Source organism: Onychostoma macrolepis, chromosome 12, assembly GCF_012432095.1.
Source record: "Onychostoma macrolepis isolate SWU-2019 chromosome 12, ASM1243209v1, whole genome shotgun sequence".
Taxonomy (NCBI): domain Eukaryota; kingdom Metazoa; phylum Chordata; class Actinopteri; order Cypriniformes; family Cyprinidae; genus Onychostoma; species Onychostoma macrolepis.
The window spans coordinates 24,506,898-24,996,081 of NC_081166.1; the positions used below are offsets into that span (position 1 = coordinate 24,506,898).

Below are 489,184 nucleotides of genomic sequence, written 5' to 3' on the forward strand. Positions count from 1 at the left end.
TCTGTTCTGTTTGACAGTACAGCACTGTTTAAAAATCAATGGTAGAGTCAGGAAAGGAAGTCAGACAATATTCAATGGTCTTTTGATCTGTGCATTGCACTGAGCCTTCTCAAATAAAGAATAACACTTATAGTTAGGGCCCTATGAAATCTGCTTTATTCTTTCCCCCAAATTCTGTATATTTCATTTCCATTTTTTTTTTTCTGGATTCAGTTTTAATTTAAAAAAAAAATTAAATCAAGAGTATAACTGATCAATTGAATTCATATAATTTTAACAATTTATTGATTTATAAAATGTTAACAATAATATGTCCCTATGAAATAAGTTTTCTTTTTTTCTGAAATTCTGTGTTGTCTGTTATTATATTGTTACTATATTTAATATATGTTTGTGCATCCTTATGTAAAAATGTTTTTTTTTTGTGGATAATTTTGCCTGTGTTAATGCCCACAGCATAGATTTTTTTTTTTTTGCATACGTGTATTTTTATTAGAATTTTAATATTTCACCTTCATTTCCTTTAATAGATCTATTTTACACTACACAAAATAGTTACATTCAGGACCTTAAGGAAAAAAATGTCCCAACCGAATCCATTAAAATTGCTATTTTTAATCCCAAGGCCAATCATCTATAAAACAGACTGTCAATCTGTTGGCAAAGCTTCAAAATTTATTTATTTATTTATTTATTTTTTACCAAATGCTGCTATTTTCTCAGGTTTGGCATATAAAGCAATGACTTTTTCTCCCCTTCCCCTTTTCTGCTTTTGCTGTGTTTTAGAGCCAGTTGGATAAATTATACAATTAGAATTGTGTGGGTGTGTAGTAATAGATGTATGAGTGAACTAAAAAAATGAACATGTGTCTGTGCGCCTGTAATCCCACTGCTGTGTATACACTCTTAAAAATAAAGGTGCTTCACGATGCCATAGAAGAACCTTTTTGTCTAAATGGTTCCATAAAGAACCTTTAACATCTGAAGAACCTTTCTGTTTCACAAAAGGTTCTTTGTGGCGAAAGAAGGTTCTTCAGATTATAAAAAGGTAAGAAAGAGATGATCATTTAAAGAACCTTTGACTGAATGGGTCTTTGTGGAACCAAAAATGGTTCTCCTATGGCATCGCTGTGAAGAACCTTTTGAAGCACCTTTAAGTACTGCTGGCATGTTTGGTACTGTGCCTGTAAGATTTTACTAAAAGCTCATTTTTTGAGATCTAAACCTCAAATTTGGAACACAACTTGTTTAGATTTATGGCTTTTATTTTCTAGCAATTTTGGTGTTTTATAAGATATATAATTTAGATAAAAATATGCTAATAAATCCTTTTCATGAACTAAAACCTCTGTAACGTTTTTGTTTGAATGGAGAGCCACTGTCCTACAGAGTTTAGCTTCAGCTTTCCGCAACACAATTTCTACTATGTGTAGTAAGGTCAGGTGTTTAATTGGGGTTGGAGCTAAACTCTGCAGGACAGTGAAGTTCAGGAACAAGATTGGACACTGCTGGTTTAAACTATTGACTATTGCTACAGTTTCAAAATAGCATCCCCAGCACTAGTTTAAATGTGTTTAAATCATTTCAAGTTGTATTTTGTTATTATTATATATTAGAAAGAATGTAACTATGCCTCTATTACCATTTTTTTAAGATGAGAGGGTGAGGAGGCTGAGGGTTGTACCGTTTCATTTGGCAAGTCTCACTTAATCTTCTGAATACATACATCAATATTCTTTCCACTCAGGCAGGCAGGTTTTCAGGAAGTCATGGTTCCTTCCTGGTGTCATTTCTCTTATCAGGTAGACTAGCGACAGATCCTGAATCAGCAGGTAAGATGCACACTGATGTATGCCTCTCCTAAAGCTTGTTTAATTACTCCTCACTGTACCCGAGCCTCCTCCGAGGCAACACCATTAATGCAGCTCTGCCTCTGAGCGTCTCCCTCTGGCCTCTTCACTCTGTCTTCCTCTGGGCTTTTCCTAATGTTTCAAAACAGCTCTGTAGTCAGGCTGCTTCCATGTCCACGTCCAATTCTTGACTCCCACGTAGTCAGAGCCTGCATGAAGCAACTAATCTCTTTACATTTTGCATACTGTAGTTATACTGGAAGTCATTTTCAGCATAACATGAATTACAATTCAAATTTTTGGAAAGAAGTACATATCTCATGCTCACTGAGGCTGCATTTATTTTATCAAAAATACAGCAAAACTGTGAAATATCATTTTAAATAACTATTCAGAAATCATTTTAACATGCTGGAGCAAATTTGGTGTAGAAACAATTAAACTCAGAAATTGCTAGTAAATTTCACAGATAATGTCAAAGAAACAGCAAGTTATACACAGAATTAAATGTGAAAGTCTGAAGCAGAAAGACTGAAACCTGTTTCCCAAAACCATTGTTCAAATGAACATTCACTAAAAGCATTGCATCCTTACATGGTTGGAACTATAGTTCTCAATTTGTGGTTAGAAGCATAATGTTCTGTTAGTATGACGTGGATTTAATCTGTAATTAAGCAAGCTAACATGCAGTACATCGTATATCATTCATTCCATTTGAACGAGTATCCGTTTCAATCTACATTTTTAGCAACATTTTTGAAGAGTGTGCATGTGCATAAATGCGTAATGGAACCCTGGAGTATGGCATACGAGGGAACCTAAACCCTATGAGCAAAATAACATGTAACAAAAAACAGTGTAGTAGTCATGTTCTTTACAGCAGCATCTTGAATCAATTATGAAGTTATTACTCCACCACCTGCATGTGACATCATTAACGACAGTCCTATATTGTTAGAACCAACGTCGTTCAAACCGACAGAGGCGCGACCATGTTGCTAAGGTTTTGGGAAACAGTTGTGACTAATTGGTTAGTTTCTCCAACTATGCATCGTACTGTGGTAGTAATCAGCGAGTTAAGTTGTGTGAGAAACACACCCCTGAATATTGGCTCGGCTTAGATGTTTATAGCACTCAGTGTGGATTCATGTTGTGTCTTCTGTCAAAGAAAGAAGTGCATTGGTAGATCTGGCATGGTCAGTGGCTTATAAAGATTCTGCTTTTTAGAAATTAGCAGTATAAAGTCAGACTTTCTACACACATATCCTCCAACAGAGCCACATTTCAGCAGCTGGGCAAAGCAGTTAAAGTTTTGACTTTGACCCAAGGTTGAAACCACTGGCTCACAGGAGTACATAACCAACTGTGTAGAATTGTTTCTTTTATGTGTCGCGTCCTTACCAGTCTAGGGTTGGCCAGGCCGATGACAAGAATAAAATAGAATTAGAGAACAACTACGCTCCTCTCCTGTCCCAGCTCACAATGACCACAACAGAGATTATTACAAGTTGACAAGTTTATTATTTCATAAATCAAGCAGCACATCTCTTCAGAAGGGGATCCAGGCCAAAATAACAAACCAAAGTTACTAACTAGGGGTTTAGGAAGACAAATTACCTCACAAAGAAAATCCTGAAAAGAAATACAAGAATCTTCCCTCGCTGGTCAAAAACCAGGAGAAAGCGGGGTTCGGAGAAATAAAAGGCAATCCCCCACCTACTGCTTCTGAACTAACGAATAATTTGAACAAATAACGAATAACTGTTTACTGCAGAAACTCTTGAGTGTTGGTTACAGAGAACTAAAGTGGAGTTTATACTTTGATGCTAAAGCCCAGTTCACACTACAAGCGACACGCAGCGACAAAGCGACACGATCCCATACATTTCAATGAAGAGCTGGCGATTTCCGGCGACACGAGCGATAGCGACCGGGTGGGGCGTCTCCAGCGACGCGACAAAGTTCACAGTCCTTCAACTTTATGCAAATGAAGAGCGAAAGACGACGGTAGAGCTCATGTGATTGTTCTCCTCTCAGCTGTAGACAAACTTACGCAATGGAAGAAAGTAGGTTCTGTTTCTCATTCATTTTTGTTTGTATGTACGGATTTAATTTAGATTATATTTAGTCTTTTGCCTCCAAAATGTTTGTATGTAGCGGCAAGAAACCGGATTCGCTGTCAAGGCAACCAGTAGTGGGAACGCCTCATCGCTAGCCCCTGGCGACATGCTGCTAGTGTGAACGGGGTTTACGAAACGCGGCGCGACTGAAAGGAAGTAACTCACACAGAGAATATTTCAACCGTAAGTCAACAACGTCGTCACTCATCAACACTACACAATCAAAAGTAGTCTGGGGCAGGAGACAGAGGACAGACCGGCTTCACGACGCGCACACTCCAGAAGCTCCCCAACAGTGCTCCGCTTCCCAGCATTTAAACGCTCCCGCTCACAACGTAATCTCTTGCAGCTGGTCCCAATCAAGCGCTGCCAGAAGGAGAAAGGGAGAGAGAGAGAAAACACAAACAAACAAAAAAAACACTGCGCACAATATAGCATGCAATACAACATACATCACACAGAATGAATGCAAAAATGAATACAAATAATAACTTTACGCCCAGGAACGTAACATATGGGATAAATATTTTACCAGCATCAATCATGCAGCATCGGTTCGATTCCAGACCGTGTTAGAATTAAACGCACTGTTTCATTTTGCCTTCCTTGATAGGCCTAGGCTAATTTTATTTCATTTTTTTTTCTTGAAAGATGTTTTAAAATATGAATTTAGTGATTTTGCCAGAGGGCTAATCCATTTTCACTGCTGAGACTGACTCTCGGCTGAATATCATCAATAATGTCGATGATTAACTACTGTTGCATTAACATTACACGTCCTTAAGAAATAAGGGAAATTGAGAGCAATCATGCATCTAATCTAATCTGTTAATCTAATCAGATTATCATCAAAATATGTAAAAACAATCCCTTAAAGAACAAAAGAGTAAGGGTGGTGGCCGGGGAACGGGGTTTTATTAGTTGGTATAAAAATAGATATCAAAGGGCTGGATTATTCTGATGAACACATCATTATGATTCATATTTCAAAAGAAATCACAAAGGGAGTATGTATATGCAAATAAAAAGATTAAGAAAAGTAATACTCAAAATCAGTTTTCTGCGAATCTTCCATTATAGAATTAATCTTCTTTTCAGCATTTTGTGCGAAATACATGAGCATTTACAAAGAGGTTATTTTTTCCTTGGTGACTTTTTGACTGGTGGTTTTCCTGTGGTTGATCTGAGTCAATATTTGGAGAACTCAGACAGATTCATAAGTAGTTTCTTTTATAAGCCAAACCAATGGAGTGAGAATGGAGTATTTCAAAAGCAGCTCCAACATTGGCTGGTAATATGATTTGAAAATGTTTGGAGAGTGTAGACCATGATCATAAAATGATCGTAAAAAGATTGTAATAATATGCGGCCCATAGAGAAAGATGTTTTTTTTTTTTTTTTAATTAACTGATTACATTTTGCTAGCACTCCATAAAAAGTGTCCATGGATATATTATTATTATTATAATTTTATATAGAATTTACTGTAATTTGGCTAACACTAACATTTACAATGAGCAATGCATGTGTTACAGCATTTATTAATCTTTGCTAACGTTAGTTGATAAAAATACAACTATTCATTGTTCATGTTCATGTCAGCCCATGTTAACAAATAAGACCTTATAGTAAAGTGTTATTAATTCAATTAGTAGTTCTACCTTTGTAGTTTTGCTAAGTTGCAGTGCTGCTTTTTATAACCTTACTCATGTCATTTTTATGGACTTTATAAAGAAATGAGTTGATATTGTTTATATCCAGTCTTAAAACTAGAATATTACCCGTTAACACTGGAAACTTCTAGGCCCCAATCATTTATATGAGGTTACCCAAGGTTCTGTTTTTGGCCCTTTTTAAATTTTCTATTTCCTTCGTATTTCCCATAAACACAATATTTCAGTATGTGACTACAACACTTACAACACACTGTATCTTGCGATGGTAATTACCCTTAGAAGTCTATTTTGGGTTGCTTTGAGAAAGTTAGATATTGGGTAGCCAATAATACTCTATAGTTAATTGACATAATCTGTCAATGGTATAGCTAACTGTCTTTATATCCAAAAATATATAAGATACACTCATCCTTATGTGCAACTAAACAAAGCTTAACAAAAATATACATTATGAATATATGATTTACAAGGTTAAAAAAACTGCAAAGACAACTGCAAAATGAAGCAGTGTATTGTAGTGGGCAGAACAGATGAATAGTTGGCTGTATAGTGCACTGGCCAGCAGATTACCAGAGCACAGCTGCTGAGGGTAGAAGCTCACACAAACAGCTGTGCCATCAGGACAGGCAAACAATGAACTGCCTCCACTCTTCACAGCACTGTAGTTATTGTCTATTGGTCTGGTTAAATACTGCTATGGCACAAATTTTAGTCTTGTGTCACTGCAATCATAGTTAATTATGACAAATTAACTCATACCCTCAATTGCAGAGGTACAACAGAGCCTGTGATTGGATCAGGTTTTGTACAACAGGTTTTGTCAAGGTGCTGGTTACTGAAGCTAAATCAGTTGATAACCACTGATCTATAATTTGTTTTTCAATTAAAATTTTCACATTTAATTTAAGGAATGTAAAACAAACCCCTGCAAAAAATCAATTTTCTTTGATGCATTGGTCTCAAACTCAATTCCTGGAGGGCCACAGCTCAGCACATTTTAGCTCCGACCCTAATCAAACGCACCTGATCCAGCTAATCAAGGTCTTCAGGATTACTAGAAATTTGCAAGCAGGTGTGAATTGGAGCTGGTTGGATCAAAACTGTGCAGAGCTGTGGCCCTCCAGGAATTGAGCTTGAGACCACTGCGTTGATGAATAGCAGTTGTAGCTTTAGGTTTATGCCTTAAATGTGTTCTCATTTGGTAGGCAGGGGGCGCTCTGCTCAAGCTGCAGCGGTGCTGCAGACGATATGCAGCAAACTGATGATTCTCTGTTTATTGAATTCTTATTTGATATTCTACTGTACACATTCTCTCCCTCTATGCACTTGCCTTTCGTTTTTTACTGGTGAGTCTGACCACACTGTGAAAAATCCAATTAACAAAATGTTGGAAGGGCAAAAATATTAAAGTTGAACTAATTTTATTGCTTGGGCTTAGTTGAGAAGACTTATTATATTAAGTCTGCACAAATATATTTTAAAAACATTAAATGAATGGTTATTTTCAAATACAGGTAACATTCAGAATGCTAAATGCTGACTAAACTTATAAAAACAAATCCAGCCAACACTGAGATCATTCTGCACGCGCACGAACCTTGCACTGACTTCGCGGGAGAAACAGCACCGCCATCTTGGCAAGTTCACGCGTCATTTATAAGTCCCACTAAATAAATGTTATTTAGAAAGTGTTTTAGGAGTTGTATATCCGAAGAAAAGTGGATATAAGACCGTGTATGTCAAGTTCAGACGTCAAGTGAAACTGAATAAATGTTTGTACGTTACTTTACATTAAACTGAATCAAAACGTACATTTAAAAGGTATAAATGTTTTATTTAAAACGTATATATTTATACACAAGCGTACAACATATATAAAAACAATGAAAATAAGCGTTGTATATGTCTGAGGGAAATGTAAGTGAAGAGAATGTAGTCTTTAACCTTGTTTAATCTATAAAACACTTAATATCAAAAGCTGTGTTACTGTAATGAATTGTAGCTAATTTTGTCGCGTTGTATAATATTTTTGTGTTTCTGTGCCCGTGAAAAGATAATGAAGAGATTGCCTTTCTCTCTTTTATAAGCCATTATGCTTATAGTTTTTCTCAGTCGCTTTGGTGCATTTCTTAGATCAGAAATGAAATTCTCAAAACTACTTCAACCTCCACATCATCTAGTCACTTGTGCACATCATAAAACCAGTTTCTCATTCTTTTGAACAAATTGTGGTTGGTACATTCATGCAACTGATTATGTCCATTTGTCAGCGGTTTCCTACATTTTCAGTTGCTAATATCATGTTGCTCAAAATGTATTATACAGTTCTCTAGTCCTACCCCTCAAAACATCTAGCTATTAGTTCATCCTATAAGTCATTAAATGCAAAATGGTTGATCTAGTTGTCATAAACTGTCAAGCATATTTTCTATACATTTCTATTAGGCTTTTTGTAAATTTGCCATGAATTGTGCAAGTGAATCTTGACTTTCACTAATGAGGAGAATGTAGATCAACCAATTATAAACCAGTTCTCTGAAATAGCTCAAAGGTTCATCTCATGAATCTTCAATTGGAAAGCATATCTAGACGGAGGACAACACAAGAGTTACAAATTCTGACGATGGATGAACATCCAGAAAACGATCAGGGTCAACAGCCGAGAGGACGAAGAGGAGTAAAGATACTTGGTGGAAGGATACAGAGGCAAAACAGAGGAAGAAGCAGAAAAGGCCAAGAACAGAGGTGCATATCAGATGAAATAAGGGCCACTGTTGTGGTAGTCCAAATTATTGTCAAGTTGTCAATCATGGCCTTACAATGGCTGAAGGGTGCAGCTAAATATTGGGAGATATCCTCAATTATTCAAACATTTTGAAACAGTCTCTTTCAATCAATATCCCACATACAGTAATGTGTAAATTTGTACATTTGAAAGGATATATGGAATAAGAAGCATTTCAATACAGAAACTGTCATCTAAACTGTTTCCATAGTTTATATCAGGTAATACTAACAGAGTGCACTGTTATATTGACAACATGACTAAGCATTTTGACTGTCTTGTCTATGAACAATGACACAAGGACTTTTCATTCTGTTTGCAATATGTTCATTGACATAAATACTTAATTTTGAGAGATGAACTAAAGATGTTGAGTAAGTTACAGGCTTTTGCAGGGAATCCATTGTGGGGTGCTGTTTGAATGAATTGTTTTGAGAAAATTAAAAAACTGTAATACGACCAACGTTAACCCGAAATATATGAAATGTGTAACTTAATGTAAACCACAGTAATGCACTTATTTTAAGTTAACATGAGTGTGTTGAATAGGTTTTTGCGCGTATAAACTTTTGCAATTGTCCCGTGAAGTAAAAAGACGACATTAAACGAGACTAACAACAAGCCACAGTGAAATGTCGCTCTTATCAAACGGGGCGGATTAACGTTAATTTACATGGTGTTTCCGCCTGGTCTCATGAAGACCCTTCGGAAGAGAAGTTCGTCGTTCCGAACGAAAACAAACAACTGAATTGTTTCTCAAGGCCGTTCAAAGCTTTTAAATTATTTAAAAGGCATAATTTGTTTTTTTTTTAACTTAAAATGTACTTTTCTTTCTCCATCAGGGTGTGGCCAAAGGTTTCAGTGGTGCTTTGTCGTCATTGCAAGATTTCAGATGCAACCCAGTCAGTTCTTCGAAGGCACCAAACACTGGCTCGTGACCAGACCGCTCCCCTGCAACTACATACTGTGTGTACTTTGAAGACTAGAAGTTTATTGTTTTCATTCCAGGTAATATGTGTAAATGCTACAATTATAATGTGCTTTACTGTTCTAAGTGGCATCTACGCTAATATTAGTCTGTTTCTTTCTTATTCTGAGGTCACCGTAGCCATCAGATCCAGTCTGAATTCAGATCAGATGGTGGATCAGAACCTAGAAATGACCTCGGCAGCCCTGAATGTCAGCGGAGACCATGGCCGTTTCTCAATATGCGTTCTTGTCTGTACTTGTGTTCTTGTGGACCAGTCGTCACCAGTCGTTGCCCAAGTACTGTTCCAATTCAAAGTTCACATCGAGCCAAGTACAGTTCAAATCCCCGGATGTGTTCTTGCTCCGCCCCCTTTATCAAGGAACTTGAGGCAGCCAGGTATCCCAGAATGCATTTCGCACCAATCAGCGAGCGTAGAATGTAGTTGTTTAAAACTCAAATCTGCGGTTTATTTGTAAAGTTAGCGCCTATTTGAAAATTAGTTTCGCCGATTTCGGAGACGTGAGCTCCACGCGATCACCAGGCGCTCAGTGCTCATGTATCCGCCGAGAGCAGGCTCACCGCGGCTAGTGCTTCTGACATTTGCCGCTGGCTCTGGTGTCTCTGTAGTGGTTAAACATGAGGTAAAATTTGTTTTGGGTAAATCTAACAGACAATCTTTAGTGTCACAAATCTGTTATTTCTTCCAGGTCATATCGTTTTGGCTGAGCACAAAGTTATGTTTCATAAATTATTTATTTATTAATCGTAATACAGCGCTTACTTTAAGGTGACTGAATTGTTTGCTTTTGTCTTTATTTCCTATTACACAAGTCTCTTATACTTTATACTTTTATGATGGCTATATTGTTCATTAAAACTGACATTTAACAAAAAAGGCAGAGTTGTGCTTGTCGTATTTCATTTTATTATACCTAGTGAGAGTTTATGTGCACATATTACCTAAACCACATATTAATGTTTTATATTTTGAAGAAAACGAAAAGGCAGTGGTGTTTAATATCGTATTTCGTCGTATTGTAATACAGTGTAGATAACTTAGGCAAGCTGACTGACGTTATCAAGTACGCTGCTGTTGTGTCCTTGTGTCCTCCCGTCCTCGTGAGTCCGCACTCCCGAGTCGAACTTGCGAAGTCCGAACTACCGAGGACACAAGTCTGAACTTTGCGTACTTGGTATTGAGAAACGGCCCATGTCAGCTAGATGAACCCCAGAGACAGATCCTCTGCGAAGACCCCTTCAGCCATCGGGAAGAACCAGACAAGTCCTCTGCTCAATCTGACCTGTGTTGCAGCCTAGAATTAAACCACGCCATGCTGGTTTCGTCTGGCCAGAGGAGAACTGCCCCCCCGACTTCCTGGTTTCTCCCAAGGTTTTCTTCTCAATCTATGTCACCGATGGAATTTTGGGTCCTTTCTGCTGTTGCCTTTGGTTTGCTTATTTGGGGACGATTGGCTGATTGCACAGACATTATTGGAAGAGATCTGAACTGGATGATGTCAACACTGAAACACCAATGAAATGAGTTTAACTGGAAAAATGCCTTATTAATGTCCTCTTGCATTACTGACAAACTATTTTCCTGTTTGACTCTGTAAAGCTGCTTCGACACAATCAGTATTGTATAAAGTGCTATATAAAAAAGGTGACTTGATTTGTTTTTATATACTGTAACACCTGGTTCATTTTTTTTTTTGACTTCTGCCTCATATTAAAGATGTAATTGTGAACAGTAATAATATTTTTAAATGTTTGTTTGCTAACATTTTGTTTAGCTTGTTTAGTTTTTTGTTAGTTCTTTAAACAAAGTTTAAACTGAATTTTGCAGTTGTATTACAGATGTAATGTTTGTCAACTGGAGATTTAAGGGATAGTTCACCCACAAATGAAAATTTGCTGTTAATTTACCATGGCTTGGGCCATGACTATTTTTTTTTTTTTTTTCATTCCTGTATATTTAGTTTGTATGAAAAATGTTATAGAGATTGTTATTAAATAAAGGTTATTATGTGTTGTAAATTGTGTTTTTAGTGATTGATAAACACCAGTTAATAATTTTTAATAATTTTGTTAAACTATAAAAATATATGTTTATGTAGTTCGCCAGCAATTTCTTACGATGCCCAAATAATAAATCTTAGTTGAGGTAACATAAAAAACATAAGAGTAAATGGTTAAATTTTAATTGACATAACTTGCTGTAGTCTTCTAAATGTTTGACCAATTAAAACATTTTAGTTGAATGGACTATAAAACTAGTTCACTAAAGGTTGAGCCAACTAAAAAATAACAATTCAGATAACACTTTGAGGTCAGAAATTGACTGAACGTAAAATTTCTGTGGAACTAGTTACTAAATAATTAGTTGAAACCGCTTGAATTTTTTTACAGTGTGCATGCACACGTACATAGGTTTATTTTAAAGGATTTATTTCTATTTTAATAGTTTGAAGGAGTGTAATGGTTCAGTTGCACCAACTGAAACCTCTTGGGTTAGCACTTGTGGAGGATGGGAAACCAGCATATTTAAGATTGTGAACTCGCTCTCTGATTAGATTAAATGAAACATTTCAAAATTATTTTCAATTTTATAAAGCCTCTGGAGTAAAAAGTAAGAACAATTATTTGTTGTTTAGCTTGGGTACAAACAGACAAATCAAAAATAAATGCATCGAGCTATTTTCAGTTCAATAGGATGTGTATATAAATGTAAATGTTCCAGTGTGGAAACAATTTGTGGTACAGCCAAGGCTTTCCACATTTTGCACCAAATGTGTATTTTAATCACAGAAACATTCAAAGGCAGGAAACAGAGATGGCGTCAGATGCCCTTTTCTTCTGAGTCAACAGGCAACCGTGTCTGAGTGAGTTTGAGAAACACTTAATGGCACTTTGCCTCACGTGGTGGTTTGGGGCTGTGGGGACCAGCGCTGTTCTTTCAATCATACTCCACCCCCCAAGACTGAATTCTAAACTACATTTCCAAACGGAAGTTGGTCACAGCGTCAAACCAATGACTTTACATGTCACCAGCACAATGTACTCACGAGTAATATAATTTAGATTTAAAATGGTGTTGAGAAGTTTTTTCTGGGTTCCACAAAACCAAATTTCCAGATAGAGGTCTGTAATTATGTCTGCCTTTTTCACCATATATTTAATTCAACCACTAGAGGGAGTATTAAAAGCTCGGAAAACATTTGGAGTGTATTTTATACCTTAATGAAGTGCAGTTGTTTCATGGTGAGCTTGTTCTCCTAAAAATATTTATTAGTAAGTGTTTTAAGTGGTACAAAAAGTTTTGCTGTGCAACTTGATGGTATTTAATCTCATAAGCAAAGCCCAGCTGTGGGACAAGCAAACTATTATAATGCCATCTATAAAAATGCTTCATGAAATATAAAGTTGTTGACTATACAGTGGGTAATTTGGTCCACTGCTGCTATTTTAACCATAGCATGCTATATATACCTATCATGTGGTAAAACACAGTGGCAGAGGCTTAAAATGGAACAGTGTTTAACCTTACAGCAGGTCGGCAAAACTGCATTCCTGTAGCAGCTAAAAGATTTAGGCCAGATTTTTGAAGTCTGAACAGTCAAGTTTGAACTCTAACCTCCAACGTGCAGCTGGCTGTGACAATCTTACACTGAAAGAGACACTTTAAGTGCTCTTGACAAACAGTCTAATTATGGGGCCAGAAAATTCCCAGTGCTCATTACAATTATAATGAACAGGGTAAACTAGAGCAGATGTGTCCTAGTACAGTGCTTTTTCAATGTGTGCTGTAGGGCAGTGTGAAATTCTCTACATGGCTGCGCTATGTAGACAAACATTTGTAAAAAAATTTTGTCAATACATATATAACAAATGATGTTTCGTAGTTTAATCCATAGTAATATCCAGTACTTTACACTCTTTTCGTGTAGCCGAAGGTTATGGCATAAAGTATGCAAAGTAGGGCAGAGAAATAGGCCTAGTGATTGCATTCCATAAAATGTAATTTTTAACCACAATTTAAGGCGCAAGGTGAATGTGTAAAGCTTTTTCTGTGAAACACAAAATTAGATATTTTGAAGAATGTCCACACTTCTTTTTCCCATACAGTGGAAGTTTAAAGGGACCGTTCACCCCAAAATTTAAATTCTATCATCATTTACTCAACCTTACATTATACCAAACTGTATGAAATCCTTTATTCTGTGAAACACTACTTATGAAATACAGCTGCTTTTGTCAATACAATGAAACATTGGAACCTACTGACTTTCACTATATGGCCTAAAAATTTAGAACAACATGAGGGTAAGTGAATGATGACAGAATTTCCATTTCTGGGTGAACAATCCTTTTAAGGTAGCTATTATTATTCATTTAAAAAAATACAATATCTTGGCAAATATTATGAAAACATGCATAGATGAATTGTTGTATTAAGTTATAAAACTGTTTATTACTCATTACAAAATGTTACATAGCAACCTTGAGTGTTACTCCAAACATTGTTGGAGTAAATACATTTCTTGAAGTTTAGTTTCTACTACTAATACATCAAAAAAGAAAAAAAATATATAATTGATTACCCCTAGGAGTACTGTGTGTTGCTTTTCAAATTTTCTTGGTACTTTCCCAAAATCTTTTGTGCAAAGAAATCATGCTTTTTTAATTAAAAACTCTTTTCTGGCAAGTGTTACACTTCATTTAATACAGACGCAAATTTGACTGCTGCCAGCACTTACAGACCTAAAGTTCAAACAATATCTAAAAGTTTAACGGTTAGCTATCCTTAAACAGAAATGGTTGGAAAAGCCTGTGTGGGCTTATCTAAGTGCTCCTAAAATGTGTTTTACCCAAATGTAGTTTTAAATTTCAGTTATATTTCCTGATAAAAAAGTCCTCTGAGTAAGCAAGCACAAGTGTACACCAGCAAATACAAAACTCACTTTCTGACACTTAAGTAGTCCTGCATTTGATCCTCTCACCATCCAAAATCGCTCTTTAGCCCCGCAGTTCAGAGCAATTAGAAATTACAGTAGCGAGTGAACATGATACAAAATGCGTTCAGTTTGTGAAGGTTATGTACAAGCACCTCAGTCCTACATTTGACAAACACATTCCACATTGCTCTGGTGATCAGGAGCGAGTTTGGCTGGGCATGAGAGGAGCTGAAAGGGAGCCAGCAGACAGTGGTCAAAGAAGCTTGTGAAGCCTACCTCACATTGTATCACTGACATTTAAGATTCCTTCAAGGAAAGCTTAGTTTGTTTTATTTACATGTAACTGTGTAACACACCAAACTGCAATACTTGGGTCTGTTTTTTGCGTCTTTATCAAATGTGATATCTCATTGCTTAACCCTTGTAGGATTGAAAAATAAACATATAAAACTACCACACTGTTACATTTAATGAATTTAAAAAAATAACAACAACAGCAACAAAAACATACAGTCAAGAGTAATGTGAAAAGGTCCAACATTTACCCAGGCAGCTCTTGCATTATCGTATCATAGTGTTTCAGACAAAAGAGCTCTCAGAATGGACTGAAATAGCACTGTCGCATTGCACTGATTTGTCACTCGACTTTCCTTTGGGTGCCTCCGTGGACATCATGTTCATCTCCACTTGGGCACCTGTGCCAAGGCAACATGTTTTCAAACAAGCCAACTGACACTTTCAAACAGTGCGGAGAGAACAAGCCACGATCAGCCCAGTTGGCCCCTGTTCAAAGAAATGTGCAAATCATAAACTTGAGTGGCAAGAAGGTAAATAACAGAAATAACTGCTCCCGTGTTAAAGCGTTTATAAAACACTGCTATTCGCTGGATACATAGTGTGACCATGCTTGATGGGATTTTCTGGGGAGCATCAAGTCTGAGTTAAGCATGGGCTGGGCGCGTTCAGCCAGGAAATATCAGACTGCGTCACCTAGGAAAGTTTAGTGCTGGGGTGCACTGAAGAGAGTTGAGGGGGACTGAAAGCTGGCTGGGGGTGAAGGGCCGACATGGGGTAGAGGCCCGGGTGCAGAATGTCCCCGTATGAGGTGCCCACTTGGTGCCTGTAAATGTGGGCGGGATTGGCGGCCAGGAACTGTCTTTGCATCATTAAGGAATGAATAGCGAAGGGGGGCATGAGTGGTGACAGAACAGCCTGGTTCTTCAAGTACTGCAGTGGATGGGAGTAACTTGGGGTAACGTGGGAGCCCAAGCTATCACACATGTCCTGGACCTGAGATACAAATGTCCCTGGATACAGCCCTTGGAACAGGTGGGAGTGCAAGGGGATCTTGTGGCCCTCCGATGAGTAACTGATGTGAGCCGTGTGAGTAGGTTCTGCCGGCTTCATGGACTCACTGTCAGCTTCTGGTGTCCTAGGTTTCCCTGGACCATCTCTTTGTGTCGAGCAGTGCAAGGGTGTCACAGCCCGGATCTTCTTCTCCGATGGTGCGTTTTCCAAATCCTCAAGGGTCCTTTTTAGTGGCCGTGCAGTGCAGATGTTCTGCGGGCTGCTTTTGGAGCTCAGAATGGGCCGAGCCATCTCATCGATCTTGTAACTCAAGGTCTCTTCTCCCCTGCCGTTGTGTGCTTTCTCTAGAACCTTTGAGTGAGATTCGGTTACCTTTTTAGACGTGGACACGGTCATGGGAGGAACACGACAGGCCCTGGGATGGTAGTCTATGCTTGAGCTCTGACTGTTGCCTGCTTGAAAGAGAGAGGAGTTTTTAATGTCCTGTTGTATTGTGGGATGTGGGATGCCACAGAGAGAGGATGTGGAAAGAGGCAGTTTGTGCGGAGAGGATTTTGGGAGACTCAAATCAGTTGGTTGCTCCTCTGTTACCCTTTCTGCAGGAGGTCCCTTTTCTTTCTGACTAAGCCGAGCACTGTAATTCAAACCCACATTGTCAGGATGCTGGCTTGGGGGAAAGCCCGGGGCGGTCTCACAGTCCCGAGGGTAAATGTCTCTGCTAAGGTACTTGCTTATCTGCTCCTTGCTCAGGTGGTGCTCGGTTTGTCGGCTGAGATTGTGAAGGTGAGGTGAGGAATAAAAGTCACTCAGGAAGCTGGGAGCTTGGCCAGGACGAGGCATCTCAGCAGATTTCTCCATGCTGGAATGGGGATCAGCCCTTATAAGGTATGGCTCTCTTATCGGGGTAGGCTGTGGCTGGGGTATTGGTTCTCCCTCATTACACCCCTCTTTCTGAGAGCCCTCTGTTGAGGACCTCCTGTCCTCACTACCTCTGGACTTGAAACTTTGAGCATGCTGGATAACTGATGGGCGTTTGATCACCATGTTGGTCTCTGCAGCAGAAGGAGCCTGAGAGCTCTGCTGTCCAGAAGATGACCCTTCTGTACCACTGCCGGACAAGCTTCTACTGACTAATGGAGGTGGCGGTCCGTATGGGTAATTATTACGCAGTCCTGTTCCACTGACCTGGGACAGCATCTTCTTCTTAGCTAACGGGGACATGATGCCAGGATTACCCCTAGGGTAGAGGAGGGGATTAAAACTGAAGCATGCTTCTTCTTTTTTAGGGGGCTCAGCCCTTTCGGGTGGGATTTCTGGAGATGTGAGGGGTTTCTGCTTTAGAGTGGGCAGCACCATTCCCACCTGGTTTTGGCCATCTTTTGGCCTAGACTGTTCAACATTTGCAAGGGTACCCGGAGGCACCTTGTATTCCAGCATCCCATGCTGCCATTGCTCCGGTGTGTGAGAGTTGGGGAGAGGATGACCTTGGTGTGGCGGCATGGTAGCAACAGGAAACACGTCACAATCCTCTGATTTGAGTGGTGCACAGTCTTGTTGAAGTGAGGGTAGCACATTCCCATTTGCATGCTCATATGTGTTATGGAGCACAGGTTGATCTTCATCCTTGATGACTAGTTGTACACCTTCATCTTCAGAAAGAGGACTCGTTGCTTCTCTGTCCATCTGGGTTAGAGCCTGCTGGCTATCCTGCTTCTCCAACAGCTTCTCCTGGAGCTGTTCTGTGTCCTCCATCCCCTATAGACACACAGAAACATACTTAATGGCAGAATTACACAAAGAAACTGGACAAGCATACATTGCTTCTCATGCTAATACAATCACACCCATACATTAGTTAAATGGATAGTTCACCCAAAAATGAAAATTCTTTCATTAATCACTCACCCTTCGTGTCATGCCAAACCCGAAAAACCTTCTTCATTCATCTTTGGAACACAAATTAAGATATTTTGGATGAAATATGAGAGCTTTCTGACACTGCATAGACAGCATCGCAACTGAAACGTTCAAGGCCCCGAAAGGTAGTAAGATCGTTGTTAAAATAGTCCATGTGACATCAGTGGATTAACCATAATTTTATGAAGCTATGAGAATACTTTTTGTCCAAAAAGAAAAAAAAAATTAAACAATTTAATCTCTTCTGTGTCAGTCTTTGACGTGCGTTCACAAGAGCACCACGGCGCATACGTGTGCATTCCTCACACGCATTCAGGTTTTACATCAGAACGCCGGCTCATGCATCAGTGGTACTCTTGTGAACGTGCGTTGACATCGGGCACAAAACATATTCTTGTAGCTTCATAACAAAACGGCTGAACCACTGATGTCACATGGATTATTTTATGTCCGTAGTACGTTTCTAGGACTAGGACGTTTCAGTTGCATTGCTGTTTACGCATGGTCAGAAAGCTCTCGGATTTCATCAAAAATATCTAAATTTGTGTTCTGATGATGAATGAAGGTCTTACAGGTTTGGAACAACACGAGGGTGAATAATTAATTAATAATTAGACAGAATTTTCATTTTTGGGTGAACTATCCAATGACATCTCTGAATTCAATAATGAAATGCCTTTAACTGAAAATTGAGAAAATTGAGTGTTTAATCTTATCATTATACATTACTGACACTCTATCTTCCAATTTGATACTGTTAAGTGCTTTGACACAATCTGTATTGTTACAAGCACTATATAAATAAAGATGACTTGACTTGACTTGACTATCCCTTTAAGTCACATGAAGTGCCCCCAGGTAGGTAATACAATATTAAAAGATGTGGAATTCAATGTTTTGAATTGGTATTTTATTTTTTAATTACTGAAACTGACAAAAATGAAACTTCACTTTTTAAGGTTACTGTATTTTCAAGATACATTTGTATCCAAATAAGCTTTACAGATCTTTATTGCAAAGGGCTTGAACTGTTTTTATGCTTATTCGATGAACCACGAACAATTATTGCACATGCACCTGTGGAATAGTCTTTAAGTTCACAGGCAATTAACAGGAGTCACAGGAGAGCAAATTTCTCCTCCAGATCCCTAGAACCTGCTTCAAGACCAGGGGATGTAAAGCTTTTGAAGTGGCTGGTCCCACCCTCTGGAATGACTTACCAGTTTACATTAGAATGGCTTCCACTTTATGTGAGTTCAAGTCATATCTTAAAACCCATCTCTTCTCTTTGGCTTTTAATATGTAGCAACATGTGGTTCTTGTATGGTTTTAATTTGTGTACTGATTTTTCTCTCTTTATTGTATTTTACGGTTTGTTGTGCAGCACTTTGGTCGGCCTTGTTCCGTGCTTAAACGTGCTCTAGAAATGAAACTGAACTTGAAAAAACTGAACTTGAACAGTTACAATAACTTAGGACATTAAAGAGACCTTTCTAGTGATTCTGAAAAACACCAGAAGAAAGATACCCCGGGTTCTTAATCACCTGCATGAACATGCCATAATCCTGCTGCAGGGAGGCATGAGGACTGCAAACGTTGCCAGGGCAATGTAAAATGCCTAAGACAGTGCTACAGGGAGACAGGAAGGACAACTGATTGTCCTTGCAGTGGCAAATCACGAGTAACCATATGTCCCATATGTGTGTTTGAGAACTTGCAAATGCTTTGGTGGAAGAGCAGGGAAACATCTCACAGCAAGACATGGCAAATCTGGTGCAGTCCATGAGGATGAGATGCACTATAGTACTTAAAGCAGCTTGTGGCCACACAAGATGCTCACTGCAACTTTTGATAGTGATGTTTCTTTTTTCTTTCTTTTTTTTAATCTAGCTTAATGTCAATATAGCTCTAATGCGCAGTCTACACTTTTGCAGTCCAGAATGTGAATAGGTAAAAAGAGAAGGGTGAAAACTGAGATGACTGACAAAAAGGCATGATATTATTCTGTTTTTACCTCAAAGTAAGTTTCAAGGTTCTTGATTTCATGAATACTTTAAGTGTAGTCTGCTTTTGGATTCAGTATTCACTTTCGAGCATGATATTGATATTATAACCAGTCAGACAGTATAAATCTAATTGCTTTTAGACGGATGGGAGAGATTTTGAGATCAAATTTCTAAATGTATTTATCATCCATGTGTTTGAATTGGACTTTAAGATTTGTATCTTGGACTTTAAAATTTCAGTATGCCATTCTTGGGTTTATCTTCCCCAAAAGTGTAAACACTGAGCGTCCCAGGCACCATCCAAACAGTTTGAGTGGTCCACTCAAATCCATCAGTCTCTTTCCAGCTCAACCTAGTGAAAGTTTGGGCCATGGCTACTGTAGCAGGCTGTGCCAGAGGGTGTTTAGCCATTGTGGGACAATGGCTGATATGTTACATCAGAAAATAAATTCAGATTCTGTTACAGAAATTGGCGGTGCTTTTACAAGGTGGAGGAATTTAATGGAATGTTTGGGTTTCAATTGAGACACTGAAATTGAGGAATTTTGTCTCAACAGGTAAGCTAAACTCAATAAAGCCACAGATAATTGCATACAAAGAAATGTCAGTCTGCTTAAAGCTGGGAACATTGCGACTAGGTGGTACTTAAGTTGGTTCTAGATGTTCTGATTTGATTTTAAGAGTTTGAGAAAGCTTTATAAGTGCGGCAGAAACCCTACACACAAACTTGCTGAAGAATGCTGTGAGAACAGCATCTACATGCTAATGACAACATCAAAGTCTTTTTCAAGACGCGCATAAGTTGTGTGCATCGACAGATGACCTTGCGCTTACGCACACCAGGAGCTGAGCTGCAGGCTTAAAGCTGATACCTCAGTGCTTTCCCAATGCAAATATCTCTTCTCTTTAACACAAATGAGATAAAAGATGAGGTTGTGTAAGCTTTGCATCATTTCAGAGCTGAACAAATCAATGCCAAAATCCTCTAAATGCAGTCTGCTTAAATGAGAGTAGAAAACAGAGTCAGCATGATTGCATAAAAGAGACAGCCGACACCTGCTGCCATCCTCGTGATCCAGAGCATGATGCAAGTTTTGCACTTTGGACAAACTTCACATGCCTCTAATGAGCAGATGCTTTCCGGAACTTCAGAGTGGTGACAGCGGTGTAGAGGAGAGGCATGCACCGCCCATCCATTCATTATCAGTGTTGGAGGAAGAGATGCACAGATGTTTGACATCAGCTGGTGTCAAATAAAAGGCTGGCTCATCTCTTTCACTCCATTTCCTCACTCAACCCAAATGAATGTGCAACTACACGTGAATAATCGCATGTTCATACATCACATTACGCAGCGTGGAGACAAATAGCTTGTCCCAGCTTGTTTTTGTAGGCTTGAGAGTAGCATGATTGCCTTCATCTACTATCTGACAACTTTTGAGCACTATTTTATGGTAATATATACTGTGGGCCCTAAATGTGTATGCTAATGGTACTTTTGTACCAAGCTGATAGTAAAACATTCTATGAAGAGCAGCTGCACACATGAATAGTCAAATGCTCTTCTTGTCCTTAATGCTTGGCGAGGTATTAATGTAAACACAGTTGGCTGTTTCAAGTGAATGCAAACAGACAGGACAAAAAAAAAAATCTGATGTGTGTCCAATACAGGATCTATGACTTAGGTCTTGCAGTGTAAGTGAAGCCTAATAGACCTGTCGCTGTGTATTATGTCAAACTCTGACAGTGTAATGACGGCATTCATTTCTTATAATACTGTGTAATCATTGAAGACATTGCCCATAATACCATTACCATTATTATCTCATCTTGAGCAGTTACTTGAATAAGCTAAAGCAATGCTTATTATTAAATATTATTGTCATCGTGATCATTTTTCAACAGAATGTAATTGAAGGCTATACAGGTGCATCTCAATAAATTAGAATGTCGTGAAAAAGTTCATTTTTTCTTGTAAGTTATTTCAAAAAGTGAAACTTTCATATATTTTAGATTCATTGTATGTAAAGTAAAACATTTCAAATGTTTTTTTTTTTGTTTTAATTTTGATGATTAGAGCTTACAGCTCATGAAAGTCAAAAATCAGTCTCTCAAAATATTAGAATATTTACATTTGAGTTTCAATAAATGACCATCCCTACAGTATAAATTCCGGGTATCTCTTGTTCTTTGAAACCACAATGATGGAGAAGACTGCTGACTTGGCAATGATCCAGAAGACGAACATTGACACCCTCCACAAAGAGGGTAAGTCACAAAGGTGTGGCTGTTTACAGAGTGCTGTATCAAATCATATTAAATGCAAAGTTGACTGGAAGGAATAATTTGGGTAGGAAAAGGTGCACAAGCAACAGGGATGACTGCAAGCTTGAGAATACTGTCAAGCAAAGCTGATTCAAACACTTGTGAGAGCTTCACAAGGAGTGAACTGAAGCTGGAGTCAGTGCATCAAGAGTCACCACACTCAGACGTCTTCAGGAAAAGGGCTACCAAGCCACTTCTGAAGCAGAGACAACGTCAGAAGCGTCTTACCTGGGCTGTGGAGAAAAAGAACTGGACTGTTGCTCAGTGGTCCAAAGTCCTCTTTTCAGATGAAAGTAAATTTTGCATTTCATTTGGAAATCAAGGTCCCAGAGTCTGGAGGAAGAGTGGAGAGGCACAGAATCCATGTTGCTTCCAATGTGAAGTTTCCACAGTCTGTGATAATTTGGGCTGCCATGTCATCTGCTGGTGTTGGTCCACTGTGTTTTCTGAAGTCCACAGTCAAAGCAGCCATCTACCAGGAAATTTTAGAGCACTTCATGCTTCCTTCTGCTGACAAACTTTATGGAGATGCTGATTTCATTTTCCAGCAGGACTTGGCACCTGCCCACACTGCCAAAGGTACCAAAAGCTGATTCAATGACCATGGTGTTGATGTGCTTGACTGGCCAGCAAACTCGCCTGACCTGAACCCCATAGAGAATCTATGGGTTATTGTCAAGAGGAAGATGAGAGACAACAGACACAACAATGCAGATGCTGAAGGCCATTGTCAAAGAAACCTGGGCTTCCATTCCACCTCAGCAGTGCCACAAACTGATCACCTTCATGCCACGCCGAATTGAGGCAGTAATTAAAGCAAAAGGAACCCCTACCAAGTATTGAGTACATATACAGTAAATGAACATACTTTCTGGAAGGCCAACAATTCACTATTTTTTAAAAATTTTTATTGGCCTTACGAAGTATTCTAATTTGTTGAGATAGTGAATTGGTGGGTTTTTGTTAATTGTGAGCCTAAATCATCACAATTAAAAGAACCAAAGACTTAAACTACTTCAGTCTGTGTGCATTGAATTTATTTAATACACGAGTTTCACAATTTGAGTTAAATTACTGAAATAAATTAACTTTCCACGACATTCTAATTTATTGAGATGCACCTGTACATCGTCAGCGTTCTATTATTGATTTACTACTATTTATTTTTTAAATATTTTAAATGAGTTTTTATTTTTCTATGTTCCATTTAAATTTTTTTTTTAAAGATGTATTTTTTGCCTTTATTGTGACAGGACAGATCAGAATTGACAGAAAGCGAAGAGGGAGAGAGAGGAGGTGCGGGATCGGGAAAGGTCCTCAAATCAGGATTCGAACATGGGATGCCCATAACGCAACGGCGCTTTATATCGGTGCACTGCCCACAAGGCTTCATTTTAATTTTAGCTAAAGTTTAGTGATGTTTTTCATTTTTATTCATTGCTTTTTATTTTTAAATCTCTATACACTTTTTACAAAATTTTATTTCAGTTTTAGTTTTAGTACATCAGTGTAAACTAAACGAAATGTTGCTTTGGCAACTAGTTAAAATAAAATAAGTTGACGTTTTTTAATGTTCAATTTTATTTGTTAAGTAAAAACTTGTTTTACTAAAATAACTATAATAAGCCTGTATCTGTTTTGTTTAATTTATGAATAATTATATTATTATATAATTTCATATAAATAAATTTGAATGCTGCTCTAAAATTGAACATGTTCTACAGCATAAATTTTAGCTGGGGTAACGAAAATGGTGCCAAGTTGTGAGGTTTTTGGTAAGCTCAAATGAGAACGAGCCTCTTTCCAAGCTGCCATTTGAGAAGACACCTCTGAAAGCATGGAGACCTTTGACCTGTGGGGTCGCTCTCTTTGTCGTCCTTTGGACACTTGAACAAGTTAACAGGAATGTCTTGGGGCCTCAAGCAGCCAGTGACTAGCAGGCAAAATTAGCCAGCTGTAACGCGGCATGACCGCCTGTTGGCTCAGCGCACGTCATTCAATAGCGTTGATTGTATTTGGTGCCTGAGGAAGGGCTGATTTAACAGCGCTTACAATGCTCTGATTCTTAGCAGAGCAGCGCGCCTATATTTGTACATGCCCTGATTATACTCCACTGACATGCCGGCCCCCAAGACAACTCCCAGCATCTCTCTCTCCAAATTTCCTCTCAGTGATCTATAACTCTACTTTAAGTGTTTTTTCCTCTTTTCGGCACTCCAGTCTTGTCATATCGGCTCTGCTTCAAATAGAGAATTCCATTTTCATTTTCTGCCTTGTACAATGTACAATCAATTATCTGGAGAGGCCTTTTAAATTACACAACATACCAGACAGATGAGCTAGGCATGCAGCTGGAAAAGAACCTACAACAGGCCTTTTTGTTTCCACACCATAACCTATTACTCATTTCATGTGCGGTGGAAATGAATACGGACCGCGTAACGGCTTTGAAATGTGTCTAAATTTGACAATTCAAGAGAAATTTTCAAACAGCCCTTTCATCTTCTCTGTAATCATTTGCTTATTCATGTGAAAATAATAACTCAATTTTCATTCCCTTCCACGGCCGTGCGCTCCTTTTTTCATATTTACGCTTAACTGAAGAGACATTTGCAAATCACCATGGATTTATTGGCTTTTAGGGATAAAAATAAGCACACGGTTTCTATAAGAACAAAACTGCGGCATGCACTGGCCCATTGCATATTGGTTTCTAAGACGTGATAGGAAAACATTTCCACTGCAGCTGCTCTGTGCACAAAATGTCTTGTCGATTAACAAAAAAAAGAGAGAGAGAGCACTGTCATGATTTCCCCCACAATTCATCTCTTTCAAATTGATTTGTGAACAAAACTCAGAGGGAGCTTATGGAAAATGGAACTGGGGGAAACCTTGTGTTCTGCTGTCCAGAGATCCTCAGAAAATAACAGAATCGGGCACAGCTTATAAATCGTCTGCAGTCAGTCAGGCAGACAAATAGCATTTGATTTCCATGCTGTACTGCAACGGTCAGAGCTTCCAAATCAGCCCAAATAATTATGATAAAACCAGCTGCTCCTGACAGCGATATTCTCACACGTCTGTGACAGCTTATTTGTTGAGAAGAGGAAAGGCACCCTGCCTGAAGTGGTCTGTCATGGTTGTTCTTCCAGCCAACTTTTTAGGGACCAGGCATGTATTGTATCTGTATTATTATTCTGCATTTTCTGCACTCAACTCTAGCCCTAAGAAACCAAGCACACTGGACAGGAATATACACTACTTGTGATGTTTTTGAAAGAAGTTCTTCTGCTCCCCAAGTCTGCATTTATTTGATCAAAAAATACACTAGTAATATTGTGAAATATTATAACAATTTAAGAGAACGGTTGTCTATTTTAATATATATTTAAATATTTTTTTTCACATTCACAAAGCTGAATTTTCAGCATCATTACTGCAATCTTCAGTGTCACACGATACTTCAGAAATCATGCTTCTTATTATCAATGTTGAAAACAGGTTTTGCTGCTTTATATTTTATGGAAACTGTTACACACTACCATTCAAAAGTTTGGAGTAAGAAAAAGATAATTTTCAGCAAGGACGTGCTTGTTTTTTACAAAATATTAAGCAAAAATGTTAAGCCAACATTAATATTCCAACATTGATAATAATAATAATAACCATTATAAATAATTGAGTGCCAATAACATTTGATAATAGAGCAGCAAATCAGCCTATTAGAATGATTTCTAAAGGATCATGTGACACTGAAAACTGGAGAATTGATGCTGAAAATTCAGCTTTGCCATCACAGGAATATATTACATTTTTTTTATATTGTATTTGTTGTATTGTAATATTGTATTGTTATTTTTTTTATTTGTAATAATATTTCACAGTATTACTGTTTTTGTTGAGCCTTCATGAGCATAAGAGACTTCTTTCCCAAAAAAAAAAAAAAAAATCTAAGTTCAAAAATCATTCCAAATGGGTAATGTACCTAAGGCCAATTTTGGTACTACTAGTCACTCTATGTCACCAAAATGTTTTAGCCCCACTGGAGGTTTTAACGACAGACAATTCTGCTATAGATGTGCTTGGCACTGTAAATTTGTGTGTTGCTTCTAAACAGGCTACAAGGACAATGACAGACTGACCGGCTCTGAGGTTTTAGCTGAGGCGTCCTTTTCGCTCCGAGGTTTTTGTTCGTCCTTTGGCCGCTTCATGGCCGTCATCTTTGTTTTTACAATGCCCTCCTGAGCACTTCCCTCTTGTTTGCGGGGTTTGACGGGTGGAAGGGGTTTGTCTTCCTCTCCTTTAGTAAATCTCTCATAGGGTAGGATGAGCCTGAGGAAAAGGAGGAAGTGATACAGGTTAGCAGAATCAGACTGATTCATCATCTGTTTGCACTTCTATTACTTTAAACATTCCTGTCTTCTTCCTCAGCTGTTAATAATAATAACTGATAACATTGTTTCCTGAAGGCTTTATCTGTTATCCCAGACAAACTGAAATTGACTCGTGAAACAAAAAACAAAAAAACACCTCCTTCCGGTGAACCGATGTTACAGTAAATGTAGTTTTGTTCACAATAGATGTCTGTTTTTTCATATAGACACTTTTAACCCTATGGGCTTGTAGGAAATATACTCTCTTAAAATACACTTTTAAGAAAAACTCACTAGTTTATTTTTAACTTAATTTAGCTTTTAAATCACAACTCACCATTCATCATGTGATAGAAATTACTGTACATTCTTACATACATTAATACATCACTCAGGCTTATATTTAATTGCTGGAATTCAAATATAAATATTCATATTGCTAATTCTGCACAATATTTACTTGTGTCAAGAACGCTTTTCACTGACACTGTTGCTAACTTAAATGATCAAACAGACAAAAATTGGGGTTAGGGTGGACATGGCATAAAAAAAATGGCATTAAAAAAATTCACACAATAATTAATTGTTTGTTTACATCACTCTTTGTTTTGATTGTCATGGTAAATAAAAATAAAATAATCATTTTAGAGTGTAATGTCATATTTTAAAATAACATTTTCGAAATGTGTTATTGATCTGTAACCAATTCTTTCATGCATATGTTTAATTTTTTTTCTCTCGTAAATGTTTCTTTTTCTGTTACACTTGAATATACGTCACAATATGGAATAAAAGATCTGTCACTACTTCCGTTTCATTGCGACTTTACGTCAAAGGTAAAAACAATAAAATTTATATAAAAAAGGCAAAAATAAATAATAGTCATGTTAATAGTTTCCAAGAAAGTTTGTATGTTAGTACACAATCAGCAACTGGGGCATAAACGTGTGTTAACAGAATCAAAGCCAAGATGAGAGTAGATATGAAATTATGATTTACTTGACAATGTTATTGGGGATGGAGGATCGGCCTTTCCACTCTTGCAGTTTGAAGTTTTTATAATGTGTCTGATGTGATTAATGAGTCTGGCTGGGAACTTTTGGAGGCATGCGGAATTATAAATATATCCTCTCTAGTACACCATTCCTAATTCAAATACATTTCACATCTTGTGCATCACGAAACACGAATGCAAAAAAGGAGCAGCGGACAAAGCCAAACATAAATATGATGGAGACGGCTTAATGCGACAGACAGCTCTATTACAATTATTTGTGATTTTTTTTCTTTTCATTCCCTTCATTCTTGTTTAGTAAGATCTGTTGGTATCTCAAGAGGGATTCATCTGCTTTAGTTTGTAGCCGTGTGTTTACTCAACGCCGGGATGTTCGGGGCTCTCAGAGGCGGGACGCACTGAGCACGCTCAGACAGGGGTTGTGCGGGAAAACTATGCCGGCTGAGGTTTGGCGGCTGGCCAGTGGCAAAGCTAAGCAGGAGCCCAGAGGGAACATTCATCTTCAGATCCCATTACCAAAAGAGTTTAAACATGTTACAGCTGCTAAAAGTGGAAAACGGCTCGGTCCGTGCAGTCAAATCAAAATAGCAGGCAGCTGCCAAATACCTGATTCCCACTGTAATGTTTCACTTCATGTTTACATAATGGAGGTATAATAATGCACACAATGACTTATCTTGTTCACAGCTAATCCTCAGAAATCTCCCTCGTCTGGAACTAAAGGAGTTTTTTTCAAACCCCCGTAGAGTCCTTAGTGAGATTTAAGTGGGTCTTGTGATGGCCCAGTTTTAAACCGTGTGCAAAAGGTGACGTTGAATTTACCTAATATTCTCTTTTGAATAGCTGGAGGGAAAATTGCTATCAGATGTTACTGTTTTAATTTGCCTGAGTATGTCTGAGTACTTTTTTATGCGAGTGAGAGTTGAGATAAGAATGGAAATAGCCCCCCCCCCCCATCACAAGGTGAGAAGTCAGGGAATAAATCATGACGAATATCCCCACTCATTCTTGCCACATGACCATTTATGGGAATAACAAGTCACCGTTCCCTTCCCATTTCAGTTCACAGAGGGAAAAAAAAAACTGTAGAAACTCTTTCCTTGCAAGTTAGACTGTGGAGTGTTTCCTCAGAGGGAAAATGTTTTTAAGAGGTTGAGGGCGTCTGTGAGATTTAAATTTTTGTTATTTTCATTGAGCTCAGCAGCTGGCAGATAGACAGAGTTATAACTCCATTTCATACAGACGGTAAAGGGCACGATGCCAAGAACAGGAAATATGCAATTAAATGTCCCTTTATGAGAGAGAGATAGAGCTAAGCAAACACAGAGATTCAGTTTCAACACTGGTAGGGATATAGATGTACATGTACACACACATTGCTAATTTTGCAATCTTTATGCATTCAAGGTTTTTCTTGCAAATCTTCAGGGCATTATGGTTGGATCGATACCAAAATGTTGGCTTTGATACTAAAATGATACTTCAGACAACCAAATAAACAGCCTAAGGTCACTGATGAAATAAAACAAGGATTGGTAAATGTCAACAATATGTGACCCTGGACCACAAAAACAGTCTTAAGTGTCAATTTTTCAAAATTGTTTACTCAGTTGCTGAATAAATAAGTTTTTCCATTGATGTATGGTTTGTTAGGATCTGACAAAATTTGGCCGAGATACAACTATTTGAAAATCTGGAATCAGAGGGTGCATAAAATCAAAATATTGAGGAAATCGCCTTTAAAGTTGTCCAAATGAAGTTCTTAGCAACACATATTACAAATCATCAATTAAGTTTTTATATATTTACGGTAGGAAATTTACAAAATATCTTCATGGAACATGATCTTTACTTAATATCCTAATGATTTTTGGCATAAAAGAAAAATCGATAATTTTGACCCATACAATGTATTTTTGGCTATTGCTACAAATATACCCCAGCAACTTAAGACTGGTTTTGTGGTCCAGGGTCACATATGTGATCAGTCTTTTTTTGTTGTTAATGCACAATCATTTTTTTAAAGCAAAGAAAAATCAGTATGTAAGTGTTCTGCAATTCATATTTTTTTTTTTATTATTATTTTGTTTCCACTACACCACCTAACTCTGCTGTATACAAGTGATATGCAATTATATCTACCACCTGAAAGAAACCTGGTCTCATAAAAATACGTACCTTGCTGCACGTTTCACCGCAGTTTCAAAGAGAAATGTCCACTGAGTGGCGCTAAAACATGGGTTCAATACGTAAACCCTGGCACGTTTTTATTACGTTGATATAGGTACGTATTACTGTGTTTTTATTGCATTGCTTGCAGCGGTTCAGAATTCAAATATCGGGACTGTCGCTAAAAGTTAATGCTGTATCGTGTTGGAAATATGCCCTACACCAATTCCAACCCTAAGTCTACCCGTTAGTGTTAACAAATGCAAAACTGATATAAAAACGTATTTGTAGACGCAAACGGGCCATTTCAACTTCCTTTTACGCAGATTTGAACTGCTTTGTCGAACCATGGGATTCAAACCGGAGCTCCTCACCTCTCATGTACGTCTCCGTACTCCGTGAGCTACCGAACAAACCTACCGTCTATGAAAACCCATTGATATGAAGCTGGATATGTGTGATGCTAACATTCAAAAGCAGCAGTTTTCAAATCTCCCAGCATATTAATATTGTTTTGAAGTCATAACATGATATTCTTCAAGTAATTGTGCGAAAATTATGCTTTATTAATCGAAACTCTGTAAATTTGTGTGAAAAGGAATAAAAGGCGTCGGAGTTTTACTGCCTCTAGTGTTCATTTCTTTTGGAAACTGCAGTGATATGTACTTATAGGTACGTATTTCGCATCTCGCTAAAAAGTGTCCCCAGGTACGTTTATGCCATGAGACCAGGTAAAAATTCCCATATTTTTATTAGAAAAATCCAAATTCAGGCCATTTTTTTAATTATACTATATAAAAGGATAACATATATAACATGGGTATACCTGAAATTTGATTTCAGAAAATATTAAAAATATTTTTTCTTTTTTTTTTTTAACTGATTCTCACTGCTGGTTTTTGCTGAGTAAAATTATCTAAAATTTGCTGGAATTCACGTTTTGATTATAAAAATCCAAATTCAGTACAGTGTTTTAAATTAATACAATATAAAAGGACAACATATTTAACATGGGTCTACCTGCAATTTGATTTCATAAAATAATTTAAAAAGTATTAAAAAACTTTTTTTTTTTCTTAAATATTGATTCTCGTTACTGCTTTTGTAGATGTTTTCTTGCACTGTCGCCTATAACTTTGGGTGCAACAAAGTATAAAATAATGTCATTTGACATCAAATGAAAACATGATAAGCAATACTTATATTACATTCAGTAGTAATATTACATGCAATCCCAAAAAGCTGCAAGACAGAAAGCACATCAAGGACAGGAAGTAGGTTTTCCAAGAAAAGAGCAGGACCACTGACAGGGCCGGCCTTCAAAATAAAAATAAACAAATGGAAAAAGGTGAATGCATCATTTTGTCACAAATGGTGTGGTGGGATACATTTTGCTGGGTAATGAACCAAAAACCTCTTTGATGGTCTGAGCGTGTACTCACTGTGAGAGTACAAAGAAGTGCCACAAGAGCGATCCATTTACAGGACTATTTCCCCTCATGTGGCTGGAAACGAGGCTCATCCCCCTTCCTGTCCCCATTCCAAACATCTCGACAAAGACTGAATACATCCGTGAACCCGAGTTTAACCGAACAGAACCGCTGCCAGTAATGTACAAGTGTCATGCTGAGTTTTTCTCCCCATCAGACTTCACTTGTCAGTCCATTACAACTGTCCAAAGCTTCACTGAAGACAGACCACTTCTGAAGCCATGGGACTCCTCTTTGAACCTCTCGCTTATAAAACTGACTATGCAATTACATTTTAACTCATATCAGGCTCTACGAGACATTTGAAGCATTTTTTTTTTTTAAATCAGCAAACAGATAGATCGTTTTTAACCTTCACAAAAACATTTGCATCCCCTTTTAGAGCAACTTTTCAAGTCATGAAAACGAATCAGGCCACAGTTTCGAGAGCTGTCTGTAATCATAAGCTCTGCTGAAGTTATTTTAGTTCCTCTATCCAGCGCACTGACTGCAACAGTTCATTTTTAGGCCAGATCAACATGTTTTGCAGACTCTGGCTGGGCTCAGGTGTTCTCAAAGCCTCCGTCTCAGCCGCCGCTTCTGTGATGGAGCAGGAAGCGGCTGCTTATTTATATGAAGACTGGGCATTTACTCATCACCACCTGCAGATTAAGTTGTGCATATACTCACATTCATATGCCATTTAAAACCTAGCACTCTTAACTGAGGCCCACTTTTCTGGCTTCCTTTTATGGCCCCGTCAAAGAAAGCAGATGAGGGCTGGAATATTAATATACAGTTCATATCATCTGCACGTATTTGAAAATTATATTTAATGTGCTGCAGCCACATATTTTCTCCATCTGGCTAAAATAAAATGATGTTATTCATGAATAGGTTGCGTGTGAAGTTCCATGTGAATTTTATCTGTAACATAAGCATGAAGATATTGAATAAAATGAGTTTGGATAAAATGTTCTCAAATTAAGAAGAGGAATCATAAAGAAAGACCACAAGTACACTTAGAAATTGCTAGTAAATTTCACAAGTTAATAATATATTTACAACTTCTATTTACAACTATGATATGCTGTTTGTTGGTTGCAGATCCTTCTCCATTTTTGCGTGAACATTTGTCCTTGAGTACAAGTACTTACCCCAGATAACACTATAAAGTTCAACTTAAAAACTGCCTGAACAAATGAATAATTTATTTTAGAAATCCAGACTTGGGTTATGTGTCACCTTGAGCCTGTTCAAAAGAATCTTATAGACCGCCAAGCCATCGAAAACATCATTTTTACAGACAAGTGCTTTTTTTATAGCCGTTTAAAGTAGTGCATTTAATATGAACACCTTAATTTGTCCAAAAAAATTCAGTCACAAAGTGACTTTGCTGTGCAAACGGCCTCCTTGTCATTAATTCAGATGCATAATTGCTTTACGAATTGTGAGGAGAATATAGCCTCCTGTATAATGTGGGCAGATAAGGGCATCATCACAGAGATAGCAGGCTGCTGAAAACCACGACGGTGCACCCGTACACTTTTGTCTGTGCACACTCCTCTCCGTTGGGAAGACTGCTGAGTGGGTAATAAGATTGTGTTGCAGCATCACCCCCCCCCCCCCCCCATCCTTATATAACACTAATTTCCATAATAAGCAACTCAGAGAACACCGGACTGTTAAAATTAATCATACTTAAAGAACGCAACAATTATACAAAGACCAGTATTTATGCTCCGCTGAGGTACTGTTTTTCCTGCCACCCTTGCCCGGGGATGTGTTCCACATAAGAGACGTGGGCCATTGGAAAGCTGTGCTTATAAAAATCAAGTGGGGCAAAGAGTAAATGCAGATGTGACCATGGTTATGTAACTCTTACTGGAAGTTGATGTAAACGATGAACGGTGTATTATTTCCTAGCAGGGTGCTGTAGGAGAAGGTAATCTACAGTTTGTGTTTTGCAATTTCCTGTGCAGCGGTGGCTGGTGGGATTATGCAGGAAGAAGCTGTGCTGAGGTCAGTGGGGCTTTCCTGTATAGAGAACTGGCATTTCTGCATGTAATAGGGGAACCGTGAGGGCCTTGCTCTTGCCAGCCTTACAACTTCATTTGCTGCAGCTCTTAACCGCAACCACATGACCAGGGAGCGGAACTGAAAACCCTGCCGGCTTGCGCCTGATCACAGTAAACTTGAGGTCAATATTAGACACCGACTGGTATCGAGGTTGTACGCAGCTGTATGCAATCGCACAGATGGATGGTATTAAAAAGACACCTATCTAAATTTGTACGACAGACCTCATTACAACTACCAGCTGAATTACTCTAAATATAATGGCGGTAGCTGCGGTGTGAATTGAAACTGCCTAGAGTGGAAATTGCTCTTGAGACTTAATGTAGTTCTCAGTTGTGTTTCACTTAAGTATCTAGGAGAAATAAAAATAGACAAAATGAGTCAATTGTCGACATAAAGTAAGAGTATAGATCTGTACAATAAACAAGAATACAATAGCTCAAATTCCTTAATGTTTTATGTCAATTTCAAATGAATCAAGAAAAAAAATGTGTCTTTCCTTACATTGTTACAAAACTCTAAAAACATACCTATACATACAATTGAACACGAGTGGTAGTAAAACACCAACAACTTTTACTCCTTTTGACACAAATTACTATCACAGGGCAGATTATCAATTAATAACTACTTATTTTTGCATGGATCCTTACACAGTACTATGTTATGACCTCAAAACACTTTATAATGTATCACGTAACCAGCTCCATATGTATGGTTCTTCTAATGTAGTAAACTTGCTCCGTAGCTCACCTGGTATAGCACTGTATTTGTGAGGTCACGATAAAAGAGCACAAAGATTGTACAATTAAGTTAAAATGACATGGATGTTTCAGGGGAAGTGCTTTATCTTGCATTTGCTATAGCTAACGCTGTTGGATGGGGGTTTTGTGGTGATACATTATTTTCAAATTTGATCGAGCAGTAACAATAATAACAACAACCAATAAAATAAAACGTTGCCAGATTCATGTTCATCTGTCTTGGATAAAACTGAACACCATTTTAGTGTCACTCACTGGACATTTCACTGTGTTGCGAAACATGCAAGAAACAACATAATTTCATTTTGCAGAAATGTTGCCACAGACATATTTTACCAAAGAGCCTGGGTTGAAATTATTTCATTTTTCAAATTGCGAGAGTTCATATGAAATTTTCTGATTTTTGCTTGCAGTTCTTGGTGTATGGCCAATCAGAAAACAATTTGAGACTCAAATTGCAGTCTAAAAGAAACAAGTGAGATATTAAAGAGATCTTACTGAGCTGAGGGAACTAAAAGTCTAATTGAATTTCTTCCACATTTATCACCGGTATATATAAAGATGTTCTCTGAAGAGTGAGTCATTCGGGTTGGGAGATATTTTCCCCTTTTCTTTCTAACTCGTAGAGCAAATGACTAATATTTAACACGACACTCCTGTGAGCGCGGGTGCCGCTATTAGAACAACATCCTGCAATCAATACTCAGGTTTCCTCTGCCAACTGAAATAGCTCATGCACAAATAGCTCTGTTGATTTACATAAGCATTACATAATGCAATAGACATGCATTTGAAGAAACACATTTGGACATCCAGTGTTGCCACAGCAACGGAAAAATATACAAGTATGAATGTATCAGAAATAAAGTGCGAGTTCAAATATACCAATGTATCATCATGTAAACTGACACTTGATAGACGTGGGTGGCTTCAGGTTTTAAACAAGTATTAAATCATTATTAATGTGATTTGATTCCAGGAAATTCCAGTGCATAAATTCTCACAGCATAATAAAAATAAATATGACACAGGCAGCAGTCGGGTGAATTGCATGAAAATGTCTAGAATGTCTGGGTCATATTTTTATTGTGCTTTGTACAAAAAAATTAATTAATTAATTTATTTATACATTGTGGCATTTTCATGACAACTGAACAAATTTTCAAAACTTTACTGTAATGGGTAAAGATATTTTTAATTGTTTTATTTATTGTTTTTATATTTTTATATTAAATATTTCATATGTTTTTAAATACATTATACACATTTTTAAAGAATTAAAAATGTAAATAAATGTATTAAATTTAAATAAAAACATTACTTATTTACATTACTTGCTAATTATTATGAGAATAACCATTTAGAATAATGAAGTAAAACAAAAGAAAAAATGACAAGTAAAAATGTCAAAAAGGAATTTTGTGCAAACTTGATCTTTTAAAGATTTAAAAGATTTACAGTTTTTCTACAAGCTCGGCACTGTTCAAGCTGCACTTCCGCTTCTTGGTCACAAGATGGCGTAATACCCAGCTGTGAGAGGCCCACAAAACAGGAAGTAAAACATTACACTAAGAATCACAACCTCAACTGTTTCAAGTCTATTTTTAGCATGTTTGTGTTTGAGTGCTCTCGCTCACAGAGAGCTGCTCTCATCTCGCCCAGCACCCCTCAGGCCACATACCGAAATAACTAAGACAAATGGTTGTTGACATCAACAATTTCATTTTCTCATTCATCTCATTCCACCGCTTTGGTGTTGGGGAGACGTGCCCGGGATCTGACATTACAGCTTATTAAACAAGCCGTCTGATGGAGCCTTGAGTTTACTTCCATAGAAGTGGCCCTAATGAGTGCTTGCCGAAATGCCACGTACCGTAAATTCTGACCACAGCCGCAGTAAACGACACACACGGCTAGATGGCAGATCAGCAGGTTTCAATGCCAAATGAACGTTAAACAAACAACCAGAGGCCTGTTATTGGACATAATAGAGGTTAAGGCCGAGAAAACTGACCTCAAAACAGCACGTCCGTAATCACATCTGTACAAGCCGGGATCAAACCTACCTCTTTAAAAAGGGGAAATAATTTCAAGTACTTTTTCTGCTTTTCTCCGCAGGGGCAAACAGCAAATTAATCATAGAGACGGACCAGGAGAGAGAATGTGAGGCCGCGTGCGCGCGTGTGTGTGTGGGAGAGAAAAAAAACGGACATTGTTCCCTTAGCTTCGCAGGACGTCTGAAAGGTTTTGTGGAGAAGTCGACCCTTGAACTAATCCAGATTCACACAGTTAAACAGAGAAGGGAAGGAAGGCAAAAACAGACCTTTTGTCATTCCTGGCCTTTAGACCTGAAATTACCTCACTAACTCCCTTCAGGCTAAAACCCATTAACGTTCAAAAGCCAGCTTTAATTATTAAATGCTCTAAATAATGCGCCATGAGAGCCGTGTTTTTGTAGTGTACGTCGTTTGTACAGACACATCCTCCCTGCGAAATATTTTATTGTTGGGATTCGCTCTGTGATGCGGCTGAAATGAAAGCCACATTCCTGGGTAGTGATTTACAGACTTTAAATTAGAGGCCTGAGCTTGAACGCTGCTCAATCTTTAACCCAACATAAACACAGCACTTATTCTCTCAGCACAATATCAAGTGATAAAGCATAAATAAGCTGTACGTGGAGAAAGAAACTACATCAACAAGGTGCTTGTTCCAAAACAAAGCCTTAAAAAAAGCTTCTAAACTCCACACTATAAATACTCAGGGAAACTGGAAGTACTGGACGAGCAGAGACTAACCTTCAGAAATGTCTAACATAAGTCAGCGACGTATTTTAGGGCCTTCTAAATGAGGAACTTACAAACATTTTTATCTTTGTTGTCAATGTCTGTCACTTGGTTTATATATTTCTACTGGGAAGCTCCACAGTCCTGCTCCTCATAACTAAACATTAAATTATTTTTTTGTTCATTTTACAACTGTTAATAACAATTCTGATATTACAGCAAGACTAATATGCCACTGAAATGTTAAATAAAAAATATTAATATTAATAACTGAAGATAATAACTTAAAGGGTTAGTTCACCCAAAAATGAAAATTAGCCCGTGATTGATATCCTAGTTATATTAAAAATGATCCTTGCTCTTCCAAGCTTTATAATGGCAGTAAGCAGGTGTTTTTTTTCCAACAGTCCAAAAGACGTCAAATAAAGCACATCCATCCATAATAAAACATGCCTCACATTGCTCCGGGGGGGTGAATAAGGGCCTCCTGTAGCGAATCGATGCATTTTCGTAAGAAAATGATCAATATTTAAAACGTTATAAATACTTTTCTCTCTCTTCCGCTGACTGTCATACATGCAAACCGTTCCGGGCGGATGAGGTAGGACGTATGCAAGCAAAGTTTCCTTACTTTAGCAAAGGAAAACCAGTCTCCACTAATCACCGGCGCGTGCGCTGCGCATACGTCCTACGTCATCCGCCCGGAACGGCTTCCGCCGACAACAGTTAGCGGAAGTGAGAGAAAACGCATCGATTCGCTACAGGAGGCCTTTATTCACCCCCTGGAGCTGTGTGAGGCACATTTTATTATAGATGGATTCACTTTATTTAACGTCTTTCGGAATGTTGAACAGAAACACCCACCCACTGCCATTATAAAACTTGGAAGAGCCAGGACAATTTTTAATATAACTCTGATTGGACTCGTCTGAAAGAAGAAAGTCACCTAGGATGCCTTGAGGGTGAGTCAATCACGGGCTAATTTTCATTTTTGGGTGAACTATCCCTTTAAGATAAATAGCATATGTGTACATTAATACCTTGCCAAGACAGCCATTTTGATTCATATACTGTGTACACATGAGAGTACAAAAGCAGCCGTCAGCTAGTCAGACAGCCCTCTTGTATCAAATCAATAGAAAGAGTGATACTGTTTGATTTCTTAATATCCATTTTTGTAAGTACCTCAGAGCATTATCTTCATTGAGAAATATTATGCTGACAATGTGCTGGTTGAAAATGCAGCGTTTGTCTCGTTAAAGCAAGAACACGATGGAATCTTAGTAGGGCAAATGAGCCTGTAAATCGACATGCAAATTGCGATGATAAACTAATTAGATCAATCAGGGATTTAATTAGGTTTTGTCAGCTTTCACAACCACAATGTCACACCACAGCTCCCTTCCACTAGGTAAATACAGCCAAATGGTGTAAATACAGATAAACGACTAATCATAAATAGATGTGGATCAATGATTGGCATTTCTAAGAACCCAAATCTTTATAGTCTGACATTCAAGAGAACGCGCAGCAGTGATATCGCTGGATTATGCGGTGCTCTTGCTAATGATTCGAGGGATAATAAATGCATATTGCTATTGTTTACTACAGCTGCAGTCTCAAATGAAGCTCCGATCTCTCGGGGGACAAAAACAGCTGATGCAATGCTCTCTGGGAAAAAAACCTTCCTTCAAAGCCAGATCATTAAACTCCACTTAAAGGGCTTGCATTAAAATCTGTCATACTGGCTAGAGGTTCAAGGATGAGTTCTGTGAAGCGTGACTTGTTTGAATTTAGAGCAAACATTAATTCTAGTGGGGGATACGAAAATCAATAATCAAGCACTGCGAGGTTCTCGCATTGTGCTAGAAATCCCACAATGCAACGGCTATGTTTGGAATAGCATACTAACATGCTATTTTCACTATTGCAAAATATGCACATTTTCTGTTTGCATGAAATTAAGAAGTATGCAAAAATTGTATTTTCAATCAATTTTACTATGAAAAATGCATACTAATAATAATTCAAATAATAACATTATAATTGGTTGACTTTTGCTATATTAAATATGCAACTTAATACTGCTTTTCATTTGTCATTACATAATGCATACACACAATAGGCAGTATGCTGTATTTATTGCATGGCATTCAGTAACTAGTAAGTTGGCATTCCATTCCAAGCCAATGAATGCACCTATCAGTAGTTTTTTATATTGCAAGATAATATTTGTACATGCACTGCAAATATTATTCAAACATTATGCAAATCCGCATGCATCCTGAATTGGTTAGTTCTGCAGGCGGCGAGTGCAGTGAGAAACAGTCTGTAGAGTTTTTTTTTTGTTTTTTTTTAAATGGAAAGTAGAAATTCACACAGCAACAAAATGGACCTGCAGCAAGAGGACTAAAGTTGCTCAACAAGGTTTCGGAATGCTGTTCTTGCAGAAGTATTCACGAGCAGAACGTTTTTGGAACAAAGATCTCTCTCTGGGAAGAGGAGGATTAAATAAATAACCAGGGCCAGATTGATCAGTGCCACTGACCTATATAATTAAAAAGCAGAGAGGTGGGGGGGAAAGCGGAGGATGGGCTGGAATGCCGCAGTCTCTCTCAAGGTTATTGATGTCATATTTTCTGACCTAATTTGTAATCTACATTTGTTTCTCTCCCCCCACAACATACATAGTAGCCAAAAGCTAATCAGATAATACAGCAAGTATAATTAGCAGCAGTTGGAGAACACACAGAAATGAAAATTCTGTCGATTTACGCATCCTCATGTGGTTACAAACTTGTATGAATTAATTTATTCTGTGGAACAAAAAAGGTGAATTTTTGAAAAATATCTTGGCTGCTCTTTTCCATATAATGAAAGTTAAAATAAATAAATAAATAAATAGATATAATAAAATAAATATATGAACTGACAATGATCACGTCAAAAAAGTAGTCCATATCAGGGTTATTATTATCATTAACTAAAAATATATTACATAAAATATTAGGTTTTGTTGATTGAAATAAAGCTGAAATAAAATATAATAAATATAACATGAAAAACTTTCAACAAAAATGGCAACTAACTAAAATAAGTTTAAGATGAAACACTAAAATTATTAACTTTAAATAAATCAAAATTAAAACTGAAATAATTAATATTTTTAAAAACTAATAAAAATGACAAATGCACATACAATTACAAAGAATTTAACTAAAAATTTAAAACTGAAAATATAAAAATAAAATCTAATTCAAAATATTAATAAAATCTATAATAGGCATAGGCAGAAATTATGTTGCAATTTTAATTTTCATTAACATCAACGGCAATTTTTCATCAATTTCAATTGTTTTGTAGTCATCATTCAAGCTATCACATGATTTTATAACACTTCTATTGCGATTTTCTAGAGTATGGAACCTTTAAACTCTATTCACTTTCACTATATGGAAAAGAGCAGCCAGTACATTCTTACAAAATTCTCCTGTTGTGTACAACAGAAGGAATAAAGTCATACAAGTTACAAGTAAATGATGACTATTTTTGGGTTAAGTATTCCTTTTAATAATTATTGTAAACTGTAGTTTTTCTAAAAAGAACATGGCTGCACTTAAAGCAACGCACCACGTGATCAGAATGTACTTTTGTTCATCAGCTTCATGCCTCATTCATGACTTTGCAAGCTTTCTTCAACCGATAGAGTGCCTGCAGACTGCTTTCTAAGATGAGTAATTCCACACAAAGTCAGTTTAGTCGGCTGCCCTTCAAAGGGTGGGGAAGTACTTAACAGAAATCTTTTAAGAACTTGGTTTTACCCCGAGTAGGGAGGGAGAAAAAAAGAAACACACACACACACGCACACGAGATCAAGGCATATTCAGCTTGTTTTGCAGAAGTGAGGTCACTCATAAAAAAACTCAGACATCTTCATTCCCATCTGTGACTGGGGCTGCACTTGGCAGTGGCCCTGCAAAAGAGCTCCCATGAAAAGCCACTTGAGTTGGGCTCCAAAGAGCAGAGCTTGTAGCTGAACAAAAGGTAGCTCGTCCCGAGGCATGAAACCGTAGACGAGCCGGGACATAATGCCATGCGTCATTGCGGCTGAAACGGCCTTTCACTCGCAAACGACGTACAGAATGGCTTCATTTGCTGGGCAAATTAATTCAATTAATTACTCTTGGTAGCAGCTGCACAAGTGGACACATCAGCACATCCCTGTCTGTTTGATCAAGGTTATAACATCAGATTTTGGCAGCCTATTATTCATTGAACAGATACATTATTGGTGGCTATTGACTCAGCACTAAGTCTGACGGTGGAGCGCTGCCAGGAACACAATCCCTGCCAACTCCACCTGCCGGGGCCTCACTAAACCCCTCGATGAGCCAGCCGGAAGAAAGAGACATGTCACACAAACCTTAAAGGTCAAACTGAATAGCTTTAAGAGCAAATACAATAACACTGTCTCCCCCTGCCTCCAAACCATTAAGAATAAGCACAAACCCATGCCAAAACCTGCCCTACTTGCAGCATTTCAAACAGTTCTTCGCAAAGTTTCATATAACACTTCGCAGACATAGTCATTTAATCCATTTAATTTATTACAGTAATAAAAGTAATTTCATTTTAATTTGATTTAAATAATAATAATCCCAGTAAAGATATGTAACATTACTTAAAATATCAATTGTTTATATATATATATATATATATATATATATATATTTTTTTTTTAAATAACCATCTGACATTTATTTTGTGGTATCAGTATTTTCAATATTGTTTTATTATTTTAATTTTATTTTCTTTACTTGCTTGGGACATGTCCTGTTGACAATATCAATTTCTAATTTTTAATTTATCTTAATTTTGATGAACCAAGACCTTTTAGTCTGTGTGAACAAAACATTACTTGTAGCATGACTGACTTCCAATAATCACCATAAGCTTTTTGCTTTGTTCTTTTTGATTTGAAACAACGTCTTAGATTTCAAATTTTAATGATGAAATTCAAACAAATACGGAGCTAACTAGAACAGATGATCTCTTCCTCTTTATTACTAGTTACAGCACAAAATAACTAAACATCTGAAGGTTTGTTGAAAGAAAAAGTACAACTTAGTGAAATCGTGTCTTGTGTAATCCATTAATCAATATTTTAACGTCAAAAAGAATAAATAGCTAGTAAACAATGGAATGTAATGTTGCAGTTACCACAGGAAAGCCATTCAGTTTCCATAGTGTGCAGAAAGGATAAATGTATGCACTGTATTACTTCATTATATTTTTATTTAACCCAGTTAGTTATGTCTTATTTAATGTGTGTTTGCATAAATCCACCATGAAAGCATGTTATAATAGCCATTGTTTAAATGTTTAAATTTCAACAACAAATTGAAGTAGACATGTGATTAAAAAGTTGATAAAAACTGCCTTGTATGCAGTTTAAATGTTTCTATACTACTCAGGTTTTATTTGATCGTTGACTATTAAATACATTTAAAAAAAATTTATTAAAAAATAAACTTTATTTTTAGATTTCAGTTTTTAGTTAATGAAAACTTTAATTCCGTTTTTCACACTTTGTTCTGGATCCTTAGTCAAGGGAACCAGAGAAAATAAAAACAGTTAAGTAGGACAACGTGAAACTTTGAATATTATAAAAACATCATTTGTTTTGAATCTGCAGAAATCCGCTGAGCTTTCTTTGAGTTGTGCAGACACAGCTTTCATGTGGGGCTGCTAATAATATGGGGTGTAAATAATGAAATCAACAGCAGGGTCAGTGCATGTATTTTAATGGGCACATCCTATCATGCATAAGCATACTAAAGAGCAGAATTTCACAGAAAGATTTCTGCAGAATGGCCTGTTTTTTTTTTTTTTTTTTTTTAATGAAATGTTTTGTCTAAATATTTATTCAGCCACCAACAGAAGTTTAATACTCTGCATCGTTTAACATCAGTTCGACAGAAATCTGCAGATTCTTCCCAAAATCATCACTGGCTAATGAGGAAACAAAAAGACCAACCTCTCATAGTGTCTTCGTGTGCATGTGGCGGCGCTGGTGCTTCCCGGGTTGCCGCCCAGTTCATCATATACATTTTTCCACTGTCGGCGCGCTGTGATCTGAAACGAGAAGTGGAAGTTTATTATGAGTGACAAGGACGTTCATGTAATGGATGTGTGCATGAAGCAGAAATGAAATGAACACTGATATTAGCATTCCACTATTCGTGCATTCAACATTTATGTTGGCCTTTCTTTATTGTGGAATGATGAAAATAAGAGAGTCACTTGATGCATATTAAACAGATCCCGTAAGCTTTATACTTATTAAACGACACCGAGCGCATGATGTCCCACGCAAGGTCATAAGATTGAGCATTGATGTATGCAGACTCTTAACCGAAAAGAAAAAACGAAAACACATACTCGATTAACATAATTCACATACACAGCGATTAATATTCATGAGAGACCTTTAGTGCATTCACCGTACGAGGGTTAAAAGATTTTTAATGGCCGTTTCCTGCAGCTAATGGCTGCCTCTCTCAATAAAATGCATTCTGTGGAAAACCACATGCATCAAGTGCTGGGAAATTAATGCATGTGCGATTTAGTCACAAATAAGTACAATATTCTCACAGTGTTGCGGACTACAGTATGACCCGATGTCCACGGAGACCTAATCACGCTTCGATTGTAGAAACACTTCAATTAAAATACCGCCGACCATGTGCTCTACTTTCCTTCAGTAACTTGACTCATTGAGTAGGGCATCTGCCGTCTCCTCTGGCGTTTAATGAAGCGTTTGCAGTTTTGACAGCATGAGAACAGAATCGCCCCTGTGGCCTCCACTGCCTTCTCTAAACTCCCTCAGTCATAATAGCCCTTGACTGCTGTTAGTTTTAGCATGGCCTTTGTGTACGAGGCTGGTTTTTGGGTCCGGAGTACAGTTGCGGTTTCAAAACACAGTTGAGTACAGTTCAACCTCAAGAGAGGAGTTTAATCTGATCTTTTTGAGCAATGTGAATGTTTCCAATGACATCATGGCTCCTCTTGCACAATGATTTTCATTACAGATGTCATCTGCATTTAAAGCCAAGCTTTCTGTGGCAAAGACAATGTGAGGAGCCAGGGGACATGAAAATGACTGAGAAAGGCAGGCAGCGGTATCAATACGCCAGATGAAAAGCGCAAAGAAGTGGCTTCCTGTTTGCTCTTAATCTAAACAGCTTCAGCACTGATGAATGAACGCCGAAAATATCGAATGGCTGGTCGCGCAGAAGGGACTTTAATGTTTTCACCATACTTTCGCAGAGCAGATGTCAGATAAGCTGCCAAGTGAATTCCCTTTATTGCGCACTTCGCTTGTTGCACAATAATGGTCCCTTAAGAGCCTAAACATGGGAAGTGAACAGGCCCCAACCAATTTCCTCAACCGCAAAAGGGTTACACGTGTTTTCCACTTGTAGATTTTATAACAACTGCGAGCGATCTGGCCAAATTTGGATCTGAGAGAGTTCCGCATCCAGGCCAGAGTCTAGTAAACACATATTACACGGCAGGCCGGAAAAAAACCAAACTCTTGTTTTTCAGGAATCTTTCAGAGCCAAAGGAAAAAGCGTGCTGCCAACGGCACTGGATTTCAAACAAATCGTGTAAACACTCACCACCTCGTATCCTCCCAGTTTCTGAGCCGCTTGAAACATAGTCCAAAGGTTTACTGTAAGAAGGATAACAAGGATGACGATTAGTTCCACAGGAGAGCGGAGGGAAGCGTTCACATCGGCCATATTCGGAATAGCATACTACTGTAGTGTACACTGCACATGTTATGAGAATTTTCCCGGCACGGAACAGCCGGATGACCTGCTGTATGCAAAAATGTGCAGTATGACTTACTGTATCCCACAATGCAATGTACTCAACTTTCAACTTTAAGTGTGGTCATGTAATTACAGCCATGTTTTTTAACATCCCATTTAACTCATTATTTGAACCGACTGCTAGAAGGTAAAACAGTTTTACACTAAATTAAATTAAAAAGGGCAAAATCGTTTCATTTTGGAAATGATAATTGGACGCCACTTGCATGCAAAAATAATGAGGTCATGTGGCATCAATGTAACATATTACTGTTTAAAATTGTCAGTTGAAGTCAGTCCTATTTGTATAGTGCTTTTCACAATACACATAATCCCAAAGCAGCTTTACAGAAAATTATGATGCTAATCTTTATAATATCTTAATATCTTCAGGCCTTAAAACTGCATTTAGCAGATTACAGCTGGGCAATTATACATTACATCTCGAGATGATATAAACAATCAAGCAGTTGAGATTTGCTACAGTATATATATATATATATATATATATATATATATAGTAATGCCTAGTTTTTACTAACTACTTTTAAAAAAATAGTAGGCAGTACTGTACGCTCTTACAGAAAAAGGTTCTTTGTTTCAATCTTTGGTTCCATGAAGAACCTTTAACATCCATGGAAACTTTCCATTGCAGAAAAGGTTAGATTAGTAAAATGTTCTTCACACAAGAAATGGTTAATAAAGGTTTATACAGTGATGCCATAGATGAATCATTTTGTGTTCCCTGAAGAAACGTTCTGAAAAGAACCCTTATTTTCTTAAGTTCTTCAAAGTTCCAGAGTGTTCTTTTAAGAACTATTTACTGAAAGGTTCTTTGGGGAACCCAAAATGATTCTTCCATGACATCCTTTATTTTTAAGTGTGTAGTAGTGTATACTGTGTAGCATATAGTACGCTAGTATTCCATTCCGAACACAGTCATACTAACACATTCTTCCATTCAACTGAACATCAAATTAAAACTGAAACATGACTTGAAACGCTTGTCAACAATCCATTCCCCACCATTTAATTTTCGCCATATGAATACTAATGCTAAGCAGGGGCCTCTTAGCGAGTGAGTGAGAAGGAAAAAAAAAAGATGAAACTAAATAAATTTGTGTCAGTTTAATGAAGCAGAGCTGTGCCACATTTATGAATAAGGCACAGCAGAAATTAATGAGGGACTTTGCTGCTGGGTGACTAATCAATCAAGATTCAATCGCCACACACACAAAGCCACTGCATTTGTCAGAGCGGTGTTTGTCTGTCCGTATATCTTGCCGTATTGATTTTTGCCTCCTCCCAATAGCTACTTCTGATGGACTGTCGGGTTACAGGGCGAGTTGTTTTTAAGTCGGCTGAATGACATTAAACTTACAGCCGAGAGCTGCTTTCTCTCTGACACTTTGATACATCAGTAATGGTACAAATACTACTGAACAAATGTGCAAAAATTTAACCTTTAGGGGTACAACAGCCTGTCACTGGGGCAGTACCCTCAAAGGGACAACTTTCTAACTTATCTACCACGAAAAGGCACCTATAAGTACTGTGGAGTTTTTTTATTTTACATTCTTAGACATTTCTTTTTTTTTTTTTTTTTTTGGTCTGTTCCCACTGGAATTTCCTTTCTTCATGCATTTTGTCTTTAATATGTCTCTCTATATATTTTCAGATTTTAGTTGGCATAATATTAAAACACTGGTCCCCATGTTCAAACTTGAACCAACCCTGTTACCATTTTTTTTCCTTTTTAAAAAAATTATTTTACATAAATGTAAGATGATATATATTTTAAATAATTATTCAAGAAAATTTCTCATGTTTTTTATTTTATCTTATATCTTGTTTTGTTTGTCTGTAGGGGACAATGTTAAAATATCAACCCTGTTTCTGTGTTTTGTTTTTATTGTAAACAATTAAACATTTAAAAGTTAATATTTGTAGAAATATCAGCTTTTGATTTTCTAAGCAGCACTTTGTAATTATTCTGTGAAACTGTCAACCCTGTTACAATTCTGAAGGCATAATTATCTATTAAACATCTATTAACTGTCACCCCCCACCACCTTGAAAATAGACTTGATTTAAAGTTAAATTGTTATAATTCATGAATGCTTTTGAATACAGACCTAAGGTTGGTCTCTTTTTAAAGAAGACAATCAGCAGATTATTGCAAAATGAAAGTAAAAAAAAGTTATAAAAGTTTAAATTTACTGTAAAGAAAATATACTGTACTATTTTTTATTTTACTTTATATAAAATAAGTATTTTACATAATAGGTTTTAATCCAAATTAGGCATAAAATTAAAGCCATATGTCTAAATAAGTTGTGTTCCAAATCTGAAGTTGATATAAAAAAAATGAAGTTACTATGCAATTTTGTTTAGGCGTTATACCACAAGCAGCCACCAGGTACCATTTTAATGCATTTTTTCTGTCACAAATGTATAGATTTCTCTCACAGTATTACTCCTATTTAAAATTACCACCAAATATGAAATTTTGAGACTCAGACCTTTCCGATGATATGTATTTTGTCAAGATTATAAAAAGTTTTGATTCTATAGGACCGTAATACATTTGGAATATGACACCTCCCACTAAGGGGGAGGAGCCCGCTAAAAGATATTAAAGTACCATTTCTATGGAAAAGCAATGTTCGATTTCAAAACGGTTTACACAGGATGAATTTTGAGGTTTTAGGCTTTCAAATGATATATAATATGTGATGATTACTAAAACATGTGATAACTAATAGAATTTTTGTGTCAAAGGTCAGAGCTCCTGTTATGGTGAATATGTTTTGAGGTGCACTCTATTAATCTATCTACTAAATTAATCTATTACTGCTCCTACATAATTTTTAACAACAAACAGTGGTAAAATATCTATTTAGGAGTCTTGGACCTTTCCAACGATATATAGTTTGTCATGATTAGATTAGGATTTAATTGTAATATACTGAAGTAAAGTTAGGCGTCCCGTATATGGATAAGGATTAGTTGACCCAAAAAAGAAAATTCTGTCACTGTGCAATTTCAAACCCATAGGATTTTTATTCATCTTTGAAACACAAATCAAGATATTTTTGAAATGAAATCTGAGAGATTTCAGCCGCTAATTTAAAAGTCTACTCTCTTAAAATTCGCAAGCTTTAAAAAGTTAATAAAGAGATCATAAAATAAACGCAATGAATCGAGTGGTTTAATCAAGTCTTATTACATGATTGTGTCTCTTCAAATGATGAACAGATTTAATTTAGCCTTTTATTCGCATAAAAACACTGATCAATGCACACACATAGAGCACATCAAACATACTAGCTTTATGCATGAGAACCAATGAGGTTTGTTCAGTTGAGCTTCTGTTTGCCATATTTAATATACACTGATCAATGTTTTTATATGAATAAACTAACAAAATGTTCATTTTTGAGTAAACTGTCCCTTTAATTTAGCTTGGGATGGCACAGTGCAATTTATAAACACGTTATTAAACATCACTTGTTGGATAGAGAAGTTGAAAACATAATTTTGTCGCATAACAATCTTAAGCCAGAAGATCGATGCCTGATTCACTTTCTAACTGCTTTCATAGAAGAATGAATCATCTTCTACAAGAAGTGTGTGTCATACCATACAAGGTTAAAAAAAGGTTTATAGTGACGAGCGTCTAGTATGAATAAGAACATGGCAAAGTACATCGCATCTGCTCTCTGGGCTCACGCAGAGACTCCTACACTCATGTGTGCATCTTGACGTAGGTCAAATATGTTCCTATTTGATCATAATAACCGTAAATGATCCTTCTATACAAAATGCAAATAATAGACTTCACAGTCAGTAAACAAATCTATTCCTTAACTTAATGAGGCGCCTTCCTGGCTACATAGACAGCTACTTTATACGGCAGCATGCACTGTAAAAAAAAAAGTTTATCCAACTTAAAATTTTAAGGCAACCAGCTTCAGCAGATTTTTGAGTTTTCTTAATACAACAAAAGTGTGAGAATCTCCCACAAAAATAAGTTGAGCAAACTCAAAAATATGCTGAAGCTGGTTGGTTTTACAGTGTGCCAACTCAAACAAAACCAATGGTGCTTATACTTATACTAATGGTGCTTAAAGTTAATTCCAATAAAGTTTGGTGTTATTATGTTGCTAAGCTAACGACGTAATACTCTAATTAGCAGAGATAATATATATAATACAAAAAGATAATTGTATTTGCAGTATACATTGATGCTAAATTATATTTCTTGAGTCATTTTTGTTTACCACACATTTTTGTGTGAAAACTCGCATTGCATGCAATCTGGATTAGATAAATATAGTACATGTGGCAAAAAGAGGTATTTTAGAAATCCGCATAACTTTGCAGCCTAGTTTGACATGATACAAACTATTTTTTATAAAGCAATATGCAAAATCATGAATATATAGACATATGAGACGTGGCTTGTACATGTTTTTGAAAGTCAAGGGGAAAGATTATGAATAATAAAATCTATGCTTTATGCATTTAGACAGTAATAGATTGCTTGCATACTTTGTTTATGAATCGAGCATTGGTCTACTTGTTTATTCACACTGTGTACTGTGGGTCAGAGCTGGATATGTTTCATTAAAGGAACCTGGAGAGCTGCCTGGAAATAATTGTATTTGTACTCTCTTTAAATTATGTTGACCTACTTTGCAACTTTAAATTATAAATTACACATTTTTTCTGTTTTGGGTCACTGTGAACACTGCAGGTTGTTTAGTTTGAACTAAATGGGCACAATGTCAAAAATGAAAAATCTCTTGTGTCTTTTCAAACCCATATTGTTTTTTTTTCTTCTGTGGCACATTATGGGACAAATTTGATGTTAGTACCATTAATGGCAAAGGTCATTGGTTCTTGCAATGCTACATGACTGCAAATGCGATCAGAGAGCTTCGATATACAGCTTGACTGAATAAATCACCATGTATCTCGTATGATTTATTTATTTATTTTCCGGACATTCTGCCTAAGATATACTTTTATGTTTCACAGAAGAAAGAAGATCATGTTTAATTGATAACAGAATTGGCATTTTTTTTGAAACAGATACTTCAGAAACATGCTTGACTTTTTCAAATGGCATTCATTTTGTGGAAGTGACACAGGTTGTTGACTTAAGTAGTGCTTGAGATTTCCAGAACTCTGTTATAGAGGAGGAAGTGAAGAAGCTGCACTTACTCTGTTTGAAGCCCAGGTACGGTATCCTCTCAATGGGAGTTTTCCTCTCTTTCATGTACTTATACAGTGCCACCAGGAAGGCCTGCTCATCTGTGCGGCACTCCTCACCCGTCTCCCCCTTCGGGTTATCCTCGGGCGACACTTTTTTACAACTGCTTCCGCTACTGGTGTTCCTGGGCTTGGACACTCCTGATTTTGAATCCCCCTTCATCTAAACACCAAACAGCAAAGAAACATTTAATAATACTGAAAAGCACGCTTGGTCTGTCATAGCAAAGGTGAATAACATCAGAATTACTTCAGAACTGCATCAGAAAAATATCAAAAGATTGCTTTTTTTTTTTACATCAGTGGTCCTCAACAAGTGGTGTTTCATTTGTGATTGAATCAGTGGTTTTGAATACATATTTTTTTCCTTTACCAAAATAATTTTCTTAATAAGTATTATTGTCGTAACATTGTCAAAACATCCTAGAAGCAGGATAATCACCACTGTATTGTTTTTGCACTAACACAACTCATTTTCGCTAGATTCATGCTAACATATTTGCCACTGGGGTCAAAAAAATAATGAACACTAAATTCAAGATTTCAAGGTTATTCAATTTGAATTTGTCTTATTTTAAAGAAGCTATTTGGAAGTATGCAACCTTTTTGTGTCAGTAAGATGTTTTTAATATTTTAAAAGTCTCTTATTCTCACCAAAACCGCATTTATTTGATCAAAAATACAGTAAAATTATGAAATATTATTACAATTTCAAAATACTGTTTTCTATATGAATATATTTGAAAATGTAATTTATTCCTGAAATGGCAAACTTTAATTTTCAGCTGTCTGCTTATGAAGTAATTTCTTATGATATCTTATCTTTTATCTTCTTATGAAATATTTCTTATGATAATCAATGTTGAAAACAGTTGGGCTGCTTAATGTTTTTGTGGAAATCTGAAAAAATAAATCTTTTTGATGAATAAAAATTCATGTTTGCTCAATTTAATACACCCTTGCGCTCAAAAGAAGTACCAGTTTCCTTTACATTTTATATATATATATATATATATATATATATATATATATATATATATTGTCAAAAAAAAAAAAATCAAAACCTGCAAATCACCAGCTAAGAACCGCTGGCTTACATACTGATTGTTTTCAGTTCCTGAAAAAAAATAAAAAAGTTGCGTAAAAATAGATGCTGTGCACTTCCTCAATACCACTGCAAGCTCTCAAACACTTAAAATAGCTTGTTCTGACCCAGGAGTGAGTGTCTGAGAACTGTTCTGGAGTCAGTTTTACAGTTTCAGGCCCCACCATGCTGTCACATGCTGCAGTCATCGCTGGCCCACACACGTCTGTTTAGCCATCTGTTCCCGATAATCAAGAGCATTTATTTTCCAAAAGGAGTTATCAAGGCCAGTGGAATATGTGAACAAATACAAAAAAAAGTCAAAGAAAGAAATGCTGAAGCATTAGGTTACACTGACATGAACTAAACAATCCCTGGAAACAGTATAACATGCTTTTTGAAGTATATGTGTGCGTGTTCTCTATCATACGCTTTGTTTTTAATTAGATTTTTATTATTGAGGCCAAATGATTCTGCTTCAATACAGTTCTTTTTGTTGCGCACCAAAGATTTACACCCCAGTGGTGTTCCATAGAGGATCATGACTCTGTAAATTACAATCGAATTGTGAGGTAAAGATTCCCATCCAAAGTGAAGCAGCTGATGGGGTCCCGAAAGACCTTGAACCACATTAGATCACATCACAGTCAGGGCCGGTTTAGATCACAGCATGTTTTCAAGGTTCTCAACAAAGCTGGAGTGAATTAGCTGCTGTTTTGCCGAACAAATATTCATCCAGACGAGGAAGATCATAAAACACTGCCCTCATGCTGGCAGGAGAATGGACAGGAAATGACATGCAAGGGCAAAGGTTAATAAAATAACAAGAAGAAAAACAATTGAAGCCCATTAGTCAAACATGGGAAACTGAAGAAACAGTAACACTAAATGCCAAACAACAGGAGGAGGGGGAAAGTGCTTCAGATTGATGGACTGGAACTGAGGCTAAGCTGCTCATAACTAACAGCTAATAAAATAATTATGCACTGAAAAACATGCAGAAAATGAAGGATGACCTGTATATCTGTGACCATGTCAGTACTGGACAATAATAACGTTTTGAAATTGTCCGCATTGAATGATATCGGAAGCTGATAATATGGACAAAATAAACTATTCTTTTTACCTTAATTATTTTATTTCATTTTTGTTCTAAATTATCCAGCTTCTATAGCAGTGTATTAGTTTATTGTATTAATTGATTTTACTTTATAAATTTATTATAAATTCAAATATTTTATTGATTCATGAAAAGTCTTTCATAGCAGTTTCCAAAAGGCTATAGAACTAGAAGATAAACTATTATTTTTTTTTAGCTTTATTATTATTTTATTACATAATTTTTGTCCTAAATGATCCAGTTTCTATAGCAGTATATTAGTTTATTTTATACATCAATTTTACTTTTTTATTTAATATTATATATATCAAATTATTATGAATTAAAATATTTAAGTACTGCATAATACATGAAAACTCATGTAAAATTAGTGTTTTCAAGCAGTATATTTTTGTTTTAGCAGTTTTGAAAAGAAATTTGAACCTGTACTATTATATTATTTCATTTTTGTTTTAAATTATACACAAACATTCCTGGAAACTGCAGTGAAAGTGAACCAGACCTTACGCTGATAGTCAAAAGCCTGGCTCTGGGAGACTAAATTTCATTTATAATATGAAAATAATTATCTTGTCATTTGTATCAACCAGAATTTCAACATCTGGGTATTTCTACAGCCCTACCTTGACTAGAGACTTGCCCTCCAGGCCGTTGGTCTCTTTGGCATTACCCTGCCCCTGCGAGTCTCGCCGCTGGGAGATGGAGAGCTTCTTCTTCCGGGGCCGGCCCTTCAGGTTGGGTGCTGTGGATGGCAGAAGAATAGTTAGAGCAGTTACTGACAGCCATAAGAACCCACAGCCCATGAAGACCACTGACGTCTGCTCGGTGCCCTATAGCACAAATAGGGAAACATGACAACAGATAAGCCATGTCTGCGGCCGACACACATAGACTACAGCCAGCATTGTTCCACCAATTGGCAGCTTGACAAGTGATCCCTGGAGCCATTCCAGTGACTTACATTGCTTTAAATTATATATCATCCTCCTTCATTCTGGATATTTTTACATTGAATGGCACTCAGAACTTAATTATCCTGAGACAAGGTCAAAACGCTGTCTGCCACTGTTATAGGCATTCTTGATATGTTCAGTTCCACATCATTTTCTTCATTATATTGGCCTCTAAGCAAGAATGTTATAGATAATACACATTGTAATGGTAAAACAATTCGCAAAATGACAGGATGTGTCAACAACGGAAAACTCAAACAGAACCTGAAGGGCAAATGAATAAAATCACTAACACGTCGTCATCACGGCTCAAAATAACAGCGCAACTGGAGGTGCAACTGGGTCAGCCTTAAAAAGTCGTTCATCCAAAAATAAAAATGTTGTTAGTATTTATTCCCTAATAGTCCAACTTTCTACTTGACATGGCACAGCCTACGCCTATGAGGCATGTGCCACTTCACCGCTTCTTTTTAAAAGCCATATTTCTATGGTTGTAAATTCTACGCTCTTAAAAATAAAGGTTCTTGATTGGCATCTATGGTTCTTTGAAGAAACCCTTATCATTGCACAAAAGGTTCTTTATAGCGCAAAAAGATCTTTCGGATTATCTTAATTTTCTTCACACACACACACACACACACACACACAAATTCACTGATAGGTTCTTTGGGGAACCAAAAATAGTTACATTTACATTTACATTTAGTCATTTAGCAGACGCTTTTATCCAAAGCGACTTACAATTGGGGAATACATCGAGCGATTAATCTTGAAGAGGCAATCAGACATACGAAGTGCTTGCAACACCAAGTCTCAGACATTGTTCAAATAAATACAAACTACCAAAGGAAGGAATAAGTAAAGATAATTTTTTTTTTTTTTTTTTTTTTTTTTTTTAAGTAGTTGCAATAGCAGTACTACTATGTTATTGCTAGGTCTGGGTGATTTTTCTGATTTTATTGATTATCGAATATATTGCCTTGATGTTTTGAGTTCAACTCTAAAATTGAATGTCAGTATTTGTCTTCATATTTCATACATCTTGTTTGCAAAGATATTTAACAAGTGAATATGCTTTACATTTACACCATGTTGACCAAAATCTTTAACCAGATTTATGCCATGGTCTGTCTGAATACTGGATTCTGATTGGCTGGCAGGTGTTGATTAGATTCGTTGAACCGCACAGGTAGTTCCAGGTCAGTTTAATCACGTTCTATATTAATGCGCTTCCTATAAACATTGGTAACCATAGTAACATACGGTTACAGTTGAATAGTAATACAGACGAAAATAACCGTCATTTTTATCGTTCCGGTCAAATATTGCAGCGCAAATATTATTAACATCTTTAATATGTGAATGCTGGCAAATGACCATGGCATAAACGGGATAATCAACAGCTAGCTGTGCATTAAACGATTTGAATGCACTTTGCGTCGGGTGGTTCTTCACCTCCACGTCATGCATTCAAATCGTTTAATGCACAGCTAGCCGTTGATTATCCCTTACTTAATAGAGAATCTGGGAACAGAGAATAGTTTTTAATAGAGAATGTTACTTTTTGTAATCATTTTGTAGTTATGTTTTGAAGTCGACAAGTTATACGTTAAAAATGGTCAAAATCAAAATTGTTATCAAACATTCTGAATATTTTTTGCCATATTGCTCAGCCATAGGTATTGCTGTGAAATACTGGATATTTACAATATAGTTATTTTTCCTTACGTTTGTTAAAATACCAAATTTTCATATACCTTTACTCTTTTATAATTATTGACACAAATTTTGATATCATAGCAAAAAATATTAGCCTAACTAATATAATAAATTCTCAAGCTTACTGAAGACAGTCGGTAATGAAATAAGATTTTAAAAGCAATAGGACAATTAAATATAATAGAACAAAGACACAATGAAATAGTGCTGTAGGTTTTTGAATTAGGTCTACCTAACTAACATATGTAGGAAATACTATAGAAATTGAATAAGGTAATCAAATGTAAAAATAAAACACTGCATAGTCGTCACTGTATTAATTAAAAATAGCATAATTCCTATAAAAGCTACAAAAGTGATATAGTCAAGAGCAGATTGATTTTCACTTTTACTTTTGTGGTTAATATTAAAGACACTTTAAGACCTAATGCACAATATACTGTATGGATGCAAATCAAACATAACTGTGAATATGTGAACACTTGCAATAAGATTTCTATGTGTTTGTCCGTTTACATGCATTTATTTAAGGGTGTGCACACAGAAAACCAACTGGAAGACAGCATGCAATAACCATATTAAGTTTCTTCTGTGACTTTTACTAAACTACCTGTTTATCACGTCTACTGATAAACTACTCTCTGATGCCCACACTGCCGACTGAACAGTCTTTAGGGGTCAGAGGAAAATCAAATGTTTCACATTTCTAGTTTCTAAAAGCCCATTGTGCACCTGATGAATGCCATTAAAGCATCACCAGCATCAAGCTGGAAAACGACAAGCTCAAGCGAGAGTTCAAACTCGGAGCAGCGAGAGGCAGGCGGAGCTTTTGACACCAGGACAGGTGCTCGAGCACAGGTTCAGTCAGGTCAGCCACCACTGCATTCCTTGTGTGTTGATGATTAAATCATCGTCAAGGTTACGACGGGCCCAAGGCTGCGGCCACAACGCTACACTTGATCTTCCAACAGACTGGCAACCTGATCTGCTGTGGGAAAAGAAAAGAAAACATTAACTAATCAGCTAGAGAAGAGCTTCTTTTCCTTTCTTTTAGGTTCTTTTCTCAAGGCGCCGCCTTTTTTCATCAAATTTGGCGCATGCGGCAACGGGGTCAGAGAAACGGCGCATCAAATGAGTCCATTTGTTCATAAATAAACATTTATGTAAGAAGCCTTTTTGTCACCTTGGCAACAGGCAGGTTGTTTACTTGGCTGCTGTGGCCATGACAAACACATTTGTGCAGGCATCCGTGGGCTCGGCAGAGGAAAGGCTTACGTTTATTGAGGAAATGAGGCTGCTTCTCTCTTAAATGTCACTTTTCCTTTGTTCCTTAGACTAATTCACTCAAATGGGATTCGCATTCGCTGATTCTTCCTCTTTTAGCTTCCACCCCACATCGCAATCATTTGAATTTGTGAGTACATTTGCCGGAGTACATTAGCTCCTTACTTCACGCTTGTTATAATGCATTGAGCTCTCCAATTTGAGCACCCCATTCCCATTTTTAAGACTATTATAAATAACAAATAATATGTTATTATTTATTTGATGTACACATTAATATACAAAGGTTTGGGGTCAGTGAGATTTTTTTTTTTACATTTTTGAAAGAAGTCTCTTATGCACACTGAGGCTGCATTTTTTTTTTTTACTGGAAATATTATTTCACATTTTAAAAACTTTTCTATTTTAATTTTAAAATGTTGTTTATTCCTGATGACAAAGTTGAATTTTTCATTGTCACATGATCACATGTCACATGATCCTTTAGAGTGATGAACCCAGCGATTGGGTTGTTTAGACCCAGCGGTTGGGTTAAAGATTTAACCCAAACAACCAAGCATGTGTTCTGTCCAATATTTACCCAGCACTGGGTTGTATTTAACCAGCATTTTTTAGAGTGTGTGTATATATATATATATATATATATATATATATATATATATATATACTTATACATATATACACACACATACACAAAAACATTTATATCAAATATTTAATATAAAGTTATAAAGATTAATATCAAGATATCATAAAATTTTAAAGATAATAATTTAGTTACTCTATCAAAATCAAACCAAACCAAATTAACATTTAACAATTGTTTTTAATGTTTTTGCCAAGATTACTGTTTAAATTTAAACATGGATGAAACTTTTGATTAAATATAATCTTTAATATAATGTTTTAATAATTTTATGATTATTATTATTATTTATACTTCAAAAAGTACATTCTGCTGTGCAATAATAATATTTTTCTGTTTTTTTAAAAACATTTTTATGTGGTTTTTTTTTTTTTTTTTAAATCCATTGCACAGAATTGCATGGACTTTCCCCCCAAATCCAGATTCCATTTAAGCCTGCTGATGAGACATAACAACTGTGATCTGTCTCTCTCTCTCTCTCCCTTATTCTTGCACACAATATGGGGACTAGATTGGCCGATATATCAGCCAGGCTAAAGAATCTGCCAATATTTGGGAGATTGGGAGATAATCAGCTATTGTGAGATAAGTGGTTCAGTGTTCCTACTTAGCCAGAAGAAGAATGTTAGAACTTATAATCAGAATTGATATACTGTATATACATACATACATATATATACACACCCTTATCAATGAGTAATATACACCGTGTTTACATGTGTGCGATTATTTAAATACAGCCATTATACTTAATCACAAATGGTGATCATACTGTTGTCACCGCAAAGCTCTAATTATCCGAATAGCTGACCCCTTCTTTATAAGTCTTCTTTTCTTGTTTCCCCCTAAACTGACGGCTCCCATTGTCACAAATATCAAAAGCTCATTACAGCAACTCAGTTGCTTTTGTTTCCAGTAATCTCTGCGCTTTCCCTCTGTGGATTTTAACAGGTCATTTACCATGGGTGCTGGGGGCTGAAGGGTGGCCAGAGCTTTGAAGCCGAGCAGGGCTTCTCTACCTTCTTCCAAAGTCATTACAGAGCACTATGGGGTCTCTCGCAGATCAAATATCTGCTTGTGCATTCCTGTGGTCGTGCTTTTTCCTTTGAGCAAATACGTTTGAAGCATATCTGTGGATTCTCCAGAGTTTTGGCCTGAAACATTTGCGGTGGATGGAAGTTTCAGAGGAAGCCAAATTAAATGAACTGTATCTGAGAGTCTCATTCAAAGTCAGACCCACACCCGTCCACCCAAAACACACACACACACACACACACACACACACACACACAGTACAGTATGGGAAAAATATTTGCCCTCACATTCCATGGCTGAAATCACTGTACAGTATGTTTACAACTTCTATGAACGAATAAATTCAACTTAATATAATAGTAAATAAATCTTTACAGTTTACGATAACTTTTTAATGACATGATTTGACTTGATATTTTTAAGCATTTTTTGCTTGATATTTAGAAGCCTCTGATTGAATGGGAAAATGCTTGACTCTGATATTGGTTATTATTATATTTTCCTAAATAGGTCTAGGTCTAAAAAGGAAAGCATTGTTTTCTTTGGTATAATGTGCACTTATGAATCATATAAAATAAAACTTTTTTATAAAAATTTGTTAAGAAAGCAAATAGGGTCAGTTTTGATTTCATATAACCCTTTACAAAAGAAAATTATTATTTTACAGGTTTGAAGTGGCTTGTACTCATCAGGGTTATTATTGTCAACTATAAGCATAAAAACATTATTTGAAATAAAATAAACATTAACTGAAATAAAATATTTAAAAAATAAATAAATAGCAATAGTCCTCATTTTCATTTACTGTAACTTGTAGTACAAAAATAACTAAAAACATAATTAATAGACACACACACACCCACAACCACACCCACCCACAATATCTAATAACATGACAAAACCACACAACAAATTTACTAAAGCCGTCTAAAAAAAAAAATAACAAAAAAAAAAAAAAAAATAACAAAAACATCTACAGTAAATATTAATAATAACTACAATAGTCTGCAAATGCAGAAATTCATAGGAATGATTAAAATGACAGTCGTGCTCATTGAGTTTGACATGTCTGACTGCTGTGGAAGAGCTAGACTGTGAAAGGTCGTGCTCATCACATGACCTGTGTGTTCTGGCACACGTCCACACGATAAACTCTGCTGCTAGGAAACCCGCTGCTTTCATTCTGCAGGAAGACAGAAGGGCTGTATGCCAAATTCTGCCAGGCTAGTCCCGCCCATGTTTTCATCATCATCCAGCTGCACTTCCATTCATAACATCCCGGCACACGTCAGCGAGGTAAGTGGATTATATGAGCACATATATGACAGACGCATTCATATCAATAATCCACAGACCAGAGCAACAAATCTATTAGACAGAAACTTTCTCCTTGGCTCTCTCTTATGGCCTGTTAACACATACATGGGTTTTACAGCTTTACTGTCACTTTTCTGTTGGTCATGTTATGGCTAATAACAGATAAATAACCAAAAATTTAAATTCTGTACTGGTAATTTGTGTAATTCCTGTAATTCGTGGTGAATTATTTCGGCCGATATATATACAGTATAAATTATATATAAAATAATATATATTAAATAACATGCATAGCAATTGCTGCAATGAAATTTGGACTTTACATATTTTCAAAACCAAGAATAATAATTTATAAAATAAATCAATATAAAAAAATTATTTACTTGATTTAATAAAAAAACTTTATCAAATTGTTGATTCTGTAATCCTACTATAGTATTTTTCAAAATGAATAAATAATGTTCATGAATCTTCATAGAAGATAAAACATAGCATTTAATAGTTAAAAACATGGTATTCTTAGCACTGTCAAAATAATACAATATAAAAGCTTCCAACACTTATCGACCGATGCAGATAATTTAAAAATGCCAAATAGCAGCCGATATATCGGTCTTCTTGGCAATACATTGGTCAACCACTAGTAAAATTTTGTCTAAATAAATTAAAATGAAAACACTAAAAACAAAAATGTACTCATTAAATGCTATAAAAAAGCAAAGGTAACCTAAATGTAAGAATGGACAATTAAATATACTGATATATATTTAGTATATAGACCAATAACAAGGCTGTTAAAAAAACCCTCTTGGCCTATACTGACCAATAAGGGATATGGTTCCGATATACTACCAGTCAAAGGTTTGGAATAATTAAGAATAAACAAATAAATAAAAATGTTATGTATATCAGCATATTAGAAGATTTCTGAAGGATCAAGTGACACTGAAGACTGAAAAAATCCATGCATCACAGGAATAAATTACATTTTAAAATATATAATAACAATTAAATATATGTAATAGAAAACAGTTGTTTTAAACTTTAATAATATTTCACAATATTGCTGTTTCTTTGGTGAGCATAAGAGACTGCTTTCAGATACATGAAAAAATATTGTAATTATTCCCTAATCTCAATAGCAGATAGGTTGCGTTTTTTGGAAACTTGTTTGACAATCATCATTTTTGTGATTTCCTTATAGTGGAACTAAGAAATTAGACACTTTGGCTTTAAACTTTTCTCAACTTCATTGAAAACAAATGTCTTGTTAAACACCCTTTATTCTTCCTCTCTCGTGGCCTGATTTAATTCCTCGCTGTGTGTGATTTAATACAGCTCTATACAGCAGATGGCACTGTGAGGTGCAGAAGGAGCAAAACATACACGATGAATAAATGATATCGCCCTCGTTAAATAGTGCTGCGCTCCCAAATCCCGCACCAAAACGGCAACACTTCTATCTTTTAATCGCTGAGAGTGTTGAGCAGAAGTCTCTGAATCAGCAGCAGCAGCGCGACTTCTGTGAGGATTTTTTTTATAGTGCAAACAGATTGGACCAAACAATGAGTCAATGTCACTGCACGTCCCCTCGCGGGGGGAACTGCGGTGTGAGCGCACAGATGACACACACACCAAGGTCAGATGCTAATTCAAGAGGGAGCAAGTGGTAAAGTCACAGCATATCGCTAAAAGCTGTGGTACACACACACACACACACATGCTCGCATATGCCGGAGGACGCATTGGCGCTACATACGGCGCATTTGTTATTTATTTATCTATCCGGCCGTTGTGCTGAAATGTGTGGTGTTATGTCATGTGTGGTTGTGGGAGAATGCTGCATCAGCTTGATCCCCCTTCACACGCTCCAGCTGGCCTTATACATCTCACAGACCTGAGAACTTCTGAGAACAGTGCCAAAGTCACTGTTACTTTGATAGGCTGTTGTTAGGTGGTTGCTAAAGGGTTCTGGGTAGTTGCTTATTGGTCAAAGTAAAAAAACAAGCGTTAACACTCCCTTTATATATGCCTTGGGTCCTTCTGTTAATGATTAAGAAAGATTTTCCGTGCATTTTATTGTTCCGCAGGTGAGAATAGACTTTGATTAGTAAGAAAAGCAAAAAAGCAGAAAGTCACATGATTTGAGGTAATATACATGTTCATACAACAAATGGTTACAAATCAAAGTTGTTATTTTCGTGTTATGGCCAATAACTAATATATCTATATTTTGCCTGAAAAATAAATAAATAGATAGAAAGATAGACAGATAGATATGGATATTCATTTTGAGATTTGTTAAAGATTACATTTAACAATACTACATTAAATGTAAAGTTATATTTAAAGTTATTAAATTATTAGGCGTTTGATGATAGTTTGTTAGGTGAAGTGTGTGTGTGTGTGTGTGTGTGTTTGTACTACAACTAAATGAAAACGAGAAATGATGCCTTGGCGAAGGTAAACTAAATGGAAAAAAAAAAAAAGATGATAATAATAATAAAATAATGAAAGTAATTAAATATCTAATATTGCCTGTTACCAATAAAACTAATCTTTAATATTACCCAATACTGAAAAACGTATTGACATATAGTGCAATGCCTTTTAATAAAGTGTGTTCGTAATAGTGACATTTGTGATAAAAACACAAGCTTTTAGTCAAGATACAAAAGGCTGTATTGTTTTTGTACATCAGTTTTGAAACCATTAATAAATAAAAATAAAACCAGTCTGATTTACTCAAAACCATTTAGTGCCACAAGATATTCTAGTCACAAAACAATATAACCACAATGATAAAATACAACAAGACTAATCAAACTTGATCCAGTTCTTAGCAGAAGCAGCAATCTGCTCCTCTACTCTTATTCTGCTCTCAATATGCTAATATGCTGCCTCAGGTTCTGTTATGAACTTCTGACTAGCTGCCATTTGATCTCTGTCTAAAAATAATCCAACATCATTTTGTTTCTCTCTCTCACACACATTTTCTATACACATTCCTGTCAATCCATTCTGTCTGTTTAAAAAAAAAAAAAAAAAAAGTAGGTTAAATCCACCTGAGGTGGCTTAATTAAACAATAAAAACTCTTGTGAGCGCAGACTGTGTTATTAAAAAAGATCAGATGTAAGAGTAATCGGCAACACTGGAGATTTGCACTGAATTATTTATATACATCATGTTAGAGGAGTCATCTCACTGACAGCCAGTTGCCCTCTAGTGTTACTAAGAGGTATTACTCACACCAGGGCACACACACACACACACACACACACACACAGCAAAATACAAACAATCAATACAGCCAATCCAGCTTTAGAATCACTTTAACCCCTTCCTGCCATATCATATTAGCTAATGTAATAACTTAATGTATACACCCCCAGTATCTTTCCTTAAAGGATAAGAGGATGCACAGTATTATTACAGATATTATTAATCAAATATGAAACTACAGGATGTACATAGGATGTAGGTGGTGTGTGATCTAGCCACTGAATACCTAGGTCACACAGTAACGCAATGAAATACATTGAATAAAATCATCCTGTCTGGACACACCACTGATCTATAATAGAGAATATATATATATATATATATATGAAGGAAGTGTGTGTGTGTCTATTTAGGGGCAAGCGGGGGTGGGGGGCTGTTAATAAAATTAGTACCCCCTGGCACTTACTAAGATGAGCACCCTGGGTCACTGTCACCCCAACCTGCTCACATCTGACTGCCCTGTGTACAAAAATATAAAAAGCTGAGACTACAGCCTATTCAAGTATCCATTAATCTAGCCAGTGTCCGTCAGCAGGACAGCACTCCTCCAGAGCTGCTGGCACGGCTGCTCACGTGGGCAGGGGGGTGGGGGGGGTAGTAGTCTTGGCTCAAGCCGCTGGGCCAGCAAGTGTGGAATGGGACACTATGAGAGGGATTTATAGACATCCAAATTAACCGTCACTGCTGAACAACAGATGCATCGTCACCTGATCCGGCCCTTCAGCGTTTACTTAGTGTGTCTTCCCTGTGCTGGATTTCATCCTCATTTAGACATGCCACGGTCCGGGCCGAGTATGACGGGAGGAGGTTATGACTGAGACTGGATCCACTCACACTGGCGCAGGAATGTGTAATAACCATCATGCCAATTTCTCATAAATCTCATTTATTTTCCTAACTCTCTCACTCTGTGCTGCTCCCCCCCATTGAAGACGCTAATATGCCCTGTGGTTTGACCGAGAACTGGCCATCTGTGTTGACGTTTAATGTATTGGATAGTTAGCACTTTACGTTGCAGTGGATTTTAATGCGGTCTGGGAATAAATTCAAGCGGGGTGAGCGATGGAGCTCAAGAATAGATCCTTGCGGTCTAGAAATTGCTATTAAATAAATTACTGCTCATCTGCATATAACTGTATATAGTATGTATAAATATTATGGAAATATTACTTCTAATAACTTCTACATTTTAAAATACAAATAAAATACATAATTTAACACACACATATATATCTATATCTATATATATAATAAAAATATAAAAATATGTTTCTTTCAGAAAAATAAAAATGTGATATATATTACACACACACACACACACACTACACAATATATATTATTTATCATTTATAAATAATATACGCAAACACATTATTACATGTATATATTGTAAGTGGTTTGAATAAAAAGCATAAATAAAAATGCATATACACACATACACACACATATGCGTGTGTGTGTGTTTATATGCATTTTTATTTATGCTTTTTATTCAAACCGCTTACAATATATACATGTACATAATAATATGTGTTTGCGTACATTATTTACACAATGTAAACACACATACATACACAAACACAATAAAACAACTAAATCATAATACCAAATTACATATTCAAATACTATATTTTCACTATAACTTTTCCTATTATTTTTTTGGTTAATCAGAATATATATCAAAAATACATATGTAATGCGCAGTAATGTTTGGCATAAACCTGAAAGAAGGTAAACATATTATTTTTCACATTTAGATTTTGAGCTACAACAATGCAGTAATCTATGTGAGAGAAGATGACAAAAAGCACACCATCCTGTGTTCAAACTAAATTGTCACCATCCATTCATCAAACTAAATTGCATGATATCCATGGGGAGGGCAGAGCACACAGTGCAAATTTGCATCAGAATTGCTGATGCAACCGCATTACCGCCAGCACAGCGCAAGTGCGGCCCGACTGACAGATGCATCCTGGAGGAGAAAATAAAAGGCCAGCATGTGCCGCAGACAGTTCTCTTAAGCTGGAATCTTGTGTGTTTCACCTAGTGTTTGTGTGTGTGTGTCTGAGAGAGAGACAAAGAGACGGACAGATCTGTCCACTTATGTAAGCATGAAGGACCTGGGCATCCCTGCTAGCTCTCCATCTTGTGTGTGTGTTGACTGTGGGTTAGTTGAGGTGGTCCTGAGGCGGGGGTGCAGCAGGTTACAGATGGCACTTCATATGTTGTGGTATCAGTTCTTCTGCACTGCAGTCCAGACGCATGAGCGCTATGATACATCGTCTGCCAGATGCTAATTCCCTGCTCCATATAAGATCAGCAGTATCTTGGCATGGATGGATTCATTTGTTAGCAGTGAGAGATGAAATATATTAATCTAATTAATAATTATTTTAATCTGGTCAATGTGCCATTTACGTTTTGCCTGCATATTTGATTTGATAATAAAGTGTGTTTTTCCTTCTGGTGTTACTAATTACTAGTAGGACCAACTTAAAATGTAGGAAAAAATTCCCAAAAACTCTATACAATTGATATAGTGACACAGACATTATAATAATGAGCAATTAAAATTATATATATATATTAAAAAAAGAAACAGACAGACAGACGTCAATAAACTAACAATAATAATGCGGTAGTCACAAACATTTATTACATTAATCTAAATATTATAAATAATTATAATTATATAAATAACTAAGAATAATAATAATGACAAAAGTAGCATAGTATAGCACAGTGTAAAGACAGATAACATTTTTACATAAATTCACTAATCACTAATAATAACAACAATGATAATAATACAGTAGTGACAAACATATTTTAATATTTAATTTAAAATTAAAATAATTAAAATATAAAATGTAATATAAGTATAAAATGTCCCAATGCAAATATAATAACAATAATATCAATCTACTACTACTACTACTATTACTACCAATAATAATAACAGCAGTGAGAATTTTACATTAATCAAAATTTAATAAATAATTACAATTATATTATAAATAACTAATAATAATAAGAATACAGTAGTGACTTTTTTTACAATAATCTAAATATTATAAAATGTCACAAAGTAAATATAATAATATTCAATATAATAAACTATTACTACTACTAATAACAATATCATATATAATATAATAATATAGTAGTGAATATTTAACATTAATCTAATTATTACTAAATATCAAATAATAATAATAATAATAAAATAGTGAGATTATCTTTTACATTAATCTAAATATAAAATCACAACGTAAAAAATACTACTACTACTACTACTACTACTACTACTAAAAGGTAGTGTAGTATAGTACAGAGTAAAGACAGACAGAGAGATTAACAGATAGACAGACAGACACAGAGATATATAGATAGCTGGTGTAACTGTAGGCGTTTGTTCATTTCTGCTGATATAATGTGAATTCCACGGTGGCTGTTATTTCCAGGGAGACAGACAGCATATAAAGGATCTTCTGCCCGCCTCAGAAACTTTGATTTCCTCTGAATATAATTACACAGCACAGCGTGTGCTTTCTGTCACAGTCAACACAAAAGGAGGTTATTTCATAAGCTCTCATTGTGTTTCCAGCACTAATGATTTTCATTAGCGCATAAGTATGGGTAAATGTCTATGAAATGCGCACATGACATTCAGCTCTGACCTTTATTTTAAAATAAACAGCCCTGTTTGCATAAAACGCACGGATTAATCCTTAACTCTAAACCTATTAAGAACTTCAAAGGCTGAGGATGGAGGGAGACCTTTAATGGGAAGAAGAAGTTGTTATCTGCGTGTATGATTGAAGAACTCTGGCCCAAAGCCAAGCGCTAATCATCATTATACATCCGACCACAACCTCACCATGACAACCGCGATACCGACAGAGCATGTATATTTGCCAGAAACTTAAGGTAACTTTGAAGTCGGCGCCCCCTGCAATAAATAATAATGAATTGGCTCGATGGAATCGATTCAGTTCTGACACGTGAAATATTACAGCCTCGTTTTCATCAGCTGCTTTCAGATGATCATTATTGAAATCAAGAGATAACGTATGGACATCTGTTCTCATTTAAGGTTCACCTTGTACTCAAAGAAATCCATTTCAATCCATTTCTCTTTTAAGTGTTTCTTTTTTATCCTAACTGATATGCTTTTAAAAGACAAAAGCAGGTGCATCTTTTCAGGTTTCTAACACCTGTATCATTTTTTTTACAATGTATTCTATTTGCCCTGAAACACTGCAGCTTATTTAAAAAGAGATGTTTATTTTGATTGCTTGATAAACCAGTTGAATATTTGGTTTTCTAGCAGCAAGCTGTACTATATGAGCTGCAGGAACAGTATTTGAACACAAGAACACATCCTGTGTGACCCCAATCCTTTCCATACTGAATGCTGAGCGCAGTTGCTGCTCGGGACTGAAAGTCCACGAATTGTGTTGAAAATAGGGCCTGAAACTCTTTAAAAATACAGGTAACTATCAATAAAAAGTGGAACAATCTTTATAAAATTATTCACCAACCTATCATATGAATATTGCATGAGCATTCTAATTTTCAAGCATTAAACATTAAATAAAAAGTATCATCAACACAGAATAGGTATTGAGCCAAAATTAAACTTGTCATTCAGTAGAGGCTGGTTTGGAATCAAATTTGTAGTAATCAAGGTTATTACAGTTAACTATAAACCTAAAAATAAAAATAAAACCATTAAAAACATTTTTGAGATTGAATATAAAAAGGTATAACATTTATCAATTTTATTAATATTTCATTTCAATTACTTGGCAAAGCAACACTTCTCATTTTCACTTGATATACTAAAATAACTAGAACTAAAACTGAAATAAAAATTAATAAATAGTATATAGACTTGGTAAAAAAAAAAAAAAAAACACAAAATGAATGAAATTGAAAACTTTAAATGGAAAATTAAAATGGAAAAAATAAAAATCGATCCAAATTATTAATAAAAAATGTATTATTATCTTAATGATGCTAAAATATAAATATAATGATAGAAACTGATAGTAATTGACAAATTTCCCCAAAATTTAAAATGCAATCAACGTAACAATTTGGGTAAAAAATAAAATAAAAATTAATACAATTATTTACACTATGCTGTAGAAAAGTCCAAATTATGTCACCTCCTACATTTCACTATGTTACAATTAAGCAATATTACAGTTTTTTTCAGCGTGATAAGGTGTGTGATAAAGATTAAAAATAAACCTAAAAATAAAAAAAAAGTTGTTTTTAGAATTAACTGAATATCATTTCAATTTATGTTCAATTTTATGTTTGATTATTTTATTGTATGACAAACTGCATCAAGGTACATCCTATTCATGGAAAATGCCATGCACAGTTGCTGTTCCCACCAAAACAGCAAAGTATCACTCAATACGCCATCAAAACAAACATAATATAACAAACTAAGTGAATTATCAATGAACGGCTTTTGATTAAGGGTTGCCATTAAAGCGGAGCACTGTGGTAGGCAAATTCAAGGCTCCGTGGCATCCAGGCTGTCCCACTGCCTCCACTAGGGGATCCAGTCCGGCTCGCCAACGGCACAGATGGACGCATGCCCGCACATGACATGCCAGATCTGCTCTGCAGGGAATCTTGATAACGAGAGAGCAGCTCCAAGCTCCTCATCTGCTGAACAATGCTCAGGTCCTTAGCCCCTCCCTCTCTCTGCCAGCGTTCACAATGAGCTAATTTGCATATCACTGTCAAAATCTGAATCAGCAAGTTCCTCGCTCTTGGCAGGACGGGTCTACCGAGTTAACCTGCTGAGGCCCTGTAGGCTGGGCGGGCCCTGTGGGACCGGAGCCCGAAGCCGCTCAGCCTGACAACCGCCGTTTGTCTTTTAGGCAAACCTTTGCCCAGGAATGGATCTGCTCCATTGACCAATGCTGATATTTGCATAATTTTGTATTCATTTCCATATTTATATAAATAATACATTTCTAATGTCAGTCAGAGAATAATAAACAGGACATCGGGTCAATGCTTGACTTCCTCTTTACGATATTACTTTGTTTAAAGGGAAATTAATTATGATCAGTGAAGAGGAATTAGCACTTAAAGAAACAGTTCACCCAAAAATAAAATCTCCATCCAGTGCTGCTATATGGGTCAATGACAAATAAGAGTGCCTACTATAAAGGGAGGGTGGGGCTGGACTTATGTATCAAATTTTTAAAAATGTAATTGTAGCATTTATGTTATTTTTATACCATTTTGATGAAAAAAATTCTAATTAATGACAAAATCATTTGGGGTAAACATCAAGTAGAAGTATTACATTTTCTTTACACCTTAAATGCATGACGATACAATTTTTTTTACATTTTTAAATACATTTTAAATATATTTTTAAAAGGTAAAATGTTTCTATTTTTCAGAATGTAATTTTACAAAAAAAAAAAAAAAAAATCATGAATTATTCATTCATAAATATTTCCTGTTATTTTTTCTCTTTACCAAAATACATAACTGTATACATTTTAAAAAAAATTCAAAATATGTTTTGAAATATTTTCAAGGTAAAATATATAATTATATATATATATATATTTTTTTTTTCAAGATGTTATTGTTTTTTTTTTACAAATATCACAATTTTTTTTTATTTATAAATATTTACTGTTGAAAAAAATATTTCAGCATGATTCTGCATGTTGGTTATTTTAATTTTCTATATATAAGATAAGAACGCATTTTGGTTTTAGGACATTTTTAGGACATTTTTGATTTTTGATGAAAGGTTTTGATCTACTTCAAATGTTGACTAGTGTGTGTGTGTGTATATATATACACACATACCATTTTGTCTACACTTTCTTCATTTTACTTTTATTTACTGTATATTTACTTATATACAGAAATTAAAACAAGCTCATTATAGAAGGACACACTATATGTACGTATTGCATTTAATGTATTTTTGAATAAATTAACAAAGCAAGACAAGGAAATGAGTCCAAAATGTCCATAATGAGCATAAGAAAGAAAATAATAAACACCCAAAACAGAGAACAGGAAGGTAAGTAAATTATGCTAATCTCTGGGTGAACTACAGCTTTAAGAAGAGAACTAAAACAAGTGATTATGCAGAAACGGTAAGACTATATCTTTCATTAATCTTAACAATGAGGGGAAAAGTTCCAGGAAGTAGTAATTAAACAACTCAAAGAACTATTGTTTGCTGTCCACTCAATGACTCCAGAGAAGAAAATGTTCTCACAACAAAACAAGCTGCACAGAGGGTAGTAACCTTTACGATATTAAAACAGTTCATCAGAATGCACATTTTCTAATCTACACTTAAACTTACATAGCAGCCATCAAAGAGTACGCATCATTAATATAATAGCATCAATAGACCTTTAGCAACCTGCAGTATGGTTCATGCAGTCTTCTTATACGCTCTGAGGGTCACAAACTCATGGCAAAACAATCTATAACAATACCGCATTGTAAACTAGCAGTACGTTTAACTCTGGTCTGCAGTGCTCACAATACACAAACTGTCTTCTGGAAATCAGCAGAAATTGAGAGGAAATTTTAAACGGCTCAAGCATTTAATGACAGTATGATGAGTGAGAGAGACCATTGGCATTCAGAACATGCCTATAATGTAGTTATAATATACTTCCATACCATTAAAGCTCTGTAAAATGTGCTCTAGCAGAACCTTCATAATCTGATTGAATAAGAATATGTTACAAGTCTTGACACTGACCTTAAAAAAAATATTGGTGAGGTCGTTGCAAAGCAGCAAGTGCAACTGTTAGAGGAATAAAAATCTCGTTCATATTTTCAATAGACAAACTGATTTTAAGACAGATCTACCATGAGCTCTGAGATTAATAGCAATACGTTGAAATTTGATTTCTGTTTCTTTTTTTTAAATTAAAGATTTATAGATATGCATTAGTGCTGCCCACTTTTCAGCTCTGGATGTATTTATTTCCATAGGGATTTTCATTGAAGCGTTATAAGCCATGAACCCAACCAACCAGCTACAGGGTGAATCAGAACATTACAAATTTTGAAGCAAAGAAGTACAAGACTAGGTACAAGACTGCGTACTTAACAGCTTTAATGAGGGAAAGAACTACAATCCCTTGAAGCATTGTAAATTAAATCACTTTATAAACGATGGGGAAATATAAAACCATTGATTTCAATGGTATATCCATTTTTTTCACTTAAGAACCACACTACCCATAATCCTGCAGAGATATCCACCAATCAGAGAAGTCGCTCATGTCACATCCAGTGGCAACACCTGTGAAGCAGTGCAAATTAATGCTAATATATTGTACCATCATTTAGATTTTTCATGGCTTGCAATGATTCATAGGATATGCAGTACCTTTATATTTTTCTGACATTACATTTTCTGCCTAAAATTAAAGCTGGCAATGTTTCATATTGAAGCTGGTTGGTATGATTCCTGAACCAAGACTGCTGAAGAAGCGTGGACACTGTTGCGCTGTATTGCTACCCAGCTGAATAATGAAGCACTACAAGCCAGTGCTGCTAAATGAAATTATCCTTAGGGGAAAAATGGAAGGAGCATATGGACTTTCCCACTGTTACAGCGAATAAAAACAGGCAGCCACTTGTAAACACATTCATTTTTACACTCATCTTCATCTTCTTGTTAGCGGTTGAGTTCTCAGTGCCATCATGAACAGCTAAGTGTTTTAACAATAGCCCTCTGTGTTTTGTCCAATAATTTCACTATAATACTGAACAGCTTGAACCAAAACTCAGTTAGCAGTCTACAAAGGCAGCTGCCTTCTAAGGCAACATCCTAAATTAAACTGAATCTTATAAGTGACTGATTTGGAACACTTTACACAGGCAGAAGTACATAAATAGCATGTCTCACAAAGTAGCTGGTGAGCTAACACTGTGATATTCTAATATAGCGCTGCAGGGATGATGCATTTTTAAAGGCCAAATTCCAGAAACAAGATAGCATTTTAGCACTTACGTTTCCATCGTACTGAGGTTGATGGGTTTTTTGAAGGGATTTTTGGTTAAATGCCTGAAATAAGGTCTGTAATTAACACAAACTTAAGATATTTCATGTTTTATCCTACGACGAAAATATATAAGTAATACCCCCTTGTGATTTTTAAAGCTTTTACTTGTCTTGAAAAAGGCGGTTGCTAACAAGTGGCTAAATGTGACTACAGAGGTTGTTGGGGACATTAAACGTCACCACATCAAACAGGTAAAATCATCTACTCACAAGTCCGCTTTCACATCCTCACTATGTTTCCATCACCTCGTTTTTATGCACATTTTGAAGTATTGCATGAGAAACGAGTGATGGAAATGCCAAATTTCAAATAAAAATCCCTTAATTTGCAAAAAACGTTTTTACGCTCACTTGAGGTGGTTTTTGACTTGTGCGAAAAAGGGTTCATGCAAATAATGGGAGATTTTTGCTGAATAAATTCCTCCATGCGCATCAAAAAAGTCTGACCTGACTATCCAGCGGACAAATCTCCTTTCACCATCTGAAATGCTATGGTCATTCTAAAATGCCAGAGCAAAGTCTATCATCAAAGTATTTCTGTATAATTGCCTCGCTGTCTCACATGGCTGCAGTCCCTAACAGCAGGCATCCACCTCTGAAAGCAATGACTGCATTTATTTTGTTTTGTCTACTCGCTCTGAGGCGCAAGCAATTTATTATATATTAAAATTATTATATTCAGTGGCTTCTCCTACTTTTCTTAGTGATGAATAGTGCCAGTTTATCAGGAAGTGATAATTTTATTCTCTTTGACTCGTTGGTGCTTATTCGCACACACTATGTTTTATGCGATATCCCAATTTTTCGCATAAGTTAAATTTGCAACTTTGGATGGAAACCCGGCTACTGTTTTTAAAATCTGGTTCAACGTATTCTAATTCAAATGTTTTTTAGATCAAGACCTAAAGAAGCTTAATGGTGGTGACGTTTAAGTCATGTGACCGTGGTGTAGTTCGTTTATAGCCTACATTTCGCTTTTTACTTTTGGTGATTGTATTCAGGCTTTAAAATCATAAACATTGTGATCATTTATGAAGATCGTCATGATCAAAAATGTGTAAGAATCAAAACTTTTGTTAGCAATAATTCATTTTTTCTGCAATAATTCAAAAGCCAATGGGAAAATTGAATTGAAGGTAACCAGGATAAAGCTAACTTCCGGGCTGGCCTACAAAAATATGCCAAACAAACACATTAATTTATGATATTATTATTCTAATAAGCATTAATATGCACCCACATTTAGAAGAAAAGAAAATGTTATCAGATTTAGAATATGCAAGTCGGCCAGAGAAATATGAGGAAAGGATGCAGATCAAACACAAACCGGCCCCTCATATCAACACCATCCAATTTAGGCCACTGGCTGTTTTTTTTTTTTTTTTTCTTCCACAAGAGCTTTTTGTGTTGTAATTATTCCTCACATGCTTCCCAATGACCTTGTTGAAACAGCATGTTCACCCCTCACGTTTACATCCTTGGAATGATGTATGATTTGCCTAGCGATTCTGCGCTCCAAATGGCAGGGGAGGCGCAATGCGCTAACTAATTGTTTAAGCATAACGGAGGGCTATTAAAGAAGCTCTTCACAATGCTACTCCATTATTTCTGCATGAATGCTACTGTGCTATGCAAACCCAACCGGGGCCCAAGCCTTTTGCTCTGACAATATTAACACTCCTCTCTGTATCTAATACTCACCGTATATGATCAAATAAACAGAAACCGCTTTGAGAACAAACACAGCGGTTATTATCTTGTTTATTCGTAACAAAACCCCCTTTTTTTAATTTCCCAAGTAGCCAGAACCACTCAGCGTAATGACAGTTAATTACAGTGAAATACAATGCGGGGCAAATTTGTCCCCTGGGTCATTGATATGTCAGCGTGGTATGCAAAGCAAAGCGCGTTTGTGCCCTAAAACCCTGGGGGGGGCAGAGACGAAGAGCTCTGACAAGCATATCTTTGCTTCAAAGTTTAAAAGCAGCTGAGACACCTCATGGCTAGGTTATTGTTTCCTCACATAACACAAGAGCCGTAGCTGAGGTGCATACAGCTGTGACAAAGGTAGCTTTGCTTATGCTTAACATTGTTTATTTGCTTCCGTTGCTGCCGCATGGAATTCAAACCAAATCACCTCAGGGAGACTCAAAGATTTGTTGCACTGGAAAGAATTTCAGGTTGAATTTCCGGTGCATTTGTGCCTACTAGCTCTCAAATTATCACAGTCATTTTTACAGAAGTAGTTCTATCATTTACTTAAAATTCGAATTAAGATTACTGTGACTTCCTTTTGCTATTTGATCTCCACGGAGCGGAAAACTCAGGTAGAATCCAGTCATAAAATGGAATTTACAGTATAATGCGTAATTTGGATTAATAAATCAAAGTAAAGCTTCACACTTAATTTGCAATATGAACTTATGTCTGTGAATATTAAACTGTAAAAAGACTAAATAGATAAATTTGAAGTTTGCATGTCTCTGTGTGAATGAGTGGTTTTCATGTACTTGAGCATTTAACTTTCTTTCTTGATTTCACAAGCATTTGACTTCATTTCATAAAATTATCATCAGAAACACACAGAAACTTGAAAATATGAGAGAAAAATATTACTGTTGTACACTAGAATGTACTTCTCAAAGTAATAAAAATTACAATTTAGGGACAATTTTTGACAAAACTTTTATCAAAATATTATTTAAGGAATATCTCATAATATAACACAATTTTTGCTCCATGTTTTAATACAGAAAACTGTAATATTTTCAAATTTAATTTGATTACATTTTAATATAAAATATTAAAATATTTTATATTAAAACAGGGGGGGATAAAACAGAATTTAGGAGCATAATAAAACAGATTTCATAAAGTCTGTATTTTCAAGTTTATTTTCCTGTTATTTTTTAGTTAGTTATTTTGCAATAAAGCCGAGTGTTGATCTGTGTGCATGACTGGCTGACCAGTTATTATTCAGCGAGCTCAAAACAATATAATTGTAACCCACTTAATTGCTTATAAAATATTATTATTACTACAATATCTAAAGCCTAGCTTATTATTGTCCATGAAACACAGTACAAACCATTATGGCTGTTAGAAAATTAATTAAAAGAAAATAAGATCCAAGTTCCCATGCAGCCAAAGTGAACAATAATCACAGTAATGGTGACTGCAAATAAAACCAACTATTTACTCTATTATCCCAATAGCACAAGTAGCACAATATGTTTTACAGTAACTTGTTATGATAGTAAATGACGGCATTAAATTAAAATCTTAAATTAAAATCAAATTACTGTTAAAGCTACCCAAATTTGACAGTTTATTAATAGCTAAGTAGGAAAAAAGATCATGCATTGCTCAAAATAGTTATGATGCGGCCAAATGTGCCCCTCACAGAGATATGAATTGATGAGTAGCCTCTCATCTGAGATCTCACTGATGTTTGGAGCTCTTACATCTAATGAATTGAAAAAGTCAAATGAAAGAGAAAAAGTGTGGAAACAGAGACGTCCTCTGCATGTAGCAGAAATGAATATGGATGGATCCATGCTCAGAGAACACCTGCAGGGAATCTGGCTCTTTACCTGGAACTGCTCACAGCGGGGGATTCACTTTCAGCACGGCCGGGGCCATGCAGGACACGCAATTGCAAAACGTAATGCAATTAAATATGTATTTGTCTACGCATAAGCAAGCAGGGCATTATTCATGCACGACTATTGAGCAGCAGTCAGTAGATTAAAAACTAATGGTTTTATTCTTTTCAGAATGCATCTGCAGAGCACCCGAATGCCACGTCAGTCAAATATACTGTATCTGACGCAAATCAGCTCAGGTCAGCTAAACAAGGAACAGACGGGTGACATGTGATCCTCCTCAGCCAGTCAGATCGTGCTCTGAGTGCTCGTGCATCATCAATCACTCAGCGATATCAATCCACTCCATTTGTCCACACGAGGTCATAAAGGAAAACCCAGAGTCCTCCAAAACTTCATGTCAGCTTCTCAGAGACATAATCAATCACATGCTGTATGTTTGCAGGAGTTGGTTATAAGTCACTGTAATGCAGTACAATAGTCCTGACCCACAATGTAAGCAATAAATGTAATATACAGTACAAGATAACTTTATTGCATATACTACTGGATAGATTTTACAATAATATATTTACTTATATATATTACACATATACTGTGAATACAAAGCCTATAAATAAAAAATGAATAATAATATTGTAAATATTGTAAAATAATATTGTAATATATAATATATATATAAGGGCTAGAGATTTAACGCGTTAATTAAATTAATTAATTACGGTGAAAAATAATGCTTTAAAATTATTAGCGCATTTAACGCACTTCCCCGCCCCAGACCTGATTGATGATATGATGCAGGGCAACAACTCACTGCGTGATGGAGCCTAGAGAATGTAGTTAGAATGTCCCTAAAATTCAAGATATGGGGCAAAAAATGTCCCTGTTTGAGTTTTTGTCTCATATTTACATCATATGTTATATTTAAGCAATAACACAATCAATAAGTGCAATATCAGACGAGTGCTGCACGAGTGCAAATGTGATATCTTATATAACAGTTCAATAAATAAGAAGTTAATATTGTGTTATTTTAGACACAATGTTTTGCTCAATTTAATTTGCGAAAATATAAAGACAAAGCACAACTCTTTGTCTCTGAGCAACACAGTGGCATTTCATTTCTTAATCCACATTTTTTTAATGAATTGGGTGAACCATTAGGCTTGTTGGGTTTGAAGCAGCTCGTTGGATTTTAATATTTTAATTTGCGATTTTGCGATTAATTATATTATTATTTGATAAAAATTTTAATTGATTTACAGCCCTAATATATATGGTGTCAAACGATTAATCGCAATTAATCGCATCCAAAATAAAAGTTTTTGTTTACATAATATATGTGTGTACAGTGTATATTTATTATGTATATATAAATACACACACATACAATATATATTTTGAAAATATTTACACGTATATATTTATATTCATATAATTTATATTATATATAAATATATTTAATATACAAACATAACACATTTTTCTGAAATATATACATGCACGTGTGTGTATTTATATATAAATAATACATATACACAGTACACACACATATATATTACGCAAACAAAAATGTTCATTTTGGATGCGATTTATCGTGATTAATCATTTGACAGCACTAATATATATAACACAATCTGCAGATACAACTCTGTGTTAGTGTGTGAGAGCTGTTCACTACAGCACATTACAGACAGAGGGGCCATTCCCAGAGCTTTAATTTGAACCCACACCTCTAATGCCACCTCACAGTCCCATCATTCCCTAAACCAGTCACCCTGTGTGCCTTACAGTATCCGTTCATCCCATTCACACTTAAAACTTATGCTGCTTATTAAGCCTGGTGTGTGAATGGATCAGTTCTGTTGCTCGTCCCAGTGTCTGATTAATGACAAAAAAAGCACAGATGGCAAAAGACAAGTCTGAATCTATAATATGTCAATTGCTAACGGCTACGCTAAAAACTAGGATCTGATTAAAGTTTAATATGTGAAGAACAGTTAGCGCCCTACTTCCTGTGATAATAACATTCAGGCAAGAAATCGAGACCACTGGCTGAAAGAGAACAGAGATTAAGCAGTATGTGACTATAAATACCCATCTGAGTAATGAGCATGTTATTGAAGTTCCTCTCTGAGCTGCTTAGCCGTGGTTGCCGTGTTTATTGGTCATTGTTTAGACAGGAGGAAAAGCCTTTTATGGATTAATTTGATGTAAAAAGCTCAAGCGCTCCAAATAGAAAGCTCTGTGTGGCATTTAGGAACATTACATAACCCGCAATAAAAACAAGATCCAAACATTCGAGCGTTCATAATGTATTTTACAGAAAATGAAAGTGGACAAACAAAGAGCTTTCACTGTAATTTACCGTTAAAGTGTGCAGCTGAAATCTATTTGACAATCTCCAATTGTTCACATGGAATTGCTGTGGGAAAACAGAGCGTGCCTTCCATTTTGCAATTCCATAAAAAGGCTATAAACAGAAAAAACCCTCTTTAAAAATGTCTTAACATTCGCAAATGCCCATATCAGAGAAACAGCATTTGCTGTTGCTTTCATCCGCATCCACAGCGGGCTCGATTTAACAGCGGTGCCCTTTAATTGCCAAGCTAAAAATTATAAGGACAGACATTACTCACTGCAAAAATGCAACAAGGAGGGAAAAAAACGTGCAAGCTCATTCAACGGAAAACTATTTATTCGAGATAGATGAGATAAAGCGTAGTCAAGGGGCCTCGAAAAGTCTCATGTTATTGAATTACAAATTACATCCACTATATGCCTCTCAAATAATAACTAGAAACTTTTCTGACTGGCAAGAGACACAAACAAGGAAGTAATCTTTTCCTGATGCTCTTGCTACATAGTTTACTTTAAAGCTATTATCAGACAGATTTCATGCGCATTTCTTTCACGTCCACATATTTGGTCTCATTAAATGTTTATAGGGGAAATGCAGCGAGGATGTCAGCACGGCAATAAATCATAGGATGCGCAAAGAGCTGCATCTAAACGTTGCTGCGAAAACCAGGCCACATTGTGAAAAATGTGAATTAAACCCCAATCTGGCTTCGAGTGACATTTCACCTGTGTCAAAAGCAGATTTCTTGCCAGCATGAAAGTAAAAATCATTCTTGGCCCCAAAAGGGTGAGCTCCATTTTTTTGTCATGAATTATTAAACTTGCCTGTAAGTAGTCTAGCGGGGATACATGCAACTAAAATCAAGCTCAATATTTACTTTCTCTGCACAGCATTCCGAATCGATGCACGTCATGGCTGTGTTTCTCCAGTTACTTTACAACACTCCACAAGCTATTCAAGTGTTGACACGCAGACTTCTTTTCCAGAACGCAGAAAGAGAGAAAAAAAAAGAGTTGATTCATTTGAGCGAGAAACGTCAACGCTTCTCCTGAGGATTTATTGCAGAGAATGAGCTTTTAAAACTAAAGGGAGTCAGCGGAGCAATTAGTCTAAATCACAGCGGAGGACGCTAAAAATATCAGTGCAACCTCAAATGTCAATCGTGACAATCCTACGACCAAAACCTGGATTGTCTTCTAGGATTTATTGGAAAAAATACTATGTGACACTATGTTCAAAGCGTCCATAAAAAATAGGGGTGGGGAAAACTAGTCCACAGGAGTGATTTGTCCATTTACGTCTGAATTAATTAATCCTGCTGGCCTTTAGGGGACTATGTGATGTTCTGATGGGTCTATGACAGATTATTGTTGGGTTACGCTGATGACATCATTTTAACTGTGGGTTTAATGTCACGAGGGAAGGATTGTGGGATGGGTGGGACTGCACAATGCTGGGGAAAAAATGACATTGGGATATTTTGTTTTTACAGGAATCTTCACCAATATGACTTGAACTGTCATATTTAGAAAGAATGAATCATTGTAGAGTGAGTGGGTGTGAGGTGATTTTGTTGAGGAGTGCATATCTATAAAAAATAAAATAAATAAATAAATAATAATAATAATAAAAAATAAAAAATAAAAAACTTTGAAAAATGACTTATTTTTTGAGGGTAAAATCCTTTTTGGGCTGCAAGATTTGGGAAAATATTGAGAAAACATTTGGTTGTTCAAACTTGGTGTTTTAACCTCTTTCAGTCACCACTAAAAAAAAACAACAACAAAAAACAACTGTTCAAACAGTTGAGTTTTCATAGGCCACATTCCCAAAAATTAAACAAATATATGATAATATCACTGCCAATTCAATATGACAATAAAACAATAACTGCCATGACTTTATTGTGATTATTGATCATGACATTGAGATTACTGTAATATTATGGGAAAAAATATTAAACAACATAAGAAATAAATTGTAATAAAACTGCACATTCAATGACTATAAAATAAGAACGATTTTATCATGGTTACTGATTATAATATTGTGACATTTCGAAATAAAAATATTAAACAAAATAAAAAATAAATTCAAGATGACAATAAAATAATAATTGTCATGATTTTATTGTGATTATTGTTTATAATATTGAGATTATTGTGATATTATGAATACATATTAAACAAAATAAGGAATATGTTGTAATAATATTACCAGTCCAATATGATCATAAAACAATATTAATTTTCATGATTTTATTGTGATTACTGATTATAATATTGGGATTGTTGTGATATTATGAAAAAATAGTAAACAAAATAATAATAATACTCCCAATTCAAAATGACAATAAAATAACAAATGTCATGATATTATTGTGATATGTGATATGTGATGATTACAAAAACAATATATTTTAATAATACTGCCAATTCAGTAAAACCATAAAATAATAATAATTGTTTGAACTGATTTTATTGTGATTATTGATTAAAATATTAAAATTGTGAAATGCTAAAAAATGAAATAAAATGAGAAATATATTGTAATAAAACTGTAAAATACGATACTAATATTCTTGTCGACATTTCTTTCTCGTGAATCTCGGCTCTGCGTTTTCAGTGTCTCCAAGCGGCTCAATTCACAACAAATGAACCAAGCTGCTTTCAGATGCTGAACACTGTGTCGTGAACACACACGTGTAAATGCCACGCTTGAAACTGCTAAAGCATATATGTTTTTAATTCAATTGTGCCAAGCCATATTGCGATATTGATTTTATTTCGATATATTGTGCAGCCCTAGTGGCCTATGTGAATATGGTGGCAAGGTGTAGGCGCTCAGCACTTAAATAAAGTAGTCTGTTGTGCTCTCGGCTGTCAGAACGAAAAACCTTCAACGCCCCGTGGGAACATTAGGTGGAAATAATGGCAATTTGGTTTTAATTTGATGTGATGCGTTACAAAACACTTTCTGGAAAATGATGTGGAAGACTATGCACCTCTCTCTCTCTCTTTTCCTCTTTGAGAAGTTCTCATTTCTCAGGGATGCTGTCCAGACACATTTTATGATTCATAAAAGAATACAGAGCAGCTGCTGAGCTCAAACCCAGGGCAATGCAGGAACTAAGGTTCTCATTTCAAAAGCCTTTCATAAAAAAGCCAAAGTGGACTGGCACGGTGGCCCAAGCATGACGTAGACACCTGAGAGACTTGAGCCAACTCTGATCCCTGTTAAAACCTTTTTTTCTTGCTTTAATTTCTGCGATTAGTGTGGGCTGCTTAACACGCTAAAAAATGTACGCAATTAATGCAGCACTCATCTTTTTTTACCCATTTTCTTTGAATAGCATTACCCTAATTCTAATCATTCACCCTTCATTTTGCTCTCTCCTGTACTCTGATAATAGAGCCAATTCAAGAGCTAATGCATACAAATGAGCGAATGCATCAGAAAAATATGTATGTCTCAAGTTAAAAATAATATACTATATATTTTTTATTGCTTTTATTTATTAAATGATTATATAGCACTTCCTATATGTTGACACTACATTAATTTCAGCATATAATGTGTAAACAATATCGTTCAAATATTTGGGGTCGGTAGAAAAAAAGTTGACCTTTTTTTGGAAGAAATCTTTCATTCTATCCAGGGCTGCGTTTATTTAAGTTATACATATATATTTATATAACTATATAAATTGTTAATAATATTCTTATTCTTAATATTATCAATGTTGAAAATTTAATACTGATAATGATCATTTAATATTTCTGTGAACACTCTGATCATTTTTTTCAGGATTCTTTGATGAATAAAAAATGGAAAAGAACAGTATTTATTTAAAATATCAATCTTTTGTAGCATAAATTTATTTACTGTTTTTTTTTATGCATGCTGGCTGAATAAAATAAAGTATATCATAGCATATATCTGTGATTACAAGTTTTAAATGTTTGGTGGAATAAATGTATGTACAACAGCCCTTTGTGTCGCACTGGTCATGCATTTGCAAATGCATCAGTGTAGTAGTGTAGAGTATGTTTCTGGTCTAATGCTCATTGCAGCAGTGGGTGGAATGTCACAAAAAACGTCCAACGTGAAGCTGTTAACTTCATAAAACATCTCCACTGGCAACTGTGGCTTCCTGGAGGTACAACCGAATATCCTTCACCGATCTGGCATGTGGGAAATCTAAGCACGCCATGTAGAATTAATTTGAACTGATAAATAGTGACCCTGCAGTCACAGCAGCGTAAACCGCAAATTACATGTGCCCCCTCCCACAGCCAGCACTTATCCAATGAATGATACAGTATTTCTCAAGGCTGTGCGCTGGCAAGACTCGTAAAAATCTGCATCTGGACAGCGTGTATGTTATTAATTATGAAATGGGAGGAATATCATACCTCACCAGACAATTATGTAAATTCCACTCAAAGGTAAAACATTTTGTGATTTTAAGAGGTCGTTTGTTGCCAGTGGAGTAAGAATTAGAATGGTATATGAAAAAAGTATGTGCAAAGTATGACTCTGAATTGAATAAGCAGGGGGAAAAAAAAGGAATCAGCCCTTCGGTTTCTCCTTGAATTCTTAATCAGACACATGGATGAGGCATATGGGCTTTTAAAAATGCATGACCTTTAGTAATCCAACCCAGATTGTGAAACAAGTGGAAAAAAAATGGAATCAAATGGAACAGAAGAAAAGGAACATTTCAGAATTTACAGTATGATCTCATACATATCAAACATAACATAACCCCTCCCCCCCGAGGAATAGCTAACAAGTACACAGCCCTTGTTTAATGCAAGTAACCAATAAAATAATAATTTTCAATCTTGTACAATTCATTATATTTTAATTGCACATAGAAATGTGTGAGTAACAATGAAACATTTTAGCTTAATATTTACATTTTTACCTTGCTGAAGGTAGCAATATAACAAAATATGGTAAGGTAACCTAATATTATATTTTGTGTAACACATACATTGAATTGTTTGAGATTGCACAAAGAATGATTGGCAGTTGAACACTACTTTAGATGCTTTGCGTTATGTCATTATATGAAAAAGAGCTCCAGAAATTTTTTATTATTATTTTAATTTTTTTTGTAAACTCTTATGTTAAGTGTGTAAATCAGTCATCATAAACATCTTTTACTCCATGAACTGATCGCAGCATAAAATTCTTTGCCTGGCCAGTCCTTCCTCACACTACATCTGGACAGTATTAATAACTAGCATTAAATCTAGTGCAGGGAAATATGAGAAAATGAGTGTCTTCAAAAGAATGTGGGATATGTTCTCATCTTAGTGAAGGTTTATGTTTTCGTGAACACAAAATGCGTGCTGTCAAGTAAACAAACCCCCAAACATTCAGTTGTAAAGTTCAGAGCAGCTTATATCCTATCTTGTTAAACAAGAAACGGCAGTCATATATAGAAAAGAGAAGTGCAGTGAATTCGCTGGAAAGTCTTTAAATGCTGAATCAATTTGGAGGCAGCTTTGTTTACTTAAGTAGTAAGCCTGAGGACAAGCTCTGATTGCAACATGAACTGGGTAATAGGTAATTCTGCCTGCAGTTCCATGTTTTTTCTTCCTTATGGGTGAGAAAAAGGGAGTGCCTGATGTTTCTCAATATACAAAAAAGTCACTTCCGTGCTCACACAATGATGAATCCTTTCCCAGCATCCAATTATTCAAAACTTCCAAAAGCCACAAGTACTAACCAAAAGCCATCACCCATTCCCTCCCAGAACTACTCCCAGAGCGCATCTGCTTGAGGATCCAGATTAAAAATTGGACGGCAAGCATTTAAATGTATTAATATCGCCTTGAACTGCATAGGTCCAACAATATGCTAAATAGCCAATGACACATAAGATTGTCAATGAAAAAGACAAGAGCATTTGTATTTGTGCTTTCATGTGATTTTGCAAAAATGTTAAACGTTAAATTTAATGATTGTAAAAATGTCAAGTGGTTTAAGCAAAAAGTAGCCTAGACTTACACTTTGTGAATGTTATTTTCTAAAGCGTTAAAATAAAGACTACCCCCCACCCCAAATATCAAGAATTATTCATTCATAAATATTATTACGGTTTTGCGGCACCGTATGACATTTTACCACCTGAGCTAATCTTTCCTTATCGTAAAAAGGTCAAATTATCTGATATTTTAAGAAATTTATGGACCTCAACACACAGTCATGAGTGTCTGCTGGGATGTTTTTATGATATAATTTCCATTTTGTTTTTGTTTCTGTTTTTCCTGCATGTTGGTTGTGCTACATGAATTTCAGTTGGTGGGCAAAGGTTTTTCAAATATTAATAAGGTTTTAAAGTTTACAGTTTGTTTGTTTATTTATTTAATAATTATTATTATTATAAAATATTATGCCAAACTACTTGCCCCCCCCCCACAAGTATTTTTAATGAGGCCTTTTATTCATTATAATATCATGACAGTTGTAGCACATAAAATGTAAAATAATACAATATTATAACAATATAAATAATATAATAGAACAAAAATAACAAATAATAATTAAAATGAAATAAAAAAATAAAAAATACAAAAAATAAAATAGAAATAAAAAAAAAAAAAATATAAAAAATAAAATATAAAAAATAAAATAAATAAATAAAAATAAAAGATAAATAAAATAAAAAATAAAATAAAATAAAATAAAATAAAATAAAATAAAATAAAATAAAATAAAAAAAAAAAAAAAAAAAAAAAAAAAAAAATAAAATAAAATAAAATAAAATAAAAAAAATTAAAAATTAAAAAAAATTAAAAAAAATACCACTGACCCAAATATATAAATAACTAAAAGTCAACCGCATTTTGATGGTTTCATATTTTTGGCAAAGCTGTTTCCATTTGGAATTGTTTTCCCTGCTGTCTGGGTCCCTTTCAGAACAAACCTGCGTTAAAATACTCCTGTTCAGAAATACACTCTTACCATTGACTGCAAAATACTATACTCAACCCTCCATAAATCCCCCAACACTACTCCACAATCCTTCTAAAATACTTCAAATGTTTTATTAAGAGCTCTTGCATTTCTGTCGGCCTGTTTAAGATTTCTCCTAGTGCCGTGGCGGGCCGCATCGATAGCACTGCTGAGATCTGCAGGGAAGGAAAATAAATGACCCATTTTTATTGCAGTGTATGTGGTAAACATACCATCTAAATGAAGGAGCAGAAGAAACAGGAACACACTTTACCCGAATGCCCTCTGCAATTCAAAACCGCCATAAAGGAGGAAAACGCGTCATCGCATGTAATCCGTTTTATTTAAGAGCAAATTATTACCATTGAATAGTTGAAACTGAGTGGCGTCTTGATGAGAAATATAAATGGGTCTATCTTCTCGCTGAACAACATGCTATCATTAATAATCCCCCCAGCAGTGGGCATCAATCACGCTGTAATCATACACACAGCATTCCCGTCACAGCTCAGCCCCTGCTGGATTACCCAGCATCCACTCTGTCTGCCCATCAAATCCATTCAGGCTAATACAGAAGTGGGTTGTTCTTAATCATTCTTTTTGCATATCCTTAAACAGATGAGGGATTCTGTCTCAAGTGGGAACTGAGAACTGCTTCTTATTCTTATGTTCTTATTAACTTGTTGCCGCAAAACAATACAATAAGACAAAACAAAAATTTCAAATATATTAATTATTCATTCAATCCTGAGCCTTTTTGCAAAGCTGTCAAATTATCTATTTTTTTGTTATTTTATTTTACACATACATATATATATATATATATTGTTACATGTGCATGTATTTTTGTTGTGTTGAGGGACAACACAACAAGGCTCGATTCATAGGGAGATTTATTGTCCCGTTCTTAAGAAGAAGTCTAGCCAAAAGTTTGTGGGACTGATTTCGGGAAATTTTCAGTCTGATTTTGCCGATAATGCTTGTGACACTGTAGTTCATTCTTCTAAGTCCAGTTATGGACCTTTCCTGCAAAATGGAACTGTGTCTGTTCCTGGCCTGAAGGAACCTGTACCTGTTCGCATGCTTCGGGACACTGGTGCTGCTTTATCGTTCCTTTTGGATGGGATACTGCCATTTTCTGATGAGACCGCTACTGGCAGTGTTGCTTTGGTTCGAGGTTTTGAGATGGGAGTTATGGAGGTTCCGTTACACAGAATTCATTTGAAGTCTGAGTTGGTTACGGGGGATGAAGGTTATAGTGGTCCTTATGTGGTTGAAAAGAAACTGTCAGATCGTGATTATGTGATTCACACTCCAGATCGGCGTCAAAGTTCCCGAGTTTGTCATGTTAACATGATAAAGGCTTATCATGACCGGAAAATGGGCGTTCAAAATTTATCAAACTGTGTTCCTTTTGTGATCGATCCAGGTGAGGTGTCTGCGGTTGGGATGACTGTTCAAGAACAGCTGGATGAAGAAGTGAGTCTTTCAAGGTGTGCGGTTGAAGGCAGATTAAAAAATTCTGAGATGCTTTTAACTTTGTCCAGTCAGTTGCCACATTTGTCTCCAGTGGAGAAAGATGATATTTTGGAATTAGTAAGTCACTTTTCGACTTTGTTCAGTGACACTCCTGGCCAAACATCAGTTATCGTGCACGATATTGATGTGGGGTCCTTTCAACCTATTAAGCAACACCCATATCGTGTTAATCCGTTGAAGAGAGCTCTTTTGCAGAATGAGGTGCAGTACATGTTAGAAAATCACATTGCTGAATCTAGCTCCAGCTCTTGTCAGCAAATCCGATGGTACTTATCGGTTTTGTACTGATTATCGGCGAGTAAATGCTATTACGAAAACTGATTGTTTTCCGTTGCCGAGAGTGGATGACTGTGTGGATCGTGTGGGATCTGCGGTATACGTTTCGAAACTTGACTTATTGAAAGGGTACTGGCAGGTTCCTTTGTCAGAACGTGCTAAGGAAATTTCAGCTTTTGTGACTCCGGATGCTTTCCTTAATTATAAGGTAATGGCTTTTGGCATGAAAACGCTCAAGTACTTTTCAAAGGCTTGTTAATACTGTGCTGGCGGGGTGCCTGGCTGCGAAGCCTATTTAGACGATTTGGTACTATACAGTTCCTCTTGGGGGGAGCACTTGAGTTTACTCCAGCAAGTTTTTCACCGACTGGCAGAAGCAAATCTAACAGTTAATTTAGCCAAATGTGAATTTGGTAAAGCCACCTTAGTTTACCTGGGGAAGGTTATAGGAAAGGGACAAGTACGGCCCATTGCTGCAAAGGTTATGGCTATTTGTGATTTTCCACCGCCAGCTGACCGAAGGCAACTACGGCGTTTTTTTGGGAATGGTGGGGTACTACCGTACGTTTTGCAAAAATTTTGCAACGGTAGTGTCTCCCCTTACAAATCTGTTGAGTCCCAAAACATCATTTCAGTGGTCTGATGTTTGTCAGCGTGCATTTGAGAATGTGAAGTCTTTGTTGATTGCGGCACCAGTTTTGGCCGCACCAGATCATTCAAGAACATTTAGCCTCGCAGTAGATGCTAGTGATGTGGGGGTGAGAGCTGTTCTTCAGCAGGTGGGGGCTGATGATGTAGAACATCCTGTATGTTATTTTTCGAAGAAGTTTTCCTCTGCACAGCGGAATTACTCTACTATTGAAAAGGAGGCTCTGGCTTTAGTCTCCGCAATTCAACATTTTGAGGTATATGTAGCTTGCTCGCATCCCCTTATCGTATATTGCGATCATAATCCTCTGATTTTCTTGAATTTGATGCGCAATTGTAATCAGCGTCTTATGCGCTGGAGCTTGTATTTGCAGCCATACAACCTCGAGATCAGGCATATTCAAGGTAAAGACAATGTGGTGGCTGATGCCCTATCCCGGATTGGGTAGGGGCATAGGAGTGTGTTTAAAAAAAAAAAAAAAAAAAAAAAAATATATATATATATCTTTGCATGTTTTTGGGAAAGGTGTCTTTTAATAGATGCTTGTTCCTTTTATGGTGATAGTTCACTTTTGGGGGGATGAAGGTGTTACATGTACATGTATTTTTGTTATTGTTTGTCTGCCCGCTAGGGGGCTGGCAATTTGTTACCCATGTTTGTGATTGAGCAGATTACCTACAGCGGTGGACCATCAGCGCGTGTTGAAAAGAAGCCACACAGATGCATTTGAGGGGGCGGAATTTGAGGGGCTGTCCAGACGTGGAGATGTGTTCTCCGGTGGACTTTTGCTCGCCTGATTAGTTCCTCCCATTCGTGGTTCCTATTTTTGTGTTACTTTAAATAAATCTCCCTATGAATCGAGCCTTGTTGTGTTGTCCCTCATTATGTTATAGCGTTGGCCGTAACATATATATATATATATATATATATATATATATACACACACACACACAAAAGCCACAGAAAAAAATTAAATTTTATGTTTCCACCATGTAATAAACAATACAAAATGGTAATTGAACAGAAGTAAGAGGAAAAAAGTCTGAATTGTAAAATAAAATGTTTCAATTAGTTTAATTTTTCTTACTTTCTTAGCTAAAACAAACAACAACAAAAAAAAGTAAAAAAATAAAATAAATATATTTATTATAAATTTATAATAAAAATATATCATATTTAAATAATAAAGGCTTAAATACAAAATGCACTTCATTGTATAATACAGTTAAGATCAATTATTTGGCGCTTCCTTAAAAGTACTAAAGACAGTTAATGAAATCATTATGAAAGCAGAATCATTAAGTGGAATCAGAACCAAATAATTCAATTCCTGCCGATTCCCATCACTAATCCCAATGCTGTGCGGAGGAGCAATAAACCCCTGCGAGGAACAAAGAGATGAGATCACTTGCCACACAGCACATGTCACAGTGATGAGAACAACTTGAGAACATTAGCTGCTTCTCTGATGCGCCGGAGGAAATGTGTGTAACTCCTTCCATAATGCAGCTATTATGCAGTAAAATCATAAGTATACGCTCGCATAATAACACTGACCTCCTAAAAATAACCTCATGAGAGGCAGGAAATGAATCAAGAGAGAGGAATAATAGTGTGGCCATTACACGGCATCAAGCTACAAACTCTCTTCAATAATTCACCAGTGCCCCATGTCCCCCCACTGTCACATTAACTACGTCCATCTAAACACTCCCTGCATCCTCCAGTCTCTCACCCTCACCCAAACCCCGTACATCCAGATAAAAGTATTTCCCTCTTTCTTTCTCTCTGGCTTTTCTTCTCCCTTGTTTTGTAGGGAAGGACTTGGCAGTGTCTTTCTAATAAAAGGGTCATATCACGAGGAATTGAGTTTTGCTTGATCTGTTGAGATAAAAAAGTTCATTAGACTACGAAAACATACAGTGACTTTCAGAACTCAAAACATGTCCACCCTAGTCCAAAAAGAGCATCTATTGAAACTGAGCTACACAAATGACTTGCTCTGAAACTCTGAACTTCCTGCTGTCAACTGGATACATAAATATGACCTCCCACACTTACAAACCAACAACACTTATTTGGTGTTAAGGTAATAAGGAGGAAGTAGGATAGATACTTTTGTTCCTAAACAGTAGAAAAACCAGCGAGTACAATGTGGTAAAGTCGGTCAAACCTTGTGCTGTTTCTGGCTGTGTAGCACCTACAGCTCTGCAGATCCCGCTAAAAAATCCCAGCAATACAAACATGCTGAAGTTATATTTTGGTCTAATATCAGCGGTTTGAGCAACACATTTCAACACATATTGTTTTGTGCCGCTTTAGTGGTGGATGGTGCAGATAAAAGTCGCTAATTTAAATTTGAAAAGACACAGTAGCAAAAAATGTCAATTTTTATTGTTAGGGTCAGAGAGAGGTTGAACAAATTTTTCACAAAAAACAAGATGACTAATATTATTTTAATTACTTGTAAAATAAATATCAATTAAAACTAAAACCATAAAAAGCATTTATATTACTTGAAATAAACATTAATAGAAATAAAATAAAATATATATGAAAAAAACCCAAAATTTTCTTCAGCTAGATGATGAGCCAACATTTCTCATTTTATATCTACTTTAATTTAAAGTACTTAATCTAAAACTAAAATTAAAAACTAAAACTTATTACAAACTATATATGTATGTATCTATATAACAAAAGAACTTAACAAATAACAAAAACATCAAATTACTAAAACATCAAATAAAAACAGAAAACGTAAAAATAAGATCTAATTCAAACTATTAGGGGAAAAAACTATATAGCACTATATCAATGAACTACTTAACTTTTCTGTAAAAATCTCCACCATCCTATGTATAATAATAGAGGTGATATAATATACAATACAAGCAAAAAGCCAATAAAATAAAATAAAATGATTGTCCAATCATTGAGAATGCCTCACCGTCTAATAACATCTATTAACAAACATGTCCTGTTTTAATAGGACAGGAAAGAAAACAGAAATGTTAACGGCATTGTTCTGAAATGGTGTGGTGGAGTGGATGTTATCATAACCATGTGACAAGCAGGGGTCCAAGTCAGCTGATGCCTGAACAAAAATACCCAGTATCACTTATTGAATTCCATATTCTCAATCCCCAACCACCCTCTTAAAGTCCATTCAAGCGAGGATAAGACTTGAGTCAATTTAACATCCTGTTGTCTCGTAACATGTGACCAAAGAGGCATGCGAGCGAGCCAAACCCTGCAGTTATTTCCATTAACAGAGGAACAAATGACTAAAAATATTCAATATCACATCTGCACCATTTCAGCTGTATTTTTCCTTAAATAGCGCTGCTTTCCATTTTCATCTTTCTTCTATAACGCACTGGACCTCTCTCAGATCTGTAGAACTCCCCTCTTCATCGCCAAGCCCTTGGAAGCACTGTTATTCGCTTCAAAAACTTAATGACAAGGCTAAACGCAGAAGATTTTCCGCAAAGTAGCCGTCACTTCGAGCATAAAAAGCACTAGAATACCCCCTCACTCGCTTTAGAAATGGCCAACATCAGATCTACCCCTCTGTAACAAATCTAGTGTATGGGAGCCTTTACATGAACAATGACTTCATATGTTGAACTAAAGCCTTAATAAATAACACACCCTACAAAGTTTAACAGAACGTCTTCTTTGGGTTTCAATACAGCGTGCCATGGTTATGTTTAAAGCCCTGGCGAGAACAAAGACATTTTAATCTGGGTATTCAAATCCCTGCAGGCTGTCCGATTCGAGCAGAAACCCTCATGTTAAACTTTCAGAGACAAGAGCATGGTTTTTGAGCAGAAAACTGTGTTTTTGAGCAATCAGAGAAACCTAAGAGCATCCATTAAAGTCATTGGGAGCCATTTACTCAATTGTATTACTCACTGTCAGTTTGTTCACCCATCTTGTCAACTGCTATTATGTAAACAGCTCTATCGTTTTTTACAAAACAGCATTCAGTAACCCAGAATTTTTCCAACAGGAAGTCATGCACGTAAACTGAAGCCTCTCTTTTTCAACTGGCAGCATGCATGGAAAGCGAACTGCACGCAAACCCACTGTTGTTTGAATATGCCATTCAAACACAAACTCTGAAGTATTTAAAGACTATTTCAAGATTGAACGCATCACTTATAGAATGTCTTGTTTTGTTAAGTATGTAAATAAAAAAATGATGTCAGTGAAGGATTTATGTGAAGGCCTTGATACGCTAGTGAATAGAATACTATTGAGTTTCATTTCACATACAGGAAACTTTATTTAAGAGAGTAATGGCATTGACGTTATAGTGCCATAGAAACAAGAGCCTGAAGGCTTCCAAACGGTGTGCCTGTGTGTTTGTTTACTATATACTATGGATAATTTGATTAAGGTTTCGGTTACCACAACAAATACAGTACTCTCGGTACAGCTCCATTTAACATATTTTAATACATTTAAAGTGCCCCTATTATGGGTTATGAAAGGATCTTTTTTTGGTTTTGAATATTTCATTTTGACGTCAACATGAAACGGCTTAAGATTCAATGATTCATAGTCGAGTCTTTCTTTTGAGAGACAATAACTTTATACACGGTGCACTTTCAGATTGAAAACTTTGCAGGATGTTTTCATTCACTTAGAGCTGTGTTACACACCGCATGAAAAGTCATTTTCAAAACTTTAAATCCAATCTCACAGATTTATCCAAAAAATCAGTGCAGAAAATAGAAAATAGCGTTTTTTATTCAGAAAATGCACACTGCTTTCAAGGGATTGTTCACCTAGAAATGAAAATTCTGTCATCATTTACTCACCCTCAAGTTGCTCCAAACAGTTGACGGTAGCCATTGACTTCCATAGTATGGAAAAAAAACTACTTCACAAATCAATGGCTACCAGCAACTGTTTGGTTACCAACATTCTTCAAAATAACTTCTTTTGTTCTCTACAGAACAAAAAAACTCATATACGTTTAAAATGGCATGAGGGTGAGTAAATGATGACAGAATTTTCATTTTTGAATGAACTATCTCTTTAAGATGAATCGGGATGGTTTACTAGTCATTCAGCGACCATAAACAAATAGCCAATTAATGAGGTCAACTACGATCGGTCGATTTTAACCTTAATATTTTTTTAAATATTTATTATATTAGCCTACATACGCACACAACTGCATCCATGTGCATCATATTTTTAGAACAGATAGAATCAGCTGTTTTTGCCGAAATGAGTTTTGTGTAAACGGCCCCTTAACAAACACATCTGATTGTGATCTGATGAACATGACCCAAAATCAGCATATTTATACAGTGCTTCCTTAAAACCTAGTCAGTTTTGAAAATGTGTAGTTTTGCGCATCTCTATTTTAAGACAGTGTAAACACAAAACAACACAACAGAGAATATAAAAACAAACACTGTTAGTTACATAGTAATGCCATCACTGCACACTGCAAACACAATCCGTGATCATGCACAGATCGGAGAAAGACCGCCATTTACAGCCAGTAATTACATGCACAGTTGAGGTTTTCTAACCGTCAGCCAAAAGTGGGACGAATCGCTGTTTTTGATATCAAAGCAGCCCTTTTGAAAAAATAAGTTACTGACACAAGCAGACGGACTGTGACGGACTCAGACCTCAGTGTAAAAACAGGCTTTCAGTTCATCTGAGAGTTCTACTCTATCATACAACAAGCTCTCGACTCTCAACTCGACAGGCTAAAAGCCACGAGTGTCTGTTTCAATCACCAGCTCAAAGTCACTCATTCCTGTTTGTACACCAACAGAGAAAGCTGCCTGTGCTCATACAGCAGCCCATCGTCAGTCGGGTAATGAAGACGAGGGTCTTGTTTTGGACCACAGACTCAATTACTGAATCATTAGCCATCAATCCTCCATTCATTCATTCTTTCTTCACTCAATTATGCCAATGCAACGAATCTTCATGTGAATTAATAAGCAGTAATCAGCCTCTAAACGGTAAGGTCAGAAACATACTTTACACAAGTATGCAAATGTTTGGTCAATGCATTGCAAAATGTAGTTAGGGTTGGGAATCGGATACTTGTTGTAAAATTAAAATTTGAATTCCACCTATCAGTTCCTGTGTGCGGATCTTTTGTTTTTAGCTGGCGAAAAGTGGCTGTTAAAAATGTATTTGTCTTTGACTCATTCATTCATGAAATTCATTCAAAAACGCTGATTAATCCACTAATGAAACAAGTAAATCTTGAGTGAGTCAATGAATCATTCCATTCATAAATTTCATGAGATTTTGCTTAGTTGTCTAATATTTTTTCTTCAGAATTGTGAGAGAACTACAAAAAAAAAAAAAAGTCTAAATTTATCCAGAATCATGCAGCTCTATTCTGCACACAAACAACTCTTATGTAGCTGGTTGATTTTTATTCATGGTATTCAGCAGCAATTAAATGTTTTGTGAAAAGAGAAACAAAACAAATATGTTTGATATCTAAATGTTTGACTTGACCACATTAGAATCGAAAAGGGGAATCGATAAGAATCGGAATTGGAATTGATCAAATTCAAACGATACCCATCCCTAGTGGTAGTGTTGAAATGCTAAACATTAATTTTTGCATTATTGTGGTAATAGCAAACCTCAAATTACTTTTAAACTGATCAGTTTGACCAATATTTTTACAGATTTCCACACTTTTCAACTTAGGCTATTGGTTATTTATTATCAGGTCTATTGTATTGTATCTATTATATTAAACTTTTTAAATAACAATAAGTTTGAAATGTGGAGCATAATATTTGACAAAAAATCTATATTGCTATCAGTCATAAAAATGAAATATCAGTCAATTTCTACACGAAAGAACAAAATGATGCACAAAACATGAAGTGATTGCATTGACATACTTGCGTAGAGTTTGTTTCAGACCCAAGATCATGCAGTTCCAATAAAATTTACTTACCAAATTCATCACACACGCTCTCATTCTCCACCAGCGTGGGGTGCTCAAACGTGTCCCTGCAGTACAGGATCTGGGTGTTGTTGGTGAGGGAAGCGATTCCCCCCAGGGCCAGCACCACATGGTCCGTCAAGAGAGAGGTGGGCCGCTCACGAAGCCGCGCGATGATGGAACGGTACCGACAGTATTGAGGGTAACTCAGTACCAGAACTTTCTTCTCCTCCACATCTTCACCTAAACACAAGAAAGTATAATAAAAGAGAACACTGTTATTTCTGGCACACAAAAAGCAACTCAAAATAATATTTTTTTAGCTTTTGCCTGTATTATACTGAAAAAAAAAAATGGTGTAGGATTTACTTAATTAATTGCTAGCAAATTTCACAAATAACTAAGGCCGTAACCACAAAGCATAAAGAAATAGAACAGTGAAGGGAATTCTATGTCTAATTCTAGTTGGAAAGTAACCATTTTCAACCATTTGCTAATAATATTTGAAATAATATTTTACACATGCACTTTTATTTGTATGCCTAATATGTCGAAAATGCTAAACGTTTCTTGCCTCATCACATTCAGTAAGGAATTATATGAATCACATAAATAATATTACATTTTAAATCCAAAACAGCCATATTTGCGTTTGCATATTACTAGACGTTTAACATTTATATCATAAAGCAGTTGTCAAATATTAAATGTTTCACTACTTCCATCTTACCTCGCGCTTTTTTAATGTTAAAACTGATACTTTTCACTAAAATTTACGCACAACGTTGTGAAATTATTGAAATATATATTTGTAAAAAAAGAAGATGTTATTACTTTAACATTTCAATGCTAATTTAAAGTGCTACTTATGGAAGCCTGTTTCCGCCACTGAATAAAAAATAAAAAAGGTCATTTAAAAGGCGACATTTTATCTCACAATTCAGACTTTTTTTCTCATAATTGCGTGATATAAACTCGCAATTGCGAGACATAAAGTCGCAATTCTGAGAAATAAAGTCAGAACTACGAGATACAAACTTTTTTTCTCAGAATTACAAGTTTATATCTCGCAATTCTGACTTTTTTTTCTCGCAATTCTGACTTTTTTTCTCAGAAGTGTGAGATATAAACTCGCAATTGCGAGTTATAAAGTCAGAATTACGAGTTTATATCTCGCAATTCTGACTTTATATCCTGCAATTCTGACTTTATAACTCGCAATTGCGAGTTTATATCTCACAATTCTGACTTTTTTTCACATGTGAGATATAAACTCGCAATAAACTCGCAAAAGTCGCAATAACCTTTTTCTATTTTTCATTCAGTGGCGGAAATGGGCTTCCATAGCTACTTGCCATTTCTTTGTAATTAATTGCGAAATTTAGCAATTTCTGAGTGACAATATTTCCAGTGCACTTAGAACAAATTCAAGCAGAACAGTAAATGTCAAGACGGTGAGCCTGTGCTTACATTTTACTGTAGGCTACACAGTACTACTTTATATTTCATAGTTTTACAGGTGTAAAGTATTATTTACACCATTGATTCCTATATTATTCTTTCCATGAAATAAGAACGGTGGTTACTGTACTCTCATACCATCATTTTACGACATCAGCTCAATCCAGCTTGTTTATTTCAAAGACAATGTTTGACATCATTCAATGAGTCAGAATTCTACACAATGGCATACAGCACAAAGACCATTGATGAATCCTACGCTCTCTAATATTAGCTTCACAGTAATGACAATTCAATCCAAATCGAAGTGCTGTGACTTCATATAGCTATTCTTATTCTATAATGGCGGAGAGCTGCTCCCAGGGGTTCAGATATAGATTTGTGGGCTATTATGTTTTACTACAGCCTGAGTTGCTGGTTTAACATGACAGCTCTCTGTTAGGATTGGCAATATAAAAGATTCTGGGCAGGAAGCCACGTCACTCAGTTCTTGGAGATCAGAGATCTGAGCAATAGCATTCGCCTGTTAGTCTTCCCATCAGAACTCGAAAAAACTCTCGGCTGAATCAAAGTATCATCGCATCACTCGACCTCAAAAACCTGACATCTCGGAACACAAGCTCTCGTAATATGACATGCGAGTCGCAAACCTCAAACGATGGTGTCCTTGGAGAGAACTAGCTTTATTCACACACAACGACCGCAAACATTCTGCTGCTGAGAGCCATAAACCCAGTTTTTACATGTCGTTTCAGCATCACTAGCATCGTCAAATGGAACTGCAAAAATAATGATTGTTTTCAAACGGGTTTCTTGCCCCAACTGCCACTGGTCACACGCTCTGATTCCACCACAAAACAAACTCATCCACTTATAACAGGAACCTCACAGAACCGATGATATGGCAGAGGACAGATGTGGAGAAAGGACAGAGTAAAAATAATACAGTTGACCTCGAACAACATATTTGAGTGATAACAATATGAGGAGGGCCATTACATTTTTTGGTGGATGACTACAGCAGCCTGTTTCAAATGAAATGGAGTGACTGCAGTTTCAATTTGATGGCTGTAGAGAAGAGAACATGAAATATTTTGATTTATACTGCTTATCCTTTTATTGGACTTTCACTGCACGTATTACGTTTCCTTCTTAGTGGAGCACATTTCCTCTCATTCTTTGTATTCTTTCTCATCCATTTTAAAAAGCATGGACCCGGAAACAAGTAAAAAAAATATATATTTTAGTAAAGACACAATGTAAAGCGTTTTGAGTGCCTGGAAAAGTGCTATATAAATGTAATGAATTATTATTATTCAATTCAGTTTTCTCACTTTTAACATAAATGTTAGTGCTAACCGTATTTGAATGAATACGCACACATACATAATATAAACACTGCCGTTTAAAAGTTCGGGGTTGGTATTTTTTATGTTTTTGGAATACGACTCCATTTATTTGATCACAAATACAGTAGTATTGTGAAATATTATTATGATATCACATGATCCTGCAAAAATCATTCTAATACGCTGATTTGGTGCTCAAGAAATATTTCTTATTACTATCAATGTTGAAAACTGTTGAGCTGCTTAATATTTTTGAGGTTATTAATTCTTTGATGAATAGAAAGTTAGCAATCATAGCAATCATTTGTAACATTATAAATATTTATACTGTCACTTTTAATCAATTTAATGTGTCTTTTTTAAATAAAAGTATTGATTTATTTAAAAAAAATACCCGACCAGATTTGTTTTTATATATGAAGAGTTCATTTGCAAAAACAAATAACTCCGATTAATTAAAAATAACAAAAAAAAAATACAGCTAACACAATAAAAACATGATAACATAATAATTTTTATATAAATAACTGTATATAAATAAATATAAATTTATTTATATACATAATAAGTTTAAAAAACAGTTATCTGTTTTTGCAAATAAACTCTTCATATAGGCCTAATGTTTGTCATCTTATAAATAGCATTTATTTTTAAAGTACTGATTTTTACATTTAAAACAACAAACCTGCACAAATCAAGAGTTTTTAACTGTATTTAGACATTCCCGATTTTCATAACAGCCTTTTATTTTATTTTATTTTTTAAAAACATTATTTAGCTTGACCTTCTGAGCTGCATGAATAACATTTCCCGAAGGTTAAGCGCCTCTTTTGTTGAAAAGAAAAACAATTGGACTTAATTTGTCAACAGTTTCAAGACCCATTTAAGACCCACAGTATTCCCCTCTTTTACTTGCAATTAGCACTACCGAGGTTGGTCTCAAAATATCCGTCTTTTAAGGGCCGCACTGCGCCATGCTAATCACACAGGGATCCAATGTACATTTTCTTGATTAGATTTGGCTTTGGGCTGCAGAAGAGGTCAAAAAATCAGCTCTACAGCCACCCTGTTAATAACATTTAACCTTTTCTAAAGAAAGGATTTCTTATGTTTAGCAATTTAATTGGCTAGGACGACACTATGATTAGAGAGCACTGAAAATCGCATTATGCAATTTTCCAGTAACACAATTTAACAAGAAGTCTTTGTCATGAGGAAGAGGGAAAACGCACACAGGTAGGGCACAGATTGGTCAAAATCAACAGACTGAAATCTGCATGAGTAATCGTAGCATGTCTCATCAGATCAGAAGGAATAGACGTTTTCCCTAAGTCAGTTTGCTCCCCGTATACTGCTCAAGTGCTCCACAAATGTCAAATGGGCCTCTGTGGGAATATATTTACATAACACCTCTCCACCGCTCGCCGCTGCCAAAGAGGACCAATTAAACATAAAACATGGGCGTATGTGGTAAAACGCCACTGAGTTTTAATAATTCATGATATTTTTGTTCTATAAAACTTGGTTTGAGGATCTGTGACATCAATCAAAACGAATGAAGCCATTTTTTCAACAGAACCTTTGTTTTGATGAGATGGAATGAAATTCAGGCTCTTGGCTTTTTCATTATTTCAAAAAAGGACAGAATGTCAAGATACAAGACAGAACAAAAAGCTCAAGTAGACAGATTGAGAGAGAACCGTATAAAAACACTAATTACAGCCCAAGGTACATACTTTCAATAACCAAAAAAAATGCCAGTTTGCTTTACATTGCAATTATGACATGTAACGTGACAAAAAATACTGATAAACATCTCATAATGTTTGTTTAAAGTTCACTCTTGAACGTGTCTGAGCTTGTGACGGGAGTTTACAGGGCCATTTATCCAAATTACTTGTCAGCAGGTCTTCCGTCAGCTTATTTGCCAATCAACAATTACAAATAATGCCATAACCCAAGATTACGACATAAAAAAGCCCCTTTGATTATAATACAAAGAAACCTGAGCTCTCAGTATAACATTGTTTGTCATCGGCTAAGCATCTCCTGCAGACTGGGCTTATTATTGTCAACTAAATTAAACCATGAAAACATGTTTAATTACTTTAAATAAAAAATAAAAAACATGAAATAAAATATATATTTAAAACAAATTCAGCTATAGCTGACAAGTAAACATTTCTATTTTTTTTTAAGTACTAAAATAACTAAAACAATAAACATAAAAAACTAATACAATTTACAAACAAACCAACAACAAAATTACTACATTCTTAAAATTAAAATAAACACAAAATACAAAAGTAAAATCTAATTCAAAGCATTTACAAAAACTATAATATTATATTAATAATACTAAAATAATACTGCTGTAGACCAACAAACAAACAAAAAAAATAGGGCACAATGTACTATAATATAATTTTTTTTACAGGTGTTTTATTTATTTATTATTTTTTACAGGTGTTTTATTTATTTATTTATTTTTACAGGTGTTTTTTTCCTGTATTTTGACTGCATTGTATTGAGTTTTAAGGTTAACAGCAATGTCCATAAAATTAATGGATAATGTCCTGGCACAATTTTTTATGATTTTTTTTATTTATTTTACTTTACTTTACTTTATTTTTTTATTATTTAAATTTTTATTTTAGTTAAATAGTTAACTAAAAGTAAAACTGAAATTAAAACATTAAAATAAAAGGCTATGCAGACTACTCACTGAAATAAAAATAAATTACAAAATATTTCAGCTACATTCCTCATTTTAATTTAGTTCAACATGTACTAAAATAACTAAACCTGAAATAAAAATTAATAAACTACATAGACATATAAAACAAAAAGTAATCATACTAAAAAAAGTTTAAAAAAACACAATCTTTTAACTAAAATGAAAACGGAAAAAAGCTAATAAAAACTGATGCAAAATATTAATCTTGTATTATAGAACCTCAACAATACTAAAACACTGACTAAGCCTCAATAAAAACAACCGTTGTTAATATGCATTACAAATAAGCTTCAAAAGTTTCGCCAAATGGGCCGGTGAATTCCCAGAAAGTCAAACACAGGCCTAGAGATACATTCCTGTACATCTCCACCCTCCAAAACAACTATTACCCAACATATTCTCCCTGTAAATGAGTCAGCTTCAACAAACACGCTGTAATAGCTACCTGTCTCTATCAAATATGCAGGTTAAAATATAAATTCAAGCATGAGGACAGACACAGAAGGTGAAAAAAAGAACAATTCCTGGAATCCTGACAGCAGCTGCTTGTTAGTTGTCTTGGTTACTGTATTAAAATAAGCGTGCGTTGATGCTAAAGTTATTGGCGTGTGTTATTATTAGTGCTCTCTGCACCACAGAACACAATAATGAAAGGAAAATGTGTGTCATCGCCACGGCAACTGTTTTAATGCAAGACTCCCCGTCAATAATAGTTAACAAAATTGCACTTCAGTCATAAACCCACAAATCAATTTCCTGTGTGTGTGCTTCACGTTGAAGTGATGAGCGTGTGTGTGTGTGTGTGTGTGTGCAGAGAAATTTTAAATGCATGTCTTATTAGAGCTGGGTTCAGCATAATCAGTCTTTCCCTAATTATTATTCACAGCCGCGACCTCTAATGAGTCAAATAACATCCATCTATTAATGTTGCGGGCTGCTGAGATTCTGCGCCCCTGTTGGGTCATTAAATTGGTTCTGATACTTCAATATGCCTGATGTGAGAGCCTGAACAGATTACAACATACACTACCCGAGCAATATCGATCGCCGTGTTGTAAATACAGAATAACAATGTACAGAAATATCTGGAGGTGGAAAGGACAAAAGAAGGGCTGCAGAAAAATCGTATTGTAATTATTTTGATTTGAAAAGCAATCTGTTAGTATTTAACATCTCATATTGCTGCTGTTTAGATACAGACAAGAATAAAAAGTCATTGAAACCAAGGCTCGTTTATTAAGGTCTTTGTGCCAATAGAAAGACTTTCTGTAATAGCATCAACAAATGGAACTGCAAAAATTATTTTTAAATTAATTCCCCCCACCCGACACTTTACTCATCTGCCATTGGTCAACAAAACAAATAGCCCCACTTCAAACTCATTCTATTGGCTGAAGCAATGTTGCTGTGTTGCTATGATGCTCATACAAACAGATGAGCAATGTTTTTGATAGTGTTTACAATTTTCTGGAAAATCAGCATATGAACACTTTAACACCAAAAATTGCATGCATAACATTTACAGTCAATTTTGAAGGAATCAAACTCAGACCTCTTTCAAATTAGTTAACTGAAGTGGGAAAAGAAGCCAGCTCTTACTGCATTTACATTTCAGTGTTATTTTTAGTATTATTTATATGTTATCATAGTAATTATTAATATTTTGTATTGAATACAAAAGTATTTTTAATATTTGTAGTTTTCATTTTAATGTGAAGTTTTATTAATTGTGTTATGAGCATTTGCCTTTTTATCAGTTTCTTTAATATACATTTGATTTCAGTTTTAGCTTTAGTGATTTTAATACTTCAACTGACTGTCACTTAATAGCATTTTCATAAAAATAAGCCATTAAGATTTTTTATTTATTTATTTTTTTTAAATCAGACTACATGTACAATAAGCACAAGTGCGTATTAAAGAAATAATAAACAATGTGTGAAAGTTGTATTACAGACTTTTATTTACGGGTGTTTATTTGCCTATTTATTATGAATGCTTCTTGTATTTCTCATTTGTAAGTCGCTTGGGATAAAAGTGTTTGTTAAATGATTAAATGCAAATGTAATTAAACATTAGAAGCAAATTCAGATCTGTTTTCGGTCCACTTAAACTCAATCCACTTTTCATTCAGTTTTTTGGAATGTCTTTTTATTGCAATATTATAGACCGTGGAATGTCACAGAATTTGTCACATTTTAGATGGATACCTCAATGGTAGGTAAGTACACTTAAATCAAAATGCAATATAGACTAGTGTCTGTGAACATTAAGCCACAAAGACACCATTTAAATTTGAATCCTGCATGTTCTGTGCGTCAAAATAAAAGTATGGTTTAACTTGAAGAAACTGTGACAGAAATATTACTTAATGTAATGATAGTACTACTACTACTAATAAAATTGTATTAAAACATTATTTTTTAAAAGAATATTTACCAGAAAAATGAAAATACACAACACAGTATTTCTGGGGGCAAAAAAATCAATCAATCAATAAATAAAATATAATAATAATACATCATTTTTTAAATAAAATCAATTGATTAGAGATGCTTCTGATTATTAATATTTAATGAAAACATTCAAATGGAATCCAGAAAATTAATGGAAAACAGAATCTGGTAAAAATAAAAAGGAGAAAAGTTTTTGTTAAACTTTTAATAAACTTCTATTTAATATTGTAGAGTGTAGAAGAATTAAAACAGAAAAAAATGGAATCCAGAAATATTAAAATGGAATTTGGAAAAAATAAATAAAATGGAATTTGGGAAAAAATAAAAAAGATTAAATAGGGCCCTATTCTAGGCTGCTATTCACAATGACAGTGGGACACCGTAAACAGCAAACCTTTAGTCTTTCAAGCTATTTGTCTTTCTCCTCATGGTACAGGGTCGTCAACGAGATAATATAAACAGATTCCCCATATAACCAATCACCTGTCACAATTTCACATAAATATATCAAGCTTTTTATATTCAAATGTCCCTAACACACCCTCCACCAGTTCTTGTTCTTCTTCTCCAAGGACCTAGCTGTCCAAAAAGCCCGAGTAACATTCAAGATTCAGCTATTACCCTTCAAACAAGCCTTTCATTGACTCCATGATGGACACAGTATGATATTTTCACCAAACTGAGAGGAAACATTGAATTGAGAGAGTAGGCGCTTGGAAAAACACACTGTTCCTGCACTCAGTTACTGAAACCGTTTCTTTGGCGAGTTTGTATGATTGCTGTTTGCGTGCCATAGGAATCACTCGATAATTAAACCTAATATATTGCGATTCACTTGTGATACAGATGTGGGCGGCACGACGTGGCACAACTCTACCTGTAATTCTATGATATTACTCTTTATTTGATTCCAGCTTGTCTGAGCTGAAATTACCCTGAGCTCATTTTTCCAGGATATCCCCTGATGTCGAAACCGTTTGTTGATGATTTATGGCACCTGCCGATATTTTACAGCAGTGGGCATTTGTCCGCTATACTTCCAGCATAATTCGTGTTGCTCCCTAGCAACAAGCCAAAGCACTAATATTCCTACAGAGGGACCGGCTCCAAATATAACTGTCTGTATTATTGATTACCACACAGAAAACTTTGCATTTAATGGCTCTTGTAAAACATGACAGGCTAGAACAAATTTGGTTATGTCAAAATGTTCCACTTTCTGAGGAGACAAGAAGAGAGACACGTTGAGCCTATTATTCTAATGATGCCTCTATATAGAAAACTGAATAACAAGGTGCAACCACATACAGAAGACACAGGTATTGTTTCAGGGAAAGAAAGATCACTTGCGGTTATGTGCTCAAGAGAAAGGAAATATAGATATCTAGCAACATAAAAGAATATTCCCCCTATATTTGTCATTATTTTGCAAGCGTTATAACTAAGCAACACTGTCGATGTTGCAATGATTTAAATAGTTTCCTAAACTGTGCAATTAGACTTGTTTTGCAATACCTCCTAAAATATTTTAATAGAGTTTCTGACTTTAAGTGTTCAGTTATGATTAGTTTGATTAACTGAATCAGTTCAAAGTTTTGATTTGTTTGCATCAAATAAATCATGCTGCATATTTAATACATTAAACATTTTAGTAACATTTAATTTTATTTATTTATTTTTTGAAAACAAATATACTTTTATTAGGACACATAAACTGATCAAAAGTAACAGTAAAGATATTTAGAATGTTAAAGAAAAGATTTGATTTCTATTTATCAAAGATTGGCATATTAATAATTAATAATATAACACAATAATTAAATGAAATGAAATGAAATGAAATGAAATGAAATGAAATGAAATGAAATTAAATTAAATTAAATTAAATTAAATCTGAAGAATCGCGTGACAATGAAGATTGGAGTAATGGCTGCTGATTTTTTAATTAATTTAAAATAGAAAACAGTTTATTTCACAATATTACTTTTATAATTTGCAAAAAAATAAAACAAACAAAAAAACAAGCATATTTGTGAGCAACAAAGCAGAACAATAAAGTGTTGATTTGTTTGCATCAAATAAATTATATTGCATATTTAATACATTAAAACATTTTAGAAACAATAACACTAACATTATTTATTTATTTATTTTTGAAAAATTAATACTTTTATTAGGACACATATATTGATTGATCAGAAGTGACAGTGAAGATATTTATAATGTTAAGGAAAGATTTGTTTATATATATATATATATATATATATATATATATATATAATATAATATAATATAATATAATATAATATAATATAATATAATATAATATAATATAATATAATATAATATAATAATTAATGATTTCTGAATAATCGTGACACTGAACACTGGAGTAATGGCTACTGATTTTTAAATCAATTTAAAATAGAAAATAGTTATTTTAAAAAGTAATATTTCACAATATTACTTTTTCCAATTAGTTTTAGTTTAATATTTTTCAAATATAAAACATTATATAAATATACAAACAATACTAAGTATATGTTTAATAAATGTATACAAAAAAATGTTCCTTGTCATTGCAGCATTAGCATACAGCTAAAAATAAATGACTTCCTTTATAAGAGCAAATACACTGGCTGAAACGCTTTGTTTCTACAGCTGTTCAGTTGCTAAGATTACACAAAAAACCCCCAAAAAAACACAGCTAAACCTTTCTAGAGCGCACTGAACGTATTTGTGTTCAGTATCTGAAACAGATGCCTTCTTTTTCTAGAGATGTATCTTTCAAGCAACATAACAAGCATATTTGTGTGCAACATACAGCAGAATGACAGAGCGAGCGGTTCACAGAGTTGTGAACGTGAGTCATGGGAATTGTACGTGTACTGCAAAATTCTCATGAATTGTTCAAGACTTGATATCATGGAACATCTCTCATACGGACTACAAAAGATCCGATCTGGCCCTTTGAGCGGCACCCCAGAATTTATCACCAGTCGAGTCCAAAACAATGGAAATAAAGGAGCTTTCATCTCTGAAATTCATAAGCACGACAGGGACGGATTAACACATTGCCAGTCTTTGATGCAACCAGGAAAAACAGCCGAGCATAGCTCATTTTTATGAAACAGTAAATGCCAAACAGTATTTAATTCTGTCTGTTGTTTTCTTACGTAAACCTTAAGTCATTAAATCATTTATATACTACTCTTTCTGATTAATCCACAAATGTTTTTAATCAATGAAGGCATGCAAGAAACGTAACATCCTCGATACGTCTTTGCCTGTATTTATTTATTTTAATAACAAATTTCAATATGCAGCAGTCAAACACTGGCGACGAGAGACATGTATGTCAAAGCGATTAACTTGCGTTTGTTCGCGGGAAATGGCAAGTGTATTCTGGGGAGCCCCGCTGGAGACAATGGCGGCACTCATGTGACTCAACATGATGACAATAGCCACAGACAGAGGGAAAGAAGCGCATTACCCAATGAAACTAATTAAAAAGCATTTTGAGTGTGACACAAAGGAGGGATTAGATGACAGAGGATAAGAAGATAGTGTGCACTATTGTGCTGATTTCTTCATCGGCAGTCAGCGGTAGACAAGGCCTTTGCAATTACTGTCCAAAGAATTAATCATTCATAATTCTCGGAGCTGTCACAAAGAGCGTGCTTATTATAGGATCACCGTCCGTCTTGAACCACGGGGTTCTGCGCTATGGAAGAAAAAACACAACTGTAAAAAAGCACACTGCACTGATATAGGCAGTAGCATTTATTGAATTTTTTTTTTTTTTTTTTCCAAGAGATATCTAAAATGATAAAATTATGATATATATGATATGACCAAAATATTAATCTTATTTTAATATCATGGTAACAATATTTCACAATATAGTTATTTTTTCTTGGAAAAAAAAAAAAGTGGCACAATCAAAATATTGCTCAAAGAAATAGTTATTTGAGCATCGTGAGTAATATAACATAAAAGCAATTGCTCAACCAATAAAATAAGTTTGGGGTGGGGCTATCCTTTCATCTGACCAGTGACAGATTGAGGGAGGGTTCGGGGCAAATAATTTAAAAAAAAATTACCTTTGCAATTCTCTTTGGTGATGCTAGTGGCTCACATTTATTATAATTTTCTTTCTCTCTTTTTATTTGGACCTTCATTTGGAAAAATATGTTTTACTCACTAGGAAACTGTATATAATTTATTTAATCAAAAACAGGCAGAAATAATTGGGGAAATGCATCTAACAGCCATTTTTATCTATCTATCTAAAATTATAAAAATTAAACAAATCAATAAAGCAACATCACTATAGTAATAAACAGTAAAGTATTTAATAAATTTTTTTTATGTAATTATAAAAAATATTATTATTATTATTACAAGTTTAACTATAATTGTTGTTGTTGTTGTTGTTGTTATTAAATAATATTATATAATATATATACTGTATAGTTATTATATTAAATATTATTTTGAAATATAAAACAACAACAAAAGTGCAATTACAATCCTAATATTGTTACTTTGAAACAGCACATCAGATTGCGTATTTCTATAATTACAAAATTGGATAATTGCACTAAACCATGTTGCATTCTCAGGCATTGTTAGAATTATTTTTTTTAATTAATTAATTAATTAATTGTTTTAGAAATATAAAAAAAAAAAAAAAAAAAAAAAAAAGTTTATAAGCCAGCTGGTGAGTAACAATGCTTCATATACTTGCCAACACTTTTTTACGCATTGTATTAATACATCATATCGTTATTCACTTCATCCATAAAAATGTATCATTATACCCCTGTTAAACAGTGTTATTATTCAGGTAGCTAGTTTTAAACATGTCAACAATTTTACGCTAATGCTACAGCGCCCCTTGTGGCAATGCTGAGAATGCAGCATGTTCTACACCATACCAAACCTCTAGTGGTTTACATATTTCTACCACATTACCTAGCTCTATTCTAGAGGAAGCAGATTCTTTGACTCTGAAGAGTCAAAAGGGCTTAGCAAACTTGATATTAGACACCGCATGTCTGAGAGGTGCCATGTCATTATGCTTAAACTCAAAGATGAGATGACAAGAAAGGAAACACTAGTGTTCACTAATGGCTGTTATTAAGCAGCACCGACACTCACTGGAGGTTAAAGGTCAAACTGACAACTGCCCCGGGGCACAGGGGGTAAGAGGTGGCTGCTGATTGGCCACTGAGGCTGTATTAGAAATGTTTCCATGGGCAACTGTTCTCAGATCAGCAGTAAAGGGCATCTTTGTTCTACTGTCTCAAAGGGCTAAAAGCGAACTTGATAAATCAGTCCAAGAGAGTTTTCCAGCCACTGAAATATCAGCTCTGCTTTAAACGCATGCTGCTGTCTTCCTTTTCTGCAAGCAAATTTAACAATGCAAAGAAAGAAAGCAACTTACAGGCATAGGTCACCCAAAATTCTGTCATTATACACTCAGCAGTTTGTCAGACGCGTACAATTTATTACTTCTTTCCATGGAACACAAAAGTATATATAGTAACCGTATCTGTCAAAAAATGACAAAAGCGCAATGAAAGATGCCTATATGATTTGTACATTATATTTCAAGTGTTCTGAAGTCATATGACAGCTTTGTGTGAGGAACAGAGACATATTTAAGTTCTCCTTTTGTGTTCCACAGAAGAAAAACAAGAACATGAAGGGGATATAATTATTAACATAATTTATTTATTTTTTTGTAAAACTAGTATTTTTAATATAGTCGGGTATATAATGCAACCTGGATCATTTTCTGGATAGTAACACTGTAAAGGCTGTATAAAATAATAGTCAGAAATTTTTAATTGTGACTTTAGACTAAATATTTCTTTAAAAAAAAAAGGCTAATAAAATTTTGCATATGCTTTTTGTTGTGCATTATACTTGAAACATTAGGCTCATATAGTATAATATAGGAGAATATGGAGCTCAAAAATAAATAAATGAATAAATAAATAAAAACACCTACATTTTATTCCGAAAAATGTTCAATTTGGTGCAGATGTTGCTATTTATATGACAAAAAATACAATTCTGACAGATTGTAAGTGAGATCTTTATAAGAGTATAACAGACTACTTACATAAAATGCATATAAATATTAGTTGTCACTCTATATCGCCCAATAATATGTCTTGAACCACAATTTTTTGAATTAGACTAAAAGGCCTTTTACTAATTAAAAAAACATTATAGTTTACTAAAACTATAAAGCTAAAAATGTATAATCGTATAAGATTATATATATTAAATTTGATTAGAAAAGAATTAAACCCCTCATGCACACAATATTCAGAGCCATATGACTAAGCCAAATAAATGAATGCTCTTAAAGGCAAGCAGACACTCCAGGAAAAACAGGGCATTAATTAGCCTAAGAGATGTAAACCGCACAAAGTCCGAGACGTTTAATATTTAAGGAAGGCCTTCTTGAATTTCGCAACTCCCCCCAAGCTTACTAGACATGAAATGATTGGCTGACGATAATAACAGATTAGTCATCGTGAGTGACTGGGGCTTGGCACCAGACACCACAATAAGCCACATTGTGTTTCCTGACAAACGCAGCCGGCCCCCTCGCTTTAAAATATAAGATTCCACAATAGCTGCCCGGAGGGGGTGACGAACTTCAGAAAAGATCACCACACTGCATTAACATTTATTTGAATTTCCTTCGCAGGAACAAATGCAGCTGTTTGAGAACATATAATGCAACGCTCCTAAAAGACAAATGAAGGCTTATTTTCCATCTGTTGTTGGCAACTCTTGCTATGTTTTTCCTCTTTCCGTTCAGCTTCAGGTTGTTGGGTTGGGGGGGATTTGCCGTTATAGGAGAAGTAACGTTAATAACTCGACTGTTGTTTCAGGCTCTGTAATGGACAGACAATAAAACTATTCATTTCCTCAAAGGTCAGGCCTGGGAGACGTACACATTGTCGGACTGTCTGCTGGCACAGACGCTATCTCACCTCACATACTTCAGCTCAGGGAGTCTTGCCTTGTGGAAATGACGAAAACAGGGCAAAGTAACAAAAACAAATATGTTTGGGCGATGATTACGGCTCCTTGCTCTGTTTTGTGTATAAAAACGACTCTGTCATTATTAGGGAACCAACAGGCTTTTTCCATTTCAATTCCCACTCCACAGTTTTGGAAATGCTGGCTCCGGTGCCTGGATTCAGTCAGAGAACAGCGATATAAGAAGATCAGAGAGCTCTAATGGACAATAAACCCTGTAAACTTCCAGCAGGCTTGCCAATAAGAAAAACATAACGGTTAGAAAAAAAACGAAGAATGAAATAATCGCCTGGATTGAGAGCAGAACAAACAGAGCAATCCAAATCAGTATAAAGAGAGTGAAGCACAGACGTTCATTTCTGTAATAAGGATTATTCAAAAATCAAAGCGCCTTTTCATTTGCTTTGGCAGGATGGTGATGTCTTTTTATAAATAGCATCTAAATTCTGAAAATGTAAAGCAAATGCTAAAACAAACCTGCTTTCTTGGCGCTCCGTCTACGATAATGTACACAGGAATATGCTCTAAATACATAATAAAGCATTTTGTTATTTGCACCTCAAATATACGACACAATTTCCTGCCCAGAAACTCCATGTTTGCAACATCATTTGTATTTAGCCCGGAATATATTACCCTGGCTGTGAAAGCTAACGTGTCATCTGTTTTACTCTCCTTTGCATTAGCCTCGCTCTCCCTGCCAGTGTCAGCATAATGTGGATTGCCTTTTTCAGTACATGAAAATGAAAGTCACATAGATTCTTGTCACAAATCAACTGCAGCATTAATGTTTTTGACATGAATGTCATTTAGCAGACAGATTCTTGCCAATATCCCCAGCATGCAACGAGCCAAAAGCTGTCTCTAACAGAGATCCCAGAAAGAGGCTCCACATACAAATACAGTCTGAACAGATAATAAAAATGCCACTTTTACTACTCCATGATAGTAGGAAGGAATCAAATGGAGAGATATAGGAATAGCTGGATAGTCAGAAAGATATATAACAGTTATTTATAGTCAAATAAATATAGTCAAATATACAGACAGAATCATACAAGAGAAGAGATAGAGAACAAGAGAACAATAGATAGATAGATAGATAGATAGATAGATAGATAGATAGATAGATAGATAGATAGATAGATAGATAGATAGATAGATAGATAGATAGATAGATAGATAGATAGATAGATAGATAGATAACCAAACGAAATGACAGACATACAGATAGACAATAGATAATCAAACTAAATGACAGACAGACAGACAGACAGATAGATAGACAGACAGACAGACAGACAGACAGACAGACAGACAGACAGACAGACAGATAGATAGATAGATAGATAGATAGATAGACACACAGACAATAGATAACCAAACGACACGACAGACATACAGATAGACAATAGATAATCAAACTAAATGACAGACAGATGACAGACAGACAGACAGACAGACAGAGAGACAGAGAGCCAGAGAGCCAGAGAGACAGACAGACAGACAGACAGACAGACAGACAGACAGACAGACAGACAGATAGATAGATAGATAGATAGATAGATAGATAGATAGATAGATAGATAGATAGATAGATAGATAGATAGATAGATAGATAGACAGATAGATAGATAGACAGACAATAGATAACCAAATGAAACGACAGACATACAAATATAATGAATAATCAAACTAAATGAGACAGACAGACAGACAGATAGATAGATAGATAGATAGATAGACAGACAGACAGACAGACAGACAGACAGACAGACAGACAGACAGACAGATAGATAGATAGATAGATAGATAGATAGATAGATAGATAGATAGATAGATAGATAGATAGATAGATAGATAGATAGATAGATAGATAGATAGATAGATAACCAAACGAAATGACAGACATACAGATAGACAATAGATAATCAAACTAAATGACAGACAGACAGACAGACAGATAGATAGACAGACAGACAGACAGACAGACAGACAGACAGACAGACAGACAGACAGACAGACAGATAGATAGATAGATAGATAGATAGATAGATAGATAGATAGATAGATAGATAGATAGATAGATAGATAGATAGATAGACACACAGACAATAGATAACCAAACGACACGACAGACATACAGATAGACAATAGATAATCAAACTAAATGACAGACAGATGACAGACAGACAGACAGACAGACAGACAGACAGACAGACAGACAGACAGACAGACAGACAGACAGACAGACAGACAGATAGATAGATAGATAGATAGATAGATAGATAGATAGATAGATAGATAGATAGATAGATAGATAGATAGATAGAATAGATAGATAGATAGATAGACAATAGATAATCAAACTAAATGACAGACAGATGACAGACAGACAGACAGACAGAGAGACAGACAGACAGACAGACAGACAGACAGACAGACAGACAGACAGACAGACAGACAGACAGACAGACAGATAGATAGATAGATAGATAGATAGATAGATAGATAGATAGATAGATAGATAGATAGATAGATAGATAGATAGATAGATGCCAATAAAATAATACGACAAACAGATAGACAGACAAAGATAGATAAACAGACAGAGAGATAAACAAATCTGTTTTATATTGGATACATTCTGTCAGGTGTGTTGTTAGGCTTCATTATTCATTTTACGGCCGCTATAATTGTGCAGGTACATCACATCCACCATGAAAGAGAAGCCATTTGTGATTATATCACCACCCTCCAGGTGCTGTGCAAATGATCTCTCAAACGCCACTGAAATTACGAGACATTTCCACTTCTCACGCTCCCTGCAAATCAACACCCGATCATCTTAAAGATTCCCCATCCGGCGTCGAGTTACCGTATGCTCATTATGTCCCATATCATACACAGATAGCACAGCAGGGTGGGGTTCTGATCACACGGTGCATCTGATAACACCCAGCCATTGTTCAAAGACAACCACTCTTCAGCGCGCTTCTTATATATCATATATATCATATTAGTCGGAGAACCTAAACTGAACCCAGTAACACAAGCGCAGGCTTTCAGACAAGTAAACAGACAAATAGCCAGCACCATCCTTCCTGTGACCTGAATGGGTTTGATGTCGGCAGCCAAAGCAGAAATTAGATGAGGTATCGCTACCATCATGAGAATTAATTTGAGCAATATATCCCAAAGTCAAACTTCATCACACTGCGTAACAAGACCAGAGGGGAGATATGTTAATTACGAGATTAAGAATGCATCAAGTCAATTTCAAGTTGTTTTTCTTTTCCTTTTTTTTTCTCGGTTCAGCTTCAGAGAGATCCATTAAACCTTTTTTCCTCCATCTAAGACACTAACTTGGCAGCTGAATATGAGCAAGCATAAGCAAATCTGCTTGAGTTTGTTACTGGTGAAATGGAATGTGACTTCAAAACTAATTGCTGTCACTCGACACTTGTTTAGCAACCTAAATGTGCTCTTGCTACAAGACTGATATATTACAAGATATTAGACACTTATTGGGTGTTTCTGCAAACTTATTCCAAAATTCTTCCCCATTAAAATGGAGTCCTTGCGTACTCTGCAGCGAAAGTGATATTTTTGAAAGCCACAAAAAGCATTTCGCTGGAGAGGGTGGAACCAAAACGGAACATCATTAAATCTACAGCACTTTCAAGGGCAGTCCAAAGATCTGCATTATTATTATGCAGCGTCCCAGAGCGCTCTGACAGGAGCCTAATATGGCAGAATCCTTATAGCTATCTTCTCGTTTCCCTCGAGACGTGGCTAAAATTATTGCAGTCCCGCTATCGAAAGCAGGACCTTTTAAAATCTAATTATTGCAGACTTCACAAATCAGAGCGTAAAGTTTATGTCAGCTTTCTAGACACTAAGCTCTTCCCTGTTGGCAAAATATATTGCAATAGAGGCGATAAACAATGTTTCAATTGATTACAAACTGTATTTTTTTATATCTCCTCACAATTTTCTTGGCAGTCTTTCGCTGGCTGTCATCCACATACCAGACGGTGAAAAAAAAACTGTTTTAATTATTAATACACTCCCTATTTGTGCAGGTGAACGATCAGCTTTTTATTCAGCAGCAATTATAGCCAAATTCCTTTTTATTTTACAGTGCTGTTTCAAAAGTGACTCACACAATTTTAATATCACCTGCAGACAGTATTCCTTCTTAACCTGAGAAAGGGTGCGTTAAAATGCTCCAGGTCAAAAATTAGAAAGCAAAACATGTTGGTGAAACATTCTCCTTGGCCCAAATTCATTTCATAACCACCTCTGATCTCATATTAAAAAGCAAACGAGTTTACTCTGTGACCCCGTAATTTATGATAATGAATTACACTTTTCAATAATAAACTGATGTACAAAGGTCAGATGTGGACACTAAGTTGATGTGGTCAAAGTTTCAGTTACAGGTACAGTTCACTCAAAAATGGTATTCTGTGATTTTTTGCTCACCTTCAGGTCATTCCGAACCTTTTTGATGATCTCTGTTCTTCTGTGGAACACAAAAGGAGAAATTTCGAAGAATGCACTATTTGCTCTTTTCCACTGAATTGCAGCTTTGAAAGATTGGACTGATTCGATTATGGGGTTTAACTCAATAATTCAGTCACAGCCATAAGCAAAACATTGGTGGATATTATCAGTGAATAATAATAAAAATTTTTGGCCTGTTCGTCAAACAAATCTATTTCATAATTTAAAGCGATAGTTTACCTAAAATTTTTAATTCTGTCATTATTTACTCATCCTAACGTTGTTCAAAACCTGTATGATTTTCTTTCTTCTGCTGAACACAAAACATGACATTTTGAACAATGTCGGTATCCAAACAGTCGATGGTAGCAATTGACTTCCATAGCATGGAAAAAAAGTACTATGAAAGTTAATATCTTCAGTCAACTGTTTGGTTACCAGCATTCTTCAAAACAAGAAGCTCATACAGGTTTGGAACAGCATGAGGGTCAAATACAGTGCACAAGTTGTACGGACTAGTTTTATGATGCTTTTGTGTTCTTTTTAAAGCTTAAGAGCTAATGATCCTACTCATAGTGATTTCATGGAAAAGAGCAGCTGGTACAGTCTTCAAAATATCTCTTTTTGTATTTAATGGAGGAAAGCAAGTCACATGGCATTGGAACAATATGAGAGTGAGTAAATAATGAAAATGCTTTATTTGTAATAACCCGACTAAGTCTGATATTGAAAGAACTGCCCTTCGGAATAATCCAAACAGCCAGTGTGGTTCTGTGCCAGAATATTTTGCTTACCAAGTGGATCTCGAGGTACTCTGAGTAAATCCATTTAGCATCCTGACGACACAAACACGCTCATATAGAGTCATTAAAAGGCGACTTATTAACATTACAAAAATGTGCACGCTCACAATACACAAAGAAATAATAAGGTTGCAGGACTGACAGCGAATAAATCACAGATCTTTTTGTGCAGCTATTGATTGTCATTCGCAGCTGTAGCCTGCACATAAGCTACAGTGACAAAGCATCCATTATTGATTCTTCTATCTCATAGGAACCTCATACATCAGGCCACTTGAGAGCACATTCGCCTCCACGCTTCGAGACAAAGCCGCATGCAAATTCCAGTAACTGGCAAAGCAAAAAGATCCATCCACTAGTGCTGCATAATTATTATATCCACCACATTGAAGGGGGTGATATGTATATTTAGCCCTTCAATGGCTTTTAACCTGTGTGAGAACTGATTCAAATGCTATGCACTGAAAATGGATTTTGGGGATTCTGGAATCGGATTCTGCCTGAGTCTGCAGAATCGTGGAAATCCCCCGATGGCCTTTATATAGCTAAAACAATTATCTTTATATTTTCCTGCCTTTACATGATAATCCATATATCTATGACTACATTTTTTATGTATTTTCTAGAAATCATTTCAACCAAACAACCATTGTAACCAAGCATATTCAAAATAGAAGATTTAATTTGAAATAAGGCATGCTATGCAAAAGAATAATATATATATATATATATATTATTCTTTTGCCTAACAAGCATTATTTCATATATATATATATATATATATATATATATATATTAACAAAAACTTTTATAGATTTAACATAATTTATTTATTGACTTATTGGGAATATTAATGATTCATCCTGCTTTTGACTAGCGTTACCAAGTAACATCATGTTTACAACTTTGATTTGATAAACTAAAGACTATTGGCTATTTAAAAAATGACCAAGTCCTTAAACATGTCCTGCCAGAATTTCCTGCTTCACCATGAAAAGAAAACAGAGAACAAAACTAAACTAAACTAAACTAAACTAAACACCTCTAGCCATTTCTTAACACTCTCATTCTAACAAGGCAATTAAGAATTCCAAAAAACACTTAATAAAAAGCACATTAACGTTTGTAACATTCACAGTTGTGCCTAATCTTAAATCGCCAGCAAATTGATCGTGAGTATTCGTTATCACCCAGTCCGAGCCAGCAGATATTTGCAAAACAGGAACGCAGCCAAAATGACACATTTATAAGGTTGTAAATGCACACAGTGCACTATATACACACACCGGTAAATAACTCTTGCATTACAAAGGTTGCAAATATAACAACTCATGTGATATCACTCCTCAACTGTGTCAACGGCTAATAAAAGAAACATATGCTATTTATTGTATCGCCTTCATAACACAAAATGGAGTTTGACCCCGTTTCGTTTAGTTATCAAGCACACAGTTATTTCTATTTAAAATACCCAAAAGATACAAAGTATGAGCAAATGTTTTGTTTTTGCCGAAGCTAAAAAACTAAACATACAATGCTTTGATAAATTCAGATCCTTACTGAGCAATCACACAGGAAGTGTAATCACACTGGGTGTGATCCGTCTGCACATTAATGAGCATTTACACACCATATTGTTCCCAGTTAATGAGAGACACAAACAACCGAAGAAGGGAAAAGCGCAGAGGGAGACGAATGCAGGGGCGACACCCTGCCTGTTTAAACAAGTGTCATACTCAAACACTTTCTTGTTGTGTCTTGTACAATCACTTAAGTTTCTACTCAGCATAAAAAATAGGTTTGATACTCATAAAGAGAAACATTCAAGCCATGTTATTATCTAGGGCTGCAGGCGGTTAGTCGTGACAAACACCACGTTATTTTCTCGAACGTTACTTTAATGCATACATGAAGTGGCTTACTGAGATCTATGCAATTAAGCGCTTTCGAGTGTCTTTCCTCGTGTTCTTTACAAAGGAAATGATTGTCATAAAGAATACCGCCGCAATCAAATCATTATTCATAATCCAGTCTTACTGTACAGCTTGTGTAAATGAGAAATCGTGCTGTATACCGAGCTCAGCCTTCTCTTTGAGGACGTCCTTGAAGTTGAGGCCGCTGTTGAGTGTGGACTCTCTGTATTTGTGGAGCGCTTCTCTCTGGCCGTTCTTGCCGAGCTCCTTCAGCACAGTGGATTTCAGGGGTACGGCCCGCAGACCCTTGTTCCAACTCGAAACGTCCGCCACCATCCATTTCACCAGATCCTCCAACTTCACTATGACTTTCTCAGAGACGGCGATCACTTCATCCTGTCGAGAGAAATACGCAAAGTGAGGAAGGGCACAGGTGTAGTGGCAAAACCATGCAAAACTTTCTTAAATTCCTAATTTTATAAAAATATTCACCATTTTCTAAATTGTCCCTTACTCTGTGTGCGGCAAACAAATGTTAATAAGGTTAGTAAGTCTCTTAAAATATCAGATAATTTGACAATGCGGTATCCCAAAATTAGTAATGATATTTATTTAAAAATAAATGAATAAATAAAATAATTAAATTAAATTAAAAAATATAAGGAAAAATATAATAAAATAATAAATAAAATGAAAATTTTCAAAAATTAAAATTATAAATAAGTAACAAAAAATCAATTAAATTAAATAATATAAAATAATTAATAAAATAAAAATATTTTTAATTAAAAATAAATAATATAATAAAATAAATTTAAATACAATTTAAAAATACTTTTATTCAAGGATGTATTAAAATGATCAATGACAGTAAAGACATTTACAATGTTACAATGTTTCTACTTTGAAAATTCTAAAATAAATGCTGTTCTTTTCTTTTTTGCAAAAATATTAAGCTATTAAACGGCTATTAAATATTAAATATTATTAGTAGTATTTTATTTATTAATATTTATTAATATTTTTTTATTTAATATTTGTAATATTAAACGGCTTTCATTTAAAACAAAAAAACATCAAGTTGAGCCCAACGTAATGACCCCATTACCAAATATTTGACTCCACACAAACAAACTAATCTGATTACATTATTTGCAAAATAAGAGTGTGAACAGTCCTAAAGATCGGATTTGAAAAATAAATGAGAATTGGGTTCAATGTACACAGCCTAAGGCACGAGACAAAAAGCACAGTCATTTCTTTCTTTTAATATATACTTGCTCAGGTTGTAATTCATAATGTTGTAATTTCGAGTGCAATTCAATTTTAATGCATCACTAAGGCATTACAATGACTTTGCCAAGCAGTCTTGCTTGCTTTATACGTTTATAAAAGTTAAGCAAGAGCTTTGCTTGTGACCTGGCACGGGATAACAGAACAGTCCCAGTTATAAAGGGAATCTGGGGAACAGATGCGTTCGGCTTTGGCAGAGCACTGGATCATGCACTTTTGACTGACTCCGCTGCACCGTTCAGCACGCTGAGAAAATTCACTGAATGCTTCCTCCGCATTGTTTGGCTACGCTTCCCAAGTGTGACCCAATAACGGCGAGCATAGATCAGAGGGAATACCTGCTCTGCGACACTACAATATAGTTCATTTCTTTGTTTCTTCTCCGTTCGGTGCTTCATTCTGCCGGATCTGCAGGCAGCACTAACTTTCTGCTGAACAGGCCATGTCTAATTACGTCCTCTTTAAGAAGGGCTGTTTCTTTTTAGGTTTCAGATTTTTTTCTTGATTCCATAGAATAGGTCCCATTGTCATGCTGTCAAGCAAACAATTTATCTCTCGCACATGCTGAAAATGGAACTTTACTTCAGTGTACTTAACCGCACCATATGAAAAGGTTTATAAAGTTACCAAGAGGTACAAAGTCAAGGGGGTTTGGCCTTAATAAAAGCCGCAAATGAAAGGATATGAATGCGTTATCTATGATTTCCTTGCACCGGGGCATGTATGCATTCCTCTAGGTTCACATAGCATTCCTCTGCAATGTAGAATACTGCAGTTAAAACCAGTGGAAACTCAACTGGTGGGTAACGACACAGAAATGGAAGATCAAGAAGCATAATCAATCAGAAAAAAAGTAAAAAAAAAAAAATGCAAACAATAACATTTTATTTTTTATTTTAGCTTATTTTGCTATCCTAACTATGTACCATTAATTAGTTGCATTAACTATACAACGGTGCATAGTTAGGATAGCTAAATAAATAAATAAAAAATAATAAAATCATTTAAAATGATTATATGAATATAAATAAGTAAAAACACAATAAAAAAATGAAATAAAAAAAAAAAAATAAATAATTAAATACTGGTAGTAAAAAATAACTGAAAATACATTAATAAAAAAATAGAAATAGAAAAAATGAAATTAATGAAAATAAAATAAAATAAAATAATGTAAGCCAATTAAACACTCCAAATATCTTTTACTTTTCATTTTGGTACTATGTTAGATGTCAACTCGCATTTAAAGAAAAAGCAAAACTATTTGAGAACCACTAATTTAAATGACCTTTTTTCATCCACTGTGGATATAAATGGAAAACGGCTGCACACCTCCAAATGTTTGCAGCAGAAAAATTAATCTAGCCTCTCCATAATGACCATTTGAGCACAAAGGCATCTGTTTTCATGCGTATATAAAGCTAAGTGGGTCAAACACTGTTAATCCTGACGGCGACACAGCAAACTTTACTATGAGATCATGTGCCCCGCTCCTCCGCTTTGAAGCTCTGACTGCGCCTCACTGCTTTAACTGAAATATCGCTTCATGGTGTAAATTCATTTAGGAGGAAACAAATTTAAAAAAACTATAAAAAAAAAAACCTGAGCAGATTGCATTTCCCTTCTATTATTAAGTGATGTTATGAAAAAGATCAATCAAAGGCTTTTACAGATTTCCTTGCTTTACTTTTGGATTTACACTCGCTTCCTTTTTATTACCCTTTAAGGGTCTTTCAGAAGTAGAGTGAAGAGTTGTAGACGCCGAAGCCCCTGAACCAGAGTCATGCTGAGCCCGTCTCACTCCGCTGATTCAGGGTCAGCTCAAGAATTCCCCAGGTCACCGCAGATTTGTACACCTGCTTGCATGCCGATTTAATTATTGACCTGCTAACGTGAAAAATAGGGCCTTGCAGATCATTAGGAAGTCTTTTAAAGTCTAGTTAAAAGTTAAATCAAGTATTAAGCTTGAATAATTGATCTCACTCTGAGCTCAAACTAGAATCTAGGACTGGGCAATACAACATATAAAAAAATATACATGGGTACTTTTTAAGGCACATTATTTTAACCAAATAGCCATAATTTTCCAATAAATTTAGAATATTAATTTAAGGCAAAAAAATCTAACTGAACACAAGAATGAATATTTGATTATTTCTATTTATATGCATATTAACAATGCACGGTATAAACATGGAAATTTACCCACACACACACATATATATATATATATATTACCAAATGGCATGATGCAAATCATCATTATTTTAACCGAACAGCCATTACTTTCCAATAAATTTAAATTATTTCCATTTATATGCATATTAACATCAACCATCACCATCAATATTTACCTACATGTTTTCACCACAACATTTCAATACATGAAAAATGGCATAATGCAAATCAGTCAATAAATAAGTGTTTTAACATCATTGAAAAGTTTGAAACAAATCCAACTTTAAAAGTCTAAAACTCTAAAATTTGAAATTCTATTAAGCCATGCCTGTCTAAATTGTTTCATACTCGCATACAAATTACAGACACACTCTTTAGGAAACATAATAACCAAATAAATTATCAACATCAGAATCATTATGAATGATATACTGCAAATATTAAAAATATCTGTAAGAAAGCAGCACTCGGCTGCAGATTAATACGAGAGTATTAAAATATAAATCAAAGAATACAATTCAATCTTGTGTTAATCCATTCCTCCATTATGAAAACACCCTGAGATTCAACACAGTATTAGATGTCCCTAATTACTATGCATGTAAACTACAGCTAATGCTTAATTGTACATAGCTAACGCTGTTGTACAAACTTGTTTAGATTTACAAATATTCCTATCGCAATCGAAGCACACTTAAACCTAGGAGTTAATGGTATGAACAATCTTATAGCCTTTATAAATTATTAATTAATTTTATACCATGCTAAGAGAATACAATCATAATAAAGCGATTTTCAATTCAACACAAATTATTTATATGCTAAAACCTATTTTTGGATAATCTAGTGAAATAAATATTTTACAAATGAACACTATGTTATCCAATTTGATTATTTTCTTCATTTGTAGAGTGAATAATCCAGACTACTAGTAGCATTATCAGCCGGCTAGTATGAACAATGAATAAATTTAGATAAACTTAACTTAACGACGTCACTGACGTCATACGTTCTCAAGTTTAGACCCAAATTGTCACAGTTTATTTTCTCATCTCATAACTCCAGTGTTGCATTAAACGTCTGTTTTGCACATTCACACTGAAGACGAGACCCACGGCTCCATCCTGCTGCAATTAGCACAGTCGCTGTCAAAGAGGCATGAACTGATTCAGAAATAACTTACAGATGTGCAACTGAAATCTCTCCTGAATCTAATTCAGTTCCTTTTACAGCACGCCAACAACAGCCGTTTGTTTGAGCGCGTCGAGCTGCGCTCTGATTGGACCTGGAAGCGCAGCGCTTCTTCAGAATGGGCCACTCTGAAATATGATGACACTGCTTTACAAAATTAAACCCATTTGTCATGAAACATGAGAGCTTTGAGAGACAATGCAAATGTTTGCTCGAAACGCTCAGATGAAGGTTAAAGAAAAACAAGAAATATCTATGTCAACCACACACTGGGGGTTAAAAAGTTCAACTAATCAGGATTTAACAAACAAGTGCCTTGATTGTGCCCATCAACCAAGGTGGACTGTTTTAGCTTGAATTTTTCAAATTAATATTTTTGGCAGCAGTTCTTTGAAGAGGATAAATTTAGAGACGGAAAAGAGGCTTTGTGAAGTATGTCAGCACGGTAAAGTCTCCAAGAAGTTGTGTCTATAAATTCACACCATTTACAGCACCGTCTCCATAGCTGACAAAAATCTTCTTGTAAACAAATCCACCGTATTCTACAAAATACTGTATTTCAAGCAATATATGAGCAATAAATGTTGCTTATTGTGCATAATCCAAAGTTTTTATGTGATTGGTTAGAGCAATAAAAGGATGAAGAGGGGAAGTAAATGTTGGCAAAGATGGTCCCTGTTCACCGTCCACTTTCACTGTAAGGTGCAGCCAGTGAAATTTCTGCAAAAATTTGCAAGTAAAAAAACAGTTTATTGTCAATAGTGCATATACGAAGCACAGCGCACACAACTCACTTTTAAACTAAGCAGCTTTCTATTGGCCAACACAGCAAATCACCGTGTCCAACTTGAAATCTGTGTGGGGAAATCTTTCGTTCTCTCGCGCAAATTCCAGACTGCGTGGATTACCGTTGAAATTTGCAGAACAACGGAAAATGTGAGACTTAAAAAAAAGCAGCTTGAACATTCTGCTAAATATCTCCTTTTACATTACTGGTCAAAAGTAAGTCATTTTTAAGATGGTTTTAAATGATTTTGAAACAATTATGCTAATCAAGGCTGCATGTATTTGATCATAAATACAATAAAAACTATAATATTGTGACATATTTAGTGCTGTCAAACAATTAATCGTGATTAATCGCATCCAAAATAAATGTTTTTTGTTTACATAATATATGTATGTACTGTGCATGTTTATTATTTATATATAAATACACACACATGCACGCATATATTTAAGTAAAATATGTTTTATATATATATATATATATATATATATATATATATATAAGTTATATGAATATAAATATATGCACATGTAAATATTTTCAAAATATATACTGTATATGTGTGTATTTATGTATACATAATAAATATACAAAGCACACACACATATATTATGTAAACAAAAACCTTTATTTTGGATGCGATTAATCGTGATTAATCGTTTGACAGCACAAGAAATATTATTACAATTTTTTACAATTATTACAGTTTTTACAACTTTTACTCCAGTCTTTGGTGTCACATGATCCTTCAGAAATTATTCTAATGTGCTTACTAAAACATCAGTAAGATTTAAAAAAATAAATAAATAAATAAAAAAGGGGAACTAATACCTATTCAGCAAGGATGCATTCAACTGATCAAAAGTGTGGTAAAGACATTTATAATGTTCTATTTTAAATAAATGCTTTTCTTTGGAACTTCCCATAAAAATAAGCAGCATGACTAATTAAGAACAATTATTAATAGATGAGTACCAATAATAATTGCTTATTATTGAACAACAAATCAGCACATTAGAAAGATTTCTGATGAATCATGTGGCATACATATTTAAACAGAAAACACTTTAATTTGTAATAATATTTCACAATATTACTGTTTTTACTGTATTTTTGATCAAATAAACGCAGCCTTGGTGAGCATAAGAAACTTCTATTAAAAACAAGAAACTTTTGAATGCTAGTATATGAAAAGAAAAGCCATACAAATGAGTACATAATAACAGAAGTTATATACATAGGTGAAGTATCTCTTTAAGACATACTAGTCACTGCCTAGTCAATTACGAAAATATGTAGCTTTGCACATCCCCAACGTGAACCGCCACGGGAAAGTAAATAACACGTTACGAAATGTTACCTACAAGAGGAGTGCTGATTTCATTTGAACTCTAAATATGTCTTAGGGATTCAAACACAAACAAGGACTGATGCCAGGCAGCAGAGATGTGTCTGGATTGCTGCCACACGCTTCCTGCGCAACTCTGAATCTCCAGGTTTGGAATTCAAATAACAGCTGAAAGAAGCAACTAATAAGACATTAGCACCCTTCCCTGGATCCTTTGAAGTTCCTGGCACTCACAAAGAGGACATTTGCAAGCACATTTGCACACGCAGCCATTATCTTTTCTTAAACACGGTTTATAAACGCACAGTACTGGAGGTTTCGTATGGATATGCAAACTATGCCTGTTAGACAAAGTGCACAGTGCTTGCTGGAATCTGATATGCAATCTATTTATAAAGCACCAACCCCATTTAGTTCTGCTCTTATGTCACATAAATGCTATTCAAGAGTATTGCCAGTGCCGAGTCTGTCGACACAGCGTTAAAACCTTCTGTCTCTCTCTCTCTCTCTCACACACACACACACACACACACACACACACTAAAACAATGATATTATGAGCTAAGGGACTCTAGAACAACTGGGTCCAATTAAAGACTGAAAAACTGTGAGAGCAGCGCTGAGCTCTTGCCAAAACAATTCCTCCCTTAAAAATGACACATATTTTCTGTGAAATACAATCACAGATGAAATATTGGCTGTGCTAGGGAGTATTCTGTATCTTTATTTCAGGAAAAAAAAGTTTTTCTGCTTTAGGACAGATTAAACGGGATGAAAGACAAGAGGAAATATAATTAGAAACAAACAGATCCGCGTGAAGCCGAGCCGAACGCCAGTGTAGTGGAGTACAGTAAGACTGTACGCCCAAGAATTTGTTGGCCCAGGAGGGCAAAAAAAGTCGATTCAAAAAAAGCAAAAACTGCACGTCTTCACAGGAGTGTTATGTTGCCCTCTCTAGGCACAAACTCTAAGTGTTAAATTTTATCGGCTTGCTGCCAGAAAGAGATCACTGCAGGCCTGTTGCTGTTTCAGCCACTGCTATCCTTCTAATGAATGACTAACCCCAGCCAGAGGGGAAATTACATCACCTGGGTGTAGAAACAAAAAGACAACTGCAGATTGGCCCTGTTTTATCACACAAGCGTACTCGCATACCTTCCTGTTTGCATACACGTGCTCGCTAAACATTAGCACACTGCCAGTCGTGTTATGTAAAAGTCTTCGCTGGTGAGCCTTCAAATAAGACTGAATGTTCATCAAAAGTTCAAACGGTTTAGATTCAGAGGAATTTGTCAGATCAGTGGCACTCCAATGTTTTTGCTTCGAGCTTTTAAAATAAACATCAAGCGGTGGCCCAACAGTACCAAAGCCGTTTAGCGTAAACAATGATGTCAGACTGCAATTTTTATTTATGTATGTATGTATGTATGTATGAATATAATATTAGATTATTTAATAATAAAATAATAATAAATATGACTAAAAATCAATTATTTTATTATAATATTTCATTGTAATATTATTTCAATATATAATATTACAAATGTAATATATTAATAAATGAAAATTATATAAATATAACTAATCAAATTTTTTATTAGAATTAAGCAATTTAAATTAATAACATACAATTCAGTAAAAACTAACCAATAATAACTGCACACCAATGTAGTCTGTGTCTTATTTTTATATTATTTATAAACAATATAAAAATAATTAATTACATAAAAATGTTATTTTTAAAACTTTTTCAAAAGTTTTAAAACTATATATATTAAACAATGGAAATATTTAATAATGTAAATAAACAAATAAAATAATAAAAATAAACAATATAAAAATAATATAATATCAATATTTATATAAATATTTTAGATTGTTTAATTTTGAATAAAACAATTTCATTTTCTACACTAATTACACATAATGAAATGCTAAGTTGTGTTTTATTATTTGCATTTATAAAGTTTTTGCACACTCTCTGCGACCCTATAAGAAAAGAACTGTCATGACCCATCAATTGAGAACCACTGACATCGACTCTCTTCTCGTAAACAGAAAACATGTCTATTAACATAGCATAGTGCAACCTCTGCAAATGCATGGCAGTTTCTTTGATAGCTGATTAACTTTATCAGCGGTCGCTCGGGTTATTCGCTGCAAATGCAAATGTAATTTAATTGGACAATCTGCTGAGTGCATCTGAGGCTGCGGAGTTGTGAAGCTCACATTACTGCAGGTGCTTTGGCTGATACTTAATCACATTGTTATTTAAATTCACCATGTCTCATTTAGCAACAACACTGGGAATGCACAAAAGAGTGACGGACATTCTTCACAGTCTTTTTGCACAATACTTGTTAGGACATGTGTAAAACAAGTACACTCCATATTACAGCAAATAAGATGCACACAACATTGCAGAATTTATATGAACACTTTTAAACAACATTAACTCGAAATATTTTGCAACCGAATATAGAAAATGAAAACTATTCTCTGACAAAGCTGGCTATATTTTGGAACTGACATACTTCTGTTAATCAGCCAATCAGACAGTTGTTATTTATTATTATAATTATTTTCGTCACTTGTTCACATAAAAAAGATATTCTGAAGAATGTTGGTAACCAAAAAGGTGACAGTAGCCATTGACTTCCATAGTATTTTTTTCCCCATACTATAGAAGTCAATGGCTACCAGAAATGTTGGTTACCAATATTTTATTTTGCTATCTTTTGCAAACCTGCATGAGTTTCTTTCTTCTGTTGAACACACACACACACACAAAAGATACTTTAAAGAATGTTTGTAACCAAACAGTTGACGGCAGCCATTGACTTCCATTATATTCCATAGAATTTTTGGATAAACTATACTTAGAAATATGTACTAATAATAATGTTAATGTTATTACTCCTAAAAATAGTTCCCAAAAATGACTAACAGCTAAGAAAATGGCCCATATTCTCAAAACTGGAAAGTATACCTAAGAGCGGTGCATTGTCCTTGGCTAGTAATCCTATCTCCCAGGCTGTTTCAAGATCAGCAGTCATGAATGCGTAATAAATTTGAAAAGCAAATAATTGGCATTGCTGCTGAGTGGGGGAAGGGAGGGAGGCCGGTGGCAAGTTGGAAAGAGAACAGGGCTCTGATCAACTGAACAAACAGTGTATTAAGACTAATGCTTTTCCTCAATAACACCTCGTTACACTGTGTAAACAGTATGTTTTCAAGGTCGATGCTGGCAACGGTTTATGTTTCCACCTAATATTGATAATAATTCAGCAAAGTAACCTTGACATTTCGACAGGGCTTCACACAGAACCTGTTGATTATTTTGAAAAGGCTATTTGATCCTCCACTCCATGGGGGGAGGACAGTAGAACAGTAGAGGTTCACACACAGCAGATTGTCTTTTTGTATTTGGGATCGGTGATTACATGAGCAGTGCAAGATAAAACAGGTACAGACCTTGTTACATTACCAATGTAAGACCGCAGCTGTGCTGCTTTGTTAAAATAGCAATTGCAACACAACTGCTAGAGCACAATGGATGGGAAAGCTTTCCATGACATTCTCTACACTGTCTTGTAGACACTGTTTTATCAAAATATGCTTCATGTGTTGTCAAAAATAATATTAGCTCTGTAATAACAGTAAGAAATTATATATGAGATAAAATGATCATTTATATGACCAATATTTTTCACCAGTATTCACAATGTTCTATCAGTTATCTTATTTTAAATAGTTCATATATAAACTATATTATAGTTAATATCAGAAACACATAAACTACGACATCAGCACCACTGTGTGTTTAACAGAAAATTACTATGTTCATACGTAAAATATATTTTAATTATTCTATTGTGTTATTTGCACAGATTATTTGCATGGCATTTGCAATGCATGACATTTAAAGTTTGCTTGAGATATTATAAATTAATTAATTAATTAATAAAAATAAATAAATAAATAAATAAATAAATAAATATATATATATATATATATATATACATACATACATATATCAGTCGTTTAATGTTTGAATCATAAGATGAATTATTGATAGTTATAGTAATAAATAATGAACAAATAATTATGTAAAAATGAAAGTCAATAAAACAATTAAAACTGGTTCTGAATATTAGCCGCTGAACACATAAAAACATTAAAATAATCATTAACATTCAAAAACAATCTGTAATATTTATGACTGACTCAACCTGACTACATTAGTTTCCACAAACAAAACAATTTTTAATGGTCAGATGAGGTAAAAAAAATAATTTAAAAAAAACTATAAAAATCCAGTTACACTTTTGACAGAGTACCCCATTGTATTATTATTATTGTTATTATTATTATTGTTGTTGTTGTTGTTGTTGTTTATCATTGTGTTGAAAATGAAAGTCAATAAAAATGTAAATTGGTTTTGAATATTAGCCACTGGCTACATCAAAAAACATAAAACAAAAATAACCATCATCAGTAAAAAAAAAAAAAAAAAAAAAAAAAATTGATGACTTTATTTATTACTTACTCAACCTTACTACATTAGCTTCCACAAACAAAATCATTTTAATGCTTTTTACACTTTTTACAGAGCATCCTACAGATATCACGTTATTGTTATTATTTGAATAATCATATAGTATTATCAGACATAATTATATATTACTTTGATATAACAATGTATTACAAAGTAATTACAATCAGCTCTACAACATAACACGATGTTATTAAAAATCATTTAAACCTTACTTATATAAATGCACAGCAGCATAAACAAACACAGCATTGTAGAGGAACAATGTTTCAGTACATCAAAGGGTTAAATCCCCAGAAAGAAGCTTTTTCTGTCGGGCAAACACATCTCAGCTTGTGTGTAATAACGTGGAATGAGGCTGCAGCACTTTGACATAATAACCTTCATAAATGCCACTCGCTCCCTTTAAGGCATCGCAGCTGCTTGATCAGCGCGCCGTTATTAATCAATTCCTATTGATATTAGTTCGCATCGCACACTTCAAACGTCTGGCTTCCATATTCTCCAGCATAAGCCGTATATCATTAGCGGCGATCAGCAACAGTACACTTCACATCGATCGTTCGCGCGCGTCCCGCGTATTTATTTGCCTTGATCTACGCGTCTCATCAGAAGCAACACTATTTTATCAACAATCAGCAGATCGCAACGCCACAACGAGGCGCTTCAGTCGTCTCGATCAGTTTCCGCACTATTGTATTTATCAGATGAAACAAGCAAAACACTGATGTGACAACTTCACACAATAGCATCATTCTCATCATCGCTCGCTGTTTGAAATGCAAGCGCTAAACGCTCGTATGCAAATGAGCCGAGGCGAAATTAACACAAGGGTCCACTATGACTGCACGTCTATTATTAAACGCGATGCATTAGATGTCTTGTGATCAGACAGCGGAATAGATGCGATGCAAAGCCGCACGCAGCTCATATTTCATCCATACCACAATAAACACATCGCGGAGGGACGGAGCCCTTCGTGGAAAGCAGGAAAACGAGAAATTACCTCTCCGTGAGTGACATTTCTGCCCTGGGGGGTATCTTCTGGGAGAAAATAAAGTTTGGAGCTGGATAGAAGTTGCTTGGTTGTCCTTTCCTCCCATAAGAGCTGTAGTTCTGCTATGCAGATGGGGTCCCCTGCTTTACATCTGACCAAGAAAAAATCACCCAGGGACAAAATTCTCGCTTTGCCTTCAAGGTGAAATCTAAACGCCTTGTAGAAAATGTAAGGTCCGTGCAAACCACAAGGTGAGCCTACCCACTGCGGAAACACAAATAGACATGCCATATTTACATTCAGCAACACAGGCACATTTTATATAACGCAGGATCAGACGCGACCAGCGCATTCCAGCTGATCACATGATAAATCACATTATATGGAAATATGAATAATAAAATATTAACTTTTCTCCTAAAGTTTCTTCCATTGATTCCTTATCGTAACGTATGCCTAGATGCGCGCGCGCAATAAATTCATTAGAGGCAGAAATGAAAGCGGAGTGGATGATATTACCAGGAGTGAGTTGGGCTCCATCTCGTCGCTCTGAATTGATTAAACTCAAACATTCTCTCCAAACTTGTTGGCTTGAATGGATCACCACAGGTCCTGGAAGAGCAAAATATCAACGCGAGCATCAGCGCGACGACCTTCAATATGAAACCGACGCGGTGCGAAATCAACTCACTTAAAATGTCCGCAATTGATGCCTAATATTTTTTCGACCTCTATAGTTTCGCTTACGGTCATTTTGCTACATTTTTGGTCACCGCGTATTCATATTAAATTCGTGAATGCGAATCGAGCCTCGTGCATGTGCAGTAAGTCAGCCGCTCGAAGTCGTTTTATAAAATCCCACCCCCTCTTTCGACAAAACCTGGCGCTGATTATGAAAATTCCCCAAATGCAAGCACGGGTTATAGATCAACCGATTTTTTAAGACGCTAAACAAACGGCGGTATTTGCTCATATGCGCGATTACGCTGGTACGCCTCTGTCAGGACCTGTGTAAAGGAGGTTTGTATGAGTGTACCGAAACATTTCCTGCAGAGATTCTTCCTTTTATTTCTCGAATGCGTTTACTGTATAATCATTTAATATAATCATTATACTAATGCAGCAACATTAACGCGCGTTAAGGAGTCTGGGTATGGCGGGATGTGATCGGGATTGTTATGATCCAGAAGCGCTTTTCATGATCGCAAACGCTGTTGAAATGTATCAAGCGCGTGTAAACGCTTCTAATGGAAACATCCTAATATCGTCCTTTGAATTGTTGCCATTATGGCGGCTGTGATTTGAGCACGGTCCTTGGCAGTGCGAGAAAAAAAAAAACTATATTACGCCCCTGTCGTGTGCTTTAGGCGAATAAATGCCATAGTAAGAAACACGTTTGTTTGCTAAGAGAAATCAAACGTCTTACAAAGCGATCAGACTCTTAATGGAGCACTTAGTCACGCTTTTTATCGAGAATTAAAGTCGCGGGGCTAATTTGAAGGAACGATTTGATATTGCTATCGAGCTTTCACACATTGGAGACGAATATAAACTAGATCTGTCATACAAATAGCAACCCGATTAATATTTATGAACATTAATATGCGTGCTGCATACATCGATGCCGGTGAGGTTTTGCTCATGTGGTTATTTGCCTTACTTCGTAATGTATGGCTGTGCCCTTAAAAGTTGTAGCATATGGCCTAAATTACAGGATGTAACATTTACGTCAGCTATTTTTATGTCTTATGCAATGTTTTATCTCTAGTCACGAGGGGCAGCTGGTGATTATGGATGTGATCACATTCATGCTTCATATAACAGCCTAACCCAAATGAACTGAGCAGACTTGAATGTGATTTGGTAAATTTGAATCATAAGACATTATTTTGCTTTGGGGGCGGGGTTATTATTCTGAAGAGCTGGATGAAACTATGAATAGAATACATCTAGGTGACCAGGATTTAGATGAAATAATGTATGGCCACGCAAATAGCTGATAATTTTGAAAAATAATTAAATAATGATAATATAAATACATTAATAATAAATAATTAATTGTAAATAATTAAGGCATAATTAGATACACATTAATAATTAATTAACACGCACACACATAGTTGGTCATATATATTTAATTATTTCTTATTTTCTTGCACATTATATAGGCTTTCTAATAATCTTCATTAATAATTTTATATATGTATGGATAGATATCGTATATTAATGATAGGTATTGTGTAATGCAGTAATGCAATAATATATCATATTTGGTCATTTTATTAACGAACGTTATTATATAATAAGAGGATAAGGAAAAAAGTATATATTATTGCAATCTTAAGCATGAGTCAAAGTTTCATGACATTATTCAGTGATCTGTTAATCATTATATAATATATTTGCACATCTTGGTAATTAAGGTTATTTTAAATGTTGTCAACGACTTAAATCTCGCAGATTAGAATGAGTAAGATATTGGTCGTCAGCCAGCATTTAAGTCATTCTACTCTGCAGATTTTATTGCAGCAGTGTGATAGTATGTGACCGTCCTTGTGATTGGAGGAGGGCGGCGCTGTAAACGTCATGTCAGCCTATGATTAAACTCCTTTATTTGAGACAGTGAGCGGTAATAGCAAGTGCATTCAAGCACACCATCAATCATCCCACTGCACTGTGACACGCATTGACATGAGAGGTGAAGACAGCCTCTGTACAAACACAGATCCCAATCAGATAAATGAACATGGATAAGAGCCACAACAGACAACATGCCTAATACAATGTTTTTTTTTTTTTTTTGTTAGATGGATTAAATACTGAATGATTCACGCCTTTGATTCCTGTCAAGCCCAAACATATATGTTTTTATACTGCCTGTATGTGTCCTATTTGTTATTTTAGACCAGTCTCATGCTTTTCTTGGCTGTTTACCATCTCGGATAGTCATTCCCTATCTTTATAAGCTATTTTAAAATACTGCTCTCCTTCCCGATTTCTCCAGCAGTAATAAATGATGATGACGATGTTAAGAATAATTTGCCTCACAGATTGTGTGTTTCAGTATCTGCTTTGCAGCATAGATTTCTCGTGCTTGCTGACAGTATGAGTAGAGCAGATTGATAGCCTAATCTTTCTCTCAGAGCTGCAAGGAACATTTGCAGTTTGAAAGCTTGTGGAAAAATTGAATTCTCTCTCTCTCGCACCGTGAGACTCAATGTGCTGCTTTGCCTGTCAATGGATTTTTGCATGACTATGCGCTCTTCAGCACTCCATTAATCCCCATATTTGTTTTCAGAACAATGCGACACAAAATGTACTTCATTTTCAGTTCTTCCAAGCTACATTTGAATACAACTGACAAGTTAGACGCCTTGCCATTCACTCACTCCTAAATGCACTAGTGTTCTTCTTAGTAAATTGCCTGTAATTATATATTATCCTCTTTGGTTTCAGAACCTGTTTTGAATTAGAAGCGGAGTAATTTCCGAGGATCGCTCCGAGGCATTGAAATGCTGTTCACCTTACCGTCAGTAATTTGCAGGGGTGGGCAGCAAAAACAGCATCAGCACTTTTTTTTTCTCTCGCTTTAGAGATAACATATAAATTAATGACAAATTGCTACAAACTCAAGACCACTGTCAGTGGCAGAAATCACACACTGCACCCCATTCAAGAAGAGCAGAGCAGACCTCACGCATAAATAGAGATCATGTGCATTCGCTGAAAAATATAACTTGTTTAGAATGTACAGAATTATGATGCATTGTTCAACATATTTTCAGATGAAATATATTTAGTAATTTATAATACACATTTATTATCATGTGCTATCATCATGCTTCACTATAAGGGCAAGAAGAAGACCCCAGGGACATCTTGTGATGTCATCTGATTTTCACAGAATCTTTAATGTACATCTAAAATAAGTTTGAACGACAAAAGTAATAAAAATATATAATATTAATATATATTCTAATAATATATTCTATATGATAAAATATACTCTCTATCTATATATATAGATAGTATTTGAAATAAAATGTAAATACAAAATAATACACATTATTATTATTACTATATATAATATAGTCTTTTTAAATTGAAACAAAGTAATATATATATAATTATAATATATGGCATACTATATGATATAGAAACTGTATAATGTACAAATAATATAAACAATAAATAATTATAATAACATTTAAATTAATTATATATATATATATATTGAAAAATACTATGTACATGTTCCATGATATAATATAAATGATATAAAAACTATAGATTATTGTATTCATGTAAATAAAATGTTTAATTTGCAGTTTAATTTTAATGTGTATATATTTACATGTTTATGTGTAAACATTTTCCATATAAAAGTCTCTCTCACACACACACACACACACACACACACACATATATATATATATATATATATATATATATATTTTTTTTTTTTTTTTTTTTAAATAATCAAATGTTAATGTTCAGATGAAATCTCAAAATTAAGATGAGCAAAACAGGTAAGATGTAGTGCCATAGTGCCATCTAGGTTAATAAAGGTGACATTTAAAAGTGCTGAAGTTTTTCTGTATTGCCTGCTTTTTATGTTTGTTGCAACGCAACTTTTTATTTTATTTATTTTTTTGTTAAAATGCAATTAAAGGGTTAGTTCACCCAAATATTTAAATTCTGTCATTAATTAGTCACCCTCATGTCGTTCCAAACCCGTAAGACCTTCGTTCATATTCAGAACACAAATTAAGATATGGAGGCTCTTGGATTTTATCAAAAATATCTTCATTTCCGAACGGTATGACATAAGGGCAAGTAAGTAATGACAGAATTTACATTTTAGGCTGAACTATTTCTTTAAATTAAATGAAAGAAACACATTCACATTCACACCTTTATTCATCATAGATTATCCAAATAGAGCTGGGCTGGCACAGGATTTTTACATTATCCCAACCATATTTTGTCCTCGACAACAGCATACTGTTATAGAAAGACAGCCATCAGGTGTGCTGCAACATGCTGGCTTGAAAAACAGATGAGCATATGTTTAAAGCACATGTTCTGAATGACGTGCAGGAATATCAAAGACTAAAATAATCACCAAATGAACTGCTTGGATTTGTCATGCTGTTTATTTATTCAGAATATCTCTAATATCTCATTGCGCCAATTTTCAGTTAAAGGGAATGTTTATCAATCATCTTTACAGTTCCATCTGCTCTCTCTTGTTCGGATGCATAGACACAGAGCAGTAAATAGGATGATATATGAAACTGGCAGAGATGATGACACCAGCCAGACAAAACAACATATGAGTTTCCACCTAAAAATAGCAAATATTGCTGCGTTCTTCCAACACCTCTCGCTCATGTTTAAACAGATCAAAAAAAGCATTCAAAATAATATTCCAAAACTCTACAAATGCTCCTTTTTACCTACCAACATTTTTAATATTTAACTCACACTGAAGTCTACTTTTGGTTATGCTTTGGTTTAAAGGAAAAGAACTCACTCTCAGGCCATCCAAGATGAGTAAATGTAGTAGATGAGTTTGTTTGTACTTTAAAGAAATTTAGCTTTACATCACTTGCTCACCATGGATCCTCTGCAGTGAATGGGTGCCGTCAGAATGAAAGTCCAAAAAACTGATAAAAACATCACAATACAAGTAATCCACACCACTCCAATCCATCAATTAACATGTTGTGAAGCGAAAAGCTGCATGTTTGTAAGAAACAAACAAATCATTAAGGCATTTTAACTTCAAATTGTAGCTTTTGGCCATAATCCATAATATAGATTTTTCCAGTGAAAAAGTCGTCGCACCTTCACTATTCAGGATCCATTGATGAGCATGTGATGTAATGCTAAATTTCTCCAATTCTGTTCCGATGAAGAAACAATCTCATGTCATTACATGGACCGAGGGTAAATATTCATTAAATCTTCATTTTGGGTTGAACTATTTCTTCAATTATAGTTTTTAAACCCATGTCTCGTTTGTTAAAAGTAAAGTGTGTCATTCAGTGCCACTAAAGTCACCAAACGCAAATGCAAAAATGAGTGTTTTCAAACAGGTTTCCCAACACTCCGCCAATGGACGAATAAACGGATAGCCCCGCCCCCAAGTTATGCTATTGGTTGAGCCAATCTGATGTGTTGCTATGGAGCTCAAACAAAGCGATATGTTAATTGCATCACAGTGTTTACACTTTTCAGGGGAATCAACCTATTAATGGCTTACTTATACAGTATCTGTCTCTACAGAAGGTATTTTACAACAACAACAACAACAACAAAAAACATTACATTTCACCTTTACGTAAAACTGCATTGTTTCAGCACATGAAACCCTTGCCTAATTTCACATGATAGACCACAACATGACTTTTTGATGGATTGTGTATTGTGCTTCGCTAGATGAAAGCACACTATAGCTTTATACAGTAAAAATGGAAAACACATGCTCCCTTTACACTGTGTCTTTTGTCAGGAAAACAAAGCAATATCTCCCATAGGATGTCACAAACACTGACTGCTGCGTCTGTGCTCGAGAATAATTTGATTTGCATGCTTCTCAGAAATCATCGCTGGTTACTCGTGCTTGAGAAGAGCACCTTTGTTGGCAAACATATGTGTGAACCTGACTGGCAAATCCAAACATACATAAGTGCAGCATAAATATCTTCTTGTTAATGGTGCAAGGCTGTGGAAACTAATAGTCGTCAGCTCAGCTTGACAGAGGGCTATCATTAACATGAGAATGAATGGCTTTAATTTGCAGAACAACAAGGGGGATTCTCAGAAAAGCTCTGTGGCCTTTTCATTTCTTAGATGTTTATGTCCATTATTTGAATTGTGTCATTGCCAAATCCTTTTCCACTTTCGTATGATGCCTTTGGTATTGTATGTAGTGGCCTAGAGAGGATTTCACCATGACGACAAATTAAAACAGTGACTATATGAGTCATTTAATCATTGAAGTGGGTAAGTGGGAATTGTGCAAGAGCAGCGTAGAGCCACACGGTAACCGAACTGAACTGAAAACACATAGATATGCTCTTGAGGATTCACCTTTCAGGTCTTGCTTTGTAATATGCACCAATATTAGCAAGCTGTAATTATTTGGAAAAAATGAGGGGTAATTATTTGAAAAGAGATTATTTGGAACATATATATCAAAAATATATATATCATTTAGTCACCCCCATGATATTACAAACCTGTTTATTTTTTCACCATGTAATTTTGCATTGAGCACAAAAGGAGAGATTTAGAAGAATGTTAATGCTGCTCTTTTCCACACAATTAAAGTGAATTACCCTTGTTGAATTTTTCATGGGCAAAATCCAGTCGTTTTAATAAGAATTTACACGATCTTGAATTTTGTGAGAGGGTAAAAGATTTTGCCACACAGAATCATATCTTCAACATTGGGTTCGGTGATGTAAAATAATATTTTTGAATTGAATAAAACTAGTTCATTTAAGTGTTACTATTTCAGTGTAATCAATTTGACCTATTTGCAAATATTTTTATTTTAAAATATAGACATAATATTAACTTTTAACTGTATAATATGCTGAAAATGTGTTAATGTTTCTTATGCACTGTAAAAAAAAAAATAAAATAAAAAGTTGAAATTTTAAGGCAACCAGCTTCAGCAGATTTTTGAGTTTTCTCAACTTGTTGTTTTAAGTCTATACAACAAAAATTTGAGCAAGTTGAGCAAACTCAAAAATCTGCTGAAGCTGGTAAAAAAACATTTTTTAAGTTCGCTCAACTTTTTTTTTTTTTTTACAGTGTGGTGTCAAAATCATCATCCTTACACTGTAAATTCAAAACCATGAAAAAGTTGAGTAGTTTGCATCACTAGACATTATTGTCTGTCGCTTAACATTTGTATCGTAAAACAGTCATCGAAAATTTAATGTTTTGCTACTTACATCTTACCTCGCATTTTCACAGTTAGAATGGTGAAACCAGTGAAGCGCCCCTTCTTTGATTTGATTGGCCATTAACTTTTCATCATCCTAATAACGGTACATTCACATGACATCATCGTCGACACCTCTCATTTACTTTAAATGGAGTGACGTCAAGTGTTGCCAAACTGAATTTTGGGTCCGTTGCGTCACGTCACTGGCGTTGCTTTTCAATTTTTCAAGCACCAACGCAGGCGTTAGCCAATCAGTGTGAATGGGGCATAACAAACAGAGCAGCATCAGGAATATCAATGGAGCTATATGACAACAGGAAAGCTTTCAGAAAAATACGTCTCAGCAACAACAAAACCATTATATGATTTTAAAAGTCCTAAAATATAGTCATATAACCATTTTAAATGGTGATTTTATGGTATTTGTAGCCATTTTTAGCGACTGATGGTCCCCCAAAAATGATTCCTTTTGTGTTCCGCTGAATTAATTGGTCATGCGGGTTTGGATTGACATGAGAGCATGACCTTTATTTTTGGTGAATTGTTTCTTTAAGAGCAATCCATCAAAAAACAAACAGTTCCAAAATACTAGTCCCCTTCATTCAACACAGAGTTCACTGTGTGAGTCTGAAAAAAAAATCTGTTTGCTGGCAAGCATCAATTTGTGCCTTGGGGAATATGACACTGGGCTGATAATATTAGATCAATATCCATGTCTGTTCCTCCAGCAGCACTTGCTTTCTATCATTCAGGCACATAATGGCTTTTACTGCATTACTGCATAAAGGCCCAGGCTTTGAAAGGCAACTAATTGGAGACGTTGTTTTATTTTTTAAGATACGGCTGCAAATGATCGAGTGCTATCATGTTCTGAGCGCGAGGTGAATGCACTAATGTCGAGGCCACTGGATACAGCCATTACCATACAGTTCAAATAATACCGAAGGTTCTGCATAATTCACACTCCTGCATATAATAATGCAACTCATTACAATGGAGCTCCTATGCTTTAAGGAGTGATATTAAAAATGCATTATTCAGCCTGTTATACAACACGTTTCATCTGTCACTGAGGCAAAACGCTGCTTTGCATTATACGAACCTTAACATTATCACACCCAGAATGGATTAAACAAAATGTGGGAGCCTTGAAACGGCAGAGGAACCAGCAGAGCTGGGACTTGTTATAGAAGGTGGTGTAAAATTTCACATTCAATTATATTGCACATACTTATCGTGTTTCATGTCAGTCTATCCTAGTCCGTTTGAGGTGCTGCTAATACCAGTTTGGATAAAGGCAAATATTTCTCATTATCGTCGCTGGTTGTGACATGAACAAACTCCCACTCACATACATAGTCAATGGTTGCAACACGCATGAAAAGGCTTCAAACCGCTCTCCTGAGTCTCTGCTGACAGCCGACGGTGTCATTCTGGGACTGATCGTAATGCTGATTAGAACATGAGCAGTACATTTGCAATACATGAATACAGGCCGGGGCTAGTTGGCTTATGGCCTGTATCTCAACAGCTATTATATAGGTTTTGAATCCAATTTCACGAACGTGTGTTTATCTGTAGCTGTGATTTTGTATTAGATTATTTTTGTGAATTCTGTTGTTCAAAGTAAAATTACAGTTTATGTGTGTGTGTGTGTGTGTGCGCATGTTTGTGACAAATGAGGACATAAATTTGTATAATGACAAGGGTATGACAGGTATTACAAGGAGAAGGTGACTTTTCAGGACATTACCTCATGTCCCCACTTTTCAAAACGCTTATAAATCACACAGAATTGAGTGTATTGAAAATCTGAAATAGCACAGAGTTTCCTGTAAGGGGTAGGGTTAGGTGTAGGGTTGGTGTAGGGCAATAGCACATACAGTTTGTACAGTATAAAAACCATTACGCCTATGGGATGTCCCCACTTCACAAAAACAAATGTGTGTGTGTGTGTGTGCGTTTATTTTATTGATTATTATTTTTTAATTTATTGTTATTTTATTTTAAACACTTATTTTATACTTAAATACTTATTTTATTTTAAATTGTATACAATTTATCTTCATAGTTAGCAATATTTTTATTTGTTTGTTTTGTTCTTTATTACTATTAATATTTTAAAATAAAATATTATTTTTTAAAAATGTTTCTATATTTAAAAAAAAAATGAAAATGAGAAATGTTGAAAACTAACAAAAATAAAATTATTATTTTTAAGATTTTAGCTTTTATAATAACCCTGTCACACTAATATTTTATTATATAATTGATATAAAAGTATTGATTTATAATAGTAATTATAATATAACAGTAATTAATAATTCAATCATAATAATTTATTGGGATTTTATTATTATTATTATTAATGTTGTTGTCGTCATTGCAATAATTTTATTATGTTAATGATTGCTCTCTTATTAATATAATAATAACAATAAATTATTATTTATATATGGATTATTTTTAATGATCCTTGTTATTATTATTATTGTAATTGTTGTTGTTGTTGTAGTAATATTTTATTATATCATTTATTGTATTATTATTCATATAATAATAATACATTATTAATATTTAAATATGGACTATTTTTATTAGTCATTGTTATTATTTTAAATCTTAATTATTATTATTTTAATAATAAAACAATTACATATTGCAATAATAATGATTAATCAAAACAATCCATATATAAATAATAATTTATTGCTATTATTATTATTATTATTATATTAATAAGATAACAATCAATTACATAATAAAATTATTATGTGTGGGTGTACTTAAATTTCTATTTCATATTTTTATTGTTTACATTTTGACAACAAGGTTTTTTTACTGACAGCTTACCTCATCATTTATTTTGTTTGCTTTGCTTGTACAAACTGTCTGTCTGACATTACAATGTCACAACAGCTTTGCAGTCATAGTGTGAATGATGTGTTGCACAGCAGTGCGGCCGTGACACAACTCTCGTGAAGCACCAGAATCGTGCTACAGTGACCTTTTTTTTTATAGGTCTCGGCTTTATTGACAGGAAACATAAAGTGTTAAGTGTACAAGCTAGTCTTAGATAAAGACAGCACATCAAACACAATGGGTTTTGTTTATCTTATCTGTGAGACTAAGTGCCGCTCGCAAGATCCCGACCTTCCATTTGATACGCACAGAATAAGTTGAATCAAATCAAACAATTCACGCAGCAGAAATTTCAGAACAACAGCCAGGAACTATGGGATATGACATTTTATATGTGTGCCGCCGGTGCATTTCCCATCGTGTGTGACACAGTACATTCCTGTGATAGCGACTGAAAGCGTTCTGTCAATAAAACCTGACCTTTGCAACTATTCTCTTTCTTTTTCTTATTTCACTTGAAACCAGCGCAGGCAAACGCACAGTATCTCTCCAGATAAGACGACTCTAAAGCAACAAAATGATTCTTTTCAAATGAAACAACAGGGTGGGGTTGATTTACTTTTACTTGCGCTGCAGTGGGAAATTAATGATTTATACAACGAGCCCAAAAGACTGGATGAATTTCATTATGTAAGCAACATTAATGGTGCCCACCAGGACTCCAAATGAATATAAACTACACTTGAAGATAATGGGCTGTTATTATTGAGTTCTGTTGAAACAAAGAGGAACCATATTGTTCATGTTTAAGTCTCAGGTTTCTAAAGAGGAACGATTCTTATGGAAATGATACGGGGGAAAGCGGTTGAAATGTCATGAGCTTAATGCAAACAAGGCTGAGCGCTCTTAAACATTTGCATTGGTAAAGAGCTGACAAAACAATCTAGGCAAAGCACTAAACCTGTTAGCTTTAAAAGATTTTTACTGCACAACAGAGCTATCCGCCACATTTATTACCAGTGCAGAACAGCAATTGCGCCTGGTTTCCTTGAACAATGCAAACATTATTTTTGTGTTCTGTAACACGACTGTAACCACACCGAGTTGAACGCGCCGCGCTATTTTGCAATGAAAACAAGGTCTTAAATTACATGGCAATTTAGGAATGTGCGGAAAGCCAAGAGGCTACCAGTCAAGCATTCTGGATAACCTCCATAGCTTTCTTCCACTGGAGGAAAATCTAACATCTGGTCCCAGGACTAAGACCAAATGTTGGCTCTTAAATCATTTCCATTCTAATTTATCCTTTTAACTTGTAAAAATGTTTTACTTTGTCTCCTTTCTCCGTAATGCAGCAAAATTGCTACGTATATTACATCGCCTGAAGAGTTTTATGCCAAAACTAGCCGGCTCTGACAGCAGAGCAAAAAAGGATAATGACAGCTGCCTTCAACACACTGCTTGGCTTTTTTCACATCTCATAGAATTTCTGTGGCAAAGGAAAGGGAAAAATTTCAATTTAGTTCTCAGGGCTGTATTATATTGAGATTGACAGATAATTGAAATCGTCTAACAGAAAAAAGAGAAAAGCCTCAAGATGGGAATTACAGTATTTCCACCTCTTTTAAGATACTTCCTTTCTGAGAAAGGGATTGTTTACCCAAACATGTCCCTATTTACTCACTATCACGTCACACCTGTAATCTAATTTTTCCCATCACTTCCAGTTTCACAACAACGATTTCATGGCGCCGATGTGACGTGACCAAACCTGACTGAATAGATGGAAGAAAAGCAACTTTCTGTCTGCTTGTCAGTTAAAGCTGTCGTATTACTTTTGAACATAGTGCTCAAGTCATATAAGCTACTTAAATGATGCTTTGATGAATTGTAAACTGCTATATGGAAAAGTGCTGCATGAAGATTCTTCAAAATTTCTGCTTGAAACATGACAACATTTTCATCACTTTAAAAGAATTGTTCACCCAAAAGCGAAAATTTAGTCACCCTCAGGCCATCCAAGATCACTTGCTCACCAATGGATCCTCTGCAGTGAATGGGTGCCGTCACAAGGAGAATCCAAACAGCTGATAAAAACAAAACAATAATCTACAAGTAATCTACAACACTCCAGTCTATCAACTAATGTCTTGTAAAATAAAAAAAGTTGCATATTTGTAAAAAAAAAAAATCAATCTTGAAAGAGTTCCAACTGTCGCATCTGGCCGAAACATGAGTGCATAATCCATAATAATGCTTTCTACAGTGAAAAAGCTTATTGTCGACTCCATTATCAAAATCCAGTCATATTTGACTTTTTAACTGGAGAAAGCAACATTATGGATAGAGGACTCGTATTTTAGCCGTTAGCAAGTTAAAAAACATCTTGATGGATTTTTTTCTTTTTTATTACAAACATGCAGCTTTTCACTTCACAAAACATTAATTGATGAACTGGAGTGGTGTCGATTACTTGTGATGTTTTCATCAGCTGTTTAGATACTCTCAATCTGACGGCACCCATTCACAGCCATCAGCGAGCAATTGATGTCATGCTAAATTTCTCCAAATCTGTTCTGATTCATTTGGATGGCCTGAGGGTGAGAAAAGTTTCTGCAAATTTTGATTTTATGCATGAATATTTCAGGTTCGATACAAATTAAGCACTTGTGGCATAATTACCAAGTAATTAATTTTGGAAAAAAACTCTGGGTTACAGTGAGGCACTTAGAATGGAAGTTAATTCTGAAATATTGTTGCCATGACAACATAATGCTTAAAACCTTAATATGACTCAATTAATACAGACGAATGAATGTTAATGCTTTTATAAAATTATAAGCTTAACAAAAACTGGCCCCATTCACTTCCATTCTAAGTGCCTCATATCATCAATATATTTTTTTCTTCATGGCATTTTATTACATTCTTTTTCTCAGAATGATACAGAAGATAGTATAGATGCGGTACAAGATACAGACTTTATTTCTTTTCTTTTTTTTTACAACGCCTCATTCTGTAGGCAAACCTGAGCCTGTCATTCTGACCGTGTCTCGTCTGAGCACTTGAGAAACAGGCTGATTAGGTTTCACGGGGCACCACAGTTATGCAGCCATGTGCAAAGAGAGTGTTCGGAAAAGCATTTGATCTCAATTAATAGCACTCCCAATGAGATCAGCCTGGAAAAGCGAAGGAGGGAAATCTGGATATCGGCAGATGTAGGAAAAATGTTTTGGTTCTGCCACGGCACGACAAATTCAATAGTGAGCAAAACAAGATGAACAACTAGAAGCCCAGAGCCCATCTGCCCTTGTTATTGTCCTCCATTTATGTACTGCTTAACTTAATAAAAAGCAAAGCATCATGAGCTGCGTTGCGATGCGTCAACAGGAAAGCTTTCTTATTCTCCAAGTGGGGTTGTTGTGAAATAAGTACCATGGAAAAAAATCTGCTGCCAGTACATCAGACTCCTTCCAGCTATTTTGGGGATGATTAAAGCTATAAATCATCACGTCATCAGATGTTCATGAATGTTTTTAATCACTCAGCAAAGATACACAATCGTTTGGCAGCAACTGTATCCTCATTTCTAATTAGCTTGATTTTGGACAACGAAAGGTTTTAATGTATTTAGATCTCGCGCAGATTGCAAATGAAAACATGATTGTTGCCAGCATCTGCTGAAGAAATTAAAGAAAAACAAAAAACTGCATTTGAAAGAGTAACACATCTTGTAACACAGACATATGCATTATTTCTTTTTATTTAAAGTGACATCACACCCAAGATTAAGTGGACCAAAAAATGCAGCCATGCATGTCTCATTAGGAAAGTTCATTAATGACTGTAAAAGTGTTACACTCCCAAAAATATCCAATAATTAACTTTGTTTTTAGTCATCAGTAAATAATATATAAGTATTCATATTTTTATTATATTAGTGTTTATTACTAATGAAATAATAAATTACTTCTAAAATGTAAAAAATAAATAAATATAGTAAATCAGTAAATAATGACAAATAAAGTTTCTTAAGCTAATTATTAGTGAAAGACCTGATATGAAAGGGTGTTTCAGGAACAAGGATTAAAAAGAAAATAAATAAAATAAAAAGTATTTGCAACTTTTATCTCACAATTCTGACTTTTTATTCTTGCAATTTTCAGTTTATATCTCATAATATAACATCTCACAAGTTTTTATCTCGCAATTCTGTTTTTTGTTTGTTTGTTTGTTTACACCACAGAATAAAACATAAAAAAGTTAACTCACAATTCCAACTTATTAAATAAAATAAATACAGTAAATCAGTAAATAGTCACAGTAAATAAAGTTTCTAAAGCAATTTATTAGTTAAAGACCTCATAAAACTACAGAAGCAAGTTCCTGGCACCTGCAGGATGAAAAAATAAAATAAAATCTCACAATTCTTTTTTCTCAGAATTCTGAGTTTATTTCTCACCAATCTGACCTCTCACTGTAAAAAGTGATAAGTTAAAGGGATAGTTCACCCAAAAATGAAAATTCTGTCATCATTTACTCACCCTCAAGTATTTCCAAACCTGTATGAATGTCTTTGTTCTGCTGAACACAAAGGAAGATATTTTGTAGAAAGTTTGTAACCAGGCTGTTTTGGGGCACCATTGACTTCCATAGTAGGAAAACAAATACTGTGGAAGTCAATGGTGCCCCAAAACTGCTCTGTTTCCACATTCTTCAGAATATCTTCCTTGTGTTCGCAGAACAAAGACATTCATACAGGTTTGGAACTACTTGAGGTGAGTAAATGATGACAGAATTTTAAACCTGTTGCCTTAAAATTTTTAAGTAAATGGTAATTTAAAAAATAAGTTAACTTTTTTTTTTTTACTTATTATTTACTTAATAGTTTTAAGGCAACGGGTTTCCTCAATTTTTTTAAGTTAAGCCAACTTATCACTTTTTACAGTGTAGTAACTGTGAGAAAAAAGTCAGAAATCTAAGATAAAATGTCAAAATTACCATTTTTACAAATACGTTTTTTTAAGTTTGCATGATAGCTTTGATCTGCTACTTGCAGTTTCTAGTCATCTCAGGTGCTATCAGGTGGAGGGACAATCAAAAGGATGGGAAAAAAATTAATATATGCCTTTTAATGGTGAATTTTCTCCAGGAAATGAACATTTGTACAATTTAAATATATATTTTAAATATATCTGCAAAAGGTTTGGAACATTTGTTAATCTTTAGGTGTACACTAGCATCCAGATGACCCCATAAACCTGAACTAAAAGCCACGATGGGCTCTTTAAAACCTATCCACAGCCCTCCCATAAGCAGGAAGTCATTCTTTAATGTACTCCATTGGCCAGCAGAGGGACTGTTGTTGTGAATGAGCCGAAAGGTCATCCAGCTCTTGGCTCAGGAATGACTCTATCAATTAGTTTGGAAACAAAAAGAACAGCTCCAAAACAACCCTCAAACTGTTTGAACATGTTCCCGGGTAAGCAGCTAACTTCAACGTCACATGTCAACACAGGGGCGGAAAGGCTAATGAAGAACTAAATCAACAGGCCGTAAAACAACACAGAGGCATGGAGGAATATTGCTGTAATTTGATATTGCGCTGATTAAATGGACCTGTTTTACCCATCAATCATAATCTGGTTAAGTATTAAATGTGCAGTTAAGAGTTGAATGACATAAGCTAAATTAATAATTCATCTTTATAATAACAATAATAATCTTTGATGGTATTCCGTTTGCAGAATGTGCCTTGTGATGTAAAATAATGTGCTCTGTAAATGGAAAATAAGAGCTTAGAGTTAAAAAAAAAGATCAGCATTCTTTCATATGTACTGCGGGGGATATTTATAGTTGTATGTGGGCTTTCTCAAATGCAGTGGAAAAGTCACTATTCAGCTTTAATAATACATCACTTTATATGGCAACTCAGCTATTTAGGCTGAGTTACACAGCGTTGCCATAGCGCTGGGCTACTTTCAGACAGCTAATGACTTGTGGGAACAGTGCCACAAAAACCTTATACAAACAACTTAATTAGATATTCTGTTCCCTCCTTGACGTCCACGAATATGATCCTGAATTTCATCTGCATCATTTTATCATGCTGAATAAATCAAGAATGTCACCAGAAAGTCATTTATTTCTTTTATCAACACCGTACTAACTGATGAAGTAGTTTTGCTTGACATAAGTGCAACCGAAGTGAATAAAATGTTTGGTAATTTAGAAGTATTTGGGTGTATACACCACCAGTGCCATATTCCATGTTATTTTCGGACTTGGTTCTGATTGAATTAGTAAATACTGGTGGGAAATCCTCTTGGCATCTCATCAGTGCTATTTGGAAGAGGCTTTTTGAAGTCGTTCTAACCTCGAGATGTAGGTCTCCTCATGAACTCGCAGCTTCTCTGTGAAGTCGGCCTGTTGAACACACAAGAATTTGTACATCCATAAAAATGCCAAACTGATCCAGGGTGGAAATTGCAGTTGGATGAGTGAATCTCATATTTCAGTCCAAAAGCAAAAGAAAAACATGTATTTTACATCGATTTTCTTTTTTTTTTTTTTACATTGTGACATTATTTCTGTGACATTTCTGTACATCTGCCCCCTCGAGTCTCATTAGAGTAATGTAAAACATCTCATTACTAATGCAATAAATATGTTTTATTATTTAAAATATAAATGACTACACACAATGTTAGTATTTTATTTCACAGCCTTTAACTGATACTGGTTTCACAAAGAACTCTTATATAGATTATTACTGTTGTTATAGTATTGTATTATAGATTTACCTTTGAGAATAATGGGAATTACAAAACCAAAAAATAACCCCCATGAATACAACGCCCAGAAAATGTTACAGAATACATAATGTCACAATACCCCCCCATCCCCACAAAAAAAACATATTTGTCCTTGATTGTTTTTACGCTAAATTCCACTTATTTTTCCTTGTTGACTTTGTCTTCGATCATTGACTCACTGTAAAACAATGTATTGTTTTTGTGCATATTCGCACACAATGTTCCAGCTTTAAATGTGTGCAGGGAAGTTCCCCGTACAACACAAAAGCATACTGAATGCCTCTGGTCCACATCTGGAATGGTAATGTTATTGGTAAGGAAGTCATTCTCAGTAATTCCAGCATTTGTAATTTTCAGTGTTTCTACCATATTAGGTATGATGAGATCCACAGAGTTATGGCATTCCTGGGAACTTCTGAAACTAGCATAATATTCAAGGAAAAAAGGAAACAGAGAAGAATAAATATGGATGTAGCAAACACTTCAAACTGAACGTGGATGACTGTGATATTAAACACGCTTCACAGTGACTTCACACGCTCCCCTGAGCCACACGGGTTACAATTAGCATACACATTTTTTTTTTTTTAAACTCGATAGAATCTATTGAGGCGGCAAGATTTTTACCAAACATTTTGCATGAGGTTATATTTAGTAAAGCGATATATGTAATTGACCTTCCTCTGACATTAAAAGAGAGGAAAAGCTCAGGAGAATTGATGGAAATAGCGGTGTATCACTCACATATAAGATGCACACACAAGCCACTACAAATGGGCTCTCAAATTACAGAGCGTCTGCCATTTGAAATAAAGGCTTGTCACACAGACGACAAAGGTCTTCATGGAACATGGCAGGAGAATTGAATGACCCCATAATCATTAATCCCATCAAAGTGAAAAACGACTCATGTCTTTCTAGCCGCTTCCATTCAGGTCTTGTCGGCACGGCCTGCGGCAACCTCTGCCGTCTGAAACCTCCCAAACATTCGGCGTGTAAAAACTTGTGATAGAGATGACAAAATTTAGCAATCCGCCTGGTTGTTTTGTGTAACCGCGGCAGTCACGGTAATTCAATTCCACCTTAAGTCTAGCGTAAAATTAATCAGAATATCTGCCAGCAGCTGTCTAATGTACTTTACGTTATGCAGAGAATACCAACGATATTAAGCAGGAGAGCGTTATTCAAGTTTTAATATTGGATTCTTTTTTTCTTGGCGTAATCACGCCGTGGGTGGAGGTTTGTGGGAGAATATGAGCGGAACGGTGATATTTTCAGAAATGCGGTTCTGATACATAGTCTGTTATTCATTTTTTGCCTTTTAAGATGTTTTATTAATGCTATCTGCGATATTCCTGCCCTCAAGCCTTCAATGTTATTCTTGTGGAAACTGGCTCAAGCTAATAAAAAAAAAAAAAACTTTTTTTTTTCTCTCTGTTGGTAGTAATCAGCATGTTGTTTCTTATAAACAGGCCGCCGTTATATAAGGCAACTGGGAAGGCTTGTTATTTGCTCAAGGGTGTATACCTGCAGTTTTGCTAACATCTCCTGGGTCATTTCCCCCAGCGCCTCTCGAACATCTTCCACACTGAAGCCCACGTGATTCCCGGGACTTTCTTCCAGTTCAGCTTTTCCAGGCTCTTCCACATTCTCCTCAAGAGATTCCTGCACGGTCTAGGGCCATTTAAAGGAGAAGTTCAGACAAAGATAAAAATTCTGTCATTATTTATTCACCTTCATATCATTTCAAACGTTATTTCATTCACAGAATACATGATGCTCACACACAATTTTTTTTTTTCATAATTGTACGGAAAAGAGCCACATACAGATTCTTAATATTTTCCTTTTAAGGGTGAATAAAAATGTATTCAATTATTTAATTAATTTAATTATGAATCATGAGTGTGGAATCAAAGTGGAAAGACTGAATATATATATATATATATATATATATATACAGTATATATTGGAGCTGTCAAACAATTAATCGCGATCAATCATATCCAAAAAGTTTTATTTACATAATATATGTATGTCCACTGTGTATATTTATTATGTATATATAAATACACACACACACACACACTATACAGTATATCATGTATAAATTTATATTATATATAAATATATTTAATATATAAACAACTTATTTTTCTTAAGTATATACATGCATGTGTGTGTATTTATATATACATATATTATGTAAACAAAAACCTTTATTTTGGATGTGATTAATCATGATTAAGTGTTTGGCAATTATATATATATATATATATATATATATATATATATATACATACATATATACTTCTTTTCGGAGTCTAGGTTTTGGCCTTATTTTAAAATATATGTCATAGCATGATTCATTAAATACAAGCCTATTAGCAAATCTGCTAAATCTGCTCTGACATGATTTCTTTTTCTTAGCTTTTAATGTAACATTGCATCAAAGAACTAATGGGGAAATTTACTGAGCATTCATGTGGGAAGGCAGAACAGAGTATCTTGTGTGAGAAAACTCATTCATAAAAACATAAATTGTGGCACAGCGCCTACATGTGGCCTTTTTCTGAACAGCACACACTTCCTGGATATGGTACACTGTGCATTCTAATGAGATTCTGCAGAAGAGAGGGTTCCCACGCCTTTTGACCAATGCATCTTGATGTATTTGCCGAGGTTATGGATTAAAAAAAGTATTTCATATAGAATGCAAAATGCAACTTTTAGCTTTAGATATTCTAAAATACGCAATACAGAGTTTGAGACCAATTTACTTCAGCAATCTGACATATGTCCAGTTAAAACAGGATATTTAACAAAATAAGATGCTGGATGGAACTTGATTTTAATACCAGGAATTGAATGAATCATGAAAATTGGGCATTACATATTGCTTTACAGATTGGATTACAGATGGGAGAGGGATTTGTGATGTTTTAGGAATAAGTCTTTTTTTAGAGCTGGACGTTATTACATTTTGATGATTTTTTTCTTTGCAATAATATGCACTGATGAACTGTGCAAAACAGGGTCAGTTTTGATGATCTGTTGACTTTAATGCTGGGAACTAGAGAAATGTATATTGACAAAGGAACTCTTAAGGATCTTATTCTCTTCTTAATGAGTTTTTTCCAGTCCTGAAAATCCAATATTTCAAGATTTTTCCACTGGAAAATGTGTGGGAAAGTTGAACAGATACATCCCTTTAAATGTGAAATGTGTAGACATTTTTATATACAGTATTTATACTACATTCATTGTTTTCTGTACTCAACAAATAAATCATTAAAAATACACGAATGCAGAAATAGTTGCAAAAGAAAATTCTCTGAGGGACTGAAAAAAAAAAAAGGTAAAGATAGAAAGTGTGCTGTGATGTAATCCTTCTGCTATAATATACAATTCCCTCTGCTCAGTACAGTCTATGTTCTCCAGCTGTACAGCGCAGTGTCTGTTAAGGAAAAGTGTTAGTCATAACTTGGAAGCAGATTTGTGTTTCCTCTGAAAATGAGAAACATGTGAAATGCATCTTCTCTGAAAGGGTAATTCCAAGCAAATTATGAAAGAATATAACAGTTTACTGCGAGCCAAACACGTTAGAATGGTTTTGGACAGATCAGCCATTATTACAGCAAGGACTGGGCTGGAAGGGAAAGGAAAGATTTTACCTGCTCAGGCGTTTGGACACATGGGGGAGCCATGTAATGGAAGTACAGATCCACAGGCATGCCTTCTTCCAGCGGGGCGGCAAACTCAGCGGGGTCGATCACCTCAATGCATTTCTGAAACAAAAGACCCATCTCATTGAGGATAATTTCCACATTAAGTAAGATGTCGACGGCTCATTATTTCAAAATCAAACCAACAAGGTCCTGGCAGGAAGCGGAATAGATCTGCAACAGCTAATCAATAAAATCTATAATAAAAATAATCAACAAATTTGATTATCAATTAATCACTTAAGTCATGTTTTCTCTATAATAGTGAGTGGTTATAGTGAACCCGATCTCATGAAAGTGCGTGTGAATAGTACGCTAAATAAAAATGAAAACTCATGGTATTGATACGCAAAAATGGACTTTGGCGTGTATATGCTACGCGGTGGGTAGGATTAGGGGTTGTGGGGTAGATGCGTAATGTGGGGTTTCGCGAAAACTGCATATCATATGCACGCCAAACAAGTTCGTATCATATATATGCCAAAGTCCATTTTTGCGTATCGATAGCACGAGTTTTTATTTGGCGTACTATTTATACGCATTTTCATTCGTCACCAAAGCTGTCCTAAGCAAGATTTTTTTTTTTTTTTTAACAATTGATTCAAATAAATATCTTATTTTATTAAAAAAAACAATTCTCATTTTTCTTTAAATTACTTGAATCGTCAGATTAATCGATAATCAAAATAATTGTTAGTTTCAGCTAGTGTTGGGTAAGTTACTCTAAACAAATAATGAATTACTACCCACTAATTACATCTTCAACAGTGTAATTAGATTACTGTACTAATTACTCTCATTAAAAAGTATTGCATTACTTTTCACTAATTACCTTCTAAATCCCTTATCAACCTTGACCAGTTGCTAAAAATAAAACTTTTGGGTTTTTAGTTACACAAAAATAAGCAAGCCCAGCCCAGGTGACAAAAGTAATGCAAAAGTAATGTAATGCATTACGTTACATAAAAAGTAGCTACGTAACACAATTTGTTACTTTTTATGGAGTAACACAATATTATAATGCATTATTTTTAAAAATAACTTTCCCCAACACTCATCTTGACCGGTTAAACATACAAGGATAGACATGAAACTGCTCTTTTAATATTTTTAAATAAATAATATAAAAATGCATAAAATATTCTTGACCAAAGTATTTAAAGGGAGAAGATTCCTTTAAAAACATCCATTTTTACATTGGATGTTAAGCTATGATATTAAATCCCCTATTGTTTTATAAAGAATAGTTTATTTTGAATATATCTTCTAAAGTCTATACAGTATTTAATGCAATTAAATCAGAAGTAACTGTAATTAAATTCAAAATGATCCCTTACTTCAAAGGAAAATATTTAAAGCACAGTAATTAATTACTCATTAATGCATCACACCCACCACTGGTCGTAGCCCTAAGCAGGGTGTTTTGAGATGAGTGCTCGACTATACCAAATAAATATTAAAACAATTTTAGGGCCTATGACATATACAGATATCAATGCCATCAATATTTTACTTAGTTATTTATTTGGTAAGTAGTCTTACAATTGTGGTATAATGTACAGTCGGGTAGTCATTATGTAAAAATAACACAAGTATTTCAGAAAGTGTCTTAATTTTGTGTGGTGTATCTGAAAAGGCCCACATTAACAGCTGAGTTGAATTTTCTCTTTATTTGGCTGGAACATTTTACTGTTCATTTGGCAGGAGGCCCTTCACCCAGAATCCAAAACTAGTACACTAACAAAAACAAAGAGTCTTGCGGTTTGTATACCGAACATAATTACAATGCCAAATTGAAGCAGGAAAGTAGAACAATAGTCTTTCATTACTGCATTGCATTCCCATTATTCCCAATGACATGATTCATGCGTGTTCCATCTCAAGCAATAAACAAATTAACGTCAACAGTATCATTTTAATAGGAGTAAAATTAGAACGACTGCTGCAATTCATTGTCCTGTTTTGCTTTTGTAAAACATCTTGATTCAATAAACTGGCTCCAATTCGAGGGGGAAAAAAACAAGTACATTAATATTCAAAATGCGCTTTGAAGTCTCTTTCAAAACAAATAAAATATTGTTCTGTTACATGGTGTTCGGTGCCATTGTATCAGTGACCTAGATTTTGTTTTTGATCCCTGTTCACTGTAAGATGCTCAACTGCAGCTCTCATTATTTGTATGCTATAACATAAAGCACCATTCAGACGTTAAACAAATCTGTGCCTTGATGTTTGATGTAATCAGGATTTCTAATTTTACAGATATACACACGTACCCTGCATGGAGAAATATGGAATCAAATGATTAGTTATATTTCTCTGCCTTGACATTTTGAAAGTATACTCATGAGCATGATCATTACATGTTAATTATGGATGAGCAAATCAGATGGGAGGCAGATTTGCCGCTCAAGCTGAAATTCTGAGAGAAAAACGACAACCCGCATAAGTGTTTCCTTCAATGAAGGATAACAGAAGAGACATGAATGGACATGAACGGTGCTGTGAGGAAATCATAAAGAAATGTATGTGAAGTTTCGTAGAATTGGTAAAAAAGCACAAGAAGAAAAAAAAAAAACAAAGCTTTCACATCACTTCATAAAATTGGAATTAAACCATTGGAGTCACATGAATTACTTTTACAATGCCTTCACGACCCTATTGGCTGAATAGACTTTCAGTCAAAGAACAGAAATCAGAGTATCACTTTTCTGTATTTTCTATATACACTCTTAAAAATAAAGGTGCTTAAAAGGTTCCTCGCAGCGATGCCACAGAAGAACCATTCAGTCAAAGGTTCTTTAAAGGTGCTGTATGTAGGATTTTGACTCTACTAAAGCATAAAAATACCATAATATGTTTCCAGATATTTAAGAAACATGCTAAGTTAACATACTTGTTTATCTGAAAAACAATGCTACAGTCAGTTATTCTCCTTTGAAAATGTGCATTCCGGCCCAGAATGTCTGTGTTTGTTATGGTTTGTGAAAACCGCCCACTGCCAGTTTACCCAATTGTATTTCTGCACCCCGGGTTGCCAGTTGGCGGAAAACACAACGTATTTAATTTCATTCATCGGCATGTGCTCTCATTTCTGTTGGTGTCATTAATCTGGCAACCTGCGTGTGCGTCAAGTCTGAGGAGGGGCCAGGTGAAAAAAACCGTCTCCAATATTTTGAATTTGGACTGCAATCAGGGCTGAACTGGGACAAAAATCGGCCCTGGCATTTTTTGGTCCTGGTGGCCCACCACTATATATATATATATATATATATATATATATATATATATATATACTGTATATATATAATATGATATACACTACCATTCAAACGTTTTTGAACAGTAAGATTTTTCTTTTTTTTTTTTAAAGAAGTCTCTTCTGCTAACCAAGTCTGAATACAGCAAAAACAGTAATATTGTGAAATATTTTTACTATTTAAAATAATTTTTAAAATAAGTTTTCTATTTGAATATATTTTAAAATGTAATTTATTCCTGTGATCAAAGCTGAATTTTCAGCATCATTACTCCAGTCTTCAGTGTCACATGATTCTTCAGAAACCATTCTAATATTCTGATTTGCTGCTCAAAATACATTTATTATTATGTTGAAAACAGCTGAGTATAATGTTTTTTCAGGTTTCTTTGATGAATAGAAAGTTCAGAAGAACAGAATTTATCTGAAATAGAAATCTTTTGTCTTTATCATCATTTTTGATCAATTTAAAGCATCCTTGCTAAATAAAAGTATTAATTTCCATAATTTCTTTCCCAAAAAACAAAACAAAAATTATACTGACTCCAATCTTTTCAAAGGTGTATTAATGTTACAAAAGCTTTATTTCAGATAAATGCTGATCTTTATATCTTTCTATTCATCAAAGAATCCATTAATAATAATAAATATTTCTTGAGCAGCAAATCAGCATATTAGAATGATTTCTGAAGAACATGTGACACTGAAGACTGGAGTAATGATGCTGAAAATTCAGCTTTGATCACAGGAATAAATTACGTTTTAAAATATATTCAAATAGAAAGCAGTTATTTTAAATAGTAAAAATATTTCACAATATTACTGCTTTTGCTGTATTTTGGATAAAATAAATGCAGGCTTGGTGAGCAGAAGAGAATTCTTTAAAAAAAACTTCAAAATCTTACTGTTCAATAACTTTTGACTGGTAGTGTAGATATGTATCATTGCATCTAGTTGTTTTGGATAATAAAAAAACGTCAGGTCTGACAATATCGTGTCTTTTCGAATTTAAATCTAGATTTATTCGCATTGGCCCATGGAAACCTCTATGAACACACTTGACATGACTTGGCCAGAAAATCGCGGTGGACGAATTTACGTTTTATTAAAAAGTGTTTGCGTATTCTGCACTAATGGCGCGCGCACACAGGATAGACGCCTGACTCCGTTGCGAGTCCGAATCAAGCACTTTACCGATTCAACTGCTCTCCTCTCCTCCTCCTCCTGGCTCTTTACGCCGCATCACTCACCGCAGAGCAAGCCTGTTCTTGATAAAGCTGCTGTGAAAACGTAGGAAAAGCCGACGAGGAAGAAGTTGGGGTGAAGCGTTCTTTATATAGGCGGAGCAAAACACTTCATGGCTCCGTCTATAGCGCATTGTGATTGGGTGGTTTACGCTGTCAATAGAGGAGACAAACCAATGGGCTGCTCGTGATGGTCCTTGGCAACAACAACAACAAAAAAATTCTGTCGGCCCACTGGGAAAATGTCCGGTATGCCAGATTACCAGTCCAGCCCTGACTGCAATACCTAGTTCAACCACTGGGTGTCAATCCTACATACAGCACCTTTAAAGAATCATCTTTCTTACCTTTGTATAATCTGAAGAAAGGTTCTTCAGATGTTAAAGGCTCTTTATGGAACCATTTAGACAAAAAAGGTTCTTCTACGGCATCGTGACGCACCTTTATTTTTAAGAGTGTATGTAATCCTCAAACAATGCTTCACTGTCATAAAAACGCAAGCCATTCCAACAATTCCCAATCTGATTTCATAATAATTATATATAAATTTAAGCAGTGATTTGATCACCTGGTTAGTTTTTGATAATTTTGTTTTGGCTAGTAGATGTTCTGAATGGCCAATAAACCCTTGTCATGAGGGTGAATAAATCCTGACAATTTTTGGGGAAATTTCCCTTCAAGTATGGGCATATTTTTAAAAAAAGAAGAAGCTGCATTAAGCCAAATCATTTGCTATACTTGCTGGAGTATATCAAAATAGATAGTGTTCTGAATGTTGTAAATTGTGTAATAGTAACTGAGCAAAACAAATGAACAAATATTTTGGTAACACTTTAGTATAGGGACCAATTCACACTTTTAACTAGTTGCTTATTAGCATGCATATTACATTTTGGCTTTTTATTAGTACTTATAAAGCACATATTCTTCATGACCATATTCTACAACCAACTACCTTACTAATTATTAATAAGCCAAAAAATTTGGAGTTTATTGAGGCAAAAGTCATAGTTAATGGCTTGTTAATAGCGAGAACTGGACCTTAAAATAAAGTGTGAGCAGTATTTTTTCCTCCTTTTTATCTCATCTTAGAATCATATTTTACAGTGTACAGCCATAGTACAGGTACTGTTTTGGAGTTGATGAAAAGATCAGTGAACATTGCACTGCACAGTTGACTGATTATGAATGCAACATTTATACTGTGGAATGTAAAAACAATTTACCAAGCTCTGAATAACATGACTGAACTGGTGATTTAAACTAAACAACGCACTTAAATATGTTGAATTCACATAACCGGTGTCTCGATGCATCTGTTAGGCAACGAGCGATGACATAATATTTCACCAAAAAACATTATATATTATATAATGTATATAGATAATATATATATCATTATTTATTTACACTCATATTGTTTCAAAGAGCTGCACGATTCTGGATAAATTGAGAATCACAATTTTTTTGTCTCAAATAGAGATCACGATTCTCCCACGATTCTGAACAAAACAAAATAATTTGTGACAAAATATTAATTGCACGTAAAAAGAAGGGTCAGAGCACGCACATCCAAAAATGTCTTGGCCAGGTGCAAGATCAAAAGGTACATAAAAAAATAGAAAAAAAGATCTGCACACTGTTGTTCTCCCTTTATTAAAAAAAAAATTATAAACCGATTTTTACTATTAAAATTGTGAAAAAGTGGTTTGAATGAAGGATTCAATGACAAATACATTTTATAACAGTCACTTGTCGCCATCTAGTGGAGAAACACTGTAATCAAGACAAACGTTATTTGAAGCGGCAGTTACTTTCACAAGGTGATTTGCTCTATTTTGATCGCTACCATAGACATCAGTATTTATATCCAAACTATAAACGTTTATCACTGTATTTCTGTGATAATATGAATGATTGTAAGACAGAAATAATACTTTGTGGTTAAAAAGACTGTTTGTGAAGCTCTATCTTACCTAAACATGATAACTGCTCTCTCTGTGTCAGCGGCAAAACAGATTTTAAATGTTCAAGTATGATTTTTTCAAAGGTATAATAAACACGGGTGAATCGCTGTCATTTAGAAATGAGATCGCGTGGGTGTTTGAATCGAGATCGCGATCTTTTAACGATTAATCGTGCAGCTCTATTTCAATCCTGTTCAATTTCCTTTCTTCTGAAAAAAGAGTTAGTAGCAGAATGTTCATGTTTTCCATATAATGAAGGTAAACAGCCTGTCAAGCTCCAAAAATTACAGAAAGTATAATAAAATCATAGTAGTCCATAAAACTTGTGATATATTTCAAGCTTTTCAGATTCAATTTAATTTTAGATTTCCACATTTGGCAGAGACTTCTATCCAAAGCGACTTACAACGAACAATAGTTAGGCTACTTATTAATTATTGAAAATGTAACAACATGAGACTGAGTAAATGTTTTTTAAAACATTTAGATTTTACTTGTTAAATCGGAATCTTACCTCTATTTTCAGGAGTTGCTTCTCTCTGCTGTGAGCGAACAGTAATTCATATAGTCTGTAGTGCTGAAAAAGACTGTTTATATGGTATACACATAAAGAATATATGAGAATCTGTAATACTGTCACAGCTGTTGACAATACTGAACGCTGCAGTAATAATGTGTTTTTGTAGGCCAACCCAGAAGTTAGCATTACCTCAAGAAAAATCCCAATAGGATCTCTCCACTAGATTTTGGATTATTTTAGAAAATAAGGTCTGTTGCCAACAAAATCTTACACATTTTGTTCATCTTGATGATCTTCACAAATGAACACAGCATTTATAAATTTAGCCTAAATAGAAAAATCGAAATGTAGGCTATAAACAAACTCCACACGATTTTACGTCACCACCACTCTTTCTGTTAAATAAAAGAAAGAAATCCTTGAAAGTTTGAGTTAGAATTGTTTGCAAGAGATTATGAACAATGAGGATGTAAAAGTAGACTAGTGAGCAGTCCCATTTAGCCACTTGTGAGCAACCGCCTTTTTCAAGACAAGTAAAAGCTTAAAAAAAATCTCAATGGTGCATAACTGATGCATTTTATGTTATAGAATAAAACTGAAAATATCTTGAGCTTATGTTAACCAGAGACCTTATTTCAAGGGACAATCAGGATGATGGAACCAGAAATGCTAAAATGATCATTTCTGGGTTTTGGCCTACAAAAATATGTCATTTTGCAGCTCTCTATTCAAACCCCTGATGTGCCAGCAATTTGCAAGGGTGTAATTATGGTCACTGCTGAGATGTTTGACTATAATACCTATACTATGATTTGTGTCTCAAATAGTAATACAGCATTAAAATTCAAAGTTATGTGATGTTTTATGAATAATAACTCTTTTAAAAAAGGCAAAACATTTATATTAATATTTTAAATGATCATGCTCAGTAAAGGAGACTGAATCAGCTATACTACACATACTGTGTGTCATTTTTCAGCACTGTGCATCAGTGTTTTTTCCTTTTGCTTAAAAGACGGATGATTTCCATGCAACTTGTTATGCACCACAGTAGTCTGCATGCTTCAATCCGTTCCTGTATGAATTATGCATAACATTAATTATGAAGGCCATAAAATGATTCTAGTTTGCTTGTTGCCGGCTGTCTAATAGCAAAGCAGCATCTTGCATCAAGTAATAACATGCAACGGGTTGAAAATGACCTTATCCATATTCAACAATTAAACGTGCGCTTGAGCATAATCGCGTGTATTTAGGAGGAATGTAATTAAAGGACAGATGTGACATTGTGAGACATACCTGGTCTTGAAGTAATCTGTGATGGCTTTGATTTGATTGGTGGTGAATAAAAAGCTGGCTTTAGCTTCTGTTGATGGAGATTGTCTGGTGGCAAGTACTGTTTGGGTAAATGCCTTGAAATTATCAGCAAATGACGACTGTTTATCTGAAATAAAATGCAACAGACATTGTGTGTGTGTGTGTGTGTTTTATTATTATTATTATTTATATATAATAAAAAAAAGTACTATCCTTGGTGAATTCACACCAGATTCTCAATCAAATAGATTTTTAAAATATAGAAGACCTAAAGCAACAACCATGTTTGACATGTTCAAACTAAACAAAACTTGATTTCAGAGAACGCCACTTACTTTTTATGTTGTCAAGTAGTTGCTGTAAAAGTGCCATGATAAATGAGATTTGCTGAGAATTGAAGTTCATCTCTTTGGCCCACCAAAATCCATTGACAAAATACTCCAACAGCGCAGCTTCTTTCACACATGTTTGATAGTTTTTGAAATTCAGCATATCCTCAAACTGTCTTAAAATGCAAGACATACAATATATTATAAAAGTCATCATATATGTAAATTAGATTCAAAAAAATCATTGTGTATTATTTAATAATAACAGTAGCTGACAAAAAAAATGATACTGTTGTTGCTCAAAAGAGCTGCGACACGTGCATAATGATTTTAAAGAACCAATTCTTAATAAACTTACAACTGCACTTGGTCCACAGGGAGATTGAGAAGAATGTTTAATTGGTCTTGCTTTAGAAGTTCCCACTGAGGAAAAGATATCTTCACTTCCTAGAATATGGGATAATATTATTACTGGGAAATACACTTTCATTACTTTAATTAAAATTAATAAGAAATTTATCTTACCCTTATAATATGTCAAAAATTCGCCACAGCCTGAGTTAATTTTAATAATATTTTATAATTAACAATATTTCACACTATATCATCAGTAGTTATGTGTTTGGTATCTTTGCAGACACTGAGTGTTGTTGAAAATCAGTTGTAAAAACATTATTAACACATAAATCACATATATGATTGACCATAGACATCATACATATAAATCTACTATGTGACAATTTATGAATGTATAATTGCACATCAGGACTGGCAAATGATTTAAAATGTATTCTGACAGTGTCTGTTTCATGATATCTTGTGCATTGTTTACAGGTACTTTTGTACTTGATTTGATATTGAGATACAAAATGCATACCATCATACCACCACATAACAGTCAAATGTGTGACCATGTAAAGGAAAAATATTTCCCTTCTGACATTAATACAAGTTTTAAAGTATTTGTCTTTTTTCCCTTCTGTGTATTAGCAGGGATCTTCTTCAAAGGTGTAGGCAACGCTAGATACCTCACTTTATCATTGATCTGTAGCATTCGTCTAAACACCAAGTGAATAACTAGCTTACATACACTGAGCCTAGTATCATATTTATCCGCTTCTTCTCCTCTCTTGATCTTCTCTGAGTTTTCAGCGGATCGTGATCTCTCTCTTCCAGACATGTTGTTTTCTGTATACTGTTGCCCAGGAAACCGACACCACAGTGGGTGGAGCATGTGTGTTCACGCGCGCCTTGAAGTGAAACTCGAATCGCATGCGTTTGGAAATTTCATTCGATTAATTTAAATAAAACGCCGCCCTTAAGGACTGTGTAATTTTTTCTTCTTTTGTGAAACAAAAGTTAAATGTGTCCAATAGTTATCATATTTTAGGTGACAATGACATAAATTGTAAACCATGTATAAAAAAATGTCCAGAGTTTTCATGTTAATTTAACAAAACTTAAAATTGCACCAAGGGGGCGTTTTGCCCCACAAGTGGGGTAAAATGCCCCCAGTCTTAAAAAGCAATTTGCCTTATAGCCTACATTTACAGCAAAATCAGAGTACAGGAAGTTTTAGCTTAAAATGAAAAAAGAATATATTCAATTATTATGAATTACAAAATTATATTTAAAAAATGTTAGCTGATGCTAACTGAATAGCTAACTAGCTACTTGATGCTAACTTGAGGTCATTTTTAAAAAATAAAGTCCAAATATTTGTATTCAACCAACTAGTTAGAGTAGGCCTACATTTGACGGAAAAACAAAAAGGGTTTGATGTTCAGAACAGAGTAACTACAGTAATTAAGCTATGCCCCCTGGGGGTGTTTTACCCCACAGACTAGGTTTACCAAATAAATTCTGAAAATATAATTAGCCTATATTTTTATTAAATAATATGTACTCTCTTATCTACAGGCCTTACTATTCTCATGTCATTATAACTGTGATGTTTACAAAACAACAAGCTTTAAAACATTTTTTTTTTCTTACTGCTGAAAATTAGATCACTTATAACTATACTGTGAAACCCGTTTTACCCCAAGGGAGCGTTTTCACCCACTCTACCCTGTAAAAAGTCGGAATTGACCGTTAGCAAAGAGCTTGATTGACAGGCGATCTGACCAATCAGAACGCGGATATTATGTGCTGCAGCTGCTATCCGCCTTCTTGCCCGACGGCTTCGGCCTGTCTCCATAGAAATATATGTTAAAACGGGGTCAAAAAAAAGATTGACTAAATTTAAACTTTCAATATATTTTTTTGTTAAATGACATTTCCATAGAATGACCCCAATATATTTTAAGCTATAACTATGTGGCTATGTTACAGCTCCCCTTTGAAGCTCTTGTGTTTTTCTCCTTTTCCATCTCTCCAATCTTATTCTGCTCACAGGTGATTGGAGAAGAGTTTTGTTCCCACTTTGATGCAGTTTGCTGATTTTTGTAAAATAGCTTATGTTCTTGCTTTTCCGATAAAAGAGTGGTTTCAGTGTAATATGTTGCAGGCTCATTTATTGGTAATAAGCAATTGATAATAAATAATATTGATGATAATAAATCATCAAAAAAAATATTGGGCTTGTTTTTGAAGCTACGGTTGCTTATTTGTCTCGCGAGAGTTGGCAACAGTGGTCATGAGACCTTGTTTCATGTCAGAAGTAACCATAGTCTTGTCTGTCGGTGTGTTGTTAGTTTCCTCTTTGCTCTGCGATGTATTTTTCACTGTGTGGGAACATGATTTATAGTGTGAGAGCGGCATTGTTTGTCGGTCATGCCAAGTAACTAATGAGGGCGGGTCTTTAATTGCGAACGGTCAGTTAAGATAAAAAGTTAGAACCCTCAAATTATATAATTTTGATTAAAACTCACATTTCCAGATTTTTTTTATTTGTAGCTACTTCACAATTCTAAATAAATGTAACGTCTGTTAGGCTATATGATGTTTTCAAGTGTTAGGGACAGGGGGAAATGACTCAAAATTGTCCATCTTGATAGTAAACCTAATAAAAATTCTGTTCAGTTAGGCTACAAATTGTTTTTGACAGTCACTTCTTGTGATGCAAGGTTTGTGTTTTTGTGTGTGTGTGAGTGTGTGGGTGTGTTTACATTTAATATATTCATTTCATTAGAAAAACCCGTTCTGAGTTTTATGGGAAACAACATGTTTCAACACGTTTTCAACAACTCACAGATTCACAAAGCTATCGCTGATAATTGAATGGTTCACGATTCTTTTCGATCAAATCGTTCAAATCAATCTGATTAACCATTTGGACCTCATTGCACCTTACAGTTTATTCTTGAAAATAAAATACTGACAAAGTAATATTTTATTATTGAGCCTCTGCAAAACTTTAAGTCAAATTGTACACTATAACAAAGCATAGGCTACCCTAATCACTGAAACGTATAGGTTACCAGCACATAATTTAAACAATTCCTGTGGATAGATCGAAATACTTTGTATTTCTCTTTCTCAGAGGGGAAATAAATAATAAATAATAGCATGGTTAGGTATTCAAAACAGCAGTCCCGCCCAAATGAAAGGTGGGAAGAAAAAAACCCCGTAAACTTTCGTTTATTCAGACTCGAGAGGAGCACAGAGTAAAAGCTACCACTTTCCTTGCTTCATTAATCAGCCTAAAACTCTGAAAGACATCATGCTTGTCAAATTTATCTGCGCTGTAGTCACCAGAGCGTTGTTTATTTTAGTATCTCTCGTTGGTGTATGGAGGGTGACATGGGTAAAAAATAATAATTTATACTGGTTTCTGACTATCCTCTATCTACCTCTCGTGGCTGAAATGATTTTAACTCTGAGAAGAAGAAAGGGGAAGGATTACAAATGGTAAGTCATCAACATTTATTTTTGCAAACATAAGATTTTCGAGAGCCAAAACTGAACCTTCTCTGGGGTCAACATCCTAAATATCATCTAGTGTAAATTAAATACTTGTGTGAAATTTGACAGTGCAAGATATGGTGACATATTGCTGAGTGACTCAAGCTCTTGATCTTTAGGTTTTCTCCAGCAATCTTGTTTTTCCTCATCAGTATCATACCAACTATATGGATCCTTGAGTTGCACCATCAGAAAAACAAATCAAGTGATACTAAGGTAATAGTAAATGAAATTAATGGTAGATTAATTAGCTATAGCCTGAATCTTTCAGAAATACATTTTAGATTCTCTCTTCTGAGCAAACACATTTCATGCTGTCCTGAAAACATAAGACCAAAGCCAATGCCTAACGCATTATATTTCAGAATCAATATCTTATATAGCCTAACAAAAATGCTGATTATTGCAGTGTACTAATCTGGATTCATCTGAAAGCATCCAAGCATTTCTTGATGAATGGAGAAATGCGACCAATGGAAGCATGAGTGAACAGGTACTGCCTCTTTGCATACTGGTTACAGACGTTTTCCATGGACGTATAGACTACAGTAATCTCTAAAAGAAGACCCGAGCCTTTCAGATATAGTTTATTCACTCTGTTTTGCCTCTAAAAACAACGCCTAGCTCGGGCAGTTTGTAAATACAAATGTTGGTTCAGCCCTCAGTACAAACAAGACCTGCGTTCATGCATGGTTCATTACTACTGTTATTTTTTCAGAAGTTACCACACCTTCCCATACTGTAAGATTTACAGGACACGCTTTATGTAAGTGTGACCTCAGTTCTTCCAGAGAGCAACACTTCATAGCTGAATACTTACTTTGTGGTGGTATTTTAGGCCCCTCTGAAATTTCTGTCATCGGTTTGTGCCAATGACTGGATCCTGGCCCTTCAGCAAATCGTCCTGATCCTGCTGATAGTGGGGAAGTGGCTGCTACCGATCGCTGGAGGGGTCACCAGAGATGAAATATCCCAGTTGTTACTCATCTTTGTAGGCACAGCTGCTGATATCCTCGAGTTCATCAGTGAGACGCTCGCTGATGTGGAGTAAGTGTTGTTTGAGACTTAAAAAAAGCCTCACATAGTCTACTTTTTCACATTTATTTCAATTCTCAGCAGTGTTACTGTTAAGTACACTGTAAAAAAAATTCCGTAAAATTTACGGTAAAAAAACGGCAGCTGTGGTTGCCAGAATTCTACCATAAGAAATACGGTCACAACATTTTAGGTTTTAAGTTAAATTTACAGATACAGTTCATTAACTGATATACCAACCTATTAAAGTACTGAAATCTGTTTTGTACCTTTGAAATACACTGATAACCACCAAATGCAGGTGGTGATGAGAAAGTCACATGATGAACCAAAGCCCATTACAGGCAGCTTTTAAATAATAACATATATAGAAAGTGCACCGTGTCATTCACACAAGCACTAAACACCATCATGGTGAGACTCATTCAACTTAAATATGCAAAAAACATTAATTTAACAACATCAGATGTAACATACAACCCTAACAAACATAACTGATAAGAAAAAACTGAGAAGCAGCATAGTTATTTTAAAGAAAAAAAGTCAAATTCAAACAAAACTTGAAATGCAATGAATTCTGGGAACGTCAATTTACGTTTTTTCCCTGTACATTTTACAGGAACTTACCGTTAACCATTTAACAGGTTTTTAGTGTAGCATTTTCACAGGTTTTTACCATTAAAATCACAGTCATTTTTTACAGTGTAAGAGTTATTAACCCTATAAATCCTACTGTATCATGTAGTTTCTCTCTTGCCTAATTGATAGTTAATAGTTTTTAGCAAGTTAAAGGCTTTTTAGTATAATTAATACTCAAATAATCCCCCTTCAGGGCGTGGTGTGCATGTCATTATGCTATGAAATCTTCACTGATTCTGATAAAGTAAACATAAGAATATATTTTTATCATCGGTATATTTTCAAGATGAACATTTACTGAACTGAAGCAACTTGGTTTACTCGATTATTTTTGGTAGTGCTGTCAAACGATTAATCACATCCAAAATAAAAAAATGTTGTTTATGTAATATATTTATTATGTATATTGTGACGGGAGGAGCCAACGACAGACACAGTGGGTGTGGCGTCAGGCCTCGGAGAGGCTTTTATTAACAAAATTGATAAAATAAAGTGTCCAGGGGAAGAAGTGTCCAAAATAAACGGGGGGATCTGGTGTCCCCGTTGTGCTGCGGGGCTTGTGTAGGAGGGCAGTGTTCCAGGAGGGGAAGGGTCCAGGGAAGGGGCGGAGTCCGGCGGCCGCACGCGCTCCCACTCGGGTCCGGGGCGCGAGGGCGGCGGCTTCATCACAGCGGCGGCTCTTACACGTCATCCACGGCCTTTGGCAGGACTTGTACGGCCCGACGGCCGTAATACGGGTGCGGCTTTCGTCCGGACCGCGGGTTCGGCAGCTCACATCTCCGGTGGCGCGATGTCCCTCTACGCACCCTTCCTGGACCCACGAGGACACCAGCGTGCATGCACGGGGGAAGAGACCGGTCTCTCGAGGAGAGGCGCGCTGGGCATTTAACAGCGGCGGTGATGAGGCTTCATTCAGTCCAGCTGTGCCTCATCACACGCCGCCAGCCCGCGTTGATCCCACGCCCCTCCTCTCATCCACCCACTCCAGTCGGGAGCCTGGTGAAGGGCGGCAAATAAGGGACGGGGTGGTGATGATGATGGGGGAGGGCCACCGATCCGTCACAATATATATAAATACACACACACATACATAATATATTTAGAAAGTATTTACATGTATATATTAATATTTATATAATTGATATTTAAATATATTTAATATAGAAATATAACATTTTTCTTAAATGTATACATGCATGTGTGTGTCTTTATATATACATAATAAATATACACAGTACACACACGTATTATGTAAACAAAAACTTTTATTTTGGATGCGATTAATCATTTGACAGCACTAATTTTTTGTTTATGTATTTATTTATTTATTTAATTTTTTTAAGAAAAATCATATTAAAATGTGAGCATCATATATGATTCATCAGGCTTTTGAAGAATGTTTATGTTCATCCTTCAATCATCATTGTATTGCATTTCATTTTATCTTTTGCCCTACTCAATAAAAACTACATAGCTTTGATCACAAGCTAAGCATTTAAAAGCCATCTTACTTCCATCTACTTCCAAATTTAGGTGATAAAAAAATGTCTGTGTGGTATTACAATAATAATATTTCATTATATTCTGTTCTTTGTTCTAGGGAGGACAGTATACAGTTTGTGTGCATTATTCTTGCAGTCTGGACATTGAGCATGCTACAGTTTCCTTTGCATTTCTCAGGTCTGTACTCTTCCATAATTGTTGTTTTATACACAAAAATATAAAATCAATTACGACATTAATTATAGATGCAGAACCTGAAGTATGCATAACCATAACCAAGAACACCGATATAATTTTAGTCATTGTTGTAAAGTTCTTTCCTGTTTTTTATTGGCATCTCTCAGTGGTGAACACCAAACCTGAGGATTTCTGCGAAAGCCAGGATGACTCTCTCATTGCCAAGTACAGGACAGATATGTGGGACATTGCGGGAACCATTTTTCTTCAAGATGGCCCCTTCTTTGTTGTCCGACTTGCGGTTATAATTTCTTTCTCTGATTTTCATCAAATGCTGGTCTTCTTTACCATTAAGAACTTCCTAGTAGTGTTGATTAACATCTACAGGCTGTGGGTCATTTGGATAGATAACACACCTTGACATGTACAAACAGGATCTTGTTCAGTCAATCAACTGCAGTGATGATTCACTGGCATGAACGTTATTTTGAGAACTGGCACTGTGCCAGTCACAGTGAAACGTCTGATTGTGCTAATCATTTTGATTCATTGTAACAGGACAGCTTATTAATAATGTATGCATGTACAACATGTTATATTATTAATGAAGGCTGTCAAAGTAAGCATGAGAATAATGAAATTTGGTGCTATTTGTGCTGCTGTGTTATTTTTAAGGCAGTTAATGGATGAATTCAATAAACTTTTTCATTCTGCTGTGATTTCTAAAACTAAACCTTACCACAGTACCACAGCAGACAACACGTTTAGTAAATGATGCACAACTGATGCACAGAAATTTTAAATTGTGATTTATTTGAAAACAAAATCGATGAAAATTATAACAATTACAGATGATAATAATAATGAAAAATTTAAGAAAAAGAATAAAAATGGGTACAACTGAGTGTATTCTTCTACAAATTTCTAAGAGAGTAATCTAATCTAAGTATAATAATCTTCAGCAGTCAAAAGACAAATGTAATACTCTCCTGACTTAACAATATATGTGAGAGACAGAGACAATTAAGAGTTAGTGGTTGCCCAAGCTTTGTTGTCTTTAATAAACATTGTATCCCACACTTTGAATCAAAAGTAATACATAGATACTTAAATCAAATAACAGTAAATAAATAACCATTCACAAAAATGTTCTAATTCTTCCACACGTCTGGATTTACTTTTTTAAATATCTCAGATAAACAACTCAGGTAAGTATTTCAGGTAATACAGCCAGGTAATACACAAATGTGACCCTGGACCACAAAACCAGTCTTAAGTCGCTGGGGTATATTTGAAGAGTTTGCTTCCAAAACGCTATAAATCCATTTTGATTCATTTGAGTAAAAATGTGTTTTCTTTACCAAGAAAGTGGCAAGATGAAAACCACTATTTTCTGTTTCAAACTTTCACATAGCATCTTAAGGTTATAATAACATTAAAAATTCAAATCCAGATTTTGATTTTCAAAGATTTATTATAAAAACTGATTATTTCTTCCCCAAAATGCAATAAATCCATGAGGTTTTTTTTGTTTGTTTGTTTTTCAAAAATGCAATAAGTCCATTAAAAAATCAATATAAAAGTTATTTTTCATATTGAAATTTTTGAAAATATACAACAAAGTAAGTTGATCCACATATGACAGCCTCTGAACTTGGTCAATAATAATCTTATATACATATATAGCCTATTCAATCAGTCATTGCCCCTGTAGCATTTCGACCAATCAGACACACAATTTTTCTTTTGAATACACATACTGGGTGCCAGTATGTCTGTGGATGACTCCAGGCCCACGGTTCCTTGGCAACCAGTCTGATAACACTAGTTTTATTGATCAAAGGAATGCGGGCAGAGCAATACGCACCTTATTTTCCCTTAGGAAAATGACTTTATGCCATAAAAATGGACTCTAATTAATTCATAGAAAAACCTTTCTTTGAATGAACACACATATCTTCAGGTCATTGTGTATATTATTACTGTTCTTGTATATGTTCTTGTGTATTGTATCCTGTTTTATGCATGCTTATAATAGATCACTAGTTAATGTTACCTCACCATGTTTGGTCTCTATCAATTTGTCTTCGGATGATCTAATTGAGAGTGTATATTATATGTTCATACCTATGCAACATATTAGAGTTCTAAGAATCTTTAATAGTTTGTATATCAACTTCCAATCCAGTTCATATGCAAATTACCATGTTCAGAGACAAAGAGTCGTAAAACTTTCCCTCCAAAAGTTCAAGACACCATTGGCTCTTTGACAAGAAGTGTGACCTCTATATCAGATAAAGCTCTCACATCAGTGACGCCTCCCCAGTCTACGAATCTTTTAGATTCTGAGAAGATGAGGATGTGAGCTAGAACTCTTCTGGACCCTTAAGTTTTTGTGCCAGGCCTTGCGGCCTTGACTTTCCATTCAACCAAATGCCCTCGGACCTCAGATGATCTCTTTCTTAGCTCTTTTTCACTTTCTACCTGGGAAGAAACTCCCAATCACCATCGAGTCAGGACATCTTTGGAATTCATCACTCTTCAACGTGAAAAGAAAAGAATGTGATCGCAAGTCCAAACCTTGAAACCATCAAGACTTTCATCCGAGACTGCATCTGGACACTCGTCAACGACCAAGGCAATGCAAGTATCGTACATTTAACGAAATGAAAAAAAGAGGATTAGTATAAGCTATAGACCCCGTTATAAATGGCGCTGATGGTTTTACTCAGGTGGTTAACTGACTCTTTTTATAACTGCATTCTCTGGTTTCTCTAATGGCTTCATTCATCCACTTTAGCTCCCCTTTGTATGTACGCGTGAGTGTATGTTTATTCATTTGTTTGTTTAGATTAGTTATGTGTGTTAGCATTTAGTTAATAAAAGTTGTGTGCACAAATTACATGAGTTTCTGGTTCTGCATCGCAAATGAATGTCCCTTTACGATTTTGACCCTTGCTACATGCTCTAATGCATTAATTGGAAAGTATTTTCTGTGGCCACGAAAATATCCTTTCTTAGAGTTGATATGAACTGATATGCAGTGTTGTTTGTTTGTTGATCACAAAGTACAAAGTAGATGAGGAAAACTAGGATGCCGGGTGTATTCATTCAAAGCGCCGTGGAATGGTGCGCTGTGATTGGTTGAGCGGATTTATCGCATTCTGCAGAGAAGGGAGACTGACGTTTGTCGCGGTTTGGGAAAAAAAAGGGAGAAAACGTGACAGAATAACACGGCATATATCGCATTTTGCGTAAAATTGAAAATGGACTTTTCAATAAAGACCAGAAACAATACTGATTTTGGCGAAAACTCTTTTTGTTTTTTTTAAATGGTGTTTATTGCATTTTGGAACCAAACTCTTCATTTGTAGCAATAGCCAAAAATACATTGTATGGGTCAAAATGATTGATTTTTCTTTTATGCCAAAAATCATTAGGATATTAAGGATTAGGATCATGTTCCATGAAGATATTTTGTAAATTTCCTGCCGTAAATATATCAAAACTTCATTTTTGATTAGTAATATGCATTGATAAGTACTTCATTTAGACAACTTTAAAGGTGATTTTCTCAATATTTAGATTTTGTTGCACCCTCAGATTCCAGATTTTCAAATAGTTGTATCTTGGCCAAATATTGTCCTATCATTACAAACCATACATCAATGGAAAGCGTATTTATTCAGCTTTCATATATGATGTATAAATCTCAGTTTTGAAAAACTGACCCTTATGACTGGTTTTGTGGTCCAGGGTCACAAATGACTCGGATAAATGATACATGAATGGACTTCACTATGACATAAGAATATTAAAATGACACAATTTCACAAATTGAAACAAATTATTTGAATATTAAAGAATTTAAATTATAGTTTGGCATGAATTTTAATAAATTTAACTAACCTTAACAATAAATGAAAGAGTTAGTGGTTGCCCAAGCGGTCCACTTTGTTATCTGAGGATGCTCCGCAGTTGTCACGGTAACTCTACTCTCTCAGCTGCCGCCCAGAATTTGGAAAATGCAGCTGGACTGTTCAGTGCAAACTCATTAAATAATTTAAATGAAACTTATATATACATGTAAATAAAAATACACATACATAGATACAAAACAAAATATATACAAATAATTTCATACTTTTGTGACCCAAACTCTATGCAGGGTGGTCACACAAAGGTTTCTGAAGCATGTGATGCGAGCCACATGATGAAAATATGTCACTTTGACCGCAAATGACTGAAATGACTGCAAATCTTGATAAACGGATACATAAGCTGATTGGTGCTTTCCTCTTTAGACTGGATGAATTGCCAGAGGAATGCAAGTTAGATAAAGATGGTTCAGGCTCAGGTATAATCATAGCACACAGTAGCTGAGAGACCAAGAGCGGTGAGCTGCAGGATGTGTTCATCTATATGTTCTGTCTTCTCCTGCCAGGCTAATTGGATGAGAGGAAGTCATGTGTGATAACGCTGTTCATTTCCTTCCCTTTAGCGTTTGTTCTCATTATTTTCTTCTTTCTGGCTGAAAGCTGTTCTGTGTTTTTTTTTTTTTTTTGAATGAATGAATGAATACATGTAACAAAAATGGCATGTAAGAGTGAAATATTTTTAGAATGGTACTTTCACAAACCCTTAACATATGAAATTTTTCTTGATGACCAAATCAATAAAATTGCTATTTTATATTTCATTTTATGTACTGTATACATTTGATTACTTGTCATTTGTGCCTCTAACATCAGAGATCCACCAGAGGGCATCATGTGATAAACAGGAAGAGCAACAGAAGCAGAATGTTTATATCCAACAAACAAGATCACATTTTTAGTTTCATTTGATTTGAGTTTCATTTTAAACTTAAGTTATTTATACCCTAATTCCTAATTAAATTATGTGTTGATGGTTCCAAGTAATCAAAAAAAAAAAAAAAAAAATTCAATTTCATGCAACAGATTAGCAAAGATTTGTTTTTTAAAGTCTAATTGCTGGATCATCTAGGCTAATCTGCCTGGCTGCGTATATGAATATTAAAAATGAAATAAATTATGTTATGCAGCTATGGGAACAACACAGTGACATGACTTTAGCTGATCGTTTCTGTTGAATTTATTGTTATAAATGTGTAATTTATAAATATAACAAATAATTCTAATAAATTACAAGAAATTTAATAATGCATTTATAATAAATATATCATTTATAAACATTCCAGTGATATGATTTTATCTGAATAAATGTATACTTTATAAATATAATAAATAATTCAGTTACACTTTATTTTAAGGTGTCCTTAATTAACTACATATATTATATGGTTAGGGTTAGGATTTTGTGTTAGGGTAACTTGCATGTAATTATGCATAATTTATTGTTATTATAATAGTAAGTACATGTAACGTGTGAAAAGGACACCTTAAAATAAAGTCTTTCCGATAATTCTAATAGATGTAATAATAATATTTAATTTAGTAATAAATGTATAATTTAAAACATAAATTTATCATTTATTATAATAAATTCAACAGAATCAATCAACTCGTGTTATTTTCATAGCTGGATAGTCATATTACTGTTTAACAGCGACAATAATATGAATTGCTAAAGATGAGCTAAAGACAAAAAGTAACATTGATAATCTATATTATTGTGTTACCAAGCCTCTTATATTAGAAACAAAGAAAACAGATCCTGAATCTGAGAATATAGCATTATCTATGAATAGCCAGCAGTATAAGTATCTATTGATTGTTCTGGTGTGACAGTAACTAAATATTCCAGGATGTCATATACATTGCACTGACAAAAACCAGCTTCTGTAGAAATTTCCAAGGCTTAATGAGATTTCATTCATTTAAAACTTTAATATTGAGGTGCCCAGATGTTTAATACGAAGGCCCAAACATCAAACTTGATCAAGGGCCATGGCCTAAAAATTAATGTTGCATTATATCCAACAAAATTGTATTAAAATGTATTAAAATAAAATAAAAATAATTACAATTTAAAAAAAAGTTTTGGAAAACTTTAAATAATTTTGTAAACAGGTTCATTTCAATGCAATAATAAAATAACAGCAACAACAAAAAGTTAAAACAAAAACAAATCATTTTAGGTCATTTTAGTGCATGGGTCTGTCAGGTCGAGTACAGTTCAGTGGGAAAATCATACCCTTAAAAGTTTAAAAAAGGATTTGGACATCGTAAAATTGCCTGCATTAAAACTTGTACAGTTAACAATTTAGTACAGAAAACAACATAACACAGACTAAAAGATGAAGAAATGAGCAGAAACAATATCTGTTGAGTAGTTTCTATAGATCCTCATGCTTCCTGTCACTGATGAAAGATTAACTATAATCCTGAGTCTGCAAAGCTGTCAAATACTCAACCATATGGATCATTTGGTTAAGCTGTTTTAGATTAAATTGTGCATTTTATATAATTTTCTATATCAGTATTTCTATTAATTACATCAAAATTACTGTGCACATTTTTGACTTTTAGTTCGATTTAGTCCGTTTTTAATTTTGAGGAATTACTGCAATTTGATGCAAACAATGATCTCATATCATCATTGTATTTTTGTGAACTTTTCAATGCACACTGCTAATTTTGATATGTTTCGCTAACATCACAAGTTCACAATGTAGTAAAATTTTCACCTTTTGCTTTAAAACAAAATGTAAAAATATATTTGAATTGTATGTTTATATAGAATATTTTTGTTGTTGTTGTTTGTTTGTTTTTTTGCTCTCCAGCCAAATTATGAAAAGAGAATGAATTCATTGTTTCTGCTTATAGCCTCCACCTTCCATAATCACTTGTTTTTTTCCCCCTAGAACTTTAATTTCCTTTTGTTATTGGCGTATACAGTCCCTGTACAGTTTCCCAGTCAACGTCTCTAATGTGTGACTTGGCCAAGTGCTTGTACTCTTCCAGAAACGTGTCCTGACCTGTCACACGCTTTACCTGTAACCCACTCCTGAGACCTGAGCTCAACCCCTCTGTGGAAACGTCTCGCAGCAGCCTGCGATTACAGCTCTGTCGGCAGTTTAACTGCACTCACTGACAGTCAGCAGCATTAGCCGAATCCTAAACTGACACAGGAAGCCTCCACGCACGCCGTCTCCCTACAAGTCAAGTTATATAATCAGATTTTTACCCTCTCGCCAGGACGCCTGTGTGTCGGAGGAGGATTAGGTCGGGATCAAAGAGCCACATTATACAGGATGTCACTTTTTTTCTAAGGAATTATTGAAGCAACTCTGGGGCTTTATGTAATATTACTTTTGCTTATTATTTCAGTCAGATGTTATTGAGCGATACATTTAACCCCATGTTTCCTGGTGGTTTTCACTTCACTTCCTTCAATTTTCCCATGCAACTTGACTTTTAATCAACAAGTGCCGAGGTGTTTTCCCAGCAGAATAACCACAGGTGTAGTTCATCACCTTAACTAGAACATGAGCCACTAATGTTTGACAGCTATTAAAGTGTCACATTACTCTTTGCGTATATATATATATATATAAAGATGTTTACCAAGATGTTGGTGAGCATCTTTCTTCATCTGAACAGATTCGGAGAAATGTAGCATCACTCGCTCACCAATGGATCCTCTGCAGTAAATGGGTGCCGTCAGAATGAGAGTCCAAACAGCAAGAGGTGGACAAAGTCCACAAGTCACACACCTGTGTTTTGTTATGCACAACAGTTGTTCTGTGGCTTTATAGGTAATATATTTGTTTACACAATTTTGCAAAATCAATACAATATTGTGTCTAATATACACCACGATATTAATTCTCTTCTTATTATTGAATTGCTGTAAATAAATATCACATTTGCAACTGGCCAGTATTGAAAAAATGGGAAATCACTTCACGTAACCCTAGAAGAGTGATTACTGATAGATTGTCAAAAGAATCACGTTTAAAGAAGAAAAAAATCACTTTCAAAGCTGTTATAGTAACGACTTTCTACTTCGAGGACCTTGATAGAAATGTAGTGGAGTTAAAGTCAGAGGTTTCCAGAAAAAAACAATACTCAAGTAAAGTACAGATACTGAAAATGTGTACTTAAAGGGATAGTTCACCCAAAAATGAAAATTTGATGTTTATCTGCTTACCCCCAGGGCATCCAAGATGTAGTCACAAGATGTAGGTGACTTTGTTTCTTCAGTAGAACACAAACAAAGATTTTGAACTCAAACCGTTGCAGTCTGTCAGTCCTATAATGCCAGGCAATGGGCACACGATCTTTGAGAGTTAAAAAAACATGCACAGACAAATCCAAATTAAACCCTGCAGCTCGTGACGATGCATTGATGTCCTAAGACACGAAACAATCGGTTTGTGCGAGAAACTGAACAGTATTTTTATTATTTTTTACCTCTAATACACCACTATGTCCAACTGCCCTGGCGTAGTTTACGCAAGCGCCGGAAGCGATCTGTCGCGCGTATACGTCACTCATTGTTTACACAGTGCACAGAGATTGTGGGTATGACAGCTAATCAGAATGGTAATTACTTGCGCTTATCCTGATTGTTCAAACCGACTTAAACCTAAAAGATTACATTTGCTCGCGCGAACTCATCCGGGAGTGTAAACGATGAGTAAACTACGCCAGAGCACATACAGACGTCACTCACCGGATGCCGTGCACGCGCTCAGGGCAGTTGGACATAGTGGTGTATTAGAGGTAAAAAATTATAAAAATACTGTTCAGTTTCTCGCACAAACGATCGTTTCGTGTCTTAGGACATCAATGTATCGTCACGAGCCGCAGGGTTTAATTTGGATTTGTCTGTGCAGGTTTTTTTTTTACTCTCAAAGATTGTGTGCCCATTGACTTGCATTATAGGACTGACAGACTGCAACGGTTTGAGTTCAAAACCTTCGTTTATGTTCTACTGAAGAAACAAAGTCACCTACATCTTGGATGCCCTGGGGGTAATCAGATAAACATCAAATTTAAATTTTTGGGTGAACTATCCCTTTAAGTACAATACTCGAGTAAATATACTTCATTACTGTCCACCTCTGCAAACAGCTGATAAAAACATCACAATAATCCACACGTAATCCACACCACTCCAGACGATCAATTAACTTCTTGTGAATTGAAATGTTTTTTTTAGCTTTAATTCCAAAATCTGACCAAAACATCAGTCCGTAGTCCATAATAACGCTTCCTCCAGTGGAAAAAAGTCCCTTCCTTGTTGTCTCTCACATCAAAATCCACCAACATATCGGTTTAGAACTGTTTTTATTTGTAAACATTGCTTGATCTGTGCATATTTTTCTCCTTATTCAGGCAAGATGACTTTTTCACTGTAATATTTCACTTTAACATTATGGATAAAGGACTCGTGTTTTAGCTGTAAGTAATAGTTTCAATCTTAATGATAGATTCATGTATTATGAACACAACTTTTCGCTTCACAAGACATTCATTTATGGACTGGATTCTTGTGGGTTAGTTATGGAGTATTGTGATGTTTTTATTCTGATGGCACCCATTCGCTACAGAGGATCCACTGGTGAGCAAGTGATATAATGCTACATTTCTACAAATCAAATAACGATAATAAAGAAACTAATTCATCTACATCTTGGATGGTCTAAGGGTGAACAACGTAACTGATATTTATTTTCGGAAGTCATAGAAATGCTTTTGTGGAATTTTTTTTTCTTTGGCTGTTGGGGCAAATGGGAACACAAAAATGATATATGTTGTAGCTTCCGTTCACTATATGGAATTTTACCCAAGCTTCTGAAAATCTTGGAAATGTGAAAAGGGTCCATAGTGTGACAAACTAAAACTTTGCATATATGATCATAAAATGTAATCATGAATATTTATTAATCAATGGATTTATGACCAAGTTAATTAATTAATACATTGCTACAGTTTGAAATTTCAAGTCACCTATCCAATTATCAAGCCATTAGCATTGAATTAAACTAATGTAATTGTACAAGAGAAATCAATTACTCCATACCAAGTAAAATCAATAATTTATTCAACAATTTTCCATTTTTTAAAAAATAAATTAATGAAATACATAAATAAACAAACAAACAACCAACATTAAAGATAATGACCAGCAAGATCAAAGGCATTTAGACAGCAAGAACCAAATGAACCAGCCATTTGGTTTTCAGCAGCTAATAATAGTTAACAACAATTTCGCCAATACCACCGAAAAAGAACAATCATGGTATCTTATGCATGTGATCATCTATATATTGCTTTGGTAAACTAAAGATAACCTACACTATAATGACTAAACACTATTATTTTTCTTCAAGTATGAACGTTCCTCCTTTATCAATAGGCATTTACATTGTTCGTCCGGTTTCATTTGCGATACATCGGCACTTACCCTGTGTTTCGTTACGCAAAACCCTTCACCGTCTTTATCATACGCAGTACATTCTTTACCTGTAAAATCCTACCATGAAACATTTACATACATTAATTATTCATTATAGGACACAGCTGAGGAAATCGTTTTAGCTTTCACAACTATGACAATCTCAGATGTGTAAATAAAGTTACAATCCACTACAGTACATATGTAACTTCTAGCACAACAATGGTGGAATTCATGTATTATATGTACTATATGTGAGTAGTGGTTACATTATTATTATTTATTTTTTGTTAGTTAAGGTTTGCCCTGAACTAAGCTGTGTTTCTAAGCCCTTCTAATTATAAGTGAATGTGTAGTTTGTCAGTAAAGGCTAACATTATGCTACAACACATGGAAGAGACTCGGTAGTTGGAGGTGATTTTGTTTATCTGCTCCTGAATTATTATTATTCTTTTTCCATCTGGACAGAGCTGGATCATTCCTATTATGCAGTATGCATATGAAGTTCTCTTCATATTTAATATTAGATAAAACATTTTTAAAGACACTATTAAAAGAAACTAATTCGTTTTCTTTGATCATAATATCACGATTAAGATAACACATTGTCATGATTTCATGTACTAAAATTCCACAATTAAACAGGCAATTTATTAAGAAAATATCTGTTTTTTTTTTTTCATTGGGAATGTTGCTTTAATTTATAGTAATTTTGGGTTTTGATGTGTCCTCAATATTCCACTCTGTTATTTATTTATTTTTTGTAAATTCCCTTTAATAAGGTAGGCTATAGTTGACATCATCATGCAGGAAGTGACATCATTTTGGTGAGAAAACAAAAATTCAAACAATAGTACAGCAAAAGGATTCATAAGCAATGACGAACTGTTATTTCTGTTGGGGTTTTTTTGGGGGTAGTTGGTTTGTTACCCTCTTACAGAAATCAGTATATCAAGAAAATAGTCTTCCTACTAAATTTCATGTTTAATGAGATTTTAATTCATGTTTAATTTCACATTTAATTCAGTTCAATTAAAGCTACTTGTTTGTAAAATTTACTAGCAATTTCTAAAAGAAAAGTAAAAGATTCAAAGTAAAAGTTTTTCGGTGTATGTTGGAATTTGTTTTGGGGTTTTAGCAAGCAAATATAAAGAGGACCGCAAAACTTTTGCAAATTTCATGGGGGAATGCAAACGTTTTATGAGCAAACGCGAAGCTTTGAAATATGCATTTTGCTCCTATCTCATATTTTTTTCCACCATGACCTTTTAAAGGTTCCATATCATCCTGTAACCTATTTCCTGATTTTTGATGTTGTGTAAATCACAAAGTTATAATTCATACATTTTAAGTGCCTGAGTTTTACCAGAACATATTTCAGAAAGTCTAGCATATCCTCTTATAGAAATGCAATCATGCATTTTTGAGAAAGCTTAAATGTACTGCATAAGAAGAATGACCCATCTACTGCGTTCCTGTCCCTGATGTTCACATATAGGGCTGAATGCTGTAAGCTCTTACAATCACAATGATCAAACTACATCCATTATATTACAATCAACAGCGAGCCCAAACCTCAAGCGTTCTTAGTGTTTGGTCACAAGTTGTCCAATAAACAGGCTTACAACATTACCCGAAATTTGCCTGAATGCAGAATTGTACAATGCAAATTTTGCAAATCAATGCATGTGCTCAGAATTAGTGGCATAATGAGCATTTTCCACTTAGATGACTTCATTAAACAGTTTAAAATGTGATAATGCAAATATACAGTATATAGCACCTAAGTGAAAAGGAAAGACAAGAAAAAACACTCCCTAATCCTCTTAGTGTTTTAAGATTCTTATGCTTCTAACACAGTCAGATCACAACCAAGTCCAACACAGCAGCTTGATTATTAAAACATATATTACACCTTAACGAACAGGCCTACGTCACCTCCATAGATTCGATGGCCAGCATTGATTGGACATTGTGCTTCAAACAGAATGCTCATTTAGAGTGGCCTGTTTCATCTTAGCAGAATAGAAAAAAAAAGGAAAATAAGAGCTTTAAAAATAAAACAAGAGGGTACGGACTCAAGCAACAGCAGGGGACGTGCTCCAGAAACACCAGCGCCATCGTGAGTGATGTTTATTCAACACCACATCCTCCTTCTCTCTCTCCTTCTTCACCCGCTGATAGTGATCTTCCTCTTTCAGATACCAGACCGGAGGCCAGCGGTGCTTCTCAAAATATTCCTGGTTTTCTGCTCACATTACAACACAAGTCCAGAATGATATCAAGGGTGAGTGGTATGCAATAGAGCCTATGAAGCAATATGTGTCCTCTTAAAGGAATAGTTCACCTAAAATGAAAAATTATGTGACTTCGCGGAGGCATAATTCAAAATCGTTGACTATCCCTTACTTGTGTGATGAGGGTACAGTGAACCAGTGTTGCCAGGGTAGTGGCACAAGTGGGCTATTTTGAAAATACAGTCACGGGAAAAATTACAGAGTCGTGGGTTGCGTTTTTTGGGCTATTTTTATAATGTACCACGGCCGCCCAAAGTGTATATAGACAAATAAAAATTAAAATAGATCCTTTTACTAATGTGTATTATACTTGGAATGTATCCCTGGCAACTTAAGAACGGAGAGGCGGTTGTAGCATCAAACAACGTGAGTTTCAGCAGAGCATACATGTTAAGGCTTTTACACAGCAGAAATAAACATGACAACAGCCACTATAGATTATATAAGATAATAAACACAAGATTACAATAGGATATGGTTTGTATGTGATTTTCTTGAGTTAAATGTGTACATCTGAAATGCTAATTTGTGCAGCGATATAAAAGGCTATAAATAGCATATTTTAACAACAGTAAACGACCAAATTCCACATGTGATCACAAAAGGAAATTATTACAAACACTCGATGGTGGTTTGAAGTGAGTTCTGAGTAAAAGTGCACTATTAATCTCATAAATTGTGTTATGAAGCATGATGCTAATATTAGCTCTAATGCACCTGCAGAACAGGTCCAATTCTTCTTCATAATGCATTTTGTCATAATACTTCACGTAAGGTCGCAAGAAAATGTTTTGTTGTATTTATTTAGAAATACTTTTGATAATAGTTGGGTAAATGTATACTGGGATTGAAGCGATGTGGCTTGGTAAACGTTTTATTGCCAGTATAAAGGCTGATAATGGTTGAATAAACACAAAAGAATAATAAGGATTATGTCTCATACCTGGCGGAAGTGTGAAAGGTTCTGTTTCCTTAAACTAGTTTGTCATGCATTTCTTTATTTCAACACATTTACAGGTAAATCCTAGTATTTTAAATTTGTGATTAATCATGATTAATCACAGCCCATGACTGTGATTAACACGATTATATTATTAATACATTTTATTTTATGTAGTTTTTATTAACTTGTATTTTGTTTTATTTATTTATTTATTAAAATGAATAACTAACAGCATATGGATTTGGTGGATTTAATTTTCAGGTGAACTATCTCTTCAAAAGGACACTCTTAAAGACTCATATGTACTCATATAGCTACTTCTACGTAATGAAGCAAAGTTAAATGTTACTGCAGATGCTTTAAATCATGCAGTTCCTATGGTGATGCTTTGCATCTGTCTCATAATTGTTCAGGAAATGCTCTTACCTGCAGATTTCGACTTGATCTCTTTGCGGTAATTGGCACATATCCTGTTGTAATGGGTGCAGATGTGGTGTAAACACCAGGCAGCGAGTTGATTAGCATTATGGAACTGTCATCAAAACAAGAGAATAAAAAACAAGACGTTAACGTTTGTATGTATTTAGTCTAAATATTGGAATATGATCACTGTAAACAAAGGCTGCCATCTTGTATTCTGAACTGATATATTGTATTACACTATGAATTTTCACAGCTACTGTCAAATCTTTGAAGGTTGTTGTACAGTAGGCTCAAAGAAAAATTAATGGCATCAACATATAGTGACACTCACGGTTGCTTCAAGAAAACCAAAACTGCAATAGGTTTATTGTAAGTAGCTTTGTATGAAGGCATCAGATAAATTGCATATTCTAATTACAGTCATACAGAATGCCAGATATACAGATAGTGGTATTACTGCTGTTTAATATCTGCTGTATTATTCATCTGAAAAGTCATGTAGAGACACTGGATGTTTACAGGAAACATCCTGTGTTTTTGAATGCTGTTAAATTACAGTTTAAATCATTGAGCCTGGTTCTGTTTGTTTACAGTATTCTATTTACAACTAATGTTGCCAGTCATTTCTTTAAGTGTATGTTTAAAAAAAAATCTATATTTACTAGGGCTAGGAAAAATAACACACACACACACACACACACACACACACAGAGACAAATCTTGAGATTATTTATTTAATTAAAATGGAATGATGAACATTTTAAGAAGAATTATCACAATTATTGAAATATCTATTTTTATTTCACGAGGCTACGCTAATGTTTTTAGCATGAACATATTATGCTAGTTACGTGGCCTTCATCCTACAAAACAGCTTTCTCAGGTACCAATCCCAAATAAAAGGCTATAATTACTACTTTTATCATCAGAGTTGAAAAAAAAAAATGTATAGAGTTACTGATATTGGACATTACTCAGCAAAAAGATGCCATTAAACAAATAATATTAAAATAGATTTCCTCTATGCTGATTCAAATTAATTTCATTACTTTGAAAAATATCCTTTTCAAGCATGATCTGGCCAAGAGGGCAGCAATAAATAACATAAATATACAAAATATTACAACATCAAACACAATACACCATAATCATGAATCATAACAACTATTTACCAGGGAAAATTGTAATTTAATTTGTGTATTTAGTAGAGATATTTACGATAACAAGTTTTAACGTTAGGAGCGATTAATCGGCACTCACCACATTAAACCTACGTGATTAAATAGCACTAATGTTTACATTACAATATTAACACTAATATTTACATTTACACATTTAGCTAACACTTCTATCCACAATCAGTTATCCACTTTAATAACGAAAGATAGATTTACCTGAGCAAGCTCTAGATAGGTGAGTACCTCCCCATCGATATCCTGTCCATCTTTAGATGCTTTTACTAACTCGCTCACAGCGTATTGCTCTGAGGAGAGAAAACATCTGTTAAACAGAAGGCACATTTAGATGAGCTGAAAAAATGATGCTAGTAAAAAATTGCTAGTAAATTTCACAAGTAGTTACAAAGAAACAGCAAGAAACACCAAATTAAACATGACATTTTGAAGTAGAAAGACTGAAATAGTATTTTCTAATTTTATTTACATCAAACTTCAAAACAAATTCAAGTTATTTACACTGAGTAAAATTTTGTGATGCTTTCCTTCTCTTGCAGACTGTAAATAAACTGATGCACAAAAAAATAAAATGTTTATTCCTCCGGGGCGGCCCAGGCTACGCAAAACCTGAGGTAAATAGCTGCATCTGGAGTCACAGATAAATTTCAGCCTGTCACCACCACGTCATTAGATGACGTCCGCCGGACAGATTGTAGTGTGTGCCACACAAAGCTCTGCCGAGACGTTCTCTTTTATTTGGCACCTTGACATCGCTCGTTGCTAAGCAACACAGAATGAAAGGGCTAAAAGGCCTGTTTGCTTTAGATCCGAGGTGGCCGAGCAGCTCTGCCCTGTGCTTGAGGAACGTGTGTGTTGTTTTGTGTGTCATTGGCACAGAGCTCACCTGTCAGGGCGATGAGCCGTGGAAGGCACAGTCTGTTGGCCAGGGCGATTAGCTCCATTGGGTCCAGGTCTGCCATGGGCGACAGCTGATTGGTGTAGAGATACTCCAGCACTGCCTGCATACATACCCTGCTGGTGTTGGGGAATGAGACCTGGCAACACACGTGTACACACCTCATTATTCTTCAAACAATCAATTTTGTCAATTTCATCTGATGCCACTAAGTCAGCGTGAAATAGCGTTTACAAGCCATTTACTTCTGAAATGGAAATCGGTGGGATAAAATGTAGAACACGACTTGACTTTGTCCTTCGAGGATTGATTTCATGGGCGCCTCTATATGACAGGTTGTTGGAGAGGTTGAAAAATAAGAGGACTGGGGGATCTATCAACAAGGAAAATCAGTTAAGAAGCAGAGCAAGTTATAAGTTGCACAAAAAAACCTGTTGTAACCTGCAGATGTTAGCCCAAAGATTTGTTTTTACTCAGTATAAACCAATTTGTCAGCTTGATTTAGTCAGACTACTGTACATAACAGTGTGACCTCAGTAAAACCAGTTTTATTACCATTACCGGTCAAACATTTGGTCAAAAGTTGAAAGATTTTTTTATTTTATTATTATTATTAATAATAATAATAATAAAATAATAATTATATATTTTTAAAGCCTCTTAAGTACGGAAGAGGATTAGGCCCAAGCAATAATAAAAAAAATAAAACCATCTCGAGATTAAAGTCGTTTAAACAATAATTGTATTTCAAATAAATGCTGTTCACTGAACTCTCTATTCATAAAAGAATCCTGAAAAAAAAAAATCATGGTTTCCACATAAATATTAAGCAGCAAAGACTGTTTTTTTGCAAAGACTGACAGCACTGATAATAATAAGAACCATTATTAATAGCTGAGCACCAAATCAGCATATTTAATAAAATGATTTTTGAAGGATCACGTGACCCTGAAGACTGGAGTAATGGCTGTTGAAAATTCAGCTTTGCATCACAATAAATCAAATTTAAAAATATATTTAAATAGAAAATAATTTTAAATTATAATGATATTTCACAACATAACTGTTTTTTTTACTGTATTTTTAATCTTGGTTTTTACAAATATTGTATATAATATTGTTGTTGTTATAACATTTTTTAGAGAGAAACATTATTTTTTTAATGAAACATTACACATACAAACCTTTTTTGTAATAACATGCACGGATGATTACATGTTGACTTTCATAGGATTTATAGGTGATTACTAAAGAAGTGTAAAACTCAAATTATTAATCATGATATATTTTAAATCAGCCATTATATATATTGTGTATTTAACAGACTCTGGTCAGCTGACCTCTGGAGATGAGACTATTTGGTCTTTAATCTCTATGAAAACCGATGGCCGGCTCACCAGCAGTCCAGCATTACTAAGCACATTTGGGCAGCACACGCAGATAGATGCTGCTACGTAACTCATTACATAATACTCTTCAAGGGCAAGCACGGTAGATTGCTGTGTTTTGCCAGGGTAGTCTAACCACTCCAAAAGAGTGTGCAAAGAAAAAGAGGCATGCTCTCATGGATTTCAGCAAGCACTGTGGACTTAAGTCTGAAAGTAGGACGCTGTCTAAAATATATCTGTCCCAATTGTTACACTGGCATGAAATGTCAGAGCACTAAGGCAAAAAACAAAAAAAACAAAAATGGCCATCATGCATTGAGTCCCTTGTGCAAAGATTAACCGTAGAGGAAAACAGATCACTGTCTCTGAATGACGTCTGCTTTTCCTCCTTAGGGAGGAAACTCAGTTGGCTTTATTCCACCTGTTAAGGAGGAAATTAATGAACAGTGCCACAGATGAAAGCATCTATTTGGACGGTGGAAACAGGATTAAGTGTGCATGTGGCAGCTGTGGAATGAGCAAAAAGCATAGTGTTTGCTTCAAACAGCAGGAAGTATCCATATTGATTCTGCATCTCAGCTCATCAATTATGCATGTAAATGGCTATAAATGGAAAAGTATGAGGCTAACTGTACTATAAATTTGTTATTTATACATTAATAAAAATGATTACAAAGACAAAAATATTTTTTTAAATATCGTAAAAAATTAATATTTCAAAAATAAATAAACGTGCACTAAAATATAGATTAAAAACTCCATAAATCTCAATATAGGAAAAATTAAACTAAATCCAATGCGGAAACAAAATAAAAATGAAAGCAGTTTCCCAAATTCCTAAATAAAGTCCTGAATGAACAATTACTACAGATAAACGGAAATAAAAAAAATCAATGCTAAACAAAATACAAATGAATGACACAAAAATGACATTTACCTGCATAACCCTGCTATATTGTGAATAAAATGTCTTGTAAGACAAACACCATGCACTCCAAAAAGGTCATGAGAACTGACACATCATTCATGTCTGCAGAAATAGATTTTCAAAACGTCACTTAGAGACACCAGGATGAGACTATTTTAGTTATTCAAGAATTTGATGCATTTTGTTGGCAAGCCAGTGTCTGTAAAATGTGTCAGTGCGCATCTATTTGAGTATGTAAGCGCATGTAAATGTCTGAGCGGTGTGACCTTGTACCATCTGCTTGAGAACTGGCAGACTCATTAATGCTTCGGACGAAATAAAGATGTTCTGTAGACTTGTCAGTGCCCTAACTGGAGATTATTAAACATTGTTTTCATACTCACCTCGTCATTTGCACTCTCCATGAAAGAGCCCCCGAATAAGGCAGCCATCCAGTCACAGCTAGAGATCAGCAGTGGTTTGTGGGCGTTAATGGTGCCATCATCCAACCTGAACACCACATCTGCAAAGAGAGTCCAAAACTGATGAGAAACTGCATTTTACGAAGATATCTTTCAACTAGAATAAGCATATTTCAGGAGGCTATTGCAGCAAATAATTAAAAATAATTTTAAAGAGACTGTGTTTCTTTCTCATTCAAAGGTAAAATAAACACATCTTGGTTCCTGAATACCTGTGAAGTTATTCTTGGCGAGACACTCTTTGATTCGGTTGGCCTTTCTCACATGGAACGCTTTTGTGATCTCTTGATTCATGAAGCCCTCATTGTTCATGATGTTCTCCACCATCATCCTAAGATCAAACACTTCTAGGATCTCTGCGATCTGGGCGATCTTCATCAGGTCCTTCTCCTTCTCATCCAGCTCACCAGTGTAGAGGAAGCGTAGGACAGCACTGAATGGTCCATGGTGGATGGAATGATCCATCTTGACGACAGTCATAAGAGCTGGTGCACCTGTGACCGGATTGATCACGTTCTCCTTGTGGATGCTGTGGAAGGCCTTGCTCCAAGAGGCCAGAGACAGTTTGGTGCGCCGGTGCATCCCACTGAAACTCATCATCTTGAGGGTTCCGTCACTCTTGGATGCCCTGAGCGAGCAAGGTGAAAGATTGGGGAGGACAGTCACGTCCTCTTCCGTGTCCAGGCTTAGTGTGCGCATCAGTTGATCCCGCCCGTGACGCTCAGTTACCACCAAGCACTGGGACTCATCTGAGAAGTCCATCTGAAAGAGGTCGAAGAATTTGGAGGATGAGGTAGACAGGTAGATCCTGTGGGCAAATAAGTGGATGTGTTCCTGAACGATGAACATAACATCAGCACACAGGGGGCTCTCAAGAAGCTGCTTCGGCCCATCCCGGTTTTTGGCTGGGCACTCAGGGATCTTAATAAGTGGTGGAGGGGCTTTGGGTGGCAAAAATGGTGCCTGCAACAGTGGCTTTTGGACCTTCCTCAGGTGGGACTTCCAGAATTGTAGGTGGCGTCTGGAAATGAGGGCTGCTCGGATGGCATTATCAAAGATATCCTTGATGCCAAATTGATCGAAAACGCTTGTCTCATAGTATGGGATGCCAAGCTCTTTGGCGACCTCCCTTCCACTCTCTGGAGGCAAAATATCTCCGGGTTTAATGGGCCTGCGAGAGACAAATAAATACAATCAGATCTTGAGGTAATATGACTGCGCAACTGGCAAGAGCATATGCAAATTCATGAGAAGCGGTTGCATGGGAATTGTAAAGGAATATCCAAGTTCCAGCTTATTGGATTCAGAAGAACAGGGGCTTTAGTTACCAGTACCTTGATAATGGTCGCCTAGCTCGATTGACTGCCTCCAGGTCAGCGTAGCGCAAGTCCAGCTGGCAACCGACCAAGATGACAGGTGTGCGAGGACAGAAGTGCTTGATCTCGAGGTACCACATGGTTTTAACATGGTGTAGGGAGTTGGGGTTGGCAATGGAAAAGCAGAGAACCACGACGTCAGACCTTCGAAAGTAAAAGTTGAGAAGTAAATCGAGTAACTGTCCAATGAAAACTCATCTGTTTAACAACACAGGGCAAGACACCACATAACATGCATGCTAACGGGATTTTAAGCCAAAAGTGTCGAATGTGACAGGTGCCAAGCAGTATCCGTAGCAAACCCACAGTCCTTCAGTGTTTGGTGGACATGCAAAACCTGCGATCTCAATGCCAGCCTGACATTGACCCGTTGACAGCACGCAAAAAGATTGCCTTTAGTTTATACAAGTCTGATGCCAGAGACCACAAACTCCTTCGGCAATGCTTTTTTGTTTGGCTGCCTCTGTGAGGACTAGAACAAACATGATCAACAAAACAGACAAAACAAAAGCACAAAAAGGATGACATGCAGACATTCTGGCACACTGCTGGCATACCTTCCTGTAGCAAAATTAGTACAAAGTCTATCCTGGGGAGGGGGGCAACACCTGTCACCACACGAGTAAGTGAATAATGTACGATCACCCGTTTGCCATCGTCCACAAAAGGAATCGTGCATTTCTTGCTGACTGGGCAAGCAAAGGTCTCAGCTACCACACCACACAGTTGGCAATGCAGAGAATTGCTAGCAGGCTTGAGGACTTACAGTGTCCCTCTTATGTTTCACGGGCTTGCATAAAGATCATAGGAACCCTAAAAACAAAAAGAGGCATAGAACAATGCTACATAATAATTGCCTTTGTAGTCAACAACAGTTCAGGGAAATCTATCTGAAGGAGAACAACATTGCAGCCAGAGTCTGTAATGACAATATAAGTCCAAAGGGACAGTAAACCAGAGTTTGATATCAAACAGCTTTTAAAGTAAAGATATGCTTTGATATGGCACTGCATGGTCCCAATAATTGCTAGGCTAAAGCCTATCCTGTCCTCAGTAATGGTATGCTGAAAACTAAACATCTCCGGTCAAAATAGGGTTCTTGGCAGATCACCCTAGAGCTCTAGAGAAAAGCCTGTTTGATGTTAAGCCAGAATCAATGCACTTCTGGTAAAACATGTAGCATTTATTTGGGCTTCAGAATCTCTTGGAGAGCCAGCGTGGTTGCAATTGCCGTCTCAATAACTCAACAATACCTCCCCCAAACTGAATAAATGAGAGCAAATCAGCATCTAAACAGCAATCATCTTTATTAACCTTACATCAATCCAGGGAGTAGAACACTCAACATGTCATTAATTCGCAATTAAAGAAAACACACTATCAGAAGGAGTCATTTGTCAAATTGCTACCATCCAAAAAAGTCTTTGTCTCCATTACGTAAACTCACATAGACTGATCGCAGTGAAGGTTGTATTTTCTCAACGTCAAGAATGTCAGCTAATCACCCAGATTTATGACTTCTGTTTTGCGGAGCTGTTTCTTCTCGTTCATCACTAAATGAACCAGTCACTCTCAGCAAGGGCTGGGAGATATGAGAGTACGTTTAAGTAATAGAGATGTTGCTATTGTGTTTCTATTAGTGGACAGGACTGCTTCAACTGTAAAAACATGCGCACTACTGTCCCAAACAAGCCAAGATGAGGAATAGCTTCTTAATCAGGGGTGTTTGTTAGGACACTTCAAGCAGAGTTGTTGTATATTTGGTTTGGCTATTTGACTCTAAACTCTGGATGAGACACTCTAAGCCTATGCTCATAAAGCAGAACACACAGCTTACTCTTCTATTTGGTAAGTACAGGTTCAGAGAGGCGCAGTACCTTGGAATCTCATTCCTGTAAAATTATGGATTACTTCTAAAGGCAATAGAGTACACCAGTCACACATCGAAGCCCTGAGTAAGATGCCTAGCGAACATTTAGAGGTCATTCTTTGAGTCCGAGCCAAGCTTTATGACTCCAGACCTCAGTGCACTGGTTTTATTTTTAGGATGCAATAAAGCAGGGAGGACTAAAAATATAATTCTATTGAACAAGGCTGACCCAAAGTCAAGGAGCAAGGCATGCTTTGCCGACAGGTCAGGTTTATCTGATTGAAATAGTCTAGTGCATCTGGATTGGGACTGGTCTAGCGCTAAACCACTAAATATTCTTTCACGTAGGGTAAATATGCAGACAACCCCTCTTTAGGTTTCTAAAATCTCCTTCCAGACTGTCAGAGGGAAGAATTGGGTCATTCTTATGCTGTTAAACACCATCTGTTAAAGAACTTCAAAAGGACACTGCAGGAATATCATTTCTTCAAACAGGGATTCTTGGAGCGTGTCACATTCCCCTCCCTAGCTAGTGTGAATCGTGAACATGAATTTGGTTGCTAACAATCCATTAAGCATTGGAACACTGATGACTAAATTACCTTTGACATGACAAAAAAACATTGCTGTATAACAAGCCATGAGCAATATTCTTCTGATATTAATTCTGGCCACATTAAGTAAATATTATCATCAGCTGATGCTCTTTTTTTATGGTGCGTTCTGGGAATTTTTAGGGAGTAAACGTTTCAGTGCATTTTAATGAATTTAACTCACTAGACAGTGCACTACTAGTGAAGTAGGGAGTAGATTGAAACAGCCTAGATTTTTAACATTATAAATCAAGATGCTTCTACCATCTATTTCTAAAAATTATGAAAAAAATCTTAAAATAAAAAAGTGAATTGGGTTTGGCATATTATGCATGACTAATAACACCAAGCAAACTCTTTCGGTAAAACTGGCCAGTAATTGACCTTGAATGAAGTAGCAACAATACAAACATGAATGCTGCATGCTATGCATTCTAAATTTCTTGTAAATACATCTGTGAACATAACATAATTGAGGTTAATTATGTTACCGCCAGTACAAACTGGCCAACATGTTTTGTTTATCCTGCACTGAAAATGTCAGAAAAGAAAACATAAAGGCAGTGAGAATGTGATGAACGCAAAGAAAGACCTCATTAACCAAGTGCTTGACACAAAATGGCCATGAGTTAACATAACAGTGTTCAGCTGTCATGTTCGGCCTGCATTCAGTTGCAAATAGCTCAGTCTCTGATGTCAGAGCAAATGATGAAAGCATCTGATGGCAGGATGCTTCCTGTCTTTCTGTTCAGTAAAGTGGTGGCATTTGTGAACTGAAGAACCAATTAAGATTTTCTCTGGTAATTTGTTAAGATATTTTCCAGATAGCACTGTGAAATTTTCTCATGCATACCCTTATATTTATGTTATTTTCAACATCGTAGTTTAATCTGAATCACACTGATTGCCATAATAAATAAATGAATATAACGCACCCCTAATGCAATTAATTTCATTCGAAAAGGAATTAAAGGCATAGCTCACCCAAAAATTATTTTTTGAGGAACACAAAAGAAGACGTTTAGAATAATGTTCACACTCCTCTTTTCTATACAATGAAAGTGAATGGTGACCAACAAAAGTATCATAAAAATCAATACGACTTATGTGCTGTAAGACTTTGCAAATGCACATATTAAAATTAGTAAGTCGTGATTGGTCATGAACACAAAGTACACAGACCCTTCTTGTGTGTCACAACTAGTGAAAGCAGAAAAATTTGAAAACGCTACATTTTTCATTAATCAATTAAGAAAAGGATTTGACTTGAAAATGTATAAACAGCTTGAATTTTCAATACATTATTATTGAATATTCGGTGACAGTTATTCTGTTGCACAGAACTGAAAAAGAACTGATGTTGGTATACGAATTGATCATCACCTATCAGTGAAAAGGGACATTTTATGCTGGCCCACATTTGGAAAATGATCTGAAAGTTATTTATCCATTTTCTACCCTTGAATGGAAAAATGAAAATCAATCAATCTTCTTTTATATCAAAAAGGACATTTTCACAATTTTATGCTTTCAATTTTAAATAAAAAACGAATAAACCCAATGTACATGGACTATACAAAGACATACATGGTCCAAGAAACATTAAGTTTAAAAACAATATATTTGATATTGATTTTCTGAGTGATTTAATTGTATTGTATGACTTTTTGAGACTTAGACTGCATTTTGCCTTTTTAGCTTAGTCACCTTTGGTCATCATTTACTTCCATTATATGGAAAAGAGCAGCTTGAACATTTTGCTTTACACTTTTCTTTTCGAGTTCCCAGGAAGAAAGTCCTATGGGTTTCGAATGACGAGGGTGGATTAATAACCAAATTTTTATTTTTGGGGGAACTATTGTTTAATCTTGCACCACTATTACACAGAAATTGCAAATCAAACAGAATCTGTTCATACCTCCCGTAGGCGAAGCGTCTGTCTTTGTGATGGTCTCCAAAGGTGTCCCATAGCCGGAGGGATACGCTTACGTCATCCACAACGTCTCTGGAACGTTCTAAGACCTGTGAGGAGTCGTAGCATTAATTCGGCTTTTAAAGCAGCACCTCTGCCCCAGAGCAAAGAAGACCACAAGCTTATTTGATCTTTTTCTGTAATCTGTTTCCCTTCCGTCGGCTGAAATTTAAATGAATCCTGACGGAAACAAATCTGGGTATCATGCGCTCATTATCTCTAGCCTTGGGCCTGACGTAATGCCATGATAATGGCAAGGTAAATTTAATTGAGGGAAGATTTACCTCTTGACAGACTCTGTACTGGTCGATGGCCCAGACGGTGGGTACATGGGTGGCCAACAGCTGGTACTGGGTCAGGGTAGTGTTGCAGGCCCGGGCACAAATAAGGCGAGTCTTCCCCACGGCATTGTCTCCAACAACAACACACTTGATGGTCTCTACATTGGGTCTTTCGTAGTCCATATTTAACTTGAGTACCCTACGACAAAAGGAATTATTTTACGAGAATTCATAAAGGCGCACATACATACTGACCAAAGGAGGGATTTCATTTCAGATCTATTAAATCAGAAGCTACACAGAGCATTGACCTTGCTGTGGGTCAATGAAGCCTCAATATAATACAGGACTTCTTGTTTTCACATTCCTAAAATAGTTGCCCTATATTATAGCCACATCTTGTTCCTGCTGAGCTGGACAAAACCCAACCCATATGACTTTCTTGTCAGATGCAGTGTGTATGACTGCAAAAAAAAAAAAAAAAAGATTTTTAATTTTTTTTTTTTTAATTTATTAATTTATGTAAAGAAAATAAAAATGTTTTTAAAAAAAGTGTATTTCAAAATGGTTGTGTGTGTAATAGCTCTGGCTGTTAACTTGGCATCTAATATAATCATAGAATAATAACACAACAGTAAAGTTCATCCATGTAATTTTATTACTTAATATTAAAATCATACAATTATTTTTCACGTCTTAACTCCAAGGGAACATTTTATTACATAATACAATATTAAATTACAGATATGGCCTTTAATCACTCCAATTAGTGAAACAACTGGAGAGACACAAATAAAGGGAATTATGCAAAATGCAGCATCATCTCTAGTTTTCACCTTCACAACTTCAATTCATCTTCAGCTGGATCTTTTTTTAAACGTGAGGTTAAAAAAAATTCTCTGAAAAACATCTTAATACACACTAAGACCTACGTTTCTAAACCTAAAAATTCAGTTTCAACATTATGTTAATCAGCATGTCAGCTATATGTAAACTTATGGTTTAAACACTGGAATAAGGCATCCATTCATGCACCTCTATTCATAACATCTCTAGACTCTAGGCACTCTATAACCAACACAGTCTTATCCACTCATCTTTTATGTTGAAATCTCTTTATATACAGTGTAATGACAGACTAATTGGCATTTTTTAGGGTCTGTTCCAATGTAATTTAAAGTCTAGGACATTGTAATCAAATTATGAATTTTAGCTGGAATCAGTTCAAATACTGAGCAACACATGCACACACACAAAACTCACTAAATTGAAAACTTAATTGCTGTCTTAAATGATTTAAACCAAAGTGGTGCCAAGGTTGAGTGCACTTTTTCCCCAGCCACTTCCAATTGCAGATGAATCCAAGTTAAAACAAAGTGGAAACGCATAAAATCAAGTAGAAACGGACAAGGTAAATGTAGCATACTTTAAGAAACAAAGATAGGCTATGTCATAACATAATGATTTTTATTTAGAGCACATAAACTGGAGTGTCTGTTGCACTGAAGTTTGAACTTGGAGCACAGTCATACTAAATTAGAGATATGACGGTGCATAAGTCATATAAATAGGAATGTAAATTTACACATTTATGCATGCATGCATGCAAGACATTATTTCTAGCTCATCTGACACAAGGTTGATTCTTTATTATTATTATTACTATTATTAATATAAATAAAACCAGGTAATTTAGATGCTACCACAAGAAGCAGAATTATAGATCAAATATTTTCAGCGCTGAAAATGCAAACAGGAAGGTAGCCTATATGAACTTACAAAGCAATATTTTTTTTTATCTATTTATTTTTATCACAGATGTAATGCATAGAGAATAATGACATTACTCCACGAATTGTAATTTTGATAAATAATTTCATAATAAACAAAAATTTAGACATACATATATATATATAAAAAACGACACATCGTTGTCTCTTTGTAAGAAGTTGATCAACTGTCCTACTAGGGTGCATGATGAATTACATAAAGGCACCACCCTGCAAACAAAAACCATGACACAGTGGACACAAGCATACGTACCGTGTCTTTGTGAGGCGTGTGTTTATTGTTGTCAGAAGTCAATTCAGTATACAGTGACTGCAGCTTGCTGATGTTATGAAAGAACAAACGCTCGTCGCTAGCTGGGCAAATGCTGCAAAACCATCTCCTAACCGCCACTACGTCCCCGTCTGTGAGCAAAAAAAGTTAATTCCTATATATCTGCAAGCGTACAGACTGATAAATATGCGGGGATAGTGTGTCCTTCCCGATCGCGAGGCTCTTTGAGAGAATCATCATCTGTCGCGAGTCAGATGCGGCTTCCATTGTGACGTCATAGAGCCGGTGCTATTAATAGCGCGCGCGTACGATTTCATTCAGGAAAACAAGGTGCCTCATATGTGCTGTGAGCCAAAGAAGAGCATCAGCCAGCGTCTTGGACGCTTAATTTCAGTGAAACCCAAAGCAAAACGCGTTCATTTAAAACAAGAAGGTGTCTTAAAATGCAATTACTCCTTTGACTTGACATGTGACTGCATAAGTGTCAGTCACTGTCAAGGCTGGCAGCCATTTAAGATCTGGCTAATCTAATTCTGTATAACAAGACACTGATGCTGTAAATTTGGAAATGTATATCAACTCATGTTACAAGCACAGTCAGATGTGCACACTTCATTTCCTTACAACCTGATTAGATGCTAAGTGACTGACATCTCTGTGGTCTACTACATCATTTTAATCCAAATAAGTAGATTACCATCGACTCATTTCCGATATTATCTTCTGCATATATTGGATGAGCAAAAACCTGAATGGCCGATTAGTTCTGTTTCATAACAGCATAGTCCCAGTGTACATCAAAATAGCGCGGACCTGTGAATCCAGTAGAAGAACAGACTGTCCTAATTCTAGCAATTTCCTAGTCCTTTTTACTTGCTCGGAGAAACACAGCTCAAATTATGAATGAAACCAGGGCGGCGGAGCCAGACGCACATCAAGAGATACTTCAGGGCCCCGTCTCACGCCTAAGCCCAGAGGATGTTTTTGAATCATGCATGAAGTGTGTGATGTAGATATATTTATAACTGCTAGGAGCCTGATCCCTAGGTTTGCTGGAGGCAGTAAATGAATGAAGGCAAAGTTGAGTGGGACACATCCTGTAAACAGGATTATTCGGCTTCAGTCCTGGGATGCCTTAGCATGCCTGCTTGTCAAGTAGGTGATATCATGTGGAGCGTAACATATAAATTATTTTTTTCCAATTTGTAATCTGTAATCCTTTGAATTCATTCAAACAGTTCATGTAAAATTCCTGCTATGACCCAGCTGTCAGACTCATATTTTCATATTTTTCTGTGCATAACCAATGATAGCTCACAATTGGTTTAAACTTTTTAAATGAAGGTTCTAAAAATGCACATTATTTCCACTTCATATCAAGCATCATAAATAAATCAGTAATTTGCCATATTTTGATTGCGAATGCCAATATTATGATAATTTACCTTGTGCTTCATAAGACAAAAATTCATTTTACATTTAAATTTGGTGCTACGTGACAAAGTGGAGCCTTTTTCCATATCCTGATCCTGTGGTTAATCAAGATAACCAGGACTAGTGATGTGGGAATCCTTTTAATCTACTAAAGCCGTTGATGTGCAGACAGAGTTGGCAGGTGAGTGTGCTAATCAGTCTTTAGCCAGTGGCACAGTTATGTCTGTGTTTATGGCTTCAGGAAGAAGGATCATTTTGAAAATAATTGCTCTGTGTGTGTGTCATTTATACTCATGTCAGTTCTGAGAGGTGGTCATGAATACATACAGTGGGTTCCAAAATTCTGGGCTTCTTTTTTGCATTCTTTTTGATTTTAATCCATTGTTTTAACTGTAATTTATACAATCATCATAACAGTTTGAGTGCAGATTGAAACTGAACTGCAGATGTGAATGAATTTAAGATGTATAATATATATAATTAAGCTATTATTATTATTATTAATATCTCATAATGTTTTATATATTTTTATTATACTTATACACTGTAAAAAAAAATAAAAAGTTGAGAAAACTAAAAAGTTTAAGGCAACCAGCTTCAGCAGATTTTTGAGTTTTCTCAACTTGTTTTCGGTTTACACAAAAAGTTGAGAAAACTCAAAACTCGCGGATGGTGGTTGCCTCAGCGAAGTGCATTCAAATCGTTTAACGCACAGCTAGCCGTTGATTATCCCGTTTATGCCATGGTCATTTGCCAGCATTCACATATTAATGATGTTAATAATATTCGCGCTGCAATATTTGACCGGAACGATAAAAATGACAGTTAATTTCGTCTGTATTACTATTGAACTGTAACTATATGTTACTTGTTACCAATGTTTATAGGAAGCGCATTAATATAGAACACGATTAAACTGACCTGGAACTACCTGTGCAGTTCAACGAATTTAATCAACACCTGCCAGCCAATCAGAATCCAGTATTCAGACAGACCGTGGCATAATTATCTTTGATTTGTAAAATGTCCAGCGACTGAAAATGGTTTTCATAAGAACCTACAACTTCAGTTTGACTGCACCGAGCCATTCTCTGCAGACTTATTTAAATATTGCGTGGGAAAGACAGATCCCATCTGTTATCCAGATAAAGATTTCAGATGATGTTGCCAAGTGTAAACGCGCCGTGTTCTGATTGACTAGTGATGATCCGATCTGCTTGATCGGATCGCATTGCCAAGTGTAAACGCAGCCAAAGAAACGCAACTAACACAGGTAGGTCATGTGACAGTATAACAACATATGCACTACCGGCACATCCGGGAACTTAACTGTCAATTTCGTTACCGCCCCTTTTTGGGGGAAAACAAACTAGACTTCCCATAGGCTTCAATACAAAATAGCGGCAAAAAACGTCTGTACACAGCCGACAGACGTGAATAACTTAAGTAATCACTAGGATTAATCATGTCAAGTAATTATATGTCCACCCTGCCTGCCATAGAGCGTGAAAGATACATCCACAAACTTAATTTGGTCAATTTAAACTCATTTAAATTGTTAAATTTAAATTTAAACTCATGGCAGGTAGCCTGGGCTAAATTTGGGTTTTTACAAAAATTATTGGTGCACCCGACCACACAACAACTCTTTGGCATGTTGTAAGTTAGTCCACTTCCTCGATCCGATGCTGTATACGCACTACCGGCACATCCGGGAACTTAACTGTCAATTTCGTTACCGCCCCTTTTTGGGGGAAAACAAACTAGACTTCCCATAGGCTTCAATACAAAATAGCGGCAAAAAGCAAAGTCCATACACAGCCGACAGACGTGAATAACTTAAGTAATCACTAGGATTAATCATGTCAAGTAATTATATGTCCACCCTGCCTGCCATAGAGCGTGAAAGATACATCCATAAACTTAATTTGGTCAATTTAAAAACTCATTATCCCAGCGTCAAATTGGTGTAACAACCCCACCCAGTGGCCAGAGGTGTCTTGCCGGACATTTACTCGTACCTAATCTAATCACCAGGTAAACCAGTGAATGATTTTACTTCCTTTGAAAGTAAACATCTTTAAATGTATATATTATGTCCTTATATTTAGAGTACTGAGTGCACTTTTCTGTCCAGCCATACAACTAGCCTGGCTTCGCTTTCGAATAGCATCATCCGTAATACATAATATTTCCATAACAGCAAGATATGGATGATGGTGGCAGGTAGCCTGGGCTAAATTTGGGTTTTTACAAACATTATTGGTGCACCCAACCACACAACAACTCTTTGGCATGTTGTAAGGTTAGTCCACTTCCTCGATCCGATGCTGTATGGCGGTTTGTTTTCCCCTAGAAGTGGGCGTGAACCTGTTCAGAGACATTCTATGACGTTGCGCCGGTTGTGAGTATAGACGGTTTCAACGGCAACAACATAAACAAACGTTACTGCGCATGCGCGCTTTTGTGGCCCTTACTTAGCTTCTGGTAGACGTCCAAATACAATCAGTAACAACAGTCCCTCTAGAGTAGATTATGTTTTGATAACAAGCAAAATATGTTTGCTGCGTAAATCAGACAGACTGAGATGCAGCGATTAACTACTTGGACGGACTTATTAAAAATGCAAATTCATTCTCTGCCAGCAGGAGGCGCTTTAAAGCGGGAGAACTAGAGGTTTCCCCGGAAACGGCTGTTGGGCTGTACATTACACAAAGCAGCGCTGAGCTCACAAACGCTGCTTTATCAGGCATATAACTTGCTAGATGAAATGAAAATGACATCGAACATCGACAGTTGTCCTTCAGAAATATAGTGATATAAAAACACCCGCGCCTCGTTTTGATTTTTAAACGTGCATTACGTCATGTTTATTCAACGAAGCCATTTGGAAAATCGGTCCGTTTTGATATCGTGGCGGGTCGCCACAAATAAATAAATGTATGTGAAACACATCCCACAGCACAACAACCTGAGCCCAACTTAATTACTTATCACTTTAACTTTAACTGTGTTTGTAGCCGGAGCCCTTAACAAGACTGATAAACAAACACAGACCGGAAGTTAACATAGGTCCAGGCGCGTGCGTCCGATGAAACCGTCTATAGCGGATGTAGTACGTACGAATTTCATTCATACTGCTACCCATATTCGTTCTATTTTTTTTTTTTTTTAACATATGCAATTTTAAATTAAATTCGAATGTACCTACTCAGACAGTACGCGATTTTGCACGAGTGGGGGAGTAGATCATAGATTTACATATCTATGGAGTATAGTGTGGGTTGTCATAGTGATGCGCTGTGTTTACTTCAGACACTGATGAGCTGCGACTGAGGAAAGCAACACAATTTGCTTATCCTCTTGATAACTCAGGTATGTGTTAACAAAAGTGAAAGATATAAGTCAATTTCCATGTCAAAACATTTAAGCTCACATTTGTTATGTCTTTGTAGTCAAACAACTTGTTGGGATGAGAAAAATAATCGAGATGAGTTTTTCACGGTTAACGTTAACGTTAGTTGGTAGAGCGACGGTTGGTCTGTTTTATGATTTCGGCCACCGATCTAACTGTAAATGGTAAAAGTACCTCAGAATGTGATTATTCTTGAAAATATGCATATATTTAAGGACTATATATCTGTTTAACAAGAGTATAATAACTTGTGTAATGCGTGACCGTTACAATTTGAATGATGCTAGTGTATTGCTGTGTGATGATGACCTATGAGTTACAGAGTATCATTAATTCAAATGGTTATATAACTGTTCACACAGAAGACATAAGGGCGTATTAAATGGATTTGAATGTGTACTTTTCAATATACTGATGAAATGTGTTTTGTATTATTCATATTATTCTGTATTATTCATATTCTCATTTACATCCATTTATAGACATTTTCATTTTTAATATATTTAATTTATTTTATTCCCCTTACATTTTTAGTTTGCTGCTGCTGTCCAAAATGTCATTATATTTATATTTCTGTTCCTGGTTTATAATCGATGCCCTCAGACTGTTATCCACATCATGATTATTCAGTTTTATTTGTTAAACATTCAACCAACTGGACAGAATTCAACCAAATGATCAATTCAGAGCTAGGAGCATCAGTCTTAGAAGTAACAAACTGATACGCTCTTCTGTTCACACCATAGACTGCTCTGATGGAATACAAGCAGCCTTTAAACTGCAATGATCAATGTCAAAGGGGTAAACAGATGGCAAAAGCCAAGCCACGTTTGATTGTGCCCCTGCAAAATCTGTCCAGAGACGTGTTACGTAAGGCTGATGTGCAAGTAGCCATGTTTACAAACCTCCCTAGATTTATCCTGTATTCACACTCCGTGCTGTCCCATCTGGATACGGGATGTATAATTCCTTGGCCTAGGCAGTGGCCAACAGTAGCCACGTGTCCCAGGACAGGCTTTTTACTGGCGTGTCTTCCTCTTTAAATGGCAGCCTAGGTAAGACAAACAAATCATGACATGAAGTCATAACGTTTATTCATGTATAAAATGTAATTTTGCTTTTATGCGAGTCAAGTGCAATTAAGGCATAATGCATGCGTTTAAACGATTTATGCAAGTGCATGAGATTTGCTTGACATTTGCAATGCAAGGGGTTTTGGAGAGATTAGACAATTTGCTGTTTTTGTGCTGACGTATCTTGTTCATTAAAATCTTGTCAACGGTACTTTAGGAAATTGTCTGGATAAACATATTTCTTTTCATCTATTCTGTGTTCTCTGTAGTATTTAGGGTTTTTCATTTGAGTATCTGCAGACCCCTGGAGGTCAATGAAGGTACTGCAGGTCATATGGGTTATGTGTCTTAATTAATTAAACGTGGGTAAACAGTCTATGTATGTATTAAAGCTTGTGGAATAATAATAAAAAAAAAAAGTGACCTTATTTCACAATTCTGACTTTTTTTCTCACAATTTGAGTTTATATCTGACAATTCCGACATTTTTTTTTTGTCTCAGTTCTGATTTGTGAGATAAACAGAATTGCAATGGACTTTTTTTCACAGTTATAATAAGTTTACATATCATAATTGACTTATCGGTAAGCCCCTCCCCTCGAACGCAGACTAGCCAATGGCAGTCGAGTATCAGTTGCACGGGGAGCGGAACTCGGACATCTTTAGGTTTCAGCGCCACAGAGAAACGTTGGAAGATCTGAAGCTGGCATCGGTTTTATGGGGTTTATGCTTCAAAAATGGAAAAACGATGTGCCTGGGGTACTTGTAAAACTGATTCCAGGCATCCTGGGAGGATTGGCAATATAATTTATTTTATTACATTCCCTGAATCCAAACAAAACAGAGCAAAATGTCCCTAAGTATTCAACCCCAATACAAATGAAGACAGAAACATTCATTTTCTGGTTGTCATACACTCATTAAGTTACAATTTTCATCTGCTCAAACAGAACGTTAATGTTATCTTGTGCTTTAGCAAGGTATCTCTGGCTAAAACTTGCTAATGTTAAAGTTAGTGAGTCCATGCTAATGTACAACCTAAATAGCGGACTGTTCTCGCGTCTTGTACAGTGTAGGTCAAAAACACATAAACGAAGGTCTACATTTCAGTGCCTCTCCATATTAAACTGGTTAAATATACATTAATTTAATCGTACCCTGCGATACATGAACCTGCAAAGTTAATATTTCACAGTTGCCTTTTTTTCTCTGAATTCTAAATTTACATCTAGCATTTCTGATATTTTACTCAGAATTCTGAGCTTTATCTTGCAATTCTGACTTGTTTTCTCTGAATTCTCAGTTTGCAACTTTGCATCTCGCAATTCTGTTTATTTTTTGAAACCTGCCATGGAAGGTTATTGCAACTTTTATATCACAGTTCTAATGTTTTTCTCACCTCACAATTGTGAGTTTATATCTCACAATTCTGACTTTTCTTTTCACAATTTCAAGTAAAATCTCAATTATTGTACATTTTATTCTTATTATTTTTTAATTCTATGGTGAAAATTGGCTTTAATGTGATATTAATGTTTATTTAATATTAATAAGTAAAATGTAATGTTTATTAATGAAAAATATACAGTATTGTTGAAAATGTCCAGCATTTTTATATTGGGGGAGTCAGGGTGATTGCAGTGATTGTCATGCTTGGTCTCCTCTGCAGACATGAAGACTGCTTCACTGTAATTCAACACCTTTAAGACTGAGCTGCCATGAATGTCTTCTATTGCTGGAACATTCCTGGTATTTTAAAGGCAATTTGCCTATGGAACAAACACCATTCCAATAGAGGATCAGAGGTCTCAGTATTCACTCTGCACTGACCAAACAATGTTTCCTTTTTACTTTTATGTACTTAAAGTTTAAGCTATACTGATAAATGTCTTACAACACTCAGTAAACAGAAACTCACATTACTACTATGTGTAACTAAAAGCAACTGGGAAACACCAAACATTATTCAACATCAAAAATGCATAAAAAGCAATATAAAAATATTTAGCCTAAAGAATTTCTAAGTAATCTGTACTACAACATATGTGACAATTTGCCCCAATATAAAATATACCAATATACCTTCACAGAAATGTACATTGTACATAATAGTTTAACCTAATGTGTCCGTTGTGTTCTTGTTGCTTACCCATATTAAATGTATGACTAAATAAAAAAATGTATATTAAACACACACACACTCACACATGTTGGTATTTGTGGTTTACGGGGACTCTCCATAGGCATAATGGTTTTTATACTGTACAAACTGTATGTGCTATTGCCCTACACCTAAACCTACCCCTTACAGGAAACTTTGTGCATTTTTAGATTTTCAAAAAAACAAAACACCATTTAGTATGTTTTTTAAGCCTTTTGAATTACAGGGACATAGGCAGTGTCCTCATAAGCCACCTTCAAATTGTAATACCTCTGTCATACCCATTTCATTAAACAAATGTGTGTCCCCGTAAACCACAAATACCAACACACACACACACACACACACATGTTTACTTAGCTATCTAAATGGGGACATTCCATAGGTGTAATGGTTTTTATACTGTACAAACCGTATTTTCTATTAACCTACACCAACCTTACACCTAAACCTACCCCTTACAGGAGACTTTCTGCATTTTTACAATTTCAAAAAAAACGTTGTTTACTTTATTTTTAAACCAGTTTTACAAATGAGGACGTCCCCAAAGGGAGGTTTTTGGAGATTTTGTCAGGTTTAGCTCACTTTTGGGTACAAATTTGTCCCCAAAATATGGTTAAGTAGGTACACACACACACACACACACACACACACACACACATTTGTCTAACTAGACCCAAACCTCAGTTTCTGAGAAGCATCCTTTGTGACAACTAGCCTCAGTCTCCCCCACATTGATACAGCAGAAGAGTCGATGTAATGTCAAGAACTGGAAATATGAAACAATAGCGCCATCTAGTGTTCTTTAAACAACAACGATAACTCAAATCCCTTAACTTCAATCGAAAAACTTTTCCCGGATGGTAGTTTATTACCTTTGCAAAAGTAATCTATTAACCTTGTAAAAATACATATACAATAATTCTACAGAATGACTTTTGGAGATGATATTGGCTTATGCCCTGCTCAGTGTGAACAAAACACAACAGCATAAACATTATGGAAGACAAATGTGGAAACATGGCTTAGTCAATACAAAACTGCTTACTGATGTAAGATGTGCTTAATGATAATGTTTTTATATTGAAGGGTTCGTATCACTCTGTTAAGTATTGCACTTCAGTAGCCACCCTATAGCCATCAATTCAGAGCTTCGGAACATAATAAAGTAATAACAACTTTAATAACATAATAACTTTAACACGCTGCCAAATCTTATAATGTATAGCCTATAATATATTTCCATAAACGTTTCTCGAAAGCACTCGCTATATGTAACAGTAAAGTTTTTCGAGAGTTATTACATGCTGGGATACATATTTTTCAGGAACAGAGCCAATGGACAGAGCAGGAAGTTGCTGCACACTGGGGCACATATTTCAATGTGTACAGTTGCTTTGGGATCTACTTCAACATGGCCACCGTCGGCACAGGTGAAAGCGAGCCTGCACAGGTGAGAGGACATCACACCTGACCTCTTCTCTTCACTCTCCACTCTCTTCTTCTGACATAAAAAGCGTCATTACTGCAGATATGAGTACTTCTGATACCTTAGACTGTGTGACAGCTGTGAAAGTCATGGTAAGGTTCATCTCTAGACTGTCAGTGTCGATATTGTTATTTGTCAAATGTTTTCATAAGTACGTTTCTACGCATGCAGGTTTATCTGAGCTAAATAAATGTGAAGTGTATCTTTAAAAAGGTGAGCGCGTTTGCATATTTCGCGGGAATTTTCTGACGCGTGCTCTGCGATTGACAGTTTCGGTTTTGAAGGCGTTTTATTCGAACCTGAACGTATCTGTGTTGATGTTGTTGTCACGGTGTGAAATATGTTTGGATTTGGATGACAGATGTTTTTTTCTCTCTTTTTTTTTTTAATCACATAATGATCAACATGTTCGTATAATAATAATAATAATAATAATCATATTACCTCTATTTTTACATTTTCTGTACAAGTGAATCGTGCTTGCATTCAAAACTCACTGACAACTTTATTAGTATTGGTTACGATGTTTAAAAAAAAAAAAAAAATTCAAGGCATTGTAAGGGTGTTCTGGGTATAGCTGCTAAGTTGATTCAGTGTGTTTGCTAAGGTGTTTTGGATGGGTTACTGCACCTTGTCACAAGAGCCCACTCTCAAATCTCTGTGATGCTCTTATCATCAATAGTAATTGTAATAAGAAGAATATTATTACTAACAATAAGGCAAACTTGCACTAATAAGCCAACAAATAAAGCCAACACTTTCACTTTCATTAATAATGCATTAATTAGTTTTGATTAATAAGACATCACCAAACCAATTATGTGGTGCTTAACATCAATAGATGCACATTCAAATATGAACATATAAATGTGAAATTTTCATGGAATGTCCATTTACAAGTAATTATATAATGCTTAAATATAACTAATTGGACAAATAGATGATAATGCTATTAAACAATGTAGTTATCAAAGTTATTAATACAATGTAACCGAAGTGAAAATCTTGTAAGGTACATTGACATATTAAAATAATGAATGCTGCCACGATTTGGGCTTGGTGAAATTTTGTAGTATTATTAAATAACATTAATAACAATGGTAATATTATTAAATATTCTTATAATTTGAAATGATTGGTTTCTATTTTTCAGTGTTTTATTCCTGAGATGGCAAAGCTGAATTCTTTGCATCATTACTGCAGTCACTTCAGTGTCACATGATCTTTCAGAAATCAATCTAATATGCTGCTTTGCTGCTCAAGAAACGTTTATTATCATCAATGCTGAAAACAGTTGCTGCTTAATATTTATTTTATTTTATTTTTTTCAGAATTCTTTCTTCTGAATAGAAAGCAGGAAGCAAACCAAAAAAAAAAAAAAAACCTTTAACAGTTGTGTATCTCAGTGCATGGATGCATGCGGTGAACAAATACATAACTGTAGGTTTTTAAAAAATTTTTATTCAAATTCAAATTTGCATTCCTATGTGGTTTGTTGGTGCATTGTGCTTGAAAGTTTTTACACAGTGATTGATTGATTACTAGGTCATGAACTATTGTGTTTTGTGCAGACAACGTGGCTGATATGTGGGAAACATTCATTCTCTGTAGCAGCAGTACAAAGTTAATGGTTCATTATTACAGTGTGGGTAAACTATGAGGTGGAACAAGGAAATGCGGGTTATTCAGATGTCCGGAGTGGGTTGGATAAAGAAATCCTGCCCCTGAGAGGCTGAACAACATGCATTTACTGTTTCCATCCCATGTATGGAGATCATCTCTGTGTAAACCTAAACGGCTAAATGTGTGTCTGTTTCTCGGTCAGCAGTCTGTCTTCCATGCTTGCTTACTTTCTTAATATGATCAGTTGTGTGCATTTACTTGCATTTTTATGCAATTGGCACTTGTCCACCTTTCAATGCCACCACAACAAAAACAAAGCCTGTGTGATACAGTTATTACATGCTCTGTTGAACCCTATAAGGAAGATCTGAATGCAGCACATTCAAGTTGTCTATTCTCCAGGCTTCTTCTGGAGATAAACAAATGAGCCAGTGATGCGTTGATGATGCAAATGTTACAAGTGCTGGCCCGTGACTCAAAGGGCCGTTGGTTTGTTTGACTGACACAGCTGGCAATGATACAGAGATGGTGAATGAGACCTTCTTTTAGAGGCGACCCCGAGCAATGGGGGTGACAGAAAGGCTACCTTAGGTACGTATGACTCCAGCTGACCGGCTGACTGACCATTGCATCATGCGGTTGGATGAGCACAGCGAAAATCAAGACAAAAGGTCATTTCACATGTCTTATGATGACCGTTTAACCCCTCGGTGTCAGAACTTGTCCTCTAAACCGAGAGGATTTTTTAAAAAACATTTAGAGGCCAAAAACCCCTGAATATGATGAGAGATCCCCTTCTTGAAATATAAAGGCAAATCTATGTAAAAAAAAATCAATAAATAAATACAGTGAAGAAAAAAAATACAAAAATTTATTTTATTTTTTACTTATTAATTTATAATTTTTTTTTTTTTGTACAAAACTAGGCCTATATGCAGATTCACTTTTTTTCCCCTTACATTTAAAAACTGGTGCTGTCAATAGTGCTTTCAGAATACAATATAAACTCATATGTCCAGTCTTAAGAAGAATGAAATTGTAATATTATCTAATTTGATGTAAGTAAATAAGTTAAACTTGTTTTTTAATATAAAAATGCACAAAATACATTTTGTAAAATGTTATTTTATGAACCTTTACAAACAGGAACATTTTTTTTGTCTTTTGATTAGGGTACAAAGTATTGTCTGAAACTTTAAAATGGTGTCGAATAGGTTTCTTGACACAATTATTGCTTCCAGTGGTGCAGAAATTACACACTTCAAGTTTGCCCTTAATTGCCAAGTAGGAAACTTGTCTTGCAAAGAAAGATAACAGTTATTTTGCAATATTTTGTGTAATATTCCGAACTAATTTCTTGTAGCACCACAAATACAGTCAGAATTATAATGCATAACTCATAAAAAGCATAGCTAATAAAATAAGCCCTATGTATTGTTTGCACATTATTACAGAATGTTCTCTTATATAAAATGGTGATGAAAACATGTCAGTTAGGGTAAAGAAGGGGCTGTTTCATTCTTACCTTAATAGTATGGAAAAATAATAGTAAGCCCTTTTTAGTGCAAATGTGAGCTCTTACATACATCTGTATAATAGGGGCCTTTTTTAAATACACAATGGATCTACAACATACTGTACAGTTTTACTTCCCAGAAAAGACAGATGAAATGCGCCTGAACTCTAGTTTACTAAATGCAGTCAGTTTTTTGGAATCTTAGTCTGTAATGAGTGTCAAACAGCCTCTTGGCACAAGAGACTGAGAGTGCATTTCAGAAGGTATATTAAATCACAAGGCATTGCCATGTTTTGAAAACTATTTGTTTTACAACCAAGACTGTTAACATGTTATAAATGGAGACAGAATGGGTGATTTTCGTGGCATCTGAAGGTGAACTATCTGTGAAATGTGAGACAAAGCTGTAATTAAATTTGTCTAAAAGTATAGAAAAGTCCAGAGTGCTAAGGGGATCTTTCTGAGCAGAGGCGTACCTTTGGACTCTAGTAATCTATTGTGTCTGCTTACATCTTGGTAACTTGAGTCACTGTGGTAGTATCCATAAAAGTTTATGGAGCTGAGTTAAGAGCTTTTTAAAGCAGTCAGAAAGACCTTCAGTGGCATAAACTGAAACTGACATGGCTTACAAGACGTTGCAGTATTGAGGGATGAATTCACTTTTTGCTCCGTGGTTGCAAACACACTTCATTTTTATGTAGAATTGGCTCATAATAGATTGTGCCTTAATCACAAAAGGCAGCAATATTTGCCTGCTGTAATTAACGTCATGCTATTGCCACCCATAGAAAGCAGGTGAGATGTTTGTGTACATTTTCTATTGATTATGGGAGCTGTAATTCATCAAAAGATAATAAAATGGAAGGAGAAGAGCATTACATTACAATTGTACAGTGCAAATTGCTGTCAGGGTGTCTTTGTACAGGGTGTTCGCGGGTCCTTAAAAAGTCTTAAAATGTTTGATGGGTCTTAAATATTTTTGGTCACATTACCGCTAAAATATCTTCAGTCTGACGGACCTAATGACTGTTTACAATCATTGGACAGACCGAAGACCCACCCCCCACCCCTGCGGTAGTTACTGCGTCATCAGACAGAATCGCAGTAACGCTAGCAGAATGCAGGTCGAACTACCTTCTTTGTGAATATAATGTTCTCAATAATAATAATAAATTTAGGTTGAGCTATAGCTAGCTGACCACCAGCCTTCTAACTAGTTTAAAATGTTTTTGGCTTTTTTATTTGCCCGACTGGACAAACATCCTGATTAAAACTTAAGTGACAAAAAAATAACCAGCGAAGCATCGAAACGAAAGAATGATACTTCTGATTTTAATACATTCAACGTAACCAGCGATTGATAATGGAATGGTATTTCTGGTATCAAGGTCGGGCTGCCTATCTCTTTGTGAGAGACTTCAAAACAAATGAGCATAACAGCACACATAAAGAAACTCTGAAGAAACATATTCAAAATATGTTGTTTATTTAGACTATAATATGATATAGTTAAGTAACTGTAAAGTGGGGTTTTGGGTTTTGTTTGATGTTCATGTTTTCATGTCTGTTATTTTGGAGTTTAGTTATGGTCCCTGTTTGTTTCATGCTTCCCTTGCCCTCATGTATTCATGCTATTGGTTGTCTTGTTCATTGTGTCATGTTCTGATTGGTAGTCTTAGTCACGTGTCTTGTCTCTCATTGGTTGGTTCTTGTCATGTGACCTGTATTGTTTGCTATAAGTAGCCATCATGTTGCCTTTGTCTCTGGTAATGTATTGAAGTTGTGCTCGGCTCGGCTCGGCTCGGCTCGGCAAGGCAAGGCAAGGCCACATGGGTTCTTCACTACACTCAGCTCCAGTGGACTGATTGGTACAAAATACACGGCCACAGACAACGGCATCATGATGGCTACTTATAGCAAACAATACAGGTTTCAAGGTCAGCAAGTCTCTTAAAAGACAGTTTGACATAATTTGATAAATTAAGATAATTTGACATTTTATGACTAGTACATTTAGTTCAAAAATGTAACTTGGTATGATTTACCAAAAATGCATGTATTAATGCATGATATTTGTATAAAACATTTTCCCTGAAGAATATATTTTAAAATTATTTTTAAATTATTAAAATGTGTACACTCACATATATTCAAGGTGTGTGGATTTATTTATTTTTAACTTTGTTGAAAATGGTATTAGTTTTTCAGAATCACTTTTGCCTGTTAGGCTGTACCGTTTTTAGCACTTAACTTCCCATGAGATTTTCAGGAAATGTAGTCACTCTCAATAATTGCTGTCAGTAATTAGAAGTATTTTTTGTTTGTTTAAAAGAAGCAATTTGTGGTGTACTTGGAATGTTGTCCAAATTATGTTGCAATGCAGTGACGATCAGCCATTCAATCTGCTTTTCATCAGTTATATATTGTGACGGGAGGAGCCAACGACAGACACAGTGGGTGTGGCGTCAGGCCTCGGAGAGGCTTTTATTAACAAAATAAAGTGTCCAGGGGAAGAAGTGTCCAAAATAAACAGGGGGTCTGGTGTCCTCGTCGTGCTGCGGGGCTTGTGCAGGAGGGCAGTGTTCCAAGAGGGGAAGGGTCCAGGGAAGGGGCGGAGTCCGGCGGCCGCACGCGCTCCCACTCGGGTCCGGGGCGCGAGGGCGGCGGCTTCATCACAGCGGCGGCTCTTACACGTCGTCCACGGCCTTTGGCAGGACTTGTACGGCCCGACATCCTGGTCCGACGGCCGTAATACGGGTGCGGCAGCTCACGTCTTCGGTGGCGCGATGTCCCTCTACGCACCCTTCCTGGACCCACGAGGACACCAGCGTGCATGCACGGGGGAAGAGACCGGTCTCTCGAGGAGAGGCGCGCTGGGCATTTAACAGCGGCGGTGATGAGGCTTCATTCAGTCCAGCTGTGCCTCATCACACGCCGCCAGCCCGCGTTGATCCCACGCCCCTCCTCTCTCGCACACCCACTCCAGTCGGGAGCCTGGTGAAGGGCGGCAAATAAGGGACGGGGTGGTGATGATGATGAGGGGGAGGGCCACCGATCCGTCACAATATTTAGCAGAAATAGCAAAATTTCAGTCAGTCAGTGTGTCCTGAAGTTGGTCCAGGTGTTGTGCACCATTTAGTTTGTTACAAACAAATTGCATAACAGCTAAGCAACGTCCCTTCGGGGGAAAGTATGATATAAGGTGGTAAACTATGTCTAGAGGACCACAGGGCAATGATATTCTTTCGACTTTTGCTATGCAACCACTTGAGAGGCTAAAACATGTCTTTTGTGGGCCAAGAGCAGAGACTATAAATTCTAGAAGAGAAAAAGCAGCCTTTTGAAATGATGTTTAGGTCTGCAGTTCTTTATGTGCTGGTGTGTCACATTCTTCTTTCTTTCTGAGTTGTGGTTGTTATTTATGTTGGGGAACTGTGAGTTAAGCTGTATGTTTCTTATAGTATATCCTGTTTAGTTGTCTTTTTTTTTTTTTCTTTTCTTCTTCCTGCTCTCACGGTATGTGGCTCTGACTGTTTGCGTGGTCCTGTTAGTTTCTACAGCCAGTGTGGAACAGCTGTGATGGTGTATTTTGAAAATACTAAAGAAATGCATTAATGTGAAGATGGTAAAGATAAGCTGATCAATCTTCACATATGGTATCTTCAAAGGGAATGTTTACACACAAATTTTCCCTTTTTAGTTGAAAACGGTGTTATGTGTTTGGCCATTTGCTTACAGTACACGACAACAGCGTTTGGGGCCTGAAAACACAGACTTTTGAAAACGGGTTTCAAAGTGCAAGGTTTTGAAAACAATACTGTTGTCAACTCTGTGTAAACTACAAAAACGCAAATTTGCCTAAATTGCTTACTAAGCCGTTTCTAGTCATTTACTTGGATCCTTGTGAATGGGATCGTCACTTTACTCAAAACTTTTCAAAAACACACAGGAAAACTTTTTCGTTTTGTATGTAGTTTTTTCAGTTATGCCACTCATATTGCAATTTGATGCCACAGAAAAGAATCGCATGTCGCAAACATAATTAAACATGAAACAAGTTTTGTGTTCATTTTATAATGCTTTAATGATGGTAATATGTAAAAAATACAGAATAAAGTCATAATCTTAGCTTAATGATACTTTTATATACTATAGGCCTATATACTTTATTTTTATATATATTTACCGGTCAAAAATTTGAAATATGTAAGATTTTTTTGAAAGAATTCTCTTATGCTCAGAAAGACTGTTTTTAGTTTATTTATTATACAGTAATAATGTGAAATATTATTACAATTTAAAATAACTGTTTTCTATTTTAAAATGTAAATTCCTGTGATGCAAAGCTGAATTGTCAGTATCATTACTCCAGTCTTCAGTGTCACATGATCCTTTAGAAATCATTCTAATATGCTTTTGAATTGTAATAAAATGTGATCGCACAATGTTACTATTTTATGGTATTTTTGATTAACTAAATGCAGGGTGACCATAAGAGACTTCTTGCATTATTATTTGTCTACAGTAAACAAAGAAATTTGTCAGATTTGTTTGGATGTTTAATGTGTGGAAGACAAAAACAGTCTTTGTTCTTCAGTTTTGTGTTTTCTGCTCACATTCGTATCCCTGTGGTGCTTTGGTTGCCATGGAGAATCCGGCTGTTGTGTTGGTTACCATGGGGACTGTCTTCCATCGTGTGCCCCAGGCATTCAAGCAAGTGCATTACATGTTATGAAGGCCTGCTGATATTTTAGCTCATAGCGTCTGCAAAAATCCCAGTTAGACCTTCCTGACAAGCCATTTTATTTGCAGTTTGTTTTCTTGATGTCAGAATTGTGAAATAATATTAGAATTAGAAAATGACTATTTTCTTTTTTAATATATTTTAAAATGCAGTTTATTCCTGCGATGCAAAATTACTCCAGCCTTCAGTGTCACATGATCCTTCAGAAATCATTCTAATATGCTGAGTTGCTCCTCAATTATTATTGGTGCTAATAATGGTTATTAATAATAAATGTTAAAAACAGTTTTTCCTGCTTAATATTTTGTGGAAGGACCATGTGACACTGAAGACTGGAGTAATGATGCTGAAAATTCAGCTTTGCTAAATAAATATATTTAAATATGTTACAATAGAAAACATACTTCATTAAAACATGAAAAACATTAAAAACTCCTATGTATTCATATATATTGTTTTCAAACAAAAACCTGAATGAAATTAGAGGAACACTTGACATTCCCTCGAGTCTTGTGAACACGTACTTGTTTCTAATTTGCTGGACTTTACTGACAACACCCATAAAGAAAGTGTTTGCCTGACATCTGATACCTCATATAACCTCACCTCAGGATGGCTTAAATATTTGGCTAGTTACCAATGGATTGCCACATATAGCAAACAGACAAGTCTCTTTGGGCTTCTCATAGACGTTTTCTATATAAACAACATAGGTAAAAACACCAGATTGTGTGGAATGTGTTTCTGTCATAACCTGCTCTAGGGAAGAATGGTTGCATCATTGCTCAAGGCAGTCACAGATAGGGAGAACACACTCTAAGTATAATGCAAGACAAATTCAATATCCTTTCATGTCATATAAACATGCACAGCTACTGCTTTCAATAAATGATACAGTCATGAATATCGCAGAGTAATCAAAATTCACAAGATGTAGACTAATACACTTGCATTAAGGCTTAAATATACTAAAAAATGCTAATAAGAAGAACATATGTGCAAGTACACATGTTAAGGTTTGGTCCTGTTGGCTGATAGATCCATAACTACATCTGGCCGTCATTTACAAGTATCTATGTAAAACAAAAACAAGCAAACAAACAAACAAAAAATTATAAAATTAAATAAATAAATAAATTCATGTAATTTAAGAAATATTACATCATAAAATAAAATGAAATATAATAAAATAAATAATAAATATCTAAATCAACAATTTAAAACAATTGTTTTCACAGTGAAGTTATAGCTATAATGTCACAGACAAGGGCAGTCACTAGTGGAAGGTTTAGATAAAGAAAGATTTCAAAATGTGATTGTATTAAATAGCCAAATATGCTGTTACTTTATTTAAACAAAACCTCTGTACATTTTACAGAGATTGAATTCCACGAAACTGGAAAAATTTAAACACATTTTATCAGCCTGGAGCAAATCTGAATCTTGCTGAGCATGTTAATTAAAGTTTTGACAAGTTAAAACTTTCAACATGTTTATAGCTAGCTACCTTAGCATGTCTAGTGTAATTGCACAGATATTTGTGGGTAACTCTGTTGCAATCTTGAGTACTGAAGTTTGTTGCTTATAAAGTAACACTAGAGCTCATGTTATAGCTGATGAATGTATGTGGCCTTATTGTGTCCAGGATCAACAGCTTATCAGCTGCTTTCCAATACTGTGAACAGGTTTGTGAGCTGGAATCCTGTTTGTCCTGAATGCAAACTCTCTTATCTGTCCTTATTTTGTATAAAAGGAAGGACTTGACCTGGATGTATTATTCACTTTAGTTGTGCACGCCTGTAACACGCTCACAATCACTGTTAAACGCTTCACTGCTCCCATCAGGTGTCTAAGGCTGTGATCTGATCTCATTTGAGCTTAAGAGAGTCAGAGCCGGAGTCTTTAGCACTTATTTACACTAATCAGCGTTCCTGTGAGCAGGAAGAATCCGGCTGGCACTGGACACTGGAGGTCTGCGATGAGAGCAGATCTGACAGACAGTGTGTCTGTGATGTGATGGCTTCAGTTGTGCCTGCATCACTGCGCGTCAGCTTGTGGAGTTGAGGACAGTTTGGCACGTCTGCTAAGATCATCGTTGAAGCCATCGTTAGGCCTTCCATGTTTTCACATTCTAATTTTGGTGATTTATGTAAGTCATAAGAAAAACAACAACTAAAAAATTGCTATTTTAAGGCCACAGTGTTGCTTCTGCACCATAATAATAATAATAATAATTACTGCTACAACTACTGCTGCTACTACTATTATTTTTAGTAGTGTTAGCATTATTAATATTATTATTTATTACTTTATTTTACTTTACTACTATATTATTTTGTTGGTTTTGTTTTGTGTGTGTGTATGTATGTATGTATGTATGTATATGTGTGTATATATATATATAGTAGTTGTAATATTATAGTAGTATAGTATAGTATCATACAATATAGTAGTGTTGTCAAAAGACCCGGTACTTCGGTACCAAGTCGGTACTAAAAAAATGAAAATGTCACGGTACCAGGTTTTTTTAAGTACCGGTGGTACCGAGTACCCGGTCAACCCGGTTCTTGACGCATACGGCCCGATGATTTCCGCGATGCAGAAAACGCGGACGGAATCTCGGAATCCAGTTATAAAAAAGGAATTTACAGTTTAGCACGGAATACCACGGAATTTGTCAAAGTTTGGATGAATTAATCAAAAGTAGGTCATTACACTTAAATCAAATCGCGACATGGACTAGTAAATATTAAGCCGCAAAAGTCGATTCAGATATGAATCCCGCATGTTCTGCGAGTCTCTGTGTGAATGAATGAATGGCAGAGACGCGCGTTTTTTTGTTTTTTTCTTTTTTTCTTTACTACACACACTGAAGTGCGCGTGACGCTTGCCGTGATTTCAGCATCTGCCGTCTCAATGAGGACATAAATACATAAACAACATCTCCAGAACTGCTCTGAGAGTCACTTCACGAGCATTTTACCGTTTCATTGAGTAAAACCAGCGTCATATCATATAGCTACACACAGAAATAAAAGGTATTCAGGGCAACCCGTGAAAATAAACGTTTATCTTAAAGACATTGTGCCAGAAATATATTACTATTATTTAGTAGAATGTATGTGATACTATTACTACTATTGAAAAAAGTTAATATTTATTTTTAAAGAAATAATCATACAATATTTCTTCCATATCCCCTTTATTTACCAAAAAAATAAAATGTGTTTAAATTTCACTATTTAAAAGACAAATTAAATCTGGGTGAAACTTTACTGCTTACTGTTTTTCATACTTTTATTAATTGCGGAAAAACTTGAAACAATTTAAATAAGTATAAAGAATGGCATTGATTTTTGTACATTTTATTTTGTTTGACTTTATTATTAAAAATAGTGTGTTTTTTAATTAGCATGTGGTACCGAAATTGGTACCGAGAACCGTGGATTTTCATTGGAATACTGAAATTTTGGTACCGTGACAACACTACAATATAGTATAGTATCGTAGTATTATAGTAGTAGTACTAGTTGTATAAATTAATAATAATAATAATGATAATATTTGTTGTTACTATTATTATTTTCATTATTAGTAGTAGTATAGTTAGTTTTGGAAGTATTATAAAATTAAGGCAGCAGCTAAGTGCAAATAGCGATGGATTCTATTTACACTATGTTAAAATAACAAGATTTTCTGCTATTTATAGGCTACTAGGCTACTTATTGCAAATAGTGGCAACTGACCTATCGGTAAGCCCCGCCCCCCCTTAGTTACTGTTGCTCCCTCGGACAAACAAAAGGAGTTGCTCACTGTCTTTCAATGACAGCTGCAGTGTGAAAACCTTGTCCCACGATGTTTTTGCACAATTTTGGACACAGAAGGCCACCAAATGGGAATTAAATATTCCATGGAGGGATTTATAAAATATTTAAAAATAAATACAGTGGGTAACTCGAAGCGAGGGTTTACAGAACACAATGCAAGCGGGAGAAGTCTCATATTATGGTCGGTCATCAACATGCAGGATCATTTAACCAGTTTAATATGCAGAGGCACTGAAATATAGACCTTTGTTTATGTGTTTTTGACCTACACTGTAGTGTACAAGACGCGAGAACAGTCCGCTATTTAGGTTGTACATTAGCATGGACTCACTAACTTTAACGTTAGCAAGTTTTAGCCAGAGAGACCTTGCAAAAGCACAAAATAACATTAACGTTCTGCTTGAGCAGATGAAAATTGTAACTTAATGAGTGTATGACAACCAGAAAATGAATGTTTTTGTCTTCATTTGTATTGGGGTTGAATACTTAGGGACATTTTGCTCTGTTTTGTTTGGATTCAGGAAATGTAATAAAATAAATTATATTGCCCATCCTCCCAGGATGCCTGGAATCAGTGTTACAAGTACCCCAGGCACATCGTTTTAAGCATAAACCCCATAAAACTGATGCCAGCTTCGGATCTTCCAATGTTTCTCTGTGACGCTGAAACCTAAAGATGTCTGAGTTCCGCTCCCCGTGCAACTGATACTCGACTGCCATTGGCTAGTCTGCATTCGAGGGGAGGGGCTTACCGATAGGTCAGTTATCTGCACCTCAGTATTGTAGTACATTATAAAACAGTACGCAATAATAACGCAATGAGTGTAAATTATAATTTTCATTCAAATTATTAAATGGATGCCACCTTATTGGAATAATAAAGCCCTCCCTACACCTACCCTAACCCTACCCGATACTTTATTTTCAACTTTCTGATTATTTCCTTTATTTTTATTGAAAATAAATGCCTTTCCAATGTGATATGGGATTTGAAAAGGGAGAAAAAAAGTTTGGCAAAAGGCGGGTTCAATTGCGTCAAAAAATGCACGCTTACCATCTACGCCATTGGAGCTGATGTTTAACAAATGTCTTCTTTTTTTCAGTTTTGGCAAGAATTTTCAATTTATTGTCTTGTGCTGACATATCACTAATGCTTCTGTTGAACTTGCCCCACAATGTTTGTGCTCTTTACAAGGTCCTTTGTATCTGCCAAGAACATAGATGGGCTGTTCTGTTGATTGACATATTCATGGCAACAGAGAGTCATCTTATTGTAATTGAATTTCCCACGTAATTTGTGCACTGCACATTGCAGTTAGCCAATGCTAATAAGCCAAATGTCAGCTTTGATAAGTGTGTTATATAAATTCATTAGCAACTCGAGCACTTCGTAACATACAACCCCTCAGACAAACAGATCATAAACACCTTCATTCAGTTGAGTACCGTTTGTTTTCATAAGTCTTCAAATTATGTTTCTATTGTACAGTGGTTTTAGATCTAAACTTAATATTTGCGTTATCATTCTTTCAGAAAGTCAATCCATGGGAAGGGCAGGTTCATGCAGGCAGAATGAGGTGGAGTTTTACTGGCAGATGTGTGTTAATGACAAAACAGCATCTTCATACCTCACAGCCTTCTGCCATTACACAGTTCTGTTTTCACTTCATAACAGATGGATCAAATGCAGCTAATGTGTTGAAGCATTTGCACTTGGTGCTAATTAGCCAGAATTTTTTTTTTTTTTTTTTTTAACATATCCACACATTCAAGTGGAAAACAAAATAAAAATATGAATTAAAAAAATGTAAATATTAATTAAGAACTCTGAGAAATAGCATGTTATTGTTGCCTGTAACCCCCAAAAACGTATGATGCGACTCTGGAAGTATAATATATATTTGAACCTTGAGGTAAGGTGGTTCTTAACCAGAAATATAGTTTTGCTGCAGAAGCTTTATCACTATTTTTTAATTATATACTAATTCAATACAAACTAAGTATACAGTCAACATTCACATTTAAATCTAAATTATGACCAAGACTAATTTGCTTACACAGCAAGGCTTTAATTTACATTACCAACTCCGTCTAAATGTTGGTGTTTCCCACTGGTACAATAATTACAGTACAACATTGTGGCAACATTCAAGTGCTCTCTCAGCTTGTAAATACAATCATGGACTCATAAAGATTGTGATTTTCATCATAAATCTTTTGTATATATTAATTATTAGATTTTAACTTTTAAATGATTTAAGTGATTACACTTTGGCTTGGATCAGCTTGCATAAAAAAAAATATATTCTGTGTTTTCATTTAAATTTTTAATAAAGTTTTAGTCACTTTTTATCAGTGTGTTTTTGCTATTTTTAGTATTTTTTTAATCGTTTTTTATTAATTCTATTTAAGTTTTTGATTTAGTATTTTTTAGCAAAAATAAAACTAAATAAAGCAATATTTTTATGTGTAATATATATTTATTGTATACATGATATATAATTAATGTTCAGTAAAATTAAAAAATCAGAATCACTAATAGTTTGCATTTAAAAAAAAAACATTCACATAAAATCTTTATGCATTAGATTAATTGCTGCTTATTTGAATGTAAATACATGCTGTTTGTACATTACAATGATTTTTTTCTGGTAAAATTCATCAAAATATATATTATAATTATTAATGCATTAGTTTTGTGTTATCAAGAAAACATCAACACTAACTAATATGTTCCTAATTTATGTCTCTATAATAGTAGCCTAATGATGGGAAATTATTATGCAATAGGTCTTTTATTATTACTACGTCTATTATTTTGTCTCTTGTAGACAGTTTTGTGTGACAGCGACGTTAAGCCCCATTCACACTACAAGCGACACGCAGCGACAAAGCGACACGATCCCATTCATTTCAATGGAGAGTTGGCGATTTCCAGCGACACGAGCGACAGCGAGCGATAGCGACCGTTGGCGACCAGATGGGGCGTGTCCAGCGACGCGACAAAGTTCAGAATCCTTCAACTTTTATATTTATATAATATTTATTCAGTCTAAATGATATTTAGTCTTTTGCCTCCAAAAATGTTTGTACTTAGCAGCAAGAAACCTGATTCGTTGTCAAGGCAACCAGTAGTGGGAACGCCCACTAGCGACCACATTAACATGCAGTTGCTGCTAGTGTGAATGGGGCTTAAGAACCTTTGCTAGATGCTTTGAAGTGTTAAAAAAGCGTGTGCAATATAGCTTTCCAATTGTCACGTCTAATCTCTTTTCCCATAAATCTTCATGCTTCAGTGTGAGCCGCCCAGACCTCAGAGGTGTGGCCATAATAAGCAGATTAGGGTGTTGATAGTGGAAGCCAAAAGCTTGAAGCAGCGGTGTGGCTGGGCTTGATGTGACCTCAGGGGACAGAGGTGCATTTTTTGGAGTTCAGCCTACATGTACAGTCATATGAGTACATGGCTAGAAGGCACATTACAAACCTGACACACCTTCAGTGAGGCGACTGCTTGCTTTTGTAATACTCTATTTAATCCTTGTCTGAATTAAAAAAGGCCGGTGTTGTATGGCCATACATCCATTTTAATTGTGGTAAATTAAGTCTTTAGATGTCTCAGAATTACTGCATCTTGTGTGAGTTGATGTATTTGTTTTTTTTTTTATGGACAACAAATGTATTTTTCCACCACAGGCAGGGTATACAGTGACAGCACCGCTTTGACATCATCAACAACATGAGAAATGTTCAATTACTTGCTGTCACGACTGATGGCAGAGGTTACTGTACATTATGAGGTCATGCGTTAAGTAATGCCTGAACTGATGACCTCAGTATCACAACATCTTTGTTGAAACTCAAACGTGGTGTCACATTTCTTCCTCTTTCAGAATAGTCCATTGTACAGCGAAAAACAATACTTGAGTGCTGGTCAACGTTAAAGTTATTACTTTTATCAAGCACCGTTTTAACAATTATTCACACTGGTTGAACATTTGGAATTTGGATTTTTTTAAAAATGTTTACAGAACCTATCGCCTTCCATATTATTGTTTTTTCCCCCTCCATACTATGGAAGTTAATAGCTGGGTTTGCATCATAAGTTGGGAATTTAACTTGTGCACAGAATTGGAGTATCACATAAAACATTTGCGAATAAGCACCGTTTCCATCCATCGAGTCAAAGAGAACAAAATCATCACTTCCTGATAACTGGTACTAAATATCACTAAGAAAAGGAGGAGAAACCACTGAATATAATAATTTTCAAAAGTAATAAATTACTTGCGCCTCAGAGCGAGCAGATGAAACACAATAAATGTGGTCAGTGCTTTCGGAGGTGAATGCCAGCTGTTTGGGAACACAGTTGTGTAAGACCGTTCTGGGAGGCAATTATACAGAAATACTTTGACGAAAGACTTTGCTCAGGCATTTCAGAATGACCGTAACAACATTTCAGATGCTGTTCACATGACTTTTTTAAAAGCTCATGCAGAATTTATTCGCAAAATGTGTTTCCATCTCATATTATTTGCATTAACCCTTTTTCACACAAGTAAAAAACCACCTCAAGCTAGCGTAAAAACGTTTTTGCCAATTAAGGGATTTCTCTTCGAAATTTGGCATTTCTATCACTCGTTTCTGATGCGATGCTTCAAAATGCGCATAAAAAGAGGGTGATGGAAACACAGCTAATGGCTATGTCAACTTTTTGGTTACCGACATTCTTCAAAATATCTCCTTTTGTGTTCAACAGCTGAAAAAAAATCGTAAAGTTTTGGAAACAACTTGGGGATGAGTAAATGAGGATAGAATTTTCATTTTTGAGTAAACTGTCTCTAAAAAATATTAATGATTCCAAACTTTTGACTGGTATACTCAGATTAACATTTTTTTTTGTGTGTGTGCAAATTTGAACTCACAGACTATTGAGTAAATCTTACGGTTATGGAATCATGTTGCTGTATCATCTGAAACACTTTCAGAGATAAAAGATAAGGCACGGCCGGTTTAATAAAGTTTTAGCCCTCAATATAATGGCTGTTATCTCACTTTACAGCTCCAAGATGCAATTACATTTCTGAGAGATGAGTGGAAATCCTGTTTCACAGTTACACCTGGATGCGGCGCGGCACAACAACTGTCGCGTCCAGAGTAGACACAGTGTTAAAGCTGCAGTTCGTAACTTTTGGCACTCTAGCGGAAGTAATAAACAGAACTGCATGTGTCTTGGGGATGAATATTGTAGCCGGAGCTATTTCTCTGTGTTTATGTCTATGATGAGTCACACAGGTACTGGGCTACTTCGCAGCAGTTCCTACCAGAACCAGTCTAAAATAGTCAGATTATAAAAACTTATTATACAGTAGGTGTACTCAAATGATGCACTCACTTATTATATAAGTTTTGTAAATTATGAACACAAAAAAAAGTTATGGACTGTAGCTTTAAATAGGCCAATCACATTTTTCAAAAACTTTCAGCTGTTTTAATCCTGACTTGAAATGTATTGAATGTAAAACATACTACTGACAAACTGTTTTCAGTCTTCCCTCATTCAAGCTGGTAGGAGCTGTACTTTCATGACTGGAAAAGGGACTTTGATATTTTTTTTTTCGAATAGCACAGGCATGAGAACTGAATCCTTGCTGCCTTTATTGTGCAACAACAAGTTTATTTATTTTTTTGCAATATGAGATATCCATCACACTTGTAATTTGCCCATCCTCCCAGGATACAACAACAACAACGACGAGAATAAAAATGAGCCTTGTGCATGCTTAGGAAAACCAAAAATAGCTCAGTTAAATTTAATGACAACAATATGAACGTTTCTTCATTATTTAGTTAATATATTTAACTAACTTATTTAGTACAGAAAGTGTGGTATGTTTTCTGCTGATTTTACTGAACTACAAAATCTTTCACTGTACTGTAATGTATAAATCTGGCTAGTCATGAGATAAAAGCCTAAATATAATTCATGAAGACATAATAAGTCACTGTAGATTGATGAATGCAAATCAGTTAATGTGAAGATAGGCAGTTTGTATGACATATGATTCTCCTCGGCGCCAGCCGGTGAAATCAAATTCTCTTCCCTTTAGTCTGATCTGATTATATATGACGCAGCATGTCATTTTCTGATTTCCTGAGCTGCTGCAAAGACATTCTGAAATCCTGTTGTTTAATGTTGTGTAAGCTCTCTTCCTTAATACAAACTGCAGGTATTAATAACAAAATATAAAACAAAATCAAGTAATTTTTGAAGCATGGGAACCGACTCTTGCCAAACTCCTTCTGGCTGTCTAACTCACTGATTCTTGTTTGTGTTACACACCTTACACAAACACTGTGGCTTTAATCCAAACCATAACTATGTAACGTCTACAAGGTCACTAACCTTCTAGGGAAGGTTATAATAATAATAAAATTTCACAATTCTCTATACCAGTTTCTACACCTGCAAAAATAAACATGCTATTGTACATACTTCTTAGATTGAAAAGTTATACTCCAGGTAATATTTACTACTTCTGTTGCATATTTACAGATTTCTAATTGAAGTTAATCCTCAACTCAGATATTTGTAGTGAGGTGTGGAGAGTGTAATTAAACAGATCAAAGATTTCTGATAGCTGTGATAGAAAAAAGTGTTCCCAGAGGACTGTGGGAGATGGTGAACTGCTAATGACAGATAGCACAGACATGTTTAGTCATGCACAGGACATTGGGATTTTTGCTTATCAGTAGCTTTATTTCAAAGCATAATGGCATGTTGTTATGCAGTTACCTTGTCAAAACAAATTACGCGATTAACGGCTTTGCTTGTCACTTCGATGATTCATTCCAGAGTTTTAGCTGCACACACACTTCAAATACTTGTAGCCTAGTGCAGTGTTTCTAGAGCTCAGCTCAAATCTGCCTTGGATTTGTTGATTTTTGTTGTGTTTTTTTGTTAAGTACGATCAAAAATCCTGACTTTCACTACTGGATAATGCAGGATTTTGTTAGTTTGCAGCTGGGATGTGACATTCCACATAGAAACGTGTGGAATTTGACATGTGAGGAGCTGCAAACTGTCCAGCACTCCTCTGTTTTGTTAGGTAAAGCTTTGAGCTCGGCACGTTCAATATGTTGCTCTAGTTTTTTATGGAGTTCAAGGTTTTCCGGCACGATAAGAGGTGTGTGATCAACACTCAACACAGATCACTCACTCCACACCCTGGAGGAACGTGTAGCTGAAAGAAAAATCATGAATGGAAGCTCTTAAATCTCAATTGTTTTTGCTTTTACTCTTCAGTGAATTCATGTGTCTTTTCTAGAGTTTCAGAAGAGTTCTCAACAACATGAGTTCTCAGTAAATATTTCTCATCCAATTCTTCTCAAACCAAATTATCTGAGCTACTATCCACATTCATTTTAAACTTATTAATCATTCTTTTTGACTTAAAGTTTTAGTTCACCAAAAAATTGTTATTTTAGTCTCATCATTTTATAATATATAGTTTAGTTTTATTTTATAATATTACAGTATAGTTCTAAATCACATTTTATATATATATAATAATAATAATAATAATAATAATAATTATTATTTTTTAAAGTATTTTATTTAATTTCATTTAATGTATATTTCAAACTGTTTTATGTGGCCTTATAGTTTTAGTTTAATAAATGATAATAACCCTGAGTCATGCAGTTTTGGAACAACACAAGGGTGATTAAATGATGACAGATTTTTGATTTTTGGGTGAACTTTAAGGTGAAACGTGAAGCAATATTTAAATGAAAACATACTTGAGAAAAAAAGTCAACAAACTTGATCCAAACTGCATCAGTGTCTGAAATACAATTAATCTACGGTTACTTTAATCCGAGTGGTCAGATCTGATTAGTACCATTTTTTTCCAATCAGATATTGACTACACTGCCTGAAAAAAAAAAAATCAGATTGAATTAGTTGTACAATTATAGTAAAATGACAGTGCAAAATAATTTATTTGCAAGCGTGAACAAAAGCTTAATGCTGTCCTGTCATTTGATTTGATTTGCTGCATTTGTTTGCACAGTCAGACAAGAAGTTTTATACTGTATGCTCAAAAACTGTAATAGCTGGAAAAATCAGTCAGACAAAGCTTTTAGCAAAAGAGCTGCTTCATTCATTTTTTCAAGCGCTGCCTTCAGTGATTTGCTAGTTTCTTGCTTATTTAAAGGTGCAATAGGTTTGTCTTCAGAAACATTTTTTGTTATGCTGGTTGAAAGTCTCTTCACATCCCGATAGCAATCATTATGTTAAGTGGTCTAAATGTAATTATCTGTATTAATATATTCTGTGGAAGGGGTAGGACCAAGAAATGTTCGTCCAATCAAAACGCTCGGTCCGAGCGTTTTAATTGGCTTCCCTACCTGCCTGTCAACGTATGTATTTGCATACCTCTGCGCACCCTGTTCGCGCAGACAGGATACGTCATCAGCGCGTTCACGTACGCTATTGCAGACAGCGAGAATGGCAGACAAACATCAACAACCCGATCTTCCTGGGCGGAGAGAGAGAAATTGGAAGCTCGTAGACAGGAGTGTGTTCGACCAAAGTCCCTTTCTCAGCAATGCACAGACCGATCACTGTATGACATCAAAGCACTGCGAGAGCTACAGAGAGCAGATGGCTCCACATGCTTTCGAATCGCTCTCGCGGTACTTTGATGTCCGATTGGACTGCGCGGTGCTGCCTCAAATCGAACACACCTCATCTCACAGATGGTCCGTTTTGACGGCACACTACACTCACATCCGCATATAAACATGTCGTTGGTGTGGAATTTCTTCATTGTGAGTTAAGCTGACACAAAGTTCATAAAGACAGTAGTCACTTGCCTCGTTTTTAAATGAACCAGCCGTTTGAATGAAGGACTAATGACTCGCTCATTAAAACAGTAATTTACCGCCATCTTCTGGTGGTACTTGTGTGTTCAAAAATATTTAAAACATTAATCTTATAAAATTATTTATGCATTTGAAATTTTGTGATGTAAGCATTTATGGCACCTCAGCTTCATCAAACAGTCTGTGTAAATACATCTAATGCCACTTCAGATGCATCTTCTGTTTCCTCTGCAATGAAAAGATGGAGTTTGTTGATAGTATGCGCACTCTAATGTGAACATTAAAATTTGCAAAAATAAATTACTCCACTGCTCACAAAGAGAAGTATGAACACCAATGACAAGAGAGTTGCACTGTCCAAAAAGTTTGTGGTATAAATGTGCTTTTTTCCTTGAAGCATATGTTGTCTTTTTCCTTTATTTTGTTGTCAGAGTGCACCAGAACGCTTCATTTACATGTTAAATTGTCAAAAATTTGTTTCTGGGGGGGATGCCCCCAGACCCGCCTACAAGGTTTACATTCCGAACTATGTCACCTTTTTGACCTCTTGTGAGTTTGCAGGTATGTGAATCAGATAACCAGCTCGTTAGAAGAGAGCTACGTGCATGAACTGTGTTCGATTGACATGCTCCCTGCACAGGGTTTATTGCTCCCTACTCCCTGAGCAGGGAAAATCCATTGAAGTTTATTTCACTTCGGAACATTCACTCACGGATTTGCACTGCGCAACGTCTTCACACACAGACGAAACTGTGACATAATATACCTCTGTAAATAAATACAATTTAAATTCATGTCTCGCACACTTTAATGCCCTTTGTATGGAACATATACGCTCGCTTTTAACTGGAATCATGGCGGAATATCTGGTGATGTCCACTTCGCAGGGCACTTATGACTTACGGTTGAATAGAACAAACGTTGGACGTGATAAGATATACATATAAAATGTGCAGAGCAGGGAGGGTGCGAGGACTGTAATTGGAAATCGTTGATGTAGTAATTTAATGTTGTCTCTGATATTCTGCTTTTTGAGCGTATGTGCGTTCAGGGGGTGTGGCTTTGGACGGTGATTGCAGGGAGGGTGGGATGTTCGCTTTCAGTGCTATCAGGCTAAAGTTAGCATTTTCCGAGATCTCCTACTGCACCTTTAATAAATTGTCACTGATCTTACAGGTGATGTAGTTTACAAGAGTATTGCATCAGGACAAAAATACTTTTCTAGAAAGCAGTTTCATATGTCGGTAGAACCAAGTTCACAGAGTGGTGCGATATATAAAAACACTACTACAATAAATGAAGACCAAAACAGGGAGATTGACACTTTTTCTGTTAACATAGCGCTGAACATTGACGAGCCTTTTTTATGTTTATTTTTTTTCTCCATCATAATGTCATGATATGCAGTTTTATGTGGCTCATATCTTTTTGTCAGCTTTTGCCTTTTGTAAGTGTACATGTCAGGATGTTGGTGGTGTACAGTGTTTTTTTTAGCATTGAATTTTTAATGTACCGTGTAATTTAAGAAACACATCTTGAGATCCCTCCTGTACGTTTGTTTCATTCCGTTGCGCTCTATCTAGCTTGAATGCAATAACATGTCCTGTGTGAATGATAGTGATTTGGAATGTTCAAGAATTCAAAACAAGTTTAATCTATGCACATCATCTTTGACATTCTGTTGATTACTGCTCAACCCTGAATCCATATAATGCTCTTTCACTGGAAGTCAAGGGTGCAAATGATCCTGAGATTTTAAAGCTGAACTTTTTTTTGCTACAACACTATTAAAGGAAAAGAAAATTATCTGCAAATTTATTCGCCCATCCAAAATGTAGTTTGTTTCTTCATCAGAATATCACAATAATCCACAAGTAATTCAAATGAAGTAAAAGGCTACATGTTTGTAATAAACAAATCCATCATTAAGATGTTTTTAACTTTAAACCATTGCTTCCAGCATTCCTTTCTCCAAAATATAGCTTTCTCTAATGAAACTGATCATCTAGTCTGAATAAGTAGAGAAATATGCACAGATCAAGCATTGTTTACAAGCAAAAAGAGTTCTAAACAAAGATGTAAAGAAATATGGATCACTTGGATTGGATTGTGGATTGTGATGTTTTTGTTTTTTTTATCAGTTGTTTGAAGTTTCATTCTGACGGCACCCATTCACTGACTTTCATCTTAAAAATAACTTGTGTTGGTGTAACCTTATCTAGTCACATTAAATGGAACTTTTTAACTTGAATAAAAACAGCTTTAAGATTTTAGGTTCAAATTAAACACTAGGGATGCACTAATTATTGCTGATACCATTACCAACAAGATAATTGTTATGACAGATAACCGATAGATGACCAAGATTAAAATTCTTTGGCATTTTTCATAAATAAACTAAAATCAGTCATTTTAAATGTAAATTTAGGTATCACAACTGTAACGTAGGAGTTGCGACACCGGAGTTGTGGATCTGAATGCTAGCTTTATTTTTAAAAAATGTCGTGGTCAGATCACCAGCAAACAATAACATCCATGGATAATCCAAGAGAGTAATCCAACAAACAGGCGTATGGTCAGGGTAGGCAGCAAACAATCAAAACACAGAAACAGTCCAAGATCAAACACACGTAGGCAAGGCAAGGAAACAAGGGAACACGGAAACTGGGAAAACATTACAGGCTTAAAGGTGCTGTATGTAGGATTTTGACTCTACTGAAGCATAAAAATACCATAATATGTTTGCAGATATTTAAGAAACATGCTAAGTTAACATACTTGTTTATCTGAAAAACAATGCTACAGTCAGTTATTCTCCTTTGAAAATATGCATTCCAGCCCAGAATGTCTGTGTTTGTTATGGTTTGTGAAACCCGCCCACTGCCAGTTTACCCAATTGTATTTTGGCACCCCGGGTTGCCAGTTGGCGGAAAACACAGCGTATTTAATTGTATTCATCGTTATGTGCGCCCGTTTCTGTTGGTGTCGTTAATCAGGCAACCTGCTTGTGCATCAAGTCTGAGGAGGAGGGGCCGGATGAAAAAAACCGTCTCCAATATTTTGAATTTGGACTGCAATATCTAGTTCAACCGCTAGGTGTCAATCCTACATACAGCACCTTTAAAATCAACAGCAGTGTGTGTGTGTGTGTGTGTGTGTGTGTGTGTGTGTGTGTGTGTGTGTGTGTGTGTGTGTGTGTGTGTGTGTGTGTGTGTGTGTGTGTGTGTGTGTGTGTGTGTGTGTGTGTGTGTGTGTGTGTGTGTGTGTGTGTGTGTGTGTGTGTGTGTGTGTGTGTGTGTGTGTGTGTGTGTGTGTGTGTGTGTGTGTGTGTGTGTGTGTGTGCCATTCTTATATTGAGACTAATGAGGTAATGAGAGACAGGTGACAGCAATTGATGATGAGTGCAGATGAGTCCAGGCAAAGAATTATGGGAAATGGAGTCCTGGGTGAATGATAAAATTCAGGGATGGAGTGCCCACTGGTGGAGCACTCCATGGGCACTCCAGCTGGTGATCGTGACAACAACATTAATGCACTGTATGAAAAATGTATTCATCTTGAGATTTGCTTAAGATTATGTTTAACATTGTGTTAAATTATTATTTTTGAGCATCAGACGGCAAAGGTTATCTAAATGTTAAAACAGAAAACAATGAGCATGCACAATTGAATATCCAACACATCAATAAAGTAATAAATCTCTAATATTAATAATTATAATTACCTGATATGGTAACTGATATATTGTTTATTTTGAAACTGTATGAATTTTAGAGTTTATACTAGTGGCATTCTCTGCACTGATGAACTGAAATGATTGTTAGTATTAACTGTTGGCATGTCACACACTGTCAGTAGAGTGTAACCTGTTTTGAACCTTGAACATTCCTTTTAGCATATAATGGTTTATCTCTAATAACCTGTTTATTATCCTTTCAGCAATCATTTTATTATAAGATTCATGTAATGGAAGCTCATGTCCTATTGAAACAGTATAAAAGGAGGTTAGCAGGGTTCAGTAAGTCTGGGTTTTGCCGCCTTGTGTTAGGTGTGAAGCTGTGCTTCTGCTGCCAGATTGAATTAAGGCACTGCACTGCACTAGCCTGGTAGCCTCGTAGACAGAGTCTGGAAGGGCATAATTGACAAGCGTTTACTTTCTCGTGGGCGGGCGCTTGTCTGAAGTTTAAAATCATTGGTGTACCCGTAAGCCAATCACATAACGGTTGGTTATGACGTATATTATTAGCCGGCTCAGCCACCTCGAACGTCCGCTGTAAACACAGGTATGCGGTGAAAACAAAACCATCGAGCGAAATACCGGAGTGAAGATGGCTGTGAACGACTTTTGCAGATTATGTGAAGTAAATCTACGCATCCACAATTATCGCCTTGCCGAACTTTGGCCTCCCCAGTTTCTTGCTGACGATCGGTAACAGTTGATAAATTAAACTTTTCCCAAAACCTGTCGGGAGTAGGGCCACATCACCTCCGTTCAAAATGTGAACCAAACACTCTTCTTGTTCGGGCTTCAGTTGGCAAATGCCGGGAATATTCTCCACAACAGAGCGAATAGCATCCCGTGTCTCCATGTCTGCTGTCGTTTTAGATTTCCCTCACCTAAACTACAATCTTAAATTCGGCGCTTAGCGTCTACGTCACGGCTCTCAGCCCGCCCTCTGTTCGTTGATTGGCCCGGCTGCTGCGGAGCCGGAGATAAACTGGGAGATGGTCTGCTATATCAGACAGAGTACAGAAGCGAACTGAAATTGAGCGGAAGTGCGAAGTCTGACATAGTCAGGCTAGCACTGCACTGCAGCTACTAGTACAGCTGCAAGTTAGTGAGACTCCGTAGGTTTGGCGGCTGCTTATTTGCTTCTATTTTTGATGATGAATTAATTCTTTTTGAATTCATTGAATGCATGAATTGTACTTCGGTAGCTTTCCTTTTCTTTATATGATGACATACGTACATATCAAACAATAAATGACAGAAGTGGGTTTTTAAATTCAATATCATGATGCCAAATATAATGCAGACACACATTTGATCCTAACAGAAGGATCTCAATATATCTCTGTTCTCTGTGTAAAGAACAGGGTGGTATTGTTTATGTCACGACACTCATTGGCCAGCAGAGGACAGACTAGAGAGGCTTCTGTTTGATATACCTGTTTTCATTTTAAACCATAATGGACATACAGCTACATAACCACTCAGCTCTCAGTTAATATTAATAGAAATGGGGACCACAAACCAGAAAGAGCAGACAGTTGCTGTAGCGCCCTGTTGCAATCTCACTCCCAGAGAATGAATCCATTGTTATTGGTTCAGAACACATTTGTGGTGTTGGTGAATAGTAAATGGCACTGCACTCAGAGGAGACACAGTGACGACGAGTAGGTAATTGTACAGCATTGTTCAAATGACTGTGACTGTTTTTTTTTTTTTTTTAAAGTGCACCAGCATTTTGATAATGTAAGTGATGTTGAAGCATAATGTTGAGCCATGTAAACAACCCACAATGTACTTTCTCCACATCTCCATATTTTTTAACTTCTTATCACATGCTGTGCAACTGGAAAATTGGATCTCATCATGCTTTAGTAGCTTCTATGCTGGTTCCTCTCTGGAGGTTGAGTAAACTCTCCAGTTTATTGTTCTCTGGCCAGAGGCATTGCACAGACTCTCCAACCAAGTGCTTTCCTTCATTCACTGAATCACTGCTGGTGTTAATACAGCACAACAGTTGGGGTCCGAAAGTAAAAATCCCAGTTATTTTTCTATAGAGAAATCTGACCTTAGACTCAGAGGTTATGGAGCAATAATCAATGCATCTGTAGAAGCCACAAGTCAGTGTGATTTCAACATTTTTTTTTACATAATCTTTAATCTACCAATATTATTATTGTGAAAAGTAAAATGGGACAAACAATCAAAGAAAAAAAACAAAAAACATTGCTGTCAGTCAGTTTTATATTAAGGATGCACAATATATTGGTTGTGGTTAACTAAAATAAAAACCGTAAAAAAGAAGTTCATTACTTGAAATCAACTTTAACTGAAATAAAATAAAATACAAAAAACATTAAATCTATCTTATTTCAGCTAGTCCACAAGGCAGCATTTCTCATTTTCATTTAGTTGAACTTGATATATTAGCTAAAATTAAAAAAAGAAAATAAATAAATAAAAACTATATAGACAAAACTAAAAATGTAACAAAAATAAAATGAAAACAAAATTTAAAAACATTTAACAGTACCTCAGTGGTACTAAAATAACATTATTGGTCGATATTAGTGGTTTAATTTTTTAACGTTGATATTGGATATTTATTCATGGTTGCTCATTTTTTATTATTTTTTACATTTTTACTTTTTACTCATGCTGCCATCTAGTTAGTCTTTAATACTACTAATATTTTACTACTAATATTTTACTAATAACTGCCTGTAGAAGAAAACGTATGTCTCAGAATTAACATTTATTTTTCATATATTTTTTTATAATGTTATAATGCCTAGGATTTAAAACTATTAATTCCTTAATATTAATAATGAATTCATATTTAATTAATAATTTATATTAACTTATTATTTTTAAAAAAAAATTCTTTTTTGTTTCAAAATATACATTTTCATATTGTACATTATGTTTTGATGCCTAAATGTTGTAGCATTTACTGTAAAATTCTAAAAACAAAAATCATTTGTTTATTCAGAATTGTATTATCGACCATTTATGTCAGTTATCACCCAGAATGTCTAAATAATTATCAGCCGGATAATTACAGTCTTATATAGTAATTCTAGTTCTGATTACATCATGGCTTACAGCATGGATTACATCATATCATTACAGCTCTTTATTGAGAATTAAAAAAAAAATAACTTTATGGAGAAAACGAATGGGAAAATTACTTGCGTTCCCAAGGCCGGTGAAAAGGTGGATGGTCACTTTTTGTTACATCTCGGCGAGAAGCTGCGTGAAGTAAAAGAGATCATCTACTGACCAGTAACCCGACCCTGGTAGGTTTCGTCTGTGAACTCTTCTTATACTGGCATTTCACTAATGGCCACGCTCAGAGCCAGTGGGTGTGCAGTTTCTATCAGCAGGCGTTAATCAACCATTAATTAACCATTTCTTCCAGCCTATGTTCAGTTCACCCCTCTTATTTGTAGAGGGGGGTTTCTCCATGGCAATTGCTTCATCTTTGCGCTCCTTCTCCACCGCCCTCTTTCTCCACTCCACTCCAATCCCCCCCCTCTCTCTCTCTCTCTCTCCCTCCCTCTCGATGTTTGGCTGCTAGGGAAGAGTCTGTGTCTCCATCACCACCATTTAGTCTGTGCGAGGAGCACCAGTGAATCAGTAGACCCAACTGTGTTGGTCAGGGAGAGGTGGGCAGCTGGGTCAGAAGAACCAGCCCACCGATCTCTCAACCCACTCCAATAAAAGCTCCAGTGATTTCTCCTCCCCCGTCTCCCTCACAGTGACCTGTAGCGTGTGTAGGAGCTGGCACCAACCAAACCACCCAAAGCGCTCAAGTGCTGTTTGGACCGAGTTCTTTGAGTGCGTGTTGACAATCGAAAACAGGAGGGCAGCAGGTATTAGAGCGACTCGCTTCTCATGGACTTTTCTGTAGTTCTCATCATCACTGCTCTCTCAATGTTGGATTAAATGAAAGGATCTTTTGTATAAGATGAGCGAAGACGCCAAGGAAAAAGGGACCGGCAAGCAAGCGCTACGCAAGAAGAAGGGCAAAAAGGTAACAAGAAAGCTTCTTAAACATACAGAGCTTTTCAGTTTAACGCTCAGGGCTTGTTTAAATCCTCCTTTTATGGCATTTGGAAGGGTTAATGGTGGTTGTTGATGTTGAAAAGCACTAGACGGGGATCTGGAGGAAGCTTCTCTTTTGTTCTAGAGCGTCTGAAGGGGTGTGTTCACAGGGTGGCATGGTTTTGTTTTGAAGGTGTTTGACAGTACACTTTCAGGGGGAAACCAACCTAGACGCTGATTATGGAGTTTTTTACAGGACTTGATTTTGATTATTGAAAAAAAATAAATGAAAAGTCATGCATATTTCATCAAATTATCTGTATATGCGCAACCATTGCTCCATAAAAAAGTGGAAAATGTCATTGTTTCTTACAAGAGCTGATCTGACCTGACCGTTTATAAAATGACTTTTTTTGTTTGTGTAACCTGATGTCATCATGTTGATTCTGCTATATTAAACAGTCATTTTAAGCTGATTATTTAGATTTTACACAACCTTTTTAAAATTTTATTTGTATTTATGTATTTTATATTTTTCTTTTATAATGACTAAGATATGAAGACTAGTGTTATACACATATTTCAATTCAGTTCCGTTCTTTTGTATACTTACTCTGCACAGATGTTTTCTCTGTCTGTCTCTCTCTCTTTCTCTTTCCCTCCACCCACTCCGTCTATTCTCTACACGAGCAGTATAATCTGCTTAATTGCAGCCATTCAGATGCATTGGCAGGAGCTGTATCTGAGTCAGCGCTGGGTGGTACTAGCTACGGGTCAGCTCTGCTGGCTTTACAAGTGTTTGCTTTAAATGTTTCGGAGAATTTGAGGAATTCCCTTTCGTCCAGTGTAACAGGTGCAGTCGCTGCTTTCACATAGTGATTCAAAGGCAGCATTTAATAAATTCAAAGAAAGTCATTCTAAAGTCATTCTAATCAGAAGTGAAATGTGTGTGTGTGTGTGTGTGTGTGTGTGTGAATGTTTGGCAATCGCACTGACAGAGCCGTCTCTCTTGGTCTCTTTATGCTGCCCCAACCTGTTGCTATGCACACTGGGAATGTAAAGAAAATGTATATATTTATATTTGTAAATATATATATTTGACCTTGTTTGTTACAGTACAATATGTTAGAATGCTCATTGGTTGTAGGAAATGTGAGTAAAATATTATTTTTATATTACATTATCACAGTATTCAATATTGGAAGTTCCTTGGAAATTAAACTGAAATAATATTTTGATATTTTTAAAGATTTAAATAACAATGTGGAAACTCATTATATGTGTATAATCCAGTATTTGTTTTTTTTGTTTTTTTGCAAATGAAAGATATATACATCTATTACTGCACTTTAGTTTCACTTCAGGCTTCGATATAACTAAACTAAACTAAAATAAACTCCCTTTAATAATGAGTTCTTCCTCTGCCTGACTTGTTTGGGACTCATCCTGCTTTGTATTGTTGTTTTACTTCATGTTTTCATCAATCTTACATATATAAACATGATATAAACATGGTATAAATGGTATAGCAAAATGTTTAATGGGATAGTGGAAAATTTTTGTCTTTATTTACTCTTGTATTTATCATATATCATTTATTTTGTCCACACAAAATAAATGTCAATGGAGTCCATTGCTTTTGAGCCCCATTGACTTTCACTGTGTAAAAATTACATTTAAAAACATCATTTCCATTTTATTGTTCTTTAAAACTTGGCGCCAACAGTGCAATAAAATTACAATTAACGCTTACAAATTAACACTTTTTTTATTATCCTATCCAATGGGGTTACCCAGAATCCCCAGAGCATATGGGGGTTGAATGGGTCCATTTAAAGATTAATTGGTGTTCAGGGCGACACAGAGGACATGAACCATCGCAGGGGTTTGTCTTTGTGTGTTGGTTGTATTGTTAGAGCTCAATAGAGCAGGAAATCAGACAGCGTGCAGGTTTGTCATAGCTCATTTTCTGGTTAGACTCGTCCCTGTCAATGACTATTATTCTTTACCACTGATTTGAAGAAACAAAAGATGAGAAAACAACAGTTAGAGATGTTTTGTCTTGATAAATGCCTTGCTAGAATACAAATACAGCAGCTTTGGATGGATAGTCTTCTGGGTAATGAGCTGAACCTGATCAGGAGAAAATAAAATCACATTTGTTCACATATTATATCGTTAGCAGCTTTGCTTTATCAGTTTCTGTTTGCCAATTTGAATGTAACATATATATAGACAACGCTGTCAAATCAGATTTCATCACTTGCATCATGACAGTGTGGATTTGAAAAATTGGATGTGCAATATGAACAAAGCCTTTGTCACTATCTTTCTCTGGCTATCAGTAACTGTAATTCAGATATAGCGATATCATTTTAATTTCAATTTCAGACAGTCAACATGGCTGGTCGCTCCTCCCCACATGTTGGTGGAGAGAAAATGGCCGTGCGGTACTGATCCAGATCATAATCAGAGGAACAGAGAGAGCCGGAGACAGGCTAAGAGAGTGTGTGTTAGATTAGTTGCTAGCTCACGTTATCCACGAGAGTTGAAAGATGCTTTCTTTAGTGGCCGATGGATTGAGACTTTCACGTGTCATTTCCTTTTCATTTCTCCCGAGTCAAGGAGACCCCAACAGTAAACCATGGGGGGAGTTTTTGGGTCAGTGGCTGTGAATAAGCATGCGTCTCGAGAGAGAGAGAGAGAGAGAGACAGAAAGCTGTCTGGGCACTAGGGAACCTGAATCATTGGCAGGTGTGTGTAATGGGTGTCGCCATGGCAACCGAAGGCCTGCTGAGGAACGGAGGAAGCTGCCGTTTAGATGACTGAGCTGGGAATCCCTACTGATCACACAAGGACCGTCTGTATTTTATATTTAGCATTTCCATTGCAAATGTTTGTGGCAGCATCACTGCTGTTGCTGTGCTGTACTTGTTGCCTTACTGTAATTTTAAATACTTGTTTAAATAACGGCTCTAGTGAGCTGACTTGCTGTGTACTGCCTACGTAGACAGCTGTCTTCTAAGGCAGCATCCTAACAGAAATGGAACCCTAAGTGATCAATTTTGAATGTGCAGGCAGCAGCAAAATTAAGCTTTTGTTGGAGCTATTAGTTGACATTATTTCAAACTATTTTTTTTTTTTTTAAAGAATCACGCTTTAACTTTTTGTCTTAAAACAAAAAGTCACCTAGTAGGTTGGTTTGGTTCATGGTTTGGTGTTAAACATTCCATCTAGAGGTATGTTTTCTATTCATGCACTAATTTTAATCAGTTTGAATGAATCCAGTCCCATTTTATTTTATATGAACAGAAATTTTGCAATCTGATTTACATCTTTGTTTATCTGTAGTTCAAACTACAGTATAAGTACATTAATTTCTATAAGTATCTCTATAAGTACAGTATTTTGCTGTTTTTTACATAAGTCAAGAGGTATTTAGTAAATACAAGTATTTAGTAAATAGGAAGTCTCCTCCACTGACCAGTTTGTAAGACCTGAGACATATATAAACATATGCACATTGGAATTACATAAACCATATGTAAACATACACATAATGAAAATGTGTGCAAGGTATTTTGGAATCTGATTAAGGAAATAGTCGGGTTCAGGCATTTAAATGCTTACATTTTTCCCGCTTTTGATTGGATTAATTCAGGTCTATTTCAAACCGGATGAAATTTTTATTTGGATACAGCTCAGTCGGATTGATTGAGGTGTTTACATGAAGGCTTTCAGTTCAATTGATACATCAATCCGATTATAAACCAATTATTTGGGTGCATGTAAATGTAGCTATATAGTGTATTATAGAAACAGTGCATCTCATATGTACTTCACTGGAGACTCCACTCACAATTGATTTTAGTAGAGTTTGGCTTTAGCACTTAGCCTTGGCGATACTGCCTTAGAATTTGGCCAGAAGAAGGAGTCATAGAAGGCAGCAAATTAGCCTTCGCATCAGGAGTGTGCCTTTGATGCCTTAATATCCTGCCTACATAGGAAGCTCAATGGTTTTGGAGCCAATATATCTCCTTTTGGTACCTGCATTTGTCGTTGACAGTAGCCCTGCAGCCTTCTGTGGTGAACATGCTCAATTTGCTGAGACCATCATAACTTTCAAAATATGGCTGAGGACACCTCTTCCACAGGCACTTAACTAATACATAACCATAAATCTAGTTTTCTCTCTTCTATTCTTATCTATCTATCTATCTATCTATCTATCTATCTATCTATCTATCTATCTGTCTGTCTGTCTGTCTGTCTATATAAAGGCGTTCTCCAATTCAATTCTGAATGACGCACTGCCCTGGTGCATGCAACATTCTGTAAAGTGCCACTGGAACATGATAAATCCTTGACCTCAACTCGTGTTACGCTTTCACGGTTATGGCAGCATATGTCAAATCAACACTCTCCAGAACAGCAGAACAAACTGACAGCAGGATTTGAACCCAGGAACTTTCACACCCAAAGCAAGAATCATAGACCAACAAGCCAACAGTGCCTGGCCCAGATATTTACCTTATTTATTCCAAAATCCACCAATAGCCTTGTCAATGGCTACATTATTCTTTAAAAAAATGAAATTCTGTAAAGAAAAAATAAGTCGGGACTTTAGAAGAACCAAACAGGAGAGGTTCTTCATTGTCAAAGTCATTTGATTTGATACCCTGTTTTCAGCATGGTGTTTGTAACTAAAGTCAGGGTCACTATTTTGAAATAAGATTGTCATTGCTGTGAAATGATCATTATGTCAAGATTGTGCTATTGGGCTACTGTAAACAGGACTCAAAAGAAACCCTTGGGGTTAAATGACTTCCTCTGAACCTCAACATGACCCCGTGCAAGGTTGACATTTACAGTGTAGCTGAAAGCTAATCTGGATCTTCCAATCTAATTGGAGAATCATTCAGGAAGTGAGCCTTGGCAAGTCCCAGCCATCCGGTGATACGGAAAGCACAGGAAGTGTTGGGCTTCCACAAATGCCACACATACTACACAGTCAAAGATGCCTGTCAAAGACTCTCACAACCCAAATTTAGTTGGAACAACAAGATTGATCAATGTCTTAATTGTCTTGAGAACACAGCATAACCTACTTTCTTATTGAGCAGTCTCAAAGAACTTCATACTTGATCTCGAGACATAATGGAAAATGCACCGTTATGCCAGCAGACCCAAAGAATGAGTCTCTTTATCTTCATGTTCTCAAATGCCGTGCATCTCTTCCTTTTAGTTCATCCTACAGAGGATGAATCATATTTCAACACTTTGGAAAATGAATTCTAATGGCAGATCCTCTGTAGCTCATATCTGCCATATCTGTCTTCTCTATTCACCATTGACTGTAGAGCTTCACATTTGAACACATTTCATGCTTTTAGTTGGATTTCCAGCTTGCATATGTAATATTAGCATAAAATGACAGTGAAGCTTTGCATCTGTCGGAAGTCATACATCTCTGAAAAGGGTAGCAGCTGTAAAGACTCTTTGAAAAGACTTTGAAAATAAGATTGACTTTGGAACAAGAGGTAATTCTTTTTTGAACTTGTAATGTAGTTCCTGTCACATCTGACTTTCAGACTAGAAACAAGCTGAATGTGCAGTGGCAGTAAATACGTATTCAGTCATCATTGCTTGAAATTATTCAGAGATTCTGCATTTTCAGGCACTAATCAGGATACATATTGGTATTTGAATCAGAAATGTAACTTGCTTACGAGGAGACACTTGTCCAACAATTGCTGTAGGGCTAAATCAAGAAAATAAAACTAACGTCCAAATCCTAAATCTACAGAGTCCAATTAGGTTAACTAGTACACATCATCTAGGCATCATCTAAGCACAAGATCTAGGCTTCATAACTTCATACATTTTTGGGTTATGCCATGTCCTCCAGATTTTGCCAGTGCTATTGCATAGAAAAGGAAATTTGATGTGTGTCATTGGAACAATACTTTGAACTTACCTGGCAAGTTTGGGACATAATTGAGGTCAGCAATAGTGCCAAATAGTTCCACCATTTTGAATTTTGTTAAAAGCATACCATTCCCTACAGAGTTCATCAGATCCTCTCCAAATGTGTGTGAGATAATCTTGAAACCTTGCTGGTCAAAAAATTTACTCAAAATTTCTTGGTAAATCAAACCATTTGGGAGTAGTAACACTGAAGATGCCAAAGATTCTTTGCATTTCTTGCAAATGAAATTTAGTAGATGACCAGGACAATGATGATGGTCAGTCTTAGAGTTGAGTTCTTCATGTCTTTAGACAGGATATTGCACTGGAAAATGACTTAACAATCGTTTGTATCTCGTCCCACCTGATACAGACAAAGGATGTCTTTGATGTTAATCGATGGCATATGACATAAATACGATGCAGAAGTTAATCATCTGATGCATTTTCAGACATTATTCTGGAGAGATGATCAATACCTGTCATTCAGGGCCCTCTTTCTGCCCCGGCAACAATGGAGGGTTCAGCCACAAAGCAGAATATGCAGTGTGTCTCACTGGGGGAAGTACTACCAACCTCTCGCTGTGGAGTATATCATAGGCGTCTTTGTCTGGAGTCATGCCTTTCTGAGGAATTACGTTACAAGCAGAATGGCAGGTAAAGACAATGGGAGAAAAAGTTGTGCCTTGATAACTTGGCAGCTGGTCCCACATTTCCAGCATTTCTGCACCTTCCAACCAGTATTTTACACTCTTTTGTTAGGGTAACGGTAAAACATCCCCAACAAACTGTGGCTTTCCAGATTTTGATCCTGTAATCCTAGTTGGAATGTCCAGCGGCAGGCACAACGGAACTTGGCCTCAAGCATTCAGTTTCCCAGGCTCTCTGATATCCGAGGAACCTGATACTTTCCTCACAGTTGAGAGACCAATGAGCATCTGGAGAAATACTAGAGAGTTTTAATGCGTTCTGGGTTTCCCAGGCTTATGGAAATGCAGTTTTCATAGCAAAGGTAACAGAAGACCTGTGGAAAACCACCTGAGACCTTAAAGGGATAGTTCACCCAAAAATGAAAAATCTGTCATTAATTATTCACCCTCATGTTGTTCCAAACCCATAAGACCTTTGTTCATCTTCGGAACACAAATGGAGATATATATATATTTTTTAAATCCAAGAGCCTCTCCATGACAAATCCATGACTCTCCATAGATAGCAAGGGTACTACGGTCAGAAAGCTCTCGGATTTCATCAAAAATATCTTAATTTGTGTTCGGAAGATGAATGAAGGTCATGCAGGTTTGGAACGACATGAGGGTGAGTAATTAATGACAGAATTTTCATTTTTGGGTGAACTATCGCTTTAACTAGAGGTAATTCAGCCCACCCAAACCATGTGCCCCTTTATCTTCTTGTGGTAATGCAGATTGTTTTGCATTTGATTCCCTTTATTTATTTATTTTATTTAAAATATATATATTCTGAATGATTTGACCAAAATATGGGAACTGATTAGCTTTGAATATTCTGTACATATTTCATATTTTTCTCACTGAGGGAATGTTGCAGTAAAATTAAAGTGATAATATCATCTCTTTAAGCCATAACTTTATATTTGAGAGTATCAAAGTTATTAAATACCTGGAGCAATAAAGTTATTGCATGAGTTATAGTCAGATTGCTCATTTTGTCAAACCATATTGAGTTCTGCTGAGGCCAACAGTGTTCCTAATGCTGAATTTGGCCAAGGATCATGGGAACAGAATGAAGCTGCAGTGTTTCTCTGGCCTGATCACTGAGTTAAATCAGCAGGTCCAAATTTCATAACAAATTTCTGCTATAACAGCAGACTTCACTGCCAAATGAATGCGTTCCACGGATGTTACTAAACTACTTAGATGGTGCAAGACTCATATTAAAGTATAGTGACTGTGATAGTTATTTGGTTATTTATTACCAAGACAGAAATCTTTTAAATTTGTTCGAGGTGAAAAAATATGTTAATGGTTTGAATTGTGTCTCATAGGCCACGTTCACACAGCAGCAGAATACGGTTGTCAGTCCTGTATTTGATTCCTTAATACGGTTACGTTCACACACAGTTCGGTTATTTACGGGTGTGACAACCGTATTCTGTAACCGAAGTCGCACCCATAAATTTTCAGGACTCATAACCGCATTCTCGGAACACATGCGCTGTGTGAACGGAACAGGACTGGACAACTAGTTGTCCGTCACGTCATACAGCGCGAGAGAGAGCCACTCTGCCGCACAAACGCACGTCTACCGTGTGTTTCGTGTTTTCATGTGTTTTCGGTAACTTACAGTGACGGAGAAATGAGCTGCGTGTCATCTGAATTTTTTAGATCCCGTCAATTTTCCTCCAGAGCTGCTCCCGTCAGTTTTGTGTTCTGCACGCGTCTGCGCGATTCAAATGCTCCGCTCTCCACCCAAATTTAAAAGCTGCCGTCAGTTAATGAAAATTTGACGAATGGACTCTTTGTCGTGTCAGAAAGTGATAAGACTTTCAGTTTTATGGCCGGCACCAACTTTGATTTTACTTTGGTCGTTTAATTTGCAAATTACGTTTAATTTGTTTCATTATGCGCTATTTTGTTCTATTATGCACTATATAGTAAGCGGACCGGATTTCGAGGGGGGACTCGATTTCTCATGACAGTAGTAATTAGTAGTAGTAGTTGTTCAAAACATACAAGCAAATATAAAGTAATAAAGTAATAAAGAGGGAAAAAGACCATTACAAGCGATAAACAATAAGTACTTTCAGTATCTGAGAGTGCTTTAAGTATCTGAAAGTTTACAGACAATCATAGTTGTGGGTTTTTCTTTTTTCCTCAGCATTATTGCTGTTTGATTATTGCATATCTAATATGTACTGCATTCCAAACAGCATAAATGAAAGCATATCTAAGTAAAACACTGAAATAACTGCGGACATAAGCACACACTGGCAAACAATGCACACATGTTTCACAGCGCATATCCTGTGCATATCAGAATCGATTCAGAATCATTGAAGAAAGAATCCTATGCATCGGAGAATTGATATTTTCTCCAACCCCAAGCAGTTACTAAAGTCTTCTGGCTTATTGATGGTTGGTAGGGTGTTCTTTGTTCGATGGTTTCATATGTAAGCATCTGCTAAAATGTTATGACTTCTTTATAGGTGGTTGATAGGGTGTTCTGGGTGGTTAATACAGTATGAATTTGTCTCTGTACCATTCTGCTCTCTAGTTATGACTTGGGTTCCTCCTTCAGTGTAAGCCTAAGATGCCAGAAGAAAATTGTTAATCTGCTCACTTAGTCTCAGCATGACTCAACATGATTTGAGCAATCATCCATGCCTATAGCACAAACTGTGCAAGATGAGTTATGTGCCAAAGGTTAACACAGCATTATGGGTTTGTTCTAATGGCTAACCCTAAATGCGAGTAATAATGATAGTGATGCTTGCCTTAGCAAACACCACCAACAATGGAGGACAGCCTGATTTTACCCTGTTTGTTCCTGTTTTACCTATTATCTCACATTTATGAGTTTGTGCCACTGTAAAGGTCAAGGGCTGGACGGCTGGCCTTCCCTTCTCCTCTCTTCTGGGAAAATCTGACCTTACAACCAAGTGCCATTTTGAAGAAACTCTCTTGGGAACGCTAACAGAGACTGGCACAGCTCTCTTTAGCTGCACATATGTGTGAGTGTGTGCCTGAATGTGAGGGCTAGACATGTCTGTCAGATTGCACTGGTCTCTGTGAGATGCTGTTATCTCTGCTCTCTTTGGCAGAAAATGAGAGGTTTTATTTAGCACTAAAATAAAGTAAATGCCAACAGAGCATTTTGTGCAAGTACGCTCAAGAGCATTGTTAAGATGCTGCCTTAAAACTGGGACACAATTGCTACTGTAAGGTGATTGTCAACACTTCCTTCTGCTGTGATGTTTTACAAAGTGTTAAATTAGAAATCATACACTACTGGTCGACTAAACTTGTTATATCACCAGTCGCTCATTTAACCTCAAATCACTCTCAGTGTGAAGCATGTTTATTTATCTTAGCAGTAGCATAGTTGGAAGTATATAGACACACACACAAGATTAATTTCAATCTTAATACACAACAGCCTTCAAGACACTGAAGCTCCAGGGCATCTAACAAAATTAGAAGCCTCTCCATACTAGTAAAGTGCTGTGTCTGTATCTGTGCGTGGCCTTTCAAATCAAGCTAATGCTAACTGACTAAGCATTAGTTCAGTGTGCTGGATGTGCAGAACGAGCCCCACACTACTTCTACACTGAAAGGGAACAACAAAACTAAAATGCTCCCAATATGGTTGTCATGATACCTGTCAGGGTTCTGGACTCTTTGTTGGTTGTTTTTCCCCTAGCCTTCCTGAGTTTCCTTATTTGGTTATTTTCCTGTTTTTGTTAAATTAATTTGATTTATTCCTTGATTACTCCTCATCTCATTCTGTTCTCCCTTATTACTTCCTATGTGTTTATAAGTCCAGAGTTCTCCCTGAGTCTTTGTCCGTTCACTCGTCATTTTATGTTGTGTTCCAGTCTATTTATTAAAACGAATATCATTTACTTCACCTGCTGTCTCCTGTGTCCTTCCACGCCACACAACCCGTGACAGATGAACGGACCCCTCTACAGTCAGTGGAGGCTGCTGGTCTTTCAAAGAGGGGAAGCTCATTTTCATACTTAATTAATGTGAATGAATGACTGGCTATTGTTATCCATGAAATGAACTAAACAAAACTCACCTTAGCACTGCACAGAAGCTGCATGAAGTGACATTTAGATGTGGCATTTATACATTTAGACTGTATTTATAATTGCATAAATAATGTTATGAGATTAATGTTTTAAATACTAAATTCTGAATATAGAAATATGTTAAAAAATAATGTAATATGCCTACTTTTAGACGGGAAACTTAAAAACCGCCAGCAGGTGGCAGAAGTTCGTGATTGAATCACTGGGTCATTCAAATAAATCTTTCAAAACGGCTGAATCCATCAGGAGCGAATCAAATGACTGTTTTTATGAATGGCTCAGTGAATCAGTGATTCGCACAAATCAATGCGGAGGATCGAACACAGAAACGAAACAAAAACAGTACTCTTGGTCGTGTCGTATTTCCTAAGTGTCAGGAGCATTTTTTGCTCGCATATCTTGAAATTTCCGAGTTACCAGCATGTATATTAAAACATAACATTATAAATTAAAAAAAACAAAAAACATAATGATTGATAAGAACCAAGTGCAAAGCCGCTATGCTGATTTGCATTCGTGATCGCAAAGACGCTTCCAGAAACGAACTACACCTGTTCTAGAAGTGGTCAAATGAATAAAACTGCGAGAATACTTTCTTGTAATATATTATGATGTTGAATAAGTGATGCTTGAGCTGATGTTTTTTAAAATGACATCAGATGGTCTGAATCAAACCCTTTCTTCTGAGTGCAGCTTCTCATTTGACTGAACTGAAGCATCGGGAAACACTCAATACCATATAACGCGTATACACAGACTATACTACACAGAGCACAGCAGAAAGACATTTGGCAATCAACTTGTAATGTTTCTGCTAGCATGTTCAAATGAACGTTTTAAACATTTAAAACATATCTTACGGTACCGTATGGACGATACTACCGTTTAAAAAATGCAATGGCACCGCGGGTATTTTTAAGCTTTAGTATCTCGATACTACTGTAGTACCGGTGTATCGTGCAACCCTAGTGTATAATTGTGTGAAATGTATGATGAAAATTGGCTAGCAATTTCACCAAGCAAATACCAAGAAATAGGTTGCAGCAGTTTGTCTTTCGACTACACCTGCAAAATCCGCTATGGGACTGAGCTCGAATAGCTTCAGTGTCAGCTACTTTTTATAGTACAAAATCGTTGTCAATCAAAAGGAGACAGACCCTCCAATCATCACGCAGAAGCCCGGAGTCCCCATTAATTTTTTGACATTATAGGGGAAGCCCAGCGTCTCCCCTTGCAGTCTTAAAGAAATCCCCATTGTCTACAGTAGGATGACTGTCGCTGAGGACGAGCTGTGGGGTTTGCGGCAGGCTGGTCGGAGGTTGGAATGGTATGTGGAGGATTTCCTCGAGCAAATTGATTACATCCTTTTTCACCCCACATCGAGAACCTCCACATACCGCACCAACGGCTTGGACCGCCTGCCCAACTCCAAACGCCCCCTCATCCTCCGAAGCTCCGCCAGCGTCCTCAGTCCCAGCCCGCCGTCCGCGGCTCACCCAAGCCCAGCGTTAGCGGGAGATCGATGCCGCCGACCGCAGCTCTACCAAGCCCGCCAATTGCGGGAGATCGACACCGCCGTCCACGGCTCACCCAAGCCCGCTGTTCGCAGGAGATCGACGCCGCCGTCCGCAGCTCTCCCAAGCCCGCCGTTCGAGGGGGATTGAAAGCCCGTTGCCAAGCCCGCTGCTCGTTTGCGGTCACCGCAAGCACGCCGCCGTTCGCGGCTCTCCCAAGCCCGCCTTCCGTGGCTCTCGCTCACCGGCCGCTGTTCGTGGCCCACGCGAGCCCGTCTGCAGAGAGTATGGCAAGCCCACCTGCAGAAAGTATGGCAAGCCCACCAACACTTGGTCCAGTGCTACTGGATATGGTGCTTCAACTGGAGTTTGCTGTGCCCATCCTAACCCCAGAATCTCCCTCGCCTCTGCTGGTTCCGTCCAGCCCTTCGTCTCCTGAGTTCCCCCAGTCAGCCAGCTCCACTCCTCGCAAGTGCCCTCCAGTGCCAGGTCCTCGCAAGTGCAAGAGCAAGAGCCCTCCTTCGTCTCCGCTGGTCCTGTCCAGCTCCGCGCTTCCAGGGAGCCCCCCAAGAGTCTCCGCTAGTCCCGTCCAGATCCGCGCTCCCAGAGCGCCCCCAAGTGTCTGTGCTTCCAGAGCGCCCCCAAGTGTCTGTGCTTCCAGAGCGCCCCCAAGTGTCTGTGCTTCCAGAGCGCCCCCAAGTGTCTGTGCTTCCAGAGCGCCCCCAAGTGTTTGCGCTTCCAGAGCGCCCCCAAGAGTCTCCGCTGGTCCCATCCAGCTCCGCCCTCCAGAGCCCGTGCCTCCCAAGCGCCCTCCAGAGCCCGCTCCTCGCAAGCGCCCTCCAGAGCCCGCTCCTCCAGAATGCCCCTGATTCTGTTCTCCCTGATTTCTTCCTATGTGTTTATAAGTCCTGAGTTCTTCCTGAGTCTTTGTCCGTTCACTCGTCATTTTATGTTGTGTTCCAGTTGATTTATTAAAACGAATATCATTTACTTCACCTGCTGTCTCTTGCATCCTTCCCCCACCACAACCCGTGACAATACCAATGCAAGTGAAATTTAAAGATTCTCCACACCACAGGAAAAACTAATTTGCTATTGAACAAAGTCTGTTTTCTTTTTCTTTCTTTCTTTTTTTTTTTGGTTAAATGTTAATGTGCATATTAACAAATACAACGTAAACAATGGCATGCAGCTTTCCAGGATTTCTCAATTAAGTTTTAAATTAAACTTTAAAATTGCTTTAAATTATCTTGTAATTATTCAAGAGTCAAGACAAGTAAAAATTCAATTAAAACAATTCATAAAAATCAATAGAAATGACATGTAAAATAAAACTATTTGGTAACACTTTATTTTAAGGTGTCCATAATACAGAGTAATTACTTAATTAAGTACTTATTAGTAGCCGTTGTACTTGCATGAAACAAAATGTACTTACCATGCAACTACGTTATGGAACAGCTTGTACTTACAGTTTGTAATTATGTATATGTGATAGGCAGCTACTGTTAGACATATGTAACTGCATGTGTATCTATACACCTTATCCAGCTGCACCTTAGTTTGATTTAACCCACCAGTACACAGCTTAAATACATGTAATACCTTTCTAATTACATTAAATGACAGAATATTACACAGGCATAAGCTACTTAAAATAGTGTATCAAGATTGTACTTAAATGTACAAGTAGCTGTATATGTGTAACAGTAGCTACCTATTACATGTGCATAATTACAAACTGTAATTACAGGCTGTTCCATAACTTAGTTACATGGTAAGTACATTTTATTTCATGTAAGTACAATGGCTAATTTTACACCTTAAAATAAAGTGTTACCAACAATTTTTATTTAAATGAAAATATTATGTAATTATTCTTATTTATTTAAATTATTGGCAGTCTTTAATTCATGATGTAATACTGATTTAGTACTGTTGGAGTTAATGTGACTGAGAATCATTTAAAATTAATTAAAATGATCTCTACATCTTTTTTTTTTTTTTTTTGTAAGTTAGATCTGAATTATTTTGCATGCTTAATATTAGAGGACTTAAAACTACTCACTAATATATCCACAAACAGTAAGTAATATATGATTTATAAATTAATATTAATAATTTAATTAATTAATAATAACAATAGCAGGTTTATTAGGTTGCATTTACAACAATTAGATTTTTTGTTTAGTACTTACTTTTTTACATTCATTTAAGACAAACAGACTTAATACTTTGCCAAGATTGCGTTTTCATCAAGAAATGCATTACCACAAGTGGTTTTCACTTAGCATGTACATAAATGTGGATGAGAGTGACTAGCTGTCTGACATTGATATTATTGATACTATAGGATTTTTTTTTTTTTTCAATTTTGGTATCAATTTGGTAATAATGGATACCACTATAATCAATTAAGTTGTCAGGCTGTGGCAGTTTAAACAGAATGGAGTCTTTCTAGTTTTGCTGTGGCACGTCTTTGCTTTCAGTGTAGACAAGGTGTCAGAATGAACAGGAACAGCATTATTTGTGTTCACTGAACTACATGAAATTTAGTTTAGTTGCTCCCTCGTTTGTTTGTTTTGTTTAAATGTTGGAACACTAGAGCTCTGGAAGTAAAGGTTAAACAGTGGGGAAAATAATTATTTGATCCCCTGCTGATTTTGTAAGTTTGCCCACAAAGCAGCATACAAATGTTAAAAAAAGATTTACACTTTAGTAAGTCAAATAAGTATTTGATCCCCAAGCAAAACATGACTTAGTACTTGGTGCAGAAACCCTTGTTGGCAAGCACAGAGGTCAAACGTTTCTTGTAGCTGGTCACCAGGTTTACACACATCTCAGGAGGGATTTTGGTCCACTCCTCTTTACAGATCCTCTCTAAATCATTAAGGTTTCTTAGCTGTTTCTTGGAAACATGGTTGCCCGAGGGAACGAGACGCTGCGTCGAAAACGCTAGGGGAATGCCTTTCAGCGATTATCAAGCTCTGAATCATGTGTGTAATCAGTCCAATTGATGGCGAGACGTCAGGTGCGGGTGACGTCATGACCAGGAAGCTTAAAAGCACGTGAGGTGCAGCCGGCTTCAGCTTCTAGGAATGAAGCATAGCTCTAGTAGGGATGCCGGAGGTATGGCCCTGCGATGCAACGTCTCTTTCCCTCGGGGAACCATGGTTACATACGTAACCTGGGACGTTCCCCTTCAGGAACTCAAGCTGCGTCGAAAACGCTAGGGATGTCCACGTCGCCAGACTTGCAAATCCCTGCCTAGTGTGGAAGAGCACAGCTATGGCAAGAGAACAGAGGAGCCTGGAGTGGCTCGCAAATCTAGGTCATAGAACCTGACGAAGGTGAGGGGTGTAGACCATCCCGCAGCGTTGCAGATGTCCTGCATAGGCACACCTGCCAGAAAGGCCTTAGAGGCCACCACACTTCTCGTTGAGTGAGCCTTGACCCCCAATGGTGAGGGGAGATCAGAGGACTCATAGGCAACAGTAATGGCATCAACTATCCACCGGCTGAGGGTCTGCTTGGAAGCAGGATGACCTCTCTTAGGGGGACCAAAACAAACAAGCAGTTGGTCCGCCTTTCTCCACAGGGCAGCTCTGTGGACATATGTGTCCAGTGCTCGTACTGGACACATACAGTTAAGCCTCTGCTGGTTGGGCTCCCTGAAGGGAGGAGGACAAAAAGTATTCCTGAAGTATGACAGGCCGTGGTGTAGAAGAGGGGACCTTAGGGACATACCCCGCACGAGGGTACAGAAAAACTTTGGCCAGACCGGGCGCAAAGTCGAGATAGGAAGGGGCCACAGAAAGGGCCTGCAGATCTCCAACTCTCTTTAGAGAAGATATCGCTGAGAGAAATACAGTCTTTAACGTAAGAAGAGGGTCTGATATCTCCTCAATAGGCTCAAAGGGAGGCCTACAGACAGCATCTAGCACCACAGCGAGGTCCTAGGGAGGGACACGAGATCGTACCTGAGGCCTCAGCCTCATCACACCGCGGAGGAAACGTGTAACCAGGGGGTCCTTGCCCACTGACTGCCCACCAAGAGGGGTGTGGTAGGCCGCTATAGCCGCAACGTAAACCTTCAGGGTGGAGTGGGTTAACCCGGCGGAGAAACGAGCCTGCAAGAACTCCAGCACTGTACCAATCGTCTCCACTTCAGGGTGTACAGTTTCCTCGTTGAGGGATCTAGAGGGAGCTCTAGATTGGAGGATAGTCTCAACAACCTTGGTTGAGAGACCAGAGGCTATGAGTTGTGCCCCCTCAGGGGCCACACCCACAGCTTCCACAACTCCGGGCGGGGGTGAAGTATCATGCCCTCCGCCTGTGAGAGGAGATCTCTCCTGACAGGAATCTCCCATGGAGAGCCGTCGAGGAGAGAAACCTGGTCCGAGAACCACACTCTGCCCGGCCAGAACGGGGCTACTAGCAATAGATGGACCCCGTCCCGGCGCACTCTCTCTAGAACTCCTGGGAGCAGAGCGATCGGGGGAAAAGCGTACAGACGAAGCCTCAGCCAAGTCTGTACCATAGCATCCAGCCCCAGTGGAGATGCATGAGTCAGAGAGAACCAGAGGGGACAGTGCGATGCCAAAGAGCTCAATTTTAGTCTCATTTCACCACAACACATTCTCCCAAGCCTTCTCCGAATCATTTAGATGTTCATTGGCAAACTTCAGACGGGCCTGTACACGTGACTTCTTGAGCAGAGGGACTTTGCGGGCACTGCAGGATTTCAATCCTTTACAGCGTAGGGTGTTATCAATGTTTTGCTTGGTGATTGTGGTCCTAACTGCCTTGAGATCATTAATAAGCTCCTCCCGTGTAGTTCGGGGCTGATCCCTCACCTTTCTCAATGATCATTCTTACCCCATCAGGCAAGATCTTGCACGGAGCTCCAGACCAAGGCAGATTGATGGTTGTTTTGTATTTCTTCCATTTCCAAATAATCGCACCAACAGTTGTCTCCTTCTCACCAAGCTTCTTGCTGATGGTCTTGTAGCCCATTCCAGCCTTGTGCAGGTCTACAATCTTGTCCCTGATGTCCTCTGACGGCTCTTTGGTCTTGCCCATGTTAGTGGAGAGGTTGGAATGGAAGATACAGATTCTATGGACAGGAGTCTTTTATATACACAACGATCTGAAATTAGGAGTATCTTCTTAAAGTGACAGGACTAATCTGTGTTCCACATGTGCACATAACCAATCTGTGGGAGACAGACAACCTGCTGGTTGGTAGAGGATCAAATACTTATTTGACTTACTAAAATGTAAATCTTTTTTAACATTTGTATGCTGCTTTTTTCTGGATTTTTTGTTTGATATTCTGTCTCTATCAGTTCAAATAAACCTACCATAAAAATTATAAACCCTTCTGTTTTTTTAAGTGGGCAAACTGACAAAATCAGCAGGGGATCAAATAATTATTTTCTCCACTGTAGATATGGACAGAATGAGTTTGCTCAGAGTGCAAGTCTGAAATGAAGGTGATGTAATGGTGAACGGGAATGCTAGTGAGTCTGAATATGGAAAGTGATTCATTAATAAACCGCTGCTGACTCACTGTGAAACTTGACTGAGATGTCAGTACTTCGTGCTTGTCATCTCGCCAATAGATCTAAATTCTGTTGAAATTATGGCAGATAAACAGTAGCAGTAGCATGGTGTTATTGTATTTATCTAGCAATGTTAAAAAGAACAGTTCACTCAAAATTGGCCTGAGGGTTGAGTACATTTTTAGCAAATTTTCACTTTTGGGTGAACTATTCCTTTTATTAGAGGGAATTTTATGCACTCTTCACACTAAAATCTGAACAGCCATACAGGGAACTTAAAGCACATCTATAAAAAGTTTTTGTTCGGTGTGTTTTGTGCCAGCTGAGACCGGTATGCCCCGTGGTGAGCGGGCCGGACCATCGTGTTTCTGGCACTGTTTTACTGCAATAGCTGTTCTGCCTGCTGGAGGTGCCCCGTCTGTCCCGGGAACAGCTCTCCTCCTGAGTGTCTCCGTCACACACCTGCGGGAGGGTCACATTCCACGCCAAGCACACAGATCTGGTTCTTAGTTGAGTGTCTTTTTGGATGCTTCTGAAGGGTTGTATTGATTCTGTTGAAGTTTTAGAATTAGAATTTAGAGTTTTGTTCAAATGTGCAAGCATGCATGAGAATTGAGAGCTGCGGCATAAATTTTGGTCTTGTATGAATTCATAAGATTTGGAATATAGAGTCATGATGACTACTTATATTTATATGGTACGTTCATACATATTTGTATCTTGACAGCCCATAGTCACGGTATGCATTCATTGGAAAAGAACAGCGTGAACATTCTGCTAGACATCTCCTTCTGTTTTCTATAAAAGAAAGAAAATAGTATGGATTTGGATTCCTTTATTCATCAATAACTCACCATAACTTTGGTTTTCATTTTGATTATGCATATTACTCTAAGATTGGTTTGACCGCTGTAGCACGGCCTCTCACTAGCACGAGTAAAGTCCTCTCTAAATCCCCATTTAATTTTCTCCAGGATATATTTTAGTCACAGTTACAGTTATATGTGGGTGTGAACAGCTCCTTATCTGAGAGCAGTATTAATGTGGGCGATTACATGCGATGTCTAACAAATCGTTATGTGCAAGATCATTGTCGGCGTGACACAACAGCAATGTATGGACATGGACTTAAACTTAATTATGATTTATTTAGGAAATTATATCACAAGAACTCGCCTTGAGAATTAATCCCAGTGTTTGGAGAGCATGCTGAGAGTCTGGAAGATGAAGTGTTAATGCTGCTTTTTAGTGTCCCATTTCCCAGATCTGAGTTAATGAAAGAGTCTGGATGGGGCCTGTAAATGTTGGCTGCTAGAGCATCTCTGACTCGACAGCTATTTCCTCCCCTGGCAGCGGCGCTCCCTCAGCCCATTCGCCATGCACACACACACACACACACACACACACACACACACACACACACACACACACACAAACCCGAGGAGACAGTTTTTACATAGTTAGAGAGAAGGGAGGGTGTGGGAGAGTAGAGACACAGATACTGTATTTATAATGTATTTTAACGTATTAAAATTTTTTATTCCATTAAGGCCCAATGTTGTGTCATTTTCAGCATTTAGAAAAACTGGCTCCAAATTCAGCTAAATTGTATGTATGTATATATGTGTGTGTGTGTGTGTATATATATATATAATGGGGACATTACTACTAGGGAAAAACAATTTTGTCCCTAATGAAGTGGAACAAAAACAAGTGTATTTTCCCAAGTACATATGATATGCCTGAGAAAATCAAGCTTAATATCACTTGTGAGCATTAATTGTGCAGTTAAGCGGCAGTTTTCTGAAATTATACATATATATTGTTTAATTTTATGCATTTAGGATAAATACTGTATAGTGCTAGATATGGAAATCTGCCATTTTATTCCTGAAATCACATAATTGCTAGTGAACAAATGAAATAACCAGTGAGAACATAAAACGTACGTTTTAAGGACATTTTCTCCACAGGACCAAAAACAGCTATAGGTGAAGAAACACCAAATAAAAGTAGTACTAAACAAAAGTAGTATAATTTAATTGCTGTTGCAGTTGGGTCTCTGAGGGTTATTCAAAGAAGCACCAAAAACCAGATCTGTGTGTTTTTATGGGCATACATGGAAGAAATAGAGTGTGAGAGCATGGTGTGAGATATGGGTCAAACCTCCATTCGCACTTCCTCTCTTCCATAACCTCTCGTCATCTCTCTCTCTTTCTCTTCTGGCACTATAGCTGAGTTATGAACATCTGCCTCTCTCCTCCCTGAAGCTGCCACATGCTGTGTTACCATGACAGCAGAGGTGTCATTGGCGTAATTTACATATTTGTAGCAGTCTCAATGCTGGATCCATGGGCTATGATGCTCATTCGGACATGTGGCTTGTTTTGTTGAGGTCTCAGTACAGCTCAATAGAAGTTTGGAAGCAGTTCTAGAGTTAGCTACACTTAGCCATGTGGTTTTACCAAGATTAAGGGTTGTTTATTAGACATAAAGCGACAACATCAATATGTTCAAAGTAGAGCCCTGCACGGGCCTAAAATTTAGGCCCTAGCCCGGCCCTGGCCCGAGACGCTCAGGCCCGTGTCCGACAGCTCATGAGAATTCTCGGCCCGTCTTTTTTCCCCCTTCTCCCAAAACAGCTTATCTACTACTGTTTCAGCTATTAAAATAGTTCAGTTTTGTATGAAATGGCAAAGTGATCGTATTTTGTTTCGTTATTTTATTAAGTTAATTTACAAAAAACATTTGGAGTATTTTTTTTATTCGTTAAATGTAAGTTTTTGTTTTTTAAAGTAATGACCAAGCGGCCAGCGGCAGACAGCGAGTTGATCATAGCCTATTTAGCTTTCTCAAATCATCACGACTTCTCTAAAATTAAATCTATAATTATAAAACAGCTCCACAATGTTAGCTTAAATGCATGAGCTAGATAAATGTGCACTGATGCATATCCAGTAGTTTGTGCGGAGAGTGAAAGCTGAAGCGCGCTTTACAGGATGCGCAAGAACGATCACTTGCACTGGAAACATTTCAAAATACGCTGTCATTTTTGGTAAGAGTAAAAGGCTACGTTGTTCGGAACTGTAAAGGGTCTACTTTTATTTGTTACAATATCAACAAAACGTGCTTTTATAAAAAAAAGAAGAAGAAAAAAGCAGTTTCGGTTTTGAGCAAGCGGAGTGCTTCTGAAAAACCGAAACACAGCATATAGCCTACTTGTCTCACTGACTTGGTAAATATAGTATCAATAGAAAGCTTTGAATTACTACTTTAAAACGAAATAATTCGAATCAAAAACAAAAACTCTTTCATTATAAAATCCCTAAAGATGCATTTCTCTCTAAAGGCGCATCCAGTGAGGAGATGGCGAGTCAGGATCATCATCAAATGCATGGCTGATCAAAAATGCAGCTTTTCCCAAGCATTGGGAAATTTTTGTAACTCCACGCTCCAACTTCTCCCTGATGCTCTGCATGGCCACCTGTATGCTAATGTGTGCGTATGCGTTGCGTATTGCTTAGGCGATGTATAATAATATAATCAGTATTTAATACAGTAGCCATGTGTACTCTGCGCGTATATGGGCACAATAAAAGGAGAGAAGCTAAATGAGCCCGAGCCCGATCTGTAAAAAAAAATAAAATGGCCCGAGCCTGGCCCGAATGGACTCAGCGTGTCGGGCTCCGTCGGGCTTGCAGACCTCTAGTTCAAAGATGTAAGTGTGCAATAATTAGTAACTTGTAAAATTATGTTACTTAGCAGTTATTTCTGTTCCTAGTGTTTTAGCATGTTGCAGTTAGACTGTCAATTCCAAGTATATTTCAGCACAAGCAAATAGTGTTTGTAATGTCTGGATTTTTAGTGACTCTTTCTGCAAGTTACATTGTTACACGGGTAGGTGGAGAGAAACTCTTTATGAGTGAGTTGTTGAATCATTCAACAAAGGCTGAATTTAAAATAGCGTACTACTTTTATCTCTCATATATTAATGGCACAAATAGTATGAGTAGTACCATCAGAGATGATCTTACTATAGGGAGATGAGAGGGTCTGTATTACAGAAAGCGTAATGGCTAACTTGGATCACGTGTCCCTTAATATCCAATCATATTACAGGCTTGACGTCATTGAATTTCGGTCAGAGTTGTGCGACACTCAATCGCTTGCTGTAAGCTGACTTCTCTTTTAAAACAGACTTCTCTTATAAAACAGCACTTTTTTTTGTGGTAAACTCTAAAAATAGTTCAATCTAAAAGTATTGTTTAGTGTAAAACATGTTGAAGATTAGCGTAGTGAAGCCTCTCCTCCATTGACATCCATTCAAAAAATACGGCCTCTGGTCTCCTTTCCCACATACTGCCAGAGCGGAAGCGTTAGCTTTAGCCGTCACGCTTTTTCGGCTAATGGTTGCAGGCTTGCCTTCTAGTGGCTTTGGTACCATGCTACTCTAAAATCAAATCTTTTTGAGTGAGTCATTGAATCATTCACATGTCCAATTTATTCAAAACACTGGTTTGTAAAGAAATAAAATGAATTTTAGGAGTAAGTCATTGAATCATTCATTCAACTGATTTGTTCAAATACACTGATTCAGTTAGGAACAAAACAAAACATTTAGTCACTGAATCATTCACTCAACTGATTTGTTCAAAACACTGATTTGTTTTTGAAAACAATCCTCTGTGTTGTTAGTGCTATAGCTGTGGTTTCATAGAATTCGAATAATTTTTAAAACTTTAGAGTTGTAGTTATTGTCTTTGGTATCAAGAACAATAACTATTAGCATCCACACCAATGGATGATAACATACAGTTTATTTTAAGCATGTGACTGCAATTATGTTGTCTACCACTTTAAATGCTTGAGCTCAGTCAAGTCAAGTGGATTCTGATTAGCTGCCAAGGTTTTCAATGTTGTTGTAATTTCGTAGTGATATTATTGGTCTGTGTGGTTATCATTATAGTTGTGGCATGAATGTCCCCATTCATCTACAATTTTAATGAAAACCCTTCTGTTGCATTAGGGTTAATTTGAGTGAATGATTCAGTTTAACCAGATTTTCAGATTTTCAATTGCTTGAAACTAGGCATGGGCCGGTATGAAATTCTGACGGTATGATAAACTTAGATAAAAATATCACGGTTTCACGGTATTGCGATTACAGCTCTAAAATATGTTATTTTTAAATGTCTGGGTAAAAAACAACGTTTTTTTTTCACTGAACACAATATATTTTATTTTTTAAGAAACATATAGAACATTTTGGAACAGTAAACATGTAAGGCTAAATAATTAAAATAAATAATTGAATTCTTGTTAATTAAATTAAGTGCAGTCACTTAAGTGAGCCTAAACCTGCAGCTCAACAATAATCAGAACATAAATAAATTATTTTCTGTAAAAAAAAAAAAAAAATCCTTCTATAATGAAATAAATTTAATAAAAAATGCAGTCACTTAACCTAAACCTACAGCTCAATAATTAAAAACATAAATCAAAACATAATTTCTGTAAAAAAAAGAAAATGCAGTCATTAAACCTGCAGCTCAACAAGGTTTTTGGAGATATGCTCACTTTCTACACATTCATCTTTCAGTCCAAGTTATGAGCGGTGAGGTACAAAGATGTGTGCACATTCACATAAGGAGAGTGCGCGATTGTGTCACACACACACACACACACACGGTCTCTCTCCAAAAAAGACACCTGAGAGCCAGCAGTTTGTTTGTTTTTAAATGACGTGATTTTGAACAGATGTAAACAATGGCTGGAGGCTTAAGATTATAGACGTGATACCAGCTAAATTTAATTAGTGTACTAAATTGCAGAAACGTAGTACTTTAGTCTGCTATTCCCCGCTCTGTGAAGTAACGTGAGGGAGGAAACTAGTTGACGTTTGCTAGCTAATTAGCCATGTTATCTGCCTCGGTAGCAAGCCAAATAGTATTTATTTCAACACTGAAACAACCGGCGAATGGGTCTCTGTCTTGATCGAGGGTGAAAGAGGGAGAAATGAAGACGACACAGATATATCGTGTACGACCTGGAAGTATTTATTTAGCGATCGGCGCCGAAACCTCATCTGTACGGAACATCGTTAGTTACTATTGTTAGTCGTTAACGTAGTCTACGTTACCCGAAAAATTCCCATACGGCAGACTCCGTGTTTTTCGACGGGGAAAAAGTTCCAGGGATTCAGCTTCTTCGGCCATCATCCAACACAGGTGACTCTCACTGACCGCTCGCACCAACCGGAGGGGGAGGGGCCGTGTGACTCATTACTCTCTTCACTGCTCACAACTGAGTCCTGCACTTTCTGTCTTTGACGACACGTAAAAAACTGTGCATACCGCAGGAACGGTAAAGGAAAATTTTAGTGGTTTTGAAACCGTGAATTTTCCAAACCGCGGTATACCTTGAAACCGGTTATCATCCCATGCCTACTTGAAACACTAGTTAAACTATTTATTTCTTATTAAAATTTAGTGAATATTTTCATTTCGGGTCAAGAACGTGTAGGCAAACATAGATGTGTTTTAGTGAGGCTGTACAAATTTTCTGGCAATATTTGTGCTGTGGTCATATTGACTGCTGATGCACCCCCCTAACCTATCGTTAGTTTGACCTATCGGACTGTGCCATGACAGAACTTTGGATTTAATTGGACCTCAACGTACTTTTACATGAGTATACTCATGACCAAATAAAATGTACGTTTTAACTTATTCATCTTGTGTCTGTGTAGCTAATTTTGAAGAAAAAAAATTGATCCCTGAAACAATACAATTACATTTCTCACATATTTTATATTTTATAGTCTCCGACAAGCTACAATAGAGGTTTTCTGTTTTTACATGAATCAAATCATTAGTTATCGTCCTTGGTGTGAACGGCCCTTTAGGAGTTTATATCCTTAATTATGAGTATCAAGCAATATTGAGTACTGTCAGTAGCATTATGTTATAAAACAGTCTTGGATATTCAGTCTTAGGTCTTAGCACACGGATGGCAGCGATTATAAAAGGCTTTATGTGTTTGTGTGTATGTAGTGTTGCCTGTGGAGTGGTTCACGGTTTGAGTCTGTGTCTGTGTGTGAGTGTGTGTGTGCTGTTCTATTTGTAGCTGCTGTGTGCTCATGTCAGTTGCCTAGGAGATCCTTGGCGGAGTCCCAGCAGGGTAGAGGAGCTGACCTCGCCCATGGAGCAGAGATACTGAGAGAGCCGGGCATATCCATCTAGTGCGCCTGTCTGTCCTTCCGCAACATCCTTCCTCCTCCTGGGAGTTCCCGTTCTGTGACACACACCCAGACACCTGCTCTCCTTAGAGACATGAGAGTGCAGCGCCCCCTGAGATTGCTTTTACAGGCTAATGCCTGCTTAGCTCCATGTTAAGTTGTTTATCTCCTTACGGTATGTCCTGGTATCATGATAACTCCTCACTCCTCACCGTATATACAGTATAAGTGTCCTGAATACACACCACACGTCCTGTGTTACACACCAACCTACACACCGCGCTCACCCCAGATGTGTTATAACGCTTCATAACAAACTCAGTCATGTAAGGGCTTGTGATAAGAGATGGTAAGTCATTTCAAATGGGCTAAATATCTGTAGAGGTGCTTTCTGGCTGTGTTTGTGGTTGGGATTTAGTTTATTAATATATCCAGTTAGGCTAATAAGGGTCATAGTAGAGCAATTGTTTGTAACTAATAATAGATGCTTTTAGTAAAATGGTGCTTAATGATGTGAAAAATTACAAAACGGATTTAGGGTGTTAAAATAATTTTGCTGATACTGATAAAATGCAGACAGTTATATAAGATGTACACAAATTTGCTAAATTAAATGAACATTTATTTTTACAGTATGTTTACGTAAATACTGTAAAAAGTTTTTAAAAAGTGACATCTATAACTGTGATGTTAATCAACAGTTGGTGGATTGTGTTATATGGAGGTTACATTTGGGTGTTGATATCGAATATTGATGTTTTAGGATAATTGATTTTTTTAGGATATTCCGTCTCTCTTTGGCAAACGGCACTATTAGAAACCTAATTCTGTAAAAGTGGAACTAAGCCAGTGGCTGGGCTTCCTGTTTTCTGAGCAATAGAGTGCAACAAGTGACCATTTTTTTCAGTGGCTTTGGTTTTTTGGGCATTTCGTCACATAATATATATATATATTTTTAAACTTTATAAAAGAGTTACAAAGCATGCCATCCAGCTATGACGTGAATCCCAACATTATAAACTTTGATTTGAAGCAAAAAGTATTTGAAAATCAGACAAAAATGCAAAGCTGTGTACTTAACTGTATTGAGGGAAAGGACTACAATCCCATGAAGCACTGAAAAAATATAATACTAATATAAATATATAAAACTATATACAGTCATGGCCAAAAATATCAGCACCCTTGGAAAATATGATCAAAGGAGGCTGTGAAAATTAATCTGCATTGTTAATCCTTTTGATCTTTTATTTTAAAAAATTCACAAAAATCTAACCTTTCATTGGATAATAAGAATTTAAAATAAATAAATGTTTTTCTCTAATACACATTGGCCACAATTAATGGCACCCTTTTATTCAATACTTTTTGAAACCTCCATTTGCCAGTTTAACAGCTCTAAATTTTCTCCTATAATGCCTGATGAGGTTAGAGAACACCTGATGAGATCAGAGACCATTCCTTCATCCAGAATCACTCCAGACCAGTGTTGGGCAGTAACTAGTTACTAGTAATTTAGTTACTGTAATAATATTACTTTTTGCAGTAACTAGTAGTGTAACTAATTACTAATACGATGTCAGTAATAATATTACAGTTACTTTCCATAAAACGGTTAGTTACTTAGTTACTTTTGATGCCTCAACCCCGCTAATTTATAATCTAACAATCAAATAATTCCTAGATTTATTTTCATAATTTTCATGACTTGCACATGCATGTGATGTCCCCAGTGCAGCAGGCAAGCTTGGAATATGGAAAAGCTTACATTCAGCAGATAGAAATATTGCATTATATTGATTTTGTCAGGAAAAAAGATCTGTTGTGTAAGTTGTGGCTTTACTTTACTCTGGCATTATCCCTCTGATCAGCATGTGGTACATTATATTAATATAATTAAAAATATTTTGGGGAAAATTAAACAGTTTCTTACAAACTCGTGTGATTTGATAAAATACATAGCGAAATTTAATCGCATATGGGTAACGGAAAAATTACTTCAAGCTACAGATGAATACAACACTTCTACTTGAATGCCACTATCAATCACTATTGAGTGTTTGTAATTAACTTCTGACTGAGATCCAATGTGGATTTTGGTCAAATGATGAGGCAGAAATATGTTGTTAGTAGCATTCTAGAATAATTTTATCTGGAAGATACACAGTTACAACTTCTGTGGGGCGTGAAGAAAAAGTAATGTAACTAGTAGTGTAGCTAATTACTGTTGCCAGAAAGTAATAAGTAAAGTAACAATATTACTTTTGAAAGGATTAACTAGTAATGAGTAATATATTACATTCTTTGAGTAACTAGCCCAACACTGCTCCAGACCCTTTAGATTCCCAGCTCCATGTTGGTGCTTCTTCTCTTCAGTTCACTCATTTTCTACAGAGTTCAGGTCAGAGGACTGGAATGGCCAGCAGAAGCTTGGTTTTGTGCTCAGTGACTCATTTTGTGTTGTTTTTGAGGTTTGTGTTTGGATTATTGTACGGTTGGAAGATCCAAACATGGCCCATTATAAGATTTCTAACAGAGTCAGTCACTTATTGATTTTTTTATCTGTTGGTATTTGATAGAATGCATGATGCCATGTGTCTAAACAAGATGTCCAGGACCTCCAGCAGAAATATAGGCCCACAACATCAAAACTACAGCAGTATATTTCATTGTACACATGGGGTACTTTTTATCCCTGTGTTCACCAAATCCCTGTGTTTGCTGCTAAAAAGCTCATTTTTTAGTTTCATCTGACCATAGAAGCCAGTTTTTTGAAAACTGTTTTTTGACCCCGAGACTCTACTATTTTCTGCAATTCTCCAGCTGTGGTCCTTGGAGAATCTTTAGCCAATCAAACTCTCCTTCTCACCGTGCATTAGGACGATATAGACACACGTCCTCTTCCAGGCAGTTTTGTAACATTTTATGTTGATTGGAAATTCTTAATTATTGCCCTGATGGTGGAAATGGGAATTTTTCTTAAAGCCACTTCACTCATTTGTAAAGCTCAATTACCTTTTGCTGCACATCAGAAATATATTCTTTGGTTTTTCTCATTGTGATGGATGATTAAGGGAATTTGGCCTTTGTTTTCCCGTCTATTTATATTTCTGTGAAACAGGAAGCCATGGCTGAATAATTTCATGTTCATAATCACACTGGAGTGCTCAAAATTATGAATATGAATGGGAATATACTTCAGAGATATTTTACTCATAAGAATTTCTAGGGGTGCCAATAATTGTGTCCAACGTGTATTTGAGAAAAACATTTATTTCATAATGATATTTCCCACCATTTTAAATTCTTATTATCCAATGAAAGGTTAGATTTTTGTGAATTTTTTAAATAAAAGATCAAAAGGATTAACAATGCAGATTAATTTTCACAGCCTTCTTTGTTCATATTTACCAAGGGTGCCGATATATATATATATATATATATATATATATATACACACACACAATATATATTTTACAGTTAATGCAAAATATGGCTACGTTCACACTGTCAGTTTTTGAGATTGACAACGTATTTACTTAAAGGTGTGAGTCTCGAAATATCCTGTTCACACAGCAGCTTACAGTAGCGTTTCGAATACTGTCTGTGTGAACGTGCAACAGGAGTCAAGTCCGTATTTTTACCAGTAACCACAGCAACAGTGACCAAAGTGATGTCAAAGATGGCGACGTCATTAAAACTGAAAGTTTTATCACTTCCTGATAAGACAAAAGTCCAATCGAGCCTTGAGTTCATCCATAAAACCGTCATTAACCGACAGCAGCTTTTATATTTGGTTAGATAGGGAAGCATTTGAGTCATGCGCAGAACACAAAACTGACAGAGCAGCTCCGGTGGAGTAAAACAGTGACTGGATCTAAAACTTTCAGATGACACACAGCTCATTTCTCCGTCACTGTAAGTTACCAAAACCACTCATGAAAACACGTAACATACGGTAGACACACATTTGTGCAGCAGATCATCTCTCTCGCACTGTATGACATGACAGACAACTAGTTGTCCAATCTGGTTCCGTTCACAGAGCGCGTGTGTTCCGAGAATGCGGTTGTGAGTCCTGAAAATTTACAGGTTTGAGTTTGGTTACAGATTGCAGTTGTCACGCCCGTAAATGTGTGAACGTAACTGTATTAAGGACTCAGATACAGGATTGACAACCGTATTCTGCTGCTGTGTGAATGTGGCCTATGTTTATATTACGTCATTTGTAGTACTTAATGGGAGCGGGAGGGCTCTTTTGGCATTATTCGCTAAGTTTGATGGTCTGATTGGTGGAATTTCTTTGCAGAATCATGAGTAATGTAGTTTTCCACCAAAATTTCAATTTTGAATTCCACTGTTAAACATTTAAAAAATAAGTCAAAATTATGCAGGATGATGGCTTCAACAGAACCTTGCTGCTCACACTGGCATGTCAATGGTTTATAAGTTATTGTTAAAAATCAGTTTCCCTGTGGAGAAAATTAATGGGATTTAAAATTCTGAAACCTTATTATATGAAAACAGTCATTAGTGGTATTTCTATTTATAGACTAATACTGTTGCACATGCTTAGGTTTAGGGCTGTGGTTCACAACCAGGGGGCCTTTAAAAAATTGTCATTATCCTTAATCTTAGTCAATCACAATTAAATGGAAAAGACATGGGAGCTTTGGATATTGTTTTGGACATTGGGGGCCATGGAAGCAAAAAGGTTGCGAACCACTGGTTTAGTGATTTAATCAAACCCTACCTTAGCATTCAACTCACATACTGGAACTCATCCAGCACATCATCCTTTGTACTACAGACATGTACCTCCATTATTTAGAGAGTTGCACTATTACTTTTCTAAGAGATTAGACTTATTTTAACCTGGTGGACAGTAAAACAGACGAAAAATCCACAGAAAGTTTTATGGAGGATCAGAGTCATATCTAGTCCAGAATATCATAGCGACTTGAGAGTGGGCCAACACACTTGCAACTGCTAATCAATTCCCTAGCAATAACCCACTATACCCTGGCATCGATGCAGTGAGTTTTGCATAGGCGAGCATTTCTTCAGAAAATGCACAAATCTAGTTATATTTGCAATTGTGTTTGGTGCAGCTAGGGGTTCGGAAATCGCTTACAACAGCTCTAAGTTATTCATCTTTACTGCAGATATAGATCCTTCAATATAGTAGCTGAAAATGTTACGAATAAGCAAAAGAAGGATATTTACTAGTTTTACAAGAGCACATTTGAGAAAGCACTCAGGCTGACACAGCACAGGCTTTATTACTTCAGTGTACATTATGTTCCCAAGGCACAAGGAAACAAGTGCAGGTATGACATTTCTCTCTTTTTTTCAGAGGGCTGCTGTAGTTTAGTTATGGACCATAGATCTGTTAACCATTCACTCTCATGTTCTGTTGAGAGTGACTTACTGTCTTTATGTCCCAGAGATTAATGTCATTTCAAAATAAGCCTCTTTTTCCTTTAAATTCTTTGTTTTCATAAAGCATTTGACAGATATTACTGAAGCTTTAAATCTCTGTTGTATCCCAAAGGCATTCACAGTAACAGTGCTTTTGTTTGGGAATGAGTGAGTAAGTGAGTGAGTAAGTGAGTGAGTGAGTGAGTGAGTGAGCGAGTGAGTAAGGGAGTGGGTGAGGTAGTAAGCACTTATTTCTGTCATAGTGGCATAAAGGCCTTTGGTCTGAAAACAGAAATCATAAGAGCAGCTTTTGAAATGCTGATGGGCTCGGTGAAGTGTGACGTGAGGGCATGTTACTGTACCTGTGCTGGACTCTTAATTGCAGAGTGGACATGAACACACAAGCAGTTCTGCCCTGCTGTTTCACTGATACATCTCTCTCTCCTCTCTCTCTCTCTCTCTCTCTCTGTGTGTGTGTGTGTGTTTTAGCATAATGACTCATTTTAAATCATTTTAAGATATACTGGGGTCCTCTGGAATTGAGTTCTGGCCTCCTGGTTGAGACTTAGTAATAAGACTTTTGCTTTAGTCACATGCTTTTCAGAGAAATCTCACATCTCTTCTAGATTTTCAGAACAAATCTGAATAAAATCTCCATTTGTGCTCAAATTGGCAAAAATACCAAAGTCTGCAATCAACTAAAGCCCCGTTCAGACTACACTATTTTTATTTTATTTTTTTGTCGGTTACGACAGTCACTGTTTCATATTATGCAATTTTGACTCATAAAATCTTGTTGTGTAGTGAACAAGAAACATGTCAGTTTATACGATGCTACCCGACCATTCATCGCATGCCATCATTAACGACGCGCGTGCTGTCATCGATATAGTGGGACAAGATAGAAAGTGCTTCTGTATGAGTGTAAACAAACAAGGGCTAGCAAACAGCGTGTTTTGCCCTGTCTTGTCATCAGAAAAGCCCAAAAAAGAAAAAAAAAAACCTGACAATGGACACAAATCTGGATGGCATGAAGAGGATAGTATGGACTGTCAAAGAGAACTGAGGTAAAAAACAGAAAAAAATTAAACATGCCAGTCTTTCTGTGTTGATGTCGTGAAGCATCGCAGAGGTGTCGTGCACTATGAAACGATTGAATCGTGCGTCCCGACACCCATTGTCGTGCATGTTTCCCCACGACACCCTACGTCAAGCAGATCTTGGCAAAATTGGGCTAAAATCGTGTAGTCTGAACGGGGCTTAAAATTTTGTCTTGAACATGAGCTCATATATTTCTCATTAAATTCTCTCAAAAGGATTCCAAAATTGTCTCAGTTGTAGGTGAATAAATTAAATTAAATAAAACTCAGCATTCTCAGCATTATGGCTCCTGAAATATGAAAAAAAAAAAAAAAAAAAACTTTTAACATTAATTACATACAATGCATTAAAAAAAGATTTGTTTATAATATAATGTGATATTTTGAAACACAACATTGTAAAATTCTTAAAAAATTATATATACTTTTAAATGTAATAAAAAAACAACATTTTAATAATTTAAGTTGCAATACTTAATGCAAGACATTGTGAAATATAGTGATGCATAAGTTTTTAATGGAAACACAAAAACCAAAGGTTTTTATTTAACAAAAAAAATAATAATAATAATAAATAATGATCAAAAAATAATCTAATTTAATAATCAGCACTCAAAAACTAAGTTGTATACAAACTTTTAAATTGCACATAAGGCGGTTTTTATATAAAAGTTTTAATGATATAATTGTTTCTACGCCAATTTGTTGATGAAATAAACATTTGAACGTTGGCTGTAATAACTTTCATGACAGATCCATTCTATCATGTTAAATAATGAAGTTATCACTAACAGGTTAAGTAAGGTGATGAATTTGGTAAAATGTTCCTCTCTAGGGTCATTTCTTCTAGTTGCCCAACAAGCTGTTGACATTGATAGCTTTAATTGGTTTTGCTGTTTCGGCTGAATATTTTCAGCTGCAGAAATTTTGGTCCATAACTATTGAAATATGATCTAAACAGATGATCTATTCTGGCATGAGGACTTTGGTTTGTCTGTAATGGATGCATGGGAACGGCTGGAGATGCGAGGTAATGATGGAGTGTCTGATATGTTACGTGAACGGACATGACAGCACTAGAGAGTGAGGGTGACAGCTAACTGTAATAACACACACACATACACACACGCTCAGTAGTGTGGCTATAGAAACTAAAGTTATACTGAATATTTAAGACCACTGCATATAACAGTAATACCATGGTACTATCTGATACCATCAAAACTAATTTCCTCTACACTTTACGAAGCCTAATCACATATGTGATGAGTTGGTGCATTAGCTGGTTCTGAGGCCCAGAGCACCTACATCAGCAGACTGTTAGCTGACTATTTCATCCATTGTGCTTTTAAGCTAATCTAGCTCTATTGGGTGTTAGCTCAGCACCAATGCTGGATCACATCTAATTCCATTTTAGCCAGCAGTATAAATCTTTGCTTGATAGATACACTTTGTTACATTGCCTTTGTTAGTGATAGCATATATTTCAACTAGTTTTCTGGAAAGCTGCCACACTCGAGCCTGAAAGCAAAGCAGCTTTGGCCTGTCCACTTATGTGCTGCAGTTTAATGTCTTTAGATACACGTACATAGATTAAATGCTGTGCTGATGTATGGAATATGGATATTGACTGTGTTATATTTTATGAGTATCTTGATTTGTATTCCTGAGTTCCTGGACAATCAACATAACAACAGACGAAGCTACTCAGAACAATGTGGTGGGGGGGGGGGGGGATATTTTCAGTGTGTTCCAGTAAAAATACCTGAACATGCTTGGAACAAGATGCATTTACTGGAAAAGCAAAAGCTGTATTAATTATTATTTTTGTGTTTTATGCATAAACCTCATTTTGCTAGATCTTTGAAAAAAGAAAAAAACAACAACTTCAAGAAATCATTCTAAATTCTCTGAAAACAATGTTTGTTATTTAAAAAAGTCTTAATCCCGTATGCAGTTTTTCTTAAGATGTTTGAATATTTTTATGGGGAAACGAGAAAAAAATGAATGATTAAGAAACACGCCGGTATAGCATTCAGAACACCCCAGGATTGTGTCAGCATGTTTTATTACTCACATTTTCTTCAGAAAATGCTAAATCAGAAAATTATTATTTAATTGTTTCCATTTCTGGATAAAATTGTGAATTGTCACTCCTCATCTCTGTTGTTGACTGTTATGAAACAATATTCACCCGTGATGTTTTTAGAATTTATACCAAATAATGTTTCATCAGTTCCTTTAAACTCTGACAACTTATAGTTTTCTTTAATAATTTGAATTTGTTTGTATTTTGTTTTTGTTTTAATTTAGTTAAATGTTTAGTAATTTTGTTGTGTTTTGATCATTTTTATTATTTTTATTTCAGTTTTAATTTGAGTTATTTTAGTAAATCAAGTTAAATGACTGAATGAATTAAATAAAAATAAGAAATTTTGCCTTGACAACTAGCTGAAATTATATATATATATATATATATATATACAGTATATATATTTAGCTAAATATAATAAAATAAAATAAAATTACATTTTGTTTTATAATTTATTTCAGTTGATGTTTCAATTAATGTTTATTTAATTTCAAGTAACAAGGATGTTTTTATGGTTTTGGTTTTAGTTAACTCTAATAACGCTGTCTCAGAGAGATCTAGTTGAGACCATTCCAGAATTAGTCGTTTAATTCAGTCCCATACAGCTGCGCTGTGCTGTTTTAACTGCTGAGGTTCTCCTGCAGTGATAAAATGTCAGATTCACCTTCCCTTGATTCTTAGCTCAGCTGCCAGTATTGATAACTGCTGTAGAAGTCTTCCGGCATAATTCAGTACTTCTTGACTCTTTTCCTTCTTGACAGTCAGGCCCTTCTATGCGCGACCGATAGCAGTTTGGATCTTGTTATACGCCAAACAGGGTCACCCCTGTTGAGACACATTGATGAGGGCACGTTACCATGACAATATCTTGAAGGTCCAGTTGTGTTCTCCCAGGCTTTGTTTGTTTGTCATCGGCACCTCTGTTTGTGCTGATAAAGGAATGTTAGAGATGACAAGCCCCGTCTGAAAAATGAAACATTCAGAAACTTTGCAGACATGTGAAATGACAAGGGTGATCTCCTTGAACACAGCTGAAGTCAAATATAAAAGCATTCGGAATTATATCATTGGCTTCTGTCTGTGTTCTTTAGATGGCACTTGGCTAAATATGATTTTTAGAAAAAATATCGGATGCCATTTAAAAATTCTCTCAAAGTTTCCATTAATAAAGCTGTCTAAATTGAATTGTATTCATTTAGTAAAGGAAAAAGGATAGTGTTACTGTGCGTTCACACCAGACGAGACTTGCGCGAATAAATAGTTGGACGCTTGAACATTTTGAGTTTACTCGCTTCATTCGCGCGTGACATTCACTTCACAACAGACGCGAATTCGCGTCATGGGAGGGGCTTCTGCCAGGCGAACGGCTCCTGTCTCGTTGCGAAATGGCTGACATGCAGTGGCGGTTCTACATTGAATTACTCCCCGGGCGAGACCCCCTCTGAGCGCCCACCCCCCCATCCGAGAAAAAAAAAATGATAGTTTTTTTTGCTAAAAAATTTTGCACAAACAGTTTTACTATAACAATATAAGTGTAAGACAAGCTTATATTTCTCAATTCCACAAATCCTTCAACATGAAAAACACAATTCTGCACAAAACAGTATAAGTTATCAGAACTTAAATAAATATACTCTATATACATAATAAACACTCTGTGTTTATTTGGCACTCGACAATCAACCGATTTCCCATCCCCCAACACTGTCACTCACGACCAGAAGTCAAGACTAAACCACAAAGTGAAAATAGCAGTATTCTTTAGTGATATGTTATTTACACAGTGCAAATAGCTTTAGATTCTATTTATTCTATGTTAAAATAAAATAAAAACATTATTAGAGAAAAACATTACTTATTGCTAAAATAGTGGTAATTATCTGCACTTCTGCATTATTATAAAATAGTATGCAATAACTTATTGAGTGTAATTTTTTATTTTATTTCTAATTATTAAATGGATGCCACCTTATTGGGACAAAAGCCCTCTCTACACCTACCCTAACCCTACCCGATACTTTATGTTCAACGTTTTGATTATTTCCTTCATTTTTATTAAAAAATAAATGCTTTTCTGATGTGATTTGAAATTTAAAAAGGGAGAAAAAAAGTTCGCCAAAAGGCAGATTCGAACCCTGGTCGATCGTGTCAAAAGAAGTGTATTGCAAACTTTACAATCCGCACCACTGAATCTGACAACTAGTAACCGTCTTTTGCATATTTGACTATCCCAATCATACCTTTGTGGGTGGAGTTAATGTAAATAGCTTCTGCCAGCAACATAGCAATTTGCACTTAAATAGACACTCCGATTTTTTTTATATATATATATTCCCAACAATTAAACAGTTGCCCACATAAAAAAACAGGGGGTGCTACAGCACCCTCAGCACCCCTACTTCCCGCGCCCCTGGGTGTGACTGACTTTAGCCCACTTGTCCCACTAATTTGGGAGAGGTGAACTGTCCCCGCGCCGCACCCCCTCCCTTTCCACTTCTCACACAGCTTCTGTGCTCGGTACCTTCTCAACAAGCAGGGGCGCCAATTTGCCAATTCCCCGCACAGTTATATGATAGATAATATGATAGATAATAGAAAACCGCTTAGCGGCGCAGATTATTTATTTTTTTTCCAAGTGCTTGTGCCGCCCCCCACGTGTCATGAAAAAATGCCGCCCCGGGCGGCTGCCCCGTTCGCCCATGCCTAAAACCGCCACTGCTGACATGGATAAAATACGGCGAATAAGCTCAATTTAGCTAGCTTGTAGTCTCAATATGTGTATATATATAGCTCAAATTGTATAAAGAGCGTTTTTTACAACTTACCAGATTGTCCGACCTCCTCACTCACTTGCTTCCAAGCAAAATCCTTTTTATTCCTGTTTCTGTAAAAGTACGAAAATGTAGGCTATCATACAGCTCTGGGTGTCCACAAACAGTGATGATTATTTTGTCCTCCATTGTTGTTTGGGATTCCCTCCGCTCGCTACGTCGTAATCACGTCACTACTAGAGCAAGCTCCTGATTGGTTAGCGCGGCGCGAATTTTCGCCAAAGTTCAGATTTTTCAACGTCAAACGCCCGAAACGCTCAATTCGCGCCGCCTCATTCGCGCTGCAGGATGTCTATTCGCGTCTTTGCATTGACTTAACATGTAAATCAATCGCGCTTAACGCTTCATTCGCGTCTGGTGTGAACGCACCTTTGACCCTGGACCACAAAACCAGTCTTAAGTGTCAATTTTTCGAAATTGAGATTTATACTTCACCTGAAAGCTGAATAAACAAGCTTTCCATTGATGTATGGTTTGTTAGGATCGGACATATTGTCCGTGATAAAACTATTTGAAAATCTGGAATCTGAGGGTGCAAAAAAATCTAAATATTGAGAAAATCGCCTTTAAAGTTGTCCAAATTAAGTTCTTAGCAATGCATATTATTAATCAAAAATGAAGTTTTTATACATTTACGGTAAGAAATTTACAAAATATCTTCATGGAACATGATCTTTACTTAATATCCTAATGATTTTTGGCATAAAAGAAAAATCTATGATTTTGACCCATACAATGTATTTTTGGCTATTGCTACAAATATACCCCAGCGACTTAAGACTGGTTTTGTGGTCCAGGGTCACATATGTAAAATGTTTTCTTTCAAGACAGATCTTCTAAAAGCTATGAGGGATGCATGATTTTGTAGAAAAAAGTGATTTTTCTGATAAAAATTATTATTTTTACTAACTACTTAATAAAAATAAAAAAGAAGAAATGTGTGACTGTTGGAATATATCACTGTAAAATAAAAAATAATAATACCCATTTTATTTTACATTTACAAATGTACAATTAAATTACTAATATTTATGTTTAAATATTTTCATTTCCATATGTAAATTGCAGTCTTTGCAATTTGATATTCACACTAAGCCATATCACAATTTTGGTTTTATTTCAATTAATTGTGAAGCCCTACTTTTTTCAGAATTTCAAATAAATTTTTTTTTTTCAATGTATGAAATTGTTGTGATTTATTTAAAAGCTGAATGGGTTGATTCAAAGCTTACAACTCTTTGTTAAAGAATCCTGTTTATTACGGGATCCAAAAAACTTTATCACATAAGTTGTGCATTTAATTACTAGCTTCGAAAAAATAAGTACATGAAAACTCAGCTCGAGTACTTCTTTGACTTTGTAGACCATGTCTAAATGATGCACTTAATGTGAACCTGTGGCGTTATGGCCTTTGCTGTGTGCATTTGTGATTAACAGTCTGTGCAACATAACGCCTCAAAAATATGGATTTGTAGGAGGACCCCCGGGATTGAGGGCGTCATTTGAGACAGGGGCAAAATCATACTTGTGATGACTAATCGTCAAAGCTGGCTAAGTTATCTTTTTCAAAAAGCATATCGGTGGAACAATGGTTTAACAGTTACCAAATGTACTTAAGACCATGCTTCTTCATTGGAAGAGATTGTAAGAAATTTAGCTTTACACCACTTGCTCACCAATGGATCCTCTGCAGTGAATGGGTGCCGTCAGAATGAGAGTCCAAACAGCTGATAAAAACATCACAAGTAATCCACAAAGATTACTATATGATAATGCGACCCACTAAAGATCAGGCAAACTTGGCTGATGGTCAAATTTGCTCTTATTCTTAAGTGGCATCTTAAACTAACACAAGCAACTGAAAAGCTCTTTAATTTCATGCTACAAGACTGGAGTTTAGTTCAAAACTAAGCTACCATTTAAACAAGGGTCACTGGTTGTGAACAGAAATAGTTCAGACAGCTAGGTTAGGACTGTCACCATCAGCTCTTGTTGGATCTCTTTTGATTTATTTCTTCTGGCAAGCAGAATCTGAGTTTAGAGTCAACACGGAAACTGACCCTATTGACTACCTAATACATGTTCTTCTTGGTCTTATGGTGCACAATTAATCCTAAAAAAAGTTTGTCTTCTTAAACTTTGATCAAAATGTGTTTGCTCTGTCTCAAAAATGACCTTTTTATGAGACATCACATCACCAAGGCTGCTTAAGTTTCAACCAGCGTGTGTTGGCGGGGTTTCAGGAGGTGAGTGGTTCTCCGCAATCGTATTTATGTCTGCCTCTATTCTGCAAGAGAAGTCAGCTTTTTACAATCTAATCCACTTTTGATGGATAAAATCAAGTCCTGTCCTACTTTTTTATTTTTTTAAATGAACCACATTATGGGCATAAAATGGGTTGCAAATGCCTTTTCATGTTGACTCAAAACTTGACAGGACTTCAAACACTGGCATATATCTAGAGTTTACAGTCTACAAAGAGTTGATACACACACACACACTCACACTCTCAAACCAATTGGGTTAATGGGCCGGAAGGTCTGTGCAGTCTCTGCATGCTGCCATTGAATTTTTTCTTTGCAGGCCATATCCCGGTGCTTTGCTTCCTATGCTTTTGTCCCAGATTGAAAACAAGCGGATAACTCTATTATCGCTGTTAATTTTTCCTCATTACTCATAGTAACAGCTTTGTAAGCTTAATGACTTTTCGAGATTGTTCCTTTTTCCTCTCAAGTTTCTTTGAGATGATGTTCTTTAAACTGATTTTTGACTGACGCACCATACTAAGCTTTCTAACTGTGAACTCTCTTGACGTTTGTTTTGCATATTTACACATATAGAAATATAATCTCATGTAGACAAGTCTCTCTCTCTCTGTAGCTGCAGTATATTAAACAAGATAACAACCATGTGAAAGTTTGATTCGCCTCATCAACTGTGTTCAATGGAGGAAATAAACATTATAGACTCAAGTGAGTAACCGGTTCAAGACCGGTTTTTGACATCTAATATTAGTTGTATCAGCATCAGCCGTAAGAGGCCATAAACGTCCTCTGTAACCTGAGTTGAGTCACATAAATTCGGAGAAAAAGCAAAGTGGCTTTAGGATACGCCAGACATGCACCTAGTGCTTTGATTTAATTCTAAATGACATTTTAATAGAGTTATGATTGAGTAGATCACCCAGAAAAATGTAATTGTTGCCATATACTCACTCTCATGTCTTTGCAATCCTGCATGACCCACATAACTCATACACTATTCTTTATTACATTTTCTGAAGCCGTATATCTTTTTGTGAGGAATTAACTGGTATTAGATCATCCTAGTAAAATATGAGAGCTACAGCAAACTAATTTTGGGGGATATTCTAAAACACTTAATGTGAAAAACGCTTAAAGTGCCTTTAAATACAGAGCTTGGACTTTTAAAAACTCTTTCTTAATGCATTAAGCCACGTTAAGCATTTTTCACGTTAAATGATTTAGAATGTCCCAATTTTGGTCATTTTCCCACATAATGTCTCCACATAACGTGATGAGTTTCTTCATGTACAGTACAATAGTATTTTTATTTTATAGAGCCTATTATACATTTTTATATTATTATTATTATTATTATTATACGAATTGTTACAGCAGGACATTGAGTATTTTAGTACAGTGTTCTGTCACAACAATGCTGGAATGCAGACATATTGCTTTAAAACAGTGATAAATGTCTGTTTATGCATTTTGACCAAGATATGCGATTTGCAGAATTTAATATGCTGGCCTAATGTTACACGTCTGTGTTTAATGAAACCTGGTGAAAGTGCTATTTTACTTAGGCTACGGTATGCATTTTGCTGATGAGGTAACAATGTAAAGTGCTTACTCGTTTGAAACCAGCTAGTGCTGATTGATGCTCCTCACTGAGGTGTCTGATTGTCGTCAAGCCAGATAACTTGACTTATGTTGACTTAATCTGTCCAGATTTGAAACACCAGACATCTAATGGCTGTCAGAATCCTCCATGGTCTCATTAATCAAGCCATTCTTTCCATTGTTCTCTGCTGTCTGTAAAAGAACAGACTTCGCTGTGATCTTATCTTCCCCTGACCCTGCCCTCTTCTGTCCACGTGTACTGCTGGACTGGACACTGAATGTGGTCTCTTTCTAACTATTGGTTCTCTATCTATTTTAAGTTATTTATTATCAAGCACCAATTCTGAGAAGCAAATCGCTCCTATTGGCCTTTTATTGCTTCCCTCTAGTGGTTAAACAGTGGTAGTGCATTGAGTAGAGGTTAAACGATGTTAAACAAACATTCAGCTTTCTAGCTGAAAGGCACACGTTCAGAACATTAACATTAATTTGGATATTAAATTAACCATAAAAAAATTATGCATGCCCTACCTGAAAGCTAAAAAATTATGTGAAGATGACAAATGAAGATGTCATGTCATTCCAAAGCTGTAGCTAAGTTTGATCATTTAACTCCTTTAAATAAATACATTGAGTGTATTTGCAGTATCATTTTATTAATAATTCTGCTAAAAGAATGATTAATCAATTAAAAATTATGAGGCAGTTTCATATGAATTAGCTTAGCATGTACTGTATGCAAGTTAATGGGAAACAAATGAAATATCATAGATGGAGCCATTTTTGTGAGGAAAATGCAAAGTATGCGCATATTCTATAGAATACGCCAAATGTTGTACATATACATATTGTACATGTGATATCCAGACCGCTTATGGTGTATTTAGGTCTAAACTGTCTGTTTAACATATCAACAACTGACTCGGTCAATTGAGGGCAATATTTATTGCTGATGAATCACAAAAGCCTGTTACATCAGCACTGTTTTGTGTTATCATTGTTACATAAGCAGTTTCAGTTACATGTTTTGAGCATATGCTGCCAAAACACCCTTTGTAAATGATATGTTTTGAGCTGTTCTTTTGTTGTTATTGTTCGTCATGTAATGATGTATTTCTCCAGTCGTCCAGTAGATGGAGACAGAGACGCAGATGAGTTATTGTACGTCTTTGTCTCTGCTCTAGATCGTTCTCACTTCAAAACACTGAAGATTCTAGAATATATCTAGTGGGCAGTGCTTCTACAGCTTTATGGGTTATTCAAGTAATGACAAGTTATAAATAGCTGTGACAATGGACAGAAAATACAGTATCATTCAATCCATGTGATTACATCACTCACAGATGGGTGGAGCTTATCATGTTATGATGATATCATTGCATTCAGAGAGATTTGGCCTCAATAACCACAGCATGCTTTGTCATATTATTACAATAGGCTTATAGGGTGACTATTTATAGTCCTTTTGTGGTCCTGGGATGGGTTGATTTAATTCCAAATTCCAAGCTCAATTACCAGGCCGATATCTGATAAAAATATTTAACCAGAAATATCATAAAAATATCTTTAGTTGAGGGTTTGTAGTGATGCAGATGTACGGACGTGAGTGCTGTTTTGTTGATCTCATTAAGCGACGCTGACTAGTCTTTCCGCAGACCTGCGCGGTGTTGTGCAGAATACCCGGGATATTTTCTATTCAGAGTCTTTCTCAGTCTGACCTACTTTAAACGCAGCTTCAGTAAAATTTGCACAGATATCAGCTGGACTGACGCCTCTGCAGTCTTTAGGTGTTCATCTGTGAATGTCTTACTGTAACAATATTTACTTCATCCCTTCACATTGATATGTGTGTATAATAAATGGAGTGAATATTTGATTTACGTTTTTGGCTGTTGCTTAAAATTTAATGAAGGCATCTCGTGGTTCACTGGATAGAGAGTTTTTGGTCATATGACCATATGTCTAGATGCTCTCTGATGTGCTGTAAAATGCTGGTGGTCGTGTGGTCACAAAGTACATTGTGTAGATGTTTGTCATTGTATGAGTTATGTGTGTGCTGACATCCGGATGATCAGTGTTCTTTCACAGTAGCAGGTGTTGGATCTGGTGACTCAGGAGCTGTGTAGTCATACATGTTCCAGTGCTCTGGTGGTCTTCTGCTCTCAGGAGCTAATGGTCAATATTTCATCATGAATTATTGAATCTCTTTAAGTAATCTCTGAGTGGCCTTCTGCTATATCTAAAAAGTCCAGCACAGGCTCATTGGAAAAATGTGCCTCTACCCACATTTTTGCAAAATCCCACAGTTTCCAGCTGAAATGAAGACTAGAGTCAGTAGAACACCAACAAAATGTATTTCTTTTCACACAAACGATGAAGATATATTATTTAAAGATTTTTTTATGCAGTGCCTATACTATGCTATGACCTCAAAACACTTTTACTATAGTGTGTTGAATTGTAAAGTAATATATTGTGATGTTTGCATCACAATATCAACTCTGTATATGACATTTCTGATATCATAAACTTGCTTGATAGCTCACCTGGTACAGCATTGTATTTGCAATGTTGCATTAAAAAGATCACAACTCGTAGTAGCAAGCGAAAATGGTATGGTTGCTTCAGCAAATGCATTTTTATATTTGTTTGTTTTTATTATTGGTTAGATTTAGAGTTGGGTTTAGTACATTAATTTTAAAGGGGTCATATGATGTGATTTCAAGTTTTCCTTTCTCTTTGGAGTGTTAAAAGCAGTTTAGATAAGATCCCTGAAGTTGCAAAGACTAAAGTCTCAAAACCAAAGAGATATTCTTTATAAAAGTTATAAAACGGCTCATTCAAATACGCCCCCACATGTCTACGTCATGGTGTGGGGAGATTTGCAAAACACCGGCCAAACGTATACGCAATGAAAGAGCGCGGGACTTTTATTCTCGCTGTAGTGTTGTTGCTGCCGCAGGCGCCATGTCGTGGAGATGCTGTATTTTGTTGTGAAAGCGAAACTACTTTGTTTGGGCTTCCAAAAGAGGACACAACTAGAAATCAGTGGTTAAGTTGTATTTACACTGTTCCAGAACAGTTCAACCCAAATATTCGAGTATGTGCAGCACATTTTACAGAGGACTATTTCCTGAGCCTGGGAGTAGCCTGCCAGCTATGCTCAAAGACTGTTTATATAAAGTGGGGCGATTCCAACTTTGCTAGGACAGTCTGGCGCTTCAGACTCACAGCCTGTAAGTACGTCTTCATATTTAAAGAATTTGCCACTGACTATTCAAACGCGAGTTTTGAGCTGTGTAGAGTAGTGCTTGTTGTTTGTCGTTTCTCCAATTACAAATGCAGACATTTGGTAATGTAAAAAGACAGTATAAGTCATTATAATCAGTAATTATGTCCCCACTGGATGCAACAAATGCCTTGTTTGTAATGGGTTTTATTGTTTTTGTGTCATCGCACCGGGACACGGCATCACAATACGGTAAGGGGCTTAACATTTCCGTCTCACGCTTGAGGTATTCGGCCAATCACAATGCACTGGATAGCTGGCCAATCAGAGCACACCTCGCTTCTCAGAATGATGAGCTTTGTAAAAATTGGTTCGTTTCAGAAAGGCGGGGCATAGAGGAGCAACAATATTGTACAGTATGTGGAAAATAATGTATTTTTTAAACCTTAAACCGCATAAACACATTGCATTACACCAAGTACACAAAATAATGTTCTTATTAGCAACGTCATATGACCCCTTTAAACACAATAGATCATTAATCTTTTAGCACTGCTCACTGGGCATTTCATGTCCGAACTGAACTTCTTTTCTATAACAGCCTATTTAATATCAGCAATTTCAGGTAACCTGCATCTAGCTGGCATGTTAGACACAATAGATTTTCATGCATTTAGACTGTCTCGTCCCGTCTAGGTGGAAGGGTTTTGGCTAGAATAAGATGTAAAGTGGACCAGACTTTATGCTCATAGTCAGAAATCTAGATAATAGAGTCAGAATTAAGCAGCCAAATCTTTCTCTCGCAGATTTTTTTCTATGGCCTTTATATCCTATTAAAAGCCTTACAAGGAATCTTTCTTTAGAAACTTGTTAATGTGCCGAATAGATGTAATTAGGGATTTAATTATTTAAAACACATTTGCACGCAAGCTACATTTAATCTCTCTGTTTTATCTCTTCACAAACGACCTGCTCTAAATCCCTCTTTTTAAGAAACAGATGGAGGAAAATGTGACAGACATGACATTTGCCCAGCAACACACTAGAATTATGCTCTTAAATGCCGGACCGACTGAGATACACAGTTAATGTGCTTTCACTTGGCGTTGGCTGCTGTGTTTCTGCTGTCTTCCGCTGTTTTCCTCAGCCTATTGCTGCACAGCTCTTTCTTATTTGTCCAATCAGAAGGATGCATCCCACCCCCTGTCACTTCATTAATATTCAGCGACTGCAGTCCCCCATCATGGGCTCAGGTGGTGCACAGAACAGAGCGGGAACATGTGAACAGTGTGAATACAGAAGCAAGCACCGCTTGCATCCATAAAACAACACTATGAACAGCAGTAAGGCTTCGATCTCGATTCAGATGCTTTTCTTTGTCTTACAATGAGGTGTAAAGCAGCAGTGAGTCTCATCGCAGAATGAGCTTCCATTTCATTTCTGTTGTGAGGGGAAATCTATTCTTCCAATCCTCCACTGAGCTTGCACTGTAAAGGACTGTTTTTTTGTGTGTAGTTTTTTTCCAGTAAATATATCTAAATATATTTTTAAGCATAAATAAAAAAATAAATAAAATTAATGTATGTTTTACTAGCGTGTTGCAAGGCTATAAAGAAACAGCCGCTAAATGCCTTCTGTTGTGGTTGACCACAACAAAGGAACTGCAAAAAAAAATTATGTTTAATATGTTTGTAACAAAACAAAATGACAAAAATGAATTTACTCCCCCCTCCCCCATCACCTTCCAAACCTGTATATGTTTCTTTCTAGTGTCTTAAGACATATAAGAGACACAAAATTCAAGTCATTATTCTTTAAAAATCTTGACATCTGCCATAGCTTTTCTTAGCAATTTCATGAGAGAATATCATAATCAAAATGATCAATATATAAAGCAAAACATAGCACACTAGTCCACTTTTATGGTGCTTTTGTGTCCTTTTTGCTGCATAGATGCATCAGATTTATTGTAATTGTATGGAAAAGAGCAGCATGAACATTCTTCGAAACATCTCCTTTTGTGTTCTTCAGAAGAAAGTTGCACAGGTTGGAAACAACATGAGGGTGAGTAAATGGTGTTAAAATTTTAATCTATGGATGAACTATCCTTTTAAAAATAATAAAAACAAATTTAGTTCAAGATGTATTTTCTAAAACAAGTCTTAATATCATACCCAATTTTGCATCTCAAGTAAATTGATCTTGTTTTCAGGCTATTTTAACTGGGAAACAAAAAAAAAATACTGATGATCATTTCCACAAAGTAATTTGTGCTCCACGGGAAAGCTCAAGACGGCAATACAGACGTCCCCCGCACGCACGCACGCGCGCGCGCGTGTGTTTGTGTGTGTACGCATGCATGTGAGGGCGTGTTAATCCGCACACAGAACCCATCAGCATCAACCCCCCCATTCCTCCCCTCACTTAGACACTTCCAGCTGGTGGCGAAGGATACGCGCGTAAGATTCTCCATCCCAGCTGCCCTCCACCCATTCTCTTTCTCTCATCCCATCCCTCTCTCCGCTGCACTCCGTCCCAGCTGACTGCACGGTGGGGATGGGTTCAGGTAGGGCCAGAAGGACCCAGGAAAAAAAGCAAGAGGGAAGCACCGTCTCCTTGAAACGCTCATCTCCTCTCACACAATTGCAGTTTCCCAGCTTCAGCTCTTCGGTGGCTGCTCACCGGAACACATAGACCCTACAGAGGGTGCCTGGAAGAGATTTTTTGTCTTTGTGCTTTAGAGGGATTCTGTTCAATCTTTGTTGACTGGAAGACACTTCACTTTTTGAAAGGATATCTCACTTGAGCTTTGCATCATGGCACACGCGGCATCCCAGCTGAAGAAAAAAGCCGATTTGGAACTTACAGCTGCCGAGGAAGAGAAAGAGAAGAAGAAGAAGCTCAGAAAAAGGTCCAAAGAACCAAAGAAAAAGGTACCAATAGGTCACGGCTCTGAGGGTGGCGCGTTTTGGCGCTGGCATGCAGGTTGGGTGGGATGTCTGGAAGCATCTTAAAGGTCTGGGATGTCACTTTGAGGGCCAATACAGTTCAACAATTGTTTTTGGAAAAAAAAATAAGGCTTTCAAGTAGACTGCAGTAATACTGATGAGTCCTGTGTGGATAGGAAACGCTTATTTATAGGACAAATATGTGCCTCAGAAAGAAGGCAGAATACACAGTTGAACGTGCTCACAGCATTTTTGAGGGCAGAATTTTTATCCATATTGTTAACATTTCTCACCTTTAGTTAGATATGACATAATGCTTTATAGTAGTATATCATAGTTGTTTATTGAACTTAAATAGGTTTGAAACGCCACCCATAAGATAAGAGTTTTTTGTAGATTGAAGTGGCGGTTGTCTTTCTTTTTTTTTTTTTTTAGATGCGTGTGGATGAGTGTGTTTTTGTCTTTGATCCATGGCTGATGCGTGACTGGTGTCATTTTTATCGCGGGCAATGCATCCAGACCCCCGGGGGCTCACGAACCTTCTCCCACGGGCTTTATGAAAGATTACCCCCCCCCACCCCCGTCCCAGCCAGCTTCAATCCCATTACAAACCCACATCAACCCATCCCATTAGTCACAGTTAAGCGTTCGGCACCTCGACCTATCTACATGCGCATCTGCTTTTGTCTTAGCTGCTCTTCTCTTAGAATCAACCAAAGAATAGATTAAAATGGTCAGAAATAATTAGATATTTGACATCCCGTTCTTTTGTTTATGAGTTGTGGAGACTGCTTTGTACATTTCTTTGATTACTGGTTGTGGTTTACAAGAAAATACAATTTTACTCGTTCAATGTGCTACTTGTCATTTCATTGTAATTATTTGTGAATTTCTGAGTGAATTATTTCAAAGAAAATCCTACACCAAATTGATTTTAGTGTGTTCATGTATAAAACAATGAACATTAATATCATACAGTCCTTCTTAAATTGGCTCTAATAATGGCAATATCCTACAAAAGATTTGAATAATATTAATGTATCACGTTTATCTAAGTTCTTGCTAATCCTGTATGAAACCTTACGAGACAACAGCATAGGCGTATAGTGTTAACAAGCCAGCTTCGCTTTGTCCCTCACGGGACATTGTGTCGTGATTGAAGTCCTCCCGTCAACCTTTTTAAGGACTGAGAGCTTAACTCTCAATGACCTCTGTCATTCATGTGCGCGTGTGGCTGAAAATCTACACACTAGAACTTTATACAAGCTGTTGACTCAGAAGAGCTGATTCACATTCTGACGGCCCACAATGTCACATCTCTTTACAAACTGTTGCGGATGTTGATAACTTGAATAACATACGTGGAAAAAGATTATTAGTGACTCAGGTCATAGTAAAATGTATTTATTCTAGTAGTACAAAGTAGTCTTTTTTTTTTATTTTATTAGGATTTTGCAAAATGTTAAATAAAGTAATAATGTAAAACAAAGAAATGTATTTTATTTTATTTTAACTGCTTCAGTGATAGCCTTGTAGGCAGTGTGGCGACATACTAGGGGTGTAACGATAAATCGATTAATCTAATTCATCGCAATTCTCTCTGAAATCGATTCTGAGCTTAGCTTTAACAGCAGATGGCACTGCATGCTTTAGAAACAGCTTGCTTTTCAGTTGCTTACACACACACCACTTGAACTTAAAATAATCATTTATAAAGTTCAAAAAGGTTGAAGCGAATTACAAGAGTGTTCACACTGGGTTGTGTTTACATTAATCTTGCGTCATAAAAGCAGAGGTACAAGTACATTTAACCACTCAGTTGAACGCACAAGTGGTCTTCTTCGTGATCATTTGAGTGTGCAGTTAAAAACTAGCCTAGAGCGCCATCTGCTGTTAAAAACTAAGTTCATAATCGATTCAAGAGAGAATCGCGATGCATTAGGAAAATCACAGAATCGATTCATTAATCGATTTATCGCTACACCCCTACGACATACAGTGCCGTTGTGCGAAGTTCGAATTCGAATCGCGTTCCAAGTTCAAATCCCAGCTCGAGAACCTTTCCCGATCCCGCTCCTCTCTCTCCGACCCAATTCACTTCCTGTCAAGTCTAAACTATCCTATCACAATAAAAGGCAAAAGTGCCAAAAATATATATTTTTAATTCAGTATTTCATTTATTAAATATTTCATTTAATAATTTTATTTTACATTAACTTAAATATTGAGTAAATAAATGCTCCGTTTGTGACATTAACAATGAACTTCTTCGTACAAAAAGCTCAGATTGTCTTAAATCGTTTGGATTCATTATGTTTTATTTGTTCATTTTTAAATTCAACTTCTGGCTCAAATTGTTATGCTGATAATATAATTTGTAATGATAGATTATGTTTTAAAATAGTAAAGAATACCTTGAAAAAATAATTTGAAACAATTTTCAATGAGAACCTGCTTGTAAATTTGACAAATAATTACAAAGAAATAGCAAGTAATACGTAAGGGATAATCAACGGCTAGCTGTGCATTAAACTATTTAAATGCACGACGTGGAGGCGAAGAACCATTCAAATCCGCCTTCGTGAAGTGCATTCAAATCGTTTAATGCACAGCTAGCCGTTGATTATCCCGTTTATGCCATGGTCATTTGCCAGCATTCACATATTAATGATGTTAATAATATTTGCGCTGCAATATTTGACCAGAACGATAAAAATGACGGTTATTTTCGTCTGTATTACTATTCAACTGTAACTGTATGTTACTATGGTTACCAATGTTTATAGGAAGCGCATTAATATAGAACATGATTAAACTGACCTGGAACTACCTGCAGTTAAACAAATTTAATCAACACCTGCCAGCCAATCAGAATGGAGTATTCAGACAGGCCATGGCATAAATTAAATTAAACATGGAATTTTGAAGAAGGCGGCTGAAAGAGTATTTTCTTACAAAATGTCTTGTAAAATATCTCAGACTTTTAGACACCAGTGTGAGAAACGTCAAACATCAACATCTGCTGACAGATTTGAACCAATTTTAAACACTTCCAGCTGACCAGAAAAAAATCGACTATGGTATTCATACTTGTAGAGTGTGCTCAAAACTTTTTTTTTTGTACATTTGTGCTCAGGTTTCATTTGGCTTGAATTTTTGGAGATCGTAGGCTGTTTTTCAGACTTTGGAGCGGACCTCTCTGTGGTTCTATAATGGGTGCTGATGGTAAACATTCGCTCAGGGTATCAATACCTGAGAGGACTCCCAGTATAACTGTGGTCAAGGAGAATGCTTCTAGGTTATTGATTGTGTTGAGAGGTGTGGTGTTCGTACAGGAGAACTGTGAGCCAAAGCACTAGCTCTGGATTAGTTTATTAGCCTGTTGGGCTGTTTATGGATCAGCTTCTAGATCAGACACATAGATTAGTAGGCATCTTGATTTCACTACTAAAATTTGTACATTTTCTAAAGAAAATGTGAGTTACGCAAACAAAAACACACTACCATGATGCCCGGGCATTCTAACAGTTCTTTTAAATTGTAATAATATTTTACATATTACAGTACTGTATTTTTCATCAAATAAATTGTAAGCATAAGAGTCCTCTTTCAAAAACTTAAATATGAATTATTCCAAACTTTTGACCATTAGTATATGCCTCAGGCTCCTCCTTCAGCAGTATTTACTTATTTAAAATATTTGTATTTGTTTACAGTCTAACCTGTTGGACTGCTATATTTCAGCTGTTGTCCGTGTAGTTGGCAAGACACAGGGACACACTGTCCTCATGCGCTTCAGGTTTGTACCTGTCCTGGGACACTGATATAACTGGAGATGATGAGCAGTTTATGCGCGTACGCTTTTGGCAGTGTATTGGGTGTCGTGCTCAATGCACGTTTACGGCACGCAGGCAAACCAGAAAGGAAAAATCCATACTCTAGTCTGATGCCTCCTGGCTGCTGGCAGCCCTTTGCTTTCGTCCTCTGCTTGAACAAATGAAAACAAACATTTAGGCAGCTGGATGACTGCCCGTTTGTGTGATAGTCACGTTTGAGTTTACTCATTTCTTCATTGTGCATTTAAAGACAGAAACAACTTGTTTTCAGACACTTCTCCCTTCAGGCAAGTAGACGAATAATACACTCTTAAAAATAAAGGTTCTTTATTGGCATTTATGGTTTTATGAAGAACCTTTGGTAACACTTTAGAATAGGGAACGCTTATTCGCTATTAACTACGACTTTTCCCTCAATACGTTCCTAATTTGCTGCTTATTAATAGTTAGTGCGGTAGTTGTTAAGTTTAGGTATTGGGTATGATTAGGGATGTAGAATAAGTTCATGTAGAATAAGGCATTAATATGTGCTTAATTAGTACTAATAAATGGCTAATATTCTAGTAATATGCGTGCTAATAAGCAACTAGTTAAGAGACCCTAAAATAAAGTGTCACCGAACCTTTAACATTCATGAAACCTCTCCATTGCACAAAAGGTTTTTTATAGAAGAAAAGTGGATCTTTTATGGCATTGTGAAACCTCTCTTTATTTTTAAGAGTGTAGTGTAATGTACGTGAGGGTTTGAATGAAATTAGTGTTGCTCTGTACTTCATGTCTTGTGTTCTGGTTGGCAGGTGCAGAGTAAATGATGTAAATGTAATAATAATCAGTGTATATATTTTACAAGAACTGTCTGCATTTACATCAAGCCTATCCAGGTTCAATATAAATTGTGACATACTGTTGATTACCACTGAAGATAATTTTAACTTAGTCCCTCAGTTTATAAAAACTTAATAGTTGTGTGTATTTTTATTTTTTTTTTTACTTCAGATTTCAATCTTTTGTTACATGGAGAATTATAGACTTTGTTGAATATGTTACATTAGAATATATTACAATTAGAAAAGTTAGTATACTTATGATGTGGGAAGAAAACTAGGAAAAATCTATAGGTAAATACCATAAATAAGAATAATTTATTTTAATACATTTTTAATAATTTCAATAATTTCCAATATGATTTGATTTATTAATTTATTAATTTAGAAATTAATCAAAATGTTATCATTTACTTGCTATCCTTTTGCTAACATTTTATAAATTTTATATATATATATATATATATATATATATATATATATATATATATATATATATAAAATTTATAAAATATTGTTTATTTTATAATAAAAATCTGGCTATGAAATTAATAATTCCAAAAAAATTCTACTGCTGAATGCTATTACTCTCTATGTATAATTTGAGTTTATTACTTTCAGAACAACAACAACAAAAAAAAAATCTTGCCCTGTTGACTTCCACTGTAAACACTGATTTAGAGTTTTTATTTGCTTTTACAAACTGAGGAGCAAATCGAAATGATACAAATGTAACATGTTGTTAAGCCTCATAATGGATTGCTTCAATTTACATAGAGATTGAGCAAGTGCTTATTTGAATCAGCAGATTTTGCCACCAGCACAAAAACATTAACCCCTAGCTGTTAATTAATTTTAGTTGGAGTGTCCTTCACCCCACCCCGTATCGTTTTCTTCCACCCCCAGTCTTTACCTCTTTATCTTTTTTAATGTGGGTGGGTTGAGTTCAATATTGCTTCCTGCCATGCATTACAAACTGCACATGTTTTAAAGGGGGATGGGGTTTGGACCCCAGATATACACACATGAACACATGCTGCCACCAGCAGCATCATCACCCCCATCTTTTTGAGCAAACATGCCAAGCTGCTTCATTAATCCCCCGTCACTTATTAAGAGCCAACCTAATTTTTCACAGTCTTCACCCTCCTTTGCATGCATTGTTTGAGAAGAGAGCACCGGGCTCCCTCAGGACCTCCGTGCCCCTCTCCTCTTTTCCCCCTGGAGCTGATGGGACACTTTGTCACCAGATACTGATTCTTTTTATTTTTTTTCTCTCTAATCCTTTCATTCAATCTGTAATTGGTGTCAGAAAGGTCATTAAATATTTCACTCCAAAATTAAAATCCTGAATACAAAAGGAGATATATTGAAAGGTGTTCATGCTGCTATTTTCCATACAACGAAAGTGGAAAATAGTGGCTTTTTAATATCACATGACTATGAATGTGATATTCCATATAAAACATTTTGACTGCATGTGTAAGTAAGGGATAATCACCGGCTAGCTGTGCATTAAACGTTTTGAATGCACGATGTGGAGGCGAAGAACCTTGCCTCCGCGAAGTGCATTCAAATCATTTGCCAGCATTCACATATTAAAGATGTTAATAATATTTGCGCTGCAATATTTGGAACAATAAAAATGACGGTTATTTTCGTCTGTATTACTATTCAACTGTAACTGTATGTTACTATGGTTACCAATGTTTATAGGAAGCGCATTAATATTGAATGTGATTAAACTGATATAAGCATCTGATAGCATTCATTCTTCAGCTCAATCTCATATTTGAATGTCCGCTGAGGAAAAGTGATATCTTTGTCGTACTATCCTTTCATCTGTTAAGGTGATTTCCGATGACAGCACTACTCAGTGTATTTGTTGGCTGTGACTTACGAGGTGTTCTTTAAAGTAAAAATAATGTTGTTTTTTACAACCTTGTTCGAGTCCCTTTCAATACAAAAGTCTTTGCTTTTAACTCACTCATAAAAACAGTATCTTGTCGCCATCTAATGGCGGAACAGTGTAACCAAAATTACCATCACTAACACAATTTGGTATTTCGCAATGCCAAATACTGTTATTAAATACTACTATTATTCATATATGTATACAATATTATTTATTGAACAGTAATATTTAATAAACAACAGTAGCACTCTGATACTGCATTAATGTTAAGTAAAAATAATAAGTTATTAAACTTTGCCCTCAGCCAAAACTATTTGTTCTGGAACAAATAATAATTAATTAGATATATCCAAGATGAACTGTAACTCGTGTTTAACCACTACAACCACTATATGTGACCCTGGACCACAAAACCAGTCTTAAGTCGCTGGGGTATATTTGTAGCAATAACCAAAAATACATTGTATGGGTCAAAATTATCCATTTTTCTTTTATGCCAAAAATCATTAGGATATTAAGTAAAGATCATGTTCCATGAAGATATTTTGTACATTTCTTACCGTAAATATATCAAAACTTTCGATTAGTAATATGCATTGCTAAGAACTTCATTTGGACAACTTTAAAGGTAATTTTTTGCAACAGATTCCAGGGCTTATTTATTCAGCTTTCAGATGATGTATAAATTTTGAAAAATTGACACTTAAGACTGGTTTTGTGGTCCAAGGTCACATATAGCAAATTCCAGAAGATCTGGCTGAGGTGGGTTCATGAGCGCTGAATGGCTGCTGATGCCCTGGAGCTCACATCTCCGAAAACGTTGAAGCAAATTTTCAAATAGACAATCTCTTTATTAACAAACCACATATTTGAAGTCTAAACAACTAGACTATATTCTCACCTAAAAACTACATTCCGTGACACAAAAACAGAAGCATTTGTAAAATTACAGTGGGTTTGATTGTCCACTAACTGTGAGAAATGCTGCAAGCAGAGTAATACAAATGGTGAATATATAATATAATTTGATTATAACTGTATTATTTTATATATAATTTTCCTTACCTTTGAAAATAATAAAGGTAAAAAATATAAGATGTTTGAATTATCGCATCTCACTGTCTTCCTGCTTCTCTGAAGATCAGGCTATTCTACAGTAATAATAAGTTTGACATTTCTGACATTGTTTTGTCACATCCTGACATTTACAGAAAGACACATCAATTTTCAGTTACTCGTGAAACATTTACTATAGTATCATTAAATGCTCAGTATTAATATGAAAAAAAGCTTCTACTTTTGGATGTCTGTCAAAGTGTCAGTAGAGAAAGATTTTTTTTTTTTACCCCATAATGGTGTAGTTACAGTATCCACCAGCAGGGGACTATGCTAACCAGGCAAACCTTGCCCCCTTGATTTAAATGAGTGAGAGAAGGACAAAGACAGAGAAGCTGAGTTACGAGACAGAAAGCTGAAGGAAGCAATACAGGAAATAAAAATGGGGTTAAGCCTGAAACGGAATTGGGAGTGAAGAGAGAGAGATTATAAAACAGAGCGAGAGACAAGGAGACGTGAGGCTCTTCTAGGTTCACATTTAAATCACCGAGGACAGAAAGCTGATACAGCGTAAAATAGAACACGCAGTAAAATGAATCACGATTCATTTCGCAGTGCCGACACAAACACACACGACTGTACGTAATCTGTCTTTATCTACATGAAATGAAGGGTTGCTGGTGTGTGTTGTATGTAAACAGTGATTAGGTCTTGAGGTGGCACTGCTGGCACAGGCTCTGTCTGTTACAGCTCATTACTTCAGCTGGAGACCAGTGTGATAGAGAGAGATAGAGACACAGAGGTGACTTGTTGAATATGTATATGTATATTATGTTTTATTACATTTTGTTATTTTACACATTTTTTATAATATATAAAATGTTGTTGATCAACGTTTTTATTTTTTTATATCTATATTATTTTATTATTTTTTTATTTAGTTTGTTTTAGTATATCAGTTACTAAATGAAAATGACATTTTCTTGGCAACTAGGTAAAATATTTTTTTTTTTCTGTATATACAGTATTTTATTTTATTTCTGTTAAAGTTTATTTTATTTCAGTTATTAAAACTTTTTATGGTTTTGGTTTTAGTTAACTATAATAACCTAAACCTTAGTTAATTATAATAACCTAAAATAATAATTTAGTTGTATAAAAAAGTCGCTGGACACAATATTACAGAGTCAACCTAAAAACAAAATATAAAATTGAAATTACAAAATTCGTTGAAAACAGCAGAAAGCAAAAAGTAGGATTTGCTGCTTCATTTGATATCTTTGAGATATCAGTCAGACGCATTGCCTTTATGCAACAATGCAGATGAGTGTGGTTATCTGGAGAATGCAGGCATGTTTCTCCAGAGCTCCTGAGAGCCACCCACTTTCTGCTGAGCTCTACAAACATCAGGGACAGAGATTGGCCTTATTTTTTCTTCTGTACTGGTTTGCTGTTCATTGGCAGACAGGGTGAGTTAGTACACACTTCCTCCTGACCGCGAACTCTATGACCTCCTGAGCAAAGACTTCATTACTCTTCATGTGTCTCATGATTAGACGTAATTGAGATCCAATCTGACATATGGAATGATGTCGTGTTTATTTGCCATCTAAACAGAACGCGTATTTTGTTTCAGTTGTTGTCTGTGGAACTTTGGAACGTGTTTCTGGACGTTCACTGTGTCCTGCTGTACAGCTCAGCATGGCTGCTCATCAGCATATGTTGAGATTTGGATGCTGATCTCCAGTATGGGATGTTCTTGTCTCCACCAGGCTTCTTATTAGCTTAACCAGCAAGACTTCTGGCTATGACTATACTGATCCACCAGTTAAACCAGTACCAGACAAGGTCTACATTTACATTTAGTCATTTAGCAGACGCTTTTATCCAAAGCGACTTACAAATTAGGACAATAGAAGCAATCGAAACCAAGAAAAGAGCAATAATAAGCAAGTGCTATGACAAGAACGCAGTACATGTAGCAAGTTTTTTTGGTTTTTGTTTTGTTTTTTTGTTTATACACACACACACATAAATATACATACAATACAAAAACAAGTAGATATAATAGAAAAAATAATAGAGAAAGCTAGTGTTAGAGGGTCAAGTTTGTTTTGTTTTTTTTACTTTAAAGGTTTCATTAGGTTTAACTCATAATTGTGTGTTGTTTGTGAAGTGTAGTTCACTTTTAATTCTAATTGGTCTATAATTGTTTTTTTGCCAGAATTTACCATCATATATGTTAATATGCAGGTGAGTGTGTGTGTATATATATATATATATATATATATATATACACTTGGGGTCCATAAGATTTATTAAAATGTTTTTGAATGAGTTCATAAAAACGTTCATAATCAGTGCAGTAAAAACAATAACATTGTGAAATATTATTACAATTTAAAATAGCTGTTTTCTATTTTATATATTTTAAATATAATTTATTCCTTTATTTTTGTTATGACAAAACTGATTTTCAGCATCATTACTCCAGTCTTCAGTGTCACATAATCCTTCCATTCTAATATGCTGATTTGCTGCTCAAACATTTCTTAATTATTATTATTATTATTAATGTTGAAAATGGTTTTGCTGCTTAATAATTTTGTGAAAACTTTCAAGAATCTTTAATGAATAGAAAATTCTAAAGAACATAATATACTTTGTTTTGATCAATTAATGCGTCTTGTTTAATAAAAGTGTTAATTTCTTTCAAATAAAATCATACTGACCCCAAACCTTTGTGAAAGAATAAAAGAAAGAATAAGAATGAAAGAATTCTTATTAAATCCTTATCCGGTAAATTTGAACAGGAAAAGCAATTTGAATTCTGTGGTCAAAAAGAGTGGGAACGCTGAATGTTTTATGTTGACATTTCGGCCGGGTCTCTCTTGAAAAAAAGGACTTTAATCTCGAGAGACTAACCTTGTAAAATAAAAATATAATAATAGTAATAAATCTTGGATCAGCGTGGACATTCCTGCTGGTTGAAGCTAATCTTTTCAGCAGGGTTTTCCTCCCCATGCTAAGGCAGTGAAGTCATCACTCTTGCTGTGGGGGAGCTCAGATTGACGTAAGAGGGAACAGAGCTGCTGGTCTAATTAATATCCGCTGCCAGTCAGAATGTGTGTGTGTGTGTGTGTGTGTGTGATAGGTGAAAGCTGCACTGTACAGAGAGTGCAGAAATATCTCTACCTGACTCTGGCGTCCCGAGAGTGTCCAGGTTGTCTTGTTAAAGCACTGCTATGGGCATCAAATACTGTGTGTACATGCTGCCTTTGTCCTTGAGCTACACACCAATGTATGATGGGCCCTTCTGCAGTGATTTTAAGTCTTTTATCTACACTGAACATTCGTTTTTCTTTTTCATTGGAGAAGAAATGTTGAAATGGATAGTGCCTGATGAATTGCAGGCTGGACAAGAGCGTGTGTGTGTGTCTCTGACCAGTGGCGTGTGAAAAATGAAGGCTGTGATTGGGTGCAGATGAGGGGGCAGCTGAACCGTGAGACACCCATCTGTGAGAACGCGGGTGACTTCTTTACCACACACGCACTGCTTTGCTTTTGACGCACAATTTATTTATTTTTTTGCTCTTAGATGTCCTGAGGGTTCATGTTTACAGTATCTGAAATTACACATTTCTGTTGAAATGCATGCTGAATGTCAGTCTTTGTTTTATTTCGTAGGCAACACAAAATAAATGTAATAAATTGGATTTGGATCAATGAGACAGAAGTGGTGTCTGAGCGAACAGATCAGCGGGTCTGCAGAGTTAATTATATGCACTATTGAACCACACCAGTTTGACAATTTAGTATTAAATGCATTTGAATATACAGTATTAGTGAAAACAGGAATTCCCTCTGAAGCTTTATCATCAAGAGAGTTTGGACTTTCAGGGACCTTTATTTTTTTATTTTTTTTGAGGTGGCTCTTTTTGGCCCTTGGCTAGATGAGGCACAATATATATATATATATATATATATATATATATATATATATATATATATATATATATATATATATATATATATATATTGGTACAATATACAAATTGTTATGTATTTTTATATATAATTTATATCAAATTAATATAAATGTTCAGATATTTATAATGTTACGAAAAAAAAAAGTTTTGTGCAAAAGGAACAAATACGACCAGAATATCAGTTTACATCATATATATATGTGAGATTAAATGGATGAAAAGTGACAATAAAAATATTATAATGCTACGGTAGATAGATAGTTAGATAGATGATTCTTTGCTTACTTGATATAATATTTTATGTTTTTTAAAATGTTGTAGATTTAAGTAGCAAATGAGAATCGCTAAAATTAATGCATATATTTTGAGACAAATGTCTTCTTTATGATTTTCAGTTTTGTTTAAGATAATTAAAGCAACAGTTTTTAAATAACAAAAGAATATGTAAAAGTATGGTATTTGGGGTAAAAAGCGCCCCTGCTGTTGGGGCTAAAGGCGCACAGTAATTAACATGATAATTAATAGATCGCTGACTTTTCCATTTGTTGACATTACATGGTTAGATTCAGATGGTAAATATCATATATTATGTTGGGTGTCCATATTAGAGATAATCACCATGTTTAGAATTAAACCATCATATTTAAAAAAACATAATATTAATCATATCATATAATAAAATATAATTTGTTGTTACTACTGTAAATATATATTCAATTATTATTTGATCTCCTTCAGTACTTTCAGAATCTTTACTTATTAAAATGATTTTGTTTCTGTATTTTAAAATATATTTTTTATATTAACATATTTTAATGACAGTATATTTATTGAACAAACATTTATTTTATTTGTCAAAATAAGCAGAAAATAGAACAAACTTTGATTTGTATTGATACCTCATATATTTATAAGATTTTTAAACAAAATAAACAACTTGAATGATTTATTTTCACACAAAATCTGTTGCTCCATTAATGTTCAATACAACGTATATCTTTTTTCTGCAATTATACATTTTAGGCGCAGTGAATAGCTCATTTTTTCTTAAGGGGGGCCTTTAGCCCCGTTGTACCCTATATCACATTTCCACAAAAATATTAAGCAGCGCAACTGTTTTCTACTCTGATAATAATATATTCTATATATATTCTGGTCGTGCAATCAGCATATTAGAATGATTTCTAATATGAAGGATCATGTGACACTGAAGACTGGGGTAATTTTCAATTTTAAAAATTCAATTCAATTTTAATATATATGAAAATAGAAAACACATTTTAGTATTTCACAATATTACTGTTTTTACTGTAATATTGCTATTTTCCTGCGTTTTTCATCAAATAAATGCAGCAGTGGTGAGAGATAAGAGTATAAGTGTCACCTTATATATATATATATATATATATATATATGAGAATCATCTTATATGAGCATATTAGTTTATCATCATCCACAATTACGCTACAGTTGACCAATCAGAATCAGGAATTCCAGATTTGGATTTTGGATAGACAGCTGAATTCCGGCTAACACTGATAAAGCTGACCTAAGGTGTGTGAAAGAAAGGCTTTGTGAAATGTTCTGAGCCATATGGAGTTTATACACTCAGTATGAATAATGCAATGCTTTATATTGTGTCGGGTGCTGATGGACGGCTGTGTTCAGACCGCTGGCTAATATGAGCTGAATGCTGTTCATTAGTCCAGGCCAGATCTGCTGGGACGCCTGCCGTCTCCTGAGCTGGAGTTAATGAGCTTTTGTGCCTCAAATGGCATCGTCCTCTTATACTGTGCTTCAAGCCAGTCAGGACAGGGATGTTTCGGTAATGATAATCAGTCCTAATGGGCTTCAAATGAGCAAAGAGTGCCACTGTACAACAGCGAGGTGATGATGATTGTGCGATCAGCTCATGGTTCAGGACGTACGTCACAAAGTCTCAGCAGTTTGTTCTCTGAGGCCTGATTCGAAATACGCACAAAACTGGAAAGCTCTCATGATAATTGCAAGCTCCAGCTGCTAAAAGTAATGCTGCAAAGCTTTTTATCAGTCTGCTGAGACACAAAATAGTGTTTAACAGGTTCCTGCATTTCAGACTCTGAGAATGAATTAATCATTGGCATTGAGTTTTACTTCAAATCTTTTGAAAATAGTAAAAGTGTGTGTTTTGTTTGAAGCACTTATTAGCAAGTAAAATACCGATTGAAAAGTTTTTGAAAGAAGTCTGCATTTATTTGTTAAAACTACAGTAAAAATAGCAATATTGTGAAATATCATTACAATTTAAAGTAACTATTTTAAATTTTTTTCACTGTGATGAAAGAGTTGAAGTTTTAGTTATTCCAGTCTTCAGTGTCACATGATATTTTGGAAATCATTTCTAATATGCCAATTTGGTGCTAAAGAAACATTTCTTCTTATTATTATCAATGTTAAAAATAGTTGTGCTGCTTAATATTTTTGTGGAAACGTGAACCTTTTTTTTCAGGATTCTTTGAATCAGAGGCTACGTTCACACTGTCAGTTTTTGGGATTGACAACCGCATTTACTTACAGCAGGGTGTACGCGGGGTAGGGGTGTGCGATATGACGACTTTTGATCGTGGACGATAAAAATGTCTCCTCGATCTGCTTTTGAAGAAATATCGTAGTATCGTGCTACAGCGCACATTATATCAGCTGCAGTTCTTATTCCTCCGTCTCTATATACCGTACATTATTAGGATCTGCTTTAAAGCCTTGCCGGTTAAATGTTTTATTCACGCGTTGTTCTGACGTGCGCTTTTTCTGAGCCCGTACACCCGAAGCGCGCGAGCTAAAGCCTGTCAAAAAGCGCCTGATTACTGAACTAAGTTATCTTGTGCACTAATACTGTCAAAACACACAAGGTTTATGTATAGACTCCGTTGCTTATGTCTAAAATGAGTAAGTAAACAGCTGAGAGAAAACGGATGCGTGCCTCTGTATATTAGATGCGTGCATGTCTTAAAGGGGCAGTACTGAACATGCTGCCGACTGTCATTAAAGGGATAGTTCACCTTAAAGTTTAATTTCTGTCATTATTTACTAACTCGCATGTTGTCCCAAACCTGTATTAATTTCTTTCTTGTGCTGAACACAAAAGAAGATATTTTGAAGAATGTGGGTAACCAAATAGTATCTGGTCCACATTGACTTTTGATAGAAGGAAAAAAAATACTATGGAATAAGTCACTGGGGACCAGCAACTGTTTGGTTTTCCACGTTCCTCAAAATAGCATTTATGTTCAGCAGAAGAAACTCATTCAGGTATAAAGAAACTTTTGAGTGAGTAAATGATGGTATAAATATAAAACACTTTTTATTTTGGGGTTAATTATTCCTTCAATGTTAATAAAACACCAAAACACAAAGTGAAAAATCACTCACTACTCTTGACTGAAAAACGTTAATACAGTTGATTTAATAGGAATCAATCTATATAGTGTTTTATTTTTATATTTGTTGATTCAATTTCTCGAATGCTCCTGCTAAATACACCTATTGACTACCTGAAAATAAAACACTGTTTTATTTGTATAGTATGTGTACTTGTAATGTGTATCTTTGTTCTCATTTTTTAATAACAAAGATAAAATAATGACATAGATTTTTATCTTCGCCCACTTTGGCCTAAATATCCACCATTCTTTTTTAAATATTTTTGTTATCTTGAAAGGTTTTGTCTTTATAACAGGGAAATTAGTTTGGCTGTAATGCTCAGACAACTTGCAAAATAGTAAAACCAACATGACAAAGAATCATGATAAAATCGTGAATCGTGATTTTTCTTAAAAATATTGTGATATTATATTTTTGCCATATCGCCCACCCCTAATGCGGGGTCTTAAAAAGTCTTAAATTTGTTCAAGAAAGTCTTAATTTTGATCTCAAGAAGTCTGAATTGTGATATGGCTGAATGTGACGATTAAACTTCAAAAGGCTATGTTTTCATTGAATAAACATGAGCGCTGCAAGTTCAAAGTCCGGTGCTGCGCTGCTTTGTGTTCTGCCTTTACCGGGAAAACCATTATATTTCTGCCAAACGCGACACCTGCTGTCAGAGAACGAATGAGTAAGTTAACATAGGTTAACATAGGTTAAACTAGTGCACGTACGAGTGCATTCTTTCACTGCATGATTCAGTCTATTAAAATGCATTTAGAATGATCACATAATTTAACATATGGGGGCAGAAAATGTATAGCCTATATTTATATCATTTCATATAGTTAATATCACACGAAGAGTGCCGTTTTGTTTCTCCAAAAGTCAGCATGATTACAAATGATTTTATGCAACAGTTCAATAAACAAGAAGTTAATGTTAAGTGACTTACGTTTTAGACACCATATTTCCTGCATTTGCTCTATTTCGCCATCAAAAATCGTTTCAAACACATCCAAAGCACTGTTTTGTGTCTCTGAGCAACATGCGGTGTTTGTTCCTGAATAAATCAACCGTTTAAATGATTCGGTTCAGTCGCAATGACTCACTTATTAACAGTGACTTGCTGCCACCTACTGGCGGTTTTAGTTTCACATTTAAAGTATCTTCATTTTTTAAAATAATTTCAAACATCAGTTTTCAACGTTTTATGTTTCAAATATCAAAACATTATTTATGCATTTGTAACTGCAGTTTAGCATTCTATGTCCCTCTGAGCTGCATTAAACTGTGTAAATACATCTAAATGCCACTTCAGATGCATTGCAAAGATAAATTTTGTTGATACTGATTTAATTTGCTTGGTAACAGCCCAAATGCAAGAATTTGACTCAAAAGATCATTGTAACACAGTTCATAGATCGGGAAGAAGGAGGCGGGAACCGGCGAACATTTAAACACAGTTTTAATAAAATAAACAAACATAAAAGTAAAGCGGCAACCCCTCACGGACGACTGCCGCACATAAAATACAAAATAAAAGTCCAGGCCTGGTCCTCTCTCGTCGTACACTGTCGTCACTCCTCCTTTTATCCTTCCGCAGCTCCTCCGTGGGACTCGAGACCGGCGAGTGGCGCAGGTGTCGCTCATTATCATTAACTCCACCGGCCTCGCTCCGTTCCCACGGCTCTCGGCCCCGCCCCACTCGCCACAATCATACACACTTTTAGAAAAAATGGCTTTCCCGGTGCTGTAAAAACGTGCCTGTCTCTGGCTCAGCTCCAGCCAGCCAGCGAACACAGATTTGAATTTAGCAGCTGATGATATGACGTGCTGAACGTTCCAATCACGCTGGTGTGATTGTATTAATTATAGAAAACATTAATCGGCTATATTTGGTCTATTGGAAGCTGCATTCAAAATCCACTTCGCTCATAAATCTGTGAATCTGTGCATGACGCCTCTGCTATTACCTGTAGACATTTATAAATTATTTCCTGTATATTTATGAACTGTATCTAGTATATATCTAGTAAACCAAATATTCTGGTAATTATTGTAACTCTGACTCTTGCCGGTGTGGCAAACAGTGGTCTTAGATGTGTGTGTGTTGTGTGGTTGTTCGGTTCTCTGGAGAGCCGTCAGAGCTTTACTCCAGATGTACACTGTGCAGACCACATCTCACAGAATCATGGGAGTTTGTGTCGTACATATCTAGAAGTTTGAACAGGAGCACAGAGCAGCAGAGGCAGCTGGACTGGCCCACAGATGTGTGTAGAAAAATATATCAGTGTTAATATGAAGAAACGTTAGTTCTGAGTAAAGAGCAATTTATTTGCAGATGCTACTTGGTTTGTTATTTTGACAAAAAGATGTGATGTTTTTATATGTTTCTTTATCTGTGAGTTGGTGGGTGAATCCCACCTCAAGTAATGGCACAGAATAACTGCGATACATACGGTGTCTCTTAATAGCAACCCAAGAGATGCGTCAGTATTGATTGACCTGACCTGGAGAGGTCAACACCTTGCAGTCATCCTAACTAACATAATCCTACACAGAAAATATCCTGGAAGGCAACATAAGGATGCCGTAATTTACAATATGTCACTATTGTTGCATGCTGTATTTACAGTATGCACAAAACTGTGAGGCTAACTCAAAAACCACTAGCAGCCCAACATAACTGGCCTGAGAGGTCGACTGATTGATTGCCATCAAGTGTTTGTGAGAGTGTACTGTACATACAATATCCATATGTTTGCAGTTTCAATGCTATTACCTTTGTGTAGATATTTAAAGATGGCCATCTTTAAGCATGACTGTTGAAATGAAATGGTAACACTGTACAATAAGAGTCCATTTCTAACATTAAGATTAATGAAAGCTGGATAAGTATTACTCCTCATTAGGCTGATGATACACGGGGCAACTTTTTTAGAGCAATGTTGCTTGGGCACTTTCACATCGAGAATGGGTAACAAATTTCTATCTGGATATTTTATATCGGTCGTGGGCCCTTTAATGATCAATAATTAATATTCATATTTTTATTCATTTACAAAGTATGGTTCAGTTCAGTTCTGTTTTTTTAATAGTAAAGCACTATTTTAGTTTTCGTTCAGAATCCATTGTAAAAATTATTGGTTGATTAATCGGTATTGGCCAGTGTGGTCCAACCTAGCTATTGGTATCAGTAAAATCCACTATCCGTCGACTTCTAATACCATATGCATAACGTATGCAGTGTTATTGTTCTGCATCATCAACAATTTCTAGTGATCATCATGGCAGTTACTGGTTAAAGAATTTGAAGAATTGAAGAAGTCCCAGGGGTTAATTTTTATTGACCCTCATTTTGTGTTCTTGTCTTTTTGACCCAAAGAGCATTTTCTTTTTCCCAAAAATGCTATTTAATGTTATCAAATTAGACTAAAACTTACTGACTTTGCTCACACATGGGTATAACAACTTCCGGTCACACTTTAATTTAAGCTCCAATTCTTGCTATTAACAAACCATTAAGTGTGACTTTTGCCTCAAACTCCTAATTTTCTACTTCTTAATAATTAGTTAATGTAGTTGTTAAGTTGAGGCATTGAGTAGGATTAGGGATGTAGAATATGGTAATGCAGATTATGTGCTTTATTAGTACTAATAAACAGCCAATATGTTAATAATAGGCATGCTAATACGCAACTAGTTAATTCAATTCAATTCAAGTTTATTTGTATAGCGCTTTTCATGATACAAATCGTTGCAAAGTAGCTTTGCACGAAATTAAGTTTCTACCATATATTTAGTAGTAGTTTTTCAGTGGTGACTATGTCAAGTTGATGTACATATGGCAAAAATGTACGATGTAACCCTATTAACAGTAATGATTATATGTTGCAATTAAACTTATGGCAAAATTTGGTAGTTCTATGTTTTGTTTCAGGGTTGACATCATCTGAGGTCCTCTGAGGGGTTAGCATCATCTCTTCTCAGGTGTTTGGTCATCTCAGATCTTTTAAGGGTTGGATCCAGACTGAAGTTTGTGTAATTCCTAGTGCCAATCCCATGGCAGAAACAGAGAAACAAATAGAGACAAAAATGATCTTTTCAACCCAAGCTAAAGAATAATAATGTGCGTTTGATCAGATATAACTGCAGTACAAGATTTATAAGATGCATTATGTGAATGCTTGGCTAAAGAGATGTGTCTTTAATCTAGATTTAAACAGAGAGAGTGTGTCTGAAACCCGAACGTTATCAGGAAGGCTATTCCAGAGTTTGGGAGCCAAATGTGAAAAAGCTCTACCTCCTTTAGTGGACTTTGTTATCCTAGGTACTACCAAAAGTCCAGAGTTTTGCGACCTTAAGCCCGGGACACACCAAGCTGACTTCAAAGAACTAGCGGCGACGAAAGCCGACGGTGTTGTCGCTTCGCGTCGGACAAAAAAGCTGCACATGAACACACCGCACAAACTTCAGCTGACTGCAAACAGAACACGTGCGTTCTGCGCCTGCTTGAAGGAGTAAATATCTGTAGTAAATATTCGTTATTCAAACCGAGAAACTGAAACAAAGATATACGAGATAAACGCAGATATACGGAACGTAAACGAAGCAGCGCTCATTTTGAATATCAGTAACGTTGATAACTTTCATTTTTTTTAAGCAGCTCATGTTGTTATGAAAACAGGCGCATATTGGAATGCTTGGGCAAGATCATGTCACATCAAAAAATAGCCTTTTGTCTTCATTTACGTGCCCGTTTTCATCACTTTTGCTTTAATTCTCCTGCATGGACTCCTTCGCTAAACTGAACATCCAATCAGAGTTCTCTCTCTCACCGACGGTCCGCGGCGGCCTGACGCTGATTCAACATGTTGAATCGGAAAACTACCACCGACGTGAGCCCGACGAGTGGAACTCACCAAACAAACTAGCCCGACCGTCGCTCGTTGTCGCTTGGTGTGTACCGGGCTTTAGGGAGCGTGATGAATTGTAGCGAGATAGAAGACCAGTTAGGTACACAGGAGCTAAACCATTAAGGGCCTTATAGGTAAGTAATAATATTTTGTAACTGATACGGAACTTAATAAGTAGCCAGTGCAGCGACTGTAAAATTGGGGTAATATGATCATATTTTCTTGACCTGGTAACGATAGTCAGAACAGTTAATAGTCAGAACTGGTCCCTATACTAAAGTGTTACCGACTTCCCCCAAAAACTGAATAATTTTTGTACTTTTTAAGGATTTTTTCCCCAACTTGTGGTGTTCCTAACACTTCTTGTGTTTCCAGTCAGAAATGATTAGCTATATTTGGTGATAATATATCTTGACTGAATATTTACAAGCAATTTTTAAATGGCCATTTTTGACCTGAAACACCAAATTAGGTTAAGGATTTAAAAGATTTTGGAAACTTTTTTTTATTATGCTCTCCATATTTACTTTCAGTACTATTTAGAGGACATTTGTGTAACAATTTTAATGTTTTAACCTTGTTACACACTTTCAGTCCTAAAATAGGAAAATTCCAACACCCTCTCATGGCAATTTTGTAACTATTTAACTTTTTGGCAAATAGTTTTTTGGTGACAAGGCTAATTTGTATAAATTTGTATGACCTGCTTTGTACATTTTTGTACAATCCGCTTACTGACGGTTAGGTTTACGTGCGGACCTTCTTGCTTGTATTTTCATACAAATCAAAACATATCAATTCATATGTAATCAACACCTTGTAAAATAGTTATGATTTTTCATGAAGTCTTGTTGGAAAATTCATTATAAAAATATGATTTTTTAAATTTGTTCAAGAAAGTCTTAATTTTGATCTCAAGAAGTCTGAATTGTGATATGGCGGAATGTGACGATTAAACTTCAAAAGGCTATGTTTTCATTGAATAAACATGAGCGCTGCGAGTTCAGAGTCCGGTGCTGCGCTGCTTTGTGTTCTGCCTTTACCGGGAAAACCGTTATATTTCTGCCAAAGGCGACACCTGCTGTCAGAGAACGAATGAGTAAGTAAACTAATCTAAACAAAGTGTAAAATTATTATAAACAATTGTAATAATTATGGTGTAAACATGTTTATTTTCATCAGACTGAACAAAAAGGATATAGTTCTCCTGTGATGCGTGCATGTTTATAGACAAACTAATTCAACTAGTGAATGTGTAAAATTGCTTTAAGAAAGTTTATTTTCTAAAATAAAATGAAATATTCTGTTTAAGAATCAACCAATTCCTTTACTTGAGCTAGTGCTAAAAACACACAGCATGCGCAAATGAATTTAGCTATCAGTGGGCAATTCATTCCTCGTTAATTCCCCCTTAGATAGAGTTTGAATTCCTGCTCATTTTTATTTGTGTCCTAAGGGTCACTGTGAACAAACTCTTTGAGTGTTGGTGTTTGAAGTGGTGGGACTGAAGGGGACAGAGTGTACTTACTGACGCACACAGCTGATTGTCCAGATTGATAAAGCCTTCTTTTAAACATTGACCACTAATTGTCTAAATGGAAGGAGTGGAAAGGGAGAAGTCTTGACAGGAAGTGCTCCTTCAAAGAGACAGAGAGTAAGAGATGAATCTTAGCAGATGTATATGCACACATAACCGCACACTCATGTTTTCAGAGTTCAGAAATGATTGGTTAAATTTATGCAGAAATATAGATTAGCTGGTGTGGCAGATGACGTCTTCTCATACTGTGTGTTTGTGAAGGCGAATTTCATTTCAGGGCTCACGTCCCCTCTGCAGTGAGGGTTGGGTTGCTATGGCAACACTGCACTGCTGAGGAGACGTATAGATCCTCAACTTGCGTCCCACTGTATTTAAACATGTTTTTTGAGGTCAGTGTTCAGTAAACACAAACAGGAGCATCTGTCTGTGACCACGAGTGGACCATTGATTTGATGATTTGATACTGGTCTCTGGTTTGTGGGCTATTGACCAATCAGGACAAGTCCGTCTTTATCACTCATTTTGCTTTTCTGATTGTCATTTGTTCATTTTTTGTGAAAATACTTTCTCCTATCAAGCTTACTTGTAGAGACGAATATAATAGCACAAAGTGGCAACACTGTGGCTCTGTTGCTGTATCAAAACATGGCTGTGTTTGTGTGAGAAACCAGTCCACCTGACACAGGAACACTGGCTCAACCAATGGTGTTAGTTTGGGGCGGGACTTTCTGTATGTTTTACCAATGGCAGACAGCGAGTGTTCAGGAAACGCAGAACACTCCATAGAAATGATTATTTTTGAGTATTAGTAAAATGTGCTTATTGAGTGGTAAAATGATTAAGTATTATTCTAATTTGGACTGATAATTACTGTAAGTTATTTTGCAAATTATAACCATTGTATTTATATATATCTTTACTCTCACTTTTGATCAATTTAATGTGTCCTTGCTGAATACATTTATTTATTTTAATTACTGATCCCAGGCTTTTCACTCTCAGAAGAAAATGGTACAGAACAGTTAATGAGGTAATATGTGCACTTTAGGTATTAATTTGTATTTTTAAAGTGCTAATATAGTCCTTTAACCTTTACAGTATGTAGTATTTAGCCTAATATTACCATCTTTATGGGTAAATAAAGTACAAAGATGTACCTTTTGCCTTTTGAACCTTAGGTACCTGCTCCAGTGACAGCTTTGTACCTTTTTTTTCTAAAAATGTTGAACAGAAGTGCAGTTTAATTCACAGCATACACTTTAACATTCAAAGATGGAAAATGAAAATATAACACTTAAAGTGTCCACAAAAAAATATATATATTTGGACACTTTTGAAATCCACAATTAAAAATGTGTAAATGTGTGTGCATTATATAACAAAATATAAAAGAATGTAACATTTATTTTGAAGAAATATAATACAAACACTTTTTAAAGAAAAAAAAAATCACACTAAAGTTTATGTTCCAAAATATAAAAAAATAAATATATTGTTTAAAGTGAACACAAATGTCTGGGTCACTTTCTGGTTGTCAAACTAGTTAGTTAGTTTTAATATGATAAACTTGAGTGGAACAGATTTCATACATTCGTGAAAACTGACCTGGTTAAAAACTATGAAGTGTAAAGTTAGATAAGAACATTTCTAGTGTCATTTATTTACAAATGCTGCTTGGTTTGATATTTTGTATCTAATGCTTTGAAATTCACACTTGTTTCCAAATACATTACAAATACATAGGAGCTTGTGTCAGTGTGACTCAGCAACAATATTTTTCCATAAAACAGCTTTTTAAACTATCCCAACACACAGATCCATAGCATAACACTGGACAGCAAGAGCTTTTCTGATAATATGGCAGCAACAGATTGGTCAGTAATGTTATAAGGCGGGACTTAGCAAAGGATCAATTCAGTTTGGTGACATTACCGGTGTGCAAATTACACACGTCAAATTTTGGCACCCATTTAAGTTACATTGTCTTCAAAGATGTTTCTTTTTTGACAGTATGATGATCTAGACTCGAACTGCGAAAAGATGAGGCTATTTGAAATTTCCACAGTGAATTACTGTCGGTGGCATTGATTTAATTAATGGGATGGGCGACTGGAAGGGCACGAGGGTAGGAATGTGTGTGTGTGTGTGTGTGTGTAGCGAGGGGGTTGGCTGGTGCTGGTGGTGTAATGTTGCTGATGCGGGCAGAGACTGCTGCAACCTCCCAGAGCACTGCGAGCAAGAGAGAGAGAGATAAAAGACAGGGGCAAACTAGTCCAGTCTAGTCCAGAGGCACCGAGGTGCTGATTGGCAGAGCCAGGATCAGGGCAACACCGCAAGCGCTCATAATACCTGGGGAAATGCCCCCAAATCCCCCTTAAGCTGGGCTGCTGTACTCCAGCATGGCTGACTGGCTCCTAACAGTAGCGGCGGGTTGAGTTGTGCTGAATCTGGCCGCCTGTGCCAGGGTATTTGTGCAGCGGAGGGGACAGGAGGGGGGTGCGTAAAAAGAGCTGATAAGCAGGATGACAATAAGACTCGCGCAGGACAGATTCCAGTCGGGGAGGCCTGCCACACGGAGGGGCCCGCTGCTATTTCGGTCCACCAGATCATGATTACGCTCAGCCAGGAGAGAGACCACTAGTGCCTACAAATATGGTAAGTGCCATCCCATCCGAGAAAGTATGCGGAGCCGGTTGGAGCAGAGGGTGACAGCTGGGAATGTCGAATAGTGCTAACGTCCCGCATCCGTATTGATGATAAAGTGGATTTGTGCGGCACGTAGGGTACAGTAATGCTTCTGGACTGTGTCCGGGAGCGTCCCAACTTCCTTTTTACATAATCATAGTATCTCAAAGTTAACAAGGACATGTGTTTTCAGCTTTAATGCACCTCCGGAGTGGCCGATTCCAAACTCTAGCTCATTGATTACTGGGATCGTTCAGGACTGCGGGGAGAACATTGCAATGGAGGACGGGATAGATGTAGAATCAGTAAGTTCCACTTTGAAACTCTGTAACACTGGTGGGTTTGATCTTGTTTGGGGTCAGTGAGTGAGATGGGAGGTTTGGCTGAGTGTGGATGGTGTGGTGTTTACCAGGCATGGTTGATGTGTAGTGGTGCATTGCTCGAAAGGGCTCCGGTTTCATCTGACAGTGAAACAGGAAGGCAGTGGGATACGTTTCAATGGCAAGCTTTTCATTTAGATTGATGTAAATCTGAACTACTGCTGGGGTCATTCAGTGCAGAGGCTGAATTTTGTATGTGGTCCAGTTTGTTGGAGAGTGGATCGGATTGTGCATCAGGTTCTGTTCAACTGTCATGGCATGTAGTAGACTGACTAACCTGGTTCTCTGTGGTAGTGATTGACCGATACGTGTGTTTAAATGACCGATGCAGATATCTAGAGACCAGGGGTTGACTAATATGTACATAATACATTTTTTTTGGATCAAAACCAATATATACGATCATACATTGTTATATATATATATATATATATATATATATATATATATATTACAAGAATTTAATTAAGAAAGCAACAAGTGGTCTAACCTAGCGCAAACGTTCTCAGGTCACATTTCTGTAAAATATACTTTCACAAAACTCTTCTTCAGTACTTATTAATAAAAAAAAAACTAAACTGTTTGTTAATCAGTCATGTGGTGCAACCAACATGCAGACAAAAACATAAAATAAGAAATGACATCATAAAGAGACTGTCATGGTCAATAAGTCTAAAATATAAGATAATTTGACCTTTTTATGACAAGAAAAAGTTAGTTGAGTTTGTAAAATGTCATGTGGTGCAACTCCCCAAAATTCAGTGATAATTATGAATTAATTATACATGGAAATGTTTACCTTGAAAAGTGAATTTGAGCACTTTTTGAAAATAATGTGTACACTCACATAAAATAGGTTATTACTTTTTACTTGATGGTTACACCACATGACATCTTAGAGTCATTACATAAGCTTTGTTTTTAACCACATGAAATCAACAGGAATACAAAAAGTTCATTTTTAAAAACTTTTTCCATTTTTAAATGGTTACTTGATGGTTAAACTACATGACATCTTAGAGTCATTACATAAACTTTGCTTTTAACTATATGAATTCAACGGGAATACAAAAAGTTCATTTTTAAACACTTTTTTGTTTGATTTTTCAAGATGGCATCTTTTGTGTGTCATTCACCCTAATGCCAGTAATCTCAAAATAACCAAACACGAGTCTGCCACTACTCTGTGGCACTCATGTGTTTTCACAGTTGTCAGTTGTTTTTCTGTTTTGTTGTTCTACAGTTGTCAGTGTGAACTAACTTTGTAGGCTGCTCTCCCACGGTTTGGCCTGTATGAGGATTTCCTCAAAGCATTTACAGTAAGGATTTGCCCAAGATCATGTAACATGGAATCACGTCTTATAGCAGTGCATCTGCGTATAATAATGTTCTCAACAGCTGCTTGATGCATGCCTCAAACATTGTCTGAGAGGAATACTGGCTTTAGTATACAGTCGCCTGTACTACTTGCTCACCCAGTCACTGGTTCTGGCTTTTCTAAACATTGTGGCATGTTAATTATTGTACTAGATTCATCAGTGCACTTTATTAAAAAAATGTGTCACAACCATTAGGAAACATCAAGATAAATCAAGGAAAAATTGACTTTCAGCCTCCATGTCCCGGTCAAATATAGTGGGATCAAAAAATGATCCCTTGATCCTTCAGAAGCCATTCTAATATGCAGTATCATATAAATAAGAATAAATCGCTTTTTAAAGAAAAGATGGTCTGATTCTGTTTGGGCAGTTGGATGTGGACACCTACACCTTTATTTTCATTCTCCATGCTTGATGAGATTTGAGTGTGCTTACGCTTTATCATCAGAAAGCGTGACACAGGACGCCGTTTCATTCTGCAGTCTTGCTCTATCTGCACTCCACACTGAAGAGCGTCAGGAATGAGGACAGATACATCACACACTCAGCTCTCTTCATGCATGCGCTGTTATCCGAGCACGCTGCGATAGTGTGTGTGTGCAGTGTCAACTGACAGCTTTTCTCTATGGCTTAAAACACTGCACTCTCTCGCCTCGCTGCAGACAACTCCCATTATAAAGACAAACAACGACATGTGTGTGTAAAACAATCAGTGTATGTGCTCATCTGACTCTTTTGTTTCTGCAAAGGGAACATTCCTGACTGGATAACTGCATAATCTCCAGTAATTTTTTTTACATGTTTTCCTTGTCGTATGGATTAAGTGGCCAGCTGCATACAGATCATGGCTTGTACTTGTCATATATACTGATTTACATGAATCCAGACTAATCATGTTTCAAAGAACAAGATGTTCTCAAAGAGCTGCAACATCAACGTTTATATAATCTCAATACATTTAGCATGAAGACAAGTTCTCAAGGTTTTCATCGCTTAACATGTGTGGACTTGCATTAATAATTATAGACTTTTACTTTTTCTGAAGACAATGTGATTTCTTGCTAGTGCATGCTGCAGGGGATTCTGGTTGCACAGAGGTCCAAATCAAAAGATCACTTTTTTTCTATAAATCTACTATTATATGATAATTTGCATAATTTGAATGACATAATTTTAATAACTTAAACTTAATTCAAAACTTAATTTTGATATTTTTAAGGCATGAAGTAAAAATGTCATTGTGGTGATCTGATATCATAAAATAATATCTTGTTATATTATTAATAATTATTGACAATTTAAGCATTAATTGTTTATTTTATTAATAATATAAATATATAATATAATATTTAAATTTTTATTGTTTACATTAACAATTTAAGTATTAATTACTTATATAATTATTAATTTATTTTTGTAAGATTAATATTAGATGGTACATTATCACAACATAGACTTTTATTACAGATTTAGTAATACATTTTCACAGTTTTAAATGTTCTTAAAGTGGACATGAAATGAAAATTCACTCTCTATTTTCTAAAATTATTATATTATTTATAATTATCAATAATGTAATCGTTGACAATTTATTATATTATTAATAATTATATTATAATTTAATTACAGTAGGACCAGTATCAGTAGGTACATTGCCACAGCATACTTTTTTGCAGATTTAGTAATAAACACAGTTTCACCGTTTTAAATTCCTTTAAAGTTGACATGAAATGCAAATTCACCTCATCTATTTTCTTTTTCTTTCTTTTTTTGAATACCTTGTGATTCACAATCAAAATGGGTCTTCTCTCAAAAGTAATATTGCTGCTTGACCAGCCAGATAAAATACCGGACAAACAAACAAAAAACTAATAATTGTGCAGTAGCATCATAACACTGGCAAATTAGCATTAGAGATGTGTATGAGCCCTTCTAACTGGCTGTAACTGGCCTCATTGTGGAAGTGTGTTAGCATGTGTGTTCTGTAATGCTTGTGCTTGACTTCTGCTAATGCTGTCTGATGATCAGCCCTGATAAAGCCCATATCCATTCAGTGCTGGGCTGTGGGACGGGACATTGCCTCACTCTGATGATCTGAGCTGTTTGTCAACCACAGCGGCAGGACAGAGCTTGCTTCGCTATGTTTTGGCCTCTCAAGTTCATTTCACCTTTTGGTCCTTTAGAAGTGAAAGTGACTTCTTTGTAGTGATGCATCGATCGAGTTCCATGATCTTTCTAAGAAAAATCTAGTTTTCTAAATCTATACATGAGCCTGTGATAGCCATTCCTTGCCAGGGTATTGAACTGATCATTTTGTATTGAGTTTTACTTTACTCTACGGAATCCTGCATGACACCCACAGCTAAATCAATGAGCCATGGCCGAGCTGGTGTCGGATAAAACAGTTATGTTAGCTTTTAAAGAACTAAAACTAAAATTGAAATTAAATTGATAAAAATAGACATATTGACTTAAAATTACAAAAAGAAAAAAAAACAGCAAAATTGCGAAATCTTTAGCTAAAATTAAAATAAAAATAATGAGAAAAACATAAAATACAAAATAATAATAATAATAATCTTATTGTGAAGTGTTACCAACAATTTAATTCACAAAAATGGCACATGCCATAAACATTTCTGAGTGCTGATGCAAATGGAGCATCAGTTATGAAGTGAATCATTAAAATGGACAGATATGACAACTGTATATAATAATAATAAATTATTTTTAAAAAATAATAATAAAAAAAAACTCATTAAAATTATTGCAATGTTTATGATGCCGCCTCATTTTATATGGCCTGTGAAGTTATAACAAATATATTAATTATTCCATTTATATTGAAGATAAAAGTAAAAGCCCATGCAGGTTTTATTGAGGCCTTTCCAGAACACACTGTGTGCTTCCTAGTAATACAGAGCGAGAGAGAGAGAGAGAGAGGGAGAGAGAGAGAGAGAGAGAGAGAGAGAGAGAGAGAGAGGGAGAGAGAGAGAGAGAGAGAGGGAGAGAGAGAGAGAGAGAGAGAGAGAGAGAGAGAGAGAGAGGGGGAGAGAGAGAGAGAGAGAGAGAGAGGGAGGGAGGCAGAAAGAGAGAGATGTTCAAAGGAAACTCCCACACACTGCAGAGGTTGAGCCCACATTACACAGACAGAGGATGACATTTCTACATGCTAGAGTATCTAGACAGAAGCCAGGGACTGATATTTGCTTGAAGACTGAAAGACTGGAAGTATATGAAATGATTACTGATTAACCCGCATGAAATATTTATGACCTCATTTATAGTTTGTTTGGGTGCATTTCAAAGATTTACACAATCATTTATTTAAAGGTGAATTGCATAGTTTCTACACCAATAGCATCAGCAAACGAAATTGTAAAAATAATGACTGTTTCAAACAGATTTCTTGAACGCTCCCCTTCGCTGCTATTGGTTAAACTAACAGATAGCCACGCCCCAAACTCCACACCATTGGTTAAGCCAGTGCTGCTGTGTTGCCATGATGCTCAAACAAACAAGCAACAGTTTGATAGTCTTTTTTATCAACACTTGATTGATGATTCCATCAAGAAAAAAAAAAGGAAATTGCATTTTGTCAAAGACTTCATCCAGGTCAGATTCAGAAGAGTCCGAGTCTATCAACACCTCTAAAGCTTGTGCAGTTGAATACCTCTTCATATGCTGACGAATGTTTGGTGATCATGTTACCTTACTTGTGAGTAAACAACTTCTATCCACTCCCTCTGGTTTATGCAGATCTTCTTTTTCACTTGTTTTTGGATTTGGAAGTGCTATACTATTTCAGAAAATTCGTAACAGCACCCCCTACCATATAACATTGAAAACACGGATTGCCAGAATAACTTGTCAGTGTAATAATGGATGGAAAGTATCATCAGTGGCAGGGAAAGAGTTAATGAGAAACAAAATTTGTGACCATTAAAACCATAATTTTTTTTCCATTATTAAAAAATACATTGATAAAAATATTATGAAATATTATGAATACTGCAAATGCAGACATACTACAAGCATACTATTTATCTCAAGTGTACTATATGTTTTATAATGTGCCCCTTTTTTTGATTATATTCTACCAAACTGTATGGAAACTGTTTGAAGAATTTAAGTAGGACGAGTATAAAAGAATGAAGATCTGGAATATCAATATAAAAGGTTTTGAAAATTGATCCCCAGTTTTAGTTATGTAAATCAAAGATGTTAAAGTGTGACTGGTGTGGGGTAGGAGAGTGTGTGAATGGATTGTGATGCAGACAGCATGTGTTCATGTGTGTGTCGGGGTGTGTCCGGACTACAGCACTGCAGCAACAGCAGACACACCCTCTGTCTGTCTCTCTCTCTCTCTCTCTCTCTGTGTCAGTGGGTGAATATCTGGACTCTGAACTGTTGGCCCAGACCACTCCTTATTCTCAGATCTACAGTTATTACATGCACATTAATGTATCAGAGCTGCATTTAGCCCTGTGTTGAATTTTTAGACTAGAGTATTTACGTGGCCTGTTTTTGTTGCACCTCATTCATATCTTTAGAGTACAAATGTTTTAGTGTTTCGTGCATTGAGACCTATTAATATTGAAATGCACAGACAGATGTAACAGTAAAGCATGAGAGGTATGTCTGGCAATACTAGGATGGACAGCTGCTGTTAACATCTATTTCATTACAGCTGACACACAGTTACGAAATTAACATGTGGCTGGATGATCACGTACTAGAAGCTTCAATTTTCCTTCATTGCATGTTTATAATATAAAGTTGGACTTTAGCGGAAGGCATGGATGAAGTAATTTATTTATTTATTTATTTATTTATCTATCATGATATAGGCTACCATACACATGAAAAAAAAAACATAAAATCCTTTCATGTTTTTATTAGAATCATACAAAAACTGTCAAGAAATGTCTGGTCATGTATCATCCAAAAATGAAAGTAAAGAGATAAGAATTTATTTATTTTTCATTTTCTTTATGAATTTATTATTTATTTATTTAGAAAATTCTCATTACTGCTCTGTGAAAGAAAAAAGTATAATATTTACTTTTTAAACTTAAAATAATATATATATATATAACAGTGAATGTATGTGTGTGTATATATATATATATATATATATATATATATATATATATATATATATATGCATTGTTGACATTGTTGAGGGAAAAAAAACACATTTTACACATTTCACAATTTATTATTACATATATAAATAATGTAAAATACTGGTAAAGCAAACCTTTAAAGAAACACTAGAAACATGCATTTTAGTACCCACTTTAGTTTGGTGGGTGCAAAATAGAGCATGAATGAAAAATATAAGCTTAAAACAAACAAATTATAGTGACATTCATTATAAACAACATTTCTTGTAAACCCCAGGCCTAAACAAATTTATTTTAAGTGAAGCTGAAATTATCATGGTGTGAGAAAATGCACTATACAAATGAACTCAAACTCATGTACCTTTCTCAATTATGTCATTAATTGCATTATATATACCGCTGTGGAATAGAAGTCACAGCACATTTTTAGAAACATGACTTGAATTCTGGAAAATACGCCATGGTATTTATATTCTTTGTGAGATTTACAATTTCACTGGTTTAGCAAATGCACCTGCAAAACCACTTTTCCAAATGGAAAAAATGATGAGAAGGATGGAAAAGACCAGCACACTCATGTAATTCCAGTATGCTTAGTCAGGTGTGTGTGACGTCTTTACTCCGACAGGATGAAAGCATCCATTACTTCTCCTCATTCTGATGACTTCCTGTGTGAATGCCTCTGGAATCCCGCTCTTAGAGCTGTGACATTTCCTTGCTGTCCCCTCTCAGGCCCTGTTTTACATAACAACAGCCAGTTTATCCACGGAATTACTGTTTATTTGTGTTTATGTGATTACAAATGTCATCTAGCCCATTATCAGACACAGGAGCGGCAGTAGGAATCTTGGCAATGACCTGCTGCACGATCAGATCTCAGCTGCACTTCACTTCTCAAGATACATGGGCAAAATAGTTTTTTTTTTTTGGTACGTGTCTGTGTCTGCATGTTGCTATGTGGTTGCCATGTCCAGCAATAATATGTTTTAGCTCTTTCTTTTATCTTTTTGGTTTTTGCTTAGATGCAGATGATGCTATAGATTGCATTTAGTTAACTTTTCTTTTTCGAGGACTTCCTTCTCTCTCTTGATAATTGAAAGCATCAGCATCAGTCAGGGGTTGTGAAGAGGAAGATTTGATTGTTTTTTTCTCTCTCTTTCAGACTGACAGTAATGCCAGTTACCTCAGAGCGGCCCGAGCTGGAAACCTCGAGAAGGCCCTCGATTATATAAAGTCTGGAGTGGACATCAACATCTGCAACCAGGTTATACATCTTTGTTTTTGTAAAATTAACATTTAACTTGTACTATATACTACTATTCTAATGGCTGGGGTCAATCTGTCATATTTTTTTATTTAGCAAGGGTTCATTAAACTGATCAAAATAGCCAGTAAAGATATTTATAATGTTACAAAAGATTTCAATTTCAAATAAATGCTCTTCTTTTTAACTTTCTGCTTATCGCATGCAGCAAACCTGTTTTCAACATTGATGTTTATTGAGCAGCAAATTAGCATTTTACAATGATTTCTGAAGGATCATGTAACGCTGATAACTGGAGTAATGATGCTGAAAATTCAACTGTTATTTTAAATAATAATAATGTTTACAAAGCCACTGTTTTTACTGTATTTTTGATCAAATAAATGCAGTCTTAGTGAGCACACGAGAGACTTCTTTCAAAAACATATCCACGGCCCTTGAGACTTTCTATTTCTGATTTAGACCATTAAATAATATTTCCTGTCTCTGATATGCCTATTTATAATCCCAAATTATGTAAATAATCAGTTAATTAATATATTTTCATGTTTCATCTGTTTCTCTGGATGCAGAATGGGTTGAACGCTCTTCATCTAGCATCTAAAGAAGGTCATGTGGAGGTTGTGGCCGAGCTTATTAAACTTGGTGCCAGTGTGGACGCCGCAACAAAGGTAAGACCCCCCTCAGCAGATCATATATTATAACACCCCACTATAAAGGCACTATTTGCACTAGTATAGATGACTGAGCATATGAATTAAAGATGACAAGTGTGTTACTCAGCTGTGCATGACTTCATAGGCATGACTTTGCTGCATCAGCAAGTCTTCAAAGTCACTGTTGCCTGATGTTCAGGTTGACTTTGAGCCTCTACCAAGAGCTGGATCTACTTTTTCATGCTGAGGATCTTCAAGAAGAGGATTTCTGTAGAGGTTTTAGAAACTCTGAAGAAAAGTGGATTCTTCGAAGTGATATTTATGTACTAGAACAGTGACAGAAATAGCGAGGAAGCATTTCAAAACACAGCTGGTCTATGAAAAAACATGGGGTCACTGTATACATTGAGTCAAGCCGTTCTCTCGTGTTCTCCTGATTCTAGAAAGGCAACACTGCTCTGCACATAGCATCTCTCGCTGGACAGGTGGATGTTGTCAAGGAACTGGTGAATAATGGAGCAAATATCAACGCCCAGTCTCAGGTATAGTCAGCGCTTTCATTTTTAATTTACCGTAAAACACTTACATTCTTATGGTGCATTCAAGTCATGTGAGAAAGATAGTATTTACGCACTTAACCCGAATGAAATAATTACTACCTCATTTATAGTTTGTTTGGGTGCATTTCAAAGATTTACACAATCATTTATTTAAAGGTGAATTGGAATAGTTTATACACCAATAGCATCACCAAACTAAATTGAAAAAATAATGACTGTTTTTATGCATTTGTATGCATTTACAAGTTGAACACACATGAATGCCACCTCAAAGTCATAATTATGGCTGGGAAACTTTCTTTAAACCCCAATTTTCTTAGTTGGGGTCCTGTCAGTGAGAACATATGGTGAATGCAATAGATGTAACATCTATTAAATTAAATAAAAACATAAAAAAGCAAAACAAACTGATGCACTTTTCTATTCAACGTGTAGAGGAACAATAAAAAAGACAACAAAAAACTGTAGAAAGGGTACATCGTCATCTTCGGCTGGCTATATGACTTGAATGCAAATGATGTTGTAAATAGAAATTTTCAATTTTCCAATTTTCCTATTTCTGTTATAAATACTTTCTAATTCGCAAATACAAATTTCCAGTTTTCCAATTTCCATCATAAATACTTTCCAACTCATAAAAATGAATATCCCAGGAGGACTTGAACACACTATAATTTAAAAATGCACTCTGCACAAGTCTCAAAAATGTATGCCATTGAACCTAGCATTTGTGAAGCTAGTTTGATATTTACAGTAGCTTGCCAAGCTAAAAGCTACTCATAATTTTAAGTAATTTACTGTAGCTACACTAAAAATAGTTGCAAATTGCAAACTTGTCAGTAGATTTTGTCTGGGCCTGCTAATAACAATACTAGCTAATCTTAGCTAATTTATGGTTAGCTACATATTTAACATAACACGTTTAAAAATACAACTAATGTTCAATGTTCAATTTATTTATAAAGCACATTTAAAACAACATTTGTTGACCAAAGTGCTATGCATAAACCAAATTACAACATTTAAAAAATGCACAGACCTAATTGCTGCAATTAATATTGCATAGGCTTAAATACAATCGTAAAATCCATATAACCTTACAACAACCCAATCACCTATCATTAAAAGTTTGAGTTTTTAACAGACATTTAAATTTAGACACTGTAGAAGCAGTTCTGATAGATATAGAGGCAGAGTGTTCCATAATTTGGGACCAGCAACAGATTACATAACTATAAGATGTATAATAAGATGTAACAAACTACATTGAAGCTTTAAAAGGGGGCAGCATCTTTTACTTTATAGCCTACCGCTAATGCACCTGGATGTTTTATTGTACAGGTAGCTATTTGTACAGTTACTCTATACACACAACTAACTTCTTCAGCAAGATTCTCTTCAAAAGATTCTGTTGCTCTGTCATGACAGTGGTTGATTGGAAAGAGAAAACCAACCATAAAATTGAGTTTATGATCATTTCCATTGTACTGGCCCCAGAGAATGTGAGTTGCTCCAGCGTTGCATTGCAGGTTCTGATACTTAAGTTCTCAGTCTGTCCTCAAACAGCTCTAAAAGAATTTTGAAGTGCTGCATTAAATATAACCTACTTATGTCTCCATTTTAAGGAGAACCTGTTGGGATTTGGGAGCTGGTATGGTCGATAGTTGTAGTAGTGCGTGCGTTTTTGTCTTGTCACCGAAACAATCCTCAGGGAGTCCAAAATTAAACACACGTGTGTGGGAGACTAGAGACAGACTATGTTTTATCTCCAGAACTTATCACAAGTGCAGCCTGGTTCTGCTTTCTCACACTGCAGTGCTTAAAATAGAGACACTCGCTTGGTAAATGTGGAGGCTGATTGCAAATTTTTATACGTTTGAATAAAGGTTGCTACAGGGGTTTGCTGGAACAGTATATTTTTACAAGGTTATTCTTTTTGCACTGTAGTATAAAAAAAATTATGTACACTGTGTACCCCACATTTGTCAATTTTAGCTAGCTAGATACTTTTATAGCTGACTCATTTCATCTGTGGTACTGTATGTTAGTGCTAAAACCCAGATCCAGACTAAATTTGTGACCCTGGACCACAAAACCAGTCTTAAGTCGCTGGGGTATATTTGTAGCAATAGCCAAAAATACATTGTATGGGTCAACATTATTGATTTTTCTTTTATGCCAAAAATCATTAGGATATTAAGTAAAGATCATGTTCCATGAAGATATTTTGTACATTTCTTACTGTAATTGTATCAAAACTTAATTTTTGCTTAGTAATATGCATTGCTAAGAACTTCATTTGGACAACTTTAAAGGTGATTTTCTCAATATTTTGATTTTTTTGCACCCTCAGATTTCAGATTTTCAAATAGTTGTATCTCGGCCAAATATCAAATGTCTGATCCTAACAAACCATACATCAATGGAAAGATTATTTATTCAGCTTTCAAATGATGTATAAATTTCAATTTCGAAAAATTGACACTTAAGACTGGTTTTGTCGTCCAGGGTCACATTTGTGTTTGCATAACAGAAAACTCTACAGATCAACACAGAATTTGACTTTTTTGTTACACTCTCAGGCACTCATGAGAGTAGTGCACATTTTTAACTTTCATTTTCACAGAATTCTGTGAATTTTCCATTGTGAGAAATGTCAGAAGATTCTGTCTGGGCCTGCTAATAACTGCTAATTAATCATAGCTATCTTTGACATTTAATATCAACAACAAATGAAACATTTAACAATTAAAACATTATTTATTCAGTATCATACATATAGCTAAGTGAAAATGTATCTATGTTAATATACAGTAGCATTGTCTGCTACTGAAGTGATTAAGCTAAGCTAACATGTATATATTTTATCAATTAATTTTAATTTTGTCGACTATGCTGGTAACGAACTTAATTTTCCAGATTGCCTCAAATATTGAGGTCATTATTTATTATTATAATGTTGAACAATGGAGTGGACATTTGATTGTGTTTATTGTTTTGTACAAACATTTGTATTTAAATTTCTTTTTTCTTGGTTGTCTGCATTTCGTCTTCCTATCATTTCAGTTCAACTTCCTGTGGGCGTGGTCAGTTCGGTTCACACTCATGAATTCAAATGAAGCCAGTTGTTAAATTCTAATGAAAAGACATACTGTATAGTTCAAATAAGATCTTAAACTTATTAGAGAAATCAGCATTGTTGCAGTAAGATCCTGCAGATGAGGCTACTGTATGTCAGAGGCAGTGCTGTGATCTAATTTTGCATTCAAGTCACAGATAAGCCTGGATATATATGACAATAAAGTGAAAGAGAATATGAATGAAACACATTTCTAAGAATTTTGTTCCTGCTACAGAATGGCTTCACACCACTCTACATGGCTGCCCAGGAAAACCACCTGGACGTCGTCAAATTCCTCCTGGATAATGGATCCAGTCAGAGCATTGCCACAGAGGTGAGCATAACCTTCTCTTCCTCTCCATCCATCACTTACCTCACTGCCATTCCCAGCAGCCCTCTGAAACAACGTATTTCTAGCAATGATACATACAAAACCCAGCTCAGAACACCCAGTGACCTTGCTGTCCTTTTCAAGGCAGCAGGCAAGCACTAGTTGCGCAGTGAGGGTATTGAATGCCTGGCTTGGCGTGTGTGTGTGGTGTGTGTGTGTGTGGGTGCATGACAGAGCAGGGTGCCAGACGTCACTGTCCTTGAGAATGTACCAGGCCCTCATGTCTCTCAGACAGTGATTATGCACCAGAGAACACTTCTGTGTTTGAAGAGCTGTTTGCATGTTAATGATCCATGTTGGTGAGAATCAAGGTCTGTTTGAAATTCAGACTTAAACTTTTGATGTCAAGCCATTCTCTGAGAATTATCAAAGATTTTTGGGTAACACTTTCTATGAAGCCCATATTTATAATACATTATAAGGGTATTTTTAAGGCATTATAATGAATGCATAAAGCATTATAAAAAACCTTATAATATGTTATATCATCTTATGAATATTCATAAGAACAGTTTTAATGTATTACAATATTTACTTATTAGTGGTTATAGCTTTTAAGAGTATGATGATTTATAACACACAGTGAACACGTTGCATCCACTTAAGTTACAATGGATTATATTTCTCATAGTTATAATGTGTTATAAGTCTCATATCTTGCCACCTTTCTTATGCTGCTTTACTTAAAGCCATCAATGACCACTTATAAGTATAGTAATAATAATAGTAACAATTTTTTTCTCTTTCTACAGCCATAAGATCAGATATCAGATCAGATTGCTTTGAACCAGAGATGGGCACTTGAGTTAGTGACTCGGACTCGAGTCGCATTTTTAGAGACTTCAGACTTGACTCAGACACGACCTGAAATGACTCCAGACTTGACTCGACTCGAGGAAAAGGACTTGTGAATATTTTAAAAGCAACTAGAGTCTTTTATCCTTAAATACTTATATAACTGATATTCAAAAGGCGGAACGCGAGTCGTATAGCAGCACCATTTTAAGTGAGCAGCACGTCAAAACAGCAGAACGGATCACATAACAAGTGCTCAGGGTCGTTTATGGCAAATATCTTTCAGCGCTATATCCTATAGTATTTTTATCTAAAGCTAGAAGCGCTTAATTCAAGCCCTTTCAGCTCCGTGGGCATTCTCTCTCTATGCGGTTATTTTAACAACAACAGAAACACGGTGAGCAGCAAAATTATAGGTTACTTTCACTAAAACACAGCAGAAAAAATAAAAAATGCTGCAAATATAGTTTTTTTTCTTACTATCTATTATCTATCTATAACCTATGACTCTGTTCAAACCAGATGTGACAAGACGTTTCTGATCTACATTTAGCATTATTAATCTGTAGGCTAAGAACATTTCAAAAGAGTCATGTAATTATAATTGGGAAAACTGTTGTTAGATGGCTAGGGTAGAACTTAAACTTTGAAGCTGCTAGTTATTTTTCTTTTCTGCTCAAGATGAGAACATTTTGATTATTGTTTTTAGTAGATAATGCTTTTAAGTAAAATATTAAAATAGTATAGATTTCAGGAGGATAACCCTGAACAGTATTTTTTCTGTCACATGGATGTATCTAAATGTATAAATACAATACATGTAAAAATTTACTTTTTAAATTTTTTATTTATTAATTTTTGTCCGGACCTCTGCTTGGAAGAAAATATAGAGGAACTTCAATTGAATACCCCTGACTTATATCATAAAGAAAAACTTTATTTGTATGGTTTTGTAATATCTGTGTCACAGGCTATTTCCTTATGTGTCATGTAGATCAGGCTTTTTTTATAGAATTTGATTACAGGAAAAACTGTTTTGAACATGGTAATGGATTAAAACATAAGTAACAGGCTGGATGTATATTAACCTTACATCTTAACGTACAAAGCAGATCATAGATCATATATTTTGTCTATAGCCTATAAAACAGCTTCATAAATGGGAAGATTTCAATACATGAGGATTCTGAATGGGATTTTTTAGCATGCCATTAAATGACTTGAGACTCGACTCGGACTCGTGACCAAGGACTCCAGGTTAAAGACTTGTGAACAACTCTGCTTTGAGCTATTTTTATTTTAATATCATTTTGATTATTTTGATGGTACCCTTTAAACAGCTGTTGATAAGTAACTCTGCAACTACATGTCAACTAGCGGTCATTGGAGTATTAGTAGTATGTCTGCTAAATATATGCTAACACTTTATTTTGATGATTCCCCATCAGACAAACTGACTATAAGCAACTTTGCAAGTACATCAACATTCTGCCGACCCTAACCTTAACCTAAGCCTACTAAAACTCTAATGAGAGTTAGTTGACATGTAGTTGCAAAGTTGCTTATAGTCCATAGACTAAGGGGACCATCAAAATTAAATGTAACCTAACATATAAACATTACCTTTTTTTTTTTTTTTTCAGTTAAAAATGATTAACTAGCTCACATCAAAATTAATATTAGCCTCACAGGGAACACTCAAATAACACTCCACACCTAACCACTTACAAGATGTACTGTAATAAGATACTATGCAGATCTTAAATAATGATAAGATATATAGTCCCATTATCAATGTAAAAGTAGATTTGTTCATTGTGTTATAAATAATCATAATCTTAAAAGTTATAAGCACAAATGCGTAAGCATTACAATGTATTATAATTGTTGTTATGATTATTTATAAGACAATATAACATATTATAAGGTTTTTTATAATGCATTATGCATTCATTATAATGCCTTAAGATTACCCTTATAATGTACAGTATTATAAATATGGGCTTCATAGAAAGTGTTACCGATTTTTGCTCTTTTTAAACATTCTGTCATTAACTGGAAGTGTGCTGATACAGTCATATATTCATATATTCTATGTTTTTCTCAAGATATGATTGATATTTTATATTCTTGTATAAATATTCTTTTTATTTAGAAAATTTGAATGTTGCCACCACAGATGGAGAGCCCAGAGTTCTGTAGTTTCTGTAGATTTCCATCTCTTTGGACTACTCAAGGATTCTTGCGTTGTGTGTTTGTAGGATGGTTTTACTCCACTGGCCGTAGCTCTTCAGCAGGGTCATGATCAGGTGGTGTCTCTGCTCCTGGAGAACGACACCAAGGGGAAGGTGCGGCTCCCTGCCCTTCACATCGCCGCCCGTAAGGACGACACCAAAGCAGCGGCGCTGCTCCTGCAGAACGACCACAATGCAGATGTCGAATCCAAGGTACCTCCGTCATTATACAGTCAAGGCTTTCCATTAGTTTACATCTAGAACTTGATGGTGCTTTCCATTCAAACACATCGGATGATTATTGTATTTTGGAATTAACACAACATACATCTAAACAGACATCTAAACAGACTTTGTGGTGGCTGTAATTCAATGGTGCATGATGGGAGATGCTCATTGTAAATTTACTTAAAACGTCATCTTCAATCACACGCCAGTTTAAAGCAAATTCCAAGCAGTTAACCGTGGGCAACTAGTAGATGCACCATCCAGTTAAGCCCTTGTGGTGTCGTGTGATGTGTGGTTTGTCGCTCTCCCTCACAATGTAGCCACCGTACAGCTTGATGCTCCCATTGTGACTTTGTGAACACTAATCAGACCATTCTTTCTCCTCCCGCTCTGGTGGTCCTTCTAGATGATGGTGAATAGAACGACAGAGGTATACATGTACAAATGCTACACACCTCACTAAGTGCCCACATCACGCTGCTGCTGTGGCTGCCGCCCATCCCCTCCTTGCCCCTGCTCATTGCTTTTTTTGTCTCAGTAAATTGGTGCTTCTATTACTAACGGGCAGCGGAAAACTAGCATGGAGAGGAAACACTCTGGTTTAGCCGGGCGAGGTCTGCAGCTGAGAGAGTTTTCTGTTTTGTTTATGTAATTTCTGTGCCACTAGTGGCACCAAATGCAATTGCAAGATCATGATTGTGTGTTTTCCGATATTTGCCATTGGTCGCACAGATAGTCCTGTTCAAGAAGTCAACCTACCAGTGACCCGCTGGTTGCTTCTGTATATTAAACTAGGATAGTTTTATCCCAAATGTCTGTGCTGTTCCAACTGAATTATGCCGGCTGATGGACCAATAAATTCATGCTGTTACTTATAGTACCCAATAATGCTGTTTGATCAAGTCTTAGTGGTTAGCGTAGTGAAGAAGCTTACACACAAATATCCCAAAACACAACATATTTTGGTGATCAGAATAGTGTGCTGAGCCTTCATGTTAAAACAGAATATGTCAGAATATGCTTTATATTTCAACTCCTTTCAACTATAAATCTAAATGCCCTTTGAGACCAAAGCCCAGACATCTAGTACTGTCCTGAAGAAGAAGGTAGCGTAGAATCAGACTCCTCAGCTGCAGAGCATTCGTCCCGTCTCATGCATGACATTCCCCTCCTAGCAGGTGTCAGCAGAAAGAGCTACCGACCTTCTCTTCTCTTCTACTTTCATCTCTTCATTTCTTTTCTCCTCTACTCTCTTCTCGTTATGTCTCTTTTTGTTTAATTTCTTTGTGCTCTTTACTTGTTATTTCATTTCCTTTGATTTCATTTTGTCGTTTCATCTCTTATTCTTATCTGGATTGTCTAATCTTTTCTCTTCTCTTCTGTTTTTGCACCTCAATTCTACTCATTTTGTCTCTTCTTATCTCTTGACATCATGTTTTATCTGTTTAATTTCTTCTTTTCTTTTCCTGTCTCATCTCCTCTCATTTAATACTTTCATCACTTTTCTCATTTTGTCTTTTCTTGACTCGTCTCTTGTCTTTATTTGTTTTCTCTCCTTGTTTAAAAAAAAACTGTTTTTGTCGTTTTTCAATTCTTATTCCATCTTATTTTGTTTTGTTTAATCTTTTTTTCTTTTCTCTTCTGATTTTGTCTCGTCTCATCTCTATTCTTATTTCTATTAATTTCTTCTTGCTTCGTCTCTTCTTATTTAATATTGTTTCATCACTTTTCTCATTTTGAGACAAGAAATAAGTCAGAAAAAGACTTTCATTTTTACTTTCTCAATCTTATTTTATTTTGATTTAATCTCTTTTGTCTTATTTCATCTTATTTCATCTTCTATTTTCTCTTCTCTTCTCTTCTTCTCTTCTCTTCTTCTCTTCTCTTCTTCTCTTCTCTTCTCTTCTCTTCTCTTCTTCTCTTCTCTTCTCTTCTCTTCTCTTCTCTTCACAGTCGGCATGGCTTCCAGATTTCTTCCAGCTCTCCTCCAATTTAACAGCTCTGATTTGCACTGCATGAAAACTGAGAATTATAGTATGATATTTCATCTACAGCTACAGCTCAGCTGCTCTCTCAGTTTTACAGTGGCCTACCGACTACTAAAACTATTGTTTACTATATATTTATATAACTCAGTAACGTGCTGCAATTTGCTTTCAAATAATTAAAATCGTATTTGTGATTATAGTTAGAGAAACTGATTTTTGATTTTTAACAGCACATTGTTAAATGTAGTGCACTGTATGCATGTTTTCACTCATAACATCATGGGTTCACCTCCACTAAAGCTTTGTATGTAAATGTTAATTCAAATTTGAGCTGAAGGTTGCTGTTATAAAGGCTTTGTATATCTGAGGAAAGCATATCCTTTAAAATGGAAAACCCACCTGTCTATTGCAACCACAGCATGGTGTGTAAACAGAGAGATTAAAGTATTAGATTAAACACTAAAGATTAAAGTAAAGAAATTAAACCTAATGTTCAAACCAAAGCAAAATAATTACTCAGCCAGATTGAGTTTACATGATGCGAAGGATCAAGTGAAGGATGTGTCTTCCCTCAGTGTTGTGCTAAGGTCATCTGTGTAGATCTGTTTTACTGTTTGCTGCAGCACGCCTGGCCTGGTGTCGTCTTTTCTTATGTAGAGGATGAGGTCAGGTCAGGTGACTTGGGGTCAGGGCATTCAGAGTTCTTTATGTGACATTTTGACCCCTGTGCTTTATTTCTCTCTGTCCCTCTCCAGAGTGGCTTCACCCCTCTCCACATTGCGGCTCATTACGGTAATATCAACGTAGCGACCCTGCTTCTGAACCGCGGGGCTGCCGTAGACTTCAAGGCAAGGGTAAGGACATGAACTCCAGCTGAAGGATTCTGAAGAGTGGAGTGCATAGTATTATGAAATACACTGGGGTCAGAACAGGGTCATTCTCTAAATGTGGTACCTGAGGAAAACCATGTCATACAGTATTTAAAGCATGCACTGAAATTGCTCCAAAAAGGGTGGTGTATATTTACATGTTATTTAATGAAACTTTCTCACAAATAAATAATGTGCATATCCTCTTTTTTTTTTTTTAAGAAACTCTCACATACTTTGATCTGGAATGCCTTGAACACTGACAAGCATGATACAGTCAGTGCAGCGTCCCATTGCTGTTGTTTAGCCAAATTAGTGTCCTGAAAATAACTGTTGTATGATAGCTAATAAATTCCAATCAGTGTTTACAACAATAAATATATAATTCTCCTGATGAAAAGATAAAACTCCTGATCCAGACACCATTTTGGCACCGCATACACAGATTGACCCTATACTGGTTTAGACCATGTTTACCAGTGTCTCTCTGCAGCTCTTTGACCCTGACACTAAGTGGAATTTGGTCCCATAGATCTGACTCCATGTTGTGGAATATACTACATCCATCCATGCCAAAGCGTCCACTATCGTGTATTCAAATATTCAGTCCCACACAGTTTTAGCATAACATAAGTGACATAACATTGCTCCTATGATGCCTCACATCAGACTCAGTGGGGTCCGCCATATTTTATAAAATGCTAAGCAGTCTGTCATAGTAAATTAGAAATTTTGTAAGCTATCACTAGAGGGTGGTGTAGCCCAATACTACAGTGTCTACAAGTGTGACGCTGTGCACTTCATTTGGACAGAAACTATGCCACTATGGACAGAATTTCTTATTTGTGTGACATTATTAAAAATCTCTAAGATGGAACACATATGTCCACCAATGATTTCATATCATGCTTATATTAACTGAAAAATTCTGTTTTCTGACTAGTAAACATTTGCAGAGAGAGTGATTTAACAAAAATAAGTGATGTTTAATGGGAAAGTGCACTATTTTTCAATGAAATAATTTTAGAAATTCCTCCTTTAAAAATAGCTTTTGTGAATATCTATAGAAAATTCATTATTAGTTCATGAGATATGCAAAGAAAATGGCAGTTCTAATACAGTCACCAATATAGTATGTGTTTACTTGTAATCAACCTTGTTCTTTTGAACTTGATAATGTGTCTGACTATTAGTTTTGTCTTTTTATTGTGGCAGAATGACATCACACCTCTCCATGTGGCATCGAAAAGAGGAAATGCCAACATGGTCAGGCTGCTGCTGGAGAGAGGAGCCCGAATCGACGCCAAAACCAAGGTCAGTGCCGCAAGCAGTCGAACCACACAGACTGTCATTCTTTTCCAGCTCTATATTTAACTCATCAGAGGAAGTGAGCACATGGTTTTCCCCATTGCATTTATTGCACAATGGCATGTGTATATTCTATAGTCAAGAAAGACTTGTAAAGAAAAAAAGCAGTAATTTATGAACAAATTACCTATTAAGTTTCAGAGGAAACTAATTCAGTTGGTGTTAATTTGTGGCCATTTTCAGCTGCTTTCTTAGAAGCACAAGATGCTTTTCAAGATGAAAAGAGAATTTATTTGGAAGGGATAATTCAGGGATACATGCCATTTGATTCTAATAAATGATAACAACCGCAGCCCTCAGGTTACATGTGTTTGGCACCACTGTCGAAGAGAAATTGCATACAGATGTTGCGCTCTTCTCTGTCTCCAGAAGAGGAATGCTGTCTTTCATTGTGTATTTGACATATTGGCACATGTCGCATGGGAGGGATTGTAATGTTAATTATGGCAAATGATTGTAGATTCTGGCACCTGCCGGTGGGGCAGTGTGTAATATATGTGTGCTTGTTTTCAAATCTCCAGGACGGCCTGACACCTTTACATTGTGGAGCGAGGAGCGGTCATGAGCAAGTAGTTGAGATGTTACTAGACCGTGGAGCACCCATCCTCTCTAAGACAAAGGTTAGATATGGTGTTCTGCACTTAAAGAAAATGCATATTCTGTCATCATTTACTCACCCTCATGTCTTTCCAAACCTCTTCTGTGCAACACAAAAGGAGATATTTTGAATAATTTTCATGCTGCTCTTTTCCATATATTAAGAATAAATGGGAACTTTATGTGCCAAACAGAATGAAATGCTGAATGCAAAAATATGGAGCCCCTAAAAGGACATGGCAGTGGAAAAAAATCGATCTCTCGCAAAACTTTTGTGTTCCTTCGAGAAACTTTGCATTCCCTTGCAAAACCTTTGCGTTCTCTCGTAAAAATATTTGCATTCCCTCGCAAATCTTTTGCGTTCTCTCACAAAACCATTTGGGTTCGGACAAACTCTTCCTGTTCCCCTTCAGGAAAACGCTATGGGAACGCCTTCAGCGTGACTGCGCTCTGAACCACGTGTGTAATCTGTCCAATGGATGGGCGAGATGTCACGGGTGGGTGACGTAATCGACCAGTAAGCTTAAAAGCACATGCGGTGGAACCGGCGTCAGCTTTTTGTCATTCAGCAACCGCTACTCTGTGTGTGTCTGTCGACTTCTGTTGTGAGTCTTATTTAGTGCTGTCTGTTCTTAATACATAAGCGCTCCCTTATGTCTAAAAGTGCAGCAAAAACTAAGCACTTAGGCAGGAGCAGATCGCATTACAGGCTGTGTGTTCCTTCCTGCAAATGCTACATCACTGCTGGGGATACACACAGTCTGTGTGTGGTCTGCTTGGGAGCAAGTCACGCAGAGTCGGCTCTCTCTGCACCTCTCACTGCATGCACTTCGCTCCCGGAAGGCTTTCTTTTGCGAGGGAGCCTTCGCCAGCATTCCCCGTGGTGCTGGTCCCACTGCCGCTGAGGCGGAGCGGCGGCTGCACTCGTGGGGTTCGCAGGTGGATCTGGTGGAGGGAATGGAGGCAGGCGAGTCCCTATCTTCTTCCTCACCCACCAGATCCAGCGGCCGCTGTCTGGGATCGGAAGGCCCGCTCTGCGGTTTCTTCCACCCGGAGATGCGGCTCGACGCTTCGCCAGTCTTCCTCCAAGGAGGTTGATGTGGTGAATGTCGACGAGGATTCGCACCCTCAATCGCCCCAATATGAGGAGCTAGTGGAAGTGGTTACTTGTGCTGTGGCCAAGTTGAACATCGTATGGCCCACCGAGAAACAGGCTGAACCGCAGAAAAGCAAACTCGATGAAAGCTTTCTACGAACTAAGCCGCCACCTCCAGCGTGGAGGTTCTTCCCCAATCTCCACATCGAGGTTGAGATCGTGGGCTAAACCTTTCTCGGCTCGCCTCTTCATCCCCTCCTCTGACTACTACGGTAATGTGGCGGGGTTGAATGAGCGCGGATACAGAGTGATGCCCCGGGTGGAACAGACGCTCACAAGCCATCTGTCCCCCGGTGCGGCATCATCTCTGAATACAACATCAGCGCTGGTGGGCAAGGGGTACATGGCTGCAGGTCAGGCTGGTGCGTGTCTGCACACCATGGCGGTGTTACAGGCGTACCAAGCCGACCTGCTAAAGGAGCTAGATGAGGGAGAGGAGCTCAGACCTGATGACATCACTGAGCTCCGCAGAACCGCTGATTTGTCTCTTCGCGCTACCAAAGAGATGGCCCGTGCCATCAGCAGGTCTATGGCAGCGCTGGTGGCAGCAGAGAGACATCTCTGGTTGATCCTATCTGATATGAAGGAAAAAGATAGGGTCTTCCTCATAGACGCCCCGCTTGCACCTTCTGGCGTGTTCGGCAACGCAGTCAACTCCGTCGTCGACAGGTACCAGGAGGCCCGTAAACAAGCGGCAGCATTCCAGCAGTTCCTCCCTCGCCGATCACTAGCTCACGGGGGCTGCTGGGCGGGATCAGCCCTCGCCACGTACCAGATCCTCATATAGAGAGGCACAAAAGGAGAGCATTGCCACTCGCGCTCCCCCGCGACGGGGCCGAGGTGGCAAACGCTCTGGGTCGGGGCCGGATCTGCGGACCGTCCTTCAGTCTAAGAAGTCCTCGACCAAGAAGCCCTGACAGGCATGGCCCAGGGCTTATGAGGGCAGGCCCCTCTGGGGAAGAGCGGGTTACACTGCATTACACGGTGTCCGTCTCTCCTCAGTGCCCTCAGGAGATCAGTCTGCCAACCCTGCCAGGGTTCCAGGGCGCAGAGGTCTCCAGCGAGCGCTTCTCTCAATTACTTCCGCCCGGAATCGTAGCAGAGCTGAGAGGCTCGCCGCCCCTTTGGGGGTCTCTCTCGGCAGCTGGTCCGGCCGTCTCCTGCTTCAGGGCTTCAGGGCACCGAGCTAGCAGCTCTAAGTACACCAGAGGCCAGTCTCGAGAGACAGGTTCCCTTAGTAGACTATTTGGCAGTGTGGAAACTACTGCCAAATGTGTCTCGATGGGTCCTGCGCACTGTAGAAAAAGGCTATTGCATTTAGTTCAGCTCTCTGCCACTGCCCTTCAACGGGGTGATTCCCACACTGGTGGACCCCGAGCAGGCTCTGGTCATGGAACAGGAAGTAGACACTCTCTTGAGGAAGGAGGCCATCGAGGTGGTCCCTCCTCACAAAAGAGAGTCCGGGTTCTACAGCCGGTACTTCATAGTTCCAAAGAAGGATGGAGGGTTGCGTCCCATTTTAGATCTGCGTCAGTTGAACCCGCACAATCATGTGGCTGAAGTTCAAGATGCTCACACTCAAGACAGGTCATGTCTCAGATCAGGTCTGAGGACTGGTTTGTCACGATCGAGCTAAAAGACACATACTTCCACGTCTCCATCCTTCCCACTCACAGGAAGTTCCTGAGGTTTGCTTTCAGGGGCAAAGCATACCAATACTGGGTTCTTCCCTTCGGCCTTGCACTCTCACCCCGCGCTTTCACAAAGTGTGTGGATGCTGCTCTGGTTCCTCTGCGACTCTAGGGCATATGCATACTGAACTATATCGACAATTGGTTGATTCTAGCTCAATTGGAGCAGTTGGCGATTCGACATAGAGATGTTGTTCTCGCCCACATGAAATAGCTGGGGTTAAGACTAAACGGCAAGAAAAGTGTGCTTTCTCCAGTACAGAGAACCACTTATCTGGGCATGGTTCTACCACGATGCAGGCACGTATGTCCCCTGCTCGGATCGAGTCGATCCTCACGTCAATCAAGAGAGTGAGAGAAGGCCTGTCACTCACTGTTAAGCAGTTTCAGAGACTGCTGGATCTGATGGCAGCTGCGTCCAATGTGATACCTCTTGGCCTGCTGTACATGAGACCCCTACAGTGGTGGCTCAAGACCAAGGGGTGTGGTCCCAGGACAGACTCTTCACGCTGAGAGCCGTCTACATTCCTGGGTATCTCAATGTGGGAGCAGACGTCCTGTCGAGACAGGGGCCGAGGCCCGGGGAATGGATGTGTCAATAAAAGTGTCAGTGTTGCAAAGTTCATCAATTATGAAAGAGTTCAATTCAGCTATATGAAGATCTACAGTGACTTCAGTGTTGATTCAATTCTGTTCAATAACTATGTCAATGTTACAAAGTTAGTGTTATTGTCCAGCTCAGTTCAGCTGAAGTTTTGTTGTTTTCCAATAGTGTCAGTGCAGTCAAATCTACAATAATATTGATATCTCATTGTTGTTAATTTACAAGGCAAAAAGTCACTTTCCAAAACCTTCACCCTCTCTGGTGGAATGAACTGCCAATCTTTAACTGCTGAGAACATCACAAATTTCAAAAAGCAGCTGAAGACACACCACTTCCGCAAGCGCTTAACCACCCCACACCCATAAACCAATGCACTTACTATACACACTCACACAAACTGCTTTTATTACTCTTTGGATCAAAGTGTCTGCTAAATACATAAATGCAAATGTTAATGGATACAAGTTGTCTTTTAAACCAACTTTTTTGTGTTCTAATAAGGGTTATATGGGTTTGGAATGACATGATGGCAAGTAAATGACATCATTTTTGAATTAACTGTTCCTTTAAGTGTATGCAGATGTGACATTATCATTTTTTCTACTGTTTTTCCATTGCATCACTGAACACTTTCCTGGAATCTGAAAGCAAAGCAAAACATGGTCACAGACTTCTCGCCAAATTAGATAATATCCCAGCCGATTAGTGTCACAATGGAGCAATTGTTTTAGTGCAAATAGTGACGTATAAATACCCTCTCACTGTTCTTTAATCCCAGATGTCCTTTTTGAGGGGGGATTATGGCTCTATTAGATTTTAAAAGTTTACATTTGCTTCTCAGAATTCTTAGAAAGATGAAAAACTGCTTTAGATTTGATCCATCTGTGATTCCTACAAAATAGAGAATAGAGAAGTGAAAGTTCTTCAGTTATTTAATTTCAGCAAAACCTAGTTTGTTGTGTGTTTCAACAGAATGGCCTTTCACCGTTGCACATGGCCACGCAAGGAGATCATCTGAACAGCGTTCAGCTCTTGCTTCATCATGACGTGCCCGTGGACGACGTCACCAACGATTATCTGACAGCCCTGCACGTCGCTGCACACTGCGGACACTACAAAGTTGCCAAGGTCCTTGTGGACAAGAAGGCCAATCCTAATGCCAAAGCACTGGTGAGTCTTGAGTTAATAAGTAAAATGTTTCTGAATCAGCTTCTTTTTTGATCCTGTCTAACAAACAAAATGCCCTAATCGTAGTCTCCCATTGCCAGACCTTTGACTATAGGCATAAGGTCTGGTACACTGTACAACACTTTACAAGAGACAGTCCACTTTTATAGTTCCATAGTTCCCCCCAAAAAGAAAATTCTGTCATTTACTCATCCTCAATTTGTTCCAAACCTGTATGAGTTTCTTAAAGCTGTTGAGCGCAAAAGAATGTTGGTAACCAAACATTTAATGGAAGCCCTTGACTTCCATAGTATAGAAAAATACTATGGAAGTCAATGGCTACCGTCAGCCAACATTCTTCTTTTGTGTTCAGCAGAAAAAAAAAAAAGAAAAAAAACTCATACAGATTTAATAAAAGTGGAGGGTGAGTAAATGATGACAGAATTTTCATTTTTGGGTGAACTATTCCTTTTAAAAGGAAAAGACCACCTAAATGACTGATGTATAGCAAGCAATGTTTGTTTGTTTTTGTTGCTGTTTAGTGGCTAGTTTATCTTATATGCAATAAGTAAGTAATAGACTGGCGTGCAGGGGGAAAAAACAATACACTGAAAAAAGATTGATGTAAAAACTATTTTCACTCAGAAATTGCTGGAAAATTTCACATAGAACAGCAAGTAACACATTGAGTTAAACATAAGATTTTAAAGTTGGAGACCTGAAATACAATTTTCTTGTAAAACATTCTACATTAATGTAATAATATATTTTTCTATCTTGTTTTTTTACAACTTCATTTTTTACAGTATACAATCAAACAATCAGATGTTATTTATTGTAGTCCAAACCCTGATTAACTGAGAGAAATATGTTGATTCAGGAAAACTTTCTACTTAAATGTGGTCACTGAGGTATAAAAACAGAGCTTACTGCTCTCATAAAGTCCCAGAATTCCTTTTTCCTCCCCTTTGGCTTCCATCTTAGATGGTACCCTCCAAATTTTATATGTGAGCACTTGGAGGGAAGATTATGACATGTAACATGTTTTGTTTCTGCACAGCGCCATGGCGATCTGTAAAAAGCCTCTTTTGGCAAAGAGCGCAGTGAATACTGTCATGCTCTGAAGTAATGGTTACAGAACGGGCGTGTCTCTGCAGTTTATGAGGAAAAAAGGAAGAAAGAAAGAAAACTGTAGAAAGACAAGTCTGCCAAGCATTGAGCAGCAGAAGCCACGTGTTTTCATTCGTCTGGAAACAAAGCTTTGTTAACTCTTCAGTCATCTGGTTACGGGCAGAAAGCAACCAGAATTTCATTAGTAAGTTGGAGTAAAAGCCACCAGAATCTCTTTTTCTCTCTCTGTAGAATGGTTTTACACCACTTCACATCGCTTGCAAGAAGAACAGGATTAAAGTGATGGAGCTGCTGCTGAAACACGGAGCGTCCATTCAGGCTGTGACTGAGGTGAGAGAGCAAGATTTTTTCCTAATATCTACGTACATTTGGGCAGAGCTTGCTTTGCCATGCACTTTGTTCTCTACAGTTTAATAACTCTGAATGCAAGAAACTTTGCTTCTGGTTTTGTAAGAAATGTTGGTTGTGTGTGTGAAAACTAGATGTAGCAACCATTATAAATGGAGGGGCATTTGTCGCCACATAATTATTTATTTAGGGTTTTATTCGGCTTGTATATGATTTAAAGAACTATGACTTTAAGACCAGCCGGCTGCATTTTCAGAACAAGCAAGCTTTGGCCCATTTACCTGCATTTTACCAAACAGCCAAATATGAATGTTATGTCACCTAATTAATATTCATGAGCAAAGTTGATAAGGTTTATAAAGTGTCCCTCCTACTTTCCGATTGCTTCTCTGCCCCAAATGGAAATATTGTGCTGTTAAATGAGATTGCAAAGACTGTTTTTGTCTCAAAAAAGAGTTTTTTGTTTTTTGTTTTGCAACATTATAGCTCACAATTGCCGCTATAGTGTGGCTGATATCTGCCAACTGTAACTTTATATTATGTGATTGAATTTATGAATTTATGTTTGCCGGTCAATTTATATTTTGCAATCTGACTTTATATATCAAAACTGCTACTTAGTTTCTTATAATTTCAACTTTAAACTCACAATGTGACTTTATATCTGGCATTGTGGCTTTTAAATCTTGCAGTTGTTTCTAGTCATTGTGACTATTTCTTGTAATTGCAACTTTATATACAGTATCTCACAACTGCAACTTTATTTCTCAGCTTAGTTTAATCTGAGGCAGAGATGGGTTTTCATACATAGCAATGAAGCATTTCACAATAGAGTTAGACGTAAAGTGTTTTAATCGGATATGCTGTTGTTTTGAAAAACAACATGTGCATTTTGAAATGAGGTAATATTTGCTTTAGCATGCAGTTCCCAGTGCTTCAAAGCTGCATATTTCTGTGTCTCTGGCAGTCTGGACTCACGCCGATTCATGTGGCCGCTTTTATGGGCCATGAAAACATTGTGACTCAGTTGACAAATCACGGAGCGTCTCCTAACACGATGAATGTGGTGAGTACAGCAGTCCCCAAGCCCACCAGCACCAAACAAACCATTTCCTTTTGATAATGAAAAAACAAAACATTTTAGTGAAGCCCCAGAGTTCAGCCTTGTTCCTCTCTGGAACGTGTCATTGCTTGCCACATTGGTTTGGTCTCCCGTTTCATAAAGCCTTTTAGGGTAATAACAGTCTCCGTCCATGTGCTTAAACATACGTCTGACCGCAGATTGGAGCTCCATAGTCTACTGTAATTAGAGTACAGTCAGACTGTAATCATGCTCGACTGTTCCCCATCAGACAGACGGTGGGCCAACAGCGAGCCACTGTTACCGTAGAAACATGCTTTAAGCTTTGCTGGGTTTGTTGGGGTGCAGCCTATTGAGTGTCAAAACAAAGAAAGAAAGACGGTTTGGGCAGAGGGGCTGAGACTGATGAAAGAGCTCTGCGCACACAAAGGCTTACTGTCCAAACAGTAGTACCTTTTTTCCAGAAGCTTCCTCTGTGTGTGTTTTAGAGGGGAGAGACGGCGCTTCATATGGCTGCAAGGGCAGGACAGGCAAACGTGGTGAAATTCCTGGTGGCGAATGGAGCAGATGTGGACGCTAAAGCCAAGGTGAGTGAGAGATATGAATCTAAGTATGTGCTGCTTTATTGGTGGTTGCAAAGAGAGTGATTTGAATGAAGCCATAACCCTTCGTGTTGAAGGGCACCTATTATGAAAAATTCACTTTTACGTGTTTTTTTTATATAAATGTGTGTACACAGCCACCCTATAATGATAAAAATCCAGCCGCTTCTTTTTAAAAAAAAATCTTCATAAATCATAAGCAGTGTCTCAGAACAAGCAATTAGCAGAATCCACAAAATGTGATGCCACATTTTACAAGCCCAGCCCACAACTGTTGACAGACACTGCCGTGATAGCAGAAAACCCGCCCTGAGTGAGCCGTAAACACACAATCACAGACATAACCAACTGTGTTTTTGTAACTTAAGTTTGTTTTTTAACATAAACGTGTGTGTATTTGACAGTTTAAGCACAACAAGACATGAAAGAGAACTTTGTTTAGTACTCACATGCCGTGTGACAGACGCTTGTGATGTGTGCTTCAGATGTGTGCACTCAGAAAACCGTATATCAGAATTGTAAACTGATATGGCTTTAAAACACATGATTTTCTGTGCGAAAGACACGATAATCAAAACCAAGCAGATGTTTTTTGCATTTAAAGAGACTTGCACGAAAACAGTGTGTTTCTGTTTCTTAGAAAATCAAATCTAAAGCAGTTTTTCATCTTTCTAAGAATAGCAGAAACACACTGTTTTCGTGCAAGTCTCTTTAAAAATAGATAAAATAGACAAAATGATATAATAAATGATATGTGGGGTATTTTAAGCTGAAACTTCACAGACAGATTCTGGGAACACCTGAGACTTACATTATATTGCCAAAAGTATTGTGTCACGCCCTTCTATTGAACAGGTTTGACTACTTTAGTAATTTCCATGAGTACAAATCTTTATGTTTAAGCATATAATGATATTCTAGGGAATTGTGTGCTTCTAATTTTAAAGCAACAGTTTGGACAGGACAATTTTCTATTCATATAGATTTCTATACATGTCAGTGCCTCTGTGTATAAGGCAAGGTTCAAAAAGAAATTATTGATTTAGTCAGTGTGGAAGAACTTGACTGGTCTGCAGAAAGCCAAGTCCTAATCCAAGCTGAACACCTCTGGTGTGACTTTAAATGCAGATCTTGAGCCAAAAACTCTTTACCGAACACCAATGACTTGTACATACACTATATGGACAAACGTATTGGGACACCCCCTTTTTTAGAATAGAAAAAGGCACTTTGTGGCAACAAAGATGGAAACATAATTCATGTATTTAAAAATTGTATTTCCATCTCTGTTGCAACAGTTTTGGAAGTGTCTAAAATGATTGTACCCATATGTACAAGTCATTGGTGTTAAGCATATAATGATATTCTAGGGAATAGAAAAGTGTCCTGTCCAAACTGTTGCTTTAAAATTAGAAGCACACAATTCCCTAGAATATCATTATATGCTTAAACATTAAGATTCGTACTCATGGAAATTACTAAAGTAGTCAAACCTGTTCGTTAGAAGGGGGTGACCCAATACTTTTGGCAATATAGTGTATATTGAAATGAAACTACTGTATTGTTAAAAGTGGAGTGTATATATATATATATATATAAACCTTGCTACGTGTACTGAGTTAGGCTAACCGAGACTTGTCATAACACTTGCATATTTTTGCTCTTTTGTTGGTTTCGATTGCTTCTGTTGTCCTTATTTGTAAGTCGCTTTGGATAAAAGCGTCTGCTAAATGACTAAATGTAATGTAATGTAAATGTAATAGCTGTCTGCAATGCAAACAATCTATACTAATAGGAAACAGTTGCTTGTTTGTTTGCACTGACACAAAGACTGTCAAAAGTGATCTTCCCTGATCTTCTTTAGCGTTGCCTCATTGAATTGAGTTGTGCAGTCTTGCAAGGAAATACTAAAAAGGTCTAGCATCTTATAACCTCTTCAAAGAAAACACTAACTAGACTAACAAGTCTTATATATGTGTGTGTGTGTGTGTGTGTGTTTGTGTGTGTAGGACGATCAGACCCCACTGCATATATCCAGTCGTCTGGGAAAACCAGATATAGTCCAGCAACTACTGCAACATGGGGCTTCACCTGACGCCACCACCACATCTGGATACACGCCGCTCCACCTGGCCGCCCGCGATGGCCACAAAGACGTGGCATCCATCCTGCTGGACAACAGAGCATCTCTTGGCATCACTACCAAGGTCAGTCACACCAACAAAGCTGGGTGATTCATAAAATTTGTTGTTTGTAGCTTGTTGTCAGATAATCAGAGACGATTTGGCTGCCAACTAGGCTATTTTTAACCTCTTGATACTTTTGTTTACATTTACTATATAGACTACACTCTCAGCAAAAAAGGTTCAGAAGCTGTCACTGGGATGTACCATTTATATGTACCCTTTATGGGTAAATAAGTAGTGCTGGGCGGTATGACCAAAAATGTATATCACGGTATTTTTCAAAATTATACCGGTTTCACGGTATATGACGGTATTTATTTTTTTCATGCATGATCGGGTGTTAACCACATTTTCTACTGATTGAGAGAGGAAAAACTGCAGTAGATTGACATAGAATGCCCTATTTTACTGTCATGATGAGCGAATATTGTAGAAAAATTCCACACTAAATAGTGACTAAACACGACCCATTAATACATGTTAACCAGGAGTCACCCTCATTTATAATTGCGACATCGTCTGATAAAATCAACATGCATCTAACGTTATACTAAAGAGCGGCTATGCGGTGGTTTTGGCTATATTACTTTTTTGTCTCATGCAGCGCACTGCATGCGTCTGAGTAAACTAAAACAAAAAAGTGCATAATATTAACAGACGAACTATGCTCATATTTATAATTCCAAACAGTCGCGGTACGGCCAAATGAATGCGGTGCTTCTCTGCCGCTCGCTGCACAGAACAGACGCAGAGAGACGCGACGCTGCGCTGGGAGTCAGATCTCGCGCTCGCGGGGCAGCACTGGCGACATCTTCCAACTGAACCATAGCTAAGGTTTATCCAAAACATTCGCTAGGTTTGTCAGTTTGTATATTCTATGGAAAAAAAGCCGCTATAAGGGTTTGAAAGTTGCTAAATATAGTGCTAAAGTCACGCTCGTGTGTGTGAGACGCGGGAGCTGGTGGCAGCGGGCGGTGGATATTGTGGATGAGTTCTTCTGTGTCATCACGTTCTACAGCTTCAGAACACGCTTAGTAACACATACAGCTGTGTTCTTGCCACAATGCAATAGTGAAAAGAGACCCCTCTCAAACAGTGTGTCGCATTCCGAACGTTATTTAAATAACACCGGTATTGCGGTATTTTAAAAATTCATATCATAAGAAAAATAAACACCGGTATTCGGTATGAACCGGTATACCGCCCAGCACTATAAATAAGGTAAAAAGGTCTATCTCGTGAAAAGTACAACCAGTGACAACTATTGTATCTTTTTTTCTGAGAGTGTACTGTCCGAAAATGGAAATTAAAGTTGACAAATTTTACATCTTTTCAAAGATCTAAGGGTTTAACAACAATGTTCAGTCTTTGCTCAGTTTGCAATACAGTACAAATGAAATATAAAAGACTTAAAACCTTGATGAGATGAGTCCAACTGTCGCACTAGAGTAAATTGTGTGCAAAATGATGAGCATACAGTGAAAAGCATCCAATGGCACTTTTTATCCACTGAAGGTGCTAAATCTTAGAAATATTGATTGATTTGATTTTGCCTGAAAGATTCATCCTCCCTCTTTGGCTGCCCAGAAATTATGCAGTCTGCACAGTCTATGCTGTAAAAATGTGATCTTACTAGACTCTCACAAACAAAATCATCAAAAAAAAAAGTGTTTTAGTTGTAATATTTAATGTTTGTAATATAATGTTTACTTGTAATATACCGTATTGTCCCGAATAAAAGACGACCCTGATTATAAGACGACCCCCCTTCTTCCAGATGTACATTTTGGAAAAAGGCTTTTTGAAAACCAAATCTTGTTTTTTTTTTTTTTTTCTCTCTCTGTAAAACACATTTTTTCTTAAATTATTTTCAAATTGCATATTTTTCCTATTTTAATTGTTGTTTTGAAAGTATGGTAAATACTGGTAAAATGTACCAACAATGACATTGAAAAATATACACTTTTTGATATACCATAAAAATAACAGGTAGCATATCTTAATTATATAACATTTAGGCTATCAATCTCATAGTAGCCTACCAAAATTGTATTAACAGTAGAAGTGAAATCTTATTGTAGTCTTCAAATCTGGGTACTGTCTTATGTTTTAAAATCACTTACAGAGGAAGTTTGTTCCCATCAGGCTATGACAGTCACGACTCATGCCACTGTAAGCTTTTCTTTTTCTTTTGTTTTCACTCGCGATCTTCTAACATTATTACAACACACATTACATTACATATTTCATGGCACACTCGTTTTATGCGTTTTGGCGCCACCTATTGTTGTGGGTGTATTACTGACATGTCAAAGTCTAGACCCCGAATATAAGAATATTTTTCAGATGTATTTCCAAGAAAAAAACATTGTCTTATATTCGGGTCAATACGGTAAATTGTTATTTATTTATTTATTTATTTGTATCTTTATTTTTATTTTTTTTAGTTTTTTTTGTGGTAAAAAAAAAAAGGATGAGCCCGTTAATATGTCCAATTTCAACTTTCTTTACCATTTAACACTGTTTCAGGAAATACATACAACACAGGAAAGAAAATAGCATTCGCCAATTTTAATGATCCCTTGGTCCTAGTGTTACAATGCATCATGTTTCTGTGGTATATTTTGTTTCAGAAATATATTTTATTTCAGATAGACTAATGCTGATGTGGTTTCAATGAATCAAAATAGATTGTACTTTGAACGCACTATTAAACTGATCCACTTTGTGCTGTTTAGTGAGTCCTGCTGCTATTTTCTGTGCTCCAGTTCCACTCGTCGTTTTTAAAGTCCGTGTAAAGTGATATTAAAATGTGTTCTGAGCTTCTCACACAACAAAGAAATTTGTTAACCACCCAGCCAAATTTGAATGATAAAAAAACCCGCCAAGTAACTAAAATAAGTTATCAAAATCTTTGAAAAATAAGCAGGACTCTCTGCTCTCAAACGCTGGGGGCGTGTCTGCTGTCGGCGCTGAAACCACGCCCACTCGCGGGAAAGCGGCTGTCTAACTGTCAAATACCTCTACAACCTGAATGGATGCTACTGATGCTACCTCTAGTAGTTTAATTGGATTTATTCAGCCATGTTTGAGCGTGCAAGTTCGTTATTTAATTGTAGACACGCGGCAAGCGCGCTCAACGCGGCTCATGGTTGCTTAGCAACGGCAAACACCACAAGAGCGCAAGCTCCGGTGCGCTTTGAAAGAAAAGAAAGCGGTACAGCTCACGTTTCCATGTGTTTTTAGATGCGAATTGTGAGCGCTCCTTGTATTAAATTGTATGTATTCTGCCACTTATTGATGTCTCTGGGATAAGACCCGGGTATCCATTCACCCTAGAACCGTCCCTGCCTAGAATCTGTATCTAAAATCCCAGACATTCAAACAGACAAACTTGACCTCTCAACATAGAGTTAGTGTTAGGGGCGGGGCCATGCTCGGTGACTCCATTGCGTCATCGAGCCACCATTTTAGCCCCGCTCAAAAAATCCTAAACACAGAATTGGTGAAAAACTCCACAATTCAGTACTACATAGTTCAGAGTCTTTGTAATGTGTTTATGCAATACATTTCTAACATTTGTAATGTGTTTAGAAACAATTCTCAGAATTCTCTTTACACGGACTTTAAACAAGATTGTTTGATTGCATCCGTTCCACAAGATCGCCACCATTTTGCTTTGTCTGTGACATCCCTTGTGATGGGATGTTGATTTCTTTTTATGTGGTTTAATGGAGTGAACAGCCCCCTCCCACATCAAGCTGCAGTTGTGTTTGTAAAAAATCAGTAAATGAATTCAATTATGAATAAATTGAACATGTGAGCTGCGTTCTGCTGACAAAGTGTTATGTTGTATCTCTCAGACAGGAAGCCGTTTCAAATTATTTATTAAATTGATTATTCCGTAAAAATAATCACTATGCAGATGTGTGTCTTCCCCTTTACTTTACAATGAACAGGCCCAACCCAAAGAACTACCAAGAAATTATATTTGAATTGTCATAACTGAAAACTAAATGTGCTACATTAGAGTTAGGAACCTATTATTTCTGCAATGTAGAACACATTACACATATATACAGTATATATATATATATATATATATATATATATATATATACAGTATATAGGTATATAAATATATATATACAGTGGGGCAAAAAAGTATTTAGTCAGCCACCAATTGTGCAAGTTCTCCCACTTAAAAAGATGAGAGAGGCCTGTAATTTTCATCATAGGTATACCTCAACTATGAGAGACAAAATGAGAAAAACAAATCCAGAAAATCACATTGTAGGATTTTTAAAGAATTAATTGGTAAATTCCTCTGTAAAATAAGTATTTGGTCACCTGCAAACAAGCAAGATTTCTAGCTCTCACAGACCTGTAACTTCTTCTTTAAGAGGCTCCTCTGTCCTCCACTCGTTACCTGTATTAATGGCATCTGTTTGAACTTGTTAGCAGTATAAAAGACACCTGTCCACAACCTCAAACAGTCCAACTCCAAACTCCAACATGGCCAAGACCAAAGAGTTGTCAAAGGACACCAGAAACAAAATTGTAGACCTGCACCAGGCTGGGAAGACTGAATCTGCAATAGGTAAGCAGCTTGGTGTGAAGAAATCAACTGCGGGAGCAATTATTAGAAAATGGAAGACATACAAGACCACTGATAATCTCCCTCGATCTGGGGCTCCACGCAAGATCTCACCCCGTGGGGTCAAAATGATCACAAGAACTGTGAGCAAAATTCCCAGAACCACACGGGGGGACCTAGTGAATGACCTGCAGAGAGCTGGGACCAAAGTAACAAAGGCAACCATCAGTAACACACTGTGCCGCCAGGGACTCAAATTCTGCAGTGCCAGACATGTCCCCCTGCTTAAGCCAGTGACGCTCAGCAGCTATGTCCGGGCCCGTCTAAAGTTTGCTAGAGAGCATTTGGATGATGAATCAGATGAAACCAAAATAGAACTTTTTGGTAAAAACTCAACTTGTCGTGTTTGGAGGAGAAAGAATGCTGAGTTGCATCCAAAGAACACCATACCTACTGTGAAGCATGGGGGTGGAAACATCATGCTTTGGGGATGTTTTTCTGCAAAGGGACCAGGACGACTGATCCGTGTAAACGAAAGAATGAATGGGGCCATGTATCGTGAGATTTTGAGTGAAAACCTCCTTCCATCAGCAAGGACATTGAAGATGAAACGTGGCTGGGTCTTTCAGCATGACAATGATCCCAAACACACCGCCCAGGCAATGAAGGAGTGGCTTCGTAAGAAGCATTTCAAGGTCCTGGAGTGGCCTAGCCAGTCTCCATATCTCAACCCCATCGAAAATCTTTGGAGGGAGTTGAAAGTCCGTGTTGCCCAGCGACAGCCCCAAAACATTACTGCTCTGCATGGAGGAATGGGCCAAAATACCAGCAACAGTGTGTAAAAACCTGTAAAAAGACTTACAGAAAACATTTGACCTCTGTCATTGCCAACAAAGGGTATATAACAAAGTATTGAGATGAAATTTTGTTACACCACTGGATGCTTTAACATTGCGTGTGGGCTGATTGGTAATGGTATGAAATGGTAAAAAAAAAATAATAATTTTGTTTTGTCAAGTAATCTGCTTTCTTGCAGAAATTAATAAATTGCTGTCAGTGCGAACAACTAATGAAAACTAATGCAGTGTGTGAAATGATTTGTGAACACTTCTAGCTCACCACGAAACATCTCGGTGTTAAGTTCGGATTGCTAGATAGATATCCCAACACTAATACACAGCAGTTCATCACTGGAATAAATCATGCATCCTGACACATTTAGTATTAGCATTTATCACACAGCAGTGTTAAATCACAGCTTAAACTTAAATCAGTATTTACTAAATGTTTTCTGTATGAAATGCTTTAAATCTCCGCCTTGAACATTTAAGCTGACCAAATCAAAATCAGTGATGGGTTTGCAACTCTTGCACAATAAAGAACGATCATCTCATCCATCACGATAGCTCACCAACCTGCCATGCTGACGGAGGATTTTGCTAGCAGTATGCTGTTATATTTCCATTAGATGGAATATATTGCAAAATGCTTTCATGGAACAGCATGATGTTGACATCATGTCCATTATTAAGGAACATCTGATGATGTTTAGGATCATTTGGAGTTGCTGCATGTGGGATGTATTAGATTTTGATGTTCGTTCTCATTATGTTATTGAGCACAGGGCTCTCATTTCCACATTTCCCAGTGAATAAAGGTCCGTGGACCAGATCGGTACTCGCCTACACTCAAACTGAAACATAGTTTGAAACATCTGTCAGATTACATGGATAACAAGACATCTCTTCTCTCTAGTTAATACAGGAAATAAGCTTTACATTAAAGACCTTATGTAATGGCTTGGCAAGTGCAGTTCCCTTTTCTGTGTTGATATACTGTATTTCTTATTGCAACAGGAGGCTTATTTTGTAAATAGCCAGTAGACATTATAATGAAAAATACATTGAACTAATTTATAAAATACTCGAATTTGTTAGTCAAATTTATTTGTTTTCTCAAATTATATTTATGGTTTGGTTCAAACCTTAAATTTTGATCGATAGTAATGAAAAATCTCAAACACACACACACACACGTCTGGTTTGCTATCCTTGTGGGGACTCTCCATAGGCGTAATGCTTTTTCTACTGTACAGACCGTATATTCTATTGCCCTACACCAACTAGGGATGGGCGATATCTTATCGTTTGCGATATACCGTTGAAAATTCTCCTCACGATAAAAATTTGTCTCCTCGCGATAATAACGATAAGTCTAGTTGATGACGTAGTTTTGTGCGCGACCGATTCACTGTTCACATGCGGAGTGAAAACAAGCATGGCGGAAGGCGGACGTGAGGCTGAGGAGGAGCTTGTTGTTAAGCGAGGAGCTACCTCCACAATTTGGAACTGATTTGGTTATAGAAAATCAGATGCGGAGTAGAGGCTGACATTTTTTCGGGAATCCCACGGGTCACGGGAATCCCGCAGGATGGGAAACAAAATCGCTACGAATCACGTGATTGGGACGGTACAGGAAAAAATGTCATCGGGAGTGGGCGGGACCGGGAATAGTAATGATACCCAACTTTATACACAAATATACCTTTTATATAAATAAACTATAAACTGTATATTTTAATTCGGAACTAGTTGCCCTGTCTCGCTCTCCTCCTGTTTGCTTTGATGTGGCTGGTTAAGTGAATGACGCAGTCCGTGACGGACAGATCGTTAACGGCTGGTCTATGTGGTAATACACACTATCGTTCATCGACCTCAAATATGGCTTTTCATCTGAAAGATGTATGTAGTAGAAACTTTACATGGCCGCTCAATATGATGTTAACCTAGAGAAATGTGCGCTATTGAAGTGTTTGTGTGGAGAGTGGAGCTGAATAGCGCGCTCGCTGCAGGACAGGCGCCGGTGCGCTCACTTGCTCTTAAAATATCCGTAATTTTTGGTCATACAGATAAAAGTAGCCTAATACATCTTTCGAATCTGTAAAGACTCTACGTTTATTTGTATACACTCAGAATAACAACGAAACGTTGCGCTTTAAAGCAAACAGGGTGCTCTTTAGGTCTCTGAGCGAGAAACTTCCGTCTTTGAAAAATATATCTATAGAGAGTGAAATGTCTACTTTCAAATGAAAAAACAAAATTCAAATAGAAAACGTGTGTGTTAGCATGGATGATTTACATAAAATGTAATGTGTGCAACGTAGCCTACACTTTGCATAAACTGGCTTTCAGTTCAATATAATAACAAAAAACTAAATTTTGGGTTTTTATTCAACTAAGGTGGGCACGCTGTGATCTGTACTATATTTTTACTGTAACTGACAGATTTCGGACAAAAATAAATTAATAAAAAAAAAAAAAACGGGAGTGGGAGTAATTCTTCCGGGAGTGGAATGGGACCGGATTTTCCCCCAGTTAGTATATGTATATATATATATATATATATATATTATATTATCGTCATTGGTATCGTTATCGCAATAAATACCTGAAATTATCGTGATACATTTTTTAGGCCATATCGCCCATCCCTAACACCAACCCTACACCTAAACCTACCCCTTACAGGAAACTTTCTGCATTTTTAGATTTTCAAAAAACTTCATTCTGTGTGATTTATTAGCTTGTTTACCCCTGGGGACCTCAATTTAGGTCCCCACTGTGACACGAGTCCCCATGAGTCTATGTGTATTCAGGTTTAAGTCCCCAACTGAATAGAAAAACAGGTACACACACACACACACACACAAACAAAAAGAAAGACTTTAATGTTTATTGTGATGTCTTTTGAAAATATGCATCATATTGAAAGAAAGAACTGGAAACCATGAATCTTTAGAAGAGACTATACATCTAAATTTGTATATTGCAGCAATTACCTTTTTTTCATCCAATGAAACTCAGCCTTGACCACAGTGACGCTCAGCAGCTATTTTCTAGCTGTAGTAATAAAAGATTCCCCCAGTGTCCTGCTGTGTGATTGAGATGGACATAAAATACGAGACAACCATCACTGAGAGGCTGCCAAGTGTTACAGTGTGGGAATGTGCTGAGGAAGGACAATGAATTGATGGTGTTTTCCACGACTCCATTCACCGCAGAGCAGAGTTGCCCTCCGATAACACAGCTGTCACTGTATATGTTCAGGTTAGAAATGCATATGGTATGCTCCAGATCAACTAAACTTCAACATTTCCCAGTTTCATAAATGCAATATAAAAACCTGAAAATTGAAGTGACACTAAATTTCGATCAGTGATTATGAAAAAAGGCGATTATAAACAATGTTTTAGTTTTGGATCCATAATTTTGAGTAAATCTCATCAAAACTGCTCACATTTCATATCAAAATCTGAAATAAATAATAAATTATATTATATTTGGCTATATTTTCATGTCTGCTAATAACAGTAGTCATATATATATATATATATATATATATATACATACATATATATTAGGGGTGGCACGGTACACAGATGTCACGGTTCGGTACGTACCTCGGTTTGAGGGTCACGGTTCGATACGATTTCAGTACAACGGGGGAAAAAAATCTACTATGCTCAGTTTCTTTTCATTTATTTTTAACAGACAGTAGTGCAAATTACAATTTTTTTTTTCATCTAGATGTGAAAATACTAAATATTATTACGTTATATATATAAAAAGTCTGTTTTGTTTTCATTGTGTGTGTACACAAATAAAAGCAGACCTTTATACAGTGATTATTAATAAGACAATAAGTGTTTAAAGTTGATTCTGCTGGTATAAGGAAACAGTTGAAGTGATCGCGCCGGTGCACGCACGCACACACACAAAAACGAAACACATCAGTTCCAGCATTGCTAACTTGACAGCACAGTTGGTACTTTATCAAAATAAAATACAGTGAACCAAACATCAGCGCGCGCGCCTCTGTGTCACCGTTGTAACACGACTGAAGTACAAAGCCTATCATTTACATAATACATAATAGTTTAGCATTCAGATACGTTACATCGCAAATATGGAAATATTATGGAATATTTGGATTTGTGCCGAATGAGAGAGGTAGGATACACAAGCACAAAGCTCCATTTCGCAAACAGTTGAGGTGCAGTACAGGTCATAAACCCCGCCCTCTCCATGTAAACGAATGGGACTTCAGTCAAAATAAAAAAATAAATTACACTTCCAATACAATTTTCCGAAATATAAAAATAAAAATATTTTGGTCATTTAAGGTAGTTGTTATCACGCTGATATACGTTCAATTGTTCGTTTTTGTGATACGTTTGATTTTAGCTAGTAATTTGATGCTATAAAAATGGGTCGTGTCATTATGGTTGATTGGGTCTGCGGGAGTTTGATTCCGCGGCTCGACCTCACAACTCTACTGCGCAGACTCGGGCTCCAAACGAATCTCTACTACGCAGACTCGGGCTCCAAATTACATCATTTACTCAAGATGGCAGTGGACATACTGAGATGTATTTGCTTCACTTTTCTGTAGTGGAAGGAAGCAGAGACGCGTCGTCCATCTTTTTTTTACAGTCTATGGTCGTAAGGCCTCATGCACCGAACCGAGACGTCCGTACCGTGACAGTTCGGTACGAATACATGTACGGTGCCACCCCTAATATATATATATATATATATATATATATTAGTGCTGTCAATCGATTCAAAAATGTAATCGCGTTAATCACAGTCATGGACTGTGATTAATCATGATTAATCACAAATTTAAAATACTAGGATTTACCTGTTAATAACAAACTAGTTTAAGGAAACATAACCAAGCCACATCGCTTCAATCCCAGTATACATTTACCCAACTATTATCAAAAGTATTTCTAAATAAATACAACAAAACATTTTCTTGCGACCTTACGTGAAGTATTATGACAAAATGCATTGTGAAGAAGAATTGGACCTGTTCTGCAGGTGCAATAGAGCTAACATTTGCATCATGCTTCATAACACAATTTATGAGATTAATAGTACACTTTTACTCAGAACTCACTTCAAACCATCATCGAGTGTTTGTAATAACATACTTTTTGTGATCACATGCGGAATTTGGTCGTTTACTGTTGTTAAAATATGCTATTTATAGCCATTTATATCGCTGCACAAATTAACATTTCAGATGTACACATTCAACTCAAGAAAATCACATACAAATATCCTATCGTAATCGTGTGTTTATTATCTTATATAATCTATAGTGGCTGTTGTCAAGTTTATTTCTGCTGTGTAAAAGCCTTAACATGTATGCTCTGCTGAAACTCACATTGTTTGTGATGTTACAACCGCACTTCGGTTCTTAAGTTGCCAGGTATACATTCCAAGTATAATACACATTAGTAAAAGGATCTATTTTCATTTTTATTTGTCTATATACACCTTTGGCGGCTGCGGTACATTATAAAAGTAGCCCAAAAAACCGCAACCCACGGCTCTGTAATTTTTCCTGCGACTGTATTTTCAAAATAGCCCACTTGTTCTGCTGCCCTGGCAACACTGGTTCACTGTACCCTCATCACACAATGATACATAACCTTCCACGCTGCGATGACGGAAGTTGGGGTCAAACCTTATCAAACGATTAATTTGCATTAAAAAAGTATTAACGCGTTAAAATTTTTTGATTAATCACATGCGTTGACACCCCTAATATATATATATATATATATATATATATATATATACTGTGTATATATAATGCATTTAATAGATCAACTTTGTCTGATCAGAACAGCAGGCCACTGCTGTGTTCAAACGGCCTGTCTTGTGTAAAACAAAACTTATTCTTTAGTATTACTTAACAGTAGGAAACTTGTGCAACACAGATCAGTTTTTTTTCCCAATGTCAGTTACAATTTTTCAACCCCACCCAAAATGAGTTTTGCATGTCACAACGGATGACTTGTCTCTGAATATTCTAATGGCTAAACTTCTTTTCTTCCCCTTTCTTTTGGTTATTATTATTTTTTAAATTCATTTTTTTTTCTTTATTTCTAAGTATGTAATGTTTGTCTTTGCAGAAAGGATTCACTCCCCTGCATGTTGCAGCCAAATACGGGAAGATTGAAGTTGCTAAATTACTGCTACAGAAGCGAGCACCACCTGATGCAGCTGGAAAGGTAAAAGTGTCTATTTTGCACTAATGTTTATAAGTTGATGATTACAACATATAATGTACAAGATTTATAGTATGAGTCTATATCATCATGGCTGATCTTCGGTTTCTGGTATGGTAACGTGACCACGGTAAGAAATTAAGCATTCATTTTTCTTTTGGATTTTGGATGAGAGACATGGGCATTGGACACATTTAATCAGAATTCTTTGTGTAATGCCTAAAAATGGTTACATCTGTTTCCCAACTCAACTTACAGCCAATTAAATTTAACACAAAGAAGAAACAGCAAAGAAGCATGCTTATGCTGGCTAATCTTCAATCTGACATACAGACAGATGTATACTCATTAATGAATGTTGGTTATCATATAGTTCACACTTAAAGTAAACTCTCATTTCAACTCTCATGCATTTGCATGTGTATGAATGGAAGTGAATGAAACGCATAATCAAGTGTGACAGAACCATTAAAACCAAAAATTAAAAGCAGTTATATGCATTTAAAACATTAATTCCATAGGGTCTTTAATACATAGAAACAAAATCATGTGCTTATTGTTAATATTTTGTAGAACTGCTTACAAATACACATTCCTATTATCATTAAAAATGTAGTCACTGCAATTTAAAATGTTTAAAAACAAATTGCAGAGATCATCTGCAAATCCATAAAATGTATTTCTTTATTTATTATTTATTTCTTCTTCTTCTTCTTCTTCTTCTTCTTCTTATTCTTATTCTTATTCTTATTATTATTATTATTATTATTATTATTAAATGTTGTAAAACCATCCACTGAATGTCTTTCTAACTGCAGACAGCTAGTGAATGCTTTAAAAATGACATCATCCAGATGAAAAGAGCCATTTGTATGCTATCAGGATACATACTATCATTTTCCAGTTCCAGAGGTTTCATTCACTAATGCATTCTGGCTAAATTTACTCTCATGCAATGTCCAAATGTAAAAGCTGATTGATTTATGATGGCACCTGTTTCACACACCCCACCTTTGAGCTCTTGGCCAATAATAGCTGTATATCTATGTGTGTATGTATGTGTTTTTAGAGTGGACTAACACCACTGCATGTTGCTGCACACTACGATAACCAGAAAGTGGCCCTCCTTCTGTTGGACCAAGGAGCGTCTCCGCACGCTGCAGCGAAGGTATCAGGAAATCCTTACAAACCACAGTTTCTCAACTAGTACACACAAATCTCATCCAAAAGCAACCATACACACACACACACACACACACACAAATGATGAAGAAACATGGCTGCAAACCAAACGGCTGCACACATGCTCACACAAAACCACCTCCACCCCACATTCTTGATCATTTTCGTCATTTCACTTCTAGTCCACCCACTGTAACCACAGAGGATGGTAAGCTTATGCACATTTTATTGCTTTGAAAAAGAAAGTTCTTGAAAACTTATGTACTGTACTTGGTTGTTGTAGTTGAAGCAACAAATTCATTTACATCTTGGATGGTAAATTTTCAGGAAATTTTAGTTTTTAGGTGACATATTCATTTAAAGGGATAGATCGCCCAAAAATCTTAAGTTCTGTCATTATATACTTAACTTCAAATTAGTTTAAACCTGCTTGACTTTATTTCTACAGCAGAACATTTTGTTCATTTTGGAAAATGAAAGTCATCGGTCATGGAAAAGAGCAGCATTAGCATTTTTCAAAATAACTGCTTTAATTTGTGCACCACAGTAAACAGAAAGTCATGCAGGTTTGGAATGACATGAGGAATGAATAAACGGTTACAGAACTTTTTTGGGTGAATTATGCCTTTAATAATTATCAGTCCTGTTTCCGCCCACCCGTGCTTCTGGGGTTTGTCATGATTTCTCTCTGATCTGCCAGTCAGTTCCGTAATATGTGCAGGAAATGACTGCAAACTAAAAATAAAAATAAATAAAAAAACATGAATAAATGCTTTTTATCAAGTTCCAGCTGGTTGCATTGAAAACACCATCAATGGGAAAAACATGGTCTGGATTCATCTGTAATAAAAATGTAATGTAGGCTCTGTTCTAAAGCCTCATTATTTACTGCCTACATAGGCAACTATGCCTTCTAAGGAAGCATCCTAAATAAATTGGAACATCAACATAGACAATAACTTGTGTTTTGAAAAATATTACACTGTACAAGAGACAGTAGGGACTGATGTTAGCATGTGGCTAAGCTAATGATGTTACAGTGGTAAGAGACCCAAGAAACGCTGTGTAAATTGTCCTACTTTTTTATCAATATTTGTCAATATTGAACTAATTATCCAGTATGTCTCTCTCACTTAGTCAATCTTGGATTTGTTTTTTGTTTGTTTCACTGAGCTTGTGCAGTGCATTCTGGAATTGATTTTCTGTGAATTATACTGTGTATGTGATAAATTTTTCTCAGAATCTGTCCAAAAGAAGTTTCTTTAGATGCAGCATGATCGTTTTTTTAACAGCATTCGTGTCATGAATAGGCCTATGATATCAATATGATCTCAAGTCAAGTCTATGGCATTATTTTACTGTTGAGAGCGCATTATTGTAGCGTGAAAGCACATAAATCTAATGCGTATTTCCTTTGCTCTAGCACAAAACCGGACGCGCGCACTCAGTACACTGCTCTCGCCCAGAGACGGTGCGCTCACTTAAAACATGTCTCTCCTCTCACTCAAACTGTGCCCTGTGCACTCACAAATCTCTCTGTGCTCATGAGCTAGATATTAATACTTTTCGAACCTGAATTAAACGTTGTCAAAAGTTATCGACCAATCAGCTTTCAAAGATGGATCTGTAATTTCTTTACAATTTAATACTACTTAGTCATAACAATCAAATATTAGAAATCAATTGGGTGCTTGGATGATTTGAAAATAACCTAGTTTAACAGTTTGGTCAAACCTCTCTGAACGATTTATCTAAACACAAACAAAAAAGCATATGATTATGAAAAAATCATAAGTTCTTGTGGTCATATATGTATTGTTGGATTGAGATACAGTGGGGCAAAAAAGTATTTAGTCAGCCACCAATTGTGCAAGTTCTCCCACTTAAAAAGATGAGAGAGGCCTGTAATTTTCATCATAGGTATACCTCAACTATGAGAGACAAAATGAGAAAAAAAAATCCAGAAAATCACATTGTAGGATTTTTAAAGAATTTATTTGCAAATTATGGTGGAAAATAAGTATTTGGTCAATAACAAAATTTCATCTCAATACTTTGTTATATACCCTTTGTTGGCAATGACAGAGGTCAAACGTTTTCTGTAAGTCTTCACAAGATTTTCACACACTGTTGCTGGTATTTTGGCCCATTCCTCCATGCAGATCTCCTCTAGAGCAGTAATGTTTTGGGGCTGTCACTGGGCAACACAGGCTTTCAAGATTTTTCGATGGGGTTGAGATCTGGAGACTGGCTAGGCCACTCCAGGACCTTGAAATGCTTCACGAAGCCACTCCTTCGTTGCCAGGCGGTGTGTTTGGGATCATTGTCATGCTGAAAGACCCAGCCACGTTTCATCTTCAATGCCCTTGCTGATGGAAGGAGGTTTTCACTCAAAATCTCACGATACATGGCCCCATTCATTCTTTCATTTACACGGATCAGTCGTCCTGGTCCCTTTGCAGAAAAACAGCCCCAAAGCATGATGTTTCCACCCCCATGCTTCACAGTAGGTATGGTGTTCTTTGGATGCAACTCAGCATTCTTTCTCCTCCAAACACGACAAGTTGAGTTTTTACCAAAAAGTTCTATTTTGGTTTCATCTGACCATATGATCATCCAAATGCTCTCTAGCAAACTTCAGACGGCCCGGACATGTACTGGCTTAAGCAGGGGGACATGTCTGGCACTGCAGGATTTGAGTCCCTGGCGGCACAGTGTGTTTCTGATGGTTGCCTTTGTTACTTTGTTACAGCCATATCACCCTGCAGCCCAAGACCGGTTGCCCATGGAAGCTAAGCAGGGCTGAGCCTGGTCAGTACCTGGATGGGAGACCTCCTGGGAAAACTAGGTAGCTGTTGGTAGAGGTGTTAGTGAGACCAGCAGGGGGTGCTCACCCTGTGGTCTGTGTGGGTCCTAACGCCCCAGTATAGTGACGGGGACACTATACTGTAAAAAAGAGCACCGTCTTTCGGATGAGACGTTAAACCGAGGTCCTGACTCTCTGTGGTCATTAAAAATCCCATGACACTCATTGTAAAGAGTAGGGGTGTAACCCCGGTGTCCTGGCCAGATTCCCTCCACTGGCCCCTGTCAATCACGGCCTCCTAATAATCCCCATCCACTTGATTGGCTCTATCTCTATCTCTCTCTCCTCTCCACCTGTAGCTGGTGTGTGGTGAGCGCACTGGCGCCGTTGTCCTGTGGCTGCCGTCGCATCATCCAAGTGGATGCTGCACACTGGTGGTGGTTCAGGAGAGACCCCTCACATGATTGTAAAGCGCTTTGGGTGTATAGCAATACACAATAAAAGCGCTATATAAATGCTTCCTTCCTACTTTGGTCCCAGCTCTCTGCAGGTCATTCACTAGGTCCCCGTGTGGTTCTGGGAATTTTGCTCACAGTTCTTGTGATCATTTTGACCCCACGGGGTGAGATCTTGCGTGGAGCCCCAGATCGAGGGAGATTATCAGTGGTCTTGTATGTCTTCCATTTTCTAATAATTGCTCCCGCAGTTGATTTCTTCACACCAAGCTGCTTACCTATTGCAGATTCAGTCTTCCCAGCCTGGTGCAGGTCTACAATTTTGTTTCTGGTGTCCTTTGACAGCTCTTTGGTCTTGGCCATGGTGGAGTTTGGAGTTGGACTGTTTGAGGTTGTGGACAGGTGTCTTTTATACTGATAACGAGTTCAAACAGATGCCATTAATACAGGTAACGAGTGGAGGACAGAGGAGCCTCTTAAAGAAGAAGTTACAGGTCTGTGAGAGCCAGAAATCTTGCTTGTTTGTAGGTGACCAAATACTTATTTTACCGATGAATTTACCAATTAATTCTTTAAAAATCCTACAATGTGATTTTCTGGATTTTTTTCTCATTTTGTCTCTCATAGTTGAGGTATACCTATGATGAAAATTACAGGCCTCTCTCATCTTTTTAAGTGGGAGAACTTGCACAATTGGTGGCTGACTAAATACTTTTTTGCCCCACTGTATATATGATATTAAATCTTCTGATTTAAGACAGAACTTAGACAAGGGTCAGATGCGCTATTCTGTAAACCGATATTTATTTGGAGACCAAATATAAAGACTAAAGACTTCATATAAAAGATCAGTGTTATGACATATGTCAGATACCTCAACTGAATTTAAAATCATTGCAACAAATTTTCATTTGGTATGATGCCAATAATAAGTAACAATTCCAATCAAATCAACATCAACTGCAAAAACAGAGTTTTTTTTAATCTAGTGTTTGTTTTCAGTTCTGATTTTAGTTAGATTTTTTTTTTCATGAAAACCCACTTCATATTAGCTACACATTCAAAGGCACTCTCCTCTAAAACAGTGAATATACAGTTATATAACAGTTGCATGTAATTACATTGTCTGTAAATGCATTAAACGCATAGATTATAATATAGTGTATGACAAATATGACAAATTCATTATAGTGTTAAATTTGTTCTCCAAATCTTAAGTATTTGTTTAGGGAATAGTGCATCTAACCCTTATCTAAATAGTTCTGTCTTAAATCAGAAGATATATATATATATATATATATATATATATATCTCCAAGTACACAATACATATATGACCACAAGAACTTTAAGAATCATATGCTTTTTTGTTTGTGTTTAGATAAATTGTTCAGAGAGGTTTGACCAAACTGTTAATTTCAAATCATCCAAGCACCCGATTGATTTCTAATATTTGATTATTATGACTAAGTAGTATTAAATTATAAAGAAATTACAATTTAGATCCATCTTTGAAATCTGATTGGTTGATAACTTTTGACAACGTTTAATTCAAGAAAATAATTAATATCTAGCGCATGAGCATAGAGAGATTTGCAAGTGCACAGGGCATAGTTTGAACGCGCACACGCACACTTTGAGTGAGAGGAGAGACATGTTTTAAGTGTGCGCACTGTCTCTGAACGAGAGCAGCGTGTATCTGAGCGCGCGCGTCCGGTTTTGTGCTAGAGCAAAGGAAATCCGCGTGTGAGCATTATATTTATGTGCTTTCGCGCTACAATAATGTGCTCTCGACATTTGGCAGTAAAATAACACCATGAAGTCACCTTTATTTATATAGCGGTTTTAACAACACAGGTTGTGTCAAAGCAACTTTCCAATATCAAAATAGGAAAATAGTGTGTCAATAATGTAAAATGACAAGATTAAACACTCAATTTTCAGTTAAAGGAATTTCATTATTGAATTCAGTGATGTCATAGTCCAGCTCAGTTCAGTTGAAATAGTATCTGTGCAGGCGACAGCGGCAAGGAAACAAAACTCCATCGGTGACAGAATGGAGAAAAAAACCTTGGGAGAAACCAGGCTCAGTCGGGGGGCCAGTTCTCCTACCTAGATGTCTTCTACCTAGGCTGCTCACTATGTTTTGGAACTGAGCATAGAGATCTGGAAGTTTACAGAATCAGTTCTCTCCTAGTCTTAATTCACAAGCCTATGTTTAATTGTATCTGTCATGTTTTTCCTCAGTTTTTTGTATGAACTTGAATAGAGTCCATGTGTTCATGCTTTTAAACCGTTTGTGTTGTTTTGTCCACCCTGAAAGAGCTCAATGTAAACCCTAAACAAATACAGTGACCCAGATACTGCCTTTGTTCCTCCACAAAGAACAGTTAGTTCTGGCATGTGCGAACACTAACTGACTTGCGGTTTGGATGGGGCCGCCGTCCATGGACCTCACTGGCTGATACCTTAGCATTCGCTAGCTGTTAAGAAACGAGATCATTTTCTTCACTCAGACTGCTTTTCTCCACCTTTCAGCCATCGTTCCACTCTCAGTCTGTGAGGTTAGAAGCAAAGCGCTGCTGTCAACATGTTTCTGTTTTGGAAATGTCGTAAATCTAAGGTTTTAGTGTGGTTATAGTGGTTTGGCAGCATGCAAGCTAGTGCTGCGTAGGACTGGACAAGCAAAAAATGTATCAATTTTGATATGTTTCAGTCCTTATTGAATGTATATCTTCCAATCCTCTACACTATTTGTACAGTTTAAAAATTTAAGGGGTGTTCAGGGAGTGCATAGTGATCCAGGACAAGCTCCGGCATATTATCGCTGATATTTGTATAGCCATAGATATTCATTTATGATGATCTCCTTCACTTGCTTTCCCTCCCAGAATGGCTATACTCCACTGCACATAACTGCCAAGAAGAACCAGATGGAGATAGCAACCACACTGCTCGAGTATGGAGCTGATACCAATGCCACGACACGCCAGGGCATCAGTCCTCTCCACCTGGCGGCCCAGGAGGGCAATGTTGACATGGTCACGCTTCTGCTCGCCCGTGAAACTGCCATCAATCTGGGAAACAAGGTGAAAAAGATAGATGCTATTGCACAATATTCTACATTATTATAATATTCTTAATTGTATGTGACATTTTCCTTTTGGGTAAGTGAAATATGTAACAGGAAATGATTTCCATGAAGTCCTTGCAACCTTAAAAACCCTTAGTTTTGGCTTGTGCATATACTTTAACATGCTATTGAAAGTAGTAGCATAATTATTCACATTGTACTGAAAACAAAAACCAACATCCAATCAAAGCTGACCATATTCACTGCTTAATACACATTGCTGGTCTTATTCAGAAAAAAAAAAAAGTATAATAATAATGCTCTTAAATTTGGCTTTTAATTTTTTGTGATCCAATAAATTCCTAATATATAAAATTAAGTTCTGCTCTACATTTTTATCTACTTGAATATTCAATTGCACTTGAAAATGTCACATTACGGAACTAAACACATTACGGAAAACGTCACATTACAGAAGTAAAATGGGTTGTGGATGCCATTTGTGACCCTGGACCACAAAACCAGTCATAAGTGTCAATTTTTTCGAAATGTATAATTTATAAATTTATAAATTTATAATATTTGTCCGAGATACAACTATTTGAAAATCTGGAATCTGAGGGTGCAAAAAAATCAGAATATTGAGAAAATCACCTTTAAAGTTGTCCAAATGAAGTTCTTAGCAATGCATATTACTAATCAAAAATAACGTTTTGATATGTTTACGGTAGGAAATTTACAAAATATCTTCATGGAACATGATCTTTACTTAATGTCCTAATGATTTTTGGCATAAAAGAAAAATCAATAATTTTGACCCATACAATGTATTTTTGGCTATTGCCACAAATATACCCCAGCGACTTAAGACTGGTTTTGTGGAACAAGGTCACATTTCATGTTGACTTCAAGGTCACCGTTGTCAAATTATGGCTATAATCAGCTCAGTCATTAAGAAGTGTTACCTATGCTGATTAATGGATGCTTCATTTATGCATGATGTGTCACATCTGTTTGGTTATGTCACTAAATTGGTTAATGAATATCTGTGTCAGAGTGGACTGACCCCTCTTCACTTGGCGGCTCAAGAGGACAAAGTCAATGTTTCAGAAGTGCTGGTTAATCACGGTGCCACAATCGACCCAGAGACTAAGGTAATGACCTCACACACACAAAATTCTATATTTACTTGTGTTACTATACTTGTGGGGACATAACGTAGAGAATACCAGGACACACACACATATTACAGTGTAAAAGTTTGGTGTCAGTCATGTTTTTAAGTAATTAAAACTTTACAGTAAATACATTTGTAATCATACAAAAAAAAAATGCAGTTCTTTTGAATTCTAATAAAAAAAAAAAAAATCCTAACTCTAGCTTCTCTAACCTTTTTCTGTTATATCTGTTTTCTTTTTATTTATTATGTAATAAAACAAAAAACCTTGCTGCGTGTACTGCGTTAAGCTAACTGAGACTTGTTATAGCACTTGCATATCATTGCTCTTTTGTTGATTTTGATTGTTTCCATTGTTTTCATTTGTAAGTCGCTTTGGATAAAAGTGTCTGCTAAATGACTGAATCTAAATGTAATCAGTTTTCAACTTTCATTATAAGTAATGTTTCTAGAGCAGAAAATCAGCATAGTAGAATGATTTTTGAAGGATCATGTGACACTGAAGACTGTAGTACTGATGTTGACAATTCAGAAATCAATTACATTTTTAAATACATTTAAATAGAAAATAGTTACCTGAAATTATAATACTATTTCACAATTTTACTGTGATTTTGATCAAATAAATACACAGACGGACAGACAGACAGTTAGAAAAATGGAAAGACAGACAGGCAGATGGGTAGATAGATAGATGTGTGACACACACACACATCTGCACACGCTATGTCTGGCCAGTCCCTCATTGGTCAGTCATGTATAAACATCGAGCGTCCCTGGCTCAAGGTCGTTCAGCATGGCTCTCAGACAGTGAGAGAGTGTGACAGACTGCAGCACACAGATCAATACTCTACAGCACAATGACCCACACAAAACACTCCCTCACTGAGCACAGGGAATGAGGCAGAGGCATGACAAAGAACAAGTGCATTAATACTCATGTGTGGCATTTAGCAAGAAATTAATTTCAGTGGTGAATTAACACTTCTGCTGAGCCCCGCCCTCTTAGTCACTGTAGTACAGAAAAGGTAAAGCTTTACAGAACATCCCATAAGAATGATCTGGAGACTTTGAACTAGAACTTTTATATTCATATTATATTATAAAAACTATCTAAAAGTAATGACTAAATCTCTAAAAATGACTATGGGTTATCAAGTTTATGTGTGAAAAGCCAATTAATACAGTTAGGTGTGATTGTGTTATGTTAAATCATTCTTTGAATATTTCATGGCCTTGTTATGTGTGCATAATTCATGTGCTTGACTGGTAAAAGAAGTCTAAGGGTAATGTGTGTCTCTGTGTTCTGGTTCAGATGGGATATACGCCCCTGCATGTGGCCTGTCACTATGGCAATATAAAGATGGTGCACTTCCTGCTGAAGAACCAGGCTAAAGTCAATGCCAAAACTAAGGTAATGCAGTTTGCAGGATGATTGAGGCTTAGGAACTGCATTTCTTTAACCATCTCTTGTTACAGAACAGTCTTTTCTGATTGCTAGTGGTCCAAAATACAGATTTAAACTCGGTTTGTCTCTCATGTTTAGAATGGATACACACCTCTTCATCAGGCAGCTCAGCAGGGTCACACACACATCATTAACCTTCTGCTGCAGCACGGAGCCTCTCCTAATGAGCTGACAGTGGTGAGTGTGTCACAACAGCTCTTCCAAACAAGCTGCACAAGTCATGTTAAGAAGAAGTTTGCTGTTACTTTTCTGAGCATTCAGACTTTTTTAGGCTTGCATTGAAATAGCAGGCTGGGAATTTTTCAATTTCAATCTTGCATAGGCGTGCATTACTCACTTTTTTACTAAAGCAAATATAAAAATCTAGGTAATTCATTTTTTATCTTCATTTTGAACATGTCCCTGTGATTTAGCCTTCTTTTCTTTCAGAATGTTATGTATATTATATTATATAAAATTGTGTATGCAATAAATTGCATATAATAACTACTTAATATTCTAAAACATTTATTTATTTATTCATTCATTCATTATTTCATTAATAATGTTCTTTTTCTCCTTAACCTACAGAATGGAAACACTGCCTTGGCTATTGCCAGGCGCCTGGGTTACATCTCTGTGGTTGACACGCTCAAAGTCGTGACAGAGGAGACGCACACTGTGGTGAGGGACTTTGTGTCATAACACATTCTATTCCACAGAATACCATACACCAGGTGTTATTGTGCTTTAATATAGTGCTTCTCAGACAGCGGTTCGCAACACAAAAGTTGGTAGCAGGTCCGTTCTGATAGAGTCACAGATAGCAGGGGAAAACAATGCTACATGCTAATAATATAAGACATGCTTTATATTTGATGCAAAGCAAAATGAAGCCACATCAACTAATCACTTATTTCTGGGTTTTTGCAGACGGTGACGGAGAAACATAAATTGAATGTTCCAGAAACAATGAATGAGGTTTTGGACATGTCAGATGATGAAGGTAAACAAGCTTTCATATGACTCTGGTCTATTTTTGTCTCAATTTAAGTTTATTTTTGTTCATTTACATATTATTTCTAACATTTTTCATTTAAATTACACAGTTCGTAGAGCCAATGTGCCTGAAATACTCAATGAGGACTATATTTCAGATGTTGATGAAGGTATCTCTTATTTTGTGTGGTTTGTTCTTATAGCACCTGCTTGTTTCTTTCTTTTTTTCACCTTTTCCAACTAACCAGATCTTCTTATTCAGTCTTTTTTTCTGTTGTAGATTCTTTTCACAACATGGCTATCTCTTGCTGGCTTTGTATTAGTTGCTGGGCTACTCTTTATGAAAATGAAATTCTTCAATATGCAAATCTCTGTTGGCTTGCATATATTAAATCTGGGGTTTGCTATTCTATTAACAACTGTATGTGTAATTACAATTTCACACATACTCTCTTTGTAAATCCAGCCTCTATGTGAAGGGTAGTTTTCTTCAGAAGTCTTGGCTGTTAGATATTTCGACAGACGTTTCTTTGGCTCAGTTTGATTCTGTTTTGCAGTCAGAACCCACAGAGCTTCAGTGTAAGCTAGAAGGATTGAATAGAAGTTTTCCAGTCAGTGCCATGAATGACAATTTTGTGTATCTGTTTATTTCATACTGGAAGGTGATGGTTATGAATGCATTTAATACTTGATAAAATGCATATCAAGGAAAGGGTGCTAGGGTGTTGCTATGTGGTTGCTAGGGCATTGCTATACAGTTTCTTACTTGCCCAAATCGAAAGAATCCACCTTCTAGTCTCTATGATATTTTGGTCACATTACGTTGTTTATAGCTGTGCGTAACATGCTGTCTGAAACCTTCAACAGTTCTGACATGTGTTGAATATAGTCTATGCTTATGTGTAACAAGAATACAGCCCTCATTAAACCAGTGTGTGTGTGTGTGTGTGTGTTATAGAGACTGGAACATGGTGTTTAATTACTGTAAACTGATATTCCTGCGTGCTCCTGAGGCATAACTGACATAACTCACATGGCTTCTTATTTACATATTACACCCCTATGCCCAGAATACACATGGTCACATGAATATAATCTCAACATTCTGTCATTTATTTCCTGTATGATGGTGCATTCTTTAGATTATCTTTTAGTTGGATGACTAAAAAAAATAGATGAATCAATTCTGCTCACGATGCTAGTTGGCAACTGAATGCAAACGTCTGTCTGGCATAAAACCTTTTGCCATTGCTGACGCTGCTCGCTTTTTCCATCTGATTCTCTGGCTCTCTCTCTCTGGCAGTGTGAAAGAGCTCAGCTCTGTTTATTCGGGCGTGAGGTGCAGTACTAATTACTCAGATCCCAGGCAAACAGCACCAGTATCTTACATTTAAAGTCATGCTTTTATCTATCAACAGAAAATCAAAATATAACATATTTATTTTGTTAATACACATTTTCTTGATCTTATTGAGCATGAGCTATTGCAGCGTTTATTATAAATAATTTTTTTCCATGCACAATTTTTTTTCATAATCTTGAATCAAGGTGTTTGAGAAGCTTTAGCATTCTTTTCACTCTGATATGTCACAATTCATAGTTTTCTAACATCTATAGAACTGCAGCACAATTTCCCAGGTGTTTCAAGCCACGAGTATTTAGGTCACATCTCAAAAGAAGAACGACAACGATATCTGAACAAACTGCAAGTTTTGATCAATATGCTGCACTAGCTGCACTATTTCAATCTCTTTTCTATGGGAAAATGCTTAACGTGAAACTGTGTGCCTTGCGTTCTTACTGTATTCTGGATTCACCTCATTTTTTGAGTCTTTTTCTCAGATTTTTTTTTTTGTGAATCAGACTACCCTGGTCATGATCGTTGGTTTTTGCATGCAACCTTGGAGGGTGTTAAAATAACACGATAAAATGGGTTAAAACTAGATCAGATGAGTTGCTGATGAGTTGCAAATCTCTAAAATGTGTATACGTTAACATGTTTAAATTTGCAGTGGAACAAAAGTAGTAAGGTCTTACATATTTTGACGTACATCCAAGTGTAATGGATTATAGAAGGACGAAAATTGTAGGGTGGGGACTTGGTTCTATTTATCAGTTGTTGATTGGATTTTCAGATGTGGGCATGGCACTCAAAAGTGGAGGGAAGATGAACATGAGCGTAAACTGATTGGAGATTGATCTTGCATACGTAATCAGAGAGAAGTCAGTCATTTTCACTGGAATGTCCAGTTATGACGACTTCTACATTCTGAGGTTAAAACAAATACAATTAAAAATGTAACATATACACGAATGAATTTTCACAATAATCTCTAAATTTCTAAATGCATTTAGAAAATAGTGATTTTTTCATTTCATGCCAACTTTAAAATTGCAGGGATTATTAACAGGTGTCGCAATGTGTTCAGTGATTCCCAAACGGAACAGGATTGTGAGTTCCTGGAGTTTGTACTCTGACAGCTCAAGCACGCTGTTCCCGGGGGGCCGCGGTCAGGTGGCAGGCGGTCTTTTTCCGTTGGTCTCCCTCCTTTTTTACTATTTGTTCTGCTGCCTCTAGAAGGGCTCTTTTGTTGTCCCTCTGTTGAACAGGGTCTGATTACACAGAGCACCTCAGCACCAGCACAAATTAGCATAGAAATACGCCCCCTTCCACTTCCATTGTGTCCCACCCCAGCTGGAGGGCTCCTGGGGCATGAGGAATGCCGAGATCTGATCACCACACTCGCTCTGAAACTGCCTCAAGTGTTACCTCGCTCCCGTGATGACCTCACACGGATCAGACTCGCGCCGACCCCTCGCCGTTTGAACGTACTGTCAGGCCGCGCCTGTGTGTGTGTGTGTGCAGACAGAGGCAACTGGATCGTTTCAGACACTGTAGACAGGGCCGTAGTGGACATGTGGAAGTAATCGTGCCGTTTGGAGTTTACTGGATTGAGGAAGTGTCTTCTGGGAGTGAAAGAGGACAAAGAGGACCTGTAAATATTTTTAAAGCTGGTGTGAAGATGAAGGATGGATTTGGCTGGTCAGTGTAAGAGATCTTGTTCATCACGAATGGCTATTTCTGTTCAAAAACACACAACAACAATAGTTTTAGAAGTGGTAGGGAAGCCGAAGTGTGAGAAAGATGATATCTGTGTCTGTGTGTTTGAGTTTTGTTTACTTACATAACTGTGACCAGAAGTTTGCTTTAACCTTTTCGGGACATCTTTAATTAAAGTAAATGTTCCTTTTAAGGCTGTAAAATGAAATGTTTTGCTGACCTGTTAACTTGTGGTAGTATTCAGGGTGCTAGTGAATTGCTTTATTGTGTAAGAGGCAGAACAGATTTGGGTTTCTTTTTAGGACATTTCACAATTTAATCATTGTGTGTGTTTGCATGAAAGAGAGTGAAAGTTGCAGTTCATTGGGGCTGATTTTGGGGGGAGGTGGTTGCCTGGGTGAATAGCAGTTGAGTGGGTGGGGGGGCGAGCATGGAGGAATGCTGTGTTCCCCAATCTCTATCCTAACCTGCATTCACAGCATAGTTGAATGTGGCCCAATTATGGTTTTTATGTAAACATTATGTGACGGAGCTGTTTTGTGAATGACAATGTGAACAGAAAACTAATTATGTTGATTCTGGGCCACTTCCAAAAGTGGAAATAAATCTGATTCAACACTGATCATACATTCTGGCTAGAATTGGCTCTAAATCTTTAACCTTAAATGTTTATGAATTTAATTTAGCCCAAACAGACATTCGACATTCAAAAGAACAAACAGGCATTCAGACTTTTTTTGGTTTGTGTATAATTGAAGCTATGAAGTGCAAAAAATTGGTAACCAAAAATGGTAACATAAATTAACTGGTTTTATTAAAGTCAAAAATATTATTAAAATGATTATTTACATTATTTAACTGAAATATTATTTAACTGAACCAAGCTATATTAATTGATTTATACATACAAAATAAATTTTAATGGGTGAGATTATTTTTTACTTTTTTTTTACTGTTTTGTACTGGTTTTTCTTTCTTTTTAACTGAATGTTTTTTTTTTGTTTTGTTTTTAAGAAATTCGGGATTAAATGTTTTGCCATTTTTGCAATATTAGGCATATACTGTAAATGTTTTCTTTTTTTGTTGAAGTTGTAAAAAAAACAAGATTATTGGTGTAGGGTTTTGCAAGAGTGTTCTATTTTACAATATTCGTTTTTCTGCTACAAAACATCACTTTTAATTCAATGTGTTACTTGCTCTTTCTTTGTAATTGTTTGCGAAATTTTTGTCAGTGTACAAAATGGGATGGCATGAACTATTTGCATGCTGAATTATGATTGGTCATATTTTTTGCTGTTATTTGCATATTGTAGTGAAATGGTCTTTTTTGCATTTGGATCAAATAATTTATTCGTTTTATTATGTATTATACAGGAACATATAAATATATTTTTATAATTATATATTAAATATAAATCTTGTAATCTTATGTAAAATATGTTTATATAAATGTAAATATATGTTTACATATATTTATACTGTATTTATTAAAATTATTAATATATATATATTTATAGATTGAGTATATATTTTATTATTATAAGTATTAGTATTAGCAAGTGAAAAGTCTCCTCAAAATTCATAAAATCATAATTGGGCGCTTTTTCTTGCAGTGCGACTGTAGCCTTCCTCTTCCTTTCTCTGCATTCTAGTCTTCCTCTCTCAGTTTCTGTGACCCACTTCACTGCTGCTCTGCTGTAGTGTCCATTAACTGCAACGTCTGAGGATGGATGGCGTGTTTGAATCTATCTTGTCAGAGATGCATATTAAAAACAGATTTATGGTCACCATGAGCGAGCTGCAACATATGGTCTTAATGTTCTCTAAGTGCCTTGCTTACATTTCCCGACTTATAATAATATAATCTAAACAAAAATTGCATGAATCTGCAGCTGTGAAAGAGTTGGGGAAGTGTGCCAGTGACTGCTGCGGGATTGTGGGATTGGTGTGGGGCATTTTGGTCGAATCCAGCCATTCATTCTTAACGCCCCAACATGAAATCAAAATGCACCCTATTTACTTCGTCTCACTCCCCATGATTCATTGGCGCACATTTTTCCAAAGAAAAATGGAAAACATGACAGAAGTTAAATGGGTTTTGAATGTCATTCATGATGACTTTATAGGGTCAGTGTCTCTCTGAAGGGTGTAGTAATTCTTTCTTTTGCTGACAGGTGAGGATGCGATGACAGGAGACACGGACAAGTACCTGGGACCACAAGACCTGCGAGAGCTCGGAGACGACTCTCTCCCTCAGGAAGGATACGTGGGATTCAGTGTCGGAGCCCGTACAGCCAGGTAACATGCAGACAGTGACGTCTAAACAGCTCTTTACGTTATTGTGAAAATTACACTTCATCCGTTACTGTTTTCAGCATGACATACACCATGTAAATCTGTAGGTGCTACAGCGCTCCAAAAACATTTAGGCCTAAATTTATGATTTATGTATTTGAATTGCATATAAATTTTCCATCCATTTGAATTATATTGTTTTAACAAATAAACTTAATGTGATGCTTATTTGTCAGTCATACATGAATAAAACAGGTAGGATTTCATAAATAGTAATAATAATAATAATAATAGTAATAAAATGAATTTGTTTTAAATACACAATAACCAGGTTTATATATGTATCATAAATGAATCAATTTCTTTAAATCTCATACATTTTAACTAACTACATATTTCTTGTTAGCCATATTTTAATCATGTTCATTCTTTTTTACTGAATAAATTTAATTGTTTTAACAATTAAAGCAATTAAGCAACCCAAATAAATTTATTTTGAAAATGTGATTACTTAAAATTAATATGCAAATGTGACCCTGGACCACAAAACCAGTCATTATGGTCAATTTTTCAAAATTGAGATCATCTGAAAGCTGAATAAATAAGCTTTCCATCGATGTGTAGTTAGGATTGTTAGTATATGAGAAAATATTTGCCTTTAAAGTTGTAGGAAATGTACAAAATATATTCATGGAATATGATCTTTACTTATTATTGTAATGATTTTTGGCATAAAAGAAAAATGTATAATTTTGACCCATACAATGTATTTTTGGCTATTGCTACAAATATGCCCGTGCTACTTATGACTGGTTTTGTGGTCCAGGGTCACAAATAGTTAATAATAAACTAATTGTTTTATTTATTTATTTATTTTTTGAGAGTGCAGATTGACAAATATGCTTCACACAGTTTAATATTTCATTTCTTGTAGTAGAAATTATGGAAATTATATATGCAATTTTAATACAGAAATTTAGGTCAAAATATTTTTTAATTGTACAAGGTTTTAGGTTCAAACCCCACAAGTTCTGAGTCATGAAGTTTTGATAATTGAGTCATACTCTTAACATCACTATACCTATTGGAATCATGCTGTACATAAGTATCAGTACTAATTCCCTACTAAGATAGTTTAGGATTAATAAATATACTGTAGGTATTCGGACGACAGCATTGCACAATATCTGGACTGTTGGACCAGGTTAACAGACCGCATAAGATAAGAGAAGACGTTAGACCATTTAAAGGGACAGTCGACCCAAATTGTGCTTGTCCTCATGTTGTTCCTGACCCATGTGACTGTTTTTTTCCCCCTGTAAAACAAAATTAGATGTCTTGAAGAATATCCACTCACAATAACTATCATCTAAAAGATCTGGTTTCTGAATGGAGAGTATTCATGGCCCCAGCACCCAGCTGTTAGTTCCTGATTCCTGTCTTATCTAGAGGATGTACACTCTTTATTTACATTGTGTCTTGGCCGCCTGCTGTCTTCTTTTGATTCAGTACCGTGTGCTGTTGAGTGAGAAGGCCGTAGCTAATGTTTAACCTGCATGTAACTCGCTTCAGGGAATTTTCCCTCCAACAAACAGAAGTTTGACTGCATTCAATAATCGAAAGGGTTGAGTGAGATTTCACAGTACTGTACACGCAAGCCACAAAAAAGGAAATTACAATCATGTTCAATAACAGCATTTGTCACTGAGAGGACACTTTTTTATCTAATGACTTAACATTATGGTATAAAACCGGATTTTATGTTTTGAAAGTAAATTATGTCTCAGCGAAAACAAGAATCATGGCTGTTGCCATGTGACTCTCTTTTTGCTTTATTCTTTAAAGGGGTCATACCATGTTTTTTAAGGCATTCATCATATTGATGTTTGACTGATATTTTTCATTTACTGTACTGATCATTTATTATGTTTTATTATTTATGATTATTTATTATATATTATGATTTTTATTTATTACTCATTTGTCAGCATCGTCCAGTATTGGATATTTATTGCCCAATATTAAAAGCCTATATTTAATTAATCATGTGCATTGATTAATCAAAAATCTTACTATTCTTTTTTTCCTATTATTTATATTTTTTTCATTCAGAAAATTATTTATTGTAGTTTTAGTGTTTTTATAATTTGATTTTTAAGATAAAGTAGTATAAATTAAAGTAAAGTAGTATAAGTAGCAAGAAGATAATTAAGTCAGCCTATCACTGTTGGCTATTGTCCCTCCCTTATACATACATATTGTATAAATGCTTTATGAAGTAAATTGGCCATTCTTTGTGTCTGTTCCTTTAAGAAATACTCTCTTCGGGTGTGAAAAGAGATACAGCACATTGCATTTACTCATCTCATGGGAGTCATGGGATTCTGGCACAGGACCTGGAGGAATAACAAATGTAGCAGCACCATAAACATAACTGTATGATCATAAAGGCACAAGTGTTGGGGAACTGATGTTCAGTTGTCATACAGAGAATTTCTTGAGATGTAGACATTCTTCATGATAACTTAGTAATAACTTCTTTAGTGTTTAGGGTATCCAGTCTGTGTTCTTTTCTTTACATATGCAAAATAGCACATCCTGGTGGATTAAAGAGTAAAAGAGGAGTAAAGCCTCAGTTGATTAGTGTGTGTAAGAGTACAGCACAATGCAGCCCGAGACATGAGAGTCTGTCTCATTCAGCCACTGCATTTCTGATTTGTTGCCTTCAATTTCCTCTATTCTTCCTCTTCCATTCCAAACAATCACCATAGTCCTAAAGTCAGGTAAGAGGGCATGATGCTTCCGATCCTACCCATCCTATATCCCGAGTCATTCAGAAACCATGGAACATTGTCGTGTACCGTGCTTTGTACATTGTTTTTCATTTGATGAAGTATACACATTCTTGCTGTCTGTGGACTATGGTTTCATTTCGATTTTAGGTTTGGTGTGTGAACCTGATTTGTCAAGTTTTTCTTTTTAGGTTTGATTGTCGTAAACATTTGAGTTTTTGTCCCCTTGAGTCCAGTTACTGTACAAAATAGTTTCTTAATGTAACTTCCAGGGATGCATGAAGAGCCTCATCAGCCGAATCAAATTTCATCCATTTAAATCTGCAAACTCACAGACTCACAGTACACGCTCACAAGAAACAGATTCTCCTTTGGCAGTCAGGCAGTGCCAGATTTTGCTGTGAACTGAGAACCCGCGTCATATTGATTTCTGATTGGGCACAGCCTTTGGAAAGAGCACTCGCATTTTAGCTCAGTCTGCATTAATGCACCTGGCCTTACTGCAAATAGAAATGAAGTCAAGAAAATACTGCAAATAGAAATGAATCGAGATACAATAAACAGCTTCCAGATCAGTTTTAGCTTCAGTACAGTTTTATATAATTGTCCATTTGCTAGCTCCACTCCATTGTTTACTGTTACTCTCAACATTTTTATTTTTTATTTTTTATCAAATGAGCAGTAAAAAAAAAAAGACTGGATATTATTCTAATATGCTGGAATGAATTGCAATGTTGCACAGCATTATAATCTTTCAGTTTATCACTATTGGCTGATTTTAGATATATTTCAGTGGTGTTGCATATTATTTACTTGTGCTCATTTTCCTTTATTTTTACATTTAGATTGCTTTTACCATTATCTAATGTTTAAAGTTAAAGTTGATCTTTAAAAACACTTTAAGTTCAATTTAATTGATTAATAACACTTTTAGGAAATCTATATCTTTATCGTATTTTATAATGCTGATGCCTAAATTCAATTGAAATATTTAAGAGAAGTATTTGAAAGTGCTTTATTTTTATCTATACAAAATCATAAAATTGTTAGATAATCAGCCACAACATTATTGACTCATTATTAATATGATCAATCTATTGTATTGGATAGAATTTTTTTCTATTGACACCACAGTGACTAATCAATGCATAAATGAAATTAAATGTTAGGTTAGAAGTATTTAATTTGAAGCAAATATAGATGTTCGTACTGATGTTCTGCATGTATTTAAAGATTTGGAAAGAAAAGAAGTACCATGTTTATTCTCTCTAACTATTATAAGTAGTTTTGGTTAATTTCTGTAAATATCCATTTTATCAAAACACACAGATCCTCCTTATAGATTTATTTTATAAAAGCACAAAAGTTTGTCTAATAATGTGTTACTAACAGTGGGGTTTAACAAAGTACCAATTAGATAGTTTTGAAAAACAGTCATTCATTCAGTCATTACAAATATTCACCAGCGTATCATTTAAGATGCTGCACATCTGTTAATTCATCTCTAGACATCTATTCTCCTGTTTTCTCTCAGTGTCTAACCCATCACACCACTACAAATGTCTCTCTTGTGGGTTTGATCTTTGTTTTGGCTATTGTACATCAATTTCCCTGGAAGTTGCATGCATTAATGAGTGTTTTTGTTTTGTGTGTGTGTGTGTTTGTGTGTGTGTTTTGTGTGTATTTCACTGTCACTCCCCCGCACTGTATGGTATTAATGTAAATGCCAACAGTCTGCGCTCCTTCAGTTCGGATAGGTCCAACACACTCAACCGGAGCTCCTTCACCCGTGACAGCATGATGATTGAAGAGATCCTGGCGCCGAACAAGGACACGGTACGCCCTCTTTTTCCTTGAGTTTTCAGATTCTGTATTGCCTGTGTGCTGTCTTGAGGTGTTTTGAGTTTTATGTCATGTGGAAGTTCATCATTTGTGAATCTGAGCAATATGTTGCTCAGATTCAGACCATTCCCAGACCATAATGTTCTCTGCACCAATTCAACTCAGCATACCTGACTCGAAAACTATATTCTCATTTCCTGAAGTAATACAAGCTTTTTAAATATATACTTTTAAGTTTTGAAGTATAGACAAGTGCACATTTAATACAATTAAGGACACTTATTGTTCTCAAAATGTAACAGATCTTTGATAAGAGCCTATCACAATTCAGTATGCAAATATGACTGGCATAATCAATATCAATAGCTGTATTTTTTTTTTGAGTGATGAAAAGTCAAATAATGTAAGTCAATGTGAAGTAAGATTTATTTATTATTGTTAAGGATCTTGAAGTCATTTTGTCTATCACTGTTGATCAGTGCATTTGGAGTGATTTTGAATCTGTCTCTTCTCTTCAAACGCTTCAGGGGGTCTGTAGAGAAATGCCCACCCTTGTTGACTCTCATTATAAGGTATAAAATGCATTGAGGAATTCTGCATTGTTTCTTAATCCACAACCCAATGCAGGCAGACATGAGCTTTGCTCCACAAGATGCATTTATTATTCTTTTATGCTCTGCTTTTCAGACCAGATTCTTTCCTTTCTCTGTCCGTTGAATTTTTATAGCTTAGCTTTTCACATTGTTTTGGCTGTTTTGGTCTTGCATCAGGGGTATTTTTCCATTATCTTCAACCACCTAGAAATACTTCTCCTGCATGTTGTTTTGTTGATTGTGATTGTCATCATCAACCACAAGACGAGGTGATAATTGTGTGGTTGAGCTGTTAATAGCAGAGCGCAGAGTCTCAGTCTCATATGAGAGGACTGTGAAAGCACTGGCCGTTTACTGTGGTTCACCACAGAACCGCAGTGAATGGAAATTTGAGTAGTATGTTCAGTTCTGAACAAGCATGTTTTGTGTTTCAGCACCTGGCTTTAGCAAAAGATTACAACGCAGATTCAATGAGACGCTATAGCTGGACGCCAGACACTCTGGACAACGTGAACCTGGTCTCCAGCCCCGTCCATTCAGGGTAAAGCCAACATCACCGTTACTATTCTTATACTTCAAACTTTTTCAGAAAGTTCACCTTGGCAAGCTGTTTTGAGCTTGTGAAACTAACTGGTTTTGTTCAAAAAGGCATCACACCAGTTTGTTCTTTGATTTTGCCTTAAAATTCAGTGCAAATTGTATCTCATTTGTGAGACTGAAGAAGTGTGCTATTACTTGGATTTTGGGTAGGTGAGAAACCGAAAAAAAATCCTACATACTTGCATTACATGAGGGATCCATTTCTACAGACCAGAATACCAGAGGGAATTGGGGGTAGGGTAGGGTTGGGTATTGTTTGAATCTTAGTGATTCCGATTCCAATTATGCTTATCATTTCCGATTCTTAATGATTCTTAGTTTTAGATATCAAGTCAAACATGTAGATATCAAACATATTTAATCCGTGCCTTCTGTGGCACAGACAGCAGCAGGAGTATTAGGCTGCTATCACTTTAAGACCTAAAGCACAGGTCTAATATACTGTTACACATGCCGTTTCTTTCTCAACCGTTTACATCACTTAAGACACAACCGACTGTGTTTACGAGGATATTTTGATATAATTTTGTGGGTATTTGTCCATTCAAGTGCAAGAAGATGCGAAAGAGAACTCAATTCAGTATTTGCATGCTGAATGAGAGGCAGCTTTTTGTGAATGTGCTGTGGATATTTGCACATCACACAAGTGCCGAATTGAGTTCTATTCTTGCGTTTCAGTGGTTTAAAATCATATCAAAATGTGTTAGTGCTAATATTAAAGTACTTATGATTTCCCCATATTCCCTATTTCCACTTGTTTCTTTGCAGCGTTTCTCCCTCACCCCTTCAGTATGACAACAGGTGACGGTTGATCGTGTGATCACAGTGTTTCCTCCCTGTGTTTGTGTTGTTGCTCTTCTCAACTCAACTTCTAGGGAAACGCAGCCCAGGCCAATATATCAGTATAGATCACTATTTGATAACATCTTCATAAGCCAAACAAACCATAAGACCTACTGTACACATGTATATCATTGCCACTTATGTTTTTTTTTTATTAATTTTATTATAATGTACTACAGTATATACTATAATGGTAAAATTGTAAAGTTTTAGCAATACAAATGCAAATAAAAGATTTACAATGTAACACGTTAACAGTTTTGTTGAATTCTGATCCTTTACTGTAAACTAATTGTAACTGTCTTTGTTAATATAATGGCTAAATATCCGACCATTGTGTACCTCACTAACTTCTCACCAGGTGCATGGAATGATTCCAGATCACTTCTTCTTCTCTGATTTTCTCTCTGAAATTTGTTTGCGAGTGTGTTTTTGTCACAGCATGGGACAACTCTTCTCTGAGAGCCTGTAAGATGCTGAATCTCTCTTTATCTTCTCTTATTGGATCATTTTCCTTCCACAGGTTTTTGGTGAGCTTCATGGTGGACGCCCGCGGTGGTTCCATGCGAGGAAGTCGCCACAATGGCATGCGCATCATCATCCCACCCCGCAAGTGCACCGCGCCAACACGTATCACGTGCCGTCTGGTCAAGAGACACAAGCTGGCATCCCTGCCGCCCATGGTGGAGGGAGAGGGGCTGGCGAGCCGGCTGGTGGAGGTGGGCCCAGCGGGGGCTCAGTTTCTGGGGTAGGTTTCACCTTCACGACTGTTTCACTCCAGCCTTTTCTTATCATTTCCATGGAAACCATCTGTGTTTGGTAGTGTGTGTCAGTGAAGTGTTTCAGCAGTGACACAGAGCAGCTTTGCCCATCATTGTTGTCATGCCAATGCCCTGTTACGTGACACTGACTCAGCGATATACGGTAAAGCACCTTGACTTTACCCTCTCCTTAACTCTGTTTCCTACAATGGGATCCTGCAGGTCGTCAAAGTTCACTAGTAAATATCTTGAGGACTGCTGAAAGAGCTCCACCATTTTAGTAATAAGTGTTTTAAATGACACATATTGGCTCTGTTCTAGAACTTGGTGAGCTGGCTACATAGACAACATTTTAAATTTTTGAGTGAAATATACTTTTAAGACAATTGTTTTGAATTATGTTTTGTGATTTGTTTTTGTTTTTTTTTTGTTTTTTTTTAATAAGCAAAAGATTCATTATCTAGTTATGTAGGCATTAATTTGCATACATTTAGAGAAGAGAAATCTGAACATTGGATAAAGGATTTTAGATAACGTAATTGGATAATGTAATTTTGTTGACATATTAAAGAATTTTTAAAGACAGGATTTTGGATATCTTTTTTTCACTCTGTAAATCAGAAAATACTTTCAGCAGCCAGAAAAATTTTTAATAAAATAAAAATCACCATAAATATAGTTAGGAATGAAACTAAAGTTTGTAAGTGCCACTGAAGTGGAGATTTCTGGCTCAGTGCATCAGAAAAAATAGAAGTCATATTGAGTCATAGTTGAAGACTAAAGATGCAAGCAGATAAAGTGTCCTAAAAACAAGTTTTTCTTTGCATTAGTCTGAAAGAATGTTTTGGAAGCAAAATCACGAAACAGACCATTGCATAAAAAATTCTTATAATAAAATAAAATATAGCAAATAGCTTTGCTTAATAGCTTAAGATGTCCTAGGCGTGTTCCAAAAAAAAAAAAAAAAAGGATTGCTGCATTCTGAGATTATTACGTTTTGGCCAAAATCTCTCCTTCTTCATGAAGAACACAATCCCAGAATCCATTGGACAAAGCCAGAGAAAATGTATTCAATAAAAATTACTGTTTTAACCATTGTTTGTGTTGATGTATTTTATGTTTATTAGAGCACCACGCTGTTAGATTTACAGAGGGCTAATGGCAAACCCTGCTGAAATAAATTGTTAGTTGGGTCTCCTGTGCACTATTTGTACATATGAGTTGTTGCCTATGAGTGTTCCCAATAACTTACTCATGTCATTTTGGATGCATGGTAGATGCAAGAAAGCTCACAAGGTTTTGGAACAAGGCGCTGTACTTGGAAACAGGGTGAGCAATAGCTCACTAAAACATTACAACGCTAGGGCTAGTCTCCCATCCTGCAGGAATGACAAGTTGTTCCTCCTTTTTGTTCCTCTAAATGCTGCATGGATATAATTCAGTAAACTCCATCTACCTCGAAAACTCCCCCCTCTTAGCGAGGGCGAGAGCTACATTAGCCGAATCCTGCAGCTCGGGCCACGGGGAACAAAATTTTCTGGGTAGGAGTGTGTGCTTAGTGAAGTCACAGCACTTCATGTTGATTTCAGCTACTACTTTTATTGACGCCATAGCTGATGTTTCCTTTGTTTCCTCCTTTACGTTCATCTACACCTTTTCCTTTTAGCTTTCAGTGAATGTACACATCGCTGAAAGTGACTCATACTGGCTGTTTGGGCTGGTTATGCAGTGCTTGGTGAGCATGAGTGTCTGCAGTCATGGCTGCTGCCTTAGCCCTGTGTTTTTATGCTAAGAGACAGTTTCATTTGACCTTTTAGTTTTAGAGAAGGTATCAGTGTTTATTTAAGGGAAGGGTCACTCGCAGAATATTCTTGAGGAGTATATATGGTATTTGGATTAGGCCGTTTAGTGTCTAATATGCCCTGTTTAACTCACAGTTCTAGTGGGTCTGAGTCTGGGGCCTTCAGGCATGAAATTTTCCATGGTACCTTCTCTGTCTACACATTAAATGTTTTCTTCCATGATTCCACATTTGTCTGATGTTACTGTTTTTATCCATTGTGTTACATGAGCTATTTGATTTAATTGCTCCATATTAGAGTAGGGCCTATAACATACTGGCCAGAACAGGTCGCATTTCATTTGTAATAGTTTCGTTGACAAATTCATTTTTAGTAAATGCCCTAAACTGCAGAAAATGTCCTTAAAACAAGCAAAGCTGACTTAAATAGAAAATACAGCAAGAGTTTCCTAAAGTAGAACCTGCCAATGGGATATGCAAAAAAAGGCATACATTTCTCGCCACAAATAATATTATTTGATCTTAAACTTAGACAGAAATGCTTAAAAATTAACAGAAAAAATAAACAATTACTGTGAAGACTGCAGTTATGCAATTAAAATGAGTCACCTTGTTCTGAGCATTTGCATCTTGAATAAGGAAAACAAATATAGACTAATCTTAAAATAAGAAGCAAATTAAATAAAGAAATGAATAGCATTCACACTTTTATCCACCTTGATGGGTTTTGTGCTTATAATCCAAGACTGATTATATTAAATGTACTCATTTGACCTGAAGTGCACATTCTATCAGCATTTGTGTTTCCTGGGAATTAAACCCTCGATCTCAGCATTCTACCAGTTGAACTGTATTGGAATCCTTCCAATGACTCTGTGAAATAAAAAATATATTATTAGATATAATGTTTGAAATAAGACCACATAAATTAATTTCTAAACTTATAATTTCTTAAGATGCACTAAGGTTGCTTAATGCTTGATCATTTTATAAGCATTTCTGATTAGATTTATGGTCAATTCATATCTCCATTGGCTATATATACTGTTGTGCTTGTTTAAAGAATTTTTTAATTATTTTATCCCACTGGCAATTGTTTTGCTTGATTTTAGGATTGTTTTGCTCTATTTAGGTGTTTTGCTTGTTTCAAAAGTGAATTTTTTGCCAAATTTACAAATTTCCTTAATCAAGCCGTGTCTTGTTCTTAAACATCTGTTCATCTATTTTAAGTTGTGATATAAGTTGAAATATCACAAGATTTAAAAAATAAATATATATACATATATATTAATAAACTATGCTGTCTAAAAATTAGTTTATCTTGTTAGATATTTTAATGAAAATAAAAACAAGAATAGGATTTTGTGCATCTTTATTTTGCATCTGACTTGTTTGACATTTTTTATTTCAAAGCATGAAGCAGTGACGCTTGGTAAAAAAAAAAACAACAACAAAAAAACCTTATGCTAAACTAAAACATTGATACAATCATTCCTGCATCTGTCCTCTTGGGTTCAGAATAGGAACCACTAACGTTTACCTGTATTAATATCAGATGCATTTGCCAAGTGCCCCTCTTTTGCACTAATGTTCCATGAATGTTCGTTATCGCCATTTACTAAAGTCATCATCGGCATTTGTGTGTCTCGTCGTCTCGCATTTATTAGTCTGAGAGGTTCCACTGATAAAGGCCTGCGATGTGTTTTCACAGCCCTGTGATTGTGGAGATCCCACATTTTGGGTCCTTGAGAGGGACAGAGCGAGAGCTCATTATGCTCAGGAGCGAAAACGGTGAGACCTGGAAAGAGCATCATTATGACTGCAAATCTGAAGACCTCATTGAGCTCCTCAATGGCATGGATGAAGGTAAAATGATGATTATTAAATCTGCACTGTTACTGACCTTGCTAGTGTATAATGAGATTCAGACAAGCCTTTAGTGCACGACGGACGTGAGTTTTTTTAGAGGTAATGGCAATATCTAGAATGCAGGATGGCCAATGTCTGATATAATGCCTAGATATTTACAAACAATACAATTTAGAGACAGCATGGGACACACACAAACGTGTTGAAATTAAATGAACATTTGGGTTACACATTCATTAGAATCACATAGCAACACATTTATCACCACTGCAAGATATGTAATTTAAATGCTTCCTGAAATCAAACTCACATAATACTTGTGTACTCTACAGAGCTTGACAGCACATCAGATCTGGAGAAGAAGCGTATCTGCCGGATCATCACAAAGGATTTCCCACAATACTTTGCGGTGGTATCACGGATCAAACAGGAGAGTAATCAGATGGGTCCAGATGGAGGGCTTCTGTCCAGCATGACAGTACCTCTGGTCCAGGCCTCCTTCCCTGAGGGTGCGCTTACCAAGAAGATCAGAGTTGGACTGCAGGTAGACAACTGTCCAAATAATTCTAAATTTCCTTTATATATATCCAAAGTTAGGGCATGAAACTCTAGATGGCGCAGTCCAATAGGTATAACTCAATCTGACATAATTACATCATTATCACATGGTACAGCTAATTGGTTCGCTCCTGTATCGGAAGCCAATGAGCTAGCTGCTCAACATTCAAATACTTGGCTAGTTCTTGCTGTAGCAGTAGCAGCACACTTCAAAAATCATGTTACAGACCTGATGTCAATTAACTTAATTAGTTGCTAGATGTTCTCCCAGCTGAATCTTTTCAACATTTCTTGCTTTTTCAGCCCTTTGTTGCCCCCATGCCAACTTTTTTGAGACATGTAGCAGGCATCAAATTTGAAATGAGCTCATTTAGTGGATAAAAGTGTCACATTTCTCCGTTTAAACCTTTGTTATGTTCTCTATGTTCTATTGGGAATAAAATATTGGCTCATGTGATTTGAAAGTCTTTTAGTTTTAATTTTATTCAAATAAAAAAACAAAACGTCCCAACATTTCTGGAATTCGGGTTGTACAACAACACTAGCTTAACAATGGTGCGAGTTTAGGACTGGGCATATTTTGGGATTATTTGGGAAAGCATGATTTTCCCATTTGCTGATGCTAGCAGTCAGAAATTGCACACTTTAATAAAGCTCATTGTGTAGATGTTTAATTTAAATGATCTTGCTTTCTCTTAACAGGCCCAGCCTGTTCCGGATGATGCTGTGAAGAAAATCGTAGGAAATCGTGCCACCTTCAGCCCTATAGTGACTGTGGAGCCTCGCAGGAGGAAGTTCCATAAGCCCATCACCATGACCATACCTGTGCCTCCACTGTCTGGAGAGGGTGTGGTGAATGGCTACAAAGGAGACCCGACACCAAGCCTGCGCCTGCTCTGCAGTATAACTGGTAGGATTGACTTTTAGAAAATAACGATGTATAATAAAATATAGAATCTTTTTAACAGTTCATTAAACTTCCATTTCACTATATTGGTGTTTGCATAGCAACTGATAACAACAAGAAGAATGATAACTAAAATGATAACTTTATTACTGTCCACACCAACACGCAATATCGTTCTGTTAGTCATAATTGCATGCAGTGGGTACTGTATGTCATCGATTGCTTTAAATGCTCAAGCTTGATTCCAACGATATTGTTCATCTGTGTCATTATCGTTATACAGGTGCTGGTCATATCATTTGAATATCAAAAAGTTGATTTATTTCACTAATTCCATTCAAAAAGTGAAACTTGTATATTATATTCATTCATTACACATAGACTGATATATTTCAAATGTTTATTTCTTTTAATTTTGATGATTATAACTGACAACTAAGGGAAATCCCAAATTCAGTATCTCAGAAAATTTGAATATTACTTAAGACCAATACAAAGAAAGGATTTTTTGAAATCTTGGCCAACTGAAAAGTAAGAACATGAAAAGTATGAGCATGTACAGCACTCAATACTTAGTTGGGGCTCCTTTTGCCTGAATTACTGCAGCAATGCGGCGTGGCATGGAGTCGATCAGTCTGTGGCACTGCTCAGGTGTTATGAGAGCCCAGGTTGCTCTGATAGTGGCCTTCAGCTCTTCTGCATTGTTGGATCTGGCATGTCGCATCTTCCTGTTCACAATACCCCATAGATTTTCTATGGGGTTAAGGTCAGGCGAGTTTGCTGGCCAATTAAGAACAGGGATACCATGGTCCTTAAACCAGATACTGGTTGCTTTGGCACTGTGTGCAGGTGCCAAGTCCTGTTGGAAAATGAAATCTGCATCTCCATAAAGTTGGTCAGCAGCAGGAAGCAATTTAGTGCTCTAAAACTTCCTGGTGTACGGCTGCGTTGACCTTGGACCTCAGAAAACACAGTGGACTAACACCAGCAGATGACATGGCACCCCAAACCATCACTGACTGTGGAAACTTTACACTGGACCTCAAGCAACGTGGATTGTGTGCCTCCTCTCTTCCTCCAGACTCTGGGACCCTGATGAAAGTTAACTTTCATCAGAAAACATAACTTTGGACCACTCAGCAGCAGTCCAGTCCTTTTTGTCTTTAGCCCAGGCGAGACGCTTCTGACGCTGTCTGTTGTTGAAGAGTGGCTTGACACAAGGAATGCGACAGCTGAAACCCATGTCTTGCATACGTCTGTGCGTAGTGGTTCTTGAAGCACTGACTCCAGCTGCAGTCCACTCTTTGTGAATCTCCCCCACATTTTTGAATGGGTTTTGTTTCACAATCCTCTCCAGGGTGCGGTTATCCCTATTGCTTGTACACTTTTTCTACCACATCTTTTCCTTCCCTTCGCCTCTATTAATGTGCTTGGACACAGAGCTCTGTGAACAGCCAGCCTCTTTGCAATGACCTTTTGTGTCTTGCCCTCCTTGTGCAACGTGTCAATGGTCGTCTTTTGGACAACTGTCAAGTCAGCAGTCTTCCCCATGATTGTGTAGCCTACAGAACTAGACTGAGAGACCACTTAAAGGCCTTTGCAGGTGTTTTGAGTTAATTAGCTGATTAGAGTGTGGCACCAGGTGTCTTCAATATTGAACCTTTTCACAGTATTCTAATTTTCTGAGATACTGAATTTGGGATTTTCCTTAATTGTCAGTTATAATCATCAAAATTAAAAGAAATAAACATTTGAAATATATCAGTCTATGTGTAATGAATGAATATAATATACAAGTTTCACTTTTTGAATGGAATTAGTGAAATAAATCAACTTTTTGATGATATTCTAATTATATGACCAGCACCTGTAGTTGTGGTTTGGACATCTCCCACAGAATTATAACAATTCTGAAAACTTTTTAGTAAGCATTATAGATATAGTCCTTGGTGTGGATGGGCTTTAACTCATAACTTCTCTATTACAGTATTTGTCTCTTAGGATGCACTGATTATAATTTTTTAATGGCCGATTTAAGATTTTTTTACGAGCAAGCAGACCAATTCTGATACCGACTGTAGTTTTTTTTTTTTCTTTATAGAAGAACAAAATGTTTATTTGCTCTATTTCAATCCTAACTGGCCCTAAACAGAAACGTCTATTAGCCATTTGAAGATAGAGGCAATCACTGCAAATTAATCACAATCCAAACAAAGATGCTACATTCATGTAGTATGAGCAGTTGTTTTTGACTTCAATTAGGATGTATAATATGACGATTTAAAACAAAAACTAAATTAATTTTCTGAATTTAGCTTTGAGAAAAAGTATTCTACATAAAACATACCTGCAAAAAACAAAAACAACAAATTGATGGCCAGTCAACCAGTGCATCTCTGTTTGATCTCTATTTGAGCACTCAGATTTTCTTAAGAAAATATAAAAATCATTTTAATAAAACATCTCGTGACAGGTGGCACATCGCCGGCTCAGTGGGAGGACATCACTGGGACTACACCTCTCACCTTTATGAATGACTGTGTGTCCTTCACCACAAATGTGTCTGCCAGGTACAAGAACAACTTAGAAACTTCTCTCTGCCTAAATCAGTTTTCAATATCTCAGATCTAATTCTAGAAAATATTAAGGCATATTATCAAAATCTCACATTTTAAGCTTTGCAACTGTTAAATTTGTGTCCAGGTTTTGGCTTGCAGACTGCCATCAGACCCCAGAGACTGTAGGACTGGCCACCCAGCTCTACAGAGAGCTCATCTGTGTGCCCTACATGGCCAAGTTTGTAGTGTTTGCTAAAATGAATGACCCTGTGGAGTCCAGTCTGCGGTGCTTCTGTATGACAGACGACAAAGTGGACAAAACCCTGGAACAGCAGGAGAACTTTGAGGAGGTGGCCAGAAGCAAAGACATTGAGGTGCATTATCCGTTTTTATTTTATTTTTATTTTATTTCATTTAATTTTTTAAATGAGAATTTTATGAGATAAATGAGTATTTTATGAGATATTATTAGGATTTTTGCACATTAACATTTTTATAAAATGTGTTTTTCATGACATGGCTGGCTGTTTTAAAGGTGCTGGAAGGGAAGCCTATCTATGTGGACTGCTATGGCAATTTGGCCCCTCTGACCAAAGCTGGACAGCAGTTGGTTTTTAACTTCTATGCTTTCAAAGAAAACAGACTGCCGTTCTGTGTGAAGGTAGATCGCTTTTTCTTCCAGCGTTTTCATGACAATTAGACACATTAGTAATACATTCTGCCTGCCAAATTGTTTTGTTATTAAAATCAGCATAAATTTCTGTTAGACCCTGGGATATCAGAAGGTAATGAGAAACATGTAGCTCTTTGCATGTTGTGACTTTTCTCTTTAGCATTCTTGTGTATTTTCCAGCCGAAACCTTGTACTTATTTACATCAGAAGGGCTGCTTCTCTACAAGCTATTATCCAGCAGATTCTGGGCAAGTCAGACCTAAGAACTAATTCGTTTGTTTGTCATCTGCAGGTCAGAGACAGCAGCCAAGAGCCATGTGGCCGCGTGTCCTTCCTCAGAGAGGCCAAAACTTCCAAGGGTCTCTCTCAGACTGCTATCTGTAATTTAAACATCACACTGCCAGGACTCAAGAAGGTAAGGCTGAACTCTGATCATCTGCGTCATATCATGCCATCTTCATACTCAGGAAAGATAGAGCAGAGTTCCTAGTCATTAAGGGTCAAACTTGGCTCAAACTGCCTGAGTGTGTCTTTTATCTGTTTCAAGCTTTTTTTCAAGTTGTTGTTGTGGCTGACCCAAATCACACTTTTGATTTGGATCTTGCTTTGGCTGAAGGTGCACAGGCTTGTGCTTATTTCAACAGCTTCTGTGGTTGCGGCTCTGCTTTGTTTTTATTTTTATTTTTTACCCCTTTATGTTCCTTCACTGTGGCTTTGCAGTAACTTTTACTTAGTGTGCTCTCAATCGCCTTTTTTACATCCTGATGTTTCTTTCCCCCTGCTCTTCATTACGTTATCCCCTCTGTTTCTGCAATGCATCTTGGGAACCAAAAGGATGTGGATTCAGATCCTGAGGAAGAGGTAATAGTGCTGTCCCCTCATTTCCATGTGGTGTGCTAGTTGCTTTAGCTCTGGGTTATTTGTTCGTTTAAGATGGCTTTAACTTGGGTACACATACAGTACATATACTGCATGCTGCTGCAACTTTCTGCAAGCTGATTTTTTTTACTCATCCATGCACCAAGTACTGTTGCCTACACTGTCAAGACTTAGGTGGATCACACATCAAAGCATATGAAATTTAATTTAGAGGAGAAAAACTATTATGTTTTTTACATTGCGTAACAAAGTACTGGTCATCGGCGCCTAGGATCTCATGGACCCAGTCGATCGTAGTTATTCTTTCTGTTTCATGGCCTTTAGAATGAATTAAAGGAAATCAATGTAGCATTGATTTCCTTTGATGAGAATAGAGATTATATAGGCCAACCCAATGTAAAGAGTACAGTAATATAAAGAAAATTATAAAAACTTTCTATATTATAGTCATAATGGAAAGAACAATAAGAGAGTTAGCTAAACTTTAAGCAGGGTTGATAATGAGAAAACTGATAGGATTTTTTTTGTTGTTGTTACAGACTGAAAAGCCAGAACGACGTCATACCTTTGCATCGCTAGCCTTACGTAAGCGCTACAGCTATCTGACCGAGCCTGGAACGAGTGAGTGTGATGTTTTCACTAATATATGAACTTATATTGAGAACCAAATTCATGGGAGTGATTAAAGCTAACATGTGACTTACTGTGACCATCTATGATATATTAACTGGCATAAACATTGTTTTATCTGCACATTCTTACCATACATGAACAGAGTCCACATGCTTGTTTTTTTCCGTTTGTTTTTGTTTTTTGTAAAGTTTAGTTTGCATGTAAAATTTGGTATTTCAGTTGGTGTGCCGTGCTTGCCCTGTGCTTATGAGATGTTATTTACCCTATTAGTTGATTTTTACCCACACTAGCAAGAATAAACTTTCATAACATTTTACTTTGAGTGACTTGCAAAACTTTATGCACTATGCCATCAAAGTAAAAAATCATTTCCTTTTTTTGATTCCTGTTTACAACCAGTCTTGCTCCTTTTGGCTTTGTGATTGTGCATAATTATTTAATGCATTTTTGAAGGAAATGCATGAAGACTCACAGGTAGATTCTCTCGGGTGCTTTCACAGTTTGCACTGAATTGCCTGTCACTAAGGTTACTCAGATCTGCATGATGTGAGCAATATTATGAACTTTAAACTGTAGTTATTTAGCCTGCATTTGTCATAATATGTTTTGCATAGGAACAAGGATGCTTTTTGTTTTGGAGTCTTCTGTTTTTGTCAAAATACATAAATTGGGGAAGGATCTGTATTTTTATTTTTTTTCTAAACCAAACAGATAAAAGGCACTGTAGCAAATGAAGGTAGTCAGTCACAGGAAAATTTAGCACATCAAAAGTCAAAAGTGAAATTGTTTTACTCTGGTCCTGTGCATTTGTCTTGCCATTTTACGTTTTGTGGTTCATTATTATTGTCATATTTTGCGTGTGTGCGCTTTGTTAATTTTTGTTTTGTGAACCCTTTGTGGGCCATGAATCTCTTTGGATCATCTTTATTTTGGCACCATTCTCATCTTCAGTTCCATTTCACATCATAAAACTGCTGCTCTACTCCTTATAAGACAATCACCACTGACCAATTTTTTCCTTCTGGTCTCTCTGTTTTCCCACCATTTTTTGTTGACTTTATGTTGGATTTTCATTTGTCTGTTTAAAGAAACAGTTGAACGAAGTACAACAAGAACACTGCCTGCTGGTTACGCTCACAAACCTGTCTTTTCAACAAGATCTTACCAGGCATGGTCGACTGCTCCTATTACCGTCCCTGGGCAAACAAAATGTGGACTGGGTTCCCTCTCCAGTTCACCTTCCAACACGCCATCTGCTTCGCCACTAAAGTCTGTGTGGTCCATTTCCTCTGCTTCTCCAATCAAGTCCACCCTAGGAACATCGAATGCTTCTCCTGCAAAATCAGTTAGCGATGTAGCATCGCCCATTAGAACATACAGATCTATGTCATCTCCAATAAAGACTGTGGTTCAACAACCCCAAAATCAAGTTCAAATTTCCTCCAGTCTCCTATCTTCGCCGGGTAAAACTGGCACGGATCCGGTGTCCATCAAGGGGCTCGCTGCTTCATTGTCCTCAAGAGCTAACTTGATTTCATCACCTGGATCCATGCTAGACAGAACTTTCACCACAGTGACGCAAGCTGATTCTATAAAGTCAACCACAAATACATACACGTCTTTATCATTCAAATCCACCCTGGCCCCCACAAGTATAGCAGTGTCCTCTCCCATTCGAAACATAACAAACTTGTCCTCTATTAAAACAACCACAGATGCAGCTAGGGGTACGATTCTGTCATCGTTTTCTTCATCAGCTAAGCCTACAATATCCAGTACCGAAACAGTCCTGTTAAACGGATCCATTTCACCGATAAAATACCCCTCATCCTCCTCTGCATCTTCCCGTCTGTTTACAGGAGGGGTTTACAGCTTACAAGAACGGATACAGGCCACAACGCAAGCAGCTACGGCCAGTGTTGGTGCAGCCTTCAGTGAGGCTGAGAAAACACTTACTGCTGGCACAACGTCAAACTATAGTGCGCTAAAATCTGTATCTTCACCTTTAAGATCAAATTTATCAAGTTCTGTTTACGATACCCTTAGATCACCAGCCACTACCACAACATCAATACCATCAATTTCCATGTCCGTTCCAGTATTCTCCGTGGTCAATGTGCTCCCTGAACCCCAGGGGAAGAAACTCCCAGAGAAAATAACAATCACACCTCAGACACACACCCAAGCACAGTCCTCAACATCACGAATTAAACCCTCAAAGCCCTCACTTTTTATTTCCCCAACAGTCCTCAAAGCTGCTGCCGCACCCACATTGACATCCAGTCAAGAGATTCTTAAGGATGTGGCAGATATGAAGGAAGATCTGATAAGAATGACCGCAATCTTACAAACTGACTCATCAACCGCAGCCAAAAGCTTCCACTCGCATGTTTCTAAAGAGCCCAGGATGGAGGATGAAGAGCCTTTCAGTTTGGTTGAGAAAGTTAAAGAGGACCTTGTCAAAGTTAGTGATATTCTCACAAAAGATGTCCTGAGTGAGGCCAAAAGCTCAAGTAAAGACAGGGCCTCAGAAGATGAATGGGAAGAGTTCTCCAAAGATGAAATTGAGGAGGCACGACAGAGTGCCCTGCGTTTCCTGCCAACATTTGAACCAACCCTTCCTGTCGGGCCACAGTCAGTGCCAGACAAAGATCTCAATTTAGCTAAAGTGGTTGATTACTTAATGAATGATCTTGGTGCCAGTTCCCTTTCAAAAATAGCTGATGTAAAGAGCAGGTATGATGAAATAAAGAAGGAAGGGGAGGAAAAACAAAAGCGTACCATGAAACCAGAGCACAAGCTCAAAATGCCACCCCCAGGTATGCGGACTTCTCCCTCAGAGAAAGACTTGAGTAAATTAGCAGACTCCTATAGTGGCACAGATGCTATCCTGGAATCTCCTGATGACTTTTCCCATGAACAAGATAAGAGTCCCCTCTCAGATAGTGGTTTTGAAACCAGAAGTGAAAAGACCCCATCAGCTCCTCAAAGTGCAGAGAGCACAGGGCCCAAACCCCCCTTCACAGATGTGCCTATTCCCCCTGTCATAACAGAAACCAGAACTGAGGTTGTTCACGTCATCAGGAGCTATGAACATCCTGAGGAGGTCTGTGAGCCACTAATGGATGAGGCAGCAGCTTTGAAGCCTCCGGTTGAGCCTGAGCCAGCAGTTAGCTCATTCAAAGATAAGGTAAAGGCCTTGCAGGTGAAAGCCAGCTCTGAGGAGCTGGCCTGCGTCAAAGAAGAAACTCATATCACCACTACAACTCGAATGGTCTACCACAAACCTCAACTGAAAGATGCAGGCTCTGACAGGATTGAAGAAACAATGTCAGTCCGAGACATAATGAAAGCTTTTCAGTCTGGAAGAGACCCTTCCAAAGAATTTGCTGGTTTATTTGAGCACAAAGCTGGCCAAGATGCCATTAAAGGAGACGAATTGTCACCACGGTTCCTCGAAAAGGACAAAAAACCCAAAGTTGAGAGAATTATTGAGGTGCACATAGAAAAGGGCAACACAACTGACCCGACAGAAGTTATAATCAGAGAGACTAAAAAGCACCCAGAGTTTATATGCAGGGGTGAGCGAGGTCTCAAAGAGCTTGTTGAAAGGGTTGATGGTGATTATGAGGTTCTTCAAGATGAGGAGGAACTTGCTGCTGAGGAATCACTGCCATTCTTCTTAGACACATCCAGAGTCAATACACCCGTTTCTCAAGAGGAAGAGTCTCGTCCCAGTTCAGCTCAGCTTATTGCAGATGAGTCATATAAAGCTTTAAAACTTCTAAGCCAGCATTCTATTGAGTATCATGATGACGAGTTATCTGAGTTGAGAGGGGAGTCATACAGGTTTGCTGAGAAAATGTTGCTCTCAGAAAAATTAGACATATCACATTCTGATACTGAGGACTCAGTGGCAGACCAGGCGCATAGCATAGCCACTGAGGTGCATGGGGCAGAAGGCGTATATGGAGAAAAAGTAGCTGGCCCCAGGAAGGAGTCCAAATTAAAGTCAGCAAGGGATGCATCAGACAAATCAGGTAAATATCCCCCACAAGATGAGCAATATGACAAAGTTACAGTATTACATTATACCACAGAACCCGGTAGCCCTAAACATGCAGTGTGGATGAGATTCACCCAGGATAGGCAGGACAGGAACAGAGAGAAGCTCATATATGAAGATAGAGTAGATCGGACCATTAAAGAGGCAGAGGAGAAACTGAGTGAGGTTTCACAATTTTTTAGGGACAAAACTGAAAAGTTAAACGATGAGCTCAAGTCCCCTGAGAAAAAGAAACCAACAAGATTATCACGAGAGACACAGTCAGGGCCGAGCTCAGCGTGCAGCAGCCCTGAGAAAAAGCAAAAGACTGCATCTGAGGAATGGGACAAAGGCAGACAGAAGATGTTTGGCAGCACAAACGAAAGGAAAAGTGCAAGTCTGCCAAACAGTCCCGAAAGGCATATGCTGTCACAGTTCAGTGAGGACAAGCCAAAACAGCACGAAGATCCTAGGCAGGCAAAGACAGGTGATGCAGGCCCCCCGGTCCCAGTTAAGACTTTTAGAGTGAGTTCTGTTCGACAAAAGTTTGAAATAGAAGCGCAGAAACAGGATCAGAATGTGCCTCTAACACAGTCAAAACAACCAGTTAAAAAACTACCAGAGAGTAAATTACCAGTGTATCAGATTTACGCTGGTTCACAACCCTCAAAAGTTGATTCCACAGATGAAGGACACCCACCTCCTAAAAAACTAACAGAAACTGATAAAAGTAAAGTAACCCCTCACAGTAGCAGTAGTACTATTGTCTCAAAGCAGTCGGGTGAAAAATGTTTACCTGAAAAATCTACCACATCAGATACTGTTGTTAAAAGAGCCTCACTTTTTGAGAAAATGAAAGATCAAGAGTTTGATCAAACTCAGGAGTGGTCAAGCTCTACTAAAGTTGACTCTCAAGATTTGAAAGATGGATATATTGCAGGCAGGCATAGTGCAATTAATGATATTAAAGAGCAGCAGTATTTAAAGAGTGACATTAAAAATGAGACCATTAAAACAGCTTCTTTGTCTAAGGATAATATCAATAAGAATGACTTTCAGATAAAGACCCTTAAGAAAAAGACAGAATCTCATATTCCTGTGAGAACATCACCTGGTTCCTCAGACAATAATCAGTCAAAGAAGCCAAATCAAGACACCTTAACTAAATTATCTGAAAAGAGCCCATCACACATACCTACCCTTACCAAACCAAGGGTTCAGGGCCGTTCAGAGTTACAGAGAGAGGAAGCTGCAACAAAGAAGTCTGAAGACACCTCTGCTGAAAGTAGAACAACAAGTAGTCTAAGTGACACTAGTTCGGTCGAAAAAATGTCCACCGTTACAACAAGAGAAAGTTTCAAAGGGCTTAAAACTTTACCAGTCTATGTAAGTGTTCAAGTAGGGAAACAGTCTGACAAAGATATGGGAGGAGGAGGAACCAATGGAACATTCAAAAAGATGGTTAGCTCAGAAAGTCGAACAATTTATGCAGTTAAACAGAAACAGTCCACTTCTCCTCAAGGCAGCCCAGATGATGACACTTTAGAACAGTTCTCTTTTATCGATAGCTCTGGCAAAAGTCCTATGACTCCAGACACACCAAGCTCAGAAGAGGTCAGCTATGATCTCACCTCAAGAACCCCTGATCCATTTATTGCATTTATGCCAGGTATTGCAAGCCCAATAGCTGAGGTTTCAGAGGAGTCAGAAGATAGTGAACAAGGCAAAGCTATTCCTTTGAAAGAATCTGGACCAGAAAAGGGAGCCAATGGTAAGCACGAAACTGGCCAGGAGACAAAAGACAAAAGAGTTGCATATATAGAGTTCCCTCCTCCACCACCCTTGGATTCTGATTCCTCACAGCCTGAGAAAAAAGGGTTGACTCCTTCCTCAGAGGCTGAGACTGAATTGATGGAAGTAAATCTCCAAGAGGAGCATGATAAACATCTTCTTGCCGAACCTATAATAAGAGTCCAGCCTCCTTCTCCTGTGCCCCCAGGAGCTAATGATAGCGATTCAAGTGAGGAGGAGGAATCAATCTTTAAACCGATTCCAATAAAGAAATATACCTTTAAGATCGATGAGGACAAAGATTTGAAGAAAACCCCGTCCAAAACACCTGACAAGAATGGGAACGATAAAGAACAAGAGGCAAATGATAATGGAAAAGAAGAAGATTATGATTATGAACAAAATGGCAATGATCAGTCTATCACCGATTGCTCAATAGCGACAACTGCAGAGTTCTCTCATGACACTGATGCCACTGAGATCGACTCTCTTGATGGATATGAACTTCAAGACGAGGATGACGGCTTAATTGAACCTATTGCCAAACCATTTGGATTTCCCAATGAAAATAGAAAGGATGTTTGGGCATCAGATAATATGTCTAGACCAAGTGACCGTTGCCAAAGTAAACTTGAAGTAATTCATGAAGAATCACCAGCTGAGGATTACAAAAAGACCAAAGCTAAGACTGATCCCTCAAACAAAAAGAATGAAAAGGACAGTGAAAAGGATGGAAAACAACCTGATCAAGGATTGTCAGACACTTACTTTAGTTACAAGCTAGATGAGGAGTTTAATACTCCTTTTAAAACTGTTGCAACAAAAGGCTTTGATCCTTGGTCAAGCAAGGGAGGAGAAGATGAAGTAGTGGACGCTAGAATTAAAGATGATGAGCCCAAGCCGTTTGGGCTAGCAGTAGATGACAAGTCTACAGCAACAACCCCTGACACAACTCCTGCAAGAACCCCAACCGATGAAAGCACACCAACTAGCGAGCCAAACCCTTTCCCCTTCCACGAAGGGAAGATGTTTGAGATGACCCGCAGTGGTGCGATTGACATGAGCAAGCGGGATTTTGTTGAAGAGAGGCTGCAATTTTTTCAGATCGGTGAGCATACATTAGGAGGGAGGACAGGGGATGGGGTCAGAAAACCAAATGTAGTCACCTCAAATCCACAGATAGTTGAGAGAGCACAAGTTAAGATGGAGGACAACACGGTTATATCATACAATATCATTCAGATATGCACTGACCACTCTGACACATCTTATGACATGGAGCCTCCCCCCTATTCAGAAGTCAGTTCTTTATGTTCTTCTTTTAAGGTAGGACTCAAATCTTCCAACATTGAGAGGAGAGATTTTGTTTGTGTAGACTGGGATAGTTCACAAGGTCAAACACCAGAGACTGCACATCAAGTAGGACCAGACACTTATAGAACAAGCAAGTACAATCAGAGGACAGACTCATCGAGGACAGAGCCACAAACATACCTCCAGACAACTTCCAGTAATTCCAGAAACTACAGTAATAATGCTAATCTTGAGGCCTTAAATGCTGGAACACACTGCTTGCTACAAAGCGGCATACAAACCGAACAGCTGTTAACGTCTGATCTTTGCTCAGCTCAATTAATAAACCCATGTGAAGATTCAGTCAGAAAGGACACTGGTACTTTCAGGGATTGTAGTACAGAGAATAATGATGTAATCTCCAAATGCAAAGACATTACAAGAAAGCCACCAAAGTCTAGGTTGCCAGTGAGAGCACCTCATCCACCACTAGGTTATAAAAAAGATCTTATATCTTCGAGACCAATTCAGAAGATTAGACCAGTAGCCAGGAATCGATTAGATCCATTCCCACATGTGAAGCCTAAATCTAGAATCCCAATGATGAAGGTCAAAAATGTTAGTTCCTCACCAATTGGGAAATGTAAGACCACCACAATAGCCAAACAGAAAGGTAAAGCACAGCCAACCAAAACAATAACCACCATCAAAAGATCAAAAACCGGTCCAGTGAGTAGATCAGGCAGTAAATGTAATCAGGAGCCCCTTTGTGAGGTTGGCAAACGTTCTAGCAGTTCAAAACGTATTAGTGCAGTAAAGCTTGTGGACTGCCTTTCCAGTGAAGAGAAAAAGATGCAGGCATATGATAAGGATGAAGAAAGCAGCACATCAAGGAACACATCTTTATCAGAAGCGTCGCAACACTCCAGTACATCCAGGTCTGCTAGAGACGTGAGATCACAGGTTGAGCAGTCCAGCAGAGACAGGAGGAGGAGGAGTAGGAGGACTGATGGAGGTGAAGGCAGTCAGGGTGATGGGCCTCAAGTGGCCCCCGGCGTGGAGATCAAGCCTAGTTTGTAAAACTTTACACTTGTATGATCTTAGTTGCATGAGCCGTTGTGATTGCCTGTGGTGTGACCTGACTGTAGATGTCATCTCTGTCATTTGTCATTTTCTCTCTCTTTGTGTACTTGTGTGCAGGTCTCTAAACCTGTTTTCAGATCTTTCTGTGGATAGTCAGTTTTACTGTAGCATGCCAGTGTGAGTGGGTTGCTGGCCATTTTTATTGGTTCCTAGTTTCGTGTAAGGTGCTAAGGAAGCCTGTAGATCTCGTGAGCCCACGCAGACACACAGTCCTAGCACAGCACCAAAGATGCCGCATGTTTAGTTTCATCTGATACTGTGAATTCACATTTGACCCTCTGCTGTAGCGGTAGAGACATTTGAATCGTGTCTTTTTTGTGATTTATTTGTTGTGTTTCTGGTAAGAGTATACTGTCAGAAGGTTTAAACATTTCCAATTAGATTGATTAGATGCATTATTTACAAATCTAACCTGTTAAAACCACTAACAAGTTAACTGACTCTATCAAAATATTTTTTGCAACTCTTTTCTGATCAATCTCCCCTCACCTGTTATTTGGATATGGACTCATTTTGTTGTGGCTAAAATATGCAAAAATCTCCCCCAAACTTTTTATTGTCTTGACTTGATCAGAAAAGGGTATTCTGATTTATTACTTTTCTAACTTGTCTGAATATTATGTTTTAAAGATTTTCATGACTTTCCATCTTCTGCTCTCAGGCCCTCAGAGCCCCTGTGAAAGAACAGATGTACGTATGGCTATTGTGGCGGATCATCTCGGCCTGAGTTGGACTGGTAAGAAATGACACCACCTAGAGGACAAAGTGTTGCATTACACCTTTGCACAACTAAACCCTATATGTTTATAGCTCTGTAATAATGTCATCTGTGAAAATAATGTCACACTTTTACCCCTAAATGCTACTTTTTAGTATTACCATTGTCGTGCACATACGGCTTTACCTTATTTGTTGTTGTTTCTCAAAGCTTCGGTGCTGCTGTGATCAGTAGGGTGTGCCATCTGCAGTCACTGCAGTACTGCGCACATGTGTACGGGGGAGTGGTAAAGGCAGAGGAGTCGTTAATCTATTTTTAATGTGTTGCAGAGCTGGCCAGGGAAATGGAATTTTCGGTTGATGAGATAAATCAAATCCGTGTGGAAAACCCCAACTCATTGACAGCTCAGAGTTTCATGCTATTAAAGAAATGGGTTAGCCGAGATGGTAAAAACGCTACAAGTAAGTGTGCCTATGGACAACATATTTTCTGAATAAGGGTAAATCATACGAAGAGGAGAAAGGTGGGTGGGGTTTGGGCAGGGACAGACTTCTGTATCCAAATCATATTCTCAGCCATTATAAGAGAAACAACTTAAATTAATAATTTCTTGTTCAGCAAATATGTGCAACCATGACAATCTTTTCTTTTTTTCCATTTAGCGGATGCCTTAACTGCAGTCCTGACTAAGATCAATCGGCTGGATATTGTGACATTGCTGGAAGGGCCGATATTTGACTATGGTAACATTTCAGGCACAAGATGTTTTGCAGATGATAGCGCAGTTTCCCAGGAGCAGGCTGATGGTAAAGTTTAGCCCCATCTACCTGAACTCTACTTTTCTATGTCTCTCACAAATCTGTAGATTCATAGAACCATTATGGCAAAACACTTTGCTCTAAATTCAAGCCCAGTATAAACTTAAACTCAAGTTTAAGTTTAAATCTCAATCTTTTCTAATCAGTTAGGTTCGCCAATTATCAACACTGCTATTTCCCAGCCTGGTGTTGGACCAGTCAGGGATCAGTGTGATCATAAATATTGAATTATTATGATTGTATGTTTGTATGAAAGCATTAAAGCATGCATCTATATAGTATATGACTTAAGCAAATGCTGAATCAAAACTTAACCCCATCTTAATAATAGTGGAAATTACAATAGATTTATGTGGAGCAACAGTTGGGATCCATAAGTTTAAAAAACCCATTTGTTTTCACCAACGATTATGAATAAACCTTTCATATTTGATGTTGTTAATGTTAACTGATGATACATGCTTTTGTAGAAATTCAAATGAATTGCCAAATTCCAGAACTACAATAGCCATTATAGGCCACTAAAAAGTGAGTGCACACTGTTGTGCTCTACTGAAATATCTGTTAAGGCTTTATATTCTACTTGTGTGCTGGATCTGATGGGTTTAAGATTTGCTTCATACCATATTAAGATAAATATTATGTTTATGTGTATACAAAGTATCCTTTCCAAAGTATACCAACTACTGTAGCTATTAGCAATGGCAATAGTGCTCTACTCTGTTTTCTCTTCTGATTTTTTTCTGAGATGTTAAACATACATGAAAACATAATAGTATATTCAACTTGCTTTTACAGCATGATTGCCTTAAAGTTTCTCTCTGTGTAGTGCTAACAGTAACTCACTAGTTTGGAAGCAATATCAATAGCATGGCTCCGGCTACTATGGAATGTCTGCTTGCTGTCAAGCTGCTTGATCCTCCAGTATCCCAGAATCCTCTGAACCTTCCTGATAGAGTGCTTCTGCTGCAAATCCAGACCAGCTGCTTCTCCACTGCCTACCAACTTCTTTCATAGCAACACTTTTGCCTCATTTCAAAGCACAGTGGTGCAGCATTGTTTAGCATAGTTGCTCTCTCTTTGGTGGAGTAAATTAGCGCTAGCTCTTGCTACAGCTCTTCACTCATGCTATGGTAACTTGCTTTTATTAACACTGCATTCTAATCTTCATATAGCAACATCATCCTGATACGTCTCATGTTTTTCACACAATTTCTGAAATATCTTGTCTTGCTCCATTTTTCTGTAACCTGGTGTCCATGACAGTTTCCACTGCCCCTACTTCATCTACATCATTTGTATCTCCTAACCTTGAAGTGTTGACCAAACAGTCCTTTTCCTCATCATCATCATCACCCATCTTCCTCCATTTACGTCAAGACCCCACTGTTACTGAATTTTATATTTAGTGTTGTAATTATCTGCCTTTGAAAATGACATGGTGAACTACACTATCAGATACTGTAACTATACTAATTATACTATATGTTGCTTACCTTAATGGTATATTTGTAATGGAGTATTCTGGGTTAACTTACCTGCTATTGATCATCTGTGGTATCCACAGAAATTGACTTTTCCTCAAAACAAACCTAAGTAATCCACTTACAATGGGAGTCTAACAGGCAAGACGATGGGGCACGTGTGCCAGAAGGTTTTAAAGCTTGTACTTTTGCTAAAGCACTTAAATTCTGTGAAAATGTTTGTTATTTGAGTTGTGAAGTTATCTCATTTTTAAGGTGGGACTTCTGCAAATAACCCAGAATATTCCTTTAAAGCCATCAAGTTAGGACTTATTAAATTCAGAATGCCACCTTAACATCAACATGAACCTCCATGGCGTTTTCAAAGGCCTCTGTCATAACATCTGTTGCTGTGGCGTTGTGCACAAGTGATGTTCGCCTCCATCTCACTGTGTTGTATCACTCAGGTTACCACAACATTGAGCTGGAGCTCAAGAGTCCCTCAGAGCTGTCCTATGAGCCCCCTACCCCTCTGCGCCAAGATGATTTCTTTAGCGAGGACTTTAGGCTAAAGTTCCCCTCTAGTGCCCCTGTTAGACCCAGTGAACTGTCCTTGTCAAACACTAGTGGCCCAGTGTCTGCAGATACCAAGCCGCCTACCGTCATGGCGGAGGACACCTCTATTGGAGGCCGAGAGTCTGTTAGCCAAGAGGATGGTTCAGCTGAAGATGATTTTGGTGTCAGCAAAGAATCAGCAGCCCCCTCGGAACAACGTGACAGTGAGGGAACCTCAAAAGTATCAGACGTCTTCCCAAAAAGTCCAGTAAAAGAGCAGAAGGAAGTCCAACCTAAGCTTCCCATTTGTGTCTCAGCCAGCGAAGCTCCTGGAGAGAGTGGCAAGTCTGGGTTTGACGAAGAAGATGAAGAGATGACCCAAGAGAAGATAAAGTCTCTCTTGGAGAACATTAAGTTGGAGGAAGGCTCAGAGGATGAGGAGATGACTGAGGAGAGGCTGCAAGCGATCCTTTCTCTAGTGCAGCTGGCAGAAAAAGACATGTCTTCAGTTTCAGGTCTGCAGAGTGAGACGACTGGTACAAATGGGAAGACGGAAACTTCGGGCCAAGGACTGAATACTGAAACACAAGGGCAAAGAGAGTCCAGGTAAGAAGAGTGACCTCTACCAACAAAGCTGTATTCTTATTCCACAAGCTCAGCAGGTTAGGTATCAATCAAGTAATGTATTTCAAACTTCCATGCCTCCACAGCCAAGAATTAATGTCATCAACACCTGGAGTGCAAACTGAGAGGCAAAATGGGGAACATCCAGAGCTCCAAGCCCAAGCTCGCTTGTCACCAGACGCCAGTGAGTCTTCCAGCAAACCAAAGGGCAAAGCTAGGAAAGACTCTGGCCAAGAAGTAAGCAGTGAGGCTCTAGAGGACAGAGGACCAAACAACAGGGGGGAGGACATTTCCGAGCCTAAAGTCCAGGTAAAATTTTCTTTGAGAGAACTTCTTTGAGATGAACACCAATGCCCTGTAGATTTTCTAAGATAGATAAACCAAGTTTTTAACCAAGCATGTATTCACATGGCTCAGGGTCTCTCTATCTTCTCCCTTGTTCAGAACTAAGTTCACTGCCCAGGGAGTCAAATGCATCACGTATACCTCGACAGATGAAGAATGTAACTTTTTTCTTATAGCTATCTAACTTTAGATTGATTACAACTGCGAATGTAAACATGATTACATTCTCCATTGAAAGAAATAATCATTATCGATGCTGGGTCACCATCAATTCTTGAGCACAGTGAAGATTTGTGTCAAGATTAGTTGAAGGTCTTAAGCACTACTCGTGAGTTTGATGGCTCATGCACTGCTGTAATGTGCTGACCTGACTCTAGCAGGAAGCTCGTAGAGATAATGAATCCAGCTCTGATGAAGAAGAAACCGTCACCACCAGAGTGTATCGGCGGAGAGTGATTCTGAAGGTACTATGAGTGGTACTCTTGTAGATTTGGGCTGGTTTGTGTGCTACAGACTTTTCGTGTGCTTTTAGTCTGTGTGCTAAGAAGGAATGAAGTGATTAGCACACTGCCACTTTTCATGAAGATGTTGCTGTGATTTTTGGAGTGTGATCTATTTTTCTTTATTTTATTCTCCGCTATTTTTCCCCTATCTTTGATTAATTAAAGATGCTTGTTAAGGTTAGCATCACTACTTATATTTAATGTTAGCATTAAAGGAACACTCCACTTTTTTTGGAAATAGGCTCATTCTCCAACTCCCCCAGAGTTAATAAGTTGAGTTTTACCGTTTTTGAATCCATTCAGCTGTTCTCTGGATCTGGCGATAGCACTTTTAGCATAGCTTAGCATAGATCATTGAATCCGATTAGACCAATAGCATCGCGTTCAAAAATGACCAAAGAGTTTCGATATTTGTCCTATTTAAAATACTTATATTATATTTAAATAATTATATTTATACTCTCATTTCGGCGTAATAATCAAGGAACTTTGCTGCCGTACCATGGCGCAGTGATATTACGTAGCGCTTGAAAGTAGTCCCCAGCTATATTATAACTAGGTACCTAGCTGGGGACTACTTTCAGGCGCTGCGTAATATCACTGCACCTGCTGTGGCCATGGTACGGCAGAAAAGTTCCTTGATTATTACGCCGAAATGAGAGTATAGTTCCTAGCCAAATCGGCCTAGAAAATCGCAACTTTTCATTTTCTGCCGGTCTTAGTACACGATATAACTACAGAAGAGTCAAGTTTTAAATGGGACAAATATCGAAACTCTTTGGTCATTTTTGAACGCGATGCTACTGGTCTAATCGGATTCAATGATCTATGCTAAGCTATGCTAAAAGTGCTATCGCCAGACCCAGAGATCGGCTGAATGGATTCAAAACGGTAAAACTCAACTTATTAACTCTGGGGGAGTTGGAGAATGAGCCTATTTCCAAAAAAAGTGGAGTGTTCCTTTAAGTTTTGCTACATAATGAAACCACATTTTGTGCGTCTTGATTTTACAGATTTGATTTTGATTGAACAAAATTTTACAAACATGGACTAAATAAAAAATGGCCCATCACTACTACTGTATATTATTATAAATCAAAACTCAATAATTACTGGATTAATTTAAAGAGTTATGTTTTTGACATGTCATTTGAAAAATGTATAAGACACTTAGCTTCTGCTTTTTCCTGCTTTTGCCTGCAGTGTTGGATTTAACAATTAATGTGTATGTTTTTTGTTTTTTTTATGACTAAATGCATTCAGCCATTGTCATCAGCATGTTTGGCTTGAAACTTTGTCTTGTCTCAAACCAAAAAACATCTGATGAAAGCTCTCAGTATTTTTCTTTTTTGGTCAAATGAAATGGAATTACATGTTACTCACAGATTTTGTGTGTGTGTCTGATCAAAACTTTAAAACAAAGTAAAAGATCTGATGTTTCATCATGCATCCCACCTCTGTAGGGTGATCAGGCCAGAAACATCCCTGTTGAGACTGTGACAGAGGAGCAGTACACAGATGAAGATGGAAACATGGTCACCAGAAAAGTAAAGTCCATGCCCATCCCTAGCAACGTCACAGTCTCATTTTAACACATCTTTTCCCTTCCCCTCTGCCCCCGTGTGGGTTTAAACCAGTACCATGAGACATGGCTTTAACCCCTTCTCTTAGGTCATCCGGAAAGTGGTGCGTCGCACAGCTGGTGTGGAGGAGAAAGGCAGGAGAAAGCGTGGGAAGCGTTCCCGGCAGGCCAATAGGGCCGAGCAGGAGGAACAGGGGGGCCCCGAGCCCCACAGAGAGCACACTGAGGTTGGATTTGTGTGTGGTGCTGATGCTAGTGCTAGTGCGGGCCTGCAGTGTGCAGAACATTTCAAAATAGCGTGCTGTATCTGAAATCTAACCCAAGTTTCTTGATTTTGGATTGAAGTGGCTTTATTAATGGAAAACTGAGTGAAAAACGTCTGTGGACTGATATGTTCCTGCTGTGTGTCCACACACTTTTAATGTTGCTCCAACACAGAACAAAAAACATTTTGAACACAAAGCAGACTCAAAAAATATGTGGGGTGAAAAAGTTTGAATGCGCTAAACTGTTACAACTGGAGTCCATCCGCATGTCCATTGATTTTCAGTATGGAACTGAAGCTATGCTGATTTAATTTAGGCTGCATTCTACAACAAATGACTTTAGAATGTTTTGTTTTGCCATGAGCATAACTTACATAACTTACTCATGATCTCAGAATAACACAAGTTATCATGACAAAACTAGTTTTGTCAAGGTAACAAATCTTGAGTTGCCTCACAAATACAAACAAGCAAAAAAAAAAAAAGAATAGTAATGCATGATCTGTATATAACTATAGTAGATAGCCTAATGTTATCTAGGTATGTTATCTACATTGCTTTACCGTCATGCTTTTCTGTTATTTTTGTGTATTTTTTTTCATGAGGTAACAGAAGAAAAAAAATCCAATTAAAGCGATAGCTTACCCAAAAATGAGAATTCTGTCATTAATTACTCAACCTCATGTCATTCCAAACCCGTTAAGACTCTCGTTCATCTTTGGAAAACAAAATGTTTTTGATGAAATCCGTGAGCTTTCTGACCCTGCACAGAGAGGCAATGCAACTGTCAGGTTCAAGGCCCAGAAAGGTAGTAAGGACATCATTAAAATAGTCCATGTGGCATCAGTGGTTCAACTGTAAAGTTATAAAGCTATGAGAATACTTTTATTCAACTTTATTTATTACTTGAGAGTACCACGACGCATGCACGTGCAGCTGCTGATGCAGGAGTCAGTGTTCTGACATAGAATGTCCATCTCTCTTAGTTCATCGTCTGTATATTCTGGCTTAAATAAGTAAGGCTGGGCAAAAAATTGCAAGTCACCCTCTCTGTCGAAATCTTCAGACATGTATACAAAGACTGTTTTATGTACAGCATGCATCTTCTGATTAATCAATGGCAGAATTTGGGGGTGAACTACCCCAATTCATTTTGAGAAAACAATTTCTTCAATGACACTGACTGACTACACAGTTGGTGTTTCTGCTTATGTGGCTGAAGGTTCTATAAAAATAGGTTTTGAAAAAAAAAATAAAAAATGAGAGGGAACATTGGTTTCTCACTAATCATTTTTTTTTTCTTTTATAGCATTTGTCGTGTGCTACCATGGATGGGCATTGGGAGTAATATCCCTGCTGATGCTGTGTGCTGTATGACGGATCATTTAGAGTCATCTCTAACTACAAGCTTTTGTTGTTTCAGGCTGAAAAAGGAGTGAAGGGCATAAAGAAGGAAGGAAGACAAAGGGAGAAAATGGGTCAATCATAACAGTTGTGCTCTTTTTGGTAAGTCCATAGGCATAGAACTAGGTTCAGTGGAAGTCAGGGGGTGAAAAGCAGAGCAGAGTGGAATCCTGCCAGTTCAGGTGGTAGCTTTTGTGTATAGTCATCAACAGAAATGTGCTTTGTAACAGTGCTTTTTCCAGTACAGTTGAAACGCAGCCCACTGGTGACATGCAGACGCAGCAAATTAGCCCATGCAATTGTTCTTTATCTCATGCCATTGTGTCCAGACTCGGACGACGTGTTTGAAGGGTCATTTGGGTTTTGCATTGTACACCTACACAATGACTGGACATCTAAAGTCAACACTGAATGATTTTCACAATTCGTTTTACTTCATGTGACATTTTTTTGTTTAGATTAGTGGCCTAGAAATAGTGCAGAATCATGAATATTTTGTAGATATTTAATATCATAATATTCTTTGCTTTAGAAATCCATTTTGAATACCAGATTTTCTAGACTCCACTGTTTATCCATTTAAAATGTTGTGTTCTTAAATGAAAAAATTAAGTTGATATATTTCTGTATCTCACTGTGTTTCAGATTTGAAAGTGTTTCAAAATCATTTTCCTACGAGGAGGATCACTGGAAACGCGCAAGGAGGTCGGGGGATGAGGATCGTGTGTCTGCAGCTTTCATAAAAACAAATGGTTTTCAGCCAGACGGCTTTTGATTTCGCATGAGCATGAAAAAAACTTGTGTCTGTCAATAACACGGAACGGCTAATGGTTGAGAGGACTTTGTTGGTGCGATGTTTCGATCGACCAGTACGAGACGCTCCACGGCAGCGCCCAAGAACTTCCGTGACCAAAGAGGCCACGAAACATACTGCAGATTGACAGAAAAGGAGGGACTCGTTCGAATCACCTTCTACACTCGCCTTACATTTTTTTTTCCTCTCGGACCCATTATGTCGGGGTGTATAATGCTGTTGGAGCTTATGATGTACATAAATTACACTGTATAAATTTGAAAGTGGCTCACAATATTGTTAATGCACTGGCAAGTGTGTAGGAATGAACTACCAATTCTGATTCCAATTTTAAGGGAACACTTCGGTGTAACTTCACATGCACTTGTATAATTATTAGCAAGAAAAATGTTTGTAAATGAAAAAAAGCCAGCTTGATTTTAACAACGGATGTTTCTTTCAAACCTACTGTGGTTTTCAGTGTGTACGAACATTGGATCCGCTGTAGTTCTGTTTAAAAACTTCTTCAGAGTACTAATATTTTCATGCATGTGATTCACTTTATTTTGATTTTTCTAAACAGCATAACACACAAGAGAAGTGGGAATGATGTTCTGTATGTATACACTCACAGCCTTGCTATGCTCACGTTTTTTTTTTTTTTCGTTTTTTTTTAAGAAAGATGACAGTATCACACCACCATTGTTCAGCTTCACTAAAATACACTGTGTCCCATCACATCACAGCGGTGGGTTCCCTCTGCAGTTACAGATACAGCTGCAATCCGAACGCTCACCGGTACATGTCACATCAACTGGCGTGACAAACTTTTAACTGTTCTCATGTGTATTGGCTCTGAGATGTAGAAGTCTTTCTGTCAGCCTGTCATTTGTAATCATTCTAGCAGTGTATCATTACTTTTCAAGGCTGCTGTGGTTTTGGGGGAAATTTTACTTTGATTTTGGTGCATTGAGAAATCACCCAAGCATTCATGGATGATAGATCTGGTAACAAACATATGTATGGAAAAAACAAACATACACTGGATGATCAAATTAATTATTTAAGCTTATAATAAATTGTGTTCAAACCCTCACTGTGTTTTCTTTCTTGTTCAACATTAAGCATTGGAACATTTAAGGGGGAATCTCATGATAAAAAAGTCATGTCCAGTACATATACATAAGAAATATCAATATTTGTTGGATTGTGACATTAAACACATTACAATTAAGCACATTTTCCTCACAATTCATTTTACCTGTTGTTGTTGTTTTTCTTGGTACCCCAAAACTGGGGAAATGTAATTAAAATGCCATAAAATGTCACTTTCAAACTGTCTAAAATGAATGTTCTTAAAAGTAGTCTTCATTTTCTTTTTGAAAAACAATTTTTTTTTTCTTTAGATTTTGAGGTGAACCTCTCCAGTGTATAGAGAAAGGCAGTCCTGAAGGTTAGCTAAAAATTAATATTGTGTCATACTTCCAGCAGGCACAGTCTAGCTTTCTTTTTCCATACTTATGAGCTCGTTTATCTTAATTAAATTCTAAATGAAAATCATCTTATCATATAAGCTCATAATATAAAAGTTTATCACACAAAACAATCTTGCCACTTCAAACAAGCCGCTTTGTTCACTTGGATGGAATAGCTACTTGGAATTTACAAACTTTTTGAGGCTTGGACTTTTTGGTTGCATGGACATTAAATGTAAGCACAAAAATGATGAGAGAATATTAAAAACAACTTGTTCTCCAAAGATAAACAAATCTTATGGGTTTGGAACACGATGAGAGTGAATGATATACATTTTGGATGAACTAACCCATGTTACCTAGCTGAACATGTAAGGTTAGCATAGCTGCATTCGGTTGAGTTCACCTAACTTATTTCTATATGAATTTTATAACTGTCAAACATACCGAAAACAGACCCTGGTGTCCAGCTTTCTTTGGCAGGCTCAACCATTTCAGCGCTGAGAAAATTAACAGCTACCACATGATTGCGGTTTAAGCTAACCTGTAAGCAATAATTTACACCTTTATAATGTTACCTTGAATTCTAAACATACAGTAAAGACTTTAATCAGCTCTAAGCCCCGCCCATTTCCAGAGCGAACCGTTTGAACGAACCGATTCGCTCAAATGAATCGAATCACTAGAGGTCGCTGTAGCGACTCCCATCCTACAGCAGTATTTCATTCCTCATTCCTTCATTGACTCACACTGATGCTCAATGATGGCGGATAGCGCGAGTGAGAGCGACACGGACGGAGCCACCCCTCAGTGCTCCTCATCCTCTTCCTCCTCCATCCTTATCTCTTCGTTCCGTCTTGAGGAGTTGACGAACCGCCTGGCTTCTTTACAGCAAGAGAATAAAGTGCTGAAGATCGAGCTCGAGACGTTTAAACTGAAGTGTAAAGCTCTGCAGGAGGAGAATAGAGACTTGCGCAAAGCCAGTGTCACCATAGTGAGTCATTCACAAATGTTTTGACAATTAGTACTTATTTACCTGGATGCGCATGAAAGCTAACACTAATAATGAGTTCAAGCATTTCAGGTGTTATTAAACTTATTTACAGTAGCTGTTACGGTACATTTTAGGTTCACTGAAGCTAATGTGCTAATGATTAGCTTTTATTGTCTCAAATTTTCCCTTATGTCTTAATTAAAAATAATAATAATAATTTAACGCACTAAACAAGCACCTTTTAGTCCCCCTTGGTTGTGTTTCGAGTCTAAGAAACTGTCAGTGAAATATTAATCCTAGCATGAGCTAGCAGCACAATAAGAAGTTAATTTGGGATAAAATTAATTTACTCTGGTAATATCAGCCTCGCTTTGATACAGTATAACGTTACTTACTTAATTGAGTAAACTAAATCAGTATCTTGTTTAAAATTCAAGATTCATGAAAACGTGGTCAACGTAACTTAAGTACAGTAGCATGTGCCAATGGGAGCACGATCGTTATAACTCCTATAATATATTAACACACAATATTGACTAGCTTTGGTTAGTTAGTGATTATTCTGCGGGTTCGTTATGAGTCATCTGGCCTCTTAGCAGCTAGTTTGATGTGATAGTATATTATAGTGTAACCTGTAAAAAAAATGTTAAATTAAATATTACAATTTTTTTTTTCAGTTTATTGAACTTTTAGTCAAAACATTTATAAAAAAGTTTCATAGGTGTTTAATATTTTGTATCATATCTGATATATCAGCATTTTATGCCTCATATAATATGAATGTGGAGCTTTAGGAAGAAAACAATGCTGTAATTTTATTCAGAGGCCCAAACTAAGCAAAAATATTCAATTTGGTGATATTGCTTTTATTTTTATGGACAAAAAGTAAGATGAAATTCTGATACCTTGTAATTTAGACCATTAAGATGTTTATAACAGTACAGCAGACTACTAACATAAAATGCATAAATGTCATTTGTCAATCTATATCTTCAAATAAGGTCTTATTAAGATGATATTTAAATGCTTAATTTTAAAACTTACATTGCACTCCAATGCAATGATGATTGAGAGATGAGTGTGATGTGTCATTTTAACCTGATTTATCTAATAAGGATGTCTGGATAGTAACATCTGGGTTGTTAGTAAATGTTTGTCTTGAAATATATGAAAGTTATTCTTACATTTATTGTATAAAATTATTAAAAACTTTACAGCAAAATACTTTTAATAGATTGAGAGCAGAAGGGATGATCGTTGAAGTTTTGTTCATGTTGATAATTTAGAGCCTTAGAAATTCATGTATCAAATATGATACTATACTGTAGGGTTAAACAAATCTAGCTTAATGCAAATCATCACATCTGAATGATGGGATTGATTTATGTGAGCATGAAATAACGATGACGTACTGGTGCTTCAGTACTGTAAAGCACTGTTGTTTTGGTTGCTAGTTAATATTGGATGATCATCTGACAGTTGTTCTTGTGTGTTGTCAGAATGTGTTTATGTGTACACTCAAAAGTGAGAAAGCAGCTGGTTCCTGGCTTGATAATTGTATCATTGTTTTCTGCATAGAGTTCTTCTTCATCAAGCACTTCTTATTCTCTCAGGGTCTGCAGATGGCTTCTTAATAGCACCTATATGTAGAAATAACATCTTTTCTGTTAGACTTTCAGTTCCTTATATGTCATGCACATTGGTTTTAGAGTGCGTTGCAGATTGGTCTCTATACAAGCTAGATGAACTTGGCTTGTCTGTATATCCTCGTTCATGATGTTTTGCTGCCTCCAACAATTCTTTAAATTGTCGCAGCTGCATTTAGAAACAAATGTCATGCTTGTAGGGCTTTAGTTCAGCATTAAATAGTAGTAAGCTTTATATGCTTAAGCAGTCAAATGCAGTCAAACTGATTTTGTACTGGTTGTGAAATATCTACACGGTGTCACTTTATGATTCACCCAGTTGCAGTACAATATGACACTATGAACTCTTCTGTCACATAGTCACATGCTTTTCTGGTAAAAGTTCTTGTGCAAAAATGTGCATCCTTGTCTACACATCGCACAATGCCATACACAAGGTACAGTGAAATTTAGAGTGGCAACTCTCAGAGAGCAAGAAATATCCAAAAATACAGTATGAGAAAAAAAACCCCGAAATGATCACCATTCACCACAGCAGGAATAGTTCACTCAAAAAGGAGAATTTGCTGAAAATGTACTCACCCGCAGGCCATCCAAAATATACATGAGTTTCTTTCTTCATCAGATTTGGAGGAATTTAGCATTACTTGCATCACTTGCCCTGCAGTGAATGGGTGCCGTCAGCCAAACAGCTGATAAAAACATCACAATAATCCAAAAGTAATCCACACGACTCCAGTCCATCAATTAATATCTTAAGAAACAAATGCATCATTGAGGTGTTTTAACTTTAAACCATACATTACGATTATATACGCATACAAGTGATGAAATGCGTTTGTTGCTCAGAGTCAACAATATAGGGTTAATGAAACACAACTATTACCTGCTACTGATATATTTTCAGCAGATGTAGACTAACATTGTTCTTCTTTCTAATCTTTTTTTTTTTTTTTTTAGCAAGCGAGAGCAGAACAAGAAGAAGAGTTCATCAGTAACACCCTTTTCAAGAAGATTCAGGCCCTGCAGAAAGAGAAAGAAACACTAGCGGTCAACTATGAGAAGGAAGAGGAGTTCCTCACCAATGAGCTCTCGAGAAAACTTATGCAAGTAAGTGCTCAACTGTTATCCGGGATGTGAATTGGATTTGTTCTCTTTGGTCTGCACTAAAGGATGTGTGCTAACATAGTTTAAAGGGGTCATCGGATGTTGATATGATTCTTTAGGGTCTTAATGAAAAGTCTATAACATACTTTGGTTAAAGTTCTCAATGGTAGTGTAAAACACACCTTTTTTACCCTGTCAAAATCAGCTCTGTTTTCAGCAAGCTGTTTTTTTAGTCCATGTCGCTTTAAATGCTAATGAGCTCTGCTGACCCTGCCCCTCTATTCCGTGGGGTGACAAACTTCAGTCTGAAAAGGGCGGGTCTAAGGTAAGACGGCCTTGTCAATCAACAATCGTGGGAGGGGCCTGTGCAGAACTACGTCATTCTGACAGGAATCTTAGAACAGCCTGATTTGAGAAAGGGGATTTTAAAGAAACCACTGGGTGGATTTTTATCATTATAGGATGGATTGTGTACACACACTTCCAACACACATTTATGTTCAAACAGCTTGTAAAAGTGAATTTTGCATCCGATGACCCCCTTTAAGATTGACGCTTGTACCAGAGCATTGAGTGTTGCTCAAGAGCACATATTGAATAGCAAATGTAGAGCACATGGTACAGTAAAAGAAGATATTTCCACCTTTGTGTTCAAAGTTCTAGTGATAAGTCACTGAGGGGCAGTACAGGAAATGTTGTTGTTCAAGGTCTGCTCTGTAAGCAGCCTTGACCAAGTTTTCTGGGATCATTTAAACATACACACAACCTTGTTAAGAGCGATAGATTGCAGTTTCTAAACTCACCTTTCAAGGACAAAGCTTCCTCAAAAAGCCTCCCAGTTCCACCACACTGTTGAGGTTTATCTGACTTTGAGGCAGTGATTCATTCATATTAGGGGAACTGCTTTAGCAGTGCCGTCTTTAAGGAACTTCTTATAGCTTAAAGAGGCAGGGGAGTTCTGTTTGTTCTCGATTTCTTGTGGAACATGAGAGAAAGAGCCAGAGATGGAGTAGGGAAGAGAGAGCTTCAGAGAAGCATATGGTCACCTGTGGTTTTTCGTATTTCCTCTCAGTTGGGAAAATGTTGAGTCATGGGTTGCAGTTTGTTGGAAATGCAGCTGTAAGCACTCAGACTCAACAAATCCCAGCTATAACCGGAAATCGTAAAACGGTTTAATTAAAAAAAAGAAAAGAAAATTACTGGAACCAAATGATTTTCATGATATCTGCTCCAATCTTCAGTATCACATGATCCCTCAGAAATCATTCTGATATGCTGATTTGGAGCTCAAGAAACATTTGTTATTATTATCAATGTTGTAAAGAGCTGATAATACACTATGTAGAAAAAAATACTATGGCTGTGTTCGAAATTGCCCCATATACCCTTAAATAGGGCACTATTGGAGAGGACAACCATTCATAGTAGTGGACGTTATCGAGTGCGCTCATTCAATCCCATAATGCACCACAATAACAACTGATGTTCACTCAGTGGCTAGAGAATAGCCATAATGCACTGTGAGGGTCGTGCCGAATAAATTCCCGCGTATCACCAGATGGCGGCGCCTGCAGCTGAATCATCCATCCATTTTCCAAACTGCTGGTCCAATGTGGGTTCCCATGAAGAGTTCAGTATAAATCTTTTCATTACTACTGGAGCTGTGAGTTTGCTGGGTTTTGCAATGATTTTAAAACAGCAAGCGCAAACTATGCAAAAACAGCCTCTTTTCTGGCGGAAATTCTTCAAATATGTGGCTTGAGCAGCTTCAGTCTGGCACACAATATTTTCATAGTTGTATCAATTTGAAATCCATTTTCTCCATTTCTTACTCAGTTACAACACGAGAAAGCCGAACTGGAGCAACACTTAGAACAGGAGCAGGAGTTTCAAATCAACAAACTGATGAAGAAGATCAAAAAGCTGGAGAACGACACGATCTCCAAACAACTCACCTTAGAACAGGTAACTCCTTCAAACCTCGTGCAGTGAGATGAAAAAAAAATCTTTGCATATATTTGAACTCTTTTGTGTTCTTTTAGCTTAGACGTGAAAAGATTGACTTGGAAAACACCTTAGAGCAAGAACAAGAAGCTCTTGTGAATCGGCTGTGGAAACGCATGGACAAACTGGAAGCAGAAAAAAGGCCAGTGCAGTTCTGTTGTCTGTAGCGGCTCACTTCTCAAATATAAACACTGCCTTGTAACTGAGAAAGTAGTGATGCCTCTTTGAATATTTAAAGTGCCCTACATGTGCTGAGCACCTGCTTATGTGTTTTATAGGTCAGCTATATCTGTATGCTTGCTTTCCTGATGAAAGACATTTACAGATCTGTTTTGTTCCAACCCTGCAGGATTCTTCAGGAGAAGCTTGACCAGCCTGTCTCTGCTCCGCCGTCCCCCAGAGACATCTCCATGGAGATCGACTCACCTGAGAATATGATGCGATACATCCGATCCCTCAAGAGTGAGGTGGAGCGGCTGAAGAAGAACCTCCGCACTGCAGAGCTACAGCGTAAGTACTGGACTACATTCCATTTACTCTTGATCCTTTAACAATATAAAATAAAAACTTGCCCTATTTATTTCGACAACCAGTGTAGCACTCATTCATCATATCTATTCTTTCACGAATATTCTGCAAAGAAAACTTTTGTCTGTCATTTCTTATCCAAATGTAATAACTTGTGCTGCCCCTGAAACAACTTTCCTTTTCATCTGATGATCAAAATATAGCTAGGTGTTTTTTTTTAATGGTATAAAATTTTATGACCACTAGATGGCAGTACATACACTGACAAGAACAACAACAACTGGGCTTTTGTGATGCCATATGGTGTCCACTTTATTTTTATAGTTCATATAATCTTAGTCTTCTCTGCAACAGTCCAGGCATCATTACATCACCAAAGTGGTGTTTCATTGAATCAGTGTTATTTAGTGTGGACTTGTGAAGAGGTGAAGGTGTCATAAGTTATGTTGATATGCTATCACAAAACATTTTCTCTGTTTCATCAAAACCTCGTCGGTTTATTATAGTTAACTAAAACAAACAATGAACATAAATATAAACAAGTGGTTTTTTATATATACATTTTAATTTGTATATGTGTATATGTTTTATTTATATATATATATATATATATATACACACACACACACACACACACACACACACACACATCAAATTAAACCAAATGATAAATCCTCCTAGCTGATAATATATATGCGTGTGTGTGTATAATATTTATTTATTTATTTCAGCAAGCAGGATTTATTTTCATTTAGTTTAATTTGATGTACTATAATATCTAAAGCGGAAATAAAAAATTACAAAAACTATGTAGCGATTAATAAAAGAAAAAAAAACAAATAAATAAATATGACAAACACAAAATTACTAAAACCTAAATTAAAATAAAAATGTAAAATATAAAAATAAAACCTCATTTAGAATATTAATAAAAACTATAATAGTTTTCCGTGATACTAAAATAATGCTGTTTAGATTTTTGTAACAGCACATGTTCTGATGCGGCAAGTGATATTTCCATCAACTGGTCCAAAACTTTCTGACAATCACATGCTTTTTATTATGTTGACCTCATTTGGTCTCATGGTTGTGCATATGAACAAATGCACTGTTACCGTATGACTTCACCATAAAGTTAAGCTCTGCTCATTGCAGTGTGTGTGTGTGTGTACAGATACAGAGAAGAGGGCTCAGTACATAGAGGAAGAGCGCCACATGCGGGAGGAGAACATCCGGCTGCAGAGGAAGCTCCAGAGGGAGGTGGAGCGCAGGGAGGCGCTGTGCCGGCAGCTCTCTGAGAGCGAGTCCAGCTTGGAGATGGACGATGAGAGGTACTCCCCCAAAACACTGCACATTTTGTAAGTCGCCTAATCAATCACACCTAATTTAACTCATTAGTAGAGACTCCAAGACCTGACATGAGTGTGTCAAAGGAAACATGCAAAATGTGCAGTGTTGCATGGGCTTCAGGAATGTGACTGAGAACCACTAGCCTATGATAATATCATAAGTGCTGTTTGGAAACTGACATTATGGAGTATGTCACTCAACAACAAAAAATGCATGATGTAGCTTAGTAGAATGTATTTATTCGCAAAGACAATTTTAGTTTCATATTTTAAGTATAATTAAAAAAAAAAAAAGTCTTATTTCCGTATTCAAAGTGTTATTTTTTTAAAACATTAATCTGGTATTTATGCAATTCTATTTGCAGTGTAAATATAACTAAATGTTTTTTTAGGTGCAGCTTCTGTGTAACTAGTACGTTGCAAAAAAGCATTTTGTTGATACTGATTTCATTTCGTTGGCAACAGCCAGAGCTGGGTAGATTACTTACAAATTGTAATCTGTTACTGATTCCAAATTACATAACACAAATTGTTGTTAGTATCATAATCCATTACATTACACATTTTAGGTAATATAATCAGACTACTCTTACTTTTGACCTAACTCGTTTATCACATTGATTTAAATAGGATAATCTTGTTCCATATTAACATGAAAATACAAAGAGTAAGAAAACATATTCCATTTGTTATTATTAACAACATGAAGTGCATTTAAAATTACATTACGTCAAGGTTTCCCAAACTGGGCTTTGTGTAGGAACTGCAGGGGTTTTCATGAAAAGCTAATAATTGATTAAATCATAAAAAGGTTAAATTAAAATAAATAATTTTAAAATCAATCAAAATAAAAAACTTACTATGAAAATGAACTATTTTATTTGTTTACGTGCATGTCATGTGACCAAAATCAATGAACATGCAAATGTAATACTTTTAATTTATTTTGGAATATCAGTTGTACTTCATGTAAATATATTAGGCGAAAGATAATCAGATGACAAAAATTTTGTAAATATGTGGATTTTAATGTGTTAGACAAAAGCCTTCCCAAGACAGAAATACATGGTTAACCTACAGAGTTGGGTGAGTCAATAAATAACATATAATTTATTGCTATTGCATAAATAATATGTAATCCATAAAATTATAACTGTAGTCTGATTACAGGTATTTTAAAATGTAATTTAATCTAATTACAAGTACTTAATTTTTGGAATGTGATTACGTAATCAAGATTACATGTTCAGATTACAGCTCTGGAAACAGCCTAAAGTGTCTTATTATTCAGATTGAATTTAATGATTAAATGTAGTAATTTGACAAAAGATGCATACATCTAATAAGGTTACAAAAATGCCCTGGTAATCATTTGGCAAATAATGTTCTGTAATGAAGTTTCTCACACAACTGTGAACTGAAACAGTATGAAAAATGTGCAAAGCTTTGGGAATGAACTGGCCACAACAGGCCTAACCAGTCAATGTACCAGCACAAAAACACACTCGACAAAGTATAGTATCATTTTAATTTTGGATAAAATCCCAGAACATTTTGCCTGTGTAACTCCTACTGCTTCAATTAGATGCTCTATTCTAACCTCCATCTATTGTTATGCAGGTACTTCAATGAGATGTCCGCTCAAGGCCTACGTCCCCGTACCGTATCCAGCCCCATTCCCTACAGCCCCTCCCCGTCCTCCAGCAGACCCATCTCACCAGGTACACCAGGTTTACTTGCTAAAATATTTTATGTACATTTCCTCATTCACTTGATCATTTTATTTGCTATTGAAAATTGCTTTAGTGTATGGGCCACAGTTTCTATTGTAATAGTAAATTTAGTAAAAACTTTATAAACTGATTCCGAGTCAGGAGTAGGTCTGGGCAACATTCCTTGGCAGAGCAGAACACTCAAATTAATTTAAGCACTCAACACAATAAATCCCCAAGCACATAGTACTATAGAAGACTTAGAAGATTCCTTTAGAAGCGGAAAGCCCGTCTAGGCAGGTTTTTTTACATTATGTGTGCGCCGATGATTAAACAAGCATTTGGCTTAATAATAGGCAGCTACAACAAAAATCTAATTTTGTCTGAAATCTAAGTATTTATCCTTCAATTAAAATGCCTATCTAAGATAGCAGGAAGATTTTTAGGGAAAATACTATAAATATTTTATTAAAGTATTTGTTCACTCCAAATTGGAAATGCAGTCATCATTTACTCCTGTCGTTCTAAACCCGTGGAACGTCTTTGAGACAGAAAAGATGAATTCTGAAATCATATCCTGGCTGCACTTTTCAACATAATGAAAGTGAAAGAGGACTGGATCTGCGAAGCTCCAAAGTTACAAAAAGCATCAATAAAAGTATCATAAAAGGGCTTCGTATGACTCTTGTTTTATTATATTACTAGTCTACTGAAGTTGTTTGATAAATGTTGGTCAATTCTTCTTACAAGGCTATGTTGTTATTCATATATGGAATGTATATTCATTTGATATCTATGAATTTTCTTTTAGAGCAGATCTTTTCAATAGATTAATTAAAATAGCAAAACTGGTCTAAATGATTTATTCACTAATGTTAATATTTAGTTAACTCACTGATTTGACACAAAGGAGATGAATGACTTGAACTTCTATTCTCACGAAACTCCCTATTGATTGTTGTTGAATGAGAAATGGCAATCGGTATATTAATGCTGCATGTAATGCACCTCAAGGAATTTGCTGAAGCCTCGCTGACCTTCTACGCATGCTCTGTTCTGCAGGGTTGTCATATGCGAGTCACACAGTGGGCTTCACCCCGCCAACTACACTGACCAGAGCAGGCATGTCCTACTACAACACACCCGGCCTGCATGTCCACGTAGGAGCCTCTCACGGCATTGCGGTGAGTTCCTTCTGCACCATCATCACTGTCTGCTGTCTCTCTCTCTCTCTCTCTGTGTACATTCACACAAAGCATTAACATAAAAACTAACATCACACTAAGAAAAATTAGCAGTTAAATGTTTTAATTTGAACAAACAGCTGTTTATGTATCTAAGACAGATCGATCTGGTACTTTTAACAGTATTCTTATCGGTACTCTTTATTATACTGTTTATATATAACTGACCGTTACAATAACACAAAGATACAAATTAAATAAACAGTGCTTAAATTTTTTAGAAATCTATTAATAAAACTTTATTCAGATTAAGAGCTGTGAGTGATTTTCGCTTTGCATTTTGTTGTTTGATTAACATTGATGTCCCAATCTTGGTTATGAAAGGTTCATATTTTAGTTTTGGGAGTCCCCAACAACAGGTTGACATGCATATAACATATTACATTTCCAAAGTAACCTTCCCAACACTGAGCATAATAGCATTTAAAAACATTTAAAAAATGTAGCTGCCAGAACTCAGTGAGGACATTATCAATGGAAAAACATAGTGGTTCTAGACATCACATTTGTCATATCCCATGACAGATTATAGATTATTTTTCTCCCCCCACAGAGACCCTCCCCAAGGAGAAGCAACAGTCCAGACAAATTCAAGCGGCCTACACCCCCTCCTTCCCCTAACACGCAGGGTGGTGTCCACCCCCCGCCTCCCCCTCCGCCCACCTTGCAGCCATAGATCAGTGAGCCATCACAGGGACTCGAAACAGAGCTGCTTCACTGTAACATCTCTCAAGCCAAAGGCTTAACAATCCTCAATGTCGTCTTCATCTCGCACTGAAACCATTAATCTGTGTTGTGTTCATAGTTCTGTGTTTGGAAGCGTTGATTGCGTCCACTTAAGATGGTGTGTGAGGTGCAGGCATTCCCAGCTCAGAGGGAATAAACACCTCTTCAGTGTATAGCACTGTTTTAGCAAGCACTTATTGCTTTGGCATCAGTGTGTGTCAAGCGATCTACGCCTTTAGCAACCATTGCTTGGTTGTAGATGGATAAAAAATACTACTTAGGAAATGATGTGGTCATATTTTTCGTAGTTGAATATTTTTGCAGTGTTCAGACACTTTAAAAGTGTCAACCAGAGTGGACCAGCAGGACATTGCAGAAAGCCACAGGGGTGCTCCTGTACTCCAAATGGAATCGTGGTCAAAGCAGCTAATGGCCTTTTAAGGATTAAACTGCGGCCCAATATCACTTTTTGAATTCTTGGTTAATAATTCACAAGCAAGTGTCTCAGAAAGTGAGAAAAAAGAGTCAGCCTGCATATGCAGCAGTATGCTTTTGGTTGTTTCCTTATAATCACATTTTGAAAGCAAGACAGCAAAATGCTTTGCATTAGTAATAAAGTCTCCCAAAGAAGTCATATTTCATCTTAAAATCACAGTGGTGGGGGGGGGGATATAAATATGTTTTGAATAATGAAAATTAGGCCTTTTGTAGGACCAATTCCTATTATTATAATGCAATTTAAAAAAATCTGATTTGGAATGTGCTCAACTGTCTAGAGCTAAAATATTAACATTTATTTAGAAATATATTTGGATTTCAGAGCAACAAATTTTTCTTACACTGTGGCTTTATTTTAATGATGAGCACACTTTCCTTACAAATTATATCATTGTATTGGGGAACAAAAAAAACAGGTAATTTTGGAGTGAAATGTCACCCTAGTAAGTGACTTTTTTTTTTGCAGCGTTCACATGAGAACACTCTGCGGTAGATGACTTAGTGTTTTGTGGCTGCTGCAGATGCAATGCTTTGTTGGCATCCGCAAGACTTTAATCCTCCTGGTGGGTTCTAAAAGCTTTTCTTATATTTCAGCCAGACACTTAAAACATTAAACGACGTGCATTAGAAAAGACTAGTGTGTGTATGCATAGAGCGTTGGTCTCGTTTCTTATTACAAACACACCTGCAGCTCTTTTCTGCTAAACAGTGTCTGGAACCACTGTGATTTTTTTTTTTTTCTTCTTTTTTTTTTTTCTTCTTCTTCAGAATATGCTGAGTTATAAAAATTATTTTGAACAATTGTGTGAGGAAGTGAGTTAAAGCGCGTGTAAATAGACTTTTGTATGATTTGCAAAAAAGAAAAAAAAAATGCTTATGGGGGTCCCTTTGAGAAGCGTTTCCTCCACTAGTTTGTGTTTGTGAGTCTTAGACTCCTGTCATTGGTGAGCTTTTTAGGATTATGTCAGAGTTGCCGAATAAATCGCAAATTGAGATGCAGCTGAACACAAGGAAGCGCTTCTTATTTACTGTGAATAGCTATCATTTCATGCAGATTAAAGTAAACCAGTTATTCATTTCCTGGTACTAACCAGCTGGACGCTAGGCCGTGTTGTTGAACAATATCTCACAAAAACATCACTGTGTTTTGCTGCAGCACGACATCAGTGCTTTTCATATTTACAACAGGGTGTGAATGTATTTTCTTTTCATTTTTTATTCTTTACCATGTATTCTCTGAGAGCACAATTCATTCGATTTGAGCAAAAGAACCAGGAAGGGTTTTTTTTTTTTTTTTTTTTTTTTTTTTATTATTTACCTTTTTACTGTTGTCATTGTAACTATTCGTGTCTTTGTATAGAAAAAGAATACTTTTGTATTGCGATTCTGTCTCAACCGGTTTCAGTTTCACCAGAGCTACTTTTTGTCTTTTCCGGATCCACCCAGCTTTTGTTTTTAAGACTGTTGACAAATGAATGTAATGTTTGCTCATTTTACTGCTATCATTAACAGATGGGACACCTTTGAGCCTTAACTCACTGGCATCGTGTTAGCTTTTCCCCACATCAGACTATTAAAGCCTTAATATGCACATTTTGGTCTATTTCAAACAGGTGCAAGTTGTGCGTTGCGTCGTTTGTAAAGCAAGAACATGCTATATTATGTAATGGTTATTAAAATGATGATGATCTCGAATTGGTGTAAAACTCATGACCATGCACTGTCTTTTCAAGTATTTCTTTGCTTTAAGAAGCTAAAGCACTTTTTAAGTCACTCTGGATAAAAGCATCTGCTAAATGCCTTAAATATAAATGCTTTGACCTGATTGAATTGCATTGCAAATGTACCGTCTCTTCACTGTGTCAGTTGTCAACAGATGATATTGTTACATCAACTTCAATCTCACTATTTTTCCCATGTTGCAAAGTAAAGGTTTCAACATAATTCACATAACATTTTCAAGACGTTGTGTATTCTTAAAGGTATTTGAGATATTTTGTGGGAGTACAGTGCGGAAACCTTTTTTGGCAGCTTTTGGTCTAGTGATATTTTATTTTCTTCTTCCCACGATCTTTGTAGTGCTTTCCTGTTTAAACATGCAACATGAGTGTCTGTCCCATTGGCAGATTCTCAAGGGCCTGCTTTCATGAGGATGAATGGTTTCAAATGTGCATTTTAAAGTTTGTGTGTGATCAGAAAACGGAGAGTAAAGAGTAAAACTACATGAGAATAGCTTGATCTCTGCGTGAGAGTACAGTTCACTCACACAACATCCTGTTGCTTTTCCATACAAGTGGTGATATTTGGCCACGGAGTTGATATTTACCTTTTATTAAGGCATTTTTTTTTTTTGTAACCATATAAAAATACTTGTAACTCTTGTCACTTATGCTTAAGTTTAATCAGTTAGTTGCCTAAGGTAATTGCAACTTTTTATCTCACAATTTTTGACTTTTTCTCAGAATTACAATAACAGAATTAAATATATAAACTTGTGATTCTGAGGGGGGAAATTATTCTGATTTCTCATGATTGTCTTTTTTCCACACAAAATTTAAAGTGGTTTTTTAAAGTCAAAATTGTGAGAAAAGGAAGTCTGAAGTGAGGAAAAAAAAAATAGCAATGTTGTGATTTTTATTTTACTTAGTTTTATTCCATGACAAACTTTCATAATTTTCGTTCCCGCATTCAATATGTAAAAGCGCTCCTGCACGAACATTCTCCAAAATATTATTTAATGTTCCATGGAAGAAAGAAAATCTTATGTTTGAAAGAAACTACATAATGGTGATTAATTCTTGGCAGACTTAATTTCAATTTCATTTAATGTTTTAATTTTTCAAAAAATTTTTATGGTGCAATAACAAACATCCTAAATTCACTTAAAAAATGTAGACTATCGTCCCTTTAAGATGTGAAAGCGAGCAGATGATCCCGGTAGCACGTGTCACTGCTGTATTGTCATCAACCGGTTTGGACTGGAACTGCAGCGCACAGTCAAGGGCGGAGAGAGATGCACGTGGCATCTGTTTACAATGTAATTTACAGTAAAAAATAAATGAAAGAAAAGCAGTCCGATTAAGCAAATGACATAAACGCAGTTTTGTCCATGTCACAGAAAACTACCCAGCACGAAAACGACCCATCCCCTGCACATAGAGGATGCTAACGTTACCTTTAAATACAGATTAATGGCGTTTAAATGTTCAACAGTCACTAAAAGTCTTTTAAGTGTGGAGGGGAAAGGTAGATGTTGGGTGACACTGCAGGCAGGCTGTGTTCATTGTCATAAAAAAGGAAGTTAGAGGAGCATCGAAATGTGAAGCTGGACCAGCGAGAACAGCTTCAAACCGGTTTAAACGCCTGGCAACAAAAGCCGGAGCTCGTGCAGAACACACCGCACGATGATGAAGGACAGACCGGGATGTTTCAGCTCAACACATCCACAATCATTCATATAGATCACAGTGGTCATTTCACATTGTGACACAATGACAAGACATTTCAAATCATAACGCAGGATTGTCCAAAGGGCCAGTTCAACATCCTGAACTGAATTTACCACGGAAATCATCATTTCCCGGTCGGTGAGGTAAGAGTCAAAAGATTTTTATCTTAATGAGATGTTCATTTGTTTTTATGGAATATTCTGTGATATGCTAGATATTTTAGTTCACAAACATGTCTTTAGATGAAACACGTCTTTATGTTTCCTTAAATTTCTATTCATTTTTTCGTTGATAATAATCACAACGACAGTTTACATTTTTAAAGTTGTGTAATGCTAAAAAGAAAAAAAAACTATATATCTGCGGAATATATAAATGTAAAAAGTATTTGAGTAGGGTTCAGGAGCGCGCACGTTTGCAGTTGTGCGCTCTCCGCTATCGTGCGCGTCTCCGCGAAGAGCCATGCGCGCGTTCTTCACATCCTGCCCTAGTTGTTATGTAGAAATGCTGCATACTTTCTTCTAAGAATAAAATGCAGAGCATATTCTTACAAAATGAACAAAAGAGAAAAAAAATTGCGTGTTAGGCAGTGTTCCCCCCCATACAACTGAATGGAGACTGAGATTGCTGTGCACCAAAAAGGACATAAAACGAATGATAAAAATGGTCCATAGTGCAAAAAGTATGTAAAGAAATTAAATAACATAATTAAATTTTTTAGGCTGTTTCTTTAAATTTGTTTTTCACCACAGGAACCCAGTGTAAACATGAGTGCCCAGAACACAAAGCAAGCCCCGGACGGTGGATGGGGTTGGGCCATTGTGGTTGCCTCGTTCATGGGTCAGCTCCTGGCCTACGGTTCGCCTCAGTCAGTGGGGGTGCTTTACCCAGAATGGTTGAGCACCTTCCAGGACGGTAAAGGCATGACAGCGTGGGTCGGCTCTCTCGTGTCTGGGGTCGGACTCATTGCTAGTAAGTTTTCAACAGATTCATTATGCCTAATAAATCTACTCTTCATAAACATATGCTTTCCATTGCATCCCCCCCCCCCCCTTTCCTGGTAAATATACCATTTTAAACATTAAGCAAGAACACAATTGACCACAATGAATGTAATTAAACTTCAAACTACACTAAAACAAACAAACAAACAAAAAATGGTGTAGAAATTTCTCACTCAAAAATTGCTTGTAAAATTTCACAAAGAAATATATTAAATTAACCATGAGATTTTGAAGTAGAAAGACTAAAATAGTATTTTCTTGTAAAATGTACTTTTATTTCTTATTCCTCCATGTCATTTCTGTTATAAGACTTGACCTTGTTTTTCATTATGAAACTTGTTTACCATTATAAAATGAAGAGCAGTGTGTCAAATCAATAGGGGTACAATTGTGGCTAATGATTTTCTGTTTGTGTCAGTAGGCCATTTGATGCCATGTCCTGTGTTTTTCATAAGTCGATCAAAATCTGCTCTTGGTTATCTGTCTAGTTCTATGCCTCGGCTTACTGCTGATCATTTTAAGCAGCTGTTGATTTGAATTCTATTTCGAGCTTCCCATTGTCTAACAGGATGATGTATTCGTCCTTTCACACAGGTCCCATCTGCAGTGCCTGTGTTGTGAACTTCGGGGCCAGACCTGTGACCATCTTCAGTGGGGTCATGGTCTCCGGAGGACTTATGCTTAGCGCTTTTGCACCCAATGTTCAGTTTCTCATATTTTCCTATGGGATTGTTGTTGGTGAGCATCTCACATTTCCTCTTCAAAAGATTACCTTTTCTAAATTGGGTAATTGCGACCCCTGTGTGTAAATAGTGGCTGATGGACAATAATAGAATAACAAATTATACAGTAGATTGCTCAAATTATTAGAGATCGACTGATACTGTTTTTTTAAAAATAATACAATGCCAATTATTTGTTTATATAACCAATATGCATAATTGATATTTATTTAATGTTTTACGTTTTTGTTCAATTTCATCTTCATATCACAACAACAAAACATAGCATGTTTTTAATAACAACAAAAGCAGCAGTAACAATGATAATAACAAGGCAAAATAAATTCATACTCATCCTGTTAATCAGCATCAAGCTTGAACTACATATCAAGCATTTATGTAATAATTACAAAACTGAGTACGGAAAAATTAATTCGATTATCTGTCGATCTCTAAAAACGTAGTTTCACAATTCTGCTCAAAATTCACTAAACGTTAAAAGTTCTGCAAATTTATCAGCATATTAAAACCTATAACATAACTATAAATTTATTATTAACTTAATTTGTAGTTTAGCGGGGTATATTAGAATGAGTATAGTCTCCCTCCTAAATCTGTTTACCTTCATTATATTTGCTATATATGATTATACACTGTAAAAAGTGATACGTTGACAAAAAAATTGAGGAAACCCGTTGCCTTAAAATTTTTAAGTAAATGATAATTTAAAAAAATAAGTTACGTGAATTGTCAAGTTCACATAACTTTTTAAAAATATATATTATTTACTTAATTATTTTAAGGCAACGGGTTTCCTCAATTTTTTTAAGTTAAGTCAACTTATCACTTTTTACAGTGTAATAAATATTTTATGAGCAGATGAACCTTTTTGCTGACTTCTCTTTAACTTCATATACTTTTATTGTACAGGACTAGGCTGTGGACTTGTTTATGCTGCTACTGTAACCATCACATGCCAGTATTTTGACAAGAGACGCGGTCTTGCTCTTGGCATCATTACAACAGGTAAATATACAGTATGATTAGTCAAAAATTAAAAACTACCAGTCCAAAGTTTGGACATGCTGGGCTTAATTTATCATGTATTTATTTATGAATTTTATTGAATATGAGAAGGAAAAACAGGCAACATGTATGGAGCATATGTGAATTCCAATACTGTTTAAAAGCAAGTAAAAAAACAAACAAACAAACAAATAATAATAATAATAATAATAATAATAATGAGTTTAAGTTTTCATGACTAATTTGAAATGCAGATCTAAAAGCACGACTATAAATATATAGTTATTTATTTAAATGGATGCCATATTTAAGCCATATAGCCATATTAGGGCTGCATGATTTAAGGAAAGAATAGTGATTTTTCTGATAAAAAATTGTCATTGTGATTTATAATGTGATTGAAAATATATTGTTCATAATTTACTTGCTTGTAGGGCTGTACTATTTGGCCAAAATGTTTTGAATATATATCAACATGGCTGTAAAATGATGATGATGATAATAATAATAATAATAATTATTATTAATATCAAATATAAAAATGACTAAATAAAAACAAAATAAAATAATGATTAAAATGACCTTTAACTGCATATTATATGTTTATTAACAATTGTTTTATTTTACATTACAACTTTAAAATTTCAATACTAATATTTATTAATATTAGTAAGCGAATATTTATATTATATCCATTTCTTTATATAATATTTATATATTTATTAATTAATTATTAACAAATTTTTTAATTCCCAAACGTAAAACCATCAAACTTTTATTTTGACTACAGGGCGCTTAAAGCTTCTCTTTTGTTGACCGGCGCTTTTTATTACAAGTATGGGACAATAGTTGGAAGTTGGAGTATATAATGTTCCCAAATGCATGTTAAAGTGACCCAAACTTTGAGTAGATGCAGAGATGGAGTTTGTGTGGAACAACATTTACTCCAAACCGAGCCGCTCTGAGACACTGAAAACACTGGCATATAAAGAGCTGCTCACGTGTAACGACACAGTGCTGCGCTTCACTCTGAAACATGCACCCGTATATTTATTCAATAAAATAGCAGCCCTTGTGATTTAGAAATCACACTAAGCCATAGGACAATTTCGGTTTTATTTTGCTTAACATTGGTATTCCATAAAACTAAAACAATTCAATCCCAATATTGGTAATACTTAACCGTCTGATTTTTTTTTCAGGTACGAGTATTGGAGGTTTTCTCTACGCTACTGTGCAGAATGAGTTCATTGCACTCTTTGGACTTGACGGCTGTCTTTTGCTTATTGGCTGCTTTGCACTAAACATCATCGCCTGTGCTGGACTCATGAGACCGCTGCACCTGCCGGCCTACTACCTGAAACAGAGAGCGGCGCTGGCCGAGAAGGCCGAGGAGAAGGTTCTGAAAAGGCCCCTGTCGTGGAGGACCCAATCAAGAAAAATCAGTCCGTCAACGTCCTAATCACAGGGGAGACGAAAGAGCCTCCACCGTATGAGAAGAGCCTCGTGAGCTACACGGCGTTGGTGCGGCTCGTGAAGAAGAAGCAGAAGGAGTACTCTGAATACTTGCACTCGATGGCAGAGCTGCTTCAGAACAGGGTCTTCTCCGCCACGTGCGTGTCTTTGTTCGCGTATTGCTTGGGAGCATACACTCCTCTTCTCTTCCTGGAGGATTTGGCCCAGACCGAGGGTCTGATCAGCGGCATCAGCACCATTCCGCTGGTCTCCATCATGTCCATTGCTGCTGGAGGGGGGAAGCTGCTGCTGGGCGTCATGATGGACATCCGCTGGATGAACAGCATCTTTCTATACGCCTTTACTCTGCTGGGATCAGGGGTGGCTCTTCTCATAATCCCCGTCACCAAGAACTACGCTGGGCTGCAGGTCATCTCAGCGCTGCTGGGCTTTTTTTCTGGAAACTGGTCTGTCATACCCTACATGACCACTAAGGTTGTGGGAATGGATCGTCTGACTGAGGCTTATGGGATCTTGATGTTCTTTGGTGGATTTAGTATAATGCTCGGACCACCAGTCGCAGGTAATTTTTTGACCTGTTGCTGATTTCAGATCTGTTAGGTTAGGGCTCAGAAGCTATGCAAGCCTTTAAAATTCACTTCAGTAGTTTGCAAATTCGTTAGTACAGAATAGAGGCTGGCAAAATATATATATATAATTTAAAAGTCAGATTCTTTTCAAGGAATCAATTAATTTGAAGTGATGACATAAAACACAGGATGTTGAATTAGAATGAATTTATTTAGAAGACTTATACATAAATTAGACCTTTTTAGGACATAATGTGTTTTCCCCAGTGTTATTAGTTAACTAAAAATAAATTCATAAAAAAATGTAAAATAAATAAATAAAATAAATGAAAATATAAAAATAAAATCTAATTCAAAATATTAACGAAAACTACAATGGTATATAAATGATACTAAAATAACACTGATCCTTCCACTACACTCCATAAAATAAAAGGTAATTAATTAATTTAAAAAAATATATATATATATATATATATATATATATATATATATATTTTTTTTTTAATTTATTAATTTATTTATTGTATTAATTGACTACATTTTATTTAATATATTATATATGTAATACACACACACACACAGAAACAAATATCTATATACATATATATGTGTATATATATATATATATATATATATATATATATATATGTATGTGTGTGTATATATATATATATATATATATATATATATATATATATAGATAGATAGAAATTTGTCTGTGTGTGTGAGAGAGAGAGAAATTCTGGAGTAGCACAGGTATATTTGTAGCAATAGCCAACAATACATTGTATGGGTCAAAATATGGATTTTATGCCAAAAATCATTAGGATATTAAGTAAAGATCATGTTCCATGAAGATATTTTGTAAATTTCCTACCGTAAATATATAAAAACTTAATTGATGATTAGTAATATGCATTGACAAAAACTTCATTTGGACAACTTTAAAGGCGATTTTCTCAATATTTAGATTTTTTTGCACCCTCAGATTCCAGATTTTCAAATAGTTGTATCTCGGCCAAATATTGTCCGATCCTAACAAACCATACATCAATGGAAAGCTTATTTATCCAGATGATGCATAAATCTAAATTTCAAAATATTTACCCTTATGACTGGTTTTGTGGTCCAGGGTCACAAATGACAGGGTCTGTAGGCGGGTCAATGGTGTGGCTTTTTTTTTGTTTGTTTATTAGTTTATTAAAAATAAGTAAATAAATAAAAATCACCCCTTGAAGACCCTCTTGACTGTGTGTCAGAATCTTTTGAAATACTGGAGGTACACGTAAAATTTGTTGGAAATTGCATAACCGTTTTTATACTTTATAGGTTTTAAAAACTAGATTGTTAAAAGATTCTTTTCTTTACTTTCGAATTTGTCACTGACCCAGGTGACATTTCACACATGAACTGTAATGAAAAAATGAAATGTATTACTAAAAACTACACTCACAGCAATGAAAATTTAGTTTGAATTTCATTCCATTTAATTCTGAATTGAATTAGAAATAAAATGGCATTCTCAATTTATTCTTAATATGTAGACACAAGTGTACGGATACAGCGACAACCAGCACAACACAGTAGGTGACTCTAGCATTTGTTTTGTTGTGTCTCCAGGCTGGATTTACGACTGGATGCACTCCTACGACCTGGCGTTCTACTTCAGCGGGAGCTTCGTGCTGCTGGGAGGAGCTGGCCTTTTCCTCGCTGCCGTGTGCTGTAGGAACAACAACCAAGATGAAAGCAGCACGCCAGACACAGAATGCATTAACGACTATGACAAAGTGGCGACGGTTGCCTGAAGCACAACTACAAGATTAACTGCTATTCAGCAGATGAATTCCCACACTCTGTAATTAGCGTAATTTACACTGAACATGTCAGATCAGTGTTTTTACTCAGCACGTTACACTGAAGAACTCTGGCAAATGAATAAAGAACTGTCCTTAGGCTTGTTATTTGTGGCCTTGTTTTAGGAGGCTCCGGTTCTGCATACACAATTCCTAGGGTTCCTTTTAGATTAGTTTTGTTTACTGTACGGATGGTATTGGAATATATGGAGATGGTGGAGTCCTCAGTGCCATGTGTCATCAGTCTTAGAGAAACAATGTTTTCAAACGTCTCATGTTTTATGAGATGGCTGTATTGTTGTTGTTTTTTTTTGTATAGACGTGGAAGACTACACCACAACACTACACTGCAAATAAATGTCATTTTTGTAACGATTTCACAATCTGAGAAACGGTCTGCAGTATTTGGACGGGTGATGATGTCTTGTGTTGTACTTGTTGGTTTATTTATTGTATTTGATTTGTGTCTGTAAAAGCTGTTTGTAAGGTTCAGGCAGACAGCACTAGACTAATTGTGCTTTTATGTTTATGCCTTGTTTTCTATGCCTTGTTATGAAAAATGTTGGATTTTCCTTGTGATACAGACTGTAGTCTGTAGTTGATTTAAAACCACATGCTATAAAGCAATATGTATCTGTGAAATTGCTGTCAGGTTATTTTTATAGCAGTTTAGCTATCTTTTAATTTCTTTGTTTGTGTACTTCTTGAAATACCAGCTTATACTGTTTTACACATTTTGCTACAGACTGTGTACGTTTGTATTTGTACTGCTTTCTGTTTGTTTGACTTTTTCAACCGTGGCAAGACATTGTTACTTGAAATAAGTTTTTTATTATATTACTATTCAACAGTGAAAAGTGGAATGGAGGACTTTAAGACACGAGTCTGCACTCGTTCCATCACGGGAAAGTTTTTGGTTATGGCACCTTTTTGTGTAGTAGACCTTTGATCCTACCTATTATTTATGTCTCTTTTATTGTTTTATCTGCATTTGTATGATTTTTTTTATTATTATTAAAGTTTCACTGGCATAATGTTTATGTGTTGCTTATTTTGTAGCCAGTTCTCTTTTATGAAACACACTAGTCATGGTCTGTTGATGCAAAATGCAAAGCCAGAATTTACTGTAAAGATTTAAATACTGGGTTTCATTAGACTGCCATGATGTGAGGTGGCCTTGTGGTCTCCATGGATACAGTAACCATAGTGAGTGCAATCAGAGGTCTATTTATGCAGTCACCAGTGTTTGTTTACCTGCGGGTTTTGATAAAGGTTGTACAAGAGCACAATATGTATGTATTACTGTGATAGCTATTACTAGCAATAATCTTACTTTTAGATCTAGACTGTTTTCCAAATTCATCTACATGCATAAACGTTTCCAAATACAAAATGTCTGTTTCTCACTATAACATAACATTCAGTCACAAAAGCAAATGGTGATTGTTAAATTCAATGATGCATTTAAGAGCTACATAGAGCTGAGTTAATCACATGAGTGTATGATGCAGTATTATATTTACATATTAATACAGTATTACAAGAATAAGGGTTCAATATTGGATATCCAGCTTGAAGGCAGTGTGATTGTAGTGATATAGTGATCGTATTGAAAGGTTATTTATTTCCCTATGGAATAATGAAGTGAATAGGCGGTGTAAAATTAGTTTTTAATACAAACAGTAAGGCAAAATTACAATGTACATAAAACCCTTTTCAAAACATGAATCGCTAGCTATTGCGAATGTACTAATAAACATAAATTAAGGCTTGTGCTTTAGGTAATAAGAGCAAAATTGTGATAAAATCAGTATTTTGTAAAAACAAAATAGGCTACATTTACTTAAAGGAATAATTAACACAAAAATTAAAATTTTATGGATAGAGGACTTATCTAGAAGCATTGGTTTGGCATTAAAAAGATCTTAGTGATTTTTTTATTTTTTAGTATTGTAGTCTAATACTACTTATTGTTATTATTATTATTACAAACATGCAGCTTTTTTCTTTACAAGAATGGATGGACTGAAGATTACTTGTGGATTATTGTGATGTTTTTGTCAGCTGTTTGGACTCTCCTTCTGACGGCACCCATTCACTGCAGAGGATCCACTGGAGAGTAAGTGAAGTACAGTAATGCTAAATTTCTTCAATTCTGTTTTCATGAAGAAACAAACTCATCTACATCTCAGACAGCCTGAGGGTGAGTACATTTCAGCAAATGTTCATTTTTGGGTAAACTATTAATTTAATAAGCAATACTGTTTTAAAAAATAAATCTCAAATTATTTTTCATTCTGTTTCAATTTTAATTATACATTTTCATAGTTTTCATACAATTTATGCTTATTAACTACTGAGCAGCTTATAACGAAAAGTAGGTAGGGCTGCTTTTCTGCCAGTCAGAAACCATATAAGAGCTGACTAAGAGGAAATCCATCTGCAGTCTGGACTTTGGCAAAATATCTACAGAGGAAGAGGAGGGCGACTTAGGGCAGCCAAACATTTCATCCATAAACCTCTTCCAAAATAAATAAAAGATTGCATGCATCCAGAGTTTAAATAAGCTAGTGATGCTAAACTAACATTTACTTATAATTTCTCCACTCTAAAAAAATGCTGGGTTGTTACAACCCAACTTTGGTTTAAATATGGACTAACCCAGCTGATGAGTAAAATTTTTACATTCAAATTTGAACCCAGAAGTTGGGTTTGTCCATATCTGACCCAAAGAAACAACCCAGCAAATGTTGTAGATATTTTACACTAAAGCACAATATTCTGACATGAAAACAGGTAAAACACGTTACCTGCAGTCACCAGAGGGCATCACTGAACCAGGAAGGCAGTCATGCTGCAAGCAACTTCAGCTAAAAGAGATTTCAACATTCAAATGCAAACCGATAACATGTGTCGAACATTAAAATATTTATATAAATTCTTTAATATTACTTTCATGCCACCATTTTGCTGTGCTGTGCATAAGAAACGTAATTTAATAGACAAGGTAGAGCACCTTTTCAATTATGTCTAGATTGATTTGAAAGGGCGAGCCGTTCTCTTTAATTAAATTAGGCAGAACACTGCAATATTCTTGGGTTATGAAGATGCACCTGCAAACGCAAACTGTATCACAATAAGTGTGCAATTGGTGACCATGGTAACTGCTGAAACGGATGCTGGTGTCCTCCACTGGTGTGCTGTTTAGATTGCCATGTTTAATGAACTTATAAATAGCCCAGTGTTTCTGCGTTCGTCTTCGGATCTATATGCACACAAATGCTGTTCTCGACAGTTCAACAAAAAATTGACAGAATAACACAAAACGTGTTTCAAGATTTAACAGTCACCACTTTCAGGTGCAAATCAGACGAAAACATAACGCGATTAGATTAGTCAGATTCAAGAGCAAATTATTATTTTTTTAATGAAATTGTTATTTTTGGTAATTCAATTTTAAATTTTAAACCACCGTCAACAGAGCCATCGTGTTTTATGTATGGCAAGCTATGTCGCAGAGAGTGCTCTTGAAGGGTTGCCATGTCCACTTATTATAAGCAGTACTTATTATATTAAGTGTCTCTGGGCTTGTATTTTTGGCTCGGCTCATAACTGATCCATTTTATGGAGTTAATAAAGTAGGCAGGTGCAAAATGCTATATTTTGGTATGTGTCTTATATTCAAGATCTGGCAACCCTAATGACTACAAATGTACAGTACCCTGTTATTTCTTTCACTGCACTTACAGAGAAAAACACAACTTCTGATATGTGTTTAAATACATCATTAACAACTAGTTGTTCAGTTCATTTCTGTACACTGCGCAGAATTTCTGTAGGCTGTGGATTTTTCAGGTGTCAAATCGGTTGTAGAACGCGGTCGTCATTGACATAAATTAACTGTGAGAACATGCTAAGAATTGAACCGAGTTTAGCACAGTGCACGTGGCCAATACGTAATTGTTCTAAAATCAGCTCAAACTATCAAACATGTTTGATATCCTCCAACTGGATAGAATCATAGCCTTAACCTAGAAGATCTGTCAACTCCAACTTCCCAAAATCTGCAGAATGGATCTCTTTTGGCAGCTAACATCCACGTGTAATGCATTTTAGCCTTTACGGAGCTTCAAGTCTTTCCTGGACTCCTTGTTACCAGTTAACCTAGATTAAGGCCAGTTAATCAGATTTTGTAAAGGAATAAATGGAACAGATTGTATATCCTAACACATTTTAGTATATGAAATCAATAATCTTTACAGTAAATGATTTTAAGAACTCTATTTATTGCTTTTGGTCATTAAAAAATATCCATTAGCTGAGTCACTCTTCAATACCATATTGCATACAATTTATATTAATGGTCTTGTCATAATATATCAAAGTGAAACAACTTCTGTTCAGTAGAACAGTGAGACTGAGGTATCCCAACTGTCTTTTAATTTCACAAAAGCCCATGGGAGGCTCTCCAGTACTGGACATTTAATTTTTCATGCGGGTATTATATATAACTGTAACAGATTAATCAATGAAATCCTATAGAATGCCACTTCAAAACATCCACTAAATATAAAACTGCACTGTAATTATTCAAATATGCACATACAGTATTTACTCTAATTTATATACCTAATACGTCAAAAAAAAATTCTCTCTTCAGATTCAATTAGGAATTACGTGAAATCATGTAATTGATACCATATTTTCAATGCAAAAGCCATATTTGAGGAAAAAAAGGTTGAGTAGTTTGCATCACTGGATATTACTGTCGTTTTAACATTTCTATCATATAAGAATTGTCAAATGCTTTGCTACTTCCATTTTACCTTGCTCTCTTTAAATGTTAAAGCTACGCAATATAATCTACGCTCTGCTTCTGTGACCAGAAATCCCAGTTTATCCCTTGACTGAATGAATTGCTGTTTTTTAAATTAATTAGTTAACTGAATAATTCAATGACTCATCCACAAACACAGTCACTTGTTGCCACCTACTGGCATAACCATGTAACCTGCAGAGAAGAGGCCTAGAGGCAAAATAGAGGCAAGCGGAATGGATACAAATGGTGAATAATGTTGAATTATACATACTGTAATTAAAAAAATACAAAATTTGAGGTTGTAAAACAAAGATTATTGGAGTATATTTTATAAGAAATTACCCTTTCAGTCTTTCTACTTCAAAATGTTACATTTAATTCAGTGTGTTAATTGATTCTTTGTAATTATTTATGAAATTTACTGTTTTTATGATAAAATTGTTTCATTTTTAAATTCACTTAAGCATTCATTTTTTTTTTTTTTTTTGATAATTATGCATGCATGCCATATTGTACAGTTACAGCATCTACCAGCAGGGGCTCACTGGACTGTTTTAACCAGGAAAATCTTGACCTCTTCTTTTGGATGAACTTCTAACCTACATTTCCAGTATATGAAGGCAACTTTATTTTATTTTATTTTTATTTTTTTAACTTGGGGCCTTTCTGTCACTTACTTTGCTTTGGTCTGCCAGCTGTTTTCCATGACCTTATTCTTTTGTCAGACCAGACACTCTCTTCACTACGAGCGGGGCAGTCTCTCTTATTCTGTCTCTCTATTCCTCCAGCCATACATTATTCATGCGTTATGTCCACTCGGCAGAACTAATCTGGCCTGCTGGTGATGACTGCACATTAAAATGCACCAAAATGAGTATGTTTCTTCTGTTAGGCCATTAAAGACCCTAAAAGGGTGGAAAAGATCTCTGGAGAGCATTATAAGTTCCCAAAATAGAAGGATTTATGTTCACATAGACCTGAAATGTTGACATGAAAAATTTGGATATGCATGACTGAACTGTTGTTTCTAATGATCTTAAACACTTCTGTAGGTTTACGCCTAAAGTCTTGAAATGAGTTTGGTGGTAGACAAATATACACTGAAAAAACTATCATGATTTCCAAAAAATCCAGTAGTCAATTTTTGAAGTGGATCAAAACCTTTCATCAAAGTTGTCCTAAAATTAAAACCAAAATGTGTTCTTGTCTTAGGACAACTTTGATAAACTTTTTGATCCACTTCAAATGTTGACTACTGTCTTAAGCAGCATAAACAGTTTTCAACACTGATAGTAATGTGAATGATAAATATAATATGATAATAACCCTAATAAGATAATAATATGAACCGTTATTAATAATTGATAATAATTGTGTACCAAATTAGCATATAAGAATGATTTTTAAAGGATCATGTGACATTGAAGACTGGAGTATCGGCTGTTAAAAATTAAAAAAAAAAAAAAAGAAAGAAAGAAATAGAAAGAAAGAAAGAGAAAAACCTGTTAGTGTTCCATTGAAATGGAGGTGCTGTGCTGTTTTTGGGCCGTTTTCTTGGAATCCTTTTCAAAGTAAATGTTTGCAGATGAGTCAACTCCATCAAAGATCCGTTCTGGGAATGACTCAGGTCTTTAATATAGGCTACCATGATATTACAGCTGAATAGTGCAGCATACAGAGAATGGTGTTTCTTCAAGTAGGGAAACTTTTTGTAACCTAAACGATTCTAACAGTTATTATAAACGTTGTTATGCATTTTTAAACATTTGTCAGTCTGTGCGTCTGTGGTTGGGATTTTTCTGCAGGTTACAATATTACACCAGTTGGTGGCGACACTGTCTTTATGAGTGAGTCATTGAATCATTCATTCAAACCATGTCTAATCACCCACCTTCCTTGGAGGTGTTTTCGCCGGCAGAGCAAAAAAAGTTTAGAATGTCCTTATTTATTCAACTGTTGCATAAACGCAATATCACACTTGTAACTGAACTGCGCTGCTGTTTTAGAATAGGAATAACTTGAAAATAACTTGCTCAACCTATAATCCAATCTAATATAGAGGCTTTCCTTGGTAGAACTCATATTTGATCATTTTTTCTCACTCAGAATATGTATTTCTTGAGGAATAAAAAAGCGCCGCAAACGTGTCACACATTCCAGCATCTCAGTCTCTGTACATTTAATGTCAAGATATTTAGACTTGAAATAAAGTAACAGATGGTTATTTTCACGTCACAGAGCAAGGGTTGATTATGTTCAGCACAGCACCATGTTGTTTCACATGTTTTTTAAAATCTAGATTTTGTGTCTTCTTTACACCTCCCACCCCTCTCTGATGTACATATGTTCAATAATTCAACCCTTAATTCCTCTGAATAAGTTACTGAGAAAAGTCAGTAAATCCAACCTATTCCATGGTCTAAATTTAAAATGTGGGGCAACAGAGTTGTCTAACTTGATTCAGAATATTAGAAAAGAAAACACTTGGTTTACTGTGTTTATTGTATTTTGAATCAAATACAAGCAGACTTCATGAGGGTTATTATGATTAACTTAAACTGAAACTAAAAGCAGAAACTCAAATATAATAACAAAACAAAAACTGTAATAGTATACCATCGATATTAAACACTGCTTGATGAGCATAAGAGACTTTCAAACCATTTTAAAAATCATACAAACATTAAAGATAAATTGTGTATGATAATAAAGTTTGTTTTTAAAGAATGTTTGCAATGTGTTTCAAGCATAAACCCCACTGTTTTTCTTAAATTCATGCTTTTTAACAACAAAAAAGAAAGCATGTTTGTGCTGATTTGCCTTGTTACTTTAGCAAATCCATGCAGACAGTAGCTGCAAATAAACAAAACTACTAGCAAACACATTTAATCCTTAATTAAATCTCCCATCTCATGGCAATTCATAACTACTTTACGGTTTGGCAAATTGGTGGCTAATTCGTATTATATTAATTGGTGGCAAATTCGTGTAATATTATCGCTTAAAAATGAATTTCTTATTTTTGTTGTTGTTGACTGTTTCAGTTCTCAGAGTTTGGCTGGTCGCACGCTCACAGGTTTCTTCCTGTTCCACAGGACCTGGTCAGGACAGAGTCCCACAGTAGCTACCCTGATTCTGCCAGTTGGCATGGGTCACCATCTCTACATGTGAGTCCTAGTGCACCAGATCTGTCAAAACACATCACACCATATCGAAAGCTCGTCCTCTCTGTCTCTCTCTCTCACTCTCTCTCTCACACACACACGGGGTGTTTGGGACTGATCAAGACCAGTTTTTGTAGATATTGTTCAGCGCCTGCCAAGTCAAGCTTGGGACATCCATACCATGCAAATAAGAGCGCTCTGAGGCAATCTGTGAGGATTTCACAAACAACAGCACCAAGTGACCAATCCAATGATGTTGAAATCTGTCATCCTTCACTGAGGTAAGAGGAAAAAACGATTGCTCAGAGGTTGTTGTTCTTTCTTAGCTTAGGAGTCTTAACCCCACGAAGTCTACTGCATCATATTTGATACATACATTTCTAAGGCCTGCAAATTATCAACATGATCAAAACTTTTCTAAATTTTCTAAATAGAAATTCTAAAAATGTCCACCTTCAGGTTATGGTATCTTTTTGTTGTGAAATTTGTAATGTTTTTATTTTTAAATGAATTAAATGTAAAAAATACATTTTATATTGTTAGTAATGTTTCAAGTTGAACTGGACTGAAGGAATGTAGGTTTACTTTATTATGCATGAATAATTCTTTAGAAAAATTATTTTATCAAATGTCAGGTTTTTGAAGAACATTTATTTGCACCAAATTGCATATTTTAGCTCAGTATGGGCCTCTGAATAAAAAGTAGGTGTTTTTTCATCCTCAAGTATGAGTATGTGCCCCATATGAAAAACAGTTTATTGTTGAGTATCAGATTATTAATGAATTTCCCCAAAAATATTTTTTGTGCTATAGTTTCATGTCAGCTTTTATACGGTTAATGGAGCTTTCGGTTAGTTCTCTTTTAAGAAGGGTCCGTGTACGTTTTGATAGTTTGTTTTTCAATTTGAAATTAAATAAGCAGAAACGAGAAAACGGTCATTTTTTCATTTGTTCAATATACTTTGAAGTATACAGTATGCATGCAGTCATACAAACTCATTAGTGAAATCTACACCTGGTGGCGCAAAGGGGCAGCTGCACGGTCCGTGTACTTTTGCGTCCATTCGTTTTTCGTTTTTTAACCCAGATCAAAAAAATGAAAAGAGAACGGTTATTGTATTTTTAAATGCTATGCTGAAAACCAAAACTGAAATTAGAACCGTACACACAAAATGTTACCCGAAAAAGTAAAATATTGACTTCTTTTCAGATTTTTTTCAATAAATTTTTGCACTTTTAATAAACATTTGGAAAATGCACAAATTAATATAGAAAATTTAGATTTTAACAGCTCTTTGGCCAAATTTAGTAATGCTTCTCCTGCACGTTCAGTTGAGAACTAGAGCCATCTTTGGAACAATGCAGAGACTTAATACAAATATGATTTTTAAAATAGACATAGCAGAATACTGGGAACTTTATCATCATGAAATTATATACTGGGATATAATTTTGTCAAGATTTATGTGCTATCTGGGTCACGGTATCGGAGAGGACCATGCATGGTTGCTCAAAGTACAGTAGGCTATATCGTGATATAGCGCTATACATGGTTTAATATATGGGGTAAATATAGAAATATAATATAGAAATATATAAAGTTATAATCTCCAGATACAGGCAGGCCTGGTTCCTGAATCAAATCACTGAGGGTGCTTCTGAAATCATTTGACAATCTGAAATCATTGTCTTTTTTCCCCCTTCTCCCAAATCAGATTATAATAGCCTGTTTCAGCTATTAAAATAGTTCAGTTTTGTATGTAATGGCAAAGTGATTATATTTCGTTTCGTTTTTTTATTAGGCTAAGTTAATTTAGAAAAACATTTGGAGCATTTTTTTTGTTCGTTGAATAAGTTTATTTCTTTCTTAAAGTAAGGACCAAGCGGCCAGCGGCAGACTGGCAGGCTGATCATAGCCGTTTGATCAATTTAGCCTTCTCAAATCATCACGACTTGTCTAAAATAAAATCTATAGATATAGCCTACTGAAACAGTTCAAGCATATAACAATGTTTAAACGTTAAAGATAAATGTGCGCTGTATCCAATAGTTTGTGCAGAGAGTCAAAGCTAAAGCGCAGGACATGGAGGCGCCAGCGCAATCAATTGCATTTTGTTCAATGGAAACAACTTACGCCGTAATTTTTGCTCATAAAAGTAAGAGTAATACATCATTCGGAACCGTAAAGGGTCTACTTTTATTTGTGTGCACTTATAATATCAACAAAACGTCGTGCTTTGAAGAAAACAATGATGCGCTTTCTGCCGTCTCCTCTTGAACAGGAGCGCTTCACAAAAATGAACCGAAAGTCGGCGAATACATGCCTCACAGACATAATAAATACATCTATAGAAAGCTTTAAATCACTACTTAACAAAATAAATCAAATCGATAACAAAAACTCTTTCATTATAATCCGTGAAGATGCACTTCTCTCTAAAGGCGCGTCTAATGAGGAGGAGACGGCGAGTCAGGATCATCATCTTCGCGACACTTACACAGAAAACACTTTATTAGTAAATAATTCAAATATCGCCTTACTATTTCCCCCTGACACATTAATGGTAATTACTTTTGCTGGGGCTTTGCTGCAAGCTTCAGCATATTGCATGTATTTGAACGCAGAACTCTTCAGCTGTGCTGACGGCGCGCTCTCTGCTGCTGCGGGACACTAAATATCGAAGCTAAATGTTTTCATAAAGCAGTTATGGTAGCTACGTCAGTAGCCAACCCATTCTCACACCCAACTCGTCACATACTGAAGCTTGGTCAGGACCACTTGGCGTCGCTTTTTGACGCTCAAGGTACCCCCTTAAGCTTCATTTTTTCGACTTGCAGGGTCCTCCGTTGCTTTAAATAGGAAACCCTTAGCGTCAATATGCCGACGCTATACTGGGAATTGTAGCGTCATAATTAAATTATATATTGGGTAATAACATTGCCATTATTGCATATATGTTGGGGTGTGATTTTTCAATGTAAACAGCCACAACAGTTTTATTTATATTACATTATTTACACATTTATGAGCAAGTAACCCACCCCCTGCCCCTAAACCTACCATTTGTCAATAAAACACAAGATATAACAGGCAGATACAACTACCGTCATAATTTATTAAAAAATATTAATATTCCAAGTCTTCCGAGGCAAAACGATTGATTTGTGAGAGGAATAGACGCGATCGCCATCTCCGTCCACCGTTAATCCTGTATGCTGCAGTCTGTGCGCGAATTCAAAAAAATGCCGCCAGAAGAAGCCTTACGTCAGCCTTGGTTGTGAAATGCTATTGGCTCTTGTGTGTCTCGTGACCGATTGCGTTATGCTGTACTGACAGGCTATTGGCTCTTGTGTGTCTCGTGACCGATTGCGTCATGCTACGGGACTGGAGTATCTTTTTGAATGAGATGTGAGCGAGTTAACGGAGCGGATCATTTTCAACGATTAAAACCTTGTGTAAGACTTTGTATGGCTTCAGAAGACTTGGAATGCAACACGACTTGTTTGTAATGCTTTTATACTGCTTCTTTATGGTCAGTTTTTGCAATAAATACCTGTGACTGCACTTATATTTGCATGTTACGTGTTTTATATTGTTCAGAGGTGGGTAGGTTTAGGGTAGGGGTGGGGTTAGTTGTTTCAATAAAAGTATAAATGTATATAAAATTATTTATATTTTTTTTACAAATGCATGCAAACCATTAAATTAAGACAAAGAACTGAAAACAATGGAGGACCCTGCACGTCAAAAAAATGACGCTACCTTGAGCGTCAAAAAGCGACGCCAAGTGGTCCTGACCAAGCGTCTTATAAATGATATCATGCTAGCCTATAGCAACACTAACATAACAACCCCCAGCCTCTTCAAAAAAGGGGACCAAAAATAACTGGGGGACCCCCCTAGGTCTATTTCCTTTTTTTTTGAATCTGTGCTTCTCATCCGTTTTACAGTCTATGGGTTGCACAGAAGAAAGCTCGATCTAGGACCTGCCACGTACAGCAGCAGAGGACTATTATTTTGCTGAACGAACTGAGGATTTGAGATTTGCTGAACCGCCAATCGGCAGAAAGGGACGTGTCATGACCGCCCACAAGGGGAAAACGAATTTTGAAGTCGTTTATCCTTTTTCTACCCGTGAACCAAAAAAACTAAAATCGAGTCAAAATCTAGTTTTTTGCGTTTTATTGAACAAATGAAAAAACGACTCTTCTTGTTTCTGCTTATTTAATTTCAAATTGAAAAACAAACTATCAAAACGTACACGGTCCGTGTACGTTGCGTTCATTCGTTTTTTGATTTAAAATTGAAAAAAGAAACACGAGAAAACCGCACCATTTTCGTTTTCGTTTTTCAAAAAGAAAAACAAGAAATTGCCTTGATTTGCCGTTCTTACATTCAGGGTGAAAATGGATAAACAGCTTGAATGTTCGATTTCCGCGTGTGGCGGAAATAACCCTTTCCACTGATTGGTCAAGCAAGGATCAAATGGTGCCGTCATCATGTCGTCTTCAGTTTTGTGCAACAGAATAAAAGTGTTTATTGCAACTCCTACTTTCATCTCCCTCTCATCAAACAACCAGACTAACAAATGGCTTGACACAAACCATACTGGGGTAGCGCCTAGACAGGGCTTACTCCTGTGTAGGCATAGATTCTATACGGCAAATATTAGGTGCTTATTGCAGAAATATGTATGTATCTCAGATCTACAGCCACGTTACCCTTTTAGTCTATTTCTTTGGCGCACCTCACATTTTATTTAGCCGTCCAGTTTTCAAAATCTGTGTGGCAAAGTTGCGTGACATTTACATTATAGTGAAGTGCAGACCAGTATCGATTTTAGTGTGAATCGATTTTAGTGTATCTTATCGTTTTGATTATTATTTTGATTTATTTATTTTCATAGAGAAGTTTATACGATACTGTCATATAAATGCATTAACACAGCAATTTCATTATGGAATTAGGTTAATGTTTTAAACAAAAACATTTTGAATAGCCTACAGAAATATGGAATGAGTGACAAAATGAAACAATTGGATACTTGAATTATGAAGGTTACATCGCCAGTAGGTGGCGGCAAGTCATTGTGTTGATGAATGAGTCATAGAGTCATCAATTCAACCGATTCATTCAAAAAGCAAATGGGTCATTGAACCACTCGCTCAAACGATTCATTCAAAGACTCGGATTCATTCAAGAATGAAACGCCTGTGTTTTGTGACTGTTTTGTGTCTAAAATGAAATCAATTTATACTCATTATTAATGAAACTGTACTGTCTAAATTAAAAGTTATGACTGCTGGATATACTAAAATCAATACTGCTCTGCGCTTCATGTAAATGCATTCGCCCCGTGTTGTCCAGTGCGTCACGCAGCATTGCTACACAGATTTGTGGACAGCTAAATAAAATGTGCGGTGCGCCAAAGAAATAGACTAAAAGGGTAATGTGGCTGCAGATCCAAGGTACATATATATTTCTGCAATAAGCACCTAATAATTGCCATAGAGAATCTATGACTACACAGAAGTAAACCCCGTTCATTTGTTAGTCTGGTTGTTTGATGAGAGAGAGATGCAGGAGTTGCAATAAACGCTTTAACAGCGGAGGACTCTTATCTGTTACACAGTAGGCTACTGAAGACGACATCATGACGGCACCGTTTCATTTTTGGCATGACCAATCAGTGAAAAGGGGCGTTTAATTCCCTCCCACACGTGGAAATCGAACATTCAAGCTGTTTATCCATGTTCTAACCCTGAATGTAAAAACGGAAAAACAAGCCGATTTCTTGTTTTTTCATTTTTTTGAAAAAACGAAAAATGAAAATGGTGCCGTTTTCTCATGTTTTGGTTTTCAATATTTAATCAAAAAACGAATGAACGCAACGTACACGGACCAAGAAGTCTATGAGAAATAAAAATCTGTAAGAGAATAGAGCTATCAAACAAACAGCATAGTTTGGATAACAATGGTCTTTATTAGAATCTCAGGAGAAATGTTTGAGTTCATTTTGAGATCTCCGACTGTTTTGATTTGAGCACAGATTCTGAAACTCGAGGAGACATATGTGAGCTTTCTTTCTTTCTTTGGAGACAAAAATCTGAGTTTTGGAAAACCTGCAAACCTGTAAGACCTCCGTTTATCTTCGGAACACAAATTAAGATATTTTTGATGAAATCCAAGAGTTTTCTGACTGCATGCGTTGTGATAACTATCCAAAATGGCGCCAGGGTGACACAGAGGAGAAGAATTGTTGAACAAAGTTATTTTTGTTCTCTTTGCACACATAAAGTATTCTCGTAGCTTCATAAAATTATGGTTGAACCGCTGATGACACATAGACCGTTTTAACGATGTCCTTACTATGTTTCTGAGCCTCGATTGTGGTAGGACCCTTGCTGTCAATGGAGGGTCAGAAAGCTCTCTGATCTACATCCCTAATCCTACACATTACCTAAACAACTGCCTTACTAGCTATTAATAAACAGCAAACAAGGAATTTATTGAGGGAAAAGTTAATAGTGAACTAGTGTTCCCTATTCTAAAGTGTTACCATCATCAGATATACTAAATCATTTGTGTGATGAACTATTGAAGGTACGCCTCAATATCATGTTCCAGTAGACCTGGTGAAGTTAATTAGTTTATAGCAGCTGCACTCTATGCAGACATACAGTATTGGTTATTATTTACATTAATTATTCACAATCTTTTGGGTTGATGTGCTTTTAATGTGTGTGCATGTACTGAGCTACAAGCATGAGGTTTACGTGACAGGAGTATGTACTGTGATGTGATTCCTTTCTGGTCCTCAAGGGAGAGTCTTGAGATGTGAGGAGAATTCCAAAGAGGATATTTGCGGGATTTTCCCACATCAGCAGGCAGATCATGATTCCCACTTTCACATGCACAGAATCCTGAAAGTGTGTTTGTGTGTGTGTTTTTAAATGGTTGTGCTTCTTTGAATGTATGAGATTATGAAAATACGTTTTAGACAATTAAATAAAATGATAACATGTCAATACTTTTTAACATCAGTTCAAATGAAACCTGCACAAAAATATTGTGAACATCTTCTGATCTGGTTATATCTCTGTCCAGTTGTTCATTGGGAGATGGAGGCTGTGTGTGAAGAGAGTTTGCACGGGTTTTTGGGAGCTGTGCGTGTTGATTGGAGGAACCAGTTCTGTGCCACCCCACCTAACATAAGGTAAAATGCAACATACCAATGCAGAATGAATTCATTATCTACTGGATTAAGTTAACAGCCTTTTAATACAGGTTATATTACATTTCTTAGACCTGCGTCTACCCACTGACCATGTCTTCTTTCTTCTCTCATCCTGTAGCTTCACATTCTTACTGACAGAGGAAGACAAACCTCAAACGCCTGAGGTAAAAAGTTCCTTCTAAAACAGCACATCATCTATTCATATCTTAATTTTAAATGTCATGAAGCTATTATTTTAATTTGGATTCAAATGTAACCTTAATCTCTTAAAGCAAACGTTCAGCTAAAGATGAAAATGGATTGACTCCCCTTTTAATTTCATTCAAAAAGGTAAATATTTGACGAATATTCTTATGACCGTTTTTCAGTGCAGTGAAAGTGAATAAGTACTAGGGCTGTCAATGTTTAAATTGACAAATAGAAATACAAAAAAATGTCATTGCACATGTCCATATGACTAATGGCTGTATTCTATTTCTTCTGATGTCATATGATTCATAATCTGCCTTAGTTCTTTCTGGCACATTGACTGTTGATCCAGTTCACAACACAGGTCTGAATGATTTATTTCCAAGTTGGACGGATGCTTCTCAATGCTCAATAATCCAGCTGCAACAGTTGGTTACCAGCTCATTGGAGGGGAAGATCAGTTAATTTATCAGTGAATAATAACTTAAATATCATGTCACCAGAGTTATCATATAAACATAGAATGCACGCAAGTACTTTAATGATACTTTTGAGGTTTTTGTGTTCCTTCTACAGTTTACAGTTCTCATTCATTGTGATTGCAAAAATATTCAGTTCCCTTCTTTTGTGTGAGGAAGGAAAATCAAATGTTTTGTCAGTTTTTTTTTTTTTAGTTTTACATGCTAAGTGAAACTGTACAGTATTACATTAAGAATGCATAAAGATTAATTTTGAAGTCATATTCATAATGATTCATACAGTTTCAATCAGAAAGAATAAGGTCAGATTCCAATATTGAGACATGTGGTGATGGCGGAAACATGCATGAATTCCTTGTGCCATATTCATATGTAGAGGTCCAAAGTTTCATTTATATAACAGCTCAAGGGTTGTGGGCATCAGTACATTTAGTCCACTGAATGGTCCATGAGTGTTGTTCCTGTTGCCCTCAAAGAAACGTCTAGACCGCCCACTCTCCTGTGATGTCATTCTGAGTTTACATGACAAATGGCAAGGAACGCCATCAGGTCACCACTGACGCCACAAACAAAATCAAACCCTGAAAAAAAACCCTGCCCATGGACCAAGAGATGCTTCGAGGATATCAACTATGTGCCAAGACCTTTTTTTATAATATTAGATTATTTCCATAGAGAACAGAATAGACAATAGTCAAGTTCTGTATAAATCAATACATAAAAGACACAACTCATGTTCTCCGTAAAGTGGTGATTTATGCTTCAATGTGATTTCAACATTTAAAAACAATATCCTGTTAAATTGTCAGATTAATGGAGAATAACTACACTATTCATAATCCTGAGGAGAGATTGACCAATCACAGAATTGCTGCACGGAAATTATAAAACATTGTGGAAAAAATATATAATTGTTATATAAAACAATATAAAAGTTTTCTGATAAAAATTGTGATTTACATGCTATTAAAAAATAATTATTGTAGGACTGCATAGTTTGGCAAAATTTTGGGATTATCAATATGGATATAAAATTATATTAATAATAATAACAACAGAAAAATATATATTAAAATGATTATATTAAATTAATATATTTATTATTAAACAAAGATAAATAATAAAGAACAAAATAAGAAATATTACTATTATAAAATTAAATAATATAATAATATTGTTTTACATTACAACTGCAAAATTACAATACTAATATTTGGCACATTTTGAGGCACATTATGCCTTGATTGTCCAATTCTCTATTTGTCTGACAGTAATGTCGTGTATTAAATTATCTTCAGGGTTTTATAAGCAAATATTCATATAAATGATTACTTCTGATTAATTTGGTTAGTTAATAATTATATTATGTAATTTGATTAAAAAAAACACTTTAAACAGTTGACAACTGTATACATACAGTCTTGGTCAGATTTGCTTTTTTTTTTTCTCAGATTTTTATTTTCTTAAAATAGAGTTGTTAATGTTATAATTCTTGCCTAAGCTAGTTGGTTTTAATATATGCTTTATTTGATTAACTCTTTATTAGAAGCATTTTAATGAAAAAATGAATGAGAAAAAAAATTCTAAGGACACTGAAAAAATATCTGCTTGTTGGGCTGTATTAGGATGCTCAGGTAAATCATCAGATTACGTCAGTGATGTCCATTTTGATGTCTGATTGCATTCCAAGGATATTGTTCTTTTGATTGTGATATCCTTATTGGTCAGTGCGTGATATCAGCATGCTTTACATAAGTCCGTCTTTCTCACACACACCAACACTGTCAGTTTGATGAGCGTCAGTGGTGCTTGAGGGGGCGTTACCCTTTCCACACAACCACGCAATCTATTCCCCCCCGGAAAAGAGGGGGATGTGCGGGGGAAAGATGGATGGAGAAGAGGAAAGGGGAGGGCAGGAGAGGGGGATGACTCATCCTCTGTGAGAGGAGCAGTGCATCAATGTCTTTACAGTGAACACACAATACTGACAGACGAACTGTGAGGAAAGATGAGAATTGAAAGATGGGAGGGCTCAAGGATGGAAAAGGTTCTTCAGGTTATTAAAATGGTCCTCATGCTAATAATGGTTCTTTTGAGAATAATGGTTAACAGTTCATAAATATAGCCAATTTTTCTTGCACTCTTAAAAATAAAGGTTCCAGAAGGTAAATTTTGCAGCGATTCCACTGAACCATTATTTTTACTGTAAATTACATTTTATCATCTTTTCACTGTAAGGACCTTTTGTGCAATGGAAAGGTTCCACGAATGTTAAAGGTTCTTCATGGAACCATAGATGCCAATAAATAACCTTTATTTTTTAAGATGTTCAATCAAATTTATTTGACAAATACTCCTAAAATAAAGGTTCTTTACCAGCATATATGGTTCCATGATGAACCTTTAATTCATGGAACCTTTCCATTCCACAAAAGGTTCTGTATAGTGAAAAATATTTATAAAATGTTCTTCACTCTAGAAAAAAAAATGGTTCTTTTAAGAACTGTTCATTAAAAGGTTCTTTAGGGAACCCAAAATGGATCTTATATGGTATCACTGAAAAAAGCCCTGCGTGAACCTTCATGTTTAAGAGCGAAATGCGTCCTCAAAAAGATTTTTTTAAAAAATGCCCTTGAAAATCAATACCTGGGACAAATATAGACGGCACATTTCTGACATCAGAATACGTGCGTATATGTATCCGTAACATCTCTGAGCTGCACGATTCTGCTGCCTGCAGCTGCGTTGGGCTGTTTTCTATTTTATGAATGGATGCTAGGAGGGGCCATGATGTCAGTACTCTCAGTGAGAACCCCCACCCCACCCCCCTCCACACACACACCTCCAGATGCGGGAAAAGCCTTCATAACCACCGAGCTAAATCTGAGCATCCCCCCTGCCTCCCTCCTCCACGTATCCCACGCATCCATCCGCATGCACTCACCGCCCCTCTCCCTCCAACCACACCTGTTCTCCTATCAGAGGAACCAGCTTCAACCAGTCTGCTAAGGGGCTTGCTGACGCCAGAAGACCCCCCCTTTCCTCTCTCTCTCTCTCTCTCTCTCTCTCTCTCGTGCTCCTTTTTCGCCACTAAAAGAGTGGCATGAATAATCCATGCCAGATAAAGAACTGCAGCAGAGAGGGACGTGATCACAAGCCTCGCTTGTGCACATACGCACACCCTCGGACACACACACACAGGCGCGTATATCGTGAGCAGGGCTGATGGAGACAGAGCAGAGGGGCGTGTGAGACTGCAGTGGCATCCTTCTTCTCCGCTCGACGCGTGCAGAACGATCTTCCTCTTGCGCTCCGAAAGCTGAAGCCGGCATGTTCTGCTTCTGCTTGCAGGGCTCTTTGCTGAAGCTCCAGGCTCTGGAGGGAGACACCAGCCCTTCTTCAGACACCTCTCCCGACGAAAGTCCATCCAGCCCGGGATTCAAAGCCGAAATCCTGATTCCTTCATGCAATGGCGTTGGGCAAGAGCACAGCTCACCAGGTAAGAGAGCCGGCAGTGCTTTATGGGTATAGCATGTGAGTGCCTGATGGTCAGAATGAATGGTGGGCTGCTACGTTGCATGAATGAATGAATGTGATCTGCTGATATGAAAACCCACTGACCGACTAAGACTGATAGGAGGGCTGGGCTTATTTGTTTATGTGTTTTGTGAAGAAGATGGCTCTTGTTTTTTGGGCACACGTGAGTCACTTGCCCGAGCCGCTTCACACTGGCATCTATTAATAACGCAGGCACTGAGATCGCAGGCACCTCCTCACAGCACGACTTTAACACATAAGCACATGTATTCATCCCACAGTTTGGTCAGATTCTTTATGCACTACCTCTTGCATACATCATTTCACTGTTTTTTCTCTGATCTAAAAGCTAACAAATGATGCTGGAGCTTTTTTTCAGAGCTAACTTCACTCTTCTGAGTGAAGTTACTTTTAACCAGCTGGTGATTTTTGAGCTCTCCTCAAGTTCACACAGGTGTAGCAGAGTAACCACACGTGTAGTATATATTCAGGTGATTTTGACAACCATGAAGTATTTTTTTTTTTTTTTAGTAAGCATGCAATTTCATCTAATGAAGTGACATTTATACACTACTGTTCAAAAGTGTTTTTGAAAATTTTAAAAAGAAGTCACTTATGCTCAACAAGTCTGCATTTAATTAATCAAAAATACAGTAAAAACATCAATATTGTGAAATATTATTACAATTTAAAACAACTGTTTTATATTTGGAACATTTTTTAAATGTTGTTTATTCCTGCGATGGAAAGCTGAATTTTCAGCATCATTACTCCAGTCTTCACTGTTACATGATCCTTCAGAAATCATTCTAATATGCTGATTTGCTGCTCAAGAAACATTTATTATTATTATTATCAAGGCAAGGCAAGGCAAGTTTATTTATATAGCACATTTCGTACACAGTGGTAATTCAAAGTGCTAGTCAACAATTATCAATGTTGAAACTTCTTTTTTTTTCCTGAATTCTTTGGTGAATAGAAAGTTCACAGCAAAAGAACAGCATTTATTTAAAATGGAAATATTTTGTAGCATTATAAATGTCTTTACTGTCACTTTTGATCAGTTTAAAAATGCACACACACACACACACACACACACACACAAAGTACTGACCCCAAACTTTTGAACAGTAGTGTGCATTTTGAAGCTTAACTGAACTACTGAAGCCACTGTTTGTTACCGTTTTTGGTTCACAATTACTATATGCCACAGCCTGTAGTTTCAATGGGTCAGAGAGGTTACAGTGACTCAGGTATGTGTGTGTCTGTGTGTGTGTGTTAAGCTCAGCAGTTTGTCATTTGTTTACTCTGTTCATTTCCTCTCTCTCTGCATCTTTGTTTTCATTTGTGTCTGAAAATTGTTCTTTTTGGAAAAGTGTGTAATGCTGAAGTTTGCTTGAGTCAGTATGAATGGTGAATTTGCATTATTATGCTACAAAACTTCTACGTTTTGATTTATTAAGGTGTCCTTTCCCAAAATTTGTATTAAAAGATCTCATTGCCCTTTTTACGAAGTTACAGTACGAAGTTACAGTTTTTTTTTACTTGTCACACAATTTATGAAACCTGACACTCAAACACCAGAACCACACACCAAATCTTCAAAACCATATGCTAATTCTTGGCCTTTGACTCAGTTTTCAATTTCATAAAAACTTTTTGTAAAACACAACACAATTCTCTATGTAACACACAAAAATCTAACAGGAATTAATATTGTGGCAAAGGTGTTTGCAAATGTTTGGTTTTGAGATGAGTTTGTGATATTTTGAATGCAGTGCTTCATTTTGTAAGAGATGTGAGGCATTTTGCATTTTGTGTGTGCAGTTCTTGGATTTGTGTGTTGAGATTTGAATGATGTGTAAGAAGTTGAAAAGAATTGTAAACAGTTTATCTTATACAGGCTTTGATAATTATGGTATTGGCACTTTCTAAATTATTAGCAGGGTTTGCTAAGACAAACTTCACTATTACTGTTTAGTGTGAGTGAATTGAACAATCCCCTAGTGGTAAGTTTTAATACAGTTCTTCAAATCATGCATCTTGTTCAGCAGAAGCCCTGCATCCCTCAGCAGTGACAATCAGGCGCTTTGTCACAACAGGTGTACTATTACTTTTCTAACCAGCCAGATTTATGATTTTCTCCTTGTAGACAACAAAAAAAAAAGATGAAAAGTCCTATAGAGCCTCAAGCTTCATCTTTAAAAAAATAAATAAATCATTAATATCATAAAGTTTTTGGGACAGGCCTTTTTAAACTTGGGCCACTAAGCACTGTGTTTAAAATACACTAGCAACCACCTTAGCAACTCATAAGTCAGTAGGCCTATATTACAGAAACAAATTAGTTAGCAAGGGCCATCTATTCTCACTAGTTTATACAGTTACTGAGCTCATTTTTAAGTAACAAACATTTCGGTGCAGTAGATATGTTTCTGATAATGGAACAGCCCTAGTAATGGCTCACTGCCTTGGAACTAGAGAGCTGACTGAAGTACACCCTAGAAACCATACAGCAATGCAATAACAACCCCTCAGAACACTTAAGCAAACACATAGCAACACCCTGGCAACAGCAGATAGCATACATAACAATACAGTAGCATCCACTCAGAACATTTTAGCAGCCACATGTAATCACCATGGCAACCACCCACAACATCTTAGCAACTACATAACAACACAGTAACAACCACTCAGAACACATATGCAACTGCATAGCGACTCCCTAGAAACAGCCCAGAACATCTAACAGCTGCAAAGTAACACAGTAACTACCCACTCAGAACACATGAGCAACCACATAACAAATCCCTAGCAACAGCCTACAAACAATATCATTTAGAACAAATAGGCAACTCCCTAACAACAGCCCATAATATTTAGTAATTTCAGAACATCTTAGCAACAGCATCTCCCTAGCAACAGCCCAGAACATCTTTGAAACTGCAAAGCAAGACAATATCACTAACTCGATACAAATAGGCAATTGCATAACAACACAGTAAAGTTCACTCGTGACATCCTAGCAACTGCATAGGAACTCCCTAGCAACAGCTCACAACACCTAGCAACTGCATAGCACCACAGTAACAACCGACACACAGCATCTTAGCATCCATATATTAGCACCCTGGCAATCACTCACACATAGCACATTACCAACCACATACAGGCCAGAACACCTTTGAAACTATATAACAACTCCTAGCAACTGTCCCTAACACCTAGCAACTCCATAGTACCACATTAACATCCACTCAGGACATCTTAGCAACCACATATAAACATCCTGGCAACGACTCGCACATCGCACATTAGCAACCACATATCAACCCCCTAGCAACAGGCCAGAACACCTCAGAACACTCAGAACATCTTAGCAACCACATAGAAACACCCTGGCAACCACTCACACATAGCAACTCCCTAGCAACAGCCCAGAACACATTTTAAACTGTACAGGAACTCCTAGCAACTGTCCCTAACACCTAGCAACTCCATAGCAATACATTAACATTCACTCAGAACATCTTAGCAACCACATATAAACACCCTGGCAACCACTCACACTAGTAGCTCCCTAGCAACAGCCCAGAACACAATTGAAACTGTACAGGAACTCCTAGCAACTGTCCCTAACACCTATCAACTCCATAGAAACAAATTAACATCCACTCAGAACATCTTAGAAACCACAAATAAACACCCTGGCAACCACTCACACATTGCATATTAGCAACCACATAGCAACAGCCTAGCAACCACGCACAACACTTTGGAATTGTGCTGGCAGATTTTGCACAGCAAGCACCACTCCCTTTTTTTTCAGAGAATTGAACTGTTTAGTTGTATTTGAAATGGATCAGATTGGATATCAGGCAACAGTGAGAAAATCTTCTGTCTTTTCCAGATGAAGTGCTCAGTTTGAATCGTAATCTAAGGGTTAGCAGTCCTCAGACACATTGCTTTTATCCCAGCGTGGGACTCTGATCTGTGTGTGTGTGTGTGTGTTCAGACTGTAGGCTGGCAGAGGGTGACTGTAGCAGTGATTTCCAGCAGAGCCCGGGGCCCAGTCGACTCATCCAGCACATCACAGACGACAAAGCCCCTGCCCTCCCCACGCTGCTCCAGCCTCAGCCAGAGTCAACGCTTCAACACAGACCCTGAATCTGCCCCGTCTCCACCCTGCGCACAGCATCTCATTATGTACGAGTACACACACACACGTTGGGTTTCCATGTTTTATGGGGACGTTCCATAGATGTAATGATTTTATACTGTATTTTCTATCCCCTTAGCCTAAACCTACCCCTCACATAAAACTTCCTGCATTTTTAGATTTTCAAAAAAGATCATTCTCTATGATTTATAAGCTGTTTTCCTTGTGGGGACTGAAACATTTCTCCACAAGGACAAGGATTTTGAATATTTTGTCCCCCTAAAATAGGGTATACCTGAACCACGCATACACACACACACACACACACACACACACCTCCTCTCTTTTCCTGGAGAGCAAGTCTCAGAATCAGCCGGCTGCAGCTAGTAACACAGTGACCCACTTTTTAAACCTGATTTTCATTTCTCATTATTAACATGAGTTTCCTGTTGACTAATGCTGTAGTGATAGAAACAGACATCTGTGACAGCCTATACTGTGTGTGTGTGTGTGTATGCTGAAACGGGAAATAGACAATGACTTTTCCGAAATTATGTTGTTTTTTTCTTGTTTTTTCTCTCTCTGTTTATGATGTTCTCACTGTGACTCATTAGGTCTGTACTAGTATTAATAGTACTAATAGATCCATACATTATTAGGATAAATAATTTAATAGCGTAAAATAAACTGGACAGGACACAAGATTACATGGCTGCTTAGAAAATTAATTTGAGTTTAAATGATCATAACTGTATTCAACATTGACAATAATAATACATTTTTCGCAAATCAGCATATTAGAATGATTTCTGAAGAATCACGTGATACTGAAGGATGGAGTAATAATGCTGAAAATTCAGCTTTGCATCACAGGAATAAATTGCATTTAAAATATATTACAATAAAGTAGTTATTTTGAATGATAATAATATTTCACAATTTTTGATCAGCTTTGGTGAGCATAAGAAACTTTTAAAAATCTTACGGACCCCAAATCTTTGAATGGTAGTGTACACTATAGAATTTAATGTTAAATACACCTTTTTTTTGTACATAGTATTTGTATTGAATTCACAGTGTTTCTAGCATCAGAAAATTTGCATTACTATCAAGATTGCATTTTTGCAGTTTTATTAATCCGATTAAAGTAGCCTGGTCTATGATCCTTGTAGTTGTACGGGTGTGTTTATATGCGTGTCTGTTTCTTCTATTTAGGGCTCGTGGACTTGTTAGAACAGAGGTTCCTGGAGACGCAAAGGAAGCTACTTCCATCCCACTCCTCACCAAACACATCCAAACTCTCAAGAGGAAAATACGCAGGTTTGAGGAGCGCTTTGAGCAAGAAATGAACTATAAGGTCAGAATAATTAAAAATCCTGGATATACGCTATATGGACAAAAGTATTGGGACACCCCCTTCTTTAGAACAGAAAAAAGGCACTTCCAAAACTCTGGCAACAAAGATGGAAACATAATTCATGTATTTAAAAATTGTATCTCTGTTGCAACAGATTTGAAAGTGTCTAAAATGACTTAGTTCCCTAGAATATCATTATATGCATAAATGTTAAGATTTGTACTCATGGAAATTACTAAAGTAGTCAAACCTGTTCATTAGAAGGGGGTGTCCCAATATTTTTGACAATATAGTGTATGTCATGAACAGTTCGACGTTGAGTTCAACATTTAACATTGTTGTTTAGTGCCCTCTACTGGAGAAGAATCGTACTACAGTGCTGTGTGATTTCATTTAGATAACCAAGAGAATCATTGGTCATATGATACATATGACAAGAAGTTACAGCACCTGAATTGAGTTTGTGCCTGTTCTCTCCCACAGCCTTCGCATAATGATAAATCGGCCAATCCAGAGATGTTCAAGCTCATGAGTGAACTAGCCAGGTCTCGCAAGCAGCTCAAAGGTAAGACTGCCAGTACAAATAATAAAATGTAAGGTAATTCATTGGCCCATTTTATTAATGAAAACCATTTTAAATGATTAATTGTTACATGGCTCTCAAGTCTTTTACATTTTATTGGAATGTCTGTGAACCCATGTTCAGATTTACCTTATCTTTAAAAAAGAGTCAGACATAAATACATAATGAGTAGATTAAAATTTAGTTGTCAATCTTAGATGTTTTTATTTTTTATAATAATTATAATGTTAATAATGGTAAATGTTAATTAAAAAAATAAAATTTTGAATATAAAAAAACAAAAAACTAAACAAACATTTTAATATATATATTTTTGTTTTTATATTTAAAATATATATGTATATGCATGTGTATATATAAATAAAATATATATTTAATATTTTACATTTTGTTGTCAATATTAGTTCAAAGTTAAATAATAGTTACATATGATTTTAGATATGTTCATGTGCAGAGATTTCATGGTGCTGTCTGTCAAAAGTTTTGTTGGTTGTGTATCAATCAAACCAATGAACTTGTTCACCCGTTTCCCCAGATTTGAAGCTTAGACAGTCGTTTGAAGAGTCCCGGACACATGACAACAACCAGTCCACAGATATTTGCAGGTACACCAACGGCCAGCAGGAGACGCCAGAGCAGCAGCACAAGCCCTCTCTGGAGGAGACGATGGACACACTTCTGAAACGACTACGGGAGAAACGCCAGGCCCTCGGCCTCCCAGACAACATGAAGGTGAGGCCATCTGCGGATGCATTCTGTTCGGGTGGGTGGGGATTTGACTGTGTGCTTGTGCGGCCAGGGTTTGCGGTGATTAACTCAACACGTGCTCTTCTGTCCACAGGAGATGACCCAAAGACAGATGGCCCTGGAGAAGATCACTCTGCAAAAATGTCTGCTGTATTTTGAGAGCTTACACGGCCGCCCTGTAAGAGGTTTTTCACATTTAAATACAGAAATGTTCTAGTTAATTAGATACGGATTAGGATTATAGCATTAATATTTGAACAAAATGTTTATCTTAATGTGATTTTGTCTCCGTAGGGCACCAAACAAGAGAAAAACCTGGTAAAACCTCTCTACGATAGATACCAGATGGTGAAACATCTCCTGTGTGCGATTCCCACTATTACAACTATTGTAAGTGTTATTATATACTGCATACAGTACACATACACTACCAGTCATATGGCTTTTGGAATTTAAAAAAATGTTTTTCATGTTTTTGAGATAAAGCTTTTTTGTTCACCAAGGCTGCATTTATTTGATTAAAAATCCAGTAAAACAGAAATACTGTGAAATAGTATTGCAATTTAAATGAACTGTTTTGTATTTGAATATGCATTCAAATGTTATTTATTCCTTTGACAAAGCTAAATTTTCAGCATAATTTTTCCAGCTCTCAGTGTCTTGATCTTTCAGAAATTTTCTGATTTGCTGGACAAGAAACATTTCTTATTATTATCAATGTTGAAAACAGTTGCTGCTTAGCCTTTTTTTTTTTTTGGAAACTGATATGTTACTATTTGGTTAAGTAAGATTTAAAAAAAAGCAAGGATGCATTAAATTGATCAAAAGTAACAGTAAAGACATTTATAATGTTACAAAACATTTATCTATTCAATCTATTCATTGAAGAATCCTGAAAAACGTATTATGATTTCCATAAAATATTAAGCAGCAACATTGATAATACAAACCATTATTAATAATTGAGAACCAATAATAATTGAGAACAATTAAGCACCAAATCAGCAAATTAGAATGATTTCTGAAGGATCATGTGACACCGAGACTGGAATAATGGCAAAAAACAAAACACTAGTTCTCTTATTTGAAAACTACAGTTTAGAGTAAGATTCTGTATGTTTATTTTGAATGTATCACAGGAAGAAGAAGAAGGCTCAGATGACGACTCTGTTCGGTACACACCCCCACCCGTGTGCCTCACTGATAAGAGAGGCTGTGGGGAGGAGGAGGGAGACAGCGACCCGGCCTTTGTGTCTCCGCTGGATGAGATCAAGACAGTGAGACATTCAGCCATAACCATGTCAAACCTCCACGAGGCCTCCAGGTACACAAGCCTAAGTCACATCACATGCAATAAAAATAATGAGGTAACATTTTAGTTTAGGGACCTATCCTTACTATTAAGTCGTTGCTTATTAGCATGCATTTTACTAGAATATTGGCTCTTTATTAGTACTTATAAAGCACATATTAATGCCGGTAACACTTTATTTTAAAGTGTCCTTGTTACACATGTTACATGTACTTACTATTAAATAACAATAAATTATGCATAATTACATGCAAGTAACCCTGAACCAAACCCTAATTCTAACCCTACCCATATAGCAAGTACATGTAGTTAATTAATATTACTCAGTACTTAAATGTAACAAGGACACCTTAAAATAAAGTGTAACCTTAATTCCTTATTCTGCGTGAGCATATTTTAGATCCCTTAAAGGGATAGTTCATCCAAAAATGAAAATTCTGTCAGTAATTACTCACCCTCATGTCATTCCAAACCCATAAGACCTTTGTTCATCTTCGGAACACAAATTAAGATATTTTTGACGAAATCCGAGAGTTTTCTGACCCTCATAGTCAGCAACGCAACTGAAACATTCAAGGCCTGACACGGAAGAGAAGAAATTGTTGAATAAAGTTATTTTTGTTTTCTTTGCGCACAAAAAGTATTTTCATAGCTTCATGAAATTACGGTTGAACCACTGATGTCACATGGACTATTTTAACAATGTCCTTAGTACTTTTCTGGGACTGGGACTGTGTCAGTTGCATTGCTGTCTATGCAGGGTATGATTCATGTTCTATATTTCAAGTCTTCTGAAGTCATATTTTGTGTGAAGAATAGACTGAGATTTAAGTCGTTATTCACAGTCATTTCAAATATGTTACATCGAGACGTGGCATTTGAATTGACTGCGCACAATTGAGATTGGAGAATCAAAACAAAACCTGTCAATTTCTCTGTTTATCACACACAAAGGTATCGAATGAGTCTGGCCCCAGTTCCTATTTATTTTTGTTGGTAGAGCAGGGTTGCCTGATCTGCCTAACAAAGCTAGCCCAGTGAATACGAAAAATGTAACTCTCATACCTAAAATACATATTTTACAGCACTGGTAAAAATAAAAAAGTTGATTGTCTCACACAGAAGTCACTTTCAAACCAAGCAGCAGCATCAAAATTTCAAGATAATCCTAACAAGTTGGGAAGTTGGAAATTGCTTCCATAGATTTTTTCCTTTCTTTATTTACTATAATCATTCCTGGAGAGACCTGCCAGTTACCATAGAAACATCTGCACAGAGGCTCCCTTCCAGTGCCTTTCTCTCACAAAAATCTCCTTACAGTGTCTCATCATCTAGCACAGTTTTATCATTGTCAGAATATAAATCGGGTAGACTAAAATATGTCAGTATAAGCATTTCTGTCAAATATACATAGTTTTAACAACAAGTTAAACCTTTAAACTGTGGCTAACAGTATAAAAGTTTAAAATTCTTCAGGAAAACCGCAGAATTGGCAATCCTCTGGACAATATTCTGCAAAATATATTCTGTTGTGTAAGATGGGTGTGTAAATGTTTCCTAATGATAAATTGTAAGATAAAATATTCCTTTACAAACTGTCTTTGTCTACTTGAATTGCAGGTCTGAGTTGCTGGAGTGTTTGCGTGAGACTCGAGCCGAGAAGAAGAGACGACGTAAAGCCATCAGAGAGTTTGAGGAGCAGTTCCTCAGACAGATGGGAAGGTAAAACACAGATGCGTTACTGTGGCATTAACACATTTTAATGGTATTTTGTTACTTTTGTCTTTTTGAACATGGACAGGAAGGAAAAAGGAAAATAAAGTTCAAAATAGTTCGGCGTAGTTAGCATAATGCACATCTATGATACACAAAATAATACCACCAGGAAGAAAAACAAACAAACAATGTTTCTGTACACAATATATGAATTTTGTTTTTTAAATAAAATACATTTCCATTTAATCTGCTATCCACTGATGTACAAAACTGCTTCAGTAAGGCAACTCAAGGGTTAAATGTGTGTTTTAATGGTAGTGTAATCTAACAGAGTCATCCGTTTCATGCGGTATCTGTTTTTTTTCTTCTTTCCCTCTCCGCCAAAATAATGAAGAACCGCACAAAAAGATGACCGAATCCCCATGGCCGAGGAGTACCAGGAGTACAAAAGTCTCAAAGCCAAATTACGCTTACTGGAAGTGTTGCTCAGCAAACAGGAAACCACATAGACTATCTGAGTTAAAGAGATTCTTTCTGCCTTTCAGTGTTGAACCCAATGTTTGGACCAAATGGAGTTTTTACATTTGACATAATTGTGCCATAATGATGCTAAAATGCACTTTAATATAATTTCTGACCACATTGGAAGTCCTAGACTCAATGGGTTGGGCCGAACCGATCAAGGCCTTTTGGTGGCTACTATCACATAAACGCAAACGTGTGCGATCTCTGTGCTGTGTACAGAGTGAGACGGATCGATACAAACCTCATTCAGATTTCAAAGGGCAAAAGGAAATATAGAGTATTCATATATGTTTATGGAATATGGCACTTTATTTTTGGAGAAGATTTTTTTAACCAAAGTTGAATCGTATGCAATTTTCACGTTTTCTTGCTCTTGTTTGAAGCTAGTTTATGATTCTAATTAGGAACATGGTGACATTATGCACACTAATGAGGATCCATGATTTTCTGGGGCGAGACACTATCTTTAGTCTGTCAAATAATGCAAAGCTCTAGATAGAAAACAACTCAGAGCACTTAAAATAATGGTTTTATGCAAATTTCAATGAGTTCCCTAACATAAAAATACAGCAGCAACAAACCATAATCGTATGCATTGTGTGAACTAACAAAATGTAATTGTTTATTTCTCATATATTTGTCTCTCGCATTAAAAAGGGAGCACAAAATGAGACATACTACCCAAGAACTGAAAAGATTCTCCCAGAAGAGCTAAGGACTGTATTTTTAAAGATCTATTTTTTTCAAAAACATGTTAAAGTATGGTACGTGGCTATCACAGAGCACAGTTTTCCTCCTATATACGAAGTACAAATGATATATTGGTTAAAATGAACACTGTCCAATCACGTCGTACACTAAAAACAATACTGAAGCCCAAAGTAGGAGATATGTTCATGAGAAGCGGATGTGCGCTTTAAGTGCAATTCTGCTCAAGTAGCTACTCTCTGGAAACTAAACAATCAATATCTTTCCTTTCCGACGGCTCTACTGCAATGAACTATTACAATCTTTGTGTAGTGTCTTTGCATGCCAACCAGCGTAAACTGTTGAATTGTGCTACAATCAGGTGTGGTTATTCTGTCATGTTATCGTCGTCCCAAAATTTATTTGCTGTACACATCCACAATGACAAATGTAGCTTTTGAATGTTAGCTATAGTGCACGTAACTCTACATTGGTTTATACAGTAAATATATATATATATATATATATATATATATATATATATATATAATTATCTATATATATTTGCGTTATCGTGAACCTTTTCTTTTCCATCACCAAAGTCCTGTATTGTGCACTTCTGATTCTGTCCATTTTCTATTCACCAGTTAAAAAATAAATATTTTTCTATCTACACGTCGTATCACATTTATTATATGTTAAATCACAGTATACTGGATGGGTTGGAATAGATAACATGAAACACTGCTGAAGAACAGTTATGGAAGTGCTAATGTCAACGTTTCCAAAAATGTTTGCAATCATGCTACAGATACGTCCAATCACGTTTTTTTTTTTGAGATATCTTACTTGATATCCTCACATTCATAATGCCTCATAAGAATGGTTGTCTCGATTCACTGATCTGAGTGACTTGATGAGCGTTTAGTGTTAAATTTGTGTAAACTTTGGTTACAATTCTGCGTTCTAACAGGAAGGTCTGACAGCCAATAGGATTAAAGAAGCAGTTTGTTTGACAGGTCAACATCCCAACACAAAAATAGGAGCACAACATATCTAACCCAACCCCGGGGCGAGATCCATAAGCTAGTAAACGAAAAGCTGTGAGACACATGCTGCGGAGGAGCCTTACAGACACCAGAAGGAATTATGGATAAGTTTGATAATGGGTAAGGAGGACGGCGAAAGAAGGCGATTTTCTGTGCTGTTCAAGGCAGCAGGAGGGTTCAGTTTCGTAGGTTAGCGTCCCACGCTGATGTTGCAGGTCTTGCAGCTGGGATCCTTCTTGGCGTTGACTGTGGACAGGCTCATGAGCTGGTGGCCGCTGATCTCAGCTACCGTGCCCAGGCTCAGATCCATGGGGTCGGTGTAGATGACCTCCAGGATAAGGTCCTGTGCATGGTGGAACACCAGCTGGCCGTCTTCATCCTGTGAGCACGTCAAAAAGCGGTTGTTGGCGAGATCCAGTGCTGGAAGGCGCTGCTTGCAGAACTCATCTCCAGACGAGCCCTTTGGTGCGATCACCAAAATGACGTAGTGATAGGCTGTATACATGCAGTAGAAGTCGGCGAAATACAGGTTTGTCTTGGGGCTGAAGAGCTCCTCGGCTGGCAGCTGGAAGCGGTAGCGGCCGTATGGTGAGTCCTGTGGGGGTTTGCCCGTGTTGAACTCAGTGTTGCAGCTGAAGAAGATGCCCTCGAGCTTCCCGCTGATGGGCGAACCGTGGCTGCCGCTGTTGTCCTTCACTGATGGCAACATCTTGTTGTTTTGGGCCTCCCTGCAACAAGAAAATTCACTGTAAATGACAAATGACTTCATGGAGGTGATGTTTAGTGGCACTAAAAGAAATTCAATTTAACGCAAACCATTTTCTCCTGACTTTTGCACTTAACGTCACTGCCAGTGACTAAACTATGGTGGCCGAGAGAGCTCAACGCGCTACAAATAGAAAAAAAAACACCTGCAAATTAAGAAAACAACTTTGTCAATTTTACAACACACGTGGTGCAAATACTCACAACACAACCAAATAAAGAAACGCACTGCAAATAGAAAAAACACCAGCAAATTAAGAAAACAACATCAATTTGACAGCACATGTGCTACAAATGCTCACAACACAAACAAATAAAAATCTTTATTTGGTTGTGTTGTGATCATTAGCAGCACCTGCTGTCAAACTGATGAAGATGTTTTCTTGATTTGCTGGTGCTTTTTCTATTTGTATGTGTTTTCTGAAGTTGCAGCGTGTTGAGCTCTCCTGTAGTAGCTGGAGAACACATTACAGCTAATTCGGAAACTGAAAAAGTAATAGCAAAGCTATCAAATGGGTTCAAAAACAACATGATTCTTAAGGACCACTTTCATGGTATTGTTATGATGCAGTTTTGTCCTATTTGGACCTTGACAGCAGTTTCCATACACTTCTATTAAATGGAAAAGAGCAGAATGAACATTCTGCTAAATGTCTCCTTTTGTTTTTCTCCGAAAAACAGTGTCATATAGGTTCATGACGATAGAGTGAGACAACATTTGTTTGGGAGAAAGATCTTTTTTACAATCTATGGAAGCCCGTTTCCATCAGAATAAGAAAATAAAAAGGAAATTGTGACTTTTTATCTCACAATTCTGACATTATATCTCACAATTTTTATTTATTTATTTTGGTTATTTTGAGTTAATTTTTCACAATTTTTATATCTCACAATTCAGACTCGCTTTCAAAACTGAATGTTTATAACAATTCTGACTTAATTTCTTGCAGTTCAGAATGTATATATTGCAATTATTTTGCAAAAACATTCTCAGAATTGTTTATAACAGAATTCTGACTTCATATCTCACCGTTCTAAGTTTGTCTTGCAATTATTTTGCAAAAATCGGTTGATGTTAAATCAAAATGAATCAGAATTGCAAGAAATATATGAATTATATGATCACAATAATCTTTTTCATTTTTTTTTTTAATTCTGTAAACAATAAAAACCAGCCTTTATGTAAATTATCATTATTAACTGTCTTCTGATTAATTCTCAGTTTGATCAGAAACCTTTTTCCTTTTTACTATAACCTCAGGGTTAGACCTGATCTTTATTGTTAATGTGGTAAATAAAACTGAAATGATATGAACAGGTAGAAACGCATGATTTATAATCCAGATATCTAATCAAGTCTGTGTGGAATTAATCTTTGAGTTTTACATGGGGCAAGTACAACAACAATAGACTTTCACTCCCTGATGTGAAACCGAATTTAATTACTTTTGAATAAAGCAAGACAATGAATACTGTAAAACTCACTGAAGTAAGATAAAGTGGTAAATTTAGATACATAAACTAGAGTCATATTAAAAAATATATTGATTTCTGAAGGGAAACGAATGCCCCCTCCCCCCTCACTACTTTAGACTGCAGAGAGCCTTTTAAGATGGATTTAATTTGATTGCTCAGTGCCTCTTACATTTAAAATCATATTCACTTTATACTTAGAAAAACTCATTATAGATTTATTATATTGCCTTAGATGCATTAAATTCAACAGCATAAATGGTATTTTCTGTTATAAAGACTGATGTAATGGCTGTTTTCATCAAATTATACTATACAGGACCGTATTATCTAAATAGAGAAGACATTTAAATAACTGCGCTACATAAAAGTAAATTCAAAATTAGAAAGATAATTTGCAATAGAGAGAACATTTTAATAAAAAAGCAAAACCTTCAGGATTTGGGGATTTTCTAATAGGAAGAAAATTAATATTCATATGAAATGAAAATTGTCATCACTTTCAGTACATACCGTCATGTTGTACTAAATCTATGTGACTTCAAAACACAAAGGAATTTTGAAGAATATCCTGATACCGGTGATGCTTATTTTTGAAATTTACAGACCTAAGCCACATTTATTAAATGGAAAAGAACAGCAAGGGAAGTTCCTCAGAATTTTACCTGTTTTGTTCCACAGAAGAAAGGTGTCATAGAGGTTTGGAAATAAAGCTGACTGTTCCTTTAATAATTTAGGGCTGATATCCCTGTAGAAACATACCTTGCGTGGTCAAAGTACTCTTTGTGTTGGTTTCGATAAAAGACTGAGAACCGCAGCATTCTGCCGGCAATGACCTCGGCTTTCTCCAGTAACTGTGTGAGATGAACAGTGGAATAATCTGTGGATACAAACAAACAAAATAAATAAAAGTATTGAAGAAAGTCAATATGAGTCAATAATGGCCTAAATAGGTTCATGGAGGTTATATCAACAATACTTTAAAGCAGGGATTCCCAATCATGCTTCACTCAGACTATATAATCTCTTTAAATTGCAACATTTGATAAGCTACATCATAACTAATGTGCTGTCCCATTTATTTACTTTAATTTTACATTTGATATGTTTTATTATTAGCTTTTCCCCCTTTGGTAAATCCTGTCTAATAAATAAACCATGAATGTGAATCTCACCAGCTGTACAGAATTCAATGATCTCGCTCCATTCCGACACAGCGTAGTCTCCATCACCCTGTTTGGACGCGGTCTGAACGGCCACAGTGTATTCAGTGCGTGGACTCAGGAACCAGTGTCCTCGCACTGTCATGGGCAAAGGAACAGCTTTCGCTACCAGTTTAGTGGGGACGTCCTAGAGGAGACAGATAATAAATGAGATTAGACAGTCATGTTCTTGCCATTCTCTTTCTGCAAGCACATGAACCCGAGAACGTTACCGAAGGTCAGGTAAGATCAGTATGTGTAAGAATCAGTGAATATAGAGCTGCGGTGTACACACACCTTGTGTTTGAACTTGTTGGCATTCTTGTTTTCTTTCTTGTTCAGGTCGATGAAGTAGTGCGTGATGCGTTCCTTGGACCTGGAGTCCATATCCCAGCAGATCTTAAAGGAGTCGCATGTGATGTTGCTGATTTTGATGTTCTGGGGAACAGGAAGTTCCTCCATCTCGGCAATGCCGCTGTCCAGGGACTTATTTCCTGAAAGACACGTAGAGAAAAAAGTCTGAAGAAATTCTTTAAGGAAGCTGCCATTTGCCTTATTTTGCCAGCATAAACGTGGATAAAACTGTCTATCAGAAGATATACACTTTTAAAATGCAGTCTTTCTCTTCTGAGTAAACAAATACAAACATTGATGAATCATCATGCACTCGGGGGTGTTCTTATTCTGCTGGATCTATCTGTTGCCTTTGACACTGTCAATCATCAGATCCTCCTGTCCACCCTCTCATCACTGGGCATCAGAGGGATTCCACTTCACTGGTTTGAATCCTACCTCACTGGTATGTCTTTCAGGGTAGCCTGGGGAGGGGAGGTATCCAAAACACATCAACTAGTCACTGGCGTATGTCAGGGATCAGTTCTTGGACCCCTCCTCTTTTCCATATACACTACATCACTGGGTCCCATCATACAGGCACATGGCTTCTCCTACCATTGCTATGCTGATGACACAGCTCTATCTCTCTTTTCAACCAGATGATCCAATGGTAGCTGCACGGATCTCAGGCTGCCTGGCAGACATCTCGGCATGGATGAAAGAACATCACTTACAGCTCAACCTGGCAAAGACTGAGCTTCTTGTCTTCCCTGCCACTCTGACTCTACAGCATGATTTCACCATCCAGCTAGGTTCTTCTACAATTACCCCATCAACTACGGTCAGAAATTTTGGTGTAATCTTTGATGACCAGCTGACCTTCAAAGACCACATTGCAAAGACTGCTCGATCTTGCAGGTTTGCACTACACAACATCAGAAAGATCAGGCCCTTTACAACGGAACATGCTGCACAACTTCTTGTACAAGCCCCTTCTAGGCTGGACTACTGCAATGCTCTTCTGGCTGGACTTCCATCATGCACAATGAAACCTCTACAAATGATTCAGAATGCAGCAGCACAACTGGTCTTCAACGAGCCCAAAAGAGCTTATGTTACACCTCTCTTTATCTCCTTGCACTGGCTACTGGTTGCGGCTCACATCAAGTTCAAGACATTGATGCTTGCATATAAAACAACCACAGGTCCAGCACCCGCCTACTTCCACTCACTATTATGAATCTACACCCCCTCCAGAAGTCTGAGATCTACAAGTGAGTGGCGCCTCATGGTACCATCACAGAGAAGGTCACAATCATTTTCATTCACTGTTCCTGGCTGGTGGAATGATCTTCCCACCCCTATCCGGAATGCTGAATCCCTGACAATTATCAAGCGACAGCTGAAAACTCTTTCGACACTACTTGACTTCATACTAAAAAAATAAATAAATAAAAACTTTGTCTTTGTCTTTATTTATCCCTTCCCTTTCTAGCTTGTACTTATTTGAACAATGCCTGAAACTTGGTATTACGAGCACTTCCTGTGTCTGTTTGCCTCTTTTAGAAGAATGGCTTTATGTACTCCCCAATTGTAAGTCGCTTTGGATAAAAGCGTCTGCAAAATGACTAAATGTAAATGAACAGAATTTTGTCCAATCAAATGGTCTCTAGAATGAGAATGTCCCTCCACCGATATGACATTCCTCTGGCTAGAAATAGCAAGTTGCAAGTCACCGTTCAGTTTGATATTATTCTGACACGTTATTTTCGCCAGTGTTGCAAGATAAAAGCAAGCACAGCGCTTTTACTGCATGTAAAATTATGACCTAGCAGCTTAATCTGATAAATTATTAATAATATAATTAATAATGCATGTCTTACTTTATAGCCTTATTAGTATTTTTTACATTACAGGCAATTTCCAAGTTATACTTAGAAATAAGAAGTGTTTATTAATTAATTTACCTTGTGCATCTAACACATTGCTATTCCTTTCCAGTATACTTGACAACAATTTCACATTACGCTTATTTTTGTTGAATGAAAAATAAAACATCTGAGATTTCATATCTGGAACACCCTATAATGACAAATTTCCAAGGATGTTTGGACACTCACTAATCAGTACTTGTTGAGCTTTTGTTTGTGTTATGATTTAATCATCAACTGCTCGACTTGATTTGCAATTCTTTGGTTGATTTGTGCTTTTTAATTTAGTGGACTTCCAGACTACAAATCGCATATTGCACTGTAAACTGCAGTCACCGTTTTTTCATGTGTGGCTTTTTTATCATGTAATCAACACACTACACAATCAGACCCACCTCAGAGCATTTCCCTTTCATCCCTGAAATAAATCAGAAGACAGCACAATCATCCTTGAGACCTGTAGAAGGTCGAATCAACAAAACAGCTTGCAGCCCTAAATGAGAACTAGCACACAGCATAGCAACACCACAGTCTCTAGCCTCTTCAGTTCAGAGATGGGAAAAATTGCTAACAATGTCATGAACTCCTGCATATTAAAAAGCAAAATGACTATACAATATTCTATACAGGTATATTGCAATATGTTGAAGATTTGGATATGAAATCTGTTATTATTCTTTTCTTTTCTTTGTATTTTATTATTTCCCCAGTGTTGCTAGATAAAAACAAGCATTTCACTGCAAGTAAAATGTTGAACCAGCAGCTTAATGAGATAAAAATATTAATAAATATATTTTTTTATCTACATTACAGTGTCATGATATGGCTAAATAACATATACTTAGAAACAACAAATATTTAATGTTTAATTTACCTGGAGCATCTAACACATTACATATTTAGCTATATTAATTTACCAGTAGCTATACTAGATATAAATTTCATACTTCACTTGAAATTGCTGTATGAAAGAAGTATCTGAGAGTAATATCTTATAATGACAAATTTTTATTAAAGGTGAAAATCCAATTATACAATAAATATGTAAATAAACACAATTATCACCCAGAGTGGGGTGTTATTCTCACATACGGCTATTTTTGATTTGATTTCTAAGTTGTAAAAATAAATAAATAAATAATCTCCCTTCCAATCTAAAACACACAGAAGTTGACCTGACAACATATCACCATACGTCAAGAACAATAATTTCACATTCTGACAAATACCATATACTGTGCTTTGGCATCATTAGAGGCACCATGTTTCTGCTGTCCAAGTAAACATTTGCTTCATGAACATTAAATGACATTAAATTAATTTTTAAATTATTAAAATGATCTTTTTCAAACATCTGATATGCAAAAGATCTGAATCCTCCAATTTATGCAGTTAAAAAAAAAAAAAAAATCATTTTATAAAGTTCTCACCTAAATCTGAAAATTAAAATCATGCAACAATATTGTAATTTTATCATAACATATACAATTTATATTCAATTAACTGTATGAAAAATATTTGTAATTATCAAAAAAAACAACAACAACAACAACAACAACAACATTTGCATTGAACCCTGTTACTATATGAGTTTCCTTGAAAAAAAAAAAAAAATCTTCCTATAAAATTGTGACAAACAGTCTCAAATTCCCATCTTTGGGACTTTCTGCATGGTAAAAACTCTTATTCACCATTCAGCAAGGTCAGCCTCAGTTATTGTAAAATAAAATGATCAAATAAATATGTTTAGATAGAAATTTGGGACCAACAGTTAACAAACTAACCACAAACTGAAAGATACATTTCAGCAACAGAGTTGCAAAAATTGCTTATGAATATAAACTCAGTAATAAGGTTTGACCTCCCAAATTAGACCATCACCATTTTCTGAAGGTAAAGCACACTCTTTCTCTGACTATTTGTTCAAAATAAGACCTAAAACTTTCTCTGAAAATGTGTCTGGTATACTGGACATTTGGCCTGAGGAGATTTACAGTAGCTATTCAAACACAAACCCCAAACCCTATCTGTCCTGGCGCCAAGGTGGCCTGTCCATTCACTCCAGCTCTATAGGGAGACACGAATGAATGAACTTAAAAGAAAGAGAGCAAGAAAAAGCCAGAGAATGCCTGCGGGATTGCTACGCAGACACATTACCTGCCCAGTCAGCTAAAACTGGTGTGTAAACACACACCGGAGAAAGAGAGATGAAGGCAGTCGAGTCAGAGCTGGCGAAGCACCATAAGGGAGACGTCCTCCCGTGTCTCTTCAGATGGAGCGTTATAGATGAGCGAGCTCCTCTCAACCACCAGAGAGAGTCTGAATGAATGATTCATAGGCAGCCCCTTACTGTAGCTCCCAGTGCTGAATCATTTCTTGTTTTATCTCTCGCCTGCACTATGAATTCTCAGAACAAAGACTCGGGATAACAAGAGATCGCCTACGTTAGGGAGGAGCGCTCTGACACCCAGTACTGTCTCACTGCTACGCTATTATCTCAGCAGAGAATTACTTCTGGAACACTTTGTTACTTTCAACTACAAAATGAAGAACTTGTTACATGGTAGTTCCATATCACAAGTGTTTCTAATTCACAACCAGAGGGTCTGAGAGACAAGAGAATAAGGAAGTCTACTCGTTTAGTGTAATTACCGTTATTGGTTTGTGCAGTTTCCAGGATCAAGTAGCTGTGAGATGTTACATGTAGAGCAGCACAGGTCTCCAAACACAAACCCACACAGCTAACACAACTAAGTCGCTAAACTCAAAATAAAATTCTAAATTTAATTCAAAATAAAAATTGAATTATTGCTTTTGAAAGGAAATTGATCTATAATGTTGATGGGTGATTTATAATGTTGTTACAAAATATTTCCGTCAAATAAATTCTGCTCTTTTCAACTTTCTATTCATCAGGAAAATGAATAATTGTAATATCTATATACATATAATATCTATTTATATTTATAATATTAATCAGCACAAACGTTTTCAACATTGCAATAGTGCAATAAGGAAAAGAATATTTTAGGACCATTATGAGTTTTATTTGTTTTATAATTATTTTTATTTTCCATGACATTATTTTCATGAATGTTAGGAACATATTCCCTTTTTGTGCAAATTCCCATTGACTCATTGAAATTCTCAAAGATGAATTAAACTTAACATGACATTTTAAAGTTTTAAAGTTGATATGATTCTTTAGGGTCTTAATTAAAAGTCTGTAACATACTTTGGTTAAAATTTCTCAAGGGTAGTGTAAAAAACACCTTTTATTGCCTGTCAAAATCAGCTCTGTTTTCAGTAAGCCATTCTAGTCCATGTTGCTTTAAATGCTAATAAACTCTGCTGACCCCGCCCCTCTCTTCCGTGGGGTGACGAGCAGACTGTAAACTTCAGCCGCGAAACTGGCTAACTAGCACATTATTAGGAAAGGCGATTTACAAAGATTAATTAAAAACCCCTTATACTCACTTCTTCTGTAGGTGAGGCTGGATCACGAATGATTCGCGCGAACATAGACGCATTTAGGCAGATTGGGGATAGGCGCATTCCTTTCAAAAACGAAAGTAACGTTAATCCTCTGCGTCTTCAGCGGCTCAGATGTCGGGAATAAATAACGACTGCTATATTCATTATTATATCCAACAACTAAACACCTCAATCGCTTAATTGGAGGCATTCTTGTCTTCCCCTGCACCGGAGTCGACACAATATTGGACAGCTCTCAGCTCACTCAGTGCGGGTCTAAGGTAAGACGGTCTTGTCAATCAACTATTGTGGGAGCGGTCTGTGCAGAACTACGTCATTCTGACAGGAATCTCAGAACAGATAGGGATTTAAATTTTTTTTTTTTATCATTACAGGATGGACGTGTAAACACACTTCAGACACACATGTATGTTCAAACAACTTGTAAAGTGAATTTTGCATCCGATGACCCCTTTAAAAATGTGGTAAATTATTATTTATATTTCAAGTATTCTTCAAGTGTTCATCAAAGGGTCCCCAACAGCTTATATTCATCTATGTTTAGTCATACTTCATGCTATTTAGGCTTTTACTTTAGCTCTAACTGAAAGGCCAGTCTACTCTTTAATGTTATAGGAAAAACAGGTGTATGTGTGTGTAAAAATAGGTTAAATATCATTAAAATAGCCTTAAATATATATTTTTTTACTCTTTTTTTTTTAAGTTATTGTTTATTTATTGATGATGATGATGCTTATTATTATTATTATTATGTGGAAAAAATATGACCTGTTCACATGTTTTGTAACATAAATAAAAATCTCTGGGCAGATCTGTATTCATTAAAAATCATACTTTAAGCCACCATTCAGAAATAATTCCACTTCTGATGTAACCTTTTTATGAGGTTTTTAAAGTACCAAGAAGCAGTGTTGCATATAAAAATGCCATCAATGACGTTTATCCAACAACATTACTGCAAAGACACCGTTGTGGCATGCTGTAACTCAAATTACACCTAAAAAGCCTTAAGAGGATCAAAATGCCAAACTGCTCACAATTTAGATTCTCTATGGGGGGAAAGTGAGTAATCTCAGGCTTAATGGACAAAAAGCCATGACTACGCCACATCTTTCTGAGCATGCCAAAAACTCACAGATGGCATAAAATCCTATATATAGTACCAGTCCCAAGTTTGCACACACATTCTAATTCTTTAATATTACTATTTTTAATAATAGTATAATGTTATATAGAAATAATATTTATTCATATTATTATTATTATATGAATAAATTAATAATACATAGTGAATAACAGTGTAATAATAATAATAATTATTAATATAAATAATCATAGAATTATCAATAATATTAATCAATAATAAAATTATTATTATTATTATTATTAATTTTATATTTGTATACAAAACTAAGCATTTAAGCATAAACAGTTATACCAAAATATTTTAAAGAAATAAATTCAAATTCAAGTTCCTCCAAATATTTCACTGGTGTTGTATATGTTTACAGCATGTATAATAGCACATAGGCACGCAATAATAAATGAGAACTCAAGCAGCACTAATGACTTGTCATCTAGAATCATCATCAAAGATCTGGACACACAGTCATGCACAGGAAACCCAGTTTAACAAAGCCTCAGTGCTATACACTAGGAATGCAAAACACTTCTAATTTTGTCTTTTCTCCTTGTAAGGACATTTGAATGGGGTGATATGAAGGCATGTGGAGAACCTCCTTCTCCCTAAAGAGTGCTGCTGAAATCTCCATCCACGAATAGATGTTATGTTACTTACTACTCTTATCAGTTGAAGAATCTTATTTAAGTAAATACATCCTTTCTCTGTTTTGCCATTATTATTGCATCAATAATGTCCTCTTCTGGCTGCAATGGCTCTAAAATAAACTGCCCTCTCCTTTCGAAGATAGTATCAGTAATCCATTAACACAAAGAACACAATAATTCCATTTCTGAAAAAGCAATATGATCCTTTCATTAACACAGACTCGTTATTTATTAGTCACAAGGTTATAGCATCTGTTTCACTAATGAGCACAGATACTCACTCTGGCTTTCATCCGCTCTCCGCATCCGGTTCCAGGTAATCTTTGTTCACAACAGACTAGAAAAACAACTGGTGATGCAAAAGCCTAAACCTGCAGGAGATTATATCAGAAACCGCTACACCTACCAGACAGACGAACACTGTCCTTTCATGGACTCCTTCAGGCAGGAGCAGCAGGTGTAATGCCGTAGCTAAGGCTAGTGGACATGGTCTCCTGTCCAGTCCCTCCGTACTGACCCGTCTCCAATGCACCCTGAGCCTAAAGCGCACACTATTGGCTTAGAGCAGCTTTAGTGTTTGTTTTACAAGCCTAGCATACTCCCATAGGAGGAGCCCGGATTATGTCATCAGCTGGACTCAGTGACTGACCGCGGGTCAGCGCTGGACTGAAATTTCAGAGCGAGGAGGGAGGGAGAGAGAGCTGGGTTATCTCTCAGTTGGGTAATCTGGTCACCCGCTCCCATTAGGGGAAAATATCCTTTGAAGTTCTGCATCCCTCCCCTTCACCATACCGTTTGCACTGTCTGTCATTTTCCCAAAAGATGACATCATTCTTATAACAGATGTCAGTGTATTAGAGATTATTTCCTACTGCAGTAATTGGGAAGAAGAATACGCTTGTTCTGGGAATGTGACACTGACATTTTCACAGTAAGTGTTAGACATTCCACAAAGATTTCATACCTTCTGACACCTGCAATTATAAAGAGAGGAAAAAAGTTTTGAATGTTGGTTTGCCTGGATGATTACAGAATGTTTGAAGTCTCATGATGAATGTGGATTGCATGGGCAATTTGAAGAGGTTTTTGTAGCTTGAAGATACATAGACATTGCTGGTTGCTTGTGTGCTCTTGGTGAAGAGAAAGGCAGAAGATAGATAGATAGATAGATAGATAGATAGATAGATAGACACATTATATAGAGAAATGTATTGGGACACACCGCTTAATTATGGAATTCAGGTGTTTTAATCAGACCCATTGCCACAGGTGCATAAAAAAGGTGAAATTTCATCCCTGCTAGATATTCCACAGTCAACTCTAACTGCTGTTATTGGAAAGTGGAAGAGTTTAGGAACAGCAGCAACTTAGCAACATAAAGTCAGAGCGGGTCACAGAGAGCTAAGGGGCATGGTGCATAAAAGTCGCCGTGCTCTGCTGATTCCAGAGCTGGAGAGTTTCAAACTTCCACTGGCTTTAATATCAACACAATTCAGCACTGTGTGGAGCTTCATGGAATAGGTTTTCATGGCCGAGCAGCTGCATGCAAGCCTCACATCACCAAGTACAATGCCAAGTGTCAGATGAAATGGTGTAAAGCACGCCAACACTGGACTCTGGAGCTGTGGAAACCAGTACTGTGGAGTGATGAAGTACACTGTTTGGCAGTCTGATGGGCGAGTCTGAGTTTGGCAGATGCCAGGGACACGTTACCTGCCTGACTGCATTATGCCAACTGTAAAGTTTGGTGGTGGAGGGGAAATGGTATGGGATTGTTCTGCAGGGGATTGGGCTAGGCCCTTTACATCCAGTGTAGGGAAATTGTTATGCTTCTGCATACCAAGACATTTTGGACAACAGGTACTTTCGCACCGTATAGTTCTAGGAACTAGCCAGCATGGTGGTTACTAGAGAACCAGTTTCCCCCTCAGTAGGGTTGGGAATCGAAAATCGATTCCAATTCCAGAATTGGATACTTAAGGTCAGGAATCGGATACTTGTTAAAAATTATACTTGTTTTTTTTTCATCTGTTAGGACCTAGTGATCTGCCTGGACCTGGTTCGCTAATCTAAGCGCTCCAAAGTTTGGCTACACTTGCGATCAGAACCCGAAAAAGCTATGTATAATATTTGTGATAGCTGAACATGTTGCAAGAGAGATCTCACCACCAACATGACATAGCACTTTAATTTAAAAGATCATTAAAGATTATGAACACAATTGAAACACCAATGTGATTCTATTCTTAAATTACAATGATTCACCATAAACCTTTGACGTGTGCGATCACAACTTTGTGGTCACTTGTCTGTGCAGTGTACGATCACACCTGTATGATTTGAACATTTAAATCTGTGCTTGCACTGCCGCTAACCTAAAGAAAGCAGATGTCATGTAAATGAATGAAACAGCTTCACTGTCTTTTGAACCACACGGTATCATTATTTCTGTTACAAACATTCAAATAATCACAGAATTATTGGGATAAAAGTTTATAGTTTGGATATAAACTGGGAATCGAAAAGATTTGGAATCGATAAGCAGAATCCTGGTTGCATTCGCACCAGCAGCAGGAACTCTGAAGCGGCCGTTAGCGTTTAGCATTTACAAACGTCAACAACCAGTGAATGGAGGACGCTGTGATCGGAGCTGTTTTTGTTGTGTGCCGTGGGTTTCGTGATAACGGAGATGGGATGTAAACACACAATTTACGTGATTGAAAGTGCATGAAAATCTGACTAAATCTCCTTTGACAGCTTGCAGTGTTACATATAATCGAGGCTGAGTTTAGAACACAACGCTGCAGACAGCAGGTAGCTAAATGCCATTACAGCTGTTTTCCATGTTCGTGGAGTAAATATTTTTACACAGCTTTTGAAAAATGCTGGGTAATCTGTGTTTCATGTGCATTTCGTCAATCAGCATACACTTACATCACTGGTAGTTTCTATAGAACTGTTTTAGAACCTACTCTGAAGTAGAAACTAATTTAGTTTCCCTAAACAGAGTTCATAGAACTAAATACATTCCTAGTTATTATGGTGCGAACACTCTAAAAAGCGGAAACTTCCGCCAATAGCAGGAACTATGAAAAGGTTCCTCCAGTGTGAAAGCCTCTAATGCCTTCAACTTTGCGGGAACAGTTTGGGGAAGGCCCCTTTCTATTCATGACTGTGCCCCAGTGCACAAAGCAAGGTCCATAAAGAAATGGTTGGAAGAGTTTGGTGTGATTGGCCTGCACAAAGCCCTGACCTCAACTCCATCGAACACCTTTGGGTTGGAGACTGTGAGCCAGACGTCTCGTCCAACATCAGTACCTGACCTCACAAATGCTCTACTGGAAGAATGGGCAAAAATTTCTCCGCAAACACTCCAAAGACTTGTGGAAAGCCTTCCCAGAAGAGTGGAAGTTTTGTATTGTCAATGTATTTAGAATGCACTGTCATTAAAGTCCCTTTTGGTGTAATGGTCAAGTGTCCCAATACTGTGTAGATGGATAGATAGGGACTCTACCCTTCACAAAATAAAGCTTCACAATGACGACATCCGCTGGCATCCTCACATGACCAGACGACAATGGACAGAGAGAACACATGAGACCGCAGACAATGGGCATCTTCATCCTCAACATTCTCTGGTGGGCCACTCCATGAGCCCCACAACACCCTCATTGAGCTGAAAAAGAGCCCTCCACCGCTCTGGAGCATGAGGAAAGAGAGGGACTGCTTTGTTGCATTCATCCTAATGAATAATAAACGGGAAACATGATGCAGGAACAGAGCCTTTCATGAAACACTTGTGGATGAAATCCAAAGCCAAAGTTAAACGGCATCACTATCACCCTCAAACAAATGCAGATGGATTAACATGTCATGAGCAGCGTTTTTATTTGGGTGATTCATGTGGTGCTAGTTATTACTAGAGGAAAGCCTGTGATGGGTGGATCATAAAACATGCAAAACAAAATCTATGATGACTATAGGATAATACAATATACTGGCTGAACCTGGCCATCTATCTATCTAGTCAGAACTAACACTGTTAATTTACCATAACATCCCGTGGTTTATGAAATGCTGTGGCCTCATGGGTGATGTCTTAAAGCTACGGCCACCACTTCACTTTAATAAATCACACACAGAGCTCTTCCCCACAACCCAGTGGCTGTCCATGTTTATATAACCTCTCCTCCTTGAATTCCCGCTTAAGATGCAAGGATGATGGAGTTTAATATCTCCAGGGTGCGGGTATTACTGGACCACTCTTGTGTCTGAGGCAGCGCATTAAAGTTTCATCAGTCCTTGTCCCAAGACTATAAATAGACCAGCATTTCATTCTTTAATGTGTTGAAACAGAGGGGAGCGATGCTGCAGAGATGAGATCCTCCAAGCTGTCTTACAATGCAAATTCAATGACACATTGTTCGATTTGGTCAAGGAAGTGTTGACATGGGCGCTGACACGAAAAGAGATGGAGAAATAAAAGTGCTAATTGTGCAGTGCAAGACACTGCAGTGTAAATGAAAAATCAGCTACTAAAATGCAAACCTTTGCTCTACAAACAAGAACCCAGAGGAATGTTTAATTGCTCAGTTTTCTCGTTCACAGCACAGGAGTCTTAATGATGTCCTTCAGTATATATCAAGGATTAAATTACTCGTAAAGTCCAGTAAATACAGTACATTTGTAAGGTTACAAGGGATTTATATTCCAAATATAAAACTGTTCTTTTGAATTTTGTTTTAATCAAAGAATCCTGAGAAACATGTCTCCTAGTTCCTTTTCAACATTGATAATATTTAGAAATGTTTCTTGAGCATCAAATCAGCATATTAAAATGATTTAAAATATATTAGAAAACATTTATTTGAAGTAGTAATACTATTTCACAATATTAGTGTTTTACTGTATTTTTAATCAAGTAAATACAGCTTTGCATGAATAAATAAGTAGGAAAAGGAGCTCATTAATTTATTACAACCAAGACCCCCTTAACAACTGCGAGGCAACATGCTAAAACGCATTAAACACACAAAACTCTTAGCAACAGGAAAGCAATACACTGACAACCACCCACAAGTTCCAATCTGTTTTAAATTGCCAATTTTCATGGCAACTACAAATTTATTACATGATTTTTATTACTTTGTTTGACCTTGCAGGTTATGTTATTGTTCTTATAACTGTTTGAGGGGCTCAGCTGGTCTCTTGAGACACAGTAAGACATTCTGACCTCAGGCAAGCAGAAACTGTACAGACAGCATCAAATGCAGCCTGTGTACCCTTGAGTTTAATGCATGCAGCATGAAGTCACATTTTCTCAAAGCTGTCAAGAATCAAAGGATCTTAAGCAATGGTAATTAAGCAAAAGGCTTAATGATGCACAGCTTGAAACGCTCCTGAAGATTATTACCACTGTACTGGTCTCAGAGGAAATGGAGCATTTTGTTAGAATGGCTAATTACTTCTGTGCCTTTAGACCAAAGCTAAAGCATCATCAGAATGATGACAACCAATAAATGTGTGGAAACATCCGTTTTCACAAAGCTGTTTTTATGTTTGATGAGGCCACTGAATCATAAATAACTATTTTTTATCATATTGTGTCTCTGCTGTGAGGTTTTCTGATGGAATCATTGGTCAGTGTTTCAGGATATTTATGGGAACGTCACGTTCATAGAACAACATCAAATCTTGGACCAATGCTTTACCAATATGCCATATCAAATAGATTGTAAAAATACTTTTAGTGTTATTTTGAAATAAATATTTGTTCCATCAACTGAATTTGCTTTCGGCTTTGTCTTCACTCTTCACTGAAGTGCACTGAAATTAGGTTACCACTTTGATTTGACTTAAAGCTAAAATGTGGCATTTTGGTGCTACTAACATCCAAGCTAAGGAGAATTACTTTAAAAATGTATGCCTCTACAGTTATAAAGTACTTCATGAAAAAGTATTCAGTAACCTAATCTAAGCACCACAATATGAAAGTAATGTAATTTAATTACTTTTAGATTCCTACAAGGTCACATATGAAAATTTAAAAAGCAGTTTCATCAAAAATACTTATATTTATTATGGATTTGATGCTAAATATAAAATATTTTATGCAAAATGTAAAATATTTAGGAAAATGCTATGTAAGAATCCTGTAACTAAATGCACTGAATAAACCAGAATTCTTACACAGAAGAAATGTTTCTGCGACAGAAAAATACAGAATAAATATTAGCATTTTTACTCAAGCAGATATACTAAGAACAAATGCACTGAATTGTTAACATTAAACAATGCTAAAAATATTGTAGGTGTTGTAAGTATTGTAATATTGTAGGTAATTCAAAATTACCTCAAAGTTGAATCCTGTCAAGTAATGCAGTTAGTCTGTTGGCAGCATTTGACATAACTAATGTTTTATTATGTAGAAGGAACATTACTCTCTTTCTCCCACTGTCTCCCCTACAAATGTACACATGCAGTACTGGCACACTCACACACACGGAAACATACATGTGCATTGATGATGATTTTGAGCAACTGAAAAGTGACATGACATTTCTCATTAGTGAGGTAATAACGGCGCTGTTCTTGAAGCAGATGAACTTACAGTTTTGCTATTAGTAGAGATGCTGCTGCTGAACACTGCTGAGAGGCGCACAGACTCAAGAAATTTACAAATGTTTACTCTCTCTCTCTCTCTCTCTCTCTCTCTCTCTAATAACTGCATTAGTCTGACGGTTTGCATTGTGTCTGCATCACCACCTCTGGTATGCATTATTTTATAATAATTCAACAGCCTATCGACAACTATTTCTTACTTAAATGAAACCATTGTAATCCTGATAGTATTGTCATTTTTAACTAAATGTAACTAATCTGATAACTTTTCTTTTTTGATGTAACTATAACAAATTACAGTTACCATTTTTTTTTGTATCCTGATTACGTAATGCTGTTAAATGTATTCTGTAACTCCTCAACCCAACGGAATTGCAGAATAACAATTGTTTTCAAACTGTTTTCCCAAACCAGTGTTCATGAAAAACATATTAAATTCAGTTTGATCAAATTTAAGGTCATAAAAAGTCTTAACATATCTAATCAAGTGAAGCTGAGTAAAGATGAGTACAAGTGGGGTCGCTAAAGCCTTGTCTGAAAGTTTAAGGGTGTACTCACACTAGGCACGGTTGCCTTGAACCGAAACCAAGCGCGATTGTCCCTCCTCCCCTGCTGGCCTGCACTCACATCGCACTTCACGTTCCGGGTTGGAGTACAGTTAAGTTATTATGATGTGACTGTTTTGAAGTAACCAAGGGTGCGTTTCCTAAAGACATTGTTAGCTAACTATGGTCGTAAGTTCTATTGAACTCTATTTGTAATGACAGAACTTTCGACCATAGTTGCTTTCAGGAAACGCACCCCAGGAAGAGAAGCGCTCTCGCTCAGCATGGTGGAGTCCATTCTTTTGTTAACTTTGTGGTTTATTATTTTGAGTCATTTGGGACCCAATGCTAGCCCAGTTAGATCCAATTAGCATAATGCTAGCATGTTTTAACATATTGAAGAAATGAGTTGACATGTTGCTAACATGTTTCATCATATTGCTTTCATGTTTTAGCACAATGCTAGCATGCTTCCCCTGCTGAAAAAAAACAATAGAACTCTGCCCAAAACACAATAGAAAAAGTAATGGTTTTAATGGTTATAATGGGAATTGTATTGGTTTTAATGGAAACTATAATGGTGTCTACTGGTATGTGATGGATTCTATTGGTGGGATGTTAAATCCTACTGGAAAAATGCCCAAAACACACTACAAAAAGGAATTTTGTAATGGTTTTACTGGAAAAAGCTAATGGTTTATAATGGTATTTTAATGGAAACCATTGGCATTTCTGTGATGGTTTCTATTGGGCTTCTATTGTTTTTTGTTTTTTTTAGCAGGGTCTAACATGTTTGTAATATGTTATAGACATGGCAGCAAAAGTAAGCATTTTATCTCTCTCTTTTTGAATAAGTTGGAAGTAGTAAAGCATACACATTTCAAAATAAGAGTCAGAGTGTATTTTGGGATTGTTTATAATTAAAAGTCTTGCATTATGCATAAACTTAATAAAAAAAAAAAACTTGATTCAAATTAAACTCTTGTAGCTTCTCTTTGGTCCACTTTTATAGCTTCTCTTTGTTCTTAGCCTCTGGAAAGTTTAAGAACATTAACACATTTACATATTTTGCTATTATCTTCACAATATGTTTGTTGCCTCTCTTTAAACACATTTTATTATATCAGGAAAATTCAAATTGATCAACCTCTAATTTGTATGTAGCCTATTGAGTTATTAGTAATACACCATTTAAAAAAACATTTAGAATATTACCCTCTTGACTACAAATAAATTTGTTTTTAATTTGAGTTACAGTGTATATTAGTTTGAGGGAATTTTAGGCTTGAATAATTATTTTGAACAATAAACATAGAAAGTACAGTGGACTTGACAGAAACAGGTTATTCGCAAACATGGAGACATTTGCTGTTAAAGCAGCCCCGGCTTGATCTACTGTGCCACCCCACTATGAGGCCCAGAGAGCGTACAGGAAGAGCTCATGGCAGTGATAGCACTGCAGGAGCATATGGTCCTCACAGCAGGCCCGTCTCATCAACCTGACACTGCTTCAGAACCTCAGAACACGACCTGTCCAAACCAAAACATAAACTCTGCTGCAAGACCTGTTGTGGGTGAAATATGTTAAATGCTAAATGGCAGAGAGATAAATTACATGCTCACACAATACTTTTTTTTTACAGTCTAATTAGAACACATGTCTGAAAGCTTATTTTTACCGCAGAATAAAAATATAAAAAAGGTAATTGCAAGTTTTTATCTCACAAGTCTGACTTTTTTTCTTACTATTGTGAGTTTGTATCTCACAGTTGCAAATTATAAATTCGCAATTGCGAGAAATGTAGGATATAAACTTAGAATTGCGATAAAAAAAATCTGAATTGTGAGATAAATGTCACAATGACCTTTTTTGCTTTTATTCCAATGGTGGAAACAAGTTTGCATACATGTCTATTTACCAGTGGTTTTAAAGTTTTTTAAGTTATTGACTGAATGATCCATGCATTCATTGTATTTTTGCATGGTATGAAAATGTAGAAAAGTGTTTTTGTGAGCAAGTTTACTGTACATACATGCTGTGAAATGCTGATGTAGTTAGAAATGAGTGAGTCATGAAATGAGATATTCTCCCCTTGATCAATGTCACACAAGCACTGACACAGGTCTCCTCCATACAAACATCATCTTCACAGGTTTATTTTGGTTCCCGTTGGTCAGACATTCGGTTAGCATTGGGAAACATAAAACCTTTCTGAATGGTCCCTTTCACTATAAATGTATCTTTGTTCAAGGTTAAACCTGGTGTCTCTTTCTGTAGAGTAATACTTTTTATAATAGCAGTGTGCTTAACTTCTTTTTTTAGTAGTTTATAAGTTTCATTACTGATCAGGCTATAAAAAGCAATATGTGTTATCTCATCTAACTTTTTATTTAAATATGAAGTGACCTAAACTGTTTTTCTTTTGCCAACTCCTGAATAAGCTGTATTGCCTGACCTAATTTATTTCACTAACCCCCATGGTTTGTTTTTTTTATAATAACATAATCATACCCATGGGGTATTCGTTGTAATCCTTGCATTTCACTGAACCAACTTTCTTTATGACAGTACTCTATTGCACTGACTGTTAAAGGCACAGTTAACCCAAAAGTGAATATTCTGTCATTATTTACTCACCCTCAAGTCATTCCAAACCTTTTTGATTTCCTTTCCTCTGTGATACACAAAACTAGTTTTTTTTAAAGGATGTGTTAGTTGATTTACAGCTTCAAAAAGGTCATGAAAGAACCATATATTGTATAATCAGTCCTGGCTCTTATAGTGATATGCCCATTTTATTCATGAGTTCCGATACATAAACGGTTGATCTGTTTTAGAGATCATCAGAGACATATTTTCAGTATTTACTAATCTACTAGTCTGTTTCTAATCTGAGTCATCATGTGAATGAAAATGGGCCGCAGACAGTAGGGAAAATCCATGCATTACACAAATAATAAAATACGTATAGCCATGTAATCAGGATTTGTGTATTGTTAAAAATGTTAAAAATCAACAAAAATTGATTTGTCATCTTTTGAAAGTAGGAAGAAAACACTTCCATCATCTTTTGTTGTTGATTATTCAAACTCTGCCATATTTTGGTGCAAATCAATCATTTTTAATCCAATCTGTCATCATATGGCTAATTTTTAGACACTGAAGATGCATTTATTTATTTATCTGGCAGATGCTTTTATTCAAAACAACTTGCATTACATTAAAAGAATGCATTCTTTTTAATCAGTTCGTAGATTTACTGGAAATCAAACCCATGACCTTGGCATTGCTGGCGCTCTATTGTTTGAGCTACAGGAACGCTTATACAATATTTGGCCAGTGTTTGTTCCATGTGTTAGTCTGCTAAATCGCACTTCTCTTGTTGTTTATGCATTTACACAATTGTCTGTTTTTTCCCCGTCTAAATCATGTTATTTTAGTTATTGTTAGGCAGATATGTTAGTTTTGTTACGATAAACAATTTTGGTTCACCACATAATGTCTCAAATCTGGAATTTCAGCAAAACATGCAAACAACACACAAATTAGCAAGAAATATGCAAACCTCATCTCAGATGATAGTCTACAGAAGAGGAGAGTTAAAGTTCAGTCTTTATCCACGAGTGAACGCTGAGGTTGTCTAAGGAGCATGTAGAGCGAGAGTGAATAATCACATGACTGAATCTCTTAACATGTAGAGCAGCGATGTGGCATGTAACTGTCTTAACACTCTGGTTTTCAGACAGATAAGTTGTGAAAAGCACACACATACGCATACATAGTGTGAAACTGTGATGCCAGTGATATAACACCACCGAGAGAGATGTGATCTGAGAAAAGCAAGCCTGGCATGGTGTTTCTTTTGGTGTGATGTTTGTGCTTGAGGTGATGGAAAAACATACAAAGTTGGAGCCGAAGGGCATGGTGTTGAGCTTTTATTAGAAGTGTAAAAATGATCATAATTGGAGTTTTGTGACTTTTGGTATACTTCTGTTTCTGGTTTAATGCAATGACAAAAGAATCCAATTATTTAATTATGGAAACAAAATTTTTTACTCGAAGGGTTTTTAAACATGTTTGTATGTAGCCCTCTTTATATTTTAGGAATCATGTTTGGAGGTCTTTGTCGTTAAAACTCTCCTAAATGTTGATTAGCTTTTTAGACTCAAAATGTTAAGTCTTTGTCTTCCAGGAAACAGATCCAAAAGTATTGATGACTCATTCTGCACTCAGGGTTTCATCCAAATTTTTTCCAATCAACTGATACCACTTGCTTCTGAATTGCAATAGCAAGTATCAAACCATGTTTACAGCATGTTTAGCATAATCCAAAACAACAACAACAACAAAAACCCATTATTTACCAACCCTGGTGTTGTTCCAACAATGCCTTATGAGTTTTCTTTTTCAGACCACAAAAGGTGAAAAAAAAAAAAAAATTATAATAATAGTAATATATATATAGTGAATAGTATGAAAGCCCATTTCCGCCACTGAATAAAAAATAAAATGAGGTAATTGTGACTTTTTATCTCACTATTTTGACTTTTTTTTTTACAACTGGCAGTTTACATCTCACTTTTTTTTTTTTTTCCTGAATTGAGATATAAACTCACAATTGCGAGAAAAGAAGTCAGAAATGTGAGATATATACTAACAATTGTGAGTTATAAAGTCCAATTCTGAGGAAAAAAGACGTTTTTCTCAGAATTACGAGTTTAAATCTTGCAATTCTCACTTTTTTCCCCTCACAACTGTGAGTTTATATCTCGCATTTCTGACACTGTTTTTTAGAATTGCGACTTTAATTCTCAGAATTGCAAGTTGACACCTCACAATTCCGACTTTACCACTTGCAATTGTGAGTCAAAATTGTGACAACCAAAGTTAGAATTGTGAGATAAAAAGTCACAATTACCTTTTTCTTCATTCAGTGGCGGAAACAGGCTTTTGACTAACTTTAGGCTTTAGAAATGATGCAAATGTATGATCCTATATGACCCGTTCCATATTTGCCAAGTATTCTAAGGGTTTGGTGAAAAATAAACCTAAATGTTCTGTATTATTTAGCCAAAATCCTGAAAATCTTTAAACATTTTTTTTTTTTTTTCAAATCTCATCTTATTCAAACAGCATTACTATCTCTATAAGATTGTTCGGCTGAAAATAGGCTAATAATCATGAATCAACTCCATTATTTATCCAATCCACGTCTGTTTTGTTGTCGTTTTGCTGTGGTATATGTGCACAGTGGACACAATTAGCAAATTGATGGCCATGTTAAATCATTCCTTTGACTAGCAGGCGGGCTTGGCAGATGGTGGCCCCTGTTTTGGAGCCAGTCCCCCCATACACAGCTGGCCAAAGCTGTATATTCAGACAGGGGTAGTGAGTTAGCACTATCAGGCTCCTGTAGGCCCTCACACAAAGGACTCCCCATCTGAGGCCTGCCCCGAGGGGGAAGAAACGCCCCCTTTAATACATGCTTATCGAGGAGTCCCACAGCACAGGGGCGGCTCGTCCATTTTTTTATCTTTTCACAAATGGATGCCTGTCCTTAGAGTATTCTGTGTTTCAGAAGCAAATGCTTGCTTTGAGTGCATCTGCAGTTTCACATTGATTATATAATGGAAATATGGACTCACTCCTCATGAATCTTAGTAAAGGAAGTACTTACCATATTAGCACCAAGCTTTAACTAGAAGATTATAGCTGGTTCCAACACTAAAATGAACACCTGAATCATTCTCATTCTCTGGAAATGGTTCGTCTTTGTGTCTCAATGACTAAATTAACAGGGTATTGGCCTTATGTACATTGTTTGATAGATTCACATTTATTTAGTGTGCAATACAAAATAAGCTTTTAAATTAAACATGTTTGTTTTACATCAAAATATTAAGAGATTTACATATTCATTAACATTAAATATTAATGAGTTAAATAGACAAAAAAGGCATATTATATCTAAATGTAGCTTTTAATAAGATTTAAATAGTATTCTTTCACTGTCCGACTTTATTTTTAATGGCACAAACCAAAAAAATAACTGTAAATGTATGAAGGAAATCAAAATACAGGCATGAAAATCAATACATAATATATTATATATTACAAATGGCACATTGGCCATATTTTAACTCACTTTTCTTGCTGTTATAAATAATATTTGTTGCTGATATTCAACCCTGTAACATTAAATCCTTATTTATACCCATATTATAATATAAATGCCATGAAACATGCTGAAAGAGAAATGTCATTGGTTATTAATTTTTATTATTAATAATATATTATATATAATGTAATAAATTAAAACTGAGTGAAAAAAACTATTCAAATTATGAGTATTATTCCAAACGTACTGTGACATGGCTGAAATAACAGTACTTTATGGTTTGGATATGGCTTAGGGTTAGAAACAATAAATAAATTGGTACTTTGCAAGGGTGTAAGCATATATTTAGTGTTGTGGGTAATAGTTTAATAATCAGCCACCAAAAAAACCCACTTCTGTTGACCACTGATCTAAATAATAACGGGAATCATTTCCTTACTGTGGTTCCCAGTGTCTATTGTGGTTATAACCATGATACTTTGAGCCTTGGAAATTGGTAGTCCTTGGATCCTTGGTAAGCCTTAGTAATCTTTTCCAATTAAATGATTAAAAATGAAAATTGGAAAAAGTTCACTTCATAACTTCATAAAACTGGTTAACAATTCTTCTGAACTCTGGCAGAGATGTCCATTATTATGCCAACACAAATGGAGAGGGGAGGTGAGTTGGAGTGTTGAGAGTTGGCACACTGAGAAGTATAAAACTCAGAGGACAGATGGGTCGGAACAGAACGTACCCATTGTGACTCAGTCATGTTCATCATTTCTTCGTCATGCTCCATCTTGGCCCACATCTGTGCAAATTATTATCCAAGATCCATTAACCAATCAGATTTTGTGATTCTGTCTAGTCCAAACAGAAGCATCTAAATAATATCTGTTTTGTTAGAATGCAATAGGAATGAACAAAGTATTTACGAAAAGCTTGTCTTTATCTGTCACTGCCCATAAGAACATTAAAACAATAGAATCTAAATCAATAGAGTTGTGTGTCTACACCCATTATATCACTCAAAGGACTGTGACAGCATCGATGCTACACTGCACGGACCGTGTCAATAAGAACGTTCTCTCTTTGTTTGTCTCTCTCTCTGTCTTGTGACAGCATGGCTGAAGGGACTTCGAGTTCCTCTGCACAGTGCTGGTATAGAATATAAAACAGAGCTCTAAGGAAATTTCGTTCAGCTCATACAAAGCATGTTCTGGCTTTAGCGCTGACATACTGATGATAAACAAGTCCACAGAAATCCACACAGCTATTTCTCTTCATATTCTGATTTGCCTCACCTCTTGTTAATTACATTAGTACTGATTAATAGTGGTTGACTTATTGGGGTTTTCAATGGCAAAACTGATAGGGTACAGTTTTCTAGAGCAGAAGGGTGGCAATATTGCAAATATGTACATAAAATTTCTGATTTTTTTTTTTTTTTTACATTTACTTTTACTCAGAATTCACTAAACAGCATTTGAAACCAAAAAAACTGCAAGGAAGTCACTAGACTGTGAAACTGACACACATCTATCAGTTATAGTTACTGTCAACTTACAGTATGCAAAAAATAAATAAATAAATAAAATTTAAAAAATAATATATATATATATATATATATATACAGATATCAGCCAAATTAATCGGCTTGGCCACAAATCTAGCCTAATACTTAGGAAGTACTAAATATTCTGCCATTATGATACAGAAGGAAAAAACCTGGTAGGCAAAAGGTTATTGTTCTTTAATATGAAATGCTTTGTATTTTTAATATTATGCTCTTCAACCGCTGTTCCAGAGCAGCATCAGGCAAGGGAGCTTTCTCTGGAAAATCAATGACTAATTATGCTTAGAAACGCACGCACTGGGATACACCCATGCAAATCCTGTACATAACCATTAATCATGAATTTAGTAGATAACAGTACGCGCATAAGACAATGGGAAATACATTGTCACCCAGATGAATCAGCATATTCAGAGCGTGGCTCGACTAAACATTATGCTGTTTCATTACGATGTGTGCGAGTGAGTGAATTGCTCACTGGTCTTATAGCCTCAGATGCATGCAGCTGCAATCCGGTATTGTTTCAGTATGGTGCGCGAGCAATGACCGTGTCCATGGTGCTGAACGTTACGCGAGCATCATATTGAAACAAGCATTCAAGTGCATGGAATATTAATGCTCGGAGAGCATGCATCTATTTCTGTGACCCAAGGGAACAGAATAAATGGCACCTAAGTGTGCATGCATGCGACTTAAAAGCATTTAATCGACATGGAATTATGTGATTTATTCATGAAAACGTCGCTGGTATTTACTATGAAACGTGAGTCTAGTGGTGGTGCATGAATTATAATAACCCTTCCTTGAATAGAAAGCTCAAATTCAATGTTTTGTTTTTTTTGAAGAAAAATAACTAAGCAACCTCACGCCTAAATCTATATCATGCACTTTCACACACGAAACTGCTATTCAGCACGTGAGTTGCGTGATTGCTTTTGCGTGCGTTAAGATGATATTTCCAAGTGAAAGCTCCAGTGCAATGACACCAAACCAGCTCCAGCTAAATGAGAGAATATCTGAGCAACCTCAATCTATAGTATGCATCAGGATCTTTAAAAGCATGCGCCTTCAATGCATTTGCATTTTGTATTTTGCATGCATTTAAATATTTCCCTGTCTTAAACTCTCAAACGAAATGGCATTGCTCTTCCACTCCAGTTCACCTTTCTGAGGACAAATGGATAATTTAGCAAAAGCAACACTTCTTACCTTCTCTCTCACAAAGCTGGATGGCGTCCAGACTGAGATTCTTTATCATGTCCTCACACGGGCTCGTGGGGCTGCTGACACTGTGTCCCACGCGTGGAACCTCCATCATTGAGCCTCTAAATGAACGATATTCCGGTAATGAGAGAGACTGCAGTGCCGCAGGACAGATCTTCACTCCGTGCTCTCTCTGTCTCCCACGGGTTTCCACAGTGTGCTGCTGATGAGAGCCACGTCAGCACATCGTCACGGCCGCTCCATCTGAGCTGATCTCTCCTGCGACGCGCAGTCAAGGGCAAAGAGCAGTGACTTGTTCTACTGTAATTACACTCCATATTCATATTTATATGGTCGCACACTTTATATCACAGCAGCGCCACTGTACCTGTTGTAAGTACTGTGAAATACTAAAGAGCTGTTACTATGATGCTATTTTGCATAATTTTTATGGCACTGATGGACTTCAGATCTGACATTCAGTTCAACAGCATGATTATGAGTGTAATATTGCTTTTATACAACAGTTCTATAAAGTAATTATTAAGTGAAAAAAAAGAGAAAAACTCAGCAACACTCACTCTGACATAAACAGGAAATAATAAAAAATAAAATAATAAAATAACTGCTATAGAGTTATAGAGACATAATTTATAGCATAAACACATTTTTATGTTTTTACTCAAAAAACTAACTTGTTTCAACAAATTTCATCATGAATTAGTTTTGGATCTGGAACCAATTAATCTTATCTATTTTACTTAGTAACAGCTAACATAACCCATGTTACTTATTTAACATAAATTCAATGAAAATGCAACATATTACTCATTACTAGCATTTACAGAATGATTACTTTTATAGTCTATGTAGTGAGTGTTTTTTCATGTAGTGACCCACAACCTAACCACAAGTACTACTACTCTTCAGCACAGTGGTAATAAAACAAAAGCCAAACATAACAGCATTAAAAGGGAGGTCTTTCCCCTTACTGAAAACATGAAAAAAGAAAAAACTTAATTTCAACATCTATTCTCCTCATCCAGTCAGTATACAGACAGTATGCAAAACATGCTGGGAACAAGAAATCCAATTTTTTGATTTTCTATTCTATGGTGAAAACAACAAGAGATGTAAACTTGGAATTCAGAGTAAAAAATTCTGAATTGCGAGCTATACAGTAAATGGAGAATTGCGAGCTGTAAACTCGAAATTGCGAGAAAAAAATTCGGAGTTTATTTTTGTTAGAAATTCAAAGAAAAAAAGAAAGTTTTTAGCATAATTTACACCAAAACCAAAATGAATATTTATCAGGCCAAATGCACAGCAAATTCACTCTTCACAATAGATGGTCCTGATTAACAAAATTTGCTCTGCACCTTTCTTAGGACTGTCAGTGCTTTAACACATGAGATTAGTTAAATATTTAATGCAATTAATTAATTTTCTCATATTTCTCACATTTTCTTCTCTAATTGAAACAAAATATTCGTCTTGTATAGTAGATAATAGGCCTTACTGCATTAGGCATGAGTTTCGACAAATTGAGAGATGTGGGAATTGTTTCTGCAGTAATTGACAACATTTTACAGATGCTGTCAATAGAGCTTAAGTTTGTTCACCCAGAACATCCTGTTATACATTAAAGGGATTGTTCACCCAAAAAATGAAAATTCTGTCATCATCTACTCACCCCTGATGCTCCAAGCCATGTAATGTGTAACATAATCTCAAAATGGAATCTAATACAGAAAGTATTATCTAAAGTGTTATCTTATGAATATAGTGGAAAGCTACAAGTGTTTATTATGCTCCTGGGCACATGGTGAGCACAGAACGGATTAACGCTGAATGAAAAGTGAATTAAATGTTTTGTTATGTAACAAGATTACAGCCCGTCTGCTTTCTTGTTGTCCCATGGATATTCTGGTACACTTTGTCAACCAAATAAGTTTGAATCTAGTAAAGGAGAGGATAAACTGGTGTATCTCTCTCATGTGCTCCTCTCCGAATAACAAAAAAAATGATCCCATATGTGGCTGTATTGAAGACTAACTGGGGAACATCCAAATGTTCTCATTATCTGTGTTAAGGATGAGTTCAGACAACAAAAGATGATTTACAATTGATGGTGTTACATTGCAACACATTTATGCATCTAAAGCAATACATATTTCAAACCAGCAACCAAATCTGGTATGAACTGCCCCATAAAAGTTGTTTCTTATGCACAAATAAGATTAACAAATTGGACCAGCCAGTCTGCTTGTCTGAAGACACTGAAGTTTTTATGGCAGCTATAGTAATGTGTGACGTTACCAACTGGCGACTGGCTCTTTTATATAGAAGGCGAAACTTATTACGACATATTTTGTATTGTGTTGTGTTGAAGGATTATATGTTTGTTTGGAGCATTTGACTGCAGAGGCATAAACCAGTGTAATGGAGAGTTTGCAGAGAAGATGAAGCAGTAAACTGTATCTGGCAGCAGTTACATTGCAAACCGTAAGTAAACAAATTCAAAGTTACGGTTGTATGTGAATAATGTTGCAGTAGATAGGGGCATCGATATATTTTCCTATGCAATGACTTTATCCAATCATAACAATCATTAAAGGCACTGCTTTCTTAAAAATTGATTATTTCAGATGATACATCATCAGCACGTTCCATTACACTATTGCAGATCGAGTGAGCATGGAAGGCATTAATATTGTAATATTACAGTATGTACTTTGTTCTGTAATGTTTTCTCACATGAGGTAATCTGACAGCATTGCATTCAACTCTCCACCAACGCTGTCTCTCATCATGTCACTGGTTTGCCTCTGCCTGTTCATGTTCATGTGTTTTGAAGGAGGTGTGGCATTGGAGAGTGATTGTGCAGGGAGGGTGGGATCTTATGCTTTCAAAACTAACTTGCTATTGCCAGCCTTTCTGAAATTGCCTACTCTACTTTGTAATCTAAATTCACTACGCAGAGGAAACTATCAGTAAATTGTGGGTTGATTCATCTGAAAAGCGCTGCTTTCAAAAGATTTCTGTCTGTTTGAGCATCCTGACGAACACTGGCTCAACCGATGGCATAAGTCTTGGGCAGGACTATTTGTCCAACCAATGGAAGACAGTTTGAGACACTTGTTTAAAACGCTCCCTGAATTGATTTACTTGTTTAAAACAGTAATTCGGTTTTGCTCAATGATTCTTCTGCCTTGGAATTATGCACTTCTACTTTAATTTCTATTCATTAGGGGTTCAAGCACGTAGTGCTGAAACCCTATTGTAATTGTTAGAATGGCCAAAGATCAGCAATCTCCATGTAAAAATGATCGTGCAGACCAAATGTACGCTTTGTAGAGACTTGAAACTTGGAGGGATGGTAGTACTCACACCGCCTACAACGTGACCGAGGCTCGCACCAATAGGCCTGAGGCGGGTGTTGCAGCAATCAAAAGTACAAAATCGCTCATGAATCCTAAATTGTCAGTCGCAGGCTCAAGTGTCTTATGCCACTGGAATCATTGGTTCATGCCAGACATACTCAGAATAGCTCGTGAGCTGGCGAAATTTTCAGGAGTCTTGGATTTTTTGAAAAACCTACTTTTGTGAACTAGTCCCAGATTTTTCGCCTGATTGGATCCAAACCAGTGTAGAAAGATTCTCTGGAGAGTGAATATCAATAATTATCAAAAAAAGTTGAACATTCAACTCACCATCACAAAGGGATGCTGAAACATTCAAAAGGGGCAGGGCCACTTTTAGTAAAAATGCCTATAACTCCTGAACGGAATGAGACATCTTTGCCAAACTCAGAACACATATGTAAGAGCTTAATCTGAAGTCACAGGAAAAAAATGGCGGAATTTGGCCACTTGGTGGCACTATAAAAGGGAAAAATAAAACTTAAAAATGGCTATAACTGCGCAACCATTTGTGCTATCAACATGAAAATCGGTTTGCATGGTCTTGGTCCAAAGTGTGACAAATGTCTATAAGGAAAGGATGTAAGGTCTGTAAGGATGTGTATCTCTAAAAACAAGGCTACCATTTGCTGATGAAATTTGAGCACCTATTAGACAAGGTTAAAGGAGGCCGATTAGAACAAAACTCAGTGGGCCCCACTGAGAAATGTGAAAGAAATCGGCCACTGGGGGGCGTTATCGGATTTTCAAGGGCGTAAATGATTGTACATTGCTCGGTTTTTCGTACATACACATGATATTTGTATCATATTATACAGCTCCTCATTCCAGACAACTTTGCCTCTAGAACCACTGCTGTCAATCAAATCGTTTGTTAAATGAATGAGAAGAGGTAAAAAAAAAAATACTATTACACTACACTAAAAAATACTCTGGACTGTCTAGGGCAATAATTATAAAAATATTAGGGGTGTAACGATAAATCGATTAATGGATCGATTCTGTGATTTTGCTAATGCATCGGGATTCTCTCTTGAATCGATTATGAACTTAGTTTTTAACAGCAGATGGCGCTCTAGGCTAGTTTTTAACTGCACACTCAAATGATCACGAAGAAGAGCGCTTGTGTGTTCGACTGAGTGGTTATGTACTTGTACCTCTGCTTTTATGCTTTTATGACGCAAGATTAATGTAAACACAACCCAGTGTGAACACTCTTGTAATTCGCTTCAACCTTTTTGAACTTTATGAATGATTATTTTAAGTTCAAGTGGTGTGTGTGTAAGGAACTGAAAGCAAGCTGTTTCTAAAGCATGCAGTGCCATCTGCTGTTAAAACTAAGCTCAGAATCGATTTCAGAGAGAATTGCAATGCATTATATTAATCGATTTATCGTTACACCCTTAAAAAACGTTACAATTTACCCTTTGGGAAGCTATAATGAGGTAATTTAGAAAAGGGGCCTGTCCAAATTTACCCAAAATCCTATTAAGCCTACAGGATAACTCCAAACTTCACGAAATCTTGTGAGCACATGTGACAGGTGATTCTAAACAAGCATGCAAAATTTTGAGGAGATCAGACCACAGCTCGTGCTATAACAGTCATAAATGTATAAAAAAAAAAAAAATTTTTATAAATTACCTGGATTTTCCAAAAATGCTTTTTAAATCATTGATTTAGGTGGTTACAAGCTAGCTAAATAATATGTAATGTATTTTTCTTTATCTGCTTAAATGCCTTAAGTGCTTGAACCCTGGTAATCACTGCTTGCAGCTATATTTTCTATTGTGATTCCTTTTGCTTGTTATTGTCCTTGACTTTATGATGATTAGAATAATCATTCGGACACACAGAGCTAAATCATTATATATGCACCTATAGTATAAGAACAGTATTATCAGTCTTGCAGTTTGTCCTTGGTTTTAGCCTTGTGGTGGCAACATTAAAGCTATAAGCATTTTTTCCTAAAAGCTTGAGTTTAAGGAATGCTTTTAAGTGTTTCAATTTCTAACTGTGCCCATAAAGCATGAAACAAATTATGCACATGGTTAAGTAGTTCAATAGACTGTGCAATATCACAAAGTAACATGGTTGAATGGTCACACTATAGATGCTTTTCATTCAGATCAAACAGACAAGAAAGCATATCTTAACTTGCATTTCTAGTGCCAGCTGAAGCAGGAGCAGTGTGTGGTGATGTAAAGCGGTTGGAGATACAGTAGAGTTGTCATCAGCCCCTGAGAGGGCAGATAATCCAGTACCCCCACCCTGCTAACCATTAATAATCTGCCGGTAGGATCCGCCCCAGCATTCTCCAGCAGCCTATGAAAACCCTACAAACCCATCCCCCTCTAAGCATCCCTCCATATATATACCTTTGTTTCTGTTTGTCCATTCTCAAAATTAAATGTTGCATGCAAAAAACAAACAAACAAAAAAAAAATGATAGGCCTATATTTTAGTTTCAGCAATACATATTTATTAGTCAGAAAAAAGTTATATTTTACATTACACAACACAGCTTTCTGTGTTCTAGAAGTGCTGATGTTGCAGCACAGGCTCATTGGAAAAATATGCCTCTACCTACAATTTCTTCAAAACTCAAAAAATTTACTTATACATACAATTCTCCACGGTTTCCAACTGAAATGAACAGCAGTAGCAGCAAAACACCAACAAATTGTATTTCTTTTCACACAAATTATGATCACAAGACAGATTTTCAATTAATAATCTTTTTTTTTCATGCAGCTTCTTGCACAATACTGTTATGACCTCAACCCAGCAAACAAAAATGTAGTCTAAGAACGTTTTGCTAATGTTCCCATTAAATTATAAAAATGTTATTTCTGAATGTTGTCTGAATATTCAAAATGTCATTTTTTTTATCTTAAAGGTCCCATGACATGCTGCTTTTTGGATGCTTTTATATAGGCCTAAGTGGTGCCTAGTACTGTATCTGAAGTCTCTTTCCCAAAATTCAGCCTTGGTGCAGAATTTCAGCCACTACGAGCCAGTCCCACAATGAGCTTTCCTTAGGACGTGCCATTTCTGTGTCTGTAGCTTTAAATGCTAATGAGGAGGAGAGAGGCGGGGCAAGGTGGAGGGTGGGTGTGTGGCCTTAACCAGCTTGCGCTACCATGCGCTAATGTTGACAGTGGATGCATCGCAATGGCTCATATACACACAGTCCTTCAAGCTTTTCAAGCTTTTCAGTTTGACCCAGAATCTGATCCGGATGGAGAAGCACCGGATGAAGAAGTTGCAACTCAGCGGCTACAGCAGGACGTCTCAGAATGGTTCGTTTAAAATATTGTGTCTGGATACGGTACTTTAGTTGGTTTGTTTATGTATGCTGTTACAGTTATTATCATGTAGCTAATGCTAGCCATAGGCTTGGATGAAGGAACTAAAAAAATACTTTGGTGTTCATTTGAAACATCCAAACACTGAGCAACTGCCATGCTTCGCTCGTTTGCAAGCCATGATGTCTCTCGAGGAAAGAAAATATTGCGCTCGCCTGGCACGGTAGTAGCTCATTTTCTCATGGGTGGGCAAAGCAGAGAAAGGGGAGGTAACCTTTCCCCGTATGACGACATAAAGGGAAGATTCCAGATTGGCTCATCTGAGCTTTCATTTTCTCAAAGGCGAAGCAGGATACCCAGGGCTCGGTTTACACCTATCGCCATTTCTAGCCACTGGGGGACCATAGGCAGGCTAGGGGAACTCATATTAATGTTAAAAAAACTCATAAAGTGAAATTTTCATGCCATGGGACCTTTAAGGAAAAATTCAGTTTTATAATTTGTTATAAAATGTTACTTTTGAATGTTCTCAGTACATTTTGAAACAAACAGCAACACTGAAAAACAGGTTAGTTCAACTAAAACATTTCAGAAATAAAATGTATACATAACATTTTGTGCTACGAGAACATTAAATAAAGACCAGATAACTCAGAACAAACATGCTATTAACATTACTAGAAGAACATATGTTCGTAAGTTGTGAGAATGCTTCTTGTTAATGCTTCACCAGCACTCCATATACATAGCTTTTCTGACATGGTAAACTTGCTCATTAGCTCACCTGGTACAGCAGGGTTTTACAGCAGTCTCCCACTATTAAAATGGCAGAGCTTTGATAAAAAAACAAACAAACTAAGCATTCAAATATCATCTTAAGACAGATTTTAACTTTAAAAGACTGAAAAAATGCTACAGTAAAAACCTATTAATTGGTTAACAGTAAGTTCCCCTACTATATACAGTGAAATACTGTATTGGACATTATATGTAATTTTACAGTAGTATACAGGTTTTGGAAGTGAAAAAGAATGTATAATTTACAGCGACTAACCATAAATTGACATTCCCAGAATTCTCTGGACTACATTTCATATTTGATGTTTTTTCGTTTTTCTTATCAGTTGTGTACATTAGTCTTATATGTTAATCTAATGTTGTTAAATAGATTTTTATTGCATTATTTCAGTTTCATGTGTGTTATCACGATGGTGTTTAGTGTTTGTGTGAATGACACTGTGCACCTTCTATATATGTTAGTATTTAAAAGCTGCTTGTGCTGAGCTTTGGTTCATCATGACTTTCTCATCACCACCTGCTTTTGGTGGTTATCAGTTTATTACAAAGGTACAAAACAGATTTCAGTACTTTAATAGGTTGCTATATTAACATTATATCAGTTAATGAAATTACAGTATTTAAATGTAAATTTAAGTTAAATCCATAAAACCTAAAATGTTTTTTTAATGCTGATTTTTTTTTTTTTTTTTTTTTTTTTACAGTGTATAGAATGGCAACTGATATTTATGCATTTTAAGTAAGTAGTCTGTAACACTGTTATAAAGATCTTTGGTCACACTTTATATTAGGTGGCCTTAACTACTATGTACTTGCATCAAAAAATAAGTACAAAGTACTTATTGTGTTCATACTGTATTGCAAAACACTATTGCTGCTATTGAGGTGGGATACGGGTAAGGTTAGGGACAGGTTCGGTGATCTGGGTGGGTTTAAGGGTGGGTTTAGGTGTAAGGGATGGGTCAACAGTGTAATTATAAATGTAATTACAGAACTTAATTACATATGTAACTACATATAGGTATTTTTAAAAATATAAGTACAATGTAAAAACATGTATGTACACAACAAGTGCATTGTACCAAATGATTAATTTAAATGTAAGTACACAGTAGTTAAGGCCACCTAATATAAAGTGGGACCAGATCTTTTTGCCCTATATTCAGATGTTTTGCTTCTGGTCACATGGTAAGGCTAAATATCTCGTAGTGTATTCACAATGCTGTATCTTCATCTATTGCCAAATGTGAGGGGAAGATGGCAGATGGCAAGACTTTATTATGCAGAGGAAAAAAACAACCACACGGAGCGGCAGAGTCAGATACAGTAACAAAACAGCCTGGATGCATTACAGCAATGTATTCATGATCAGAGAGGTTGAAGTGAGGTGTGTGCACACATACTCACCCTGATATGATGAAGGGGAGTGATTATGAGACGGAGCTGTAATGGTAATCTGTGCTGCAGCGAGGGGTTGTGGAGCCGCAGACAGAGGACACACATGCATTTCTGACCTACTCTTTCCTGCTGCACAGTTACACAGCAGTAAATGGGCTGAGGGCTTTTGCTGAAGCATGCTAGCACTTACTGTGATGAAGGCCATGCTCTCAGAACATACTGACATATGCTATGGGTTTGTGATTCATATTTTAATCATGGGTTGTAATGCATCCAACATCGCTTAAGCTGACCCAGTCATTTATAAATCCAAACAAAAACACAACATGCTGTCCTTTACAGCTTTCTCTTTCAATGCATCATCTAATCAGAATTGCTAAGAATTTCTTATAGTTTGGGATTCTCTCAAGCTGGCATGAATTTCACATATTAATCATGTTTTCCAGCATGCATTTTGCAATTCAGAGTTCATATGATCAGTATTACTAATTGGTTTATTTGAGTAGAAATAGAACAGAATAAAATCTATATAGACATTAAACAAATAAAAATGAAAACAGGATATTAAAAAAAAATATATATGTATTAGCAATTTATTGACAAATAGTAAATCAAAAATTCAAAGTAACAAAAAATATCAACCCATTTTTATAGCTAAGTTAATGAATTGAATAAAACTTAAATGCATATTTATACAATGAAATGTACTCAGTTACAACAATGATGGTGGAAATGTAGTTTGCAAGACAAAATTTACAAAAATTATTCTTAACCAACAAGGTTTTTTTTTTTTTTCTTAATCTAGATGTTTGAAACAAACATACAAAACAACTGTTAGAGAAAACCAATTTTTGTGTGATTGGATTAGTAACTCAAAAGCCCTGTGACAACTAGCCCCGCTCTTCCATATAATGAATCCACGTGAATGACATACATTTGATGGCAGATTTTCCATTTCCTTCAGATAGAAAATTACCTTCACAAAGCTTTGAATGATTTGTTTGTATTGCCAAGGGCTGTAATGACTAGAGTAACACACAATTGATTATAGCTTGTGCCTAATTATTCTACTGACATTTAAAGTCTGCATTGTTTGTGGCAAAATGAATCAGGATTTAATGCTAAAGAAAGAAAAGAGTATTGGTGTTGATTTGTCATAATCTCCTTTCTGTTTTGTCCAGGTTTGCGTGTCTAAGAGACAGCGGTTTGGGGTCCGTTACATAACGGGACGTATTTCACGGTGATTGTAAATCTCATAAATAGATCAGATCACCTCATATGACCTGTCTTCATGTCAGCGCATGAAGGTCAGTGTCAGATGAGGTGAAATGTTTCAGTCCAGTTCTCTACTGATGTTTAAATCTAATATACAAATGATTGTTATGCTGGTAAGGGATGCAGTAGGGCTTCTGAATGTAAATAAGGTGCATGAGCACATACAGAATGCAAAACAGAGGCAAAACAAACCAGCGTGTGTGAAGATGATAGAGGCACGGGAGGTGATGGATGAGATCCAGGTATATCTCATTCATATATAATAGATAATGAAAATATGTATTGCTGCTTTGAGGTAATCTATTATTCTCATGTACAAATGTTACTGGGTTACTGTTTTTAATCAGTGCTTTCATGTGATAGAAAATAAATATGAATCTGACACTAACTGACCAAAAATGAAAGCTTATTGACAGTTGTAGATAATTAATAAAGCAAAATATTGGTGTACCAGTATTTTTAAGTCAAATTTGGTCTACTTCATGCCTTGGCGCCCCCTGTTGGAGAACAAACTACAGTAATGCATTTACATTGATAAAGGCATAAACACAGAGCTCATTAACACTTACAGAAATATTGAGAATACTGTAAAAATAACACATTAATTTATTCTTAATTATGTGAAAACTGATCCAAGACCAAAAATATTACTGTGAGATATAACTCTTCTTACTCCTTACTCCTAGTCGTAAAATGATCTGATGAAAAATGTATTAAATATGATTAAAAACACCTCCATACACTCTTTTGACATTTCTTGCTGTGATATAATAAACTGATGTCGGTAGCTATTAAACACAAATTGATATTAATTACCAATATGTTGGCCATAATAAACTTTAATGTTAACATAACTATATAAATAATTATGGTAACACTTTATTTTAGGGTCTCTTAACTAGTTGCTAATTAGCATGCATATTAATAGAATATTAGCCATTTATTAGTACTAATTAAGCACATATTAATGCCATATTCTACATGACCTTATTCTACATCCCTAATCATACCCAATACCTAAACTTAACAACTACCTTACTAACTATTAATAAGCAGCAAATTAAGAATTTATTGAGGGAAAAGTCGTAGTTAATAGTTCCCTATTGTGTTCCCTATTCTAAAGTGTTACCATAATTACATTGTATTATTAAAATAAATTCTCACTTCAGAAAATTGGAACAACAGCTGATTTCTGCTAAATATTATTACAAAGACAAAATCTGAGAGAGTGCAATGGTATCAGCTAAACTCTGATATTGGGATTGATAATCTGATCAGACAAAAAAGACATTTTATAGATGAGTTCAAAAATCTCCTTAGCTTCTCAAAAGAATATACATTGTGACACAATGTAGTCTGTTCACCAGCACTAGAAAAAAAACGGATAAAGCTCTTTTGGTCCAGCTTAACTGAGTACACACATTCTATCTAAATTAATAAACAACTTCCTTTCTTTCTTTCATGTTTGTATCTGTTTATGAAAAGATGTCTGGATGATTCAGAGTTCGTTCTCGTGTGATTTAGTTTTGTTGTAGTGAAATAAACACATTTCATCCCCCCAATAACCCTTGGACACTCTCTTCACATTGTATCCACAATCCACACAATGTGGCGAGATTCAAAAGCTGGAATGTAAGCTTGCCAGAGGAAAATGAAAATCATTTCCTCTCGTTCCAGCCACAAGCTGTCCCATTCCATTTCCAATCCAGGCCTGACTTACAGTACGCTCAGAGATAATCCAGAAAAAACACAATCTAGCAAAATATCAAAACAGTTACACCCAGTTTGCAGACTACACTTCTTTGTTCTGTTCCTTACAGATTCGTATCTGCTTGTGACATAACAGCAGATAAAAAGAACATCCATTTCCCAAAAGTCCATGTGTGTGTGTAAGCAAAGGATTTCATTAAGATCACTAACATATTTGTGGCATATTGTAATCAGTCAGAGCCTCATAAGCTATTACTGGGTGCGGTTC

General features: G+C 36.4%; 11 protein-coding genes across 56 annotated transcripts; 7 read left to right on the forward strand and 4 right to left on the reverse strand.

Moving 5' to 3' along the window:
- Positions 1 to 4,055: 4,055 nt before the first annotated feature.
- Positions 4,056 to 10,063, forward strand: LOC131551612 (uncharacterized). Its single transcript, XM_058794669.1, has 4 exons — positions 4,056 to 4,153; positions 8,227 to 8,391; positions 9,274 to 9,439; positions 9,530 to 10,063. Exons 2-4 carry the CDS (start codon positions 8,270 to 8,272, stop codon positions 9,875 to 9,877), a joined length of 636 nt encoding a protein of 211 aa, XP_058650652.1. The 5' UTR covers positions 4,056 to 4,153; positions 8,227 to 8,269; the 3' UTR covers positions 9,878 to 10,063.
- A 3,588-nt stretch (positions 10,064 to 13,651) lies between these two features.
- arid5b (AT-rich interaction domain 5B) lies at positions 13,652 to 129,077 on the reverse strand. The gene is made up of 10 exons (XM_058793270.1): positions 128,779 to 129,077; positions 128,269 to 128,523; positions 116,069 to 116,303; positions 93,624 to 93,854; positions 52,549 to 52,667; positions 49,674 to 49,884; positions 44,250 to 44,302; positions 42,605 to 42,702; positions 26,055 to 26,244; positions 13,652 to 17,419 (listed from the first exon to the last, which is right to left on the reverse strand). Exons 1-10 carry the CDS (start codon positions 128,797 to 128,799, stop codon positions 15,347 to 15,349), a joined length of 3,486 nt encoding a protein of 1,161 aa, XP_058649253.1. The 5' UTR covers positions 128,800 to 129,077; the 3' UTR covers positions 13,652 to 15,346.
- A 14,932-nt stretch (positions 129,078 to 144,009) lies between these two features.
- cabcoco1 (ciliary associated calcium binding coiled-coil 1) lies at positions 144,010 to 159,566 on the reverse strand. Of its 2 annotated transcripts, none has more exons than XM_058793273.1 (8): positions 159,351 to 159,566; positions 158,619 to 158,707; positions 158,267 to 158,436; positions 157,914 to 158,010; positions 156,609 to 156,681; positions 149,574 to 149,687; positions 147,427 to 147,573; positions 144,010 to 145,510 (listed from the first exon to the last, which is right to left on the reverse strand). In XM_058793273.1, the coding sequence occupies exons 1-8, from the start codon at positions 159,492 to 159,494 to the stop codon at positions 145,427 to 145,429; spliced, it is 918 nt and encodes a 305-aa protein (XP_058649256.1). In that variant the 5' UTR covers positions 159,495 to 159,566; the 3' UTR covers positions 144,010 to 145,426. The 2 variants fall into 2 exon arrangements, with proteins under 2 accessions (XP_058649256.1, XP_058649254.1); XM_058793271.1 differs by having other exon boundaries at positions 157,914 to 158,058; positions 159,351 to 159,494.
- A 2,298-nt stretch (positions 159,567 to 161,864) lies between these two features.
- Positions 161,865 to 166,424, forward strand: tmem26b (transmembrane protein 26b). Its single transcript, XM_058793938.1, has 6 exons — positions 161,865 to 162,112; positions 162,286 to 162,382; positions 162,576 to 162,659; positions 163,005 to 163,213; positions 165,441 to 165,520; positions 165,688 to 166,424. The coding sequence occupies exons 1-6, from the start codon at positions 161,925 to 161,927 to the stop codon at positions 165,939 to 165,941; spliced, it is 912 nt and encodes a 303-aa protein (XP_058649921.1). The 5' UTR covers positions 161,865 to 161,924; the 3' UTR covers positions 165,942 to 166,424.
- Positions 166,425 to 176,825: 10,401 nt separating this feature from the next.
- On the reverse strand, positions 176,826 to 229,979 carry rhobtb1 (Rho related BTB domain containing 1). 4 transcript variants are annotated; one of them, XM_058793016.1, is made up of 11 exons: positions 229,683 to 229,979; positions 198,348 to 198,493; positions 190,536 to 190,731; positions 190,198 to 190,301; positions 185,775 to 185,960; positions 184,653 to 185,611; positions 184,363 to 184,481; positions 181,652 to 181,802; positions 180,967 to 181,055; positions 179,576 to 179,681; positions 176,826 to 178,157 (listed from the first exon to the last, which is right to left on the reverse strand). In XM_058793016.1, exons 3-11 carry the CDS (start codon positions 190,713 to 190,715, stop codon positions 177,988 to 177,990), a joined length of 2,064 nt encoding a protein of 687 aa, XP_058648999.1. In that variant the 5' UTR covers positions 190,716 to 190,731; positions 198,348 to 198,493; positions 229,683 to 229,979; the 3' UTR covers positions 176,826 to 177,987. The 4 variants fall into 4 exon arrangements, with proteins under 4 accessions (XP_058648999.1, XP_058648998.1, XP_058649000.1 ...); XM_058793015.1 differs by lacking the exons at positions 198,348 to 198,493; positions 229,683 to 229,979 and adding an exon at positions 192,576 to 192,843; XM_058793017.1 differs by lacking the exons at positions 176,826 to 178,157; positions 179,576 to 179,681; positions 198,348 to 198,493; positions 229,683 to 229,979 and adding exons at positions 181,909 to 182,036; positions 192,576 to 192,843.
- ank3b (ankyrin 3b) lies at positions 197,257 to 396,116 on the forward strand. 40 transcript variants are annotated; one of them, XM_058792986.1, is made up of 51 exons: positions 197,257 to 197,402; positions 202,004 to 202,129; positions 309,319 to 309,420; positions 309,993 to 310,091; positions 310,520 to 310,618; positions 313,993 to 314,091; positions 317,205 to 317,390; positions 317,812 to 317,835; positions 320,149 to 320,247; positions 321,478 to 321,576; positions 322,152 to 322,250; positions 326,651 to 326,848; positions 328,208 to 328,306; positions 329,292 to 329,390; positions 329,894 to 329,992; positions 332,017 to 332,214; positions 343,779 to 343,877; positions 344,944 to 345,042; positions 351,208 to 351,405; positions 352,445 to 352,543; positions 353,882 to 353,980; positions 354,113 to 354,211; positions 354,605 to 354,697; positions 354,947 to 355,019; positions 355,123 to 355,182; positions 360,248 to 360,371; positions 364,894 to 364,996; positions 365,530 to 365,574; positions 366,030 to 366,136; positions 366,964 to 366,996; positions 367,562 to 367,786; positions 371,312 to 371,466; positions 371,802 to 372,013; positions 372,730 to 372,937; positions 375,408 to 375,504; positions 375,638 to 375,866; positions 376,028 to 376,153; positions 376,458 to 376,580; positions 377,000 to 377,026; positions 377,584 to 377,665; positions 378,766 to 384,621; positions 386,611 to 386,685; positions 386,997 to 387,128; positions 387,330 to 387,473; positions 389,416 to 390,109; positions 390,214 to 390,436; positions 390,850 to 390,936; positions 392,439 to 392,522; positions 392,647 to 392,784; positions 394,247 to 394,329; positions 394,873 to 396,116. In XM_058792986.1, exons 2-50 carry the CDS (start codon positions 202,091 to 202,093, stop codon positions 394,310 to 394,312), a joined length of 11,952 nt encoding a protein of 3,983 aa, XP_058648969.1. In that variant the 5' UTR covers positions 197,257 to 197,402; positions 202,004 to 202,090; the 3' UTR covers positions 394,313 to 394,329; positions 394,873 to 396,116. The 40 variants fall into 40 exon arrangements, with proteins under 40 accessions (XP_058648969.1, XP_058648964.1, XP_058648987.1 ...); XM_058792990.1 differs by lacking the exons at positions 197,257 to 197,402; positions 202,004 to 202,129 and adding exons at positions 300,153 to 301,238; positions 301,462 to 301,573; XM_058792989.1 differs by lacking the exons at positions 197,257 to 197,402; positions 202,004 to 202,129 and adding exons at positions 301,263 to 301,366; positions 301,462 to 301,573.
- A 1,111-nt stretch (positions 396,117 to 397,227) lies between these two features.
- On the forward strand, positions 397,228 to 410,256 carry ccdc6b (coiled-coil domain containing 6b). The gene is made up of 9 exons (XM_058793992.1): positions 397,228 to 397,489; positions 400,096 to 400,245; positions 402,079 to 402,207; positions 402,285 to 402,388; positions 402,596 to 402,756; positions 403,949 to 404,105; positions 405,744 to 405,844; positions 406,898 to 407,019; positions 407,633 to 410,256. The coding sequence occupies exons 1-9, from the start codon at positions 397,256 to 397,258 to the stop codon at positions 407,753 to 407,755; spliced, it is 1,281 nt and encodes a 426-aa protein (XP_058649975.1). The 5' UTR covers positions 397,228 to 397,255; the 3' UTR covers positions 407,756 to 410,256.
- Positions 410,257 to 411,082: 826 nt separating this feature from the next.
- slc16a9b (solute carrier family 16 member 9b) lies at positions 411,083 to 419,696 on the forward strand. Its single transcript, XM_058793991.1, is given in 7 exon segments — positions 411,083 to 411,895; positions 412,505 to 412,724; positions 413,351 to 413,494; positions 414,409 to 414,504; positions 415,707 to 415,904; positions 415,907 to 416,542; positions 418,173 to 419,696. Coding segments are annotated over 6 exon segments (1,464 nt in total). The 5' UTR covers positions 411,083 to 411,895; positions 412,505 to 412,519; the 3' UTR covers positions 418,358 to 419,696.
- Positions 419,697 to 436,723: 17,027 nt separating this feature from the next.
- fam13c (family with sequence similarity 13 member C) lies at positions 436,724 to 449,593 on the forward strand. The gene is given in 11 exon segments (XM_058794040.1): positions 436,724 to 437,793; positions 441,850 to 441,934; positions 441,936 to 442,040; positions 443,209 to 443,350; positions 443,834 to 443,915; positions 444,469 to 444,665; positions 444,775 to 444,858; positions 444,975 to 445,070; positions 445,820 to 446,004; positions 447,613 to 447,714; positions 448,103 to 449,593. Coding segments are annotated over 11 exon segments (1,362 nt in total). The 5' UTR covers positions 436,724 to 437,624; the 3' UTR covers positions 448,218 to 449,593.
- phyhiplb (phytanoyl-CoA 2-hydroxylase interacting protein-like b) lies at positions 447,735 to 477,267 on the reverse strand. Of its 3 annotated transcripts, none has more exons than XM_058794041.1 (5): positions 477,012 to 477,267; positions 453,707 to 453,903; positions 453,383 to 453,557; positions 452,970 to 453,087; positions 447,735 to 450,697 (listed from the first exon to the last, which is right to left on the reverse strand). In XM_058794041.1, the coding sequence occupies exons 1-5, from the start codon at positions 477,118 to 477,120 to the stop codon at positions 450,160 to 450,162; spliced, it is 1,137 nt and encodes a 378-aa protein (XP_058650024.1). In that variant the 5' UTR covers positions 477,121 to 477,267; the 3' UTR covers positions 447,735 to 450,159. The 3 variants fall into 3 exon arrangements, with proteins under 3 accessions (XP_058650024.1, XP_058650026.1, XP_058650025.1); XM_058794043.1 differs by lacking the exon at positions 477,012 to 477,267 and adding an exon at positions 461,366 to 461,595; XM_058794042.1 differs by lacking the exon at positions 477,012 to 477,267 and adding an exon at positions 461,241 to 461,378.
- LOC131551251 (uncharacterized) lies at positions 453,910 to 460,259 on the forward strand. Its single transcript, XM_058794044.1, has 2 exons — positions 453,910 to 454,208; positions 454,405 to 460,259. Exons 1-2 carry the CDS (start codon positions 454,061 to 454,063, stop codon positions 454,983 to 454,985), a joined length of 729 nt encoding a protein of 242 aa, XP_058650027.1. The 5' UTR covers positions 453,910 to 454,060; the 3' UTR covers positions 454,986 to 460,259.
- Positions 477,268 to 489,184: the final 11,917 nt, after the last annotated feature.

What these genes read in the sequence shown, in the direction of transcription:
- LOC131551612 (XM_058794669.1), top strand. Translation starts at nt 8,270, where the DNA reads ATGGATGAACATCCAGAAAACGATCAGGGTCAACAGCCGAGAGGACGA. An exon ending in AGAAAAGGCCAAGAACAGAG is followed by an intron (nt 8,392 to 9,273) that starts GTGCATATCAGA and finishes TTTCTCCATCAG; the next exon opens with GGTGTGGCCAAAGGTTTCAG. An exon ending in GTTTATTGTTTTCATTCCAG is followed by an intron (nt 9,440 to 9,529) that starts GTAATATGTGTA and finishes TCTTATTCTGAG; the next exon opens with GTCACCGTAGCCATCAGATC.
- arid5b (XM_058793270.1), bottom strand. Translation starts at nt 128,799, where the DNA reads ATGGAGCCCAACTCACTCCTG. An exon ending in ACACGAAGACACTATGAGAG is followed by an intron (nt 26,245 to 42,604) that starts GTTGGTCTTTTT and finishes CCTTTTCCTCAG; the next exon opens with GCTCATCCTACCCTATGAGA. An exon ending in CAGCTAAAACCTCAGAGCCG is followed by an intron (nt 17,420 to 26,054) that starts GTCAGTCTGTCA and finishes GTGTGTCTATAG; the next exon opens with GGGATGGAGGACACAGAACA.
- cabcoco1 (XM_058793271.1), bottom strand. Translation starts at nt 159,494, where the DNA reads ATGCTCCACCCACTGTGGTGTCGGTTTCCTGGGCAACAGTATACAGAA. An exon ending in AATATGATACTAGGCTCAGT is followed by an intron (nt 158,708 to 159,350) that starts GTATGTAAGCTA and finishes CCCATATTCTAG; the next exon opens with GAAGTGAAGATATCTTTTCC. An exon ending in AGCAACTCCTGAAAATAGAG is followed by an intron (nt 149,688 to 156,608) that starts GTAAGATTCCGA and finishes CTTTTGTTTCAG; the next exon opens with AAATGCATTGAGGTGATCGA.
- tmem26b (XM_058793938.1), top strand. Translation starts at nt 161,925, where the DNA reads ATGCTTGTCAAATTTATCTGCGCTGTAGTCACCAGAGCGTTGTTTATT. An exon ending in ATGGAAGCATGAGTGAACAG is followed by an intron (nt 162,660 to 163,004) that starts GTACTGCCTCTT and finishes GTGGTATTTTAG; the next exon opens with GCCCCTCTGAAATTTCTGTC. An exon ending in GTTTCCTTTGCATTTCTCAG is followed by an intron (nt 165,521 to 165,687) that starts GTCTGTACTCTT and finishes GGCATCTCTCAG; the next exon opens with TGGTGAACACCAAACCTGAG.
- rhobtb1 (XM_058793016.1), bottom strand. Translation starts at nt 190,715, where the DNA reads ATGGACTACGAAAGACCCAATGTAGAGACCATCAAGTGTGTTGTTGTT. An exon ending in GCTAGGCGACCATTATCAAG is followed by an intron (nt 185,612 to 185,774) that starts GTACTGGTAACT and finishes TGTCTCTCGCAG; the next exon opens with GCCCATTAAACCCGGAGATA. An exon ending in CGCCAAGAATAACTTCACAG is followed by an intron (nt 184,482 to 184,652) that starts GTATTCAGGAAC and finishes CTCTCTTTGCAG; the next exon opens with ATGTGGTGTTCAGGTTGGAT.
- ank3b (XM_058792974.1), top strand. Translation starts at nt 276,971, where the DNA reads ATGGCACACGCGGCATCCCAGCTGAAGAAAAAAGCCGATTTGGAACTT. An exon ending in GCGGGGGCTCAGTTTCTGGG is followed by an intron (nt 367,787 to 371,311) that starts GTAGGTTTCACC and finishes GTGTTTTCACAG; the next exon opens with CCCTGTGATTGTGGAGATCC. An exon ending in AGATCAGAGTTGGACTGCAG is followed by an intron (nt 372,014 to 372,729) that starts GTAGACAACTGT and finishes TTCTCTTAACAG; the next exon opens with GCCCAGCCTGTTCCGGATGA.
- ccdc6b (XM_058793992.1), top strand. Translation starts at nt 397,256, where the DNA reads ATGATGGCGGATAGCGCGAGTGAGAGCGACACGGACGGAGCCACCCCT. An exon ending in GCAAAGCCAGTGTCACCATA is followed by an intron (nt 397,490 to 400,095) that starts GTGAGTCATTCA and finishes TTTTTTTTTTAG; the next exon opens with CAAGCGAGAGCAGAACAAGA. An exon ending in CCGCACTGCAGAGCTACAGC is followed by an intron (nt 402,757 to 403,948) that starts GTAAGTACTGGA and finishes GTGTGTGTACAG; the next exon opens with ATACAGAGAAGAGGGCTCAG.
- LOC131551251 (XM_058794044.1), top strand. Translation starts at nt 454,061, where the DNA reads ATGAATCATCATGCACTCGGGGGTGTTCTTATTCTGCTGGATCTATCT. An exon ending in GTTTGAATCCTACCTCACTG is followed by an intron (nt 454,209 to 454,404) that starts GTATGTCTTTCA and finishes CTTTTCAACCAG; the next exon opens with ATGATCCAATGGTAGCTGCA.
- phyhiplb (XM_058794041.1), bottom strand. Translation starts at nt 477,120, where the DNA reads ATGATGGAGGTTCCACGCGTGGGACACAGTGTCAGCAGCCCCACGAGC. An exon ending in CCAGCTTTGTGAGAGAGAAG is followed by an intron (nt 453,904 to 477,011) that starts GTAAGAAGTGTT and finishes CGTGTCTTTCAG; the next exon opens with GAAATAAGTCCCTGGACAGC. An exon ending in CATTGAATTCTGTACAGCTG is followed by an intron (nt 453,088 to 453,382) that starts GTGAGATTCACA and finishes TTGTATCCACAG; the next exon opens with ATTATTCCACTGTTCATCTC.